We start from the raw sequence: 540,935 nt of genomic DNA, 5'->3' as shown, positions 1-540,935 counted from the left end.
TTTGTCAAAGTTCTGATCAAAGATGTGATCATGTATTCCGTCAAATATATTTGTCAAAGATCTTTGACGTAGCGCTAGAAGGGGTATTACACTGTCATCATATTTTTCGTCAAAGCTCAAGATGGCTGACAACAACAACTTGTTATTATCCGCAGCAGTTGCATTCATGTACCACAATTGCACTGTGTGCACCTGCGGAAGAGAAGCGGGGGGGGGGGGGGGGGGGGAAGGAAACATACCTGGGTGAAGCCGTGGGTTTTACGACGACACGATAAAAGCATTCAACAAAACTTGTTACGTGAGCTTATAGTGGAGGACGTCAAGTCGTACATCAATTACTTAAGAATGGATGAGCATACATTTCTGTATGTGCTCAGTGAAGTGTATCCTCATATCACAAAGCACAATATTCACTTAAGAATTGCTACATCTGCAGAAGACAGGCTCACTGTAACACTCCGATTCCTTGCTACAGGAGAGGGTTAGGTTAGGTCAGGTCAGGTCTCGTCTCCAATCTTCTTATTTTATTTTTGTATTCAGGGTGCCTAACGTTGTAAAGCGCCTCATCAGCTTCATACATTTCTATTAATTTTGTAGTTGTCGGCACATACCAGTTGTATTTACCAGCAATGTTTATAAAAACACTACAGACGACAGAACGCTACAGCGATGCTAGCGCTCCACGTGGTAATATGTCACATTGCAGTGATCAGAAGACAAGCGACTTCTTTGATCAAATCTACAGCGAGGCCCTAGATGTGATCGAATATTAGACGACATTTGACAAGGTTCCCTATTACACCATCAAATATCTTTGACAAAGATATTGGACAAAGATATTTGACAAAGAAATTTGATAGTGTAATACCGGCCTTAGTTCCTTAATCTGCCAGCGGAAAAACGCTCCTATCGGAGCACCAAAAATCCGAATATGTTCCTGTTTGTTTAAAACAGCTGCCTCATTCTACTTTACTCAGCACCTTTACAAATTTTCCTAAAAATTTTGACATGCGAACACATGCGTGCTTTTTTTAAAAAATGCAATTCACCTAAGACACCCACAGGATCTCCTAACTGTAACACTCTCTCACCTTCTAGTCCACTGCTGTAAGTCGCTCATAACCATCCACTCCTAAGTGTCCTTTCTCACTTACTTATTCAGCCCAACTCATTATTTCTTTGCGTCTCTCTGTCATTGTGTCCAGTGTCACAGGCACAGTCCCCCCCCTCCCCCCCCCAATTATGTACTACTACTACTACAGTCTTCTCTCGCTGTCACTGTCGCCCTCTTGCTCTCTCTTACTGCTACTATCTCATTCATTCATTCTTATTGCTCGATTCTCTTCTGACTATCACTATCTCTCTCCCCCTTGTTGTCATTGTCATATACTCTTTCTCTCACAATCACTGACTCTAGCCCTCTTCCACTTCCTCTTTCTCTTTATTCCTCCTCCCTGACACTGTCTCCTTCACGCTTTTCCTAATGCTGTCCACTCACTGTCAACTATATTCTATTGCACCGTGTCGCCCTCTTACTCTCACACTCCCACTGCCTCTTCCACACTTTCTACAACGCAAGTACTATCTTCTAGTATGTATCACTTCTCCGTTTCTTTGCTACTACTACTGTCTTCTTCTCTCTCAGCATAAAAAAAGCGCGAATACGTTCGCATGCCTAAATTTTTAAAAGCGCTGAGGAAAGTAGAATGTAGCAGCCTGTACTCCACTTTTCAGTCACAGTTTTTTTTTAAATAGACAGGAACATATTCGCATTCTTTTGTGGTCTGACAGAGTCATTTTTCCGCTGCTTCGATTCTTTTCCTGGCTGCATGTAACCGCTGTGAAAAGAAATATATTGGTCAGTAAATTTAGGCAGTTTACTTACGTGAAACTGAAATAACACAGAACTAATTTTACACATCAGACAGGATTTTATGTGCAAAAAGATTTTGCATCCGCTTCAGCACTACGACATAGGGTTCTCAGAAGATAACGTAGTTACTTTACACCATATTTGTTCTTGCTTCCTCACTTTATAAACTATGTTTTCGCCTCACATCGGATTTTACATACGTATTTTACGAGTATAAGCAGGATAATTTTTAACCTTTGTATCTCCGAAACGGATAAAGATCAAGAAAATTTTCCAGGTAGTTCGAGATCAGGATCTTAGAAGCATACTGTAAAAATTTGGGACATTTACTGTGCGAAGCCGTCTAGCAATCCTTGAGTGGGTTTTGGTCCGACGGTGACGGCGAAAAGTCAGTAAAAAAAAAAAAAAAAAAAAAAAAAAGCGTTTTTGAAGGTCTTCCGAAGAACCGCTCGTGAACTAGTGGCGCCACCGTGAGTTCCATGAAGCCCTCCGTAGACCACATCAAATGCAAAAGAACCCACCGATTTGCTCGATCTGCCTAACCAGGAAGAAGTGCGTCATAGTCATACTTTGGGCCTGTACTGCTTGGTGTACAAATGGTTCCTGGTCCAAGGGCTAGCCAAAACACTTGACCCCTACCTTTTATCACCAATAGTAGCCGAGGCATGAGCACCGGAAAATCTCGTTTTTATGCATGGCTTTTTGGAACATACTAGGAACATATGCTACCGCATGCATACCAATATTTACATCAAACCATATACTCTGCAAACCGCCGTACGGTGCCTGGCGGAGGGTACGTTGTAGCACTACTAGCCATTTCCTTTCATGTTCCACAGTCAAACACAGCGAGGGAAAATCGATTGTCTAAAACCCTCGTACGAGACCTGATTTCTCGTACCTCTTGTTCACGGTTCTTACACGAAGTGTAGGTTGGCGGCAGTGGAATCGTTCTGCAGTAGGCATCAGATGCCGGTTCTTTAAATTTGCGCAATAGTGCCTTGCGGAAAGAGCATCGTCTTCCATCCAGGGATCCCATCTGAGCTCGCGAAGCATCTCCGTCAATCTCGGTTGCTGATCGAACCTACCAGTAACAAATCTAGCTGACTGCCTCTGATTTGTTTCGATGTGTTCCATTAATCCGACCTGGTGGGAGCCCCAGCACTCGAGCAGTACTCAGGAACGTGAAGTACAACCGTTCTTTATACCGTTCCCTTTGTGAACGAGCTAAACTTTCCCAAATACACCGGTTCCCGTGAGATCACCGAAGTTAAGCGCTGTCGGGTGTGGCCGGCACTTGGATGGGTGAGCATCCAGCCGCCATGCGCTGTTGTCGTTTTTCGGGGTGCACTCAGCCTCGTGATGCCAATTGAAGAGCTACTCGACAGAATAGTAGCGGCTCCGGTCAAAGAAGACCATCATAACGGCCGGGAGAGCGGTGTGCTGACCACACGCCCCTCCTACCAGTATCCTCACCTAAGAATGACACGGCGGTCGGATGGTCTCGATGGGCCACTTGTGGCCTGAAGACGGAATGCTATTTGTTTATAAACTTTCCCAAAATTCTCCCAATAAAACTAAGTGGAGCATTTGCCATCCTTACTACCAATCTGACGTGCTCATTCCATTTCATATCGCTTTGTAACAGTACTTCTAAATATTTAATCGAAGTGGCTGTGTCAAGTTGCAGCCTACTAATATTGTATTCGAACGTTACAGGGCTGTTTTTCCTACACATCCTCATTAACTTACATTCTTCTACATTTAGAACAAGGTGCCATTAATCACGCCAACTAGAAGTTTTGTCTAAATCATCTTGTATGTTCCTACAGTCACTGAACGATGACACTTCCCCGTAAACCACAGAGTCATCAGCAAACAGACGTAAATTGCTGCTCACCCTGTCCGCCAGGTCGTTTACGAATAAAGAGAACAAAAGTTGTCCTCTCACACTTCCCTGGGACACCACTGATGACACTCTTGTCTCTGCCGTAATGATCCCATGCATGGCTAAACAATAACGGACTCACGCAATGCTGTAAGGCTGTAGTCTGTCACTAACCTTATTTAATGTGTATATGAATGATTTGAAGTGAATCCAGGAATACAGATTAATAGAAATAAATATGTCAGTATCCTAACGTTGAAAGGTTTCTTTATTGTTAAGGAGATCTTTACAATTAATCTGAATATGGGCCTCAATACAGCTGTTGCCCAAACGGAAAGCAGTAGGATGTGCCGTACATCAGAGCTGGATGAAGCATAGAGTGGCATTTTAGCAGTGAGAGCGTAAACAAAAATTCTGTCAAAACAACATTTATTAGATCGCTAAATTTTATTACACACATGAACGTATGTAGTGAGTAATATGATGGCTGCTGTTGCCTGCAATCTATTACGTCACATATTAATTAACCCTAGAACTTTACTTCGGAGTCCCCTGCAAGGACTATAATCTATTTAAGAGGAATGATCAAAGGATGGTTTAATCACGAACACTTACATTCACACTCACTTGAGAGACTAACAGAAAGGAAAAGAACTAAAACAGTCATCACACCACACGTGAGTAGCAAGCGGGGCTATTCCCTTGATTTTTAACATCTACATCCATACTCCGCAAGCCACCTGACGGTGTGTGGCGGAGGGTACCTTGAGCACCTCTATCGGTTCTCCGTTCTACTTCAGTCTCGTATTGTTCGTGGAAAGAAGGATTGTCGGTATGCCTCTGTGTGGGCTCTAATCTCTCTGATTTTATCCTCATGGTCTCTTCGCGAGATATACGTAGGAGGCAGGAATATACTGTTAGACTCCTCGGTGAAGGTATGTTCTCGAAACTTCAACAAAAGCCCGTACCAAGCTACGGAGAGAGTCTTCCACTGGAGTTTATCTATCATCTCCGTAACGATTTCGCGATTACTAAATGATCCTGTAACGAAGCGCGCTGCTCTCCGTTGGATCTCTCTATCTCTTCTATCAACCCTATCTGGTACGGATCCCACACTGCTGAGCAGTACTCAAGCAGTGGGCGAACAAGAGTACTGTAACCTATTTAATTTGTTTTCGGATTGCATTTCCTTAGGATTCTTCCAATGAATCTCAGTTTGGCATCTGCTTTACCGACGATCAACTTTATATGATCATTCCATTTTAAATCACTCCTAATGCGTACTCCCAGATAATTTATGGAATTAACTGCTTCCAGTTGCTGACCTGTTATATTGTAGCTAAATGATAAAGGAAATGCGGGGTAAATGAATAAAATTTCTGTTTGAAGTGAACTGCTATAAAAGTCAAGCATAATTAAGAATCACAATTAATTCAGATATTCTACAGCGGAAGATCACTATGGCCTTGGCACTGTAAACTTTCTCATATGGTCACGACCACGAACTCGCAAACAAAAGTGTGCACAAAGAAAGTTAACAAATGAGACGAATTGCACAAAATTCGGTCATAAAATCACGGAAATCATGCGCAATATACATGGGTTCGCGAAAAGGGTACAAAACAAAATGAACTGTATCACAATAAACTCAACACGACTCCGCGTGTTTGATTAACTGTTCACCTGAACAATAGCCTCTTCCCAGTCATGTATCGTGCACCCTCTCGGTGCATCGAGTCTGTTGCAGTGACACACTGTTCTTCAGCGTATTCTGCTCCGTTGATGTCACAGGAGACCTGCTCGTGCAGAAGCACTGCCCGCGACGCCTTTGATAGGTGTCAGGTGCAGGCCGAGTGCACCTAGTGGTGTTGTCGGCGCTTCAGTACGCCATGCTCAGCCGACGTTGGATGTGACGTAATCCGCCGTTTGCAATTATGTCTGGCTCAGGGCAGCCAAAGTGCGTCCAGGTAGTGAGGCCCGCTGTTCTGCCGCAGAGCAAGGGTCGGCCGCTCGCCTCTTTGTTCAGGAGGGCCACTACGCTAATCGGCTCATTACCACTGGCGATGGTCCTATGCTTCTTCGTGGTCATCGAAATGCTCGTAGATTCACGTCAAGATGGTGAATGAACGACAGAAATGTGGCAGCATTCCCTAAAACATTTATTTTAAGAGGAGTAATATCTTGTCATTAAGGACACATATTTTCAGCGTCTCTCTGTGGGTACATAACTTGTGTATTACTTATTACTACACTACGTCACAAGGAATTATACATACATGTTAATTACTGTGTACAAGAATATAAGGATAACAGAATGTAGTGATTAAGTCTATTGTCACCCCAGCCGGCCGGAGTGACCGAGGGGTTCTAGGCGCTTCACTCTGGAACCGCGCGACTGCTACGGTCGCAGGTTCGAATCCTGCCTCGGGCATGGATGTGTGTGATGTCCTTAGGATGGTTAGGTTTAAGGAATTCTAAGTTCTAGGGGACTGATGACCTCAGAAGTTAAGTCTCATAGTGCTCAGAACCATTTTTTATTGTCACCCCAACATCCGGCGATTCCCTCATCTGCAGCTTCCGCTCATTCGAGGGATGGCCTTACATTGGAGATGTGGTGCAGACCTTTCGATCATTTGGATGAAGTGTCTCCAATTCCAGTGCGTCGGGATGTGGAATGCGCCGCACCCGATATGGTCCACTGAAAACACTGAGAAACAGTTTGCAGATGCCAGAACGTTTATATGAAAGCTTGTGGTTTCTGACGAGGACCTTTGTCTAATCCCAAATACAATTGTTCTAACACCTTTCTTATATGCCTTCAACGTACGTAGACGATGTTTCAGTTTCGGAGCAAAGTGAAGATGAGCTACGAAAAGCAGTGTACAAACTACATCAACAAGGGGAGCATAGATATATCCTTCGCATATCATTAAAGAAAAGTAAAATCGTGGCTCTGTGTGGAAAATATCCCTCACGCTCAAAAACAATAATATATAACACTCCACTGGAGCAGGTCTCCAGCTTCAGTCTTTTGGGGTGCTACATAAGCTACGATGTGGCCAAGGATATAGAAAATAAGAACAAATGTCACTCAGTATGTGGTATAATAAGACATTCCAAAACAAATACGGATGAAAACAAAGTTAAAAGGTTATAAAACCAAGGCTAGGCGTGTATTGTTATAGGAAACTGAGTCGTAGATCTCTAAAAAACTTGGTGATAGCAAACTACGATAAGCAGAAATCAGATTTCTCAGACAATTTAGAGGTCTTGACAGGAAAGACAACATAAGAAATGGGAATATTAGGAATCCACTAGATATTAGTAAGATAATGAAGAAGCTTGAAGAAAATAAAACATTATGGAAACATCGCTACAAAGAATGAATGTAGAGAGAATCCCAGTCAGGCTACGCTTTGCAAGCCCAGAGGGGAAGAGGGGATGTAAGAATTTGCAGAACGAGGTGGCTGTGAAATGTGAAGCCGGATCAGGCACGAAGGAATAAACCTTGATGTGGAGAAAATCTCACCAGCGATTTCGTACTCGCTCACTACACCACTAACAAATAAAAGTCCCTTCCACAGTCGGCTGGCTCTCTATTAACCATTGAATTACCTGCGGCCCCCTCGTGTTTAACAGTAGTACCAGACGGTACCTTCCCGAACTGATAACGTAGGAAATCGTTGATAAAAATTACCTTAACTGTATTTCAAAATGGTGAAAATATTGGAAACTTGCTTGAAACGTACAGAAATGTATAATTCTGCACTTCACATAAAAAGAAAATAAGGCTTCCTATGACTGCAACAACAGTGATTCACAGAGTAAGTTAACCCTTGCATATACAAGAGTGTAACAGTTAGTAGGGATGTGAAAAAATCTCGGTATGGTCTGACGTGTCGTTTCCTAGCCGTCCGTGTATTTTAGCACTTTTCGGTATTGTGGTTGCTTGCGCCAGTAACAAGCTGCAGGGGTAAGGGTTGTTTCTTTATTCTGCAGCTCGTGGGCCCTAATCCTACTCGATTGGTTGTGATCGGGGCATACGTAGCGGGGTTACAGGGAGAGTAATTTTGCTACGACACATCGTGTTTACAACATCCGTTGCAGAAAGGGTTCTTAATTTCCTGCCAGGAGGCAGCACCTTACAGACACACTGTAAACAGGAGCAGGAATTGGCCAATGATAATGTCTACATTCTGCTCCCGGTTATGATTAGCTGAAAGCCCTACATGTTAAATAATTTCGTGGAGCAGTTTGAAGCTCGGGAAAACGAGAAGTCAGTTGGCAGCCCTCGTGTGATGTAGAAGCAACACCACCTGTACTACAAGAAGGCGTTGGTAGGGCATATGCCCGCTGGGACGGTGGAAGTAGGGAGCTAGGCCTGTGCGAGTGCTTTTCGTTTGTGCGTGTTGCCTACATCAGGGGCAGGTATGCATTCAGGGCCACACCTATTGTTCTCCTTTGATTGACAGGTACTTAACCTAGTGTTCTGTTAAGTGGTTTTCCATATCATCCCCATTTCATTTTGATTGACAGGCACTTATGCTATTGTCCCCCCTCCCCCTCCCCCGCCCCCTCCCCCTACCCCTTTCATCCTCTCCCACCTGACACCATCCAGTTTTGCACGGTGAGTGTTGCAGATTAGTGAATATGGACTCGTGCAGTAAAAAGATCACCACACAGCAGAGCAAGGAGCCATTACCTAGCTGGAGTTGATTTAGTTAATTACATGTTCCACAGATCATCTGAACGGTTCTTTCATCGAAATAATGTGGAACAAGTCAGTTTACAGGATATCTATACATGTTTCGTGTTAACATGAACTAACGCATTATTTTTTAGGCCACTTGCTCATGTTGAGTAATAAGGGAAGATATGAAAACATCCAACTTGGAGAACGAAAACTTCCCAGTCAAGATCGCATTTGTAAAAGCTTTGTTCACGAAGACCGGTTTATGTAAATCGAGTTACCATCATCTGATCTGCAAATAGTGTACACGAAGGGTAAAACATACCACATTATGAAAACTAGCTTGCATATCATAAATACAGGGTGGTCCTAAACAATTTGTCAAAAATTTTAATGCGGTAGAGGGACCTAAATAAGTACATTTCTTATAGGAATGTGGGTGCGATAAAGACATTAGAGTGCTAGCTTGTACAGCAGTATGAATCACGGGAAACTGAAAAGGCACGTGAAGAGAAATGACATCAGAAATTTATTAATAGTTTACAAGAGGTGCTCGAAAGAGCGGACACCAACAGCGATACGCGATTCAAACCGACGGTACGTGCATCGGCATACATGAGAAAATACGTCAGGCATGTCGATCACATGTCCAGCAACAACAGACACGCGGGCAGCTGGATCTTCTTCAAATGCGACGGAACTCTCGTACACCAGGCTTTGCATATGAGCCCACGAGAAAAAATTCACGCAGGTTACATTGGTAGAACGCGGTGGCCACGGAACTGGACGGCTTCAACCTATCTACTGCTGGCTGTAGACAGCGTCCAGGTGATTCCTGACGTTTCGACTGAAATAAGCTGGTGTTCCATCATCCTGGAATCACATTCGTCTGCGGACGGCTAGAGGAATATCACCCAGAAGTTCAGGTAAAACATCCTGTAGGAAGATGATGTAGTATGTATGGCCAGTTAAACTACAATGTAGAATGTACGGTCCTACTAAGTTATTGTGCACAATACCTGCGCAAACCTTTGTTTGTAGGCGTGTGCTATTCTGCCACGTTGGTTACCATGAGTCCGCAGGTGAGAATTGTGGATGCTAAATATATCCGAACGTGTAAAGATAGCCTCATCAGTAAGTAAAACATTTGTAGGGAAGGTTTCATTTGTTGCAGTCTGCTGTAGGTAGCAATGAGCAAAGTTGAGATGTGCAAGATAATCTTTATGGGTCATTGCTTGCACTCTGTAAATGATATGGATGCATTCAAAACACACTGATGGCTCACATCCAACGCACCTCCTACAACTCTGGAGCTCGTCTAAGGATTATCCTCTACTGCGTTTAGTAATCTTTCTTCCACTGCAGGAGTTCTGCGATATGTTCCAATACCAGTTCCACACCTGTGGAAGCATAAACGATCCGCTCCTGCGTACCTCCCGATGGACACGCTCGAATGTTCGACGATCCGGCCGATTCCTATGCGGGAATCGCTCCCTGTACGTAGTTTGAACAGCCAATCCATTGCATTGTGCAACCCCATACATGAAATCCATGTTGGCCAACTTCGCACTGGTGAAATGATGCGTGCTGCTCGAGATCCGTGCGGGAAACGATGAATCCAGCTTTTATACGCCGCAGTCATCAGCGCTCTGTACCGGCTCAAGCTGGCATTACCGCACGCGCATTCCAATTCATTTGCTTGTTTTGGTCCCCTCTACCAGCCGTTACATTTTTGAACTATTATTTAGGACCACGCTCTATAATACATAGACTCAATTACTATTACGATACCTCAGTAGAGGTTAATACATGTGGCAAACTTGAGCTATAAATGTACTCCAGATCTTAATTAGCTCCAAAGCTGACATAAGGTGCATTGGCATGTTAAAGTTGAAACCGGTATGTACAATACTTTCAAAGTTAAAATCAGTATTTACAGAATATTTCTTCCAGTGCCACCGTCCAATGTTACGTATCGCAGAGTACATCCCTGATGCAAGAGCGCCGCTGAACTGACACCCACACAAAGTTACTGGAGAACATATTGCCATTTACTGCCGTCATAGGTCGATTGTGTTCATGCCATCGTCAACTGCAAATATAAATATGTAATTTTTTTTAAAATATGTAGTAAAAGGTATAAATCATAAAAAATATTTGCAGCACATAGAACCTAAAATGTTTTTTGAAACGTAGCTACAAGTTGAAAAAAATAACATGTCGCTAGGACTACAACCTAAGTCATATTGTTGCTAATTCGTAACTGTGAGAGGCACCCACATGCCTTGCTCATACTGTGGCATCAAGCAGTCAGGCCTGCAAGATGAGTGGTCTGCCAAGCGAGTGGATTCATTCTTATTTATCGAGTAACATGAACTCTAGTACTCACACTTAAGTTACAAGTTATCCTTCTATATGATTAATACGCAACGGAAACATGCATCTGACTATCAGTAATTTACAGAACTCTGACTGTACACTACGCACTGGCAATACCACATTTTCTTTCTTTTTTATTTAATGGCTTTTGTCAACACGTGGCCACCGCACTGAATATGAATGGCGCACACATTATAAATTCGGGACATTATGGCAACATACAATTCGAAGGAAAAGTCCACCAATATTTTTCTTTTCACCATCTTATTTATTCCGATAAATTCTCTAACCTAAACACACAAAATCTATAACCTACAACAATAACACATGAGAAATTCCGCCCAGTGGGCATGGCTTTACATTGGTGAATCTCTATATTATGGTCTCGTAATTATTTAACGCTACAGTGCACTTTCTGGATAGGATGGTGGATCTTTTATTATTTCTCACACTTCGACTCTCACAATCATCATCACGAAACTATCCTCCAGACCGAGCGGTACAGAAGGAACAAGCATAACCCACTAATCTTTTGAAACTACCTTGCTACTCTCCCATGCAAACCACACATACCCAAATTACATGACATACATCACGCTACAACATGGAATACAAAACACTATATAGTCACAACATTATCACTTTCAGCTTTCCCACTTCAATTAGTATTTATCCCAGTTTCACACGACACTGCCCCACTTTGTAATTCTACTTTCCTACTATGAACTCTGGAGATATTTGCACGTCTTCCTGTGCAATGCAAGCCAAGTGGCGTCGCTGGGTAGACGGCCGACTCACCTTGCTTCTCTGTCAGAGTTTGAATCTAGCGTCACACGGAATCATATCACGCAAAGTAATATTAAGAACATATTCATCACACATGCGAGTCCTCAACTGATACCATGGACGAGTACTTCTCTTTATCCTTTGTCTCATACACAGATTGAGACTCACACAGTACTCACCACGTGGATGTACTCGTCTCTAATTTCAAGTCCTGCACACGCCATTTCTTAAATATTTCAACTTATGGTACACACGCTATTTCTTAAATATTTCAACTTATTGTACACACGCTAGTAATTCAGCTTAACTTAAGCACACAGAAGTATTTCAACTTATTGCTACACGTGGTTTCATTGTGACCGTTGGTCACTTCCGAAGATTACTACAATCCCATTAATATTACCTGCCTGACATTTAATTCTTCCCACAAAAGTTCCTGAAATAGAGAGATTATTATTTCAAACTACTCTTACATATTCCACATGCATACCATGTCTCCACTCTTTCGTCATTACGGAGCACAACTAAAACAGGTCTTAACAGCACAAGATCCAGCGGCAGAGTGCTGAAACATGGCCGTTCTCCAGGTCCTCTCACACCTCTGTCGAAGTGGGGGAGCACCTTGCTACCGTATTGGTCAGCCACATTTCAGGCGCTCAAAGCTCAGGTAAATTTCATCTCTTTGGTCCCAAAGGATCGACTCAAAGATGATCATATATTCACATTCACTATCTGCGGTTAGCAGATGACCATACATGCATTCATTTCACAGATCTCACCAAACTGGATGTAGGGATTTACTTTGTGGGAGTGCACATGTGATCAATTAAATAAATAAATTGTCATTCTTTCCCACACTGGTATCCGGCTTCGCTGTATTAATTGAAATTGAGTTATTTTACAAAAAAATATGTGTTGTTCTGACAAAAATAATGAAGTATGTTGTACCTATTTTCAATGTCGGGCGGTACTGTACCCTTTCAACTGAAATCTGAAAGTTTCGTAATCCACTATCAGTACCATGTGCAGATGATGTACTAGAACAGAGCAGTATTAAATCAACAAATTGGCTAAAGAAATGAGTAGCTTTGTAATTATATTACATCCATTAAATTATTTCAGCAACTTTATTTATGTAACAAAGGCCAGACCCAGGTCGCGTATCGAGGAGAATATTTTGCATAGTTACCATGGTAAATTCTGTATCGAGAAATAATGAACATGAAAGTGTAATATATCTGATGATGAGCCATCATTAGGGTGACTTATTCTTAAGTGTCAGTTTTCTACCATCGCTCAAAAAAATTTGTCCCTCGTAATCTGGGCTTTATAAGAAAAAGGAAAGAGGTGTCCATCAAAACTTACGTGCAAATAACAAAAAAAACGCAATAAATCCCATTTTTATATCAAAAATATTGTTTAAAAATAGATAATTAACCAATAACATTATTTCCAACTTAATTATTAATAACGATGCATTACCTTCAATAACACTCTATGAACAACGTTTCTGAGATAAATATGATGAGAAAGTCACATTTTTTTACAATTATGTATATTTTTATGGTGACGGGAATATACAGGGTGATTCAAAAAGAATACCACAACTTTAAAAATGATTATTTAATGAAAGAAACATAAGATAACCTTCTGTTATACATCATTACAAAGAGTATTTAAAAAGGGTTTTTTTCACTCAAAAACAAGTTCAGAGATGTTCAATATGGCCCCCTCCAGACACTCGAGCAATATCAAGCCGATACTCCAACTCGTTCCACACTCTCTGTAGCATATCAGGCGTAACAGTTTGGATAGCTGCTGTTATTTCTCGTTTCAAATCATCAATGGTGGCTGGGAGAGGTGGCCGAAACACCATATCCTTAATATACCCCCATAAGAAAAAATCGCAGGGGGTAAGATCAGGGCTTCTTGGAGGCCAGTGATGAAGTGCTCTGTCACGTGCTGCCTGGCGGCAGCTGCAGACAGTGCTTGAACCAATTTCAGACGATAAGGTTTCATAACTAACCTTTTTCATAGGACTCTCCATACAGTTGATTGTGGAATTTGCAGCTCTCTGCTAGCTCTGCGAGTCGATTTTCCTGGGCTCCGAACAAATGCTTGCTGGATGCGTGCTACATTTTCATCACTCGTTCTCGGCCGTCCAGAACTTTTCCCTTTGCACAAACACCCATTCTCTGTAAACTGTTTATACCAACGTTTAATACACCACCTATCAGGAGGTTTAACACCATACTTCGTTCGAAATGCACGCTGAACAACTGTCGTCGATTCACTTCTGCCGTACTCAATAACACAAAAAGCTTTCTGTTGAGCGGTCGCCATCTTAGCATCAACTGACGCTGACGCCTAGTCAACAGCGCCTCAAGCGAACAAATGTACAACTGAATGAAACTTTATAGCTTCCTTAATTCGCCGACAGATAGTGCTTAGCTCTGCCTTTTGTCGTTGCAGAGTTTTAAATTCCTAAAGTTGTGGTATTCTTTTTGAATCACCCTGTATTCTTTGTAATTCTGAAGATTCAAAATGGCTCTAAGCACTATGGGACTTAAAATCTGAGGTCATCAGTCCCCTAGGCTTAGAACTACTTAAACCTAACTAACCCAAGGACATCACACACATCCATGCCCGAGGCAGGATTCGAACCTGCGACCGTAGCAGTAGCGCGGTCCCGGACTGAAGCGCCTAAAACCGCTCGGTCACAACGGCCGGCTAATTCTGAAGGTAGCAGGGGTAAAAATATATGGAGCGATAGGGTGTAGCCGGCCGAAGTGGCCGTGCGGTTAAAGGCGCTGCAGTCTGGAACCGCAAGACCGCTCCGGTCGCAGGTTCGAATCCTGCCTCGGGCATGGATGTTTGTGCTGTCCTTAGGTTAGTTAGGTTTAACTAGTTCTAAGTTCTAGGGGACTAATGACCTCAGCAGTTGAGTCCCATAGTGCTCAGAGCCATTTGATAGGGTGTATAAGACTTGTACAGAAACCACAAGATAGTTATAGAGAGTCGAATATCATCGAAGGGCACGAAAGCGGAATCAGTGGTTGAGAAAGAGGTGATACAGGGATGTAGTCCATTCGCTATGTTGTTCAATCTGCACACTGACCAAGCAGAAAATAAAAGCAATTCAGGGAGAAGAAATTAAAACTTTGAGGGGTGCCGCTGACATTGTAAAAAGATTAGCTACTTTTCAAGTTATATCCAAGGTGATGGTGTGTTATGGGCCACAGATTTGATGGATACGTGCGAAACATAAGAGGAATTTGAGAAGGCGTTTCTCGCTAAGTATTGGTCCCGTGGCGTGCAAGAACAATTAAGGAAAAAAGTAATTAATCAGGAATCTTTCTGTGCAAAATCTGGAAGTCGACGGCGATACTTTGAGAAATATTTAAACAAAGCAAGATATTGGGATGAGCATAAGGATATTTTGCGAATTTTGAAGGCGAACTTCCGGCTGAGGCACGAAAAAAAATAATGCATGCATCATAGGAGAATTTAGAAGAATTTATGTCAGTCTTGGATTCCACTGACTTGATCCAAGAAGACATTAAGGCAAGAGCAGATATACACAGTCCGTACTCGCAGGCGAATAATGCCTACGGCAGCCGTGCGATCAATCAACTGATTCAAGAAACAAATGCGAGTCGCGCTCCGCGGCATTTTAATAATTAAGACCAACATCGTAACCAGCTTAACGGCAATGGGAATAATTTCTGGTATGGCAGAAACAGACAGAATAGACAAGATAGACGATGCAATTCAGAATATAATGTAAATCCAAATACTACGAACTGCCAAAACAATAAAAGACAGACGCTGTCTTCTGTGCCAATGAATAATGACTGGAGACAACAGACACCAGTTATTACAGAAGTCAGAGAGGGTGCGATTCATGCAAATGAATCGCTATCGGAAAACTAATTCCGACTGAATCGTGCCCGGGAGGACCGATCGAGGAACGGCATAGGAGGCTATTGGCAGAAAGTTCGCATAATGAGATATAACGAGGGAAAGTTTATACGAGAGGATCTTTGTTCTGACACAATCAAATGTTCAGAAGAATACTTATCAGAACCCATATCTGCAATTAAAGCTATAATAGAGGGTACTCCAGTGACAGTAGTTTTCGATACGGACGCATCGGTAAAGCCAGTATCTATGAACCTCGTATTTAATAAGTTAATGAAAAAGACCCAGTTACCGACTTTTCCTGCACAACATTGCAAGATATTAGGAGCGTTTGGCATGCGATCTCAACTCGTGAGGATGTAGACGATGCTAAAATAGAATCTAGGAAATGCAGTGATAACATGTTAGTTCCTAGTAGTTGATAAGTTAATAGTCGACTGTGTTCTTGGATTAGAGACTATTAGGGAGAACGACGCAAAATTAGACTTCTCTACTAGTAAGGTAATTTTTGGATCGACGGAACCCTAGCCCAGGTAGACATGCGAAGGAAAGAGGAAAAACATGGAAGATACTGCCGAGGGGCAAAGTTACAATTAATAGTAAAAGAGGGCCGCCAATGAAAGACAAGTTCAATTAGAGTAATGCAAGTAGAAGTATCCGAGCAGATACAACAGAAGTGAGCCAGTGCGCTTTAAGGAAGAGCAAAGGACACAACTGTATGCAAGTATATGAGAGTATTCTAAGAGCAACCAGGTATCATCAAGGGTTAGACATGTCATGTGAACGTCAAGCCACACAGAACATACTACCATAGTTTCTATCCCGATCCTTGAAAAGCCGGCCGAAGTGGCCGTGCGGTTAAAGGCGCTGCAGTCTGGAACCGCAAGACCGCTACGGTCGCAGGTTCGAATCCTGCCTCGGGCATGGATGTTTGTGATGTCCTTAGGTTAGTTAGGTTTAACTAGTTCTAAGTTCTAGGGGACTAATGACCTCAGCAGTTGAGTCCCATAGTGCTCAGAGCCATTTTTGATCCTTGAAAACAACATAATGCAGTCGACCAAGAAATATAGAGGATGTCAGAATGGAATCTGATTGATCCTTCGAACAGTTTCTACTCCAGTCCGCTTCTTGTTGTGCCAAAAAAGGTGGAAAAGTACGTCGTGTAATTAACACAATGTTGTACCAGTATGTACTAAAATGGCTCTGAGGATTATGGGACTTAACATCGGAGGTCATCAGTCGCCTAGAACTTAGAACTACTTAAACCTAACTAACCTAAGGACATCACACACATCCATGCCCGAGGCAGGATTCGAACCTGCGACCGTAGCAGTTCCGGACTGAAGCGCCTAGAACCGCTCGGCCACCGCAGCTGGCTCAGTATGTACTCACCCAGAAAATATAGATGAGCTGATTCAAAAGATCAGTGGAGTGATGTATTTTACAACAATTGATTTGTATGCTTCATACTGGCAGGTCAGGTTAAATTAAGATTCAAGAAAGTATACTGCATTTGAATACGCAGGTAGGAGTTATCATTTCAAAGATCTTCCATTTAGTTTGAATATCAGTGCAGGAGTATTCGTATCCGCATTGGATGCACCATCAGGACCTGAACTAAGGAGTCAGCTAACATTATTTGTCGATGACATCCTGATAGCTACGGATACCTGGAAGAAGATGTGACTATACTGACACAAGTATCACAGAGATTTTCTAGTGTGGGAATCATAGCGAATCTACGAGTACAAACGTCACATTTCTACCTGGAGAAAACAAAACTCTTAGGACATTGGATAAATTCAAGAGGCATTTTACCCGATGAAAAGAAGATCAGTGCAATAAAAAATTTCCTATTCCGAGAACGAAAAGGCAGTTAAAAGGTTTTCTAGATCTTGCATCGTTTTTTTGTTGATTCATTGAGGATCAGTCGATGAATTCTGAGGCATTATTAAATCTGTTAAGGAAGAATGTGCATTGGCAGTGGACTTATGAATGTCAATGTCTATTCGAAGCAATCAAGCAACCTTTGTTCAATGCGAAGATTCTGTATCATCCTGATATGCCAACTGAATTTGGATTAATGACTGATGCTTCATTTGTTGGTTTGGACGTATGTCTGTTCCAAAGTGGAATAATTAATGGCAAGTCCATCTTTTGCCCAACAGCTCTCGTTAGTAGGACAGTGTCAAGTTGCGAGAGATCTTATACTACAACAGAACAGGAAGCTCTTGCATCCTCCGTCTCTCCCCACACCTGCCCTGCACCTTCCTCCAGACGTCGTGCTGACGTTTCTGCCAAGATAACTTCACATTTGATTATACCTGACTCCACCAATGCAAAAATTTATTATATGAAGACACTTTCAGATCTGTCAGTTAAAACTTTCAATAATTTTGTAAATTTCTGCGTGGAACACGAGGTGAAATTAGCCTTGTTCCAGGTTTTCCATGGTTTCCCTTAGGAACCCTCGCCCGAATGGGAAGGCTGTTCTGATCGGAAGTCCATGGCCACATTAGGCGTTTACAGAGTTTTTATACGGTTAATGTCAAGTCAATTAACCTTACGATCAGTACCGTTTGATTATGAAAGCTACTCCGATTACTTAACTGCCTAAAGTTGTCAACCACCGAAGTACACTCTACTCTGCCTAAAGTTGTCAACCACCGAAGAACCTCTACTCACTAATTCAGTACAGGAAATTAACGACAAGAAAACAGCAACATCGTATACCGAAAAACGAAGAATTTCGTTGTGGCTGCGACGAATTGATATTGTGGTGAACGGCATATACCGACTGCGAGAATCGGACGTTCCGTGCTACGAACGCATATCTGTGTCTTACCGAACCAAAGATTTTGTTTTAACGTGTGAGAGGAGGAAAGAGATTGGATTGTTGTGAGACGCCATTACGGTATAAAGTAAATGTTCAAAAATATTTTTTTGCACAAAATAAAATCCAGTAACTAAGATCAAGTATTCAAGGTGTGTATATCTCCATACCGAGATTAGTTAATTATCACGGTACAGATACTACGAGCGTAGGTCGGTAGGAGATGAAGCTTGGAACGATAGTGCGAACCTGCATTTTCTACGGTCAGAATTCGTCGAGAGATTATGTCTGAATTAATAAACTTTAACTTGCTAAATTGTTGGACCTATCATCCAGACTCATCAAACAACATAGCACACAGTTGTGCCGAACGATCTGCGTAGCGAATAAATGTTTTAGAGATTTCAGGTGGAGCAAATAACGACGAGGAATTTCCGCGAGATCACCGCTGCAGAATTCATCTCTTACTCTCCTGTGGTATTAAAAACGAATTATTTATATTTTCCAGGTTTTCTGGAGAATAAAGATAAAAGAAAATAAGGAACTAAGCTAATCCAAATAAATAAAGAATATTTTTAATTAACCAAACAATAATAATATATTAAAACGGAATGGACAGTGTCTTGGAAGGAGAATGTAAGATGCATATCAACAAAAGCAAAACAAGGATAATGGGACGTAGACCAATTAAACCAGACGGTGCTGAGGGAATTACGTTAGAAAGTGATACACTAAATGTAGTAGATGAATTTTGCTATTTTGGTAGTAAAATAACTGATAATGGACGAAGTGGAGAGAATGCAAAATGTTGACTGGCAATGGGAAGAAAAACTATTCTAAAGAAGAGAAATTTGTTAACATTTAATATAAATTAAGTGTTAGGAAGACTTTTCTGGAGGAATTTGTGTGTACTCTACAGAAATGAAACGTGGACGAAAAGTAGTTCACATTAGAAGAGCATAGAAGCTTTTGAAATATGGTGCTACAGAAGAATACTGAAGATTAGATGGGTAGATCGAGTAATTAATGAGGAAGCACTGAAGAGAATTGGGAGGAAAAGAAATTCGTGCCACAACGTGACTAAAATAAGGGATTGGTTGAGATGACACATACTGAGACATCAAGGAATCACTTATTTAGTACTGGATGGAAAAATGTGCGAGAAAAATTGTAGGGTAAGGGCAAGAGACGAATACAATAAGCAGCTTCAAATGAATCTAGATTGCAGTTGCTATTTGGAGATGAAGAGTCTTGCACAGGATAGAGTAGCGTGGAGAGCTGCATCAAACCAGTCATCAGACTGAAGACCAAAACAACAACATGGTGATACCAACAACTTGAAATTCATACTGGGCTGTTTCTTGTTTACAAAATTGTTAAGGCTTTCGTGGCCACTTGTTGACAAACTGCCTATTGGCTTCTGTCTCGGGTTCTTCATCTAATGATTTTTCTGAAGACCCACTTGCAATGTCGGGAATATACCGTATACCATGCACATGCGGAAAAGTTTATGTCGGAATGACTGGACGATCAATTAACACCATGATCAAAGAGCATAAGCGACATTGCAGGTTGGGGCAGGTGGAGAAATCGGCCGTGGCAGAGCACGCACTGAATGAGACCGACCACGTAATAAAATTCGCCGACACGGGAATTCTGGCTGTAGAGAAGCACTATCACACGCGCTTGTTCAGAGAAGCTGTAGAAATCCAAAAACACGCGAACAGTTTCAACAAGAAAGAGGAAAGCCTTAAGGTAAACGGATCCTGGCTGCCCGTACTGCAGCGAACGACCGTCGCAGGTAGCAAGAGGAGAACCGCACCGGAAATGACCGTGGAGAAGCCCTCGGACGTTGGCGCGCCAGGTACATATAGTCTGCGGCCGCGAGCTCGGCCCCAGTTCACCACCAGCAATGGAGGGTGAAGCTTTGACAATGCCAGCCACTCGTGCTGGCGAAACGTCAGAAAAATCATTAGATGAATGTCGGCCGAAGAACCCGAGACAGAAGCCAATAGGCTGTTTCTTGTTTGTTTGTTTGTTTCTAGTTATTCATTGCAGTCCTTCATTAGCTAGACAAACTTTCATTGTAAGTGTACAGAGTTGGCGAAATCTTCATCTTCATGCCACTGCCACAAGGCAAGTGTCACTAAAATAAATTTGGTATGAATAGCCTCATTTTATTAGAAACGAACTTTTCAGTTATTGACAATTTCTGGCATCTGATCTGTTGTTACCTTAACTCTTTCCACATTTTGTTCCGATTGTTCTGACATAGAATTCAATGATTTGACCATTTTCATTTTTGACTCAAGAGACGAATGAGCATCAGTGGTGACCAAGATGACTGGACGGGAGACAGGAACTGTAAATGATTTTTCAATTTTTGGGAAGTCACAGGAGAGACATCACAATCGATAGCATGATATTACAAGGCATTTAAAGAATACTAAAATCGGGGTAGTGCTCTCGCTTCAGAATGACATAGAAACATGCTTCGATGTAGACAAGTATAAGAAAAGTACAACTCTTACTAACTGTATTTTGTTATTATGATCATAATTCAGAATAATAAAAAAATAAAACATGTACAAGCAATAAATATATTATGCTGTCCACCTTGCATAATGGATAAACATTATAGCACGAAAAAATACTTCCACGAGATGGTGCTTCGACAAGAGAGATGGCACTTAACTCTAAAACTTCAACACAATCCTCTCTAGGCTGTTGTCCTCTTAAAATAGGTTGAAGAAAATGGACAGTTCGAGACATATCATCTTGAGCCGAATTTCTCTCAACATTTCAGTGTTCAGTTCCAGTTTGGAATATTTAACATCAGCTCCAGACCAAGAAGGGGTGGCGACACGCTACACCGCTAACACTGCCAAATCCAGGTTAACAGTCCAATCTCGAGAAGTTATGGGAAAGTGGCCAGGCCAAAGAACAGAAGTATATTTGTTTTAGCTGTAACTTAATTCCAATTGTTTTCGACACCTACTGTTATACAACCTTACCATGGACTGCCTTACATTATTTCACAATATTCAGCATGTTTTAGAATAAAACTTGTTAGAAAGCTTTTTATTCAATAGTAACACTGATCTTATGAACTTAGTATATGAACTCAGTATTCTTTCAAAGGCGGGAATCTCATCTACACGTCATCATCGATTTTGTCCAAATTGAACGTATATGCAGGGCTTGGGCAGAAATGAAAGTGGCAGAAGGGAGAGATCCAGGCAGCCAAGTGCTTAGAGAAAAAAGCGTTATGGTTTGAGTCGGGCGAAACGTTAGACGTTGATGTCAGCGTAGCTTACAAGCAGCGGTTGGCGCAATGGAAGGAATACAGAACGGTGATCCGAGCATCGTAGGATCGAGTACCCATGCAGCAACTTTTTTTTATTTTCTGTTTTTAGGCCACACTGCAAATAATACTAAATGATCCTCAGTACCATTATTATTATTATTATTATTATTATTATTATCGTCGTTAATTCCCCCTGAAGTAGAGCGCTAAAACACAATCAACGTTAATGGAATTTTTTTCTGTCGCTTTCTTTTTTCTTCCCAAAAACCTCTCATATATTCACTACCTCTCTTCTTCCTCTCTTCTGTCCACTTGTTTCCTGTTTTCTTCTATTTGGACGTTTGCTGGGATTTCTGTTTTCATGATCCTCAGTACTATTATTTTTATTATTATTATTATTATTATTATTATTATTATTATTATTATTATCGTCGTTAATTCCCCCTGAAGTAGAGCGCTAAAACACAATCAACGTTAATGGAATTTTTTTCTGTCGCTTTCTTTTTTCTTCCCAAAAACCTCTCATATATTCACTACCTCTCTTCTTCCTCTCTTCTGTCCACTTGTTTCCTGTTTTCTTCTATTTGGACGTTTGCTGGGATTTCTGTTTTCTGATTCTTTCTCTGTATGTTTCCCTGCGTCATGTCATCTGTGGAGATGTTTACTTTCTTGAGGTTTTCCACGATTTCCTTTACCCCGTTGGTTCTCACTGTATTAGTTGTCACTACGTTAAAAATATTCTTGATCAGTATGTTTTCGTTCGTCCTATGTGCGTGTCAGAAAAATTTTGCCTTTCTTTCCCTGAAATTGTGTGTAATCTACGAGGGCAGTTCAATAAGTAATGCAACACATTTTTTCTGAAACAGGGGTTGTTTTATTCAGCATTGAAATACACCAGGTTATTCCCCAATCTTTTAGCTACACAACACTATTTTTCAACGTAATCTCCATTCAATGCTACGGCCTTACGCCACCTTGAAATGAGGGCCTGTACGCCTGCACGGTACCATTCCACTGGTCGATGTCGGAGCCAACGTCGTACTGCATCAATAACTTCTTCATCATCCGCGTAGTGCCTCCCACGCATTGCGTCCATCATTGGGCCAAACATATGGAAATCCGACGGTGCGAGATCGGGGCTGTAGGGTCCATGAGGAAGAACAGTCCACTGAAGTTTTGTGAGCTCCTCTCGGGTGCGAAGACTTGTGTGAGGTCTTGCGTTGTCATGAAGAAGGAGAAGTTCGTTCAGATTTTTGTGCCTACGAACACGCTGAAGTCGTTTCTTCAATTTCTGAAGAGTAGCAGAATACACTTCAGAGTTGATCGTTTGACCATGGGGAAGGACATCGAACAGAATAACCCCTTCAGCGTCCCAGAAGACTGTAACCATGACTTTACCGGCTGAGGGTATGGCTTTAAACTTTTTCTTGGTAGGGGAGTGGGTGTGGCGCCACGCCATTGATTGCCGTTTTGTTTCAGGTTCGAAGTGATGAACCCATGTTTCATCGCCTGTAACAATCTTTGACAAGAAATTGTCACCCTCAGCCACATGACGAGCAAGCAATTCCGCACAGATGGTTCTCCTTTCTTCTTTATGGTGTTCGGTTAGACAACAAGGGACCCAGCGGGAACAAACCTTTGAATATCCCAACTGGTGAACAGTTGTGACAGCACTACCAACAGAGATGTCAAGCTGAGCACTGAGTTGTTTGATGGTGATCCGTCGATCATCTCAAACGAGTGTGTTCGCACGCTCCGCCATTGCAGGAGTCACAGCTGTGCACGGCCGGCCCGCACGCGGGAGATCAGACAGTCTTGCTTGACCTTGGGGCGATGATGACACACGCTTTGCCCAACGACTCACCGTGCTTTTGTCCACTGCCAGATCACCGTAGACATTCTGCAAGCGCCTATGAATATCTGAGATGCCCTGGTTTTCCGCCAAAAGAAACTCGATCACTGCCCGTTGTTTGCAACGCACATCCGTTACAGACGCCATTTTAACAGTTCCGTACAGCGCTGCCACCAGTCGGAAGTCAATGAAACTACACGAGACGAAGCGGGAATGTTTGAAAATATTCCACAAGAAATTTCCGGTTTTTTCAACCAAAATTGGCCGAGAAAAAAAATGTGTTGCATTACTTATTGAACTGCCCTCGTATCTGTTCATACAGTTCTTTTGTCGATCTCTTTATCCAGATCCCCTCTTTGTGAACTGGTCTGTAGAACTTTCTCAATATTATCCTCTCTTGTTTTTCCAACTTATTGATTTTCGTTCTTCCCTTGATTACTGTTCTTTCTGAGGTAAACAAGGTCTCTGATATAACTAATGTTCTATGGTGTCTTAATGTGGCATTGATGGAAATACTTCTTTTTTTGTATGGTTCCATGTAAGTCTATATGCTTTTTGTAGTTTTGTGACCCTTTCTTCATTAGATGTCGAGTTCTTCCTCTTTTCTGTATAATTTCTCCTGAACTCTGACCTTTCAGAGTACGGCTACACCAAAATGAACACTTGAAAGTGGCCGGCCGCGGTGGTCTAGCGGTTCTAGGCGCTCAGTCAGGAACCGCGCGACTGCTACGGTCGCAGGTTCGAATCCTGCCTCGGGCATGGATGTGTGTGATGTCCTTAGGTTAGTTAGGTTTAAGTAGTTCTAAGTTCTAGGGGACTTATGACCACAGATGTTGAGTCCCATAGTGCTCAGAGCCATTTGAACCATTTTTTTGAACACTTGAAAGCACTGGGTCAGAGTTTTAAATACCCATCACTCACCACTTAACAAACTTTATTACCGTTTAAAAAAATCATTATACAGGGTGGAGAAAAATTGTGTCACGGAATTTGAACCCTGGATAGGTGATGTCAGTAGGAACCAAATTTACTAATGTTGTGTAGGTCGACAGCGCACCATTTTTAAACTATGGGAACTTGGCGCCACGCGCTCTGATTGGCCGTGGGATTGCCCTGTTGCCCTTCGTTGGCTGACGGGCAATCCTATGTGTCAGACACTCGCCCCGTAACTGCCCCAACGTGATACGCACACGTATCGAATAGGTCTTGCTGTTTGTCTGCACCTCACATCAGAGGTATTCACACGTAAGCTTCGCTTCGGAGCGCACACACGTCCCAGCACCAGCGATTTAGGTATACAAAAAATTGTTCAAATGGCTCTGAGCATTATGGGACTTAACTTCTGAGGTCATCAGTCCCCTAGAGCTTAGAACTACTTAAACCTAACTAACCTAAGGACATCACACACATCCATGCCCGAGGCAGGGTTCGAACCTGCGACCATAGCGGTCGCGCGGTTCCAGACTGTAGCGCCTAGAACCGCTCGGCCACTCCGGCCGGCTTTAGTTATACAGTAAGCGTGGCGGCACAGTCTTCATTTGAAGAACAACGAGACATCGTTTTCGTTTATAAGCTAGCCGACAATAATGCGCATGAAGCTCGACGGTTGTATGAGGAACGGCGACCCAGCAAGTCGCCACCCATACCCACAAACGTGTACAGCAGTTCACCGGCGACTTGGCGAAACAGACTCGTTAGTGGGATATCATGGTGATGCTGGAAGACCTCGAACACGACGGGATGCTGCATTTGAAGAGACTGTTCTCGAGCGCTTCGAGGAAGCACCTTCGACAAGTACTCGAGCGGTTGGACACAACATGGGGCTCACTCATCGGTTAGTCTTGGAGGTTTTGAGGGATGATGCCCAGTATCCATTTACTGTCCACCCTGTCCAAGACCTAAATCATGTGTCGGACTATGAACACAGGCTAGGGTTTTGTTGGTGGTTTCTGCGCCGTGTTGCACGAGATCCCGACTTCCCCGCCATAGTTTTGTTTACCGAAGATCCGCATCTTTAATGGGGAAGGCCTTTACAACACGTTCATTATGGGGCAAGGAGAAATCCGCACGTCACGTATGTTCACGGCCACCAGGATCTATTTTCGCTCAACATTTGGGCAGCCATTGCAGGTGATCATCTGATTGGGCCGATCTGTCTACTTCCTCAACTTACCGGGGCAAACTAGCTTCACTTTTTGCAAGAAACTCTACCCGGCCTGCTGGATGATATTCCCCTGGACATACAGCTCTGCACGTGGTTGCAGCATGATGGGGCGCCCGCACGTAACAGTGGTCCTGTGCACGGATATTTATGAACTCTTCGACCGCCGGTTAATTGCAGAGGTGCTCGTAGGACATGGCCCCCGCGATCACCAGACCTCATACCACCAGACTTTTTCCTGTGGGGATTCTTGAATGTTCTACTTCACCCATCCGGACACGAACCACCTAGAAACGGAGAGGAATTAATGGATAGCATTCAATATGCCGCCAATCACATCAGGGCAATGCCAGGAATCCTTGAAAGAGTTCTGCAAAACGCCGTTCGACGTTACCAAAATTGTGTCACGTCAGAGGGTCGCCAGTCCGAGCACCTGCTTTAAGTAAACAATGTCCTAGCTAGAGAAAAGGCCCTTTTCAGGGCAATTTGTCCAAGACGTTCTGTACGTGAAATAAAAGCTGTTGACGAGTTTGTTCCCGGTACGTCTTATCATGAAACTACAATGGATATGTCGGGACCCTGGCGGATTCGCCCCCAGAGCGGAGGGCTGGCGCGCTACCACCGAGCGTGCGTGCCGCCTTGCCTCCGACAGGCAGAACACAGTCATGCATTGTCCAGAGCATCCGGAAACAGGGCAATCCCGCGGCCAATCGGAGCGTGTGGCGCCAAGTTTCCGTAGTTTAAAAATTGTGCGTTGTCGAGCTACACGATAGTAATTTTTGTTCCTGCTGGCATCAACTACCCAGGGTTAGATTGTCGTGACACAACTTTTGTCCATCCTGTATATTAAGGGAAATAATTACGGAGACCAGCAACAAATACTTTTAACAGCAAGTAAAAAAAACGAAGGTAACAACACTTTGGATAAAAGTAACATTTATAAAATGAAAAAGGGCTCTTATCAAATTGTAACTTTTTATAGATAATCCCATAAACCTGAAGCTCTGATGTCAAATTACGGCCAAACATTATCATTTAAACTACAGACTGTACACATTTTAACAAAGACCACAGCTTGGGAGAACAGTAACTGGCGAAAATAAGTCAAATACAATTTTCTATAACATTTGAACGTTACAAGCTTGCCCCATTGGGCTGACTCAACAAGGGCCTGAATTTTAGGATTAATATAGTTATGAAACGCGAAAAACAAATTCTGACGCCGTAGCTACCATAGAATTCAATGAGTTGGAACATATTTAAAATTTGGCGCTGTGGTCTCCCCCCCTCCCTTCCCCCCCCCCCCCCCCCCCCCCTCCCCCACCTTTGAAAACTATAGATATTACGCAATTGCATGTTAACGAAAATAAGTAAAAAGACATATAACTCAAAGTAAACAAATAAATAGTCTTGTACAGTACAAAGTATGTTAAATATCTTTCTCTTAGGTATCATCATCATAGCTTTCCTTTTTATTTGCTGTAGAGATGCAGTTACATATTGTTATGTCCTAGCCAGTAATGCCAACCGAGCCCGCTACCAAAAGGTTGGCAGTATCAAAGTCCGGACGCCGTCCGCATAAGCAGCGCCAGCGAGACAACAAATCGCCGCAAGTCTGCGCGCGCCACCCCTGGCTTCTGGCTTCTTAAGCGCTGGAGTCGCGAGCGCTAGGACAGTTCTGTATTCGCCGCTTACTTGTATACTCGCCACCGAATTGTGTACTTGTTAGTCAGTTGTGTGTTCATCGCAGCAGAGTTGTTGTTTGTCGTCAGCCGACGCTGACCTAGTCGCTCCGACTCGAACTAGACAGATTTCTGTAGACACCGAGTTCACTACTGTGTTACTGTATCTTCATCAATAAAAGATAAGTACCGACTTTTATTTAATATGAGTGTTTGGGCTTTCATCTTTCTGTTCACTGTTCCAGCGGACCGGTCGGCCCGCTATTAAAAGTGTGGCGGTGACTTCGTAAGCCATTTCTACAGCCAAGTGTTTGTCGCTACGAACACCGCCACAAAACTGGCGACGAGGACTTCCGAACTCGTGTGCAGGGCTGGTTCAACTTGTTTCTGGTTTTCCTAATTGTAGCGATAGAATTTTGGGGGCCGGTTTAATTTGTGTTCACTATGTCTGCCGAATTACAACAGTTGATCTTGTTACAGAGTCAGCAAATCCAAAGTCTGGTGGAAGCAATCGCCAAACAAGCGGCTAATCCTCCAACACAAAAGGAACAAGCACAGGCAGCACCACAGTTCCGGGCTTTTAATGAATCCAGAGAAGAATGGCGAGAATATTTCGCGCAGTTGCAGGCGCACATGTCAGTCTACAAAATCACAGGTACTGAGCGGCAGCTTTATTTAATTTTCACTGCAGGCATGGAAGTCTATCGACTGCTTTGTAAGTTGTTCCCGGAATCCCAGCCAGAAGCTTTAGACTATGACGTTGTTGTTAACAAGCTTGCTGAGTATTTCGAGTCGCGAGTTCATGTGGCAGCAGCCAGATTCAAGTTCTTCAGATTAAAGAAACTGCCACATCAATCTAATAAACAGTGGTTAACAGATTTACGGGGCCTCACCCGTCAGTGCCGATCTAATTGTGTGTGTGGAGCTTCCTACAGTGATGTCATGTTACGAGACGCTATTACGCAAAACATTGCAGATTCTCGTATTCGTGCTGCTATCTTAAAGTTGCCTGACCCGTCCTTAGAGACTGTGATGAACATCATTGAAGCCCAAGATACTTTTGACTATGCTGAGTGTGAGTTAGATCAGCCATGTATTTCTCAAATTGCCTGTGCTAAGCAAGTTATGTCACGCCCGCGGCCCCACCGGCAGAGTCGGACTGTAAACACTACCCGGCCGCGTCATGTTAAACACATTCGTCAGCCGCGTGTGCAACATGATAAAGTTAAGTCTTGCCCTAAGTGTGTTCTTGCACATCCTCGTGAACGTTGCCCGTTAAGAAACGCGGTTTGTCACTTTTGTCAAAGGAAAGGACACATCCAGACTGTTTGTTTGCGTAAACGCAAGAACAATTCTAGTGCTGCCCAGCCCATGGATATTCATGTTCTTCAAAGCCAGCCCGCCCAGAAGGTCGCGTTTAAAGACTCTTCCACGGTTCGTGTGGGTAATAAACTTGTTCGCAATAAGCCACCCACCCAGCCCTCTGCTCTGCGACCCAAGCGTACTTCAAACGCTGTAAAAAGTAATGTACAGACTGCAAGTGAAGCGGGAGTTGTTGTTCCACCCGCCCAACCCACGAGTTGTCGTAAGCAGCGAACACGCGCTAAACGCGCTGATTTTGTGTCTTCCGCCTCCACTGCACCGATCCAGAGACAGTGTAATAAACTATTTGTGAAGCTACGCATCCAGGATAAGACCTTCAATTTTCAATTAGACACTGGTGCGTCTGTGACTCTCATAAATAGTGCTACGTATGCGGCTATCGGCCGCCCTAAACTTTCAGCGGCAAAACATTCTTTGGCTACTTATAGTGGAGAACAAATTCCTGTGTTAGGTGTATGTAGCGTGCCAGCCACATTCCGTGGCAATACAAAAACAGTTTCATTCACAGTGCTCCGCGCTACAGACAGTGTAAACATTTTCGGATTGGACTGTTTTGACTTGTTTGGCCTGTCTATCCAAGACAATGTGTTGCAAATTAATTCTGTTGTTGTTCCTCAAGACAGCATAACCGATTTGTGTAAACGATACAGTGACATATTTAAAGACGAACTAGGTTGTGCTGCGAACTTTGCCGCTCATATTACGTTAAAAGATAATGCTCAGCCTCGATTTTTTTCGTGCTCGTCCAGTGCCTCACCCCCTCCGGGCACCTGTAGCAGATGAACTTCGTCGTTGGCAAAACAACGGTGTTATTCAACCCGTTTCAGCGAGCCAGTGGGCTTCTCCCTTAGTTATTATAAAGAAACCTTCTGGCAAGTTACGTTTGTGTGCTGATTTTAAGTCGACAGTTACTCCTCAGACTGTCATTCTTTTCCTTTGCCTAGACCGGACGAGCTGATGGATAAGTTAGGGGAAGCTCGTTTCTTTTCCAAAATTGATCTCCGTGAAGCATATTTGCAATTCCCCCTCGACGAGCAATCCCAACAGTATTTTGTCATAAACACGTCGTTGGGGTTGTTCCGTTTTCTGCGTTTGCCTTTTGGTTGTGCGTCCGCTCCAGCTGTTTTTCAGCGTTTTTTGTCTCAACTTCTGGCTAATGTGCCATCGTGTTGCAACTATTTAGACGATATTGTTGTGTCCGGTCGGACGCCTGCTGAACATTTCCGTAATTTGGAGTGTTTGTTTAAAGTGTTGTCTCAGGCAGGCCTACGTTGCAACATCGATAAATGTTCATTTTTCCTTACGGAGCTGGAGTATCTGGGACATGTTATTAATGCTCAAGGCATTCATCCCTCCCAGTCACATTTAGCAGCTATTCGTGATTTGCCCGCTCCTCGCAATCTGAATGAATTGCAAGCAGTTCTTGGCAAATTGACGTATTATATTAGGTTTATACCTAATGCATCACAGATTGCTGCACCGTTGCATCGTCTCCGCCGTAAGAATGTTCCGTTTGTGTGGTCAGCTGATTGCCAATCAGCCTTTCAGCAGCTTAAAGAGGCTTTATTGAATGATCGTTGTCTGGTCCATTACGACCCTAACAAGCCTCTGGTGTTAGCTTGTGATGCCTCTTCTTTCGGCCTCGGTGCTGAGTTGTCTCACCGAGTCGGCAACACCGAACGTCCTATTGCGTTCGCATCTAAATTGCTAAACAAAGCTCAGTGTAATTATAGCCAATTGGACAAGGAAGCGTTGGCTATTGTGTTCGGTGTCACAAAATTCCATCACTACCTCTATGGTAGACCATTCTATTTAGTGACAGATCACAAGCCCCTGACGTCACTGTTTCATCCGTCTAAACCAGTTCCTCAGCGGACAGCTCAGAGACTACAACGTTGGGCTCTTTTGTTATCACAATACCAGTATGAGATACTGTATCGCCCTACAGCTCAGCATGCAAACGCTGACGCGCTTTCTAGATTGCCGATTGCTGCGGATGATGTCTTCGATTCCTCTGAAGACTCTTGCCATCAGATTGACGCCGATGAGCATCAATCCCTCCGGGATTTTCCGATTGATTATCGTCAGGTGGCACGTGAGACAGCTACGGATCCTCATCTGAGTTTATTATTACGTTTTGTTCAACGTGGTTGGCCGTCCAAGGCAAAGGACATATCGGATCCTGTGGTTCGTCGCTATTATCCGCGACGTCATCTGTTTGTTTCGCACGGAGTTTTGCTGTTACGCACCGAGAATGACCAGCTTCGTGTAGTGGTTCCCCAAGTGCTCCAATCCAAGGTCCTCGACTTGTTGCATCAAGGTCATTGGGGAGTGGTCCGCACCAAGCAGCTTGCCCGCCGTCATTGTACATGGATCGGCATTGATAAGCAGATTACGCAGATGTCTACAGATTGTTCGACGTGTGCCGAACACCAAGCTGCTCCGCCTCAACGCTATTTTGAGTGGGCACGCCCTGCCGGTCCCTGGCAGCGAGTACATATTGATTTCGCTGGTCCATATTGGAATTCTCGTTGGCTCATCGTGATAGATGCATTTAGTAATTTTCCGTTTGTTGTGCCCATGCAGTCTACAACGTCTGCACAAACTATACAGGCGTTGACTTCAATTTTTTGTATTGAGGGTCTTCCAGAAGTTTTAGTGTCTGACAATGGTCCACAATTTACCTCTGCTGAATTTGAAAGTTTTTGTTCTGCCAATGGCATTCGCCATGTTCTTACTCCGCCGTTCCACCCTCAATCGAATGGTGCAGCGGAACGTTTTGTACGCACATTCAAGGATCATATGGACCGCCTTCGTGCTACGCACTCTCGTCAGCAGGCCCTCATCACGTTCCTGTCGTCGTACCGGACCACGCCACGCGACGGCCCTTCGCCTGCGGAGCTTCTCCACGGCCGTCGTCATCGCACCCTACTACGGTTGTTGCACCCCCCGGATCGACCCTCCGCTTCTGAGCATCGCACGCGTTTTCAGCGCGACGACGCTGTTTTCTTCAGAGTTTATCACGGTCGCCGTCGTTGGGAACGTGGTACCGTGATAAGTGTCCAGGGTCGCGGTTTTTATACTATTCAAGGTGCTACTGGGGTGCACAGGAGGCATCAGAACCAGTTGCGCCGCGCTGGCCGCCCGGATTCTGCCGCTCGTTCTTTGTCCACAGATTTGGTCCGCGGCGGGTTCCAGCCGCGCCTTCCGACTTCGCTGCCGCCCCCGGGGCAGCAGCAGCAGCAGCCGTCGCCGCTACCACGCCGACAGCCCGTCCCGTTGATGCCTCCCGCGCAGCTTCATTCGGGAGCGCCCCAGGTGGTCGCTCCGGCGCCTGCGGTCCCTCTTCAGTCGCCACCGCCTTCGGAGCTGATGGACGTCGACCCCTCAGCCGGGCCGCCTTCCCAAGCGGTGGCTGTGCAGCCTGTCCTGCAGCCGCTTTCCTTGGGCACCCCCAGGGAGTCTGACACCGCAGCGCCTTGTCCGGCGCCCGCTCAGCAGCCGTCGACGCAGCGTCAGGAGACGCTGCCTCTCTTCGTGGGTCCCGACGCCCCGTCGCGTCCAGTACCAGAAGCTGCGCCCGTGGTCACAGGCGTGCACCCTGACCTCGGTTTTCAGTCGGTGTTTCCCGAGGCCCCTCGCAGCCAATGCTGGGGTGCGGACCGGGGACTGCCACCGACAATAGTCTCCGCCCCGGTCTCTTCTGCTACGCCTGCGGCCAGACCCCTCCCCCGCCGTCGACGCTCGCCACGTCATTATTCAACGACGGTGCGGCGATTTGGGGGGGAGGAGTGTTATGTCCTAGCCAGTAATGCCAACCGAGCCCGCTACCAAAAGGTTGGCAGTATCAAAGTCCGGACGCCGTCCGCATAAGCAGCGCCAGCGAGACAACAAATCGCCGCAAGTCTGCGCGCGCCACCCCTGGCTTCTGGCTTCTTAAGCGCTGGAGTCGCGAGCGCTAGGACAGTTCTGTATTCGCCGCTCAGTTGTATACTCGCCACCGAATTGTGTACTTGTTAGTCAGTTGTGTGTTCATCGCAGCAGAGTTGTTGTTTGTCGTCAGCCGACGCTGACCTAGTCGCTCCGACTCGAACTAGACAGATTTCTGTAGACACCGAGTTCACTACTGTGTTACTGTATCTTCATCAATAAAAGATAAGTACCGACTTTTATTTAATATGAGTGTTTGGGCTTTCATCTTTCTGTTCACTGTTCCAGCGGACCGGTCGGCCCGCTATTAAAAGTGTGGCGGTGACTTCGTAAGCCATTTCTACAGCCAAGTGTTTGTCGCTACGAACACCGCCACAAAACATATGAACCAAATACTTCAACATTAGTTGGAGCAATTTTTGGTTTATTTATGTCGGGCATTATATTGTCAGCTCTTTTCAAAACAGCATTTTCTTCTTCATATTATGCAGTCTTTCTTTTTGTCCATCTCTCTCACGTGGACTGCTGTATGATAATGATGGTGAAGCTGTTTCAAATAGCTGGCCACCTTGTGCGACATCACATTCCTCTAGTATTAAGAAATCCTCACTAACATTAATGGGAGACTCTGTGATCTCACTGACAAGACAGTCATCCTGAAAAAATGATAACATTTGTACATAGCTCGCAGTGTGTGCTTTATACTTTTTGTGATTGGATATTTATGGCCAGTAAGAGACACTACGCAAGATCACGGGGCACGAACTCAGCTTCACAATGTATTTAATTATAAGTTATAAAGGAAAAAAAATATGGACACTAACGGGGTTCAAACTCACAATCTTCGAATTGTAAACTAAACGCATTAGACAACTGAGTTATTCGTATACATTGCATATTTGTTAGTATAATACATCTTGTGAAGTTCACCAACACGAACCAGTTATCAGCTAAGTTTTTTTAACTTACTGTACTAATTACAGAAGAAACTGAATGTTAAAAAACTATTTACTGTGACGTTACTGTTTTTAGTGTAGTCCACGCTTTCTTGAGCGAATTCTACGCTGCAAGTTCCTTTCCTCGCCTAAAGGTGGTCTCACAAAAATACAAGTTTCTTAAAATAGCACACTGTGGGTTCATACACGTCAGCAGATAGCATACCACTCTTTGTCGATTTATTAAGTTCTGACGCAAATGTCGAGCGCAAACTTTTCATCTTCGCTATAATTTCAGCTTGAGACGAAAATCTAACCTCCTTCAATGAATCAGCTATTTTGTGGAGTTAATATTTCCTAGCGTATTTGTTATGGTATTTGGGAGGCTTTGTGTCATAAAGATAAGTGTCATGTCTGTATGCCTTAATAAGAATTTCTATAACTTCTTTATCGTATCAGTCGACTACCGATAGCAAATACAAACATGCGTAAGCACTCAAATGGCAGCCATATGGCGCGGATTATAGCTTCGTTCGGTTGCATGGCATTAATTAGCAATGCGGTGGCACGCCGCCAGATGGTACGCAAGGTAACCGTTCACACAAAGCAATTTACTCGCTACGCCAGTCATGGCGCAAGAATTGTCTCCGTCTGTACAGGGCTAAAGGCGGCACACCACACTGTCTGTGACGCTGGAACAGACTAAAGGCGCATCTATGTCAGGACCGCCACCACTCCACGCCCAACACTGCCGCAGGCACACCGGCCAGCGAGATGGCTAAAGCTGAGTAAACGTTATGGTACACACTCATTTTGTACCACAAAACGATATCGTAAAATAGGAAAATTATTCCAGAAGTACTGCCGAGCATGGACTAAGAAAGTGAATAAGCAGGGACTAAGAAACCCAAACAACCAGACATTTGCAAGTCGACTAGGCTCCTCTCCGATTTACAAAGATACTGGGAACGGGATGGTGAGACTCTGGAACAATCGTTCTCATTTGCATAAGTCCGATCTGCGTTTTCAAACAAGATGTGGACTTCTCGGAGCCAACATTCACTCTAGGTGTATAAGCAACAACAGAGGTCAATTCCTCAGTCACGAATCAGCCACCATGCTCAATTAGATTACCACACGGCAAATTAAACAGTTCAGGAAGATTTGAGTGAGCTCTTCACTAAGAAAGTGCCTGACCCCAGAAAGCCGTTGTACACACACAAACTTTCCAATACTTAGTCGATATGCCTCGCCACAAATTCATACCACGTGACCTCCTTTACACCGAGAGAGGACGACGTCGCCGCCCAGACACCACCGGCCCCAGCACACTAATAATAATAATGTCGTGTGACAAGGGCCTCCCGTCGGGTAGACCGCTCGCCTGGTGCAAGTCTTTCGATTTGACGCCACTTCGGCGACTTGCGCGTCGATGGGGATGAAATAATGATGATTAGGACAACACAACACCCAGTACCTGAGCGGAGAAAATCTCCGACCCAGCATGGAATCGAACCCGGGCCCTTAGGATTGACAGCCCGTCGCGCTGACCACGCAGCTACCGGGGGCGGAGCACACTAATATCTGTGTCAGCGCCTCGCTTCCCCAACCACGACACCGCCACCATGCCCTGTTGATGAACAGCCCACTCTATACCGCGCCCACGAACTCATGCGGACGAGGAGAGCAATTTGTGACCGGAAAGAAAACCGATACGATTAATCTCCCAGGTATTTCATAATTTCTGCTTGTCTTTTCTTTCCATTCTTCTTTACTCGGGAGGTCTGTCTGTGGATTTTGTGTTCACGTACTGCGTTTTTTCGTACGAGGTTTGTAGTTCTATTGCAAACTCCATTCGCTTCTATCCTTGTCGCCTCTTCCCTATCCCATTGACTCCTTTGTCCCCTGTCCTGATTATTACTATGTGATCAGAAGTATCCGGACACCTGGCTTAAAATAACTTACAAGTTCGTGGCGCCCTCCATCGGTAATGCTGGAATTCAGTATGGTCTTGGCCCACCCTTAGTCTTGATGACAGCTTCCACTCTCGCAGGCATACGTTCAGTCAGGTGCTGGAAGGTTTCTTGGGGAATGACAGCCCATTCTTCACGGAGTGCTGCGCTGAGGAGAGGTATCGATCACGGCCAGTGAGGCCTGGCACGAAGTCAGCGTTCCAAAACATCCAAGAGGAGTTCTATAGGATTCAGGTCAGGACTCTGTACAGACCAGTCCATTACAGGGATTTTACTGTCGTGTAACCATTCCGACACAGGCCGTGCATTATGAACACCTGCTCGTTCGTTTTGAAAGATGCAGTCGCCATCCCCGAATTGCTCTCCAACAGTGGGAAGCAAAAAGGTGCTTAAAACATCAGTGTAGGCCTGTGCTGTGATAGTACCACGCAAAACAACAAGGGGTAGAAGCCCCCTTCATGAAAAACACGACCACACCATAATACCACCGCCTACGAATTTTACTGTTGGCAATATACACGCTGGCAGACGGCGTTCACCGGGCATTTACCGGCGTGATGTGCGCCTTATGAGCTGCCGCTCGACCATGAAATCCAAGTTTTCTCACCTCCCGCCTAACTGTCATTGTACTTGCAGTGGATCCTGATGCAGTTTGGAACTCCTGTGTGATGGTCTGGGTAGATGACTGCCTATTATACATTACGACCACTTTCAACTGTCGGCGGTCTCTGTCAGTACGGTTTTGTGCTGTACGTCTCCTTCCATGTTTCCGCTTCAATCACACCGGAAACAGCGGACCTAGGGATATTTAGGAGTGTGGAAATCTCGGGTACCGACGTTTGTCACTAGGGACATCCAATCACCAGATCACGTTCGAAGTCCGAGAGTTCTGCAGAGCGCCCCATACCGCTCTCTCACGATATCTAATGACTACTGAGGTCGCTTATATGTAGTACCTGGCAGTAGGTGGCAGCACAATGCACGTAATATGAAAAACGTATGTTTTGGGGGGTGTCCGGATAATTTTGATCACATAGTGATGTTCTCCAAAACTTTCTTGATTTCGAATGGTTCCGAGATCTCTCCCTTAAACTTCACTTTTCGTATAGAATTTGTTAATATGTCCTGGTTTAGCTTTTCGGTCTTGTTGCCCATCTTAATTTCTTCCAGTGTGTTAAAGAGCTATTTCTCTCTCTATGAAGTCGTGTGTCTTCTTGAAGTCTATGAATGTTATTGCAGTGTTCCCTGACTTTCTTGTGTCAGTATTCCTCTCGGGGACCGAATCTGTTCACTGCATGACCCCTTTATGAAACAAGCTTGGCGTTCTCCTACCTTTGAATTTATCTGATTCTTCAGCCGATTTAACTGGGCTTTGGAGAGTGAACCATTGAGCTATCGATAGCTTGCGCCATGTTCCTTGAACAAAATATCTGGCGTACAGGGGCGTAGAGCGATTGCCGCGTGTGCCGTTGAGACCGTTTTTCGGGGGGAGGCAGCACAGAGAGCACAGTTGCGGGTGGCAATGGGTCGGCTATTTGTCCTTCCTCCCGCGTGACTTCCAAATTGTTCTTGCTCAGCATCTTCTGGACTCGAGGGATCTGCACTGGAAACGGGAGTGGACACGTCATTTCTTTGGCCGACCACGTCTGGAGGCGAGCGGTGGGTAGTCGTCACCCACACATCATCTGGCGGCTCCAAGTTTTCCACCGTTTTTTCATCACACAGAGGCTTTGCATGCTCGGTGAGCTGCTTTTAGTTAGTTGCTTCCGTACGGAGTCCATGTGGCATTCGTAGACTGACCTCGCTCTCCATTGTGACCGAGATAATTGTGACTGGTTCGCTTCGTGCGTGTGTTTGTGCCCTGCTGCTTCTGTATCGTATTCGGTCCAGCCTTCTATTGTTGTTGTTATCTGTTCAGTGTCTGGCCAGGCGGTTTGAGGAGCATGTCGCTCGTATCAAAATATAATAGCTTTCATTTTTTAATTGTCATAGAGTTTTTATTTGATGGTATGTTTCAAATTATTGGAGTTTTGTAAATTGGTTTTAATGCTTAATTCGCCATTCTTTGGGACGTTCAAACTGTTTTTTTTTGTCTGGTACTGTGTGTACTAAGTCGCTAAGTCACTTTAAAGAAGTTATTTGGAGACCGCAAGCTTATGCGCTTTACCAGGGAAAATCTTGTTGCATGTATCTTGATGGGCTAAACTTCCACACCAAGCTTCTGTTTACGTAGTTGAAGTCCATCAGACAGTCTTTCACGCCTTCCTTCCTCCTGTTTTCCATCCTGAGCGACGGTTAAGGCTTTACCGTTTCCTTCTGGTAGCGTAATTTGAAGCTGAATGTCGGCTGGCCGCTGAATTTCTTCACTATCAGATGTAGTCAGATGTAGAGGGGGGGGGGGAGAGATTGTCTTTGTCAGTTACTTCTTTACCTATGGTCTCTTAAACCAAAAAATAGTAAATTAACGACTACTTCTGATGGGGAATTCAATCCAAATCTAGCAACTTTTCACAACTGTTTTGCCTGCAATGTCGACGTGAAATCTGACGTTATGTTTTTACTTGTTTCACTTAATATTTTCTTCTTTGTTCGTCAGGCTATCATTGTATATGTTTGTGCCTTGGGTCGTGTTCTCACTGGTTCCTTACAAAAGGACTGTAGTGTGGAAAGTGTCGGGTCCTAAGTAATTTCGGGTCCGTTCATCCATGTGGTGGTTCCATATCAAGCACTTTTAGTTGTTTTTGTCCCCTTCTACCGAACCCCTTTATAGGTAAACGTCAATTAATTGTTGCACATTAGTCAAACACATTCTAGAAATATGTGTACTACCTATTTGAAGACTGCCTTCTCTGAAGCTTCGAAGATATTATTATGTAACTTTAATTGCTGAAATATTATCTTGCAAATGTTATTAAAATTTGCTGTGAATGTTTCAAGAATAGTAACCAATAGCACACAAGATTTGTAAATTTTTAGAAAGAGAATAATGTTTGTTGTAAATTTAAATTTTTATACTTCATTTTCCCATAAATGACTTTCGGAGAGTTGACTGTAAGTATCTGAATGAACACTATAACGTTTTGTTATTTGATCTACTGAAATATCTGATAAATTGTCGATCGGTTATCAGTAATTGTTTTAAGTAATTTTATTTAAATTAAGTTTTGTCTTAATTTTCAAAGTCCTGTTGGCCTAATTAATAAAATTATTTTGCTGGCAAGTGTAATAAAAATCTTCATACGAGTGATATTCAAGTCATATTTGGCCCGATCCTTCCACTCCCAGGCAGCCTTGCGCCAATAGAGCGTACCAAAGAGAATTTTCTGTGTCACAGGCAGTAGTGAAATCCATCTGTAGTTGTTAGGATCTGTTTTGTCTCCCTTTTTAGGGCTGACTTCCATTCTTCTGGTTATTTTCCTGTTTTCCAGATGTTTTCGATGATTCTGTGTGTTTTGGGTGTAATAGTTTCATGATCTAACTTCCAGATTTCTGTTATCAGTCCAACTTCTCTAGGTGCTCTGTTATTTTGCAATGTTTTTATTATTTTCTCTGTCTCCTTTGTATTGGGGATTTGCAGTCGAGGTTAGATTCTGACATCTAGAACTGCAGACTCTGCATCGTTTTGTCACAGTTTAGTAGTGTGTCGAAGTAGTGCGCAATATTTCACAGTTCTTTTTTGGGTTTGACTCCAGTGTTCGGTCTTGTCTTTTGAAGCCTAAGAATATCCTGTCATATTTTGTCTGAATGTTGTGCAAAATTTCGTGTTGTTTTTGTTGATGTCCTCTTCTATCTCTTTCAGTCTGTTGTTTTCGTAACCTCTTTTTTCTCCACGGATTATTTTGGACGTGATCTTCTGTATCCTAGTGAATTGTTCCCATTTTTCGGAAGTTCTGTGACTGTTAGATTTTTTCCAGGCGTACATTCTGTCTTCTATGGCTCTGTCACATTGTAGGGTAGCAGCCTACTCACGCCATATAGAATTCATATTCTTTCCATTGTGTGCCAGCCTAGTCCACTGTAACTAGCTGTGACGTCACGAATGTTGCGCAATACCTTAAAAGTAAAGCAAATAATCTGAAAAGTTAATAGCTCGTCAGGAATGATGCTAAAATGATAATGTGTCAAGTTTCAGTTTAGTAACTTTAACAGTTTTCGAAATTTGGACATTTTACGTAAAAATCATCGGCGCAACAGGAAGGAGCTAGAAACTTCAAAAATTATATTTAGATTCATTTTTCATTGTAATTTAAAGGAAACAGCACGCCGGTTCTCACAAAGTAATATTTTGGTTGAAATTCATGATTTTCTGTTTTTGTGTACTAAAAGTATGGAAGCAAGCTAGATTAAGTAAGTGATTAAATAATGCTAGAATGTTTAGATTTAGGTAAAATGGAGATACGCTATAATAACAAAGATGTGAGAAGTTTCCAAAAGGTAGCTATAAAACTATAGCTGTAGCGTCTCTCCAAAGGGCAAGTTCAGAGCTCATCTATTGCATGCAGTGCAACTAAAATAATTCTCTCGCCAAAAGTATTTAGCCTAGCCACAACAGAATTTTATTACAAATACTTACCTGTGTGCTGACTGCACAATTAAATTGAGAGCTTCATTGGTCTTCAGCGAATGAAGTAAGTAATTATTTAGTAACTTGAAATGGTGCTTTACTAGCCCGAACTGCTAGTTAGGAAGGCAAATTTTGTCGGCTGCGACTTCGGCGGTCCGCACCGCGGCTATATAAATAAGAGTGCTGCAACTTACAAGGGAACCTCCCCATCGCACCCCCCCTCAGATTTAGTTATAAGTTGTCACAGTGGATAGGCCTTGAAAAACTGAACACAGATCAATTGAGAAAACAGGAAGAAGTTGTGTGGAACTGTGAAAAAATAAGCAAAATATACAACCTGAGTAGTTCATGGGAAGATAGGCAACATCAAGGACACTGAAAACGAAGGAGCGCCGTGGTCTCGTGGTAACGTGAGCAGCTACGGAACAAAAGGTCCTTGGTTCAAATCTTCCATCGATTAAAAAGTTTAAGGTGCGGTCGCAAAACACAGACACTAAACTTATTACAGTGAACAGAGACGTCAATGAACGAATGGACAGATAATAAATATGCAAAAATAAAGAAAGTAAAATTTTCACTCGAGGGAAGACTTGAACCAAGGACCTCTCGTTCTGCAGCTGCTCACGCTATCGCGGAACCACGCCGCCCCTGAGCTCGCATCCTCCATTATGTTGTGTATGTGGCCCATGGACTACCCAGTTTGTATATTTTGCTTATTTTTTCTCAGTTCCACACAACTTCTTCCTGTTTTCTCAATTAATCTGTGTTCAGTTTTTCAAGGCCTATCCACTGTGCCAACTTATAACTAAATCTGAGGGGGGTGCGATGGGGAGGTTCCCTTGTTAGAGTCAGGCCCCAGTTCTCTTCTAGATTCATATCAGCTCGCGCTCCGTGTTGGAAGCCGCGTCGCGTTTGTGCAGTTGCAAGGAACAGTCTTGGATGCCGTATTACGTAACTCGGTATGCACGTAACAATGAGTTCGCATTGGCGTAAAGTGTTAATTATGGAACGAGTCCAGTGATTTATTCTGAGTTTGCTTATGTCGTATTTTCATGTGTCGTCGCAGGACAGACCTTCTATCATTACTAGCGTGGCATTTGATGAGTATTAACATCAAATTTTGGCGAGCAATCACTTTGAACATTGAAATCGATAACGGTTATTGAATAGTTTCATTATCTAGGGATAATAGAATCTGTGCCATAGACTCTGAACAGCTGTGATAGTACAATAGCTGATAGTAGAATTGATAGGGTAAACATGTGTCTGGAACTTTATGCTTTATCGTTTTCAAAATATAGTGAAAATTGTTACAGTAAACTGCATTTGCTATGAATCCCAGACATCATCCTAAATCCTCAGAGTAATGAACTTCAATGATCAATAACTTTATTTCTTCATCAAAGTGGGCACAGTGAACTTTAATTACAGGAATCACGTTTTTACGAATCACTTTCTGGTTGCCAACATTGTGGTTAGAGAGCCTGTGTTGAGAATGGCAACAATACAGAAGAAATTAATTTTTCCACCCGCCACCGCGCAACATGTCGTGTTCCACCATTTGTGTTTCCTTTCTCTCGGTGGTTTCCCCAGTTTTATCCGTTCCTTCATTTTTTCTGACAGTTCTGCCCAGTCGTTACTGTCGATTTTCTTAATATTTCTGTTATTTCTTTGTTGTTTAATTGTAGGTACTCTGGGTCTCTTCTGAAGTTCTGTTTTTCTCTTGATTTGTCTGTTGGGTATAAATTTCGCTTTCATTTGCAGTAAGTGTTGATCGTATTTGATAAATCCTTTCCTTGTTCTTACACTGATCTATCTGAAATTCTCCTAGGGCGTTGTTGGGGGATTTCCAAGTTCATAGTGTCTTGTGTGGTCTCTGGAATTGCGTTGACGTGCTTTCGAGGTTGAAATTTCTGCAGAAATTTATCAAGTTGTCCCATTTTTGTTTGTCCTCTTGTGGACCATGTGCTTTCCTGTCGTGCCTTCGAATTTTCTTTCCCCGCGTAATTGGGCATCAAAATCTCCTAGTAATACTTTCACGTGCTTTGTAAAGGTTTTGTTTGTGATTTCTATCTGCTCTTTACAGTAATCTACTGTCATCTGAGATTTTTCTTGTTGTTGTTTTTGGGGACTTGTGCTTTGATTCGAGCTGCACTCAGCCCTTGTGAGGCGAACTGAGGAGCTACTTGGTATTTTCATAAAAGGCATGAAAAGAAAACGTAGAGGAAAATTTATTTGGAATTGCAAATGATCTTCAAGAAGGAATTGTAAGGCACACACGAGAACTCGGTATATGAATCTAGATATTTTTCTTATTTTTCAGTTGATGCTTTAAATTTTTGGCTTTGATATTCACAGAAGAAAAAAGAGAAATAATAATTATCTCGGCACTCGAAACGTTATAAATACAATTTTACAATTACGTGGTCGTTTTAAAATTCCCATAGAGCAACAGACTTCCTTTACATTCATAAAAGGTTTTCTCTAATCGCACAGTTAGGCAGCAAAGAACGCGTAACGAATATTTCACCAATTATTGGCGAAGACAGCTGGTGATCTAGAACGGAATGTATGTGCATGCAGCCTTCCCGGAATGTGACTTTTTTTCTCTCTCCCTCTCTCTAAGAGAGAAGAGTAGTTTTGAAGCTTATTGGTCAAATTCTTTACTTCTACCTCACACGATTACAACAAACATCGCAGTGTTGCACTAGCACACTTCGTTTGGGGGGGGGGGGGGGGAGATCACTTCAGTACTGTAACATGGCAATCCTTCCACTTCTCGAAAAATCTCTTCGTATGATTGTGGATTTGTTTGTCCTGGCTACGAGTCAGTTAACAGAATAATGTCTCCTCCAGGGTGTGTAGGGCTTCATCACATCGGTTAAAAAGCTTTTGTATCATGCTGTGGTAAGCTTCCCAGATTCTGATGAAGTAATGTTAACATTCCTATATTTTACCACGTTCTCATTCTCCGTTTTTTGCATCCACAACACGAAATTTTTCTTTGCCTTTCCTTTTCACGCCTTACGTCAGACTGTTAGTAATACAATAAAATAAGCATTATTTCGATTTATTTGCAGTCTAAGTAAGGTAAAAATTGAAAATTTTAAAAATCCACGTGGAGACTCGCGGTATTCTTTCCGTTACGCCAACCGCTGCCTGAAAACTACATTATGTGATCAAAAGTATCCGGACACCCCCAAAAAACATACGTTTTTCGTATTAGGTGCGTTGTGCCACCACCTACTGCCAGGTACTCCATATCAGCGACCTGAGCAGTCATTAGATATCGTGAGAGTGCAGAACTGGTCGCTCCGCGGAGCTCACGGACTTCGGACGTGGTCTGGTGATTGGGTGTCCCTTGTGTCATACGTCTATACGCGAGATTCCCACACTCCTAAACATCCCTAGGTCAACTGTTTCCGATGTGATAGTGAAGTGGAAACATGAAGGGACATGTACAGCACAAATACGTACAGGCCGACCTCGTCTATTGATTGACAGAGGCCGCCGATAGTTTAAGATGGCCATAACGTGTAATAGGCAGACATCTCTCCAGACCATCACACAGGAATGCATCAGCATCCACTGCAAGTACTATGATAATTAGGCGGAAGGTGAGAAAACTTGGATTTCATGGTCGAGTGGCTGCTCATAAGCCACACATCACGCCGGTAAACACAAAACGACGCCTCGCCTGGTGTAAGGAGTGTAAACATTGGACGATTTAACAGTGACAAAACGTTGTGTGGAGTGACGAATCGCGGTACACAATGTGGCAATCCGATAGCACGATGTGGGTATGGCGGAAGCCCGGTGAACGTCCATCTGTCAGCGTGTATAGTGCCAACAGTAGAATTCGGAGGCTGGCTGGCTCTGAGCACTATGGGACTTAACATCTGTAGTCATCAGTCCCCTAGAACTTAGAACTACTTAAACCTAACTAACCTAAGGACATCACACACATCCATGCCCGAGGCAGGATTCGAAACTGCGACCGTAGCAGTCGCGCGGTTCCAGACTGAGCGCCTAGAACCGCTAGACGAATTCGGAGGCAGAGGTGCTATGGTGTGGTCGTGTTTCTCATGGAGGGGGCTTGCACCCCTTGTTGTTCTGCGTGGCACTATCACAGCACAGACGTACATTGACGTTTTAAGCACCTTCTTGCTTCCCACTGTTGAAGAGCAATTCGGGGATGGTGACTGCATCTTTCAACACGATCGAGCACCTGTTGATAATGTACGGCCTGTGGCGCAGTGGTAACTCAACAATAACACCCCTGTAATGGACTGGCCTGCACAGAGTCCTGACCTGAATCCTATACAACACTTTTGAGATGTTTTGGAACGCCGATGTCGTACCAGGCCTCATCGACCGACATCGATACCTCTCCTCAGTGCATCACTCTGTGAAGAATGGCCTGCCATTCCTCAAGGAACCTTCCAACACCTGACTGAACGTATTCCTGCGAGAGTGGAAGCTGTCATCAAGGCTAAAGGTGGGCCAACAGTACATTGAATTTCAGCATTACCGATGGAGGGCACCACGAACTTGTAAGTCAATTTCAGCCAGGTGTCCGGCTACTTTTGAATACATAGTGTATGTTAACATTAACGGCTTCTGCCTTGAATGACCTGCGCAAAAAAAAAAAAAACACAAAAAAAACAAAAAAAAAACCTGTTTCCCCTAAACGCTTTTCCGTCTGGAGCTCCCACTTCCGTCACTTTCATTTCTGGTCAAGCCCTGCATACGCCATAAATTTGTAGGAAACCCTTGATGACGAGTAGGCCCGGTACCCTAGTCAAATTGTTAATTATCTTAGTATTACTGCAGAACTCCTTTACCATTTGCCGTCGTTGACTTTCACGTCCACGATTCTCAACGTCCTTAGTCTCTTCCCCTCCAGCGGTTTTAGTGTCCCTATGTCGCACGCTATGCATTCCGCCAATTGCACCATATAGGTTCACATAATTTGCTGATAAGTACAATATTCTTACTCACAATCTCCTTTTCACACCGGTTCTTTTTCTTACCAGATTTCTGTATAAAATGAAACTGAGTTCAGGATGGATTTAAATATTCATTTACCTACACTTATGCTTTAATTATTGATCAAGTAATATGTAAGCTGACATCGAAAGTTTCCGAAGATTGTGTCGCCTTACACCTTGACTACGAAAATGTCATAAACAAACATATGTTGCAAATGAGCCGCTCGGTTTGAGGCGCCATGTCAAGGATTGAAAGCAAATCACAGATACCGCATCATATCTTGAAAGAGAAGAAAGCTTACTTTCCGAATTTTCAAAACCAACAGAGCATTTATAGGAAAGCAAATTGGTTTCTTCTTCTGATACCGTAGCGATCGCAGGTTTTCGCAACTAACAATATCAACAAATTCTTAGTATTTATTATGTCGGAACGCAAGTTTAGGTTTCGTGAAAGCAAGCAACCAGACCATTATCGAAAGATTTTCTTGAAGTAGCTGTCCGTGCACAGTCACAAGAGGGAACTAGACTGTAAGAGGCCGGAAGCGTCCGAGACGGAACTTACGCATCAGCGTGTGCTACAGGAAGGAATTTGGAAGTCTGGGATGACAGAAATAAAAGTTACGTAATGAACGTTGAGATTACTACCATCTTAGCTTGTTTTCCACGAATACGGCGAGCCGAAGATAATTTTTAATGTCACTGTGCTGTGATGAATAGTTCATTTTAAATAAATTGTTCACATTTTTTAGAATCAATAGGTTTAAATGGAATTATTGAAGAATTAATTAAAGATGGAGGATTACCACTACATCTTAAATTGTTACTTTTGTGTAACAAGTGCTAGAAGCAAAAAGGTGTATCACGAAATTGGAAGAAAACAAAAGTTCTGTCGATATCTAAGAAACGAAGAAAAAGCATGTGTGAAAACTAGAGTAAGATAAGATTACTTGACACAGAATATAAACTTGATGCAAAAATTTGAAACACAAAACTGAATACGACAGCTGAGTATTTACTAGTGGAAGAACAGGTCTGATTTAGAAAGGGGCGATAAACGACTGACGCAGTCTTTATTTTGCGACAGCGTACTGAAAAGCAGAAAGATTAATAAACAGACAGATATTAGTTCTATATATTTTGAGAAAACTTCAGATAATATCGTTTGAAAAAAGTTACGAAGAATAATGGAGCACAGGGGTTCCTGTACAGCTTGTATCAGCTATCACTATGTATCGAAAAATCACTAATCTTGGACGTAGAAGGCAAATACACAGATTCTTCCTAGAAGCTTCAACAATTGCAATGGTTTGTCCTATGTATATATCGCGAAACGACCATGAAGATAAAATTAGAGAGATTTGAACCCACACAGAAACTTACCGACAATCGTTCTTCCGCAAACCATTCGCGACTGGAACAAGGAAAGGGTGGCGGGAGGGAGGAGGGGGTGGGGCGGCCCGGGGAATGACATTAATGGTACACAAAACACCCTTCGCCATACACCACAATGTGGCTTGTTGTTGTTGTTGTTGTGGTCTTCAGTCAGAGACTGGTTTGATGCAGCTCTCCGTGCTACTCTATCCTGTGCAAGCTTCTTCATCTCCCAGTACCTACTGCAACCTACATCCTTCTCAATCTGTTTAGTGTATTCATCTCTCGGTCTCCCTCTACGATTTTTACCCTCCACGCTGCCCTCCAATACTAAATTGGTGATCCCTTGATGCCTCAGAACATGTCCTACCAACCGATCCCTTCTTCTAGTCAAGTTGTGCCACAAACTTCTCTTCTCCCCAATCCTATTCAATACCTCCTCATTAGTTACGTGATCTACCCACCTTATCTTCAGCATTCTTCTGTAGCACCACATTTCGAAAGCTTCTATTCTCTTACTATCCAAACTAGTTATCGTCCATGTTTCACTTCCATACATGGCTACACTCCATACAAATACTTTCAGAAACGACTTCCTGACACTTAAATCTATACTCGATGTTAACAAATGTCTCTTCTTCAGAAACGATTTCCTTGCCATTGCCAGTCTACATTCTATATCCTCTCTACTTCGACCATCATCAGTTATTTTACTCCCTAAATAGCAAAACTCCTTTACTACTTTAAGTGTCTCATTTCCTAATCTAATTCCCTCGGCATCACCCGATTTAATTTGACTACATTCCATTATCCTCGTTTTGCTTTTGTTGATGTTCATCTTATATCCTCCTTTCAAGACACTGTCCATTCCGTTCAACTGCTCTTCCAAGTCCTTTGCTGTCTCTGACAGAATTACAATGTCATCGGCGAACCTCAAAGTTTTTACTTCTTCTCCATTAATGTTAATACCTACTCCGAATTTTTCTTTTGTTTCCTTTACTGCTTGCTCAATATACAGATTGAATAACATCGGGGAGAGGCTACAACCCTGTCTCACTCCTTTCCCAACCACTGCTTCCCTTTCATGCCCCTCGACTCTTATAACTGCCATCTGCCAGAATGAGATTTCCACTCTGCAGCGGAGTGTGCGCTGATATGAAACTTCCTGGCAGATTAAAACTGTGTGCCCGACCGAGACTCGAACTCGGGACCTTTGCCTTTCGCGGGCAAGCGCTCTACCATCTGAGCTACCGAAGCACGACTCACGCCCGGTACTCACAGCTTTACTTCTGCCAGTACCTCGTATCCTACCTTCCAAACTTTACAGAAGCTCTCCTGCGAACCAGCAGAACTAGCACTCCTGAAAGAAAGGATATTGCGGAGACATGGCTTAGCCACAGCCTGGGGGATGTTTCCAGAATGAGATTTCCACTCTGCAGCGGAGTGTGCGCTGATATGAAACTTCCTGGCAGATTAAAACTGTGTGCCCGACCGAGACTCGAACTCGGGACCTTTGCCTTTCGCGGGCAAGCGCTCTACCATCTGAGCTACCGAAGCACGACTCACGCCCGGTACTCACAGCTTTACTTCTGCCAGTACCTCGTCTCCTACCTTCCAAACTTTACAGAAGCTCGCAGGAGAGCTTCTGTAAAGTTTGGAAGGTAGGAGACGAGGTACTGGCAGAAGTAAAGCTGTGAGTACCGGGCATGATTCGTGCTTCGGTAGCTCAGATGGTAGAGCGCTTGCCCGCGAAAGGCAAAGGTCCCGAGTTCGAGTCTCGGTCGGGCACACAGTTTTAATCTGCCAGGAAGTTTCATATCAGCGCACACTCCGCTGCAGAGTGGAAATCTCATTCTGGAAACATCCCCCAGGCTGTGGCTAAGCCATGTCTCCGCAATATCCTTTCTTTCAGGAGTGCTAGTTCTGCTAGGTTCGCAGGAGAGCTTCTGTAAAGTTTGGAAGGTAGGAGACGAGGTACTGGCAGAAGTAAAGCTGTGAGTACCGGGCGTGAGTCGTGCTTCGGTAGCTCAGATGGCAGAGCGCTTGCCCGCGAAAGGCAAAGGTCCCGAGTTCGAGTCTCGGTCGGGCACACAGTTTTAATCTGCCAGGAAGTTTCAACTGCCATCTGGTTTCTGTACAAATTGTAAATAGCCTTTCGCTCCCTGTATTTTATACCTGCCACCTTCAGAATTTGAAAGAGAGTATTCCAGTTAACATTGTCAAAAGCTTTCTCTAAGTCTACAAATGCTAGAAACGTAAGTTTGCCTTTTCTTAATCTTTCTTCTAAGATAAGTCGTAAGGTTAGTATTCCCTGACGTGTTCCAACATTTCTACGGAATCCAAACTGATCTTCCCCGAGGTCCGCTTCTACCAGTTTTTCCATTCGTCTGTAAAGAATTCGCGTTAGTATTTTGCAGCTGTGACTTATTAAACTGATAGTTCGGTAATTTTCACATCTGTCAACACCTGCTTTCTTTGGGATTGGAATTATTATATTCTTCTTGAAGTCTGAGGGTATTTCGCCTGTCTCATACATCTTGCTCACCAGATGGTAGAGTTTTGTCAGGACTGGCTCTCCCAAGGCCGTCAGTAGTTCTAATGGAATGTTGTCTACTCCCGGGGCCTTGTTTCGATTCAGGTCTTTCAGTGCTCTGTCAAAATCTTCACGCAGTATCTTATCTCCCATTTCGTCTTCATCTACTTCCTCTTCCATTTCCATAATATTGTCCTCAAGTACATCGCCCTTGTATAAACCCTGTATATACTCCTTCCACCTTTCTGCCTTCCCTTCTTTGCTTAGAACTCGGTTGCCATCTGAGCTCTTGATATTCATACAAGTGGTTCTCTTCTCTCCAAAGGTCTCTTTAATTTTCCTGTAGGCAGTATCTATCTTACCCCTAGTGAGACAAGCCTCTACATCCTTACATTTGTCCTCTAGCCATCCCTGCTTAGCCATTTTGCACTTCCTGTCGATCTCATTTTGGAGACGTTTGTATTCCTTTTTGCCTGCTTCATTTACTGCATTTTTATATTTTCTCCTTTCATCAATTAAATTCAATATTTCTTCTGTTACCCAAGGATTTCTATTAGCCCTCGCCTTTTTACCTACTTGATCGTCTGCTGCCTTCACTACTTCATCTCTCAGAGTTACCCATTCTTCTTCTACTGTATTTCTTTCCCCCATTCCTGTCAATTGTTCCATTATGCTCTCCCTGAAACTCTCTACAACCTCTGGTTCTTTCAGTTTATCCAGGTCCCATCTCCTTAGATTCCCACCTTTTTGCAGTTTCTTCAGTTTCAATCTGCAGTTCATAACCAATAGATTGTGGTCAGAATCCACATCTGCCCCTGGAAATGTCTTACAATTTAAAACCTGGTTCCTAAATCTCTGTCTTACCATTATATAATCTATCTGATACCTTTTAGTATCTCCAGGATTCTTCCAGGTATACAACCTTCTTTTATGATTCTTGAACCAAGTGTTAGCTATGATTAAGTTATGCTCTGTGCAAAATTCTACAAGGCGGCTTCCTCTTTCATTTCTTCCCTCCAACCCATATTCACCTACTATGTTTCCTTCTCTCCCTTTTCCTACTGACGAATTCCAGTCACCCATGACTATTAAATTTTCGTCTCCCTTCACTACCTGAATAATTTCTTTTATCTCGTCATACATTTCATCTATTTCTTCCTTATAGACGTAGATATATACGCTGTTCAATATTTATGTCGACGATGCTTTTCGCACATGGAATTCTAGGAAAAATACAGGTGTAAACTAAATAATTCGGTAGCGTTAAAATAAATTCTATATGCTGATGATTTTACACCGAGATTTTCAAGACAAGGTGATTTACAAAAGGATATTTATGAACTAAATAAAATATGCTCAGAATATAATATGAAAATATCTTCTAGTAAATTTTGTGAAAAATATTAAGTAAGAATTAAGATGGTATTTAACGAAAAAACAAAAGACAGGTGTAATATTTTATCTTTATTGGGTGTAAAATAACGTATGAAAACTAAGAAGACGCGTATATTAAGTAGAATATGTTTGGAAGTATCTGTGGAACAGTTAATGGGACTTAAGAAAAATGACTGAAGTTTTAAAAAACAGTCGCATTTCCAACCGCGTTGTGTGGAAGTGAATCGTGAGTATTCAGTAAAAGACAAGAAATAAATGGAGTAGAAATGAGATTTCTTAGCGCTGTGAATGGATGTAGAATAACAGATAAATTACGAAATGAAGATGTTGGAAAGGAGTTGAATGGGAAGTGTGAAAGGAAAATTGGATGCAAACAGAAAGAAATAGAATGAACATCTACAAAGAATGGATCCAGAGAAACTACCACGTCAGATAACGAATATGAACCAAACGGGAAAAGAGACCAGAACTGACCCAATACGGAAAGTGCAGAAGAAGCAGAAGATATTCACATTTACACGGATGCTGAATTCGCCTTGATTTTTATTCGTATGAAATGTTGTAATCAAGCCGAAACAACATTCACCCTAGAGACCGGGACAGGACACCTACCTGATCCTAGTGTTTTCGAGGGTGACAAGACCCATGGCGAGAATTGGTCAGGCTCTCATGAGAGAGGAAATGGGTATACAAAACAAATCAAAATTAAAAGAAATAAAAGTGAAAAGTAAGTTCAGTCTGGACTTAATGCGCTATGCTATATCCTGATGAGACAGCATGTATTATACTAAACACCAATGAAAAAAAGATGTAGTGTACAACCGCGCGAGTTAGACCTGTGGTAAGGCACTGCGCTCACATTCAAGAGGACTAACATTGAAATCTCCGTCGCTCCATATGTGTTTCATTTTTCAATGGTTTACCATTTCTCTTGAGGCAAATGATGCAACAGTTTATCTACATCTACATATCTACATCTACATGGATACTCTGCAAATCACATTTAAGTGCCTGGCAGAGGGTTCATCGAACCACCTTCACAATTCTCTATTATTCCAATCTCGTATAGCGCGCGGAAAGAACGAACACCTATATCTTTCCGTACGAGCTCTGATTTCCATTATTTTATCGGGTGATCGACTTTCCCTATGTAGGACGGTGTCAACAAAATAATTTCGCATTCAGAGGAGAAAGTTAGTGATCGGAATTTCGTGAGCAGATTCCGTCGCAACGAAAAACGCCTTTCTTTTAATGATCTCCTGCCAAAATCCTGTATCATTTCTGTGACACTCTCTCCCATATTTCGCGATAATACAAAACGTGTTGCCCTTCTTTGAACTTTTTCGATATACTCCGTCAATCCTATTTGGTAAGGATCCCACACCGCGCAGCAGTATTCTAAGAGAGGACGGACAAGCGTAGTGTTTGCAGTCTCCTTAGTAGATCTGTCACATTTTCTAAGTGTCCTGCCAATAAAACGCAGTCTTTGGTTAGCCTTCCCCACAACGTTTTCTATGTGTTCCCTCCATTTTAAGTTGTTCGTAATTGTAATACCTAGGTATTTAGCTGAATTTACGGCTTTTAGGTTAGACTGGTTTATCATGTAACCGAAGTTAAAGAATTCCTTTTAGCACTCGTGTGGATGACCTCACACTTTTCGTTATTTAACGTCAACTGCCAATTTTCGCACCATTCAGATATCTTTTCTAAATCACTTTGCAAATTGTTTTGATTTTCTGATGACTTTATTAGTCGCTAAACAACAGCGTCATCTGGAAATAACTGAAGACGGGTGCTCAGATTGTCTCCCAAATCGTTTACATAGATAAGGAACAGCAAAGGGCCTATAACACTACCTTGGGGAACGCCAGATATCACTTCTGTTTTACTCGATGACTTTCCGTCAGTTGCTACGAACTGTGACCACTCTGACAGGAAATCACGAATCTAGGCACACAGGTCAGACGATATTCCACAAGCACGCAGTTTCACTACAAGCTGCTTGTGTGGTACAGTGTCAAAAGCCTTCCGGAAATCCAGAAATGCGGAATCAATTTGAAATCACTTGTCAATAGCACTCAACACTTCATGCGAGTAAAGAGCTAGTTGTGTTTCACAGGAGATGTTTTCTAAACCCATGTTGACTGTGTGAAAATAGACCGTTTTCTTCGAGGTAATTCATAATGTTTGAACACAATATATGTTCCAAAATCCTGCTGCATATCGACCTTAACGATATGGGTCTGTAATTTAGTGTATTACTCCTATTACCTTTCTTGAATATTGATGTGACCTGTGCGACTTTCCAGTCTTTGGGTACGGATCTTTCGACGAGCGAGCGGTTGTATATGATTGTTAAGTATGGAGCTAATGCGTCAGAATACTCCGAAAGGAACCTAATTGGTATACAGTCTGTACTAGAAGGCTTGCTTTTATTAAGTGATTTAAGTCGCTTCACTACTCTGAGGATATTTACTTCTACGTTACTCATGTTGGCAGCTGTTCTCGATTCGAATTCTGGAATATTTACTTCGTCTTCTTTTGTGAAGGCATTTCGGAAGGCTGTGCTTAGTAACTCTGCTTTGGCAGCACTTTAAAAAAGGTCGCGGTCGATTTCCTTCCCAGTCACTACTGAATCCCAGATTGTGCTCTGATGATCTTGTTGTGAACGGGACATTAAACCCCAAACTTCTTCCTTTCTTCATTTTTACTTCGCGTCCACAGACAAGAGAAAGTTTGTGGATGCACTCCCGATACTGGCAGTGTCCTTAAAACGCAGGAAAATCCCTCGAAACCGTTAGTCACAACCTGGTAGTAAGGTTCTAATTTTATTTTACTGATTGGCAAAATCACTTCATATGAACAGGATTATTTATTCCGATGAACGTTAATTTCCCTACACCCCTAATTTTTATATCTTTTCCTGTTTATGTGGAACCGGTTTCAAGACAATATTCTCCTATATTCGGGTCTTGTCTTGAAATCTACTGTATCTACATGATGTATCCACCGAAATAAAACAAAAAATGGAGCTGACTTTCACTGATCGAAATAAATAACAGCTCTAAGACATATGGATATTCGGCACGAAAAGATCAGAATCAATATCTATATGAAATACAGGGTGTTTCAGAATTTCGTGCAGGTGGAAAACATAACTGTCGGCTCCTCTTCTCCTTTTCCAAAGCGTTCATCGCGCCCAGCTTTTTCAGATTTCGATAAATTTCATTTTACATGAAAGCGTGGTGTCTGTTCTTTCAGACACCACGCTGCGCGTTACACTACACGAGTAGGTGGAAGAGAAAGCAAATTTTTAAAGACTTGAATGTGACATCTAAACGCCTACCGCTGCAATGGATGTAACACGCGAGGAACAATATGCAGCTTTGAAATTCTGCTTTCGTCTCAACAAATCTTCAGCTGTTCTTCCCTACAGCACAGCTCAATGTGGTTTAAAGTGTTTAAAGAAGGGAGACAGTTTCAGAGGAAGGTGGACCCGGTGCTTCAGTTAGTGCTCTCATGGAAGAAAACATCAACACTGCTGCTGTCATTGTGAGAGACTATCAACGAATTACCTTACAATCACTTTCTGAAATACTGAACATTTCATTGGGTGCCACCCACACGTTGGTGGCAGAAAAATTACACATGAAACGTGTTTGTGAGCGATGGGTTTCAAGACTGTCGATTCCCAAACAAAGGACATTCGTGTGCAGGCCTGCATGCAGTTGAAGTTGATGTTAAAGAAAGATCCGGAATTTCTTTCAAATGTAATCACTGCTGATGAAATTTGGCTACATCTGTTTGATCCTGAGAGCAAACAGCAAAGCTCAGTGTGAAAATCTCCATCACAAACCCCCAAAAGAGCAAAAGTGGTTGCTTCTGCTGGGAAAGTTATGGTCATCTCATTCTTTGGTATTCATGGAATGGTTTATCAGCATGTTGTTCCTGCACACCCTTCATTAACTGGATAATACTACATTGCAAGACCACATTTCCGTGAAGCAGGTTGGATGCTTCACCACGATAATGCGCGGCCCCATATTACCAGTGTTGTTGCAGAATATCTCGCAAAAATCAACGTGAAGTGCATCCCTCACCCTTCCTATAGTCCGGGTTTAGCCCCATGTGACTTTTTTCTATCCCCTAACATGAAGGCAAGCCTGCGTGGGAGGCATTATCAATCATCAGAAGCAGTGGCGAAAGCTGCGGAGGCGATTTTGAAGGATCTGTCAAAAAATGGTTTCCAGCCTGTATTTGAAGATTGGCAGCAGCGCTGGGACAAGTGCATCGCATTCACGGGAGACTACTTTGAGAAGGACCATCAAAATTGTGAGGATGGGTAAAGGTATGTTGCCCAAAAAAAGTTATGATCATTCTTTATTGAACAGCCCTCGTATCTTACAGTAAGTGATAGATCGAGTTGAAGGCACAATTCTGGCCATCAGATCACGGACCAGTGGACTTTGTCAAATACAGGGATTGAACGAAAACATGGAAACACCGTGAGAAACGCATGCTTGAATGTAAATGCTGATGCTAGCCTACCTTGCAGGTTGGCTTTGACCACGAATGGCACATGCACAATGCCCTCAATACGTTGCAACTGTCAGTCTTTGTCAGAACAGTTCTGTGTGTAGTTGTGAGTGCATTGCGTATCACTCAAGAGGACTGTGCTGTAAAAGTCGTTGCATAAGTGAATGTCGCACTCGCTGACCCTGTCAGCACCAAAATAACTCGAATGGAGCCCCAGAAGCTGGGAATTGCGGGGCGAGCTTGGTTGCCAGAACCTCTCATCAGTGATGCAAATGTCCGGTGCAGAAGCCATAAAACTGGACTACGGAGCAATCGGAGCAATAGAAGAAACTCATGAGTTCTGTTTCACACTGTTTCCAATTTCTGGCCGAGTTTACACCACAAGTGTGAAACGGGGCGGGAGTTCAGTGAGGATTTAGGTAGCCATATCGTGATATTCCACGTGTCCCATGGTTACTCTACAAGATCGCATTATGCCAAGGATTACCTGACCATTTTGGCTGATCAGTTCCATCCCAGGGTACAACGTTGGTCCCACAGTGGAGTATTAGGGCCCTGTCCATACATGTCGCATGATACAGGACTGGGTTTGTGAACACGAGGATAAACTGTCGCATCTGGCCTGGCCACTACAAGCACCAGATCTCAATATTATTGTGCCTTTGTGGTCTACTTTGGAGAGAAGACATCGTGATCGCTATCCACGTCCGTCATAGTTACCTGAACTTGTCACTGTTTTGCAGGAAAAATGGTATAAGATTGCTTTGAAGACCATATAGGACCTGTATTTGTACATTCCAAATGGACTAGACGCTGTTTTGAATGCCAATGGTTTTCCTACAACGTTTTAGACATGGTAACGTGTCGTGTTTGTGGTGTTTCCATAGCAGTAGTTTAAACTACAACATTTCGCTCAATGTTATTCTGTAGAACATGAGCTGCCATACGCTCCTCAGAGTTCAATAACGAGTAGCGAGAGATCGGATTGTCTCAATGGATCCATTAGAGCCAATTCAACGCCCAGGGTACCCAGCGTTCAAGAACCCTCTTGCTTTGGGTGTGTAATCAAAAGGTGACCCACCATGCTTGAACCAAGTTCGTTTTCTGGTTTGAAGTGACACATCTTCAAGAGGACCTGAACGTATCTGTTGAAGAAATACTCCGCGCGGGATTAGCCGAGCGGTCTAGGGCGCTGCTGTCATAGACTGTGCGGCTGGTCCCAGCGGAGGTTCGAGTCCTCCCTCGGGCATGAGTGTGTGTGTTTGTCCTTAGGATAATTTAGGTTAAGTAGTGTGTAAGCTTAGGGACTGATGACGTTAGTAGTTAAGTCCCATAAGATTTCACACACATTTTTTTGAAGAAATAGGAGGTAAACCTGTACTTCTACACAGCGAGAAACAATGTAGTATCCGAACAGATCGTTGTGAATCATAGCAAACTAAATGAGGGGATGAGATTACAAGTGGCAAAGTTACATTTTGCGAGAAAATTATATGAATGCACACTCGGAAAACCAAAGAGAAGACGCGATTTTCTGCATTGTGCCGCACTCTATGACAATAAAGTTTAAGCTGTAAGCCAATGCCTGGATTGCATTTAGAATACAACTGAGTAAAATGGCGGACGGAAGGAGAATTGCTGTTATCTTTAGTGGATGTAAATATTTTTTTGAATGTACAGCAACAGCCTAACGCTTAGGCTTTTAAGAGTACTTATACTCGTAGTAATATTTAACGCATGTTTATATACGCCTTATTCTGAAATACCGCTTGTTCATCCTGGGGCAAAATCAGCGTATTGACACAATACATCATAAGGTCATCGAACACGGCCACACATATATAAAATGTGATACAGATTTTGGTCTCTCTGAAAAGACAAAGAAACACTTCAAACAGCTACTTGTTTTCCAGACAAGATGGAAGCAATGATGCAGGTCAGCAAAAAGATTCCCACAGTGAGAACGAAAGCCGAAATCTTTCTTTCATCGTGATGACTGGGTGTTGTTTGATGTCTTTAGGTTAGTTAGGCTTAAGTAGTTCTAAGTTATAGGGGACTGATGACCATAGATGTTAAGTCCCATAGTGCTCAGAGCCATTTGAACCATTTTTTTTCTTTCTCTCAATTAAAGTCATGGACGCCATAGCAGAGGATAAAGTTGCTAAGGAAACAGAAGGAAACAACTTACAATGGAGGAATCTGAATCAGCAAAGAAAATCCTGTAACAATGCAGTTCAAGTATTCACAAAACGTGATCGTCTGTATATTGAACCGGATTTGGGGGCCCCCAATATTGATCCCACATCAATACCTCTTCCGCAGTCTTTGGATCAAGATGAGTTTGGAATAAAATTTGAGAAGTTAAAAATTTTCAGGAGATGGAGAACTATATCCCTTTGATTTATGAGTTTCATTATAATATATACCATTCCCAGACAGCACGTACCACGGGTGTAACAAGAGGGAATGGAGAAAGAGGAAGATGTGGTCAAAGAAGGGGACGAGGAAGACTAAAAATACACAACACAATGGTACAGCATCACGAGCGTAGCCCAGATTCTTCAAGAGATGCCACAGGAGGAAATGATTACGATTCTATAGACGCTGACTGTGAGGCGATTATTGAAATTGACTATGAATAATGTCTCTGCGTGTTAGAACCAGACCAGTATATTTTAATTTTAGTATTTTAATTTTATTTGCTCTTTACCTACTGTTTTTCAGCTTTTCATAGTAATTTCTCTTTCATCACTAACAAATCCTTGTTTTGTAATGAACGTATATTGTATTATGCGTATCATGTGTGAGCGTCAAAAAAATCTTCAAAATGCAGCACACTCAATGAAGTGTTGCCAACGGTCTTGCCGCAGTGGTAACACCTGTACCCATCAGATCAACGAAGTTAAGCGCTGTCGGGCTGGGCTGGCACTTGGATGGGTGACCATCCGTTCTGCCGAGCGCTGTTGGCAAGCGGGGTGCATTCAGCCCTTATGAGGCAAATTGAGGAGCTACTTGATTGATAAGTAGCGGCTCCAGTCTCGGAAACTGACATAAGGCCCGGAGAGCGGTGTGCTGACCACATGCCCCTCCATATCCGCATCCAGTGACGTCTGTGGGCTCAGGATGACACGGCGGGCAGTCGGTACCTTTGGGCCTTCATGGCCTGTGCGGGAGGAGTTCAGTTTAGTTTAGTTTTTAAATGAAATGTTTTGCACATGTACCTGTTTTACTTTAATAAGTTGTAAGACACAAGAAGTATACGTATTTTTAGTGTATTGATAAAAATAATGCTGAGACACTACAGTCTCTAATCGTGCCTACCACTATACACAGACTAACTGACCATAAGGTAAAAATATCTGATATTTCAATAGTAACCCACATAACTTATAAATAGCCATTTAACTCTGGCAATCATTTACTCAGTTTGCTTCATCAGGCACTACTACCACTTGCATTCTAAGCCCCTCGAATATTAACCGAAAACCGGTCCTCCAGATCGTGGACAACCATTATTTTCTTGAGTCCATAAATGGGTCTTAAGATTCATTAAGACTGCTTCCTGATTAAATTTTGCTTCGTAAGTTCACACGACAATGTTTGTAAAGGATGGAGTAAACGCTCTTTGCTACGAAAAACTGGAAAGGAAACTCTTTCCGAATGCGGCAATCATTTGTTCCAAAGACCGGCGTTTACCATCATCCACAGTCCTTAAACACTGCTGAAAATAGCATTGAGAGCGTACGCTAGCTAAAGGATTGCTGTTTATTATTTGGAGTATTTATTCGTGTAGACCAAGTGTACGTGCATTGCATCGTCGACGACGAACATGAAAATCTCCCTCTCATATGTCACACTGACGTAAGTCATGACCCGCAGTAGTAAGTGTTCTGTGACTGGAGAGATATTCCTTTGGATAACGCTTGAGTACTGATGCCATGTTCCTACCTTGGTTTCTGCAGCATCAAAAGTCAAGCGCCTGTCTGAAAATTCATTCTCCTTTAAACATCCCGTATGCTATTATCCTGCAGAGGACAGTAAAGTAGCCAATGTCGTTAACGAATGCATTATCCTATGTTCACTTCACTTTCACCTTGTAACGCCGGAAATGCATATCCTCCTATTTCCATCTATTGTACTATACATTTTTTCCTTATTTTGTTACTTGAAGATTTGACATTTCTGTGTCTTTATATATTTTAATTGTTTTACTATTTGTATATATATATATTTATGCATTCATGTCAATGTATAATTGGTTTGTTTTGTAAACACTATTTGTATTTTTACGCTGGGTCTTGCCTAGGGAAAACTATGCTATCGAACGATTACATCGATAGGTCGTGTGGAGAACCAAAGTGTTTAGGATCTTTGGTAGTGTTAACTCTGCCGCATGGAGCGCGGGCAGAGGGAGTCTGGCTGGAGTAGGGCAGTGGAGCAGGTGTGTTTAGTGACGTTGTCGCGTTTCGGGTTTTGGCAACGTGTAATTGCGCTCGACTTGCTACGATAGTTTCTGACACGGTGTCGCGGAAGGGAAGCATTAGCTGGTGCACATCAAGAGGCCGTTTCGCCTGGTGACGGTGTCGAGAAGAAGGCGCGAAAACATCCAGTTTCTGCAACAGCGACGACCGACAATGAGTGACTGACGCCACCTCCTCGACCGACGACTTCAAACCTTCAAGCTGAGGTCTGGCATACAGTTCTGAAACTTTACGTGCTTCCAGCCTTCCTTGTTGGTTGGTTGAAGGTTTGAAGTCGTCGGTCGACCATAGGACTGTAATTTTCCCCAAATCTCAGATATCTAATTAACGCCAGTTAATTGTTAACGTAACGACCGCACATTTACTTTCTTTATTAACTTTACCCCTTTTCAAAATTAGTTTCCACCAATTTCATTTGCATTTTTCCTTTCATTTAGATGTAACCCTTTCCTCCCTCCTTACCAACAGATTAACTTTGGTGACGATTGCTTTTCCCAAATTTCCATTAGGTACACGCGGTTTAATTTTTCGCTGTCCCATTAAGGTCGATAAGTGAGGGGGAGGTTACACGTGGCGACCTGGTGACAGGACAATCTTCGGATATGAGATTGTTCTGGAGACGAATTTTGAATTGTGCAAATCTCGTAACAAAGTACTGGTTACGAGCAAGTCGTTACGTCAGCGAGAATAAGTTGTGGGAGGAATCCTAATTAGATTTGAGATTTGACATTTACATTGAAAATTGGTGAAGTGAGTGAGGGCAACAATTACCAGAATTTGGTAGACTTGGGTACAGAACAATCGGTCGAACAGTGGGAAACGCGCACAGCGGTACCCATCGTTCAGGGGCAGGCGGCTAGCATGAAAGACGCGACAGCCGAAACGCAACAAAGAGCAGAAATGGAATGCCAAGAAGTAAAACCGCTGGTTTCCGGGAATTTAACTGATTTATTGAATGTTTTGATTAACGAAATCAAGGCTCAGTCTAGCAAGATAGAAACTCAATCGGCAGAAATTAAAGCTCAGTCTGCCAAGCAAGAAGCTCGGTCTGAAAAAATTGACAGGAAGCTAGACAATCGGAACAAAGCTATTAATGTCGTTAACAACAATGTTGGAGTTGTTTACACAAAAGTTGATAAAATCAAAGAAGATATTGTTGTAATTAATACCGAAATCGGTAAACTTAAACAGGAAATGATAGGCGTTCAGGCGGAAATTGCGAGCATAAATACTCGTTTTGAGTCCGAAATTAGCAGAATCGAGAAAAGTGTAGGAGAAGCAGTTGCTCCGATGATCGAGAATAAGGTGACGGAACAAATTCAATTAGTGAAAAAAGAGGATCAACAGAAGGTGGAAATTTTTAAGGCTTTAGTATCCGAAGTACATACTAAAGTGAGGAAGCAGGCTAATACCTGCGAAGAGAAAAAGAGGGAAGTGGAAACGCTTGCTACAACCACTTGCCAAATAATTACGAGAGTTTCGAAATTAGAAAAGAAACTTGACGAAAAACAGAGCTATGTGCCAATCTGTGCACATAGTTCGGAATTGTTGACGAAAGAGGAGCGGTTCAATCCCTTGAAAAAAGGCGGTATACACGCGACGGATTTCATTAAAAATTGTGAGAGAGTTTTACCCAGATCATGGACTAATGAGAGAAAAATTAATGCGTTTATTGACGTGTTGGCTGGTGATGCCAAGCGTTGGGGCTTAAACCTCAACATCACGAACCTGACTTTTGACGAGTTTAAAAATTTGTTTCTGGCTGAATTCTGGTCAGAGCAAAAGCAACAAAGTGTCTGGCGCGAATTTGTCGTATCGAGGCCTTTCGATGCGAATTCGCGTGGCTCGATGAAGGAGTTTTGCGAGGGTTGGATCCGCAAGTTGGAATATTTGCGTGATCGCCGCACGGAATCCGAAATAGTTTGGGAACTCTACAAGAAGCTTCCAGATGATACAAAACGCTACGTAGGAAGCAATTACAAGACAATCAATGATTTCCTGGAAAGAGTTGAGGACAAGGACAATTGGCGCAATAATCGCGACAGTGGTAGAGACCGTGGTAACAACAACGGGTACCACAACAACCACAACAACGATAACCTTGGGAATAATGCATACTGCAACCATGACAGCAATAACAATAATGGTTCGGACCGTAATAACAATCGGTACAATGCAAATAATAACAGGAATGACGGAAACCAGTATCATACTAACGTGATACGGGCTTCACAGAATAGTAATAACGCCAGAGGGTGTGTGATAAGCCGCCTCAGCTGCATCTGGGGAGCAGATCTGCTGGGACGAGACAGGGAAACCATTAGCCGCACCGGTGAGGGGCCGACCGGGCGTGGAGAAATTTTGGCGGCCCAATAACAGGAGAAAACCCAGGTGTCGTCGTTATGAAAATTCCGTATGGAATAATCAACGGCGGGAGAGTGTGCCAGTGTTAAGAGAAAGGAGTGCGCCCACAAGTAGTAGATCAGCTGTAGACACGGCAGTAGAAAATACATTCACTGTCAGTGAGAACAATTTAAGTAGTGTTCCGGAAATCGATTATAAAGTGCAGCTGTAACACCCACAGCGGAACTGGAGGTTGAGTTTAAGAATGATTCGCAATTGTTGGGAGATCAGATGTCGGATAACACGTCCGTCATCGAGCGAGGGGATGCAGAGAGGGATGAGGTCTGGTTAAGGCAGTTCGGTCGCTTATACGACAAACTAAGAGATTATAGAGGCCTGTACAGGAGAAGTGTTTATGGGGAGCGCGGGCAGGATTTGCCGCGTCTCGTCCCGCAGGAAGATAGTGTTTGTGAAGTGATAGAAAGTTCTGGCCCTAATCGGCAGACTTTACCAGAAATAGTTCATGTTAACGGGGAGCACGAGCAAGATTGATCGTGTTTCGTCCCGCTGGAGTTGGATGTTGAAGTAGTAACGGAAAGTTCTGGCCCTAACCGGTAGAACTTACCGAAAGTTATAGTGGTAGAAGTAGCCGACTCATCCGACGCAAAGCTCCAGTTTAAACATTGCGAGAGTATTAAGGAGAAAGATTTCGAAAATTTTAGTGATAGCCGGACACTATTGGTAGAAAATCACGTAGATTACAGCGTGTATGAGGTTAGAGCTGACGTTATACGGTCGGACGGTAGCAGTGTGGGTTGCACAGATCCAGAGGAAGTAATTGCAGATACTACTGCGAACATTCCTCCAGATAGATTGACAGATGAGATCAATCTGACCAAAGAGGAATCAACGAAGGTGACAATTAGTGAATTGATAGCAAAGCAACACTCACTAGTTGACGAGTTACAGGAAAAGTTTTCGGTATTGGAGGCGAAGCTACAGACTAAGCCTCAGGACAAACGTGTTGAAATTAAAACTGTATGTGAACAGAGGCTGAAAAAGCCGCCAAATAAGCCGGATTTAGGATCAAAGCCGGATGGTTTTTTCTGGAATGACCTGGATATAGACGAGGATTTATTGTGGGAAAGAAACAGTCGAGGACAAGTGTGGACAGATAGTAGTGTCTGTTAATATGCACGGCCTACAACTAAACGTGTTGATTGACACGGATTCAGAATTGAGTGCTGTATCTGGGAAAATATTTGAGTTACTGGAAGACAGATCTGGTATCGTAGTTATGCCAGTAACAGGAGTGAAAACTGTCGGTGCTACTGGGAAGGCCAGTAAACTGGTCACAAAACAGATTTTTGTCAACTTCGAGATATGTGGGGCACGACTTGAACAAGAGTTTGTCGTCGTGCCAGACTTAACCATGGAAGTAATTATCGGGTTAGATTGGCTATTAAAGTACTGTGCAGTGATTAATTGTGAAAGCAAAACTTTGACAAGTACATCACAAGATAAAACAATAATAGTTAGTTTTGACGAGGCAGGAGATGGTGTGCATAGGCAATAGCAGACTATACACATTGTTAACTGGCCGGATGCCATTGACGTAGGTATGAATTTGAACTACTGTAACGTGAGGAATCTCGGCATTGACAATAGTGTAGAAAGTGAATTGGAAAGTATTGTAGACGGTGTGTCAAACGTACCACACGAACAAAGACGAGGCCTGTATGAAGTAATAATGAGGAATAAAAGTGTGTTTTCAGACAAACCGGGACTTGCGGAAGAGATAATCAAATTCCCTCCACGGATTTACATTACTATTGGTGTGAAAAAAGATCGTTTGCGAGAAATAATGAAGCTAAGAGCTCGCATACGTCGTCATGACGCTAAAGCGCGTTTTGCTAAGTTTGCAATCGGAGTCTTAGTAAAATTAAGTTTGTTTATAATGGACCATATAAATTCATTGGAATACCTTACCGAAATGCTTATTGCTTAGAGTATCCAAGCTCTGGAAAACTATTAGGTATACGGAGCATTGTAGACTTGAAATTGTACCAACCAAGGATGGATTAATGCCACAGAATGTGTAATTTGTACAGTATGTAAATATAGAATGCAAGATTTAAGGATTTGCCATGTTGCCATGCTTTGGCCTGACCAAGAGGTCATTAAAGAAGTTGTCATTAATAAGTAATTAATTTTGATTAAATGATTTAAGAGTAACTGATTATTAATCAATTGAAAAGTCCAAGCTGCTAGCTTAAGTTTTCAGCTGAGTCACAGTAGATTAAGGAATGTAAATATGATTTTGTAACTAGCTGTAAGATTTCATGAATATGTGATTTGCTAGTCATTGCCGATGTACTTAGACGCTGTTTTAAGTTTCAGGCTAGTACATGCGTGTGATGATGGACAGTGTTGATAGTGTTAATGGACTCCTTGAGATTACTCGGGACTTAGTTTTACCGAAAGAATTCGGTGAAACGGACGTTCTGGAAATGCCGTTACACAGGTGAGTGAGATCAAGCGTGACGCACAGGCGGGCGCAACAATACTGGCGAGGCGGAGCCGCTGTCGGCTCTTGTGCCGCTTTCGGCATTCTTTGTACTGGCAGATACGGAAGGCGGAGTTCTTTTTCTTCCCGGACAGCTGATGCGAAAGAATTCTGCTGTCAACATTTATGTTTTTCTATCTGCTGTATATTATTTTCTTGTTTAGCGTTAAGTGGACTCTCATGACGAGAATATTAATTATGAAAAGGTTATATAAAATGTGTATTCTATGTAATTAATTATTAATTTGCGTATTTTGATATACCTGTTTTTTATGACCATGTACTCTGGTTAATTTCGTAAATATATTCCATTTCTTGATACTGTTAGGAATTTTGCTGATTTAGAATAGCTGAACCATTTTCTATGTTTTCTTTGAATTTTAATACGTTGTCAACCCGTTTCCTTTTGTGTAAGATGACAGACTGGAATAAGGTTAGGAGTGTTTCCACTCAATTATTGTGGTCTAAAAATTGGTTTATGGTTAATTAGCCTAATGCTAAATTTTCTTGATGTTTTGAGCATATGCATTTCCGCTGTTTTTTATCCTTTTTGGGACATTTTCTGAGTCCGTTTAGGTTACACGAAAATCCTCAGACAATGTGGGGCACGTGTAACGCCGGAAATGCATATCCTCGTCGGCCGGAGTGACCGAGCGGTTCTAGGCTCTACAGTCTGGAACTGCGCGACCTCTACGGTCGCAGGTTCGAATTCCGCCTCGGGCATGGATGTGTGTGATGTCCTTAGGTTAGTTAGGTTTAAGTAGTTCTAAGTTCAAGGGGATTGATGACCTCAGAAGTTAAGCCCCATAGTGCTCAGAGCCATTTGAACCATTTTTTTTTGCATATCCTACTATTTCCATCTATTGTACTATACATTTTTCCCTTATTTTGTTACTTGAAGATATGACATTTCTGTGTCTTTATATATTTTAATTGTTTTACTATTTGTATATATATATATTTATGCATTTATGTCAATGTATAATTGGTTTGTTTTGTAAATACTATTTGTATTTTTACGCTGGGTCTTGCCTAGGGAAAACTATGCTATCGAACGATTACATCGATAGGTCATGTGGAGAACCAAAGTGTTTAGGATCTTTGGTAGTGTTAACTCTGCCGCATGGAGTGCGGGCAGAGGGAGTCTGGCTGGAGTAGGGCGGTGGAGCAGGTGTGTTGAGTGACGCTCCCACGAGTTGCTGCGCTTTCGGGTTTTGGCAACATGTAATTGCGCTCGACTTGCTACGATAGTTTCTGACACGGTGTCGCGGAAGGGAAGCATTAGCTGGTGCACATCAAGAGCCCGTTTCGCCTGGTGACAGTGTCGAGAAGAAGGTGCGCCAACATCCAGTTTCTGCAACAGCGTTGGCCGACAATGAGTGACTGTCACCACCTCCTCCACCGACGACTTCAAACCTTCAACCAACCAACTAGGAAGACTGGAAGCACGTAAAGTTTCAGAACTGTATGTCAGACCTCAGCTTTTCAGACTATTCCATCACTAAAATACAGCAACTTAGCATGAACCTTTGTTGCTCATTGTCCAAATTGCATTACCAAGCATGGTCCCTTCCTTTTCTGAAATGAACTCGAGTGTCATTGAAATTTAAACGCCAGCATTAAAGTAATATCATTCGATTTCACTGCTTTAATTTCAAAGTTCAGTTAAGGTATACGTAGCTGGCTACAATATTTAGATTACACAAGCACAAATTAAGAGTGTGAGTTTTGCTACCATATTTTAGCTTACCTGTGACTGCAGCTCAGCTTGGTACGTACTAAATTTTACTATTGTTAATTGTTCAGAATCATTTAATTCAAGTTCAAAGTTAAATCTCTTATTCTTAAATAGCGAAGATTCAAGTAGCTTTTGAAATGATTGTTGAGGTAGCCCAAGACTACCCTTATTTTACTGAATTCGTAGTGCTTCAGAAACAAATCACACTATTAATTTCAGTCACTAAATTAACTTTCAATTTTCCGGTTTTATTAATTCTTTTGCTAAATTAAGTCAGAGTGTAGCGAAATTTATTGCTTCTGACAAACATTCAGTTTTCACACAACACATGTCAACCCTTAGTTGCCACGGTTTTAGTGCTAATTGTATGTGCAATAACCTTTCTTTTTCAGTTATTATAGTAGTTGCCCATAGGACTGGCGACCGTAATTTTCTCCAAATCTCAAGTATCTAATTAACGCCAGTTAACTGTTAATGTAACGACTACACATTTACTTTCTTTATTAACTTTACCCCTTTTCAAAATTAATTTCCACCAATTTCATTTGCATTTTTCCTTTCATTTAGATGTAACCCTTTCCTCCCTCTTTATCAACAGATTAACTTCGGTGACGATTGCTTTTCCCAAATTTCCATTAGGTTCACGCGGTTTAGTTTTTACTGTCAAATGGTTCAAATGGCTCTGAGCACTATGGGACTCAACTGCTGTGGTCATCAGTCCCCTAGAACTTAGAACTACTTAAACCTAACTAAACTAAGGACATCACACACACCCATGCCCAAGGCAGGATTCGAACATGCGACCGTAGCAGCAGTGCGGCTCCAGACTGGAGCGCCTAGAACTGCACGGCCACCGAGGCCGGCAATTTTTACTGTCATTAAGGTCGATAAGTGAGGGGGAGGTTACAACCTTACACACAGTCTTACACATTCATATCATGTAAATCTTGGACAGTACTGCACTTGCACTTGATAAGGAATGGCTTTCAAGTGCACTCAGAACCAAAAATATCTGCTACTCTCCAAAAAAAAAAAAAAAAAAAAAAAAAAAAAAAAAAAAAAAAAAAAAAAAAAAAAAAAAAAAGAGAGAGACCAAGGAACACATCTAGGTGCAGGTGAATACAGATGTGGAAATCTACCATACCCAATACGAGGCGAGATAGTGTATGAAGGCAAGGGCACAAACAGGAAACAAAGCTTATATTGGTAACGTACAACAGTATAAGAATTAAATTACTATTATCATGGTGACATATAGACCATCAGTAAGAGAGCTACTCGAGGTCCTGCTGCTAATAAGGTGCTAACACCATTCGTTTGATACATATTTTACGAGCTTCCAACAGGAGCGACTTATATTTTACAGATACCTGTCTAGTTACTAGTTTATTTTTGTAATTTCTTGCGTGTTTGAGTGCTTACTAGGCACAACCTTTTATCTTAATAACAGTGTAGCGTCCAGTACGGCCATTGTTATCGACCCTCATTTCGTACAGGCTTATGTTTGTTTTGGTTAGTGTAGCTCAGTGTCGAACAGACCGTCAGTGAGACAGCACTTCGATTTCCTGCGGCTAATAAGCCGAGTACACTGTTCGTTTATTGTATATTTTTAAGAGCTTCAAACAAGAGCGACTTCAGTAATGGATAGGAACCATGATTGTTGTTCAAATGGTTCAAATGGCTCTGAGCACTATGGGACTCAACTGCTGAGGTCATTAGTCCCCTAGAACTTAGAACTAGTTAAACCTAACTAACCTAAGGACATCACAAACATCCATGCCCGAGGCAGGATTCGAACCTGCGACCGTAGCGGTCCTGCGGTTCTAGACTGTAGCGCCTTTAACTGCACGGCCACTTCGGCCGGCTGTGATTGTTGTGTACAGATGCGATTTGAGTTGGTGATCCTTCGCTCACAGCTCCAGGCTGTGTTGACTTCCGTCACACAGCTTGAGGCTGTTGCCAATGGGCATCACTATGGGGGGTCGGACGTGGGGATGCGAGGAACATCGAGCCCATCCCACATGTCCCCCAATAGGTCCACTGCTGTGGCCATCCCAGGTACTGCCTGCACTGAGGTTGACCTCTGACCCATGGTCGAGTGGGAGATCATTCCAAAGTGTGGCAGGTAGCGAGAAACTTTCCAAGGGGCTGATCATAGGGCCTCCCAGTTCGTTTGACGAACAGATTTCGGGCGTTATCTGTGGCTGATGATGTCTCTGAGCCGGATGCAGTCGTCCACTATGTTCCAGAGGAAGCTTCTCGGCCCGCAAGGTCTGGGGACTCACAGAGTGTGGGTTTGCTGGTAGTTGGGAGCTCCAACATTAGGCGCGTAATGGGGGTCCTTAGGAACATTGCTGCCAAGGAGGGGAAGGAAGCCAGTGTGCACTTCGCGTGCATACCGAGGGGGAGGGGGTGCTTTCAGATGCCAAGAAGAGTACAGGGTGCAACCAACTGCAGGTGGAGGCTCATGTCGGTACCAGTGACTTGTATCGCTCTGGATTGGAGGATATTCTCCCTGGTTTGGAGTGCGACTGTGGTCCTTTGGTGCAGAGTCGAGTGGAGGGTCTGAATCAGAGGCTCAGGCGGTTCTGATTTCTTGACTTGCGCCATTGGGTGGTGGGGTTCCGGGTTCTACTTAATAGGTCAAGAATTCAGTACACAGAGGAAGCGGCTACACGGGTAGCGGCGGCTGTGTGGAAGGGGTTGGGCGGTTTTTTAGGTTAGAGGGCTTCAGGAAACTAAAGCTGGAAATAAGTTCAACCGAATTTTTTTCACACAATCTAACAGTGTTCAGAAAGGATAGATTAAATACGGTTGGTGGTGGAGTATTTATTGTTGTCAGAAGTAGTTAACCTTGTAGTGAAATTGAAGTAGATAGTTCCTGCGAAATAGTATGGGTAGAGGTTATACTTGACAATCGGACTAAACTCTTAATTGGATCGTTTTACCGATCCCCGACTCAGAAGATACAGTTACTGAACACTTCAAAGAAAATGTGAGTCTCATTTGAAATAAATACCCCACTCATACAATTATAATCGGTGGTGAATTCAATCTACCCTCGATATGCTGGAAAAATTATACGTTTAAAGCCGGCGACAGGCATAAAACGTCATCCGAAATTGTATTGAATGCTTTCTCAGAAAGTTATTTTGAACAATTAGTTCATGAGCTCACTCGAAGTGTAAATGGTTGCGAAAACATACTTGACCTCTTAGTAACAAATAGTCCTGGACAAATAGGGACTATCGTGATGAATACAGGGATTAGCGACCACGAGGTAGTTGCTGCTAGGATGAATACCGTAACACCTATAACCATAAAAAAGAAACGCAAAGTATACCTATTTAAAAAAGCTGATTAAAATGCTATTGCGTTTTTAAGAGACAGTCTCCACTCCTTCCAATCTGATCGTGTAAGTGTAGAAAAGATGTAGTCTGATTCAAAGAGATAGTATCGACGGTAGTTGAGAGACATATATCACATAAATTAATAAGTGATGGTACTGATCCCCCATAGTACACACAATGGGTTAGGTCGCTGTTGCAGAAGCAACGAAAAAACATGCCAAATTTAAAAGAACGCAAAATCCCCAAGATTGGCAAAGTTTTACAGAAGTTCGAAATATGGCGCGTACTTCAATACGACATGCTTTTAATAATTTCCACGACGAAACTCTGTCTCGGAATCTGGCAGAAAACCCAAAGAGGTTCTGGTCGTACATAAAGCACACTAGTGGCAAGACGCAATCAATACCTTCACTGCTCGATAACAACGGTGACGTCACTGATGACAGTGACACTAAAGCAGAGTCATTAAACACGGTTTTCCGAAACTCCTTCACCGAAGAAGTCGAAGGAAACATTCCCGAATTCCAATCAAGACAAATGCCAGGATGAGAAACATAGAAGTAGATATCATCGGTATAGCTAAGCGGCTTAAATCACGTAATAAAGGCAAGGCCTCCGGTCCAGATTGTATACCAGTCAGGTTTCTTTCAGAATATGCTGATACAATAGCTCCATATTTACAGGGTGTTTCAAAAATGACCGGTATATTTGAAACGGCAATAAAAACTAAACGAGCAGCGATAGAAATACACCGTTTGTTGCAATATGCTTGGGACAACAGTACATTTTCAGGCAGACAAACTTTCGAAATTACAGTAGTTACAATTTTCAACAACAGATGGCGCTGCGGTCTGGGAAACTCTATAGTACGATATTTTCCACATATCCACCATGCGTAGCAATAATATGGCGTAGTCTCTGAATGAAATTACCCGAAACCTTTGACAAAGTGTCTGGCGGAATGGCTTCACATGCAGATGAGATGTACTGCTTCAGCTGTTCAATTGTTTCTGGATTCTGGCGGTACACCTGGTCTTTCAAGTGTCCCCACAGAAAGAAGTCACAGGGGTTCCTGTCTGGCGAATAGGGAGGCCAATCCACGCCGCCTCCTGTATGTTTCGGATAGCCCAAAGCAATCACACGATCATCGAAATATCCATTCAGGAAATTAAAGACGTCGGCCGTGCGATGTGGCCGGGCACCATCTTGCATAAACCACGAGGTGTTCGCAGTGTCGTCTAAGGCAGTTTGTACCGCCACAAATTCACGAAGAATGTCCAGATAGCATGATGCAGTAATCGTTTCGGATCTGAAAAATGGGCCAATGATTCCTTTGGAAGAAATGGCGGCCCAGACCAGTGCTTTTTGAGGATGCAGGGACGATGGGACTGCAACATGGGGCTTTTCGGTTCCCCATATGCGCCAGTTCTGTTTATTGACGAAGCCGTCCAGGTAAAAATAAGGTTTGTCAGTAAACCAAATGCTGCCCACATGCATATCGCCGTCATCAATCCTGTGCACTATATCGTTAGCGAATGTCTCTCGTGCAGCAATGGTAGCGGCGCTGAGGCGTTGCCGCGTTTGAATTTTGTATGGATAGAGGTGTAAACTCTGGCGCATGAGACGATACGTGGACGTTGGCGTCATTTGGACCGCAGCTGCAACACGGCGAACGGAAACCCGAGGCCACTGTTGGATCACCTGCTGCACTAGCTGCGCGTTGCCCTCTGTTGTTGCCGTACGCGGTCGCCCTACCTTTCCAGCACGTTCATCCATCACGTTGCCAGTCCGTTGAAATTTTTCAAACAGATCCTTTATTGTATCGCTTTTCGATCCTTTGGTTACATTAAACCTCCGTTGAAAACTTCGTCGTGTTGCAACAACACTGTGTTCTAGGCAGTGGAATTCCAACACCAGAAAAATCCTCTGTTCTAAGGAATAAACCATGTTGTCTACAGCACACTTGCACGTTGTGAGCAACACACGCTTACAGCAGAAAGACGACGTACAGAATGGCGCACCCACAGACTGCGTTGTCTTCTATATCGTTCACATCACTTGCAGCGCCGTCTGTTGTTGAAAATTGTAACTACTGTAATTTCGAAAGTTTGTCCGCCTGAAAATGTACTGTTGTCCCAAGCATATTGCAACAAACGGTGTATTTCTATCACTGCTCGTTTAATTTTTATTGCCGTTTCAAATATACCAGTCATTTTTGAAACACACTGTAGCAATTATATACAACCGCTCGCTCACAGAAAGATCCGTACAGAAACATTGGAAAATTGCTCAAGTCACACCAGTACCCAAAAAGTGAAGTAGGAGAAATCCGCTGACTTACAGGCCCATATCACTAACGTCGATTTGCAGTAGGGTTTCGGAACATATATTATGTTCGAACAATATGAAGTACCTCGAAGAATAATATTTGTTACCACATAGTCAGCACGGACTCAGAAAATATCGCTCTTTATACTCATGAAGTAATGAGTGCTATCGACAGGAGATGTCAAATTGATCCCATATTTTTAGATTTCCAGAAAGCTTTCGACACCATTCCTCACAAGTGTCTTCTAACCAAACTGCGTGCCTATGGAATATGGCCTCAGTTGTGCCACTGGACGCGTGATTTCCTGTCAGAAATATCACAGTTCGTAGTAATAGACGGAAAGTCATAGAGTAAAACATTAGTAATATCCGGCGTTCCCCAAGGAAGTATTATAGGCCTTCTATTGTTCCTGATTCATATTAACGACATAGTAGACAATTTGAGTTGCTGTGTTAGATTGTTTGCAGATCATGCTGTGATTTACCGCCTTGTAAAGTCATCAGATTCTAACATTCTGCGTGGTATCTGTTGTTCTATGTTGTGTCTCCCTACCACTTTCGCCCAACGACACTCTGAGCGTGTTTTTTAGGGAATTGGCTAGTTTGAACCTGGGACGTGTTGCTGGTAAGGAGACGCCAGACCACACATGACATGTAGAGTTCAGAAGAGTTCAGTGAGACTAGCGATGATATAACCAAATACTTAATGATTTCTGCATCAGCTCCACTACACTCCCTGTAAAAGAATCTTAATACTAACTAAATTTAGTGGAAGGGGTTTCAGGCTTTCCTATTTTTAGTTAGCTGGTAAAATAACGTCGAAAAAGCAGTTAAGTTTAGCATTGGAAATTTTATTCTACTTACAAAACATTGTTTATAAATTGCCCTATTGATAATAGGAAATGGTTTAACACAGGATGATAAAAACCAACTGCGTTCAACAAAAATGTGAACGAATATTCCCTGAGTGGGTTTCCAAGTTCTACAATGGATCAAAGGATGACCTATGCCATATCACATCTATAATCTAGGTTTAAATTAAGTTTCACAAAAGAGAAAACTATCAAAATGGTCTACAGTGACCCTCAATTATCTTTAATTACTTATCCAACTTGTCGTAAATTACAGTGGCTGATGTGGCTCCTCAATAATTATATAACAGAAAAATCATCGCATTTCAGATTTTAACTTACGTAGCAAATGTGAATACCATGAGCTTCAATTGATGATCGACACTAAAATTACGTAAAAAGGGGATGTAACAGATGAGACTTCTGCACTTCTGAGTGAAGCCTTATGCGCTCAAAAATGCGGCACCGCATCGCGGTGTTCGTCAGGTGGCGGCGGCTGGCGCAACTCCATCCAGCTCGCTGTCTCGGAAGCAACTCTCTTCTAACTTCTCCTTACTACAATTTACCGAAGTTGGTTTAAAAAAAAACTATCTGGCTGTGTTTTCATCTGACCAATCAGTGTCTCATTGTTAACCTTAAGCTCCGCCTACAAAAGTTCTGTCTATCCAATGAGAAACGTTATACTTTTCGTGGTGGGGCAATGTTTTTAAAGTTTCCAACGTAACAGAGACGCGAAAAAGTCTCGCGCTTAAACTTGCAGCTGTTGTGGCCCTTTTAGTGTTATCGTAAGATCTATACTGTTCTTCTGGAGGGCTCTATCTTTTAACATGGGCTGGGGTGTGGTCCTGGTGGTTACTTTTCGTGGTGGGGCAATGTTTTTAACGTTTGCAACGTAACAGAGACGCGAAAAAGTCTCACGCTAAAACTTGCGGCTGGTGTGGCCTTTTTAGTGTTATCGTAAGATCTATACTGTTCTTCTTGAGGACTCTAGCTTTTCACATGGGCTGGGGGGTGGTCCTGGTGGTTAGCTGGCGACGTGGGTGTCCATCCCTTACCGTAGGGCCTTCTAGCTTAACACGGTTCTGCTCTCGGCTTCTGTTCTCGTTTCTCCCCTCAGAACTGCGTCTGTCTCACGGTGGGAAGGTATGACATGCATTTAGGCATTCTTGTGTTAGTCTGTGGTATTCCATTTGCTCACTCGTTACCCGTATTACTTTGGTTAATTTAATGTTACGATTTACTCGGAGGTATGTGACATACTACTGGATTTGCTTATCATGTCAGGGTTTTCATGGAAGGTGTTGGATTTGCCTGACACCTTACAAGATAACCAAAACGAATGCAAAATGATTTAGATAAGATATCTGTATGGTGCGAAAAGTGGAAATTGATCCTGAATTGTGGCCGTGCGGTTCTAAGCGCGTCAGTTTGGAACCGCGTGACCGCTACGGTCGCAGGTTCGAATCCTGCCTCGGGCATGGATGTGTGTGATGTCCTTAGGTTAGTTAGGTTTAAGTAGTTCTAAGTTCTAGGGGACTGATGACCTCAGTAGTTAAGTCCCATAGTGCTCAGAGCCATTTGAACCATTTTTTTTTACCCTGAATAAAGAAAAGTGTGAAGTTATTCACATGAGTACTAAATGAAATCAGCTAAATTTCGATTACGTGATAAGTCACACAAATCTGATGGCTGTAAATTCAACTAAATACTTAGGGATTACAATTACAAATAACCTAACCGGGAACGATCACATAGATAATGTTGTAGGTAGAGCAAACCGAAGACTGCGATTCATTGGCAGAACACTTAGAAGGTGCAACAGGTCAGCTAAAAAAACTGCTTACACCGAGCTTGTCCGCCCTAATCTGGAATATTGCTGTGCAGTGTGGGATGCGCATCAGGTGGGACTGTTGGATGACATCGAAATATTTCAAAGAAGGGCAGCTCTTTTTGTACTTTGGCGAACTAGGGTAGATAGTGCCACAGACATGATACGTGATTGGGAGTGGCAATCATTAAAACAAAGACGTTTTTCGTTTCGACAAGGTCTTCTCATGAGATTTCAATCACCAATTTTCTCCTCCGATTGCGAAAACGTGCTGTTGACATCCACCTACATAGGGAGAAATTATCATCACGATAAAATAAGAGAAATCAGGGCTCGCACAGAAAAATCTAAGAGCTCGTTTTTCCCGCGCGCCTTGCGAGAGTGGAACGGTAGAGAGACAGCTTGAAGGTGGTTCATTGAACCCTCTGCCAGGCACTTTTTTGTAAATAGCGGAGTAATCACGTAGATGTGGATGTAGGTAATCAGTTATACCGTACAACTCACACAACAAAAAGGACGAGTAACGTATATAAATATTTGATATTGAAAAAACACTATTTCAGACAAAAATTTATAAGAAGACAGGAATATATTTTGTTACCGTAACATACAGCTGTATAAGAATTAATTTATTATTCCCATGGTGACCAGTTGTACTGTACAGTGCAGACGACAAAAAAGACGAATAATTTATAAAATTTTAGATTTAAAAAATACAGTTTCAAGTATATATTTATAAAAAGACAGGATATACTTTGTCACAAATAAAATGAAAGGTATAGCTGAAGTCATCATATTATAGGGGAATCTCTATTTGGACAGTCTTGGGAAGATATGATAAGGTAACTAAGAGGATAATGAAGGGAATGAAGTATTCCATTAGATGGAAGGAACATCGAGTGTAGTTAGTGTTCAAATTTTCAAATCTGTGTGAATTCCTAAGGGACCAAACTGCCGAGGTCATCGGTCCCTAGACTTACTCACTACTTATATTAACTTATGCAAAGAACAAGACACACACCCTTGCCCGAGGGAGGACTCAAACCTCCGGCGGGAGGGGCCGCGCAATCCATGACATAGCGCCTAAAACCACGCGGCCACTCCACGCGGCCTTAGTGGGTAATAAGGATAGCAATAAGTATCTGCGATCGAACGACCTGTCTGTCGTAGTGGTAATACAGGGTGGGGCAAATAAAATAAAAGTGGCCTGGACGAGTGGATACGACTGGACTTGAATTTAAGCATATAACCACACCCCTTGTGCCGCACACCACGTGTACGGCCGTCACATGATCCACACCGGTGCAGAGCGTAGTGCGGGCTGTGTCAGCGTGAGTGGAGGAGTGCAAAAGGGGTGATGGTACTGATAGTGGATCAGCGGGTGTTCATTGTGGAAAATTACATTACAATAGAGTTGTGGAAACAGTATGGTCAGTTGTTTGCTCAGAAGTTTAATGGTGTCAAAGTGGCAACAAAGAGTGCCAAGCATTGCTTCGTCCAAAAATGGCATCAGACCGGATCTGTTTTGAACAAGTCAAAAAACATTGGCTACAGGTCATCAGAAAATGCTTCAAAGTCCTTTCAAATCAACCTGACGCCTGTCGCAAGAGACCGGCACATTTCGTCTACCATGCGGACGAATATTCCATCTGGACCTGCACGTGGATCCATACCTAGTGTCTGTTGTTCATATATTAAGACCAGCAGATGCTCCTCAGCGCCTCCAGTCTTGTGAGTGGCTGCTCACTGAGATAACGATGAATAGGTTGGACATGGACCTGTTCTTTATGTCTGATGAAGCCTGGTTTCACCTGAGTGGTTACGTCAGCTCACGGAATCACAGGTTCTGGGCAGCGGAGAATCCGCATAGCTTCCACTAAACACCACTGCATGATCAGAAGGTAAGGGTTTGGTGTGCAATGTCTGCAGGGTGCATTATTGGCCGCGTCTTCTTTCATTAGACGCTGACTTCAGCGCGTTTCGGCAGAATTAACGGAAGAGGAAAAGGCCTACAGTTACTTCCAACAGGATGGAGCAACTGCCCATATAGCTTGCCGGATCTTGGAGCATATTTACACAATCATCATGCCTGACAGAGTTGATAGCAAACGTCAGTTAATCGTAGTCCCAGCTGGCCAACAAGGTCACCTGATCGGTCATTACTTTGTGCGGGAAGCCCTTGAGTCTAAGGTGTATCGCAACAACCCTCACAGTCAGCAGGAGAACATTTCTGTTGAGACTGCAGCAATTCCAGCAATCCAGCTTCGAATCGCCTTCAGTAACTTGCTGACCAGGGCCAAAAAGCGCCAAGAAATAAATAGTGGTAATCCCTGTAGATTATACAGGGTGGTCCATTGATCGTGACCGGAACAAACATCTCACGAAATAAGCGTCAAACGAAAAAACTACAGAGAACAAATCTTGTCTAGCTTGAAGGGGGAAACCAGATGGCGCTATGGTTGGCCCGCTAGATGGCGCTGCCTTAGGTCAAACGAATATCAACTGCCTTTTTTTTAAAGTAAGACCCCCCATTTTTATTACATATTCGTGTACTACGTAAAGAAATATGAATATTTTAGTGAGAGCACTTTTTTCCCTTTGTGACAGATGGCGCTGTAATAGTCACAAACATATGGCTCACAATTTTAGACGAACAGTTGGTAGCAGGTGTGTTCTTTAAATTAAAACACAGAACGTAGGTACGTTTGAACACTTTATTTCGGTTGTTCCAATGTGATACATGTTCCTTTGTGAACTTATCATTTCTGAGAACGCATGCTGTTACAGCGTGATTACCTGTAAATACCACATTAATGCAATAAACGCTCAAAATGATGTCCGTCAACCTCAATGCATTTGGCAATTCGTGTAACGACATTCCTCTTAACAGCGAGTACTTCGCCTTACGTAATGTTCGCACATGCATTGACAATGCGCTGTTGTCAGGCGTTGTCAATGGATCACGATAGCAAATATCCTTCAATTTTCCCCACAGAAAGAAATCAGGGGACGTGAGATCCGGTGAAAGTGCGGGCCATGGTATGGTGCTCCGACGACCAATCCACCTGTCATGAAATACGCTATTCAATACCGCTTCAACTGCACGCGAGCTATGTGCCGGACATCCATCATGTTGGAAGTACATCGCCATTCTGTCATGCAGTGAAACATCTTGTAGTAACATCGGTGGAACATTACGTAGGAAATCCACATACATTGCACCATATAGATTGCCATTGATAAAATGGGGGCCAATTATCCTTCCTCTCATAATTCCGCACCATACATTAACCCGCCAAGGTCGCTGATGTTCCACTTGTCGCAGCCATCGTGGATTTGCCGTTGCCCAATAGTGCATATTATGTCGGTTTAAGTTACCGCTGTTAGTGAATGACGCTTCGTCCCTAAATAGAACGCGTTCAAAAAATCTGTCATCGTCCCGTAATTTCTCTTGTGCCCTGTGGCAGAACTGTATATGACGTTCAAAGTCGTCACCATGCAATTCCTGGTGCATAGAAATATGGTACGGGTGCAATAGAAGTAGATGTAGCATTCTCAACACCGACGTTTTTGAGATTGCCGATTCTCGCGCAATTTGTCTGCTACTGATGTGCGTATTAGCCGCGACAGCAGCTAAAATACCTACTTGGGCATCATCATTTGTTGTAGGTCATGGTTGACGTTGCACATGCGCTGAACACTTACTGTTTCCTTAAATAACGTAACTATCCGGCGAACGGTCCGGACACTTGGATGATGTCGTGCAGGATACCGAGCAGCATACATAGCACACGCCCGTTGGGCATTTTGAACACAATAGCCACACATCAACACGATATCGGCCTTTTCCGCAAATGGTAAACGGTCCATTTTAACACGTGTAATGTATCACGAAGCAAATACCGTCCGCACTGGCGCAGTGTTACGTGATACCACGTACTTATACGTTTGTGACTATTACAGCGCCATCTATCACAAAGCGAAAAAAGTGGTCCGACTAAAACATTCATATTTCTTTACGTACTACACGAACATGTCATAAAAATGGGGATTCCTATTTTTAAAAAAACGCAGTTGATATCCGTTTGACCTATGGCAGCGCCATCTAGCGGGCCAGCCATAGCGCCATCTGGTTTCCCCCTTCAAGCTAGACGAGTTTCGTTCTTTGTAGTTTTTTCGTTTGATGCTTATTTCGTGAGATATTTGGCCCGGTCACTATCAATGGACCACCCTGTATACGCAACCCTTTCTCGTTGGTGCAAACAGATCAGACACCCTACAGCGATTCCAGAACTTGGTCTCCGCTTATAGACAGAAAAACGTGGCCGGAGACTTTAATTAATAACATGTATTGATACAGATAAATATGTCTACGTTCTGGTCAAGCTTCACTGCTCTCTGGAGTTGCAACGGCTGTTTGCTGCTTTGCCCGCCAGAAACCGCCTCAATACCTCACCAATTAGTAGATCCCACCATTGCCACGAGATATCGCTCTAAACGCCAATTAAGTATGGAACAGATAAGAATACATATATTGCACAATCCGCATGACTTATCTGTAATAAACGAAGTGGTTTCTAGGAGCCCTGCATACTCAGATCGCTAGGCAAACAATCAAACCAATCGTATTAATGAGTTTTATTACAATAAGAAATTTACAATACTTAACTTTTGCAGTTACACAATGTGTCGCAATCTAAGGGCAACATACAAAATAATCGATCCTCTTCAGTACAGACAATTCCAAGTCTATGCTACATAGAGAGTACAAGCGAAGTCACTAAAGTTGATGCTGCTATTCAAATCTTAAAGCTTCTATTGAACTGGACGTCACCAGTCGGTCGCGGCGCTTATGTCCTCTTCACATAGGGGCCAGTGCTGTCCCATTGTCGTCCTAGAGACTGGTCAGTCAGCCTGCCATTGGCTGACGTCTTCTCTTCCCAGCTGGGAACGTTGGAGCATTATAGGCAGAGCCCCCCCCCCCCCCCCATCCAGTTTGACAATTGATAAATGGGCAGAATTTGGCATGATATCCCTCAGGAGGACATCGAACAGCTCTATAGATGCCATGCCGAATAACTGCTTGCATGAGAATCAAAGGTGGACCAGCGCATTTTTCACTTGATCAAGGTTACCATTTTCAGATCGTGACAGACATGTTATTGCACATTTCTTAAAATAACAGTAAGAATAGTCTTCTTGGCTCTGAGCACTATGCGACTTAACTTGGAGGTCATCAGTCGCCTAGAACTTAGAACTACTTAAACCTAACTAACCTAAGGACATCACACACATCCATGCCCGAGGTAGGATTCGAACCTGCGACCGTAGCGGTCGCTCGGTTCCAGGCTGTAGCGCCTAGAACCGCTCGGCCACTCCAGCCGGCAATAGTCTTCTTCATGAATTTGCAGGGATATTTAATAAACTAGAAAACTGATACATCGGCACGTCAAAATTAAAACAACTATGTACACAGTGGAAAAGAAAATTGGGGATGTGTAATATGACGATCGGTTTGGCTCTAGGAAAGGTGAAAGCACCAGAGAGGCAGTTCTGACGTTACTGTTGAGAATGGAAGCAAGATTGAAGAAAAGTAAAGACGCGTTCATAGGATTCGTCGACCTAGAAAAAAAGGTCGGCAATGTAAAATGGTGCAAGATGTTCGAAATTCTGAGAAAAACAGGGTTAATATGCAATCAATACAAGAACCAAGACGGAACAATTTCAGTGGAAGTCCAGGGACGAAGCGCTCAGATTAAAAAGGGTGTAAGCTAGGACGCAGTCTTTCGCCCCAACTGTTAAACCTATATATCGAAGAACCAATGACGGAAATAAAAGAAAGTTTCAAGAGTAGAATTAAAATTCAAGGTGTAAGGATATCAATGATAAGATTCGCTGATCACATTGCTATTCTCAGTAGGAGTGAAGAAGAATGAAAGGATCTGCTGAATGAAATTAACAGAATATGGATTGAGAATAAATCGAAGAAAGACAAAAGTAATGAGAAGTAGCAGAAATGAGAACAGCGCAAACGAAACATCAGAAGTTAAGGAATTCTGCTACCTAGGCAGCTAAATAACCTATCATGGACGGAGCAAGATGGATATAGAAAGCAGACTAGCACAGGCAAAAGCGGCATCTCTGGCCAAGAGGAGTCTACTACTATCAAACATATGGCTTAATTTGAGAAGAAATTTCTGAGAATGTACGTTTGGAGCACAGCATTGTATGGTAGTGGAACATGGATTGTGGGAAAACCAGGACTGAAGAGAATCGAAGCATTTAGATTGTGCTGCTATAGAAGTATGTTAAACATACGGCAGAATGATATGGTAAAGAATGTGGAGGTTTTCCGCAGAATGGGCGAGGGAAGGAATATATCGAAAATACTGAAGAGAAGAAGGGGCAGGATGATAGGGCATCTATTAAGATATCAGGGAATAAGTTCCATGGTTCTAGAGGGAGCTGAAAGGGTAAAAACTGTAGAGGAAGACAGAGATTGAAATATATCGGGCAAATAATTCAGGACGTAGGTCGCAAGTGTTACTCTGAGATGTAGAGGTTGGCACAAAAGAGGAATCCACATCAAATCAGCCAGAAGACTGAGGACTCACAAAAAAAAAAAAATCCAAATCCTTCAGGAGGACATCCAACAACTGTATCGATCAATGCCAAGCCGAAAAACTGCTTGCTTAAGACCCAGAGGTGGACAAACACGATACTGAACTGTTTAATTGCTGAAAATCTTTCTCTCGAATACATCTCCCCATCCTGTAATGGAATAAATTTGTTTGTTTGTATATGTACATCATATCCACCAATTTCCGTCGAATTCGGATAATTCTTTCGTGGCACTTTTGTCTTAAAGTGTATTTGTAGCTATTACAAGTGAACTGTAATCTTCTGTAGAGGCCTGTAGTCGTAACAACGAAGTACATTTTACATTTTAATGCAACGCTCCTCACATTTGCCCTAGTAGCGGATGGGATTTTTAGTTATATGACTGCTCTATTAATCGTATTTTTTGCAGCCCTCGTTATGCCGATGGGCTAACAGTAAAACCAGTGTAATCGCGTTCAGGTTACGTAGGGGCAGTACCAAGGGGGGTTTTGTAATGAGCGAAGGAGAGACTTGATATCCGAAAATAGAACAGAACAGATAGCTCTATCACAGCATGTATGAGCTGCATGTTAACCTTGTCAGGAAGGGTAATATCAGAAGAGGAAACTTTAAGAATAAACTTCCTGGATAGATTTCACGAACGCCGGGAGTTCCTTTCATATTACATCTGATCAATCTATTAACATAACAAATTCAGGTAAGAATATAGAAAACATTAGTATTTTAAATTGTGAACAAGGTACTGGAGCACATAAATTGAGTTGCATAAAAAATCTGATCCTGACGTATACTACATGGAAAAATAACACATTTCGTCGAACAAATTGAAATCAGCCTTTCCTACATAGGGCCTATGCTGAATTTATACGCCATTTATACACTTTGTTATGAAACTCGAAACTGAATCACAGAGGAACTGTAGTCAGTCCAACACAGCTGTTATACTGAATAAGTAGTAATATTCACCAATGTCAAACATGAACCCACCGTTCCAAATAAAAATACAGCACAGGAAACAAATTCTGCAGTATTTACCACGAAACTATAAATCTATTAAAGAAGAACAAAAATTTCAATTTACGTGGAGCTTGAAATTCATCTTCAGTTTATTTACTTACGAGCTGGGGTTTCCGGCTTCGCTCAGGGAGTTATTAATCGAATTTTTCCATTCATGCAATAGAATCCCGGTGTTTCTCTACTGAATTTTTTCGCATTGCAAAATTGGCAGACGTTATCCATTTTTCCGATTACGATGTGTTTGTGTTTGTTATATTTTTCCGTCGGGTCGTAGTGGAATGCTTGATTCATTAGGTTGTACTGTTTAGTTGTCGTCTTCTGCACTTCTCGTAGCGTGATATTTTTATGACTGGCTTGAATTCGCAGTCTTTTATAATAAGACTGTGTCGCTGTAGTTGATTCTTCAACCCGTTCATTTCGTTGTTCTTTGGTTTCTCTGCTTCTCGCGGGGCTGATTCTCGTTCGCTGGGACCTTAAACGAGGAAACGTTAGCGACAGCCCCGGACATTTGCACAAGCCCCGCCCATTTACCCCCCTCCACACCTACCCCCCGCCACACCAACCAAGAGCGCATCAATATGATCTTTGGTAGTCCTCGTCGCTGTCGTGTTTTTGTTCGTCGTTTTTTGTTTTACCGCGGTTGTTCATACCAGCAGTGTTGTGCTGTTAGTAATTCTTAGCAGTTTGTGTAACACTGTCAAAATGAAACATGGATATGCACTCTCAATCTAATCTTGACTGTTGTGGCCAACTGCTGTCAAAACTGATATCTAACAGACATTAAAGTACGATAATATGTGTTGGAATGACACTGACGAAATTATGTACATATGTTTAACAATAGGCAGCTCTAAAGCTCTCAAACACTGAAGAAGAACTCAAAGTAATCTTGTGTCTGCTATAAGCAAGCAGTCATAAGAGTTCACAAGTCAAAATTCACCCACTACACACGCAAATATTAATGAAGAATGTCACTGTGTAAATATCTGACTGCTTGCATTACGCATTTCTACATTATCCCACTCTTATATTCTTTAGTCTTAATGAGGTAATCAGAAACAAACCAAGATATCGATTTTGCCTTGTTTATGAACAACAATGACTTTAGACAATCGAGATAATGGACAGCATCCTTGGCGATACTACCAATTAATATTTCCCAACAGAATTTCTTACACTACGCGAGGTGACGGAAATTTGCGCTCATTGCAGTTAACAAATATCAGATTTTTTGATATAGCGCAGATGAAAGCTCATGGAATAAAAAAGACAGTGTGGATACCATTTTTATTTTTCATTCTTACTGATGATTTTTCAACTCGCATATTCAATGAACATCTTTCTAATTCTTTTCGCAATGCTACCGGAAAAATTGTATTTCGTACTAACTACTGATTTTCTCCCTTGTTATGACTGGCATATCTGTGATACGAACAACTTTGATGTTGGAACATGCGGCAGACCATGCGCGGAGCTTAGGATATGGATTGGTGTGGAGGGGGTTGATTGGGTGGGACTTGTGCACCGTCCGGGGCTGTCGCTAACGTTACGTCCTTAAACTTGCTTCACGCTTTTCGTATGTTTCGCTTTTTCGCTGTTCGTTTTGTTTTCGCCATTTTGCTTCAGAACTGGCAAGATCTCCTCCTCTATTACGTTTGGACTTTGTCTAAAACATAAATCAAATCAACTTTTTTCCAACAAATACACTAATTACACTTTACACACATTTCGCTCTATTTTCGATTTACATTCAGACACTGTATCACTTTAACTACTCACACTTCACTGTTTGTTGTTATTCACTCACTGCACTACTTTTTCGGTTCCTCGCTTCATCATGGATAATAAACTGACGTCCGAACCCACGACGGGTCTTGCTTTATATATCCCTATCAATGGGCAGTCCCACCAGTGGCGAATTCTAGACCATATTGTCACGCAGAAGGTGAAATTAGATGAATGACGAACACTAACTTCACTTAACGAAGATTTATTCAGCACTTGCACATACAAGAGCGCGGAGCGAACTGCATCCAGCCAGAACGCATACAGTGTATATACAGCTACAGAACATTCCAGTAGAATGATTCTTGACATTTGTGGATACTTCTAGAATGTACTCGAACCGAATATAGAAATTAAAATTGTACAGTCCTAGTGCGTTTTGAACTCACGAACCTCCATGTAACAGTTTGTTTTTTTTCTTTAATCTCATTTTGTTCGCTTCATCTGCTCGGAGCGGACGTCGTAAGACATCTATTGAACTTCGTTGTCGATCGATTAACTCAGTTTTTTTATTACAGAAGGCACGTAATCCTCTGACCGAACACGCTGAGCTACTGTACCGGCTACAGTTTAGTATCATAACCACTACACCACAGTGCTACTTAGCTTCTTCTGCGACAATATAAAAAAGGCTTAGAATGACCCACAATGTCACAGATCATTCCACAACATTCGAGAGTGTTCTAGAATGTTCCACAACGATCCTGGATGTTCCGGGAAATTCCCGAACATTCTGGAATCTTCCTGAATGTTCCAGACTATTCCCGAACATTCCAAAACATTCCAGATCATTCTGGAATATTCCGGAACATTCTGGAATACTGTGTGCTGCCCTAGAATACTCTCGGATGTTCTGGAATGTTCTAGAAATTTCTAGAGGAACTTCCCAGCCCTTATTTCTTCAAAAGCACACCTTTCAGGTAAAAACGAGAACCTCCTGCATGGATGGAGGATAGACGGCTACAGTAACAATTCCCTTGATCGTACCGGGACTCGTTTCTAAGTTTTAGCGGCACGCACATTGTACGCTTACTATTGATTATCGCTTATGTAAACTGTTGAGTTGAAAACGGTGAGAAAACGTAGGTTTTAAGGAAGAAGGGCGCAGCAACGGTCTAACAACCAGGGGCATGACTGACAACGTGAATCAAACAGTGGCAAGAATGGAGCGGTGTTGCCAACACTATGTACTTGTTTACTAGATTTTTTCTGGATTTATTCCATGATCTTTCGACAAAATATGCCAACAGCGATTTGAATGAACACAAACCATCTCGGCGGAAATAGTGCTGTCTTTCAAACGGAGGCATTCTATGCGAGTGTACGGTTTGGTAGCCTTTGTCCTCAACTAAATCCTTCTGGATATATGTGACCTCGTTGTCAAGTAGTTTATAAAAACATTATTTCGGTCTTTTTTGCAAGTGGCCTTCATCAGTACGATATATGCACTGAATTATTGTTTAGAGAATAATGTACTAAATCTCTATCTGTAACTACAATTCGCAAGTCATCTTATGATCTGTGCCGGAGGGTATTTTGTGAAACACTTTCACTTCCCCTTTTCCAGTAGCGAACGGTGCAAGGGTGGAATAATTGTTGGTGAGAGCTCAAATATCTACAATTTTACCTTCACGGTCTTTTCGCAATATATTGGTTGATATCTACAGGAACGTATGGTAGCCGGCAGCTGTGACAGAGCAGTTCTAGGTGCTTCAGTCCTGAACCGCGCTGCTGCTACGGTCGCAGGTTCGAATCCTGCCTCGGGTATGGATGTGTGTGATGTCCTTTTGAACCATTTTTTTGAACGTATGCTCGTGGAAATTTAACAGTAAATTATACAGTGATTGATGCACAACACCTGCCCCGTAGCGGTTTTTGCTGGAGTTGGCTGAGCAACTCAGTTACGTTTTCGCGCTTACCAAATGAACCTGTGACGAAGCGCGCAGCTGTTTTTTGGGTATTTTCTATTTTCTCTTTCATTCCTTTCTGGTAGAGGTCCCAGATTGACGACCAATATTCAAGTATCGGTGGAACGAGGTTTTGTGAGATAACTGCTTCGTGTGTGGATTACAGTTCCTGAAGACTCTACCAATGAATGTCAGTCTGACATCTGCATTTTTTGCGATTACTTTTATGTGGTCGAAGGACCTGAAATTACTCTGCACGCATACAACTAGATATTTAATGGTGGTGAGTGCTTCCAGTGATGGTTCGTCGCTGATGAAATTATACAATAGGTTACATACACTGAGGTGACATTTCAAGGGGATAGCGATATTCACATACACTGAGGCTACAAAAGTCATGAAAATCGAGTCAGATCTCTTTTTGACCAGCGCAGTGCAGCAACTCGACGTGGTACGATCTCAAGAAGTCGTTGTAAGTCCTCTGCAAAAATATTGAGTTGTACTGCCTCGTCTGGAACCGAGCGACCGCTACGGTCGCAGGTTCGAATCCTGCCTCGGGCATGGATGTGTGTGATGTCCTTAGGTTAGTTAGGTTTAATTAGTTCTAAGTTCTAGACGACTGATGACCTCAGCAGTTGAGTCGCATAGTGCTCAGAGCCATTTGAACCATTTTTTGTACTGCCTCTACAGCCATCCCGTAACTGCGAAAGTGTTGTCGATGCAGGGTTTTGTGAACTGTAGCGATTCTACTGTTAAGTACTACCTAAACCCTCCCAGTTAGTCGAGCGGTCTAACGCACCGCTTCCCGGAGCGGGAAGGAGCGCCTGGTCCCCGGCACGAATTCGCCCGAAGGACTTAAGTCGAGGTCCGGTGAGCCGGCCAGTCTGTGGATGGTTTTTAGGCGGTTTTCCATCTGCTTCGGCGAATGCGGGCTGGTTCCCCTTATTCCGTCTCAGCTACACTATGTCGGCGATTGCTGCGCAAGCAAGTTCTCCACGTACGCGTACACCACCATTACTCTACCAGGCAAACATAGGGGTTACACTCGTCTGGTGTGAGACGTTCCCTGGGGGGACCACCAGGGGCCGAACCGCACAATAACCCTGGGTTCGGTGTGGGGCCGCGGAGGGATGAAGTGGTCTGCGGTAGTCGTCGTGGGGTTGTGGACCAATGCGGCTGCGGCGGGGACGGAGCCTCTCCGTCGTTTCTAGGTCCCCAGTTAACATACAACATACAAGTACTAGCTAATTTGATTGTGCACTACATTCGGTTGTTAAATTTAATACTTTTCAACGGTCTCGTGCTGTTTCTGGTGAAATAACATTTGAATAAACTTTCAGAAACTTTCGCTTACCGTCATTTATAAAGTTGATTGTACGTTGTAGTCATTTAGTACGGTAGTTTTCAGCCGGTGTTTTTTGCTATTTCTGTTGAAATAATTCAGTAAAAACTTTCACGTGCTTAGTTTCGTTGAGTGATCCAGTGGACGCTTGAATTTTTGGTTTTAGACAAGAAACTGTGTGAAGTTTCTGTGATATTGGTATTTGCTGTGGTTTAGCAGTATTAATAGACGTAGTTGCTTTCTTAGTAGAGAACGAAATTCGAGATCAGATCACCGTTGCTAGTTCTGTAAATCGTTCTACTGTAGTAACTGAACTTAGGTAACATAGACGTTTAATTTTCTTAGTAATTATTAAGATTTTAGCTTGAATGAGAAGTGTGGGCTCTGTCGAAGGTTTGTGAGTAGTGGGTTACGTGTAAAATTAGTTCAAAGTATTTTCAGTGGCGGGAATGCAGTGGAGCACCCATTGGCCATTCTACCGAGATCCTCGCCTGGAAATGCAGAATTTGTAGCAGAAATAAGTTAACAGAGGAGCAGTAGCGTACGACCTGTGCCCTTCAGGTGCAGTTACAAAGCGCAAAGGAGGAACTAGATACTATAAAGAGGTTAAAATGTTTCAAATGGCTCTGAGCACTATGGGGCTTAACTTCTGAGGTCATCAGTCCCCTAGAACTTAGAACTACTTAAACCTAACTAACGTAAGGACATCACACACACCCATGCCCGAGGTAGGATTCGAACCAGCGACCGTAGCGGTCGCGCGGTTCCAGACTGTAGCGCCTAGAACCGCTCAGCCACCCTGGCCGGCTATAAGGAGGGAAAAGGGTGCTAGGGAATGGGAACTTGCAGTTGGTAAGGAGGCTGCTAGGAGGAGGCGATAGTCACACAGTTGTAATTTGCGTATCACCAATAGATTTGACCAACTGTCAGAGTTTAGTGGAGAGGAGCCTCTTGTAGCTGTAGGTGCGGGGAACATGCAGCAGACCTCAGTAGTTAAGGAGCCTAAGACAGTTGCAGCTTCAAATTGAAGGAAGTGGGATCTGCTATTAAGCAGCTTACAGCGCAGAGGCGTAGGCCAGTAGTTGCAGTAAGTCTTGGGAAGTCAGTATCCGGTCTCCAGCCTAGTCTGGGTTCGCTCAGGTGACTGTTAACTTGTGGGAGTTATGCAGGAATTTTACAAATGAGGATGAAGTCGTAGTTGACGGTGGAGGTGGGAATAGTCTTCATGGGAGTGGGGTTCATGATGTAGCGGTGACCTGTATAAGCTAGCTACTCAAACAGGTGGCACAAATGTGCGCTTCTTGCAACCGTTTCAGCGTCATGATCGACCTCATCACAATACTGCTGTAAGGCCTATTAACCTGGGGCTTGAGAAGGGACTGATGGTGGAGGGCATGGTTCAAACTGCAGAAGGAATTAGCATATTCCATCAAAATATAAGAGGTATTAGAGATAAAGTCAGTGAACTGCTCATAGATGTTGACTCTGATATTATTGGTATAACAGAGCACCACTTAAATAATGTGACAGTTCAGTGGCTTCTTTTGCCAGAATACAGATTAGCTGCGTGTTTTTCAAGGAGTTCTTTGTGAAGTGGGGGAGTGGCCACTTGAGTAAATAACAGAATTCCATTTGAGTCCGTAGACGTATCAAAGTACTCCGCTGAGCAGGTTCTGAATGTTGTTAGGCGCAGTTGAATTTAGTGAAACTAAACTTCTAAAAATCGTTGTTTATAGGTCCCCGAACTCTGACTTCAGAGCAGTTCTGCCCAAGCTAGAGAGGGTTCGTGGTTCACTTTAGAGGAAGTGCGAAAAGTTACTTGTTTGTGCTGACTTCAATATTAATTTAGTATGTGATTGTACAAGAAAATGGATGCTGGAAGACCTAAATGTGTGTGATCTAATCCAACAGTATTTTTTTTCCAACCAGGGTGCAGCGGAACAGTAGCATAACCGTAAATAATATTTTTATTCATTCTTCATTATTAGATGGGCATTCTATTAGTAAAATGACGAATTGCCTTTCAGATCATGATGCACGAATTTTAACACTAAAAGGTTGAGACTACTCCTAACGGTTAAACTACATTATAAACATATATAATGTGCCTGTAATATATTAAACGATAATTATGGTGAAGAAGTTCCCCACTTCACTCTGAATGAGCATAGAAACTAAAATATGATGAATAACGGGGAGAAAGTCCTTTGTTAAGTTTCTATTCCAATCGTTTTCTCGTAAAAATACGATAGTTCAAAGATTTCTGCCAAAATTACAACAGAATTGTCGGAATTGTTGACCATTTCGTATTTCAAGAGGCATCATCAGTTATGAGCAACGCTACATTTTTGTTGTTGACAGGTTTAATTTAGCTTATTTTGCAAAGACACAGTAGAAATTGCACAAACTCACCTTGCAGTAGCTATTGTAACAGAATCTTGAAACAGAGTGTCTCACTAAACATGCAATGTTCAAATGTGCGTGAAATCATATGGGACTTAACTGTTAAGGTCACCAGTCCCTAAGCTTACACACTACTTAACCTAAAGTATCCTAAGGTCTAACACACACACCCGTGCCCGAGGGAGGACTCGAACCTCCGCCGGGACCAGCCACACAGTGCATGACTGCAGCGCCTAAGACCGCATGGCTAATCCCGGGCGGCAAACATGCAATAGCGTAAGAAATTTCACGTCCATTTTCATAGTATCAAATTCTCTTTTCACTAGCTATCGATCGCTTTTCAAAAATTACAGTAACGTATTAAAAAATTAAATAAAAAGTACAGCTTCAGCTATAACGCAGCTAACTATGTGGCGAAATACTCTCCTCTTTGTGTGATATCACTTGTCAAAGCTCGTGTCGATATCTCGAAAGGTTTAGGAGATATGAGGTATGTTATGAATATTTCATTCTTGTGCGCGGTCAAATGGAAGTGAAAGTGCTATATAAAATACACTTTATCAAGATTGTATACAGGTAGAGACATCCTCCCAAGTCTAAAGAAAAATTGCTTATATTAGCTTCATTTCGTATGCAGCAATATATAGTGTAATATGCACCAGACGCAAAATCATACTGACCCATATCTTTCGTTGCAAACTTTTCAAATTATACGCTGCGTCTTACTTAAATGCGAAATCAAAGTATGACACATGAAACTGTCATGTAAAGCTACACGTAACCTAAAAATCAGTTTATTTTAATTAACAGTTTCTGTAAAAGCGTGTGAGAAAGCTAACGGAGCGCGCGTGACGTGTTATTCACGACGACACAGCTGCACCTTGACTAGCAGACTAACCAGCGTTCTCCGTGTGCCTACGTAAGCGCGTATGACGAGTCAGCATGGAGACTACCGGTTTTCTTTCCGTCCTTACACTTGGACTGACCAGCTGAGCAACTGGAGGAAGTCAGTCAGTGGAGAACTAGCGAGGAAGGAAGAGAGCAGGCAAACAGTTACGGTTGCTGCACAGCTTCGTGGCCAGCCTTGTACGGAGGTCGGGTCCGAGATAAGGGCTAGCGGCAACTTGTTATCAACGCAGCGACATCGTTCCCTGAGCCGAGCTGCCGGACGATGCCTGCTATCGTGGTTCCTGTGAGGACTGGACTGGCTGTACACACGCCCGCATGTGATGTGGGTCCCTGCACGACGGCACACCGAGAGGGGTAGAAAGGCACGTCCCTGTGGTGTTTGGCGTGAACTTCGCTCGTGCACTTGGGCTGTGCCTCACTATAATGATCTACCAGCAAGTGTGTCGTTCAGTGTTGTTCTGAGTACGACTGTCTTAGGGACGTTGCAGCTAAAAATCCAAGTTGGCTGTCCTGAAATACGCCGGCCGGAGTGGCCGAGAGCTTCTAGGCGCTACAGTCTGGAAACGCACGACCGCAGGTTCGAATCCTGTCTCGGGCATGGATGTGTGTGATGTCGTTAGGTTTAAGTAGGTCTAAGTTCTAGGGGACTGATGACCTCAGATGTTAAGTCCCATAGTTTTCAGAGCCATTTGAACTATTTTTAGAAAACTCATTTTCCAGCAACGTGTGCGCGTTGTCTGCACTACTCGAAATTATTATTATTGCTACAGTAAGTTAAATTTTGTTCTGCAGAATTAAGTTAAATTTTTATGGAATTTCGGCGTACTTGCTACTTTAGTTTAGAAATAGTAGCTCTAAGCCTGCTCATCTCCTTTTGTATTGTTCGTCTTTACTGTTGGATATTAATTAGTTATAGGTTTACTGCTTTATTCTGCCTGATTATTTTGTTTCTAGGCAACAAAAAATGGTTCAAATGGCTCTGAGCACTATGGGACTTAACATATGAGGTCATCAGTCCCATAGACTTCGAACTACTCAAACCTAACTAATCTAAGGACATCACACACATCAAAGCCCGAGGCAGGATTCGAAACTGCGACCGTAGTAGCAGCACGGTTCCGGACTGAAGCGCCTACAACGGCTCGGCCACAGCGGCCGGCTTCTAGGCAACATTCATTGAAATTTTTGAAAGCATGTTATAAAAATCAGCGATCTACACCTTATTTTAATGAAAATAATTAGTTATGATCGTAAATGATGTTCTGCAAGGAGCGTTCAGTAAGTGATGCAACACTTTTTTTGTCGGCCAATTTCGGTTGAAAAAATTCATAATTTGTCGCAGGACATCGTGAAATATGCCTCTATAGTTCCGTGAAGTTCCAATACGTGGCGGTGCTCCAAACAGCCTTCAAAATGCGTCTCTAATGAAGGTGCGTTCCGAGCAGAGAGCAGACATTGAGTTTCTTTCGGCGGCAAATCAGAGCATCGCAGATATTCATAGGTGTTTGCAGAATGTCTACGGAGACCTGGCAGTGAACAAAACTACAGTGAACCGTTGGGCGAGGAATCTGTCATCATAGCAACAGGGTCGCGCATACCTGTCCGATCTCCCACGGGCCAGATGGCCGCACACACCTGTGACTCCTGCAGTGTTGGAACGTGTGGACACTCTCATTCGAGGTGATTGATGAATCACAATCAAACTCCTCTCTGCACAACTAGACGTCTCTGCTGGTAATGCTAACACACTCGTCTACCAGCTGGGGTATTTAAGGATGGGTGCCCGCTGGGTGCCTCGCCGCCTAACGTAAGACAATAAAAACAATGACGGACCATCTGTGTGGAATTGCTTACGCGTTCCAAGGCTGATGGTGACAATTTTTTGTCGAATATCGTCACAAACGATGAAACATGGGTTCATCACTTAACACCGAGAACAAAAGAGCAATCCATGGAGTGTCGCAATACCACCTCTCCTCCGAAAAAAAAGCTCAAAGCCACATCCTCTGTCGGTAAAGTCATTGCGACGGTCTTCTGGGAATCTGAAGGGGTTCTGTTTGATGTCGTCCCTCATGGTGCAACGATCAACTCTGAAGTGTACTGTACTACCTCCAGAGTACATCTACATCTACCGAGCGAGGTGGCGCAGTGGTTAGCACACTGGACTCGCATTCGGGAGGACGACGGTTCAATCCCGTCTCCGGCCATCCTGATTTAGGTTTTCCGTGATTTCCCTAAATCGTTTCAGGCAAATGCCGGGATGGTTCCTTTGAAAGGGCACGGCCGATTTCCTTCCCAATCCTTCCCTAACCCGAGCTTGCGCTCCGTCTCTAATGACCTCGCTGTCGACGGGACGTTAAACACTAACGATCACCATCATCATCACATCTACATCTACATACATACTCTGCAATCCACCATATGGTGCGTGGCGGAGGGTACCTCGTATTACAACTAGCATCTTCTCTCCCTGTTCCACTCCCAAACAGAACGAGGGAAAAATGACTGCCTATATGCCTCTGTACGAGCCCTAATCTCTCTTACATTATCTTTGTGGTCTTACCGCGAAATGTAAGTTGGCGGCAGTAAAATAGTACTGCAGTCAGCCTCAAATGCTGGTTCTCTAAATTTCCTCAGTAGCGATTCACGAAAAGAACGCCTCCTTTCCTCTAGAGACACCCACCCGAGTTCCTGAAGCATTTCCGTAACACTCGCGTGATGATCAAACCTACCAGTAACAAATCTAGCAGCCCGTCTCTGAATTGCTTCTATGTTTTCCCTCAATCCGACCTGATAGGGATCCCAAATACTCGAGCAGTACTCAAGAATACGTCGTATTAGAGTTTTATAAGCGGTCTCCTTTACAGATGAACCACATCTTCCCAAAATTCTACCAATGAACCGAAGACGAGTATCCGCCTTCCCCACAACTGCCATTACATGCTTGTCCCACTTCATATCCCTCTGCAATGTTACGCCCAAATATTTAATCGACGTGACTGTGTCAAGCGCTACACTACTAATGGAGTATTCAAACATTACAGGATTCTTTTTCCTATTCATCTGCATTAATTTACAATTATCTATATTTAGAGTTACCTGCCATTCTTTACACCAATCACAAATCCTGTCTTAGTCATCTTGTATCCTCCTACAGTCACTCAACGACGACGCCTTCCCGTACGCCACAGCATCATCAGCAAACAGCCGCACATTGCTATCCATCCTATCCATAAGATCATTTATGTAAATAGAAAACAACAGCGGACCTACCACACTTCCTTGGGGCACTCCAGGTGATACCCTCACCTCCGATGAACACTCACCATCGAGGACGACGTACTGGGTTCTATTGCTTAAGAAGTCTTCGAGCCACTCACATACTTGGGAACCAATCCCATATCCTCTACCTTAGTTAGGATTCTGCAGTGGGGCACCGAGTCAAACACTTTCCGTAAGTCAAGGAATATGGCATCCGTCCGATACCCTTCATCCATGGTTCGCAAGATATCATGTGAAAAAAGGGCGAGTTGCGTTTCGCAGGAGCGATGCTTTCTAAAGCCGTGCTGATGCATGGACAGCAACTTCTCTGTCTCAAGGAAATTCATTATATTCGAACTGAGAATACGTTCGAGAATCCTGCAACAAACCGATGTTAAGGATATTGGTCTGTAAATTTGAGGATCCGTCCTGCTACCCTTCTTATATACAGGCGTCACCTGCGCTTTTTTCCAGTCGCTCGGGACTTTACGTTGAGCAAGAGATTCGCGATACATGCAAGCTACGTAAGGAGCCAATGCGGTAGAGTACTCTCTGGAAAACCGAATTGGAATCCCATCAGGACCTGGCAATTTATTTATTTTCAACCCATTCAGCTGCTTCACAACCCCAGGGATGTCTATCACTATGTCCTCCATACGGGAATCTGTACGAGACTCAAACGGCGGTATGTTTGTACGATCCTCCCGCGTGAAAGATCTCTCAAATGCTAAATTTAAAATTTCAGCTTTCGTTTTGCTGTCTTCCGTTGCCAGACCAGACTGATCAGACGTGTTCGTCGCCACAAAAATGCAAACGAAGTCGGAGCAGGCGAGAGGAGCTCACAAAACTTCATTGGACTGTTCTCCCTCATCCACCCTCCAGTTCGGATCACGCAAATTCCGACTTCCATGTGTTTGGCCCAATGAAGGATGCATTTCACGGGAAGCAGTATGTGGAGTAAGACGTCGGCGCCGACATCGACCAATGGAGTGGTACCATGCGGGCAAACAGGCCCTCCCAGTCAGGTGGCTAAGGCCGTCGCATTGAACGAAGATTATGTCGAAAAATGGGGTTTTGTAGCCAGCAGAGTGGGGGATTCTGAATAAAACCAACCTGCTTTCAGAAAAAAGTGTGTTGCGTTACTTATTGAACGCTCTTCGTATTTCATTACCGATGACCGATACAGACTTAGAAGAACATCTTCAGGTCAGAGGGTGACACGGAAATTTTATAAAAGATCTAAGAGAGGTCCGCAGTTCGTGGTCTTGCGGTAGCGTTCCCGCTTCCCGCGCACGAGGTCCCGAGTTCGATTCCCGGCGGGGTCAGGGATTTTCCCTGCCTCGAGATGACTGGGTGTTGTTGTGTCTTCATCATCATCATTCATTCCCATTACGGTCGGAGGAAGGCAATGGCAGAACACCTCGACTAGGACGTTGCCTAGTACAGCGGTACGGGTCTCCAGCATCGTCCCCTACGCTCCTCGGAGTATGGGACCTCATCATCATCCTCATCATCATCTAAGAGGGAGTTCAGGAACCACGCAGCTGTACGCCTTATACAGGAACCCTTGTACAATAAAATCACAAAAGTAGAAAACAAAATTATTATACGCAGGGCACCGATGGGTATCATAATTTTGTACTTTATTTCGTAACTTTACTGTATGTGGATTACTGTAAAAGGTGGTAGAATTGTAGTTCTTGATCGCCCTCTCAGAAATTTTATAAAATTCCAATGTCACCTTCTCATCTGGAGATGCTCCACTAAGTTTGAAACCGGCCACCAGTAATAAAATAAAACGTCATTTGCTATCTCGACCGATTATTTTCATTAAAATTCATTGTGATTATCAAGTTCTCGCCGACAGGGCATATAGTGTAAGATATCCTATCTCTGTTTCTAAAAACAAAATTTGGGTTGTGACTTTCGAAAAGTCATGGAATCTGAGTGCAAGAATTTTCTGTGTGATTTGTAGAGAGGCGCTCTAATTTAATGGTTGTGTCATGAAAAAAATATTAAATGCTTTATAAGTATTTACGCCCCCATTAGCCCCAGAATGTTACTTCTTCCAGCCCTTCAAATGGCTCAAATGGCTCTGAGCACTATGCGATTTAACTTCTGAGGTCATCAGTCGCCTAGAACTTAAAACTAATTAAACCTAACTAACCTAAGGACATCACACACATCTATGCCCGAGGCAGGATTCGAACCTGCGACCGTAGCGGTCGCTCGGTTCAGGACTGTAGCGCCTAGAACCGCTCGGCCACTACGGACGGCTCTCCCAGCCCTTCCCTGCGCCGTACATACACTCTGTAGAACTGAGCATCAAGACCGCTCTCTTTTCTTCTTTTAACCGATTTTAGATGGTTCTTCTGTCTCACAGCCTCTTATTTTGATATGAGTCATTTTGACATTCTCGCAACGATTGAAACGAAAAACGACTGTACGATCGTCCTCAGTTAACCAACTTCGGAAAAAGAAATTTATTAATTTTCTACCTGGCATCCTCCATTTCGTTGCCGTTATGGCCACTGAGTGTCAGTACCCAAGGCTTTGATCCATCTTCTGATTTAATATAAAAACTTTTTAGGATTTTCTGCCAGATCAGTAGACAACTTTTGAATTCCTTGAACACTGGTACAGTCGGCCTGCGCTTTGCGACTCCACCCATCGCTACTCATTGCAAAGTGGAAGGTGAGTCATTTATCTCGTACAGCACGTCTCATCCATAGCTGCCGGTGGAGAAAATAACGTAGCGCTAGCACCTCTAATGAACTAATTCTTAGAAAACAGGAATAAATTAGTGGTTTACATAAATGTCAGTAAAATCTTGCAGGAACAGCTAATATGTCCATCTAACCAACACTTACTCAAAAAGAAAATAAACTGACACACTTTTCTGTGTAAAAACGTGGTGGAGAAACGTTGGAACGTGCTGAAATCACACAAACGCCCAACGTCAGACAAAAGAAGGAAAAAATTCGTAAATTTCTCGTACGTTCTATGGGACCAAACTGCTTAGGTCATCGGTCCCTAAGCTTACACACTAATTAATCTAAGTTAAACTAACTTACGCTACGGACAAGACACACACTCATACCCAAGGGAGGACTCGAACGTCCGATGGGGGGAGCCGCGCGGACCGTGACAAGACTCCCTAGACCGCATGGTTACCCCGTGCGGATTCAGAAGGAACCTATATAAATTCCAGCAGAATCATACATAAAGCGGAAAGATTGCATTTCATATGGATTGAGAAAGAAAGAAAAATAAACGATGGAACTGTTTCTATTGCGCCTCACGAATGACTATGTGAATCCCTCTTGCCCCTCCCCCCTTCTTGCCTGTGTTAGTTTCATTAACACAGGCCCACAGTATTTCCTGAATCGCCGGCCGTTGTGACCGAGCGGTTCTAGGCGCTTCAGTCCGGAACCGCGCTGTTGCTACTGTCGCAGGTTCGAATCCTGCCTCGGGCATGGATGTGTCTGATGTCCTTAGGTTATTTAGGTTTAAGTAGTTCTAAGTCTAGGGGACTGATGACCTTAGATGTTAAGTCCCATAGTGCTCAGGGCCATTTCTTGGATCGGCCCAACAGGTAAACGAGTCCCGTCGGCTGGCACAAGCACAGCATAATCTGACAGGAAAATGGAAAACCCATGTGTATTAAATATTAACCAGCTCTTTATCCAGTAGGACATCCGCTTCTGGAGTTAGCTGGAGATGTTCCAATACTGAAACCTGGAAAACCTCTGGGCGATCTGTGGTCATAGAAACCTATCGCTCCACAATGATTTGCCCTAAAAGTATTAGAACGAATAATAAAACGTTCCCAATACGAAGCGGAAATAACGAACTAGTAAAATTCGCTTCACATATACAACTATGCCTCAGCAATGGCAACTTCCTAAAAGCAGTGTATACGAACATTCTGAACTGCTATTTATAGCTGACTTCTAGTTTCTAATCTATATGATGAAGACACTTAATATTCCTCTTACTTGTAAAATGCAAAACCTGATAGCCAGGGTAATCTTCGAGCCGACATCAAAGCTACCCTCGCCCCTTTCCCCGGAAGGTGTCCTCTGCAGACTGGGACGAAACGCTGGGTCATCTAACATATCCCAGAAGACTACGACAAAATGGTCGGGGGAATTTTACTACTTCAGCTGATGATTTGCGCAATTTCATTATAAATTACAGTAAAGAAGAAGGATAATGTAAAATGTAAAATTGAAGAAGCGGTAACAGGTGTACGAAAATACTTTGAGAAAAATGGATTAAATGTATCTCGAACAAATCTGCTGTGAACATTTACGTAAGAAATGCGGGAGATCCTCTCCACTGCAGCAGTACGCAGTTTCTTGCGGAGAGGGCAGTTCTGAGGATTGTGATGGACGCACGTATAAATCAAGTAGCAACAAAAGTGAGAAAAATACTAGCATGCAAGCATAACACATCTATGGACTGCAGCATCTCCATTAACGCTTATCATGCATTAGTACGATCGCGCCTTAATAAAACACAGTACAAGGATCTGTTTATTTTAACTCCGTGAAGTAAACGCCAACAAACACACTAAAGAACTCTCTCCATCTACATTTTCAGCGCAAGAAAATGAAGCTTTCGAAGCATGCACTATTATTTAGACTACGAAAAAGGTAATATGTAAATGAGAGCTGGTTTCTCAGGATGGGGCAGGATAAGGTTACAATTGTGGATGGGGCCGTAATCAGGTACTCTCTGTTGCACAGCCGGCCGGGGTGGCCAAGCGGTTGTAGGCGCTAGAGTCTGGAACCGCGCGACAGCTACGGTCGCAGGTTCGAATCCTGCCTCGGGCATGGATGTGTGTGATGTCCTTAGGTTAGTTTTGTTTAAGTAGTTCTAAGTTCTAGGGGACTGATGACCTCAGAAGTTAAGTCCCATAGTGCTCAGAGCCCTTTTCAGCTGCACAACAAATACGTAAACTTTGTTTAAAGAAATTAACATTTTAAAACAATCTCTTAAAAAAACACACACAATTGACTGTATGGTGGCTGAAGGCCATATCACAGAAAAAAAAATCCACAATTTCAGGCCACCAACAATAACCTCACACAACAAACGGCTGAAGGCCTGAATTAGAAGTCAGGAAAACAATTCCAAATAGCACACATCTGAACAAACACCTTGCCTTTAAAACAAGTTTGCTTTAAAAAAACTTATTGTAACACGGCTGGAGGCCTTGTTATGATAGAAGTGAAATTATTGCTCAGCTGAAGGCCACACACAACTTCAAATCACAAACGGCTGAAGACCTGAATTAGAAGTCAGTAAAACAATTCCAAATAGCACTTTTAAAATAAATTCCTTGCTTTTAAAACAAGTTTGCTTAAGAAAACACTTTCTGTAACACGGCTGAAGGCTTTATCAGGAAAGAAGTGAAATTATTGCTCGGCTGAAGGCCACACCAACAATAATTAGAAAATTACGAATATCCTTAAAACAGATATCACAATCTAAGGAATCAGGACAAGCGGTTCTCAGCAGGTGTCCAAGGATCAGCCTGGGAAGATAACTCAAACATAAGGTAAGGTGAGACAGGCAACCAAGAGTTGTACTCACGTAACAGGATGGCAACTGGAGCTAGGGTCAGCTTAAGCGCCGATCGACCGACTAACCAATCCGCCTAACGTCCGATCACAGGCATAACGATGGAATATTTTTAGGCAAGGGCAGAGAGACATACAGCGCTACGTCTTCAGAAAACACCCAAGGCCGAAGGAAACACTAGAACCAAGGTAGACCTCCCAAAAAAATATGTACAGTACAGTACAAGAGGCTGTCGAACTACACGCCGTAGCAGACAGCATCGACACGACGAGGAAAGGTACACTGCCGGAAAAGTACGCTAACCTCCAGGGCAGGTAACTGGAGCGTTAGCGGCCACAAGGCAGAAAGTACCGCTGGTTGCACTTCACTAATAAGAATAATACTAAATTCAATGATGAATAACAAATAGAGAAAGAGGGCTGCAATATTTCACCGCGCCGGCCGGAGTGGCCGTGCGGTTCTAGGCGCTTCAGTCTGGAGCCGCGGGACCGCTACGGTCGCAGGTTCGAATCCTGCCTCGGGCATGGATGTGTGTGATGTCCCTAGGTTAGTTAGGTTTAAGTAGTTCTAAGTTCTAGGGGACTGATGACCTCAGATGTTAAGTCCCATAGTGCTCAGAGCCACGAATTATAAGTCGGCACAAACACAGAGAACCCAGTAGCGGTCGAAAGATCACGTGTACGTCGTCCGCTGCAACGACCGACCGAACGACCAACCAACGGTCGTCCTCACTCAAGTCAGGCACGGGAAAGATCCCAGTATAAATCATCGACTGACAACTTATTGCCATGAGGTCGCTTCGACTGGCGGACACACACACAAAAGTGAAAGTTGCACAACTCGAATATCACGGTCCATTCAACTAAAACTCGCTGAATTCGGTCCTTGACGTGGTAGTGCACTCTCGCGACCACATCCTTCTGTCGAGCAGTACACGTGTGTTGCCAGCGGTCGGGCGAGTACTGGCTGTCCGGCCCAACTCAACTCGCTCGACACACGACGACGACAAGCGCTGCTGCTGCTACTCACGGACAGACAAGGCAAGCAAACGCAGTGGCGCCAGTGAACACACTAAGAAAACGAGACACCTCTATCGCTGTTACAAGATGCCAATCTTTTAACGGCATCAACGGGAGCCGCACACGGCTCAGTAATGTAAGGATACAATGAAATTTAACACCAAATTTTGAGACCTACTGTATACTTTTGTATAGCACTATGGAAAGTGATAAGGTCGGCATAAATCAACACAACAGGCACAATATACAACAGGATGGTGCGTAGTCTGGCCTACGCAGGTGATGTGAATGAACAGATTAGCTGCTAAAGAAATGAATAGGGCACTGGTGGCAGCAGGCATAGAAATGGGAGTGTAAGCAACATAAAAAACTAAATACGTGCGAGCAATACAACCAGAACTAAATAGGATGCTAGAAATTGACCAGGCGTGATCAGAATTTGTCTATCTGGGAACAGTGGTAGCATCACAGAACGATATTAATGCGGAAATAAAGCGATGTATCCTCTTACCTAATAAATGATGTTATGGGCTGGCCATACATCTTAAGTCCAGAAATCAATCCAGGAATACAAAGTGTCAACTGTATAAAACATGCGGCGCAGAAACCTGGGCGTTGCCACAACAGTGTGAAGAGTTAATAGGATGTTTTGAAGTCTCAATGGCGTAGACGATATAAATTTAAACTTCATAAATTACATAAAGATCTCCAAATCATAAAGTTCATTAAAATTAGCCGCCTGAAACTGATCGGCCATGTTTATCATATGGAACGAGAGACCTAATTGAAATAGCTGTGCTGCAAAACTCAGTGATACGAAGGAACAAGGAAAGACCGAAATTTCGATACTGGGATGACGTACAACAAGATTTAACAATTACTGGTGTCAGAGAGAGGAGACGAAAGGCGCTGGAAAGGAACGAATGGAATGATGTCCTAGAGTACGCCAAGGCCCATCAAGAGCAGTAAGGCCAGAAGAAGCACTATTAATTAGCATCCAGCAACTATCTAAGTTGGTTTTACCTATAAATACTGGTTGTGCAAGAATGTGCCTCCACTCACGAGGGAATATACAGGGTCAGAATGAACAGCGAAAACCGACTTATGTGAAAGTACACGGGAACATAAGCAAATCCATTCCAGTAAACATTGGTCCGAAATCGAACCGCTTCCGAGATAATTACGAAAGTGTGGTTACAATCGACCACTACCTTCAGTTTGAAATATTTTCCTAGTTGTTACAAACATATTTAAAACTTAAACTTCTCCATTAAACCCGTTTCTATTAGGGACCGTCAAAAGGTCTCTGTTTGAGGGCGTATATGCAACGTAGCGTGACTCCGATGCGGGAATAGGAGCACTGATATGTAGGCAACGAATTTGGTGGCATTCGTGTCTTTCCGACATGCGTGCGGTAAATGCGGAAACATGAACTATGGCGACGTTATTACCAAAAGCGTCCGAACGGGACCAACGTGGTCATTCTTTTCTTGGCTGCCGAAAGACAAACACCGATAGACATCCATCGGAGTATGAGGAATGTGTATGGACCAGCATATCTGACGAAAACCAACTGTGACAAGGAGTGCTGCTGCGTCATGATAACGCACGTCCCCATGTCGCAAATGTCGTAACGCAGAAGTTACGCCAATCCAAGTGGGAGACACTCGAGTATTCGCCCTACAGTCCTGAACTGATCGCTCCCCATGTGATTATCAAGCCTTCGATCTCTTAAAAGAGGCCTTTAAGGTCGACAATTCCTGTCGGACGAGGATGTACAGCAGGCAGTAACGTACCTCCTCACACACCAGGATTCGGTGTTTTACCAAACAGGTATCTACAACCTCGCGCTTCGGTGGGATAATTGCCTCAATGCTCATAGCGATTTTGCGTCATTGGCATACCGATTCTGGAACAGAATGTGCGGTCTTCGAACGGAAACTTTTTGATCACCCCTTGTGATTTGGCTTACATTTCACCCATGGCTCATGGCTGGGGCATGCGGCACACGTATGATGGCGCACCGGCGGATTTTGCTTCCGCTGTAACAGACCGCTATGGACCAAGACGGACAGGACGAGCAGGGTCTGCATCTTGGCCATGGATATCACCGGACTTCAACCTTCTGGATTTTTCCGTCTGTGGTCATCTCAGTATTGGAGTGTAAATCAACCACGATTGAAGAACTACAGCAGGGAGCTATACCAACTAGTCAAGATTTATAAAACTGACCTGGAAATGTTTGAAAGAATTATTAGTTCACTGCATAAATAATTGCTGTATTCCATTCAAATACATGGAAGACACATAGAACACTTAACAGATACATGTCTACCGTGAACTGTGACGTAGCAATGTGCAACGTGCTAAAATATGTTGTATTTCTTACCGCGCGGGGTAGTCGCGCGTTCTATGGGCGTCTTGTCACGGTCCGTGCGGCTCCCCGCCCCCCTCCCCCCATCAGAGGTGCGAGTCCTCCCTCAAAAAATGGTTCAAATGGCTCTGAGCACTTCTGAGGTCATCAGTCCCCTAGAACTTAGAACTACTTAAACCTAACTAACCTAAGGACATCACACACATCCATGCCCGACGCAGGATCCGAACCTGCGACCGTAGCGGTCGCGCGGTTCCAGACTGTAGCGCCTAGAACCGCTCGGCCGGCGAGTCCTTCCTCGGGCGTGGGTGTGTGTGTGTAGTCCATGGTGTAAGTTAGTTTAAGTTAGATTAAGCTGTGTGTAAACTTAGGGACCGATAACCTAAGCTGTTTGGTCCCTTAAGATCTTACCACAGATTTACATATATGTTGTTATATTTCTTGTGAAGGTAGGTAACGGGTGGAATTTAACCCAGCTATTGTAACTGCCCTGTAAACAAATGACTGTGTATTACTTTGGTAATTTCATTACTGACTTTACTGTATACAGTACCATGCAGCCAGCACCTTATTATGATGGTGGTACTTCTGGTCATAAAAAGAAAATTGCCTAGGACATAAAGAGCAAATAATATCTAGAAACAGGTCTTAATGAGATATTAATGTAACTGGCAGGAAATTTAATTATTTTAGATTACTTGGGGCCAAAAAGTATAGAGTCGTAGAACTGCATTAATTTACTCTCAAATTAAGCTGACCCATAGTCTTCTAGCTACACTGCGGTATCCACAAGGCAAAGACTAAACTGTGTATCAGCTGGCGAGAGATCAGGTGATCTTGCTGGCCCAGGCTGTTATTGTGTACCACGAGGAGCACACTACGTGGCGGTAGCTGTATGTGGACATTCACTGTATCAGAGTTGACAACCTATTGCCACGCATCAGACACTGGTTACTTAATCCTGCAGAAACACGAAATGTGACTGCTAGTTGTGGGCTAAGTGATGGCCCCCTCCAACATTTACACTTACATCTGTATATTTACTCTGCAAACCACTGTGAAGTGCGTGGCGGAAGCATTGGATTGGACGTGTGTGTCGTGGGTGAATGCACTGCGGAACAAGCAGCTCACCAGGTTTACATCATACACTTGTAAGTTTCATCAAGCACATGGTAGACACGAGTCACAGCGTTGAACAACATTTGTTAGTAATACTGTTAAGTCCACAAAACGAAATACTGGTCGCTCTCTTGGTTTCTCTTAGCGCTGTAGACGGTGTACAGCTGATACCAAGCAGTCACGTGAGCCCCAACCACTGTAGTCTAGTAGTAACTGCCAGTGGAATCAGCGCAGTAAAATGGATTGACACCGAGCAGTAACTGAATGATACAAAAGAGTTATCATGTTTGCACATGCTCATGACCACACCGTGAATTAAGTTGCCCGATTTACAAGTCGTACGAACGCGGACTGTCCAACGTATCTAGAAGAATCGGTGCATCGATCGAACAGTGGGTCGTAAGTAATCCTAGCCGAAGTGACCAGAATGTAGTGTCACGCTTTGTCAGTGACAATCAGTTTGAAGCCCCAATAGGCTTACGTTAGTGAATGTAGGTCCGTCTCAGCCATTTTCCGAGAAGTGGCTGGAGGTCCGTAGTATGGTCCGAAGAATCGTGATTTTGCCTCTTCTCAAATGATGTATGTCGTGGAGAATATCGACAGCCCAATGACACTTTTAACCCGCTGTGAGTGGAGGGTGCAGTTCAGGCTGGAGCCGGTGCTGAGATATTTTGGAGGTATTGTTTGTACCACGACTTGGATCCACTAATTCTGTTTACCATGAACATGAACCAGGTATTTTATTTCGATATTCTTGATGACCAGGTATTGCACTTTCTTCTGTATCTGTACGACGGATATTCCACAGACAGTCTCATAATCCAAGATGATAACATTCATTTTTATAGGGCTGCACTAATACTTTCCCAATGCCACCTCAATTGGCCCGATAAAGCACCTGTCCTTAGTCAGATGGGACGATTCTGAAGAGCGATTGAAACATGACAGTCAATATCCCTACAATATTTTATTTATCAGATTAAGACCTTAAGGCCCTCTCTTACGTCTGACCAGGATCAATACATATCACAGATATTACAAAATTTCTTCATTCGTGTGGCCGTGTTGTCCTTAGTTGCTTTATATTTCCTGAAAATATTTTTGTTCCGTCGGTATTACTACAAGAATATGCGTGTTTTCCTCAATAAGTGAGTTTCGCTTTATTGAAGTAAAGCATCATCAATGCCCTTAATTAAAGATATTCACAATTTGTCTTGTTTTCTGTATTCGAAAACATTTCGTTACAAATTGTTCGTTTTTACTTACGGTAATTTCTGCTTGGTTTTTCGCGTACGTCAGAAATGCTGTCTGCAAGCATGTTTTTGGTTCCATCCTTCTTAGGCACTGATAATCGTGGCCTAACTTTACGGTGATTTCATGAACAATGCATTTTTGACGTTTAATATAGCGCAGTTTCGCTTAACACTGTCTACTGCTTATGGGTATACTTCTACATGTTGGCAAAATTTCCACGAGTTTTCCTTTTCTCTATATTGCTTTCTCTCTCTTTGTAGTCCATTATATGTATGTTATCCTATTTAATTATGTTGCTTTGTATTTATATACTGTGTAAGAGAAATGAAGGAATAGTGATGGAGTTTAATTTTTTGTGATGTGGAGTTGGAGGTGGGAGAAGCAAAGATGAGTGGATAGCAAGGGCATAGTAGTGTGATGGAGAGTGAGGCGGAAGAAAAAAATGAGGGGCAAGAAATGAAATGACATTGAGCAAGGGTGAGGGGGTTGAGTGAGAGAGGGTGACGGCTGGAAAAGACACTTTTTATGTTCTTGAGTTATTTTGTATAGTATACGGTTTCCAATATTTATTTTGTCATTGAGCAACTGTTTATTTTATGTTAATACTCTGTGTGCGTGTAGGAAGTTTTCTTGGAAAGGGAGGTGTCTGTCTTCACTGATTCTTATGATGTTCATATCTTTTTCAATAGTGCTTGGTCTGTGGTATTCCTGTTTAGGATAGTCTGCAAATGTTGAACGGTTTGCACCGTATTTCAGTGCTCTGATGTGTTATTTATATTTGTGTCAAATGTCCTGCCAGTCATTCCAGTGTATATTTTTTCACAGTTTCTGCAAATGAGTTGATAGATACCAGACTGTTCTTACCTGTCTGGTTTCAATTCCAGTTTTGGAATGTGTTTCTGTATTGAATTGTTTATTTTGTAAGTAATGTTTGTGCCTTGTTTTTTGAATATGTTACCTATTTTATGTGTGAATTTGTTTTGGTAGGTCACTGTACGTCGTTTTATGTAGCGGTGCAGATTGTGTTTGTTGATGTGTTTTTCTTAGCCTTTTTTATTATTTCTCTCTTTATTTTTCTGTTTAATTTGTCTACCCGGCCATCAAGGAGGGGGAGGAGATGATGCTACTTGGTGTTTACATAGTTTGTGGTAGTTTTTACATAAGATACTGCTTGTAGTAATTTTCATATCAGTCTATCGAGCTATCTAAAGAAATTCCGTAAAGTTTCTTGGGAAATTTTCAATCGTTTCAGTAGTTTTTGTATATACGGGACCTGGGTGCACAAGAGTTCCGTTTGCGAAATTGTCTGCAGATAAACCACTCTTCCCGGAAAGCGCCCACAAGTTGTGGTCTATCCTCTTGACTTCCCAAATGTTATCGTTGGGAGATGAATTTCCCGTTTGGCACTTCGAGAATCCGCTGGTTGCATACAGTTATTGTAAAATACGGCACCACAGTGTTTTTCCTGCAGAGAAAGCATGACGCGTATAAAATTATAGGGTGATAACAGCTGTCTAAGGACAGACACAGGTCTTAAACCAGCAAAGGTTTGAAACGTAGCTCATTGGATATAAATGAGTCTGATTGCCTTGTTTACTTTGTTTTGTTGTGATTATCACATGTGATGTTCTCCACTGCAGACTTTTAACGAAGGTACGATCATACGGAATAGGTTCCCAGATCTGTGAGTGGTCCGAAGACGTTCGAAGTAACAGAACCCAGTGCGTTGTCTTTGACGGCGAGAGTCCATCAGAGACAGTGGTATCGTCGGGAATGCCACAGCGAAGTGTTATAGAACCCTCTTATTCTCCATATAGAGGGCGTGCTTCATATCTACATAGTTGCATCCCTCTACCGCCAGAGGGCTCCGAATTGTAGTGTGTAAAATGGCTGTGTTAATGTAACTATATCGGTGTGTGAGAAACAGCGTGTGGTTACAGAATTTCCAATTCGAAGAGTTCGTCCACACATGGAGCACCCTCTCCTTCAGCCTGGTAATGGCAAACCGCATCCGAGCACTGCGACATCTGCCATCGACCGTCCCCACACAGTCATGACTTGGTCCCATTCGATTTTCTTCTGTCTCCAAAACTCAAAGAACACCTTCGACGACTTCACTTTGATAATGATGAAGAAGTGCACGCAGAGGTGAAATTGTGGCTACGTCAACAAATTCAAAAATTCCACAGTGACGGTATCAACCAACTAGTCTTTCGTTGGGCGAAATGTGTTTGTCGCCAGGTTAACTATGTTGGCAAAAAAATGTGTAAACATGAAGAATGAAGATGTAGAATGTTAATAAGGTTTGTTTTATTTAAAAAGCCTTTAAGATTTTTCACATTAAAAACTCGGAGGTACTACTTTTCAGCACGCCATTGTACATGAATGACCTGATGGATAGGGTGAGCGTCAAACAGCGGCTGTTTGCTGATGACGCTGAGGTGTACGGGAAGGTATCGTCGTTGAGTGACTGTAGGACACAAGATAACTTACTCAAAATTTCTAGTTGGTTTGATGCGCAATAGCTTGCTCCAAATGTAGAAAAATGTAAGATATTGCAGATAAACAGAGAAAACAATTTGTAACGTTTGAATACAGTATTAGTAGTGTGCTGCTTGACACAGCAACATCGATTAATTGTCCAGGCATAACGTTGTGAACAGATATGAAATGGAATGAATACGTAAGGGCCGGCCGAAGTGGCCGTGCGGTTCTAAGCGCTGCAGTTTGGAACCGCGAGACCGCTACGGTCGCAGGTTCGAATCCTGCCTCGGGCATGGATGTGTGTGATGTCCTTAGGTTAGTTAGGTTTAACTAGTTCTAAGTTCTAGGGGACTAATGACCTCAGAAGTTGAGCCCCATGGTGCTCAGTGCCATTTGAACCATTTGAATACGTAAGGACAGTGGAATGGAAGGAAAATGATCGACTTAGGTTTGTTGTTGTTGTTGTTGTTGTGGTCTTCAGTCCTGAGACTGGTTTGATGCAGCTCTCCATGCTACCCTATCCTGTGCAAGCTTCTTCATCTCCCAGTACTTACTGCAACCCACATCCTTCTGAATCTGCTTAGTGTACTCAACTCTTGGTCTCCCTCTACGATTTTTACCCTCCACGCTGCCCTCCAATACTAAATTGGTGATCCCTTGATGCCTCAGAACATGTCCTACTAACCGGTCCCTTCTTTTTGTCAAGTTGTGCCACATACTCCTCTTCTCCCCAATTCTATTCAATACTTCGTCATTAGTTATGTGATCTACCCATCTAATCTTCAGCATTCTTCTGTAGCACCACATTTCGAAAGCTTCTATTCTCTTCTTGTCCAAACTATTTATCGGCCATGTTTCACTTCCAAACATGGCTACACTCCAAACAAATACCTTCAGAAACGACTTCCTGACACTTAAATCTATACTCGATGTTAACAAATTTCTCTTCTTCGGAAACGCTTTCCTTGCCATTGCCAGTCTACATTTTATATCTTCTATACTTCGACAATCATCAGTTATTTTGCTCCCCAAATAGCAAAACTCCTTTACTACTTTAAGTGTCTCATTTCCTAATCTAATTCCTTCAGCATCACCCGACTTAATTCGACCATATTCCATTATCCTCGTTTTGCTTTTGTCGATGTTCATCTTATACCCTCCTTTCAAGACACTGTCCATTCCGTTCAACTGCTCTTCCAAGTCCTTTGCTGAGTCTGACAGAATTACGATGTCATCGGCGAACCTCAAAGTTTTTTTTTTCTTCTTCATGGATTTTAATTAATACCTACTCCGAATTTTTCTTTTGTTTCCTTTACTACTTGCTCAATATACAGATTGAATAACATCGGGGAGAGGCTACAACCCTGTTTCATTCCCTTCCCAACCACTGCCTCCCTTTCATGCCCCTCGACTCTTATAACTGCCACCTGGTTTCTGTACAAATTGTAAATACACTCCTGGAAATTGAAATAAGAACACCGTGAATTCATTGTCCCAGGAAGGGGAAACTTTATTGACACATTCCTGGGGTCAGATACATCACATGATCACACTGACAGAACCACAGGCACATAGACACAGGCAACAGAGCATGCACAATGTCGGCACTAGTACAGTGTATATCCACCTTTCGCAGCAATGCAGGCTGCTATTCTCCAATGGAGACGATCGTAGAGATGCTGGATGTAGTCCTGTGGAACGGCTTGCCATGCCATTTCCACCTGGCGCCTCAGTTGGACCAGCGTTCGTGCTGGACGTGCAGACCGCGTGAGACGACGCTTCATCCAGTCCCAAACATGCTCAATGGGGGACAGATCCGGAGATCTTGCTGGCCAGGGTAGTTGACTTACACCTTCTAGAGCACGTTGGGTGGCACGGGATACATGCGGACGTGCATTGTTCTGTTGGAACAGCAAGTTCCCTTGCCGGTCTAGGAATGGTAGAACGATGGGTTCGATGACGGTTTGGATGTACCGTGCACTATTCAGTGTCCCCTCGACGATCACCAGTGGTGTACGGCCAGTGTAGGAGATCGCTCCCCACACCATGATGCCGGGTGTTGGCCCTGTGTGCCTCGGTCGTATGCAGTCCTGATTGTGGCGCTCACCTGCACGGCACCAAACACGCATACGACCATCATTGGCACCAAGGCAGAAGCGACTCTCATCGCTGAAGACGACACGTCTCCATTCGTCCCTCCATTCACGCCTGTCGCGAAACCACTGGAGGCGGGCTGCACGATGTTGGGGCGTGAGCGGAAGACGGCCTAACGGTGTGCGGGACCGTAGCCCAGCTTCATGGAGACGGTTGCGAATGGTCCTCGCCGATACCCCAGGAGCAATAGTGTCCCTAATTTGCTGGGAAGTGGCGGTGCGCTCCCCTACGGCACTGCGTAGGATCCTACGGTCTTGGCGTGCATCCGTGCGTCGCTGCGGTCCGGTCCCAGGTCGACGGGCACGTGCACCTTCCGCCGACCACTGGCGACAACATCGATGTACTGTGGAGGCCTCACGCCCCACGTGTTGAGCAATTAGGTGGTACGTCCACCCGGCCTCCCGCATGCCCACTATACGCCCTCGCTCAAAGTCCGTCAACTGCACATACGGTTCACGTCCACGCTGTCGCGGCATGCTACCAGTGTTAAAGACTGCGATGGAGCTCCGTATGCCACGGCAAACTGGCTGACACTGACGGCGGCGGTGCACAAATGCTGCGCAGCTAGCGCCATTCGACGGCCAACACCGCGGTTCCTGGTGTGTCCGCTGTGCCGTGCGTGTGATCATTGCTTGTACAGCCCTCTCGCAGTGTCCGGAGCAAGTATGGTGGGTCTGACACACCGGTGTCAATGTGTTCTTTTTTCCATTTCCAGGAGTGTAGCCTTTCGGTCCCTGTATTTGTAAGTAGGCTGTTTATGTTTTCTCTATGTAAGTAGGCTGTTTAGGTTTTTTATTAGTAACGCCACCTCTAGGCTGTGCTGTGGGCAGTCTGTGGCTGCTTTGCATTGTTGTAATACTCGCCATTGTAGTGTTAGGCAGCTGGCTGTGAACAGCGCGTAGCGTTGCGCAGTTGGAGGTGAGCCGCCAGCAGTGGTGGATGTGGGGAAAGAGATGGCGGAACTTTGCAATTTGTCATGAACTGATATATATATTATGACTTGTGATGATATTAAGGTAAATACATTGTTTGTTCTCTATTAATATCTTTCATTTGCTAACTATCCCTATCAGTAGTTAGTGCCTTTAGTAGTTTGAATCTTTTATTTAGCTGGCAGTAGCTTGAGCAGCGAAGATTTTTGTGAGGTAAGTGATTTGTGAAAGGTATAGTTTAGTGTTAGTCAGGGCCATTCTTTTGTAGAGAATTTTGAAAGTCAGATTGCGTTGCGCTAACAAAATATTGTGTGTCAGGTTAAGCACAGTCATGTATAATTGTTCAAAGGGGACGTTTCATATGTCGACCCTTAGCCTAGGATACCTCACTGGAATCTTCTGATTTTTTCTTGTAGTTTGTGTATTTAGTGTAGCTTTTGTTTATTGCTAGCGCGTAATTGTAGAGAGAATTTCCTTTGTAGTTGCAGTCTTTCATTGTTGTATAGTAAAACAGTTGTGGCATGCATGTAGATTTGCACCAAGTATTTCGCAGCTGCGCTTGCAATTAACTAGATATTATTTTCAGTGCTATGTTAATGTGTTCTCTTATTTTTGATCTTCAAATTGTGTTTTTCTGTGTTGTCGTGTGAAATACTGTGACAATAATGGCGTGTGAAAAACGTAACACTAGGCTCCAAACTAAACTGAGAAATAATAGTGATGACGAGCGTAGCTTATCAGCGCCGCCGAGTAATGAATTTACTAATGTTCAAAGTAGTAATTTGGTAACTGTGCACAGGGAAATGGAGCGGGCGTCAAACAATGGCGTGGACAGTGAAACAATTAGTGAAGAGGGAAGCATTATCGATCGACCGGTCGGCAATAGCTCGCCTCAGGAAGCCGAAATGACACGACACGATCTCGCAAATACTGTAGATTCAGGTTTTGGATCCTCACCGTTTTCTCGAATAAGTCAAGACACATTTTCTGCTTGTCAAAATGTGAATGTTTCCGGTGTAAATTCACTGCCGAAAAGCACTGCGGAACATGTTTCAGACACCAATGCATTGTTATTACAATTAATACAACAAATGGGACAGACACAGCAAAAGCTTCAAAAGTTAGACACAATGGAACAACACCAGAGACAAACACAGCAACAGTTAGACACAGTGGAACAAAATCTCAAAAAGTTAGACTCATTGGAACAAACTCTCGAACAAACACGTGAGGATTTAACTGCTGAGTTACATAACATTGAATCGAAATGTCAAAAAGTCTGTAATGACGTAAAAACTCAAATTTGTGAGCATTTTCAACCAATTTTTTCGCGTCATGAAAATGCATTACAGAATCACGAAGCAGCCATAAAAGAACTGCAAACTATTGTTCATGAAAATCACAACACCTTGCAAGCTAAAATTGACGCAGTTGCATCTACCGATTCGGTTACGCAACTTGCAAAAAGTCAAGAAAACTTAAAGGACACAGTAGATTCGATTTCAACACAAATGGACACTCTGAAACTTGGTTCAGAAAAACACACTGAGGAAATGTGTTCATTATCAGAGAAAGTAGTTGAACTTTCGGATCAGCTAAATAATTTATCTACGAAGGTAGATGATAATCTGAATGACGCAAAACCGGTAGTCTTTAATGACACAGAACAGAGCGAACAAATTAGGAAACTGAAACAAAATCTGAATCAAATTGATACGCAACACCAAAGAGAAATCCGGGAAGTACAAGATCAGCTGACACAGTTAATACAAGAATTACGTATTTCAGAGGATACTCGCGCCCCAATACGGGAAGAGGGACTTAGAAATACGGAACAACCACAAAATAATAACACAGGACACTTCGGAAGTTATGAAAGAAATTTGCAAGGTGCACCGAATTTTGAAATGGAACCGCCGAAACGACATAACAATGACCGATATGCGACTCGCCGACATGATGACTTTGACTATAAGCTGTTCATTACTACACGTAAATTCAAAACATTTAAGAATTCTGGCAACGACATTCATCCACAAGCATGGCTCCATCAATTCTCTCATTGTTTTCCTCCCAACTGGTCATTGGAGCACAGATTAGAATTTATGTGTGGCTACTTAGAGAATGAACCAGCTGTAAGAATGCGATCGGTCATTCACGATTGCCACAGTGAAGGAGAATTTTACCATGCCTTCCTCTCAGCATATTGGTCTCAAGCCACACAAGACCGCGTAAAACATGGCATCATAATGATGAAACATTTCGAACAATCTGAATTCTCCAGTCTTGTGAAATATTTTGAAGACATGTTGCACAAGAATCAGTACCTGTCAAACCCATACAGCCCCTCAGAACTCATCCGCATTTGCTTAATCAAATTACCTGAACATTTACGACATATTATTTTGGCAGGACGTTGCAAAGACGACATTGAAGCTTTTCAGGGACTGTTACAAGAACTGGAAAGTGACACTGACAATCGCGGAACACAGGAGCACAACAATTACAGATCACATCAGTCGCAATTCCGCGATGAAAGAAATAATAACTGGACACGACAAGGCTATTCCCACAACACATATCGTGACCAAAACAGACACCACCCGTATGACAACCGTTGGCAGAGTAGTAATAATTACAGGGAAAGATCACCTCTCCGTGGTAATGACTATCACAGAGACAATCAGAGAAACAGACAATATGGGAACCAAAACAATTATTATCAAGGGAGACAGAATAACTTTAGACGCAACGGTCCAGCGCGCAGTTACGATTCAGGGAGAAATTCTCCACCACTTAACCGACAAGAAAGAAACTACAGGAGCTATCGACATGACGACAGACGATGTGATCGTAACGACAGACCTGAATTGCATCAGAACTGGCGGGATTTAAACAGGGCAGGGCCCTCTCGAGGAGGTGAATTTGTAGAAGTTAGGTCTCCAAATCCGAATAACGACGCGCGCCAACAAAGAGACAATAGGCAATGACTCACACCGCTGGCAGCCACAAAACATACTTATGAAACTGACGACGCAGCTGCCGTAGCTAGTAATTACGTAAAAATGGAAGACATTAGGGACATCTTACTCCAGGAACACGACATAAAACATAACAACATTGCATATCCTGTGATTCACATTACTGTAAATGACATAAAATTTACGGCAGTGCTTGACTCTGGCAGTCCCATTTCAGTAATCAGTGAAACAGCCTTTAGCAAATGCAACAAATCGAACGATTGCCCCACACTTCCGTTACGTAAGATTAAATTACAAGGTGCAATCTTTGGAAAAGGTGTAGATGTACGCCAACAAACCAATTTAGAATTCTTTTGTCAAAGCCACAGCTTCTCTATGAACTTTCTCATTGTTCCATTATTGTCGACGGAAATTATACTGGGAGTAGACTTTTTAAATGAATACAAAGCAATCTTAAGCTTTCACGATGCTGAAATAAGTTTAGAAAAAGAAGGTAAGTCAGTAGCTTTGAAATTTGAAGATTGGCTCTCAAACCATGACGAGGAAATTAATCGGCTTTACCTTCTGTTAGACAACAGTTCGGACTTTTCTACGGAACTAAACACTAACAATCACTCTGCAAGTACTGACAGGGATGATATCGACGGCGCATTTGACACTAATAAGTTAATTCAAAATAAAATTCAAACAATTGAGAATTGTAATGACACTGATAGGCAGGACCTTTTTGAGATTTTACAAGAACATTCCACAGTTTTTACTCACAAAACAGGAACAATCAAGGGATTTCAATACCAATTTCGTGTTCGTGAGCATACTAAATTTTGTGTTAGACCATACGTAATTCCGGCGCATTATAGGGACCGTGTTAGAACAGAAATACAATCTATGCTTGACGAGGGCATTATTGAGCCTGCAGTAAGCTCATACAACAATCCGTTACATGTTGTTGGGAAGAAAAATGGATCGATCAGGCTTGTCTTAGATTCGAGACAAATCAATACTATCATTATTCCTGAAACAGACAGGCCGCAGACGATGGAAGAACTTCTTCAAAATTTCAATGGTGTAAAAGTGTTGTCTTCCATTGATCTCAGATCCAGCTTTTATCAGATCGAACTTCATCCAGAATGCAGAAAATACACAGCTTTCCTTTGTTTCGGCGTTTGTTATCAGTTTCGGAAACTTCCCTTTGGTTTGAACATTTCTTCGGCAGCATTCATTCGTGGGTTAAATTCCATATTACCTGAGTTCTTAAAACGTCACATCACCTTATATGTGGACGATATTCTAATAGCAGAAGCTTCATGGGAACTACATAATCGCATCCTCAACAGTTTGTTACGTATTTTTGCAGAATCTGGAATTACAGTTAACTTGGAAAAGTCTGAATTCGGTAGGACAAAGGTGAAGTTTTTGGGACATATTATTTCTTCTGAAGGAATTCAGCCGGATCCTGAAAAGTTAGAAGCAATCAGAGCCATTCCAGTTCCATCCACAAAAAGACAAGTCCGCAGTTTTCTAGGTCTCGTAAATTTTTACCGTCGTTTTCTGAATATGCAAATTCTTGTTACACCAAAACTTTGTTCTCTCACTGGAAAAAATACTATTTGGAACTGGGACGAACAAGCACAGTTGGAATTCAATTCTTTGAAAGAAGCCTTACTTCACGCGCCAATCTTAGCTCATCCAGATCTGTCACAAGATTTCTGCCTTAGCACGGATTCTTCTAAAGTCGGTCTTGGTGCCCATTTATTTCAAGAAGCCACAGAAAATGACACTACTGTTCAGAAAACCATTGCTTTTGCTAGCCGAGTGCTAACAAAATCTGAAAAAAATTATTCCGTTACTGAATTAGAAGCTTTAGCTATCGTTTGGGCATTTAACAAATTCCGTTTCTTTCTTTCTGGTAAGCACGTAAAAGTATACAGTGATCATCGTGCATTACAATTTCTTATGTCTTCAAAATTAAATCATGACAGGTTAAAACGTTGGGCATTGTTTCTGCAAGAATTCCGCTTCACAATAGTCTACATTCCCGGCAAGGAGAACATTGTTGCGGACGCACTGTCACGCGCACCGGCTGGGCTTGAGAAAAGTACCACAGAAGGCAACCTCGAGAAAAATTTCAGTATTCTTTACATTCAGAAAGTCGCCTTGGAAAACTTCATCACCACATCTTTAAAGGACATTGCTCATCAACAAGATAAAGATCCGATTTGGAAAGACATCAAGAGCAAATGGCATGAAAAGACACACACACAGATTCGGCATTATTACCTGGTTAGAAACAACATACTCTTCAAACGCTGCACTGTTGATGACAAGCTATGGGTACTTTGCATTCCAGACGATTTTGTTAATAAGCTCATTTGGTACATTCATTTCAGCTACGCACATTTTGGTCCACGAAAATGTTATCATATTCTTCGAACGACTTGTTATTTTAACAATATGGAAAAAAGAATTCGAAGAGTCTTGTCTATTTGTAAACTTTGTCAAAAGGCGAAACCATCTACTGTCTCACATCGTGCTCCGTTGTTTCCTATTATTCCTTCTAAATTAAAAGAATTTGCTGCTGTTGATCTCTTGGGACCGCTTGTCAGAACATCCAATGGATTTTCGTACGTTCTAGTCGCTGTTGAACTTACTTCAAAATTTGTTTCTTTCACACCGTTACGTAAAGCCACCGGACGGTCTGTATCCAACGCATTTGTTAAAAATTTCTTACGTGAAGTTGGCCACGTTGCTAAAGTCATTTCAGATAACGGACCGCAATTTAGATCTGCTGTTTGGTCACGCATGCTTCGCAACCATAAAATCAAACCTGTTTTTATTTCATTGTACTCACCACATTGTAACCCCTCCGAACGGATTATGAAAGAAATCAATAAGCTTTGCAGGCTTTATTGTCACACAAAGCATCAGCATTGGGACAGATATTTACACTTATTTCAAAACGTGCTGAATGAAATGCCTCATGATTCCACTGCTTTACCACCTACTCTTGTACTGAAGAATGAAGAACCACCGAACAGAATCAGAGAGCTTGTACCTTTCCCGAATACACGTAAACTTCGACACAAAGACATAATTGATTTGGCTCTTAAAAATATAAAATCTGCAGCAGACAAAAGGAGAAAACTACACGGTAAAGCAAATGCAAAGAAATTGTATATTGGTCAGAAAGTTCTCATTAAAGCTCATTCATTGTCACATAAGAAGAAACACTTGAGTCACAAATTCTTTCTAGTTTACAATGGACCTTACAGAATCCGACGTATACCACATGATAATTGCGTTGAAGTTGAAACTCTGCGTACTAGGAAGAGTAAAGGTTTACACCACATTTCACATGTAAAACCGTTTATTGAAAGATAATCTGCTTTTTAACTTAGTCTTTGTCATAAAATTTTTCGCTTCACATTACTAATATGCTTTGTCAGATTTAGAATCTGTTAACATGTAACAATGTTTGAAGTGAAATGTCCAGTCAAGAACCAAGAGAACTTATTTAAACAGAAATGACGAATGCATTGTTATAGTGAACAGACGTCACAGTGTTATTGTGTGTACATTCTTGCTTGTTTGTTGCACGATTATGGAACGACTATAAGGCTTACATACTTAGAACATTTACCAGTACTGCTAATGAGATTTTAATGCAACATTTTGGTTACCTGAAAATACATTCTGTATTTAAAGTGCTTTCTGAGAGATACCAGATGACACAGAGGTTAGTTTATGTGATAGCTACACGATTTTTATCACGACGCTACTAATGAGTGACAATTTACAATGTTGCTTTTGCGGTGTTTCTGTTTTATATCTGCACAGTTTTTCTGTTTTATTCTGGAAAGTAAAACATGTTTTAGTAGTAACTTTTGTGGTATAGCAACAATGAGACAGCTTTTTCGTGGCACAACAATACGTTACTGTACAGTACTTTCTTCATCACGCCAATAAGCATAATAACTATGATATCTATACATAAAGCATTTCACTTTTGTTTATCATGAGGTAAGTACATTGGCTTCTGCAGAACTTAGCTTTCGGAGGAAAATAACTACGACACTTCCACAGAGATTATCTTACAACAAGATGCACATTTAGCGCTACAGGACACGCATTTCAGTGATCAATTTTATACTTAAAACATTTATTTTTAAAGATTTTTGAATTACAAAGAAAGTTTTCCGTGATATATTTCATTTCATTGCTGTAATCTGTAACACCTGAGGGTATAATTACATTAATCCTCAGGGGGGTACACGCTTACTTTGTGTATCATGTGTTTGGCAAGCACAAGGAACCCTAGCTAATATGGTATTTGCTTATACAACTTTACACATCGGTACCATATTTCTCTAACACGCAAATTACACAGCTATCTGATCATTTAATTGAGAGATAAACATTTTTTTTACTACGTCAGTGACAGATGTTTACGTAATCACACAGCTGGATAACTTCACACTTATGAAACTGTATTTTGTCTGTGCATTGTAAACTGTTCATATTTTTTTCGGAACCATTGTGATACTATGAGAGCTTTGAATGATGTATTTGGTAAAGGGATTATGATTTTTAAAGTACGTTTGAGGCAGATGACACTTTTGACATGAGCAGTGAATTTTTTTTAATTATTGGAGGAAGCTACGACGATTTTGAGATTTGACTGAGGTGTTATGATGTTATTTTTACGACGACGATGTGTATTATGCTGCTGCGGTATGTTTACGATTAATAGGCTGAGGCTATATGAGTTATTTGATTATGCTTCATATTTATAATGACGAAATATTGACGAGTGTCGATGGATACGTATATGTGTAATAAGGTAAGGAGTAATGAATAGTGGGTAGGGACTCTTGACTTGTGAAAACGGATGTTGGAAACCAAGAATCGTACTTTAAGAGTCATGTCATGTGTGAATCATGTGTGAATGTATCACAATGCCACTGAAAATTTTTTTTGGACATTTATATTTATAGGATTTTGTTTCTACAGATTTGCAACGCTAATTCTTGACCTGTGAAATATTTTTAAATGAGACTGCAACGGAAGCAGAAACTGCTGTCGTAAATATTTCCGTACGAAAGTTAAGTGACCACCTGCACGTAATGCGTCGCGGGCACCCAGCTGTGTCAGACGCCTGGAGAAAAAGCCATTATTGCGAGCCCTTTTCAGCGGCACAGGTAGAAAAAAAAAAGGGGGACGTGGGACGTGTCAAACACCTGGAGAACAAGCCATTAGGGTGTGCCTTTCATCGCTAATGCGACACCCTCGTTACTTGAAAACATATGATTACTCGCACTTTGTGCTAATTGCTGAAATGCTTATGAATTGATGGGAAATATTCGTACATCTGCACACCTGATTATGACAAGTGTCTTTCTACGAGAGTTGAGAGCTACTAACTTATGAAATGTCACATGACTACTGAATGATATTTTTATGCTTTGCTTTTCATAGTTGCTTATTTCATTTGATACCTGTTTTTCAGCTGTGTTGCAGCATTGCTTTTATAAAATGAAATGCATTTGCTAATGTGAACACTTTCTGTCAACAGATCTATTAAATAATTATTTTATGATCCACATTCTTTAAAAAAGGAGCACTTGGAAAGGAAAGAACAATAAGAAGGAACTAGTAACTGCATTCATAATTTTCTTTTCAAGTAATTGGTAACTTTTGTAGAATAAGTTGTGGTGCACCACTTTAATTACATAGACATTAAGATGTGAATATACATTTCCCTTATCTGCATTGTTGTTTAGTGTAATATTTTTTCTGCTTGCGCTATGTCATGTTTAGGTATAAGTTGCTGCTGTTTGCCAGGCATAGTGTTATTGAATTTGACTTTTGCTCATTTATGCTGCTAGCTTTGCCAATTTGCATTTTTTTGCATTGCTGTTTGTGTTGATTTGTTATGTGATGCTGCATTGCCTCGTCCCTTAGTTTAGCATCTGAGCTCAGTATATTTAAGTTAGCTTAAGAGGGGGTAGCCTCTAAGAGAATGAGTTGCGATGAATTGGAAGAAATGCATTGAGAAAACAGGTTTAGGTAGGATTTTCTTGGAAATAAATGTTGAGGTAAGAAATGTGTGAACATATAAATACAGAAAGCATGCTTAGATAGAATTTTTTGGTGGAAACAAAGGATGAAATAAGAGGAAAGATATATGAAGTTTTGGGTTGGACTGCAGTACCAAATGTTACACTGAAAACGAACCCTGTCCTTTCCTATTGGTGTTATCCCACTATGTGTTTGTGTACCCTTGAGTATTTGTTTTCTTCCTGTCTCTGTGTACTGTTTCATAGAATTTTTTTCTTTTAATATTAAGCTACATTCACTATGAGGAGGAATACTGTTATCCTCAAATATAAGTTGCATTAATAATATGTTATTTTCTTTGTAAAGTTGTTTACAATTCTGTTCTGTTTCAATGTTCATGTGTGAAATTAATGTTTCGAAAACTATTCTCATTATTTTATGTATGTACTTATGTCACTATTTTTGTAACACTGATGTATATGTTTATTTCTATTCTTTTGTAAAGCCTGTACTACAAATGTTATCTGTATTATTATGTTTTTAATGATGTATTTTGTACCTTTGTAATTGTATTCTTATGTTATAAAATTGTAATTGTCACCAGTTCATGACATTATTAACTTGTTAGTTACATTTCACTGCACACGTTTCTGTTGGTCATAGTATGTGGACAATATGTGAGAAGTAGGGACTGTTAGTGTTTGCATGTGTGTTAATAACTCAGCAAGGGACTGGATAACAGCATTGCTGGTTCTAAGGACAATTTCAAAAACTTTGTGAGTGCACAAGTGGTGGTTTATGGACTTGCTATATTATCCGCAAGACTCTTCAATGGTGATTGTGCACCTGCACAGTCACAACAGATGGCTGCTGGCCATCTCTACAAGGACTACAGTGGGTCTGCATCTTTGATGACCCACCAATACCATTATCTCTGCAAGGACTACAGTGGGTCTACATCTTTGATGGCCCACCAATACCATTATTTCTACAAGGACTGCAGTGGGTCTGCACCTCTGGTGGCCCACCAATACCATACTCTCTACCAGGACTACAGTGGGTCTGCTCTGTGACCTACCTACCAATTTTCATCAAAACTTCGACTGACTCTGCAGTGGGTTTGCTCTGTTGTGGCCCATTACCTGTCAGCATGTCGAGAGTCAGCACTGTCTTTCCGTTGGAAGGACAACACTACTTCTTCAAGACTGCATGGAAATCCACTACTTCCGTGTGCATTTTCTTTTACTGCTCAGACTTTGAGAAAAACACTGCTATTCTCCTGTTATGTACGATTAGGACTGTCTTTATGGACTGTGAGACAATTTTAGCTTTTGACCAACATTGTATCAATAAGTGTGTGCATTTTATATCTTTGTTACTGTAATTGTGAAAAAGTTTTGTCAAATCTGTATTGGCCAGTGCCCAACACCATTTGTAAAAATTTTTTGTGGGGAGCATGGGGGCTATGTAAGTAGGCTGTTTATGTTTTCTCTATGTAAGTAGGCTGTTTAGGTTTTTTATTAGTAACGCCACCTCTAGGCTGTGCTGTGGGCAGTCTGTGGCTGCTTTGCATTGTTGTAATACTCGCCATTGTAGTGTTAGGCAGCTGGCTGTGAACAGCGCGTAGCGTTGCGCAGTTGGAGGTGAGCCGCCAGCAGTGGTGGATGTGGGGAAAGAGATGGCGGAACTTTGCAATTTGTCATGAACTGATATATATATTATGACTTGTGATGATATTAAGGTAAATACATTGTTTGTTCTCTATTAATATCTTTCATTTGCTAACTATCCCTATCAGTAGTTAGTGCCTTTAGTAGTTTGAATCTTTTATTTAGCTGGCAGTAGTGGCGCTCGCTGTATTGCAGTAGCTTGAGCAGCGAAGATTTTTGTGAGGTAAGTGATTTGTGAAAGGTATAGTTTAGTGTTAGTCAGGGCCATTCTTTTGTAGAGAATTTTGAAAGTCAGATTGCGTTGCGCTAACAAAATATTGTGTGTCAGGTTAAGCACAGTCATGTATAATTGTTCAAAGGGGACGTTTCATATTTTACCCCTGCCACCTTTAGAATTTTAAAGAGAGTATTCCAGTCAACGACTTAGGTTTATTGGGAAAATTTCGGGAGACCGTGTATAGAAAACTAGTGCGACCCATTCTTGAGTATTAGAAGTCCGTACCATGTCAAATTGAAGGAAGACATCGAAAAGTTCAGAGGCGAACTGATAGATTTGTTGCTGGTAGGTTCGATCAACAAGTGAGTTTTACGGAGATGTTTTGTGAACTCAAATGAACTGCTAACTTCAGAGAGGGAGCAAATCCACTTTCATAAACTTTACAGAAGACACTAAAAATTAGGTTATACAAAAATTCTAAAAATTATTCCGTATTTTTTCTAAAAACATGTAGTTGTACGGTGCTTTAGATTACTATGTAATTTTTATCTAACTCTGTGTTACCAGTAGCTTAACTTTTTTTTTCTCCAACTGGATTGGTTCGTATTTTGAGCATACAAATCTATTATAAATATTTTTCTCAAACTAAAAACATTTTAAACATTTTTATGTCATAAAAAGTTCATGACTTAAACATTGTCTTCAGTTGCATGTCTCTTTGTTGTCGGGTAAGTTAAAATTTATTTTCAAAATTGGATCTTTTCTTCCGGAACTTAAATTAAACTCTCGTATTTAATATCGTCCATTTTTAAGATGTTTATGGGTAGTTTGGATTTGTAGGAAGGTTCCTTGGGAAGTTCTAGATTCACCCAAGTATTCCCTAAATAAAAGCTACCAGTTCCCAGGCCACTGGAGATTATCTTATACTGAAGTACTTTCACTGTGTCTTTGCTCAAAGTAAATTCATGATATTTTAATAGGGCAAAAGAAATCTTTTGCTCCTTTGGAACACCTTCTGCATAATAACCATTACTAAGGCAACATTTTTGTAGAATGTCGAGACAGGAAGTATTGTGCGCTGTAAAGTCTTCCGCTTTCGTGAGAACAACATTAAGTTTGTCTTTTTTCTGCGAAAAATACAATGTGAGATCTATCACATAACTAACAGACTAATATCGTGCCTGATTTCTCAGTTCTCTCCCGATTCTGTTTTCAGAACCATTCAATAATCGGTGTTAAACACCAGCTCTGCCTACAGGAAACACTGTTTACAGCAGAAAGGGAACACGACCAGGGCATATTCTACGAGGTGCATTCAAGTTCTAAGGCCTCCGATTTTTTTTCTAATTAACTACTCACCCGAAATCGGTGAAACTGGGCCCGCAGCTCGTGGTCGTGTGGTAGCGTTCTCGCTTCCCGCGCTCGGGTTCCCGGGTTCGATTCCCGACGGTGTCAGGGATTTTCTCTGCCTCGTGATGGCTGGGTGCTGTGTGATGTCCTTAGGTTAGTTAGGTTTAAGTAGTTCTAAGTTCTAGGGGACTGATGACCATAGATGTTAAGTCCCATAGTGCTCAGAGCCATTTGAACCCGATGAAACTGGCGTTACTTTTCGACGTAATCGCCCTGCAGACGCACACATTTTTCATAACGCTGACGCCAAGATTCCATGGCAGCGGCGAAGGCTTCTTTAGTAGTCTGTTTTGACCACTGGAAAATCGCTGAGGCAATAGGAGCACGGCTGGTGAATGTGCGGCCACGGAGAGTGTATTTCATTGTTGGAAAAAGCCAAAAGTCACTAAGAGCCAGGTCAGGTGAGTAGGGAGCATGAGGAATCACTTCAAAGTTGGTATCACGAAGAAACTATTGCGTAACGTTAGCTCGATGTGCGGATGCGTTGTCTTGGTGAAACAGCACACGCGCAGCCCTTCCCGGACGTTTTTGTTGCAGTACAGGAAGGAATTTGTTCTTCAAAACATTTTCGTAGGATGCACCTGTTACCGTAGTGCCCTTTGGAACGCAATGGGTAAGGATTACGCCCTCGCTGTCCCAGAACATGGACACCATCATTTTTTCAGCACTGGCGGTTACCCGAAATTGTTTTGGTGGCGGTGAATCTGTGTGCTTCCATTGAGCTGACTGGCGCTTTGTTTCTGGATTGAAAAATGGCATCCACGTCTCATCCATTGTCACAACCGATGAAAAGAAAGTCCCATTCATGTTGTCGTTGTGCGTCAACATTGCTTGGCAACATGCCACATGGGCAGCCACGTGGTCGTCCGTCAGCATTCCTGGCACCCACCTGGATGACACTTTTCGCATTTTCAGGTCGTCATGCAGGATTGTGTGCACAGAACCCACAAAAAGGCCAACTCTGGAGGCGATCTGTTCAACAGTCATTCGGTGATCCCCCAAAACAATTCTCTCCACTTTCTCGACCATGTCGTCAGACCGGCTTGTGTGAGCCCAAGGTTGTTTCGGTTTGTTGTCACATGATGTTCTGCCTTCATTAAACTGTCGCACCCACGAACGCACTTTCGACACATCCATAACTCCATCACCACATGTCTCCTTCAACTGTCGATGAATTTCAGTTGGTTTCACACCACGCAAATTCAGAAAACGAATGATTGCACGCTGTTCAAGTAAGGAAGACGTCGCCATTTTAAGTATTTAAAACAGTTCTCATTCTCGCTGCTGGTGGTAAAATTCCATCTTCCGTACGGTGCTGCCATCTCTGGGACGTATTGACAATGAACGCGGCCTCATTTTAAAACAATGCGCATGTTTCTATCTCTTTCCAGTCCGGAGAAAAAAAATCGGAGGCCTTAGAACTTGAATGCACCTCGTAGTAAGCGATCATTACACGTGTCGCATGAGGCGCTTTATTGTCTATGGGCATATTCCGTATCTGCAGTCAACGATGCGCCTCCAATTGGACTTCTTTGACGCAATAAACCGACATTTGAAAATTTTCGACACTTTTCCTTTCATTCTTGATTTGTGTGACCTTTTCCTTTCTGCATTCTGCGTTTCAAGTGGGAATCTCTGCAGGGAAGACGATGTTCTTTTCGCGAAACACCATTGAGAAGATTTAGAGAACTGGCATTTGAAGCCAACTACAGAGCGATTCCACTGCCGCCAACGTACATTTCGCGTAAGGACCACGAAGATAAGAAAATTAGGGCGTTTACAAAGGAACATAGATAATCGTTTTCCCTCGGTCTGTTTGTGAGTGGAACAGGAAAGGAAAAGACCACTCTTGGTGTAAGGTACCCTACGCCATGCACCATACGCTGGCTTGCCGAGTGTGTATGTAGACGGCACATCATTCGTATAAAAATGTGAGTGAAAGCGAAAACAAGTAATACGTTGAAACACAATACTGACAAAGATAATGAGAGAGAATAAAAGGAAAAGGCGGTGAATATCATACACAGCAGAGAGATTTAGGATCTAGCCTAGTGCTTCGATGAACGGTATGATGATCTCAAAAAGTCCACTGTAATCTGGAACAGTGCACAACCGTCTTTCCCGTGCTAACTCACCAGCGAAAGACATCATACAGTAGGCAATGGAAGATATAGAGATAAATTCTCGACGACGACCAGAACGAATATTCAGTGTATCAATCTCGGCCGCATACGAGTTCTAAATGCTGTGTCCAGCAATAGACATAACTACAGACACAAACATTAATCTTGAAAAAACCTATTTAATACTGTGAGCACTTACTTTTCGAGAAAGATTGTCTCAATGCTGCATTAACTACAGGGTTATACCACTGACCTCAGTCTGATGTGTAACTATGGAACAATTTTCTATACAAAAATCAAGACGAGGTCCGCAAAGAGAGATCTTGTGAAAAACAGCTCTTTCTGTTTGTCCATGAAAGTCAGAGTGCCGTGAATATTGATTTTAGAAAGGCTCTGGATATGGTTCCGTACCATCGTTTAGTGCAAAAGATTCAAGCTCCGCCGAGTATTGGACCATATCTGAGAATGGATTCAGGACTTCTTTGCAGAGAGAGCCGGACACGTCGTTCTTAATGGAACGGACCGGGTAAGGTGGTGCAGTGGTTAACATACTAGACTCGCATTCGGAAGGAAGACGGTTCAAACCCGCGTCCAGCCATCCTGGTTCAAATGGTTCAAATGGCTCTAATCACTATGGGACTTAACATCTGACGTCATCAGTACCCTAGACTTCGAACTACTTAAACCTAACAAACCTAAGGACATCACACACATTCATGCCCAAGGCAGGATTCGAACCTGCGACCGTAGCAGTCGCGTGGTTCCAGACCCAGCCATCCTGACTTAGGTTTTCCGTGATTTCCTAAATCGCTTCAGGCAAAAGCCGGGAAAGTTTCTTTGAAAGGACCTGGACGACTTACTTCTCAATCCTTCCATAATTCGATGGGATCGATAACCTCGCTGTTTATTCCCCTACCCCTAATCAACCAACCATCAACTAATGGAACGAAATGTAATTCTGAGGTAGCCAAGGGAGTGTGATTACCTTCACATTTATAGTTTATATTAATGATCTAGGCTGTTCACAGACGATGCTGTTGCCCATATGCAGGCTGCAACGCCAGTTGAAATACAGCAGGAAGATATACAGAGGATCGACATTTGGTGCACAGACTGGCAGCTGGCCCTGAACGTAAATAAATCCACTACTGTACGATTACATCGTTGTTGTTGTAGTCTTCAGTCCAGAGACTGGTTTAGTGCAGCTTTCCATGTTATCCCTCTCCCAACCCACCCGTGCAAGCTTCTTCGTCTCCGAATAATTACTGCAAACTACATCCTTCTGAATCTCCTTACTGTATTCACATCTTAGTCTCCCTATCCGATTTTTACCCCCACACTTCCCTCCACTACTAAATTGGTAATATCTTTATGTCTCAAAATGTGCCCTATCGACCGATCTCCACTTTTAGTCAAGTGGTAACTCAAGTTTCTTGTCTCTCCAGTTCTATTCAGTATCTCTTCATTAGTTACCCAATCTACCTATCTAATCTGTAGCATTTCTCTGTAACACCATATTTCAAAAGCCTCTATTCTCTTCTTGTCTAAACTGTTTATCGTCCACGTTTCACTTCCATACATTTTTAGATTGCAGACAAATAGCTTCAGGCAAGACTTCCTAACACTTAAATCTATATTCGATGTCAACAGATTTCTCTTCTTCAAAAACGCTTTTCTTGCCATTTTATAGCCTCTCTACTTCGGCCATCAACAGTTATTTTGCTGCCCAAATAACAAAACTAATCTACTACTTTTGCTCAGTTGTCTCCTAATCTAATTCCCTTATCATCACCTCATTTTAATTCGACTAAATTCCATTACCCTTGTTTTTCTTTTGTTGATATTCATCTTATGTCCCCCTTTCAAGACGCTATTCATTCTGTTCAACTGCTCATTCCTGCCCTTTGCTGTCTCTGTCAGTACTACAATGTCATCAGCAAAAATCAAAGTTTTTATTTCATCTCCCTGGTCTTTAATTCTTACTCGAAATTTTTCTTTCGTTTCCTTTACTGCTTGCTCAGTGTACAGATTGAATAATTCCTTCTTCCCACATACGTCTCGTAAAATGACTACAACGAGAAAATTCGAGAAATTAGAGCTAATGTAAAGGTTTACCAACAATTATTCTTCCCTTGTGGCCAAGGTCTGGACCGTTACAAGAAGTATGGCCATGGCGACTCTGGCACACTTTGTTTACATTTATGACGTCATGTGTCCTAGGCCATTGACCTAGGGCCTTCATCATCCTTATCAGTAATGTCATGCATGACGTCAATCTAATGACGACTTTGATCGATTTTAGTCTTGAAATGACTTACATATGTCAGCGTGTGATAGACACGTGGTACTGAAGGTCATGGTTCAAATGGCTCTGAGCACTATGGGACTTAACATCTGAGGTCATCAGTCCCATAGAACTTAGAACTACTTAAACCTAACTAACCTAAGAACATCACACACATCCATGCCCGAGGCAGGATTCGAACCTGCGACCGTAGCGGTCTCGCGGTTTCAGACTGTAGCGCCTAGAACCGCTCGGCCACTGAAGGTCATGTATGATGTCATTAATTACCTTGAGCTCATGATGTCATCAATCAATCAATCAGTAATTGGAAACTGAAAACCTTCTCATCACTATATCTCCAGCCAATCATATTACAGCATCAAAAATTTAAAAAAAAAACCATTGCAAAAATTCAAGATGGCGGAAATAGTCTGGCTGTGCTCTTAGGAAATTAAAAATCCCTCCTCCATGTTTGTAACCAATCAAAGTACTGTATCACAAAATCAAGATAACGGAGATACATGATTTGTACCCTTATAAACCCTCTTTTTTCCAGCCAGTCAGAGTGTGGTATTTAAATCATGTGTAGATACGGTGGCAAATATGTAGTAAAAATTACAAAAAACTACACTTGAAAGTCAAAGATATGAATTATTTCATTGAAAGTTAAAGATATTCATTATTTCCGGCGTAAAAATTTTGTCACCTGACATCGTTTACATTCAGATCAATTGTGTATTTTATACCACCTTTCTCTTCTCTATCCAACCAATCTGAAAGTAATAGTAAAATGAAGCTTAAAATGGCATCATGTCCATGATACCTAAATAAAATTCTATGAACACACCAGCTCCCATTTCCTCCAACCATAGCCTAGAATTTTAGTCACAATCAAAATGAAACAACCAAGTACAACGTAGCCCTGTCTGCGCTGTGTTGTCAAAAGTATTCAAATGCTCTAATTTATCTATCAATATGTATGTCACACACCTCTCTCCTCTGTTCCAGTCAGATCCTAGTATTAATATGACAACGAAATGAAATGCCGTGTGGGTAGGGCCTCCCGTCGGGTAGACCGTACACCTGGTGCAAGTCTTTCGAGTTGACGCCACTTCGGCAACTTGCGTGTCGATGAGGATGAGCTGATGATGATTAGGACAACACAACGCCCAGTCCCTAAGCGGAAAAAATTCCCGATCCAGCCTGGAATCGAACCCGGGCCCCTTGGCATGACATTCCGTCGCGCTGACCACTCAGCTACTGGGGAGGACAAGATGACAACGTAGCCTCATCAGCGCTGTCCGCAGAAATATCTAATTTATTTATCAAAAATACGCCAAAGTATCTGAATAGTCTAACATACCAACTAAGCTGTCAACTATGTTTGCACTACTGACTTCCAAAAATCGTTTATGGACTGGGTCAACAATCACCTCGGTAAATTGTACCCAAAGCTACATATCATTCGATGTGGAATATTGGAAATACTATTCCATAAATCTTGAAAACGCAAAATAAAATCAATTCTGATCTTATACCCAAACTGCTTCATTAACCAACAAATAGCTCAAAAACTAAAAGATATTGAATCTCTGTACCATGAGTTGTTCTCACTGTCTCTCCTGGTAAAAACATCCTACGTTCGCACTTTAGACCACATTTGGTTTAAGAAGCTTAAACTAATTTTTTTCCACATCTATGATGTCACAGTGCTCTAAAATGTCTGCAAAATATGTCGGCACCACAATAAGTGTGATGTCCACATCGATTATCACAATGTCATTTTTTCATCAAATTATTTTTCGTGTATAAAACATGATTGTGAACTGTAAATTATATGGCAGGAGAATGAAATTAATGTATCACTAGAAAAACATAATTGATAACAATTAGTGCCAATCAGTGGAAACCTACATCAAGTTAAGTACAAGAAAAACGTAATGCTCAAATTAATCGATTTACCTCAGATACGTCACTTGCCAAAAACGCCACAATATTCTAAAATACATCAGAAAATGTAACATTTACACTGCGACTGTGTCTGAATATGTAATGTCAATTCAATCTGATAATGTATTTACTCTGACAACATAACGTCGTTTCTTACATCACCAGTTTAGGAGAGGAGCACAGATTTTTACCCCCACACTTCCCTCCAACACTAAATTGGTAATATCTTTATGTCTTAGAATGTGCCCTATCAACCTATCTCTGCTTTTAGTCGATTGGTAACACAAATTAATAATGCATTTTATGTGGCAAAACTGTTCATTAACACTGACTTTATTATGACAAACATGATCTTAGTGTGCTCTTAATGTACTCTTACTGACACACAGTACATGTTGAAAGGGAAAACTACAATCAATGACAAGTATTACAAACAAACTGCTGCTACATTAAGAATTATGCCTCGCTAAAAAGCCTGTAATCAACTACACCAGTATCTAATAAGTGTACCACCACAGACACACACAACACGATTTTTTCGGGGAAGGAAGGAATAGGATATTCGATTTGAGGAAGGAATAAGTTGTTTTAATACGAGGTATCGCCTAAACTGTAGGACGACATGGACTGTTTACACTCACTCACTCACGAGAGAGACGACCAAAGATGGTAACAGTGACACCTCCAAAGATAGATTCAACATCTCGAAAATAAGTAAAATTATTTATCATTTACTGTGAGATTCCCCACACTTTTCAAGCACAATGAAGCTTCACCTTAAAAATTTCAGCGAAAATTCAACCAAAAATTTAAGTTTTGCTGTTTATGTAAGATTTCACACGCTTTGGAAGCTTCAAGTCACACCCTAGCTCTAAGTCACACCCAAGCTTACTCAAACTAGCACTCACGACTATGTCGATTGGTCCTTATATAAAACAATGTTAGGTCTTACAAGCGCTATCCTTAACTTAAACCAGTCTTCAATTCAAGATGGAGACCTAACCCCTTTAAAACCAAACAGGCACTAGACACAACCTAAAATCAAACGCACTATAACAGTAAAGTGCGCCTTAGGCTACTCAGGCGCCACAAAGTGAGTATAATTCTTCGTGTGAGTATAATTTTTCACAAAAAAATACAAACAAAATCGTAAGGGCAGCCACAGAGACACGGACGATCACGACAGCAAACACGTCCGTTGTTCCTTTGCACAACACCATGTCACCTAAACAACAGAAGATGCGCATTGTCAAGCATAAAACGTGTTCTTACAACGAGCCACAAAGCCCTCTCATTTTTAAAAGCAGTCAGATTGTACAGCAATTCTGAGACTACACTTCAATCAGAGTTAAGTCATTCCCAATTTAAGACGAGAACACATGAGACCAATACAAGGAGACACGACAGCTACACCCTTAAACACACAGAGGAACTTACAGCCGGCCGGGGTGGCCGAGCGGTTCTAGGCGCTACAGTCTGGAACCGCGCGACCGCTACGGTCGCAGGTTCGAATCCTGCCTCGGGCATGGATGTGTGTGACGTCCTTAGGTTGGTTAGGTTTAAGTAGTTCTAACTTCTAGGGGACTGGTGACCTCAGCAGTTAAGTCTCAAAGTGCTCAGAGCCATTTGAACCATTTGAACTTACAAATAGGAACAACGAGATCTTAGCAAACCAAAATCCAACCAAAGACGTACAATATTGTGTCAGACATAGCTCTCACAAACAGCATGTTCACAGGTCACGTCACTGTGTGAGCGTCTAACAAACAGTGATACCTCCAGTCCCAGACTGGTGGCTAGTTTTGCGCTTAGTAGACACATTCGACACTTTCCGGTCATCTTCTCTGGAACGTGCAAATTATTCCCTTGTCAGTAAACATTATTTGTGTTTCATCACTAAGACACTGAATCAACCACATTTCAGGCAATGGCGAAGCTAAAACAACAGAAAACCAAATTATATGGCGCTATCTTTAACGTGGTTGAACTAGCAAACACATGTGACATGTGCGCCTCCCTACCAGTCACAGTCGAACCACTCCCAGTGGAGCTATAACTGACTCCCGAACATGCGGTCCCGACAAACGAGAATACACAAGCCACAGACAGTAACATCCGACTGTCAACAGCTTGTGCGTGACGACCAGAGGAAGAATTCCAACAGTTTCATTACCTACGCTTACCCGACTTGTGTAACTAATCCCTGTTCGTATGTCACAGTGGAACCTTCTTCCCATAGAGCTCTACTGTATTCTCGAACACACGACAAAATAGACCAGGAACACATAAGCCCTTTATTCTTCCTACAAAAGCCCTCTTACAGTTGCATGTAAATTGCCAGCTACCGGCAACAACTGTAATCTTGTGTTGGTAGAAGGCTACACGGTCTTCCACATTTCAAATATCAGCCAGTAAACAATGTGACAGCAGACAGAACAATTCAGAATCATTTCCACTTTCAGCACAGTACTGTACCGCCAGTCCATAACTTTCGTGGCTAAAAAAACTCTTTGGAGAGCGGGCATAAACAGACAGTGAATGTCCAACCTAACACTTCGATCATCGGAACGTGAGAAGCACGACTGCAGAACTGAAAAACACTTAGCTGACCGTAGCTAGCAAACAGAATACTAAATGGTACCCAGTTTCACAACATTGCTCATAACGTAGTGACAACCTATCTGTCACATAAACACCTAAGTACACCACTGCTGCCTCGGCGAGACAACTAGGAAAACATGATCGCGACCGTATGAAGCGGCCAAAACTATCAGCTAGTTCCGTACTGAAACACGTTCCGTGAGAGAACATGCCGCTGCACGCGTGAGGTTACGCAAACAGCCGCCAGGGAGTGTCAGTCTGAACAGATAGCTCCTCGCATGGGTATGCACGCAAAGTGGGGCCGCATGGCACAGTTCATCTATTTGCACCATCTTGGGTTTGTTATACTGTGCTATGATTGGTTGGAGATATGGGGGAGGAACTTTTAATTTCTTGATTATCACAATTGGACTATTTCCGCCATCTCGGATTTTTCCACTGGTTGTTTCATTTTTAATACTGCGATATGACTGGCCATAGATATGGAGGGGCGACAATTTTTAATTTCCCCTTATTGATTGATTGATTTACTGATGATATCATGAAGTCAACGGCTAAGGTGCAAGCCAACAGGAATATTGCTTGATACTGACTCTGAGCGCTAAACTGGCCCTTCACATTAGTGGCATCATTGCTATAGCTTCGCAGGTGCTTGACGATGGGCGAGAGTGGTGGTTAACCAAGCGCCCCTGTATGTGTCCTAATTCACAACAGTGGTGAAGGACCAAGTACTTATTTGAAAGGTGACGGGAATGGCATTGATGACCACCTCTAGTGCCAATAGTCTATCGGAGATGGGCAGCATGGCCCGTAGATGGACGAATTTGGGCCATTTACATAGTCTCTCTTGTCCAAGTCAGTGTCCAATGTATTCATACGACTGCTATGCACATTCACTTTGAGGGAGGCCTGGCAAACGTCTGCCATTTGTTCATTTTTGCACAGGCTTTGCACTTCACCCAGCGAAAGTAGCACTGCTGGCGCTGATGCTTGATAAAATAATTATTCCGTGTGGGTAACATCTGGCTGCGACAGTTTCCCACGACGTCCCGTCTAGAGAGAGATTTGTCCAGTGGAACGTGCAGGTGTGGAGGATGGAGCCGAGTCTGGACCTTGCGTGTAGGGTGGACAATAAACTCCTGCGAATGGACTTGTAGGGCCATTGAGGACCTGACTAAGAGCTCAAAAGCCTGGATGAGGGGAGGCATGTAGCTAATGGTGGATCATTCAATTCGAACACGTCAGTGCCATCTGGAGAATGTACTAGGAGTATGTTTCTAAACAGCTGACTGCATTTAGTATTGGAACACTAAAAACGGCAAGCTCGGGAACGTCCTTGCAGTTGTGCTATACACTCTCGGCAGAAATGTCCTTTTCACTTACGACAGCCAAAAAATTTGTGCCTGGCGCCTGCCGCATGAACTTGTCAATCAAAATAACGCAAAAACACTTTTTCGAATGTTCATTAGGATTCAACTGCTGCAAATGGGGACAGACGTCAGCACCGACATAGGCAATCAAAAAGCGCGCTGCAGGGTATACCCTGATATTCAATGGGTGACAAAATGCTGTTCTCGGCGTGCGATATAGTTTGCCCATGGTCAATCTTTCCTTCAAATAGTAGCAATAGTGGTGGCCAGGCACAAACGATTTTCACCAAGGAGTCAGTGCGAGGCAATCGGCTGGGGATCTCAGGTGACGTGGTTATGGCTGTCATCTTCTCCAGCATCAGTTCCTGTGCCTGTCGCATGTTTTGCACTAAAATAATATCAGAGTGATCACATCCGTAGTGGCCATGGACATACTGAAATGAAAACCTGACGAAAGTACACCACACACGAAGAAAAAAACACACAAAAGCATTGTCTACTTGGGGGATAGTGCATGAGTTCCCACAAAATTCACAGAAAACCTCGCCGCCAATTGAAATGGCCCACGCCGAGTTCGGTGCGGAAACCCTAACATCCAAGTAGAAAATGAACAGGTTCATTACTAATAACATAATTAACTCTTCTCTGTCTCAGAGCAAAAATTCATAAGAACAAAAATAGTTTATCAACCGAAGCGTCTGTCTTAATAGGCACTTCTGATAGTCTCAAGACAAACTTCAACTGTTCGCCTAAAACGGTTAAGTCACAGATGATATAATGGAGTCGATGGCCTCAGGACCACTCGGTGAGAAGACTGTCTCCAAACACAATAACAGTAACGAGCCGAGGTACTAAAGAACGTGAGGCCTGTGCGTCTAGAGGCCTAGTTTCTGCATAACCAGGGCTAAAAATGCTGGCAGCTCCACGTAGCTCCGAAAGGCGACGATTCTAGGTGGGCCGGCTGGCTTTACTGTATGAAGGCTTCCTGGCGAAACTTTTGCAGCATTCTCGAAACAACTTTGGCAGCATTGCCATAATTTTAGAGCCCTGAAGAAAGACATTCGTGGCTGTCGATTTGCTTAGGACAAAAAGTTGCACCCCTGGGTACAATCATTGATTAGTAAGCGATTGCAAACAATTTTTCATGAAGGCGTTGTCCATCATGTCGCAGAGTGGGTTGAATATATTAACAGTTATGGCGATTACTTTTCAAATGATAAGCAGTTTACTTACCTCTTTTCCATCCGTCTCGTTTTCATTTGACAGCTCCGTATACTGCGTGATTCTTGTTGTTGTCGTTGTTGTTGTTGTGGTCTTTAGTCCAGAGACTGGTTTGACGCAGCCCTCCATGCTACTCTATCCTGTGCAAGTCTACTCGTCTCCGAATAACTATTGCACCCTACATCCTTCTGAATCTGCTTAGTGTATTCATCTCTTGGACTCTCTCATTGATTTTTACCTTCCACGCTTCCCTCCAATACTAAACTGGTGATCCCTTGTTGCCTCAGAACATGTCGTGCCAACCGATCCCTTTTCCTAGTTAAGTTGTGCCACAAATTCCTCTTCTCCTCAATTCTATTCCGTAACTCCTCATTACTTATGTGATCTACCCTTCTAATATTCAGCATTCTTCTGCAGCACCATGTTTCGATAGCTTCTATTCTCTTCTTGTCTAAAGTATTTATCGTCGATGTTTCACATTCATACGTAGCTATACTCCATACAAATACTTTCAGAATGGACTTCTTGACCCTTAAATCTATACCCAATGTTAACGAATTTCTTTTCTTCATAAACGCTTACCTTTGCCATACCCAGTCTACACATTATATCCTCTCTTATTCGACCATCATCAGTTATTTTGCTTCCCAGATAGTAAAACTCACCTACTACTACCAGTTTCTCATTTCATAATGTAATTCCCTCAGCATCACCGGATTTAATTCGACTACATTCCATTATCCTGGTTTGTCTTTTGTTGATGTTCGTCTTATATCCATCCTCCTTTCATGGCGCTGTCCATTCCCTTCAGCTGCTCTTCCAGGTCCTTTGCTGTCTCTGGCCGAACTACATTGTCGAGGGCAACCCTCAAAGTTTTTATTTCTTCTCCATGGGTTTTGTTTCTACTACAAATTTTCCTTTTGTTTCCTTTATTGCTTTCTCAATATACAGATTGAATAACATCGGGGATAGGCTACAACCCCGTCTCACTCCCTTCTGTCACTGCTTCCCTTTCTTGGGCCTCGACTCTTATAACTGCCACTTAGTTTCTGTACAAATTGTATATAGATTTTCGCTCCCTGTATTTTACCCCTGCCACCCTCAGAATTTGAAAGAGAGTGTTCCAATCAACATTGTCAAAAGCTTTCTCTAAGTCTACAAATGCTAGAACCGTAGGTTTGCCTTTCGTTAACTTATCTTCTAAGGTAAGTCGTATGGTCGGTATTGCCTCGCGTCTTCCACCACTCCTACGGAATACAAACTGGTCTTCGCCGAGGTAGGTTTATTTTTCAATTCACCTGTAAAGAATTCGTGTTAGAATTTTGCAACCGTGACTTATTAAACTGATAGTTCGATAATTTTCACAAATCTCAACACCTGCTTTCTTTGTGGCTGGAATTATTATATTCTTCTCGACGTCTCACCAGATGGCTAGCTCACCCAAGGCTATCAGTAGTTCTAATGGAATGTTGTCTACTCGCGGGATGTTGTTTCGACTTAGGTCTTTCAGTGCTCTGTCAAATTCTTCACGCGGTATCATATCTCCCATTTCATCTTCATCTACGTCCTCTTCCACTTCCATAATATTGCCCTAACGTACGTCGCCCTTGTATAGACCATTTGTGTATTCCTTCCACCTTTCTGCTTTCCCTTCTTTGCTTAGGTCTGGTATTCCATCTGAGCTATTGATATTTATACAGGTGGTTCTCTTTTCTCCAAAAGTCTGTTCTATTTTCCTTAAGGTAGTGTCTATCTTGCCCCTAGTGATATATGCTTCTGCATCCTTACATTTGTCCTCTAGCCGTCCCTGCTAAGCCATTTTGCACTTCCTGTCGACCTCAGTTTTGAGACGTTTGTATTCCTTTCTGCCTGCTCCATTTACTGCATTTTTATATTTTCTCCTTTCATCATTTAAGCCGGCCGGTGTGGCCGAGCAGTTCTAGGTGCTTCAGTCTGGAACCGCGCGACTGCTACGGTCGCAGGTTCGAATCCTGCCTCGGGCATGGATGTGTGTGCCGTCCTTAGGTTAGTTAGTTTTAAGTAGTTCTAAGTTCTAGGGGACTGATGACCTCCGATGTTAAGTCCCATAGTGCTCAGAGCCATTTTCATCAATTAAATTTAATACCTCTTCTGTTATCATTCGGGAGGACGACGTTTCAATCCCGAGTCCGGCCATCCTGATTTAGGTTTTCCGTGATTTCCCTAAATCGCTCCAGGCAAATGCCGGGATGGTTCCTTTGAAAGGGCACGGCCGACTTCCTTCCCTAATCCGATGAGACCGATGGCCTCGCAGTGTGGTCTCCTTCCCCAAACAACCCAACCCCTCTTCTGTTATCCAAGGATTTCTGCTAGCCCTCGTCTTTTTACTTACTTGACCCTCTGCTGGTTTCACTATTTCATTCCTCAAAGCAACCCATTCTTCTTCTACTATATTTCTTTTCCCTGGTCTTGACAATTGTTCCCTAACACTCCCTCTGAAACCCTCTACAACCTTTGTTCTTTCAGTTTATCCAGGTCCCATCTTCTTAAATTCCTACCTTTTTGCAGTTTATTCAGTTTTAATCTACAGTTCATAACCAATAAATTGTAGTCAGACTCCACATCTGCCCCTGGAAGTGTCTTAAATTTAAAACTTGGTTCCTAAATCTCTGTCTTACTATTATACAATCTATCTGAAATCTTCCAGTGTCTCCAGGCCTCTCCCACGTATACAGCCTTCTTTCATGATTCTTAAACCAAGTGTTAGCTATGATTAAGTTGTGCTCTGTGCAAAATTCTGCCAGGCGGCTTCCTCTTTCATTCCTTACTCGCAGTCCATATTCACCTACTACTTTTCCTTGTCTTCCTTTTCCTACCATCGAATTCCGGTCCCCCATGACTATTACATTTTCGTCTCCTTTAATTATCTGAGTAACTTCTTTATTGCATCATACGTTTCTTCAGTCTCTTCATCATCTGCGGAACTAGTTGCCTTTAAACTTGTGCTACTATTGTAGGCGTGGGCTTTGTGTCTATCTCGGCTACAACAATGCGTTCACAATGCTTTTCGTAGCAGCTTATCCGCGTTCCTACTTTTTTAATTGATTATTAAACCTACTCCTGCATTACCCATATTTGATTTTGTATTCGCAAACCTCTATTGATCTGACCAGAAGCCTTGTTCCTCCTCCCAATGTACTTCACTAATTCCCACTATATTTAGCTTTAACCTATCAATTTCGATTTTTAAATGCGGAAGCAAGTAATTTAACATAAGACCCACAGGGTAGCAAATGTCGGAAATACTCCAAAAGTGGATGACAAATGTTGACGCCACCAGATGACACACCTCGCAGCACATTCGTATCGATCTATCGCACCTAACCATCCTAATCCAAGACACATTTTCACGTCGGTGTGACTGTGGGCCCATTTGCGCGGCTTTAGCGCGTCGAGATCAGGGTTCGAGCCTTGCGCTTGGCAGGCAGCATTTCTTTCACTGCGTTAGACCATCATGTGTTTACACTGAGGTAAGATCTACGAGTAAAAGGAGGTGCGGAGAACTATGTTGTCAGTAGGGAAACAGCAATAGCAGAAGGGGTCGGACAGGAGAGCTCGCTTACTTCGAACGTGGACTAACCATTACATGTGACCTGAGTAACAAATCCATCAGAGACATTTCAACCATTCTACAGCTACCCAAGTCGACTGTTGCCGATGTGATTGTGAAATGGAAACGGGAAGGAACAATCACAACTAAACCAAGACCGGACAGACCTCATGTATTGACGGACTGGTTCAAATGGGTGCAAATGGCTCTAAGCACTATGGGACTTAACGTCTGAGGTCATCAGTCCCGTAGACTTAGAACTAAGTAAACCTAACTAACCTAACTAACATCACACACATCCATGCCCGAGTCAGGATTCGAACCTGCGACCGTAGCAGCAGCGGCGGTTCCGGACTGAAGCACCTAGAACCGCTCGGTCACAGCGGCTGCGGCTGGGACAGACTGGTATCGTCGAGCATAGCGGATGGTAGTTGTAACAAAATCTCCTGAAATCAATGGGAGGAATCACTCGTGAGACCCAAAGTGCTGCCAGCAGTCCATCTAGCTCAACGACTGTGCGTAGGGAGTTAAAATGAATGGGGTACAACGGTCAATCAGCTCCTCATGAGCAGGATATATCTGTACTCAGAGCTAAGCAACACTTGAGATTGTGTAAAGAGCGACGCCAACGGACAGTAGAAGACTGGAAACGAATGATTTGGAGTAAGAAATCAAGCTAACCCCTAAGGTAATACGATGGAAGGTTTTGGGTGTCGCGGATGCCTGGGGTACATGTTTTTAGTAGTTAGGGCGTGCTCCCCTTACTGAAATTAAGAAATTACAAAAACCTGAAGGATGTGAAGTCGTTTTACAGCATTGTGTACAGCACACAGCAGAGCAGCAGTTCGGAGACGACGATGGTTTGTACCAGCATGATAATGCACCCTGACATAAAGCAGTAACTGTGAGGACAATAACATTCGTCAAATGGTTTGGCCTGCCCAGAATCCCGACATGAAGCCAATGGGTCGCCTCCGGGATGAGTTAGAACGTCGACTTTGCTCCAGACTACTGCGTCCAAGATGAGTAGCTACTCTGGTTTGCGGTATTCAGTAAGAATGGGCTGAGATTCCTCCATAGATATTTAGACGTCTCATTGAAAGTGTTCCCAGCAGAGTTCCAGAAGTAATAATGGCGTAGAGTGGCCCTACCCCGAGCTGAAGACAACAAATGTTATGTCCTGATACCTCTGATTACATAATGTACATACCAAGACCTTATATCGGAGAATTATGCTGTATCAACATAAATTAATATGCTATCCATTGCATGAAGAAATGAAGAACATAAAAACATTAGGGCCGTTTAAGAAAGCGTTCTAACATCTAGCAATAGTTTCTATGGCTTTAAGGAACATATAAATAATTCACATTGACAATATTCTTTACGTAAAAGTTATAATAAATACATCACACATATTCTTGAACAAAGCTTTATACATAAATAGTATGTCTGCTGCTTCCATGTTTAGACTGTTTCAGTACGGCCATATACACAGCAGTCTGTAATCTAAGCCGCTAAATACACTGCACAACACAATTAAAGAAATACCTCTTCGAAACCCCGTGCTTGTCTCCCATTGCAACGTATGTCTGAAATTGGGCTCAGAGGTGTCCACAACCCTCCTCTGCAACACAACATTGCAGTGCTTGTGTTATTCCAAATTGCGATGTAAGGTTCCTTGGGATACGTATGCATGTATTCGCAGCTGCGGATATGTTCTACCATCAGCTGTATAATGGAGCCACATGTAAACACATAGTTGACGACATATGGAAGTTTGGGTAAGACCGTGAGTCGTGCTCGGATAACCAATTGGTAAGACGAACGCTCGCGATAAAGGGGAAATGTAGGTTCGAGTCCCGGTCCCGCACAAATTTTCATCGTCGTCCTTTCATTATACAGCTGATGGTAGTTTATATTCGCAACTGCGAATACATTTAATGTATTTCACGTTAATGGTGTAACGGCGTGACGTTCTGTGACGTCACTATAGGGCTCGTCACTCCAAACAGCAGAGATCATGTGACGTGTAAGGTGGGTCACTGATGTCACATTGGCACCAGGATTCTGCCCAACGCCACCGTGGACTGTAACACAATGGGAAAGTCGTCCCGCCCTCTTTCCCATTTCACCCCGTCTTTCGACGTGTCTGTGATGGAGGCCAAATGGTGACACCCAGAGATGAAAGCACGCGGTTTTCTTATGGGTGGCCAAAGAAAAGATTTCAGACACACTGTCGCTCAGAATCGTCACGGAAAGGCCTCAGGGGATGGCATATATCACGTTAATGGAACCACCCCTTTCCTGACGGCGTTCATTCCCATACATTTCACGGCCGAAAACGATCTTTCTCAGTGTGACGAACAAAAGGACGACATTCTTGACAACCTTTAACGCTACTGACACTCCCGCACGTTTTAAATCCTCTCTAAGAACAGCGTGGGCCTGCGTCCCCACTGAACATGATCACACCCCTTTGGACTGCAACGTGACAACAATTTTTGCTTTCGGTTACAGTTTGGTACCACTAGGAACCACTACGAACAGTTATTCGAGGAAATTTGAACGTGATCCGAAGCAGCAAAGGGTGCTTATGTATTTTCAGCCCCCCTGTAACGCATCTTCCTGTGGCGTGATCACAGAAGGATGCGACATCGACACATGCTGGAGTACAACAGCAAACAGTCCCTCTAAGAGTCCCCCAGTTTGGCAATACCCTCGGTGGCACCTGCTCACATATATTAATTTTAAAAAGCGCCATCACAGAGAAAAAGTGCGAAGCAGCCCTAGGTGTCTACCGCCTGGCAACCATTCGTCACCCATCCGATTCCAGTAGCCGGCCTGCAGGCATTTTGCGCTACTTTGCAGGTTTTCTGTGTATAGACACATTTTTAAAATTCTCAATAATTGTGGACAAGAGTCACCGAGGGTCTTAGAAGGACACTTTGCTATTGAAGTCATGCAAGTGTCAATGTGGCACTCCTCTGTAATCACATCACAGGATGGTGCGAAACAGGAGGGCTGATTAGGCATAGGCACCCATTGTTACTTCGGAGCACCATCAAATATGGTCGAATAATTTTGAATGGTCTGTAGTAATTCTAAACTGTACACGTGGGTAAAAATTGCGGCAGTGTTGCATTCCACAAGGGTGCCATCACGTTCAGGGGGGATGTAGCCCGACAGTTCTCTCAGACAGGGGCTGAAACTTGCGGGATGGAACAGCACTAAAGACGGTCAAGGACGTTGACCTGTTGCTCATTGCATGGAGAACTGTCGATTTCAAACGCGAAATTGCGAGAATGAACGCTGCAAGGAAAGGGGAAGTTTCAGTGATGCCCTGTATGTCATCCCCTGAACCCTTTTAGTGTCTGTTTTGAGCGGTGGTGTGTCTTAAATATTTTTCTCGGCCACCCATATTAAAACAACGTAATTTCAACGCTGCGTGTCACCGTTGTGACCTCCATAGCCGAAGTGTTAAAAGAAGAGGGTGAGCCGGTCGGTGTGGCCGAACGGTTCTAGGCCCTACAGTCTGGACCCGCGTGACCGATACGGTCGCAGGTTCGAATCCTGCCTCTGGCATGGATGTGCGTGATGTTCTTAGGTTAGTTAGGTTTAAGTAGTTCTAAGTTCTAGGGGACTGATGACCTCAGCAGTTATGTCCCATAGTGCTCAGAGCCATTTTTTGAAGAGGGTGAAACGTTGGTAAGGGGCGGTGTGACGATCTTCTCATCGTGTTACACGTCCACGGTGGTGCTAGGGAGCGTTATGGTGAAATACGATGCCAATGTGCGTCATGTGCATCATTAACTCACACGCCACATGACCTTTTGAGCTCTGAGCGTTTTTTTATTGCATGTGTCGATACCATGCTATTTGCAGCGTCGTTAGGCCCTAGGGTGACGTCTCAGGGTGCTAGGCTTTTGCAGCGTTAGGGAGGAAGTCTGCAGGCACCACTGGGAAAATTTTAAACTTGTACGTCACGAAGGGGCTCAATTACGAGGTTTCGAAGAAGTGGTCCTACAATCATGATGTGCAGTGTAGATTACACAAGCCTGCATTTTGAAATATTTTGGCAAATGATTTCTCAGTAATAGGTTGCTGTACAAGCAATATATATTCCGGAAATTACTCTCATTTTGTTCTATCACGTCAGAATTTTTCAGGTTAGGATTTATTTTAAAGATTTAAATAATCGGAACACAAATGTTAAAGTACATACTCCGGAAATTACTTTCATTTTGTTCTATCATGTCAGGAATTTTCACATGATAAGATCATTATTTTAAAGATTTAAATAATCGAAACACATATATCTAAATAAAATTTCAATCTATGTGCTGGAAAAGGAAAATTATTGCCTCTCGTTAATTTAAACTAGGTCTCCTTAACAGAAGCTTCAATTTTTTCTAATACGGAAAAGGAAAATTATTGCCTCTCGTTAATTTAAACTAGGTCTCCTTAACAGAAGCTTCAATTTTTTCTAATACCACTTCGTGAGGGAGTGGGGGGGGGGGGGGGGGGAGGGAATTATACTTTGTTGCCGACGTTCTTCGAACGATGGATCGGAAAGAAACGAAGCGCCTGTGTTAGATAACTCATCTGTGGAGTTAACAGATTTGCGTGCTCTCGAGGGGAGAGCTTTTCATGGGATCTAGTTATTTGGTTACTCTCGGGGTAGATATCATATGACTTAAGCTCTTTTTCATGGGATCTAGTTATTTGGCTACTCTCGGGGTAGATATCTTATGACTTAAGCTCTTATAATTTACAACAGCAGTGTGTTGAGAAAGCAACTTCTGGTCATTTTGAGGGGAATGTTATACTTGAATCTCCCGTGATGAAAGTTGAAACGAAAGCTATGCAGGAGTGTTCTGCACTATATCTGCATAATCGTTATCCTAAGCTGGTGTAGTAGGTGCTACTTGTTATTCCATGAGTCTGATTTACTGTGACATCTCTTTAACGTCTGTTTACGGAACATGGACGTTGTCCCATGGTGAGTAGCCCTCTTAGTGACAGAACATCGACCTTTCATGTCCTCTGATATCGTAGTGCCCCATCAGCCATAACGTGATAACACTGTCGTGCCGATGTAGTTCTGCATTCCGTTCCACGAGCTGGCCACGAGACTGTGTGTCAGCGATCTTTCGCTGCGGTGAAGCAGAACTGTGCATTTCGTCGTGTCAAGTTGGACAATAGATTATATGGTACTGGCGCGTACAGAACTTGAAGGGAAAGGCACAACAGGATCTCTACGTGAGGCAGATACAATCCAAGATCAAATCCAAGATCAAAGATGCTTGTTTGCTTGTTTATAGGAAACATACAAACTCTTTAAGTGAAACTTTAAGGGCAAGGAATTAATATCAAAAAAATTTATCTGTATGGGCTGTAGGCTTTTATGAGTTTGGGGGAATTCTTTCTGCTTCTCTAGTAAAACCTGAGCCTCAAACTGGTGTACTTATACAGGTGCATTTCTGCCGCTATTACAGGTGCAACGAATGCAGAAATGCAGTTTTCATATTTCAACTTAAAATATTTTATTTACGGGATCTACGTACTTATGAGCCTGAGAAGAAATACACTCCTGGAAATTGAAATAAGAACACCGTGAATTCATTGTCCCAGGAAGGGGAAACTTTATTGACACATTCCTGGGATCAGATACATCACATGATCACACTGACAGACCCACAGGCACATAGACACAGGCAACAGAGCATGCACAATGTCGGCACTAGTACAGTGTATATCCACCTTTCGCAGCAATGCAGGCTGCTATTCTCCCATGGAGTCGATCGTAGAGATGCTGGATGTAGTCCTGTGGAATGGCTTGCCATGCCATTTCCACCTGGCGCCTCAGTTGGACCAGCGTTCGTGCTGGACGTGCAGACCGCGTGAGACGACGCTTCATCCAGTCCCAAACATGCTCAATGGGGGACAGATCCGGAGATTTTGCTGGCCAGGGTAGTTGACTTACACCTTCTAGAGCACGTTGGGTGGCACGGGATACATGCGGACGTGCATTGTCCTGTTGGAACAGCAAGTTCCCTTGCCGGTCTAGGAATGGTAGAACGATGGGTTCGATGACGGTTTGGATGTACCGTGCACTATTCAGTGTCCCCTCGACGATCACCAGTGGTGTACGGCCAGTGTAGGAGATCGCTCCCCACACCATGATGCCGGGTGTTGGCCCTGTGTGCCTCGGTCGTATGCAGTCCTGGTTGTGGCGCTCACCTGCACGGCGCCAAACACGCATACGACCATCATTGGCACCAAGGCAGAAGCGACTCTCATCGCTGAAGACGACACGTCTCCATTCGTCCCTCCATTCACGCCTGTCGCGACACCACTGGAGGCGGGCTGCACGATGTTGGGGCGTGAGCGGAAGACGGCCTAACGGTGTGCGGGACCGTAGCCCAGCTTCATGGAGACGGTTGCGAATGGTCCTCGCCGATACCCCAGGAGCAACAGTGTCCCTAATTTGCTGGGAAGTGGCGGTGCGGTCCCCTACGGCACTGCGTAGGATCCTACGGTCTTGGCGTGCATCCGTGCGTCGCTGCGGTCCGGTCCCAGGTCGACGGGCACGTGCACCTTCCGCCGACCACTGGCGACAACATCGATGTACTGTGGAGACCTCACGCCCCACGTGTTGAGCAATTCGGCGGTACGTCCACCCGGCCTCCCGCATGCCCACTATACGCCCTCGCTCAAAGTCCGTCAACTGCACATACGGTTCACGTCCACGCTGTCGCGGCATGCTACCAGTGTTAAAGACTGCGATGGAGCTCCGTATGCCACGGCAAACTGGCTGACACTGACGGCGGCGGTGCACAAATGCTGCGCAGCTAGCGCCATTCGACTGCCAACACCGCGGTTCCTGGTGTGTCCGCTGTGCCGTGCGTGTGATCATTGCTTGTACAGCCCTCTCGCAGTGTCCGGAGCAAGTATGGTGGGTCTGACACACCGGTGTCAATGTGTTCTTTTTTCCATTTCCAGGAGTGTACCTTTGCATCTCTGGTGAAAAATGAGTCTTAAAGCAGTATATCCACCATATGTCAACCACTATAGAAATTAGAATAAAAGCAGTAACTTATTTTAGTTTTACTTTATTTTATTGTGTTTCACTACAAGTGCGTTAATACTGAGTCCAGAAATTCATCAAGCACACGCCATCGTCTACGCTCGTCGGTTACAGCTCCGTTAGACTGGTGCTCCACCGTTCCCACGTGTCGTGACTCATGTAATGGCCGAAGACACCACTGTTTACTTTCGAGCCGTTTGCAAAGAGCTTCGACGCCGCCACCTCAGCTTTTGGCCTTCCAGCGACTTGTACACGGCGGCGGCGTCGTCATTGTACACAAATGAATGCAAAACGCTGAAAGAAAACGACAGTACAAGAGTTTAATGCGAGTTGTGTGAGCTCGTTTGTGCTCAGACACTAGGACATACCTTCGTATATTTCGCAAACAGCTTCGACGCCGCCACTTCCTCAGCTTTTGCGCTTCCAGCAATTTGTACACGACGGCGTGGTCATCATTATACACAAATGGATGCAAGACTCTGAAAGATAACGAGAGTACATGAGCAAAAGTTTGCTGCGATTCGTGGGAGCTCGTTTGTGCTCACACTACGACATACCTTCGTATATTTTGCAAACAGTTTCGACGCCGCCACTTCCTCCCCAGCTTTAGCGCTTCCAGCGACTTGTACACGGCGGCGGTGTCATCCAAACACGTATTGTTCTCCATCATGCTGTCTACTCGTAGCGACTGTGTCTGAAACTCTGTCTAAACTTCCCAGCGTCTTTCCTTATATAGAAGTATGACAATGGAACACGTGGTTTCCGTGGAAATGTGCTCTGACGTCACTTCTTCTCCCATTGTCAACTACAATTCCTTATGCTTGTATCCATACTACACAACAATTCGTGAAAGAAGACGCGAGGAAGTATACAGCGGCGCACCCACTGCTTCTGTGATGGATATCTAGACTGAAAACTTGGCGATTTGAATATCCGTATAGTTACTACCTAACTTGCAGACACTACCATTTACACTCAATTTTTAATCTCCTTATGCCATCTAGAACTGTACAGATGTGTTCCTCTCTTTAACTGCACGGCCCCTCCCACTGGAGGTACGAGTCCTCCCTCGGGCATGTGTGTGTCTGTGTGTGTGTGTGTGTGTGTGTGTGTGTGTGTGTGTGTGTGTGTTGTTCTTAGCATAAGTTAAAGTAGGGTGTAAGTATAGAGAGCGATAAACTCAGCAGTTCGGTCCCTTAGGAATTCACACACATTTCATTTTCTCTTTAACTAAGATTTTTGCATGCGTCATTCACGGTATTATGTACTTTTAATATTAGTGAGAGAGGTGAAACAGTTCTCAAGGCCATAACACTCGGTCAACTCTGCGCATATCATCTGTATGTTCTTATTTCGTGGTTTGTTTTCACAGCTTATCACAACCGGATATCCCTTAACCATTTTATGGCTTAACATTCTCATCTCGTGACTTTGTCGACAAATAGACGTTACATTCTATGCTTCCTGTCTCATAATTTTGACTAAAAGAAAAGCTACACTTCCGGTACAGGACGTCATCATCGTTCTGCCTACAGCCTTGTGTAAGAGAGTGTAGGACGTGAAAGGCTTTCAGGGAACCCTCTTGCCCTTGGCATGGGGAACTGTTCCTATAAGGGAGAATAATTAGCAATAATCATCGATATGATGACCCAGAAGGCAAAGGAGATCGTGGCACTGAAGATGCACAATGTGTATCTACATGAAAACTGCTCTTTTACATGTGCCAATACATAAAACAAGCAGAAAACTAGTGACCCTCCCCCAAAATAAGGTAATTTAGATCATTTACTTAGTAGACACCTTTTGAGTCTCTTAAACGGAGGAATCTGTTGCGATCCTAGTTACCGGGAAACTGTTGACGCAAGTTGGAAGACAGCTGCGGTGCTACATGGCCGCAATGCGGTACTCATATGCTGTGACTGCATAAGCAGAGAATGAGGCTGCAGTCGGTCGCTATACCAGTGTGCTATCGAATGATACAGTTATAGAATCCACTTTATGAGGATGTCAGTTGCTGCTACGGTTTTTGTTCCTATGTCCTTACGCTCGCGTGTCCCTATGAGGGAGGAGAAATAGGTGCATGGTATTCCTAACAACTTTAACCAGAAGCTATACGTAATACACTGCATAAAAAATAAAGCACCTGGAAGACAGGGTCGGATGTCAATACAACTTAGTACGCGTTCATATCTTCGGTGCAATGCAACTGAGTGGAGCTGCAATTCTCTGTGACAAAACAGGCACCAAAGTGCATTAGCATTCTTTGTGTTTAGTGTTTCTACCAGCCCTTGCAGTGTACAGGGTGGTCCATTGAAAGTGACCGACCAAATATCTCACGAAATAAGCATCAAACGAAAAAACTACAAGGAACGAAACTCGTCTAGCTTGAAGGGGGAAACCAGATGGCGCTATGGTTGGCCCGCTAGATGGCGCTGCCATAGGTCAAACGGATATCAGCTGCGTTTTTTTAAATAGGAACCCCCATTTTTATTACATATTCGTGTAGTACGTAAAGAAATACGAATGTTTTAGTTGGACCACTTTTTTCGTTTTGATAGATGGCGCTGTAAAAGTCACAAACGTATAAGTACCTGGTATCACGTAACATTCCGCCAGTGCGGACGGTATTTGCTTCGTCATACATTACCCGTGTTAAAATGGACCGTTTACCATTTGCGGAAAAGGTCGATAAAGTGTTGATGTATCGCTATTGTGATCAAAATGTCCAACGGGCGTGTGCTATGTATCCTGCTCGGTATCCTGGACGACATCATCCAAGTGTCCGGACCGTTTGCCGGATAGTTACGTTATTTAAGGAAACAGGAAGTGCTCAGCCACATGTGAAACGTCAACCACGACCTGCAACAAATGATGATGCCCAAGCAGGTGTTTTAGCTGCTAACCCGCGCACCAGTAGCAGACAAACTGCGCGAGAATCGGGAATTTCAAAAACGTCGGTGTTGAGAATGCTACATCAACATCGATTGAACCCGTACCATGTTTCTATGCACCAGGAATTGAGTGGCGACGACTTTGAACGTCATGTACAGTTCTGCCACCGGGCACAAGAGAAATTACGGGACGATGACAGATTTTTTGCACGCGTTCTGTTTAGCGATGAAGCGTCATTCACCAACAGCGGTAACGTAAACCGGCATAATATGCACTATTGGGCAACGGCAAATCCACGATGGCTGTGACAAGTGGAACATCAGCGACCTTGGCGGGTTAATGTATGGTGCGGCATTAGGAGAGGAAGGATAATTGGCCCCCATTTTATCGATGGCAATCTAAATGGTGCAATGTATGCTGATTTCCTACGTAATGTTCTACCGATGTCACTACAAGATGTTTCACTGCGTGACAGAATGGCGATGTACTTCCAACATGATGGATATCCGGCACATAGCTCGCGTGCGGATGAAGCGGTATTGAGTAGCATATTTCATGACAGGTAGATTGGTTTTCTAAGCACCATACCATGGCCCCCACGTTCACCGGGTCTGACGTCCCCTGATTTCTTTCTGTGGGGAAAGGAAAGTTGAAGGCTCTGAGTACTATGGGACTCAACTTCTGAGGTCATTAGTCCCCTAGAACTTAGAACTAGTTAAACCTAACTAACCTACGAACATCACACACATCCATGCCAAGGCAGGATTCGAACCTGCGACCGTAGCGGTCTTGCGGTTCCAGACTGCAGCGCCTAGAACCGCAGGCCACTTCGGCCTGCGAAAGTAGAAGGATACTTGCTATCGTGATCCACCGACAACGCGGGACATGCGTCAGCGCATTGTCAATGCATGAGCGAACACAACCGAGCGAGGTGGCGTAGTGGTTAGACACTGGACTCGCATTCGGGAGGACGTTGGTTTAATCCCGCGTCCGCCCATCCTGATTTAGGTTTTCCGTGATTTCCCTAAATCGCTCCAGGCAAATGCCGGGATGGTTCCTTTGAAAGGGCACGACCGACTTCCTTCCCCATCCTTTCCTAATCCGATGAGACCGATGACCTCGCTGTCTGGTCTCCTTCCCCAAACAACCAACCAACCATGTGCGAACATTACGTAAGGCGAACTACTCGCTGTTGAGAGGAATGTCGTTACACGTATTGCCAAATGCAAATGCATTGAGGTTGACGGACATCATTTTAAGCATTTATTGCCTTAATGTGGTATTTACAGGTAATCACGCTGTAACAGCATGCGTTCTTAGAAATGATAAGTTCACAAAGGTACATGTATCACATTGAAACAACCGAAATAAAATGTTCAAACGTATCTAAGTGGTCCAACTAAAACATTCATATTTCTTTACGTCCTAGACGAATATGTATCAAAAAATGGGAGTACCTATTTAAAAAAAACGCAGGTGATATCCGTTTGACCTATGGCAGCGCCATCTAGCGGGCGAACCATAGCGCCATCTGGTTTCCCCCTTCAAGCTAGACAAGTTTCGTTCTTTGTAGTTTTTTCGTTTGACGCTTACTTGGTGAGATATTTGGCCGGTCACGATCACTGGACCACCCTGTGTATAAGTGACGTGAACAGCGTCAGATGATGAGTGATAAGTATGAAGGACACGGTGACGCCTTTTACTCGTGTGAAACAGTGTTATTAGCAAGAGTTTGACAGCGGCCTCGTTGTGGGTCTCCGATTGGCTGTCTGGTCGAGTTGTGCAGTATCTTGAGTTGTGAGGCATTCGTATGTGATGATGGCCCGACGCTGGACTGCATGGGAAAGTGAGAGCAGGTATACTTTTTATGGTGTCACCGCCAGACACCACACTTGCTAGGTGGTAGCCTTTAAATCGGCCTTGGTCCATTAGTATACGTCGGACCCGCGTGTCGCCACTGTTAGTGATTGCAGACCGAGCGCCACCACACGGCAGGTCTAGAGAGACTTACTAGCACTCGCCCCAGTTGTACAGCCGAGTTTGCCAGAGATGGATCACTGACAAATACGCTCTCATTTGCCGAGACGATAGTTAGCATAGCCTTCAGCTACGTCATTTACTACGACCTAGCAAGGCGCCATTACCAGTTTATATTGTAATAATGTCTAAATAAGAGCGATGTTCTCCAATTATGGATTAAAGTTAAGTATTACATCAACTACGTACTTTATTTGCTACTATTAATTCCCTTAACTGTTCCAGACCTCACGCCAGTCTGCGTGAGCTAAAAGCGTGCATTTCGGCCTCCTCTAGCAACCCGGTGTTGGCTCTTCTGCCAACACTTCACTTTTCGTCAAGGTTCCGGCAAACATGTATCACCACCACAAGGGAGGATAACCGTATTTTGCACCAACCACATCATAACATCTTCTCATCTGTATCAGCCACCTGAGAACAAGTAATGGGCTCCCAGCAACATTCTGTGTCCTCCCGCACTACTTGCCGTAGTCTAGGCAGCAGCCGTCTCACCAATAGTCTACCGTTAACAGCACAACACAGTCACATGCGTTTGCGGGGATGCTGTGACCGGGAATAATGAACTGCTGATGATTGGCGTTGGGTTGTGTCCCACTATGAATCAAAGTTCGGCACTGCCCCTAATGACGATGGCTGACAAGCACGGGAGCAACCAGGGGAGAGGTCTCATTCTTCCAGGGTTTTGGAGAGCTTTCTCTACATCTACATACATACTCTGCAAGCCACCGTATGCTGCGTGAAGGAGTGTACTTTGTGCCAATACTAGTCATTTAGTTTCCTCTTCTACTCGCCTAAGTGCCTCTATGTCTCCATACGAATCCTAAGTTCTCTCATCTCCTCTTCGCGGTCCTTACGCGAAATGTACGTTGGCGGTAATAGAATCGTATCGTTCCACTGTCAGCTGCAATACCTGTTCTCTAAATTTCTTTCGCGAGAAAAACATTGCCTTCCCTCTAGGGATTCCCATTTCAGTAACGTAGCATCTCCATAACATCTCTCTTGTTGATCGAACCTATGGGTAACAAATCTGACAGCTCGCCTCTGAATTGCTTCGATGTCTTCCTTTAATCTGTCATGTTGGGAAGCCTAAAAACTCGAGCAGTACTCAAGAATTTGTCCCACAAGTAGGCTATAAGCGGTGTCTTTTGTACATGAGCTACACTTTCCTAGAACTCTCCCAGTAAAGCGAAGTCGACCATTCCACTTCCCTGTCACCGTCCTTACTCGCTCGTTCCATTTCATATCGCTCGGCGACGTTACGCCTACATAGCTGATAGATGTGACTGTGTCCAGCTGCACACCACTAACACCAAATTCAAATATTAAAGGGTTATTATTCTTACTGATCAGCTATAATACACATTTTTATACGTTTAGAGGAATCTGCCCCTCATCATACTAGACAGAAATTCTGTCTAAGTTGTCCTGTATCCTTCTGCTGTCACTCAACGACGAGGGTTTCTCGTATAGTATAGTGGTATTGTGTCATCAGCGAACAGTCGTGGACAGCTGCTCACCCTACACGACAGACAGTTTATATATACAAAGAACAAGAGCAGTTCTGTCACGTTTCCATGGGACAGTCCTGGCGACACCCTTGTCTCTGATGAACACTCGCCGTCCAGGACAACGAACTAGTTTCTATTACTTAAGAAGTCTTTCAGCCACTCACATACCTGAGAACCTATTACCCGACACCATGTCAAATGCGTTTCGGAAATGTAGAAATACAAAATTTGCCTATTGTCCATCCATGATTCACAATTCACAGGATATTGTGTGAGAAAGGACACACAATTCACAGGACATTGTGTGAGAAAAGGACAAACTGAGTTTCGCACGAGCGATGCTTTCTAAATCCGCGCCGATTTGTGGACAGAAGCTTTTCTACCTCAAGGAAAATTTTTCCATTCGAAGATAGAATATCTTAAGAATCTGTATTTTTGCGGGTCTCGCACTGGAGAGAGAGAGAGAGAGGGGGGGGGGGGGGGGGATGGGGGGAGCGTGGGAATAGAATCAATGGATCAGCTAACAGGCTGAAGTGGTAGGTGTGATTATACCCATAAGGAAAATGAAATGTAGGAGGAGAGGACATTTAGCCAGACGGAATGGGGTAGATGGCATCAGAAAACACACAGACTCAAGATGGATGCGTACAGAAAATGGTTCGAATGGCTCTGAGCACTATAGGAGGATGCGTACAGTCAAATACCGTAATGCTAGGGAAAGTACAGAGGGAGAGAGGGGCTTTTATCCATCATGATGACTTTGTTATGAAAACTCTATTGAGATCATTCATTTCGAGCAATTTACACACTACCTGACAAAAAAAGAGAGGCACCCAGGAGCGGACGAGGGAATTTCGTATTTTTGGGAGGGTATAGGACTTTTTATCAATGATCACGAAATCGAGTCAAATATGCAAACAACTTGACAGTATGAGCCCATTCATCAGTATGACGTTGCTCCCCTCTGCCCTGAATGCATGCACTGATTCGGTTGGGAAGGCCGTCATAAAGCCGTTGCATCCTCTCTTCAGGCGAAGGCCCACAACTGTTGTATTTATTTACTCGATTCAGAAGCCATACAAAGCTCAGCTCCGCATCACACGAATGTACAACATTGAGGGATACTACTTACACAATAATTTCCATAATCCACAATTTAAGTGGTTAACATATTCAACAAATCGATCTTCGCCAAAACTGAGTAACAGCAACAGCACAGCCTGCAACCTTCATCAGCCCTTCGTCACGGCATGACTCACGGCAGCATGGACAGAGACTTTAAGTCCTACATAGTCACATTGTGTCGGTCTTTCGGAAAGTCCTCATCTGACAAAGTTGTCCCTGGATTTATCAACATCTGGTCTTAGCCTGTTCAATGAACTCCAGGTGGACCAATCAAACAACCTTCATATGGAGGCACTCAGCAGGTTTCACATGCTTGTGATGTTGGTCACATCCAGCTGCCCACAGTGGTTCTCTGGCATCACGTGGAGACATGGTTACTGCTGACGCCGAACTAAGGAAACTATCTCTGGATTTCAATCTGGATCTTGGTGGTTGATGAACATCGAGAGAATGTAAATAATTTAGTTCAATCTTTTTCCTTTCAACGTCTGCAGCTACTTTACGATGCACACGTGCAACACCTGCCAGTCAGTTAATCTTGTCTGTATGTCTCGGTGGTTTATTGCAAAGCGCCGTAAAACAAACATCTACCGTACCATGTCACAAGCAGATGAGTATAAGCTTCCGAATTCCGTCGTTACTAGAAAAATACGTACGTTTTCTTTACTAAATAATTTCTATAAACAAAAGTAGAAGGGACAAAAGGAACGTAACGAAAGCTAAGAACCGCTTTTACTTGGTTAGTCCGGCATTACACTATCAAATTTCTTCGTCAATGATTTGAACAAAGGTGTGCTCAAATGTTCATCAAATATATTTGACAAAGATCTTTGACGTGGCGCTAAGAAGGGGTATTACACCGTCATCATATTTTTTGTCAAAGTTCAAGATGGCTGACAAAAAACAACTTGTTCTTAACCGCAGCCATTGCATGTACCACAATTACACTGTGTGCACATGTGTAAGAGAAGCCCCTGCGGAAGGAAATGCACCTGGGCGAAGCAGTGGGTTTTACGACGACACGATAAGAGCATTCAACGAAACTTGTGCCGGCCGAAGTGGCCGTGCGGTTAAAGGCGCTGCAGTCTGGAACCGCAAGACCGCTACGGTCGCAGGTTCGAATCCTGCCTCGGGCATGGATGTTTGTGATGTCCTTAGGTTAGTTAGGTTTAACTAGTTCTGAGTTCTAGGGGACTAATGACCTCAGCAGTTGAGTCCCATAGTGCTCAGAGCCATTTGAACCATTTTTGAACGAAACTTGTTACGTGAGCTTATAGTGGAGGACGTCAAGTCATACGTCAATTACTTGAGAGTGGAACAGCATACATTTCAGTATGTGCTCAGTGAAGTGTATCCTCATATCACAAAGCACAATACTCACTTAAGAACTGCTATATCTGAAGAGGACAGGCTCACTGTAACACTCCTATTCCTTGCTACAGGGGAGAGTTAGGTTAGGTTAGGATAGGCCTCAAATCTTCTTAATCTACTTTTGTGTTCAGGGTGCCTCACGTTGCAAAGCTCCTCATGAGCTTCATACATCCCTATTAATTTTGTAGTTGTCGGTGCACACCAATTGTATTTACCAGCAATGTTTATAAAAACAGTACAGATGACAGAACGCTGCAGCGATGCTAGTACTCCATGTGGTAAAATGTCACATTGCAGTGGACAGAAGACAAGCAACTTCTTTGATCAAATCTACATCGAGGCCCTAGATATTTGACAAAGAAATTTGATAGTGTAATACCGGCCTTACAGCGAGGACAATAATTTTTTTACTTTTACATTTACAACACATCACATCTACAAAAAGGTGTTCGAAGTTGGCACCGTTTACTCGAATGTATGTACTGCGTCGCTCAATCATCCCTTCACGACCAAGCCTAGCCGCTTTACGTACAGTGAGGTACGTCATCTGCTGACGTCACATGTTCAACATTTCTCATCCATTTTTGAAGAATTTCCTGACATTTACGACCCCATGCGTCTTACATTAAATTACTTGTCTCAGTGTCGCTTTGTGTTTATTTAAACGGTAATAAGAATCAACCTGTATGGTGGATTTTGTTTTTTGTAGTTTGTCATTATTCTGTTGATTTTTTCTCTAATAACGGCACAACAACGACAGGAAACAAGGAGCAGACGACAGGATGTGACAAGATATGAGAGAAATCGTCAGAAGTTGAACGAGTCAGTTCGAAACTGATAACGCCACTGGAATAGTTAACAGGGACACTTTATCCTGTTACATTACGTAAGAAACTACTTGTATTATCACAAAGTCAAGGTTGCAGTATGATCATTTCTTACGTAACTGCATCCTTTTATAGACTTTCATTAATTACAGATTACCATCAGCTTAAAAATCGGTCGTAGTATAATTATGTCTGGGGAAGTAACTGAGAATATTGTGGTTATATCCAGTTAGTTTAACGCAAAAGCAAACAATTGACTCTTAATATAACGAAATAACAAGTTGCGCATTTTACTACAAGTAAAGATGTAGCACACTTCGGTTACAGATTTAATGAGTCACAACTAGAGTCAATCGTGTCTTATAAACAAGTGACCAAAACTGTATATGGAGGTACCAAGTGCAGCGAACATACGGGCACAGTTGTCGAAACGTATATTCGTAGGCTGATCATTTAAAGATGGTTTTTGAAATTTTTGTGAATAGTCTTCCACAGGCCAGTTCGAATTTGCAATTATGGCTCTTCAGCAACTCCGTGACGCTCTTCCGTGGGCCAAACAAATCTCCTATGCATCTCTCGAGTTCGAATACAACTGCAGAGTAGGGTATTTAACTGTTTTCTGGAAATTGTTTTAAATTACTGTGTCATTTTATTCTCCTAACATTCTTACTTTACTCTTGAATTTCAGTATTCTTCTATAAAAATGTGAATGAAATTCAAATAATTTGAAAGCCCATTAAAACGCTCCATTCGAATCACGTGATACCTGTGACGTCACTGGATAGCTCGCTGGTCATACTGTCATAATGCTATTCGCAGTGATGTCTTGTTTCCGAATTTACGTTTCGGAAAATTGGTTTAAAATGGTGTATAGTAACATATCGTACAGATATTTCTATAAAAGCTACTGAAAAGTTGTGTTTGTGCGTTCAGCGAATGAGAAGATGCATAAAATGTGGTTGCATTGTACCGGCAAATTGCCACCACATCGATGCGCAAGTTAATTAACTTCATTAAAAACTTGTCGGGTTGTGAAGTTAACATTAACTTACCTCCGAGATACGCTCTCCCACTGTTACAAAGGACAGCGTCATTTAACGAAATTACTCCTAGTGAAAATTGTCGTTTTACCTAACTGCACGTCAGATGTTCGGTAGCTCATTTGTTAGAGCGGTGGACTGTCCAGTTTTACGAGTTCATGTCCATAGATCGCTGGTTGGAATCTAATCCGAAAGAACATTTTAACTTATTTGTACAACTATTTGACAGTCCTCTCATATGAAAACCAAATCACAGTCACAAACCTTCACCACACTGGTCAGAAACAGAATATTGAGTCTTGCTGTTTACATGCGCTTACATGTGCAATCACTGTTCACACATTTTACGTTCAAAAAGATATTTTCTAGTTAATGTGGTCACACTTTTTACTTGATTAGAAACAATGTTTTTATCTTCGTACTGCCCAGCTAGGAGCCTTATCGTTTAAACTTTTGCAGTTACATCATCTTATATAAAGACGAAGTATGTCTGCTTCAGACGCCAAAGTTAGATTACGCTCATAAACATCACAGCCCTAACGTTTGTGTCACCTGCATGTTGTATACATTTTATATCTCTCCGTATAACCTCATCGTCCTACAGAATGGTTCAAATGGCTCTAAGCACTATGGGACTTAACATCTGAGGTCATCAAGTCCCCTAGACTTAGAACTACTTAAACCTAACTAACCTAAGGAAATCACACACATCCATGCCCGAGGCAGGATTTGAACCTGCGACCGTAGCAGCAGCGCGGTTCCGGACTGAAGCGCCTAGAACCGCTCGGCCACAGAGGCCGACCATCGTCCTACACCTCGTTGTACTGTGGGCGTATGGTGATATCTTCACTATTAGCAATGCTTCCCAAAAAACTGAATTGTTTGTTCGCAAAGTAAATGTGTTTATTCTCCGGTGTCCATTTCTCAGACTAAGACTAATGAGAAGCTGTATGTACAACATCCGACAATTGAAAAAACTGCTACAATCAGTTCTTGTTAATCTATTTTCGTATTTCGTGTAAAATTAAAAATATATGACCCTTCGGGGACTCTGACATGTGACCTCTTCAGCTACACTCGGATGCGTTATCCGTTGCGCCGCCAAACGCCTGCTACAAACAGGTTCTCTAGGGAGTGTCTTCTGCAGACGAAATCTGCACTAAGTTTTGCCAAGAATAATTTTATTGTACTTTGGGTCTTAGCTCATGACTGATAGTCGAGAATCTAGTTATAATATACGGATACATTTGCAAAACTTCTACAATTCCTTAGTTCTCAGCGAGTTTAATGATGTTGCAGGGAGCAGGGAAAAGAATGTCCGTCGTTGCACGTATTGACACACTTACTGGTGAAGCACTAACGCATCAACTTTCCTGAGGCTTCCACTATCAGCCGTCACAAAATTCCTTTCTGTCGTTACCTAAAAGTTGTAATTGTGTTTTCCATCACTAATTAGCTAAACTGTTTGCAGAAAAAATGCTTAAAAACCTCTAACTTCGGCTAATGCTCCTATAACATACGTATAGCTTCGTCTTACTCCTAGCCTGTGGCGTCACCAGAGCATCAGACAATGGCAGAGCGCTTTCGATCACGTGACCAGATCTTGATATTTAATGATTTTTAAGCTTTAATTACATAAAAAACAGATATTTTGTGAGAACATTTACCGTAAATGCTATTTAAATGTTATAATCAATCAGAATACCAACAATCCGACCCATATTTTTAACATAGGAAAAGAGCCTATTAGACTAATAATTCTCCTTACCAAAAAATGGAAACATGCCTGGTGGAATGATGAGTGTGACGAACTAATCCTAACAAGACAACGAGTTTGGAACACATGGAATGCGAATAAAAATGATAAAAATAGGAACTCCCTAAAAGAAGCCCGGAAGCAAGCATCAAAAGGCCTTAAAAAGATCAAAGTACAATACATGAAGACCAACTAGCATCAAGAAACTCCAACTTCAAACAGAACAGTGCTAGGGACTTTTACAAAATTTTCAAAAGTAGTTTAAAGAAATACACTCCACCTACGGACCCAAAAACGCAGAAAACTGAATATAATAGCACAGAGAACGGTAGAATACTTGCCGGATACTTTGAAGATCTACATAACTGTGATCCACCGAAAGAAAAAATTTAATTTCGATATTGTAAACCCAACACCATCGGACTCCAAGCCTCCAACTGCAGAAGAAATAAAAGAAATCATAAAAGACCTTAAAAATTATAAAGCACCTGGAGAGGATAACATAGTTGCGGACCTATGGAAATACTCTAGTGACAACATGATACAATGTCTATCAGAAATACTCAAAGAAATCTGGACAACACACAGCTTACCACCAGAATGAACATCTGCGCTAATACATCCACTACATAAAAAAGGGGAAGAAAGTAAACCCTAGCAATTATAGGAGCATCTCTCTCTTACCACCGACCTATAAGATCTTGTCTAAGGCGCTTTTAAAAAGAGCAGAAGAAATACTTGACAAACAACTAGGAGAGTATCAGGCAGGATTTAGGAAGGGAACGTCATGTGCAGAACAAATATTAAACTTAAAGAACATAATAGAAACGAGAAAAATAAGGAACCTAAAATATGTAATTACTTTTGTGGATTTTACAAAAACCTATGATTCAACTGACAGAAATACACTGCTTGATATCTTAAAAAAACTGGGACTCGATACTAAAACAACTGAAATAATTAAAGCAACTTTGGGCAAATACAAAATCTAAAGTAAAATTTAGGAGAGAGCTCTCAAAATCGCTTGGCATAAAGTCAGGCGTCCTACAGGAAAATGGTTTGTCACCTCTGCTTTTCAGTTGTGTGTTAGGGAAGGTAGTTCGAGAATGGAAAAAGGCCAGCAATACTAAAGGGATTCAACTAGGAAGAAATCCAAACAACATCACTGTCGAATGTTTGGCCTTCGCAGATGACATGGCATTGATTACAGATTCGCTAGATAATGCCAAAGAACAAATAAGAGAACTGCAAAAACAAGCAGCCAAAGTATGACTACAAATATCCTTTGAAAAAACAAAGTTCGTGACAAACATCTGTGATGCTCCTCAAAATGTCGTAGCTGACAACAATACCACACAAAACAGATTCCTTTAAATACCTAGGAGAGTGGATTACATACAACGCAAAAGAAAAGACAACTATAGAAACTAGAGTGCACAAAATGGAAAGAGTGCTTCGTTTACAACAAAAAATCCTTGTCCTGAAACACGATATTAAGACACTACCAACAGTGGCCAGACCAGAAAGCTCTGTATGCAGCAGAAACACTTAAACTAACAAGAAATGGAGATCTTGAGAAACTAGAGAAGGTCGAAAATACTGGGAGCTAAAAGAAACGATAATGCTGAATACAGGTTAAGACCAAACAGAGATCTATACTTGAAAACTGAAAAATTAACTTATGTAATGAGGAAGAGAAGACTACAGGTTTTTGGACATATATTCGGTATGGATAACAACAGACTAACCAATAGCTACAAATCCAAGCCCGCATGGTTCATAGAGACTGGAAAGGACATGGAAAACGCTGGAATTACAATAGACACAATAGAAAACAGAACACATTTCAGAAAGGCAGTTCAAAAGGCAGCATTTCAGGAGAGAAAGAAAACAACTGCACGAAAGTGGACTCAAGAAGAAAGGGAACAACACTCTAAAAGGATGAAGGAAATTTGTAAACTAAGGAAATCTAATACAATGAAGAGCAGCCAAAGTTGATTCATCGTACCCTCCAAATCGGTTATTCGAAAGAAGAAGAAGGAGACTAATAAAATTACAGCGCGCTCGGAGGCCAACTTCTGAATGGCCACCTGTAGTAAAGTTGGTGTAAAGAGCTCTACCTTAGTTGTTGGGGAACGTACCCTTGGCTGTTCGTGAGAGGGTGTGGATACAACATGACGGTGGACCGTCTCACTTCAGTGTGGATGTCCGCAACCATCTCAATGCTGTATTTGTTGGTCGGTGGATTGGGAGGCGAGGTCCTATTCCTATTATTTCCTATGGGAATATGTAAAGTCATTGTGTATGAGACACCAGTCTATGTGGAGACTGTATTAGTGGTCAGAATCGTAGCTGCCTGTGGTGTGATTCGAAACAAACCAGGGATATTTGTCAGGATGCGTCAGAATCTTGTTCCCGATGTCATGCTTGCATTGAAGCTGATGGCCGTCAGTTTCAGCACATTTTGTAAGACACAATACAAACGGTACGTTCATTGGATCAGTCATGGTATTGGCAGTTAATTGCAACTAATTTAAATAAAAAAGTACGCAGTAATGTGATTTTATTCTTATCATCTCCTTAAGCTGGCTTCTCCGACCCTAGGTTCCCTTCCTCAAACTGTTGGAACATCCTCTGCGTCCTGTAAATTTTTGTAGGCTCTTACGGAGACATCCTGTAGCCTTCGGTCACTGTGTGGCCATCTTCAGTGCACTACATGTAAGTTAAAAAAATTTGAAATACACTACTGGCCATTAAAATTGCTACACCACGAAGATGACGTGCTGCAGACGCGAAATTTAACCGACAGCTACAAGATGCTGTGATATGCAAATGATTAACATTTCAGATCATTCACACAACGTTGGCGCCGGTGGCGACACTTACAACGTGCTGACATGACGAAAGTTTCCAACCGATTTCTCATACACAAACAGCAGTTGACCGGCGTTGCCTGGTGAAACGTTGTTGTGATGCCTCGTGTAAGGAGGAGAAATGCGTAACATCGCGTTTCCGACTTTGATAAGGGTCGGATTGTAGCCTATCGCGATTGCGGTTTATCGTGTCGCGGAATTGCTGCTCGCGTTGGTCGAGATCCAATGACTGTTAGCAGAATATGGAATCGGTGGGTTCAGGAAGATAACACGGAACGCCGTGCTGGATCCCAGCGGCCTCGTATCGCTAGCAGTCGAGGTGACAGGAATCTTATCCGCATGGCGGTAACGGATCGTGCAGCCACGTCTCGATCTCTGAGTCAACAGATGGGGACGTTTGCAAGACAACAACCATCTGCACGAACAGTTCGACGACGTTGGCAGCAGCACTGACTATCAGCTCGGAGACCCTGGCTGCGGTTATCCTTGACGCTGCACCACAGACAGGAGCGCCTGCGATGGTGTACTCAACGACGAATCCAGGTTCTGTTTACAGCAACATGATGGTCGCATCCGTGTTTGGCGACATCGCGGTGAACACACAGTGGAAGCGTGTATTCGTCATCCCAACACTGGCGTATCACCCGGCGTGATGGTATGGGGTGCCATTCGTTATACGTCTCGGTCACCTCTTGTTCGCACTGACGTCACTTTGAACAGTGGACGTTACATTTCAGGTGTGTTACGACCCGTGGCTCTACCCTTCATTCGATTCCTGTGAAACCCTACATTTCAGCAGGATAATGCACGACCGCATGTTGCAGGCCCTGTACGGGCCTTTCTGGATACAGAAAATGTTCGACTGCTGCCCTGGCTAGCACATTCTCCAGATCTCTAATCAATCGAAAACGTCTGGTCAATGGTGGACAAGCAAATGGCTCGTCACAATACGCCAGTCACTACTCTTGATGAATTGTGGTATCGTGTTGAAGCTGCATGGGCAGCTGTTTCTGTACACGCTCTGTTTGACTCAATGCCCAGGCGTGTCAAGGCCGTTATTACGGCCAGAGGTGGTTGTTCTGGGTACTGATTTATCAGGATCTATGCACCCAAATTGCGTGAAAATGTAATCACATGTCAGTTCTAGTATAATATATTTGTGCAATGAATACCCGTTTATCATCTGCATTTCTTCTTGGTGTAGCAATTTTAATGGCCAATAGTGTACTTGTATATGCCCGTAGTCCCAATTGGACTGTTCATATCACAAGCTGAATTCAAACTGAGGCCACCGTGTGTTTTTAATGGTCTAACATACATTTACTGCACTGAAGATGGCCACACAGTGACCTAAATCTAGACATGCAATGAACATAATTTGTGACTGATTTACGCTTTACTAATTTAAATGAGTACAGAGCCTGGGCGCAACTGTTTCCCTGTGGAATCAGACCTGATCCTCGAAGATGTTGTAGGCAGGGTGGAGAGGAGGGGGCGTTCGTGTCGACAGCTGAGCTGAGGGTCAGTATTTACGGAGCCGCGGATGCCATTATTGGGCGAGAGGGCGGCGTGTCGTGTGGCGCGCAGGGTGCACGGCGCGCCACGGCAGCGGCCATCGATCGCAGGGGAGGGCGGCAGCGGTGTCGGAGCCAGTGTAGCGTCAGCCAGCGTAGCGTCCGCGTCGCAGGTGCGTGGAGCGCGCGCCAGCCACCGCGCCGCCACTGTGCTCTCTACGGCTGTCGTCGCCCGGGCTGCGCGCAGACCAGCCGCCGGCTGTTTTCGAAACACACCCGTCCGCACTCACAAGGTAACACTGTTTACTGCCTGCCTACAACGCTGCCGCTACTGCTGCTGGTGCTGCTTCCAGCGTCATGATTCCTTTTCTACTCACTGCCTTCCACTGCTTGAAAAGTAACGTCTCTGATGCCTTCAGGTACTCCAAAGTCTTTCAGTTCTAGAGATATTGACACCTTCTGTCAGTAAGACGCTTCATCTTCCTCCTGCCAGATTTCTGTTTCTTTCTTTTTCATTAATATTGTGACAGTTTTGCTGCAACAGGTCACGAATTACTCTCCTGCGCCAACCTCTTGATGACAGACAACCACGCTCTCAGTCGAAGAGTAAAATTGGAAATACTCTAACTGCCAAATCTGCCGTTTATCAGTCATGGACTGTGCGGCTGGTCCGGGCGGAGGTTCGAGTCCTCCCTCGGGCATGGGTGTGTGTGTGTTTGTCCTTAGGATAATTTAGGTTAAGTAGTGTGTAAGCTTAGGGACTGATGACCTTAGCAATCAAGTCCCATAAGATTTCACACACATTTCAACATTTTGACATTTATCAGAACAGTCCCCAGTCTTCTGACTGGTTTGATGCGGCCCTACATGAATTCCTCCACCTGCTCAACATTATTTGTTTGGATGCTGGATGTTTGGCTGTTAAAATTACGAACAACTTCAGTTGGAAAGACCACATAGATAATATTGTGGGGAAGGCGAGCCAAAGGTTGCGTTTCATTGGCAGGACACTTGGAAGATGCAACAAGTCCACTAAAGAGACAGCTTACACTACACTCGTTCGTCCTCTGTTAGAAAATTGCTGCGCAGTGTGGGATCCTTACCAGGTGGGATTGACGGAGGACATCGAAAGGGTGCAAAAAAGGGCAGCTCGTTTTGTATTATCACGTAATAGGGGAGAGAGTGTGGCAGATATGATACGCGAGTTGGGATGGAAGTCATTAAAGCAAAGACGTTTTTCGTCGCGGCGAGATCTACACTCCTGGAAATGGAAAAAAGAACACATTGACACCGGTGTGTCAGACCCACCATACTTGCTCCGGACACTGCGAGAGGGCTGTACAAGCAATGATCACACGCACGGCACAGCGGACACACCAGGAACCGCGGTGTTGGCCGTCGAATGGCGCTAGCTGCGCAGCATTTGTGCACCGCCGCCGTCAGTGTCAGCCAGTTTGCCGTGGCATACGGAGCTCCATCGCAGTCTTTAACACTGGTAGCATGCCGCGACAGCGTGGACGTGAACCGTATGTGCAGCTGACGGACTTTGAGCGAGGGCGTATAGTGGGCATGCGGGAGGCCGGGTGGACGTACCGCCGAATTGCTCAACACGTGGGGCGTGAGGTCTCCACAGTACATCGATGTTGTCGCCAGTGGTCGGTGGAAGGTGCGCGTGCCCGTCGACCTGGGACCAGACCGCAGCGACGCACGGATGCACGCCAAGACCGTAGGATCCTACGCAGTGCCGTAGGGGACCGCACCGCCACTTCCCAGCAAATTAGGGACACTGTTGCTCCTGGGGTATCGGCGAGGACCATTCGCAACCGTCTCCATGAAGCTGGGCTACGGTCCCGCACACCGTTAGGCCGTCTTCCGCTCACGCCCCAACATCGTGCAGCCCGCCTCCAGTGGTGTCGCGACAGGCGTGAATGGAGGGACGAATGGAGACGTGTCGTCTTCAGCGATGAGAGTCGCTTCTGCCTTGGTGCCAATGATGGTCGTATGCGTGTTTGGCGCCGTGCAGGTGAGCGCCACAATCAGGACTGCATACGACCGAGGTACACTGGGCCAACACCCGGCATCATGGTGTGGGGAGCGATCTCCTACACTGGCCGTACACCACTGGTGATCGTCGAGGGGACACTGAATAGTGCACGGTACATCCAAACCGTCATCGAACCCATCGTTCTACCATTCCTAGACCGGCAAGGGAACTTGCTGTTCCAACAGGACAGTGCACGTCCGCATGTATCCCGTGCCACCCAACGTGCTCTAGAAGGTGTAAGTCAACTACCCTGTCCAGCAAGATCTCCGGATCTGTCCCCCATTGAGCATGTTTGGGACTGGATGAAGCGTCGTCTCACGCGGTCTGCACGTCCAGCACAAACGCTGGTCCAACTGAGGCGCCAGGTGGAAATGGCATGGCAAGCCGTTCCACAGGACTACATCCAGCATCTCTACGACCGTCTCCATGGGAGAATAGCAGCCTGCATAGCTGCGAAAGGTGGATATACACTGTACTAGTGCCGACATTGTGCATGCTCTGTTGCCTGTGTCTATGTGCCTGTGGTTCTGTCAGTGTGATCATGTGATGTATCTGACCCCAGGAATGTGTCAATAAAGTTTCCCCTTCCTGGGACAATGAATTCACGGTGTTCTTATTTCAATTTCCAGGAGTGTATTTACGCAATTTCAGTCACCAACTTTCTCTTTCGAATGCGAAAATATTTTGTTGAGCCTAACCTACATAGGTAGGAATGATCATCAAAATAAAATAAGAGAAATCAGAGCTCGAACAGAAAGGTTTAGGTGTTCGTTTTTCCCGCGCGCTGTTCGGGAGTGGAATGGTAGGGAGATAGTATGATTGTGGTTCGATGAACCCTTTGCCAAGCACTTAAATGTGAATTGTAGAGTAATCATGTAGATTTAGATGTAGATGTTACAAGCTGTGACCTCCCGTACGGTTTTTACCCTCTACAGCTTCCTTTAGTACCATGCAGGTTATTCCCCGTTGTCGTACACATCTTCTGTCATCATGTCCCGTCTTTCTGTCAGCGTTTGAATCCTGCCTCGTCCGTGGATGTGTGTGATGTCCTCAGGTTAGTTAGGTTTAAGTAGTTCTAAGTTCTAGGGGACTGATGACCTCAAATGTTAAGTCCCATAGTTCAAATGGTTCAAATGGCTCTGAGCACTATGGGACTCAACTGCTGAGGTCATTAGTCCCCTAGAACTTAGAACTAGTTCAACCTAACTAACCTAAGGACGTCACACACATCCATGCCCGAGGCGGGATTCGAACCTGTGACCGTAGCGGTCACGCGGTTCCAGACTGCAGCGCCTAGAACCGCACGGCCACTTCGGCCGGCTAAGTCCCATAGTGCTCAGAGACATTTTTTGTCAGCGTTTTCCACAGGTTCCTTTCCTCTCCAATTTAGCAGAGAATCTCTGCATTGCTTACCTTATCAGTCCATCAAATTTTCAACATTCTTCTGCAGCACCACACCTCAGACGCTTCTGTTCTCCTCTGTTGCGGCTTTCCTGCTGTCCATGATTCGCTGCTCCAAACGTACATTCTCATAAATTTCTTCTTCAAATTAAGGTCTAACAGAAAAGATTGTAAGAACTACAGAGTTATCTCTTTAATCAGCGTAGTGGGTAAAATCTTCTCAGGTATTGTTGAAAGGAAAGTGCGAGTATTAGTTGAGGACAAATTGGAAGAAAATCAGTGTGGGTTTGGGCCTCTAAGAGGTTGTCAGGACCAGATCTTTAGCTTACGGCAAATAATGGAGAAGTCTTACGAGTGGAACAGGGAATTGTATCTATGCTTTATAGATCTAGAAAAGGCATATGATCTGGTTCCTAAGAGGCAATTATTGTCTGTTCTACGAGATTATGGAATAGGAGGCAAACAATTGCAAGCAATTAAAGGTCTTTACATAGATAGTCAGGCAGCAGTTAGAGTTGACGGTAAATTGAGTTCATGGTTCAGAGTAGTTTCAGGGGTAAGACAAGGCTGCAACCTGTCTCCACTGTTGTTCATATTAATTATGGGTTATATGTTGAAAACAATAGACTGGCTGGGTGAGATTAAGATATGTGAACACAAAATAAGCAGTCTCGCATATGCGGATGACTTAGTGATGGGAGATGGGAGATTCGATTGAAAGTTTGCAAAGTGATATTTCAGAGCTAGATCAGAAATGTAAGGACCATGGTATGAAGATTAGCATCTCCAAAACGAAAGTAGTGTCAGTGCGAAAGAGATATAAACGGATTGAGTGCCAAATAGGAGGAACAAAGTTAGAACAGGTGGACGGTTTCAAGTACTTAGGATATTCTCACAGGATGGCAACATAGTGAAAGAACTGGAAGCGAGATGTAGCAAAGCTAATGCAGTTAGCGCTCAGCTACGATCTATTCTCTTCTGCAAGAAGGAAGTCAGTACCAAGACTAAGTTATCTGCGCACCGTTCAATCTTTCGACCAACTTTGTTGTATGGGAGCGAAAGCTGGGTGGATTTAGGTTACCTTATCAATAAGGTTGAGGTTACAGATATGAAAGTAGCTAGGATGATTGCAGGTACTAGTAGATGGGAACAATGGCAGGAGGGTGTCCACAATGAGGAAATCAAAGAAAAACTGGGAATGAACTCTATAGATGTAGCAGTCAGGGCGAACAGGCTTAGATGGTGGGGTCATGTTACACGCATGGGAGAAGCAAGGTTACCCAAGAGACTCATGGGTTCAGCATTAGAGGGTAGGAGGAGTCAGGGTAGACCAAAGAGAAGGTACGAATGTTTTTGAAGTAATAGGCTTAACATCGGAAGAGGCACCAATGTTAGCACTGAATAGGGGATCATGGAGAAATTTTATAAGGGGGACTATGCTCCAGACTGAACGCTGAAAGGCATAATCAGACTTAAATGATGATGATGATGATGATTAAGGTCTGTGTTTGATACTGCTAAATTTCTCTTGGCCAGGAATGCCCTCTTTGCCTGCGTTAGTCTGATTTTTGCATCCTCCTTGCTTAGTCCGCCATAGGTTACTTTGCTTCCACTGCAGCACGATTCCTTCATTTCGTGATCACCAACTTTGATGTTGAGCTTCGCGCTCCTCTCATGTTCGCTACTTCTCATTACTTGTGTCTTTTTTCCGGTGTATCCTCAGCCATAAAAGGTACTCATCATACAGTTCATGCCATTCAATGAACCTCCACTCATGATAGCAATGTCATCAGTGAATCTTGTCATTCATTTTCTTTCACCCTGGATTTTAATCCCCCTTTTTGAATCTTTCTTTTATTTCCGCCATTTCTTCCTCGATTACAGTCTGGCCGGTAGGGGCGAAAGACTGCATCCTTGTCTTACACCATTATTAATCCAAGCACTTCGTTCTTGGCCTTCCAGCCTTGTTGTTCCCTCTTGGGTCTTGTACATACTGTATATTTCCTCTCTTACTCCAATTTTTCTCAGAATTTCGAACATCTTGCACTATTTTACATTGCCGAACGCTTTCCAAGATGCTACTCGAGACGGTTGTAAAAATAAATGTGCGCAACGGAAAGTAATAAACGCTAAAATGAAGATTTGGCCCCGTCTGACTACCCGCTGAAGCAGATCTTAGGATCTCATAATGGACTTAACATATAAATTACAACCTTAACATAAATGAATGATTAAGGCAACTAATACTACTAAATGATAAGCGTTGCTCCTACTTATATATTTATTGTAGATTAAAAAACCTTTATATTACAAAGTTTACATTTCCTAAGTAGTTTTACTAATCAATTGCCTAACTCTGCCCCTTATTATGACTGCGCAGTCTAATATCAATAAAGCGAAATGACTGACATCATCTACGTACCAAACACTAGAAGACACTACTTTCAAAGATGATCTACGGTAGTGTGGAACCTCAGTGGAAATAAAATGACGTGATCACAGCTGCTTAGCTTTTATAGCCCTAATAAGCCGAAGCAGTTTGCGATATCACCGTATGTACTGCGCCCGGTGCATCGAATGATGGTTCTCGCACCCGTCTGCGACGATGGAAGAACCCCAACCACAAATAAACTCTTTCAAACACTAGGACGGCAGAAGGCGGTCCTCTGACTAATATACTCTAATACTGTCTTCTCCTCTCTGTGTTCTACAGATGAGAAACGCGAACTCCCAGCCACAAGGACGGAGTTCAGATAACGTCTCAACCTAAGTATAGGCAGAGGAAGTGTTCTCAGTTACTGAACGCTGCGTACTGAACGACGACTTCCAACCCGGAGGTGAAGTCCAGAATCGTATAGGTTCTCAACAGTACAGTACCTAACTGTTCTAAATATAAACTATCCTGACAGCAAAGACAGCAAGTCCATCTGTACCAGCAAAGCTGATATCGAGCGACTGTCACACGCAGGCGCTCATAACGGAAGACCTCTCTCTCCACTGCCGGCCTCCCAGCAAGGCTCGGCTCCCCACCATCGTAATTCCGAAAACGAATCATATTCCCGAAACCACGGAATATTCTCCCTCTCTACAGATTCTTCCGAACGCCGAACAATCATATTTTAGTCTTTTGTCGCCCAGCGCGGAAAGTTTGCGAGGAAAAATCTATACTCGTACAATGGTACGCTTCTGAGTAAAAATCCTTGGAAATAACCCAGTCTGCGTGGTTTACGAGGTGCCACTTCTTCGTTCCTCTCGCCTGCGTCCAAAATTTGCAGAGTTCGGAAGTATTATCCGGTTATCCTTCCGGCCCTGCTACAACAGCGGCCTATTGTGCTCCAGAGCTCAGGTGCCACGACGTCCGTCAAGCTGCTTCCTGTGTTTAAGCTGGACCAACACCTGTGCGGGCCTTCCACCCAGAGCTTGAGTTCTGCCTGCAGTTTCATCTCCACTGGCGTTCCAACCTCTACTAATATAGGCAATCATTCATTACGCCGTTTTTATAATAAAGACACTCCGCCACGTTTCATGCAATAAGCGTTAACAATTATTTACAAGGCGTACTTGACAATGTCAGTCTCCTTTAAATATTCATATATACGATGTACAACCTATCAAATGATATCTAATTGTGGTTGTAGTTCACGGCAAAGTATGTGGATGAGTGCTTGTAAGGTGCGAAATTATAGCCACCTTACAACTTTTGCTAGTTCAGCATATCCAACGATCGTGTCTCGCTTTTTCTTCTGTTTGTAGAAAACAGATTTGCATCCAAACAGTTGAGAAGATATTCTTACACCATAGAATTACGCTCCTCACCGCATTACCGCAAAGAATAGTGAGACAAATTAGGAAATGGATACTTTATCAAGAACGTTCTAAGTGCCGCACCAGGAAACTGTCTGGCCCGTTCAAAGAAGAAAACAGCAACCACCCACTGTTAACAATGCTATTTGTTTACACAAATAGCGCCGTCAGTTGTTTCGAACAGACGACGGCTGTTCACATTTATATTACATTAGTCGTCGTTTCCATTGATTGTTGATTCTTTTTTAACAACTAACGAAACAACAACAAATGTAATATGAACTTGTTCAGCCTTCTGAGGGTGAACTTGACGGTTCGAAACCAGTAACGGCGCTATTTTTGTAAATAAGCAGCATTACTAACAGTAGGTGGTTGCTGTTTTCTTCTTAGCAAGAATCAACATGTATTTTGTACACAGCCACGGTCTCCAAAATGTCTGTTTTCGTCAAAGCAGCAGTAGTTTGTTACCTAGTAGAACTGCAGTTAATAAAATCTACTTCTCATATCTCTTACAATTTTGGAGCTCCAGAGGGAAGCACAGCTTAGCACGAAGACCAATCACCATCTGCTAACAGATGTCTGAAACATTCTCTCCATGGTTCGGCATCTGGATCTAGAGCCATGCAACAGAGTACTGAAAACACAACAGTACTGGAGACGTGTTTTGTGAAAAAAATGGCACTTAGAAAGTTTACCATTTCTACCCTTCAATTGCTTCAAAATATATGACCATGCGAACATCTGCAACTGAGGAACGTATTAAGAGAATAAAAAAAATCCACAACAATTGTCAGTGATTCTATTTATTGCCTGACTTGTTTCGAAGCCTAAAGCTTCATCTTCAGGTGCCATCAACTGCGAGGAGGAGTTTCTAGCGTACAAAAACTATTGCGTTGACATGCCAAAAAAAATGTAAAGCCGTAAAAAGTGGTGTACTCACTTCAACTGTTTGTTAAATATATTTCAATCTCTGCCTTCCCCTACAGTTCTTACCTTCTGCAACTCCCTTTAGTCATTCGGAGGTTATTCCGTGACATCTTAACACATACCCTATCATCCTGTCCCTTCTTCTAGTCATTTTTCTCTGCACACTCCTTTCCTAGCCGATTCGGTGCAGAACTCATTTCCTCTCAGTTCGCCTAGTTTTCAACCTCATATCCATGACACCAAATCTCAAACGCTTCGATTCTTTTCTCTCCCGGTTTTCCCACAGTCCATCTTAACTACTGCCGCCTCGCATATTTGGAAGAGCAGAACAAAGATATTGTAGGAGTGAACCTGTGAGATGAAAGTGGCGAGTGTATAAGATGAGGAGCTATGGCCTCGAAAAAAAATTGCTTTGTGCTTCCGCATCGTTCATCATACTTTCACCGCAGATAGTTTCATTACACAATTAAATAAATTAGACCATTTCTACACATATTTAATTCCACCCCGCACGTCTACAATCTGTCTCGACGCACTCTCATAGTCATGCTCCAAAATGAAGGAAATTTATTTCGTTACGCCTTCCACAACTAAGAGAACTGTTTTCAGTCGCATAAAGCGTTAACTGTGCGCTTCACAAAGAGACAATTACACTTTTTACTTCAAAACAATCTCTGCGAAAACAGATCAATGCAGCTTAATGATATAGGAACTAACAGTCCAGTCTGCTGAATCTCTTACTAGCATTTTTACACCTTGCTATGTAGCTTCCGCCGTTATACTAGTATTTTTCTCTTTTCATGCTTTCGCACGACAGTTTCGCACACAAAGTTAATTCTGTCTGCCCAACGTAACCCCAACAGAAAAGATAAAAACCGGAAAGAAAGAAAATATATTCATGCCGCTACAGAGTCCTCAAGGTCCGAGGCAAATTATCTCCTTCTCCTGCGTGAAGCGATTTTTTTTTTTTTTGAACTCCTTTCGAGTCAGAGTTTTTCTTAATGACTTAGGAATTAATAACAAATGAAATTAGTTCCTGGTATGAGACCACGATCATAATATATTTCAGGAATAATACTGCTTACATCGATAAAGTATTTACTCAACTGCATTGTTTATGTAATATGTTTCAGTTCTTGTCGTTCTGAGACCAAAGAATACCAGAATGATTTCGTACGTAACGTCCCGAAGTAGTAATTACCCAATCGCTATCCATTTTCAGGGTCTATTCCGTTTTAACTAAAAAGACGCAAGTACAAGGCGACAGGCAAATGCGCATTTGAATCACGTAGCGTCCACGTGGACGATCGTGGAAAAGACAAAGGATGACTGACAAGAGCGCAGAGGGCAGCCTCCTTGCAGAATTTTGAAAATTTCTAAATGGATCTATCTTACATTTGGTTGCCTCACACCACGACTATACACTTGATTTGTTGCCGCAACATGAAGCTACCTGATTTGCTTCGTTCCTATTCATGTCCGCACGTTTTCGACTTCCGAAAAAAATGAGCAGTGGCAACTGACTATTGTGTAGTTTACCGTAGTTTCAGCGGACACAGTTCCTCGTATATGCTTGTGCCGCTATTACTATTTTTGCCTCTGAAGGAAACAGCTCTTTCTTTACCGGAATTACACTGTTTTTCCTAAATCATCTGACACGAATGTCCAGATTTTACTGTATAATCCTTCTCCGAAACTCGCCTACTGAAAGAGACGCTAAATGATGTCTTCTTGTCTCTATGTACACACAAATATTTAACAAACACATGAGAAAGAGAGAGTCAGAGGCGCAAGCACATTAAACGCGTCCGTTCGCACATAATTCTGCCATCTGAGACAGCTGCAAATTCTGTCACGGATATGCTCAAAACAGTTATGCGGCCCGAAGAGAGACAATGAAATAAAGTTGTAAAAGAGAAGAACAAGAAGTAAGAATCACAGAATATCTGTCTTAGATATGTGTTGATGCTACACGAGCGATGTTTATCATTCTTTCAGCTTACTGCTATATGGCTGTGACGAAGACTAGAATGAAATGCTGAAATAAGTTCAGTCTTTTTTATTTAAAAAAAAACCAGTTCAGTTTGTGGTGAAAACTCTATATATTATTACAGTAGCGCATAATGAAGATTTACAGTACTTGAATCAAATCGACGAGGAATTCTGGGAAACACAAATTAAGCTAGCGATTTTATGGATTATTCTATGATAACTTGCCGATAGATATTTTAGAGAATCTGTCCTTAAGAACACTTTTTTGTACAATTCTTTTCCAGCAGTGTTTCAGCTGTGTCAGTTTTCCATCTCCCACCTGCTTATGTTGAAGCCCGTATATGTTACATCTGTTTCATAATGAATCATTACAATATCATCGTTACAAAAGTCCAGTCTCTTAAGTAGCTTATCCACTCATGCCGCGACAACAAGTTCGGACCCTCCTGTAGCTGATACGAAGTAACTAATGAAAGACAGAAATGTGCTAATTACGATGCGGAAGCTCCTGACTGCGCTGATAGAGCTTCAAGACAGTATCCTGTCAGCTGATGACACCCCGATTCTGTTCGCTGGAACAAGTAAATTTCTACTTTCGATACAGTGCCATTTCTGAAGAAAAAATATACTGTGGCTCTCGCTGGACTCCGACATACTCCATTGCCAGCCAGTGTTTCGTGGGGACCTTTCCAGGCTGTAAAGCGGTTGCTGCGGTGGTTCTGTGTCCGATTGCTCTTCAAATTGTGTTCCCCCTTAATTTTCAGTTCCAACTCTCCAGCACCAGCAAGGCAGCACATAGAAGTAGTTCACGAGTCTATATAGTGCCATTTTGCCCACTTGTGGTATGAATGGTATCCAAATTCTCGACAGACTGGAAAATTGAATCACATATTGCATCTGTATTTCGATGACAAAATACAGATTGCGAGAAGTACATATATGGAAAAATGTCAGCATGAACAAACAAACCTTAAAAGTAACCGTTCATGAGCTAGCAGAACAAGCCAGTTGGCTGGCATGCCACATCGAATTTCTAGATGTAAACACCGACAAATGTTCCTTTTGCGTTAGGAAACGAGAGTTCTTCGATTTATCGATCCTCTGCAGCAGCGTTACACAAATATAAGTTGAGTGTACGAAAGTCCTGTTACAAAGACTGGAATACAATACACTTACTTGTAATTACCGATCCTTTCGCGACAGTTTCGTTGTATTAAAGATTCTCTGAGCACTTCCCGCTTTAATTTCATGCACAATCAACGTGACAGTTGCACCGAGGATATCTAATTCTACAACACACTTGGCTGTTCTGTTAGACGGCATTTCACATTAATACTGCTAACATATTTTCAGCTAATATAATAAACAAAAGTGTTGTATAAGTACTACTTAATGTCAGACATAAAAGTCCTCTACTCAATCCTTTTGTGCTGTCTCACTAAGCCTCTTACCAAGATATAACTGAGCACTGTATTGGGCTCAAAATATGGTTTTTTCACATTTTAGTTGGTTTGTATGGCTGTAACATCTTAAATAAGAGATGGTGCAAGACAATTTGTAAATATTAGCTTTGTTTAATAGTCATCCTTTCGGATAATGAACCCAAAGTGTAGATCTTCAGAATACTTATTGTACGATAATCTCGTAACCATTCATTTATTGTATTTTGAAAACATTTCTCCCCCGTTAAGTATATTGAAAATTTATTGTTAGAAGTTATGTCAGAAAGTTCACTGACACATCTGGTGCTTTTCTACACATCGTACAAAAGAAGAAGAACGTAACGAAATAGAGGCAAAAGAATGAGACAGCCGAATAGTACGAAGTTGACAGGAGAGAGGTGTGGAGAGGGTGACGAGACAGTGCCTTTTGTCCATCGAAACCACGATCCACTCACACTGCTTTCTGTCAAAGCGAAATTGTACCAATAAGGAAGACAATTAAGTTTTCGTGTCTCTGTTTAACTTCTGCTGTTGTTGTTTTGCTGCCTGCATTCGTCAAAATAAGTTACCATTACACGATACAGGTTGAAGGTGAACATCAGAGGCAAAATGGAATACAAAACCGATGTAGAAAATGCGTTTTTATCATCCAGACATGTGACTTATAAAGGAGATATTTGACCCGTATCGAATCTCCAGGATACATTCCTAGTTTTGTGCTAGTGTTAATTTAGCTACGGCTTCTCAACAATGTGTCTTACTGCAATACGTAGTTTGGTGACATACGAGGTGTGACGATAAATTAATGAGACTGATTTTGTTTGCAACATGTGGCAACCCTGCAGTCTTGCATAGGCACAATATCTTTGACCTAGTTCTATAAGCTGCTTCTAGTCCAAGCGGCACATCGATGCAACTGCTCAGTCGTGAGTTGCACTGTAATAAGTTAACACGTGTTTGTCTCTCTCGTAACAGAAATGGAACCGCATAATATTGCGCAACGGTATGCCATTTCTTTTTGTGATAAATTGGGTGAAAACGCGACAACTTACGGTAAGCTTCAGAAGGCTTTTGGAGAGGAGGTTATGTCAAGAGCTCAAGTTTTTCGTTGGCATAAAATGTTTAATGAAGGTAGAACGAATGTTTAAGATGAAGACCCCAGTGGACGACCATCAACCTCACGGACGGATGTCAGCTTGGCCAGGGTGCGTGAACTCGTACGATCTGATCGAAGATTATCCGTGGAAATGATTGCAGAAGAACTGAACATCAATCGAGAAACAGTTCGTCTAATAATAACTGAAGATATTGGTATGAGAAAGATTTGTGCACAAATGTTCTCCAAAAATCTCACACGGCAACAGCGAGAAACATGGAAAAATGTGGTGTAGAGCAAACGGAAATCAATCCAGAATTGTTGAGCCGTGTGATGAAAGTTGGTTTTTTCAGTACGATCCAGAGACAAAACGCCAAATTTCGCAATGGTGCTCAAAGGGATCACCCAGATTAAAAAAAACTCGCATGTCAAAGTCAGAAGTGAAATGCATGCTTGTGTGCTTCTTTGATTCCAAGGGAATCGTTCACAAAGAGTGGGTGCTTTCTGGACAAACAGTTAACCAATATTACTACAGAGAAATTGTAGAAAGACTTCGTAAAAGAGTTCTTCGTGTCCGTGCCAACATTGCTGATAATTGGATTCTGCATCACGATAAATCGCCATCCCATACTGCTCTGTCAGTACAGCAATTTTAAACCTCAAAACAAATTTCAGTACTACCACAGCCACCTTATTCATCACATATCGCTCCGTGCGACTTTTTTCTATTTCCAAGAGTCAAAATGGCAGTCAAGAGACACCATTTTCAAACAAGACAAGATGTCCAAAAAGCTGTGACGAGGGTCTTGGAGGATATTATAAAAGATGAGTTCCAGAAATGTTACCATCAATGGTAGAAGCGCTGGAAAAAGTGTGTGCAGTCAGAAGGGAACTACTTTGAATGAGACAACACTAAACTTGACTAAAACGGTAGGCAACATTTTTTTCACATCAGTCTCATTACTTTATTGTCGCAGTTCGTAAGATATCCATCCACAGAGTGAGATATCACACACACTGGTGTTCAAAACTTAAGGAAGAAGGTAACTATTGCATGATGTGTCACTCACTACCAAGTAACATAGCTCAATAAAACTTGAACCACACCCAGATAGAACTACTACAGTATAGTACAGATGTTAAGCGAAAGAAATACGCAATGAGTCGAACAGAAATGACACTTTTATTCAAAGACAATAATTACACTGAAGTTACCTGGATTTATGGTGGTCCTCTGGACATTACAAAAGGCAGGAGATGGTTCTTCATAGAGTGTGCAATCACCACGGATAGTAATGCACGCATTGCAATGTGCTCCCACGGTGGCCAGAAGATTGGTATGGAGTTCTTGTGGTAGGACATTCCATTCCCTCACCAGAGCGGTTGACTGCTGCTGAGTGGAGGTCAGTAAGCCCATTCAAAATTGTGCCTCCCCACAACATAATATCTGGACCACCAAAACGATCATCTTAGGTAATGTCCCTAGGAGCTTTACGGCTTCCTATCTCTCGCTATACGAGGATACGTCCAGCACTGTCCAATATGATGATTTGGTGGTGCAGGAGTTACGATGTGGGAGGTATAATGCTTCATGGGAGTACTGACTTCTAACTCTTTGAACACGGTACAATTACTCGTCAACGTTTTCTTGACACTATACTCCTTACCAATGTGCGTCTCTTCAGGGGTGCATTCGACCCTGACTTTATTTATATGGATGACAATGTGTGAACACGTCGAACTGCGCAGGGGAAGGAGGTCTTGGAACGAGAGAATATTCTGCGAATGTTCTGCATGCCCGTTCCCCGACTTAAACTCCATCGAGCACTTGTAGGATGCGTCCACATGTACCAAGGAGCATCCAGCCGCTTTCAGCCGCGATCGTAGAAGAATGGTCTCCTTATTACAAGAACTCCTTAGTCCTTATCAATATTGTGCTCAGCATGGGCGAAACGCCCTACAACAAGAACTCCTTACCAGCTTTATAGCCAGTATGTGAGCGCGTTGGAGAGCATGCATTGCTGTCTGGGGTGATCACATGCCATTGAGAACCACGTTCCGTGTTTTGTAATCACTTCAGTTTGATTATCTTTTTTAGTAAAAGTGTCGTTTTTTTCGCCTCATGGGTTGTTTCTTTCAGTTAACATCTGTATTATACTGTAATAGTCCTTTTTACCTATGACCCAAGTTTCATCGAGCTATGTTTCACTATAGAGACACATCATGTGGAAATTACTTTCGTCCTTAAGTTTTGCACACCAGCGTAGCTTTAGAAAGTGTCAAGGGTTATTTGACGACGGTAAGCTCAGCTTCGAACTTGGGAGAATTCGTATTTTATAAGGCCAATGTCGTCCACCTTCAGTTACTGCTAAGAGACAATCGTTAAATATTGCTCACAGCCCAGCTGAATCCAATTGAACAACAGTCAACAGCGACAGAACGAGGAATATGAATAACAAATTTTCGTAGTTATGATTTTGAATGATGTCTCCATGCGAGCGTCTTCCCTATATGTATGCCATTAACAACATGTCACGATTATATTCGATCTCTCTGGACAGATGAACATCATGTGAAAAAATGCACCGATTGGAGTAGTGTTTTTTTCGCTTAGTGTTGAATCTGACAACTGAGGTATTTAGGTTTGGAGATAGCGTGGAACACAAAATACCTCATTTTTTCTGGGCAGAGCACTGGACTGTCATGGTGGTAACGATATCCGTTTGCACAGGAATGAGCAACAGCAGACTTCGTACACAAATTATTCTCTAACAGCTCAATCCTATAAGGACGACGTCCCTCAACTTTTGGCTCCTGCGTGTGCTGGTGCCATTATGACTCTACCTTTCTTTATGAACAACTGTGTTTTCCCTTATTAAGAGCAATTCATGAACGAATTACTACCGTGCTTCTCAGACTTGAATCTTTTGAAAAGCCTGGAATTCGATGGCTGCTCCTTGGGTTAATTGAGCACAGCCATGGCTTTCTCTTTTTGAAGAGTGCTGGAATGTCCTACAAACTCATCAGCAATGCCACTGAACACGCATCAGTCAGATGTGAAGTTATCGATGGTTAGCCACCATACAGGAAGATTGTAATTAAGCTTCCTTCACTCGTCTCAGAACCCTTTTAAAGGTCTAAAACTTTTTCGTCCGCGTGTAGAGGTTCCCAACAATCTTTGAGAGACAATAAGTCACTTCCAGAGGACCAATTTTGGTTAATGATTCTTTTCACTCCGTCGTTCATGAGCTATACCCCTGAGATACGAGTATGCGTGAAGCTCAACAAGGGAAAAACTACTTGCTAGGTTAAACTTAGAATAAGTGTTAATACATTACTTACTGACCTTCATTACATGATTGGTACTTTCTGAGCAATGCCCATCCAGCTACATATCATATGGCAGAATTCTGTTTCATGTCATCAAACACATCACTGATTTGTGCCAGTCCTCTCATTTCTAGCAGCAAAGGGAGTATCGCAGACGACACATCTGACATGCACCCTCATAAAAAAATTCAGACGAGCTCGCTACTCACGCAGTAGTCCTATACATATGGTAAGCTGCTCTCGTGCAGTGTACTAACAGAAATACAGGCGCTTGCCATCCCATCTCAAAACGTTCATAATGTAGGGAAGCAGCCTACTCACGCTGTAGTAAATTCACATCAGTTTCCATTGTGTGCCAGCCAGTCTGCTGTAACTAGCTCTGACGTCATAAATGTTGCGCAATACCTTAAAAATCAAGCAAATGACCTAAAACTTTTCTAGCATGTCAGGAATAATACTAAATTAATGTGTGTTAAATATCAGTTCGATAACTTCAGCCATTTTCGAAATTTGGACGTTTTTCTAAAAAAAATCATTGGCGCAACAGAAAAGAGCTAGAGACTTCAAAATTTATATTTAGATTCATCTTTCATAACGATTTAATAAAAACAGTACTTTGGATTTCATAAATTAAGATTTTAGTGGAAATTCATAATTTTCTGGTTTTCGTCTCAAAACTGAAGGAAGCAAGATAGATTAAGTAAGCTAATAAATAAGGCTAGGATGTTTAGGTTTAAATAGGTTGGAGGTCCGCTATGACTATGAAGATGTGAAAAGTTTCTTTTGAATACCTGTAAAATTACAGCGATAGCGGATCTCAAAAAGGACAGTTCAGAGCTCATCTACTGTGTGCAGGGCAATTAAATTAATTCTCTCGCCCAAAATATTTAACTTAGCCACGTCAAAATTTTATTATCAATACTTACCTGCGTGCTGAATGCACGTTTAAATTAAGAGCTTCATCGGCCATCAGCAAAAGAAGCTATAAATTATTATGTAACTTGAAGTGGTGCGTTACTAGCCCAGCGGCTAGTCGGGAGAGCCGATTTGATCAGGCGTTCCCTTAGCCGTCCGCACCGCGGCTTTATATATAAGAACGCTGCGCGAGGAAGCAAGGCCCCAGTTCTCTCCAGACGCTGAATGACACGCCATCTGTGTCGGGAGTCGCGTCGCATCAGTGTCACTGCTACAAACAGCCTCGGGTGCCGTATTAAGTTACTAGAGATACGCGGAACCATGAAAACATTTCAAGTGAAGTGTTAATTCTGGGATGATTTTCATTATCTAGCTTCAGTTTGCGTATTGTCGTATTTTCACGTGCCGTCGCGGGACAGACATTCTACCAAATATTTAGCGTGGCGTTTGATGAAATACTCTCATCAAATTATGACGAGCATTCTTTTTAACATTTAATTCGGACATTTATAGTTGCATCAGCGCATTAGACTCTGAACTGCTCTGTTAGTTAGGTTGTAGGGATACTTGTGTTTTTTATCAGTGAATTTCAGAATATACTCAACTATTTTGGAAAACCGTTTTTGATTAGAAATCCCGGACAATCTCCTAATTCCTCAGAACTATAAGCTGCAGCTATAATGGTATTCTCAGATGAAGTGGGCACTAGGATCTCTAATTACTGGCTCCACGTTTTGTTATATCACTTTCTGGGTGCTAAAAAGTAAATAGAGAGCCAGTGTTGAGAACGGCGAAAGACAGCATTAACAACATTCTAAAAGCCTGAAACGGATTCAACATTCAAACATTTATACAGCAATTTATAATTTTTATTTTTATAAGTTATTCGCCGCCCCACAATAAGACACCTTTTTTTGTAAGACGTATAATCCGAGTCTACTCATAAGCCTAAATGTGGCTATTCAGACAATTAAAACCATTTGCACAAGTAAAGGAGACATCATCTGTGAATAGCACATATGTGTGGAAGGCAGCATCATCAGTATGTTATGCAGAAACTACTGTATAGATTCATTATGAGGTGTGAAACTGGGTGGTCCTAGTATTGCACATGCTGAAGGTGGAATACATGTAGGTTGCACTCGTGCATCTCCCTGCAAACGGTTACCTACTACAGAACGCGCCCTCGTTGGAAGAGCGCTACTAAAACATTACTGTCAAGTATCCTCCAAACCCGAACGTCCCTTCCATCGTCCTCCGTCTCAATGTAAGTTAGCTCAAATTATTTGTAGTCTATGCCGGATCCAGAATCTTCCACGTAAACAACGACTGATGAGACACATTGAAGGCTTAAAGCAGAACAAAAACCATCTACTAGATGGTTTCAGTAAGCTGTATGATCCACCTGCCGACTGAAGCATGTAACTCATAAAGGATGTTGTGTTCCTTCAAAATAAATAAATGAAGAACTGTCATCAACTTGATCTGGATGCCACAATGCTTTATTAGGCGTAGTTTTATTTTTAGTTTGTATACTCTTGCGCTCCTGAGACCTTTAAACTGACCTGCCCAGTCAGTTATAGTGGGACCTACAGTTTAACGTGGCCATTGAACCACGGCGCGATTTGACAAAATGTAAAATAAAACAGCATCTAAAATATGTTTTTCTCAAATTTTACTGTTTACTGAATTTGTATGTGAAATCAGAATGAATTAGCAGCTTTGTATCACTTACGCTGTTACGTTTGATTCCGACGATATTTTTGTGAGTAAGATACACTCCATCGTGCCAATTGTGGAACTATGATCGAAGGTTGGCATTACGATGTTGTCGGAAAGTCTTTGCCTAGCCAGAGTGTGGATCTCTGCCGGACGGTGTGTGTATGACCATTAGGAACGGCGGTCAGTCGGGGCAGGCACCGGCTGGCGATGGTTGTGGACCGGGACGTTACGTCTGTAACGCGGCCAGTAAAGTGAATAGTTGAACGCTCGCCCAGTGCGGTGTGTGTTTACAACTTGTGAAGGTTGCTGCTAGCCGCTTCAAAGTCTGCGCCGCTCTGTGTGGAATTCTGGGAGGTCGTTACTACAGCTGCCTTCCAGGAATCATCGCAACAGTTCACGGTCCTGTTTGAACGTACGGCTGAGGGAGGGGAGCTGCAGAACTGACATATAAGCAGCAGCTGTGAGGGAGCTGCCCGGCTACCACACAGGGCAACAAAAGAAACAGAGGTTGCAGTGGGCCGTTTAAGTTGCCTAGTTGTTTAATAACTGTCTAGGTTAATGTTATTTGTAATTGTTTAGCTTGAAATAGGTGTTGCGTTACATGTTATCTTAGCTGAGCCAGGAAGCGCTACTTATTGACAGAGGAATAACTGGTTAAACCATCTGCTGCTTCGAGTGTTAAAGTATTTTTCACGTTAAAGAGTGTTTTCAGTTCGTCCATTTTTCTGAGACAGCTAGTGGATGATCTTAGGTAACAAGGTAATTGTAATACTTATTTTTGCCTTTTTTGTAAAAGCTGTTAGGATAATTCCATTTGAGCATTCAGTTTTTAAAAGCGTATGTATTGCCTTATTGTGTGTGTTCTACACCAACATCTACGTCTATACTCCTCTAGCCACCTCACGGTGTGTGGCGGAGGGTACTTGGGGAGTACCAGTGTCACTTCCCTTTTTTCCAGTTCCAGTTGCGTATGGATCGGAGACAGAAAGAGTGCTGGTAAACTTCCGAGTGGCCTCGAATCTCTCTAATTTTATCTTCATGGACTTTTTGTGAGACAAACGTAGCATGAAGCGATATATTGGCTGATTCTTTTAGGCATGTACGCTCTCGGAACTTCATAACAGTAGACCATACCGTGATGCAGAACGCCTCTCTTGCAGCCATTGGAATTGGCTGAACATCATGTGACGCTTTCGCGCTCACTAAATGAGCCTGTAACGAAATGTGCTGCTATTCTTTGGATCTTCTCTATTTCCTCTATCAGTCATGTCTGATATGGATCCCATGCTGATGAGCAACATTCGAGTATTGATCGCGCGAGTGTTTCGTAAGGTACTTTCGTTGTTGATGGACTACATTTCCTGAGGACTCTCCCAGTGATCCGTCTGGCATCTGCCTTGCTCACAATTGTGTGGTCGTTCCACTTCGCTCCCTCCATACGCATAGTCATAGATATTTTATGGAAGTATCTGCTTCAAAATTGTTCCGCTCTGTGTATTCGCAATACGTCACATTTGTTTACGTTGGCTGTCATTTGCCACTCAATGCATGATGTGTCGATCCTGTGCAGGTCTTGCTGCATTTCGTTACAATTTTCTAACATTGCGACTTCTCTCTATACAACAACACCATCCACAAGAAACCTCATGGGACTTCCGACGTTATCTGCTGGGTCATATATATATATATGCGTTCGGCATAGCCTGTATAAGACAGCAAATGTCTGGCGCAGTTATTAGATCGGTTACTGCTGCATTGTAGATTTAAGTGAGTTTGAACGTAGTGTTATAGTCGGCGCACGAGCCATGAGACATAGCATCTCCGAGGTGGCGATGAAGTAGGGATTTTCCCGTACGACCATTTCTCGAGTGTACCGTGAATACCAGGAATCCGGTAGAACATCAAATCTCCGGCATCGCTGCGGCCGGAAAAAGGTCCTGCAAGAACGGGACCAACGACGGTTGAAGAGAATCGTTTGACGTGACAGAAGTGCAGCCCTTCCGTAAATTGCTGCAGATTTCAGTTCTGGGCCGTCAACAAGTGTCAGCTTGCGAACCATACAACGAAACATCATTGATATGGCCTTTGGGAGCCGAAGGCCCATTCGTGTGCCGTAGATGACTGCACGACACAAAGCTTTCAGCCTCGTCTGGGCCCTCAACACCGACACTGGACTGTTGATGACTGGAAACATGTTGCCTGATGGGACGAGTCTCGTTTCAAATTGTTTCGAGCGGATGGACGTGTACGGGTATGGAGACAACCTATGAATCCACGGACCCTGCCTATCAGCAGGGGACTGTTCAATCTTCCGACGGACTTGGGCAATTCCAGCAGGACAATGCAACACCCCAAACGTCCAGAATTGCTACAGAGTGGCTCCAGGAACACTCTTCGGAGTTTAAACACTTCCGCTGGCCACCAGACTCCCCAGACATGAACATTATTGAGCACATCTGGGATGCCTTGCAACGTGCTGTTCAGAAGAGATCTCCACCCCCTCGTACTCTTACGGATTTATGGACAGCTGTGCAAGATTCATGGTGTTAATTCCTTTCAGCACTACTTCAGACATTAGCCGAGTCCATGCTACGTCATGTTGCGGCACCGCTGCGTGCTCGCGGGGGTCCTTCACGGTGTTAGTCCGGTGCACCATTTCCATTGGCTCTTCAATGTATATAGTTCAAAGTAAAGGTCCCATAACAGTTCGCTGGGGCACGTCCAAGGTTACTTTTACAACTAAAGAATTTTCTCCGTTTACAATGACATGCTGCGTTTTAATGTTATTTCCGAACCTATCGGCTTTGTATGAACATACTCTCTCTTCTCGAACATACTCTCTCCTCAGCATACTTCTTATTTAATAGCAAATTCATTGAATAAACAGATGGCGTTGCCGTGGGGGGGGGGGGGGGGGGGGGGCTTTGTTCCCCGTGGTCGCTAATCTTTTTATGGAAGACTTTGAGAAGAAAGCACTTAAGTCTGCTGTTTTTAAAGCCCACGGTTCTCATGCGTTATATGGATGATACTTTTGTTGTATGGCCTCATGGCAGACAAGAACTGGAGAAATTCCTTTGTCACTTAAACTCGTTACATGAGAACATCAAGTTTACGAGGGAGATTGAGAAAGAAGGGACATTACTGTTTCTAGACGTGTTAGAAAACCATGAGAATGATGGATCATTGGACATTCTGTGTACAGAAAATCCACGCACACAGATCTGTATCTCCAGATGTTTAGCTGTCATCACCCCGCACAGACCGCCAGTGCCCTTAGTACAATAATACGCCGAACGCATGTAATATCATACGATGTAAACCTCGCTGCAGAATTAGAACACTTGGAGAAGGCTTTTAACGAGAACGGCCACACATCAGACCAAATAAGGAAGGCGCAAATGACAACAAGAAGCAACGCACTGAGGACACTGTTGACGACTATAAATCAACTGCGTTCCTTCATATGGCAGAACGTATCTTCTAATATAGGCAGATTGCTTAGGGAACAACAAAATCAAGGTTACCTTCCGTCCACCGGTGAAGAGCTTGGTCCTGGTTGGATCCGTTAAAGACTACTTACAACTGAAAAAGGCGGGCATTTACAAAATTTCCTGTGAGCGTCGTGCATGCCAGACGACACGAACAGTCCAGGGGTGCTGTATAGAAAACGAAAGATACACCCGTCTTCGACAAACTTTAAGATCAGCAGCAGCAGAACACTGTACTCCCATGGCACATCCAATGGAATACAATAGAAAAGAAAGTTTATCTCCAGTTTTCAGTTATTGGGATTCAGTAATCAAAGAATCGATGGAAATAACGCCTTGCCGATAATCTTAAATCGTGGCAACGGTTTTCAACTGAATAAAAATTCGAATCTTATAATTAAAATCATTCAGTCACAGCGGAATCGACGGGACCATTCGGCACTCACTGATTAGATCATCTTTCACTTCCACCACCGAGGGCAGCACACACAACTCGGCTGTCGCGCACATATCATCAACTGACACATGCGCCGAAAGACGCCAGCACATTTCGCATGCGCCAGATTCAGCATAAATATCGTGAATGCACCTGGGCTCTTCAGTAGTTATTTACTCACCTGAAGATGGCCGGACGTCTCTGAGCCGAACTATCGTGGCAGAACGTCGACGGGATTCGGCTGCACACCCGAAAATTATTAGAATTAGAAAATTATGTGTTCTGTTGGCTAGAATCTCTTCAATCTAGTCAATTCAGTCACACAGATGGCCTGATATCCTATACGCTCGTATTTTGTTCATTAGGCGACCCGTTGGGACTGTATCGAATGCCTTTCGGAAGTCAAGAAACTCAGTATCTACCTTGACGCGTATATCTATTGCTGTTCCTCATGGACAAACAGAGCGAGCCGGGGTTCAGACGATCTTTTTTTTCGTAATCCGTGTTGGTTCCTGCAGAGGAGATTTTCGGCCTCCACAAATGTCATAACACGCAAGCATAAACATGTTACACCAGTCGGCGAGGGATTATTTTAATTTAATTGTCAAGAAGACTTTTAAGGTTGACTGTTTTGCGTGGTCAGTAAGGGGAAAGCGTTAGTTAACAAACCAGTTGTTAATTTATTGATATTTCTTGAAACGAAAAGATAAATTTCCTTTTGGATTCAGCTTTAAATGTTTTAAAGTTTGTTGTAATTGTATCAGTTTTTATAAATTAATGTTCAGATTAAGTTGGTCAAACTTTGGTTGTAAGTTTTTCACCCCAGTCAACCCGCAACGTAAAAGAGAAGGTCCAGTAGCTCCACACCAACAAAAACTACATAACAGGCACCAGGCGGTGTGTAAGCGGATCATAGGTGTGAACTTCCAGCGAATGGAAATTGTGTTGTTTCCAGGAGCTGCTGTGCAAACTAATGCTGGCACTCTGAGCCCTTAATGCTCTTTAAGCTCGCTGGCATCCAGTGACTCATACTTGGCCAACGCGGTGATGCATGAAAACCGCTGTGAGGATGAACTCATTTCTTAAGTACCTATCGCTTATAGGTTTTATCGATAAGAATTGTAATGATCTATTAACTAACTACTATCAGTCCTTTATAATTACAAAAGTCTCTACAGTGTGGTACAGTTTTCAGACCTAAGCATCTGAGTACGGCCAGAGGTTCTCACGCGATAGATACATATGTTGCAAAAGCAATGACTGAACTTGCATTTGGAAGTCCCTTGATTTAAATCCTGCTTTGTCCCTGGTTTCTAAGTTAGATCTATAGATGGCTATGTCTGCGAGGCTTAAAATTCCTACTCCGAACTTTTCTTTTGTTTCCTTTACTGCTTGTTCAATATACAGACTGAATAGCATCGGGGAGAGGCTACAACCCTGTCTCACTCCCTTCCCAACCACTGCTTTCCTTTCATGTCCCCCGACTCTTATAACTGCCATCTGGTTTCTATACAAATTGTAAATAGCCTTTCGTTCTCTGTATTTTACGTCTGCCACCTTCAGAATTGGAAAGAGAGTATTCCAGTCAACATTGTCAAAAGCTTTCTGTAAGTCTACAAATGCTAGAAACGTAGGTTTGCCTTTCCTTAATCTATTTTCTAAGATAAGTCGTAGGGTCAGTATTGCCTCACGTGTTCCAACATTTGTACGGAATTCAAACTGATCTTCCCCGAGGCCGGCTTCTACCCGTTTTTCCATTCGTCTGTAAAGAATTCGCGTTAGTATTTTGCAGCTGTGACTTATTAAACGAATAGTTCGGTAATTTTCACATGTGTCAACACCTGCTTTCTTTGGGATTGGAATTATTATATTCTTCTTGAAGTCTGAGGGAATTTCGCCTGTCTCATACATCTTGCTCACCAGATGGTAGAGTTTTGTCAGGACTGTCTCTCCCAAGGCTGCCAGTAGTTCTAATGGAATGTTGTCTACTCCCGGGGCCTTGTTTCAACTTAGGTCTTTCAGTGTTCTGTCAAACTCTTCACGCAGTATCATATCTCCCCTTTTATCTTCATCTACATCCTCTTCCGTTTTCATGATATTGTCCTCCAGAACATCGCCCCTGTATAGACCTTCTATATACTCTTTCCACCTTTCTGCTTTCCCTTCTTCGCTTAGAACTGGGTTTCCATCTGAGCTCTTGATGTTCATGCAAGTGGTTCTTTTTTCTCTCCAAAGGTCTCTTTAATTTTCCTGTAGGCAGTATCTATCTTACCCCTCGTGAGATGAGCCTCTACATCCTTACATTTGTCCTCTAGCCATCCCTGCTTAGCCATTTTGCACTTCCTGTCGATCTCATTTTGGAGACGTTTGTACTCCTTTTTGCCTGCTTCACTTATTGCATTTTTGTATTTTCTCCTTTCATCTATTATATTCAGTATCTCTTGTGTTACCCAAGGATTTCTTCTAGCCCTCGTCTTTTTACCTACCTGATCCTCTGCTGTCTTCACTATTTCATTCCTCAAAGCTACCCATTCTTCTTCTACTGTTTCCCCCATTCCTATAAATTGTTCCCTTATGCTCTCCCTGAAACTCTGTACAACCTCTGGTTCTTTCAGATTATCCAGGTCCCATCTCCTTAAATGCCCACCTTTTTGCAGTTTCTTCAGTTTTAATCTACAGTTCATAACCAATAGATTGTGATCAGAGTCCACATCTGCCTCTGGAAATGTCTTACAATTTAAAACTTGGTTCCTAAACCTCTGTCTCACCATTATATAATCTATCTGAAACCTTTTAGTATCTCCAGGGATCTTCCATGTATACAACCATCTTTCATGATTCTTGAACCAAGTGTTAGCTATGATTAAGTTATGCTCTGTGCAAAATTCTACCAGGCGGCTTCCCCTTTCTTTCTTAGCCCCAATCCATATTCACCTACTACGTTTCCTTCTCTTCCTTTTCCTACTGTCGAATTCCAGTCACCAATGACTATTAAATTTTCGTCTCCCTTCACTACCTGAATAATTTATTTTATCTCATCACACATTTCATCAATTTCTATTGTCAGTAAAAATTTAAATTGCTAAGTAAAGACATATCTTTGACAAAAATATGGGTTCCTCACCCGAAATAAAGAAAAACAACATTACAGATCTTACACAAAAGTTTATTGTTTTTCTATTGTTTCTAAGAAATAATTAAAGAAAAAGGAAGTTATGGAAACAGCAATAAATTAAAAACTTAAAGATCCATTCATAGTCTGCAGCAAGATTAAAAAATAGTTGATCTGCTGCCTATGTCTACATAATAGGCCTTGCTTGTAGCCTGGGGAAATAAACATCTGAACACGAAAAATAAAGTTCTCCATTCTCATCGTTTAGCACCGACTATTCTAAATGTCCGAGTAATGGTATGATCCTCAATTAAAAAATGGTTTTTGAGCAGATATTTTAAAAAACTGAATCAGCAGGAGAATAATGATGAATTTTTGAAGTATTCTACCCCTTAGTACTTTTCTTTAACTTACCTATTTTATTTGAGCTTTCGATTCTATATATCTTCAAATGTGTAATGTAAATGTGTGAAGGATTGTTAGAATTTTTCGATCTTTGTTCGGTGTCCACCTTCATTGCTAAAATAACAGCAATAAAAAACCGAAAATCACTTATTGCAGAAACCGGTTATTTGGAGCAGATTTAACTGTCAAGTTAAAGTGGAGACGAAAAAGCCAGTATAACCGAAAACCAGTTGTTTCAGCGCTCACCGCCATCCCTATATTCCTTTTTTGGGGAAGGACAGTCTGTTATCAGAGGTGGGTTATTTACGTACTAGAAATCTCAAAACGAGCCACCTTATCTGAATGTGTATTTGAGGATACCTGTGCACAGACTGTCTCACCTCAATTTGCCGCTGTATACAGGGTGAGTCACTAACTATTGCCACCTAGAATAACTCCGCAAGTATGATAATAGCTGAAAAGTTTGTGGGACAGATTTTGCATAGGACAACAGGGGCCATAATATGACGTTGGTTTTTTGTTGCTAGGTGGGGTCCAGTCAGAGATATGAAGGTCAACTTTGATTTTTTTAATGGAATGCTATAGTTTGGTACCTATTTTCTGATAGCAGCAACTTCCCGTGCAAAGAACAGGGAGCATTCACAAAAATCAATGTCATGCATCTGGCAGAACAGCAATGGTGTGGTGTACTACGAACTGCTTTCTCAAGGTGATGATATTTATTGTCAGCAACTGAGACGTCCTGCAGATGCCAGTCCGAGAAGAACGACCAGGAAGACTGCATGAAGTGATGCTGCTCCAAGATAACAACCGCCCGCATTCTACTGGACTGCCAAAAAAAGGTGCACTGCAGTAGGATTGGGAAGTCATTTCACGCCCATCTTATTCGTCTGATCTTGCGGCCTCAGATTTTCATCTTTTCCGCTCGCTATCGAACAGTCTTCTAGGAACTTCCTTTGCGGATGGAAATGTCTTCGTCCACCTGCAGGGTCCGACCTGTCTACCCACGATTCGAGACACTCCTCGCAATGCTCTTTACAGGCCTTGGCTACCGAGGTGGGTTATATACACACACACACACACAGGGTGGTCCATCTGAAGTTTCGGATGAGATTATCTGGAGAACTATACCTCGGGTAAAAATAGTGTGTAAGACAAGTTCGTAAGCTCAAAGGGGGACATCAAATGACACTACAAGTGAACCCCAGCCCCACCCCCTTGGACTTAAATGGACACCCCCATTTTTTAATTGCAGATTCGGATTCTCCATAAAAAAAGTAGTCAAGTTTTGTCTCAAACATTTTTTAAACCATTGACAGATGGCGCTGAAATCGAGAAAAATTAAAATTGGGGAAGAACTCTGATTTATTTAGAATGATCCGAGAAGGACGCATCAGATCAATACAAAATGTGCACCTATCATTAGGCCAAATTAAGCTATTTTTTTTTTACAAAATGTATCCTACCCGCCACAGTTTTTGATGGAGGGGGTGAAATGGTATTAAAATATCGTAAGGGAACTCTTCACAATTGCATTACTCATCCGACTGTGGCGCTACCGTGGCCAAACTGCGAACTATTGCTCAGTATAAAGGTCGTTGCAATGCGATCAGACGTCACTTCACTTTCAGATTGTGAACCGTTAACATCAACTGACGAAAGTAAATTATTCTTTAGCGAAACATGGCTCTCTATCCTCCTACAGAGATTGTTGATATGATGTTAATTTTAGGTGAATTCCATAACAATTACGCTGCAGCTGAGTAACTGTATGTGGATCGTTTCCCAAACAGACGACATCCAAGCGAAAACATGATTCGAAATTGCACTCAATGAGCTCGAAATGTATACGTGCACCGTCCACCTCGTCATCGTGAATACAATGAAAATGACGCCCGTACCCTTACCATTCCCGCCTGTGTTCAACTGGATCCCGAAATTAGTAGTCGTGCGATTCAGAGACAAACTGGAATACCGAAATCAACTGTTTTGAGGATTTTGAAGTCACATAAATTTCATGCTTATCGTATCACACTGACACAGGCATTAACGCCGAGCCGGCCGAAGTGGCCGCGCGGTTCTGGCGCTGCAGTCTGGAACCGCGAGACCCCTACGGTCGCAGGTTCGAATCCTGCCTCGGGCATGGATGTGTGTGATGTCCTTAGGTTAGTTAGGTTTAACTAGTTCTAAGTTCTAGGGGACTAATGACCTCAGCAGTTGAGTCCCATAGTGCTCAGAGCCATTTGAACCATTAACGCCGAAAGATATGCATTCGTGCATTTCTGCCAATGGGCGTTTGAAATGATAAGAGGTGACAATGATTTTTTTAGATACGTTATGTTCACCGATGAAGCTGTTTCACAGAGGAAGACTGCACTGTAGTTCCTTCTCTAGATTTTCGCACAGATGGCAGAATGGTACATATCGAAATAGATGGCAGAGGGATAGAAAAACAATTAAAATCGCTCAAATGAGGAAAGGCCGCTGTACCTGACGGGATACCAGTTCAATTTTACACAGAGTACGCGAAGGAACTTGCCCCCCTTCTTGCAGCGGTGTACCGTAGGTCTCTAGAAGAGCGTAGCGTTCCAAAAGATTGGAAAAGGGCACAGGTCATCCCCGTTTTCAAGAAGGGACGTCGAACAGATGTGCATAACTATAGACCTATATCTCTAACGTTGATCAGTTGTAGAATTTTGGAACACGTATTATGTTCAAGTATAATGACTTTTCTGGAGACTAGAAATCTACTCTGTAGGAATCAGCATGCGATTCGAAAAAGTCGATCGTGTGAAACATAGCTCGCGCTATACATCCACGAGACTCAGAGGGCCATAGACATAGGTTCCCAGGTAGATGCCGTGTTTCTTGACATCCGCAAGGCGTTTGATACAGTTCCCCACAGTCGTTTAATTAACAAAGTAAGAGCATAAGGACTATCAGACCAATTGTGTGATTGGATTGAAGGGCTCCTAGATAACAGAACGCAGCATGTCATTCTCAATGGAGAGAAGTCTTCCGAAGTAACGGTGATTTCAGGTGTGTCGCAGGGGAGTGTCGTATGACCGTTGCTATTCACAATATATATGAATGACCTTGTAGATAACATCGGAAGTTCACTGAGGCCTTTTGCAGATGATGCTGTAATATATCGATAGGTTGTAACAATGGAAAATTGTGCTGAAATGCAGGAGGATCTGCAACGAATTTGATGCATGATGCAGAGAATGGCAATTGAATCTCAGTGTAGACAAGTGTAATGTGCTGCGAATGCCTAGAAAGAAAGATCCTTTATCATTTAGCTACAGTACAGCAGGTCAGCAACTGCAAGCAGTTAATTCCATAAATTATCTGAGAGTGGGCATTAGGAGTGATTTAAAATGGAATGACCTTACAAAATTAATCGTCGGTAAAGCAGATGCCAGACTGAGATTCATTGCAAGAATCCTATGGAAATGCAGTCTGAAAACAAAGGAAGTAGATTACAGTACACTTGTTCGCCCACTGCTTGAATACTGCTCACCAGTGTGGGATCCGTTGATAGAAGACATAGAGAAGATCGAATAGAGAGCAGCGCGCTTCCTTACAAGATCGTTTAGTAATGGCGAAAGCGTGAAACGTCCCCTTAGAAAAATTATTGAATTACTGTGCTGATAAATCTCTTACATAATTTCATTTTCAAACAGCTGAGCAAAATTAAACGTACTCAGACATTACTCTCCATACTTATTCTGATCAACACTAAACTAACACACAATATTTTTAGCGCAACGCAATCTGACTTTCAAAAATCCCTACAAAAGAATGGCCCTGACTAACATTAACCTATACGTTTTACAAATCACTTACCTCACAAAAATTTTCGTTACTCGAACTACTGCAATACAGTGAGTGCCACTACCGCCAGCTAAATAAAAGATTCAAACTACTGAAGGCACTAACTACTGATAGGCATAGTAAGCAAATGAAAGATTTTGTAAAAGAACAAAGCATGTATTTACCTTAATAGTGTTCACAAGTGATAATATATATATCAGTCCATGATATTCAATCTTACAAATGTACTGTTTCTGATGGACACACGTCCAGATCATCCACTCTCAAAAGTCCGCCATCTCACTTCTCCACATGCACCGCTGCTGGTGGCTCACCTCCAACTGCGCAACGATACGCGCTGTTAACAGCCAACAGCCCAACACTACAATAGCGAATATTACAACAATGCCACCCAGCCACAGACTACACACAGCACAGCCAGTGATTTTCATACAGAGTGCTACGTGGCGTTACCAATATAAAAACCTAAGCAGCATACTTACATAGCCCCCATGCTTCCCACAACAAATTTTACAAATTGTTTTGGGCAGTGACGAATACAGATTTGAAAAAAAAATTTCATAATTACAATAACAAAGAAATCAAATACACTCACTTATTGATACAATGTTGTTCAAAAGTTAAAATTTTCTCACAGTCCATAAAGATCGTTCATCACAGTAAAATAGCAGTGTTTTTCTCAAAGTCTGAGCAGTAAAAGAAAATGCACACGGAAGTAGTGGATTTCCATGCAGTCTTGAAGAAGTAGTGTTGTCCTTCCAACGGAAAGACAGTGCTGACTCTTGACATGCAGACAGGTAATGGGCCACAACAGAGCAAACCCACAGCAGAGTCATTCGAAGTTTTGAAGAATATTGGTAGGTAGGACATCACAGAGCAGACCCACTGTAGTCCTGGTAGAGATTGCGGTACTGAGGGGCCACCAGAGGTGCAGACTGACTGCAGTCCTTGTAGAAATAATGGTATTGGTGAGTCATCAAAGGTGTAGACCCACTTTAGTCCTTGTAGAGACGGCTAGCAGCGATCCGTTGCGACTGTGCAGGTGCACAATCACCATCGAAGAGTCTTCTGGACAATATAGCAAGTCCATGAACCACCACTTGTGCACTCACAAAAAATTTTTTTTTAAATGGCCTTAGAACCAGCAATGCTGTTATCCAGTCCCTTGCTGAATTATTAACACACTTGCAAACACTATCAGCCCCTACATCTCACATGTTGTCCATATACTATGACCAACAGAAACGTGTGGAGTGAAATGTAACTTACAAGTTACTTAATTTGATGAACTGGTGACAATTACAATTTTATAACATAAGGATACAATTACAAAGGTACAAAATACATCATTAAAGAACATAACAATACAGATAACATTTGTAGTAGTACAGGCTTTACAAAAGAATACAAATAAACAGATACATCAGTGTTACAGGAATTATGGCATAAGTAAATATATAAAATAATGAGAATAGTTTACGAAACATTAATTTCACACATGAGCATTAAAACAGAACAGAATAAATAATGTCTAAACATCTTTACAAAGAAAAGAACATAGTATTTGAAAAATTCTACAACATAAATCTTATTAGCTAGACACATAAAGACAGGAAAAAGACAAATACACAAGGGTACATAAACACATAGCGGAATAATACAAAAGGAAAGACAGTGTAACATTTGGTACTGCAGTCCAAGCCAAAACTTCATTCCATAGATCTTTCCTCTTATTTCAACATTTGTTTCCACCAAAAAAATCCTATTCAAGAATGCTTTCTGTATTTATACATTCACATATTTCTTACCTCATTATTTATTTTCCATTATCTTACCTCATCATTTATTTCCAAGAAAATCCTACCTAAACCTGTTGTCCCTAAACCCTACTTTTTTGTTCATATCCTCTTTCAAAATCATTTTTTGGCCAAACCATTTTCTTATAGCTTCTCAATGCATTTCTTCCAATTCATCACAACTCGTTAACTTATATTGCCTACCCCATCTTAAGCTAACTTAAATCTACTGAGCTCAGATGCTAAACTAAGGGATGAGGCAATGCAGCAGCACAATACAATTAACACAAACAGAAATGACAAAAAAATTGAAATTGGCAAAGCAAGCAGCAGTATATCTAAATTAGCAGAGCAAATGCAACATTACAACTAATATGAGCCAATGTGCAGTAACAAGAAAAATAAATCAGTAGTAAAACTGGCTTAACGGAGTAATACAAAGTGAAATTCAGTAGCACTATGCCTGGCAAACAGCAGCAGCAAATGCAATAACTTATACCTAAACATGGCAAACCCACAAGCAGAAAAATAGTGCACTAAAGACAACAATGCAGAAAAGGGAAATGTGTATTCATATCTTAATGTCTATGTAATTAAAGTGGTGCACCGCAAAAACTCATTCTACAAAAAATTACCAAGTACTTGAAAAGAAAATTATATAAGCAGTTACTGTTATTAGTCCCTTCTTGTTGTTCTTTCCTTTCCAAGTGCTCCTTTTTCGAAGAATGTGGATCATAAAATTATTATTTAATAGATCTGTTGACAGAAAGTGTTCACATTAGCAAATGCATTTAATTTTATTTTATATAACCAATGCTGCAACACAGCTGGAAACCAGATATCACATGAAATAAGCAACTATGTACAAAGCAAAGCATAAGAACATCATTCAATAGCCATGTGGCATTTCATAAGTAGTAAAAGAATCTCTCATCTAGAAAGACAGTAGTCATAATCAGGTGTGTAGACATAAACTATTTCTCATCATTTAATTAAGCATTTCAGTAACTATCAGAAAGTACGATATGTTTCCAAGTAATGAGCGTGTCGTACTTGCGATGCTTTCTACAAAGGAATGTCAGTAGAGAGGTTGATGGCCGCTTTTTTCTCCACCTAATGGCTTTTTCCCCAGGCAGGTGGCGCAGCTGTGTGCCCACGACGCATTAAGTGAAGGTCACTTAACTTTCTTACCGAAAAATTTACGACAGCAGTTTGCACTACAGTGACAGTCTCATATAAAAAATTTCACAGATCGAGAATTTGCGTTACAAATGTGTAGAAACAAAATCCTAAAAATATAACAGTGTCCAAAAAAATTTTCGGCGGCATTGTGATACATTCACACATATGCACACATTTCATAACTCTTAAAGTACGATTCTTGGTTTCCAACATCCTTTTTCACAAATCAGAGTCCCTAACCACTACTTATTATTCCTTACCTTATTACACATATACATATTCGTCAACACTTCAATATTTCATATAATAAATACGTAGCATAATCAAATTCCTCATATAGCTTCAGCTTATTGATCATAAACATACCTCAACAGCATAATACACATCGTCGTTGTAATAATAACATCATAACACCTCAGTCAAATCCCAAAATCGTCGAAGCTTTCTGCAATAATGTCAAAACCTAAAAAAAATTCTCTGCTCATTTCAATAGTGTCATCTACCTCAAACGTACTTTAAAAATCATGCTCCCTTACCAAATACGACATTCAAAGCTCTCATAGTATCACAATGGCTCCGAAAAAATATGAACAGTTCACACAGTGCAGACAAAATACAATTTCATAAGTGTGAAATTATCCAACTGTGTAATTGCGTAAACATGTGTCACTGACATAGTAAAAAAAAATTTGTTTCTCTGTTAAATAATCAGATACTATGTAATTCAGTGTTAGAGAAATATGGTACCAATGTGTAAAGTTGTATAAGCAAATACCATATTAGCTAGGGCTCCTTGTGCTTGCCAGACACATAGTACACAATGTAGGCGTGTACCCCCCTGAGGATTAATGTAATTATATCCTCAGGTGTTACAGGTTACACAGCAATGGAATGAAATGTATCATGGAAAACTTTCTTTGTAATTCAAAAATCTTTAAAAATAAATGTTTTAAGTACAAAATTAATCACTCAAATGCTTGTCCTGTAGTGCTAAATGTGCGTCTTGCTGTAAGATAACTCTGTGGAAGTGCCGTAGTTATCGTCCTCTGTAAGCAAAGTTCTGCTGAAGTCAATGTACTCACCTCATCATAAAGAAAAGTGAAATGCTTTGCGTATAGATATCGTAGTTATTATGCTTATTGCCATGATGAAGAAAGTACTGTACTGTAATGTATTGTTGTGCTACGGAAAAGGCTGTCTCATTGTAGCTATACCACAAAAGTTACTACTAAAACATGTTTTACTTTCCAGAATAATACATAAAAACTGTGCAGATATAAAACAGATACTCTGCAAAAGCAACAATGTAAATTGTGTCGCACATTAGTAGCATCGTGATATAATCGTGTAGCTGTCACAGAAACCAAATACTAAGTCATCTTTAATCTCACAGAAAGTACTTCAAATAAAGAATGTCTTTTCAACTAAACCAAAATGTTACATTAAAATCTCATTAGCAGTATATGTTCTAAGTATGTAAGCCTTATAGTCGTTATGTAATCGTGCAATTAACAAGCAAGAATGTACACACACAATAACACCATTTCCTCTGTTCACTATAACAATGCATTAGTAAATACTGTTTAAATGTGTTTCCTAGGTTCTAGACTGGATAGTTAAATTCAAAACATTGTTGCATGTTAACAGTTTCTAAGTGTGACAATGCGTACTAGTAGCATGAAGTGAAAAATTTTATGGCAAAGGCTAAGTTAAAAAGCAGATTATCTTTCAATAAACGGTTTTACATGTGAAATGTGGTGCAATCCTTTACTCTTCCTAGTATGCAGAGCTCCAGCTTCAACGGAATCATCATGTGGTATATGGTACATGGGTAAAGAATGCTCAAATTTTTCTCGAGGTTAGCGTCTATGTTATTTTTCTCTGAGGCAGCCGGCGCAAGTGGCTGCCTGCGGTGCGAGTCACTGTCTGTCTCTTTGTTGGCGCGCGTCGTTATTGGGATTAGGAGACGTAGCTTCTACAAATTCACCTTGTCGAGAGGGCCCTGCCCTGTTTGAATCCCGCCAGTTCTGATGAAATTCAGTTCTGTCGTTACGATTATATCGTCTGTCGTCATGTCGGTAATTTCTGTAATTAATTTCTTGTCGTTCACGTGGTGGAGAACTTCTCCCTGAGTCGTAACTGCGTGGAGGACCGTTGTGTCTGAAATTATTCTGTCTCCCTTGATAATAATTGTTTTGGTTCCCATATTGTCTGTTTCTATGGTTGTTTCTGTCACACTCATTACTACAGAAGTGCGATCTTTCTCTGTAACTATTATTGTGCCAACGGTTGTCACACGGGTGGTGTCTGTTTTGGTCACGATTTATGTTGTGAGAATAGCCTTGTCGTGTCCAGTTATTATTTCTTTCATTGCAGAATTGTGACGGATGTGACCTGTAATTGTTGTGTTTCTGTTTTCGCGTCCCGCGATTGTCAGTGTCAATTTCCAGTTCTTGTAAGAGTCCCTGAAAAGCTTCAATGTCGTCTTTGCAACGTCCTGCCAAAATAATATGCCGTAAATGTTCAGGCAATCTGATTAAGCAAATGCGGATGAGTTCTGAGGGGCTGTAAGGGTTTGACAGGTACTGATTCTTGTGCAACATGTCTTCAAAATATTTCACAAGACCGGAAAATTCAGATTGTTCGAAATGTGCATCATTATGATGCTATGTTTTACTCGGTCTTGTGTGGCTTGAGACCAATATGCTGAGAGGAAGGCATGATAAAATTCTCCTTCACTGTGGCAATCGTGAATGACCGATCGCATTCTTACACTAAGTAGCCACACATAAATTCTAACCTGTGCTCTAATGACCAGTTGGGAGGAAAACAATGAGAGAATTGATGAGGCCACGCTTGTGGATGAATGTCGTTGCCGGAATTCTTAAATGTTTTGAATTTACGTGTAGTAATAAACAGCTTATAGTCAAGATCATCATGTCGGCGAGTCGCATGTTGGTCATTGTTACGTCGTTCCGGCGGTTCCATCTCAAAATTCGGTGTACCTTGCCAATTTCTTTCATAATTTCCGAAGTGCCCTGTGTTATTATTTTGTGGCTGTTCCGTATTTCTATGTCCCTCTTCCCGTATTGGAGCACGAGTGTCCTCTGAAATATGTAATTCTTGTATTACCTGTGTCAACTGATCTTGCACTTCCCGGATTTCTCTTTGGTGTTGCGTATTAATTTGATTTTGATTTTGTTTGAATTTCCTAATTTGTTCGTACTCTTCTGTGTCAGTGAAGGCTACAGGTCTTGTGTCATTCAGATCATCATCCACCTTTTTAGATAAGTTTGTGAACTGATCCGAAAGTTCGGCTACTTTCTCCGATAGTGAACTTATTTCCTCAGTGTGTTTTTCTGAACCAAGTTTCAGAGTGTCCATTTGTGTTGAAATCGTATCTACTGTGTCCTTTACGTTTTCCTGAGTTTTTGCAAGTTGCATAACCGAATCACTAGATGCAACTGAATCAATTTTAGCTTGCAAGGTGTCGTGATTTTCATGAACAATAGTTTGCAGTTCTTTTATGGCTGCTTCGTGATTCTGTAATGCATTTTCATGACGCGAAAAAATAGGTTGGAAATGCTCACAAATTTGTGTTTTTACGTCATTACAGACTTTTTGATATTTCGATTCGATTTTATGTAACTCAGTAGTTAAATCTTCACGTGTTTGTTCAAGCGTGGTGTCTAACGTTTGAAGATTTTGTTCCATTGTGTCTAACTTTCGAAGATTTTGTTCCATTGTGTCTAACTTTTGAAGTTTTTGCTGTGTTTGTCTCATTTGTTGTATTAATTGTAATAACAATTCACTGGTGTCTGAAACATGTTCCTCAGTGCTTTTCGGCAGTAAATTTGCACTGGTAACATTCACATTTTGACAAGCAGAAAATGTGTCTTGACTTATTTGAGAAAACGGTGACGACGCAAAACCTGAATCTACAGTATTTGCGAGATTGTGTCCTGTCATTTCGGATTCCTGAGGCGAGCTGTTGCCGACCGATCGATCGATAATGCTTCCCTGTTCACTAATTGTTTCACTGTATACGCCATTATTTGCCGCCCGCTCCATTTCCCTATGCACAATTACCAAATTACCACTTTGAATGTCTGTTAATTCATTATACAGTGGTGCTGATAAGCTACGCTCGTCGTCACTATTATTTCTCAGTTTGCTTTGGAGCCTAGTGTTACGTTTTTCACACGCCATTATTGTCACAATATTTCACACGATAACACATAAAAGCACAATTTGAAGAGCAAAATAAGAAAACACATTAACATAGCACTGAAAATAATATTTAGTTAATTTCAAGCGCAGCTGCGAAATACTTGGTGCAAATCTACATGCATGCCACCCACAACTGTTTTACTGTAAACAATGAAAAACTACAACTACAAAGGAAGCTCTCTCTATGATTACACGCTAGCAATAAACAATAGCTACACTAATTACACAAACTACAAGAAAAAATCAGAAGATTCCAGTGAGTTATCCTCGGCTAAGGGTCGACATATGAAACGTCCCCTTAGAAAAATTATTGAATTACTGCGCTTATAAATCTCTTACATAATTTCATTTTCAAACAGCTGAGCAAAACTGAACGTACTCAGACATTACTCTCTTTATTTATTCTGATCAACACTAAACTGACACACAATATTTTTAGCGCAACGCAATCTGACTTTCAAAAATCCCTACAAAAGAATGGCCCTGACTAACATTAACCTATACGTTTCACAAATCACTTGCCTCACAAAAATCTTCGTTACTCGAACTACTGCAATACAGCGAGCGCCACTACTGCCAGCTAAATAAAAGATTCAAACTACTGAAGGCACTAACTACTGATAGGCATAGTTAGTTAGCAAATGAAAGATTTTGATAGAGAACAAAGAATGTATTTACCTTAATAGTGTTCACAAGTGATAATATATGTATCAGTCCATGATATCCAATCTTACAAATGTACTGTTTCTGATGGACACACGTCCAGATCATCCGCTCTCAAAAATCCGCCGTCTCACTTCCCCACATCCACCACTGCTGGCGGCTCATCTCCAACTGCGCAACGCTACGCGCTGTTAACAGCCAACAGCTCAACACTACAATAGCGAATATTACAACAATGCCATCCAGCCACAGACTGCACACAGCACTGCCAGTGATTACCATACAAAGCGTTATGTGGCGTTACCAATATAAAAACCTAAACAGCCTACTTACAAGCGTTGCGGAGATGATAGATAAAGCAGTGTATTGCTCACTCCTACGTATATCTCGCGAAGAGACCATGAGGATGAAGAGCGTGTGCAGCCATACCACGGGATGTGTTGCTCAAAACTGTGGACAACTTTCGCATACGATTGAGTTTAGCATTGAAGCAAATGGGGATAATTTTGAACAATTTCTTCGTGGCTAATTCCATTAATTAAGCAACCCAAATTGTGAGAGGCAAGGGGACTCACACTAATGAAGCACCCCTTGGGAACATAATGCTACTACGTCCATGTCATTGTTCCTGGGAAACGCTAAAAGTAGGATACAGTACATTTTGTCCAAAAATAGCTTAATCTGGCGTAACGAAAGAATTGGTGCACATTTTGTATCAATTTGATGCGTCCTTATCGGATGATTTTAAATAAATCATTCTTCCCCAAATTTACTTTTTTCTCGATTTCAGCGCCAGCTGTCAATGGTTTAAAAAAATGTTTTAGACAAAACTTGATTGCTTTTTTATGTAGAATCCGAATCTGCAATAAAAGAATGGGTGCTTCCATTTAAGATTTAAAAGGGGCGGAGGCTGGAGGTCAGTTGATGTCCCCCTTTGAGCTTACGAACTTGTCTTACTCACTATTTTTACCCGTGGTATAGTTTTCTACTCTCATCCGAAACTTCAGATATATGACAAAAGAGGTGAAGCATCCAGAAGGGGAGGAGGAAACGAACTGAAACTTCACGGTTTGAGAGGGTATGTGATGTCATTTCAGTGATTTGAAAATCTAATCAAATTTACAGGGAACTCGGCAGCATACCCCGTTTTTCAGTGTGATATTGCACCCGTTGTGACCTGGATTCGTGCTCTTATTCGGCTGGAAACGGTGTCATAATACAATTTTATCCTCTCCTGAGGCAAGCTGGTAATGCAGAACCACGGTTCATCTCTGAACACAATGAGCACCATTCATCAATAGTGCATGCTTCCTGGTCATGGCACCACTCCAAATACAACCATTAATTGTGTTGTGTTAACAACAGCCTGCATATGGGACCCGTAGTTTTCTAGTTAAGCTGCTGCTGGTCTCCGACTTATCTTGCAAGATTGCACGGAATGTTTCAGGGAGTCCCTTGCTTGTTTTCAGACGGCTGGTGCAGATATGATAGGATTACGACGTGCTTAGTGCACAACACGGAGATCCTTCCTTGTGGTGGTCAGTTGTGGTAGATACGAACCCTGACGACGAGTATGCCTGCTCTCATGTTCCCACGTCCGCCCCGATAGTTGAATGGTCAACTTGACGGACTGCCGTCCTAAGGGGCCCCGGTTCGATTCCCGGCTGGGTCGGGGATTTTCTCCTCTCATGGACTGGGTGTTGTGTTGTCTTTATCATCATTTCATCCCCATCCGGCGCGCAGGTCGCCCAATGTGGCGTCGAATGTAATAAGAGCTACACCAAGGCGGCCGGACCTGCTCCGCAACGTGCCTCCCGGCCAATGACGCCAAACGCTCATTTCCATTTTCATGTTCCCATGCAGTCCTTCCTCGATCCGCTGACACGTCCGAATGCCACACAAATCTGGATGGTCAATGATTCGAAAAGCTGGCCAAATAGAGACCCAGAATGAGGCTCCTTGCAAACTCTGTCAGGTACTGATAACGCTGTCTCACTCGCCTGTGCAGCATTTCCATGTCCTTCGCACTGAAAACTCGACAACTTAAGCTGTCCACACTTCTTATGCAGGGTCACCTTTAATAACACCGACAAACTGATTGAAAATGGAGGAAAACATCCTATGAACAAGAGTTCGGAAATGCATTATTGCCACGGTAGATGGCGGTCACCAATTAAAGTTCCCCTGACCACCTGACGTTTGTTCCATTTGTGTCGCAGACAGTGTGATTGACGCAGCGTACTGTAAGCAACAGGATTGTCTGGTATTGATGTCGGGAACAAGCCGAGATTATGTACGGCCAAGCAGATGGAAACGGTCGAGAGGCAGCACTGCTATACCAAAACAAGTACCCTCACAGACATCGAGCACATCACGCGACATTTCAAGCCCTTTTTGGGCGTTTGTGTGATCATGGGTCCCTCCGGACGGATGAATGTGCAGGGAGGCGGAGCATTGTGCGTACACCTGATTGGAGGACCGGATCTGTGGTCAGAGAAACTTTCATTCGTCGACGCCACTAGCGAGCCAATGATCCATTTCGGGACACATGTTTTTTCCCGCATTTCCAATCAGGAATCCGTCCCTGCTGTTTGTCGTTTTTATTAGTGTTCACCCTGTATACCCTATCAGGCCTGACAATAACAGCAAATATGGCACTAAAGTAATGCACTCTGTTTGTTGTTCTATCTGTTTCAGAGAATTGCAACGTTAATCATTTTCATTCTCATCGATTGTGTGTGATGTTCGGAATTCGAAGTTACATTGACATCCGACCTTGTCTTCTGAGAGCTTCAATTTCTTTTCAGGCAATATATATACACTACTCAAAACAAAGTTGTCACTTTCGCGAAGCCCTGTAATTCTCTCTCATTGATAAACATATGTTTGAAATTTGACTCAAAGGTGCCCAAAACCTTGCTCTGTAATGGTGCAAAAGCGTGGTGCCCTGTGACGTCACCCTTGGGCTGGGCGGCGGTTCAAACAGCAAAGTGTCGAAACGTACGAAAAGCTCAGAAGTTTATGTGACGTTTAATGTGGTTAATATTGTCACATTGGCACCAAATTTCATCAGATTCTACCCAACGCCATCGTGGACGTGCCATACAACTGAATGGCCGTCGCACCTACTCTTACCCACATTTCATCCCTTGTTTTGACGCCTCTGCAATGGAGATCGGTTGCTCTACTGCATGAGGACAGGCAATCACTTCGACATCCCGCGAGGCACCACAAACTGAATGGCTCTCGAAGTCTCTGAGAAGTACATTTTTAACGTGTTCATCAGAGGTGCATAGGTGACACCTAGAATGTTGCAAAAAACTTTAGGGGGGGGAGGGGGGTAGGGGTTCTTAGTGGGACCCTTTGCCGTTTTAATCACGCACATGTCAATGTTGCACCGCTCCAGAATCACACCACTACAGGGCGCGAAACAGGAGGGATGAAAAAGCATAAAGATCCTTTGCTGCTTCAGATCACATCAAATTAGGTCGAATGCTTCTCAGTGGTCTCCAGTGATTCCTACCTGTATACCAGAGCGAAAAACTGAGATCGCACTTCACACCAAATGGATCAGAGCAACATTCAGTGGGGTTGCAGCTCCACGATTTCTTTAGAGTATGATTGAATTGTCCAGGGTTTTTCTGCAGTATCGAACGTTGCCAGGAACATCGTATTGTTGCTCATATCGCACTGCGAAGTGTCGCTTTAGACCGCAAAATGTGTTGGAATCAACGCCCCAAGTGAAGGGGCCGTCTCATTGACGCCCATCATGACACCTCCTAAGGGCGTTTCGTGTCGATTCTGAGCGGGGGTGTTTTTGAAATGTTTTCCCGTGCCACCCTTAATAAAATTGAGTGATTCCAACACTGAGTCTCGCGATTTTAACCTCCATCGTAGAGGCGTCAAAAGAAGGGATGAAATGAAGGTAAGAGAGCCGTGACTACCCTACAGTTGTGTGGCACTTCCACGAAGGCTTTGGGCAGAACTGTGGTGAAATCTGGTGCCAGTGTGACGTCATTAACCCACATCACACGTCACGTGAACTTCTGAGCTGTTGCCCTTTTTTTTCACATGTTTCGACACCTTGCTTGTTCATCCAGAGGGTGACATAGCAGATCGCCACACTTCTGTACCACAGTGAGAGACAGTTACAAGGTTTCGCAAAAGTAACAACTTTTTTTATTTTGAGTAGTTTACATATTAAAAGGCATTGACGTAATTAAGAAAGGCAGGACACCCCTTGAATGAGTCCGTAATCATTGCGGATTTGTCCTGAAATGCTGTCTAGATCTCTCAAAGTGTATTCATTTATTCAGACGTTTCGGCTACTGGCATCATCAGATCAAAGCTTAGAACTTGTAAACCGAGTTTAGTCTCAGTTACGAAAAAACTTCTCAGAAATATCGACATATGTCATAGAAAGAGTGCAGATATGTTTATGGGAACAGCCTTTTTCTTCTTTAGCACTCTGTTTCCTTCTCTATCAGTAACGTATACTGCTAAAGAGACGTTGTCCAAACAGCACGAGAAATAAAAGCAGTGTAGAAGAGTCAAACATGAAGGAACTGGAAGCACTTCAAAAGTCTAGTCACAGATGTCAAAAATTAAACTTAAGAGGTGTTATAGGAACAATAGGCAAGAAAACGTCTATGGTAAATCCTTATTAATAGTAGGGACCAGCAAAGTGACAAATCTCCTAAGGCATCGTTGATAATTAACTGGATACGGAGGTGGAGGGCAAGCATTGTAGGACTCGACAAGGATTCACATTCGTGAAGCCGATACTATGTAGGGTAGAGAAAATAATCAGAGGCAGGAAGTGGGGAGGAAGGCATGGAGACAGCTCAAAGACTTAAACAATGATATCCGACTTTTTGCCTGAAAACCATTTCTGCAACTAGTCCGTCGGGAAAGCCTGAAGCAACACACCACAAACTATGTTACTTCACTGTTGCAACGTGGTTGCAAAAATGGTTCAAATGGCTCTAAGCACTATGGGACTTCTAAGGTCATCAGTCCCCTAGACTTAGAACTAATTAAACCTAACTAACCTAAGGACATCACACACATCCATGCCCGAGGCAGGATTCGAACCTGCGACCGTAGCAGCAGCGCGGTTCCGGACTGAAGCGCCTAGAACCGCTCGGCCACACGGGCCGGCAACGTGGTTGCAGCTTGCAGCGAACGAGTTATCACTGCCGTCGCTACAGAAATATAATATCATACAGAAAGTAGTTTTTTTCATTACTCCGATAATGCTTTTCAGATCTGCGAACTACACTCCTGGAAATTGAAATAAGAACACCGTGAATTCATTGTCCCAGGAAGGGGAAACTTTATTGACACATTCCTGGGGTCAGATACATCACATGATCACACTGACAGAACCACAGGCACATAGACACAGGCAACAGAGCATGCACAATGTCGGCACTAGTACAGTGTATATCCACCTTTCGCAGCAATGCAGGCTGCTATTCTCCCATGGAGACGATCGTAGAGATGCTGGATGTAGTCCTGTGGAACGGCTTGCCATGCCATTTCCACCTGGCGCCTCAGTTGGACCAGCGTTCGTGCTGGACGTGCAGACCACGTGAGACGACGCTTCATCCAGTCCCAAACATTCTCAATGGGGGACAGATCCGGAGATCTTGCTGGCCAGGGTAGTTGACTTACACCTTCTAGAGCGCGTTGGGTGGCACGGGATACATGCGGACGTGCATTGTCCTGTTGGAACAGCAAGTTCCCTTGCCGGTCTAGGAATGGTAGAACGATGGGTTCGATGACGGTTTGGATGTACCGTGCACTATTCAGTGTCCCCTCGACGATCACCAGTGGTGTACGGCCAGTGTAGGAGATCGCTCCCCACACCATGATGCCGGGTGTTGGCCCTGTGTGCCTCGGTCGTATGCAGTCCTGATTGTGGCGCTCACCTGCACGGCGCCAAACACGCATACGACCATCATTGGCACCAAGGCAGAAGCGACTCTCATCGCTGAAGACGACACGTCTCCATTCATCCCTCCATTCATGCCTGTCGCGACACCACTGGAGGCGGGCTGCACGATGTTGGGGCGTGAGCGGAAGACGGCCTAACGGTGTGCGGGACCGTAGCCCAGCTTCATGGAGACGGTTGCGAATGGTCCTCGCCGATACCCCAGGAGCAACAGTGTCCCTAATTTGCTGGGAAGTGGCGGTGCGGTCCCCTATGGCACTGCGTAGGATCCTACGGTCTTGGCGTGCATCCGCGCGTCGCTGCGGTCCGGTCCCAGGTCGACGGGTACGTGCACCTTCCGCCGACCACTGGCGACAACATCGATGTACTGTGGAGACCTCACGCCCCACGTGTTGAGCAATTCGGCGGTACGTCCACCCGGCCTCCCGCATGCCCACTATACGCCCTCCCTCAAAGTCCGTCAACTGCACATACGGTTCACGTCCACGCTGTCGCGGCATGCTACCAGTGTTAGAGACAGCGATGGAGCTCCGTATGCCACGGCAAACTGGCTGACACTGACGGCGGCGTTGCACAAATGTTGCGCAGCTAGCGCCATTCGACGGCCAACACCGCGGTTCCTGGTGTGTCCGCTGTGCCGTGCGTGTGATCGTTGCTTGTACAGCCCTCTCGCAGTGTCCGGAGCAAGTATGGTGGGTCTGACACACCGGTGTCAATGTGTTCTTTTTGCCATTTCCAGGAGTGTATTAGGGCTGTGTAGAGAAAGAGTTACAGCAAAATATATAACAATCGGCGGCTAGATACTGATAAATGGGCTATTTACATTGATACAGAGGTATATACAAAAGAAATAACCTTGGACAGCCCAGTATCTCTCGTTTCTCTATTCACTAAAAGTCAGCTTACCGAAAAATTACGTGCCAGCTTTTTCATCCTTGGAGAGGAAAGCAAAAAAAAAAAGGCACGCACTCCGTATTTTGATTTCTTAGGGAGTTGGAAACGGAAAATTCACTTGTTGTATAGAGTTATCGATATGCATCATGTTAATAACAATTCTGAACGGATGAGGCGTCACTGCGAAACGATGCGCTTTCTTTCTTCTTACTTAATTTCGTGATAGTTGCGACATACCACAATAATTTCTTACTTTTAAATTAAAATGTAGTTGCAGCGCAGGTGTGAAATTCCAGTGCGACTAGTTTTTTCTCAGTGATTAGCTGTGCCGGTTTCTGTTATTGCTGTGACTATATCCTAACAGCTAAATTTTGTTCTGTGACTTTCCAAACACACAATTCGACTGTGCTATCTATTTTTCAAAGGTGTTTACTTGCATGTTATCGTCCTTGTTGACGATAGCCATTTCTTATCTGATGATGGACTGGTAGACCGGAAACCTATTAACAACGAACATAAACACAGTAGATCATTCACAGATTGTGTAATGTGTGTTAAATATGAAACATTAGTTTCTCGTAAACTCCGTTGTAAAACTTGAAAATAAATCAAACTGGTGGCATATGTAACACGTAAGAAACAAAAAATGGTTCCAAAAAAAATGGTTCAAATGGCTCTGAGCACTATGGGACTCAACATCTTAGGTCATAAGTCCCCTAGAACTTAGAACTACTTAAACCTAACTAACCTAAGCACATCACGCACACCCATGCCCGAGGCAGGATTCGAACCTGCGACCGTAGCAGTCCCGCGGTTCCAGACTGCAGCGCCAGAACCGCAAGGCCACCGCGGCCGGCACAAAAAATGACTTTAATTTCAGAAATATATGCTGTTTCAGTTGCTCATTCCAGGAGATCATTGGTAAGTAGTGCTATTCTGTTACTGAATCCGAGGTAGCATCTAGCCTGTGCCGTGTCGCCACAAGCGCAGAGTGCTGAGTACTCAATATGAGAACATCAGCACTTATTAACAAAAGAACGATCAGGGTTATTAAAAAATTTGTAACTGGACTAAAGATTTCTTGGTAGAGAGAACGCAACATGTCATCTCGGATGGAGTGTAGCCTATAGTAAATAGAAATAACTGCAAGTGTGCCCCAGGCGAGGCAGGCAATATTAATAGTTTATTTATTTATTCGTGTCAGAAGCATTTACGATGTATAAAATAATGTACAATATTTACATATCGTGTGTATATATGTTCACAAGACAATTATTTACACTTTTGTCGCCCTGAAGTAAGGGACCTCTATCGCATTTGGCGCTGCATGTAGCAGGTCTTCTGTTGTGCATGTTGCTGGACATTGGGTACACTGGAGCAGGTGGAGGGTCGTCTGCGTTGCTCCACACTCACAGAGTGGCGGCTCCTCTAGGAAACCCCATTTAGTCAAACTGCTCGTACATTTCGTGACACCCGAGCGTAGTCCGTTGAGGGATCTCCATTACTCCAATTCTCTGTGCAGCCGGATGGTAATTTTTCGCTTGGTGTAATCCATCCCACTGTACTGGTAAGCCTTGCACGCCATAGTTCAATTCGGCATTGCTGTGGTGCCCCAACTAGAGCCTCGGTAGATCTGAGGAAGCTCTTTCTGGATTTTAGTCGTGGGTTTGCTGGTTGATTACCATATAGGGGGTGAGCTTCAGAAGTTTCTGATTTTTTTCTTCTCACTTTTTGCTGCTACCTCTCGGCGGATGTCGGGGGGTGCAATTCCCGCGAGGCTGTACACTTTATTCAGAAGAGCAGGCTTCAGGCACCCGGTGATGATACGACAAGTATCACTAAGAGCTACATATACTGTTTTGGCATGGCAAGAATTGAACCACACTGGGCTTGCGTATTCTCCGGCAGAGTAACACAATGCAAGGGAAGAGGTTCTCACAGTGTTGGCGTGTGCTCCCCACGTTGTGCCTGTTAGCTTTCTGATGATGTTGTTCCTGGCTGCCACTTTTTGCTTGGTATTCAGGCAGTGCCTCTTATACTTATGGGTTCAATATTAATAGTAATCTCATATTTTTTGAAAATGATGCAGTTATCTGTAATGAAATACAGTGCAACCAATATAAACCTGAACTCGTAGTTTAATGAGTCATAACATTCGACCAATAATGGGATCATTTACAAAATTGGGAGATGATAACACACAACTGGGCGGTTACATACATACAGAGTCCTCACAGAAAATGTTGGAAGTGCCCTGCACCGGCATCGATGCACAACTGTACCATATTCCGCGACGTTATGTGAAGTGTATCCTCGTCCATGTTGCTTATGTAGTGTTTAATGACCTCATAGAGTTCTGCTGTTGTTCGTGGTCTATTATTGTACACTCGGCTTTTAAGGTACCTCCGAAAGAAAAAATCCTGGGAGGGGGATTGGATCAGGTGATCGGGGTGGCGGGGCTGGGGGAGGGGGGCGGCCACAATTTCTTTGAGTTTATTCGGTCACCTAAGAAACTGGTTCCAAGTTGCACACGGAAGCGTTAGACATCTGACACATTGCTCCATCTTTTTGGAACTGCATTGAAGACGCCCGTATAAACCAGAGTGTCTAGGTCATATCAAAAAAAAGTGGGCCAACCAAAAGTCCTGAAAGCTGACACCGCGCACCACACTGCAACCTTTTCATCATTCAGTGCTGTTTCGTAGATGATAAGGGCGTTTACACCAACCAAAGATCTGAAAAAAATGGTTCAAATGGCTCTGAGCACTATGGGACTCAACTGCTGAGGTCATAAGTCCCCTAGAACTTAGAACTACTTAAACCTAGCTAACCTAAGGACAACACACACATCCATGCCCGAGGCAGGATTCGAACTTGCGACCGTAGCGGTCGTGCGGTTCCAGACTGTAACGCCAGAACCGCTCGGCCACCAGCGGCCGGCCAAAGATCTGATTTTTATGTGCTGATATAACCTGACATATGGAACCATGCCTCATCTGTAAACCAAGTTCTGGAGAGAATGTTTGGGCGTTGAATAAGAGAGACCCCTGAAACCATTCACAGTAACGCGTTCTTTTATCATGACCTGTTCTTGTAATAAGTGCATGACGTGCATTGTGTACTGTCGCAGAAGCCATTTCTTTGCAGATCCCTGACATGTGCCATATGAAATGCCTGCCTCCTGGCTCAACCGACGCCACGATCTTCTTGGAGGGTTCACCAAGCGTCTTCGAACAATATCGATAACCTCTGCATTTAGTGATGGTCTATGTTTACCACTGTCACTGTTTAATATGGAAGCTTTCTTCTGGTGGATAAAATTGTTGCCTTTACTGGAAATGGCGCACATCTAATTCTCTCCGGAAAGGCCGTTGTGTTGTAACCAATGAGTCCTTCCAATATATTTTCACAATAAAAACCCACTCTTGAAGTGCGTACTGCATGTTTCTACCAGCTAAATACTACGAACAAATCACTAATTTGGTCGTTACTGTCTTGCTGCTCAAACTACACACCCACAGACTTCACAAATCGCGATCGACGAGGCTACAAACGAACTACACTCATGCTCATAAATTAAGGATAATGCTGATACATGGTGAAACAACGCTCTGGTGGGCGGTTTGTGGGTTTAAATCACGTCAGGGTATGACCATGCGGTGCATATGACTTGCGGTCGTCGCACTTTGCCGCTGGCAGCAGTCCACATATGCAGAGGTGTGTTGGTGCATGTCAGAGTACGGTGCAGCGAGTAAGTGTGCAGACGTTTTCAGACGTACTAATGGTGACTGTGTGTTGAAAATGGCTCAAAGAACACATATTGATGACGTTATGAGGGGTAGAATACTAGGGCCACTGGAGTCTGGTCAAACACAGCAGGTCGTAGCACGCGCCCTCTGTGTGCCACAAGTGTGATCTCAGATTATGGCAACGATTCCAGCAGACAGGAAACGTGTACAGGCGCTACAGTACGGGACGTTCACAGTGTACAACACCACAAGAAGACCGATATCTCCCCATCAGTGCCCGCAGACGGGCACAGAGAACTGCAGGTAGCCTTGCTTGGGACCTTGCTGCAGCCACTGGAACAGTTGTCTCCTGACACACAGTCTACAGACGACTGAACAGACATGGTTTATTCGCCCGGAGACCTGCAAGGTGCATTCCACTGACCTCTGGTCACAGGAGAGCCCGTAAAGCCTGGTGTCAAGAATGCAGTACATGGTAATTGGAACAGTGGTCCCAGGTTATGTTCATGGACGAGTCCAGGTATAGTCTGAACAATGATTCTCTCCGGTTTTTCATCTGGCGTGAACCAGGAACCAGATACCAACCCCTTAATGTCCTTGAAAGGGACCTGTATGGAGGTTGTGGTTTGATGGTAAGGGGTGGGATTATGATTGGTGCACGTACACCCCTGCATGTCTTTGACAGAGGAACTGTAACAGGTCAGGTGTATCGGGACTTCATTTTGCACCAGTATGGGTCCCAGTGGGTCCCACCTTCCTCCTGATAGATGATAACACACGGCCCCACCGAGGTGCCATCGCGGAGGAGTACCTTGGAACAGAAGATATCAGGCGAATGGAGTGGCCTGCCTGTTCTCCAAACCTAAACCCCATCGAGCACGTCTGGGATGCTATCAGTCGTCGAATCGCTGCACGTCTTCAAACCCCTAGGACACTTCAGGAGCTCCGACAGGCACTGGTGCATGAATGGGAGGCTATACCCCAGCAGCTGCTCGACCACCTGATCCAGAGTATGCCTACCTGTTGTGCGGCCTATGTAAGTGTGGATGGTGATCATATCCCACACTGATGTCGGGGTACATGCGCAGGAAACAGTGACGTTTTGTAGCACATGTGTTTCGGGACGGTTTTCTGAACTTAGTATTTATGGTCTTACAGACCTGTGTCGTGTGTGTTCCCTATGTGCCTATTAGCGGCAGTTTTGTGTAGTGCCACGTTGTGTGGCACCACATTCTGCAATTATCCTTATTTTATGAGCATGAGTGTGATATGAGTATAGCAGGCACAGCATTATACCGTACGTAGGACCTCATACGAGGAAACAACAATCAATTTGCCAACAGCGGGCGGTACTTCTGATTCTCCCCGAACTACTGAGATCATTAAAACAACGTTCCCCTATCTACAAGCTTCCGGAGGGAAATTATGACCAATTGAAGTAGTTCAGTTTTATATGGATTGCCCTGTACTTTGTTAAAAATGCTGCACAAATATGCAGCAAGTGTCGATAAGATTTCAAAGTGGGACAAAGACTGCCAACCAGCTTGTGATATTCAGGAATGTAAAATTCAGCACGTCGCGCAACGAAATACACGCAGTATCCTATGATAACGGTATCAATGAGACACAATTGGAATCAGTAAACTCTTAAAAATATCTAGCTGTAATAATTTATAGGGATGTGACCACAAAGACCCAGTCGTAGGTGAATCAGGTGGTAGATTTCTATTCATTGGTATGATAACGGAGAAATGGAATACCTACAAAGGCGACTGCTTACAAATACCTTGCGTGTCGCGTCTTAGAATATTGCTCAAGTGAGTGCGACCTGTAACAAGTAGGACTAACAGGGGATATGTATTTTATTATTTATCGTATGATGGTACAGAACTTGGATCAAATACATATTTTTAAGAGTATACAGTCTAAGAAATTACAGGCATAATACAGCTACAGAATCAAATGTCCAAAGTATCATACTAAATTATGTCTAAGTCCAATCTGTTGATCCTGTTGAGTCCTTCAGGTGACGCATGGTGGATGTCATTTATTGATCCCCCGAAGGCTCGTTTCGGGCATTCACCAGCAATGTGATTCATTGTTTGCAGGGCAGCTCCACAGTCACAATCTGGAGATGTTGCCCAGCCCCATTTGTGCTTTAGATATACGCAGTTCCATTTTCCTGTTCGGATGCGGTTGACGGTTCTCCACTGGCTTCTGGGGAGTGTGAAACCTGGAACTCGCATGGAAGACTTTTCATCCAGATGACCTTTGAACACGGACGATTCTTCCCACTGACTTCCCACTGACTCCTGCGGATGCAGTGCTCAAACCCTAAGATCAACTGCTTTGGCACTATCATACTCTGTCGTTGAACACTGTTGTCCAACTTGGATGAACAAGTGTTCAATGTAGAAAGATAGATGTGCAACTCAACCAGACAATGCGACTTATCACAGGCTGCATACGTAGCACTCAAACTGCATGGCTACCAGTTTTAAGTAACATCCAACCTCCAGCTCTACGAAGATCAGATGCTCCCCTGAAGATCTAGGAAACATTCGGAGGAACCCCCAACTACCCGTACACAGCGATATATTTTAATAGCGGGACAGGGAATACTGAACGTGTATTAATAAGGACTGCACGATTAGTCACAGTTTTGTCTGTCTCACGCGAGAGTGTCATGGAAATGCTGAGGAACCTTAACTGGCAGACGCCACCTATCCTGCGAAAGCTTTCTCAGAAAGTTTCGGGAACCAGCATTGTGTGGTAATCTAGGAATACATAGGGTTGGGCAAAAATGTGGAGATGCTGCGAGAACTGCTCACTTTTATGTTAGCCAAGCCTGCAGGAGGTGTAAGTAGGCTGTTTAGGTTTTTTTATTGGTAACGCCACCTCTGTATGAAAATCACTGGCTGTGCTGTGTGCAGTCTGTGGCTGCTTTGCATTGTTGTAATACTCGCCATTGTAGTGTTAGGCAGCTGGATGTGAACAGCGCGTAGCGTTGCGCAGTTGGAGGTGAGCCGCCAGCAGTGGTGGATGTGGGGAGAGAGATGGCGGAGTTTTGAAATTTGTCATGAACTGCTGTATTTATATATGATGATATCAAGGTAAATACATTGTTTGTTCTCTATTAATATCTTTCATTTGCTAACTATACCTATCAGTAGTTAGTGCCTTCCATAGTTTGAATCTTTTATTTAGCTGGCAGTAGTGGCGCTGGCTGTATTGCAGTAGCTTGAGCAGCGAAGATTTTTGTGAGGTAAGTGATTTGTGAAAGGTATAGTTTAATGTTAGTCAGGGCCATTCTTTTGTAGGGAATTTTGGAAATGATTAGAAACATTTTACATCTATTGTCTTTGTAGTTAAGAGATTGCTCATTTTGTTTAATATCTGGTTTCCAGCTGTGTTGCAGCATTGGTTTTATAAAATAAACTTAAATGCATCTGCTAATGTGAACACTTTCTGTCAACAGATTTATTAAATAAGTATTTTCTGATCCACATTCTTCGAAAAAGGAGCTCTTGGAATGGAGAGAACAATAAGAAGGGACTAATAACAGTAACTGCATCTATAATTTCCTTTCAAGTACTTGGTAATTTCTTTTGTAGAATAATTTGTGGTGCACCACTTTAATTACATAGACATTAAGATGTGAATATACATTTCCCTTATCTGCATTGTTGTTTTTACTGTAATATTTTTTCTGCTTGAGCTATGTCATGTTTAGGTATACGGGTAAGTTACTGCTGTTTGCCAGGCATAGTGTTACTGAATTTGACTTTGTGTTACTCTGCTAAGCCAGTTTACTACTGATTTATTTTTCTTGTTGCTGCACATTGGCTCATATTAGTTGTAATGTTGCATTGCTTGGTAATTTAGATTTACTGTAGCTTGCTTTGCAATTTTCCATTTTTTTGGTCATTGCTGTTTGTGTTACTTATTTTGTGCTGCTGCATTGCCTCGTCCCTTAGTTTAGCATCTGAGCTCAGTAGATTTAAGTTAGCTTAAGAGGGGGTAGCCTCTAAGAGAATGAGTTGCGATGAATTGGAAGAAATGCATTGAGAAGTTATACGAAAAAAAATACAGAAAACAGGTTTAGGTAGGATTTTCTTGGAAATAAATGTTGAGGTAAGAAATGTGTGAACATATAAATACAGAAAGCATGCTTAGATAGAATTTTTTTGGTGGAAACAAAGGATGAAATAAGAGGAAGGATATATGAAGTTGTGGGTTGGACTGCAGTACCACATGTTACACTGAAAACGAACCCTGTCCTTTCCTATTGGTGTTATCCCACTATGTGTTTGTGTACCCTTGTGTATTTGTGTTCTTCCTGTCTCTGTGTAGATCTCCATGCAAAATACTGCAGTAAAACGAACCCTGTCTTTTCCCTTTTGTGTTATTCCGCTATATGTTTGTGTACCCTTGGGTATTTATGTTTTTCCTGTATTTATATATTTATCTGATAAGACTTTTGTTGTAGAATTTTTCTAATACTAAGCTACATTCACTATGATGAGGAATACTGTTATCCTCAAATATAATTTGCATTAATAATATTTTATTTACCTTGTAAATATGCTTAGACATTATTTATTCTGTTTTGTGTTAATGCTCATGTGTGAAGTTGATGTTTCGAAAGTCATTCTGATCTTTTATGTATGTACTCATGTCATAATTCCTGTAACACTGACGAATATGTCTATTTCGATTCTTTTGTAACGCCTGTTTTACTACAAATGTTATCTGTATTGTTATGTTCTTTAATGATGTATTTTGTACCTATGTAATTGTATTCTCATGTTATAGTTTTGTAATTGACACCAGTTCATCAAATTAAGTAACTTGTAAGTTCCATTTCACTGCACACGTTTCTGTTGGTCATAGTATATGGACAATATGTAAGAGGTTGGGATTGATAGTGTTTGCACGTGTGTTAATAATTCAGCAAGGGACTGGATAACAGCATTGCTGGTTCTAAGGACAATTCCAAAAACTTTGTGAGTGCACAAGTGGTGGTTATGGACTTGCTACATTATCTGCAAGACTCTTCAATGGTGATTGTGCACCTGCACAGTCACAACAGATGGCTGCTGACCATCTCTACAAGGACTGCAGTGGGTCTGCATCTTTGATGACCCACCAATACCATTATTTCTACTAGGACTACAGTGGGTCTACACCTTTGATGGCCCACCAGCACCATTATTTCTACAAGGACTACAGTGGGTCTGCACGTTTGATGGCCCACCAATACCATTATCTCTACAAGGACTATAGAGGGTCTGCATCTTTGCAGGACTACAGTGGGTCTACTCTGTGATGACCTACCTACCAATACTCTTCAAAATTTCGACTGACTCTGCTGTGGGTTTGCTCTGTTGTGGCCCATTACCTGTCTGCATGTCAAGAGTCAGCACTGTCTTTCCGTTGGAAGGACAACACTACTTCTTCAAGACTGCATGGAAATCCACTACTTCTGTGTGCAATTTCTTTTACTAATGAGACTTTGTGAAAAAAAAACTGTAATTACTATTATGATGAATGATCAGGACTGTCTTTATGGACTGTGAGAAAATTTTAGCTTTTGACCAACATTGTATCAATAAGTGTGTGCATTTGATTTCTTTGTTATCGTAATTATGAAAAATTTTTTTCAAATCTGTATTAGCCACTGCCCAATCCAATTTGTAAAATTTTTTGTGGGGAGCATGGGGGCTATGTAAGTAGGCTGTTTAGGTTTTTTTATTGGTAACGCCACCTCTGTATGAAAATCACTGGCTGTGCTGTGTGCAGTCTGTGGCTGCTTTGCATTGTTGTAATACTCGCCATTGTAGTGTTAGGCAGCTGGATGTGAAAAGCGCGTAGCGTTGCGCAGTTGGAGGTGAGCCGCCAGCAGTGGTGGATGTGGGGAGAGAGATGGCGGAGTTTTGAAATTTGTCATGAACTACTATATTTATATATGATGATATCAAGGTAAATACATTGTTTGTTCTCTATTAATATCTTTCATTTGCTAACAATCCCTATCAGTAGTTAGTGCCTTCCATAGTTTGAATCTTTTATTTAGCTGGCAGTAGTGGCGCTGGCTGTATTGCAGTAGCTTGAGCAGCGAAGATTTTTGTGAGGTAAGTGATTTGTGAAAGGTATAGTTTAATGTTAGTCAGGGCCATTCTTTTATAGGGAATTTTGAAAGTCAGATTGCATTGAGCTAACAAAATATTGTGTGTCAGTTTAAGCACAGTCTTGTAGAATTGTTCAAAGGGGACGTTTCAGAGGCACTGTTGAAAGTGGCCACGATCGGCACGTGTGCAATGTCCTCGATATGATACAAATGTCAGTCGTTGTATGAAAAATGTTCTGTGCAGCTGTCAGTGCACGATGTTGGAGCAATGTGAATTTGAGTGCGAGGAAATGGTTGATGCTCATTTGGTGGGTGCTTACGTAACCAAGGTAGCCGAAGTTTTTGGTGTCTCAAGAGGCACCACATCGAAGATTTAAAACGCGTTCAGAAAAAGCGAAAAAACATCGTCCGCTAAGTCACAACGCGGAGGAAAGTGTGTTGAGTGATCATAACGGAGGGTCGCTGTAGAGGATTGTGGCGAAGAATAGAGTACGACAGATGCAAAAGTCACTACAGAACTGAGTGTCGCACTCGCGAACGCTGTCATCACCAAAACAACACGCTAGACGTTCCAGAAGCCGGGGATTGCAGGACAAACTGGAATACAACATGGTCTGAGTAGCAATGGAGGATAGTCTTTTGGTCGGATGAGTCTTGTTACACAATATTACCAGTGTCTGTCCGAGTTTACGTCCCAGTATTGAAACATGGTGGGGGTTCGGTGATGATTTGGGCAGCCATTTCGTGGTATTCCATGAGTCCTAAGGTTAATGTTCAAGTTCTCATTGCTGCCGAGGATTATGTGTCTGTTTTTGCTGAACAAGTCCATTCCACGGTACAATGTTTGCCTCCCAACGACTGTACTGCGTTCCAAGACGACATGACCCTTCTTCACACAGCTCGCACGGTCCAGGACTGGTTTCGTGAGCACGGAGATGAATTGTCGCATCTCCCCTGGTCATAGCAATCACCATATCTCAATATTATTGATCTTTGTAGTCTTCTTGTAAAGAACGGTGCGTGATCGCTATCCAACCTTCATCATCGCTCCCTGAATTTGCTACTATTTTGCAAAAAAGAATGGTATGAGATTCTCTTGAAAACCATAAAGGACCTGCTTTCATCAATTCCGAGACGACTGGAAGCTGTTTTGAATGCTAACGGTTTTCCCACATTGTATTAAGCATGGTAATGTGTTGGGTTTTTGATGTTTCCAAGGTTTTGTCCAACCCCTGTACTTCAGTTCCTTATGTGCAGCTCCTGCAGGGACCCCGAAGACAATATTAGACTACGAGTAGTTACTGCGTGCACCGAGTCATTTAAACGATCGTTCTTACCGTGGTACATACGCTAATGGAACGGAAAGAATCCCTAACATGTAGTACAATGCTATGTACGCTCTGCTATGCACTTCACAGTGGTTTGCAGACTATGTAGGTAACTATAGATCGTAATCAACAGCGAGTCACCTGTACCTTATCACAAGACCATATCTGATGTGGCCTCTGTCCCATTCAAGACTAGCGTTTTGTAAACTCCGGACCGAGCATTAAGGCACAAATTTAGGACACATCCGTCAGAATCGAGATTCAATTTTCCAACCATCCTGACTTAGGTTTGTCACAGCTACTAAAACACCCAGAGGTCATCGCCGGAATGGTTGCTCAAAGAAGGTCACCGCCGAATGTCCAATTTGAAATATCGTGCTCTGTCGCTGATGTCAGAAACTTTTCCCTTCCTCTTTTTTGAACACCTTGCTTAGGCAGTGGTCAACAGCATGCACAAATTTAAAAAAACGCGTAACACTGTGTTGTCTGGAGCAATGTCATTCTATTTTGCTACCGGTTATGGTTCTGAACCATCATCAACGGCAGGAAAATTATCACAATATGACATGTGATACATCTGTGACAATTTTCCTGCCGTTGATGATGTTTCAGAAGCTAAACCGATAGCAAAATAAAATAACATTATTACATACCGAACAGTGTTATGCACTTTTAAAAATTTCTCTCTTTTGCAAGCTTAACAAATGCACCTACATGTCACGAAGTTGGTGCCATCTCATTATGGCGTCGTTCACACCGAATAAGTGCTGAGTGACTTTCAGCTTCCACGCTCAGAGTTCCGCACAGACGGCTGGATGATGCTTCATATTCTGAAAAAAATGATTCAAATGGCTCTGAGCACTATGGGACTAAACATCTGTGGTCATCAGTCCCCTAGAACTTAGAACTAATTAAACCTAACTAACCTAAGGACATCACACACATCCATGCCCGAGGCAGGATTCGAACCTGCAACCGTAGCAGTCGCGCGGTTCTGGACTGAGCGCCTAGAACCGCTAGACCACCGCGGCCGGCTCATATTCTGAGACAAATCAGACAGTGAACATGTAGTTTTATGGCTCGAGATCGTCACGGTTAGAAAGAAACATCACTGGTGTCTGGATATCACGTACTTCTCCCAACACTCCACGTAACTCTAGCACGATAACATTCCAAACGGTGAGAGCCACGGTTGGCTGGTAAGGACAACCTACGCAGCGATTGTGCGGTCAAGATAATGACATGTCCGTACTTGCAACGGAACACCACGACATTCCTTTACTCAGTATTGTCTCCGACTGCGGATTGTGCGTGCCCCCGGCATGGCATTAATTCCGACGGTGTCTGCCTCTGATAGCGCTACGTCGCCGCCAGTTACATTCCACAGTAGCTGTCTCGTAATGTACTTTGCTCTCAGACGTAGGCCAAATTCCAAAAGGTAACACAAAGAAAACTGCGCTGAGTTCATCTAACGAAATTATTATAGTCTCTTGCAACTTATAAATTTTGCAGGATAATGTCATAGCATGGCAACTTAAGATATATCTCTCTGTACACAGACCCAGCGGAACTAAAGCGACATTGACGTTAATACTTAGAAACCTAAATCTGGATTGCCGGACGAGGATTCGAACCGCCGTTCCCCTGATTACGAATCGAGAGCCTTACCACCGCACCATCTCGCTCCGTCTGATGGAAGTGCGTACTGCATCACGTGATCAGTCCTTTTTTTTGGCATCAGTGTTTGCGTTTATCCAGAAAACTACTGTAAACAGCATACGCACCCATATGATTCTTTTTTTATTTTTTATTTTATTTTTTTTTTTTTTTTCATGGGATACGTTTGGTACATTGCCGTTTGCTCCTAAGCGAGACTGCATACAACAATGACCTGTGGACACTCTTCGCTGATCGTAATCAGGTAGTTATGTTAACACCGCATGTGTAGAGCGCTAGTGAAGTAAAAGGCAGAAAGTGTTTGTGCCATGAACTTCGGTTGACAGCGGTTGGAGGACTAACTCTGGCCCTTCTGCAAGCAGTTATTCGGCTTGGCATTGATTGACAGAGCTGTTCAATATCCTCCTCAGGGATATCGTGCCAAATTCGGTGCAACAGATGCGGCTTTCCTCTCCTGTGCCAACCTCAGCGTCTCAGAGTAGCACTTGGAACCTACGTCCTCAATTACTTGCCGGACGTATTCCAATCCCTCTCTTCCCCTACGGTTTTTACCCTCTACGGCTCCGTCTTGTACGATAGAAGTCATTCCCTGATGTCCTAACAGATGTCCTTTCATCCTGTCCCTTTTTCTTGTCAGTGTTTTCCACTTATTCCTTTCCTCTCCGTTTCTGCGCAGAACCTCCTCACTCCGTACTTTACCAGTTCACCTAATTTTCAACATTCGTCTGTAGCACCACGTCTCAAATGCTTCAATTCTTTCTGTTCCGGTTTTCCCACAGTCCATGTTTCACTACCATAGAATGCTATTCCCCAAACCTACACTCTCAGAAATTTCTTTCTCAAATTAAGGCCTTCTCCTGCCCAGAAATGCCATTTAGCGTTAGTCTGCTTTTGATGTCCTTCTTGCACCGTCCGTAATTGGTTACTTTTCTGCCTAGCTAGCACAGTTCCTTAACGTCGTCTACTTCGTGACCATCACTCCTGATGTTAAGTTTCTCGCTGTTCTCATTTCCGCTGCTTCTCATTACTTTCGGGCATGGGTGTGTGTCTCCCCTAGCGTCAGTTAGTTTAAGTTAGATTAAGTAGTGTGTAAGCTTAGGGAACGATGACCTCAGCGGTTTGGTCCCATAAGACCTTACCTCAAATTTCCAATTTTTCTCAGTACTTTTGTCTTTCTTCGATTTACTCTCAGTCCATATTCTGTACTTATTATACTGCTCATTCCATTCAGCAGATCATGTAATTCTTCTTCACTTTCACTCAGGATAGCAATGTCATCAGTGAATCGTATCATTGATATCATGTCCCCTTGAATTTTAATCCCATTCCTGAACCTTTATTTTTTTCCATCATTACTTCTTCGATGTACAGATTGAAGACTACATCCCTGTCTTACATCCTTTTTAAACCGAGCACTTCGTTCCTGGTCGTCCACTCTCATTATCCCTCCTGGCCCTTGTACGTATTGTGTATTACCCGTCTCTCCTTATAACTAACCCCTATTTTTCTCAGAATTTCGAACATCTTGCACCATTTTGGTGCGTTAGATTGTCAAAATCCCGAGATGGTTGGAGGGCCCTGTCCAAAACGCTCCAAACGTTCTATTTGGTGAAAGATCCGGAGACCTTGCTGGCCAAGATAGGGTCTGGCGAGCCCGAAGACAGGCAGTAGAAACTCTCAACGTGCGCAGGCGGGCATTATCTTTCTGAAATGTTAGCCCATGATGGCTTGCCATGAAGGTCAGCAAAACGGGGTGAAGAATATCGTCGAGGTACAGGTGTGCTGTAAAGGTGGCGCGAATGACAGTAAAAGGGGTCATGGTAAGCCATCCTAGGGTCACGTTTCAGCAAAATAATGCCCGCCCGTACATAGCGAGAGTCTTTACTGCCTGTCTTCCTGCTTGCCCAACTCTAATGTAGCCAGCAAGATTGCCGGATCCCTCCATAATTGAGAATGTTTAGAGCATTAGAATAGGGCCCTCCAGCCAACTCGGCATTTTGACGGTGTAACGCGCCAGTTGGACGGAATTTGGCAGATTTCTCTCAAGAGGACATCCAAAAACTCTACCAATCAATGCCAAGCCGAATAACTGCTTGCATAAGGGTCATAGGCGGACCAACGTGTTACTGACGTGCTCAGTTTGTGAAGGTCTTTCTCTTGAATAAATCATCCAGTTTTTCTGAAATTTTAATCAATTAATTGTCTTTGCATGTACATCACATCTTCCGATATCCGTCCCATTCGGAGGACTCCTTCGTGTGGTGCATCAACGTAACAGTAGACAATTAAATGACTGCGTTTGCTGTGAACACAGTGATGCGGTCTCAACCTGTCGGAGTTAGATTTACGTTGCTATTTGAATACGGGCTGTTATTGTTGCAGTCTTCGGTCCGAAGATGGATCTGCTGCAGCTCTCCATAACAGGCTATGCTCTGCATACCCTTCTTTTCTGCACAGCCGCTGCAGCCTACATACTTTGTAACCTGCTTCTTGTAAAGCTTTGGCTCCGTCTATAATTTTTTCCTCGCCCCTTCCGCTCCATAGCTACCTACAGTATCAAACTCATTATTTTTTCATTCCTCAGAATGAGAGTTGAAATAGACACATTCTTTTACTAACATTCTCTGCCATAGGACTCTTTTCTCCCACGTTCTGTTTAGTACCTATTCATTAGTTATTCGACCTACCCATTTACTCTTCAGCATTCTTTCGTTGCACCACATTTAGGCAGACAGTTTTTAAACTTATGTTGTTGTAATATTCCCCGGTTGCATGAGGGTGGCTTTTTTCCCAGTAATGAAAAAGTCCCTTGTTCGAACCCAATCACGGCTTAAATTCTGAATATAAACTATTAGCAATGGCGCCCGAACACTTCCTGCATAAGAAGTCACCATCGTTCTGCCAACGTCTTTTCAAAGAGAGCGGGAAGAGTTACAGGACATCCCCTCCCCCGTGGGATGGTAAACGGCCCTAAACGGAAGAGGAATCAGCAGTGATCAATGGATTTCCGATCGACTGAATGTAAGAAAATACGAACAGCAGTAGAAAATATTATAACGATTGTAGGACTCGTTATGAAAAGGGGGTGGGGCAGAGGCTGAGTTACACTCAACAATTCAGTAATAGTGTTCTTCTCGTCAGAATCTGACAGAAAACTAAAGCCAACAATAGTACTACAGGTATACATGTCGGCGTCACAATCAAAAGTTGTGGTATAGAGAGTATATGAGGGCATTAAACGAGTAATTCTATATGGAAAAGGAGATTATAATCTAACATTCATGGGAAATGGAACGCAGTAGCAGGGGAGGGAATAGAAAAAAGAGTCATGGGACACCATGGGCTTGGTAGCATGAATGAGAGAGAAGAGGGACAAATTGAGTTTTGTAATAATTTTCGGCTATTAATATCAAGTAAATTGTTCAAAAATCACAAGAGGAGAAGGTATACTTGGAAAATGCCCGGGACATAGGAAAATTCCAGCTCGGTTACGGCGTGGTCACGCAGAGATTCCAAAATAAGATATTGGATTATAAGGTGAATCCAAGAGCAGATACAGACTGGAACCACAATTTAGGAATGATGAAGAGTAGGAAAGGTTAAGAGAATCGTCTGGAAAAATGGGATAATGAAGTACTGAAGAATGCTAACACGCATTTGAAATCAGTAGTCGTCTCTAAAAAGGGCATTCACAGAAGCTGGACAGAGAAACATAAATACAAGGATAATTACAGCAAAGAAATCTTGGGTAGCAGAAGACGTACTTCAAATGATCGATGAAAGAAGAATGTACAAAAATTTGTAGGGGAAGGTAGGAGCACAACAGCATAAATCATTTAGAAATGAATTAACTAGGAAGTGCAGGAAATCCAAAGCGAAATGGCTTTAGGAAAAATGTAGAAAAATCTAAATGGTAGTCGGAAGGATTGGTTCTCCATATAGAAAAGTCAAATGGTTCAAATGGCTCTGAGCACTATGGGACTCAACTGCTGAGGTCATTAGTCCCCTAGAACTTAGAACTAGTTAAACCTAACTAACCTAAGGACATCACAAACATCCATGCCCGAGGCAGGATTCGAACCTGCGACCGTAGCGGTCTTGCGGTTCCAGACTGCAGCGCCTTTAACCGCACGCCCAATTCGGCCGGCTAGAAAAGTCAGAACAACCTTCTGTGAAGAGTACTTGACGGCCTCTACGACGGGGAGGGACTGTCAGCGTGATAGATGATGAAGTAGGAGTCGATGTGGTAGACATAGTGGATCCAGGTTGGAGTCTTTAGATTTTTTTTAAACATATGATCCACACAACCCCAAAAATAGTAAAGGCAAATAAGTGCGAGAACTCTCGCACAGTCAGCTTAACAGCTCATACCTGAACATCCAAGTTGTTAGCAAGAATAGTGTACAGCAGAATGAAAAAGAAAATTGAGCATCTGTTACGTGATGTTTGGCTGCCCGAAAGATAAAATGGTTCAAATGGCTCTGAGTACTATGGGACTTAACATCTGAGGTCATCAGTCCCCTAGAACTTAGAACTACTTAAACCTAACTAACCTAAGGACATCACACACATCCATGCCCGAGGAAGGATTGGAACCTGCGACCGTAGCGGTCGCGCGGTTCCAGACTGAAGCGCCTAGGACCGCTCGGCCACAACAGCCGGCCCGAAAGGTAAAGGCAGTTTCAACATTGTGTTTGATAGTGGAAGCAAGGAAAACCAAGGCAACTTCATATGATTTGTCAAGTTAGAAAAAGCGTTCGACTCTGTAAAATGGTGCTAGATGTTGGAAATTCTCAGAAAAGCAGGTGTAAGCTATAGGAAAAGACACAATATGTGCAAGAACCAAGAAATAAAAATAAGAATGGAAGACCAGGAACGAAGTTCTCGGATTAAAAAGGGTGTAGATAGAGATGCAGTCTTTCGCACCTACAGTTCAATCTGTACAACGAATAAGCAATGACGGAAATAAAAGAAAGGTTGATAAGTGGAATAAAATTTCAAGGTGAAAAGATATCAATGGTAAAAATCGCTGATGGCACAGGTATCCTCAGTGAAAGTGGAGAACAGTTACAGGACCTGCTGAATGGAATCAGCAGGCTAATGTGTACAGAATACAGTTTGAGAATGAACCGAGGAAAGAAGAAAGTAATCAGAAGTAACAAAAATAAGATTAGCGATACGTATAACATCAAAATTGGGGACCACGAAGTAGACGACGTGAAGGAATTCTGCTACATTGGAAGAAAAATTGCTCAGACGAAGGAAGGAGGAAATAATAAGTAGACTAGAACAGGCAAAAAGGACAAGCCAAAAGAAGTCTATTAGTATCACAAATAGAAATTGCGGGGGCTATTCGAAATTTAAGGTCCAATTGGTCGAGAAATGGACACAACGGTGAAAATCAAAAATGTTTTATTTGCAACAGTTAGCTACACCTTCAGGAAATTCTCTACATAGTCGTCCCTCCGACTCAAGACATTTGTCGCAGCATTGTACCAACTTTCCAATACCCTCGTCGTAGAAGGCAGCTGCCTATGCTTTCTGCCAATTCTCTACGCTGATCTGCAGCCTCTTGTCTGCGCCAAAATGCTGTCTTCGTAGCCAGCGATTCATGTAAGCAGAGATGAAACTAAGAGGGAGCCAAGACCGGGCTGTATGGCCGGTGACCAAACACTTTCCAACGAAAACGCTGCAAGAGCGTCCTCGTTGCCCTGCAGTGTGCAGCCGAGAATTGCCAGGAAGAAAGAAATGCTCGACAGCCAAGTTGTGTGGGCTGCAGGAAATCAAGCGAAATCTCTCACAAGCACTCATACTTGGCGGGAGAGACTATCTTCTAGGCACCTTTATGTGCTCACTTGGGCTCAGAACTGAAAAGAGCGACGTGACGCGATCGACGGGCGATCTAGAGACACTGTCCAACACATCTATGCAAAGCTTCATCGGATTTTCACTGTGGTTTCAATTTCGCGATCGATCGGACCTTACTTCCAGAAAATCTCTCGTAATTTCAGGACGAAATCTGAGAGTGTATGTTGGAGCCGGAAAAGGAGACGATCGAACCGTTTGAGATATGGTGCAGTAGGACAGCTTGATAGGACATGTGTTGCGACATCTGGAAATAATGATATTCAGACCATTAGCTGCTTACAGGCGTTGATAAATATCAACGGGGGCAGCTGAAAATGTGTGCCCCGACAGGGACTCGAAACCGGGATCTCCTGCTTACATGGCAGACGCTCTATCCGACTGAGCCATCGAGGACGCAAAGGATAGTGCGACTGCAGGGATCTATCTCTGGCACGCTCACCATGAGACCCACACTTCCAGCTTACTGTCCACACACTACATTTGTAGTGCCCCTGCCCACTATACTCATTAGTCGCGGCAGTAAATCTACTGATTCCCGTACGAGGAGCAAAGTGAGTGCATCCGCACTGAAGAAGATCATTGGCTGGTAACCCTTATCTATATGAAGATGGTATTTGTTCTTTCGGAGATAAGGCTTACCGGCCAATGATCTTCTTCACTGCGGATGCACTCACATTGCTCAAACTCGTACTGGAATCGGAAGGCTGACTGCCGCGAGTAATGAGTATAGTGGGCAGGGGCACTATAAATGTAGTGTGTGGACAGCAAGTTGGAAGTGTGGGTCTCACGGGAAGAGTGCCAGAGATAAGTTCCTGCAGTCGCACTATCCTCTGTGTCCTCTATGGGGCGGCTGCTGTAAACGAGCGGTTTTAGGCGCTTCGGTCCGGAACCGGGCGACTGCTGCGGTCGCAGGTTCGAATCCTGCCTCGGGCATGCATGAGTATGATGTCCTTAGGTTAGTTAGCTTTAAGTAGTTGTAAGTCTAGGAGACTGATGACCTCAGATATTAAGTTCCATAGTGCTCAGAGCCACTTGAACCATTTGTCCTCGATGGCTGCACCTGCCATGTAAGCAGGAGATCCCGGGTTCGAGTCCCGGTCGGGCACACATTTTCAACTGTCTCCGTTGATATTTATCAACGCCTGTAAGCAGTTCATGGTCTGGATTTCATTGTAATTTCATTCCTCGAGAGCTGCAAGATCACCAATGGTATCTGTTCTTTCGGATATGTCTTCATCTGGAAATAATTTCCAGAGGGTAAAAACTGTAGCGGAAGATAGAGATTGGATTACATCCTACATATAATTGAGGTCATTGGGCGTAAGTGCTATTCGAAGATGAAGGGGTTTGCACAGGAGAGGAATTTCGGCGGGCTGCAACGAACCAGCCAGATGAACGACGACTCAAAAAAGTGTCATTGCTGTCAGTACATTCCTTTCTCTGAATTGGAATATTTACTTACTCAATGAAGTTTGTGGATGTCTCACCTGTCTCATAGATCTTGCACAGCAGGTGGAATAATTTTCTCGTGATATGTTCTCTGAAGGATTTCAGTAATTCTAAGAGAATGTCTCCTACTGTGGTTGCCTTGTTTGGAGTCTGTCAGCGCTCTGTTGAATTCTTCTCGCAGTATTATATCACCCATCACATCTTCAGCGTCTTCGTTTTCCAGCGATAACGTTCGTGTCGTATTAAATTTTTGCTGTTCTGCGCAAAGCCAAAATTCTTCTTGCGGGAAGGCGGAAATGACCGTCTCTTCTATGCTATGCTATGATCTCACAGGGGAATTTTCCGAGTTCCTGGAACTGCAATAACACTGGTAACTTCCATATCAACATTTCACTAAAATATTCTCACTATAAGGTAATCATTACAAAAGCATAAAAGATCTGTAACGTGTGTTAATCGCTGATGCGAAGGAACTATTAATGCTACACAGAAACAGCAACACAACTGCACTGCTTTATAAAACAAACTGAAACGGGAATAGTATCTTCTTTACTCAAGGCATCAGATTAGAGAGAAACTAATGTATTTCTGAAGTGCCGACTGACATGTTCTTGTTAAGAACACTGCATCTGAATTCAAATCTATACCCTGAGAACACAGTGATGTGCATGCCAGAGGGTGGTTCCCATTTTCCAGTTTTTAGGCCACTTTCCCATTCCACTCGCGTATGGAGTGCTAGAAGATTGATTCCTCATACTTGGCGATTATAAATAATTTGTTCTTGGAGAGTTTCCTCCTCGGGAAAAACACAGTTTTTTATTTTCCGTTTTGTTCCTCAGACATAATCTGTTACCAAAAAGTCATCCGTAAAATAATTGAAAATGGCGTAAGGCCGAAATTGTACAATCGTACAGGAAATACAGAAAATGGCAGCTGAAGGCTTCAAGAAACCATTTAATAAATAAAATATCAAAAATAGCTCTGAGCACTGAGCAGTGTTCAAAACCCTACGGCCTGTTCTTTCAAAAAAATTGTTCAAATGGCTCTGAGCACTATGGGACTCAACTGCTGTGGTCATTAGTCCCCTAGAACTTAGAACTAGTTAAACGTAACTAACCTAAGGACATCACAAACATCCATGCCCGAGGCAGGATTCGAACCTGCGACCGTAGCGGTCTTGCGGTTCCAGACTGCAGCGCCTTTAACCGCACGGCCACTTCGGCCGGCTAAATAAAATATCCTTTGACATGAGGACGGTTATACAATTTCGGGAATTCCATCTTCAGATGCACCTGTGCACATAGCAAAAATTTTCCAAAAATTGTACAACTTCAATGCCTGTACTGTACAACATAACAGCATTTCCCGTGAAGTGTATGTTACAAATAGATTTGTTTTCGGAGTGGCCCCGCCTTGAGAAAGACACAGTTTTTTATTTTTATTCCCCAGACATATTTCGCTGGAGTTTCAGCATCATCAGTGTGTTTTTTCGTATCTTCTATGAAACAGGAAATATGCTTTTTACTATTGTTACACATATAAATTTGAGTTTTTAAAAACGGTATTTACGTATTTTAAAAACAACCAGATTTTTTGTATATACACCTTGCTACCACATTCTGTGGATATCCTGGATCTTATGTAATTTCATGCAGTTTTTTGTTTCATTTTTTATCATCTACGACTATTCAGAATTTAATGTAGAACAGTTATTTATTTCTAAAGTTTACGAATGGGCATGTTATGGTTATGCCTACCAATAACTAATACTATGTGGAAGAGTGTGTGTCTTTGCGTCTTTGCGTGTCTCTCTCTCTCTCTCTCTCTGTGTGTGTGTGTGTGTGTTTGTAATATGTGCCACTTACTTTTGCTCGTTCCCCCATTACCTTCATTGTGAAGGCCTTTACTAAGTAACTTTTCGTGTCACTGTTTAAAGACAACAGAAACAAGATGACGGACAGCTGAACAGTTCAATGCTTTCTTTCTGGTCGGTAGTTTTGAATCTTTGTGGAGTGTATCTGTCATCTGTAATTTTGTGTGTGTGTATGTGTGTGTGTGTATTGGCGGGGGGGGGGGGGGGGTGGCGGAACGATAGGGTGCGAATTTTATTTATTTAAGTATCACTTGTTTTTGTTTTTATTTGATTTTTTATTCATTTATTTTTTATTTGTTGTGTGTGTGTGTGTGTGTGTGTGTGTGTGTGTGTGTGTGTGTGTGTGCGCGCTTGGAAGTGATGTTTGGGATGTTTGTGACTTGGTGTTGTCTGATACCTCTTTGAAGGCAGAGAACGGAGTTCCATTGCAGAGATGTGTATTCTTGGATATAGGTCCCACCTTTTTTCCAAAACACTGTTTTTCTTGTTACCCAAACATGTTTCATCACCATTGTGTCGTCATCAGTGAGTTTTGATTATTGGACAATTTGATTTTACATTATATGGTTTTGCAGGATCATCTGTATGGTGTCCTGCACTGATATCTTATGTTTTGTTGTGAATGATCCTTCTTCTTTCTCGTTCCAAGGGCACTGCACACACGTATTAAATGTATTTTTCATATTTTCGGTTTTGCAGTCGCCTTTTCTCTTCACAAAACACGGTGTACACGATGTTGTGCTTCATGTCCATAAGTGTGCTCAATAAATGTAGAATGACAGTTCTTACTTTTTAATGCTCTTCTGCGTTCTTTGTTCACGGTTTGTCTGCCCTATATAAACGGATTTGCAGTCTTGGCGTGTCAGCTGGGAAATACCAGATTTGTTATGTTTGTCTGAGCTTGTATTGGTTGCTCTTCGTTTTCCCTGTACTTAGTTATCTGTCCTGTAGGCTATATTTCGTCCCTGTTTTTTGAATGTGTTGCCTATACTGTTGGCTGCTTGTTGTTGTTAGTGAGAGTGAACCATTTGCTTGTTGTTGCGGGTGTTTCTTGTCCATGTACCATGTGTGCTTGTGTGTGTTCTGTACGTTTGTGTTATGTGTGTTTATATTCTGTGTCTGTGTTAGTAAGTTGGTGACAGGCTGTGTGTTTTTGTGTGCTGAGTACACCCTTTATTTTTATATTAATTTTGTGATTCAGTTCCTCTATAATGTTTATATCATACCCACTCCCTAAAGCTATTTATTTTATTAGCTGCACTTAATTTTTGTAGCTGTCTTCATTGAGTGGATTTTTGTTCAGTCTACGTAGCGTAGTTTGTGCACAATCGGATGATTAGAATATGCAGGTACGGCTGAACTGGTGGTGGTAACTTCCTAAATATGGGGAACTGTCTCTGTGTATTGTGAGGTCAAGGTTATTTAACATTTTGTCATTTTCTGTTTCTATGGTGAATTTTATTTTGGGGTGAACTGTGTTAACATCATTGTGGAGTTGCTGGATGCGACTGGTTGTTTCATCTAGAAGACATATAATGTCATCGACACAGCGATGTAAGTAACTGATCTACACTAAATTCTGTATGGTTGCAGACGACAAATTGCGAAACAAAACAACTGCATTAAATTATATAAAATCCAGGTAATCCACAGCATGTGGTAACAAGGCAAGTACCAAAAAAATTGTCTATTTTTCAAATATGTAAATACTGTCTTTAAAACTAAAATTTTTGTGTGTACCAGTAGCAAAAAGCAGTTTTCCAGTTTTATAGAAGATAACAAAAAACTACTGATGACGTTGAAACTTCAGCGAAACATGTCTGGGGAACAAAAATAAAAATAAAAAACTGTTTTATCATGGTGGACACTCTCCAAAAACAAATCTGTTTGTAAGCAAATACGGACAGAAGAGCTTCAAACACAAGATTTATGTTACAAGTTGTCAAGCCTACCGGACGGAAGACCAGGTTCATGTTCTTATGCTTCAGGCAGAATATACATGAAATTATAATTATACATAGCCCAGACCAAATAATAAGAGCGTAATATTTTGTTTCTGGAATATTAATGTCATTAAGTATTACCGATAACTAATTACAGCCAGATACAGTGCGAGTGTGCAACCAGTTCCCACAAGCGGCAAACATTTATGGCGTTGACAACTAACCGCTATACTGAATGCGAGTGCATATTAAACCGAAAGGTCACTGAGATATAATGGAAAACTATTTTATTCCCCGCGGGCTAGATAATCTAAGTGTGAAATTAGGGGAAAGTTCACTTGTAAGAACGTCAAGCGATAAAATAGAAGTTGCTACAATCACTAGAATTATCCTATTTGAACTTGATGTAATGATGCATAGTCATAAAAGAAAAATTAGTACGGTAGTAATTTCTACTTTACATACTCAACATCATCACGTAATATTGGTTAACAACTTCTCATTTAAAACTGAAGGACATAATCTCTAAAAACATAAACAATTCATGTAATGGAAAGCTATCGCGATAAATCTCAGTGAATATTTTTCTTGAAGGTCACCGAGACACAATCGATATCACTTATCGGCTAACTAGGTGCAACGCTTCCGATTCCAGTTGCAGGTTGCCTACCTAACGGCTTCCAGCGCCAACAAACATTTAAAATTTTAAAATTCTGTCATAACCTACTCATTAAGAGGTATAATCTTAAGTTAATGGTTTAACACACAACCCCAGTATTACAGTTAGAAGCTGTGTATGCATTTTGAGACAGCGTTAACTCACGACATGCAAATTACGCAGACTATATTCATTTGACAATGAGGCCGCTTGGTGACTTCCAGCAAGCGTTGCACGTTATTTTCCTCGCTGATATCCCTAAGAAATAATGAAAGGTAATAAGCTTATCTTTTACTACATTTTTGCTGTTCATGCAGTGAAACTAAGCAATCAGTTATGTTTTAATTTAGTTCTTTTTTTGCTATTAACTCTGTTCGCAATACATTTTGCACATAGTGTCGACATGTGCTACTGAACTTACCAACAAAATTATATCATTGTACGGCGCATATTCCATGAGATATGACGTCATAAAAATTGAGCTGGACGAAAGATTAGCTTTTGTTTAAAACTGAACATAAATTAGCTATTTTCATCCACTATTTGATAATAATGAGAGCGCTTTGTGATCTCGAACGAACTTTAAGCATTATTTCAAACCTTCTCCAAATTGTTTCTCCCTTACGTGCTTCACGTAAAATATTTAACAAAATGGTTCAAATGGCTCTGAGCACTATGGGACTTAACATCACAGGTCATCAGTCCCCTAGAACTTAGAGGTACTTAAACCTAACTAACCTAAGGACATCACACAGCCATGCCCGAGGCAGGATTCGAACCTGCGACCGTAGTAGTCGCTCGGTTCCGGACTGAAGATCCTAGAACCGCTCGACCACCGCGGCCGGCTAAAATATTTAACACGTTCAATCATTTGTAAAGTAATTAGACATTAGAAGCTCCTTTATACTCGGGACTCCGATGCTTCAAAGAATCTTGGGTGCTGGAGGTTTACTGGTAAAATACTATTCTGCGCTTTTTGGACCGCATAATCACTGGAATGCAATTCCCGAAATCGATTATATAACAAAAATATTATAAGACGTTCCTGCAGCCAGACGCTATTTATTTATAATTGCTAATCATTTACGACTGTGTTCCCGCCATCCAGTACGATCGATAGTCAAGACATTCCTTAAACTCCTCTGTGCCAGCTTTAATTAGCCTAAGTTACATCTACGTGACTACACTGCGGTTCACACTCAAGTATCTGACAAAAGGTTCTTCAAAACACCTTCAGACTATTTCTCTACCTTTCCACTCTCTAACAGTGCATGGGAAAAGTGAACAGTTAAATCTTTCTCTTCGAGCTTTGATTTCTCTTCTTTTATTTTATTCTTATCTTGTCTATGCAGTCCCCGCAGAAACATACTAAGGGGATTGTAGTACATCCCTAGATTCTGCAATTAGATCAAATGAAACTATATGGTTGCAGAGATCTTTTCAAGACTCAAATATCTGTGATGTATATATCCAGAATGTGGGGTGGAGCTTGAATGGGAATTTCGACTGAGGTGGAAGGCAAGCTAGGGCAGTCCGTGCAGTTGTGCAGTCAGTGTGCCAGGGTGGCGTAATGGTTTGCGCATCTGTCTAGTGAGTTGGACAGCCGGGCTCGAATCCCGGCCTTGGTACAATTTTTTCATTCGTGGCTTCAATCTCAATGTATACATCTTCAGTTAAAGCTGGGTCTTAAAACTTTGTATTTAGGCTCTCACAGGTAAGTTGTGCCTCTCTTTAATCGTCTGCCAGTTAAGGCAGCTTAAAAAGGGTAGAAAATCGGATGCACATAATTACCGGCCGATTTCACTGACATCGATTTGTTGCAGAATCACGGAATATATTTTGTGTTCAGACCTAATGACCTTCATAGACTCTGAGAAGCTCATCTGCAGAAACTAGCACGGTTTTAGGAAACAGCGCTCATGTGAGACACAGCTGGCACTCTTTGTGCATGATATACAACAGGCTCTAGATACCGGCCCCCAGGTTGATGACATACACTCCTGGAAATGGAAAAAAAGAACACATTGACACCGGTGTGTCAGACCCACCATACTTGCTCCGGACACTGCGAGAGGGCTGTACAAGCAATGATCACACGCACGGCACAGCGGACACACCAGGAACCGCGGTGTTGGCCGTCGAATGGCGCTAGCTGCGCAGCATTTGTGCACCGCCGCCGTCAGTGTCAGCCAGTTTGCCGTGGCATACGGAGCTCCATCGCAGTCTTTAACACTGGTAGCATGCCGCGACAGCGTGGACGTGAACCGTATGTGCAGTTGACGGACTTTGAGCGAAGGCGTATAGTGGGCATGCGGCAGGCCGGGTGGACGTACCGCCGAATCGCTCAACACGTGGGGCGTGAGGTCTCCACAGTACATCGATGTTGTCGCCAGTGGTCGGCGGAAGGTGCACGTGTCCGTCGACCTGGGACCGGACCGCAGCGACGCACGGATGCACGCCAAGACCGTAGGATCCTACGCAGTGCCGTAGGGGACCGCACCGCCACTTCCCAGCAAATTAGGGACACTGTTGCTCCTGGGGTATCGGCGAGGACCATTCGCAACCGTCTCCATGAAGCTGGGCTACGGTCCCGCACACCGTTAGGCCGTCTTCCGCTCACGCCCCAACATCGTGCAGCCCGCCTCCAGTGGTTTCGCGACAGGCGTGAATGGAGGGACGAATGGAGACGTGTCGTCTTCAGCGATGAGAGTCGCTTCTGCCTTGGTGCCAATGATGGTCGTATGCGTGTTTGGCGCCGTGCAGGTGAGCGCCACAATCAGGACTGCATACGACCGAGGCACACAGGGCCAACACCCGGCATCATGGTGTGGGGAGCGATCTCTTACACTGGCCGTACACCACTGGTGATCGTCGAGGGGACACTGAATAGTGCACGGTACATCCAAACCGTCATCGAACCCATCGTTCTACCATTCCTAGACCGGCAAGGGAACTTGCTGTTCCAACAGGACAATGCACGTCCGCATGTATCCCGTGCCACCCAACGTGCTCTAGAAGGTGTAAGTCAACTACCCTGGCCAGCAAGATCTCCGGATCTGTCCCCCATTGAGCATGTTTGGGACTGGATGAAGCGTCGTCTCACGCGGTCTGCACGTCCAGCACGAACGCTGGTCCAACTGAGGCGCCAGGTGGAAATGGCATGGTAAGCCGTTCCACAGGACTACATCCAGCATCGCTACGATCGTCTCCATGGGAGAATAGCAGCCTGCATTGCTGCGAAAGGTGGATATACACTGTACTAGTGCCGACATTGTGCATGCTCTGTTGCCTGTGTCTATGTGCCTGTGGTTCTGTCAGTGTGATCATGTGATGTATCTGACCCCAGGAATGTGTCAATAAAGTTTCCCCTTCCTGGGACAATGAATTCACGGTGTTCTTATTTCAATTTCCAGGAGTGTATTTCTCGACTTTCAAGAGGCGTTTGACTCAGTTCGCCGGCCGAAGTGGCCGAGCGGTTCTAGGCGCTACAGTTTGGAATCGCGCGACCGCTACGGTCGCAGGTTCGAATCCTGCCTGGGGCATGGGTGTGTGTGATGTCGTTAGGTTAGTTAGGTTTAAGTGGTTCTAAGTTCTAGGGGACTGATGACCTCAGAAGTTAAGTCCCATAGTGCTCAGAGCCATTTGAACCATTTTGACTCAGTTCCGCACTGTTGCTTACTCCAAAAAGTGCGCGCTTACGGTCTATCCGATGACAAATGCGGTTGGATAGAAAGTTTTCTAACAGACAGGGAGCAGTATATCGTCCTGAACGGGGTGACTTCAACAGAAACAAACGTAACTTCAGGTGTGTCCTAGGGCAGCGTAATAGGTCCGCTGCTTTTTACGATTTACATAAACGCTCTGATTGATGGTATTGGTAGCGGCATTAGACTGTTCGTCGATGATGCTCTAGTCTACAGGAAAGTAGTATCACACGGAAGTTGTGAACAAATAATGAGGATTTGCAGAAAATTAACGCGTGGTGTAATGACTGGCATTTATCTGCCAATATTAGTAAGTGTAACCTACTGCGTATAGCAAGGCGAAAATCCCCATTGATATACGAGTACAAAATAAATGCCTAGTCTTTGGAAGCGGTAACATCCGTCAAGCATCCGGGTGTGACTATTCGAAATGATCTCAAATGGAATGATCAAATTACACAAGTAACGGGCAAGGCAAACTCTAGATTGCGGCTTATTGGTAGAATCCTGAAGCGATGGAGTCCTTCAACAAAGTAAATAGCCTACAATAGTTTAGTTCGTCCAGTCGTAGAGTACTGTTCGTCTGTATGGGACCCTTACCAGTTGGGTCTGATTCAAGAGATTGAGAATGTCCAAAGAAGAGCGGCAAGATTCGAAACTGGTACATTCAGCCATCGCGAGAGCGTTACAAATCTCACAGAAAGTTTGTTGTGGGACACACTTATAGACAGACGACGCGCTAAACGGAAGGCGGTGCTCACTAAATTCCGAAATCCGATCTTCACCGAGGATGTAGAGCATATATTATTACCACCAACTTTCAAATCGCGTAATGATCACCATTCAAAGATAGGGAAATTAGAGCTCGTACTGAGGCGTTCAGACAGTCGTTTTTCCCTCGCGCGATCCGCGAGTGGAACAGAGGGAGGGGGGAGGGGGGGGGGGAGGGGGGGGGGAGGGGAATATGACTTTGGCGCGAATTGTGCCCTCCGCCACACACCGCTTGGTGGCTAGTGGAGTATATATGTAAATGTAGATAATAATAATATAATGGCGTGTGACGAGGGCCTCCCGTCGGGTAGACCGCTCGCCTGGTGCAAGTCTTTCGATATGACGCCACTTTGGCGACTTGCGCGTCGATGGGGATGAAATGATGATGATTAGGACAACACAACACTCAGTCCCTGAGCGGAGAAAATCACCGACCCAGCTGGGAATCGAACCCGTGCCCTTAGGATTGACAGTCCGTCGCGCTGACCACTTCTTTTTCTTTTAATCTCATTTTGTTCGCTTTTGTTTGTTGCATCTGCTTGGGGCGGACGTCGTAAGACATCCGTTTAAGTTCGTTGTTGATCGATTAGCTCACTTTTTTTATTACAGAGGGCAGCTAACCCTCTGACCGAACACGCTGAACTACCGTGCCGGCTGCCACTCAGCTATTGGGGGCGGACGTAAATGTAGATGTAGACATGGCATGGGTTAAATAAACTGTGATCATTCGTACTGCCCTTCTTCGTGTAGGTTTTATATCCCCTTTTAGTTATAATGTGCAGTATTCTAGGATGGGTCGAAGGAATAGCTTGTAAACAATCTCCTTCGCAAAGTGGTGGTGGGACTTAACATCTATGGTCATCAGTCCCCTAGAACATAGAACTACTTAAATCTAACTTACCTAAGGACAGCACACAACACCCAATCATCACAAGGCAGACAAAATCCCAGACCCCGCCGGGAATCGAACCCGGGAACCCAGGTGCGGGAAGCGACAACGCTACCGCACGACCACGAGCTCCGGACCTTCGCAAAGTAATCTCACTATCATAGTATCCTACTAAAGAAGCAAAGGTCTTCCACTTGTTTTATCTACGACTGTTCGTTACACATCGATTCTTCCTGATCATGAAGCTTATATTGGTGACATTTATTGAAAGACAGTATGTAAAGACATGCATTCACATTATATCTATAAAGCCAGACTGCAGCAACAGGCGCACTAACAAGGGAACCTCCCCATCGCACCCTCCTCAGATTTAGTTATAAGTTGGCACAGTGGATAGGCCTTGAAAAACTGAACACAGATCAATTGAGAAAACAGGAAGAAGTTGTGTGGAACTGTGAAAAAATAAGCAAAATATACAAACTGAGTAGTTCATGGGAAGATAGGCAACATCAAGGACACTGGAAACGCAGGAACGCCGTGGTCTCGTGGTAACGTGAGCAACTGCGCAACGAAAGGTCTTTGGTTCAAATCTTCCATCGAGTGAAAAGTTTAATTTTTTATTTTCAGTTTATGTGACAAACTCTTATGTTTTCATCACTTTTTTGTACAAGTTAGGTGGGTCGACAACATATTCCTGTCATGTGACGCACATGCCGTCACCAGTGTCGTATAGAATATATCACTGTGGAGGAATCGGTTGACCTATGACCTTGTGATCAAATGTTTTCGGTTCCCATTGGAGAGGCACGTGCTTTCGTCTACTAATCGCACGGTTTTGCGATGCGGTCGAAAAACACAGACACTAAACTTATTACAGTGAACAGAGACGTCAATGAACGAACGGACAGATAATAACTATGCAAAAATAAAGAAAGTAAAATTTTCACTCGAGGGAACATTTGAACCATGGACCTCTCCTTCTGCAGCTGCTCACGCTACCACAGGACCACGGCGGTCGCCAGCTTACGGTCTCCATGATATTGCGTATGTCGCTCATGGACTACTCAGTTTGTATATTTTCCTTATTTTTTCACAGTTAACTTCTTCCTGTTTTCTCAATTGATCTGTGTTCAGTTTATCAAGGCCTATCCACTGTGCCAACTTATAACTAAATCTGAGGGGAGTGCGATGGGGAGGTTCCCTTGCAAGAACGAAACCAGCGGGTTGAGAGGCTACACCGCAGAGTTGTGGATGGCTGCCTGCTCCAGGGCACCAGCCGCAGAGCTTCGCTAGATGACGGCAGCGCTACATAAGGAACCTTCTGTTCTGCCACTCAGAGCAGTGTGTAATCGCGGTGGGGCCTGCGCTTCAAGGAAGTATTGGCTCTGATACGCCGACCCCAATGGGAATCCGCCGTCACTACCGAGAACGCCAAGAAAGAAGCTGCGTATGTGAGCAACGGAACGCGCGGTGTCCCCAGAAGAATCAAATTTCAAAAATTGAAGAAAAACGTTGCTTTACGTACGTGCTCTACCCAATAAGCTAAATGTGTCGTTTTGTAACGTTCACTTATAAAATTTATGAGACAATAGTTTCGGTGTTTACACAGCATTTCGGCTAAGCAGTAAAATCCAACGTCGCAACGTGTTTAGATGAGCAGCTACGAGCAACTGTTATTGAAGGGGGAACAATTACTGAGTCAATAAGAGACTCATAGACATTCTGTGTTTAGAGCTCCGTGGCTCAATCGGTAAAAACGGAACAGTTATAGGATCGCTTTGTTGTCGGCCTGTCTGTCTGCCTGTCTGTCTGTCAGTCTGCTTGTCAGACTGTTAAGAAGCTTTTCTCTCATGACCGGATAGTCGTATCAAGTTGAAATTCTTGTCACATACTGAGGTCTATTGTCCCTTTGCGGTGTAAGATACTTCAGCGTCAAAGTCAATGCAGTCGAAGGATACACTATTGGCCATTAAAACTGCTACACCACGGAGATGACGTGCTACAGACGCGAAATTTAACCGACAGGAAGAAGATGCTGTGATAAGCAAATGATTAGCTTTTCAGAGCATTCACACAAGGCTGGCGCCGGTGGCAACCCCTACAAAGTGTTGACATGAGGAAAGTTTCCAACCGATTTCTCGTACACAAACAGCAGTTGCCGGCGTTGCCTGGTGAAACGTTGTTGTGATGCGTCGTGTAAGGAGGAGAAGTGCGAACCATCGCGTTTCCGACTTTGGTAAAGGTCGGTCTGTAGCCTATCGCCATTGCGGTTTATCGTATCGCGACATTACTGCTCGCGTTGGTCGAGATCCAATGACTGTTAGCAGAATATGGAATCGGTGGGTTCAGGAGGGTAAAACGGAACGCCGTGCTGGATCCCAACGGCCTCGTATCACCAGCAGTCGAAATGACAGGCATCTTATCCGCATGGCTGTAACGGATCGTGCAGCCACGTCTCGATCCCTGAGTCAACAGATGGGGAGGTTTGCAAGACAACAACCATCTGTACGAACAGTTCGACGACGTTTGCAGCAGCATGGACTATCAGCTAGGAAACCATGGCTGCGGTTACCCTTGACGCTGCATCACAGACAGGAGCGCCTGCGATGGTGTACTCAACGACAAAACTGGGTGCACGAATCGCAAAACGTCATTTTTTCGGATGAATCCAGATTCTCTTTACAGCATCATGGTGGTCGCATCCGTGTTTGGCAACATCGCGGTGAACGCACATTGGAAGCGTGTATTCGTTATTGCCATACTGACGTATCACCCGGCGTGATGGTATGGGGTGCCATTGGTTACACGTCTCGGTCACCTCTTGTTCGCATAGACGGCACTTTGAACAGTGGACGTTACATTTCAGATGTGTTACGACCGGTGGCTCTACCCTTCATCCGATCCCTGCAAATCCTACATTTCAGCAGGATAATGCACGACCGTATGTTGCAGGTCCTGTACGGGCCTTTCTGGATACAGAAAATGTTCCACTACTGCCCTGGCTAACACATTCTCCAGATCTCTCACCAATTGGAAACGTCTGGTCAGTGGTGGTTGGTTGGTTGGTTTGTTTGGGGAAGGAGACCAGACAGCGAGGTCATCGGTCTCATCGGATTAGGGAAGGATGGGGAAGGAAGTCGGCCGTGCCCTTTCAAAGGAACCATCCCGGCATTTGCCTGGAGCGATTTAGGGAACTCACGGAAAACCTAAATCAGGATGGCTGGACGTGGGATTGAACCGGTCAATGGTGGCAAAGCAACGGCTCATCACAATACTCCAGTCACTACTCTTGATGAACTGTGGTATCGTGTTGAACCTGCAGGTGATTGTTCACGGTACTGATTTCTCAGGATCTATGCACCCAAAGTGCGTGAAAATGTAATCACATGTCAGTTCTAGTATAATATATTTGTCCAATGAATACCCGTTCATCATGTGCATTTCTTCTTGCTGTAGCAATTTTAATGGCCAGTAGTGTACTATCATTTATGTCACATTTATATCATTCATCAAAGACTGTAGTATACTGCCCGCTGGTATAGAGTCATTAAATTTGGCAAAAAGGAAGGTTTCACAGTAGAGCAAAAGGAAAAAATCCGAAAACTGTAAACTTATAGTTACATCACACTAAAAAAGAACTTTTTTGTCATTTTCTCTCTGACACTCGGTCTGTTCGTCCCTTTTACCTCAGGAACGGGTACACCTGTCAAGTTGAAATTTATGTCACATTGTAAGGTCTATAGGCCCTTGGCGGTGTAATAAATGTAAGCTTCTAAATCAATGCAACCGAAAGCTACGGCCATTAGGGTCTCATACTGTGACACTCGCAAACTCAATCATCAAAACCCTTAGAATACTTCCAGTCAACCTAGAATCGTGAAATTTGCCAAGAAGCAAGGTTTCACAGTATAACTAAGAGAAAAAGTCCGGAAATCCTTAATTTGGAATTATATTACACGAAAAACAAATGTTTGCCATCTGTTATCAGACTCTCTGTCTGTCCGTCCGTCTGTTAAGATCCCTCTTTCTCAGGAATAGGTAGACGTATCAAGTTGAAATAGGCCCCTAGCGGTATAATAAACGTTAGCTTCTAAGTCAATGCAGTCAAAAGGTACGGTGATTTATGTCACGTATCAGCTGCCGAGAATTCTTCCGGGTTGTATGGCCGTGGTCCATGGAACTCTTCTATCCCTGACGTTTGGTCCAAAGCTACGTTGGACATCTTCGGAGGTGCTCCTGGTTGTGGTGAGTCTTGCCGACTGACGAGTCGAACGTCGAATAACGGCCTAAATACCTTGGAAAATGGGCGTGGTTTGGATTTCAGGTGATAGCAGAGATAAACCCTGTCAAGGATAAAATATAACTATCGATCACAGTACGTCAAAGATAAAAACTTCTCATCGATTCTGTAGCGCCACTGCCCATATATCGCTGAGTTTCATGGCTTCTTGTTTTCTGTTAAAATTATCCCCTTGTTTATATATTTTGATGGCTTCTCTATATAGCCGTGGATAATAGTTCAGCATAGTACATAAAACTTTAGTTTCCGAAAATTTCACTACGTGATCACCTGACTGAAGAGCATGTTCTGCCACGGCTGACTTCTCTGTTTTCCCTAGTCGGCAAAGACTTTTATGTTCCTTCAACCGTGTATTCACAGTTCTCTTTGTAGTTCCAATGTAGACCCTACCACATGTACACGGAATCTTGTATACACCACTTGCAAACAGAGGGGGACGTTTATTCTTAACGGAACGAAATGCTTGGCCTATTATCTTAGTTGGTCTTGATACCGGTCGAATGTTATGTTTCCTTAAAATCTTGCCGATTTGATCCGTTACTTTTTTGATGAAGGGTAGAGAAATCGTGTTCTTCCATCGCTGTGTCCTTAAGCCTCCTGTTATTCTGTCGCAAAACTCTATTTATTTCCTTACTAGAGTACCCATTCTTCTCAAAAGACCACGCCCACTTTCCACGGTATTTAGGCCGTTCTTCGACGTCCGACTCGTCAGTCGGCAAGACTCAGCTCAACCAGGAGCACCTCCGAAGTCCAATGCAGCTTTGGACGAAACGTCAGGGATGCAAGAGTTCCATGGACCACGGCCATACAACCCGGAAGAATTCTCGACAGCTGAAACATCCGGCCGTGAAAGCCTTCATTGTATGATATGTCACGTATTTTGATACAAACTCCTCATCGAAACTTTCGGTGATCTACAATGATGAAATCTGGTAAGAAGCAAGGTTCCACAGTACAAGTAAAGAAAAAAATCCGAAAATTGTTAATATGTAACAATAGCACACAAAAAAGTTTATTTTGTCATCTGTTATCCGACGTCAAACTTGAAATTAAGAAAAATCGGTAGTCTGTGAATATTTGTTCCACATACGGCTCGAAACGCCATATTTACGTGCAATAATCGCTCCTAGATCTCTGATAATGGATAAATTCCAAAACGCGTCATACGAGCAATAAAAGCATTCCTTGCCAAATGTTTGACTATTACCAATGTGACCAATCAGCCTGAATGGAGAGCTACAGATTATTATAATAGTGGTTGCCTACCTCATGCATGATTTTATGTCACATTTATGTTATTGAAATTAAAACGTTCTCTAAAATCTTGGAATCCCTAGGATCGATGTCTTGCTAATGTCGATGTCGATAACAGGCAAAAATGATCAAGATTCTCGATTACCGGAGTGGATGAACTGTCTGAATGTGAACTTAAGCTTTTACAGAACCCTCAATGTGCGACTTCTACTCACACCTGGCCAATTTTATACTAATGCTCCAACAATATTTTACGTAGCAGAAATATCTTTATAAAAAGACGCTCTCTTTAAATGTGGATAATTGTAAAATATGAGTAAGAATCCGATGATACACGATTAAACCAATAACAATACACTTCCGGCATACAACATTTCATACCATATAACAACGTACGGTGGGACCATCACGTGGAATCAGTAGTAGGAAAGGTGAAGCTAAGAATACAGATTTGAAGTGTAAAGGCGTCGTTGCTATCACAACACCCTGTAGGATAAATTCAGAGACAGAGGCAGATTCTTCAAACGTATGCCTCCGTCGTTTTGCACAAGAATCCAGTCACTGTGACACCTGCCCACAACGAACAATTAGAAATGTGGTGTTCGGGGAAGTACCCGAAGCCGAACGGAACTGGGCATATACTCGTCGTGTTGTGGCTGATCATGCCCGCCTCCAAGAGTTACAGTGTTATTCCCAAAACATATCCAGCAGCCATTCAGAATATATCGCTCTTGTGAAACACAATTGGTTGTTCACACGAAGTGATGAGTGCTATCGACAGGGGATCTCTAGTTGATTCCTTATTCTTAGATTTCCAGAAGGCTTTTGACACCGTTCCTCACAGGCTTCTTCTAATGAACTTATGTGCATAGGAAGTATCGTCTCCGTTGTGAAACTGGATTGGTGATTTCCTGTCAGAATGGTCACAGCTCGTAGTAACTGGCTGGAAGTCATCTAGTGAAACCCAACTGAATCTGAGATTATCCAAGGAAATCCAGTAGGGCGCTTTCTGTTCTTAATTCTTAACCTGTATAAACGATTTAGGAAATAATGTGAACGGAGCTCTTAAGTTGCTTGCAGATAATGCTGTCGTTTACTGTCTAGTAAAGTCATCAGAAGATCAAATCGAAATACAAAATGATTTTGACATGATATTTTCACGGTCGAAAAGGTGGCAGTTGGTCGTAAACAATAAAAAGTGTGAGGTCATCGGTCTAAGAACTAAACAAAAATTCCGTTAAATTTCGCTTACTCGATAAGTCTTACAAACATAAAGGTTATTGATTCGAATAAATATCTAACAGGAATTACAAGTGCAAACAACTTAAATTGGAATCATCACATAAAAAAGGTTGTGTGGAAAGTGAACCAAAGATTACGTTTTACAGGCAGAACACAGGAGTATTGCTGAACGGTTAGGGGTCATAACCAGATAGGATTCATAAAATATATCGAAACAGTTGAAAGAAGGGTAGTTATTTTTGCATTATCACGATATAGGGGAGAGAGTGTCACGAATACGATGAATCACTTGGGACAGCAATCATTAAAACAAAGGCGTTCGTCGTTGTGGCAATATCTTTACACGAAATTTCAGTCACCAACTTTCTCTTCCGGATGTGAAAATATCTTGTTGGCTTCCACCTACACAGTGAGAAACGACCATGGTGATAAAATAAGAGAAATCAGATATTGCACAGAAAGACTTAGGTATCATTTTTCCCACGTGCTTTTCAAGAGTGAAACGATTGAGAAACAGTCTGAAAGGGATTTTGTTAAATTTCCTCCAAGTAATTAAGTGTGAATTCCATTTAGAGCTAGATGTAGAAGTGCACTTTATACATGGAAGAGCACTTTATACACTTCGAAGTAAGACGAAGAAAACCGAATGTATTAGTCCGAGGTAGGGATTCCTTGCTGGGAAAAGAAGGAATACAAAGTTAGAAGCAAAAATGAGAAAATTTCAGCTTTACATTGGTCTGTTCAATACGATAAAAATCGAAGTAGACACAACTTTTAACAATTTTATTTACACGCAAATCTTGCACACGGATCTTCATCTGTGGAAACTGCTCTCTACAGCTTTTATGCAGATATGACATCTTCGTACAAAGTTATATGTGCTCGAAAAATCCCAATGTCGTTCGCACAACGTTACAGGCAGTAAGAAGTTTTGCAAGGAGAACACCTCAACAGGTATCTCATACACGAGACTTTTGAAATGACCTCACATGAAGAAATCAATTGTGATTCGATCAGATGAACAATCTCGCAACGAAACAGTGCCGCCTTTATCTATCCATCTTTCAGGTAGCCTTTTTAGTAGGTGTTCATTTGTCAGACGTGCAAAGTCATCCGGGGCTCCATCGTGTTGAGCCACATAAGTCCTCTAAGATCAACTGGGATGTCTTCCCACAACATGGAATTTCTTTCATTAACGCAATACGCATTGGTGGAGTCCAATGGGCTGGAAGCAGAGTTCCGCCTAGTTTTATGCGGGCCGCCACAATTTCCTAATTTGTTCCAATTTCTCCATCTCAGGGAGCACCAACATCCAACGTCCTTATTTGTTTGTTGTTTATATTATAATATCTGTGCTTCTGTACAATTTTTACCTTTTACAGCTCTCTCTTGTACCATGGAAGTTATTACCTGATGTCTTATCACAGGCCTTATCAACAATTCTTATAATTAATTTTTTCTATACATTCCTCCCCTAGACGATTCCTCGCCGAACGTCTTCATTTCTCATCAGTCCACACATATCTAACGCTCGGATTATCTTATTTTCCGATATTTCCGCAATTTATGGATCGCATTCAGACGAATAGTCTCATAAATTTCCTTCTAAAGATATTTGTTTGAAATCAGTAGAATCCTTACGATGAGGTATACTCTGCTTATCTGTACTAATCTGCTTCTTGTATCCTCCTTGGTTCGTCCACCATACATATTTGATTTCCAGTGTACCATAATTCCTTCAATTAGACTATTACATGGTCTCCAATTTTGACAAGCTTATTCCTAATCTCTTATATGCTGCTACTTAATACTTTCATCTCGCTTTGGTTTTCTCTCTATCGATGTTCTGTGCTAGGTCTACATCTACATCTCTACTCCACCTATCGACCCCTGTTTCATTTTCCATCACGTCATCAGACAAGGCCCCCTTCATAGATGACTTCAGCATACTCTTTCTCCAATCTGCTCTCTCTTCTGAATTTAACAGTGGAATTCCCATTGCGATCTTAATGTTAGCCCCCTTACTTTTAGTTACACCGAAAGTTGTCTTGACTTTTCTGTATACTGAGTTGTTCTGAGTATTCCTTTTTCGTTTTGTTCCCATTTTTCATGTAGCCATTTCGCCTTAACTTCCCTGCCCTTCTTGTTTATTTCATTCCTAAGTGACTTGTATTTCTGTATTCTTGAATTTCCCCACATGTTTGTTCTTCCTTATTTCGTCCATCAACTGAAGAATTTCTTCTGTTAACCATATGCTTCTTCGCTGTTACCTTCTTTGTTCATGCGTTTTTCTTTCCAACTTCTGTGATTGCCCTTTTTAGAGATGCCTATTCCTCATCAACTGACCTGCTTACTGACCTATTCATTATCGTAAAACCTAAGGCATTAGAGCTCTTCAGGATTTTACGGTGGTCACTGTTTCCAGTGATTTTCAACCACTAGCACAGTCGAATGGCAATAAATCTCTTCGCTTGTTTACGTGCAGTAAGTTACATTTAGTTACGATCAGGATCAACACAAAGTCGCTGCACCAGTCATCGACCCTCCGCAGATTTTACTACACTTCACTGAAGTCTTTTGGTGTGGCCACCTTTCTCTAGATAACAGTATGCTTACGCAGCTGTTGACGTTACCCACTGGACCCTTTGGATATGTTGTAAACAGTAACGGTCCTTCAACACTCCCTTTAGACTTGTCGATTTCATCCCGTTAAGAATACTGTATTCCAGGTGGAGCATGACACAGTTACTTGAGAAGCGAGTTTGATGACTGCGCGCTACGGGATGACCTGATTATGGCACTTGGTCCAGTAGACAAAATAAATGTGTGACTACAGACAGAAGAAAACATTTTTTTCTAACTACATACTCAGTTCTGAATTTTATTTTATTTTTTTTATAGATTTTGTATTGAATTATATCCCGTAGAACGTCCTGAATCCAGTCACAAATCTGGTCCGATACTTAGTAGATTGTTAATTCTACTCAGCTGCCTGTAATGAAGAACATCGTGGATATCTTCGAAAGCTCTAGTGTTACTCAGACATCATGCAGCTTGAATACCAACAGAGCTTTATTCAACAGTGAAGTTACTTCAAAAATAATACGCACAGATACATACACAATGTGTTCATTATCTCGTTAGGTTCATGCAGCCGACTCGAATTGTCTTTTCCGTGATTCTCCTCTATGTCCGAGGACAACATCAAAAATGTAATTTTTTTTTTTTAATTGTAACCATAATAGTCATATAGGAGCAAGTAAACTATCTACAGTTACAATGACGAAACGCCTTTATCGGAGAACATTTGAATGCAGCGCTATTTTTCATTGTAAATATCGTAAAATGTCCACCAATACTTGAACCAAAGGCTCGTCGAAACAACGCGCACTGTCCGGACTCGGCTGCAGTTGTGCGAAGTTTGGCTGATAAAGCTGTCCGCCGGAAGCGACCAACACGCCGCCGATGTGCGTGGGCTTCGCTATCGCATTGTACCGCTGCAGTGGCCCGCATTTGGCGTCCGTAACGCGTCACTTTGACGGTGACAGCGTCAACTGTCGAACAGGACGCGCAGGGGGGCATCAACCGGTTTTATGCTGCGATGCAACAACCATCTATGTTAGTGAACGGCCGGAGGTGTCTAGTTGTAACAGCGTTAAATGAAGTCTAGTTCACAGAAGCCGCTGTATCCAAGTTTTAAATCATTAACAGTCTCCCTCTCGATCAGTCGAGTCATCGAGTTGCATCTTGTAAATATTAACGTGTGATGTTTACACTCAGCCAGAACACTGTCACCACTTAATAGCATTTTGGTCAACCTTTGGAATGCAATGTAGAAGCGATTCTGTGTGACGTGCATTCGAGAAGTCCTTGGTTAAGTTTCTGGAGGCATGGAGCACCAGATGTCTGCACACGGGTGACGCAATTCCCGCCGATGGCTTGTGGGCGCTGGACTTGCGCTCCATAGCGTCCAGATGTGATCCATTGCGTTCACATCCACATCTACATACACACTCCGCAAGCCACGGTGCGTGGCGGAAGGTACGTTGCACACTGCTAGTCTTTCCCTTCCTGCTCCACTCGCAAACAGAGCAAGGGAAAACCGACTGCCTACATACCGCCGTACGAATCTTAATTTCTCTTGCCTTATGTTCGCTGTCCTTAGGCGAAATGTACTTTGGTGACAATAGGATTGTTCTGCAGGCAGCTTCAAACACTGGCTCTCTAAATTTTCCCAGTAGCGTTCCTCGAAAATAACGTCGCCTTCCGACGATGGATTCCCATTTGAGTTATTGAAGCATCTCCAACGTACCGGTAACAACGAATCTGATTTGTTTCAGTGTGTTCCTTTAAACCGAACTGGTGGGGATCCTAAGCCCTTGATCAGTGCTATAGAACTGGTGACACTGGAGTACTATGCGCGGTCCCCTCTACAGATGAACCACACCTTCCTAAAACTCTTCCGATAAATCGAAGTCGACCATTCGGCTTCCCAAGTACCAACCTGCCGCACTCTCACCATTTCATATCGCTTTGCAGCGCTACGCCTATACATTTAATCGACCAGAATGTGTCGATTAACACACTCCTAATGAAGACTGCGAACGTTACGGGGTTTTTTCTCCTACATATCTGCATAAACTTACTTTTTTTTTTACATTTAGAGCTAGTTGCCATTTATTACATCAACTAGAAATTTTGTCTGAACCATCTTGAAATCTTCCCGTACACTAAAACATCATCAGCATACAGCCGCAGTTCGCTGCTGTCCCTGTGCTTCAGATCATACATGTATATACACTGAAGACCCAAATAAACTGGTACACCTGCCTAATTTCGTGTACGGTGTCCTCACTCCCCCCCTCCCTAACACTCAGAAGTGCCGCACCACGACATGCCATGGACTCGACTAATGTCTGAGCTAGTACTGGAGGGAATTGACACCATGAATCCTGTATAGCTGTCCATAAATCCGTAAGAGTACGAGGGGGTGGAAATCTCTTCTGTCCTGCGCGTTTCAAGGCATCCCAGATATGCTCAATAATGTTCCTGTCTGCGGAGTTCAGTAGACAGAGGGAGCGTTTAAACTCAGAAGAGAGTTCCTGGAGCCTCTCTGTAGCAATTCTCGACGTGTGGGGTGCCGCATTGTCCTGCTGGAATTGCCCAAGTCCGTTGGAATGCACAATGGACATGAATGGATGCAGGTGATCAGACACGATGCTTACGTGCGTGTCACCTGTCAGAGTCGTATCTAGACGTATCAGTGGTTCCATATCACTCCAACTGCATACGCCCCACACCATTACAGAGCCTCCGCCAGCTTGAACAGTCTCCTGGTGACATGCAGGGTCCATGGATTCATGAGATTGTCTCCATACGCGTACACGTCCATCCACTCGATACAATTTGAAACGAGAGTCATCCGATCAGTTGACTCCGTAGCAGCTGAGGAGAGCTCCGCATACCATCCTAAGGGAGCCATGGGTCTGATGATGGTTTTGTAAAAAGAACCGAAACCGGTTACCTATGTCATTGAAACATAAATGGTGTGATCAAGACTGAACTTTAGTCAAAATATAATAATATATCGATCACTGTATTCCAAAAATGTTTACCAAAATTGTAACATGTATCCAGACATCTACAGTCCAATGCCGATGTTGACAGGCCCAGACGAGGTGTAAAGCCTTGTGACGTTCACGTGAGTGGGCCTTCGGCTCCGACAGCACATATCGATGTAGTTTCGTTGAATGGTTCGCACACTGACAGTTGTTGATGGTACAGCACTGATATCTGCAGCAATTTGCGGAAGGTTTGCACTTTTGTCATGTTGAATGATTCTCTTCAGCCGTCGTTGGTCCCGTTCTTGCAAGACCTGTATCCGGCCACAGCAATGTCTGAAACTTGATATTTTACCGGATTCATGATATTCACGATACGCTCGTGAAATGGTCGGGCGGGAAAATTCCACTTCATCGCTACCACGGAGATTCTGTGTCCCATTGCCCATACACCGACTATAACACCACGTTCAAACTCACTTAGATATCGATAACCTGCCCATGTAGCAACAGTAATAGATCTAACAACTGCGCCAGACACTTGTCTTATATACGCGTTGCCGACCGCAGCTCCGCATTCTGCCTGTTTACATATCTCTGTATTTGGATACGCGTGACTATACCAGTTTCTTTAGCGCTTCAGTATATGAGGTCAAGTGATCAGCGTGAGTTCACTACTATGTTCCTCAGACCACTGCAAATCGCTTCTGGGATTCTAACACGTACAGTTATCCTGCGCCGGCCGAAGTGGCCGTGCGGTTAAAGGCGCTGCAGTCTGGAACCGCGAGACCGCTACGGTCGCAGGTTCGAATCCTGCCTCGGGCATGGATGTTTGTGATGTCCTTAGGTTAGTTAGGTTTAACTAGTTCTAAGTTCTAGGGGACTAATGACCTCAGCAGTTGAGTCCCATAGTGCTCAGAGCCATTTGAACCATTTGAAGTTATCCTGCTTAGAAGACGCAGTTGCCGCCGGGGAAGACATCACTCGTGAAGGCATGCGGGTGGTCGCCATCGCCGTCGGAGAATAAATCAAGCATGAAGGCATGCAGGTGGTCCGCGATAAAGTACATGTAGTCCACAGCTCCCATACTGTCTTTGAATGCCATCGCAAGTTCTATGTAAGCCGATGCAAATGGTCGCCACACTATATCACTGCTACTGTCAGCCTGGGTCTGTGACGTGGTGATTCTTTCGAGGAGCCGTTCAACTGGATGTTGTATCTGGATTCGGACATCGACCTCGCGTAACAAGAGACGCGATTCATCCGGCTAGGTAACACGTTTCCATTGATCCACGGTACAACCACGATGCTCCCGTGACCACATCAATTGTGACTGACGATGTTGTAGGTTCGACATGGGAACATGTACTGGCCGTCTGCCATGGAGCCACATGTTCTACAGCATGCTCTGAACGGTGTGTTCGAAACTCTTGTGCCTGCGCCAGCATTGTACACTGTTGACAGATATGTCACAAGTCGTCGTCTATCATGCTATACTTCCACGTTCTCTGATAAAGCGCGGAAATTCACACCGTGTCGCCTACTTTTGGTTTCATCGTCCTTCAGCCACTTTCCCTAGAAGCCCTCGACAGTAGGACGCGAATAACCGACCAGCTTCGCCGATTGTGAGATGCTCGTACACAGGTGCCGTACAATAACAATTTTCCCTTTCTCAAAGCCGCCCATGTTGGGGGATTTCAAAAAATGTTCAATGTGGGAGAACTCCTAAGGGACCAACCTGCTGAGGTCATCGGTCCCTAGACTTACACACTACTTAAACCAACTTATGCTAAGAACAACACACGCACCCATGCCCGAGGGAGGACTCGAACCTCCGACGGGAGGGGCCGCGCAATCAGTGACACGGCACCTCTAACCGAGCGGCCACTCCGCGCAGCTGGGGGATTTCCCCATTTGTGGCCCTTGCTATCTCTAGAGTGATTCTCCAGCAACGAATTCATAACTTTGATTACTTAAAGCCAATGATTTTACATCGCCTAGTACGACGTCGAAAATGTTCTATAAAGTTCACTGTGGTCCGTTGATCGAAACCGGCTGCTCAATAAAGAAATTTCAGCAGCAGCTCTTTGTGGTAAATCCTGTCTCTTCCAAATATTTACGAACTTTTTAAAACAGGTTCCCATCTCACCTCTGCTCCGCTTATACACCATCAGGCGGCAGTCAGTACCACTGTAGGCAGTGTTCATAATGTTTTTCTTCAGTGTGTGTGTGTGTGTGTGTGTGTGTGTGTGTGTGTGTGTGTGTGTGCGTGCGTACTCTGCAGGCCACCATACCGTGTCTTTTTTTATTGAGCAATGTGTACCAGAATCATTTTATCCCTTCACTGCCCCGTTCGCATATGGTGGACGGCTAAAGATTGTGGTATTCCCGAATATCTCTAATTTTACGCTAGTGAGCATTAGGCAAGATGTAAATTAGAGGAAGCAGTGTGAATGTTGACTCGTACTGCAACGTACGTTTTAGTGTTTTGAGAATGACGATTTTCGCTGTATACGCCGCCTGAGTTGGAGCGTTTCCCACTTGCGCTTGTCGAGCAGTTCTTTGATGTTTCCGCGCTTATCAATTAAAATCGAGACTGAGCGCATAGCTCCTCCTCAAATCTCGTTCATCTCTTCAGTTTGTCCTATTAGGTAATGATCTGAAATTGGTAAATATTATCCAACAAGTGTTTAGACATAGTTTTGCAAGCGATCTCTTTCATTGGCGAACTGCACTTCCTTAGGGTCAGCCTAGTACCTGGTTTTCCCACGACTGGTAGAGAACAGATGCCCCCGTTTACTATCCAGCTGCGAACAGCTCCACTGACTGCTCTCCAATCAAGCAATATACGATATTGTGTCTGGAAGGAAACACACTAGTCTTGCTCACTAATATAATTATTATTGTAATCTCATCGTTATTCATTTATGAAGGTCCCATAATGAAGAGAATTTAATAAAAATTATATTGGTGACCTACACTAGTGTATTTCGACTCAGTGCTAAAGACAGTAGCAAATCTCCTACAAGACTTCTTGTCAAAAGTTATAAGGTATTGTGCCTTTCGTCTACTTACCGGTACTGTATATAATCTGCTTGAGAATTGGTTGCCAGTTTTTGTACAACTCCCTAATCACTTTGTCTCCTCCTGCACCTCGTAATCATTTTATAACCATGTGACCTCCTTGTACATAAGTGAATATGAAATTTTTTCGCTTGCAGGCACAGATAATTCTGTATACTACATGGCATAAACATAACACAGCAAATCGAAGCATTTTGCGATTCTTTTAGTTTTTACCTCAACTATATGGATATATAGCGTACTAAAATCGAAATTTATAATCAGAAGGTATGTGGTCGTTGTGGCAAACTCGTTAACAGCGTCCCTGCCCCACAGACTGGGAATTGTGGAGTTCCCAATAGCCCTGTGATGTGCAACCAATGTACTGTATTTAGGGATACTCATAGAAGATGTGAAATGTCAATATTTCAATGTACTGTATATGTCAGTGCTCAGAGTATCTTACATCACATAAGTTTATCAGATAGTCTTCCATACTTGGACTATAGGATTGATAGGTGGTATTTTCAAAGGAAAAGTCCTACTGTGAAATTTGATCATATTATGTAGGCTTTCAAGGTTAGTGTTTGCATACTTAGTGATATTAGTTTTATAAGCATGCGCTGGCAAATGCCTTTATAACCAAGATCACAATGAAATTTACCAAGGAGATGAAATAAGTATGGGGAAGCTACAAGAAGCCCTAAGGCAAATGAAAAATGTAAATACTGGAACTATGCATGTCCCTCCTGTGTGCTGACTAGATCTGAAGATTGTCATTTGAGATTATCAAAAATGGTAATCTAAAAACATAATTGCTGTTGTGTCAGAAAATAGAAAACATTCAACTACATTTATTGCACATAGTAAATGCTTGCTGGAAATGAAAGCAATATGACACTCTCATAATACCTGCAAAAACTATTAAAAACTAAGTCTTCTACATAATTGTAACACAATTAATCAAGAATCATCTTAAAAACATAGCTAGTAGGAAATTAGAATGAGTTTAGGGGAACATATTAGTGTACTGATGTATGTAAATCTGTGTGTATGTCCACCATCTCCCTTCAAATAACTGGATTAGTTTCAACCAAATATGGTATGCATACTGTTTGCCCCTCAAGAGTGAGCACTATGAGGGTTAGATCCTCCTGGCTCCTATAGAACATGAGATATAGGGGGAAAAAAAACAGTTTTCCAGCCCCTGTTGTGTAGGTTGCTATGCACAACAGGCATGTTGTGCGAGGATAGTAGGGCCATGTTTTATCGGTCACCAACACTAAGGCATTTACTTGGACTTATTCACGGCTCCATCGTATAAGGTGCTTTGACTCTTGGGCGCCTTGCAGGTATGTTGTGTGTGTGTAGTATCGGCATACCTTACATGGGTTACACTTGCGGATGGACATGGCTAAACTGAATAAGGGGAGGGGTAGAAGATGGTTTGTGGAGGAGAGCAGAGGATGAGATGGAAAAAGATGGGGGGAGGAATGGACAGACAGAGAGGAGGAGGAGGAAGTGATGGACAGAGAGATGGAGAAGGAGACAATGGAATGAGAGATGGGGCAGAGTGAGATGAACAAAGAAAGAGGGGAGGAGGAGATGGGCAGTTAGAAAGGGATGTTGTGTGGTTAGTATCAGCATGCCTTGCGTCGATTACATGTGGCTGAGCAGAGAGATGAGTAGTGAGAGAGGGGAGAGAAACAGATGGACAGAAAAAGAGAAAAGAGGAGAGGGACAGAGAAAGGGGGGAAGAGGTGATGGACAGAGAGAGGGGAAGAAGAGGTTGAACAGAGAGAGGAGGGAGGTTGAGACTGACAGAGATAAGAAGGAAGAACATGGCAGAGAGAGTGTGGAGAAGAAGGAGATGGACGTAGAGAGGGTGCAGAAGAGACAAACGGAGAGAGGGGGGAGGAGGGGGAGATGCGGGAGACAGGTGGAAAGCATAGAGTTGTAGTGGACAATGAAAAATAAGAAAGGGAGGAGAAGATGGGAACAGAGAGAGGGAAGAGAAAATAAACAGAGGGAGAGGGAAGAAGATATGGTTGGAGAGAGGGGGCAGAGGAGATGGACAAAGAATGGGGGAAGGAGGAGATGGAGAGATAGTGAAGATGAGGAGATGAACTCGTAGAGATGGGAGGATGAGATAGACAGAGAGACAGGGTGGAGGGAGAAGGAAGAGATGGATACAGAGAAGAAGACGAATTCATGTGACGAACGCGTGCACGAGTGCAGTCGCTGGGAAAACGCTAGTTACTGTGATAACTGGCAGCGTAGAAGATAGGAGAGTTTTTAATGTATTGATCTTGTAGACAATGGGAAAGCTTTCATAAGGTTCAGTCGACATATTTTGTGGAAAAATAGGAAAGCAACCCAAGAGCTTACTAGAAATCATTAAAAGTCTGCATCACGAAACAAAAATTATAATAAAACTGGGTGCGGGAATACAGGATTTAATTCAGATGTGAGGCAAGGGTGTGACTTAGCGCCCACACTTTTTAATATCGATACTGATGAGATTGTTAGATAATAAGAAACCAAGGCGAACCGAAGCGTTAAATAGAACCGAACTATAGTAAGAGCCTCAAGGAAATGTTGACTGCTACCATGCTTTGAAGCAGAAATCAACCAAGAAATATTTATACGCTAATGGTAATGACTAATCAATCGGAAGCACTACAGCCATCACACGATTTATGTGACCATTAACTGAAACATACTTCACGACTTCATGGTTTAACTAGGTCGTCTTTGGATACGTTGTGTCGGTATGATCTCTATAAACGGAAGTGAGACTCACGCTGGACACTACAGTGTTTCACTCAATGTCTCAGTTAACTCTGGCTCTACTCTACAAGTCTTTGTTGTCTGTGGTATGGTGTCAGCGATAAACGACGCGTCGCAGCTCGATATCTCAAATGGTTCAGATGGCTCTGAGCACTATGAGACTTAACGTCTGAGATCATCATTCCCCTAGAACTTAGAACTACTTAAACCTAACTAACCTAAGGGCATCACACACATCCATGCCCGAGGCAGGATATTCGAACCCGCGACCGTAGCGGTCGCGCGGTTCCAGACTGTAGCCCCTAGAACCACTCGGCCACCAAGTTCGGCTTCGATATCTCAACCAAGCTTGCAGTTATCTCTTACCGGCAGTTGGTGGTGACACTCTACCTGTGCCTTCTGCCCAGATTTACAATTTTGTTACCAGTCTATTTGTCAGAGCCAATCGAGCAATGTTGTGAGCTTCTCGTGTCGCAATCCTTCTGGAAGGACCTGTTCCTAGTCTCTTTGTCACACATTTGGCCTCAGTGCATGTCGTCGCCATTCCTACAGCCAGACGCTGCCGTGACTTGTCTATAGGACATTCCTCTATCCCTCATGTCAATAATTCGACATCATTCACTCACACCATTCTTCTTCTAGATGGATAGCTTTTTACTTCTACTGCAAATAAGTTCATGTAGGAATGAAACTGTACCCAACATTTCTCAGAGGCATGGAAATACTGGAGTTCAGTTTGGCAGCTTTCGGTCAATATGCTTAAGGTATAACAGTGTATTTCATTTTCATGTTCCTTGTTCCTCTAAAAAGCAGCACACAGCGGGAACTACGCAATGTATTCCTGTTTATACGTCTGTCGTTGGCCTTTGTTATAGAAATAGATATGCAGAAATAATTCAGTAGACCTAGTTAAATGTAAAGCTATTGATGTCTTTGACCAAGTATCAGCTGTCGAACCAATTTCTTAATTTAATACTGCCCTGTTTTAGTAAATTATATGCTCATAGTGTTGTTAGTTTGTTGTCTACGAAACAACACCAGAATTTAAGTCACTCCATTGGTGGAGAGGATAACGAGGATAGCGATCCATGGTATGACACATTCCATCAATCTATTGTTTTACTAACTGTGTACCCAGTGTTGCTAGGGTATCTATTTATTCGAATTCTATTAGTCTATCTCCTCCATCCCGCTCTATCTGTCCATCTCCCCTTCTACCTCTCCTTCTTCCCTAAGCTTCTGTCCACTTCCTCCACACCCACTCTCTGTCCATCTCCTCTTGCATTTCTCTGTCTATTTCTTTTTCCCTTTTTCTCTGATCATCTGCTCCTCCTTCCTCTCTCAGGCCATCTCCTCCTCTCCCTCTCTTTATCCATCTCCTTTTGCCTCTCTCCATTCATTTACTCCTCTCTCTCTATTGATCTGCTCCTCCTCCCACTCTCAGTCCATTTCCTCCTCCCTCCCTCTCTTTCTCTCTCTCTTTCTCTCTCTCTCTCTCTCTCTCTCTCTCCCATCTCTCCCTTTTCTTTTCTCTGTCCATTTCCCCCTCCGTCTCCTCTTCCCCCCATACGTCTTCTCATCGCCTCCTTTCCCCTCTCTGTCCAAACCTTCCTCTCCGCTTTTCTGTCCACCCCTCCTCAATATAGCAGTCTGCTGATTGTTACGCCCACAGTATTTCTTTCCAGACAGTAAACAGTATGTGTGCCAAGTTTGGCTGAAATCGATCCAGGGGTTTAGAAGGAGATTTTTGCCCACTGCTTTGCCCACATATGTATGTCATATTTTACGTATATTTTACATATTTCACACATATTTCATCAGTATTTCTAGCAAATTCCGCCGTGCAGTTTCGTTTTGATGCAACTCATTGTTTATGTTTTGTATGTCCATCCTTTTGACTGGAGGTCTTGGTGGCCTGAAGATGGCGCACTGAGGAGCCAAAACTGGTAACTACACAATAAAGACGATCATAAGGACGGGTGTAGACGTTTCATTTTCTTACAATGTTTATGTCATCATATCTCGCGAACTATGTGTCGTCCAGTGACATAATTTTGTAAGTGCATTCAGCGATATATGTATTTGTATACTGTCTGCAAATTCTGTTGCGAATAGAGTTATTAGTAAATAAATACTAAATTACAAGTTCATACTTGACAAGGCAGTTTTACTGAAGGAATAGCGAAAATGTAGTAATTCATACTTTTACGAGATCCCCTCCACTCTCTCCCGCCACCCCCCCCCCCCCACCCCCACTCGACCGAATCCTGTAAGTTTATTTGCGCGTCGTGAGCTACGACCACAGCCCCCACCCTTCGGAGAGGTAGGTATTCTTAGTCTCACAGTGGTTCCTTCCAGACAGTAACTGATTTATGTAAAAAGTTTGGTTGAAATCGATGCAGTGGTTTAGAAGGAGATGGGAAATATACATCCACTTTAAGATATGTATGGATTCCTTCACGAATTCTAGAAATAGTTCGTAATCACGAGGTTCAGTTGCATTATTGTTCCAATCCTTTTATCACGTACCAGTTTTTCAGGACTTCTGAACTTGAACCGTGCTTTGATCCCTAGTGATCAGCATCATGTCCTCAGCTCGCTTTGTACACAAAGCGTAATTTTTAGACAGCAGCATGTCGTCGAACAGGCGGTGAGATAGGGATGGGAAAAACCGACCTGTTAAACAGATACTGGTGTTTTATTTCTGAATAACCGGTATTTTTCGGTATTTGTTTGGTCTCGGTCATAAAGTGTTTATTTTTTACAAATAGCCGATTAAAAAACCGAAATATCAATTAGCCATAGCAGGAAAGCTAAAATTTTTGGTTTTTAAATAAGCTTTTCTTAGGAAATGAGTAAATTTTATTCGTATAATTTCCATTGCTTTGAAAGACTGGTCAGTAAGAAAATGGGAAAAGTGATCAGTGCTATTTTAATAACAATGCCGACCCGAACGAGCAACTAAGACACAAGAATTGGTACAACACTGCTGAGACAATACTGAAACTGTTACCATGTGGCACGGTGTACTGGTTGGTCTCGCGTGTTCATGCAAAGTATGGGACTTGCCCTATCTTGTCTACGTGGTAGTTTCATGCTCTCGCCGTCCGACATTAATTGTATCGCAGAATAGCTCCATGGTCTGGAAATATTGTACGAAGTGCGGTACCAGTGAAATAAAAAGCTCCAATTCCTTTATAAGACTGTGATTGGGAGGAAAGATTACAAACTTGCTTCATCACATAAGGAGAAAACAATTCATTCAAGGCTTAAAATAAAAATTGAAAGTAGTTGATATGTTGCCGGTGACTGCGTAATATGCCTTTATATGCCTGTAGTCCTCGAAAACTGACAAATTAGCACGAAAAATAGAGTTCTTCAACCTCAGTTTTCAACCTTTAGCTTTCACTATTCCTAGTGCCCAAATAGTGGTATGATCTCCGATTACAAGACGGTTTTTGAGCAGAATTTCAAAAATTTAGAATCAATAGGATAATCCTGGTGATTTTTTTATAGAAATCAACCACATTTCACTTTACGAGAAAGGCAGTGAACGGTGGACGAAGTTTTCTTGTATTCACCTATTTAATTTGGTATTTTGATTTTATTTATCTTGGAACTCACGGAATTAATTTTTTTTCAGTCTTCGTTCGATTTTTTTCCGTGTATTACAGGAAATAAAAGGAATAAAAGAAACAGGAAGTCGATTATTTTAGAAATCGAATATTTTAATCGATTTTAATTTTCAGATTAAACTGGCCTTGAAAAAAAAAAGACGAAATTCTTCCAGTCCATATGTGGCATAACAGCAATCCAGTACTTAACAGCATTGGTTAAAGACAGTCTTGGTTGCAATTTTATTTTATTTTTTTTTTTATTTTTCAAGACGCGTTTCGCCTTATTTAGGCATCTTCAGGCTCGCGTTCCAGCTAGAAAAGATAACCTGAAGATGCCTAAATAAGGCGAAACGCGTCGTTGAAAGATAAAAAAACTAAAATTGCAACCAGGACTGTTTTTAACCAATAAAAAAAGACGATATAATCGAAAACCTGCTGTTTTAATGATAACCGCCGTCCCTGCGGTGGGAAGGCAGTAGCGCTGGAAGCGCGCCCCCGGGCACCTGAGTGGCCGCGCGGCGTCTATTTGCGGACCCCTCAGCCGCAGAGAAGCCGCCAGCCGAGTGCCGAGGGCCGCACGTGCGAAGCGGAGACTGTTGCGCGAGCGCACGCCACGGCACGCCACGCCACGCCACGCCGCCCCCGGCGCTCGCCCCGCCTATTGATTGACGTGCCGTACCGCAGCCCACTGCCGGCCACATCGACCTGCCGGCAAAGGACACGTGCTCTCCGCACTTCTCCTCGGCCGCCGCGCGTTCTGGGTCGCTGACCTAAGCCCACTGACACACATTCCGTACTCAAAACTTACGACTCAGCTGTGTGGTACTTACCCTGGTTATTACTATCTTCATGATTCTCCCTAATTTGCCAGAACCGGTGATGGAGGAAGCGAAATTAGAACTTCTAAAAACAAAGATTGGACGAAACCACCTCCTAAGGCACTTTTTTAGGCTGGATTCTACCTACTAATAATGGAACTCAGCTGCAGCACATGATGTAATCATGTTCTCCGATGGGGCATCATACAACTGCAGACACATAGATAATACAACAAAGAAAATATTCATTTTGATTCTGAACTGAAAATGGAAATAAGCGTTTAGCGTCATTGGGCGGGAGGCCCCTTACGGGGCAGGTTCGGCCGCCTTGGTGCAGGTTTATTACATTCGACGCCACATTCGGCGAATGGGCCACATGGGGATGAAAAGATGTTGAAGGCAACACAACACCCAGTCCCTAAGCGGAGAAAATCCCCGACCCAGCCGGGAATCGAACCCGGGGCCCTCAGGACGGAAGTCCGTCACCATTTTTTTCCATTTTTGTTCGGTATAGTTCGTTGCGTTTGGTCTGGGCGGACGACACAAGACATCCGTTCAAGTTGATCGTTGATTCCATTACTCATTTTTTTTTTATTACAGAGGCCGACCAGCCCTCTGACCGAACACGTTGAGCTACCGTGCCGGCGACCATTCAGCTATCGGGGCCGACGATTCTGAACTGTTACCCTTTAAAACAGGAATGGCCAAGACTTTGGCACACAGGCATTGCTTTTGTACGAGTACACGTGCATACTCTCTCAACTAGCTCCACACTTCCCCCACCACCAGGCCACGCTGTCTGGCCATGAGAAGGAGGAAGAGGGGGGGGGGGGGGGGATTCTGAACGCGCCCCATTTACAAAGGGCGTTCAGTAAGTAATGCACAACATTTTTTTTCTCTGAAAGCAGGTAAGTTTTATTCAGGATTCCAATAAACCATATTATTCCCCACTCTTTTGGCTACAAAACCGTATTTTTCAATATAATATCCGTTCAGTGCCTTATGCTTGTGCGACCTTACTGGGACGACCTGTAAGCCGCATAATAACATCCTACTGATCGACATCGGAGCCAGCATTCTGCTGCATCAAAAACCTCCCCATCGTCCACTTACTGCTTCTTGCGGAGTGCATACTTCATAGCGCCAAACAGATGGAAGCCGGAAAGTGCGACATCCACGCTTTAGGGTAAATGAGGAAGAATAGTCTAATGAATTTTTGTTACCTCCTCTCAAGTGCGGAGACCCTGCGTGGGACCTTGCACTGTCATGGAGAAGGAGAAGTTCGTTTGCATTTTTGTGGTTCGTTTGCATTTTTATGGCGACGAACACGCTCAAGTCGTTTCTCCAATTTCCTGAGCGTAGCACAATAAACTTCAGAGTTGATCGTTGCACCTTGAGGGAGGACATAAAACAGAATAACCCCTTCAGAGCACCAGACGACCGTCGCCATGATTTTACCGACTATGGGTGTAGCTTTGAACATTTTGATCGGGGGAGAGGTGGTTTGGGGCCCCTCCATGGATTGCCTTCTTCTTTCCGGTTCGAAGTGATGAACCATGTTTCATTGCTTGTGACGATCTTCGACAAAAAATGTCGCGATTTGCCTCGTAACGCGCAAGCGTTTCCGCACCGTTGGTTCTTCGTTGCTCTATCTGGTCTCCTGTTGGCGGCGATGGACGGCAGCAGGCGCACACCTTTGAGCACCCCAACTAGTGGACGGCTGTGTCAGCACTGCCAACAGAGACGTCCAGTTGAGCAGCGATGTGTATGACCGTAATTTGTCGATCACCTCGAATGAGAGTGTCCGCACGTTACAACGTTTCAGAAATCACAGCTTTGTGCGACTTGCCAGCACGCGAGAGATCGGACAGGTTTACGCGGCCTTGTTGCGATGATGACAGCCTTGCCCAACAAGTACCACTGCTTTTGTTCACTGCAGGTCTCCGCAGACATTTTGCAAGTGCCTAAAAATATTTGCGGTGCTCTGGTTTTCCGTTGAAAGAATCTCGATGAGAGCTCTCTGTTTGGAACGCACCTTCATCACAGATTTATTTATTTATTTTATTTATTTATTGCCAAATTATAGACCTGTTACCTGATGTTTAAAACAGGTCGTACATCTTACAGTTTTCGTTTTTCATCTTTTCACAGTTTTCTTTCCTTTTGTTTTATCTACGACATTTACAAAGAATGGTACTTTTCAAAATAACAATAATTTAATGTTGAAATATAAATAAAATTTTGTTGTTTTTTAAGAAGAATATAAAAAGAAGATAGGAAAGATGAGAGATTTGTTAATACCATCACCGAGTGTGGCTGACGGTGAATACCTCGGAATGGTTTCTTCGAGCCGTTGACCGCCAGTCACACACACACACACACACACACACACACACACAAATGGTTATTAGTAGAGAAATAATGTTGTTTATCCTATTTTTTGCTAATCCTATGTATTAACTACTTTAGGTGCCCATCCATGTACAGCATTTGGTGTTTTCTTGGCTAGATTGCCAGCAATTTGCTTATTTACTGTCACATCTCAGCTTCCTCCTCCTGTTCCTCCTCATTGTCACTATTTTCGTTGTCACTATGGGTATCGCTGTCCATCCTCTGGAGATTTCTGTTACGCTGCACATAGGCATGTCTGTGATGTCGTGTCCGCATATACTCTTCATGTGTTGTTTTTGAAATACTGTTTGTCAGTGCGTTTAATTGTGCCCATTCTTTTTCGTCTCTTATTGCTGTGTATATATCTATGTCTGTATCTGTGTAGCCCGCATCTCGTGGTCGTGCGGTAGCGTTCTCGCTTCCCACGCCCGGGTTCCCGGGTTCGATTCCCGGCGGGGTCGGGGATTTTCTCTGCCTCGTGATGGCTGGGTGTTGTGTGCTGTCCCTAGGTTAGTTAGGTATAAGTAGTTCTAAGTTCTAGGGGACTGATGACCATAGATGTTAAGTCCCTTAGTGCTTAGAGCCATTTTTTTTGTATCTGTGTAATCTAAGTGTAGTGTATGTCTATTGTTCGCGTATTGCCCGCAGAAAAAGACAGTGTGTTCTTGGGAAACTTCTTCCCCGCATGTGCATGTAGGTGTCTGCCTCAGACTCACGCGGTTTAAGTGCGTGGGATAAGGTCCGTGCCCGATTAAGAAATGTACCATACAGCGGCTGGGATCGATATGTCTCATTCTCAACCGCTCCCTTATGTCAGGGAGGAAGTCATGCAGTCTACGTCCCTTATCACTTACATCCCACTCACCTTGCCATGTATCCAAACGCCAACTTTTAAGGTGACGTATCGTCTCTATGGGCACACCACTTATTGTGTATACCTTATCTAGTCTCCCCACCTTTAACCAGTACCTTGCAGCTCTGTATTTGATCGTGATAGCTATGGGGCATATTCCGAGCACCACACATAGTGCATCCGCTGAGGTGGTACTGAAGGCTCCAGATAGCCTAAGTAGGACACTTCTCTGCCCTCGTCTGACGGATGCTTTGTTGGTGACCACTTTCAGTCTATGTGCCCACGTGCTAGCTGCAAAGCTGAGTACTGATTCGGAGAGGTAGTCTGTACTGTTTTGAATTTAGCCTCACCAGTTTGAGGAGTATTTTTTCTGCTTTATCTGTTGTTAGCCTTATGTGTCCGTGGAAATTCAATTTTTCGTCTATGTGTACCCCAAGATAGCGCGTAATGCGTGCTCGTTTGATGTTTGTGTCCCCAGTTTTAACCGAAGGATTCCTTTGGAATGATCCTTTCAGTAAAGTGTATGTTGTTTTGTTTTCGGCTATCCTGAGTTTGTTGTTGTGACACCACTGAGTAATTGTTTGTAGTAATCCACTGGCTTTCTCTTCTAACTGGGCTCTGTTGTTTGCAGTGACTACAACCAATAGGTCATCTGCGTAGGCGACAATTCCGTCTGACCTGTCATCCCCATCCAGAAGCTGTAGGAAGGTTTCAATTGTTATGTCCCAGAAGATGGGGCCGCAGATCGACCCTTGAGGACAGCCTTTGGTAATTCTTTTAATTACTTTCCGGCTGTCCATCTGCCATTCGACTACTCGGTTTTTACAGTAGTCTAGAAAACTGTTGTACAGTGATTGCGGTACCTCCATATGTCTTAGCCTCTGAAACAGTGCGGGCCACCAAAGATTATCAAATGCTCCGGCAATGTCAATCATTATAGCCACGGCGCATTTCTGTTTTGTGGTGTTAACTATGTGCAGGGCCTGGTTGATGGCATCATCTATTGAACTGCCAGTTCTGAAGCCGAATTGGTGTTGGCTCATACCCCTGAGAGCTCTGTGTGTTTGCAGGCGCTTACACAGTAGCTTCTTCTGAATCTTTGCTAGGGTGTTTATTAGGCATATTGGCCTGTAAGTCTTTGGATCTGAAAGATCCCTGTCCGCTGATTTCTTAATAATGACTGCTTTGGAGGTTTTCCATACTGTAGGTACCCTGCCCAACCGTAAGGCATCGTTCAGTAACGTTGTTAGGAACAGGGTGATCTGCGGTGCTAGTTTTTTCAGTGTTTCCGAGTGGGTACCATCTGGTCCAGGTGCTTTTTTGTTTTTGAGCTCTGAGATTGCTAGCGCAACCTCTTCTTGCGCAAAAGGACAGGTGACAGTTGCAGTGTTGTATGGTGTGTGTAGGTTTTCTCTTAGTGTTGCATCATATTATGTGTCTGTATCGATAACGTCGTCAGGGAGCAGTTTATACAGTAGAAAATCCGCTGTATTCCTCCATCCCCTCGTCATCGTGCCGTCATCCTGCCTTAGCGTTCCCATCACAGATGCCGTTTTAAAGGTTACGTATAGCGCCCCCACCTATTCTAACTTCATGGAACTATTGGGGCCGAAGCAAGAATATTCTACGATGTCCCACAACAAATTACGCTTGTTTTCAACAGCAACAGGCTGAGAAAAAAACGTGTTGCATTACTTATAGATGGCAATGAAGTCGCACCGCATAGGACTTGGCTTTTTATTTCATATTTCTCAACAACATAGATCACAAACAAAAGAAATTTTCAGAATCATTTAATTATTTTTTGGCGCACTGAAGATGTGTCATAACGTTACCTGGTACAAACTGTCAGCACCCAGACAGAAGCAGACAATTTCACAGATTTTCGCGCTCGGGTTGCCATATAATCGTGACTTATTTAGATTCTGAAACGTCCCCTTAGAAAAATTAATGTATTACTGTGCTGATAAATCTCTTACATTACTTGATTTTCAAACAGCTGAGCTAAAATGAACGTACCCAGACATTACTCTCTTTACTTATTCTGATCAACACTAAACTGACACACAATATTTTTTAGCGCAACGCAATCTGACTCCCAATAATCCCTACAAGAGAATGGCCCTGACTAACATTAACCTATGCCTTTCACAAATCACTTACCTCACAAAAATCTTCGTTACTCGAACTACTGCAATACAGCGAGCGCCACTACTGCCAGCTAAATAAAAGATTCAAACTACTGAAGGCACTAACTATGATAGGCATAGTTAACAAATGAAAGATTTTGATAGAGAACAAACAATGTATTTACCTTAATAGTGTTCAAAATTCATAATATATATAGCAGTTCATTACATCCATTCTTACAAATGTACTGTTTCTGATGGACACAGTCCAGGTCATCCGCTCTCAAAAATCCGTAATCTCACTTCCCCACATCCACCACTGCTGACGGCTCACCTCCAATTGCGCAACGCTACGCGCTGTTAACAGCCAACAGCCCAACACTACAATGGCAGAAAACAATGCAAACCAGCCACAGACTGCACACAGCACAGCCAGTGATTTTCATACAGAGCGCTACGTGGCGTTACCAATATAAAAACCTAAACAGCCTACTTACAATTCACAATCGAAAAAAACCTTTCACAGAGTTATTTTAGCAGAAATATTTTATCACGTTTGCAACCTCATTATGGAGACGTGAAAACTCTTCCTTATGAAGACAACTTTGATGTTCTGGACCGTTCTAACGTAAGAGAATTTGTCTTCTAAACGGGAATTATGTTGAAGATCAATCAGTTCCAAATGCAAATGCACAGGGACTGGTTTTCAACTGAAACAGTAATCAATCTCGAAAACAGCTCGACAACAGATGTAAGACTGGCAGTGTTCTCAAAACGTTTAGAAAACTATTCTTGTAATTCTTTCGAGGCCACATTGAATGATTCATACTTCGCGTTTTCTTTAACACCAGTGAGCTCGTGGAACTGGACTGTTTTTGTCAGACTTTGTCCCTTCTACAACGCGATTTTCTTTTTAAATGCATCCACATCAAATCAGAAATCAATTATTCTCAACTTATTGTGGGTAGTGTGCAGTCCAGTCCACTTAAAATGTGAGGTCTGCAATCCGTTCCAGCTACTCTAATTTTCGCTCCTGCTCTCCTCTTTCCCTCATAAATTCAACAATAGTGGGTTTTAAATTGACCCATACTCTTCGCTCAGTTCCATAAAAAATTATTGTAATTGACACTGCATAGCGCGTGCAACTTCAGAATATTTACTGTTCGTACCAGAAATTGCACCACGTGCTCCATGCCTGCAAATTTAGCACGAAGTGCTTCTTGATATACAGAATAATGAATCCCGTCTGTCGATGGTAGTAATTTTTCGTCTTTCATCGTCAACTAAACATCTAAATTCTTTCTGCATGGTGTTGTAATGTGATTCCGTAGCAAACTTGCAGTGACTGTCAATTATGCGACTGCATACTAGATAATGAGAATTTCATCCTTCTCTTCTGTCATTCCCATTCATTTTTAAACGCTTGTGAGGATAATCACTAGACTGTATCTTTTTGTGCAAGTAGCCACTGGACCTGTGAATCTCCTTTACACCACGAACAAATGTCAAATGTGTGTGAAATCTTATGGGACTTAACTGCTATGATCATCAGTCCCTACACGAACAAATAGCGAAGGGCAAACAGCGCTGACGCAACAATTCTACCGAACTGAAGAATTTTTTAAATGATGTAATCTTGCTTTAGCTGTTAGTGCTCTATTTTAAGACTGCAATTCTGAGAAAGAGTCATTTTAAGGAATCTACAAAACATTATACGTACAACGTAATGAGAACAATGAAAAGTGGAATTTAACAGTATGTACAACCAATTCTGCGATTTGTTGACATTTATATATTTACAAGATTTTTTGAGATATAGGTTGACGTCAGGCGGAGATAATAACATAATACACACATCAAAGAGAAACTAGTAAGCGAAACTGGTGACTATTTTATTTTATGTGCTGTAATTTTTAGTGAGCTCTGCATATCACGACAGATTGACACATCTAAAAAGCGTGCACTTATAAAAGATAAAAGTCTAAAACAATCGAGAAAGAATTTTTTCCTTAGGTCTGTTCATTCATTGCGTATGTATTTTGGTTGTTCTTTGAAGGCGCTATAAAGTTCAATTTCTTATAGAGCGCCCATTACTCTGCCTTTCTCTACCCTATGTAGTACTTTTAAAGACACCTCGATTCTGCTGGCCCTATAATTATAGTTTCGTAGCTGTGCACTAAATGAAGATTTACAGTTCTCGCTTATGTTAGTGTGCTCTCTGAATCTGGTAGAGAAACGTGTACCCATCTACGCCACATAGAAAGTTTCACATTCACCATATTTGATGTTATAAATCCCTGATTGTGTAAACGGTTTTGTTTACTGGATGGTTGTTGTTCCTGTGGTCTTCAGTCCTGAGACTGGTTTGATGCAGTTCTCCATGCTACTCTATCCTGTGCAAGCTTCTTCATCTCCCAGTACTTACTGCAACCTACATCCTTCTGAATCTGCTTAGTGTATCCATCTCTTGGTCTCCCTCTACGATTTTTACCCTCCACGCTGCCCTCCAATGCTAAATTTGTGATCCCTTGATGCCTCAGAACATTTCCCACCAACCGGTCCCTTCTTCTTGTCAAGTTGTGCCACAAACTCCTCTTCTCTCCAATTTTGTTCAATAACTCCTCATTAGTTATGTGATCAACCCATCTAATCTTCAGCATTCTTCTGTAACACCATATTTCGAAAGCTTCTATTCTCTTCTTGTCCAAACTATTTATCGTCCACGTTTCACTTCCATACATGGCTACACTGCATACAAATACTTTCAGAAACGACTTCCTGACACTTAAATCTATACTCGATGTTAACAAATTTCTCTTCTTCAGAAACGCTTTCCTTGCCATTGCCAGTCTACATTTTATATCCTCTCTACTTCGACCATCATCAGTTATTTTGATCTCCAAATAGCAAAACTCCTTTACTACTTTAAGTGTCTCATTTCCTAATCTAATACCCTCAGCATCACCCAACTTAATTCGACTACATTCCATTATCGTGGTTGGTAAGCCTGACTATTGTCTCTACTTTGTTGTTTGTGCTGAGCCGACTGGAGCATTAGTTTCACAAAAACTATCGGCCATTCTGTCTGATATGGCACCATAATAAGATAAAGAAATGAACTGCTGTTCCTCTTATTAATTTTATTTCTTTACCTATATTATTGCTTTTTTATGTAATTTTCTACCGTGTAAACACTGTCGTCGTTATTTGCTCCTATATGTTTTAGTACAGACAACTCTTAGATAATTTCGTTCTATTCTAATGGGAGGTTAACGATTCTGCTACTCATGGAGTGAAAAAAGGTGCTCTTACATATTTCTGGGTGCCACGAACTGTTGTGGTTTATGCTGTCAGTGCAGAATAGTTTCCGAAATATTTCGAATTTGTGGACGCCATTGCCATTATTTGCGTTCAAATCTAAAAAGTAATGGTTTTTTATGGTCCCATAGTAAAAACAATTTTTGAATGTACACTGCTAAATTGTGAAAGTATATTTTCGATTTAAGCAACTGTGCCACTGAAGAGAACAAGACTATCATCTACATACCTCTTGTAATATAAAATCTAACCAATCGTATCAGTAAACTGTTCGATGAAGTGGTTCTCTCTACGATTTATGAAAATATCTGCCAGCATGCTAGCACACAACTGCCGATTGCAACACCATCTGGTTCTGAATATATCTCATCTTGAAATTTAAAATAAATGAAAAATAAGATCAATTGTAGCAACTCAATAATTTGGTCACTTTCGACTATTCCAATTTTTTATGTTAGAATAGGTTCTTTGTTACAATGTCAATGGTTTTTATTATCGGTAGGTTATTGAATATATTTTCTATATCAAATGAGACACATTTTCCTTTTCTAGGTATGGGTATGTCTTTAATCTGGCGGCTACATCAATGGCAGTTAACGTGCTGGAAGATACCATCGTATCGGAGAAGACATAAGGGGATGCAAGTGGTCTGCAGTAACTTTCATGTTGTACGCAGCTGTCCTGAGGCCTTAGATAATACCACAGATCCCATGGAAGCCCAGGTGAATGCTCCCTCGCATAAAATTGCCCCTACTCGCTTGCGTCCTTGTCCTATTGCAAGGATGGATGTTTTTCGACGTGTCATTCGCCTGGGTGGCGAGGAATCCGGACACTGTTGTAGACTTTATGTAACAAGAAACGTGATTCACCTGATCAGGCAACACGTTTCCATTTATCCATGGTCCAGTGCCCACTGCATCATAATTGACGACGTCATTGAGTCAACATAGAAACACGTAAGGGTCGTTACTGAGGAGTCCCATGTTGAAGAATACCCGCTGAACGGTGTGCTTCTAAACACTTGTGCCTGCAACAGCACTGTACTCTGTTGTCAGATCTGCCACAGGTCGCCGCCTTTCCTGCGTTACAGAGCAGGCAGTCCTCCAACCTCCTCGTTGTGTGACAAGACGAGGACGTCCAGCACCACGCCGCCTGCTCCTGGTTTCACGAGTCTTATAGACGCTCTCGAGAAAAGCACGCGAACAACTGACCAGCTTCACGGTTTCCGAGATGTTCGTTCTCAGACACCGTGCCATAACAATGCGCCCTTTGTCAAACTCGCTTAGGTCAGTGGATTCCCTCACATGTCACCCTTGTCGTTGTTAGAATGATTCCCCACTCCTCTCAGCTGCACCTGTATACTTTCCTCCCCGCGTCATGTACCAGCAATTGCACCTCGCGTATGGAAGTGGTCATAATGATTTTTGGCTCTTAAGTCTAGAAATGAAAAGACACGATTTCAGAGACTTTACTGGTCTCATACCGGTTGACAGATGTGAAAATTACCGAACTATCAGTTTAATAAGTCACAGCTGCAAAATACTAACGCGAATTCTTTACAGACGAATGGAAAAACTGGTAGAAGCCGACAACGGGGAAGATCAGTTTGGATTCCGTAGAAATATTGGAACACGTGAGGCAATACTGACCCTACGACTTATCTTATAAAAAAGATTAAGGAAAGGCAAACCTACGTTTCTAGCATTTGTACACTTAGAGAAAGCTTTTGACAATGTTGACTGGAACACCCTCTTCCAAATTCTAAAGGTGGCAGGGGTAAAATACAGGGAGCGAAAGGCTATTTACAATTTGTACAGAAACCAGATGGCAGTTATAAGAGTCGAGGGGCATGAAAGGGAAGCACTGGTTGGGAAGGGATTGAGACAGGGTTGTAGCCTCTCCCCGATGTTATTCAATCTGTATATTGAGCAAGCAGTAAAGGAACCAAAAGAAAAATTAGGAGTAGGTATTAAAATCCATGGAAAGGAAATAAAAACTTTGAGGTTCGCCGATGACATTGTAATTCTGTCAGAGACAGCAAAGGACTTGGAAGAGCAGTTGAATGGAATGGACAGTGTGTTGAAAGGAGGATATATGAGGAACATCAACAAAAGCAATACGAAGATAATGGAATGTAGTCGCATTAAGTCGGGTGATGCTGAGGGAATTAGATTAGGAAATGAGACACGTAAAGTAGTAAAGGAGTTTTGCTATTTGGGGAGCAAAATAACTGATGATGGTCGAAGTAGAGAAGATATAAAATGTAGACTGGCAATGGCGTTTCTGAAGAAGAGGCATTTGTTAACATCGAGTATAGATTTAAGTGTCAGGAAGTCGTTTCTGAAAGTATTTGTATGGAGTGTAGCCATGTATGGAAGTGAAACATAGACGATAAATAGTTCGGACAGGAGGAGAATAGAAGCTTTCGAAATGTGGTGCTACAGAAGAATGCTGAAGATTAGATGGGTAGATCACATAACTAATGAGGAGGTATTGAATAGAATTGGGGAGAAGCGGAGTTTGTGGCACAACTTGGCAAGAAGAAGGGACCGGTTGGTAGGACATGTTCTGAGGCATCAAGGGATCACAAATTTAGCATTGGAGGGCAGCGTGGAGGGTAAAAATCGTAGAGGGAGATCAAGAGATGAATACACTAAGCAGATTCAGAAGGATGTAGGTTGCAGTAGGTACTGGGAGATGAAGAAACTTGCACAGCATGGAGAGATGCATCAAACCAGTCTCAGGACTGAAGACCACAACAACAACAACAACCTATATGATTTTTTTGTGTGTAGACTGAAGCGGTGAGTGAAAACTTGTACCAAGGCCGGGAATCGAACCCAGATCTCCTGCTTACCATCCACTAAGCCACCTTGACACAGCTGTTCACACAACTGCACGGATTACCCTGGCATGCCCCCCTCCTCCTAAGGAATTCTGTTCATGGGTGGGGACTTTGAAATAGACTGGTGCGGCAGTGAGAATTTGGATAGAGGAGACTGTGCCAAAGTGAATGAGTGGCTAACACACCTGCTTAGTAATCAGGAGACTCGGGTTCGATTCCCAGCCCTGGTACATGTTTTCACTCGCCGATTCAGTCCATATATATATATATATATATATATATATATATATATATATATATATATATATATAGGGGTATATATATCATATCTGTATGAGACCAGTAATGTCTGAAATTTTTTCATTTTATTTGTATAAGTACCTGTACCTGGGTTTCAGGCTGGATCCCCCATTTACGTTCTATGCTGAGGTGCTACTCCAACCTCAACAATTCAGTTCGTGTGTAAGGTAGAATTTAAAGTAGACTGGGGCGGTAGTGAGAATTTGGATCAAGGATGGAGGCATGCCAGGGTAATCTGTGCAGCTGTATGAACAGCTGTGTCAAGGTGGCTTAGTGGCTATCGCATCTGCGTAGAAACAAGAGACCTGGGTTCGATTCCCGGCCTTGGTACAAATTTTCAATCACCGCTTCAGTCTGTAAAGGGTGAAACGAAATTCCCGCACTCGGGCTTCGCAGCGCGACTGCTCGCATGCCAGCGATAAAATCCATTCTCTCACAAAATTTCGTCTGGCGAGTATATCCGGCAGAAAAAGGACGTTAAAGAGTGGCAGTCTGGCAACACTGTAACAACACGTATGGTAAATAACCTTTACAGCACATTTCAATCATGCTGTACAGTTGGCGCAGTGGATGGAGTTTTGGGTTAGCACGCAGGAGGTAGAGGGGTCAACTCTGGGTTGGAGTGATTTTTTTTTTTTTCATTTGCTAATTTCATTCTAACGTTTCATACTGTAATATACACCGTTTCTTATGTCACATGTATCCTTAATTTACAACATTTTGTAGCACTGAACACAGCAAATACGTGGTTAGACAAATAAGAAATAGACAGTTGAAACAATAAATGGGACCAAGGTGATAATACATACAAATAGTAACCGAGTTTGGACATTATTCGCAAAGCACGGGGTTAGGCCCTAACGAAATGTAATGGACCTGAAAGAGGCAAGAATAATAGTTGGTATTAATCTATGTGACAATTAGAGGAGGGTACAAAGAAAACAGTTTTCGCTTCTAGTAAAGGAAGTGGTGCGAATAAATTCGAGCCCACGACGTGGAAAGGGTATCTTTCAAAGCTGACCAATCTTCCATTTCTACGATTGTCGTATGTAAGTACAAATGTTTTCCAGAGGACCCGCTGCAATCGCTGTTGACGATTAAGATGCCAGATACCGTACCACTATGACTACACTCACCAAACAAAAGACATATGCTTGAACCCAGGATCGAATCCTCAACCCCTGCATGCTAACCCAAAACTCTATATACTGCACTAACTGTACAGCACAACTATTACGTGTTGATAGAGATGGTTACGGTACATGTGGTTACAGTGTTGCCGGACTGTCACTCTTTAACGTCCTTCGTCTGCCGGATGTACCTGCCGGACGAAATTTTGTGACAGACATTTTTTTAATTTTTTTTATCGCTGGCTTGTGAGGAGTCACGCTGCGAAGCCCGAGTGCGCGCGAATTTCCCTTCATCCTGTATACATAAAATCTTCAGTGTAGGTTGCATCAGCTTCAATGAATACATGAACCCTCAACATGCTGATTTCAGTGCACCCTGAGCCGGCCAAAGTGATCGAGCGGTTCTAGGCACTGCAGTCTGGAACCGCGAGACCGCTACGGTCGCAGGTTCGAATCCTGCCTTGGGCATGGATGTGTGTGATGTCCTTAGGTTAGTTAGGTTTAACTAGTTCTAAGTTCTAGGGGACTAATGACCTCAGAAGTTGAGTCCCATAGTGCTCAGAGCCATCTGAACCATTTTTTTCAGTGCACCCTAGTCTCATGCTTAATCCAGCTATTGCGGCTGCGCTGCTGAAGCGCTCCCGCTGCTGGAACAGAAGTCATGTATCAGGTACATAGCATTAACAATAACTATAACGTTGCACGGCCAGCTGGCTGGTTTAAGTCTGTCAACTGGACGACATTTCGGCTACTTGCGTGTCCCTAAACCCATAAGTACTAAACGGCCACGACACTGCCTACATTCGGCAAACAGGCGAGAACTGGTGTTTCCAGTGTGGTAGTGCTGTTGTCTACTTAGCAGTGTCATAACTCTTCTCTGCCCCGATGAAGCGCAGCGACTACATGTGCTATAGGCTGAACAAAATTTCAAGCTATTCTCCAGTGCTTTATAAGCTATAGAGAAGGGTCTTTAGTGCAAACATTAGTCCCATAATTCCTAGTCTGTAATGTATGAACTCGTGAATCAGGCAATTCCTTGAATCTCGGCTGCAGAGTGAAAGATTCATTCTGGACTTCTGAGAGTGCTCGTGAAACAAAAAAAGGCAGGCTTTCATACTAGTCACGTCATCCTAACTGTGCAGAAATTCCAGCCGCTGTCCCTTCCTTACCATGAGAAAATACGTCTGGAACATTATACAGAATTTGTCACTTGCAGTACCTTGTCGTCAGCTGGAGCCACATGTTCGCTATTTCTGCATCCAAATGTTAGTTAGAAATAATGGGTCTACGGCCTTTCCAACCAAACCATATGATCCCAGTCCTCTTGGACAAACGAAGGTCTACACAATTCATCTGAAGCTTTTCCTGTTGTGCGAAGGCCTTTACAGAGACACTCTGTTCGGTCTTCTGCTCCTCTACTCTTTGGAATCTAGGAAATAGCCACTGTCTCCCCAAGTACACGTCTCGTAGCTCCTGTAGCATTGGCCTATGTGGCCTGTCGAATGCTTTGCTAGTCACTCACTTGCCATGGTTCAAATCTTCAAATTTGTGTGAACTTGAGTTTGATTTCAAACACGTACCCGACTCATACGATTATAGTTGGTGGTGACTTTAATTTACCCTCGACATGTTGGCGAAAATACATTTTTAATTCCGGAGGTACACATAAAACATCATCCGAAATTGTGCTAAATGTATTCTCTGAAAATTATTTCGAGCAGTTAGTTCATGAGCCCAAGCGAATAGTAAATGGTTGGGAAAACACACTTGATCTCTTAGCAACAAATAATCCTGAGTTAATAACGAGCATCAAAACAGATTCAGGGATTAGTGAACACAGGGTTGTCGTAGCGGGAATGAATATTGTAACCCCCAAATGCTCCAAAAATAGCCGAAAAATATACTATTCAAAAAAGCAGATAAAAATTCAATTGACACCTTCCTGAGAGACAATCTCCACTCCTTCCAAATTAATGATATAAGTGTACACCAGATGTGGCTTGAATTCAGAGAAATAGTATCGGCAGCAATTGAGAGATTTATACCAAATAAATTGACAAATGACGGCGCTGATCCTCCTTGGTACACAAAACGGGTTAGAACACTGTTGCAGAAATAACGAAACAAACATGCCAAATTTAAACAGACGCAAAATCCCCAAGATTGGCGATCTTTTACAGAAGCTCGAAATTTAGTGCGGCCTTCAATGCTATTTGCTTATAACAGTTTCCACAACGAAACTTTGTCTCGAAACCTGGCAGAAAATCCAAAGAGATTCTGGTCGTATGTGAAGTATGCTAGCGGCAAGAAACAATCAATGTCTTCTCTGCGCGATAGCAATGGAGATACTATCGAAGACAGTGCTGCCAAAGCAGAGTTACTAAACACAGTCTTCCGAAATGTCTTCACAAAAGAAGACGAAGTAAATATTCCAGAATTCGAATCAAGAACAGCTGCCAGCATGAGTAACGTAGAAGTAAATATCCTCGGAGTAGTGAAGCAACTTAAACCACTTAATAAAAGCAAGTCTTCCTCTCAGGACTGTATACCAATTAGGTTCCTTTCGGAGTATGCTAATGCATTAGCTCCATACTTGACAATCAGATACAACCGTTCGCTCGACGAAAGATCCGTATCCAAAGACTGGAAAGTTGCCCAAGTCACACCAATATTCAAGAAAGGTGGTAGGAGTAATACACTTAATTACAGGCCCAGATCATGAACGTTGATATGCAACAGGATTCTGGAACATATATTGTGTTCGAACATTATGAATTACCTCGAAGAAAACGGTGTATTGACACACAGTCAACATCGGTTTAGAAAACATCGTTCCTGTGAAACACAACTAGCTCTTTATTCACATGAAGTGTTGAGTGCTATTGACAAGGGATTTCAGGTCGATTCCGTATTTCTGAATTTCCAGACACTGTACCACACAAGCGGCTTAGTGAAACTGCGTGCTTATGGAATATCGTCTCATTTATGTGACTGGATTAGTGACTTCCTGACAGAGAGGTCACAGTTCGTAGTAATTGACGGAATGTCATCGAGTAAAACAGAATTGATTTCTGGCGTTCCCCAAGGTAGTGTTATAGGCCCTTTGCTGTTCCTTATCTATATAAACGATTTGGGAGACAGTCTGAGCAGCCGTCTTAGGTTGTTTGCAGATGACGCCGTCGTTTATCGACTAAGAAAGTCATCAGAAGGTCAAAACAAACTGCAAAACGATTTAGATATCTGAATGGTGCGAAAAGTGGCAGTTGACCCTAAATAACGAAAAGTGTGAGGTCATCCACATGAGTGCTAAAAGTAACTCGTTTAACTTCGGTTACACGATAAATCAGTCTAATCTAAAAGCCGTAAATTCAACTAAATACCTAGGTATTACAATTACGAAAAACATAAATTGGAAGGAACACATAGAAAATGTTGTGGGGAAGGCTAACCAAAGACTGCGTTTTATTGGCTCGACACTTAGAAAATGTAACAGACCTACTAAGGAGACTGCCTACACTACGCTCGCTTGTCCGTCCTCTTTTAGAATACTGCTGCGCGGTGTGGGATCCTTACCAGATAGGACTGACGGAGTACATCGAAAAAGTTCAAAAAAGGGCAGCACTTTTTGTATTATCGCAGGAGAGAGTGTCACAGAAATGATACAGGATTTGGGATTGAAAGGAAGGCGTTTTTCGTTGCGACGGAATCTTTTCACGAAATTCCAATCACCATCTTGCTCCGCCGAATGCGAAAATATTTTGTTGACACCGACCTAAATAGACAGAAAGGATCACCACGATAAAATAAGGGAAATTATAGCTCGTAAGGAAAGATATAGGTGTTCGTACTTTACGCGCGCTATACGGGATTGGAATAATAGAGAATTGTGAAGGTGGTTCGATGAACCCTCTGCCAGGCACTTAAATTTGATTTGCAGAGAATCCATGTAGATGTAGATGTAGATGTAGAATTCCGAATTCACCAGACTGCTGAGGTCATCGGTCCCTAGACTTACACACTACTTACACTAACTTAAACTAACTTATGCTAAAAAAACACACACATCCATGCTCGAGGGAGTACTCGAACCTCCGGCAGGTGGGGCCGCGCAATCCGTGACATGGTGCCTCAAACCACGCGGCCACTGCGCGAGGCTTGTCATGGTCATCTCTCGTCTCCCCACAACTGAATACAGGGCTGACAACTTCGTCGATTGAGAGACGCTACTGTGTATGTCGATAGAAATAGAATATTCCTTCGGCAACCCATTTCATTGTTCTAAATACGGACGTGAATCGCATGCGGGGAAGGAAGCTACTTCCGTGCGTGGCTGGCCAGGGAATTCCCTGCACTATGTGCGCGTGCGCGCCAGCTGAAAGCCATATCAAGAGATGTGATGCAATACTCTTCGCCACACTCAGTGAACCACAACCCATATATATTTTACCGGTGTACAGAGAAATTTTCGATTTTATGCCCTGAAATAGTACTCTAAATTCAAATGTAATGACAGAAAGGAATTAAAGACAATAGTTGTCAGTGGCCATTGGTTTATACCAATGGGACAGTTTGTAAATTTGTGCCAGACTGGGGTTCAAACCCTTGTCTCCTGTTTACAAGGCAGATGCGCTGACCACTACGACATCCAGACACGTCACCACAACCGCAGAGACGCCCTAGCACGCCTTTCGTCATATCCAGAGTCTTAAATTATACACACACAACTGATGCAGTGCCCCTGTTCATTACCCTCGTTATTCGCATCTCGTCGATTCCCGTAAGAGTTCGTCCTGAAGCTACCAGAATGAACTCGACGCTGACAACAAACTGCAGGAATATCAAATGATATGCGGAACAATCAGTGGAACATCGAGAGGTAAAGAGAGAAGAAATATAAAAATCATGTCTTATAAGGTGATGTCCGCCCCCACATTGCTATCCCTAAGTGAAACTTGGACAGCTACTAAAAACCAAAATTGTTGGATGTTAGGTGCGCCAGTTATGCAAAACACAGTTTTCTCCAAGTTCCCAAACATGTTTCAGCACCTCTGCGCCATTATCATGGGTTTCTGTTTTATTTGATCTTTACACCCGGGTTGCATGGTTTGTCAGGACCACTTGTGTATTATTTATTACAGGTAGCTTGTCTCATTTTTGTGTGGCAAGTCCTTTTTATCTCATCATCCCGATGCTGCTACCTGTAATAAATAAACCACAAATGGTCCTCACAAACCATGCACACCGAGTGCAAAGATTAATTAAAACAGAAACCCACTGATGATGGCACAGAGATGCTGAAACATGTTTGGGAACTGGAAAAGAACGGTGTTTTGCACACCTGGCGGACCTACAGCCAACTATTTTAACTGCAAACACGGAAAACACAAGGAGATGCAAACCAAACGACTAAAAACCAAGAAAGTAAAAGCCAAGCGACAGGAATAAAATTTCTGATGCGAGTGAAGGGCTTAGAAGATAAGATAGACTAAGAAATGAAGACATAAGAACAGGGCTTGGAATATGTTGCTATAAATAAGAATACCAAGTCTAATAGAACATCTTCAAAGAATGCCAGATTCGAGACTACCAAACCAAGCCCTAAATTTCGGACCTTTAGGTACAAGATCCGCAGGAAGACCAAGAAAAAGATGGTTGGATACTTAGAAGACTGAACAAGTCCATGGCCTAAACGATGATGAAAGAAGAAGAAGAGGAACCAGAATCTGAGGAGTTTAACAAAATGTTTTATTTGGTTCTAATCCTTGAAACTAAGACAGAAATACAGCATTATAGCAACTTAGTGATGAATTAAATAGACAGTACAGAGAATGCATGGAAGCCAAGGGAAAATGGCTGCAGGAAGAATACGAAAAAGTAGGAAAAGAACTGGTTGTCCTAGGGACTGATGCAGGATACAGAAACGCCAAAACAAACTAGGATCAAATTAAAAGCAAGAGCGTCAACATAAAGAATGCAAGAGGAATTCCACTGACAAAAGCAGGGGAGAGAGCGGATAGATGGAAAGAAACACTGAAGACCTCTACGAAAGACAGGACTTGTCTGATGATGAGACAGAAGAAGAAACAGGACTCGATAAAGAAAGCACAGTGGATCCTGTATTACAATCAGAGTTTAACATTTAGAAAACTTGCGACCAGATAAGGAGGAAAATGTCTGTAACGTATCTGCCGAATTTCTAAAATCATTGGGAAAATTGGCAAACAAACGACTATTTAAGCTGGTTTGTAGAATCTTTGAGGTTGGAGACACAGCATCAGGCTTTCGGAAAAATACCATCCACATAATCCTGAAGATAGCATAAGCAGATCATAGCATGAACTATCGAACAATCAGATTAACAGGTTATGCGTCCAAATTGCTAACAAGAATAATGAACAGAAGAGTGGAAAAGAAAACTGAGGAAATTTTAGATGACGATCAGTTTCGCTTTCGGAAAGGTAAACGCATCAGAGAGGCAGTTCCCGCGTTGCACTTGACAATGGAAGCAAATCAAGACACGTTCATAGGAACTGTTGACCTAGGAAAAGAGTTCGATAATGTAAAATCAAAATGCCTGAGATTTTGAGAGAAGTAGGAATAACATACAGGGAAAGGCGGGTAATATACCCTATGTACAAGAACCAGAGGGGAACAATAATAAGCTAATATGAAGAAAGAAGTGCTCGGACTAAAAAAAGGTGCAAGACAGGGATGCAGGCTTTCGCTCCTACTGTTCAATCTATGAAACGAATAAGCAATGAAGGAGATGAAAAAAAAATCATTCATGGAAAGTAATAAATTTCAGGGTGTGAGCATATCGGTAATAACATTCGCTGATTAGCCTATATTACTATCCTCAGTGAAAGTAAGGAGAGTAAAGAATGATTAGAGAATCTGTGGAAAAGGTTTTATGGAGACTGCTATCGGTTGCATATTTTTGTTGACTTACTTAAATTATCTAATAAAGCAACATGTTTCGATGTATCAACCTCATCTTCAGTCTAGAATGGCAATACAAGAAGCATTTAATCGAAGTAAACATAGATATTAAAATGGTTTTTTACAATCCTGGTATGTGCTATGGCCGTCCGGTGGAGAAAGAAAATGATAACCTAATATGAGGGAATATTTACTTCATGTTGTCTTCTTTGTTTTTCAGCCTTTTTTCCGTAGTTACAGACATACAGAATGTACAGGTTGATCACCATATTTTGCAACTGTAATAAAAGTTTTATTATGACCAGACGCGTTGATCGAAGACCACAATATTACATCAGTCATCTGAGCAATCGCAGGCTCAAAAACAATCTGCTTTCAGATATATGATCTTCAAATTAAAGACTGTACCACTTGACAAATATTACTGTCATAGGGAGCTGGAAATAATTATTCGGATAATGTAGAAATTACGGTATCAAGAATCGCTAGCAACAAAAATGAAGACGAAAATCCAGAAAAACATTAAAATAAGAAACAAAACACCATAAAAATCCAGAGACCCACAACAACCGCTATAAACATACACTGTATGGTCGCCACCTCTACACAGCAAGGGAACAACACAGAAAGTCAACAGAGAAGCTGGTACACACTCACATACGGAAACAAACTCACACACAGAACTGGGACCATCACAAGGAAAATGGAATAAACATAGCAGGAACTTTATACAGAAAAATCTAAAAAAGGAAGCTCATACTCACATGTGTCAAAAATCTGGCATTTACCAACGGTAGTGTAATAGTTGTTTCTGCTCTATACTTAGGACAGATAGGCTGAACTTTTGAAATAAGGTATACGAACACAAATGAGCACGGAAATATGGCGCAAGGCACTCAATATTTGCAAAATATCTCAGGCAATAAAACCACCACCCTACTACAATACAAAAGAACATGAACAACAAACAACATCTCCTAGACCTATAAGAGAACCTCCAAATTCAGGAAGCAACATTAGAGAAGAAACATATAAGAAATGTCCAAACATCAGCAACTAGACATTATTACACCAATAACAATATTTACAGAAAGAACAACTACCCTAGAGACACAAAATAATATCACAAACTATACAATATGTCCACCCTAGATCATCCACCACAGTACCATAGTAAAGCAATAATTTACACACACAGTACACAAGACATGTTAGCCTCCTTCACACACACGTTAGACGGAGAATACAAACACTAACAGAGCTATAGCAGACGCTCCAACCACTTCCAAAACAAACAAAAGACGAACGCATCTCACAATAGCAAAACAAAGCACACGAAATGGCGAGACGACATTAGTTCTTCTCAACACAGAAACGTGAATATTTAGTGCAACGAAAGTGCTTTGTGCTGAGTATCCAAAAAAAATAAATGTGGAAGAACAAGAAGAATGAAGTAAACAACAACAAAAAACGTGGGCAACTATAAGAATTAACGCTGTCTATAGCAGTAAGGGAAGCATGCGAACTGTTCAAGATCATGCCAGACAAAATTGTAAGAGAAAAAAAATACATATTGTTAAATTGACTACTAAAGGTAATTTAGAATAAAGCGAAACGTGTCTGGTCTTAATAAGACTTTCATCACAGATGCAAAACGCGGTAATTAACCTATACAACTTGAAAATTCACTTCGTTCTCCGGTCTGCTGCTCACATAAAAAAGTTAAATAATCACTAACTTTGTTCGTATGAAATTCCTATATTCTTGTAGTTAGTTACATCTGTTGCTACGTTTCCTTAGATCTTGCTGACAGCTCTTGACAGACTTGCAAAAACCACTTAAAACATAATCTCAATCAGAAACAAGGTGGCTGTCAAAACAAAGCTTGTTTCGGTTTAAATATCGATTTATCGATCCTAGTGTAATATGTCACTTGCAGTGTCCTCTGCACACTTTCCTCATCCATTTCTGATGCTGGTAGACGAAATTCACTGAAGAGCCAAAGAAACTGGTACACCTGCCTAACATCCTGTAGGGTATCCGCAAGCACGCACAAGTGCCGCACAATGAAGTGTCATGGACTCGACTAATGTCTGAAGTAGTGCTGGAGGGAACTGACACTGTCAATCCCGCCGTGCTGTCCATAAATCCGTGAGAGTACGAGGAGGGAGAAATCTCTTCTGAACAGCACGTTGCAAGGCATCCCAGATATGCCCAATAATATTCATGCCTAGGGAAATTGGTCGCCAGCGGAGGTGTTTAAACTCAGAAGAGTGTTCCTGGAGCCATTCTGTAGCACTTCTTGACGCGTGGTATGTTGCATTGTCCTGCTGGAATTGCCCAAGTCCGTCGGACTGCACAATGGATATGAATGGATGCAGATGATCAGAAGGATTCTTACGTACGTGTCACCCCTCAGGGTCGTATCTGGACGTATCAGGGGTCCCATATCACTCCAACTGCACGCGCCCCACACCGAAACAGACCCTCCACCAGATTGAACAGTCCCCTGCTGATAGACAGAGTCCATGGATTCATGAGCTTGTCTACATACCCCTACACGTCCATCCGCTCGATACCATTTGAAACGAGACTAGTCCGACCAGGCAAAGTGTTTCCTGGCATGTCATGTCGGCGTTGACGGGTCCGGGCGAGGCGTATAGCTTTGTGTCGTGCAGTGATCAAGAGTACACGAGTGGGCTCTCGGCTCCGAAAGCCCATTTTGATGATGTTTCGTTGAATGGTTCGCACTCTGACACGTATTATAGCCCAGCATTGAAATCGTTCAATGTAACAGAAGTGCAACCCTCCCGCAAAATTGCTCCAATACAAACACTGAAGAGCAATTTGTAGAAGGGATGCACTTCTCTCTCAGCACTCTGAAAGATTCTCTTCAGTCGTCGTTGGTCCCGTTCTTGCAGGGTCTTCTTCCGGCCGCAGCTATCTTGTAAATTTGATGTTTTAACGTATTCCTGAAATTCACGGCATACTCGTGAAATGGTGCTACGGAAAATCGCCACTTCATCGCTACCTCGGAGATGCTATGTCCCATCGCTCCTGCGCCGGCTACAACACCACGTTCGAACTCACTTAAATCTTGATAATCTGCCATTGTAGCAACAGTAACCAACCAAACAACTGCTTCAGACATTTGTTGTCTTATATAGGCGTTGCCGACCGCAGCGTCGTATTCTGCCTGCTTACAAATCTCTGTATTTGAATATGCATACCTATACTAGTATCTTTGATGCTTCAGTGTATATCACGACTGGCCACCCGCCCCAGCTTCGAAAGGGCAGCAGCTCTACGTATCTACGACCGAGCCACTTGTCTGGCGTAGCAGTAATAAATTATGTATACAAATATTCTTTGTGAATCCGTATATCTACTAACGAAAACCATATCAAAATCCTTACAGTAGTCTCCCAATATAGACAGAAAAACGCGGCGGGTACTTCAGTTTACAGTATGTATTGCTACTCTATAAGTTGGACGCTAGTTTGGAGGCTTGTGTGTCCCTAACGCATCCTGGTGATGCATCTGGGGAAAGATAACCTACAGTTTAACATGGAATCCGAATCACGTGTCGTTTCTGGCGAATCCTCACGTCATAGAGAGGTCAATACTTGGTTATAAACGGCAGACTGACAAATTCATGCCGTGACTGGGATTAAATTCTTCTACCTTGCGGTCTCCAAGGACGCACTTCACTACTAGACCACGAGACCCGACCTAGATTCTGGTACGGTACTCTCTGGAGTGGCAGCGGCTGTTTACTGCTTTTCCCTCAAGGCACCGCCTTCGCTGTTGTTAACCAGTTCGCAGCCCCCATCACTGCCGCTAGATGTCACTCCAAACGCCAATTAAATATGGAACTACACACTCATCATTACTTAGCAATAATAAATTACACACATCAAAAGAAGTAATGCATCAGCCCGGTTCCCAGAACTCCTGAAGATAGTCGTTGACTGTGGATATTGTATCACAGACACAGTCCCTTTGACTGTTCAGAGATGTCACTAAACCCGCCCAAAGATGTAAACAACCATGCATGAGCAGTGCCTATTAGACGGAGGGAGTCCGATAGCCGATCAGTTCCAGTCATTCCACCAGGAAGGAGATACATGGTTCGTGTTGTCTGTAGTTCAACCATGTCTAGACGGTCAATAACGCGGTTGGATCGCGTCCGCATTGTTACTTTGTGCCAGGAAGGGCTCTTAACAAGGGAAGTGTCCAGGCATCTCGGAGTGAACCAAAGCGATGTTGTTCGAACATGGAGGATATACAGAGAGAGACAGGAACTGTCGATGACATGCCTCGCTCAGGCTGCCCAAGGGCTACTACTGCAGTGGGTGACCGCTACCTACGGATTATGGTTCGGAGGAACCCTAACAGCAACGCCACCATGTTGAATAACGCTTTTCGTGCAGCCACAGGTCGTCGTGTTACGACTCAAACTGTGCACAATAGGCTGTATGATGCGCAACTTCACTCCCGACGTCCATGGCGAGGTCCACCTTTGCAACCACGACTCCATGCAGCGCGGTACAGATGGGCCCAGCAACATGTCGAATGGACCGCTCAGGATTGGCATCACTTTCTCTTCACCGATGACTGTCGCATATGCCTTCAACCAGACAATCGTCGGAGACTTGTTTGGAGGCAACCCGGTCAGGCTGAACGCCTTAGACACACTGTCCAGCGAGTGCATCAAGGTGGAGGTTCTCTGCGGTTTTCGGGTGGCATTATGTGGGGCCGACGTACGCCGCTGGTGGTCATGGAAGGCGCCGTAACGGCAGCATATTGGCAAGGCATTCGTCTTCATGGACTACAATTCACGCCTCCATCGTGCACATCTTGTGAATGACTTCCTTCAAGATAACGACATCGCTCTACTAGATTGGTCAGCATGTACATGTTGCTGTAATAAACGTTTGGATAGATGCTGAATATATAATTTTTAATATATAGATATATATTCATGTTCAGAAAAAAGCAGAACTTCTTGAACGGCTAGAGACAGGACGTGCATATACACTCCTGGAAACTGAAATAAGAACACCGTGAATTCATTGTCCCAGGAAGGGGAAACTTTATTGACACATTCCTGGGGTCAGATACATCACATGATCACACTGACAGAACTACAGGCACATAGACAAAGGCAACAGAGCATGCACAATGTCGGCACTAGTACAGTGTATATCCACCTTTCGCAGCAATGCAGGCTGCTATTCTCCCATGGAGACGATCGTAGAGATGCTGGATGTAGTCCAGTGGAACGGCTTGCCATGCCATTTCCACCTGGCGCCTCAGTTGGACCAGCGTTCGTGCTGGACGTGCAGACCGCGTGAGACGACGCTTCATCCAGTCCCAAACATGCTCAATGGGGGACAGATCCGGAGATCTTGCTGGCCAGGGTAGTTGACTTACACCTTCTAGAGCACGTTGGGTGGCACGGGATACATGCGGACGTGCATTGTCCTGTTGGAACAGCAAGTTCCCTTGCCGGTCTAGGAATGGTAGAACGATGGGTTCGATGACGGTTTGGATGTACCGTGCACTATTCAGTGTCCCCTCGACGATCACCAGTGGTGTACGGCCAGTGTAGGAGATCGCTCCCCACACCATGATGCCGGGTGTTGGCCCTGTGTGCCTCGGTCGTATGCAGTCCTGATTGTGGCGCTCACCTGCACGGCGCCAAACACGCATACGACCATCATTGGCACCAAGGCAGAAGCGACTCTCATCGCTGAAGACGACACGTCTCCATTCGTCCCTCCATTCACGCCTGTCGCGACACCACTGGAGGCGGGCTGCACGATGTTGGGGCGTGAGCGGAAGACGGCCTAACGCTGTGTGGGACCGTAGCCCAGCTTCATGGAGACGGTTGCGAATGGTCCTCGCCGATACCCCAGGAGCAACAGTGTCCCTAATTTGCTGGGAAGTGGCGGTGCGGTCCCCTACGGCACTGCGTAGGATCCTACGGTCTTGGCGTGCATCCGTGCGTCGCTGCGGTCCGGTCCCAGGTCGACGGGCACGTGCACCTTCCGCCGACCACTGGCGACAACATCGATGTACTGTGGAGACCTCACGCCCCACGTGTTGAGCAATTCGGCGGTACGTCCACCCGGCCTCCCGCATGCCCACTATACGCCCTCGCTCGAAGTCCGTCAACTGCACATAGGGTTCACGTCCACGCTGTCGCGGCATGCTACCAGTGTTAAAGACTGCGATGGAGCTCCGTATGCCACGGCAAATCGGCTGACACTGACGGCGGCGGTGCACAAATGCTGCGCAGCTAGCGCCATTCGACGGCCAACACCGCGGTTCCTGGTGTGTCCGCTGTGCCGTGCGTGTGATCATTGCTTGTACAGCCCTCTCGCAGTGTCCGGAGCAAGTATGGTGGGTCTGACACACCGGTGTCAATGTGTTCTTTTTTCCATTTCCAGGAGTGTACATAGGACATCTACATTAATTTGTTCTGCTGAAATGATTAGCATTTAAGCAATGTCGGCCCTTTGGTTCAAGGCCAACATGACCATCGCGGCGCATTACCTCCTACTGGTAAAATGTGGCTGCTGCCCTCATTGTTGCTATAAACCGAAGGTAGTGGATCAGTATGACTTGAACAGACGTGCAGGATGCCTCGTACATGTATGTGCGAACAGTACCGTCAAATCAGTGAGTTTTGGAAGAGGGCGACTTTTGGCATAAGAGAGTGTGATGAATCCATCAAGGAAACTGCTGTTCGTGTTGGACGAAGTGTTTTGGCAGTGCAACGGACTTGTGTTGAATGGTTCACAGAAGGCCGTAGAACACGATGAGTTCGGTCATGTCGTACCACCCACACCAACACCAGAGAAGATCGACACTTCGTCGCAGTGTCAATGCAGGACAGATGTGCGTCCTCCTCGGCTCTGGCGCAACAATGGACATTGTAACACATCGTACACTATCCTGGGTGACAGTCCGTCGCCAGTTATTACGGCATGAGTTACGTGGGCGTCGTCCACTTCTCCGCCTACCTTTGACAAATGTGCAGAAATACTGTAGACGGTAATGGTCTGTGGAACGACATCACAGGGGACGGGAATGGTACCAGGCAGTGTTTTTGGACGAATCCAGGTTCTGCTTGTTTGAAAATGATGGCTTCATTTTGGTTCGCCGCAGAAAGGGGGGGGGGGGGGGCACACAAGAGATACAGCGTCAACTCAAGGCCTTATAGTAGGGGGTGCTATTGGGTACAATCGCAAATCACAGTTGATGTGTGTCCAGGGCACTGTAACCAGTGTGACCTACGTGAATGACATCTTGCGACCCATAGCCATACCCCACACGCTTTCAGTACAATACCACAGAAGGCATTTTTCGGCAAACCGATGCAAGGACACACATTGCTGCATGAACACATGTCTTCTTGGTATCGCCCGCCAGATCACCAGACTTGTCGCCAACCGAAAATGTGTGGGATAAGGTGAAATGCCACGTGCAGTGCTGTGACCCAATGCCAACCACCACATATGCACTTTGGAACCGTGTAAATGCAGCATGGATGGCTATACCACAGGACGCCAATCAAGCCTTATACGCTTTGATGCCATCACGCATGGAACAAGTTAGCAGTGCCCAAGGAGGACCATGTGCCTACTAGGTAGCTGAAATGCTAATCATTTTTTACAGAGCATAGTAATGTACAAGCCCCTTGAATGTGAATTTTCTATCTCTAGTCGTTCAAGGTATTCTGTTTCTTTCTGAACACAAATGTATGTATATAAAACATACAATAGCGAAACCCTGTTAACAAACAGGTAAGTTGTGTTTATAACTTATTGGTTTAAGATTAGGATACTACTACAAAATCTCAGTTCGTAGTAACAATAAACAAGGCTCGGGTCAGAGAGAGGAGGTTGGAGGGGGGGGGGGGGAACAGAAGGTGGACAGAGGGATGAGATGAAATGGACATAGAAAACGGGAGAGAGGTGATGGAGAGAGAGGGGAGAAGGAGAATATGGACAGAGAAAGGGAGGAGGAGGAGGCGGACTATGGAGATGGAGAGGGAGGGAGAGTTAGGAAAAGATGGACAGTGAGAGAGAGGGGGGACGGAGGTGGTGGACAGGGAGAGAAGGGGGGAACGACGAGGGGGAGATGGAGAGAGACAGCGGAGAGAAGGAGATTAGGACGTATATTTCCCATACATATCAGAAACATGTACTTTCTCTTTCCTTTCTTTGCCATTTAAGCAGACTTAGTCACAGCAAAACGCGGCTAGTTAATAATATTTGTAGATAAATGTGTCAGTGACAATTGGATTTCAATAAGAACAGTATTAAAATTATTGTAAAGAATTATAAATGTACTGCTACTGGAACAGAGATTCAAAAATATTCTTTACCATTACGTATTTTCTATGAAAACGGTATTGACCTGAGTTTGGTGAAGAAATATTAGTTCTTGAAAGTTGTTATTTCGTTTATCATCTAGATTTTCCACTTTTGCTCACGAATGAATATTTCCATTTCCTTCAATGTGTCCATTTCCCAACTCTTCTCTAAAGTGTGCAGTACTTTAAATCTTGCTATAGTCTATGAACAACAGAAATTCAAGCGTTTAACTGTATGTTCACCTTTCGCTTCGCATCCAGAAATCAAACTGCTGCACGTTATTCCCTTTATCAGTGGGCTGCGCCAATTTGTTTTTGTTTCTTTGTCGGAGGGGTGCGTTATAATGGCGCGTGGATATCAGTGTTTACCAGATCTGTAGCTGCAAACATAGAAGAAATTAATTACGTAACTTTATCCTATTGAGATTGTAATTATAAATTTATGACTAACCAGTAATTGGTAACGAAGCACCTGGAACAACTGGTCCCTTACACCAAATTTATCAGAAAGTTTACTATTGCCTCGAGTGCTGAAAGACATGCCTAGCACACGTTATGGAACGTTATAAGAACTACAAGCGTCAGGCTATCATTAATGATACTGACTGCAGTGAACTGAAGGGACCTTACCCGCGCTTGCACCATCCGCCATTGTAATAACTGACATTGCTTGTTAGGTGACATTTTGAACGTTGAGAATGTATTTTCTTGTCCACGATCAAGAGACCAGTGATCTTCTGCCACATCTCCGCCTTTTTCTAATTAAGGTTTTATTTCTATATGAATTATTCTAGAATAGCGGGAATTATAGCCTAGCTGTTTGGTCTATATAAAATTACAAATTCGTTCAGTTGCTACAAAACATCGATTTTCTGTCCCGGATGTTGTGAGCGATAAAGACAAACGCTTCATCGTGACTTTATTGAATAACGGTGCTTCCTGCGGCACACTAGTCGCTGCACATCAACAAGACACTTCGTAACTATGTAACGCGAAAACATTCAAATCCTCACATTGATCGACAGAAACATATTTCACGTAGACCGGCAGAAACATATTTCTTTAGTCCTCTCATTCACCGTTTCTGTCTCCAACTGGATGCATGTGGGTTACTGTCACTTTGCACTCTGTCGGTCAGTATTCTCCACAAGTAAAAGAACTGTGGTAAATATATATACCTCTGGAGACGACCCTCCCCTCCATTAATGCTTAAAACAAATGTTGTAGCTTGAGAAATGTCTTTAATTATTGTTTAAATGAACTGCAGGATTTTAGCCGTGGCAACTGTAGTGTATTGTATCCAAAATGAGAAAGAAAAAAATGGCTCTGAGCACTATGGGACTTAGCAGCTGAGGTCATCAGTCCCCTAGAACTTAGAACTACTTAAACCTAACTAACCTAAGGACATAACACACATCCATGCCCGAGGCAGGATTCGAACCTGCGACCGTAGCGAAATGAGAAAGAAGATCGCACAACAAAAAATTTATTACTCATGTGTTTCTTGTGGCTCCCCAACAAAGACGTGGCTCGCTGAAAGAAAAATTTGTGTTTAGGGTAGTACACTTCAGATTTTGGTTTTCAGATAACAACACCGCGTGGTTGAATGACAGTCATCTGCCTTCATTTCGCATATAGTAGTTTTCATGCGTTCACATTGTCTTTTTCATTGTAGTCAGCCACATAAAAAATTTTACTTTCTCTTAAAAAAAGGTGAACTAAGTAAAACAGTAGATCTATGTGTCATTATAAAAAAATGGTTCAAATGGCTCTGAGCACTATGGGACTTAACAGCTGTGGTCATCAGTCCCCTAGAACTTAGAACTACTTAAACCTAACTAACCTAAGGACATCACACACATCCATGCCCGAGGCAGGATTCGAACCTGCGACCGTAGCAGTCGCGCGGTTCCGGACTGCGCGCCTAGAACCGCGAGATGTGTCATTATACTCGTAATTTTCATCCTACAGAATCTTTTGAATTAACTTCCAAGCGCGACATCATAAAACTGCAACTGTTCGACATGGTAGTATGTGCCAACAACTAATCGAACTTCTATTCCTGCCAACGTACGACTTCCAATTACCAACCAAGAAGCAAAAAGATTAAATATGTATCAAAGAAATCCTTTTACATAACAAATGAGTTACTTATCGATATAATTCTGCTTGAAGTTATTTTAAAAGTTTATAACTAACAACTGTAATGTTGACGACTTCAAATTAAATTTAATAAGCAAATATCGAAATAAATCCTATACATGAAGAAATTATAAAATTTTTAAAAATGTTAATATTCATGTTAAATGCATCTTTTTAATAAATATTTTGCATACAAGTGTACAAGACTGTTTTGTTGTGCCGGCCGGGATGGCCGAGCGGTTCTAGGCGCTACAGTCTGGAACTGCACGACCGCTACGGTCGCACGTTCGAATCCTGCCTCGGGCATGGATGTGTGTGATTCCCTTAGGTTAGTCAGGTTTAAGTAGTTCTAAGTTCTAGAGGACTGATGACCTCAGAAGTTAAGTCCCATAGTGCTCAGAGCCACTTGAATCGTTTTTTTATTGTACAAAACAATATATTTATGTCAATAAAACTATACGAAATGTGAAATTACAATTTTGATCTTATCTGTTTCGCACAGAGAATACATGAAGTGTATCGAGTAGTCCATTTCCTTAACTGTATCGACACGCTCTACACATAGCGAAAGGTTAACTTTTGATCAGTTCTGTTGCCATCCCCATCTACAACTACACGCTAAAAACACGGGAACATACACTGCACACGCTGCTTTACAGTATACCACATTCTTCGTATTCCTTCACGATTGGAGTGCGGGACGAATGACACTGTCTGCGCCTCTCCAGGTAGCTACAATGTTTATTTTCCTCCCTCTTCCTTCCAGAGTGCTATGCAGAAGCAGAATCCATCCCGAATACCGTTTCTCGTAGGGATGCTGGTCAACTCGCCTCAGCTGTGCCCCACTTCATCTTTACCCACAAGTCAAACTCAACTACAGCATTGGCGTTACACTTCTCTGTATGTGCCCGACGAAGCTACAAGTCTGATGTGAAAACAATTATAGACACTCGAACTCTATTCCAGTACAAGTCGTGCTAACAGCAGTTTCCCAGTATGCTAACAATGAAAGCCTGTTTTTTGACAAGGCGTAACCGAACAGATCATTCCATTTCTTGGCTCGAGGTCTGGGATACTTTACCCCAAAGTACAACAAAAGCCACTGCATTAGATTTTTATAATGCACGGGAAGTCTTGTTTATGCTCATTAAAATTTCAAAACGAATTATTTTGGAGTAACGTTCTACAATATCAACCGACTCGTTTGGTTAATGATGCTACAATTTCCTTATTCCTCACTTACAGTTGTTGTTGTTGTAGTCTACAGGGTGGTCCATCGATCGTGACAGGGCCAAATATCTCACGAAATAAGCGTCAAACGAAGAAACTACAAAGAACGAAACTTGTATAGCTTGAAGGAAGAAACCAGATGGCGCTATGGTTGAGCCGGTAGATGGCGCTGTCATACGTCAAATGGATATCAACTGCGTTTTTTTAAAAAATAGGAGCCCCATTTTCATTACATATTCGCGTAGTACGTAAAGAAATATGAATGTTTTAGTTGGACCAAATATCAGACGAAATAAGCATCAAACGAAAAAACTACAAAGAACGAAACTCGTCTAGCTTGAAGGGGGAAACCAGATGGCGCTATGGTTGGTCCGCTAGATGGCGTTCCCATAGGTCAAACTGAGCTGCGTTTTTTTAAATAGGAACCACCATTCTTTATTACATAATTATGTAGTACGTAAGTTCTTGGAAACGTTTTGGAGTTCAAATTTTCTGAATGTCTTATTATTATTATTATTATTATTATTATTATTATTATGTACAATAATGCTTCTGGTGTCTCCAGTCCCTTCCATCATGGCAAACTTCTTTCATCATTCTTGAGTCACGTGTTTGTGTTATTTCTTTACTTACTGATTTCTCCGATAATGTTCTTTGCACACGTTATTCATTTTACTGCTTTTACCTCCGGTGCAAATAATTATTGATACCACTAAAAGGAGATGATTTTTGGACTGCATTTTTGTTTTCATTTGGGAGTGAAACGTTACATTATCGGCGCGCCATTACTATAACAGATGCGTAACACAATGTAGTCACAATAAAGCCCTATGACTTCTCTAATTGCGAGTTTGCGTGCTTGTAAGAAAATTCCGTGTTAATAAATCAGTTGGGAGCTACTTCGACATCGGGGTTAACTGCGCGAAACGTTATTCCTGTCGACACGCAATCGATAGAGCGTGCTCGCTGAGGCCTCAAATAACACGGAAAGTTTGCTAACACCGCTCACGCTTTCCGTAACACTTAGAAACTTTTCACCGAAAATTAAACACTGTCTACAAAAGAACTAGTTAATTTCCATGTTCACCCAAAGCCTTCAAGAAATTTTGTAATTTGTGGATATCAACTCAAACATTCTAGCCATCCGTAAATGCCTAGCGCGAGATTGTTGAAGTATAAGTAACCAGTAAACCCCCGATTCTTCGAAGAATCGAACTTCCACGGATAAAACTGATTTAAACGTCTGACTGCTTTACAAGTGAGTTACTGTGTTAAATATTTGATTTTAACCATGTAAGCGAGGAAAAGTTTAGGAAAAGTTTGAAGTTATGCGTAAAGTTTGTTGGAAGTTGCTAAATGCTCTCATTATGAAACATTGGATGAATATAGTCTGGGTAATTTGCGCTCCATTTTAAGCAAAAGATATTTTTTCACGTGTCTCAATATTTGTGACGTCATATCTCCTTTACTGCAAGTCGTACAGTGATATAATACTGCAACCACATTCCGTGGTATATCTGGATACTGTATGCAAACTGTTATGAATAGACTGAGCAGTAAAGTAGTAATAAATTAGAACGTAACGCCTGATGTTGTAGTTTCACCGTATGAACAATGAAACTGTACTAAGCGATAATTTTTTTTCTTTCATAATTTTGTGGGCGTGTCAGCGAGAAGTAGTTTCGTATAGATAAAACTCAGTTGGTGCTGGCGTGTTTGTTGCCGTTGGAAGTAGTTTATCTTGTAGTGAAATATGTGAAATGTAGTGTCACCGCCAGACACCACACTTGCTAGGTGGTAGCTTAAATCGGCCGCGGTCCATTTAGTACATGTCGGACCCGCGTGTCGCCACTGTGTGATCGCAGACCGAGCGCCACCACAAGGCAGGTCTCGAGATACGGAATAGCACTCGCCCCAGTTGTACGGACGACATTGCTAGCGACTACACGGACGAAGCATCGTTCATTAGCCGAGCAGACAGTTAGAATAGCCTTCAGCTAAGTCCATGGCTACGACCTAGCAAGGCGCCATTTGTAACATTGCATGTACCTCAAGATAGAGTCTCACTTGTATCACCAAGAATGCTGTATACCAAAGGACTATATAAAAAGTTAAGTGTTCTAGTAGCTACATACTGAAAGGTGGCTACACTGTGCCACTGCGCCAGAGAGTGCGCCAAAGAGTACTATTAAGCCGCCTCCACAGTGCGTGTTTAGAGTTCGTGGCAGTGTGTGTTGAGAGTTCATAGCAGTCAGTGCTTGTTAGGAGATCGGAGAGGACAGTGTGTGTTGGGAGTTCGTAGCAGGCACTGCTTGTCGTGAAATCGGAAGGATATGTTGTAGTAAAAAGTGTTGTTCCTTGTTTTATGCAGTTATTTGATGGGAGAGATAGCAGATGTTATTGTAATGAGTGCATTTCGTCAATATATATGAAGGTAAAATTTATAATGTTCCTTTATTAGTTATGTATCTGAAATAATGTGTCTCTACAGGTTCAGTCAACAAAGCATCTGGCTTGTGTTCTTGTATTAGAGTGAATTCTGGTTTTCTTGCGTAATCATAGTGTTTCTAAATTTCTTTGTCACGTCAGTATAATTGGTATCAAAATTCTTGTCTTGATGGAAAAGAACCGTGCCAGATGTGGACGTTGAGTCACACTCCCACATACAGAACAGCTACACTAGTGCTTATTGGTTTTGTAGATTTTTATAGTTGCTGGGGTCTTAATTAATTAACTGTGTTTACGAAAATTTTCTTACATTGTTCTTTGCAGTCAGATAGCGTAATAATACTAGTCAGGGCCAGCCGATTACGAGACTTACCTAAGCGGACAGACAGTTACTAAAAACAAAAAAATATTTTCAATCAATTATTTATTTAAATAAGCCCCCATGCACGTGGCGACCGCTGCTTCGGATCGTCCCTTGGATTCTTCTGATTGTGAAAATTGTAGACTGTAGTATTGTTGTAGTGATTTGTAGTTTTATAATTGTAGTCTATTTTGCATGTGTAGATTTGGTAATTGGCATTCTTCTAATGGTATTTTTCAAAATTTAATTTTTATTGCCTTGTACACGCGTTTGACAAATTAGTGCAATTATTTCAATTGTTCGATTGATCGTGTCTGAGGGAGACATTTCATGTGAATAGTATTGTTGGAGATAAGGAGGCATTGTGTGTAATTTTCGAACAGTGACGAATTTTTTGTGTATTTTGTAAATGATTACGCGATCTATGAAAAAGGCAAAAATGATGAATAGTGAGAATAACGAAATTGTTGACATGGCGAACTCGCCAACAGAGGAAAACAGTATGGTGGATAATGAAGTGGAAAACAATGTAATAAGTCGGGAAAATAGTCCGGAACCATTTCAAAATTTTTCGCAATCAGATAATCCACAGAATCCGAGATTAACGATAGAAGATTCTGGAATAGTATCGAACACAGATAGCTTTACAGCCATGCAGAAGGAAGCTGGTTTTGTGGGAAATGTGAGGGGTGAAAAGAATTTTGAAACAGTTACTATGGAGCAGTTGATGAGTGCTATATTAAATGTGGGATCACAGTTACGATCTGAATTAAAAACAGATATGGAAAAACAAATAGGAACTATTAAAACTGATATGGGAACAAAGTTAGACTCACTGGGATCACAGATGGGAACAATTAAAACAGAGATAGGAACAATGGAAACACGGATGGGAACAATGGAAACTCGGATAGATTCACGAATAGGAACATGTTTCAAAAATATGAAAGATGAATTAAAGAAAGAAATCAGAGAAGAAGTGCAACCGATTTTGAATGCTCACAATAATAGATTAATTGCAGTAGAAATCAGACAAAGGGAACAGGATAGAGAACAGGAAGAAAGAGATCGCGTGATAGTACAAAAATTTTCAGAGTTAAATTTACAATGTACAAACGATAAGGAAGAAATATTTGAAAGAATCGAGGAATCCGTACCAAATGACAGAATAAATAATCTAACACGACAATATGAACAGTTAACTACCAAATGTGTCAATACTGAAACCCGAGTCGCGACACTTACGGAAGACGTAAATAAACAGAAAGAACAATTAGGTGACTTATCGGAAAGAGTTGAGGAAATTTCACATAAACTGACAAATCTTAGTTTACATGGGGACAGAGATTCGGATGATACAGCTCCATTACCATTTGCAGAAACCGAAGAATTCCAGAACATAAATAAGCATGTTGAAAATCAGGGAAGATTTAATGAACGCGTGAAAAAGGAATTTGAGGCATTACGGAAGCAAGTCAAGCAAATCGAAGGCGAAATTGTAGGAAAAGATAGCAGAAGAAATTTAGAATCACAGGTAGCAGAGGGGTATGAAGAAAATAATTTGTTTCATTTACGGGATGCAACAAGAGAGCGCCAGGCGCGCGAACTTTACAATAATCGACATTCGGACTGGGACAGACGCGGTAGGTCTTTGTCGCCGCGAGGCGAAAACTTTGACTATAAACACTTTTTGACTGTCCGGAAATTTAAGATCTTCCGCAATTCTAAGAATGAGATACATCCATGTTCATGGCTAGATCAATTTACGTACGCACTTCCGCCAAATTTGCCACAAAGTCACAAACTTGAAATTATGTGCAGCTATTAAAGTCCTCAGGGGATTCACTACTCTAAGTGAATATGTGCCGTAGCGAGCATAGGGCCCCGAGCTGTAGTGGTGCTATTTCTCTTTTAGTTTTCTGTACCGCTGCCTACTCTTTTACTATTCTTTGCATCTGTCAAAACAACTCTTCGACTATCAATCTATCTAGACAGTAAGTAGACAATAACCGGATATGACTAATTGTACCTAAAGGTGATTTCGTAAATTACCATTTGGACTTACTGTACTTTCAGCAGCATTCATTCGCAGCTTAAACGAAATTTTACCTGTTTATCTTCGTGACAATATTACTTCGTATGTTGACGACATTCTTATTGCTAAAAGTTCTTGGAGTGAGCACAACAAAATTTTGGATTCATTATTATGTATCTTTGTGAGAGTTGGCATTACTGTAAACTTAGAGAAATCTGAATTTGGTCGTTCTCAGGTGAAATTTCTCGGTCACATTATTTCTACAGAAGGTATTCTTCCTGATCCAGAAAAATTAAACGCTGTTCGTAATTATGCTGTTCCTACTACAAAACGTGATGTTCGTAGTTTTCTTGGTCTCTGTAATTTTCTTCGACGCTTTGTTAGATTGGACGATTTGGCCACACCTTGTTTTTGCGATCTATCTGGAAAGTTCTTTTTAAACGAAAATCGGTCGACAGCTTCGTTTGGTTAGTTTGTATTCCTGATGAGTGGGTCAATAAATTGATTTGGTATACGCATTTCAGTTATGCACACTTTGGTCCCCGAAAATGCTTTCACAAATTACGAGAAAATTGTTATTTCAGTAATATGGAAAAACGTATTCGATCTGTTCTGGCCAAATGCAAATTATGTCAAATGGCTAAGCCTCCAACGATTTCTCACAGAGCACCGTTGTTTCCCATCATTCCAGCGAAATTAAAGGAGATGGCTGCAGTCGATTTGTTTGGTCCAGTGGTTCGTTCTTCTAATGGTTTTGCGTACATTTTCGTAGCAGTGGAGTTGACGTCAAAATATGTGTGTTTTACACCTTTACGCAAAGCAACAGCTCGTTCAGTATCTAACGCTTTTATCAAACATTTTCTTAAAGAAGTCGGTCACGTTGATAAGGTTATATCAGATAATGGATCACAGTTTCGTTCTAAAATTTGGCTTCGTACTCTACAGCGTCGTAAAATTAAACCAATTTTCATTTCACTTTTTCACCCTCAATCGAACGCTTCAGAGAGATGGATGAAGGAAATCAATAAATTGTGTCGTCTTTATTGTCATCAGAATCACAGAACTTGGGATCAGTATCTTCATATTTTTCAAAACATTCTGAATGAACTTCCTAATGACTCAACTTCTTTACCGCCTCTATTGATATTAAAAAATAAAGTACCAACAAATCGCATTTCTGAAATCGTTCCTTTTCCGCCTTCACGGAAACTGCGGCATTCTGAAGTTGTCAACCTGGCTCTACGAAATATTGCATCTGCGGCTGCTAGAAGAGAGAAATCAGCCAAACGTCCTGGTCGTTCAAAAATTTGTCAGTTGGTCAGAAGGTATTAATTAAGTCCCACCGTTTGTCTCACAAAGGAAAGGGCTTGTGTCGCAAATTTTTTCTGCTTTATAACGGTCCATATAGGGTTCGCAAAATTATACATGATAACACTGTTGAAGTAGAAACTCTTAAATCTCGACGCTCTAAAGGAATACATCATATATCAAACGTTAAAATTTTTGTGGAATGACATACTTGTGAGAAACCAACAGCTACATGTAAACACGCAGAGAGTACAAGGATACCGCGCTGTGTTTTGGCGGCGGCACATACTCAAAGCAACAGTCAAGTCTGCGCGCCGCACAAGGCAGTCGTTGACCGCGAACAATAGCTTCCTACGTCACGCGCCTACAGCTGATCGAGCGCTCAGTGCGAATGCACTGACAGCCGTAAACAAATACACAGTCTAATTTCTCCGACTAAATTCTGTATAACGCTATAAGGACTTGTTGAATTGTGTTATTAACATTCAGTATTTTGCAGGATACGGTGTATAAAGTATTTAAGACCTTCAGGTAAATTCTGTGCGTGTCCGACGTTAAGACGACTTGCTATCGAGAAATTTTCAGGAAGAACGTAATTTCGAAGAAGAAACTAATAAACTAAAAAAGGGTAACTATTAATTGAGTTCATTTTACAGGTAACCTATTTCCACTTAGGTACGTACTTTAGACGTAATTTGCTGCTCGCGATTACGTGATTCATACTTTGCGCTAATTTCATGTTCTATGGATTTACTTGTGAAGCGACGTGCTTGTATACATTTACTGATTTTGACAATTATTGATTAATGAACTGGGTTGTGACTTGTATATATTATACATCGCTTGGCTACACTGCTTTTTCACTGATGTCATTTTGTTTTTTTTAGTTATGTGCCTGCTGTGCTTATTTATTTGAATTATAATTGTAACCTGATTTATTGTGCTGATGAGTTTAGTTATGTAAGTTATACCTTGTGATTTATCTGCTTGTGCCTTCATGTTTGCTTATTAAGATGACATATGAATATTTATTTGCTTATGCTGATATGATGCTAATGACCTGTTTATTACGTAAGATATATGTTTACTGCTATGCGTATGGATTACATATTTACACATTTCTGTTTTGTTGCCATAACTGCTCTTTAATTTGGTGTATAGAAATGCTGATATACTGTGTATGAACATAGAGTTTAGGTCACATTACTGTATTAATTATAGATTGTTCGCTTGGCAGAGCCTCGTTGTAGGAATTGTGCTGCATCCACTTGTTGACATTCTGTTCTTTACTGGTCTATTTACTCGCTATTGCTTGTTTTGCTTACGCTCAGTGCCTTATATTTTTTAAGATAAGAAAATTCACTGTTATAATTCGACGAACGACATTAGTACAAGAAAGTCATAGAAGTCACATGAGCTGAGGTTTTATGGAAGCTGTATAAATTTATGCTAATAGGAAGGAAGCTAACGACATGACATACCAATACTAGGTTTAGACCATTAACAGTTATTACACTGCATTTTTCGTGAGCAATTGAAATAGGAAGTGACACTTGACACAAGAAATACTCCACATGTTTGCTTCTGTCTGCTATGATTCTTGAAGTGATGTACACACTGTGAAACATTATGATTATTCACACTCCGTTATCGTACTTAATTACTGAGAGTTATTCGAACTAAGTCTGTTAGAGGTCAGGTATGCATTTCTTTTATTTAATGATGGACAAGGAACCAAAATGTATCTTATAATTTATAATGAGTAGAAGATTGGGTCAGATGGATTACACAGAGGTTGTGTGTGGACACTGTGTCTTCGAATTGTATGGGATGCTGAATTGAGGTTTGCATTAGGATTTTATCTGTACTTGTTCGAGGAGACTGACTAGAGGAAAGAGTTGTTATGGAAGTGAAATGATATTGGTGCTGAGGTTTATATTTATCGACGTATTATTATAGGTATTGAGAGTATATGAAGTTGTTTGTGGACAAGAGGTAAGGTAAATGATGTTGATGATAAGAGTTATATGTATCGACGTATTGAAGAAGTATTAGTGACGTATTGAGATTATGTGATGCTGATGATTATCGAAGTTTTGGTGTATAAGAGGTAAAGTAAGTGAGGAGCATATTTTTTTTTGGTTGGTCTTATGGAACAAGGAGGATGAAGAGAGCAGACTAGAACACTAAAATAGAAGGAAGATGGTCTATACACACACTTTGTTAAATAACTAAGCAGTATATACTTTTTTTTGGAGAGAGGAAGTAATTGCATATCTTGGCTCACTGACAGTTGTTCAACAACAGTACATTTTGATCTGGCTTGGCAAACATTGGTCTTGACATGATGACTATGACGTTGACTTAACTATTATTGACTGTTATACATTGCTGCCAGTACTACTTGATACACATGATGAACATCAGATTTAGACAGAATTTCAGTTACACAATTAACACTATTCAATTACACAGTAGTATTTAATGTGGATGAGAGATGCGTGAGTGTGTTTTGTGTGTTTTCCTTTCCTAATCCTACCCACCTATCTCCTAAATATTATTTTGTTTGTAGTGGCTTGCACTGACACCCATGAATATTATAGGTTTACTGGTATTTGTGTATTGTAATAGTTAATAGGATAATTATCTGATATCATTTGTGTGTTTGTTGTGATTTGTATGTTACTGTAAAAGCATCTGTATGTGCATTCAAACTATTGTTCATGCCTGAACTGTCTGATTAGTGAAGATAAATATTCTGAACTGTTACCTGCACTTTTCAACATGATGTGTGACATTTGGTCGTGTTTAATTTCTGCTGATGAACAGAGTGATCAGTGCTAATGAATTTGATGGAACTGCTTCTACTGAAAAGATGTCCCCTGTTGCTGTGTGCACCTGATCAACATTGCTGATGCCACTAATGGACTGTTTTTACTGAAATGGTGTCACTTGTTGGTGTTTGCACCTACTCAACATTGCTGGATGCAACTGATGAACTGTTTTTACTGAAATGAAGTCACTGGTTGCTGTCTGCACCTACTCAACATTGCTGGGTGCCTCTGATGGATTGCTTCTACTGAAATGAAGTCACTTGTTGCTGTGTGTACCTCTTGAACTTTACTGGGTGCCACAGATGGAACTGCTTCTACTGAAATAATGTCGCTTGTTGCTGTCTGCACCTGCTCTCAATATTGCTGGGTGCCACTGATGGACTGCTTCTACTGAATGGTGTCACTTGTTGGTGTCTGCACCTACTCAACATTGCTGGGTGCAACTGATGGACTGCTTCTACTGAAATGATGTCACTTGTTGGTGTCTGCACCTGCTCTCAACATTGCTGGGTGCAACTGGTGAACTGCTTCCACTGAAATGATGTCACTTGTTGGTGTCTGCACCAATTCAACATTGCTGGGTGCTACTGATGGACTGCTTCTACTGAATGGTGTCACTTGTTGGTGTCTGCACCTACTCAACATTGCTGGATGCAACTGATGGACTGCTTCTACTGAAATGATGTCACTTGTTGGTGTCTGCACCTGCTCTCAACATTGCTGGGTGCAACTGGTGAACTGCTTCTACTGAAATGATGTCACTTGTTGGTGTCTGCACCAATTCAACATTGCTGGGTGCCACTGATGAACTGCTTCTACTGAATTAATGTGACTTGTTGCTGGGTGTACCTGCTAAACTTTACTGGGTGCAACTGATGGACTGCTTCTACTGAAAAGATGTCACCTGTTAGTATCTTTTTTTTGTATAAACTAATCATTGAAAGCATTTTATGTGAACATTTGTATGAACTGATTTTTTGTATATTGTATAAACTATTATGTAAGGTCACATGTATGAAAAGAAGTTGTATTGCTTACTGTATTTTATATATTAGGTTAGTAAAAGGTCAGTGCAAAGCCAAAATTTTTAACTAATTATGTGATGTTTAGGTATTAATATTATCTTTTATTTTTGTCTGTATTTTTGTGGACGAATTTGGTGGTATTTTCACCACCAATGCTGGCAAAAACACCATCAAATTCTGGCCTGTGGAGGAGGGGCATATGAAAGGTGGCTACACTGTGCCACTGCGCCAGAGAGTGCGCCAAAGAGTACTATTAAGCCGCCTCCACAGTGCGTGTTTAGAGTTCGTGGCAGTGTGTGTTGAGAGTTCATAGCAGTCAGTGCTTGTTAGGAGATCGGAGAGGACAGTGTGTGTTGGGAGTTCGTAGCAGGCACTGCTTGTCGTGAAATCGGAAGGATATGTTGTAGTAAAAAGTGTTGTTCCTTGTTTTATGCAGTTATTTGATGGGAGAGATAGCAGATGTTATTGTAATGAGTGCATTTCGTCAATATATATGAAGGTAAAATTTATAATGTTCCTTTATTAGTTATGTATCTGAAATAATGTGTCTCTACAGGTTCAGTCAACAAAGCATCTGGCTTGTGTTCTTGTATTAGAGTGAATTCTGGTTTTCTTGCGTAATCATAGTGTTTCTAAATTTCTTTGTCACGTCAGTATAATTGGTATCAAAATTCTTGTCTTGATGGAAAAGAACCGTGCCAGATGTGGACGTTGAGTCACACTCCCACATACAGAACAGCTACACTAGTGCTTATTGGTTTTGTAGATTTTTATAGTTGCTGGGGTCTTAATTAATTAACTGTGTTTACGAAAATTTTCTTACATTGTTCTTTGCAGTCAGATAGCGTAATAATTCTGGTCAGGGCCAACCGTTTACGAGACTTGCGTAATCGGACATACTAAAACAAAAAAAGTATTTTCAATCACATAAATTTAAATAAGCCCCCATGCAATACTTTTCTTTATAACATTAATAAGTATCCTGTTTCAGACCTCTATCTAGACTACTTAAGATTACGCGTGCCTTTCGGCTACCTCAGTGTGGCGTAGCTGTCTTGTTACGCCACAACATGAAATACACTCCTGGAAATGGAAAAAAGAACACATTGACACCGGTGTGTCAGACCCACCATACTTGCTCCGGACACTGCGAGAGGGCTGTACAAGCAATGATCACACGCACGGCACAGCGGACACACCAGGAACCGCGGTGTTGGCCGTCGAATGGCGCTAGCTGCGCAGCATTTGTGCACCGCCGCCGTCAGTGTCAGCCAGTTTGCCGTGGCATACGGAGCTCCATCGCAGTCTTTAACACTGGTAGCATGCCGCGACAGCGTGGACGTGAACCGTATGTGCAGTTGACGGACTTTGAGCGAGGGCGTATAGTGGGCATGCGGGAGGCCGGGTGGACGTACCGCCGAATTGCTCAACACGTGGGGCGTGAGGTCTCCACAGTACATCGATGTTGTCGCCAGTGGTCGGCGGAAGGTGCACGTGCCCGTCGACCTGGGACCGGACCGCAGCGACGCACGGATGCACGCCAAGACCGTAGGATCCTACGCAGTGCCGTAGGGGACCGCACCGCCACTTCCCAGCAAATTAGGGACACTGTTGCTCCTGGGGTATCGGCGAGGACCATTCGCAACCATCTCCATGAAGCTGGGCTACGGTCCCGCACACCGTTAGGCCGTCTTCCGCTCACGCCCCAACATCGTGCAGCCCGCCTCCAGTGGTGTCGCGACAGGCGTGAATGGAGGGAAGAAAGGAGACGTGTCGTCTTCAGCGATGAGAGTCGCTTCTGCCTTGGTGCCAATGATGGTCGTATGCGTGTTTGGCGCCGTGCAGGTGAGCGCCACAATCAGGACTGCATACGACCGAGGCACACAGGGCCAACACCCGGCATCATGGTGTGGGGAGCGATCTCCTACACTGGCCGTACACCACTGGTGATCGTCGAAGGGACACTGAATAGTGCACGGTACATCCAAACCGTAATCGAACCCATCGTTCTACCATTCCTAGACCGGCAAGGGAACTTGCTGTTCCAACAGGACAATGCACGTCCGCATGTATCCCGTGCCACCCAGCGTGCTCTAGAAGGTGTAAGTCAACTACCCTGGCCAGTAAGATCTCCGGATCTGTCCCCCATTGAGCATGTTTGGGACTGGATGAAGCGTCGTCTCACGCGGTCTGCACGTCCAGCACGAACGCTGGTCCAACTGAGGCGCCAGGTGGAAATGGCATGGCAAGCCGTTCCACAGGACTACATCCAGCATCTCTACGATCGTCTCCATGGGAGAATAGCAGCCTGCATTGCTGCGAAAGGTGGATATACACTGTACTAGTGCCGACATTGTGCATGCTCTGTTGCCTGTGTCTATGTGCCTGTGGTTCTGTCAGTGTGATCATGTGATGTATCTGACCCCAGGAATGTGTCAATAAAGTTTCCCCTTCCTGGGACAATGAATTCACGGTGTTCTTATTTCAATTTCCAGGAGTGTATATTATACTCAGCAACCGGAATCAAAAGTTGGTCCCTTTTACCGCCTCCCGACCAGACATATAGTTGCTGAAAGGTACAAGTAAAATTTCAGTCTCGTTTTGAATATGTACTACGACTCATGAATAAAATGTTCTCGGTTTTCAAACCGCGTCAATTCGAATAAAATCCTCGAGCTTTCGATAACCTTCTCCGCCATCGTCGTCAGGAGTCACTGGTTGCCGGGGCTACATACACATACTACGACTCATACAATTATAGTCGGTGAGTAATTGAATCAACCCTCGATATTTACGCTAAAATACGTGCTTAGACCTAATGGTAGGCACAAAACGTGTTGCGAAATTATTCTAAACGTTTTCTCCGAAAACTATCGCGCTGGACATCTCAACAACAAACAATCCTGAACAAATAGAGAGAGTCACGATGGACACAGAAATTAGAGACTTCCAATAAACCCACAGTTCTTGAAAGAATCGAACTCTCATGTATAAAACAGCTTCAGACTTCAGATTATTTGACAAATGATTAGTGTGTACCCAATGATCAGCAGTCATTTTGAGGTACAAGAAGATTACAACACGCCGTTATATTGGTTCAGACCTCTTTATTATAATGTTAAATTTCAAAACATTACACTTTATCGGTATGCAGTTTCCTAAATTAGCATTTTAATTGAAGAATTTGTGAAATCGTGGGGCAATATGGGGAATAATATTTTACACACAAAAATTAATTGTAAATGTCATATCTTCCGCCAATGAATCACGGACCTAGCTGTCGGTGGGGTGGCTTGCGTGTCTGAGCGATGCAGGTAGCCGTACCGCAGGTGCAGCCATAACTGAGGGGTATCCGTTCAGTAGCCAGACAAACGTGTGGTTCCTGAAGAGGGGCAGCCATCTTTTCACTAGTTGCAGGGAAAACAGTCTGGATGATTGACTGATCTGGCCTTGTGTCATCACCCACATGACAATCAAAGGGGTCGTTCTACAAAAAGAAATGGCACCCCAGACCATCACTCTTAGTAAAATGATAATGAAATCAATATCTTAAGCTGTCGACAGGCGTTGATATACGCCAACAGTTGAAAATGTGTGCCCCGACCGGGACTCGAATCCGGGGTCTCGTGCTTGCATGGCAGACGCTCTATCCATCTGAGCCACCGAGGGCACAGAGGATAGTGCGGCTGTAGGGATTTATTCCTTGCACGCTCCCCGTGAGACTCACATTCCCAACTTAATGTCCACGCACTACATTCGTAATGCCCCTGCCTATTAGACTCATTACTCACGGCAGACAAATGGTTCAAATGGCTCTGAGCACTATGGGACTTAACATCTGTGGTCATCAGTCCCCTAGAACTTAGAACTACTTAAACCTAACTAACCTAAGGACATCACACACATCCATGCCCGAGCAGGATTCGAACCTGCGACCGCAGCAGTCGCGCGGTTCGCGGCAGACAATCTTACCGAGTCCCGTAAGAGTTTGGCCAATGCGTGTGCATCCGAACAGAAAAAGGAGGTCAATGGCCGGTTAGTATCTGACCTCCTTCTTCTGTGCGGATGCACACGCATTGCCTAAACTCTTACGGGATTCGGCAAGATTGTCAGCCGCGAGTGATGAGTCTAGTAGGCAGGGGCACTACGAATGTAGTGTGTGGACATTAAGTTGGGAATGTGGGTCTCACGGGGAACGTGCCCTCGGTGGCTCAGATGGATAGAGCCATGTAAGCAGGAGATCCCGGTTTCGAGTCCCGGTCGGGACACACGTTTTCAACTATCCCCGTTGATGTATATCAACGCCTGTGGACAGCTTAAGGTATTGATTTAATTATCATTGCATTCTAGAGAGCTGCATGGTCACCGATGGTATCTGTTCTTTCGCACTATCCTCTGTGCCCTTGGTGGCTCAGATGGACAGAGCGTCTGCCATGTCAGGTCGGTATCCCACCGTCGCCCCTAGGTATCTCCAGACACTTCTCCGCTGGTCATCAAGGTTCAATTCAAAGCTGGACAACCCTACTCCAGTCAATGAGACTTGAGGCCGAAAACCCTTCCAGAGACGCCCCGGACAGTGGTGGGATACGAAGCTGGCTGTTGCCCGTCATAAGACTCGACAACAAGCAGTGATGGTCTGGGATCCCATTTCTTTACGTAGCAGGACCCCTTTGGTTGTCATCCGCGCCACCCTTGCAGCACAGCGGTAAGTCGACGATATTATACCCCCCCCCCCCCGTTTTGTTGCCCTTCATGGAAAGGCATCCTGAGCTTACATTTCTGCAAGATAATGCCCGCCCGCACACGAAGAGAGTTTCCGCTGCTTGTCTTCATGCTGCTGTGGCCAATAAGATCGCCGGATCTCCCGCCAATTTAGAACGTGCAAAGCATTAAGGGTAGGGCCGCGCGGGATTTGCCGAGCGATCTGAGGCGCTGCAGTCATGGACTGTGCGGCTGGTCCCCGCGGAGGTTCGAGTCCTCCCTCGGGCATGGGTGTATGTGTTTGTCCTTAGGATAATTTAGGTAAGTGTGTAAGCTTAGGGACTGATGACCTTAGCAGTTAAGTCCCGTAAGTTTTCACACAAATTTGGAAAAAAAAATTAAGGGTAGGGCACTCCAGCGTCGCGGGATTTTAATCATCTAATGCGCCAGTTGGCACGATATCCCTCAGTAGGACATCCAACAACTCTATCAGTCAATGACAAGCCGAATAACTGCTTGCATAAGGGCCAGAGGTTCACCAGCGTGCCGACCTGGGTGGCCGAGCGGTTCTAGGCGCTACAGTCTGGAACCGCGCGACCGTTACGGTCGCAGGTTCGAATCCTGCCTCGGGGATGGATGTGTGTGATGTCCTTAGGTTAGTTAGGTTTAAGTAGTTCAAAGTTCTAGGGGACTGATGACCTTAGAAGTTAAGTCCCATAGTGCTCAGAGCCATTTGAACCATTTTCACCAGCGTGTTATTTACTTGTGTGGTGTCACCGCCAGACACCACACTTGCTAGGTGTGGCCTTAAATCGGCCGCGGTCCGTTAGTATACGTCGGACCCGCATGTCGCCACTATCAGTGATTGCAGACCGAGCGTCGCCACACGGCAGGTCTAGAGAGACTTCCTAGCACTCGCCCCAGTTGTACAGCCGACTTTGCTAGCGATGGTTCACTGACAAATTACGCTCTCATTTGCCGAGACGATAGTTAGCATAGCCTTCAGCTACGTCATTTGCTACGACCTAGCAAGGCGCCATTATCGTTTGCTATTTATCTTGTGATGCATGTACCGTCAGACCGATGTTCACCGATTATGGATTAAAGTTAAATATTCCCGCAGCTACGTACTTTACTTGCTAGTCTCAATTACTTTACCTGTTCCAGACCTCACGCCAGCCTGCGTGAGCTTAAACGCGTGACTTTCGGCTTCCTCCTAGTGGCTTGGCTGTCTTGCCAAGTCACAACAAAAAATGGTTCAAATGGCTCTGAGCACTATGGGACTTAACATCTATGGTCATCAGTCCCCTAGAACTTATAACTACTTAAACCTAACTAACCTAAGGACATCACACAACACCCAGCCATCACGAGGCAGAGAAAATCCCTGACCCCGCCGGGAATCGAATCCGGGAACCAGGGCGTGGGAAGCGAGAACGCTACCGCACGACCACGAGATGCGGGCAAGTCACAACAACTTGCTCAATTTGCGAAACTCTTTCTCTCGAATAAATCATCCAGTTTTTCTGAAACTGTAACCATTTGCTTATCTGTACACGTATATAATATCTACTATATTGTTATCCCATTTGGATAGTTGATGGCCTAACTTGTTACGGTTACAGAACATACGCGCGTACATCAAACTAGCATACATCAAACTACAGCAGTAAGAAATTAGCAAATTTACTATAAAAATTATGTAGCACCTTTACGTTTCGAAAGAGTATGTATTAACTGTATCTTAATATGAATAACTATGTCAGTACACATGCAGCCAACTGCCACGTATAGAATAGAAAAGGCGGACTCGGCGTAATATTTAGCAGAATATTTTGCCCTAAAAGCAGGACTAGCTGTTTTAAAAAGAAATAGCCAGGTATTTTTATTCGTTTATGAATAATCAGTTACAATCAGGTTTTGCGATGTCGACGTTAAATGTGTTTAAACTAAAAATACAATCAGCAAACAGCCTGATAGTTTGAAAATTACGGTAGTAACTGAGTGTCCCGTTTTCTTAATTACTGTCGTCTTCCTAAGATGCCAAAATAAATTAAAAAAGTTCGTCTTAAACAAAATAAATAATTATCTGTTCTTCTGGGACGGCATACGAAAAGATATTTGTTAACTTTAGGCATTTCAATTAGACTTATCGAAAAATAAGAGTAATCTTTAGTTAAGTATTACTGTTTCTCATCTAAACCCAATTTATCAAGCACGTTATTTATCCTGGAAATAATTTCATGGAACTGCTGACAGTACATTTTTAAATTACATAACAATAACATCATCTTTGTGATCGTGTCGGTTTCCACTTTAAAGGGTTGCTTTGTCCATTGCGCTTTCATGAAAGAGAACATCCGGTCTAAGGCACTGCAGTCATGGACTGTGCGGCTGGTCCCGGCTGTGGTTCGAGTCCTCCCTCGGGCATGGGTGTGTGTGTTTGTCCTTAGGATAATTTAGGTTAAGTAGTGTGTAAGCTTAGGGACTGATGACCTTAGCAGTTAAGTCCCACAAGATTTCACACACATTTGAACTTTTTTTTTTTTTTTTTTTTTTTTTTGTTACATCTCGCTCGCTCTGCGCATAGCGTAGTTTTGAGATTGTGTATTAAGCTCGTTCGTCCTATGAAGAAAAACATTGGACGCAGGCATAAGAATACTATTGGTTATAGTATCACTGTGGTAATATCCTTATCCCTCCTTACAATTACTTCCCGCGATTAAGTCGTTAGCCTGGAACGGGCCTTTGTTGTGCGGCCTCTGTTTCATTGCTAAGGAGCCTAACAACATCCAGACTGGCAGGGCTTTTATATACTCGTAAGTATGTGATCAGACACGACCGTAAAAATCGGAACATTTGGGCTGAAGCCGAACATCTGGCAGCCGACGGACGCACACGCAGCCCTTCACTGTTAAGACTCAAGTCCGCTACGGAGGGTCACGTGACCGCTTGGTAGCAGGTCCACATTACACGCAGCGCTCCAAAACGACCAGTGTGCTCCTTTAAAAGAGTGGCTGATATTTTATCTGGTGAGCTTACGATCATCCTCACATTAGTCCAGTGTCGCACCACAGCTCTGACAGGGTTGTCACGTGTTTTGCAGGTGAACGGAGAGCGGCGATGAGCGTCAACTCGAGCGCGGCGGGCCGGCGCTCCACGAGCGTCAGCGCCAGCGGCAGCGGCAGCGCCAGCGACAAGCGCGCCAGCTTCCAGAGCCACGAGGCGCGAGACAGCTTCAAGAGCCTGCACACCAGCCTCGAGGACGGCTCCAGCTCGGGGCACGGTGAGCCCGCCCAAGACCACCAGCAGATTCCAAAACGTTATAGCTAATCTACTCTTACACATCTATAAAATTTATTGCACGTGTGTACACTATCTAATCAAAAGTATCCGTACTCCCCTATGTAATCCGCGATTGACCACTAGCTGTCGCTACAGGCAGATCCGCCAGTAAAAGAGAAGACGCGTATTACTGCTTTGTCAGTAGAGAAGCAGTAACAGCAGAATGCATCGATCAGGAGAGCTCAGTGACTTCGAATGTGGAAAAGTCACTGGATGTCACCTGAGTAACAAATCCATCTAGGACTTTTCAACCCTTCTAAAGCTGCCCTAGTCGCCTGTTGACGATGTGATTCTGAAGTGAGAATGCGGGGAAACAACCATAGGTCACTCAAGACCAAGCTGACATCACTTACTGACGAATTTGGACCGTCGAACATAATATACGTCGGAAAAGGAATCATTCGTAAGTTCCAAAGCGCTCCAAGCAGTGCAGTTGCAGGAAGCACAATGATTGTGTGTAGAGGGTTAAAAACTATGTTCGAGAAGCTCCTCATAAGCCACACATTCTATAATCGGTGATAAATGAAGCTTGAACTGGAGTAAAGAGCCATGCCGCTGGACAGTGGGTGACTGGAAGGATGGACCACACTTTACAGTGTGGCAACCGCACTGAAGAGTTTTTATTTGGCATATGCCTGGACAACGTTACCTGACTTCATGTGATGGCAATGTCTTCGTTCAGAAGATGTGGTGTTAGCCTGTGGGGGTGTTTTTCGTGGTCAGGTTGTGGTTCCCTTATTGCGCTTAAGAAAACACAAAGTGTGGAAGTTTATGAACGCATTTTCCAGCATTATATACAGCGTATGGTAAAGGATTGTTTGTACCAGCATGACAATGCACCCTGTCATAAATCAGCGTCTACGAGACGATGTCTTGTGGACAATAACTCTCACCAAGCGAGTCGGCATAGTGGTTAGTACACTGGGAGGACGACGGTTCCAAATCCGCGTCCGGCCATCCTGATTTAGGTTTTCCGTGATTTCCCTAAATCACTTCAGGCAAATAAATGTTGGGATGGTTCCTTTGAAAGGAGACGGCCGACTTCCTATATTAATCCTACGGGATCGATGACCTCACTGTGTGGTCCCCTCCCCCAAATCAGCCACGCAACCAACAATAACTTTCCAGAAATGGACTGGTCTGCACAGAGTCCCGACTTGAACCCAATGTAACACTTTTAGGATGAATTATAATGTCGAATTCCCTTGAAACAAAAGCGTCCAACATTATTAACTCCTCTGGTTTCTCCTCTCGAGGAAGAAAGGGCTCCTATTTCTCCACAGATATTCAAACACCTCACTGAACGTGTGCCCACTAGCGTTCAAGCTGTCATAAAGACGTAGGTGGACATACCATATTAATGTCCACTTACAGTTCTCAGGACACTTTTCATCAGATAGTGCATATGTGTTCCACGTCTCCTCCTAAGTCACTGCACCGATTTTAGCCAAACTTGATTCATATATCACTTAAAATTTGGAAAGCAGTTTGGGGTATGAACTACCTACCTTTCATAGAGTTAATGGTGGGGATGAAAAGGTGGTGACATAGAAGCATAGTTCAGGAACCCCAGGAACAATTTCAACCAAATTTTGTTTATAAATGACTCATTATTTGTATTGTTTATAAATGAAAGTACTGTTGGTGCAAGGAGCTGTGTCATATAAAATTATTGGATAACAATAGATACAAGTATCTAATCCTTAATTTTTGGTTCCGCAAGGCTCATTGATGATAATCCAGGTGACGTTTCGCCTCTACCGAAGAGGTGGCGGATTGTGGAGGAGGTAAATGCAGCAACGTATCAGCCTATCTCTCTAGTACCGGAAGTAATGTCTACTAAACTTGACACTCGTATCATTTGCTATTTCGGAATAATTATTGTGACGGTGAAGCACCCCTATAACCTCTATTGCTGAGAGTAGGGATGAAAAGGAGTCAAATGAAAGCAACGTTCCGCCTGGAGCAATACCAAATCTTATTAGTATATAAACACAACTCGTTATTTAACTTTGTTACAACAAATTTCGAATCTTTGCACAATAGTCTAATAACGTTGGGATGGATACAAGGTACCTCTTTTTAATACACAGGGTGTCCCATTTATCTTGACCACCCTAAATATCTGTTTGTCCTGATGCAAACTACAAAATTTTTTCTAGCAGATGTTCTTTATACGTCAGGGGAACATCGATCAACATGATTACCTTCGTTGTAGCTTTGTTTTTTACATAGATATCAACAGAGGTATGACATTTTTAAATGGCACCTTGTATTTTTTATTCTGTAATTCACTTCCTCTCCTGAAGACCTATTCAAAAATGTATCACAGTGTACCATTCACTGAAACACAACGTTATTAATTACATAACACAACACTGACTTTGAGCCCGGGATCACAAACTCGTCCACTTGCTGGAGTTGTCAGAAAACAAATGAAAACCAAATAAAAATATAACACAAAATTGACACTGACTCTCCTGTACCATTGCCCAGGAGTAGAACATTCAAAGGTGCTCAAAGTGGTGACCCTGGACACCGATACACTGGTGCGTTGAATGAAAGAATTATTTACTGCTTCCAGTGTTGCCTGCTGAAGAGAATTACAAGCAAACACGATACGTTGTTGCATGTCCTCCGGAGTTGTTGGAATATCGCGATAGACAACGTCTTTAATGCACCCCCAAAGAAAAAAATCCAGGTGGCTTAAATCAGGAGACCTAGCTGGCCAAGTAACTGTTACTCCTCGACCAATCCATCTGGAAGGATACCTTCAGTTCAGAACACGACGTGCACGCAAGACATTATGTGCTGGATATCCATCGTGTTGATACCACATAGGCATTCTGGTTCTTAGACACTTCATCCAGAGGAAGAGGAAGAACTCGTCTGAGGAATTTGGCATACGCCGTGCCGTTTAGACCACCATTGATGAAATAAGGGCCAATAATTGTAGTGCCAAGCATCCCACACCAGACGTTAACTCTCAACTGACGCCAATGTTCCACCTGTCTAAGCCAACGTGGGTTGTCGCTGGACCAATAAGGTATATTCCTTGTATTTATCTGTCCTTTGTTTGAGAAGGAACATTCATCGGTAAATAGATCATTGGAGAAGAAGTTCGGGTTGGCGGGGATTTGCTGCTGTGCCCATTGACAGAAGTGTATACGATTCGGGAAATCATTCCCATGCAATTCTTAGTGTAGGTGTACATGGTAAGAATGTAACCGGTGATGTGTAAGAATACGATGAACACTGGTTTTGGGAATGTCAGTCTCGTGTTCAAGTTGTCGTGTGCTCACATGTGGATTCATAGCAACGGAAGGGAGAACAGTAACTTCGGCAGCTTCGTCTGTGCGAGTGCTACGAAAATTGCGTTGTACGTGCACTAAACGCTGGGAGCGTCAACGTCAATATTGTGTTATGTAATTAATAACGTTGTGTTTCAGTGAATGGTATACTGTGATGCATTTTTGAATAGGTCTTTAGGAGATGAAATGAATTACCGAATAAAAAATACAGGGTGTCATTTAAAAGAGTCATACCGCTATTCATATCGTTGTAAAGAACAAAGTTACAACGATGGCAATCATGCTGATTGATGTCCCCCTGGCGGCTAAAGAACATTTTCTTGAAACATTTTGTAATTTGCATCTGGACAAACAGTTATTTAGGGTTGTCAAAATATATGGAACACACTATATATAATACTATTTAAGGATGAGTTGTTGTTCAACGTAGTTACCTAAAATCTCGAGTTATACGCAATACTCGTTTCAACTACTATAGCAGGCCATTTAAACCATCAAACAATTTTTTTACAGAATTTCGTTATGCCTTCAGCTGTTAGACTTTTATTTTACTAACAGCTGAAGGCAAAACTAAATCCTTTAAAAAATTTATAGAAGCAGCGGACATATACTGCAAGAAAGTAACTGACATTACACAGACGGTTCCTCTAAAATATATTAGTTTTCTTCATTTATAATTTTAAACAAAAATTGTATACACATCAACATGCTATTTTGTTTTCTCCCTCGTAGTTGGTTTTAACAGAACATAGGAACATAGTTTTTGTGGTTTATGAGCTAATGATTAGGATACTACTATGTGATCCAAATCGTCCGAAACGCTGATTCACACCTATTTGCAGATTAAAACTTTGCGAAATACTGTCGTTGAAGCTACTGTCCTCATAGATAGGTTGAGGTGGAGAACATGAACAAAGAGAGGGACGAAGAGGATGTCGGTCAGAAATCAAATCCACATATATACTTACAAGGGAACCTCCCCATCGCACCCCCCTCAGATTTAGTTATAAGTTGGCACAGTGGATAGGTCTTGAAAAACTGAACACATATCAATTGAGAAAACAGGAAGAAGTTGTGTGGAACTGTGAAAAAAATAAGCAAAATATACAAACTGAGTAGTTCATGGAAGATAGGCAACATTAAGGACACTGGAAGCGCAGGAGCGTCGTGGTCTCGTGGTAACGTGAGTAGCTGCGGAACGAAAGGACCTTGATTCAAATCTTCCATCGATTGAAAAGTTTAATTTTTTATTTTCAGTATATGTGACAAACTCTTATGTTTCCATCACTTTTTTTGGGAGTGATTATCACATTCACAAGAAAACGTAAATCGGGCAAGGTAGAAGAATCTTTTTACCCATTCGCCAAGTGTACAAGTTAGGTTGGTCGACAACATATTCCTGTCATGTAACGCACATGCCGTCACCAGTGTCGTATAGAATATATCAGATGTGTTTTCCTGTGGAGGAATTGGTTGACCTATGGCCTTGCGATCAAATGTTTTCGGTTCCCATTGGAGAGGCACGTCCTTTCGTCTACTAATCGCACGGTTTTGCGATGCAATCGCAAAACACAGACAGTAAACTTATTACAGTGAACAGAGACGTCAATGAACGAACGGACAGATAATAACTATGCAAAAATAAAGAAAGTAAAATTTTCACTCTAGGGAAGCCTTGAATCAAGGACCTCTCCTACTGCAGCTGCTCACGCTACCACGGGACCACGGCGCTCCTGGGCTGCCGGTCTCCATGATGTTGCATATGTGGCCCATGGACTACTCGGTTTGTATATTTTGCTTATTTTTTCACAGTTCCACACAACTTCTTCCTGTTTTATCAATTGATCTGTGTTCAGTTTGTCAAGGCCTATCCACTGTGCCAACTTATAACTAAATCTGAGGGGGGTGCGATGGGGAGGTTCCCTTGTTAGAGACATTTATTTACTTGGCTTACAGTCGGAAGTAAAGCTCTAAAAAAAAATCAAATCGTCAAAATCAGCTACTCTTCCAAGGAATAAACAATGCACTACCCTGGTTGGCCTCTTGTTCCCACACAGCCGCCCCCCTCCCCCTTAACATGCGGAGCACCTGGGATGTAGGGGTACCTGAATTTGACTTTTCGTCCAGCTCTTGTACGGACGACCGGTTGATGTGTCGTTATTTATTTTATTTTATTTACACGTCAGTTTCCGTAGGACCAAATTGAGGAGCAAATCTCCGAGGTCATGGAACATGTCAGTACATGAAATTACAACATAAAAGTAATAACAGATAAAAATAAATGCTTATGAACCGAACACAGGTGTGACTGGTTGTTCTGTAGTTGTTTGGCATCTTGGCGTTGTCGCTTCAGTTCGACTGGCTGTAGGCTCGCCTGACCCTCGATCATCCTGAACTGGAGGAGTGCTTTATGCTTCGGCGATGGGAAGGTCCATGCTGGTTTCACTCTTTCAATGGATGCCCTGACAGTCTTTTCATTTTTCGAGATGTCTATAGCATGGGCATTAAGTCGCAGTATTTAACAGGACCCAGTATAAGGAGGTTGTAGGGTCTGTGTGCAACATGGCGTGTGAGCAATCCTTCAATGTTTTGTGCACGAAGACCGGATGTTAATCATGGCGGGATGCCGGTGGCTCTCTCATCCTTGCCACATGGTCAGTAATGCGCTGTACCAGCAATGGTAGCTCCGTTTGTAGTTGTAGCGGTGCCGTTGTGAGACAATGTGCAGGAATTCTCAACGGTTCCCCATAAACCACCTCCGCCACTGATGCATCTATATCCGCCTTATGCGCAGTCCGTAAACTTAGAAGTACTAGTGGCAGCGCCTCTGTCAACTCTCTCGTTGATACATGAGGGTCGCCTTCAGTGTTTTGTGCCACCTTTCCGCCATCCCGTTGATTGCCAGGTGATAACTGGTTGTGCGGTGACTCTGGAATCCACACAGTCTAGACAGTTCATTGACCCGATTAGATTCGAAATGTCGACACTGACCTCTTGTAATATGTAGGTTTCGTGCACTTTGTAGCACGGGCGCCGAAGCGTCTGTAATTTGTATAAGCTAATGTACGAGGAGGTTATCGTGAAACTTTGTAATTCTTCATATATGCCGAAGACAACAAAAATTGTTGCAGTGTAGTAGGTGGGGTAAATAAAAGTGGCCAGAAGGGCAGGGTTCCAGATACAAAGAAATACAGCAAAGAAAATACAGTACTAACCTGACTATAGCAGATGTTGAAAGTGACCACCATTCAACTCTTGGTACTTTTGGGCCCTGGTCAGCAAGTTGCTGAAGGCAGATCGAAGCTGGACTACTGGAACTGTTGCATTCTCATCCGAAATGTTCTGCTGCAGTTCTTGAAGACTATGACTATCGCCACAACGGCGATACACGTAAGACTTCAGGGCTCTCCGCACAAAGTACACTCCTGGAAATGGAAAAAAGAACACATTGACACCGGTGTGTCAGACCCACCATACTTGCTCCGGACACTGCGAGAGGGCTGTACAAGCAATGATCACAAGCACGGCACAGCGGACACACCAGGAACCGCGGTGTTGGCCGTCGAATGGCGCTAGCTGCGCAGCATTTGTGCACCGCCGCCGTCAGTGTCAGCCAGTTTGCCGTGGCATACGGAGCTCCATCGCAGTCTTTAACACTGGTAGCATGCCGCGACAGCGTGGACGTGAACCGTATGTGCAGTTGACGGACTTTGAGCGAGGGCGTATAGTGGGCATGCGGGAGGCCGGGTGGACGTACCGCCGAATTGCTCAACACGTGGGGCGTGAGGTCTCCACAGTACATCGATGTTGTCGCCAGTGGTCGGCGGAAGGTGCACGTGCCCGTCGACCTGGGACCGGACCGCAGCGACGCACGGATGCACGCCAAGACCGTAGGATCCTACGCAGTGCCGTAGGGGACCGCACCGCCACTTCCCAGCAAATTAGGGACACTGTTGCTCCTGGGGTATCGGCGAGGACCATTCGCAACCGTCTCCATGAAGCTGGGCTACGGTCCCGCACACCGTTAGGCCGTCTTCCGCTCATGCCCCAACATCGTGCAGCCCGCCTCCAGTGGTGTCGCGACAGGCGTGAATGGAGGGACGAATGGAGACGTGTCGTCTTCAGCGATGAGAGTCGCTTCTGCCTTGGTGCCAATGATGGTCGTATGCGTGTTTGGCGCCGTGCAGGTGAGCGCCACAATCAGGACTGCATACGACCGAGGCACACAGGGCCAACACCCGGCATCATGGTGTGGGGAGCGATCTCCTACACTGGCCGTACACCACTGGTGATCGTCGAGGGGACACTGAATAGTGCACGGTACATCCAAACCGTCATCGAACCCATCGTTCTACCATTCCTAGACCGGCAAGGGAACTTGCTGTTCCAACAGGACAATGCACGTCCGCATGTATCCCGTGCCACCCAACGTGCTCTAGAAGGTGTAAGTCAACTACCCTGGCCAGCAAGATCTCCGGATCTGTCCCCCATTGAGCATGTTTGGGACTGGATGAAGCGTCGTCTCACGCGGTCTGCACGTCCAGCACGAACGCTGGTCCAACTGAGGCGCCAGGTGGAAATGGCATGGCAAGCCGTTCCACAGGACTACATCCAGCATCTCTACGATCGTCTCCATGGGAGAATAGCAGCCTGCATTGCTGCGAAAGGTGGATATACACTGTACTAGTGCCGACATTGTGCATGCTCTGTTGCCTGTGTCTATGTGCCTGTGGTTCTGTCAGTGTGATCATGTGATGTATCTGACCCCAGGAATGTGTCAATAAAGTTTCCCCTTCCTGGGACAATGAATTCACGGTGTTCTTATTTCAATTTCCAGGAGTGTATTTGCTCACTGACAGATCAGGTGACGTCGGTGGCCAGCTCGGGCGGCTACCAGACTGAGCTCTTCTAACAACGCTGTCAGGGGTGAAGATAGTGTAAATTTGTTACAAGGTTCGGCCGGCTGTGTAGGCAATTGATCCGTCCTATTGTAGATTCTTTTTCTCCTCTTCCAATCGTATCCACTTGTCCGGGCGAATTTTATTTGCCCCATTCCGTATTTCATCAAACACACTACTGAAGATACGGTAGTAAGCACCAAACTGACAGTAAGTTGGCTGAGGTGCTCTCGAGAAGTTGCGGCATTGCAGCGAAGTATGAACTGGCATATAAACAAAACATGAAACATCTCTACTCCTACAATAAGACAACATAAAAAAAGGTTTCTTAATTGAAATAGGAATTAATTTACACTTCCTATACACAAAATGTAAAATATCGATTATGATTACATACTAAGGCGTCAGTCAGTTGCATCCCTCTTTCTTTCTCCTCCTTTCGACAGCTAACTGTGCCTGTTTTTTAAAAAAAATTCAGTATTTTAGTTGTAAAAATTGAGAAAATATAACTGTGACTCCTCAGTATGTGAACACATTCGATATTTTCCTTTTTGTATACGGAGAGCGAAAGTTCTTGCCCTTTTAAATTCATAACTGTTTTATTGTATAACTACAGTTATTTAGTCTTTTAGCCAGTCCATACTTGAGTTTTATTGTATAACTACAGTTATTTAGTCTTTTAGCCAGTCCATACTTGAGTGCAACGCCGCCTTGAGGCAAGTTCTCGATAGCACCTCCGATAACTGCCTTAGATCTCAGTTTGGTACTTGCTCCCGTTTGTTCGGAATTTTGCACTACGGAAGAAAATTAGTACACCCTTTTAGCGGTTTCCAATTCACTCAAGATTTATTACTGCCTGCTCGACCTGTTCACGTAGTTCTGTAAGAGTTGTTGGTTGACGAATCACACGTGTGACTTATCGTCACATCGTATCCCACACGTGCTCAAATGGTTCAAATGGCTGTAAGCGCTATGGGACTTAACAGCTGAGGTCATCAGTCCCCTAGACATAGAACTACTTAAACCTAACTAAATTAAGGACATCACACACATCCATGCCCGAGGGAGTATTCGAACCTGCGACGTAGCAGCCGTGTGGTTCCGGACTGAAGCACCTAGATCTGCTCCACCACCACACGCGCTCTACTGGAGACAAGTCCGGAGATCGTGCTGGCTAAGTATGTAGAGTTTCACGGGCAGTGTGTGGGTGAGCATTATCCTGTTAGAAAAATACAGCGTCTTCCTGTTGCAAGAACGGCAGAACGACAGGTCTGATAACATTGTGCACGTACCGAGTGCTGGTTAGCGTCCCCTCCAGAAACACCAAAGGTGAACGAGATTTGTAGCTCATCGCAACCCAGACGCCTGGAGTGGGCCAGTGTGTCTTGGGAGAAAGCACTCTGTGAGACAGCTCTCACCAGGTCTACTTCGCACGTGCAAACGACCATCACTTGCGGCACGGTAGAATCTGCTTTCCTCGCTGAAGACTATGGCACGTCATTCCATCTTCCAAGTGATCCTCTGATGGCACCAGTCGAGCTGTGCACGTCGATGCTGTGGCGTGAGTGGAAGACAGGCTACAGGTGTGTGTGTGTGTGTCCGTAGTCCCAGTGCTAATAACCAGTTTGCAACAGTTTGTGTTGACACGTCTGGCTCACAGGCGCTCTTGTCTGTGCTGTGCTAGCTGTACGATCTGCCACTGCTGCCCTTACAATACGACGAACCTAGTGAGCGTTGTGCTGCGTGGACGTCCAGAACCGCGTCTACAGGTGGGAGAATGTTCACGTGACCGCTGATACCAGCACCATTGCACAACTGACGCAGCATGTCGAACTCGTGTGACAGTTCTCCGTATGAACCATCCCGCCACTCGGAGAGCGACAATTTGACCGCTTTCAAACTCGCTCAGTTGGCTGAAGGAAGCAAGATTGCGTCTCCGTGGCTTCGTTGCCTGCCTGCTTCACACATTTGCCCCACATTGAACCTTCTTTTTTTTTCTTTATTGTTGTTTCTTACCTCCACGCCCCATGTAGGCGGGGAGCTGGCAGCGGTAGAAATAGCCTGCTCTTCTGCCAACAGAACTTAACACTAATACAAGGACACACGTGTATTATGAATTAAAATAATTGAAAAGACGACATGAATGGGAGAATTATAAATAATATAATGACATCTTCTAGAATTGCTTAAAAACAATGAAGAAAATGTGCACAGACAGCGCAATTAAAAACACTTGAGAAACGCTTGAACACTATACACTTGAAAAAACACTGGAAAAACGCTGAAAACAAGAGAAGATACACTGACCATTAAAAATGGAGCAGTGTGCACTTTCACTGTAACTGGAAAAAGCACCTGCCGTTGGACAGTGGATTGTAGACGAAAAGAAGGCTGGGTATGGATAGAGATACAGAAGTGGTGTAATGAGGATGGCGAACGGGAAAAGGTGCCGACTAGACAGGTGGCTGTAGGGGACAAGTATAGAGGGGCATCTGGTATTAGGGGCTGTGGATTGGAGAGGAAAAGGGGTTCTGGGGGGGGGGGGGGGGGGAGGGCGCCAGAAAGGAGAAGAAGATGAGGCAAGGGGGGGGGGGGATGGATAGGGTAGTATGGATTTAGAGTTGGTGGGATGGGTATATGTCGGGGCGGAGCTCGTGGTCTGGGAGAGGGAGACAGTTGAAATTTCTTTGGGAGAGGATGTGGAGGGTGTGCAAGTAAACGGTTGGTGGGATGTGCAGACAGTGGTGCGGCAACATGCTAGGACTGGAAAGGAGAGGGAAGACAACAGGATTGTTGGAGTGGAATTTATGGATGGTGTAGGTTATTTGGAAGTGTTCAATGTGAGCGAGGAGAGGTGGAAATATGATGAGTTGTTAAACGATCCCTGTGGGCGATGCCATAAGGGTACTGAAGGAGGTGGGTGGGGGGAAGTGATTTGGGCATATCGGCAATGTATAAGAGGTACAGGAGAGGGGAGAGAACGAAATCCTGGGGCACTCCTGTGGTGGGATGGAAGGTACAGGAATTGGTGTTGTTAACAATGACATAGGATAGGAGACTGGAGAGGATGGGTGGGATAAGGCGGACATAGTTGGTAGGAAGTGGATAGGTCTGGAGTTTGAAAAGGAGACTGGAATGTCATATGTTGTAGTATGCTTTCTCTAGGTCAAGGGAGACAAAGATGGCGGATTTACTGTTGTTGTGCTGTTGGGATAGGGGATGGGTGAGGTTCAGAAGATGATCATCAGCAGAGAAGGAGGGGCAGAAGCCGCACTAGGTGACAGGAAGCAGATGGTGTCGGTGCAGATGGCGGTGGATGTGAAGGGGGAGGATGGATTCAAAGACCTTGCGAAACACTGAGGTGAGACAGATAGGGTGGTACAAGAAGGTATGAAAGGCTGTTTGTTTGGTTATAGGAAAAGTAGGATTTTGGAGATTTTTCCACAGGTCTGAATAGTAGTGGAGAGGATAGCGGTATAAAGAGTTGCAAGGGCATCCTTAGAAGTGGCGATAGGTAATACCGTCGTGACCAGGGTATGTGTTGCGTTTTCTCTGAAGTCCTTTTTTTATGTTCTCTGCTGTGATTGAGCTGCTTAGTTTCTGGTATGTTGCTCAAGCATCAGAAAGTGGGAACCACGAATGGGACTGCATTATCTGTGCGTTCCTGAACAGTAGGGAATTGGGACTAGTCAAAGTGAGGGTCGTTAGGGTTGGAGAAGATGTCGGAGAGCTAGGATGCAAAGTGACTGGCTACGATGGAGCCTTCTGGCTGTGAGCATTCCCTATTAGAGGGTAGACACAGATGACACTCTGGTATCGTCGCCACTATGCTATCTGTTAGCGGACGACGCTGAAACCATTATCATTACTTCTACTATTCCCTAGGTGGCATATGCCGTCACCAGATCAAAATCTACGTCGTCTTTCCAGCCGTACTAATTTTTTTTTTCCGGCAGTGTATTTTAAAAGGTACATACTGTCTGTCTTTCTTTTCCTTGTGTGTATCATGAATTACGAAGTTACCTGAGCACTTACTTGTACATTATCTTATTGAAACTGCCCGTTATTTACTCCTTTTGCTCATAGATCTGTTGGTGGTGTAATGTTGTTGCATTAATTTGTTCTGAAAGCGGTGCTGATATTCAAAATAATAAAAGCGGGTTAAAAGCCGTGAGCTATCTCGGGAAGTTATCCTTGCATTACTGAGCAACTGTTACACCAGGTATCCAGTCTAGCTTACCAAATTGCCAACCAGACTAACATTAATTATAAACTTTTAATAGTCATCTTAAGACAACCGGTGATATATATATATATATATATATATATATATATATATATATATATATATATATATATCTAAAAAGAGAATTTAAATAAAAAGAAATAAATCAGTTTATATTTGGACATTTATTTTAACTTTGATCATTGTTCCGTTAAAATTTCAGCATATTAAACTTGATTCATAACTAAACTGGTGCCTTATTTAGGATTGTGAAAATGTGAGTTGGTGAACTTATGGAACACATCAAATATAGAGCCAAGATTGGGAGACTGCACACAACACTGCATTCATAAAATAACACACGTAGAACGTTGAAACATATGCAAGAGGAAATTAACCAAAACCAACCGATTCAATTTTCACCCAAAGAAGTTACATTCGTAGCGCAATCCTGTCTGTCATGAAATTACCACACACTGGTATGCTAAATTCATACTAACTCTCTGTGAAATCTTCCCGAAAAGAATAGCTGAGGGCTACTTTGGTGATTACACCTCATGCTTCACCTGGTCAACTTGGTTTACACAAAGAGTGTAAATCCACAATAATTTTTATAATTAAAATAAATTACATCGAAAAGCAATTAACAAAAGAAAAACCTCGAACTTGTTACTATCGTCTTACTATTAACGTGATGGGTCAAACAATTGTACAAGCACATGGTACTGGTCTCACAAAGTACACCCCACGTGGGTTGAACATAAAGAAAAGTTGCTATATTGAAAAATATTGTCAAGACGAGACGTTATAATCTCACGCACATTCGCATTTTAGATTGATGATCTTAGTTAGAGTTACGGATCATCCACACGTGGTTCCACTTTACTCACAAAGTAGTGACAAAGCAACTACTGGAAGATATTCTGAACTTCACACTCGAATTACACTGTGTTGCAATTTAAGATAACATTAGATATTTTATATCTAAACCTGAAATAAAGGTGATTAAATTTTCAGTTAGGCTGAACTTAAGAAATCCATTGTCCTATGGACGTAGCAGAGACGTGCTTAGCCGGAGATCTTATCACTTCAGATGCTCGTCGCGGACAGACTGGCCTCAGCCCCTACCGAGGGTGCTTAACAGATACAAATGGAAGTGAAAAAAATGGTTCAAATGGCTCTGAGCACTATGGGACTTAACATCTATGGTCATCAGTCCCCGAGAACTTAGAATTACTTAAACCTAACTAACCTAAGGACATCACACAACACCCAGTCATCACGAGGCAGAAAAAATCCCTGACCCCGCCAGGAATCGAACCCGGGAACCCGGGCGTGGGAAGCGAGAACGCTACCGCACGACCACGAGCTACGGACAACGGAAGTGACCAGAGAGGCAGCTTCCTGTACCAATATGACAAGGGATGGACAGGACCATACTAACAATAGAAACCTCTCTGCTTTTAGAAAGCGTAGCCACCTGTTCCGACGTTGGTCCTACTGTTCTCTAGCAGACAGGCTTGTCTGCTACCGTCAAGCATGCAACTAGAAATACATTTGCTCATTCATCCTCTCACACAGAAGGGAAGGGGGATGACAGTATCTTATCATACACAGTATATAAAAGAAAGTGGATGTAGGTTCCGTATGAGACTGTGTGACATGAATTACACATAAACTGTGTTTTAAAGTGTAGTAGTGTGACAGATCGTTCTTGATTATGTGTAAAAGTAACACGTTCCACTGCTCAGTCTCCTCCCAGATAGTCAGAAACACCACAGTAAATTTAGAAGTGGAATGTATGCCGTAAATGACAACAGTTTTAAAAAATTAACATGAAAGGAATCCAACAGAGACCTTTCAGTGGGTAATGTCAAAATGCGTCATGATCGCTGACCACTTCAAACATGTTTAGTACTATGTAGTGACTCTTTCTGGACGCCACTTAATGACGAGAAAATAACGTACCAAAAACTGTACTTTTTGTGATAAAAATTCTCTCTTTTGAGTATATCCTATGTTCGTTTCGAAAGAAGTGTAATAATAAAGAAAGCCTGTGTGCAACTGTGCCGGCTGGGAGACCCTGAGGAGTGACATCAGAAGTTTCCTTTCTGCGCGATTGTTGGCGGCGTTCTTTCTTGGAACGTAAGTAGTGCTGCTTTAGGGAAACTTTTATAGATGGCTGTGACAAGTAGTCGTGCAGTACCACGTCATGTTTGTGCTGTTGATGATAGACTGAAGAGGAGATGAAACATTGTGCCGGCATAGAGCCTATTTTTCTAGCGTAGCTATAAAAAGCCTGGAGAGATTTTTGTCTTACCTAATTTATGATGATGAAGTTCCATGCTCCTTCATAAAGCGTAGGGGAACGATGCGGGGGACCCGCACCGCCGTACTAGGCAAGGTCCTAATGGAAGTGGTTTGCCATTGCCTTCCTCCGACCGTAATGGGGATGAATGATGATGATCAAGATGACAACAACAACACCCAGTCATCTCGAGGCAGGTGAAAGCCCCTTACCCCGCCGGGAATCGAACCCGGGACCCCGTGCTCGGGAAGCGAGAACTCTACCGCGAGACCACATCATCAATTGACGCACCGTCAACTAAAGTGCAAGCGTCCCTTCTGGCTCGTGCTAGAAAAGCTACGCAGTATCTTTCTCTCCATCTTTTTTCCACCACCTAAAAACTTCCGAAGGCTCCAGGTGATTCAACTCGTGTTCAAACATCCACCGTGACATCTAGTTCACTTGGCTTGTACTACCATATTTGATACTGAAACTTGGTTAATTACGTCACACATGAACAGTTAACACATTACCAGGTAAAATAGTTCTCGCCACAAGTACACCAATTAAAATTAGAAGATTCGCGTATTCCAACAATCCATTTGAAACCCAAACTTATTTAGAGTTTGATTAAGATTATTTGAAGTTAGATTAGGGCGTAATGACATAAACAAGTGGACTTTTTAAATAGAGGCACTGCATGATGATTATATGAGCAAGACACTTCGCGGGTGGCTGTACTTTTAAAGGATTCGCGGTTTGTCGAGAGAAATGGAAGAAAATCAGTGACAATTGAGCTACACTCATTGCAGACATATTCGCTAGTTAAAGTGCAAAAAGAGAAATAAAGTTATTGCGACAGCAGGCAGCATCAAGAATAGTGCCACATTTTTATAAGGGGCGATCAAAAAGTTCCCGTTTGAGAGCGTTACTCGGATGCAGGTATATAAGCAACGACATGTAGGCAACGGGTCAGTGTGGCATTCGTGTCTTTCCGACGTGTGTGCGATAAATATGGAAACGCGAACTATGTGTATCGGGCAGCATGTCTGTCGAAAATCAACGTTGTGTAATGCTGCGCCAAGTTCCGTGCTAGTCGCGTTTCGGCACAAGACGCCAACACATCGCAAATGTCGTAACGTAGAAGTTACACCAACTCAAGTGGGAGACACTCGACCACCCGCCCTATAGTCCTGATCTCATGCCATGCGATTATCACGCCTTAGATCCCTTAAAAAGGTTCTGAAGGGTCGACGATTCCTGTCGAACGAGGATGTGCAGCAAGCAGCTGCGGACTTCTGCACGAAGCAGGACACGGTGTTTCACTAAACGGGTTCTTCAACCTGGTGCCTCAGTGGCATGACTGCCACCATGCTCACGGCGATTGTGCCTGATTGGCATACCGATCTTGGACTGTACGGCCTCCGAACGGAAACTTTTAATCACTCCCTACATTTAATAATGAAAACCATTCATATTGTGGGTGACATTAAAATTGAACAATCTGAACCTTCCAGTATACCCATCTTGCTGGCGTTGTCGAAGAATCCATAATTAGGATACATCACGTGCCTACTCGAACTCATTTTTCATGTTTTCAGATGTTCAGATGTTCTCGGCTTAGCTTCCTGGAACCCTTAGCCTACCTACGGTGTCTATTTGTTTTATTCCGATTGTTCGAAAAAATATTTTCAAAATAAAAGTTTGTCGGCAGTGTGTTTTCGAGTTTCTTGCCGAGTTGTCGATTCTATTTCACAATCAGTATTCCGACGGCTCACGGGGCTGTCTTCTTCAGGTGCCTCGAGCAGTGGTCTTACACGTACTGTTTATCTGGACTCCAACCATATTATTCAAGTTTAATGTCACCCATAATATGAATTATGAAGTGTTTTCATTATTAAATGTAAAGAGTGATTAAAAGTTTCCGTTCGGAGGCCGTACAGTCCAAGATCGATATGCCAATCAGGCACAATCGCCGTGAGCATTGTGGCAGTCAGGCACTGAGGTCGTACGAGGACACGTAAGACCGACCATCTCCTCCCTAAAGTCCCCTTGCCTGGCAGTACGAGAGAACCATGTGCTCGCACGCCACTCTCGACTTCTAATGGCGGCTTTCGTGGCCATATCCCCTATTTCTCGTTTGTACAGCTCTTTAATTGTCGCTAGGAGTCTCCGTCAACTCCTTTAAATTTCTTGTACCAAGAAAAATTCCATGACTGTATTTCAGATCGTAACCTCCCCACAATAATTTAAAATAAATAATATGAGTATGATTCTAATTTAGTGTAACCTCAAAACAAAATTCATTTACATTTAATCTCAGCTCACAAAATTCTTTCTGATTTAATCTAAGCTCAAAATTCATTCACATTTAGCGTAACCTCACAACAGAAAAATTCCTAAACCTCTCAACAGTAAAAATTATAATTATGTCGTTCACATTCAGTGTAACGTCCCAATAAAAAAATAAATTCAGTAACCTGGTTATAAAACAATGTAACTAACCTCTCAATTAAATTGTCGCTCACTTATGACTTTTCAATAATTCACTGTGAATTTAACCTGGTAAATTTTGGACGACAGCAGTGCTGCGTCATGGCCCTGGAAGATCATTCTGAATAAAAAAAAAGGAAAAATTCTTACCTCAATGAAGTCGCCGGATATATCTGCTCTTACAATAAATTTTTCCGGCACAGCTCTGTGCAATGCTGGCCGACCTATCTGTCATTTATGAAAGGAAGCAACTGATTTTTCTATTGCAATAATCGGGATGATCATGGATGGGAGAAATTAGTAAATTCTTTAAAATGAAATGAATGGTTGTTAAAAGTTACTTTTTATGACGAAGATTATTATTACGAGAGTTTTAAAACATTTACATGCGACTTGAGATAACATTACTACATATGCGCGAGGCTGCTTTTTACCTTATACAATAATACTCAGGCTCCGGCATCGCTGCACCGCGACCGGGCCAGCCAACACGATACACCAGACCAGACCAGAGCAGACTCCAGACTAGCAACAACTTACTGCTACAGCTACACAGTTCCTACTGCAGTCAACACTGCTCTCTGGTCAGAGATTCTCTTATACCTTGCCTATTGCAGACAGCGCATGAGCAATACATCGGAATTACATCTGCTCGGACCTCTTACAAGATTCTTTGTCAAGCGGTAAGGTATGCTAATCTCTGAGTCATTAAGACAGACTTAAAATACGGATGTGAAATTAATTTTTCGTCCTTGGAATTACGTTACTACGAACAAAGGAACTAACAGGCCATGTTCCCGATTTAATTCAAAACTTCCCATCATAAGAAGTGAGAAAATGTACAGAAAATGAAAACAATGATGAGTGTACGATCGTGATCTTACAAGATAGCCTGCTAGTACACAATACGTTCCGGTTTTGTTGTACCACTATACACTGAAGTGACAGAAGTCTCTGGATAGCGATATGCACATATATAGATGGCGGTACACAAGGTATAACAGGTCAATACATTGGCGGAGCTGCCGTTTGTACTCAGGCGATTCACGTTAAAAGGTTTCCGACCAGATTATGGCCACACGACGGCAATTAACATGCTTGAACGTTGAATGATAGTTGGAGCTAGATGCATAGGATATCCCATTTCGGAAAACGTTAGGAAATTCAGTATTAGAAGATCCGCAATGCCAATTGTGTGCCAAGAATACGAAACTTCAGGCATTAGCTGTCATCACGGACAACGAGGAGGCCGACGACGTTGACTTGACGAGCGAAAGCAGCGACGTCTGCGTAGAGTTGTCAGTGGTAACACACAAGCAAAGTGCGTGAAATGACCGCAGAAATCAAAGTGGGCCGTACCACGAACGTATCCGTTCGGACAGTGCGGCGAAATCTGGCGTTAATGGGCTATGGCAGCAGACGACCGATGTGCGTGCTGTCGAGCACAACATAGCCTGCAGCGCCTCTCTTGGGATCGTGACCATATTAGTTGGACCCCCAAACGAATGGAAAACCATGGCCTGGTCAGATGAGTCCCGATTTCAGTTGGTTGGGTTCGAGTGTGTCGCAGACCCCACGAAGCCATGGTCTCAAGTTGTAAATAAGGCACTGAACAAGCTGGTGGTGTCTCCTTAATGGTGTGGGCTGTGTTTACATGGAATGGATTGGTTTGTGGTTATGTTCGTCTACTTGGAGACCATTTGCAGCCATTCATGGACGGCATGTTCCCAAACAGAGCTGGAATTTTTAAGGATGACAGTGCGCCATGTCACCAGGCAACAATAGTTTACGATCGGTTTGAAGAACATCCTGGACAATTGGCGCGAATGATTTGTCCATCGCCGGCCGGAGTGGCAGAGCGGTTCTAGGCGCTACAGTCTGGAACCGCGCGACCGCTACAGTCGCAGGTTCGAATCCTGCCTCGGGCATGGGTGTGTGTGATGTCCTTAGGTTAGTTAGGTTTAAGTAGTTCTAAGTTCTAGGGGACTGATGACCTCAGAAGCTAAGTCCCATAGTTCTCAGATCCATTTGATTTGTCCATCCAGATCTCCCAGCGTGAATCCCGTGAAACATTCATGGGACATAGTCAAAAAGTCAGTTAACGCACAAAATCCTGAACTGGCAGCACTTGAGTAATTATGGACGTGTATAGTGGCAGCATGGCTCAATATTTCTTCAGGGGACTTCCAAAAATTTGTTGAGCCCATACAAATGATTATAATTGTAGTACGGTATTATACGTGAATGATTTTGTGAATTTTTTTAAGTACCCTGTATTTTGCGATAAAAGCTTCCAAAGAGAATGGCATGGACTCAAAAAATACCGAAATATGTTCCCAGAGCGAGTTCTCAGCTTCATCATGCTTCATGATGTCTTTGTTGTAGGCACTACCATCAGAGGCTGTTGGTCATTGTCGTAACGTTCTCTCTTTTCAAGACAAACCAGTGACAAAGAGCGTAGATCTCTAGAACTTTTTCTCCCTCCATCATTAATCCGACTCGGCAAGAGTCTCAGGAATACGATACTCATGTCTTTTAATTAGTCTGGCTCATTTGACGCTCACTGGACATGGTCCATTATTATTACTGTGAAAGATATCTCACTTCTTAGAAGTACATAAATCTGTTAACAGAAGGCGGGTAAATACACACTCCACTCCATGGTTCGTTTTTTCGCCGGCAGATGTATGTGTCGGCGACAGTAAGCAACGCCTAAGTTTGAAATGGCAAAATTGGACGTGGCCCACTGTTTTACTCAAATGATACCGGGACGAGTATGCTATTAGATGACGCAAGGCAAGATGCAGGGATGATTCGATCCACCTGGCCAGAGCCAGGTTTTATTAATAAGGTCATTAAGCTCGTAATCGCTCGCAATATCGGCTGCTCGTTACAAAATGAAAAGCTTCAGCGGCACTGATTATGTCAGCAGCTATTGTAAGGTCCTATTCAAGGTTCTTAATGGTTACGAAGATAACAGCATACAGGTCGATCTAATAACGGCACACAAATTTCCAATGTTGAACATGTCTTTTCCTAGAGAAACTATAGAGTCGTTGAGTGCGTCATCTACACCTAACACTGCATTCCTCCCGTAAAAATACCTCATCAAAGCTGTAACTGTCCTATATTCTACACTAGTCAGCACTTTTAATACCTAGGTAGCAGTGTTTTATGAAAATAATTAAGAACCTATTATTTATTACTCAATTTGCCACAAATGTTTCGCGCAACAAAGTCAGTTGCCTATTGGCGTCGTCTCTCTTAAGAGATTTCAGTCATAAAATTGAAACTTTCAACGGTATTACTTGTCGAACAATGCAAAGTAGGGGCGAGATTTGTTCAATTTTTTGTTAGGTTTTACACACAATAAGATAGCATACTATTTCAGTCCTGTGGAAAAACGGCAGTGAATACAGATCCTGTGGCGCTCTAAGGAGCAGCAGATTTCAGTTCCTCAGCATTACAGTTCCAAAGTATTTTTTTTTCCGAAACGGGTTTACAAAGTTCATAACTGATCTTCTTTATACTGGGTGAACACGAACTCCATGGACAAAATTTCATAACTTTTGAGAAAATATAAATGAGTATTTCGGTGCCGTAAACCCTTGGGATCCTTACAGAGTGATAATGTAATTATGATTTATTCATCTTGTTACCTCCAGTTCCATTCGGTCATTTATTTTGTGAAAATATCATCACAACAGTAAAAATCTGCAGTACGCAATCATTAAAGTGAACAACACAAATCACGGAGTAGTGCAACAACATTCAGATGCAAAAATACTGTTATCTGGCTGCCATCACTGCGGGAAGAGTTCAACATTGGGTTATTGTATCGTTCTTCCATTGTATTCAGCGAGTCCTTACACGGCCAACTCTTCACCAATAATTCTATCCAATCACTATGCATCGCTGTTCAGGTACGACTAACTTTGCCGGTAAAACAAACCCAAGACAGTGCGTAACAGTAGTGAAATAAAGCTTGAGGGCTAAAAATAGAGCGGACATTGCCGTTGCCATGAGAAATTATCGAGAGTGAATAGAACAAGTTTGATTGATTGATTGATTGAGAGAGTATGTGACGAAACGGCGAGGTTATCAGTCCCGCGATTCCAAAGTGGGTTACAGAAGAAAGAGGGTCTGCTAGAAGTGGATGGATTCAGTCAGAGAGTCAAATTATAAAAGAATGAACATTAAACACACACAGTAAAAGCATAAAGGCGGAGACCAATGTAAAAACTGGAAAAAAAGGGGGGCGGTCATGGGGTCACAGACCGCGAAGACTGCAAAAGGAGTTCCACCAACAATCAACCCGCCACTGCTCCAAGACTAAAGGAGAACCTTATATCTGGAAATAAAAACCACTTTCACAGAGGAAACCGAAGACCAGGTCAATCATCCGTGGATCGCCTGCTAATATTAATTTAAGGAAGCAGTAGGACTACACTTAGCACGAAGGTTCGAAAGAAGGGGACATGCCCCCAATATGTGGGATATCGTCAGTCTGGCGCCACAACCACATTGTGGGGGTCGTTACGTAGGAGGAAACAATCGGTGAGCAAGGTATGGCCAATGCGTAAGCGGCATAAAACAGTGGACTCCTTCCAAGAGGGGCGGAAAGATGTGCCTCAAACTGCAGTAAACTCCTTGATTGTGCGGAGTTTATTACAAGGAGCAGTAGCGCTCCAAATGGCATTCCACTGTTGGTCAAAGAGAGACTTGACGTAGATCCGCATATCCGCAGCTGGAATCGCGAAAGGAAGGGGGGGGGGGGGGGGGGGATTGCTTCTCTAGCCAAACGGTCAGCCAATTCATTCCCTGGGATTCCCACATGACTTGGGACCCAGAGAAAGACGACTGACAGGCGGCATGCTCAAGGGCAGAGAGAAAATCATGGGTGGCAGAGACCATGGAGTGACGAGAGCAGCATCGATCGATAGCCTGCAAGCTGCTCATAGAGTCAAAACAAATTAAAACACTATGGAGGGAGGCCTGAGAAACAAAAAGGAGGGCCCTGTGAATGGCTAGAAGCTCTGTTGTAAATATATTACATGATCCTGGCAACAAATGGTGCTCAAAGCTGGTAGGAGACATGAAAGCGTATCCCACTTTATCAGAAGTCTTAGAATCATCAGTGTAAAAGATGGTGGCACCCCAGAACTCTGCAAGAATGGCACAACAAGACGCCGGTAAACCATAGGAGCAACAGAGACCTTAGGACCCTGGAAGAGATCGATCCTAATCCGTGGTCAAGGCACCATCCACGAGGGGGGGGGGGGGGGGGGGTAAGGAAGGAAAGATATGGGGTGCAGTCCAGGGTCCAGGGAGTGCAGATAGAGATCCTGGCAGAAGGTAGTGATGCGCATGCCAACCGGTAATCTCCTTCGTGGGCGGGTGTTAGGAGGGAGACATCCCTCATTGGCGAAGAGCACAGGATACACACGATGGTCACGGAATGGCAAATGGCGACTGAATAAGAAACAAGGAGTTGGCTCCATCGGATGTGTAGAAGGGGAATCCCTGCTTCTGTGAGGAGACTATCAACAGGACTAGTACGAAAGGCACCAACAGCCAGACACACCCCACAATGATGGACACAGTCAAGGAGTTTCAAAGTGGAAGGAGCTGCTGAGCCATAAAACTGACTACCATAATCGAGTCTGGACAAGACCAGAGCATGGTAAAGATGGAGATGAGTGGAACAGTCTGCACCCCAAGATGTGTGGGCCAGGAGGCGGAGAGCATTGAGCTTCGACATGCATGTAGTCTTTAGGTGGCGAATGTGGGGCAGCCATGTCAGCTTGTGATCAAAAATAATGCCCAAGAAACGGGACTGACCTACAACATCGAGGAGCTGGTTGCCTCAATAAAGTTCTGCATCAGGGTATACTGTGGGTCGACGACAAAAATGCATAACCCGCGTTTTGAAGGGGGAAAACTGGAAGCCATGGGCGGTGACCCACGCAGAGGCCTGTCGGATAGCGCCATGGAGCCGGCACTCAGCAGACGCCACTGAGTGGGAGCAGCACCGGATGCAAAAATCGTCAACGTGCAACGCCGGGGTGACCAGAGACCCAACAGAGGTCACAAGCCCATTTATGGCAATGACGAAGTGTGTGACACTTAGCACAGAACCCTGTGGGATACCATTCTCCTGAAACAGAGGGGTGCTGAGTGAAGTGCCAACTCGAACCTGGAAGAGCCAGTAAGATAAAAACTCGCGGATAAAAATCGGAAGGGGACCATGGAAGCCCCAGTCATGGAGGGTAACTAAAATGTGATGGCGCCAAGCCATGTCATCGCCTTATGTAGGTCAAAGAAAACAGCGAGAAGGTGTCAGCAGTGATTAAAAGCCTGTTGGATGGTTGATTTCAATCAGAGTAAATGGTCAGTTGGAGATCGCCCTGCCAGGAAGTCACACTGATACGGTGACAAAAGGCCTCAAGATTCGAGTACCCAACATAATCTGAAGTCGACCATCCATTCGAGCAGTTTACAAAGCACGCTCGTAAGGATAATGGGGCGGTAGCTCTCTAGAGACGTTAAGTTTTTCCTGGGCTTAAGGATGGGGATAACTACACTGTCTCGCCACTGTGACGGAAAAGCACCCATGAGCCAGATGTGATTGAAGACCCTGAGGAGCTGTTGCCTCTGGCGAACGTCCAAGTGTTGAATCATCTGATTGTGAATGGAGTCTGGCCCTGTAGCTGTGTCTCGTGAAAAGCTAAGAGCCTGCACCAGTCCCCATTCAGTGAAAGGTACATTATAGGGCTGCAGGATGAAATGGAGGGGGGTCTGTTCAACTCTGTGTTTCTGATGAAGAAAGGTAGGGTGGTAGGAAGCGGACGACGATGCCATCACAAAACGTGTCGGAAGGTGTTCCGCGAGGACCAATGGACCAGTGCACAGAGCTCCATGGAGGTTCAGACCCTGGACAATTGACTGTTGCTGGCGACCCAGAATACTACGGAGCTTTGACTAAACCTGCGATAAAGAGGCATACGTCCCCAGGGAAGAAACATAGCGCTCCAAGCATTCCTTTTTACTCCGCTTAATAAGATAACGAGCCTTAGCATGAAGATGCTTAAAAGTGAGGAGGCTGGTCTGGAAGGGGTGTCACTTAAATCGCTGCAGCGCCCATCAGCTGTCCTGGACAGCGACTGCGACGTCCTTGGTCCACCACAGTACCAGCTGATGATGAGGGGGGCCCTGTGGATAGGGGGACAGCAGTGCCAGCAGGATGAAGAAGAATGGCAGAGATGCCTTGACGACTATATCAATGGAATTCGAGAGGGAGGTGTCAAAGCGGACAGCAGACATGTATAAAGGCCAATTGGCTCTGTGGAATGCCCAACATGGGGGCCTGTCTACCTGGCGGCAGCAGGGGGACGAAAGTGTCACTGGAAAGTGATCACTGTCACAAAGGCCATCATGGGATGTCCAATGTAGGGAAGCCACGAGGGCAGGGTAGGAGGCCATGAGATCGATAGCAGAGAAGGTGCCATGAGCGGCACTGAAGTGGGTAGGGGAACCATCATTGAGGAGACACAAATCGAAGTCCGTGATAAGTTGGTCGATTAGGATACCCCGGCCCATTGAAGTGATTTTCCCCCACAGTGGATGGTGGGCATTGAAATCCCCAAGGAGGAGAAATGAGGGCGGGAGTTGCTGGATTAAAGCAGATAGTGCAACATAAGTAAGTGGCCTGCCTGGAGGGAGGCAGACATTGCAAATGGTGATTGCCAGGTTCGTGCTAACACTTCAAAGGTGGTATGTAGGGGATCCAGTCACTAAGGACATCAGAGCAAACTAAAGTGCAGACCCCACCAGATTTTATCCAAGGGCCAGCACGGTTCTGAAGGAACGCCTGATAACCACGTAAAGTTGGAGAATGGTCATCATGGAAATGCATTTCTCGGAGAACAGGACAGAACGCAGAATAAGAGGAGACAAGATGTTGCATTTCCAGTAGGTGACGATAGTATCCATTGCAGCTCCACTGGGTAATCGTGTGGTGTGAGTCCAAGGTAGGCATGAAGGAGCGGACGAGGATGTCAGGTCACTTTGTCAGTAGTTGTCACCAACAAGGATGGGGTGACTACCATAAATAAGATGTAAGACTCAGGTTGAGAAGGGGTATTTGGCACCTCTGGGGTCACCAGGGGTGCCTTGTCTTGGGATTCATGTTTTTTTCTTCTCTTTCTGAGGTGGAGGAGGGCAGGACATGGGGAGTACAGGAGTCTGCAAGATCGGGAACCGAAAGACAGTGGGCGACCTTGGGGTGCACAGATGGTGCACCTTATGGCCGAGTGGTGGTGAGAGTCTTCTGGCCTGAGAGACGCGGGGGGAGGGTTCCTGAGCACGAGTCCGATCACCGGCAGATGCCGAAGAAGGGGGGGGGGGGCACTTCTTCGGCCAGGGAGGGGGAGCAACTCCCTGATGGGAGGTCGTGGGAGCTGCAGGGGAGGTAGAGAGGAGAGTGGGGTGGGGCTGGGGTAAGGACGAGGGAGAAGGAGGAAAGAAAGTAACACAGGCAAAAGTTGAAGATAGTGACACCGGATGGAGTCTCTCATACTTTTGGCGAGCCTCAGCGTAAGACAGGCGATCCAGAGACTTGCATTCTTGTATCTTCTTTTCTCTCTTGTAAGCCGGGCAATCCGACGAGCGAGGGGAGTGGCGGTCAGCACAACTGACACACACAGGAGGCGGTACATAAGGGCTTCCCTCATGGATGGGGTGGCCACAGTCACCACGCAAAGGGTCCGCCGTACAGAGGGAAGACATATACCCAAAATGCAAGCAACAAAAGCACCGCATAGGTGGAGGGATATACGTCTTCACGTCACATCTGTAGCACATAACCTTGACCTCCTCTGGGAGGGTATCCCCCATGAAAGCCAGAATGAAGGCGCTAGTATCAGTGCAGTTGTCTTTTCGACCCATCAGCACACGCTGAACAAAATGAACGTCACGCCGCTCCAGGTTAGCCCAGAGTTCCTCATCAGTTTGCAGGGTGAGGCCCCTATGAAAAATGACGCCCTGGACCATATTCAGAGATTGGTGAGAAATGACAGACACGGGGACGTTGCCAAGACGGTCACAGACACGAAGAGCTGCAGTTTGGGTGGCAGAAGAAGCTTTCATCAGCAGGGAGCCCGACTGCATCTTACTTACACACTCCACTTCACCAAACGTGTCCTCGATATTTTCCACAAAAAACAATGGCTTTGTGGTGGTGAATGTGTCCCCATCCGTCGTGGTACAGACGAGGTAACGGAGAAAGTGTTTCAGCCCAAGACGGCGAGTCTGGCCCTCCTCCCATCGTGTATACAGGGAAGGGAAGGCTGCCAGGTCATATGAGGCAGCATTTAAGAATGCTTCACCATTCAAAGAGACGGACGTGTAAGAACGGCCAGATATCTGCAGCTTAATATTCTTCATGCGCCAAGCATCCGCCCTGATACCACCCACTCCGACCAGGGGCTCTCCCCATGGGCGCCACCCAGCCACAGCAAAGGCCCTCTGGGAAGGCGGCCGTTGCAGGGAGTGCCGATGCTTTAAGAAGACAAGTAACCACTCCATGGCATACACGGGGAGGGAACAGCTCAGATATCAGTAGCATGACCCCTGTGTTGTCAGGGTGCTCAGCCATATGGGTACATAACGACCCCACCACACGAACTGGCTACATGTGCTGGTGACCTAGCAGGGTGGAAGGGGGCTACAGTGGGAAAGGGAGAGGGGAAGCGAGAGGAATCGACACCGTAGATGCTAGGGAGGGAGTTCTTCCCATACGGCTCACACTAAAAACAGGAAATTTTGAAGTGGAGGTCAAACCTCAAGTGGGGACCGAAACGCCAAAAGGGTGAAAGAACAGGCAAAAGGAACAAAATTGCGACCAGTGCAGGAAACCGGGGGAATAGCCAGTTCGACATAAATCAGAATACAGAGAGAGAGGGAAGGTAATGGCAATGGGGAAGAAACGGGGATAGGGAGAAGAAAATGCAGCTAGGGAAGGAAGAATGAGGTGCAATAGCTCGAGGCCCCGTGTGCACCACGCACGAACTCACGAAAGAACCGTGAGCCCTCTGGTGGGGGGGAGGGGGGGGGGGTAACTGTTTCCAAACCGTACACACTGCGCATACCATGAATATTTACAATGCTGTAGAGGCATTAGCAGTGCAATGGAGACAAAAATGTACACCGTCCAGTCAAATTAATGTGACTACCTGTCAGAAGCATGAATAACCACCTTTTACGTCTCCGACATGCAAGAAGAGGGTCAGTGAGGTTCTGGAGGGAATCGACAGGAGTGCAGAACTATGCCGACTCCAGCGCCGTGGTCAGCAGTGATAGGTCTCTCCTCTGAGGACACATGGCGCGAACAGCCTGATCGAGGTCGTCCCACAGATTCTCGAATAGGTTTAAATCTGGGAGGGTTCGGTGGCCGTGGAAGTACGGTAAACTCATTCTGGTGCTCCTCGAACCCTGTACGTGCACTGCGAGCTGTGTGAGACGTTGCATTGTTCTGATGGTAGACGGCGTCGTGCCGAGGAAACCAAACAACTTGTAGCAAAGGACATGGTTTCCAAAGATAGATGTATACTTGTGTTGATCCATTGTGCCTTCCATAACGACGAGATCACCGAGGGAATTCCACGGAAACATTCGCCTGACTATAATGCTGCCTCCTAAGGCCTCGACTCTTCCGACGATTGTTGCGGGCGATACGAGACAACGGCCATCTGTCTGACAGGGCATAAAACCTTGATTCATCAGAAAAGGCCACCTATAGTAACTTAGAGAACTTCCAGTTGCGGTTTGCTGTGCAAATTCCAGCCTTTGCAACCGATGCTTGGGTGCGTGAACCAGGAGGCTGCTGCGGAGGCCCATATGCAGCGACTTCCGCTGAACAGTCGTTGAAGAGACTCTGTTAGTAGTGACTTGGTTCATCTGGGCGGTCCGTTGCTCAACACTTCCGCGTCTGTTCGCTCTTACACCTCCGCAGCCGTCGTTCACACATGTCATCTGTGGCAGGTGGTGAAGCACAGTTGTCACGGCCCCGACTTTTGAACAGCGTCACTTTGTTAGGCACGGCGTGCTTTAATCACGGCAGCACGCGGAAGGTTTGCGAACTTGGACGTCTCAGAAATTCTTTCACCCTTCGCCTCAAAACCAATGATCATGTCCTTTTCGACGTCAGACAAATCACTCCGTTTCCGCATTATGACAATGACTGCACTGTTTTCTGCGTCCACCCAGCACGCTTTATATACACCCTCCACTACCAGTGCTGTGACCTGCCGTGTGTGAGTGTTTATTGCGCGTTTACATAGAACATAGGCGATGGTCACATTAATGCGACTGGACCGTATAAATGTATCTAATAAATGAGATTCAAGTACTCTTTAACGACCGCCGGAGGCCACAGGTCCCTTATGCCAAAACACTCACAAACTATCCTTGAACAACCTCTGAAATTTTGTCACTGGAGTTCAGTTTCACTGTGTAGGAGCATCAATCCTTCGCCTAACTGGACAGCATACATCATCCTCAAACACCCCACCCACAAAGATCTACATAATTGACGTCATTCCCAACAACTTTCAGTTTCTATTGTGCCCTGCATTGACTGACGGAATGCTCCTAGATGTGCCACGAAATACTATATTTCCTCCTTGTAATAAATGACGCAATGTCCAACATATGCAATTGTCCAGAAACTTCTCTCGTCGTCCTTTATATTCTTCATTTCGTATTTCATATGTCGACGTTGAAATAACGGTCATAGGGACAGATCAAGAGGGTCAGCACACAAGGCTGTGGAGTGGGAGGGTTAGACCAGCAACAGCAACATCATTCGCAGTTTGTACGATGACAATTTATTAGTACAAGTTTAACCAGTGAGTGCAAGGACACATTAAGAAAAATTCTTCCTGTATGAAATACTCGAATGAAAGGCTGATTACACAATAAACAATATGTACCTAAGAAAAATACGTCACAACAGTCAGTAAAGGAGATGGTAGAGCACTTGCCCGTGAAAGGCAAAGTTCCCGAGTTCGAGTCTCGGTCGGGCACACAGTTTTAATCTGCCAGGAAGTTTCAATAAAGGAGATGTTCGTAAGAATTGCAGTAAATTTTAGATTAAAGGAAATGTGCGCCTAGCGCTTACTAAATTATCTGCCAATAACAATTTATCTTTTCAAATCAATTTAAACGAAATTTGCAATTTTAGAAAAATGCGAACATGGCGCTTACTAAATCATCTTTCAATAACAATTTATCCTGTTTAAAAAAAATTGAATAATATTTGCAATTTTAGAAAAATGTCCTCCTGGCGCTTACCAAACTCTGTTAATAACCTTCCAATTAACAACTGTAACTAAGAGACATGCGTCACCGCGCTCACTAAGTCTTTAAATCATAGAAATTCAGGCTACAAGATATTTTAGATCAAAACGCGCGGCAGCTCTCAACAAATATTAATATCAACAGGTCAGAGCGAAGTGAGCTCCGAACTTAAACATTAACAGTAATTAGAATAAAACCAGATGTGTTTAAGAAAGTAAGATACATACAATAAAGTTATTATTGTTTTACCGCCCCGGCCTCAAATCGTCAGCAGACGGGCATGAGATGCCTCGGACTATTCTAACACCGGCACGTCGGTCGGTTGGGCGGAGGATCGGACGCACACTAAGAGAGCGGCGCCAGATCCGGGGCCCACCAGGGCAGCGGAAACCTGTCATAAACTCTCGCCCGTTAACTGGGGAGATGACACAAGTCTACGTATGAACTGAACTACAACAGACTAAAATTGTAAATCAACAAATTTTTAAGCCCAAGGATGAACAACTACAAATGGGGAACAAACCAATTCCACTTAAGGGAAGTGGGCGTGACGTTCCTACATTGGTCCGCACAAACAGTGGCTTCGAATTTAAGCTACAAGAAACTGGGAACTCAATCACTAGTCAGGCAATTAATGTTTTTCCCAGATTAGATTAGATTAGATTAGTACTTGTTCCATAGATCATGAATACGACACTTCGTAATGATGTGGAACGTGTCAGGTTAATAAAAGGTGTCTACATTAGACAAAACATTACATGACACTCAATAACTTTTTTTGTGGAGGTTGGGAAATTACCCACTTACTATATCCAAAAATTCATCTAATGAGTAGAAGGAGTTGCCATTAAGAAATTCTTTTAATTTCCTTTTAAATGCTATATGGCTATCTGTCAGGCTTTTGATGCTATTAAGTAAATGACCAAAGACTTTTGTGGCAGTATAATTTACCCCCTTCTGAGCCAAAGTTAGACTTAACCTTGAGTAGTGAAGATCATCCTTTCTCCTAGTGTTGTAGCCATGTACACTGCTATTACTTTTGAATTCGATAATAACAAATTTCAGAAGTGAATATATATATATTGTGAGGCTACAGTGAAGATCTCTAGCTCTTTAAATAAGTGTCTGCAGGATGGTCTTGGATGAGGTCCAGCAATTATTCTGATTACACGCTTCTGTGCAATGAACACTCTTTTACTCAATGATGAATTACCTCAGAATATGATGCCATACGAAAGCAAAGAATGAAAATAGGGGTGTTAAGCTAATTTACTCAGATGTATATCGACAAAATTTGCAGTGACCCTAATAGCATAAGTAGCTGAACTCAAACGTTTCAGCAGATCCTCAGTGTGTTTTTTCCAGTTCAACCCCTCATCAATGCATACACCTAGAAATTTTGAATGTTCTACCTTAGCTACCGATTTCTGATCGAAGTCTATATTTATGGGGTCATTCCATTTACTGTGTGGAACTGTATGTACTGTGTTTTGTCAAAGTTTAATGAGAGCCCATTTGCAGAGAACGACACAATGATTTTCTGAAAAACATCGTTTACAATTTCACCAGTTAATTCTTGTCTGTCGGGTGTGATAGCTATACTTGTATCATCGGCAAAAAGTACCGGCTTTGCATCTTCGTGAATATAGAATGGCAAGTCATTAATATATATTAAGAACAGAAGAGGATCCAAGACCGAACCTTGCAGCACCCTATTCTTGATTGTTCCCCAGTTTGAGAAATCACCAGTTTTTTGCATATTATGTGAACTATTTATTTCAACTTTCTGCACTCTTCCAGTTAGGTATGATTTAAACCATTTGAGCACTGTCCCATTCACACCACAGTACTTGAGCTTATCTAGAAGTATTCCATGATTTACACAATCAAATACCTTTGATAGATCACAAAAAATCCCAACGGGTGACTTCTGGTTACTCAGAGCATTTAATATTCCATTAGTGACAGTATATATAGCATTTTCCGTTGAAAAACCTTTCTGAAAACCAAATTGACATTTTGTTAAAACTTTATTTTTACAAAGGTGTGAAGCTACTCTACAATACAATACTTTTTCAAGAATTTTGGATAAGGCAGTCAGAAGAGAGATTGGGCGGTAGTTGTTGACATCAGACGTATGCAATGGTATAACAATGGCATACTTCAGTCTATCTGGGAAAATAACCTGCTTCAGAGAGCTATTACATATGTGGCTAATAATCCCACTTATTTCTTGGGAACATGCTTTTATTATCCTGCTGGAAATGCCATCAAACCCATGTGAACTTTTATTCTTGAGAGAGTTTATTATCTTCCTAATTTCAGATGGAGTGGTGGGTGGAATTTCAATTGTATCAAATGGTGTGGGTAAGGCCTCTTCCATTAACTGCCTTGCTTCTTCTGATGGACATTTAGATCCTATTTTCTCTACAACATTTAAAAAATGATTATTCAAAACTTCCGGCTTGTTGTTTATCAAGTTTCCATTCGCTTTGATGGTGATGCCGTCATCGTGTACTCTTGGTTGTTCTGTCTCCCTTGTAATAATATTCCAAATTGTTTTGATTTTGTTATCAGAGGTATTAATCCCACACATGATGCACATCCTTCTGGACTTTTTAATAACCTTTCTTAATGTAGCACAGTAGTTTTTATAATATTTGGCTGTTTCTGGGTCATTACTCTTTCTTGTTGTTAGATACAGTTCCCTTTTGTAGTTACAAGATATTTTTATTCCTTTAGTAAGCCAAGGTTTTTTGCATAGTTTCTTATAATTAGATTTAACTACTTTCTTGGGGAAACAGTTTTCAAATTCTCTTACAAGTGTGTCATGAAATAAGTTATATTTTAAATTAGCATCGGGTTCCCAGTCTAACTGCTGAAGATTTTCTCTGAAATTTCTAATTGTTGTGCCATTAATTGAGGGTAGTTTTCAGTTACTGAATGGAGCTATGTCATATACTGTAACTAGCTGCGCATCATGATCAGAAAGCCCAATCTCAACAGGACAAGAATTTATGTTTTTAAACCTATCTTGGTCTATAAAAGTGATATCTATCAATGTGCTGCTGTCCTTTACTACCCGAGTAGGAAAATTAATGACAGATGTCAAATTGAAAGAACCGAGCAAGACTTCCAGGTCATTCTTCCTATTACACTCTTTCAATGAATCAACATTGAAGTCCCCACAAATAATAATTTGCTTTCCCTTATCTGACAGATAGCACAACAAGACAGCCTAGTTTTCCAGGAATAAATGAAAGTTTCCTGAAGGGGAGCTATATACTGTTACAGTTATAAAAGAGCCCTCCTTCAGTTTAAGTTGACAGGCACATGCTTCTATATGTTGCTCTAGACAGAACTTTTTTGTATCTAAGCTTTCGACACAGTGATAACTTTTGACATATGTGGCAATTCCTCCTCCCATGTTATTCTCTCTACTCATATGTGCAGCTGGTTTATAACCACTGATATTTACCTTTTCCATATCAGACACAATGTGATGCTCAGACAGGCATAGTATATCTATTACATTATTAGATTCAATGTTATCCAAACAAACCAGGAGCTCATCTACTTTATTCTTCAATCCCGGAATATTTTGGTGAAAAATGGTAACATTATTTTTTACTTTACTTTTCTGAGAATCTACTTTTTTCTTTAATAAAAAAAATGGCTCTGAGCACTATGGGACAACTGCTGTGGTCACTAAACTCAAAGTAGAATATTAAGCTTATATGGGCACAGTGAGCCGTCTAACAGTCATCAGTATACAACGTATTATACTGTTTCGGAAAATAGGCTGCCTTAAGTGGTGGCTCATTACGCCTCAACAAATGATAGGGTTCTTGTCCATAAGCTCCACTAGAACTTCAAAGCAGCGCAGGGGTTAGTCCTTGATATGTAAACACGTATGTATCACACTAAATGTCTCACAAGATAACGGAACCTGGAGCTGGCCACATGGGATGTCGAAAACACCCAGATGGAAACCCGCACCTGAAGGTTTTTGCCCCTCCCAGCGGTGATATCGGCGTCCAAACACCACACACGCCAACGCGAAGGCAGCAGCCCCACCGACCAGAGCACGGTCGGCTCCGCACACTCCACTCGCCGCATCCACGCCAGCTTGCTAACTGCCTCCTCTTTTCATAGCGTGGTGCACCCTATGTATCACGCGGCCTCACTCATGCCGACGTACCACTCGCACCCTCTCTCGGACTTTCGTCATACCACCAGCCAGCCAATTCTGCATCCAAGTATCGCACCACGGCTCAGACGTAATTTTTAACATGCTTCTGAACACATCATAAGTGCTCGAGTTTCTACTTCTCTCCTTCATCCGTCATCTATTCTCACTTTCACTTGTGTGCCGTAAACATGAGATTAGTGAAACATGTTAAATTTTATCCCACTGATAGGTGCCACTATGTTTTTTTTTTCGATGAAGATTTTTTTCCGCATGTGCCAACAACTTCATCGAAACCGTTATCTTCTGAGAGTTCCAGTCTTTCCGCTGAAGCCATAGCTACACCTGGGACTTTTCGTTAAACAAAGAACCCCACAGTAAAAATATATAGACTATTCGATTATACACTAATGTGACAAAAGTTGAGAGATAGCGATATGCATATTTACGGACGGCGGTATTTCGCGTACAAAAGGTATAAAACGGCAATGCATTGGGGAATCTGTCATTTGTACTCAGGTGATTCGTGTGAAAAGATTTCGGACGTGATTATCGTCACACGACGGGAACTAACAAATGTTGAACGCTGATTAGTAGTTCGTGCGAGACACATGGGACATTCCATTTCGGAAATCGTTAAGGAATTTAATATTCCAAGATCCACAGTGTCAAGAGTGTGCCTAGAATACCAATTTCCAGGCATTACCTCTTACCACGGACAACACTGTACCAAACGGCCTTCACTCAACGAGCGACTGTAGCGACGATTCAGTACAGTTGTCAGTGGTAACAGACATGCAAACCTGCATGAAATAACCGCAGAAATCTGTGTGGGACGTAGGACGAACGCATCCGTTAGGACAGTGTGGCGAAATTTCGCGTTAACGGGCTATGGCAGCAGCAGAGGACCGACGAGAGCGCCTTTGCTAACAAGACATCGCCTGCAGCGCCTCTCCTGGGCTCGTGACCATATCGGTTCCCTAGACGAATGGAAAAGCGTGCCTGGTCAAATGAGTCCCGATCTCAGTTGGTAAGAGCTGATGGCAGGGTTCGAGTGTGGCGCGCGAAACCATGGACATAGTCTGTGAACAAGGCAGTGTGCAAGTTGATGGTGGCTCCATAATTGTGCGGGCTACGTTTGCGTGGAACTGAATGGGTCCTCTGGTCCAACTGAACCTATCATTGACTGGAAATGGTTATGTTCGGCTACTTGAACACCATTTGCAACCATTCATGGTCTTCATGTTCCCAAACAAAGATGGAATTTTGTGCGCCATGTCAGCGGGCCACAACCGTTCGTGATTGGTTTGAAGGACATTATGGACAATTGCAGCGAATGATTTGTCCACCCAGATCTCCCGACGTGAATCCCGTCCGACACTAATGGAATATAGCTGATAGGCCATTTCATCCACAAAATCCTGCACTGGCAACACTTTTCACAAGCTTGGGCGGCTGTAGAGGCAGCATGGCTAAATATTCCCGCAGGACAGTTCCAACGACATGCTGAGTCCACGCCACGTCGATCAGCTGCAGTACGCTGAGCAAAAGGAGGTCCGACACTACATTAGGAGGTACCCCATGACCTTTTTCACCTCAATGTAATCCTTATTGTAAATGTGATGGAGTATGGGTAAGAGATATAAAACCACATTTCCTTCGCACATAGGCTGTATGCAAACCAGCAAACGGAGCCCTTTGAAAAAGTCATTCGGGTAGCATCAACCATTAGCCAGTAACATAGTAATCTCCTCCAGCAAAATAATACATTAATTATGAATTTTTTTAATAAAATTCCCTATAAAATCCTAGATAATTCCTCTAAACACTGCCGGCCGGAGTGGCCGAGTGGTTGTAGGCGTTTCAGTCCGGAACCGCGGGACTGCTAAGGTCGCAGGTTCGAATCCTGCCTCGGGCATGGATGTGTGTGACGTCCTTAGGTTAGTTAGGTTTAAGTAGTTCTAAGTTCTAGGGGACTGATGACCACAGAAGTTGAGTCCCATAGTGCTCAGAGCCATTTTTTGAACGTCACACACATCCATGCCCGAGGCAGGATTCGAACCTGCGACCGTAGCGGTCGCGCGGTTCCAGACTGAAGTGCCTGGAACTGCTCGGCCACTCCGGCCGGCTAGAAGCCGAAACCTGTAGGAATTCCTCGCCCTTGTTAGTTACTCATAAAGTTCTAAGACTTCCCATGACTGGCAGCCTTTCACCCTGTCACTGCAAAGGACATCGCTATGAAAACGGACAATATGTGACGATGTGTCAGAATCAGAACCACATTCTGTTCTAACATGGTTGCAATGTTTTCTTTTGTGTTATCAGCAAATACGCAGGCATCTGAAAATCCACTGTACATGGCTGTCGAAAACCAAAACAGCAGCAGGGTGCTAGCGAAGGTCTCTTCATCCTTCGACCCAGTGTCTCTGGAGACGATATTGCGCACTCTACATTTTTAGCGCGCGCCGCAGTTAACGTGCCTTCTTAATCCCAACGTACTCGCCGTAGTTGGCTGATAACGGAGAACGTTGCTATTTGCGCATCACAGAACGCAGTGTTCCCGCTTACCAACAGTCGGATGTCATCGGCAGTGCTTAGCACATGAAGCGCTCTAGAAAGCTGTTGTTCGCTGCGCGGAAACAAGTCAAAGGTAATGCAGCTGCACAATGCTTTCTGTCACTAATGCGACATTTAACTCTCATTCGACAGGAGCGAGGCTCAAATTCTAATCCAATCATTCTGATTTAGGTCTTCCACGATGTTCGTAAATTACGTCGCCATACGTATCCCTTTGAGCTGGCTATTTTGCTTTGTGCCCCCATTGTTGCTGTTGTGGTCTTCAGTCCGAACACTGGTTTGATGCAGCTCTCCATGTTACTCTAGGTTGTGCAAGCCTCTTCATCTCCGAGTAACTACTGAATCTTCTCACTGTATTCATCTCTTGGTCTCTCTCTACGATCCCCCCCTACCCCCTTCTTCCTTCCAGTGCTAAATTCGCGATCCCTTGATGTCTCAGAATGTGTCGCATCAATCGATCCCTTCTTTGGTCGAGTTATACCACAAATTTCTTTTCTCCGCAATTCTATTTAGTACCTCCTCATTAGTTACATGATCTACCCAACTAATTTCCACCATTAGTCTGTAGCACCACATTTCAAAATCTTCTATTCACTTCCTGTCTAAACTGTTTATCATCCATGTTTCACTTCCATACATGGCTACTTTCCATACAAATACTTTCAGAAGAGACCTCCTGACACTTAAATCTATACTCGATGTCAACAAATTTCTCTTCTTTAGAAAAGCTTTTCTTGCCATAGTAATGTGTAACTTACCTTTTGGAGTCTCCTCGTAGTTATCTACACGTAGCGGCGAAAATATAAGTGCTAATCTAAGAATGGTTGGGACTGATCTTTTTGACCGAAATATAATTCCTTACTGCTTAACGCACCTAAACTCTGCCTCCTTACTGCTAAATATCATCGTCGTCCTTGGCTGTTAAAATTATTTGTTTATAAAATCCATAATTGCAGTTTCGGTTTGAACCCATTTTCAAATTCGTCTCAGCACAAGTCGAAATTTTGAATGACTACAGATAGGACGTTCATATTGACGGGACATTTACATTAGTATGTTCTGCAGGAATGGATAACATTTGAACCATATCAGCCCGCGTGTTCAAGGTCAACATCGATATCGCGGCGCAACACCACCTACCGGTAAAATGTGCTTGCGGCTCTCATTGTCGCTTTAAACCGGAGGTCGTGGATCGGTGTGATTTGAGCAGACGTGCAAGATGCCTCGCAGACGTATGCGCGAACCGTATCGTCAGATCAGTCAGTTTTATAATGGGCGCATTAGTGGCATGAGAGAAAGTGATGCATTTCATTTATCCGGGAAATTGTTGCTGGTGTGAGACCAAGTGTTGCGCCAGTGCAACGGGCGGGTGCAGAATGGTTCACGGAAGGTCGTAGAACACGACGAGATGGGTCAGGTCCCGCCAGTCAGACCACCCCCCGAGAGGATCAATCCCTCATCCGAATGGCATTGCAGGACAGATATGCGTCTTCCTTGGCTCTGGCGCAATAGTGGAACAACGAACACATCGTACTCTATCAGGGATGACAGTCCGTCGCCGTTTATTACGATACGGTTTACGTGCGCGTCATCCACTTCTCCGCCTACCTTTGACGAATGTGCAGAAACATGCTACGCGGCAATGGTGTATGGAACGACGTCACTGGGGACAGAAATGGCTACAGACAACGTTTTCGGACGAATCCATTTTCTTTTTGTTTGAAAATGATGGCCGCATTTTGGTTCACTACAGTCAGGTGGGAGCGACATGACAGGGACTGCATTCGCACAACACATACAGCGCCAAGCATAGGCCTTCACAACACCCCAGAAGCCATTTTTCAGCAAGATAGTGCACGACCACATGTTGCCGCACGATCATGTGACCTCTTGGACTCACAGGATGTCAGCCTTTTGCCATTGCCCGCCGGATCACCAGACTTGTCACCAATCGAAAATGTGTGGGACGTGGTGAAACGACGGCGCAGCGCTGTGACCCAGTGCCAACCACCACAGATGAAATGGGTTCAAATGGCTCTGAGCACTATGGGACTTAACATCTGTGGTCATCAGTCCCCTAGAACTTAGAACTACTTAAACCTAACTAACCTAAGGATATCACACACATTCATGCCCGAGGCAGGATTCGAACCTGCGACCGTAGCGGTCGCGCGACTCCGGACTGAGCGCCTAGAACCGCTAGACCACCGCGGCCGGCACCACAGATGAACTGTGGGACCAGGTGAATCCACCATGGGTGACTATATCACAGAACGCCATTCGCGCCTTCTACTAGTCGATGCCATCGGGCGTGGAACAAGATATCAGGGTCCATGGCGGACCCCGTGCCTGCTAGGCAACATGGCGCATGCTGAACCGAGGTGGCTGAAATGCTAATCATTTCTGCAGAATATACTAATGTACATGTCCTTTGAATATGAACGCCCTATCTCTAGTCGTTGAAGGTGTTCTCCTTTTTTGTGATCATGAGGTAATTTTATAAGTTAAAAGCAATGTTATGTCTCTTAAGAAGCTTTATATAAGTGTGAACCCCAAACCAAGAAAAATTAATGTTCATTCTGAAATCCATAGAGCCACATAATGTAGCAGGACGTTGTGTTTGTTTCATGGTTTGATAAATTTCGGGTCCTGTGTTCCTTAACAACTAGAACAAAGCTGAATAGCTTGAGTAAGAACCATCACGAAGTAATACTTAGTATTTTTCTTTCATGAGACATGTATTGATTAGCCAGAGCAAAGCTTGATCGGTGGTGTTCTTCTGTAGTAGTAACATTATAATTACTTTCGTGACTGTATTCTACCACATCATAACCATTTTGTGAGTTTATACAAAACTCCGTGGGTTGATCATAAAGTTTCAATTATATTCTCGAAATCAATTAGAGACGATGAAAACTGGTGATGGTTTTAGTCTTTATCTAGATATTCACTTTTCAATGAGAAGCACTTTTCCAACGTTGGATGACTTGGAAGATACCTCAGTTGTGGAAGTGTGCATGTTGGATGCTCAGGGAATGTACCACCTGGAAAATCTCCTCATAGTCATTGTGGAAATGTCTGCTATGTAATGGTTTGTCACCGGAAGGGGGGGAGTGCGGTGACGCAAAATTCAATAGACCAAAGAAACAGCATGAGTCACTATGTCCTGTGGTGAATGAGCTGGGGAGCTGTCGTAGAGTAAAGACATGCTCTTGAACAACTTCACTCGATGCATCGTCTTGACAGCCCGTCAGGAGCTTTTGGTACTCCAGGCGTATGTGAGCTTTTGCTTCTTACGAACGTAATCTGATAGCACCACACAATGGTAGCCCCAGAAACATTCAGTATTCCCATGCTCAATCATAGTTGAGTCCTCGTCTCTTTCGGCGATGGTGATTCCACATGTTTGCAATGCTTGCTTTGTCTCAGGGTCATAGTGGCGCATCCACCAAAATGGCTCTGAGCACTATGGGACTCAACTTCTCAGGTCATTAGTCCCCTAGAACTTAGAACTAGTTAAACCTAACTAACCTAAGGACATCACACACATCCATGCCCGAGGCAGGATTCGAACCTGGGACCGTAGCGGTCTCGCGGTTCCAGACTGCAGCGAATAGAACCGCACGCCCACTTCGGCCGGCGCGCATCCACCACTCGACTATCGTGATATGTATTGGCCCGACGCAGTTGCAGCCTTTCTGCCGCTGCCTTTGTTCTGCGGGCTTTGAATGGGTAAGAGCAGTTGCGGAACCTAGCGGGCTGCCATCTTTGTCATATTCAAAACGCCGTGGAAGACTTTCAAAACTGATCCATGACTGTTTTTCATTTTCTCTACTATCTCCTTGATGATACGCCAGTCTTCGAACTCCCCGCTTTCTTCTTCTTTTGCCATTCCCTGTTTTGCATAGAGAGATGACCTACCAGTACGTTCGTATCACTCAGACTTGTTTGTCCGCACTCAAAGTCTTTACGCCATCTAAGCACTGTGCATTGCAAGAACTCTCGTATGATACTCCATTTTATCAGTCGACTGCGCCATTTAGTTTTCGTTCTTCAAGCGGCGTGTTTAACAGGACTGCAGACATTAGCCTGCAAAGAAACAAAAAATTAAGTACGTAATCTTATTTTTTTAGTTATAATCCAAACTTTATGATTATTCCTCTTACTTCACTGGTTACAGGCTCGCCTTAGCTTTTCGTAGTAGGCCCTAACGTTTCACATTATCATGGAACGAAGGAAACCTACTTCTATACCTTCGTTCCACTTTTCTAGGTTCATTTCCATTTTATAAATGCAAATCTGCCTACAACGGAGACCATTGTTGCCAAAGACTGCAACGTGGCAAATCGTCAGTGGCGATATAATTTTATTCATTGTTGTACACAGTAACTGTTGGTATTTCTCGGCGACATGTAAGGTGTTCCTCCCCCCCCCCCTTTCTACCACACGCGTAAGGCACGATTCTCACTGAGGCAATACAAAATGCGATTCCGCAAATTGCAATAAAGCTCGCACGATGCAACAGTTCTCTGCGCCACACTGTTGCTCCCACAGGAGCGATACGAGAAGCAACTGGAAACAGCAGGTGGCAAAAAGAGCTACGGTTCTTCTTCTAGCGTTAAAAACAATTTCGATATGTTAGTTACATTTGCGACGCAGTACTGTATGACCTAAAATGCACCAAACGTAAACCAGCCAGCGACTACATTTTTTACTGCAAACTTTTCAAGAAATTCGCTGCGTTTTATTTTATTTAGAATCATCTCAATAACTATGGCCAATATTGAAAACAAAACCACTTCATTATCAAGCTGTGATACCAGACTATAAGATGCAAAGAAAAATTATTTACTGAATAGTTTCCCTAAAACCGAACCAGAAAGACTGCATAGTGGAGAACATGCACGAATCCCAAAACAGTTGTTTTCAATTTTTTTGCACAAAATGAAAACATTTTACTGAGAACCTAAATACTTCATCTACATAACACAATTTTTTGAGGTACATCACATGACTGGAAACTTCCTTCTCCGTGTACCATGCAACGCAGTTGTGTGGAGCAAACAGCACTCCGTGTTGCATCGGGTGATGACAACAGAGAATCGTATCGGTGTTGTATGGCTGTGGTTCCAGTGTGCGACAGTTACGCCGCTTCAACTACGTTTCTACACGCTCCAACAATACAGACTGCGTCTGTTTCATACCGCGGGTCGCATCGCATATTGTACTGCATATAGTATAACCTCAGCGAGAACCGCACCTAAGAAGATCCCATCCCCTCTTTGCTTCCATCAAGCGAGGTGGTGCAGTGGTTAGCACACTGGACTCGCATGTGGGAGGACGACGGTTCAAACCTGCGTCCGGCCATCTTGATTCAGGTTTTCTATGATTTCCCTAAATCACATCAGGCAAATGCCGGGATGGTTCCTGTGAAAGGGCACGGCTGACTTCCATCCCCATCCTTCCCTAATCCGATGGGACCGATTATCTTGCTCTCCGCCAAATCGACCAACCATCCTTGCTTCCCCGGTGGTCTCTCTTTCTGCACCAGAGAACTATAGCATCGTAAGAGATAATACGTAAAGCTGGGAGAAATTCGATCATATGGAGTACATGTATCATTACTGAACAAATTGGCATGGAGAGCAGTTGGTGGACTGATTTAGGTAAGAACCAGATCGTTCAACTCAACCTACTAAGGAAACCATCAGTCACGATTTGTACACAAAACCGCTAAGAACCATTAGATCTGATACTGTTAGCATTGGGTGAGCATACAGGGTGTACCTCTCCTGAGAAAATCAACTGGAGCGGCCTCCCCTTGAGTCTTCACTTGCGCTCCCACTCCCAAAAACAACTCCAACATTCTTAGATCAGTTACTTCTCTTTTATCCTCCATAAAATGAAAGTTTACTTCCACCGTTTATTCAGTCAACTGACTGCAGTAACTAGGCATAGTAAATAGAACTTAGAAAACCGAAAAGGTCGTGCCCCTCCTCCCCACCATCGCCATTAAAACAGAGTTTTCTTATGACGGAGGGACTGATGACTTCGTAGTTTAATCCAAATGAACCGAGAACTATCATCATTTAGGTAAAACCCACACAGAGATGACTGGAAGGTTACATGTTTGTGATTGCACTGTTTAAGTAAAATTGCAACAATTAATGACCACAGGTTCGACGTCCCGAAGGTTCATCTGGGACAATTAGTGGCTACACTGTATGCCAACGACCAATCTATGTTACTATGCGGATCATAAAACGAATAAGAAAGCAAACCTAAGACAACTAAAATCTGCACTTAACTAACTTACCCAGACAGTCATAGACAGGACTTACAGTTTAACATGGACTCCAAGCCACGGAGTACTTTATGGGATTTTTCTTGTTAACAAATAATTGTCAGAGATGAAAGAAGCATTGACAGAAAAAAGGAAACGATCGAACCTTTAGAGGTGTAGGCTTACACTTCTTACACTTACCCTTTCAGCCACCAAGACATTTTCTTCATTTATTTATTCTTTTCTTAATGGTCTCCTACCTGACTTTCTAGCCTACTTTGCCCTCGCCATTATTTGCTTCCTTCGGCGTTATCACATGGCTAAAATAACTCTATTTTCTCTACGTTTTTCCTTCTGTTGGCAGGGGTAATGGGATGTTACCTATAATATAGCCCAGTTAAGGCTTACTGAAGAAACGCACAACAATAAAGCCCAAACTAAAGCTCTTCTCCAAAACTAACCACCCTTCTTGAAAATTTAAAGTTTGTTGAAGACTAGGAGTTCTTGAAAATCAGATACATCTTGAAAAAGTGATAAACTAGAAAACTTTTGTCATTAGCATTGTATACAGTAGCTGCTATAAAAGGCTCTATGTGTGCATGACGCTGCCGTATGTACACCATAGATTGAAGGAGAATCATTCCCTTATCTGTGGTTTCCAATTTACCTTGCAAAATAACTGTAGTCATGTTTCGATTAGGTAATAGACTGGTACCCATTATCTTCAATCAAGCTTTAGTATACATCTTTCGATGTGGAAGCGACTGTGTATGGGCTAGTATATCTTTAAATTGGAGTTCAGTTTTCTATATCCTTCCAAGAGTAATGGTGATCGTTTAAGATAGGTTTATTTTTGTGATTTTCATCGATTTCTGGAATGCAGTGATTTCGAGTTAAGTGTCTGTGGCGATCCAAGGACGTGACAGTCCACAGGTAGCTTCCCATTAAGACAGCCAATATGGAGGTGGCAGAGCACTATTATAGGCTGTATGCAGGTGGTAAACCACTCAGACAGCCTGTCTAGAAGTGGTAGGCCACTCACACAGCCTACATGAAGATGGTAGGCCACTCAGACAGCTATGTGTGGAAGTGGTAAACCATTCGTACAGGCTGAATAGAAGTAGTAAACGACTCAGGCAGCCTGTCCAGTGGAGATAGCACATAGCTTGCGTGAAGATGGTAGACCTCTCAGGCAGCCACGTGTGGAGGTGGTAGATCATTCATACAGGCTGTGTGGAAGTGGTGAACCACTCAGAGAGCTTGTCTAGAAGTGGTAGATCTCTCGTGCAGCCTATGTGGTGGACTACTCATACAGCCTATGTGGAGGTGATAGATCACCCAGACAGCCTTTATGGAGGTGGTAGATCACTCAGACAGCCTGTAAGGAGGTGGTAAATCAGAGAGACAACTGTCATAGTGGTAGACCGCTCAACCTGTGTGAATGTGGTAGATCACCTAGGTGGTCACATGTGGAGGTAATAAATAGACCACTCTGACAGCCGTGTTTGGAGGTGGTAGACCACACAGCCTATCTGGAGTTAAAGGATACTCAGGCAGCCTGTGAGGAGGTGATAAATCATTCAGCCATTTTTGGAGGTCATAGACCACTGGACAGTCTATGTGGAGGTGGTGAACTGCTCAGACATGTGTAAAGGTGGTAGGCGACTCAGACAGCTTGTGTGGAGGTGGTAGACCACTCAGACAGCCTGCAAGGAGGTGGTAAATCAATCAGAGAGACAACTGTCATAGTGGTAGACTGCTCAACCTCTGTGAATGTGGTAGAGCATCTAGGTGGTCACATGTGGCGGTAATGGACCACTCTGATAGCCATGTATGGAGGTGATAGACCACACAGCCTATCTGGAGCTAGCGGACACTCAGGCAGCCTGTGTGGAGGTGGTAAATCATTCAGCCATTTGTGGAGGTCATAGACCACTGAGACAGCCTATGTTGAGGTGGTGAACTTCTCAGCCATGTGCAAAGGTGGTAGGCAACTCAGGCAGCCTTTATGGAGGTGGTAGACCACTCAGACAGCCTGCAAGGAGGTGGTAAATCAATCAGAGAGACAACTGTCATAGTGGTAGACCGCTCAACCTGTGTGAATGTGATAGAGCGCCTAGATGGTCACATGTGGCGGTAATAGACCACTCTGACAGCCGTGTATGGAGGTGATAGACCACACAGCCTATATGGAGCTAGCGGACACTCAGGCAGCCTGTGTGGAGGTGGTAAATCATTTAGCCAATTGTGGATGTCATAGACCACTGAGACAGTGGAGTTGGTGAACTGCTCATCCATGTGTATAGGTGGTAGGCGACTCAGAGTGGAGGTGGTAGTCCACTCGGCCTGTGCAGGAGTGGTAGCCATTCAGAGAGCTGGTGTCCCACAGGTGGTGGCGATGGTGGCTGCAGCGAGGGCGAGGGCGGCATGTCGCCGCGCATACCGCGCAAGTTCATCTCCAACTGGCGGCACGCCTGCGACCGCACCAGGGACCGCACCAAGGAGCTGCTGCGCCGCTGGCGGACCATGCCCGACGGGCCGGGCGGTGCGCCGGGACACTGCGAGGACGACGGGTTCGCCGAGGGCGATGTGGATGCCGAGGGCTGCGCGCGCCGCCCCAAGGACCACGGCTGGACCGTGCACGTCTGGGGTGAGCTGAGCGCCACGTCACGCACTCTCCTCACACGTCTCTGCACCCAGTGCACGCCTGCTGAATTGCACTAGTGACGGATAAGTTATAACAGGCAAGGCTTTGGTATTTCTCTGTGCAGGGCATTTCAGGAGGAAACAGTAAGGGGTGAGCTGGGATAGTAAGCACCATTCTAAATCGAGGCATCTAAACACATGTTCCAGTTGAATAAGGGCATCACTGGATCACCGAAAAGTTGTTCTCTAACACGCCACAAAAAGCCAGATTTGATTTTTCTGCAGAGAACATCCTCCAGAGTAGTCTCCGCCTGGGATTAATTTACCAGCGGAATATTTTACCCAAAAGGTAGACCTCAATTTCGTTGGGAAATTGTCCATTGCTGTCAACCGTCTGGAGTACTAGCAAATCAAGCGCTTTTTGACTAATGTTACAAGAGTAGATAATATAATCATCTAGGCTGTTGCCGTTGTAACTACTGATAAGGCAGTTGCCCCTCTTCAGGAAGCATATGTTAGTCTGGCCTCTCAACGTATAACCCTCTTTTCCACATCCGCTTTGGTTGCTCATATGGTGCATCTCTCTGTATCGTCAAGGTAAGCTTCTAGCCACTGGTTAGTAGTGGGTGCAGGTACGGGTTTCAATTCACTCCACCAGCTGACTGGGTGCGTGTGAGATTATTTGCTTTTGTCTCGCCTCGGTGGGGATTCTTGCGTGCCTCAGTGAAGTGAGATAATCGTACAGTAAGCGCAACGATGTCGGAGCGACATCTGTGGAGATGTCATACTAACAAATGCATGGCCAAAGGCCTTTTCAGTAGTTGTAGGGGCAAAAGTATGGATGATTAACTGGTATAGCCTTGTAATATTTAGCAATATTTTCTTGGCTATGTTGGTAATGCGATGGCTGAAATCAAAGGGAAACTACAGCCGTTATATTTCCCAAAGACATATAAAAAAATGGCTCTGAGCACTATGGGGCCTAACTTCTGAGGTCATCAGTCCCCTAGAACTTAGAACTACTTAAACCTAACTAACCTAAGGACATCACACACATCCATGCCCGAGGCAGGATTCGAACTGCGACCGTAGCGGTCGTGCGGTTCCAGACTGTAGCGCCTAGAACCGCTCGGCCACTTCGGCCGGCCAAAGACATACAGCTCGTCTGTTTGGTTTAATGAAGATGGCATCGTCTAGTAGAAAATATTCCAGAGGTAAAGTAGTCCCTCATTCAGATCTCTTGGAGGCGACTATTCAAGAGGATGTAAACGTCAGAAAAACTAATCTGCTATTCTAAAGATTAACACTTGGAATGTTAGATTCATTAACCGTGTGTAAAAATAAATATTGATAGGTTGAAATTTAATATAGTCTTATGATGTATTGCGAGACGAATAACATACTTCCTGCTCAGGTGAATACGAAATTATCAACAGAAAATCAAATTGGGAAGAACACAGAAGTAGGACTAACAATTAATAAGGTAGAAAAGTGGGTAACCTACGATGAACAGCACAATGAACGAATTCTCGAAGCCAAAAAAGATACAGAGTCACGACCCACCACATTTGTAATACCAGCTACATCCTCAAATTATGAAGAGGTTGAAATATGTATGAAGAGACAAAATAAACAATTGAATAAGTGAAGGATGAGGGGGAACTGGAATTCGGTATTGGGAAAAGGAAGACAGAGAAAAACAGGAGAATATGGAATGGCGGTAATAGACTGTATACCAGGAAGAGAATGAAGGCAATGGAAAGTTTCAGGTAGATTGTACACTGAGAGACTAGAAGGTTTGAGAAATACTGGATGTGAGGTCGTCGGCTGCTGAAGCCTGTGGGGTGCACTTATCTTCGTACGGCCCTGGTTAAAAAGGGAAATGGCGCCTGGCACCCCCCTTCCTCCACATTCAAATCGGCAACGATATCGCTCTCACAATAGTGCCCGCAGAGGCAACGTCACGCCCGCTCGTCTAACATTTGCGGTTATCCCATGCCGCGGAAACATTGTCTCTGCGATTTATGTGAGACTTTTTGACCTCCGACCTTCTTGTGTAATATGTGATAAGCTACGGCCCACACGTCTTGTAGCTTTTATCACACTGCCTCACAATCAGAACTTCAATAAACTCGGGACGTGCCACCAGGCTCACAGTACCACAGCATCTGGTCCCAACATTTGCGCGTCATACACGTCACAACTTCAAATGGCCATTCACTTTATTGCGGTAAGACAGAAATTTAGAAACCGTATAAAGCTCTAAACAATTCCACGAACAGATCCGTGTTCCAACCAAATTTTCTTAGTTGCGAAATGCAGGATAAAATCCAAAGAACTGCAGAAATGTAAAGTAGGACGAAGACAGGATCTGGACAATTTGACACAACCAGAAATTGTTGAGAGTTTCAAAGGAAGAATTGGGGAACGACAGTCTATAATCCACACATATTATAAAATGGATATGAGTGTGTGTGTGTGTGTGTGTGTGTGTGTGTGTGTGTGTGTGTGTGTGTGTTCTACAACTCCTCCTCAACCATTTGAGCGATTTCAACCAAATTTGCTACACATACTCTTTATTGTTAGGTAACAATCGCTGTGGGATTAAGAACCATCTACCTAATATATTTCAGGAGATATGACGTTATAAGCAATGAGATGCGCGGAAAAAGTGCCTCATCATACGTGACGTTTAAATGTATTACTTCTGTGCCACTAACTATATTCGCAATAAATTTCGCAGACAATACCCATATACGTCCCTAAACTCACCTACCATTGTATATCATGGTACCACACATAGACCAGGAGATATGGCTTCATAAACACTGAGGCGCGTGAGAAACTGTCGCATTGTGCGTGACGTTAAAATTTATTACTTCCTTTCTATTAAGTCTATTCTCAACTTATTTTGCAGACTGGGTCCACATAAGCCGCTAAATATACCTACATCAATGAATGACGTCATAAACACGGAGAAGCGTGAAAAATTGCTGCATCGTGCTTGGCATTTAAATTCATTACTCTTCTGGTACTTACTGTATTCGCAGCGTACTTTGCTGACAATATCCGTATGTGCTGCTTAATGTACCTAAACAAATACATCATTATACGACACTTAGTTCAAGAGACGTGACATCATAAACACTGAGATGCGTGAAAAATTGCCGTATCATGCTTGAATATTTAATACATTTATTCTCTACTATTAAGACACTCATACACTCGATTCAAATTAAGGTAACCCCTGACACCTGGCGCCGTGAAGGGCAGCCGCTTGTTCTAAAGCGCCTTGTCACGGTTCGCGCAGCTCCCTCCGTCGGAGGTTCGAGTCCTCCCTCGGGCGTGGGCGTGTGTATTGTCGTTAGCGTAAGTTAGTTTAAGTTAGATTAGATAGTGTGAAAGCTTAGAGGCTGATGAGCTCAGCAGTTTGGTCCCATAGGCACTTACCACAAATTTCCAAATTTACCGACACCTGACAGGGCTCTTGACACCTTCAACTGAGAAGTACATAAAGCTGTAGGCGAAAACAGCAGCCGTCTACATAGGTATGAAGAGACGTTGCCATAAAGACGTTTACAAAATCGCGCTGTAGACGCGCGAAGCAGATGCGTCCAGCATACAGAAACTGTCCGGGATGATGTTCCTTAATTTGGGTGCTGTACCTATGCATTCGTACATTATGCATATTTCTTTGCACGACTGTTTCATAATTTGAAAGATATACGCTCTGCTTCAAGACTGCTTGTGCTGCAGTCATATGTTATTCGAAACTTTCTTTGAGTTGACAAGGCTGTACGCCTGGTTGGTTAGGAAGGAGTTGAAGTTTGTGATGTCTGAAGATAGGTGTAATCCCGAAATGCGTAACATGTTCTAATGAACGAGTCAATTGCACATCTCATGACTTTATTGCGATTGTACAGCATTGGCTGCCAATTATTGATAGTTTTTCACAGCATCAACTTAAGGTCACACGCCAGACCAGCTGCGGACGTCTGTTTTCGAGGAAAGCTGTCACAACTTTTCGCTTCCTCCTCCCGCTCCGCACTGTCACCTCCACTTCCTCCTCACTGGTCCACAGGTAAACACTCTTTCTGGCAGCGATCTCGTAAATCGCAGACAGTGGAAGTATTGCCAATTTAGGTGATACGTTAGAAAAGTGCCAACCATGGCACAACGCTAGTCTACCTTGTGCGAGCTTCTTCATCCCCGAATAACTATTTCAAAGGGCACGGGTGATTCCCTTCCCTATTCTTGAAACAATTCGTGCTTGGCTCCTCGATGTCGACTGGACGTTAAAGCCTAATCTTCCTTCCTTTCTTCTTCCTACCGAGTAACTACCATAACCTACATCCACTTTAAGCTGCTTACTGTATTCATCTCTTGGTCTCCCTCTACAAATTTTTACCCCTTACACTTCCCTCCAGTATTAAATTTATAATTCCTTGATGCTTCAGAATCTGCACTATCAACAAATTCCTTCTTTCAGTCACAGACTGTAACTGGACAGAGGAGACCTTTATGGCAGAACCTGCTGTAAGAAGGAACAGGTTGACAAGACACATCCTGACGATTTAAGGAATTATAGGAAAATGTGTGTGTATGTGTTTGTGCATGTGCGTGTGTATCTGTTACGCATAGATGAAGAGACGTGTGCAGGACAGACTAGCGTGTAGAGCTGCTTCAAAACAGTCATCAGAGTGAAGACTACAACAAATAAGAAAATTATCATCAGGTTTAGTTCTTCACTGAAGTACGTCCTGTATTCCACACAGTGATCTTGAGAACTGATACATAAATGGCTGTAGTGTCTTCCTCGATTCTTCACGTAATTCTGATTCTTGAAACTTTGTAAATAAACTTTCGCAGGACAGTTGCGTCGACCAACTCCTACCTTTCTATATATGTAAATACTTTCAATATGCAGTGCTAACACTACCTAGTATGGGACCAACACATTTGAGCAACATTCCAGAACAGGATGGACAAGTGCTTAGCGGACGGTTTCCTTCGTATACTGACTGATGTTCCCCTGTATCTTACTAATGAACGGAAGACATGCCTTGTCTACCACTGAGCCTATGTGATCATTCCATTTCATAACCTCACAAATTGTTCAGATGTTCAAATGTGTGTGAAATTTTACGAGACTTAACTGCGAAGGTCATCAGTCCCTAAGCTTACACACTACTTAACCTAAATTATCTTAAGGACAAACACACACACCCATGCCCGAGGGAGGACTCGAACCTCCGCCGGGACCAGCCGCACAGTCCATGACTGCAGCGCCTAAGACCGCACGGCTAATCCTGCGCGGCCACAAATTGTTACACCTAGGTATTTGTATGAGTTCAACGGTTCCAGTCTCTGACGGAACTCTCGAATTTATTCCTACAGTCAGGCCCATTCAAACTCTTTCCTTTCTTATTCTTATTCTCACAGAAAGCTTGTATATGAAATTAATCCATTGTACCAGTATTTATGCGGGGTGTACCGGAAGTCCTGGCATTTTATAAAAATAGATGTACATATGTATGTATGTATGCATATATAAGTATGGCTTTATGTTCTACATCTCCTTCTAAACCGCTGGATCGATTTCAGACAAACTTGGTACACGTATCTCTTAATGTCTGCAAAGACTCGCTGTGGGGCTAAGAGTGGGCGAGGGTGGGGGTGAACAAGTGGTGTAGCTCACGACGCCCAAATTCGCGTATTTCATTCATTCTTCCAGTATTTGTGGATGACTTGCAACAAACTTTAAACATAATTTTAAATCCTTACGAAACTTTTTCTCGCTGACAACCCCCACAAAATGATGGAAGGAAAAAGAAATTATCGCTTACTACATTTTCGCTGTTCGTGCTTTATAACTGTCGCATCAGGCATGACTTTACTAACTGTATCCACGGCACATTTTGCAGACAGTACTCACATATACCACTGAATGCACCTGCAAAATTATATACTACGCCACATAGTTCAGGAGAAATGACGTCACAAACACTGAGATGCGTGAAAAACTGCCGCATCATGCATGATATTTTAATTTATTACGTCTTTGCTACTAAATCTATTCGCAAAAGAATTCGCAGACAGTATACAAATATACTACTAGATTTAGCCGCAAAATTGTGTTATAGTCCGACACATTCAGGATATATGACATCATAAACAATGAGATGCATGAAAAACGACCGAACCATGTTTGACGTTTAAATTTATTTCTTCTATGTTAATAACTCTATTCGCAACGAATTTCGCAGACAGTACCCACATGTGACGCTGAATGTACAAACAAAATTATATCATTGAACGACACGTAGTTCAAGAAAATGACGTAGTAATGAGATGCGTGAAAAACTGCTGCATCATGCATGGCATTTAAATTTACTACTAAATATATTCATCACACGTTCCGCTGATAGTATCCATATATGCTGCTGAATGTACTTACAAAATTATATCACTTTACGACATAGTTTATGAGTTATGACGTCATCAACATGAGTTGCGTTAAAAAAGCCGCATCACGCGTGACGTTTAACATTGATACGTCTTTACTACTAATTCTATTCGCAACGTAATTCGCAGACAGAACACTAACATACAACTAAATATACATGCAAAACCATATCATTGTACGGCTCTTGTTCAGGAAATATGACGTCATAGAGATTGAGCTGAGTAAAATGAAACTGCAGGGTGAAATTAGCTACATGTACATGTGAAATAAGTGTACAAATATGCGTTCAATATGTGTGAAATATATGTGACATCTGCATATCCTAGCAAAGCCGTGGGTAAAAATCTCTTCCTAAACGCCTGGATCGATTTCGACCAAACTTGGTACACATATTACTCATTATATGGAAAGAAATACTGTGAGCGTACGATCTAGCAACCTCCTATTGGGGCGGGGGTGATAGCGTGGAGAGAGAAGGGGAGAGGAAGAGATGAACAGACAGAGAGGGGGAAGGAAGACATGGGCACATATATGAGGGAGAACGAGCTGGATAGATTAAGGGTGAGAGCGAAATGGGCAGAAAAAGGAAAAGGGGAAGAAGTACAGAGGGAGGAGGTGCAGGATAGAAAGAGGAGGAGATGGAACAGAGAGGCGGAAATGGACTGAGAGAAGTTGAAAGAGAAGATTGATGGACAGATGGGGAGAAGAAAGTACAAAGATATAGGGGAGAGGAACTGGACAAAGAGAGGGAGGGGGGAGGAGAAGCTGGACATAGAGAGGGGGACGAGGAGATGGATAGAGAAAGAGAAGGAGGAGATGGATAGAGAGTGATGAGAGGAGAAAATAAAGAGGGTGTGGAGGAGATAGAGGGGCAGTAAGATATGGACAGAGAGAGACGAGAAGATAATTCGAATGGAGTGATGAGGAGATAGAGGGGCAGGAAGAGACGGACTCAGGGAGTAAGGAAGAGAGAGACAGATGGCGAAAGAGCAGATGGACAGAGGGAGTCGAGCAGATCGACAGAGAGAGGGCAACAGGAGGTGGACAAAGAGGGGGAAGAGAAAATGCACTAATAGAATTGGAATAAATACATACCCAGGCAAAGCCAGGTATTAGTATTTCAGTGCACCATGAGTGTCAAGAAACCTTTGTCCTACATAGTGTGTTCCAGTGATCTCTTGAATTTAAGTCTGGTCAACATGAAGGCAATCCAGTATGTCTTAAGCGACCTGTCAGTTTCTTACAACCAAACCTCCAGATGTCAGACACTCATATGGGTACCAAACGTTGTATGTCGGTAGATCATGAAGCTAAACTCCGATTTAATTCGCGCTTTGTGCTGTCGTCCAACATAACGGACGTAAACGTTAATGAACAGTAACACCAGATTTACGGAGCACATGAAAAGTGTAACTGTGAGGCGGTGCTACACATATCTCACATCGGGAAATTGATAGAGCGCTAGGTTTTTTATTGTATACTGCTTGAATGTGTTCTAAGGGATATGATGTTTATGGCATGTAAAGGGGCTGTTTGGAGTTCACAGGAATGTTCTTTTGGCAGTCTGCTTTCGCTTTGTTTGAAAGAAGAAACCTATTGAGTACTGTTAAATCCAACCTAGTCGTCAAATATGGGCTACCTAGGAAACCTGCTTTCTCAGATGGCTAGACAACATTCAAACAAATCGTATTAACGAGTTTTATTACAAACGTAAAAGATTACAATACTCAACTTTGTTCATTACACAGATGTGACGCAAGCAAAGGGTGACATGCAAGATAAGCAATGCTCTTCAGTATAAGCTATCCTACGTCGCTGCTATAAATGTGCCTCATCTTGAAGCTACTCTTCAACGGGACCAGGCCGCGACCAGTCGCACGCGGCGCTTACGTTCTCTTCACCTAGGGGCCTTGTCCTGGAGAGGGGTCGGTCACCGTACGATTGGCTGACTTGTTCTCACAGCCTTCTCTCTACCGCTTATATGGATACGGTGTCTGTTCTTTCGGACGTGTCCGAAAGAACAGACACCATATCCATATAAGTATATAGTTCTGGCAATACCGGCCATGACCTTCTTCTTCTGTGCGGATGCACATATATTCCCCGAACTCTTACGAGACTTGGTAAGAATTTATTCCATTAGTAATGAGTGTGTTGGGGTGGGACACAACGAATGTAGTGCGTGGACATACAAGGTGAGAATGTGGGTCTCGCGGGAGGTGTGCGCTAGATAGTTCCTGCAGTTGCGCTATCCTCTGTGCCCTCGGTGGCTCAGATGGAGACGGCACGGTAACTCAGCGTGTTCGGTTAGAGGTTTAGCTGCTCTCTGTAATAAGAAAACTGAGTTGATGGATCAACGAAGAACTGAAACGGGTGTCTGGCGACGTCCACCACGAGCACATGCAACGAACAAAATGAGATTCAAAAATAATGAAAAAGAAAAAAAAGAAAGAAAGATGAATAGAGCAGGAGATCCCGGGTTCGAGTCCCGGACAGGGCATACATTTTCACCTGTCCCCGTTGACATATATCTACGCCCGTCAGCAGCTAAAGGTATTAATATAATTCTAATTTCATTTTTTTCTCTCTATCGTTCCCGACCTACCCCCATGAACCATGGACCTTGTCGTTGGTGGGTAGGCTTGCGTGCCTCAGCAACCACAACGGAGGGGTATCTGTTGAGAGGCCAGACAAACGTGTGGTTCCTGAAGAGGGGCAGCAGCCTTTTCAGTAGTTGCAGGGGCAACAGTCTGGATGATTGACTGATCTGGCCTTGCAACACTAACCAAAACGGCCTTGCTGTGCTGGTACTGCGAACGGCTGAAAGCAAGGGGAAACTACAGCCGTAATTTTTCCCGAGGGCATGCAGCTTTACTGTATGGTTAAATGATGATGTGGTCCTCTTGGGTAAAATATTCCGGAGGTAAAATAGTCCCCCATTCGGATCTCCGGGCGAGGACTACTCAGGAGGACGTCGTTATCAGGAGAAAGAAAACTGGCGTTCTACGGATCGGAGTGTGGAATGTCAGATCCCTTAAACGGACAGGTAGGTTAGAAAATTTAAAAAGGGAAATGGATAGGTTGAAGTTAGATATAGTGGGAATTAGTGAAGTTCGGTGGCAGGAGGAACAAGACTTTTGGTCAGGTGACTACAGGCTTATAAACACAAAATCAAATAGGGGTAATGCAGGAGTAGGTTTAATAATGAATAGGAAAATAGGAATGCGGGTAAGCTACTACAAACAGCATAGTGAACGCATTATTGTGGCCAAGATAGACACGAAGCCCAGGCCTACTACAGTAGTACAAGTTTATATGCCAACTAGCTCTGCAGATGATGAAGAAATTGATGAAATGTATGATGAGATAAAAGAAATTATTCAGGTAGTCAAGGGAGACGAAAATTTAATAGTCATGGGTGACTGAAATTCGAGAGTAGGAAAAGGGAGGGAAGGAAACATAGTGGGTAAATATGGATTGGGGGAGAGAAATGAAAGAGGAAGCCGTCTGGTAGAATTTTGCACAGAGCATAACTTAATTATAGCTAACACTTGGTTCAAGAATCATAAAAGAAGGTTGTATACGTGGAAGAATCCTGGAGATACTAGAAGATATCAGATAGATTATATAATGGTAAGACAGAGATTTAGGAACCAGGTTTTAAATTGTAAGACATTTCCAGGAGCAGATGTGGACTCTGGCCACAATCTATTGGTTATGACCTGTAGATTAAAACTGAAGAAACTGCAAAAAGGTGGGAATTTAAGGAGATGGGACCTGGATAAACTGACTAAACCAGAGGTTGTACAGAGTTTCAGGGAGAGCATAAGGGAACAATTGACAGGAATGAGGGAAAGAAATACAGTAGAAGAAGAATGGGTAGCTCTGAGGGATGAAGTAGTGAAGGCAGCAGAGGATCAAGTAGGTAAAAAGACGAGGGCTAGTAGAAATCCTTGGGTAACAGAAGAAATATTGAATTTAATTGATGAAAGGAGAAAATATAAAAACGCAGTAAATGAAGCAGGCAAAAGGGAATACAAACGTCTCAAAATGAGATCGACAGGAAGTGCAAAATGGCTAAACAGGGATGGCTAGAGGACAAATGTAAGGATGTAGAGGCTTATCTCACTAGGGGTAAGATAGATACTGCCTACAGGAAAATTAAAGAGACCTTTGGAGAAAAGAGAGCCACTTGTATGAATATCAAGAGCTCAGATGGAAACCCAGTTCTAAGCAAAGAAGGGAAAGCAGAAAGATGGAAGGAGTATATACAGGGTCTATACAAGGGCGATGTACTTGAGGGCAATATTATGGAAATGGAAGAGGATGTAGAAGAAGATGAAATGGGAGATACGATACTGCGTGAAGAGTTTGACAGAGCACTGAAAGACCTGAGTCGAAACAAGGCCCCGGGAGTAGACAACATGCCATTGGAACTACTGACGGCCTTGGGAGAGCCAGTCCTGACAAAACTCTACCATCTGGTGAGCAAGATGTATGAGACAGGCGAAATACCCTCAGACTTCAACAAGAATATAATAATTCCAATCCCAAAGAAAGCAGGTGTTGACAGATGTGAAAATTACCGAACTATCAGTTTAATAAGTCACAGCTGCAAAATACTAGCGCGTATTCTTTACAGACGAATGGAAAAACTGGTAGAAGCCGACCTCGGCGAAGATCAGTTTGGATTCCGCAGAAATGTTGGAACACGTGAGGCAATACTGACCCTACGACTTATCTTAGAAAATAGATTAAGGAAAGGCAAACCTACATTTCTAGCATTTGTAGACTTAGAGAAAGCTTTTGACAGTGTTGACTGGAAAACTCTCTTTCAAATTCTGAAGGTGGCAGGGGTAAAATACAGGGAGCGAAAGGCTGTTTACAATTTGTACAGAAACCAGATGGCAGTTATAAGAGTCAAGGCGCATGAAAGGGAAGCAGCGGTTGGGAAGGGAATGAGACAGGGTTGTAGCCTGTCCCCGATGTTATTCAATCTGTATATTGAGCAAGCAGTAAAGGAAACAAAAGAAAAATTCGGAGTGGGTATTTAAGTCCATGGAGAAGAAATAAAAACTTTGAGGTTCGCCGATGACATTGTAATTCTGTCAGAGACAGCAAAGGACTTGGAAGAGCAGTTGAACGGAATGGACAGTGTCTTGAAAGGAGGATATAAGATGAACGTCAACAAAAGCAAAACGAGGATAATGGAATGTAGTCTAATTAAGTCGGGTGATGCTGAGGGAATTAGATTAGGAAATGAGACGCTTAAAGTAGTAAAGGAGTTTTGCTATTTGGGAAGCAAAATAACTGATGATGGTCGAAGTAGAGAGGATATAAAATGTAGACTGGCAATGGCAAGGAAAGAGTTTCTGAAGAAGAGAAATTTGTTAACTTCGAGTATAGATTTAAGTGTCAGGAAGTCGTTTCTGAAAGTATTTGTATGGAGTGTAGCCATGTATGGAAGTGAAACATGGGCGATAAATAGTTTGGACAAGAAGAGAATAGATGCTTTTGAAATGTGGTGCTACAGAAGAATGCTGAAGACTAGATGGGTAGATCACATAACTAATGAGGAGGTATTGAATAGAATTGGGGAGAAGAGGAGTTTGTGGCACAACTTGACAAGAAGAAGGGATCGGTTGGTAGGACATGTTCTGAGGCATCAAGGGATCACAAATTTAGCATTGGAGGGCAGCGTGGAGGGTAAAAATCGTAGAGGGAGACCAAGAGATGAATACACTTAGCAGATTCAGAAGGATGTAGGTCGCAGTAAGCACTGGGAGATGAAGAAGCTTGCACAGGATAGGGAAGCATGGAGAGCTGCATCAAACCAATCTCAGGACTGAAGACAACAACAACAACAACATCGTTCCCGACTGGCGTGCCGGCGCTTGACTTTACGCCGTAACACGTACACTTGTAGTTTCATAGAATATACAGTCAGAAAAGAAAAATAAAGAAACAATTGTATCACGCGTGCTGAAGTAATAGTAATAACTAAAATAATAATTATTATTATTAAGAATAAATAAAATAATACGATCAACTAACGAAGCGAAGCTTTCTGTCAAAAGACATTGCTCCAAACTCCGGAAAGTCGTTTTACATGTCGGGAAAATGTCCTCCCGTATAACAGGTTTACTCGCGAACAGTTAAAAAATACTGTCGTCAGTAGGGTTTGAAGGCGTGACTTTTGATACAAGGACCGAAGCTCTGCCATCTCATCAAAGCGAGTTGTACAACTTAATAAGACACAAATATTCTTTCCCTGTGCTCCATGGTTATGGTGTCACTTTTAATTACCGTTTACGCATGTTCTACTGGCCGACAGGACACAGCACGAACTAAATCGGTGTTTTGGTTGATACTCTATCGACCATCAACTTATGGTACCGTTCTGAGTGTCTGACATCTGGAGGTTTGGGTGTTAGAAAAACGGTCGTTCAAGTTCTCCCGGAAAAACGGTCGTTCAAGGTCTTCCGGCTACTCCTTGATAAAAATCATGCATAATTGTAAAAGACTACAGCGTACTGAAATTCTAAGCGCAGGGAGGCATTTTGAATATCTGTAACTATATGAAACTCTACTTAGAGCGGTAGCTCGGACACAGTAAGGAATGGACCTCTGTAGTTTTCATTTCTCTCTCTCTCTCTCTCTCTCTCTCTCTCTCTCTCTCTCTCTCTCTTTTGCGTGCCCCTTCCAGTGATGAACTAGGTGCAAATTATAAATCTCCCCGTTTATTTGACTTAAAACGCATTCTTTTCTTTTCGTATAGATACAAACGTTTACAAAGGGCGGTTTTCATTTTTATAAACATATGCAGATGCCTGATGATGAGTTCCATAATATGGAAAAATGTTCGGAGTGACTTTTTGGTTTTAGTTTAAAAGGTCAAAATAATTTTTAATTTCTTGGGGAATACTGTTTCATTGCCTGTGATAGGCGATGACTGAAGAACGAAAATGACAGACGCCATGTGTCCACTTCCCACGCTAAGAGCGATGCCCTGTCATTATCTGCACGCGCTGCTGAATAAAGCCATTTGTGAGTCCTCGAAGCTAAATACAAACGGCATGACACTAATTAGGTGCTTGTTGGCAGGTAAGAGCAGATATTCTAGCTTTGATCTAGAAAATATACTTAGAACAATGATTGGCATACTGGATTAGGTATTTACCTGCAGTATGGAAGAGCAAAGATTCAGTGACAGTTAAGTTGCATCGAGCATGACGTTTTAGTTTATTACGCTCTTACTACTAACTCCATTCGCAACACAATTCGCAAACAGTACACAAATATACCATTAAACGTACCTTCAGAATTATATCATTGTACCGATCTTTGTTCAGGAGATACGACGTCATAGAGATTGAGCTGCGTGCAGCCATTCAACAGGGTAACAATGCCTGTTGTCCACATGAGTTCTGCGGCTTTCCTGGGAGCCTGGGAGGCTACAGGAAGGTTACGTAGCTAGTTAGCTATCTGAATGTTCCATAGATCTTGCTGATAATCTCATACTATGCTGCATGTCCGTCAACTCGTTTAGATAATATTTTCTCAGTGAATACATGACAAACATGATGACCACTTGCATAACTGTCATTGGTATTTACATTAAATGTTACCTAGAAATTCCTTACTGAAAAAACATTGACGTATGTTAAATATCAAATTCCTCTTTGGACAAACAGGAGTTTTCAAGCAAAAAGATAAGTTCCTTCAACTGTTGGCTGGGCTAAGTATCCGGCATTTTTGTGAGTCTTTTGCGTTCAGCACAGTATTTCTGCATTTTTATCGGGGTAAGTTCCCTTGCGTTTTTTGCGGCACTCTTCTCCGAGTGTTTTTGACTCTATTTCCTTAACGGTATTCGTCTATTCTGTTCCGCGTCTGTGCGATGTTCATTTCTGCCATATCTGTTTTCGCTTCTGATACACAGTTAACTTGGGTCTTTCTACTTTCCAAGTATTCCGGATTATGTTAGCCGATTCTTCTGATTTCATTCTTTTGAAGCACTCATAGAAGCTATTCTCCTCATCTTAAGATAACATACACTACTGGCCATCACAACAACGTTGACCAGGCAACGCCGGTCAACTGCTGTTTGTGTGTGAGAAATCGGTTGGAAACTTTCGTCATGTCAGCACGTTGTAGGTGTTGGCACCGGCGCCAACCTTGTGTGAATGCTCTGAAAAGCTAATCATTTGCATATCAGAGCATCTTCTTCCTGTCGGTTAAATTTCGCGTCTGTAGCACGTGATCTTCGTGGTGTAGCAATTTTAATGGCCGATAGTGTAAAATGATTTTTAAATTTGAATTTTATGCGCCCATTCCACAGAGCTGTCTCAAATTAGGTTATTAGCTGTATCGATATATATTGAGAGGAGCTATAAAACACGAGGAATAACCAGTACTCCAGCAGGGATAGCACTGCCCTCGCCTGCGCTGCTGTGTCGCTACCGGGGTACGGATTATTCTTCGTGTTTACCGCTCCTCTCAATACATATCCATAAAGCTAATAACGCGCTAGACTAATTTAGGACGCTCTCTTGAACGGGTGAGTAAAATTCGATTTTAAATATCGTTCTGTTTGTAATGGGAAACAAACCGACACTTTCCGTCAACGCTGGACGCCCTATGAAAGACGTGATAAACAGTATTTGTTTGGGCTGACTCCAGGTACACGTTGCAAAAACTAAATTGCCAAAATCTACCAGAGACAATGTCCTCAACGTCCCACAGGAGACACACCCAATATATTCTCTCACTCCTGTTATCGAACAGTTGGTGCCCGTATCGGTGTTATTCATTCCCCGTAGGCATTTAAAAATACATCTAAGCACTTTTAATGATTTCTCAAAGAAAAAAATCTGAACTTATATTTAAAACTGTTTTTATTGTTTGTAACTACACTACTGGCCATTAAAATTGCTACACCACGAAGATGACGTGCTAAAGACGCGAAATTTAACCGACAGGAAGAAGATGCTCTGATATGCAAATGATTAGCTTTTCAGAGCATTCACACAAGGTTGATGCCGGTGACGACAGCTACAACGTGCTGACATCAGGGAAGTTTCCAACCGATTTCTCATACACAAACAGCAGTTGACCGGCGTTGCCTGGTCAAACGTTGTTGTGATGCCTCGTGTAAGGAGGAGAAATGCGTGCCATCACGTATCCGACTTTGATAACGGTCGGATTGTAGCCAATCGCGATTGCGGTTTATCGTATCGCGACATTGCTGCTCGCGCTGGTCGAGATCCAATGACTGTTAGCAGAATATGGAATCGGTGGGTTCAGGAGGGTAATACGGAACGCCATGCTGGATCCCAACGGCCTCGTATCACTAGCAGTCGAGATGACAGGCATCTTATCCGCATGGCTGTAACGGATCGTGCAGCCACGTCTCGATCCCTGAGTCAACAGGTGGGGACGTTTCCAAGACAACAACCATCTGCACGAAGAGTTCGATGACGTTTGCAGCAGCATGGACTATCAGTTCGAAGACCGTGGCTGCGGTTACCCTTGACGCTGCATCACAACAGGAGCGCCTGCGATGGTGTACTCAACGACGAACCTGGGTGCACGAATGGCAAAACGTCATTTTTTCGGATGAATCCAGGTACCGTTTACAGCATCATGATGGTCGTTTGGCGACATCGCGGTGAACGCACATTGGTAGCGTGTTTTCGTCATCGCCATACTGGCGTATCACCCGTCGTGATGGTATGGGGTGCCACTGGTTACAAGTCTCGGTCACCTCTTGTTCGCATTGACGGTACTTTGAACAGTGGGCGTTACATTTCAGATGTGTTACGACCCGTGGCTCTACCCTTCATTCGATCCCTGAGAAGCCCTAGATTTCAGCAGGATAACGTACGACCACATGTTGCAGATCATGTACTGGCCTTTCTGGATAGGGAAAATGTTCGACTGCTGCCCTGGCCAGCACATTTCCAGATCTCTCACCAATTGAAAACGTCTGGTCAATGGTGGCCGAGCAACTGGCTTGTCATAATACGCCAGTTACTACTCTTGACGAACTGTGGTATCGTGTTGAAGCTGCAATGGGCAGCTATACCTGTACACGCCATCCAAGCTCTTTTTGACTCAACGCCCAGGCGTATCAAGGCCGTTATTACGGCCAGAGGTGGTTGTTCTGGATACTGATTTCTCAGGATCAATGCACCTAAATTGCGTGAAAATGTAATCACATGTCAGTTTTAGTATAATATATTTGTCCAATGAATACCCGTTTATCATCTGCATTTCTTCTTGGTGTAGCAACTTTAATGGTCAGTAGTGTACCTTTAATACAAATAAAAGAGGCTGAATAAATTTCAGCTACTTATTATATCCTTTTTGTGTAGGTATAATATTGAGTTGTGAATACTGGAAATATTTTTAATTTCTAACGTTGTATAAGTGAATGTTCCTGTTGTTGTCAAATATGGTCAATTGATAACGACGAGCTTCATAAGGGACAGTATTAGAAGCGTTTGTTAGTATGACAAGTTACTTAAAAAGTGTCTAAAAGTGGCTTTAGACATCATACTTGTTATGCCTCTAAGGGTGTTACTGCTCCAAAATATTACTTCGTACGTTTTTAGTGGCTTAGAACATGCAAAAAGAAAAGTAACTACAGTTCAGCATATATGAGCAAAACCTAATATTTCTAACCTGAAGTATTTGATAACACGTGATTTCCAATTTAAGTTTTTATTGATATGCACAACCACATATTCTGATTATGCCAATATATGTATTGCAGATAGCGCTTGCTGCACAATATTACCTACGAAGCCAGCCCTTCCTTTGTACATAGGTGTGTGTACTATCTTTACCAAGTTAAGAAAGTTGTAGTCGAGAGGCAGAAACCAACGAGTAATTCTGGTGAAAACTTACTTATTATTTCTTTTACTTGTGTTGTTCTGCGGAATTTGATAATGACGTTTTCAGCACCAGCTGATGTTTGTGCATCATAGTATGAGGGACTCGTGTATGTCAAACAAGCACTGGAGCGGAACAGTATGACACAGAATCAGCGATAAATCCCCAATCAATAGATGATTCCTTATCCAAATTGCTGAGGCCACCTAACTTAAGTTACTACCAGTTGAATGCAAGGTAAAGAAATCATTCGGCCGGTATTATACTATCAAATTTCTTTGTCAAAGTTGATATATCAAATATTTATGTCAAAGAAGTTTGATGGTGTAGTATTGTGCTTTGTGATCTGAGGATACACTTCATTGAGCACATACTGAAATGTATACTCATCCATTCTTAAGTAATTTATGTACGACTTGATCAAATCTAGGGCCTCGCTGTAGATTTGATTGTAAAAGTCGCTTGTCTTCTGTCCACTTCAATGTGACATGTTACCACGTGGAGCGCTAGACATCGCTTCAGCGTTCTGTCATTTGTAGTGTGTTTATAAACATGACCGGTAAATACAATTGGTGTGTACCGTCAACTACAAAATTAATAAAGATGTATGAAGCTGATGAGGCGCTTTACAACTGAGGCACCCTGAATACAAAAATAGATTAAGAAGATTGGAGAGCTATAAAAATATTGTGGAGGTCATTAGCCGTGCGACACGGTTTTCGGAGACAAAATGTAATTGATTTGTTTATAAAATAAAAATAGTTCTTAATGCACATAAACTGTAACATTTATTTACCTTCAGGCGTTGGTCCTTTAGTGCTTTATAAATTGCTGCACACGTTTCAGGTATTATTTTCGTTAATGTGCACTGTGGTATTCGAGTGCTGTACTGTAAGCTAGAATAACTCTATCCTGTAGCAAGGAATCGGAGTGTTACAGTGAGTCTGTCTGCTTCAGATATAAGCGTTCTTAAGTGAGTATTGTGCTTTGTGATATGAGAATACACTTCACTGAGTACTTACTGAAATGTATGTTCATCCATTCTTAAGTAATTTACGTACGACTTGACGTCCTCCACTACAAGCTCACGTAACAAATTTTGTTGAATGCTTTTATCGTCTCGTCGTGTAACACACGGCTTCATCTAGGTACGTTTCCCTCTTTCCCCCTGCTTCTGTTCCGCATGTGCACACAGTGCAATTGTGGTACATGCAACTGCTGCGGTTAATAACAAGTTGTTGTCAGCCAACTGAACTTTGACGAAAAATATGATGACAGTGTAACAACCCTTTTTAGCGCCACGTCAAAGATCTTCGTCAAATAAATTTAATGAATATTTGATCATATCTTTGATCTAATCTTTGACAAAGAAAATTGATAGTGTAATACCGGCCTTATGTGTACCTTCACAATGTTCCAATTTCTTGAAAACAGTGATCTGATCTGTACAATCAAATGTTTTAGTTGAATTATAGATAATTATGGCAACTGATATTTTTTCTTTTAAATATTTTATTACGTGGAGTATTGAATCAATAAACGGCACTTTCAGTAAAACCCTTTCTGAAATGAAATTATCGTCCACGTACTGCTTCTCGTGCAGTGTATCCTTCATTGAGGCAAAAGATGGATGTCGGAAGATGCGAGACCGGTCTGTAGCTTGGATGAGGAAGGGAAGTCGAATGTAGTTTTGTGAGCTCCTCTCGGGTACATTTCAGAGTAGATCGTTGCACCATGATGGAGGACATCAGACAGAACAACACCTTCAGAGTCCCAGAAGACCGTCGCCATGACGTTACCGGCTGAGACTGTAGCTTTGAACTTTTTCTTCAGAGGAGAGGTGGCGTGGCGCCACTCTTTGGATTGCCGTTTTGTTTTACGACAAAATATTGTCACCTAGAGCTTCGTAACGCGCAAGGAATTCCTCACAGATGGTTTCTTCGCTGCTCTTTGTGGTCTTCTGTTAGGTGGCGAGGAACTCAGCGGGCACACACCCTTGAGTACCGTAACTGGTGAACGAGTGTGTCACCAGCAACAGAGAAGTCCAGTTGTGCAGCGAGGTGTTTCAATGTGATCCGTCGATGACCTCGAATGAGAGTGTACGCGCGTTCAACATCGTAGGTGTCACAACTGTGTCCGGTCGGCCGGTACGCGGGGGATAGGACAGGTTTGTCTTATTGCGATGATGACAGACACCTCGTCCAACGACTCACCGTGCTTTTGCTCACTGCCAGGTCTCCGTAAACATTCTACAAGCGCCTATGAATACCCGCGATGCTCTGGTTTGCCGCGAAAACAAACTCAGTAACACCTCTCTGCTTAGAATGCACTTCCGCCCCAGACGCCATTTTGAGGGCTACGTATAGCACCGTCATCAATCAGAACTTCATGGAACTAAGCGGTATGAAATGGTAATATTCGAAGATACTTCACAACAAATTCCGCATTTTTGCAACCGAAATTGGCCGAGAAAAAAATGTGTTTCATTACTTATTGAACGCCCTCGCTTTATGTGTGACGGCGAGTCGTGACTCGTACTTGGATATCTCCGTCGATAGAGCACATGTCCGCGAATGGCGAAGGTCAAAGGAGCGGAGTCCCGGTCCGACACACAGTTTTAGTCAGCCAGGAAGTTGAAAATCAGCGCGCTCTCTGCTGCAGAGTGAAAATGTATTCTGAAAGTCTAAACGATTTTAGAGGTTGGACGAACTCGGAGCTTTTTCCTTTGACGGTTAGAGTGCAGTGATCTCTACACAACCTGGATGTAGCAGTCTGGTCTCTGACTATAGAACTGCAGCGTGTCTGCAGATTCATATGCTTTGCATCGTCCGCCATGTTGTAGTTTGGCAAACAAATTTCCATCGCCCGGCATGTGACAAAGAATTGCAGACTGATTTCGTGTTTTGAACTTTATGTCGGCATGTGATGTAACAGGCTGATATGTGAGTTCAATCGAAAAGTATTTTCTTTTCGTGTTCTAGTGACATTTCCTAGCAGCCATGTCGTAGTTTGGCAAGAAACGGAATATGAGCATCTGTGGCTGGCATGATCAGACAGCTGAAGTTCTACATCCAGGTTGTACGAGGTGCATTCAAGTTCTAAGGCCTCCGATTTTTTTTGCTAATTAGCTACTCACCCGAAATCGATGAAACTAGCGTTACTTCTCGACGTAATCGCCCTGCAGACGTACACATTTTTCACAACGCTGACGCCATGATTCCATGGCAGCGGCGAAGGCTTCTTTAGGAGTTTGTTTTGACCACTGGAAAATCGCTGAGGCAATAGCAGCACGGCTGGTGAACGTGCGGCCACGGAGAGTGTCTTTCATTGTTGTAAAAAGCCAAAAGTCACTAGGAGCCAGGTCAGGTGAGTAGGGAGCATGAGGAATCACTTCAAAGTTGTTATCACGAAGAAACTGTTGCGTAACGTTAGCTCGATGTGCGGGTGCGTTGTCTTGGTGAAACAGCACACGCGCAGCCCTTCCCGGACGTTTTTGTTGCAGTACAGGAAGGAATTTGTTCTTCGAAACATTTTCGTAGGATGCACCTGTTACCGTAGTGCCCTTTGGAACGCAATGGGTAAGGATTACGCCCTCGCTGTCCCAGAACATGGACACCATCATTTTTTCAGCACTGGCGGTTACCCGAATTTTTTTTGGTGGCGGTGAATCTGTGTGCTTCCATTGAGCTGACTGGCGCTTTGTTTCTGGATTGAAAAATGGCATCCACGTCTCATCCATTGCCACAACTGACGAAAAGAAAGTCCCATTCATGCTGTCGTTGCGCGTCAACATTGCTTGGCAACATGCCACACGGGCAGCCATGTGGTCGTCCGTCAGCATTCGTGGCACCCACCTGGATGACACTTTTCGCATTTCCAGGTCGTCATGCAGGATTGTGTGCACAGAACCCACAGAAATGCCAACTCTGGAGGCGATCTGTTCAACAGTCATTCGGCGATCCCCCAAAACAATTCTCTCCACTTTCTCGATCATGTCGTCAGACAGGCTTGTGCGAGCCCGAGGTTGTTTCGGTTTGTTGTCACACGATGTTCTGCCTTCATTAAACTGTCGCACCCACGAACGCACTTTCGACACATCCATAACTCCATCACCACATGTCTCCTTCAACTGTCGATGAATTTCAGTTGGTTTCACACCATGCAAATTCAGAAAACGAATGATTGCACGCTGTTCAAGTAAGGAGAACGTCGCCATTTTAAGTATTTAAAATAGTTCTCATTCTCGCCACTGGCGGTAAAATTCCATCTGCCATATGGTGCTGCCATCTCTGGGACGTATTGACAACGAACGCCGCCTCATTTTAAAACAATGCGCATGTTTCTATCTCTTTCCAGTCCAGAGAAAAAAAATCGGAGGCCTTAGAACTTGAATGCACCTCGTATAGAGATCACTATTAGAGAGACTCACTTAACTGTCTTGAGTCGTGACCAAAACATGAACATGAACCAGTTAGGTAGATTCCGGCGTCATATTTCCATTCCATTTACTTTTATCTGTGCCGTTTAACGTTAACATATACTTTATTGGTACACGCATTATGACATGTCCCTTACAACACAGTCGTTAATGTGTATGCTTGCAAAACTAATGACTCGCCTTGTATGCTCCCTGCCGCCGTTGGATAAGCAGCTGCCAGCAGCAATTCGTATACTCTTAGCTCACTTATTTGTTACATAGTTTAATTCTTAATTTCTTTGCGTGTTTTTGGGTACTTGCATAGGTTGGTTGGTTGCTTTGAGGATTAAAGGGACCAAACTGCATAGGTCATCGGTCCCTTGTTTCAGAAACACACAGAGCACAGTGAAACCATCCATTAGTCATTCGAAGCACAAGACAAAAATTCCAGGGGAAGAAAATCCCCAAGGTCAATAATAAAGCAACGTGGAAAACGGAGCACAGCAACAAAAACAACATAGAGAAGAAAGGCAGAAAGAACTAAAACTGTACAGCAGAGGATCGTGGCTGGCTGATCACGAAAATAAAAGGATGAGCCAGCCACTCTGCAACACGTTAAAACCTCCAGCCTAAAAGATTAGGGTGGAGTCGAATTACAAGACAAAACTAATTAAAAGATACAGCTCAAAAGAGGGTGATGTAATAAAATTAAATTGACCTATAAAAGCCGCTTGCGTGAATAAAACTTAAAACCCGATCTGCCTAAAAGAGATGATAAATCACCCTGGTGATTAATAGCTCGCCTGAGAGCGGTTAAAAGAGGACATTCCAATAACAGATGGGCCACCGTCATGGCTGCACCACAGCGACAATGAGGGGGGTCCTCTCGACGCAGCAGATGACCCTGTGTCAGCCAAGAGTGAGCAATGCAGAGCCTACAGAGAACAACAGAATCCCTGCGAGAGGCCCGCATGGAGGAACCCCACACGGTCATGGTCTCCTTTACTCGCCGCGGCTTGTTGGGTACAGACAGAGTGCGCCATTCGTCTGCCCACATCCCAAAGACCCGACGGCGCAACACCGATCGGAGATCAGTTGCCGGGAGGCCGATCTCCAACGTCAGTTTGCGGGTAGCTTCTTTAGCTAACTTGTCGGCGAGTTCGTTTCCCGCTATCCCAACGTGTCCTGGTGTCCATATAAACACCACTGAACGTCCACGCTCTTCAAGAGCATGAACGGACTCCTGGATGGCAACAACAATGGGATGGCGTGGGTAGCACTGGTCAAGAGCCTGTAGACTACTGAGAGAGTCACTGCAAATGACAAAAGACTCTCCAGTGCTGGTACGAATACGCTCAAGGGCACGAAAAATGGCTGTTAGCTCTGCGGTGTAAACACTGCAGCCTTCCGGCAAGGAGCAATGGTCTACATAGTCCGCATGAGCATAAGCGTACCCCACACGGCCATCAACTATCGAGCCATCTGTATAGATAGCCTCCGAGTCATGGGATGCGTCGAGGAGAGCAAGAAATTGGCGGCGCAAGACTCCAGGAGGAACTGAATCCTTTTGCCATCGTGAGAGGTCCAGTCGAAGCTGCGGCCGACGAATACACCAAGGTGGTGTATGTGGGTGGATCTGAAAAGCAGATGGAAGAGGTTCAAATGGTTCAAATGGCTCTGAGCACTATGGGACTTAACATCTGTGGTCATCAGTCCCCTAGAACTTAGAACTACTTAAACCTAACCAACCTAAGGACATCACACACATCCATGCCCGAGGCAGGATTCGAACCTGCGACCGTAGCAGCCGCGCGGTTCCGGACAGAGCGCCTAGAACCGCTAGACCACCGCGGCCGGCAGATGGAAGAGGCAAAGACTCGAGTTCACTAAGGAGTGACCAAACACGGATCCCAATGGTATGGCCTGATCGCGGCCGCCGGTGTGGGATATGGACTGCCGCATTAGCGAAAAGGAGACGGTAGTTAGGGTGACGGGGCGAACAACGGACGTGGGCAGCATAGTTGGCTAACAGCCTCAGCAAGTAGGCTATTAACAGGGCTGGTGCGGAATGCTCCAGTCGCTTGTCGAACCTCACAGTGGTGAACGGGGTCCAGCAGTTGCAGCGCTGAGGGCGACGCTGAGCCATATGCCACACTCCCATAATCCAGTCGGGACAGCACAAGGGCTTTGTAGAGCTGCAGCAGCGTATTACGATCTGCACCCCAAGTTGTGTTGCTGAGGCAGCGGAGGGTATTCAGATGCTGCCAGCACTGACGCTTGAGCTGACGAATATGTGGAAGCCAAGTAAGCCGGGCATCGAACAGCGAACAGCAATCCCAGAAAACGGCAAGTGTCAACAACCTTGAGCATGGCATCCTGAAGATAGAGCTCAGGGTGGGGATGGACAGTTCGATGCCGACAAAAGTGCATAACACAAGTCTTCGCAGGAGAAAAGTGAAACCCATGGGCTAGGGCCCACGCCTGCGCCTTGCGTATGGCTCTCTGCAACCTACGTTCTGCAACACTAATGGTGGAGGAGCTGAAAAAGATGCAGAAATCGTCAGCATATAACGTGGGTGAGACAGACGACCCCACTGCTGCTGCAAGGCCATTAATGGCCACAAGGAAAAGTGGCACATTCAATAAAGAGGCCTGTGGAACGCCATTCTCCTGGACATGAAGTGAACTATGGGATGTGCCAAGTAAAACGCGGAATGTCCGAACAGATAAAAAATTCTGAATAAAAATGGGGAGAGGGCCCCGGAGACCCCACCCGTGCAACGTGGTGAGAATATGGTGCCGCCACGTCGTGTCATACGCTGTGGAGAGGTCGAAAAAGACGGAGACGAGGTGTTGGCACCTGGAAAAAGCAGTGCGGATTGCAGACTCAAGGAAGACCAAAGTATCGGCGGTGGAACGGCCCTGACGGAAGCCGCTCTGGCACGGAGCCAGAAGACCCCAAGACTCGAGCAGCCAACACAGCCATCGGCTCACCATACGTTCCAGAGTGTTTGTCAAGCTGATGGGCCAATAGCTATCCACATTAAGCGGGTCCTTGCCAGGCTTCAGCACCGGAATGATGGTTTTTTCTCGCAACTGCGACAGGAAGACACCATCGCCCCATATGCGGTCGAAGATGGCAAGGACACATCGCAGACAGTCTGAGGACAGGTGTTTGAGCATCTGATTGTGGATGCCATCTCGCCCAGAGGCAGTATCGTGGCACTGTTCCAGGGCACTTTGGAGCTCCCACGAACTAAATGGGGCGCTATACGCCTCAGGGTGGCGAGAAGCAAAAGAAAGTCGTTTGCCTTCCTCCCGGCGTTTTTAGCGCACGAAACGCGGGCGGGTAATTCCCCGATGCAGAGGCCTGAACATAGTGCTGAGCAAAATGCTCAGCGATTGCATCGGCATCAGTGCATAGCGCCCCGTTGATGGTAAGCCCTGGGACACCTGTAGAGTGCTGCAATCCAAAGATGCGCCGAATCTTCATCCACACCTGGGAGGGTGAAGTACGGGAACCAATGGTGGAAACGTACCACTCCCAGCACTCCTGTTTCCGCCTTTTGATGAGCCGCCGGACCTGATCACGGAGACGTTTGAATAAAATGAGGTTCTCCATAGACAGGTGCCGCTTATGTCGCTGAAGAGCCCGCCGACGCTCTTTAATGGCTTCACCGACCTCCTGAGACCACCAAGGCACTGACTTTCGCCAGGGGGCATCCCAACGAACGAGGAATGGTACGTTCTGCAGCAGAAACAAGCGCTGCACTCAGTGTCTCAACCGCCACATCGATGGTACCTTGGGGGAGAGATTCAACAGTGGCAGCAGAGGAGAACACTTCCCAATTTGCCTTGCTAATGCCCATCTGGGCAAGCGTTCATGGGAGCGACGCTGTGGTAGTGAAAGGAAGATGGGAAAATGGTCACTAGCACACAAGTCGTCATGGACTCTCCAGTGGACCGATGGCTGCACAACGACAGATCTATGGCCGAGAACGTGCCATGCGCCACACTGAAATGTGTGGCGGTGCCAGTGTTTAAGAGGCAGAGGTCGAGTTGGGAGATGAGATTCTCGATAGCTCTGCCTCAGCTCAGCCAGTAATCTTCGTTCCACCCCACAGGGGATTGTAGGCGTTAAAATCCCCTAGGAGGCCAGGGGGACTGTACCACCTGGAGGGAGATAGACACTGCAGACGGTTATGTCCCGGGTAGTCCTTACTCTGACAGCCACAGCTTCCAATGATGTGTGAAGGGGTATGGGAGCACTATATACAGAGGTAAGAACATACACGCAGGCTCCACCTGACACACTATTGTAAACGCTACAGTTACGGTAATAGCCCCTGTAACCACTAAGGACAGGCATCCGCATTGCCAGGAACCAGGTTTCCTGGAGGGCAATGCAGAAAGCAGGTGTCATGCTTAGAAGCTGTCATAGCTCAGGGAGTTGGCTAAAATAACCGCCACAATTCCACTGGAGGATTGTACAAAGCGTGTCCTGTAGGGGCATGAAGGCACTGAAAAAGCAAATTACTTCACAGAGTCATGTGCTGCCACCGACTGAGTGACTAACGTCGCAACTGCCATCGTTTCTGAGACGGCGAGATCCAGGTCAGCAGGGGACGCAAAGAGCTCGACCTCATCCTCAGAGGCTGAGCTGACAGGAAGCGGTGGTGCGGGAACCACTGGGTCCTTAGTCTTCTTAGAGAGCTTCCTCTTCTCTCTCTTGTATTTGGGAGGAGGGTGTACATGTGGGAGGGCTTTCCTGATACATTGTCAGGAACAGAGGAAGAGCGTGAAGCCCTTCAACCAGCAGCTGGTGGCTTCTTCAGCCACTGGCTAGCGTCCTGCAAGACATTGGTAAAGTCCTTAGAAGGGACTCCCCCAAGGGACCCCTTCCAAACGAGTGAGGCCTGAGGAGGCTGTTGCCTCTCCGGCTGAGCAGCCGTAGGAGGCTGTTGCCTCTCCTGCTGAGGAGCCAAAGGAGGCTGTTGCTTCTCCTGCTGAGGAGCCGGAGGAGGCTGTCACCTCTCCTGCTGAGGAGCCAGAGGAGGCTGTCGCCTCTCCTGCTGAGGAGCCGGAGGAGGCTGTCGTCTCTCCTGCTGAGGAGCCGGAGGAGGCTGTCGCCTCTCCTGCTGAGGAGCTGGAGGAGGCTGTCGCCTCTCCTGCTGAGGAGCCGGAGGAGGCTGTAGCCTCTCCTGCTGAGGAGCCGGAGGAGGCTGTCGCCTCTCCTGCTGAGGAGCCAGAGGAGGCTGTCGCCTCTCCTGCTGAGAGATGGGGATGGATGTCCCCAGTTGTTCGGGGTCCACTGCTCCCAAACTGGGTGTTTTGGGAGCAGTGGAAGAGAGTGTGGCCCCTACCAGCAGTGGGGCAGGCGTAACCTGACTGTTCTGTGGGCCAACTGAGAAGGGAGTCTTTGTAGGAACTGGTGGTGGCAGAGTTGCAGCAGCATAACTCCTCAACATAGATGTGTGGTTGAGCCATTCTAGCTTCTTCCTTGCATCTTGGTAAGTTAAACGGTCCAGGGTCTTAATTTCTTGTATCTTCCGCTCTCTTTGGTAGACTGCACAGTCTGGCGAGCAGGGAGAATGATGCTTCCCACAGTTAATGCAGGTGGGAGGCGGAGCACATGGAGCATTAGGATGTGAAGGTCATCCACAATCATGACACGTGGGGCTGGCAGTGCACCTGGAGGACATATGTCCGAACCCAGCACTGGAAGCATCGCATAGGGGGCGGGAAATAGGGCTTCACATCGCACCGGTAGATCATGACCTTGACCTTCTCGGGCAAGCAGTCACCCTCAAAGGCCAGGATGAAGGCACCGGTAGCGACCCTATTATCCTTGGGCCCCCTAAAGACACGACGGACAAAGTGCACACCTCGTCGTGCAAGGTTCTCCCGGAGCTCGTCATCAGACTGTAGCAGAAGATCTTTATGAGAGATAATCCCCTGGACCAAATTTAAGGACTTATGGGGAGAGATGTTAACGGGGATGTCACCTAGCTTCTCACAGGCGAGTAACGCCCGTGACTGTGCAGATGAAACTACTTGTATCAAAATAACCCCTCTCCTCATTTTGGAAAGAGATGCCACTTCCCCAAACTTATCTTCAAGATAGTGAACAAAGAAGAGAGGCTTAGTCCCCAAAAACGAATCCCCATCGGTTCTGCTGCACACAAGGTATCGCGGCTCCTGTCTGTCCGCAGCCCTACGTTCCTCCCATGGCGTGGCCAGGGAAGGGAACGATTTGGGGTTATATGTCACAGCATTAAAGTCTGTCTTACCGCGCTTAGAGACGTTGGTGGTCGTGCGACCACCGGATTGAGACTTCACCCGCTTCATTGCGGGGCATCCGCCCTGATGCCACCCACTCTGACCAGGGGCTCTCCCCACGGGCGCCACCCAGCCACAGCAAAGGCCACCTGGCAGGATGGCCGTTGCCGGGAGTCCTGATGCCCTAGAAAGACGAGCATCTACTCCTTGGCTTACGTGGGGAGGTGTCTGCTCAGGCATCGGCAGTACGATCCCTGTGTTGTCAGGGGGCTACAACCTAGAGGGTACACGACGACCCCACCACAACGGGCTGGCTACCGTGCTGGATTTTGGGTGCCATGGGAAGTCCAGAGGTATCATGGGCGCAGATGGTGACACACTTATGGTGTAACTTACACAATCCATCAGGTGTGGACGCCCAAAATGACGGATGGAGGGTGCAGTTACGACGCCAAGACGAGAAAGAGTGCCAAGGTCTTATGGCACAGAGGACTGATGGTGCACCACGTAAGGCGTCCTTCCCCAAAAGGCTCGTACTTCTGTTGAATTTGGAAATAGCCGAAACAGTTGAGACTCCTTTTAGTCGTCTCTTATGACAGGCAGGAATGCCACGATTCTTACCCCCGGCCCCGCGGGGGGGGGGGGGGGGTGTACTTGCATAGTTTAATTCACAATTTTCGGGCGTATTATAGTATTTGAGAGTTGTAGCATCGCGTTTCAGTTCCTGAATAGTGTAAAATCGCGTAGTATCCTTCTGCTGCCGAGCAGTGTGTCAGCAGTGCGCAAGTAGCAGCATTACAGCATTTACTAGGCAATCTTGTATTTTAATAACCATTTAAGTTTGTGTCGAATTGTTTGTGCTCTCTGTAGATTAGTTCAGACGTTCTTTGCACAACAGTAATTAGCATGGATAGGGGACTGCGACTGCTGTGTTCGGATGTGGGATGTGTTGGCACCCCTTTGCTCCCACCTTCAGGCAGTGTTGGCTTCAGTCACACAGCTTGAGGCTGTTGCCAATGGGCATCACTGTGGGGGTCCGGACGGGGGTTTGTTGGGGACGGCCAGCTTGTCCCACACATCCCCCAGTCGGACTTCGGCTGTGGCTGCCCGGGATACTGCCCACATTGAGGCTGACCCCTCACCCGTGGTAGAGTGGGAGGTCGTCTCGAGGTGTGGCAGGGGGAGAAAGACATTCCGGAGGGCTCAACGGAAGGCCTCTCCAGTTTGTCTGACGAACTGGTTTCAGGCTCTGTCTCCGGCTGATACTGATCTTCAGCCAGACATGGCTGCTTGTCCTGTTCCAGAGGTTGCCCCTCAGTCTGCAAGATCCGGGTGGTCGCAGAGGGTGGGCTTACTGGTCGTTGGGAGCTCCAGCATCAGGTGCGCAATGGGGCCCCTTAGGGATATGGGTGCAACGGAGGGGAAGAAAACCAATGTGCACTCTGTGTGCATACCGGGGGGAGTTGGTTCAAATGGCTCTGAGCACGATGGGACTTAACATCTGTGGTCATCAGTCCCCTAGAACTTAGAACTACTTAAACCTAACTAACCTAAGGACATCACACACATCCATGCCCAAGGCAGGATTCGAACCTGCGCCCGTAGCAGTCCCGTGGTTCCGGACTGAGCGCCTAGAACCGCTAGACCACCGCGGCCGGCCCGGGGGGAGTCATTCCATTATTCCAGATGTGGTAAGGGTCCTTCTGGATGCCATGAAGGGTACAGGGTGCACCCATCTGCAGGTGGTCGCTCATGTCAGCACCAATGATGTGTGTCGCTATGGATCGGAGGAAATCTTCTCTGGTTACCAGCGGCTATCTGATTTGGTGAAGACTGCCAGTCTCGCTAGCGGGATGAAAGCAGAGCTCACCATCTGCAGCATCATCGACAGGACTGACTGCGGACCTTTGGTACAGAGCCGAGTGGAGGGTCTGAATCAGAGGCTGAGTCGGTTCTGCGACCGTGTGGGCTGCAGATTCCTCGACTTGCGCGATAGGGTGGTGGGGTTTCGTGTTCCGCTGGATAGGTCAGGAGTCCACTACACGCAGCAAGCGGCTACACGGGTAGCAGGGGTTGTGTGGCGTGGGCTGGGCGGTTTTTTAGGTTAGATGGCCTTGGGCAAGTACAGAAAGGGCAACAGCCTCAACGTGTGCAGGGCAAAGTCAGGACATGCGGGGAACAAGCAGCAGTCGGCATTGTAATTGTAAACTGTCGAAGCTGCGTTGGTAAAGTACCAGTACTTCAAGCACTGATAGAAAGCACCGAAATCGTTATAGGTACGGAAAGCTGGCGGAAGCCAGAGATAAATTCTGCCGAAATTTTTACAAAGGCACAGACGGTGTTGAGAAAGGATAGATTGCATGCAACCGGTGGTGGCGTGTTTGTCGCTGTTAGTAGTAGTTTATCCTGTAACGAAATAGAAGTGGATAGTTCCTGTGAATTATTATGGGTGGAGTTCATACTCAACAACCGAGCTAGGTTAATAATTGGCTCCTTTTACCGACCTCCCAACTCAGTAGCATTAGTGGCAGAACAACTGAGAGAAAATCTGGAATACATTTCACATAAATTTCCTCAGCAGGTTATAGTCTTAGGTGGAGATTTCAATTTACCAGATATAGACTGGGACACTCATGTTTAGGACGGGTGGTAGGGACAGAGCATCGAGTGACATTATACTATCCGAAAATTATCTCGAGCAATTAAACAGAGAACTGACTCGTGGAGGTAATATCTTGGACCTACTGATAACAAACAGACCCGAACTTTTCGACTCTGTAAGCGAAGAACAGGGAATCAGTGGTCATAAGGCCGTTGCAGCATCCCTGAATGTGGAAGTAAATAGGAATATAAAAAAAAGGGAGGAAGGTTTATCTGTTTAACAACAGTAATAGGAGGCAGATTTCAGACTACCTAACAGATCACACAAAAATTTCTGTTCCGACACTGACAATGTTGAGTGTTTATGTAATAAGTTCAAGGCAATCGTAAAATGCGTTTTAGACAGGTACAGGGACGGGAGAAACCCACCGTGGTTCAACAACAAAGTTAGGAAACTACTGCGAAAGCAAAGAGAGCTTCATTCCAAGTGTAAACGCAGCCAAAACCTCTCAGACAAACAGAAGCTAAACGATGTCAAAGTTAGCGTAAAGAGGACTATACGTGAAGCGTTCAGTGAATTCGAAAGTAAAATTATATGTACCGACTTGAGACAAAATCCTAGGAAGTTCTGGTCTTACGTTAAATCAGTAAGTCGATCGAAACAGCATATCCAGACACTCTGGGATGATGATGGCATTGAAACAGAGGATGACACGCGTAAAACTGAAATACGAAACACCTTTTTCCAAAGCTGTTTCACAGAGGAAGACCGCACTGCAGTTCCTTCTCTAAGTCACCGCACGAACGAAAAAAAGGCTGACATTGAAATAAGTGTCCAAGGAATAGAAAAACAACTGAAATCACTCAACAGAGGAAAGTCCACTGGACCTGACGGGATACCAATTCGATTCTACACAGAGTACGCGAATGAACTTGTTCCCCTTCTAACAGCCGTGTACCGCAAGTCTCTAGAGGAACGGAAGGTTCCAAATGATTGGAAAAGAGCACAGATAGCTCCAGTTTTCAAGAAGGGTCGTCGAGCAGATGCGCAAAACTATAGGCCTATATCTCTGACATCGATCTGTTGTAGAATTTTAGAACATGTTTTTTGCTCGCTTATCATGTCATTTCTGGAAACCCAGAATCTACTCAGTAGGAATCAACATGGATTCCGGAAACAGAGATCGTGTGAGACCCAACTCGCTTTATTTGTTCATGAGACCCAGAAAATATTAGATACAGGCTCCCAGGTAGATGTCATGTTCGTTGACTTCCGGAATGCGTTCGATACAGTTTCGCACTGTCGCCTGATAAAGTAAGAACCTACGGAATATCAGACCAGCTGTGTGGCTGGATTGAAGAGTTTTTAGCAAACAGAACACAGCACGTTGTTCTCACTGGAGAGACGTCTACAGACGTTAATGTAACCTCTGGCGTGCCACAGGGGAGTGTTATGGGACCATTGCTTTTCACAATATATATAAATGACCTAGTAGATAGTGTCGGAAGTTCCATGCGGCTTTTTGCGGATGATGCTGTAGTATACGGAGAAGCTGCAGCATTAGAAAATTGCAGCGAAATGCAGGAAGATCTGCAGTGAATAGGCACTTGGTGTAGGGAGTGGCAACTGACCCTTAACATAGACAAATATAATGTACTGCGAATACATAGAAAGAAGAATCCTTTTTGTATGATTATATGATAGCAGAACAAACACTGGTAGCAGTTACTTCTGTAAAATATCTGGGAATATGCGTACGGAACGATTTGAAGTGGAGTGATCATATAAAATTAGTTGTTGGTAAGGCGGGTATCAGGTTGAGATTCGTTGGGAGAGTCCTTAGAAAATGTAGTCCATCAACAAAGGAGGTGGCTTACAAAACCTATACTTGAGTATTGCTCATCAGTGTGTGATCCGTACCAGGTCGGGTTGACAGAGGAGGTAGAGAAGATCCAAAGAAGAGCGGCGTGTTTCGTCACAGTGTTATCTGGTAAGCGTGACAGCGTTACGGAGATGTTCAGCAAACTCAAGTGGTAGACTTTGCAAGAGAGGCGCTCTGCATCGCGGCGTAGCTTGCTGTCCAGGTTTCGAGAGGATGCGTTTCTGGTTAAAATGGCTCTGAGCACTATGGGACTTAACTACTGTGGTCATCAGTCCCCTAGAACCTAGAACTACTTAAACCTAACTAATCTAAGGACATCACACACATCCATGCCCGAGGCAGGATTCGAACCTGCGACCGTAGCGGTCACGCGGCTCCAGACTGTAGCGCCTAGAACCGCTCGGCCACTCCGGCCGGCTTGCGTTTCTGGATGAGGTGTCGAATATATTGATTCCTCCTACTTATATCTTCCGAGGAGATCACGAATGTAAAATTAGAGAGATTCGAGCGCGCACGGAGGCTTTCAGACAGTCGTTCTTCCCGCGACCCATACGCGACTGGAACAGGAAAGGGAGGTAATGACAGTGGCACGTAAAGTGCCCTCCGCCACACACCTTTGAGTGGCTTGCGGAGTATAAATGTAGATGTAGATGTATGATTGAGGACACATAGGTATAGCATCGTCTACGCCCTCCCTATTTCATTCGTGAATCGCGTGCGGAAAGTAGGAGTTTCAGCACTTTTCAACATAACCTTAAATTTTCATTGTTACATTATTAAACGCGAGATGTACACTGGTAGAATAATGTTTCTTTACTCAGCTAGAAACAAGCATTTTCTGAATTTCAAGTGACGCACAAAGTCTTTCCTATAGCCTCTCGCGCTGGAGATCGATGAGCAACTTTTTTACGCTCTCACAGTGACGAAACAGACACGTGACAAATAATGTAGCTCTTCTCTGAGTTTACGGTGTCTTTTCTGTCAAACACGGTAAGGGTTCCATATTGGCAACTGACACTCAAGAAGGAAAGCAAAAAATTAGAGAATAAAAGTAACTGGCTTACTAACTAAACCGTACAAATCATTGAGGACAGAAAAGGTACTGAAGATGAAAGGATTGCAGAGAACGCCGCAGTACCGCAAGTTCTCTACGTTAATACATAAAAGTTCCAAAGACACAAGAATACTTACATGATTGAAACATGCGAGGGAACTGAGAAATCCCAGGATCGCAACCAGACCAGATGCATGTGCAATGAAATGAAGACACTAACAAGATCCTTCAAACCAAGAACATGGTTTATAGAAGACTAAAATTGCACACCTCTAGCCAATGTAGACTTATGGTCGAGTGCACTAATCTCGATTAATAGTTAACCGCGGTTAATCAGATATACAATCCTGTTCAACGAAAAATTTTGGTGCACTAACATCGACCTATAAATGTAACTTTATCCATGTCCGATGTGCGGGACTCCGGCTGGTCGATTTCCAATAACGAAATACCAACAGTCGTTAGTTTGATTTTACTTGTTAGGCAACCAGTTTCGGCATGACATTATGCCATCTTCAGGCCTATACAGTAAAGGTTACAAAAGAGCAATAAATACAAAGTAAAAAGCCAGAGAGTATTATCTAAATAAAGCAAGTGTTACATATCAATTTACATAAGTAAAAGAAGTTAGTCTTAATTAAAATCTACATATGTACTATCAGTAATTAACCACTTATTCATGCACAATGAGAAAACATCAGTAACCTAGTGGAAGTAATCATAAAACAGAAGTGTCAAAGAAATGCAACCATCAGTCCCGTAAACCCATTGTCAGCAAATATGTATGGGTATGTGTGACAAACCTCTACCCGTTTTTGTCAAAAAGTAAAAGAAGCGGGCAAAGGGACCGACACACCATATGTGAAGTAAGATAACAGAATTATTAAATCATGTACAGTAAAGGGGTTCACTATAAGTAATGGTAACCTGTATAGTAAGTATACAAGAAGGACGACAAATTAAAAAGAGGCATTACAGCCACTGTAAAACCATAGCTGTACTCAATGGTTATTGGACAATACTCTATAAGGAGTAACCATAGAACACTCTACAAGGATGACTGTAAAATGTAAAAAAATGTGTCCACCCATGTAATAAGACGAAGGAAACCACAAACGAAAAGTGGATATTGCGTACGTTGACTTTTTAAAAACGAACCTTTTACAACAGTGCCAACAAGGTTATTATGTGTCCCATTGTAAAACCACTATTCAGAAGGTGGGAAACCAACATCAGTTATTGAGCAGACCTAACATCAAACCTCTGGGGAGTAGCTATGGAAAGAACATGATTAGCAGTAGTCTCGTTACAGAAAGTTGCGAAAATAATAAATATACTACTTAACTATGGCCGGCCGGAGTGGCCGTGCGGTTCTAGGCGCTTCAGTCTGGAGCCGAGCGACCGCTGCGGTCGCAGGTTCGAATCCTGCCTCGGACATGGATGTGTGTGATGTTCTTAGGTTAGTTAGGTTCAATTAGTTCTAAGTTCTAGGCGACTGATGACCTCAGAAGTTAAGTAGCATAGTGCTCAGAGCCATTTGAACTTAACTATGTCACTATGGATTTTATATACGGAACAGTGCTCAACCAAGCCAGACGTAAACTGTTCCATATAATCACAGGGGAAACGCAAAAATCAAAAAGTAAACTCAAATACATACCAAGAAATGTTAAAGCAAATGAGAGTCCACATTCGGTCCCAAAATTGGCATAGGTAAAGGATGAAGCACATTTCACCATATAACATACGAATATATCACTTCTTAATAACGTAATCGCGGAAAAGTCACTAGAACGTAACCTCAACTCCCCAGACCATCATTACACCACCTAAATGCAGATGAAAATAGCATAGATGTATTAGATTTCGGGCTTGCAGCCGGTCGTCGTAAACTTCATTGCACGATATTTCGGCTGGACAACTGCCAGTCATCTTCAGGTGAGCCGAACGGGGACTGACGAAGACGTTCTTCTCTCCAGCTTATACAGGGTGTTACAAAAAGGTACGGCCAAACTTTCAGGAAACATTCCTCACACAGAAAGAAAGAAAATATGTTATGTGGACATGTGTCCGGAAACGCTTACTTTCCATGTTAGAGCTCATTTTATTACTTCTCTTCAAATCACATTAATCGTGGAATGGAAACACGTAGTAAGCGAACGTACCAGCGGGACTTCAAACACTTTGTTACAGGAAATGTTCAAAATGTCTTCCGTTAACGAGGATACATGCATCCACCCTCTGTCGCATGGAATCCCTGATGCGGTGATGCAGCCCTGGAGAATGGCGTATTGTATCACAGCCGTCCACAATACGAGCACGAAGAGTCTCTACATTTGGTACCGGGGTTGCGTAGACAAGAGCTTTCAAATGCCCCCATAAATCAAAGTCAAGAGGGTTGAGGTCAGGAGAGCGTGGGGGCCATGGAGTTGGTCCGCCTCTACCAATCCATCGGTCACCGAATCTGTTGTTGAGAAGCGTACGAACACTTCGACTGAAATGTGCAGGAGCTCCATCATGCATGAAACACATGTTGTGTCGTACTTGTAAAGGCACATGTTCTAGCAGCACAGGTAGAGTATCCCGTATGAAATCATGATAACGTGCTCCATTAGCGTAGGTGGAAGAACATACTGACGAAACTAAAATGACCTCTAACATGGAAATTAAGCGTTTCCGGACACATGTCCACATAACATCTTTTCTTTATTTGTGTGTGAGGAATGTTACCTGAAAGTTTGGCCGTACCTTTTTGTAACACCCCGTATAGTACGCTGATAGTGCTGCCGCGCATGCGTTGCAATTGCGGAGACAGAAGGGCCACACCGACCAGCGACAGCGCCCTCGCTGGTGGAACTGCAGTACTCAGCTGCCGCCGGTACTATCGCTGGCCGCAGCTATCGAAGTCCTCTGGCGTCTTCGTCGCGAGCAAATTTCGGAGATGACGGGATTCCATGCATTATTCAATTGGTAACCACTGTCACGGTTCATTAGATTTCCCGCAGTGCGTATTAAAACTGATTCTTTGATAATGGAGTCCCAAAAAGTTGTTGCAGTGGCCAAAATCGAAGTTTTGTCGTACCCCATTGAATGTCCGTTAGAAATACAATGTCCCGCAACTGCAGACTTACTGGGTTGGAGTACAGCACTCTTCCACTGTACGCGTTGTCTGTCCTGTATAGGCCATACCACATTGACACGGTATTTTGTAAATTCTCGCCTTCCGCAGTGACAAATCATCCTTCACCGAGGAGTGTGCTCTGTGTTGTATGGTTTTAGTTAACTGGACCGATTTCCTGGTGTTCTCAGTACCTTGGATTGTACCCATATAAGAATTCAGTCTCCTGGAGAACATAATGCGGAACTTTTCCGCAATAGGAAATCATATTTTTCCTTTAACTGTCAAACCATTAGTGATCACAATTTGTAAATAAGAGATATTGTCGCTCGATGGCTGGTTTCCGTGCGCGACAGTATCATATATCTCGACTGAGCTCGCAGAGCTCAATTCGAAAACGGAGAAATATCTCAAGATCACTTATTGGGAGACAGTGGTTACGCATTTAGATTGTACTTGTTAACTCCACTTTTAAATCCGCAAAATTTAGCAGAGCATCGATATAACAGGTCTCATATTAAAACTAGGAACACCGTTGAGAAAAAATATGGCTTGTGGAAGAGAAGATTTCCTGTATTATCTGTAGGAATAAGATGCAATTCACAGAAAACATCGCCAAAATTTGTGAGTACGGCTGTGTTGCATAACATTGTCAGGACTATGAGCAGTGGAGAACCACCAGAAGATACAGAAATTGCTCGACTTCTGAATCAGTAACGTGATGAGAGAGGCCCCAGCATTGAAGAAGATAACGAACGTGTGCTCTCTGAACAGCAGATGTATCGCGATGACACATTACAAGGAAGAACAATTCTCCGTGCTATAATTAATGAACATTTTCAGTAAGGTAACATAAGTTCATAAATTGTTCTGAATAAAAAATTACGATTATAGTTACAGGGATTTCGCCGTATTTAAAATTTTTCTCATTATTTCAGCAAGTAATCTATTTTTTCTGATTTCTAGGGAACATAAAAGTACTCACTGAACTGGGTATATGGTGAGAAATTTGAGGTTGTGGCGTGCCAGGGACACAATTACCTAGCTGCTGCTTTTCTGAGAGACTTTTTTAGTGTGGAACTGTTGATAATTAATTATTAAAGATGTAGTTCTCGTATCACATCGGTAGTGAAAGTAATGCAGTACTCTGTTATTTATACACAGGTTCAGTTTCTGTGTATGTACTTAAATTTGGGAACGAATGACTCTATTACATTTAGAGAGTGTGTGAGTAAGAGCGAGTGGGACAAAATATAATGGTACAGTACTGTAGTATGTTCACTAAAGATCATAAACATCTCTTAAATTTTCTACTGTGACAGCAAAGATGTGAATGTCCAACAGTTTTACAATATTAGAAGAACACATTGTTTATTATAAGAAGCTTTCAAATTTGAGATTATTTTACTGCACTTCTGCTCACTATTAATACAATCTTATTACCTGGATTAGCTTAAAATTGTGAATATGTACTAAACACAAAGGCACAAAATAAATAATCATTTATGTAATAACACAAAATGTCAGTTTGGGATTGTTTATTTGTTAAATTGTTTATGTATTAACCACTACTCTTTGTTTACAATATGATTTGCTTCAAACACAAGCCTGTGTTGCTATAAGGTTGTAGATTTCTAGAAAAATGTTGATGTAGTGACGAACAAACTGTGCAAAGAATTTAACTACATTGTTAATTCTGTCCAGTCATGCCCGTAGCAGCACTTTACACAATATTACGTACAACAGTGCGGCATCAGAAAAATGGATGAAATTGAAGAAAAATTGGTGTTTACAAATTGCCACCAAAAACAAGTTCACATTGCTACAAAATGCAATGGAATTTTATGAGCAATGTCTAATATTTTGGGGATCAGTGCAAGAGCTATAATTAGTTAAAGAGTGTGGTACTTGGGAAGATATGAAAATGGAACTGTAATGCTGTGAGTTGTCTGTAAAAAGTGTCATATTTGAAGTTATTAGTGAGGAAAAATCGCTTCCTCACTCTGTCATTGATACTGATGCAGTTTTTTCACGTATTCAATGCTCACCTTTGCAGAAGGGAATTCCCCAACATAGCATAATGCCACTGAAAATTCCCTCACTACAAATACAGTTGTGATAGAAGTTATGGATTGCCATCATAAACTTAGCACATCTCACTATAGCACAAAACAGTGCCCCATCATAGCAAGATGTTACTGAAAAACATTCAGCTACAAATTCTGTTGTGATAGAAGTTATGGTCTGACATTATAAACATTAACATGTACAGAGTATTTCTAGAAAAGGCACACAATGTCATGCTGATAACTGCAGAAAAGAGTGCCCCATCATAGTAACATGTTACTGAAAATATCTTGCTATAAATTCTGTTGTGATAAAAACTATAGTTTGCCATTACAAAAATTAAAAGGTGCAGAGTATTGCTAAAAAAGCCATACAATGCTATTCTCATTATTGCAGAAAAGAGTGCCCCATCATAGTAATGCATTGCTGAAAATATCTTGCTACAAATTCTATTGTGATAAAAATTGTAGTTTGCCATTATAGAAATTAACAGGTGTAGGGTATTGCTAGAAAAGCCACACAATGCTATTATCACTATCGCAGAAAAGAGTGCCATCATAGCAATGTATTTCTCAAATATGCCTCACTACAATACAGAGCATTGCTATAAAAAGAGGCACACACGAAGTTATGGTTTGGAGCACTTTCCTTCATAAATTATATATTAGGATATTTCCGGTATAAATAATGCACCACTTGATTACATTGGGCCTCATGTAGATAACTGTTACAGCATAAATGTTTCAGTTCAAAGTTAGAGTAACAAGGATGGCTTATTATTATTATTTTGTTTCATTAACAGTTTACCTCATTCTAAAGTCATTTAAGTAGAAATGGGCACCTGGAATTATGGCTAAAAGCCTGCAATTGACATGTAGCTTACAGTTGCTGGCTTATGTAAACAGAAGAGTTGCTAATCTATTAATTATTTATGAGGTCATCCTGATTCTAAGTGGTTGGGTGAAACTTAGTTCAGTGTCAAATAAGCTGTAAGGAGTTATTAGACTGACACAATTAGACTAGCAACAGTCATCACTAATGGGACAAACAGAGAAAAACAATTTGAATTTAAAAATTTACTGACACAGGAAAAAAATCACATGTTATTGGCATTTATTTTAATTTTTCTCTTAGGGCCAAAACCTTTAAATTTTTAAATCTCAGTTCCTTCTTATGTTCTGCCTTCATCATATGTAACTGGGCCTCTCTTCTCGCACACATTTTCAAATACAGTTCCGGAACCTGGTGGCCCTGATTTTGCAGGCATCCTGCGACAATGCGATGTATTATTCGGTGTGCAAATGTTTTCTTTGGGTGGATCAGGAAACTGCCGCTGAGTGACATCCACCAGAACATTCTTTGATGTATCTGTAGTCTGCATTGTGTCGGGTGTGTGCACTCTGCCAATTTGTCAACTGAAACAGGTGGTATGTTCTCCCTGCACTGCACTGCACTCCACGTTAACAACATCCACATCCACAATCATACTAAACTGTGCATCGGAATCATACACATTCGTTAATGGTTTCATTGAAGACCATCAATTTCAAGCAGTTCTGCCCGATCATGAATCTTGTTTATTTTCGATTAGCTTCCCCCCACCTGTCTTATAACCTACAACTTTTTCTTCTGCAACATCTTTTCGAAGCCTTCTTTTCATATTTTCGTAATAGGTTTTCAGCCTGTCACAGAATCTTTTTGTCACACGTGAAATTAAATAAATGTTAAGTCTTATATTATTTTCATTCATAAGTATATTTTGCATTCTGAGGCGCTTAATTTATAACTGCAATAAAAATCTAAGATATATATACGGCTTTTGTTTACATTTCAGTTCATTAAAAAAAGTGGTATAGGCATATATGAAGAATACGGCACAGGGCAAACTGAAAAACCTATGTTCACAATTTTCAACAAGAAAGCTTCCGTTAATCTCATAATATATAGTTAACAGGATAACAGTATTGTATTTTTAATTTAAAGCAAACAAAACCATTCCAACCGTAAATGTACATATCCCTGTCACGTATTTCAGTGGCACGCCAATAACACTTTCAAATTTAAAACTAAAAGCCATTGTGTACCGTATCCTATACTTACGATGAACCCAGAAATGTTATTAATTTATGAGCAATCTTACCAGGAGTAGAATTAAATTGCGCCTCCACATGTGACCACATTGCCTGTTTTTCTTTTAAACTGCAGTCGTCAGTTTTCTTATTTTCAAGAACGGATGCATTTGCTCCCACCAGTTCAAGAAGTACATCTATCTCGTACTTCGAGAAATCAGGCGTACTTTTTTTTATTCTCCATTATTCTCCAAACAAACGAACAGATCAGTAACACGTTGCTAGGTACATATAAACACTTCGGCTTGACGACGGAAAACACGGAAAAGGGAGCATGTGTAGTCACGCATCAGCGATTGTCTGTGCAATTTCATATTTACTAACATCTTTGAACCACCAGGTGACGTTCCATTGCGATGTGTAGAGCTTACAGCGGTCAAATGCACGGTTGGCTGATGACGGTTTGCTAATTTTAAACACGGTTTACTTTTAACCATGATCTCGGGACCTTGGTTATCGTGCTTTTTGACCGGGGTTGGTGCACTCGGCCATTAGCTGCTGATGGTTGAAGAACATACTGCAACAAGTTGTATATGGATAACAATGGAAGACTTGGCCGTGCAAACATTCCAATACATAAGGTACCTGACGTATTAAAAGAAGAAGTCCGGAAAGCTATAGCTAATTAAAAAATAACATAGCACCTGGACCTGACATTATTACTACCGAAATGAACAAAGCGTCTGGATATCTGGGTTTTGAAATCAAACATGAGATATGTAACAGCATGTGGAACAACGGAACATGGAAGAAGACTAGACCACGTCAGTAATGATTATTTTTTATAAGAAAGAAAGTACACAGTAGAGATGAGCAAACTGAAACACGTAATTGTTTCGAAACAAATGAAACAGTACAATGTAATGTTTCGATACGCTGTTTCGAGACAGTGAAACAGTTTGTGTTTTGTAATCTAATAAACACATTTTATCATCTTGAATGTCTGCTGTATAAGTATGTCCATATAAACACAAATGAGGTGCGAGAGCGCTAATCATGTCGCAGAAAGTATGAAACTATCACTTAGGCGTCTTGGCAGTTTCGTATTTCCTGCAGCAAATGCGCTGCTTTCGTGTCGTGTGACTTTCATACTTTTCAATTGGCTGAGGACAGCCATAGCTGAAGATAGAAGAACCACTACGAACGGAACTGGAGGTGGGAGCAAACTGCAGAAACAACGTATATGCTAGTGGGATTCCCACATTCCCTTAGTATGGGTAATATACCCATCCTGCTAATTTCCATGCACACAAAGGGAATCATTGTGGATAATAGGCACAGTGGCTATAGATTCACAAATAACGCCAAATAATTCGAACACATAACAAAATATAACAGCAAAAAATTTTGTCTTTCAAGGTGTTTCGAATCGTTACTATAAATTCACCATGCTTCCCAGCCCTTCCCATTCACTATTACACTATCAGTGATATGTCAAACAGATTGCTTGCAATTATACCTACATCAAATTTATGTGTATGTCTAATAACGGTCACTCTACGCCCTTTTTATTCAAAATTTGTGGGCTTACTTGTGTTTCTAAATATGATTACTGTACATGAACAGAGAAGCGTATGTTATAAAAAAAGTGTAATTTAACTGAATGATTTTCACATATTTATTATTTTGAATGTGAATAGTATGCGTTGTTTTATTGTTTTGTTAGTGTTTATAAAGCAGATGTTACGCCATTTAGGAATAGGACAGTCAGCTAGAAACGAAGCTTTATTTTCGGATATCTTAAGCTTCATGCTATTGTTTGTCAAAAAGATTTCGACACTCTTGAAAGTGTTTCATGGAGTGGTATGTTGTGTTTCAGTACCTGTGCCGAGCCCGAATCTCGTCCGACACAGAGCGGAATGAAACAGCACTGTTTCGATACATTTAGTCCGTTCCAAGCACAGGTGGACTGAAACAGCCTTATTTTGAAACAACGATACAGTTTCTGTGTCTGTCTCGAGACCGAATCTGGTCCGGTTATCCGAGACAGGGGCGGAATGAAACACCACTGTTACGAAACAGTGAACCACAGCCGTTCCGAAACACTGAAACAGTTCCACGTATCGATACACTGTATCGAAACATAGAAACAGTGGCCAAGTCTAGTACACAGCGTTCTGAGAACTACAGAGCCATTTCATTGATTTTTCACATCAGCAAGATTCTTCTAAAAGTCACCCCTAAACCTTAAGAACGCATTTTGATGGAGATATACCACCAGATCAATCTGGGTTTGTTCATTATGAAAGAACATGAAACAAGATTCTCAGATAGTTAAAAAAATGGAGAGATTCCATACAACTTTAGTTCTCTGTTTCTTGGGCTATAGCCATGCTTTTGACAGTGTTCGATGGAGAGATCAGTGGTGTATGAAATGGGCGTTCCTGAGCACCTTATTACTTTTATTAGTATCCTTTACTCTGATAACAAGGCAGTAAACAGACTATATAACACTATTTCAAGACCTTTTGAACCATGTGTAAGATTTAGACAGGGGTCCAGTCTATCACCTACTATTTAACATCTATAGAAAATATGTCATTAGAAAAAAAAATCTTTACAGTTGGATTGGTGGGATTCGAATTGGGGGCCGAAGAATCAATAATTTCAGTTTTGATGATGACACCACGCTGTGTACTGAAACGCAAATGGAACGAATGAACTACTGGATAGGGTCAAGACAGAAAGTGAGAAACTTGCGTTGTTAGAAAAAGACCAAGATCATGATAACTGACAGAGTCGAGTCACTACCGGTTACTGACGTTTTGTTGTCAGAATATGAATAAGTTAATCACGTTGTCTACCTGGACTCAGTAGTTCAGAAAGAGGGTGGTTCTGCACAGAAAATACGGCGCAGAATTGTTCTGGGTCAGAATACTGCATCGAAACTGACAGTGATTCGGAAAGACCAAGCCCTAACCAGATGTAGTAAATCGAAAGTGCCGAATTATCTGGTGTTTGCTGTTTCCTTTACGGGACGGAAGTGCGGACAACAACTGAGGGTATCAGGGATGGATAAAATAACCAACAAATCAATCCTTCAGGAACTCAGGGTGAAGAAGACGTTATCCAATATTTGTTTCCAGCGAATGCTGCAGTTCTTTAGTCACATAGTTCGACGAAAGAGGATAACTTGGAAAAGATGACCATCCAAGGCAAAGGGAAAAGATTTCTTGGAAGACCAGCAAACGATGGATGGACCAGATAAGGGAGAAGAAATACCAAACATGCAGCCAGCTACTCCGAGATGCAAAAGACAGGGAAAAATGGAGACAGGCTGTTAAGAGGATCGTGTGAGGGGTCATTAACGTTCAACAGTGAAAGACGGAGCATTGATGATGATGACCCAAGAATTCAGAGACTACTAGTTGTTGAAAATCCACCCTATTCTCCATCTTTGACGCCCTCTGACCTTCACTTCTAAAGTAATTTGTGACTTGAAAGCGTTTTGAGTCTAATATTTAGAGGTTGAGGCTATTGTATAATATAGTTTTACGGGGTTTCCAGAGCTGCACTGCAGGGATGAAATCTATTCATCGGAGAATCGTTGGACAGCCTGCACTGACCAAAACGGGGATATTTGACCTAGAAACACTGCCTTTCACTGACAGATCGAAAAATTTTCTACCTGCCGTCATAGTGTAGAAGCTTGGTTTTTTTTTTGAAAATGGATACCAGTTTCAAAGCACCAGCCCAATATTTATTAATGTCGGTTGGGTCTTTATGTACATCTTTTCAAATACTTTGTAGATTGCCGTTGAAATGATCTGAATCAGTTCTGCAACACTTGTGAAAAATTTTAATTTTTCCATTCACGTTTCAGCAACGTGGGTTGAAAGGAACACCAGTGAAGATGAAACTACGGAGAACACAGAGGAGCTGAAGAACTGTCTTTCAGATACTCAGAGGGAAAAATTTACTCACTTCTTCACTCACCTTTTGGACACGGACAGAGACAACAAAATATCGGAACAAGACTTCGATCTTCTTAGCGAGGTAAGTTTAGTAGTTAAACATTTCAAATTGAATAAAATTCAACATTTTCTAACAATATTCATCTATTTGCCCTCTTACATACTTAAGCCCGAAGAATAGAGAATTTTAAACAAAATATTATTCGTTATCAGTGATGCACAGTTTCAATGTATTTACAGAACCAAATTCTGCAGTAACATGTATTATTTTCAGCCAGAACGTTCCGGTCAAGCTGCTATCTTCAAGTTACATACAAATTAACGAAAATGTAAAAGAAATAGTACATGCCAACATAATTAAGGTGAACCTTTGCATGCAGCAGATACTCACGCATATCATTACACGAGGTTAAAAACCTTGGAGTCATGTACATAATTTCTATCAGTTGCAGCGCCGTATGAGACTGTGAAAATTCCAGAATACGTAAAAACAATTTAAAAATCATAATATACATATTTACACAGTTTATAGATACACACAAGTCTAACGCGCCTAACTGTCACTTTTATATGTGTCCATTATCTTATATATTTCTGTATCAGTCACTAAGGGCGCAAATTGACAGTTGATTTTGTGACTTGTAGACAAACGTATAACACAACGGCTACTTGAATCTACGGCAGGTACTCATGCATAGTTTTTAATGTATTTTTGCATACTCTAATTTTAACTACTCCATTCAGAAGCTGCAACTGATAACAGGTATGTACTTGATGCCAAAGAACCTTCCTTTGACTTGATGAAATGGTATCCGGGAGTATCTCCTAGATGCAATAGTTTACCTTAACTCTTTTGAATTATACTATTTCTTACAAATCTTTGTTAATACGAGTATTTATGTGACTTGAAGATTGTCGCTTTACTGGCTCTCCGTTTTTAAATGTACATTACTGTAGCTTTTGATGTTTTCATGATGCCATTTTTTAAATTTCAAAAGCAGCCTATATTTAAAAGAAAAATTTTACTGTGAATTGCCGTACTAGGTATAAATCAGAGCGTAAATCCGCAGACAACAAATGTTAATTGAAATGCGCTATTGCTAATAAAAGGACAATGCCTGAAGTCTTCAGTCACTACAGAAACAAAATATCATCTTAGGACATATCCCTGAATCCTAAGAAATGTTGAGGTTACTAGTACCCACAACATTTTTCGGGGCCATAGCTATGCAGTGAACAAAAGCACAGTGAGCCGTTGATCGAGGCGTCTGTCAAAACGCAACATGGTCGCGCAAGCTGTCCGATCTCCGGTGTGCTGGCCTGCCCCACACAGCTGTGACTCCTGCAATTATGGAAGATGCAGACAGTCTCATTCGAGGTGATCGATGGATCACAATCAAATACCTTTCTCCTCAAGTGGACGGCTCTGTCGGTAAAACCGACACACTGGCCTACCATTTGGGGTACTCAAAGGTGTTTGCCCGCTGGCTTCCACGACGCCTAACAGAAGACCATAAAACGACAAAGGGGCATACGTGCGGTATTGCTTGTGCGTTACGAGGCCGATCGTGACCAGTGTTTGTCGAACATCGTCACAGGCGATGAAACACGGGTTCATCACTTCGAACCGGAAAGAAACGGCAATCCATGGAGTGGCGCCACACCACCTCTCCTCCGAAGAAGAAGTTCAAAGCCGCACCCTCAGCCGTAAAGTCATGGCGACCCTCTTCTGGGACTCTGAAGAGCTTATTCTGTTTGATGTCCTCCCACATGGTGCAAAGATCAATTCTGAAGTGTGCTGTACTACCCTCAGGGAATTGAAGAAACTATTTCAGCGTGTTCGTCGTCACAAAAATGCCAACACAAGACCTCATATAAGTCTGTACACCCGAGAGGAACTCACAGAACTTCTTTCTCAATCACCCTACAGCCCGGTTCTCGCACCTTCCGACTTCCATCTTTTACCCCAATGACGGATGCACTCCACGGGTAGCAGTATCTAGATGATGGGAAGGTTATTGATGCAGCAAGAGATTGGCTCCGACTTCTACCAATAGAGTGGTACCATGCGAGCAAACAGGCACTCCCAGTAAGGTGACGTCAGCCCGTAGCACTGGATAGAGGTTACATTGAAAAACAGGGTTTTGTAACCAAAAGCGTGGGGAATAATATGGTGTATTCGATTCCTGAATAAAACCAACCTGCTTTCAGAAAAAAATGTGTTTCTTTGCTTACTTAATGCCCCTCGTATCACAAGCATATTCTGCATTGCCGTTGGTGACGGTCGTTTACGAGGGTGGCGTCGACAAGATATTTGATAACTATGTAGCGTGACTGACAGCGACATACAGCAGCTGTTCTGGGCATCATGGTGTCACGAGCCGTAGTCTTACTGAATAGTGTGGCATACATCCAAAACACCATACAATCTGTTCTGTAGCCATGCCTACAACGTCGGAGAAATACGCTCTTCAGGAAGGACAACACCCATGCCCACAGTCCTTCCGCGTTTTCCTAACAGCACGGTGACCTGGGCAGTCCCTCATTTAGAAGTTGCGTGATATGGGACAATATATCGTATGATCCACACTATCTGCAACATACCTGATCAGCGCAAAATGGTACGCCTAATGCGAGCTTTTCTGTTGCCTCCAGCTACAGGGCTCTCAACGTCCAGTTATCGAAAGAAACTAAACGAACCACATCATGCAGATGTCATTTAATAGTGAAACGCCTAAAATTTAATCGTTGAGACTCCAAACAACAGTGTCAGCAGCTCGTGCGCTTGTAGTTCTTGTTTCTGACTCTCAATCATGGGGGCCTGGGTTTGATTTCCGAACAGGTCGGGTATTTTCTCCGTTTGGGACTGGCTGTATGTGAGGTTCTCATCATTATCATCACCGACGGGCAAGCCGCCGAAGTGTTGTCACATAAAAGAAGACTTGCACCAGGCGGCCAGACATGTCGGAAGGAATCACCTGGCTAAAAAAGCCATATGCACATTTCATGTTTACACTGATCTGTATGAGCCATGCACAAAAAATGAAAAATTAAGAACTGTGGTGTGTGTATGTATGTGTGTGTGTGTGTGTGTGTGTGTGTGTGTGTGTGTGTGTGTGTGTGTGCGTGTGTGTGTGTGTGCGCGCGCGCGCGCGTGGTGCGCACGCGCATGCAAGTTAAAGTTTTGTGGACGAGTACCGTAAACAACAATCATAACTGTATAATACACTGAGGTGAGAAAAGTCATGGAATACCTTCCAATATCATGTAGGTCTTCTTTCTGCCCAGCGTAGCGCAGCACATTGACGTGGCATGGCCTCAACAAGTAGTTGGAAGTCCCCTGCCGAAATATTGAGCCATGCTGTCTCTAAAGCTGTACACAATTGCGGAAGTGTTGCCCTTGCAGCATTTTGTGCACGACCTGACCTTTCGATTATGTCCCATAAATGTTCCGTGGGATTCACGTCGGGCGATCTGGGTGGCCAAATCATTCGCTCGAATTGTGTAGAATGTTCTTCAAAGCAGTCGGAACAGTTGTCGTCCGGTAACCCATCGCATTGTCTTCCATAAAAATTTCATCGTTGTTTGGGAACATGAAGTCCATGAATGGCTACAAGCAGTCTCCAAGCAGCCGAATGATCGGTTCAGTTGCATCAGACGACCCAGTCCATTCCATGTAAACACAGTCCACACCATCATGGTGCCATCACCAGCTTGCACAGTGCCTTGTTGTCAATGTGGATCCATGGCTTCGTAGAGTCTGCGTCACACTCGAACCCTACCATCAGCTCTTCCCAACTAAAATCGGAACTTATCTGACCAGGCTACGATTTTCCAGTCGTCTGTTGTCCAACCCATGCGGTCACGAGCTCAGGAGAGGCGCTGCAGGTGACGTCGTGCTGTTAGCAAAGGCACTCGCATCAGTCGTCTGCTGTCACAGCCCATTAACGCCAAATTTCTCCGCACTGTCCTAACGGATACGTTCGTTGTACGTCCCACATTGATTGCTGCTGTTATTTTACGCAGTGTTGCTTGTCTGTTAGCACAGAAACTCTGTGCAAACCCTGCTGCTCTCGGTCGTTAAGTGAAGGACGTCGGCCACTGCGTCGTCCATGATGAGAGATAATGCTTGAAATCTGGTATTCCCGGCACACTCTTGACACTGTGGATTTCGGAATGTTGAATTCCCTAATGACTTCCGAAATGAAATGTCCCATGCATCTAGCTGCAACTGCGACTCTGTGTTCAAAGTCTGTTAATTCCCCTCGTGCGGCCATAATAGCGTTGGAAACCTTTGCACATAAATCACCTGAGTACAAATGAAATCTCCGCCCATGCACTGCCCTTTTATACTTTGTGTACGCATTACTACCGCCATCTGTATATATGCATATCGCTATCCCATGACTCTTGTCGATTCAGTGCATGTGAGATGGTTGTATTAGTGGTATCAAACAAAAAATGTTAAAACATCTCCTGACCAAATGCTAGAGGGCCTCACGTGAAACATTATCTTCCAAGACAGTATCTGACGCCTCTGATACAACCGGATTATCGAGCAACATTCTTGATTAAATCCTTAATTTATTCAGGTTTGGCATAATGAGAACAGATGGTGACCTGTCCGCCAGATGGGAACGTTAAGCTTCTTAGTTCCGTCGGTGCTTTTCCATTAGATGAGACCGTGTGCCGGCACAGAGTTCCTCATCTCCCTTCTTTCATCCCGTACTCAAGCTTAACAACCCAGAGACAAAAGTACAATACAGCAGGCACGAATCATGGTCATCCAAATGACACTGATGAAGAGGTAACATACAATGTTAAGAAAAGGAAAAGAACTTAAATCTAGCGTTTATATTGAATTCGTGTATTTAGGGAACTGAAAACGACCAACATATGTATATTGAAGCGCCAAAGAAACTGATATGGGCATGCATATTCAAATACCGAGATATGTAACCAGGCAGAATACATCGCTGCGGTCGCCAACACCTATATAAGATAACAAGTACTCTGGAGCAGTTATTAGATCGGCTACTGCTGCTACAGTGGCAGGTATCAAGATTTAAGAGAGCTTGAGCGTGGTGTTGTAGTCGGCGCACGAGCGATGGGACACAGCATCTCCGAGGCAGCGATGAAGTGGGGGTTTTCCCGTACGACCATTTCACGAGTGGACTGCGAATACCAGGAATCCGGTAAAACATCAAATCTCCGACATCTCTGCAGCCGGAAAAAAATCCTGCAAGAACGGGACCAACGACGACTAAAGAGAATCGTTCGACGTGGCAGAAGTGCAACCCTTCCGCGAATTGCTGCAGATTCCAATGCTGGGCCATCAACAAGTGTCACCGTGAGAACCATTCAACGAAATATCATCGATATGGGCTTTCGGAGCCGAAGGCCCACTCGTGTATCCTTGATGACTGCATGACACAAAGCTTTATGCCTGAGCCTGTCAACATCGACACTGCACTGTTGATGACTGGAAACATGTTGCTGAGTTGGACGAGTCTCATTTCAAATTGTATCGAGCAGATGGACGTGTACGGATATGGAGACAACCTCATGAATCCATGGACCGTGCATATGACCAGGGATCTGTTCAAGCTGGTAGAGGTTCTGTAATGGTGTGGGGAGTGTGCAGTTGGAGTGATATGGAACCTCTGATACCTCTAGATATGACTCTGACAGGTGACACGTACGTAACCATCCTGTCTTATCATCTGCATCCATTCATGTCCATTGTCCGATTGACTTGGGCAATTCCAGCAGGACAATGCGAGATCCCACACGTTTATAATTTCTACAGAGTGGCTCCAGGAACACTGTAATGAGTTTAAACACTTCCACTGGCCACCAAACTTCCCAGACATGAACATTATTGAGCATATCTGGGATGCCTTGCAACCTGCTGTTCAGAAGAGATCTCCATCCCCTCGCACTCTTGTGGATTTATGGACAGCCCTGCAGGATTCATGGTGTCAATTCCCTCCAGCACTACTTCAGACATTAGTCGAATCCATGCCACGTCGTGTTGCGGCACTTCTGCGTGCTCGCAGGGAGCAACACGGTATTAGGCAGGTGTACCAGTTTGTTTGGCTTCTCGGTGCATATCTATGTATACACAATAATGTGTCTTTCTACCTATTTATGCGTAATATGTTACATTTATTTATGCTGACGGTCAGTTGCCAATCCCTGCACCAAGCATCGGTCGTCTGCAGGTCTTCCTGCATTTCGCGACAATTGTTTAGCGTTGGTAATTCTCTGTGTATTGGGTTGTTGCATACGTTCGTAGGGTTTTTCCACATGTTTTACAAACCCGACAGATACACGTAAGACAGCCTTCAGTAATCAATAATACCTTCTCCTTCACAATTTACAATAGTCCGCCAACGCTGGAGTAATTTTTCGATTCTACGACTGTAGAAATCACGTGGTTTTGAGGCGAAGAACTCGTCGAACCATGTTCTGGGCGCAATTTGATTCGGAAAGGAAGGTTATCCGAGAACGGAAAAGGTGGAAATCTGAGTGCGCAAGATCAGGTGAATAAGATGAGTGCGGAATGATTTCTCAACTCAACTCCTATATAGAGTTTTTTATCAATCTAGCAGAATAAGGACTGGCATTATAGTGGGAGTAGCAACAGTTCACGTAGTTTTCTTGGTCGTTGTTCTTGGGCTGCGTCTGCAAGATGTCACAGTTGTTGACAACAAATGTTAGCAATGATGGTTACACATCGGCGAAGCAACTCGTAGCACACCATTCCGTCGCTGTTTCTCCAGATGCATAACGTTATCTGTTATGGATACACGTAGGTCTTCGCACGGGGACTTGTTGCTTTGTTTGGGCCAGGCATTTCTTTATTTTCCTTATGTTAGCATAAAGACGCCATTTCTCATCACTAGCAACTACACAGGATGGGAATGGTCGGTGTTTCTCACGAACCAATTGCTAACGAGCAACATAGATGCACATATCGCTACCTGCAGATTTTTGTGATTTTGGCTTAGAGCACGCAGTATCCATACATCCGATTTTTTAACCTTCCCCACTGCATTCAAATGTTGCACGACGGTGGAGTGACACAGTTCATCACATCTGTCGGTTCTCGAGTACAATGACGTGGATCATTGTGCAAAAAAATGCATTTAAACGATCTTCATCAAATCCCAAAGTTCTTCCTGAACATGGAGATTCACTAATGTCAAAACGATCCTCATTCAGACGAAAAAAACATTTCCTTGTCGTGTTCTGCCCCATGGCATTATCCCCATACATGACGCAAATGTTTATATCTGCCTTTGCTTCTATTACCCCTCTACTGAAGCCCAACAGAAGAATAAGTCGGAAATGCTCCGATTTCTCCACTTGGCACTGCGTTTTGTAGATTCCATAGTTCCACTTACTTTCACCAAACGACAGTTTTTAAACTCGGATAGCAACGGTGAACTACAAATTAAAAAATGACAACCGATAAGTAAACCCATAGCAACCGCAATACATGCAAAAAAAAAAAAAAAAAAAAAAAAACCATACGAACTGAGGCAGCAACCTAATATAACAGCATCATCCTCATAGAACTTCAAATGTTAACCACAAGCTCGTTTATCGTTTAGTGACAAGTAATGGTCCACTAACACTACTGGGAGTGCCCCCGAAGTTACTTTTACGTATGAAGATTTCTTTCCTTTGAGTATGACATATTTGCCAGAAACTCTTCAGTCCAGTCACGCAGCTGGTCAGACATACCGTGCGTTCGCATTTTGTTCATTAGGGGGCGGTGTGAATCCCTATCGAACGCCTTCCAAAATTCAACGAACACGACATCTACCTGGGCACCGGTATCTACCGCTTTCTGGGTCTCGTGGACAAGTACTAATATGCAACCTGCAGTAATAAATCATGCATCTTAATTTCGCAAAGCATACAAAACTGACAGGCGCGGGAAGGATAAGGAAAAGGAACGTAATGCAAATAAGGAAAACTATCATGCAAGTGTACAACTTAATGATATACAGAGAACAACAGAATAAGAATGCTTACACACTTTCTGCCATCACCGTAGCTCCAATTGAAATTGATTCGAAAAGATGGGTACTTATGTTGCAAATCATCATGACACTGCACATTGTGGCTGAATAGGCCCATGGTTCGATAGCAGCGGTACCCCATTATAAGATGAAGTTTTTCCAACATTCATCAGTTAGGGATCGTTTCACGTTGGTGGGGGAAGCTTTGATAACTGAGATCAATATTTCCTAAACTGTATGATATCTTATACCAGACATTAAACTACTAGTCACGGTCGTTTTTATTTTCATTTTAGTTAGATTATCCGTTACATTTACAATTGAATTTTCGGACGACAGCAGCCTTCAAAAAACCACATCAATCAGTTTCCTTTCACTTTAAATGTAGCAATGATAACGGACGCGGTTTTATCCGACTTTTTTAAACCTGTGAATCTAAGAGTTTGCGTTTCACAGCCAGTTGTCGCAAATAATACGACGTGTAGTGGCACGGTATGTTACTTACAAGGGGTAGCTCGACCCGAAACATAAATAACCAATAGCATTTCATGACAGCGAGAGCCAATAGGATTGCTTCCCTTCGGATGAGCCTATGTGCAGTCTGACGGAGACATTTTTATCATCAGGAGGCAATAAACAACTTTACGCTATCGGTAAAGAACTTATGGTGTTGGCTTCATGGAAATGGCTGATGATGACTTCGAAGAAATCTTCAATGGCCATATTGACTAGAAAGGATTACGCATCAAGAAATGGTTTAATACATGTGGACGATAAAATAACACACGTGAAGGCACTCGGTTCTCAGGAATAACAATGTATAGCAAGCTTACTTGGGCGGCACGTATTAATACCTTAACTGAAACTAATGAGCAAACGCTTAATATTATTCAGTCACTTACTACACTTACTATAAGATGGGGGGGGGGGGGGGGGGAGGAGCGCATCCTTCAGTGTTGCTGCTCCTATACCGCTCCCTCATTTGATCCAGACTGGATTATGTAAACACTACATTTACACGATTTGCAAACTCTTGGAGAAGCTGGACAGATTTGAGGACCACTGTAAACGCATCTGCTTAGGAGTGGCGAGGTCCACAACAACAAATGCAATATAGTGAAAGTACAAAAGATGTACCTTCATATAAGGAGGAAGATATTCATCGAACGATGCATAACGGAGAAAATATTATGCTCACATCATCCAGTACTTCAGATTCTACAGTTGTTCCGTCGCCACTCACGAAATTGAGACAAAAAGCCTTTTGATTTAATTTCGGCATGTTATGATTTGGCAGATGAGTGCAAAGATATTGCCACAAGTATTCAGTAGTCTGTCTACCAATAAGACTAACTCATAATAATGGATCACATCTCATTCCAAACGAAAGAGGGAAAGTCTAGTTTCTTGGGGACCATTACAGCACGGCAAAGACAAATGGAGGAAGTAAGACACACACACACAGCCGGATCAAAGAAAAGAGCAGAGCCAACATAGGATGTGCTATATTCAGTCCACAACAGCAGATAACCCAAAAATATAAATTACCAGCAACTACCTCCGTATGTCTGGCGGAAACAATCGCAGTACTAAAGGCGGTACAATGTTATATGATCCAGAAGTACACATTCTATGCAGTAGTATGAGACTCAAAAAGTGTACTTCAAGCAATATCAAGTATAAAACTCTCAAACCACGAGTGAATGTCTACTCTAAGTTTGCTGTCGGTACTATGAGTGCCTCAGAAGCAGGAAAAAAATGCGTTTATGTGGATGAAAGCCCATTGTGGAATCCCAGGTACTGAAAGAGCAGATCAACTGGCAAAGCTGGCTGCTAACAACAGGACACCATTAGACGTTAAGCTTTCCTATACGTAACTGGACAATTTATTCGGAAAAGGGCATTCGAATCCTGGCAGGAAGAATGGAGGCACAGCTCACGACACAAAGGATGCGACCATCTTAAATACAACCACGAATTCGGGAACGACCTCGGTTTGAGACCGTTGATGTATCTGAAAAGCGACGTCCACATTAAGCAGATCAACATTAATGCCGACTGCATATAAACCAAACACTTGCCTGTAATTGAGATGATAAAATCAGGGAGATACGGATCACATATTATTTCAATGCAGAAAATATTGTGAGGCGAGGAACACTTTTCTAGCATTTGTCATCAAGAATAAAATCCCACAACCAATGTCAGTGAGGTCCTTGTTACATGAACCCAACGTCAAAACGTACAAACAGGTAATCGAATTTATACCAGGGTTGGAACTTAAACAGTGGCAACTATTTATTCACAACCGATACAAAAGTGTTACATGTTTGCACCTGTTACTGTCCTTCAGAGTAGTCACCAGCGTTGGGTAGAACCCGCTGCCAGCGATGTGGACAGTATTACTGTTTGTCTTTGGAGCATCGACTGCACACAGCTTTGCGAAAGAAGCGGCGACACTTTCTGCGCAACTCACCTATCATTTTGCACGACAGTGCGCGGGCGCATACAGCGCAAGCAGTGGCTGCTCTGATCGGTCGATGGGACTGGGAAGTACTGTACCATCCACCATACTCCCCGGACTCAAGTCTTTGTGACTTTGGTTTGATTCTGAAGATGAAGGAACCACTTCGTGGCATTTGCTTCAGAACTGTTTCAGAGATTCGACAGGTAGCAGACCGCTCCATTCGCACCATCAACAGAACAGGCTCTGCTAACGGTATACTACGTCTTCCACATCGCTCGCAGCGGGTTCTACACAACGCTAGTGACTCCTTTGAAGGACAGTAACAGGTGCAAATATGTAACTCTTTTGTATCGGTTGTGAATAAATAGTTGCCACTAGAGTTCCAACCCTCATATATAATGGACAGATACAAATATAAAGCTTGATAGCAAACTGTAAGGGTCAGAAAAGCGAAGCACGGCAAAATAAGTGGATATTGAGTGAACAGAGTCATTATTATTACGCAGCAATGACTAAATGATGTCTAACCGAAGTAATTTTTTTTGTTTTCTATTGCCTGTGAGTGAAACATTGTGGGAACAATTTGTCAGCAAAGGATTCGTGGAATAGTGTATTTTGCCAGTTCGTCACTGCAGCTATTTTTGTGAAAACGGGGAGGGAAGTAAAACTTGGACCATATTTTCAATAAGCGAGTGCTCCTATTGCTGGCTTCTGCTTCTGGGAACATTCACGTATTGTAAAGATTCATCGAAAACTATTCTGTAACTTTTAACAGTCAAAGTATTGTATAGCTGTCTTGGCGAATAGTGTTAGTTGCTACGATTAAGTGTATATTTCGTTTTTAAATGATCATTTATCAAGCCTGAAGTTTGGAATTTATCGTAAAAATCACAGTCGTACAACATAACATCAATGTCTATTCTCTATTTTGCGGAAGTTCCGCCATTTTAACCTTGACTCCCGAATTTTCGGAAGTGTTGTGCTATTCGGTCGCAGCTAAATATTTGCGACAACAAAACACCCCCGGAAATCTGGATATATTCGGGATAAACAGCGAAGTATTTCTGACAAAGAAGACTAGAAATATGATTGTTGCTTGTTTCACTCCATCAGTTAAAGCTGTCCTGTTACATTTATGCCTATCGACACCGTCGAAAATTGTGACGTATTCGGAATACACAGCAACTTATTCGTAACAAGCTAGAAACAAATATCACTGCTGGTTGTTTCACATACAGGTGGTTTATCTTTCGTTTTTTAATCAGACTGAAGTCACAAAACCGAAGAAATTTGTTCCCATTATGTGAATAGCACTGAATACTTTTATTACATGAATAAGAAGTAACCAGAATCTATTAGAAACGCGAAAATGAAATACTTATATGCAATAGCAGGACGCGAACCTGCTTCCCTCGACAACATAATCACATGTTTCAAACGACAAGACCACATCGTTTATATACAAATTTGGCCTTAATATCTCACGATCTCCAAAAGGCTTTTTACCTTTGATGCGGCCATAATTGACATTTAATTGTAACAAAGTGCACAAGAGTGACGTTTGTCATAAATCTTCAGTGCGCCATCACCTTGAAACGTCATTCTGTCATCAAGGGCGCGCTCCTTCGATAGTTTTTAGGGGCGGGAGGAAGGGGGAGGCAAACTGGGGGATATGAAGTATTGTTATTATTTTGGAAGACGAATAGCGAGTTGAAAGTGGCCATTAAAAAGTTCCGTTAAAAACATGCGTAATATCGACTTTTAGATAATTTTCTTGAAAGAAGAACACCTTTCCCTGAGAGCCAGGGTGCCCCCCCCCCCCCCCCCCCCCCCGCGCACTCCCTTGCTCTAGGGTCAGAGCGCCCTTGGCTGTCAAAACACGGAAGTTATAATACAGCAACAACTGAATACGATGACCCGACCGGACCGGAATGCCGTGAAATCCTATTTCACTGGTTACTCGTGTTTCGACCGAGCTGTCCCTAACGATAAGTCGGTAAGTTGGAAGCACTGTCATACGAGATTGTAACGCAGCAATAGATAGTTTCATTCACCACTGTAAACTCAACACATTCTGCTTCCTGATCAAGGGCTACGTGCAACAATATTCAGCCAAGTAAAGCTGTGAAAATCTCTGCATGCCTCACATGTGAAACAGCTAAAAGTCTGAAAGTTCATTTTACTGTTCGAGGTTCTGTTTCCTACTGTTTGCAATAAATGTTTTAAAGGATAAATGACATATAATTTCAGACTAGCCAAATAACAAAAATGTATCCGTGTCGGTACACTAAGAACAACTATATGGAGACTCAACAAATAGCTAAAAGTTCTCTGGTGCTACGTTCAAGAATTTCTATTTAAGGATCATCCGTAATTTCACATGCAACATTCACACAAACAGTCAATAGCTAACACCGAACTTACGAAATCCTGCCACTATTTCCTGACACAGTCAGTCCATAAACAATCTTCATTTCATTAGATGTTCAGTTGGCAGCTGCGTTCGCCGAAAATAACCACACAGTCCGTCACACAGCCACTTCTGCATAATGTGGCAAGCGAAGCTACGACACGCAGTAAGGAAGGCCGGTTTCACTTCTTCAAAATAGCTTACCCGAACTGTCATTAAAGTCAGATATCTTAAACAGCTCAATTTTTAATGGGCCGCTATCTCTTGGTTCTCATCAAAACACATTTTAGCAACATTTTAACAAAATCATCAGAGCCTACATATACACAGCAATATGCACTGGTGGTTCAGTTGTAAGTGGGCTACTGTAGCCGTCGCAAAACAACTTTTTGCTTCAGGCGGCGGGAGCGCGGGCTTCTCTGATTGGCTGGTTGTAGTAACTGCCAGTGACGGATGCACTTGTTCTCGCATAACTAAGAAATTCCCCTTAACTCATCAGCCACGCCTTCTAATGGAATTTGTGTTAAATGCTAAACTAATATTCCAAAATTCGAATCTTTATCTGCAGGACTGGCATAAAAATATTGCTTCTCCAATATAATTATCACCTTTTTACACATTTTTACAGTTACTCAGTGTACATGACTCACTACACTATCGCACAATGTTATTTCACAAGCTCAGATACTCTTGATTGCTCAAAAATTCAAGAATCGTTCTTCACACGCAGTTACCATTAACTCCACACACATTTTAATAATATGCAAAACTGTACGTTTTAACTACTAAAATTTTTGTATTTCAAGGAAATTTCTACGTTTCTAAGCTTATGAAAGATATTGTCTTGAAATTTATATTGCTGTCATGTAATTGCATAGTCAAAGTTTCATTAATATCGGACTATGGAAACGAATAAAACTGTAATCACAGTCTGGTGTATGATTTTGTTTCTCCTTACATGCATGAACGCTGCAGCATGTCAGAGGACGCAGTGCAAAGCGCCATCTGGGCCCTTCTCCATACATCGTCTACAAAGGCCTGAAACTGACTTTTAAGACTGAACTATACGTGGTCTGTCTAAAAAGTATCCGACCTTTGGCCAGAAAAAATATTTCGAATACCTGACGGGGTTGGGACCCTAATCCCCTTCAAATGCTTGCACACACTTAGCCCACCGATCCTTCCACTGCTGGAAGTCTTCTTTTGGAATGGTGTTCAGCTCCATCGTCGTGTTCCGCACTATCTCTTCTCTACTCTCGAAACAGGATTCTTTTAGTGGGGTCTTCAATTTTGGAAACAATCAGAAGTCGCAAGGAACCATGTCTGGAGAGTAGAGAGTTTGGCGAACGCCTGTAATTCCAAGTTTGGCCAAGAAATTTTGAATCAAGTGGGATGAATGAGCGGGGGCGTTGTCGTGATGCAGTTATCAGTTTTTCGCCGTCCACATGTCTGGTCTTTTGCGCCGAACTGAGTCACGGAGTCGCCGGAGAACATCTTGATTGTACTCTTTTGTCACTGTTTGTCCTTCTGGTGCGTATTCGTGATGCACAATTCCACAGACATCAAAGAAGACGGTCAGCATCACCTTGATTTCGCTTTGCACCTGCCGCACTTTCTTCGGCCTTGGAGAATCGGCATGCTTCCGTTGTGAGGACTGTCTTTTTGTTTCTGGGTCGTACCCGTACACCCATGTTTCATCTCCAGTTATCACGGTGTTCAAAAACCCAGAATCGGTGTTGTTAGTGTTCAGAAGGTCCTGTGCAACGTCAAAACGGAGGTCTTTTTGTTTCGGCGACAACAACTTGGGCACGAATTTCGTAGCCACTCGGTGCATGTTTAAATAATCATGCAAAATTGCATGTGCAGAATCTTTACTCACTCCAACATCTTGTGAAATCTCCTCCACGGTCAAACGACGATCTACAATCACCAAATTTTGCACTCTCTCAACAACAGCTGCACTCCGAGTAGTTTGGGGCCTGCCAGAACGCTGGTTACTCTCCGCTGGTGTGTGACCATTTTTGAATCGGTTGAACCACTCCTTAATTTGTGTTACACCCATCGTATCTTCTCCAAACGCCTGCTGAATCTTACGATTTGTTTCGCTTTGAGAATCACCAAGCTTTTGACAAAATTTGATGCAGTATCTTTGCCTGACACGTTCAGTCATCTTGAGAGAATCGGTAATCCGACGAACACGTCGTGCAGCACCTCACTCAGCGAGGACAGTAGCGACTGACGCACTGGAAGGCGGGGATAAAATTCACGCATGCGCATTAAGGATCTCTTCCTTTACTGTGTACAGTGGCACCGCGCCATCGTCTCTGTTTTGCTCGGGAAAATTAAAGATCGGATACTTTTTATACGGACCTCGTACATTCCTACTCCACAGGCGGTAATTTTAAATAAATCGTCATTAATGAAGTACAGGTTGCAAATAACTGTACGACAGAAGATGGGCTGTTAACAGAACCAAATGTTCGTAGATGGCACCAGACGAAGAATGTATTAAAAATGACTCTTCAACAAACAAAACTTTGAGGGAACCTAAGCAGGAACGGTTTCCTGAATTGTCGTAAAGTTTGCGCGAGAGAAACATATGAAGGGCTCTTGAAATATGGACGAATTTTCCTACAGCAGGTGGCACGGAATTTAAAGCGAGTACGACGGGCTGGTGCGTGAAGACGAAGACAAGACTTCCTTTACGGCGAAGAACAACACTATGTCAGCGATTTCCGGTGGCATTTGTTTTATTTTAGGGAATACAACACGACCTACGAGTTAGACAGTGTGTGCAACGCCAATCAGATGCCTATTTTGATATAATTCCAAATGTTACAGACTACCTGAAGGACGTTAAAAGGTCCTCGCCAGAACATCAGTCAGCAATAAGTCTACAATAACAGCCATTCAGCGTACTCTGACAAATGGTAGGAAGTTGTTCGCAAACGATTCTTCACAGAGAAACCATCCTGAAACTGCCTGTACTTCACATCTTTAGAGGCCAAGAAAGTGGCGAATAACTAAATCATGATTCAGTACCTCTATTAGTTAAAAATAAGAAAATTATCAAAAATTGAGGGGAGGTCTTATATTCAACTCAGCACAACACAATAAGCATGTAATCTATGGCATAGTGGACATCTACTAATTGTGGGGATACGGGTACGAAACGGAAATCCCGTTAATATTCGAGACGGAAGTCTACACTCCATCACTTCCACACTAATTAGATTTCTATGATTCTGTGCTGAAACCACATTTAATGACCCAATGGAAGTAGTGTTTTGCCCCACATGAGCTGCGATCTCATCATATAAACAAAAGTGCCGGCCGAAGTGGCCGTGCGGTTAAAGGCGCTGCAGTCTGGAACCGCAAGACCGCTACGGTCGCAGGTTCGAATCCTGCCTCGGGCATGGATGTTTGTGATGTCCTTAGGTTAGTTAGGTTTAACTAGTTCTAAGTTCTAGGGGACTAATGACCTCAGCAGTTGAGTCCCATAGTGCTCAGAGCCATTTGAACCATAAACAAAAGTCACGAAGACGTTGCCCTTGAATTTCGGTACCCTGGCTGGTAATGTATCTGTTGGCGTCATCTAGTTCCAGCTCCCATTAAAAATACACCTAAGTCCTGTCTTTCAGGACGAGCTGCTCGACCAGTGCTAGCGCCGTCGTTTTGTAATTCGACTGATTAGCTAGTGACATTCTGCTTTGTATTTCATGTAGTTTTCATAACATTTACATGCCTGCTTCATGACCTTGTAGTTTTTGCTAGCGTCAGGTGAAGCACGAACGTATGGCATACAAGAGAAGGTAATTGGTTCCCAAGAGAGCAACGATCAGCTTCTACTATTCGTCCATTCCTAGAAGATTTTCGGAGGGGTGGATGTCGGGGGGGTGGGGAGAGGGGGGGTATGAGGGGGGAGGGGGTAAATGACTGCTTTCCCTCGTTGCCTGTCTTCGTTAGGCAGACAGCACTGAAGTTAGCATGCCGTATGTATTTGTACACGAACGCAGACGTAACACACGCAGACGTTAACCACACGCGAAACAAAAATCACGACGAGAACACGCAAGTGCCATAATCTGATTTCCCAGAAACTTAGTGCAGTAGAAGAGGAGTCAAAATAAGCGAACACGTGTGGTCAGTGGTCATAATGTTTTGGATTGTCAGTGTATTTATTATATGCTATATGTGTACGGTATTTTCAGGGGTTACGATATTTTTCTATTCTCATATTTTTGTATCTAATTCTTATATCAATTTATATATTAATTCTTATATTTTACTCTTGTGTTTATTCTTCAAGAACATTTCGTGTATTCCCTCGGATGATACCGATCGTAGAGACATTTGAATCATAAATCCCGAACACCACGAGCATTGAGCGAAGACAGGTTTGCCGCAGTGACGTTTCTTCGTATGACTCTCACTCGAAAAAGAAACATCTTTAACAATGCTGCAGATTTCACGCGTTGGCGATAATTTCGTGGCGAACCACATACATCCGGATCACGTTACCGAAAACTAGCGCCTTCAGTTGATTATGAATCAAGATACACTACAGGAATTTCACCGAAAACAGTTGCAAATAATTTTCTCATTCATTTATTGCTTTTTTTCAATTCTTTCACCAAGCATACAGTTTGTAGACGACAACGTTATTCAATATGCGTTGGAAAACATTCGTGTAGTAATCATCTACGTACATGGGCAGATAAATGAAAAACAAAAATACGTGCAATAATCGGGTTTGGTACTCGGGGCGCAAAATTGAGAAGTCTCTGCGCCACCACTTCAGCTAAACGATTTATCCGCTAAACTTTGACCGTCCTTTTCTCAGAAACGTTCGAGTATCTACGTATAAGCCGAGACAAGTGCTCGCTTATTTTGACTCCTCTTCCACTGAGTGAAGTTTCTGAGAGATCTTGTTATGGTATTTGCCTTGTTCTCCTCGTCAGTACAGCGAAGACACAGAACGGCAAGAACAATGCCAGTGAACACTGGATTGTATGCTGGTCTAAAGTTTGGCAAAAGCCCGAATATTGGTCCAAAGTTGTACAGCAAAGAGATGTGCAATGCTTATATATGTGGTTGTTGTTCGCCGTCTTGCAACTTGTTACAATTCTGCTGCTCCCGTCAGCCAGCAGGCCAAGTGTGGTCTGCGAGTGCGCGATTGGTACAAATCACGGGACGAAGGCTGTCAGCCGCGATGACCTCAACCAACTCGTGACATCCGCTGCCGCAAGAAGCGCGCCGACCGCAGGGCCTATTGCAACAGCTGAGCGTCACTTTCTTTTTTTTCTTTGTCCGTAAATACGATGCAGCTGGACGACAAAAATAAATGAAACAACTGAAATCAGTTGTTGTGATCTTCAGTCGGAAACCGGCCTTGTGCAGTTCTCCATGCTAATCTTTCCTGCGCGAGCATCTTCATTTCTGCGTAGTCACTGCAGCCTACGCCCATTTGTGCCTGCTTACTTGGTGTTCCTCTAAAATCCTCCCCCACCCCTCCACGCTTCGTTAATTACCAAACTGACAATACCTTGCTGCCTCACAACATGTCCTGGCAATCTATACATAATTTTAGTCAAGTTGTGCAACGGCGCCCGTACGAGGGGGCAACGAGAAATATAGTGTACTCAGGTGTTTTTCTTACCAGAAAAGATTTAAAAGTCAGTATAACTGGATTTTTAACAGCTTCAGAAGTGGAGCTTGTTGTCGCTGATTACAAGTGTTATTCGTCTTCCACAAGATAAAAAATATTCCATTCTCATTTGTTATTCGAAGCACCCTACAGATCTTCCGCATTCTTCCATAGCACCACATTTCAAAAGCTTATATTCTCTTCATGTCTGAACCGACTGTCGTCCTCGTTTCACCTTCCATACAAGGCTACACTTCAGAAAAGAGTTCCTAACGTTCAGATTTACGAGGGCACTTCAATAAGTAATGCAACACATTTTTTTTATGAAACAGGGGTTGTTTTATTCAGCATTGAAATACACCAGGTTATTCCCCAATCTTTTAGCTACACAACACTATTTTTCAACGTAATCTCCATTCAATGCTACGGCCTTACGCCACCTTGAAATGAGGGCCTGTATGCCTGCACGGTACCATTCCACTGGTCGATGTTGGAACCAACGTCGTACTGCATCAATAACTTCTTCATCATCCGCGTAGTGCCTCCCACGGATTGCGTCCTTCCTTGGGCCAAACATATGGAAATCCGACGGTGCGAGATCGGGGCTGTAGGGTGCATGAGGAAGAACAGTCCACTGAAGTTTTGTGAGCTCCTCCCTGGTGCGAAGACTTGTGTGAGGTCTTGCGTTGTCATGAAGAAGGAGAAGTTCGTTCAGATTTTTGTGCCTACGAACACGCTGAAGTCGTTTCTTCAATTTCTGAAGAGTAGCACAATACACTTCAGAGTTGATCGTTTGACCATGGGGAAGGGCATCGAACAGAATAACCCCTTCAGCGTCCCAGAAGACTGTAACCATGACTTTACCGGCTGAGGGTATGGCTTTAAACTTTTTCTTGGTAGGGGAGTGGGTGTGGCGCCACTCCATTGATTGCCGTTTTGTTTCAGGTTCGAAGTGATGAACCCATGTTTCATCGCCTGTAACAATCTTTGACAAGAAATTGTCACCCTCAGCCACATGACAAGCAAGCAATTCCACACAGATGGTTCTCCTTTGGTCTTTATGGTGTTCGGTTAGACAACGAGGGACCCAGCGGGAACAAACCTTTGAATATCCCAACTGGTGAACAATTGTGACACCACTACCAACAGAGATGTCAAGTTGAGCACTGAGTTGTTTGATGGTGATCTGTCGATCATCTCGAACGAGTGTGTTCGCACGCTCCGCCATTGCAGGAGTCACAGCTGTGCACGGGCGGCCCGCACGCGGGAGATCAGACAGTCTTGCTTGACCTTGCGGCGATGATGACACACGCTTTGCCCAACGACTCACCGTGCTTTTGTCCAGTGCCAGATCACCGTAGACATTCTGCAAGCGCCTGTGAATATCTGAGATGCCCTGGTTTTCCGCCAAAAGAAACTGGATCACTGCCCATTGTTTGCAACGCACATCCGTTACAGACGCCATTTTAACAGCTCCATACAGCGCTGCCACCTGTCGGAAGTCAATGAAACTATACGAGACGAAGCGGGAATGTTTGAAAATATTCCACAAGAAATTTCCGGTTTTTTCAACCAAAATTGGCCGAGAAAAAAAATGTGTTGCATTACTTATTGAACTGCCCTCATATATTAGATGTTAACAAATACCTCATTTTCAAAAATTATTTTTCTTCTTATTGCCAGTCTGTACCTTATATCTTCCCTGCTTCACTCATCATCAGTTATTTTCCTGCTCAAATAGTAAAACTCATCAACTACTTTTAGTGTCTCATTTCCTGATCTAATTCCCTTGGCATAGCATTTGACTATACGCCATTGCCCTTGTTTTACTTGTCGTGATGTTCACCTTATAATCTCGTTTCAAGGCACTGTCCATTCCGTTCAGCTGCTTTTCCAAGTCCTTAGCCGTCTCTTGAGATAATTACAAAGTCATCGGCAAACTTAAAAGTTTTTACTTCTTCTCTGTGAACTTTAAGTCATCCAACTTTTCCTTAGTTTCATTTACTGCCTGCACAATGTACGGTACAGATTGAATAATATCAGGGATAGGCCACAACCTTGTCTCACTCCCTTCACAACCAGTGCTTCCTTTTCATGCTCTTCAACTCTTGTAACTGCTGTCTGGTTACTGGATTCTCTACAGGCTGTAAATAACATTTTCTTTCTGTATATTATCCATGTTACCTTCAGAATGTCAAGGAGTGTAATCCTGTCAACATTGTCCAAAGCTGTCCCTAAATCTACAAGTTTCCCTTTCTTTTGTCTGTATTCTAAGTTAAGTTTCAGGGTCAGCATTACTTTGCTTATCGCTATATTTCTCAAGAACCTCTAACTCATCCTCCCCATGGTCAACTGTTGTTGTTGTTGCTGTTGTTGTTGCAGCTTCGTCACAGTCATCAGTGCCCATATATTGATTGTAGGATAGGAATTGGGCTAGAACATACAACATGAGGGTATGCTAAAATGCAACAGAAGGTAACATATTATTCTCCTTGTATTCTTTCTCAAATGTTCCGCTAAACAGTGTAACGGAGCAAAGCAATTCAAGGTGGACAATTAAAATATTTATATCAGACATGAAGAGCTATGAAGAAAAAAGTGCAAGAACGACAACTGGCTAATGGTGAAGATAAAAACTGGATGAGTCAATCGACCTCTAACATACTAAGATCTTTGCCCTAATAGCCTAGGTAGAAAGGGAGACAAAACACAAAATCGTAAAATACGAGCCACATTAATCTCACTATCACCTAAAATGAAGGGGAGCTCTGCCAGTAAACCATCTTGTATCCCTCGGCGTTCCATAAACTACAGTCATTTACAATATGGCGAACTGGAAACAGTACACCATATGCATCACAGATGGGCAGTTCTTCACATCTGAGAAGGAAGCCATGGGTCAGAGCGCTGTGTCCTACTCGAAGTCGTGTTAAATAGATTTCATCACTTCTAACTGATTGGAATGAGGTGCACCACAGCCTCACAGTCCCTTTTATTGATCGCAACTTATTATCCATTATGCCCAGCCTCTCTTCCTCCCAAAGACGCATGACAGACCTTGACAGCAATCTGTGGTCAGCTTCTCAGTCACGGGAACTGACAATGGGTGGGAGAGCAGTGTGCTGACCACATTGCCCTGCATATCCACATCCAGTGATCCCTAAGGTCTGTGGATGACACGGCGGCAGCTCTGTACCATTGAGCCTTCAAGACCTGTTCGTACAATGTTTGGTTTATTTGTGGCCAGCTTCTACCAGGTTTTGCATTCTTTTATAAATAATTTAAGTCACTGTTTTGCAACTTTAACTTACTACACCGATGGTTCAGCAATGTTCACATCTGTCAGCACCTGCCCTGTTTGGAACAGGAATTATTACTTTCTTCTTGTAGTCTGAGGGTATTTCACCTGTCTGCTAGTGAAAAATCCTTGAATCTCTCGTAGTGTTAGAATATATTATTCAAAATAAATAGAGAAAACTAGCTGCAGTGGAAGTTTTCCAGTAGAGTAGACCACTTACTCTTACACACGCTGCCATTGGATGCTATTTAGTCACGCAGATGGAAGAAAATATAAAATATGCATAACTGTTTCAATTAGCGGTCCTCAAAACTGATAAGGAGGTTATGCAGGAAAGGATTTACAGAGCTGTCAGAAGAACCTCACAGTGGTAGGTCTGCTGGCAGAGCTTCCATTCTCGGGTAGATGGCAGTTGTGGTAGGCTCCACTGCATCCCATGCTTGTGTCGCATCATTGCCAGGAGAGCTTCTGCGGTATCCCAGTGTGAAAGGGCCCTGAAGCATGCATAATCCAGATGGGCAGATACTTAGGGCACTGAGGGGAAAGGTGGCAATGAGATACCACAATTTGGAAATGCACATAGAAAAGAAAACAAATGTATTGGTTTTTCATTACGTTGGGAAGGTACTACTAACAAAGAAGAGAAACTAGTTCCACTGAAGCTTTTGCTGTTTCTGGAAGAAAAGAACTATAGTCTGATTAAAACTGCTTGATAGTTGACACTTCACATGTTGGAGGTGTCTTCCTCCAATCAGAGTGCTCAGTGTCATCCCAAACTGTTTACTCTTGTCAAACTGCCACAACAAATGGTTAGTTCACTTCCAATTCCTTGTCTGGATATTTTTTGTTCTTGTGTTTGGATCCTGAATCCTGGGTCTGGCCCTTTTATTTTACATTTCATCACACATGATAAACATATCTAAAGCAACACTCCCAGAATGATGGCAACAAAATAACGCACTTCGTACATAGCACTAGCCAAATGCTACCAGATTCTTTTGCACAAGATGCAGTTCAGCTTCACATATTCAGTTGTTATCATCACAGAGATCAGCTCACAGCAGGTAAGCTTCATATGACACGGCGTGAAACTGAACCTTTTAAAGGCAGCAGATGATCATTGCAACTGGTTGTAGAGATAAACAAATATAACAACATAATCGAAACATTTTCCGTAGTGCAGTGGTGTAGCTAGATTAGATTAGACTAGATTAGTTTTTCGTTCCATAGATCCATGCTGAGGAGATCCTTGTGGATGTGGAACATGTCAATTCCTTTTTTTTTTTTTTCTTTTAAGCTGAAATAACAATGCTAATAGTATGAATATATACAATACATCATTTGTTTCTATTAAAAAATTCTTCAATGGAGTAGAAGGAGTTGCCCATTAGTAAGTCTTTCAGGCTCCTTTTAAACTGATCTTTATTTGTAACTAAATTTTTTATGTTTGCTGGCAAATTATTGAAGATGAGTGTTCCTGAATAGTGGACCCCTTTTTGAACTAAAGTAAGTGCTTTTAAGTCCTTGTGTAGATCATTTTTGTTCCTGGTATTGTATGTATGAACTGAGCTGTTTGTTGGAAAAAGAGATATATTATTTAGGACAAATTTCATTAAGGAGTATATATACTGAGAGGCAGTAGTTAGTATACCCAGTTCTTTGAAGAGGTTTCTACAGAACGTCCGTAAATTTACTCCACAAATAATACGTATTACACACTTTTGGACTCTGAAAACCTTTTGTTTGACTTGAAGATTTACCCCAAAACATTATACCATATGACATTATGGAATGAAAGTATGCAAGCTTTTTCATTTTTATGTTGCCTATGTCTGCTAACACTCGAATTGCAAACAGATCTGTTAAGGCGTTTCTGCAGTTCTGGGATGTGCTCCTCCCAACTGAATTTATTATCAAGTTGTAATCCCAGGACATTTAAGACTGTCAACCTCATATGTATGGTTTCCATTTTTTCCCCCCACTTCTTTTCCGCATGTGCACACAATGCAATTGGGGTACGTACAACTGCTGCGGTTAATAACAAGTTGTTGTCAGCCATCTTGAACTTTGATAAAAACTTTGATGACAGTGTAATACCCCTTCTAGCGCTATGTCAAAGATCTTTGTCAAATATATTTGACGGAATATTTGATCACATCTTTGATCAAATCTTTGACAAAGAAATTTGATAGTGTAATACCGGCCTTAGCAAAAGAAGGTGTTATAGTTTACTTGTAGCACAGAAACTGAAGTTTTTTCTTTCTTGAGTTTGCTCGTACAGGACAGCTTTAATCACCATGAGCAAAGTGAGTGTGATTAAAAGTTCTGCTGCAGCTTGCTCACTACCATTTCCTTGGATACATTGCACATCAAGGGGTTGTATTTAGGTTAGGACACGAGTGTACATTCAGGGCCACAAAATGTGTTGTCTGTTGCAGTTCAGTTACTGATCATTTAAAATCAGCTGTGGACAGAGCATCTTGCATTCCTGCCATACCTGATGGCACCAGCTTCCAACATCACTCCGCATTACATGAACAGCATTTCAGAACTTGTAAAGTGATCTGCCATGTTTGCATGTCACCTTTAACTGAACAGTAGCCAATGTGGCATCACTGCAGCACCAATTCACAGATGTTAACTATGATGTAATTTTAAACGGACTATAGACTAATTATATCCAAACATTGCACTTCGAAGGTACGTACCAACGGTGGTATCTATTTTTTCAGACGAAAGGTTGTTTTCTCTTTCAAAAATAATTAAAAATTCTCACTGGACTACTACTTTGAAAGGAATAACGGTACTTGTGCCTTATCTGGAATGCAAATTGAAAGTAAAATTGTAGACAGGATTAGTTCTAATGATATTAATTGATGACTCTGCTGAAAAGAAGTAAAGGTATACTGCTACCTTGCTAGTTACATTTATTTTCATGATTTCACAATGAAATACATTTGGTTCTTTTCTTTTTGGACTAGATAGGTTGAAGGGGATACAAGGTGTGGGAACTGGGTGTAGGTAATTAGTAGTGGCTGAAAGTGCAACAACTCTTTAGCTCCTTCAACTACATTTGGGTTTCCAGTACCTAAAAAGTTTGTCATCTGAAATAGGAAGAGTAGAGCCTCATCCAGTGGTATGTCACACTAGAGTCCAGCACACTCCTAAAAAAGTAGATTGTTAACAAAAGTGATTAAAAGAAAAGGCTCTTGTTGTTAGGTAGTAGCCATGGCAGGGCTGTGGGCCAGATGGTACAAAACAAATTAGGAATAGGGTAATTACGAGGCCCAAGTATTGAGAAGCCAATTGCTAGTCTTATCCAGGTGACAAAGGATGTAGGCAAGTTGTGCAAGGGTTTTATCAAAGAGGGTCATGTGATCATAGGAGATGGAGCAGTGAACAGGCTGACTAAAGACAGCAATTACAGCGTAAGGGGTGACCTGGATGGAATACAAGTAGCAACTTCACACAGATGTACAAGTTTCATGGAAGTCCTGCAGCACCATGACTGCCCTGTGTCAACATTCCTGTGAGCTGTGAGAACATGGAGTTGAGGAAGCTACTGCTCATGTAAATGAAAACTCATATGAGTGCAGCACCCTTTGCTACAATTATACTGTCAAACAAAGCAAGATCTCTGTGCTGATGTCAGAGGAGTACCTTCTTCAGCTTAGAGCCAAGATATGGCCAGCCTTTTGTGAAAGAAGTCGCAATAGCAGAAGAGCCTCACAAAATGTTTCAGAATGCACAAAAAGTATTGTTAACTTACCACAAAATTAAAGGATAAAGTAGAAGGGCTTCTTGCCTGTTTGGAAAAATTAGAGAGCCCTGAAAAAAAAGTAGACAACCTGTGTCTACCTGAACACCTCGTAAACTACAGGGTTAGAGAAGTTAAATGTAAAATATCATACTCTAAAATCTTGTTCATGTGGAACTAATATGGAAAAAGGGGAGGTGGGGGTCGGGGCTGTTACATACAGGGTGATTCAGCTGCCCCACCTATGGGTTTAATGCAACTCATAATGCCTTCAAACAACATGCGTGACGTATTCATATTCTCTAACCCGCTGCACACAAACTGTTAGTCCTACAGAAAAAATGGACAGCACCTTTTCGTAGAAAATTTAATGTAGTTAGATTTTGTACTGGAATATGTTTTTTGCTGGTGGCCATAGTTTTCAAGTTATTCAAGAAAAACATACTTGAAGGTCACATTTGTATGTTTCCCTTGAATAAATAAAAAACCACGCCTGCCAGCAAAAATGTATCCCAGTACAAAACTTAATTACATTAAATTTCCTACAAAAATGTCCTGTTCATTTTTTCTGTGGGGCTATCAGTTTGCACGTAGTGAGTAGGAGAATATGAAAATCTCGTGCATTGTTTTTGAAGGTGTTGCAGGTTGCATAAAACCCATAGGTAGGGGCAGCTGAATCACCTTGTGCATAAAGACAGAAAACAAGTTTAAAAACATTGAGACTAGTATATTTTGTAGTTATCAGCGCATAGAAGTGTGCACTTGTGAATTAATACTGAAATGCAGATCACTTTCAGTTGTAACTGTGCATAGATCCCCACTGGGAAATTTTGAACTTTTTGTGGGGTGTATGGATTCCTTACCATGCAGTTAATAGGCTGTGATGATTTCAATGTAGCTTTCCCAGAGAACTTGGACAGTAAAATTACCTGAAAACCTTATTTGGATCCTACAATTTGAGTTCAGTAATTACATTTCCAACACAGATATAAAGACAGCAGGACGCTAATTGATAATGTTTTTATTGACGAAGCTCAAAGCAAGAAAATAACTATATGCTCTGCAGCAAATGTTCTCTCTGATTACAATGTACAGTTAGTTAAGATAAATAAGACAGTGCCTTACAGTATAGATTCCCCTCTCTGGAAATAAGTTAGAATAATTAATTATGCCAGGACAAATATTTTTAAGAAAAGTTTACACAAGGTGATGTGGGATGAAATTTATAGTGATTCAAACACTGACACAAAATTTGATCTATTCTGTTATAAATTCACATCATTATTTGAAAATGTCTTTTCTCGTAAACCAATTAGAAAGGACATTAAACAGCCATGAAAAAATCATGGATCACTAGAGGGATTAAAGTATCTCGAGAACAGTATCTGTTGGCAAGAACAAAAACTACTAAGAACAGTTCTTCACAACACAGACCGAAGTCTGTATGAAATTAGTGTAACATGAGACATGATAAAAGGTTTTAAACGAAAGGGCTGTAAATGATTTGTAAAGTAGCAGGTGTGTTTAATAACCATAGTTGAAAATATAGGTACAAGCAGTTCAAGAGAAAAATCAAGTAATATATTGAAAAAGCTACTCATATAAAAAATCAATCATACAGATGTCTCACCCATTTCCCCTTCTAAAATTAAGAAAATTTTATAGTCTCTCATCTAGATCAGATGGTGTTTCCATCACAGTGCTAAGGACTCATTCTAATAAGTGCTTATAATGCGTCACTATACCTCAAAGTAAAAGAATTTTGTGACTGATACAGTGTAGTAGTAGAGAGCAGTGGTGCCAACATGCAACCAGCCATGCTTGACAAGGTTCTGCATGCACCTACAAAACCGGCAACACAGCAAACATATAGTACTCAAAGAGAACTATGATTGGCTGGCGGCTAGCCCCTCACTCATTGAAACATCAGCCACAAAGTTATTTTCATCAATTTATAACTCAAGGTAATTACCCAGAGAGATTGAAATATGCCAAGAAGTCAGAAACTACCAATCCAGAATGATATCCTACTTGATTAATAATAATATCCTTTATAAATTACTGTTCAGATTTCAGAAGAGATGATCAACTGAGAATGCCATTTACATGTTCACTCAGCAAATTTTACGCGTAAAAAGCATAAATGCTGTGACCGATCAATAGTATTTGACCCTATGTATCACAATATCCTGCTAGATAAACTGAGGTTTTATTGAATTGATGGCGCAGCCACCACTTTAACAAAATGAATGCAGAAAGTTGTACTTAATAATTCAACTAATGTAAGCAGGGGAGAGTCTTCTGACAGGGAGAAATCATTTGAGAGAATCCACAAGGCTCAATATTTGACCAACTACGGTTTGTTGTACGTATAAACAACCTTCCATCTAATAAACAGCAAGCACAATTAGTTCTATTTGCACATGACAAAAATACAAACATCGTCAAAAGAAATGGGAATAATGTTCTTAAAAGTTTTGTTGAATAATTTCCTGCAAATTGTCTCACTCTCAATTTCAAAAAGACACAACATTTTCAGTTCTGCATGTCTGGAGGTACTACATCAACAGCAAACATAGTGAATGGCAAGGAAATAGTAAGTAGTGCAGAAACTTCAGAAATTTTAGGTGTCTGTATTGATGATAATTTAAACTGAAAAAAAAAGAAAAGAAAAAAAAACTTCTAAAGCAACTCAGTTCAGCCACATTTGCACTTCGAATCACTGCAGATCTTGGGAATAGATAAACACTTCAGTGAATATATGCTGTATATTTTCATTCAATAGTATCTTGTGGAAAAATGTTCTGGAGTAACACATCTCTAAGAAAGAAAATTTTGGTTTCTCAAAACTGTGCTTTAAGAACATGTGGTGCTCACCCAGAAACATCTTGTAGATATCTGTTTCAGGAGTTAGGCATTTTGACTACTGTTTCCCAGCGTATTTATTTCCCCATGAAGTTCATTGTAAATAACACACTACAATTCAAAAGGAACAATGATGTAAATTACTACAATACCAAAAGAAAAAATGACATTTATTTTCCACAATTATGTTGTCTTTAGCACAAAAAGGTGTGCATATTGGTGACACCAAAATTTTTGGTCATTTACTTTCTGTCAGACAGCAAACTTCAATTTGAAAACAAACTGAAAATGTTTCTCCTTGACATCTCCCTCCCTTCTGTACAAGAATTTCTGTTTATGAATATGTTGAAGGTGATGGGTAGAATTTGCTAATTTATATCTATATGTTTTCGGAAAAAGTCAGAAATTAGCCATACTTACAGGAATGTGCAATACGAACATAAAATGACTCTTTGCACACCGTTACGGGGAAAGGGGGTGGGGAGGGGCTGTGACAGGGAGTGACATACTGTGATCCCCCCCATAACCAAACCCCAGATCCGCACCTGCTGTGATAACTATGCAACCATCATCATCAGTAATGTTATTTTCCTTAAAAATAAAACAGAAAAGTTGAACAATATAATTACTTTTTATTTGTCAGTAGTAACAAATTTAATTAACAAAGTAGTTATCAGAAAAGTATTTGTCACATTGCTATAATATATATTTTAGTGAAGATAATTTTTCTTCTTTTCTAGCGATTGCGTCACTTTGCTGACTGGTCAACAAATTCTCCAGAGTTTCACATTCTCCATGAAGTGCAAAATGGCTTTGTAGATACATTTATTAAATCCAATCTGTGCAATAAGCGTTTTCTGGACACTACATCAGATGACAGTGAGACAGTGAGTCTTGATCACTGGCTCATACAATGGAGTAAATTAGTGAAAGCTGCCCAGAACTTGTATGACTTTCCTCTCTGGCTGCAATACTTTGCAAAAATTATTTTCCTTGTAATGAACAGAAGTGGTAAGTTTGAATAAACAGTTAAGTTTTGAGAGATAATGTATGAAAATGAAATATTTCACATACTTGTAGGCATTTTCAATATAAATTCTTCCTTGTAGGGTCCGGGATCATCTCAAAGGATGAGCTCAGAATATTCTATTCATCTTTTCTTGGGTTTGAAAAAAAGGCTATAGATGAATTCATTGACTTGGCATACGACAATCTGACCTCGGTAAGTTACTATTGGACATATTATTGCAAGAATTAATTGAAAGATAGGTAATAAAAGAATGAGAAGAAAGCTTGTGATAAGGAACATTGCAGAAGCAAATGAATAACATTACTCTAAAATAAGGAAAAACAAGGAAATTGAAAATGTCTCTGAATCTTTAAAATATACAAAATGTTACAGTTCTTAAAGTGTTTATTAAAATGTAGAAATTTCTGCCATTTATTGGATCTGTTTTGGACTACAGTATAACACATTAGCAATTAGTGGTTTATTCCCTACAACTTACCATGACATCCAGACTGCAACAGACATGATAGCTACCCCCTGAACCATACTAGTACAATTGCTGTATAATGGTGGAGACAAAAGGATAATTTCCAGTGATGGTCCAATTTCTCTACCTCACATATTTTGAAAACATTTCTTTTCTGCCTGTATGGTCTGTGAGCATTTCGCCTAGAACAGCCTAATGCATGCTCACAATGTGGCTTGCAAAAAGACTTTCATCAGATGAAGGTTTATTTGAACTCCATGATTTGTGTACTTAGGAGGTTTGTCCATAAAATAAGGTTCCCAGTTATCTTTGACAATGATAAACATGTTTATTGACATTTAACAGTATATAGTGGAAGCTTAGACTTTTGGCATAGTTGCTATTGAGATCAATGCATTTTTGCATGCAGTGTACCATCTTCTGTATGCCTGCATCGTAGAACTCTCACACCAGCTCCTCTCCGGTTGTGGAATGTGTCCCACCCAAGTGTTTCTTCAGTTCAGAGAAGAGACAGAAGTCACTTGGGGCTATGCCAGACTGTAGGGGGTGTGTGTGTGTGACAGTATCCCATCCAAATTTTTTGATAAGACTAGTTGTGACATGGATGATGTGCAGACAAGTGTTGCAATGATGGAAATGCACTCCCTTTGTGAACATGCATCTCCTCTTGTTTTGGATCATACGGCAAAGTTTCTTCAACTTTTCACAGTAGTGGTCTGCGTTGATATTTGTACTGGAAGGCAGGAATTCACACAACAAAAACCCCTTTCTATCTGAAAACAAGCTGGCAGACAGTGTTCATTTAAACTTTCGTGGCTTCAGTGACGCTGAATGTTTCCACTGTTGAGATTGTTGCTTCATTTCCAGTGTTGTGTAATGAACCCAGGTCACATCCTCAGTGACAATAGAGTCAAAGAATTCCTTGCCATCAGTTGCATAGGCCTGAAAAAATTTGCGGGCTGCTTCCACACATTTCTGTTTTTGGTCTTCCATAAGCATTCTCGAGACCTACCTTGCACAAATTGTGGCATATCCTAAATGATCTGTCAAAATTTTGTCAATTGTGGTCTTGCTAACATCAAGGATCATCTTGCAGAGCTCTTGAACCATCCCACTTCAATCTTTTAGCATTGCTTCACAATCATTTCGTCCAAAACAGATGGCTGTCCAGAATGCTGTTCATCATGGACATCTGTATGTCTGTCTTTGAATTCTCTGCACCATTTGCACACGTTGTATGCTCAAGCATGTTTCTCTGTAGACTTCACACAGTTGGGAATGAATGTCCACTGGCAAAGTCTTTTTTGCACACAAAAAATGAATTACAGAGCATAATTCACACCTGGCCTTAGATGCAAATGAGTGCTCCAGCTGCCAAGCCAAGACTGAGCATTGCACACAACTCGCCGATGTGGGAAATGGGAAACGGAGAACCAAGCTATGCCAACATTATCGGATCACGTGTAACAGCATTCTTCACATCTGGAGGTACTTGGGAACATTATTTTAAGGACAACCCTCATATTTTTATTCATCAAAATTCATTAACCCTTGTCAGCTTAGTCATTGTCCTTTCATCTTTCTTTCCCTGCCACTTCTCTCTTCCATGTCCTTCCCGCTTGCTCCACCTAAGGTAACCACAGCTATAGCAATGAGAAAATCATCAACTTCTTTGTGTGTCTATCTGTTGACCAATAGGCTTCTGTATGGTGAATGGTTGTCTGTACTTAAGGCAACTCAGTTTCAGGTATTCATTACAGCTTGTCTTCTGAATTAAACTGAGGTCTCTCTTTTCAATAGAAAATACTGTAATAGCTCATTAAAACAAATAATGTTTATAATTATTGTGTTGTCAACACAACAGATGTTAACCCGTATTTTCCATGCTTTCTTCCTTGCAGTTTCTGGGTATCAAAAATTGGCAATAAAAAAGTAAAGAGGGGTTTAACGAAATAAATGGGTAGAATATGTACCAGAGAGACAATGGAAGGTTCTGGATAAGAGGCAAAAGCAACCCATAATAAAAGTAGATTTCTATCATATAGTCTTAATACAAACATAAGCTTTCAGGTGTGTGTGTGTGTGTGTGTGTGTGTGTGTGTGTGTGTGTGTGTGTGTGTGTGTGTAAATTTCATAGAATTAATTGGTTTCTTTGTTTGATTTTTCAGAATGGTGACTACAAACTCCGCTACTCAATTTATCGTTTGTGTTTCTCGAATTTCCTGTTAGGCCGTTTTCCTCATGGTCCTGGCCAGTTCTTATTTGGAACATACGAAGGAGAAACTAAATACTCAGCAATGTTCCCAATTGACTATAGTGCAATGAACAGCCCACCTGAAGCACTTGAACAATATAGTCCACACAAGAAGAGCAATAGGCACTCAGTTATTGTGTAAAGCACAATATTAACATAAACAAGGTTTGAATATGAAATGTATAAGCATAAACATAATGAGCTTTATGTTTTTTTGTGAAACTGATAAATGTTTTACAGATTTCCTAAAAAATTGCCTAAGCGATAGACAAGACAATCTCTGTAAAAGACTGTTGTTGTGTGAGCATTGAGGTGATGAACTATTGTTACCAAACTGAATAATCACTTGTTGAAGTGTTTGGTGCAAACTGGTTTCTCATTCTGGAAGCTAACAGAATAAAACAAACACTGACTTCTGTAACCTCAAACTACATTCAGTATTATGAAAATGATATTTTAGTGCACAAATAATTTTGTAGGTTATTTCTTTTATTAATGAATGTACATTCCACAGATGATATGCAAAAGTCTTATGAAATATGTGTCACGCAAGGCACATATCTTGCTTTTACCTCAGTTGTCAATGTAAATACACATTTCTTGTGGCACTTAATAAGTATAGTGTATGACACAGATCACAAACGCCATCTCTTTATGATATGTAAGATTACAAGATATTCTGCCTGTTGTGTTTATAGCTTTCTGCATTGTTACTTATTGTCACAGAATTCACTCACATAAAAATGTTATGAGCTTGTACTCACTGACAGCATATGGATTTCGAAAATGACAAGTTTTATTGTAGTGATGAGGTTTATGCTCATGTTTTCCATAACCGTATGTTAGTCTTGTCACCAAACTGTTTCCACCAATTAAAATGTAATATTACACAGTTGTTAAAAGTCACTATTAAAATACTGTTATTTTCTTACTGTTTGTTTTGATGGCAGAGTCATCTCACTGCTCCCTGGATACATTACATGAAACTTTTTGCACAACTTACTCATTTACTCTTTTGCAGTTATAACCTATTCTACTGGTAAGCAGAAACCAATCATATACCTTATTTTAATACGTTTGAGTATAATGATACCTACCACCTGCATCACATTGCTATTACAAAGCACCACATTCCTATTAATCCAAAACTATAACTTAACAATTAACCCTTCCATGAGTGATTTTTTTAGTGACTCCATGAAGTTAATTTTTCTTCAATTAGAACTGTGATCAGTTGACTATATTTCTTTTTTGCCAATTTTATTTTTGTTATTTAGGAGTGAACAAAACCTGTGGCGGCCTTTTTCTGAACTGTTATTTTGGTGGGAAGTGTATTTTCCAATGCAGAAGCAACGTTGATCTCACAACAAACAGAAACTCATGTTGTGGCAGTTTTTCATACACATGGTACAGTGTACTACCACAAGATATTATGCATAAATACAGACGGTAAGGTGTATTGAAGAAAGCTTTGTAAAACCACTAAGTTGATAGTAAGTATGCTTCCCAAGCGGACATATTAATTTTGTGGTGTGCATACTTCCCAGGGACCTTTAAACAGTGTTATTTTGTGGGACATATTCTTCCCACAGCCCTGAAAGTTATATTTCACAGCAGACATTACAATTGGTGCAGTGGACTGCCACTTAATGCCAGGATGATACAGAAGTGGTATTCCCTTAAATGAAGAAAAAGAAACACACTTATTGGTAAGTATGTCCCCCACAGCCCATGAAATGCTTAATCGACTACCCACCTACAACAACTTTCTATTCACTACAACAATTACCATCACTGCTATCATTATCAACACTTTCCATCTGCTAGCTCATTTATCAAGGTTACCATTCTTAGTAGTATACATTCATTCATTTCCTGAAACTTCCATTGAACTCCACAGTGCTACATGTCACACACATTTTCGTTACTGTAATCAATACTATGATTCGTAACACAGGCACCGAACCACATTTTTCAACTGTCAGCTACGTGGAGATTCTTGTAGATAATTTCTTTACCGATTGCTGACCTTAATTGCCTTCTGTCCATCTGCATTAGTAGGAAGTGTACCATTATTTCGTGTAGGTGAACCTCTTGTGAGGGTCTTAAAATGGAATTAATGCAGTAGTCACTAGTTCAGTAGCACAGTGTCGTGTTACATGAATTCAATAAATGGAATAAGATTTATTTTCTTTCTGTTCTTTTTCCTAAATTGAGAAAGTCAGTGACAGAGTTTCACAAGTTTTGATGAGATATTCACTAGTGTTCTTCATGCAAGTAAATATAGCAAACAGAACCACTAAAAGCAGAATAACAGCCAGTACCAAAACCAAAAAAAGGATACAACTATAAATGAAATAGGGCATGTTGCTTTCAGAATAATAATTGATGTTCTGTAAAAGTGAAGTATGACATCAAAATTTAAGAAGTAGAGTATAACATAAATTCATTCACTATGTTTTTTATATACCATCAATAAGAATGTTTGAGGCTGTGGAACAAGTCAAGGTAATACATTAATCTGTTTAACTTAAATTCATTTGCTAATGTCTTATGTAATAATGCTATGGTGCAACTCATCTTTTAAAAATCAAGTTTTCATTATACAGACATACACTAAAATATTAATATTTAGGTCATTTATTCAGGATTCTGGAACTGTATGTTACTGCCCATTCTTTTGGCTACAAAACACTATTTTTCAATCTAATCTCCATTCAATGTGATGGTCTTACAGCACCTTACTGGGAGGGCTTCTATGCACACATGGTACCACTCTACTGGTCGACGTTGGAGCCACCTCACCGTCATCCACGTACTATTTGTTGTAGAGTGGCAAACAGATAGAAATCAGAAGGTGCAAGATCCAAGCTGTAGGGTAGAGAGTCTAGTTGTACAGCGGGGTGTTTGGCTGTGATCCATTGACTACCTGAAATGAGAATGTCCACAAGCCCCTACACTGCAGAAGTCACAGCTGTGTGCGGCCATCTGGGACGTGAAGATCATACTAGTTTGCGTTACCTTGTTGCGGTGGTGACAGATGCTTCATGCAATGACTCACTGTGCTTTTGTTCTCTGTAGACAACCTGCAAGCACCTATGAATATTTGCAATGCTTTGGTTTTTCAGCATATACTCTATAACACCTCTCTGCTAAGAATTCATCTCCATTACAGACGTCATTATAAAGGCTATGTATAGTGCTATCACCCATCAGAAGTTCATGGAACTATAGGGACGGAAGCAGGAATATTGCACAACGCCCCCCAATAAACACTATTTTTTTCAACCAAAATCCACTGAGGAAAAAAAAGTATTGCATTACTTCAATCTTTGGCAACTGAGGACACACAGCTTTACTGATATCTATGTGCCTTGCATGAATGAAGCTGTGATGTAACTATTGGCCATAATCCTTACTGATGTAATGAAGATTTTAGCACTAACATGCTCAATGACAATGTTATAAGCAGTGACATGAAGAAAATTTATTTTACTGGAAGTTTATCAGGTACAATTGATTGTATAGTCTTCATTTGGTAAGTATAGTAACGGCGCACACACACACACACACACACACACACACACACACACACACACACACATGTATGGCTACACAGTGTCAATTGAATACACAGTGTGGGTGACAGGGGTTGTTTCAGATGAAGTGACTGAGGAGAGCAATATGGGAAGTGGGAGGAGTGTTGGCGGAGGGTGGCTGATGGCTGTGGCAGCTGGAAGGGAGGCAGCAGGTGAACAGGATAGGAATATGACAGGGGCAGTTAGCAGGTGTAGGGGATAAGAATGCCACATGGCACCAGTGAGTTCATACACCACTACAACAACAACAACAACGAAATATGAGGATTTGAAGGAGTGGATTTTGAGGGGGGACAGAACACAGGGAAGAGAGAGTGTAGGGAAGAGAGTGTGGTTTCAAAATGAATGAAGTTAAGTGTCCTGTGGTGCAGTGGAGCTGGATGTGGAGCAGACGGCCAGCAGAGATTGAGGCCATGAGGATTACAAGAATGAAGTATGCGCTGCATGGATAACTCCCATCTATAGAGTTCAGAAAAGTTGATGCTGGGGTACGGATTCAGACAGTGCAGGTTGTGGAGCAGTCTTTGAAATTTGGCATGTGTTCAGCAGCATAGTCTATCACTAGGTGGTTAGCAGCATACTGGCCTTAGTTTGGCACTGACCATTCATTCAGGTTGGTTAGTGGTCATACCCACATAAAACGCTGTGCAGAAACTGCAGTTGATGGGATACAAGTTCTGCTGCAATTTTTGCACATTATTTTATGTGGTCATGACCACCAGTAAATGTCCACCTGTGGCCAAATACCAAACTCACCAACCAGTGGCACACCACGCTGCTGAGCACAATATGCTCAATTTCACTGACTGCTTCACAACCTGTAGCACCTAGATCCTTCCCCCAAACACCAGCTTCTCTGATAGATAGACAGATACATAGATAGATAGATAGAGTTGTCCTTGCAACACATCCTTTGCTCCTGTAATCCTCCTGGCCTCAATCTCTGCTAGCCACCTGACCCACATCCACCCCACCCTTCCCCAAGACCCTAGCTTCACTCAACTGGTACAGCTTCATTTATTTGTTTACAAGATGTTTTATTAGGACTATAACCAAATGTGCTGACAGATTTTTCTTGCTGCAAAGTATAATGTCAACTGTAACCTGAATTATCTTTTACTGGAGAAAAGCCAGATACACTTGTATTTAAACAGAATGGTTGTCTGAACAGCACATAAAAAGGTGGATAAATACTTCCATATTCATATCCAGCTGAACATATTTCCCTTACCACAGTTTGGGCATGCTATCACCTGAAAGAGCACACTGGATTGCAGACAAAAGACATCACTTGAAGGGGATGAACACAGCCTGCGTGTGTTTATGTCAGAGAGCTAAAGATCAACATAAATGTGGCAGTTTTCTGTAGTTCACCACTGACTTCTTCCGTTTTCTTTTTTCGTATAGATCTTCTCCACTGCTTTCCATCCCCATCCTATAAACCTATATTCATAAAGATTCTGCATAAGAGAACTTCTGCACTAAGACTAAGGGCATTGTGTGATTTCCTTTGGACTGGAAAATCACTAAGAATTTTTGGAGAAATAGTTGTATCAGCTAAAAATTATATCTTTTCTTGACCATTCAACATATTTCACAGTGCGTTATTTATTGTGCACATTCAAGTACATCCTCCTCACTTTTCATTTTGAAGTAGATATTCTCAAAAATACTCAGACTTGTAGCAGCTTGAAATTACCTCCCATCTCTGGTTTGTGATCAGCTCTCTGAATCTCCCTTTTGGAGGTGATATTATTGCTTTTTTTCTATTGGTGATGCCTACATTTAAAGAATTAAGAATCTTTTTTGAGATAATTAACCTGCAAACATAGCATTTTAGAGAAATTTTTGAATAAAAAGCCTGTAACACAGAAATTAAAATTATTATTTAAGTATAACTTTTTAAGGATTTGATGAGATCAAAAGTGGAAATAACTGAGATCACTGGGATAACTGAAACGATTTATTGCAATTGCTGTGAACAACTCTCTTAAAAGAAGTAAATCTGAAACTCATGTCCAAACAAAATGAGTATTTCAACTTTAAAAACAAAATTTGTAAGGCAAATATAAAATAGCACAATGTAACAACAAGCAAATTTTACTTCCAATACTTTCCCAAACAATCAGCCTTAAAGTGAAAGTCTGATACACTCTTACTGGCTGACTGGTATGGGCCTACACTTCATATGAATGACGTTACTTCCAATCCGTGCAACAGGTACAGCCATCAAAATACTGTAACAGGGATGTTGATAAATTTTGGGATTGTTCACATTTTAAAAATGCATTAGTTTATTTCGCTGATAAACATTCGGGGTGGTAGTCATGTGACCTTATTTTCTTGTCACACGTCAGTAAGCCACCTGCTGAATGCTGTGGATCTCAAGACAGCTTGCAATGACTTGTAATGGTGTCGAGGAGGATGGAGTGTAAGTGGTTCTCTATTGGCTGCTGACAGATACGTACACAACAAAGGCAGCCAAATGTTGTCAAAGTTCTTTATTGTTAACCAGAAATAGACATTGCAGCATTTCACGTAAGTCTGCAGGCTTTTGTTGCTGTTGTCACTGAAGTTAAAATCTCCCCACCATCAACGAAGAGAATATGCAGCCGCGGTGTGGAAGCAATACAAACAATGCCCTGGAAGCCAGCTCTGAAGACAATAATATTTTGGATACACGTTCCCCCTCTCATGCTCTGCCCATTTCACTTTTAGACAATGCCATGGGTGCAACAATAGCAACAGGTGGAATATTAACCAATTAACTCTTCTCCAGCATAAGTGAGGGAAAAATCCCTTTCTAACCAATGACGTTAGCCCACCAATGGTAGCCGCTGGAGTTTTAGCCAATAACCCCTTCTTCGGCATTAGTGTGGGAAACTACTCTTACTATCTAATGACATGGGCCACCATGGTAGCCCAAGATTTTTACCCAAGCATGTCCCAACTCCCCTTAATAAGAGAGGATGACACTGGTCTCTGACAGCACTCAACCTAAGTGGACACCACAAGATCCTGAAGAAGATCCAGCAGAGGGATCGAAATGTTGATTCATTGAAGAAATCCAGAAGAATTTAACTCGATAATGCAGTGCACCTGCAATAAGCAGACAACATGCAAGGGACACTGAAGCCTGGATCCAGGTGCACTGGTGTGGACACATCACTGAAAGTGCTTCTCGAAGAGGTGCCCAGTAGTGATTGACTTTGGCTGCCAGCAGCTTTGGCTACCACCAGCTAGCTGTTGAGTAGTCAAGATGATGTGACAGTCTCTCAGATCGGTTGACCAGAGCAAGGAAAAACAAAATAAGGCAGTGAGTACAGGTGGCAAGTCCTGGACCTCTGGCTGTGGCACTGGGTCTATCGGCCTCAGATGCCAGTGGTGCAGAGCAGGGAGGAACTCAGTTCATTCTTCAGAAAATGTGGTGGCTACAGGATCCCCAGCAGACAATCTTGTGGGGACGGCAGCAGAGTGAAGGCACTTTCCTAAGCCATCAGGCAGCAGTTGTTGGTTTTGCAGCCCAGCTGTGATGACAGCAGCTGCATCATCTGAATGATAAGTAACATCACGGAAGAGACAGACACACACAGTAGGCACCGAGCGAGGTGGCGCAGTGGTTAGCACACTGGACTCGCATTCGGGAGGACGACGGTTCAATCCCGTCTCCGGCCATCCTGATTTAGGTTTTCCGTGATTTCCCTAAATCGTTTCAGGCAAATGCCGGGATGGTTCCTTTGAAAGGGCACGGCCGATTTCCTTCCCAATCCTTCCCTAACCCGAGCTTGCACTCCGTCTCTAATGACCTCGTTGTCGACGGGACGTTAAACACTAACCACCACCACCACCACCACCACCACCACCACCACCACAGTGGGCATCTATGCAAAGCCCACCCATTCTGATGTCTTGTTTGTCTGGCCTGGAAATATATAAAAAGCCAAAGGGGACTTGTTAATGAGGAAGACAAGTACTACTGCAAAAATCAATGCAGTCGAAACTTCCTGAATCCTAGTCATTGGTCAGTGAAGTAGGTTGCCACTGAGGAAACTACGGTGGATAGCTGTGTCTCACACCCTGAATATGACACCTGGCTCCTGTCTGGGTCTGTGCTGTTACAGTGTCATTAACTAATAAAGTTATCTGAAAATGGTTTTCCCCAGGTTCAAAAGTTCACATCTAGCAAGAGGTCTTGATGAAATTGAGCTGTGGAAGAAATCTGACATAATAGGTGCTACCCAAAAGTTCCCGGAATCATGTGTAGCTGGTGAAGTCTAGCTAGTATGACGAAATGTCACCATCCTCTGAGAATTAGTGGATCCAGTGGTTTCATGATATGTGATCACATTTAGTTTTCATGAGCATTTCCCCCTTCTTGTGTGTTGAGTATCTTGTGAAATTGACAGTGGTAGGTGTCTGGGAACAACAAGTGTGCATAAACTTTTGTTTCAGACTTGGAAAACTGCTATGTAAACATGCTGAAGCAAGCATTTGGGAAATACACTTTAGAACAAAGTCAAACTTATCACTGTTTTAAAAGTTTTCAAGATGGTAGAACATCGTTCGATGATAGTTCCCAATCAGGATGGCCATCAGCCAGTGTTAGTCCTGAAAATGTTGCTGCTGTTCAGAATGCAGTGGTGAAAGATCATAGGCAGACTGTTCATGATGTATGGAGTTGTTGTGGGGCTGTCTTTCGAGACATGTCAGAGAATTTTGTCTGTTGGAAGTGGCACACAGGTGATTGGTTCCTTTATCATGACAATGTGAGGACACACACAGTGTTGATCACCACAAGTTTCTGGTGAAAAACAAAATGATTGTTATTCCCCATCCACAATATCCAACCAACCTGGCACCAAATAACTCTTTTTTTATCCCCTAGGATGAAATCCAAGTCAAAAAGCTGAATATTTCTCATAGTTGAGGAGATTCAAACAGGACTGAAAGTGGTACTACATAGGCTCACAAAAAATGCATTCCAAGGTACTTTCAGTTCACAGAAAAAACACTGGGAACAGTGTATTCATCCCCCAGGGGACTACTTTGAAGGTGGTAAATAACATCCAGGTAAAGTGTTATTTTATTTATTGATGTATCCTAGGAACTTTTTGCTAGCACCTTGTACTTCAAATTGCCAAAGAACTACCAGTGGTTTTGCCAACTGAAATGCCATATGTTTGACCGGACACCCTTACGGATTTATACCTGGGGCTGAGAAGATCAGTGCCAAATCAATTTATATGAGCTGACCACTGAAAACCCAGCCAAATAAGCCTATACAAAGTAATTATGTCTACACCTTTTATGAAAATAATAGGGCCTGTACCACTGTATTAAAACAAAGACTTTTTGTCAAGTTCCTGTAGTGCAGGTCCTAGGCTACACCCTACACAAACTGGACATAAATGAAGCCCTACCAAATGGTTATATTACACTCACCTCACCAGAAATCCACAATGTTCCACTCGTGGTTGTTGATGAAACATAGTATCTACAATAACTGATGGTGTCAATCAGCCCCCACCTTCACCATCTCAGGTCCTTGCAGTTTAACCTGAAAGGTGAGGTCAAGTGTAGCTTTCACAACACTGCTGCAAGTTCTAGCACAAGTTCAGGAAGGAGCTGGAAAGGGGATACTTTATGCTTCCAGAGTACTCTGCTATACCAAGACGATCTACTCTATTTGTTTGGACCATCAACAAGTTCTGGTTATATTTATTTGACAAACCATTCTCTATGCTGCCTGACTAGCCTAAAGGATCCATCTAGTCTACTGGCGAGATGGGTACCGAGACTTCAGGAGTATGACGTCACCATGGTACACAACAGCAGACACAAACACAAGGATGCCAACTGCTTTTCAAGGAATCCTTTGGCAAAACACAGCAGCACGGATAAAAATCTCAGTCATCAGTGTATTTAATGACATTGTTGCTGAACACATACGATCCAGCACTGCTTAAAACCATACAAGCCTTGAATAAAAGAGAATGCCAATTAAAAAACAGAGCTTTGTGTAAGAGGAACTATAATAAGGGTGCTCATCATCCCACCTTATCTATGGACAGATATCCTGAAGTATTTTCACAACGTTCCAACACTGGTCGTCTGAGATTAGTGAAGACCGTAAACAGAATCAGACGCAGGTGTCACTGGCCAGACTCTTACCAATCCATTAGACATGAGCCACTGTAAGAAATGTCAATGATGGAAAAACATGCCACAATTACAACCAAGGAATCCAGTACCAATCATGCCTGATCAGAACCATGCCACATAATTGTAATCCCAAAGTTGACAAATATGAATTGATGTATAATAATCTGCACTGATTAACCCATCAGTCATGCCATCACCAGAGTAGTGCCAATGGCCGATGCTCTGGAAATTTCAAGTTCCCTTGTAGAAGACATAATTTTGAAACATGGAGCACCACATCTGATAATCTCTGATCATGTAACAGTTTTAAAGTTGAGACTAGTATCAGAGGTAATTTCACATTGCAAAATCACTCCCAAGCTGAAAATTACCTACCATCCACAGACGAATTGCCAAATAAAAGGCTTTAATAAGATGACAGATATGCTCTTGGTGTATGTTTATGTCAAACAGAGAGACAGGGATTCAATATTGCTCATCATGACATTCACATACTAAAAGCAAGCAGGAAACTGCACACTTCACCAACAGCTCTTCCTGCAGCATAGTTGACAGGCTAAAATGAGAATAGACATACTGTTCCTGTTTCAACCAACAATAATCTGGGTGACTACATAAAACACTTCATCACCAGGACTAATGGAGCAAAGCAGCTGGCTTGACATGGAGACTGGAGACTCAGGAGAAAGACCAACAGCACTATAACGCCACGCACTAGCCTGTTAAGAAACAGCTTGGGAGACTTACTATGGTGGTGGTGGTGGTGGTGGTGGTGGTGGTGGTGGTGGTTAGTGTTTAACGTCCCGTCGACAAGGTCATTAGAGACGGAGCGCAAGCTCGGGTGAGGGAAGGATTGGGAAAGAAATCGGCCGTGCCCTTTCAAAGGAACCATCCCGGCATTTGCCTGAAACGATTTAGGGAAATCACGGAAAACCTAAATCAGGATGGCTGGAGACGGGATTGAACCGTCGTCCTCCCGAATGCGAGTCCAGTGTGCTAACCACTGCGCCACCTCGCTCGGTTCTTACTATGGACTTTTACACCTGTGGCGCAGAAAGTGAGGCTGTAGGAAAGTCACTAAAGCACTACTTTGGATCATATCATATCCTTCGTTGTTTGTCGGGCATCACACATGAAGTTGCGGCTTATAACTTTTCACCAAGAGGAAAAAACTGCAGATACCTCATCCATGACCTCCATGTGATGCCCTATACTGCCCAGAGGCACAGGCTGATGATGGGAGGTTCAAGGAAAATGATCACAAGGTTCAATGGGAGGGGCTATCTTTGATGCTCTGTATAGTCAATGGGATGTAACAACACATCCAGAATGTAGGAATCTGCCAGTGCAACCACACAGAAGGCTGTCGACACTATCTAGATCCAGGGTGTTTCGGTCAGTTCCAATGAGAACTTCTGAAACAGCGGGACACTATACTTGCATGACAGTAAGCAATGCCGTGAACTGTTGCGCATAGTGTGGCATAGTATTTATCATCGCTGGTTGGCGTGCTGCAGGCAACCAGTTCAAAACTGACCACCAGCAATTATTTATTACTCAGTACTTATCATTTCTGGAAGATTCTTGAAATATCTATATTTTGAATACTCTGGAACAGTCAGTGTTTGGATAAATACCAGCATTCTGGAAACTTCAATGTTTGGATAAACAGCTGTTCTCACCATCCATGAGTTTAGTTCCATTTTGACTGTAGGTTGGTGTCCATAATAAATATGCTTTCAGTTCTAATTATTGTACTCCAATGATGACCCCATTCTCAGATTTGGACTTGAGTGTGGTTATATGACAACACAGCAAGCATTCTTCTTGTCCTTCTTCCTCCTTCTTCTTCCTCCTCCTCCTCTTTATTACCAGTTTACAGCTGCCTGGATCAGTTGTGAATCAAGCACCACCATCACTGTCTGTCTCTTCACCACTATTCTCCCTTAAGTATGTCTTCTGGTGTTCCTCCCCTCTTTTCTATGGACAAACTCCTTTTCACTGTATCTTGTGGTCTCTTTCCACTTAACCTTTCAGAAAATTCTCTCTCTCTCTCTCTCTCTCTCTCTCTCTCTCTCTCTCTCTCCCCCTTTTTTTCACATTATTCTCCTTCTTCTCCTCATATGTCCATATCACTTCAGCTTTGTAGTTTCTGCCTTGTGCTAAAGTTTCAATATTCCAGTCCCTTCTCCAATCTCTTCAATTCTGATTCTATCCTTTCTTGTCTTATGTCCGATGCATCTCAAAAATTTCATCTCTGGTCCCTACAATCTGCTCTCTTCTCCCCCCCCCCCCCCCCCCCATTTTTTTGTCCCAGTATAATCTAAAAATACATGTATCAACTGCTTCACAAGAAATGTGTAAAATTCTTCATTTTAGAATCTATGAAAATATTTACTGTGCACATCAAGTTTGCAATTGAAAAAAAAGACAACTGGGGACACACATTTTTAATGTTTATTTACAACAGAGAAAGAACATCAGCTTTATTTAAAAATTTATTTTATTTGTATAAATACAAGAATCGTTGTATAGAAATAAACATAACTTCCAACAAGGCACATAGTCTTCAACAATCTGAACATGGTAACACTAACCTTATATAAATTTATCCATCCCTCTGTAGTAAAACATTCCAAATACTTTAACAGGATAAAACTATGTTATATCTTAGTTTTTGGAACTCAACTTCAGTCACACATTCAAAGAAGACTTAATAAACATTTTTTATCACAAAAGTGCAGGTACTTCCACAGGAAAATGACTGGAAGAATTCAGTACATTTATTTAATGTATGTTTATAACAGGAACTATCATCTTTTCTCTAGTGTATTAAAAGTGAGCTTGCTAAAATCAGAAGTTAATAACTTGTCCAAAGGATCTACATTACTTTTCTCAGTCACTGACAAGTTTTCTTCTGGAAGTGGTAAATGAAAAATAGATGCAGCTGATGATGCTTCACTGCTCTGTATACTGCAACTATCCTGTTCCTGGATTGTTAATGACTCAGCTTTAGCTTTGTTCTCAGCTGGGTTTAATCTACCCTCTTTGGTCCACACAACTTTTGGGCTCATATTTGGAGACAATTGCCTGAAACATTACAGGTTATGTCAGTACATGCTAGAAAGGAACACACAGTGAGAGACTCTTACAGTACATAAAACTATCCAGAAGATACTGATCTACCAGCACAATACAATATTTAACTGAAATTTATATGGACTTTCAAGGTACATTATCTGACAGCAAAAGTAACATGAATGGTACTGGAGATACCACTGGCAGACTGTAATAATGCTGGCACCCAAAATATATTACTTGTGATAAAAACAACTCTACCGCATTTTAAAACTCAACATTCAATCCTTGTGTGCAGAGTCATCATCATAACACCACAAAATCTGCAGCTCAATGGCATTGAAGAACATGCATTTAAATAAGCACACAACAAAATATCTGAATTTTAGAGACTACTATCTAAATGTACGAGTTTTGTGATTCTATGATACTGCTTCAAAGAACTTCAGTGAATTGATATGGCAGAGTAACAACAATTGGTATAACTATAAATGCGGGACTGCACAACAGGAAAAATGTGGAAAAGGATAAGTAAGACCATGACATTATGAGAGATATTTAATTATTATTTACTCTGTTTTATAATTTTTCACTTTATCTAGGGACATGATGGTGTGGCAATGTAAACACTGAGCCTATGAGACAAATAAAACACAAATTCATAAAATTAGATCAATTTTCTTAAACAAATAAAATAATGTGGTTAGGTGCAATAGAAAGACTGTCACAAATATATATGTGTGTGTGTGTGTGTGTGTGTGTGTGTGTGTGTGTGTGTGCCGTCTATCTTTAACAAAGGTCTTGTTGGCCAAAAGCTTATTTGGGACAGTCTTTTTGTTGTGCATATCTGCAACCCAGCTTCTCTGCTATATGGTGATTAACAACTTCCTTTTTTATAATATGTTTACATTCTATGCTGGATTTTCCTTTGTTTAAAAGAATGTAGTGTAGTAGAACTAATCAAATAAGTTCATTCTTTTAAACACAACCTGCTTCATTTTAGTCACTAGTTACACATGGAGACTGGTCATCTCCTTATAGTCTATAAAGTGTCAATCAGACAACCTGAACTCTGCCACTCACCTCGTAATATTCCACAGCTTGAAATCCTCAGAACACCATGAACCAGCTAGCGATCCTTTCTCAGAACTGATCACACTAGTGCATGGGCTGCTCTTTGCTGGTAATGGCATTTCAGTTAATTGTTGGAAGACTTGTACAGCCTGTGGTGGACGGTATGGCTCTTCACCAGATTCCAAACTTTTGCATACCATTTCATCCAAAAATGACAATGTAAAGTCCAACTGGTCATACTTATCCTGTTCCTTTACAGTGTGTCCATGTATTGCTGTTACAAAAGGTAAACTACACTTCAGCTCAAAACAAATGTCACGTAAGTAAGAATCTCGTCTAGAAGTTGATAATAGTTCTTGTAGAAAACCATCTATTCCGGATGCATGTTCCTTTTTATGAACAGAAACGTATTGCAGTGACTGAACTATTGAAATAAGGAGATCTCTAACACCTTGAGGAAATGGGTCTCTCTTCTTCTCATTTCTGATAATTTTATGTCCTAGTTCAATTATTTCTTTGATAGTGTCTGCAGGTTTGTTAACTCCCCCTTCAACTGCTGGAAGCCCAAAGCGGCTTATTACCCAAACATACAATTGCAGAATTGCTGTTACAGCTATCTTTGACTTTGAATATTTGTGAAGTATTTTAATCACTTTCTGCCTGGTATCTCCAATGTTTTTCTGCTGATCTTCACCTGTAAAACACAGATAAAAGTGTTATTCAAATAGTATGCCATGTGCAACATTCATACAATACATGAAAGCAAAGGATATTCATGGAGTACAATTTCAGGTTTCAAGGAAACCTGTTGACCAGCGCACAAAAGTAGAATGTCAGCTCAGCTAGAAACCTGAAAACATATTTATCTCAGTAACATGCTATTATTTAATTACAATGGTAAATAAAGAAGAGGTCTGCTCTACCTCTTCTACATGCAGAACATATTGTGGTGGCACAGGAGCTTAGTTTTCTTCTGAGTAACATCAGGTAACTAATTAATGACTTGGATGCGTGGCTTACATATGAGCAGGGCTGGTATATAATCGAGACTTTCATAACCTCCGAAACAATGCAAGTTAGTACATTGTATATAAAATCAAAACCATATTACTTTTTAAAGAATCTCATGACATGGAGTCATGGAAAAATGACACAGCCAATCTCAGGATAACTCCCTATAAATGAAGTGAAACTAACACCATTATGGATTAGTGTTGCAAGAAACTGTGCATTTTCACCTGGTTTACATCCAGCCCAGAATAAATGCTCAACAGTTATTTCACGAGCTGTCAAATGAAGCAATTATGTGGATAATTCTACTAATAACTCACGAATGTATGAATATATGGATCTGGAGAATAAAGGAGAGGAGGAGTCAGAGATAAGGAATACATGGAAGATAACACGTGATGGTTAGATGTGATTGGGGAAGAATCATGGGCACAGCTATAAAATCAGCAAGGCCACATTAAAAGCTGTCTTTACACTGATTCTCTTCTGTTGAGTAGATGGCTAACAAAGTTCTCACTGCACAGACTAAGTAAAAGAAAGCACACCTTTAAAAGGTTCAGCAAGAATGAATTCAGACATAAGACTATAACTGAAACCTTTAGAGAGAACTGTAATCTCAGAAAGACTTAAGATTTTCTAGAGCACAGGTTGAAGAATGTTACACGACTACCTAAGTTCAGCTTTCGGTAGGTCTTGGGACGTATGGAAGGTCAGCAAGGCGGTTTTTGGCAGATGTGAGAGATTGCAGCGAAGATTTTTAGAGACTGTTGTAGTCATAGTAGGCCCATGAATGGAATACAGATTGAAGATCCGGGTGCAAGACCCATGCTCGAACCAAATGCATCCATTCTGTCACATACCCCATTGCGCTGGGTCAACTGCGAAAACAGACACATCATACTACATGACCACAACTGACGACATTGATGATGACCACTGCCAAATTGTACATTGATGATGACCACTGCCAAATTGTATCAAAAGTTAATGCTGACCAATCCGTGGAAGACTACACGCACCACTGAACAGAATGCGCTGAACTACTATGGCCATTCCACAACCTTGTGCAATGTGGATTTTTACTGATGTGGTCCACAACATCTATATTAACAAATCCATCTGGTAGTTGTGATCGGGACATTTTTGACAGGATACATTAAAATCATACATAGTATATGATATATGAGCAATCACTGTGAATGTAACACTTCTCCTTACAATTTGGAATAAATACCTGCTTTACATATATAAGCTAAGATCTGAAGTAATTTTAAATTGTTTTGACAATAGCCGTAAAAGTATGTGTTCTTGCCACCACTTATATTTTTCCATAACCACATTTGGCACAATGGCAATATTCGCTCAGAAATATTTTCAAAATGAACCTATTCACTGTTTTTATGCTTGTTTGGGTTTATCTAGTGATCTGTCTTCAGACTGAAAACTATTACTTGAAGTTTCGGCCTAGAGATAAACATCAAAAACATGCTGATGGTAATTAATTGCCACAGTTTAGATCAAATTCAACTTTCAGGATGCTTAAAGGATCTTGTGGCAGTGAATGATTGTGTATATCTAGGATCTCTGATCAGTGGCACAGGAAAATGTGAAAGGAAATAAAATGAAGAATCGTCCTTGGCCAAGCCAAATGGTTAAGTTCACTAAGATTTGGCAGAACCATGCAATATCCAAAACAATGAAGATGCACTAGGTGGATTCATTGGTGTTTCCTGTATTCTTATATGGCTGCGAAACTTGGACCATGAAAGCTAGTGACAAGAGCCAAGGTGTGTTGTTGGCTGAAGATGTTACGTGTACCACAAATAGAAAGAACAAAAGCTTCCATAATAGAAGGACTTAGCATCACAAGAAGTTTATCTTCCCGTGTCAGTCAAAGGTACTTCCAGTTCCTTGGGCACACTTTGAGAAGCGGAGGGCCTAATTTAGAAAAGACCATCTTACAAGGCAATATCAAAGGCAGAAGACCATGAAGAAGAACAGCAAATAGATGGTTGGATCACATGAAGAAGATTACCAGCCTACCTCTTCACATTAAGAACTGAAGATCACTATGGATGGAGACATCTACTCAAAAGTTTCAATTAATTAAGAAATGAGGTCACGACACTCAGCAATGAGTTAACCAACTAGTGATGATCTAGTAATGGATAACAGGCAGACTTTATGACAAGTACTAGTGGAGGTCACAAAGCAGACGCTCGGAGATTCACATGCCTCAGACGATATACTCTACTTTTCCTACTACAATTACTGCATACACGAAGCTGTGGCATTAATTTAACAAAAGAAAGTGCGTTTGAAAGTAAGTGTCTGAAGACAATTTTGTAGCCAATATAGCACCATGTACAGCCACAGCTAGGAAAATAATTTTTTTAAACACAGGTATTCACTAGGGGCGAACAAACTGTCACATTTCTCGGTCATGTTATAAAAACAATATAGGACCAAATTACAACAGTGGTTAGCAGAAAATGTAAAAGCATTAATTATTCAAACTGTAACTGTACTTTGCTGATGGGAATTACTTCAAAGAGGTTTGCTTACCTATTCAGATAACTCTATACAGGGTGTTCAAAAAAAGTGGTGGATACTTTGAGAGGTGGTAGTACCCATCGAAACAAGAAAAATAAGTCCACTAACATGGGTCCTGGAAAGCATACTTTCTGCAATAAACATATGTTTTCAAGTGTTCAGTGTAGTATCCATACATGACAATGGATGCCTCTGCCCTTCGGTTAGGAATGACACACCCTTTGAAGTGTACCTGGTCGTTGTTGTACCTGCTGGCACACATTGAAGAAGAGACCATGTAGTGCCCGCACATTGTTGATTGGTGTGACGTAGACCAGCCGACCGGAGTGGCCGTGCGGTTCTAGGCGCTACAGCCTGAAACTGAGCGACCACTATGGCCACAGGTTCGAATCCTGCCTGGGGCATGGATGTGTGTGATGTCCTTAGGTCAGTTAGGTTTAATTAGTTCTAAGTTCTAGGCGACTGATGACCTCAGAAGTTAAGTCGCATAGTACTCAGAGCCATTTGAGCCATTTTTGACGTAGACCAGTTCCTTCAAATATCCTCATAACCAAAAGTTAGAAGATTTAGGTCTGGGGAATGAACAGGCCAAGCGCCAAGGTGAGACCCCCCCCACTAATACAGTGGTCCTGAAATCCTGATTCAGATGTACATGCACTCTGGGACGAAAGTGTGCTGGTGCGCCACCATGCATGAATCACATTTGTATTCGTTGCTGCCATGGCAAAGTATCCAGTAAGGTAGGCAATACATTTATGAGAAAGCCCACATAATGTGCCCCAGTTAATCTTTGTGATACCATGTATGGTCCTATTAATCTATTATCAAGTATGCCTGCCCGTACATTGATTGAGAATTGATGTTGACGGCCTCTTTCCTCAACTGCTTGGGGATTTACATTTGCCCATACACGCTGGTTGTGAAAATTCACACCACCATCTCTTCTGAACCCTCCATCTCTTTGGTAAATAAAATCTTGAATGTGAACAGTGGATCAGTGGCACACTTCTGCAACAGCCATTGACAGAACCGCCATCTGCCATGACGATCCTGTGGCCTTATGACTGAACAAACAGTAGATAATATGGATACAGCAACTGTTCATGAAGAATCCCCCATATAAGAGAGCGAGACATGCTTTCTGCTGCTGCTAATCATAGCACACTGGTCCCAGGGGTTTCTTCCACCAAATATAGCACATGCTCCTCCATGTAAAGCATGTGGCCTGTGCGGGGCCTTCCACTGTCAATCTTTTGAGTTGCAAGAGTACCTGCATCCCTCAGCTGCTGGAAAAGTCTGCCGAACAGCTTATCAGAGGGCACTCTGTAATATAGATATTTTTCAGTTTAGAGGGCATGGGCACGCAGGCTACATCTATTTACTAAACATAGCAATATATCACATCTGCCACCTCACTTGTCAATTAATAGGCTTCCATTGCTAACAAGTGGTGGAAGACAGAAAATGTAAATGTACTACACCATTTGTACATACAAATGGCACAATAACAGTAAGCACCATGCTATGTCCCCAAGGTTGACAGCACTGTACAATAAGACACACAAACACAATTAAAATTAATGTAGCCTACAACACAGCTCAAACCACACAACTGACTGCAGACCACATAATGGCAGGTAGAGTACTGTGAGTAAGACATCATATTACCTTGCTGACACATTTGATGGAGCACCAATGTGTTCTAACATCTACAACCCAGCATTGCGCAGCCCTTCCTATAAACATGTTTTTACCTCACAAAGGATGCGTTTCCGGACCCATGTTTACTGACTTACTTTTCCTGTTTTGATGAGTACTACTACTTCACAAAGTATTCAACACTTTTTTGAACACCCTGGATATTAGTATATAATACTAAGACTGCTCACATGACTAATGACTCATGAGCAATTAGTCTCCATAGACGCAATACAAGGAGCCAATACAGCAGGGCATGCTATTAATCTCTGAACGTAAGATAACGCACATTGTTATCATACAGGGAAATGTTTGTAAGATACAATTCCCATCAACTTCAATAAACTCTGTCTCTCTTTCTACCACCACCCAAACAGTGATAGCAAAATCTTCTCTGTAACCTGTATTTGAACAGGAAAGTTTTACATCAAAAACTGCTGCGTGACAGCAAAAGCTAACTGTATCGTACAATAATGGAAGGTGGGAATAAACTGCTGCTAGAATCAACTATGTCCTTGTCGAAAGCCTAATAAAATGATGTCAAAATACTATCATTATACAAAAATCAAAAGATCAGTTTTGCAAAACAAAGTTCTAGTAATCAAACTTTATTTTGTCTTGTTCATAAACGCATAATATATGCATGGTTATGTTTTCCACTTCCAGGGGAATGTGTGACACTGTGGAGGAAGCAAGTTTCACACTATACATTAAGCTGCATGGAACAGGAAGCGTGATCTCACCCTCCCACATATAGTCCTGTTAGTACAGAGGGCTGATATTGTTATCAGTGGAGACATTAAATACACACATTGACACATACAATACTTATGAGCTATTTCAATTTTTTAGTGGAAAATACGCATTTCTCTCTTGTCATTTTTAAAATTCATATGAACATTCAACAGCATGACTATTAAATACCAATGTCTAAAAGAAAGTGACTTGTACTTCATACCTGAAAGTAAATTCTTAATTGATCCATGGATGGTTTTAACCTGACTGTCACTAGCAAGAGGCAATAACCGAAGAAGCATTGCAACATGCCATGAATCAGTGTCCCGTGGATATTTTTGTGTAAGAAGGATGATGCGTCTTACTAGATCGTGACGCAAATGAATATTGTTGGAGCAATAGGTCTGTGCATAATCAGCAATTTGTGTACATATTTGTTCTGCATTTGAAGCATTTGCTGCTACACATAGCAAAGCTAATGTTTTTCTTTTTACTGCATGATCAGGATGTTGCAAGCTTGACATGATGATTTCTTGTTGCTCTGGTGTAAGTGACAAGGGACAGTGTTGCAGAATAACTTCAAGCAGATCAAGGCCAGCATACCTACAAAATAAATATTTTTGTTATAAAACATACAAAAAACAAATGAAGGAAACAGATAACATTATTAGTGTGTGTCACATTACCTCAAATTGTTGCTCTTCCTCGACATCAAATCTGTAACATGTGATATAGCTGTTGGCAGTATATCGTCATTGGGTTTGTACTTCATCAGAATTGCTATACATGCACAAATAATGGCAACCCCAATAGCTTCTTGTGAACCAGACTTTGCCAAAATTAAAGTCTTATGAATTACAGCTCTAATGTCGGCTGTCGGTTCATCCATCAGCTGAAGTAACCTACAAATATCAGAAGTACTAAATAAGCCTGGTGAGGAAATACATATGAACTTATAGATCTTATAATTAATTTTCCCTGAGGCATTTAAGTCTCATCTTTATCTATGATAACAATGGAAGCTGAAGAAATGAATTAAAATTTGTGCACGGACGAGACTCAAACCCTGGTCTCATTGCTTGTTATTTTTTTATTCTAAGCCACATCAAAATATGTAAATTTTCAGCACTAAATGACAGGCAAATAATTAGCTCTGTACCATTTCTCATCAAAGGTGGAAAAGAGAGAATATCATTCGACAAACAGGGAACAATGTGTGGAAGAACAGCAGCCATAACATGAGACATTATTTTAAATTGTTTAACAACTGTGAGTTACAGAATATGCAAGTTGTTCTTGATGAGATACCAAGCATCAAGCATTTCTGCACAGACCACGTCATACATCTTACAGTTGTTGTGTGACAAATACTTCCACTGAAATATGTAGTTCACATTAAAACAAGCATAGATTGCACTGTGAAACAAGGTACGAAAATTTCTCTCTTTTTAACTGCTGGTCTCTAAGATGGAAAATGCAGGCCCAAATTACACTGAGAAGCGATCAAAGATAGCTCCTCATCACACTATGCACTGACACAAACGTAGGTTTTCACCAACGGAACATCAGTAGAATCAATTCAAACATATCAAAAAGTTGGAAAAAATCTCAGTTCTTTTCTCTGGAGTTATGCAAGAAAATGCAAAGAAGACCTAAGTACAAGAGTTACAACAAATAATAAAGAGGTGTGAAGACTCATAATAAGACATTACAAGAAAACTGACAATTGATATATAGATTGTATCATAAAATAACTCTGTTATTTGACTAGCTATTAATAGAGCAGGGAGGGGGGAGGGGACAGATACAGCAACTAATACACTGAAACATACCAGAGAATGAAGAAATATATAATGCTGCAGAGTATGTTGTGAAATGTCACTCACAGGATTTCCATAATCTGGAAACGTGAAGTGGCTCTCCACTAAATATTTCAAAGACACCGTACGCCAGATCATAGTTTATTACACTTCTTTCTCCTCTCCTCTGCTTCGCCATTCTCTTTTACAGTCTTTTTAGTCCTCTCTCACTTTCTGATATCGCATTTTACTATTAAATACTAGATCTCATAATCTCCATCCTTCCTCCATTTTTCATTTTTTCTCTGAGTCTTTTTTTTCCAATTTGCAACCACTGATTTCTTATAAGGTCAACTCAGCGTAGCACTCTTGATTAGTGGCAGCTCATCTGTCTTTCACCGGTACCTTGAATTTTTCTGGATTCAAATACTTGATCCACCATCTGTACATCATATCCTGTCTTTTCTCTCTCACACACACCCATTTCCTTTTTCCTTGGTTAACAACTTTTTTGAACTGTGAAGTCAGAGATTTATGCATATGCCATCCTGTTCCTATTTCAGCAACTATTTTGTGCTTATCATTCAGAAACTGTTAATATTAATTTTCTTTCATTTTCATTCTGAATTAGGAAAATAAATTCCAGGGCAACTGTCCAAGTGTAAAACTTAAAACGATAAATCTTCTGTGTACCACGATTTAAAGAACAAAGTTATGAGTGAAATACCAAATGCAATTTCAGGAAACATATCTTTTAGCGAAGTACCTTCAAATAATGGAACTAATCACAAGTTATGGACTTGGTTTGTAATTATTGTGCTGCAGGTTGCCAACTTTAAGACCAATGTTTCAATTATAAATACTACAAGCAGAAGTACACATGATGCAAACTTTTAAATCTGCAACGAGTTAAAGCTGTGTCCTGCACCAAGATTAGCACCCATACATCAACTTCTCATGAGCACAGCCTACTGACGGCCTCATTCGAAGTCTACTTGTCGCTGGTCCCTCTCTAGTCCTTGTCCTCTTTACACATATTTTCCGCATTGCTACAGGACTAGCAACTCCGTAAGTCTATCTGAAAGACACTTATAGGAAGATGTGTATGTTCAAAAAACAGTAACATTCAAACAAATAAAAACAATGTTCCTTTCATAATTTAAAGTATCTATGAAACAGCTTTAAATTTGTGCTTTTATCCAAATATCATTTAATAGCATGTGTTGAAAGAAATCACAATAAATTACAATAATTGTTGGAAGTTTTGAAAGGCAAAAAAAGTGCTGGAGAAAAAATAAAACAAAAAATACTCTCTGTTCTCTAGTAAGTTGTTTCCGACATAATGCAAAAGAAAAGAGAGAAACAAAAACGATAGAGCTCTCTGGACTTGCGGGGAAAATGAGTGATACAACATATGTGAAGCCAGCTTTTTCTAGGTAAGTACCATTTTCTTACAAATTGTAAACTTGTTCACATGATGTAACATGAAAATAAACTTTACCACAAGCAACAAATTGCAGTATAAAAGAACTAACAACTTAAGTAACCAGAATGAGATTTTCACTTTGCAGCGGAGTGTGCGCTGATATGAAACTTCCTGGCAGATTAAAACTGTGTGCCGGACCAAGACTCGAACTCGGGACCTTTGCCTTTCGTGGGCAAGCGCTCTATCAACTGAGCTACCCAAGCACAACTCACGCCCCATCCTCACAGCTTTACTTCTGCCAGTACCTCGTCTTCTACCTTCCAAACTTTACAGAAGCTCTCCTGTGAACCTTGCAGAACTAGCACTCCTGAAAGAAAGGATATTGCAGAGACATGGCTTACCCACAGCCTGGGGGATGTTTCCAGAATGAGATTTTCACTCTGCAGTGGAGTGGGCGCTGTGAGGACGGGGCGTGAGTCGTGCTTGGGTAGCTCAGTTGGTAGAGCATTTGCCCGCAAAAGGCAAAGGTCCCGAGTTCGAGTCTCAGTTCGGCACACAGTTTTAATCTGCCAGGAAGTTTCAAATTAAGTAACAATTGAGGCAAAAACCTTAAATTCAAGGTCATATAAAATTAAATCTGACACTGGGAGAAATTTTTATGTTAGACAGGTCAAACACATTAATTGTTACACAAACAACCTTCTTACAAAATTAGTCGTAGCAACATTTTTGAGCCTTTGCATGACACAAAGGGCTTTGTGGCAAATGTGAGAAAAACAATAGGTAGTTAACTTAATTTTGGTCTTTTGTATGGCTATTAATCCGGTTATGGACTTTCAACATTCTTTCTGTGTTTACAGCGTAAAGTGCATTAAGTTCGACAAATCTGACTAAAATGAATAAGCAGAGCAGAGGTATAGAGTAAAACAAAGGCTAGAGATGTATGTACAAATTGTAATCTATCAAGAAATATGCAACTGTGACAGTTATGTTCATGAAGCCACACAATGAGCAGGTATTGTGTGCTATACCACATCGAAGCCAGTTTGCACTGTGGTGGTGAGAACAGTTAGTTGGGAATAGTTTGTCTTGTCCTTTCTATTTGGACTTGACACACTACACCCGGTTTCAAAATTATCAGTATAGTGTGAATACTCTGTCACAACAGGACAAACAACAGGACTGTAGTACCGATTGTTGTGGGCCCACACTTCACCGCATGACATTAGCTAACACGAAAGGCTGGGAGTAATTTCTGCCAGCACTTGCCTTTCTCCATATGATTAGCACACCATACACAATTTTTATGTATGTTAACACAACTTCCACAAAAAAAATCCTGTGTAATTAAATTCCTCTTAATGCAATAAGACCTACATTACACCCCCAACAAGATGACACATATTTCTCCTGATGATCGGGCACTAGAAAAGAAAAAACAGAGAAAGGGACAATATCATTATTTTTGCAATATAATTTTTTTGCACCTCAGAACTCAGTAATTATCTGCACAGTGAAGCAATTTCATCAACATCTCAAGATGGAGAACTTAAAGTAATTCTCACATAACTCTCAACAAAATAATGTAGAACGCTATTGATATATACATTACGGACAGCAATCTCCTGCAGGATATAGTTACAAAGGAAAGAAAAACAAGGAAATATGTTCTGAAACAACAAAGTATGAAAACTGAGCATGAATGGAAGCCATTGCGTAACACAGGTCAACAACATAAAACAAAGGGGCAATTGGAAGGGTACACCAATAGCTGAATTCAAAAATAAATCTATGTCTACATCACTACTTGGCAGATAACAACAAAGTGCTTGACAAAGGGTTCAGAGAAACACTTTCAGGCTATTTCTCAACTTTTCCATTCTCAAATACCACACAGAAAAAATGAACTCTTAAATCTTTCCATGCAAGCTCTTCTTTCTCTTGTTTTATTATGGTGGCCATTTCCCCTATGCAGATAGGAGATGTCAAAATATTTTCACATACAGAGGAGAAAGCTGGTGATTGACATTTTATGAAAAGATCTCACTCCAACAAAAAACACCTATGTTTCAATGATTGTACCCCAGCTTCCATACCAAATCCATGACACCCTCTCTTCTGTTCCGCAATAATACAAAATAAGCTGCCCTTATTCGAAATTTTTCAATGTCCTCCATCCATACTATTTGGTAAGGATTCTGTATTGCACAGCTATACGCATAGTGTGGATAGTCTGTTCAGTACCTTTGTTGCACCTTCTAAGTGTTCTGCCAATAAAACACTGTCTTGGTTCACCTTCCCACAACATTTTCTACGTCATGTTTCCAATTGAAATTGTTCATAGTTGTAATCCCTATGTATTTAGTTCAACTGACAACATTTAAATCCGTATTATTTATCTTGTAAACAAAATTTTATGGATTCTTTTTAGTACTCACGTGTAGGATCTCACACTTATCATCATTTAGGTCAACTGTCACTTTTTGTACCATACCAATATCTTGCCTAAATCATTGTATAACTTGTATTGATCTTCCCATGACTATACAAGAGGGTAAATGACAGCATCGGTGCAAGTACTCAGAGAGATCTGTTCGTACTGTCTCACAAATCAGTTATATAGGTTAGAAGCAGCAGAGGATCTACAAAATTTCCTTTGGGAACCCCAGATATCACTTCTGTTTCACTCAATGACTACCTGTCAGTTACTGCAAACTGTGTCCTTTCTTACAGGAAATAATGAATCCAGTCACACAACCGACACCATACTCCACAGGCATGCAATTTGATTAGAAGCCACTTGTGAGGAAGTATGTCAAAAACCTTCTGGAAATCTAGAAATATGAAATCAACTTGTGATCCCTACTGGCAGAACTCATTTCCTGTGAATAGGGGGCAAGTTGCGTTTCATAAGAACAATACTTTCTGAATCCATGCTATGTGTCAAGACATTATTTTCTTTGAGGCTACTTCATAATTTTCAAACAGAGCATATGTTTCAAAATCTTGCTGCAAACTGATGTCAGTGATATGGGTATATAATTCAGCAGATTACTTTTATTTTCTTTCTTGTGTTTTGGTGTGACCCATATGAAACTACAGTCCTTAAGCAAAGGTCTTTCAATGAGTGAGTGGTTTTATATCAATGTTATATATGGAGCTATTTGATCAACATATGCCGAGAGGAACCTAACTCGTGTACAATATGGACCAGATGGCTTGTCTTTATCTAGAGAACAGCAGACTAGACACCCTGCCCCCTCTCCAAGTCTACATAAGGGTTGCAGTACTAATTCCTCCTTTGGCATGGACATGTCCCAAATGGATGCTCATACGAGGAGATGCATACAGGCCACAAATTAAATCCAATCTAGAGAATCTGGCCCACAGCTAGTTCTGAAAGTCAGGTTTTCACACCGACCTACCCCCAGCAGCTGTGGAACAGAATGTACGCAGATTTCAAGGGACCCTTCCTGGGAGCCTGTGTTCTTGTATTTTTGCCAAACCTTTCAAGTCTAAATGTACAGGGCACCACCGACACCTAACTCCAGCAGCTATTGCTAGCTCCTCCAGCAACATCTCTTGTGGAAATTCTGAGATAAGAAAGCCATCATCACCTAGACACATCATTTCTGTTTACCATGACTGCTACTAATAGTCTAGTGTACCAAGTGCATTGGCCTCTGCTTATCAGATCTCAGTTTACTGTTTGAATTTCTCTGTGGACTGGTTACGATACTTTGTTGTTTGATTTGTGGCTACGGACACGGACCTTGACACAATCTGTGTTACACATTATGTCCTCTGGAGCTTGTACCTAACCACTGTAATAAAGTAGAGTTTGTGTGAAGCAACAAATTGGTAACAATGACTACTACGTATAGATGGTGACAAGTGTTTTGTTTACAGACAAATCAAACAGAAATTTCTAAAATTATGCCAGCAAAGGTATTGCAATGGCAAACACAGTTACAGAAATCCTGTTGGCTACAACAACTACTCACAGCACTGCAGCAGCAACAGCAACAGCAGCATGCAATGCACCAAACACCAACACTGGCACAATTTTCACTATTTGATTCTGTAACAGACAACTGGGCGCTTGTGTCAGTATCTATTAAATCTGTATTTTTAGGGAAGTCACATCTCAAATTCTGAGCTCAAGCGTGCTTATTTGTTGTCTTCTAACCCATAAATCTGTCAGACACAACCCAGTGCAGGTATGGTTGGATCAACAGGCTGAGGATGCCTCTTTGGTGCTGCACATATTTCATTCAATTTGCCAGTGCTCCAGTATGCTACAAGGCATCCTGCTGCCCACAGCGTCATCAGAACAAAGAGTTGTAATTCTGAAAGCATCTCATCCACCGAGCCTCAAATTGCTACATCCAAAACATTGGGGCACAGTACATACAAAAAATTTAACTTGATGACTTGTTTATTGGCCCAGCATCGATGTGGACATATAGAAAGCCACCTGACATGCACAGCCTACTCAAAATAACAGTCACCATTATCCCAATGGTTATTGCCTACACTGCACCAGCCACAGGAAAGCCCACACAGTTTTTGCGCAGCTTTTTCTACACTCTATATGGCTTCTAGCAATAGACACCTCCTCAGTCTTCCCCTATGTGACTAGAACAATGTCCACAACAACAGCAGTTCCCATCTAGCACATGCCACTATTTTCACAACACAGGGGACTTCAGGAACAATTGCTTCCAACAGTCCTTCCACTGAATTCAAATCACTCTGTCACAGGAATGGCATTAGACACCTCACCACCACTCTTTTTCATCTTCCTTCAAATGCCGAGGCAGAGAGGTTGGTGAATACTTTCAAGACAGATTCAAAAGGTACTTTACACATCATGGGACAGTGACCTAACAAGTTTCCTGGCCATATGCAGATAAATAGACAGAGCCCTGATGGGATCCAAGATTGCCAATATCACAATTCTCTTGCTGGAATTCCTGTATCCGCCGCCTACAGCAACATTACCAAGGCACTATTTGTATTATGCCGTATCTGTAGTGTGCGCCCTGCACATATGGGCGTACATCTGTAGTGTGCGCCCTGCACATATGGACGTACACCCAGTTCAATGCCGGACACATTTATATATCATCTAGGGTGGCAGATATTGGCTGTTGTGGCCCAAGGTACACACCTGGCATGCCACAGGAACCAGTTGGAGCCACAATATCCAGTAGACTTCTCAACATTGCCCCTGTCGCCACAGAAAGGCTACATGTGGTCCAGCCCCAGTCCTCCTCCATCTCCTCCTTCTCCACCACCACCATCACAACAGAAAATACAACCTCTACCCAACAGTCACTGCACCACAACCACAGCACACTTCACTGTCTCTACCCAAGGAGAAGGATTAAGGTACACAGGTCTTGGCATCAGTGGAAGCCAAACAGATCCCTCAGAGCCAGCCTCTACACACATCTAGTTTCAGTGGGCAACAGCACAACCTGGAGCTATTGCCATCTACATGTGTGCTACAAAATCTCATGACCACTACATCAGCTGCTTCTACCTCTCACAGCCACACCTAGATGCATGACTGATACTTGTCACTGCTACAGGCTGGTTAAGAGGCAAAGAGATGTTAATTCCTTGTTGGACAATGATGAGGGGATGGTACAAAGTGACTCAATACTGAAACTCAACATATGGCATAACCAGCATATAACTCCAGCAGCTGCCTTCCACTCTGTCAGCAACGGGTACAGTACACGACCCATATGGCAGAAGTTTCAAGATAAGAAAGCCAGCACCACCTAGCCACATCAGTGCTCCAATCCGCTGCAGCAGTCCAGCTGACATACTACATGGATCGTAGCACTGGGCATTGTCTGACCTCAACCCACAATAGTGAACCAGTATCACAAGAAAATTCCTGCACCAATGTGGGTTTGCACTTATGAATGATCACCAGTGCAGAATAGAGCACTGTCACAGGACATTAATGCCAGAAACCACTTCTCACTGAGGTCATGGGTGGTCATATCATATACACCATCAGAAATTAATGTGAGCACAGCAGTCCAACAAACCCACACTGTGAAGCAAGGGGTTTGCTCCTGGGTGTCATCAGCATCACTCACAACCCTTGAAATACTATCCAAACCTTCAATCTCTGTCAACTGCTACAGCAGAAACACTACACTTAGAGAAGTCACAAGGCAAAAGATAGGGACCTTCAAAGGCAGAACCATTGCACCCACCCCAACACAGACACATAGCATCTACATCACCATTACCCCAGCCTGCACATCAAGAAATGTGTTCCCAGTCATGACACAGCTACTGGTAGAAAAAGTAGTTGTAACTCTCTCTTACCTCACCAGCCACATCATACAATCAGCTGCCCCTCTCCCCCCCCCCCCCCCTCCAACCCACCCATGAAACTTTTTGGCAGATTAAAACTGTCTGCTGGACTGAGACTTAAACTAAAAACTGTTTCTTCCATGGGCAATGCTCTTACCACCCGAGTTTTCCAGGCACAACTCACAACCCACAGCATCACTTCTGGCAGTTCCTCTCTCCTACTTTCCAATTTTGACAGACACCTTTGCGTACATTACTTCTCCAGCACTCCTAGAGAAAGAACACTGTGATGAAATAATTTAGGCACATCCTAATGTTTCCAGAACTGGTCTTTCCCTCTGCAACAGAGATCGTGCTGCCTTGAAACTTCCTTGGAGATAAAAAAGATGTGCCAGATCAGGACTTGAACTTGAAAACTCGCTATGATTCATGACCTGGTCAGGACATGAAAACAGTACAACGAGTTAAAAATTATTTTATGCACCAGATAATACAAATATTTAAAATGTTAATCAAAGAAATAGGAAAGCCAGGCTCATTTAAAGAACAAGACTGAGAAGAAAGCAGAAAGTAATTCTCAAAAATAAAATACAAGTCTTCAGTCTTGCTGATGGATAGTTGTAAAAAGACAATATTCCTCCTTCACGCGTATTTCCTAAAATCAATACTGTCAAACTTCTATTCATGATATTACTTTTAAGGTTTCATGTTTTGTGAAGTTGTTACTCCTAACAGTCTTCTCTCAAGTGAAAGAAAGCAAACGCTACACTTTCCCCTTTCTATGTTATTTTAATGTGCTACAAGTACATCATTGCACTGACACCACAACAGCATGTCAAAAATAAATAAATTTGAGACAACTAGCAATTACTTTTTAGGTGTAACCTTACCTAAGAACAGAAATTTGCATCCAGGGAGCATTCATCTTTCGGTATGTATAGTCAGGAGGTAACTTTCCATCTAAAATCTGATGCTGTATTTGAACCAGAAGTGGGACTAGTTCACTTACCAAAGATGGAGTTTCCTAGAAAAATGCAGAAATTATTACAGTATAATAATATGTCAATACAGTAAATTACAGTACAGTCTCAGGACTGAAGACCACAACGACAACAACAACAGTAAATTAATATCCAAAATGACCAACTGATGTTGAATGGAATTTGTATTTATGTATTTCTGATTTTCAAAATCATGGAGGCCTCCAGGCTGAGGTGTCTTGGTCACTGTGTGAATAATTTCTTAATGGTTATTTATCAGCTTATTTGTGGAGGTTGGTAGTTCCCCAGCAGATTACTATAATAAGGTATACACTTTTAAAAATATGTCATTTAATATTTAAAAAAATCTCCAACAGAGTCTATGAACGCTTCAGTCTCCAATAAATTACACTCTTCTTGCCATCTTTGTAATCATTTCATTCCTTCTCAACACATTCTGAACATTTTATTACTGTCAACACTATTTGCTTCCATTATTCATACAACTTGCTGGGTTGAATGAAATTTATATGGGTAATACCACACTCCTGTGAGAATAAAAAGTCACATAATGTCCCCACAATAAAAGACATTAACCTTGAACTATACTAAACAAAGAATCAAATATTACAGTTATGCCGATAACTTTGTTTTACACTGAATAAAAAAGAGAATAAAAACGTAATTCTCTCAAATTTATCGCTGCTCCAATCTTTAACTGTCCACATGTTTCCAACATAATTTTGCCCAACCCACAAGTGTTCCATCTCTCAAGAAAGTGGTGCAATTTCCATCAGATTCACCCACTAGAGATAATTACAATGTTTGCTGCAAGCTCGATCAATTTCAAAGGTTCTCCTAATAAAACAAGCATGACATCTCCTAGATTCCTTTAATTACCTAAAAAAATGATGATATTTCTGTGATCCTTTCAACATTTAAAAAAACAGCAAGGTTTTTGCAGTGACAAGTGCGTGCACTTTCAGAAGGCCATGCGTGTGGCAATGCTATGTCATACGCAGATTGGACCTCAAACTAGTGTGTGTGTGTGTGTGTGTGTGTGTGTGTGTGTGTGTGAGAGAGAGAGAGAGAGAGAGAGAGAGAGAGAGAGAGAGAGAGAGAGATATCACCATCATAGCCCGTAACGGGCCCCAGTCTATTTAAAGCTAGCCAAGCTACGCTCGGCCTCATTTCTCTGATTGTATTGCTGCAGCTCACTGTGTACATAACTGGTTCCTACGGAATGTTACTCAAGTACTGTGTTCAAGTTGATAATGCTTCCATGGAATAAAGTTGTGTTCAGTCTACTGGTCATATTGTATTTACACACAATTACAACACAATTAGTGTTGAATGTGGCCCTGTTCTCCGCACAAGTTTCTACTCTGGTTGGTACTCCATTTATTCTCATGATGGCTGATGGTGCCAAAGAGGACATTATACGTTGGTCAGTCGAACAGCAAGAATCATTCACCATGGAGTTGCACCACCAATGACAGGTGCTGGACAATGAAACTCACGTACTTCAATTATTGGCTTCTGTTTTGTCCAATCAGCATGTTTCTCAGTCTGTGTCACTGCTGTTTTGCCCTCTGCGGCTCACATAGTTTGTCCACCTCCCTTTTCTGTGTACAAGGAGTCCATTGCGGAATGGGAAGCATACGAGAAATGTCTGCAACAAAACTTTCCAGCTCCTGGTGTTCCTGTTGCTATTTTACATTGTACCTTGTTCCTTTCTTGGATATTGCCAAGAATGTAACAAGTCCTGTGCCAACTCGCCCCTTTGCAGGATTTATCTTCTTTCATGTTTGACCAAATATGTGAACTTCTTTCAAAATACTACTGTAAGTGCACCCATGTTATTGTACCTTGGGTTGAGTTTTACTGCTGTAGGAATCAACCTGTATCCCGGGTTGAGTTTTACTGCTGTAGGAATCAACCAAATAAATCCTACCAAACATGGGCGGTTCAACTCCAAGTTGTTGTCGTCATTTTTTGTCCGGTGTGCATAAAGAGCCATATGCTGATCAGCTGTTGAAAGATGCTACCAACTGTTTTGTTCAGGATTGTGAGGTGCAAGTGTGTGCCCTCCAGTGGGAAAATCAATCCCTCTCTGAGATTTTAGCCATTTCACAGCCATTCGAGGTGTCATAAGCTATGCATAACCAAATTCAGTCATGGTGTGAGGTATCAGCAATCTAAACCTCTCCTCCACACCAAGCTTCACACGGTTTGCAGGGGGAAGACACTGTTGCAGCGGTCCGCACACTATCAGTGTTAAGGTGGCCAGCCTTGCTCTCAGCAGCAGCTGCATTAACAAAGTAAACATGCCAGTAAACAGCGAAACACACGTTCCACACTCCCATCCTGCCCACACTGGTTGATAAACCACGAATGCCCAGACTACCCAAAACGCTGGGCTACTTGCCATAATTGCAACAGAAAAGGTCACACTGCTTCTGTTTGTAATGGGAAAATTCAGCACAATGATTCTGATGTGGTTACAGATGTAAACATTTTGTTAGCTGCGATTCTTGAGTTTCTCCCGGCGTATTTGATAATCAAAATATCCACGGGTATGCTGCCGGTCTATAGTGTCCAACGGGCACAATATTTCGGCGATCAAACATGTCGCCATCATCAGGTGAACTGACGGTCTATAGTGTCCAACGGGCACAATATTTCGGCGATCAAACATGTCGCCATCATCAGGTGAACTGACGGACTGAGCTCCTGTGAACGTGCCGGCACGGAGATCCGTACGCTATGGCTGCTCAGAGGGAACTGGGTTCGGTTGCGGCGGCGGCCGATTTAAATACCCTCCGCCCGCGGCGCGCTCCCTCCGCCGTCCGCGCCCAGCGCCACGGTCGCGCGGTGGAACAGATTGCGACGGCGTCTGAGATGACGTCGGTGTGATGGCTCTGTCCGCCGTGGTCGTCACAACTGTACGTCTGCTCGATTTACTCTTGATTAACCCGATCGCTGGTTCCCAAGCCTTGCTAAGATTATAGCCACAGTCACGGTTTATGAGGTCGTCATTGGTGCGAATTTCGATGGCCTCTCTAACAACGCTGTCCCAGTATCTTGACATCTGTACCAGAATCCTCGTGCGGTCATACTCCATGGCGTGATTTTCCGACAAACAATGTTCAGCGACCGCCGACTTGCTCGGATACATCAGTCGAGTGTGCCTCTGGTGTTCACGGCATCGATCCTCGACGGTACGCATCGTCTGACCAATATACGACTTGCCACATTGACACGGAATCTGGTACACGCCGGCCTTCCTCAAACCGAGGTCATCTTTGGCGCTCCCCACCAGTGCACGAGTTTTATTTGGAGGACAAAACACAGTTCCGACCCGGTGTTTCTTCAGAATGCGGGCGATTTTTCCCGAGAGTGCGCCTGTGTATGGAATAAATGCAGTGCCTACCTCCTCCCTCGTGACTTCATCCATCTCAACAGGTTGTGCTGCAGTGGTTGGGTGGAGAGCACGTTGAATCTGCCACTCTGAGTACCCATTTTTTCGAAATACAGCTCTCAGATGTTCCAATTCCTGGGGTAGACTCTCTGCGTCAGAGATAGTGCGCGCCCTATGTACTAGAGTTTTAGTACCCCATTCCTCTGTGAAGGGTGGTGGCAGCTGTCTGCATGCAAATACAGATCAGTGTGCGTAGCCTTCTGATACACCCCATGACCTAGGGTGCCATCAGCCCTTCTCTTGACCAAGACGTCAAGGAAAGGTAATTCACCCTCCGTTTCAGTCTCCATAGTGAATTTGATGTTGGGGTGTATGGAGTTTAGATGTGTAAGGAAGTCAAGGAGTTTATCCATACCATGTGGCCAGATGACGAACGTGTCGTCAACGTAACGGAAAAAGCAAGTAGGTTTCCATACGGATGACGACAGGGCTTCCTCCTCGAAGTTCTCCATGTACAAATTCGCTACCACCGGTGAGAGTGGGCTACCCATGGCGACTCCCTCCGTTTGTTCGTAGTATTCTCCATTAAAAAGAAAATACGTGGAAGTCAAGACATGCCTAAAAAGTTCAGTGGTCTTCTCGTCAAACTTCTGACTAATCAATTCTAGTGACTCTCGCAGGGGTACCCTCGTAAACAAGGAAACGACGTCAAAACTCACCATGATATCTGACTCATCCAACCTGAAGCTATCAAGGCGTTTAACAAAATCCACGGAATTACGGATGTGATGAGGGCATTTACCCACATAAGGACTTAATATTCCCGTCAGGTATTTGGCCAACAAATATGTAGGTGCCCTGATGTTGCTGACAATGGGGCGTAATGGTACCCCCTCTTTGTGAACCTTCGGGAGTCCATATAGTCTAGGCGGTACCGGACCTTGGGGTAACAATTTCTTAGCGTCATCCTCCGGTAAATCTGCGTCCTTGAGAAGCGCCCTCGTCTTGTTCTCCACCTTCTTTGTAGGGTCAACGCTGATCTTCCAGTAGGAATCGTCATTTAGCAGGCTCTGCATCTTATCAGTGTAGTCCTTATGGGAGACAACAACTGTAGCATTGCCTTTGTCAGCCGGTAAGACAACAATTTCAGAGCGCTCCCTCAGATCACGAATGGCCGCCCTCTCTTTACTGCTGATATTTGACTTCATCGGCTTGGATTTCGTCAACGCACGACAAGTTTCACGACGTATTTCCTCGGCTGATTCTGGCGGAAGTCGAGCTGCAACCTGTTCAACAGCACTAACAATTTCTGCGACCGGAGTGAACTTGGGGGTGGGAGCGAAGTTGAGACCTTTCTGCAAAACCGAGACCGCATCATCACTCAACACCATGCCACTCAAATTGATGACAGTCTTGCACGGAACCTGCAGGGATGGTTTGTCAAGGAGACGTGAGAACTTAGCTGTTTGACGTCCCGTAGCCTTCTTATGGGCGGAATCAGCTGACACCCAGGTGACACCATCAATCCAATCCCAGGAACAAGAAGTGAACTTACTAGCCAGTTGCAAATGTAGTTTGAGTAATTCCTGTGAGATAAACTCAAGGCTCCGGCGGGTGAATTGCACTCTCTCACGTACCAATGCAAGGCTGGCTCGTTTCTTGATTCTCTTAGCTGCTGCAGAATCGATGTGATGCATAACCTTAGCAAAATTTGGAACAACATTCTCGGAACGACATCTCTTTAGAAAGGCAAGAGTACTTAGCAAACGACATCTACGGTGGCGCAACTTTTCAAATTTCTTCATGCTGCGATACATCTCCTCCCCGTAAAGGTGTATGATGTGATTCTTGAGTTTCTCCCGGCGTATTTGATAATCAAAATATCCACTGGTATGCTGCCGGTCTATAGTGTCCAACGGGCACAATATTTCGGCGATCAAACATGTCGCCATCATCAGGTGAACTGACGGTCTATAGTGTCCAACGGGCACAATATTTCGGCGATCAAACATGTCGCCATCATCAGGTGAACTGACGGACTGAGCTCCTGTGAACGTGCCGGCACGGAGATCCGTACGCTATGGCTGCTCAGAGGGAACTGGGTTCGGTTGCGGCGGCGGCCGATTTAAATACCCTCCGCCCGCGGCGCGCTCCCTCCGCCGTCCGCGCCCAGCGCCAAGATCGCGCGGTGGAACAGATTGCGACGGCGTCTGAGATGACGTCGGTGTGATGGCTCTGTCCGCCGTGGTCGTCACAACTGTACGTCTGCTCGATTTACTCTTGATTAACCCGATCGCTGGTTCCCAAGCCTTGCTAAGATTATAGCCACAGTCATGGTTTGGTCAGACGATGCGTACCGTCGAGGATCGATGTTGTGAACACCAGAGGCACACTCGACTGATGTATCCGAGCAAGTCGGCGGTCGCTGAACATTGTTTGTCTGAAAATCACGCCATGGAGTATGACCGCACGAGGATTCTGGTACAGACGTCAAGATACTGGGACAGCGTTGTTAGAGAGGCCATCGAAATTCGCACCAATGACGACCTCATAAACCGTGACTGTGGCTATAATCTTAGCAAGGCTTGGGAACCAGCGATCGGGTTAATCAAGAGTAAATCGAGCAGACGTACAGTTGTGACGACCACGGCGGACAGAGCCATCACACCGACGTCATCTCAGACGCCGTCGCAATCTGTTCCACCGCGCGACCGTGGCGCTGGGCGCGGACGGCGGAGGGAGCGCGCCGCGGGCGGAGGGTATTTAAATCGGCCGCCGCCGCAACCGAACCCAGTTCCCTCTGAGCAGCCATAGCGTACGGATCTCCGTGCCGGCACGTTCACAGGAGCTCAGTCTGTCAGTTCACCTGATGATGGCGACATGTTTGATCGCCGAAATATTGTGCCCGTTGGACACTATAGACCGGCAGCATACCCGTGGATATTTTGATTTTGTTAGCTATTTCTGTAGAGACAAACAAGCTTTTCATTTATATTACTGTTTTGCATAAGGTTCTGCATGAGCACGTGGATCAGTAGCTGCAACAACCTTGTTGAACTCACAAACGTATATGGACTTGGGTTCCTCTCCGCCTCTCAGAACGTCATGAAAATTAGTAAGTTACAATAATCAGAGTATTCCTATTCTCAGCCAATTCCCTGTCCCTGCCACCTACAAGTCAGCTGCCTGGTCACTTACATTTCTTGTTGTAGATAACACACGTACAGAGAATGTTTTTGGATTAGATGCTTTTAACTTGTTTGGTTTTACCATTTCAGGTGAAGTGAATTTACCGTCTGAACAAGTGCCGTATACACAGTTAGATGCATTATGTTCTGAGTTTTCCTCTTCCTTCTCTCCCGATCGGGACATGCCAACAATTTTTGAGCATGCATTACCATGAACCCTTCTGCTAGGCCTCATTTTTTTGCAGCTCCATCTGGTCCCAGTGGCACTCAGGGACAAAGTCAAAGATGAATTAGGTCGCCTCATGGAATCCGGCGTTATTTGGTCTATTGCATCAAGTTAATGGTACATCAACCCTAGTTCTAGTAAAGAGACTGTTGGGCTGGTTACACCTCTGCGGCAATTTTAAAGTTTCCGTGAACGCACAATCTATAGTGAATACATACCCAGTACCGCACGCAGACAAACTCTTTGCAAAGTTATCAGGTGGCCAATATTTCTCAAAAATTGACTTGTCGCATGCCTATTTACAACTCCCTTTCGATACAGAGTCACAATGTATGTTAGCTGTCAATACCCCTTTTGGACTGTACCAATACTTGCAGTAGTCTTCTGGAGTCACCAGTGCTCCTGCTATTTTTCAAAATTTTTGGAACAACTTACAGCATCTGTGCCGGGTTGTGCAAACTAGTTAGATGATACTGTAGTTTCTGGTGCCTCCACTGAGGAACGCTTAATCCATATTCTTTTTTCTGTCCTCCAAGCTGCCGAGCTGAAGTGTAATTTAGAAAAATCTTGGGTTTGAAGTTTCTTGCAAGGGTCTCAAACCTCTGCATCAACATGTTTCTGCTATTTTGTCACTTCCACATCTTACAGCAGTCAAAGGACTTCAGGTTTTTCTAGTCAAAGTTGCTTACTACTATAAATTTTTGCATGGGGCAGCAACAATCGTGCATTCATTACATGTGTTGCTGTGCAAAATGCCTCAGTTTTACTGGTCGCTGGCTTGTGAAACCACATGTTCCACCATTAAGATCATGTTGTAGCTGCGCCCAGCTTAGTGAGATACCAACCAGGCCTCTACTTGGTCCTTGCAATGGACACTTCACAGTATGGGTTGGGGGCAGTACTGGCTCATACATATCCTGATAGCTCCGAGAGGCCTGTTGCTTATGCCTCAAAAACACTGACTCCTGCTCAAACTAGGTACTCTCAGACAGAAAAGAAAGCTTCGACCATTGTATATGCCACACAGAAATTTCATGTTTTCACTATGGTACCAAATTCCTAGTGTTCACCGATCACAAATCATTGGTTTCCTTACTCAGTCCTTCTTTGCCATTATCACATAAAGCAGCACATTGCATTCAACGATGCACTCTTTTTCCTTACACGTTACAACTACACGATTCACTCTGCCCTACAAATCAACATGCAAATGACGATACTTTGTCCTCTCTACCACCCAGGATTTGATCAGGAGGAACTGCTTTGTTTCCACATTAATATTGCTGTGCAGCAGACAGCTGATGGTTTTTCTGTAACTAGCACATGGATCGCAAAGGCTGTAGCTTCGGATCCCGTTTTGCAGAAGGTCATAACATTTGTACAACATGGTTGGCTGTATCCACCAACTTCTGGTGTGTCTGACCCCTCTGTAATTATTACATCTTTTGAAATTAATTCTCTGTTGGGGATGGTGTTCTGCTTTTAGACAGGGATCACACATCCCCTCACGTAGTGATCTCCTCAGTGCACCATTTGTAAGTTCTCCATTTATTACATGTAGATCATTTGGGTTTATCACACACAAAAGCATTGGCCCATCAACATGTATTTTGGCCTGGCTTGGACAATAACATTCGTATAATGTGGATTTGTCTGACCCCTTCTCAACGCTCATTTCCTGTTAGTCGTTGACACGTATTCTCATTATCTGTATGTCATTCGTTGTGTTTCCACACCCACAAGTGCCACCATCACAGCTTTGTCCAATTTTTTTTTTCACTCAATGGCTTTCCCACAACGTTTTTTTCTGATAGTGGTCCCCAATTTTCATCGCAAGAGTTTTCAGCATTTTGCAATTCTCATTGCATCCGCTGCATACTCGCTCTGCTATTCCATCTACATCTAACAGTCAGGCAGAATGCATAGTGGGAACATTTAAAATTCAGATTAAAAAGCGTGTTGTCAGCTCTTCATCTTACGTTGCCTTAAATCAGTTTCTCTTCTTGTACCATTTCTTGCATTTCGGCAGAAGAGCCTAGCAGAGCTACTCCACGAGCACCAGCTGAGGACACTGCTACACCTCCTGCACCCTCCACCTAGACATCAATTCGTGCAGCCGCCACGCCTCTTCTGGCCGGCTGTGGTTGTCGAGGTGTGCAGTTTTGGATGTTGCCCTAAATGGATTCCAACTGTCATCGTCAGATGCCAGGGGGCAGCATCTCTGAGACATTCGCATTGAGAACGGCATCTGCTCAAGGCACCACGATAAGCTTAGTCTTCACGTGGTTGGCCAGGTGCCCCCTGATGTCACACCATCGCCTCTCTGCGTCACATCGGGCTTCACATCACCTGCTGCTACTGGTTCTCCACTCCCAAGCAGGTGAGGGCATCCATCCTCAGTGGCCGAAACAGCAGTTCCTCTGTTACTTCAGACACCAGTCAGGGGTCCATCATCCATTCCTCAGCAGCCACTGATACCAGTATCATCAGCACTGAGAGCGGCATCCCCAGAACCGATGCCTGAGATCGATATGGAAGTAGCCCCGGCATCACTGGTGTTGTCGTATTCTTTGACGCAGAAGGTGGGCACAGATGTGTCTGCTCCCGAAGTATCTCAGACTGTATCCTCTCAATGCAGCAGGCCACCTTAGCCAGAGTCCAGCAGATGAGAAGGACAAAATGGTTGTCTCAAGAATCTGTGATCTCCGTAAGAGAGGAGGAATGAATGTACTTTCAGAAGGCCCCACATGCGGCAGAGCTATGTCGTCTACAGAGGGCGGCTCAGACTTTTGCGCGCGCGTGTGTGCGTGTGTGTGTGTGAGAGAGAGAGAGAGAGAGAGAGATATCACCCTCAGAACCTGCCATGGGCCCCATGTCTATTATTTAAGGCTAGGAGAGCTCCACTCGGCCTCAGTTCTCTGTGTGTATTCCTACAGCTCATTGTGTATGTAATTGATCAAATTGGAATGTTACTCAAATACTGTTATTTCAAGTCTTTGATGCTTCTGTGGAATAAAGCTGTGTTCAGTCTACTGGTCATGTTGTACTTATGCCTAACTACAACAGTTTTTTGATTGACGAATTTGTTAACTTTTGCAATCCCAAAAGTTGATAGTAGCAAATCCTGTTGTACATGCATTTACGAAACTAATGTCATCTACCAAACAATTTCTGACTTAAAATTTTATATACTAGTTATTAGCTTTACATCACCAAGTACCTTTGCTACATCCAACAAAATTTGCATTGCCAAAGCCACTACACCTGGATCCTTATCTCCAAGCAATTCCTGTACTTGTTCAATGTACTTGGTACACTGTTCAGGACTTGTACGAAAAAAGTGGTGCAACGCTATTACTGCTTTCCCACGAACAAATTCCTGAAGCACAGAGACAATGTTAATTAACTTTAAACATTACACAATACGTAATCATGTGTGACATTATTCCAAAACACGTGATCCGACACTTACATTTGAGTGTTTTAGTTTTTCTACTGCTAAAGGAAGAAATACAGAGGCTTGGTCTGTTGGAATTAGAGAGCATGCAGCAGTCAAGGCCATAGAAATACACAGCACATTTTTGCTACTGATATCACGTAGTATTGTATTGACTAGTAATACTGTAAGTGGATCTGATCTTTTCAAAAGACATACACACGCCAGATACCCTGTAAAAAGAAAATGAACATTAACTATAATTCTACAATAAATCATAGAAAAGACCCTGTCAATTTCATACCTACATCACATTTGAGTTCAACAGTATAAAACAAGTTTGTATGCTAACATCATGCTTCCTTTAGATGCAAACAAACGCTTATAAGAAACATTTAAAATGTTAAGTCTATGCTACGGAAGAACTGCCTTTAATCTTATAACAAATTCAGAAATAAAAGGGGCAAGCAGGGTGTGCCCCACCCCCCAATTTAATCTGCATGAACAGTCATTTATTGGTTAGTTCTAAATGCTAGCTTTACCTTAAGTGAAATGCACAAATGGATAGTCTGCTCCCCCACAGATAAAGTCGGCAAAATTGCCAGCACAAGCAATGAATATTTTGGGGTTCTCTACCAAAGTTAATCTAACATTATGAGGAGAAAGGACTGGAGGACTGGTGTGGTGGTGAGGGAGGGGGGGGGGGGGGGGGGGGGGGAGAGAGAGAGAGAGAGAGAGAGAGAGAGAGAGAGAGAGAGAGAGAGAGAGAAAACTGGATGTAAAGAACTGGTCATCATATTTGCAAATTCGGTATCAAAACCACCATTTGACGGAATAAGAATGCTGCCACTGAAAATCTCTCTCATGTCTTCCTTCTGAAAGTCATTCATCATTTTCATATAATAATGTCTGCCACCTTGTGATGAATGGGTTGTCAGAATAGCGGAATCCCAAAACAGAATAACAGGTCTCATATTGGAAATCACCAAAATCAGTGACAGTTCTTACTCCACCAATTTTTTTTACATTTTTTCACTGTCTGAAGTAAAACACAACATGTCCCTGCTGTTTCAATCTGCAGTCCCAACAGGATTTCATCTCCCCTGGAATTCTCTCTGTCACAAAGAAATTTGTATAACTTATGTGTGACTAGACTTATTTGACCATATGGGCTTTGGACAGAGCCATATTTGCTCAACAACAGTAAAATTGGCCGCAACAGAGCAGAAAAGTCATTTAGATGGGAGCTCTGTCAGTCAAACTTAAATGTTGGCATGTAATCCATGTCAGCGATACATGTCTGGTAGTCGCCATTCCCTTAAGATACTACTTGGACAGCAGTTGCAGTAGAAATGGCACTACAACACTGTGACAACAGCATGCCTTTACAGGTGTGGGATGTGATAATGACTTTTCATTGACACTAACCAAAAAAGAGAGCATGAGGCATAGCAAAACTGACATTCCTCTTCAGGCAGCCACTTTTGCTGTTCTGACACAAGAATCATTGGGTAAGTCTACATCACTTGATAAGGCAACACTAAAACAAGGAACCCTTGTTCTTTGTTGGCAACAACACTTCACAAAGTTGCATATGATGCTTCAGAGTGCAAAGAAATCATAAAGACGACATAAAAGTTTTCAGGGTATGGCACCGCATCATAATGTATAAAACCACTGCTGCTGGAGAAAAACCAACGTTTCGGCCACGGTTGCAGTGCCCTTCCTCTGGGTCTAATGGTGCCTTCTAGCTATGCAGTGTCCTTTATATTTTGTTGTTACTGTTCACTGTGCATGCTATTATGTCATAGTTCTAAAAAGGTAGGTAGTTTCATTGGTCACTTAAGGAAGAAGGAGAGGGAACTTTATTTTAACAGGTTATTGCAGTGGAGGGAGAACGTAACCTCTGTTGTGTATTGGCTCTTGTGTTATGTGCCATGATTGGTGGTCACTGTCGAATGAGAAGTTGGCTGCTGTTTGGCAACTGCTGGATGTCAGCCACGCGGCAGCAGTTACTCGCCAGTAGTGCTCGTGCCGACAGTGCAATCTGTTGGGCTCTGATTGCTCGCAGCCAAGTGACTAATAAAACTAACTATCTTTTTACAATTATGACGTAATGGCATGCGCAGTGAACAGCAACAACAAAATATGAAGGACACTGCACAGCTAGAACGCACCATTAGACCCAGAAGAAGGCCGCCGCAACCATGGCCGAAACGTTGGTTTTTCTCCAGCAGCAGTAGTTTTATACATTATGATGCAGTACCATACCCAGAAAACTTTTATGTCGACTGACTCTGGCCATGGAAGCCTACGCAATTATATAAATTGTAAAGAATTTCAAAGTGGCACATTTCAATACATGAACATTATACTTGGTGAAAAAAAACCTATATTTTGTACAAGATGAATCAAGTTGTAAACTCTCTAAAGGTAATGATGAAAGTTTTTTTTTTATTTTTTATTTTTATTAATATAAGGTGAGCCTTATGTTTGTTATTTCACTATCAAAAACTACTATTGTGAAACAGAATGCAAAATACGATTTCCTAACTGCAGTTTACCCCCTCTCTTCCTTCCTCTTTTTGATAATAAGTTGTCTCTATTGTTTTCTTTTCACCATGCAAATGTCAATTTTTCATAGTGTGCTGGACTCCTCTCTGACAATAACTTACATAATCATGCTGCACACTCACAGAGACAAAAAGTGACAAAATTGACTCAAATTCAGTTTTGATGGGAACTGAGGACTCGTTGATCGGTAGCACAATAGTATGGAAGATCAGGATTCCACGATCATAAAAAGGTCTATACTGAGGGCTTTAATAATGCTTCTATCCATATGGACTACAGAAATGATTGCTAAATATGTTTCAATGCTAGATATGTTTCAGAAGCAATTTTTTGTTGTGGAAAAGCTATCTGATGGTATAATTTTGCAAAAGGCAATAGCAAAGAAAGTGAGAATTCCAGAACTCTTTTTAACAATTCAAAAAGCAAACGATAATAGTGTAAGTGCTACATTAGATATTCACTAAGAGCAGATTAACAGAGAAGATACAATTGGTAACAAGGCTCAATGTAGTACCTTATCTTTTTAAAGCATTCACTTATCAAATTAAAATATATGAGAGATCTGAACTTCTGTAACACACATTTGCTTTCCAAATGTAACACGGCACAACACAGGCTTCTCATAGCTCTGCCTGGTGTCTATATTACATTTTCTGTCACATGCCTTTAATTTCATTTACTTAGCCCTTTAGTTCTTTGATTGCCTCATACTGGCTTTTCCATCTCATTAATAATCTCATCCCCTTTTCCATTTATTTTCACAACTATTACTTGTTTCAAAAGTTCTGTTTCATTTTCTGCCACTTTATCATGTCAAACCCCTATTCTTCATATTTTATTATTTCACCAGTTCCACGATCAAACCTTGCTCCTTCTACCTCTGCGAATTTAGTAAACTCGTGTTCACTCTAACAAAAATCTAGTCTCATTCCCTTCCTGAAACCATTCCTGACCCAACAAATTGTCACATCCAACTGGCACTCAGTACATCCTACTTAACCCTCAGTATCATCATCATCCCTAGTACCCACCATTAACATTCAGACCCTCACCTCCCCAGTTCAATGTCTTGAAACTCTCAAACTCTGTCTTGTCGAGCTGCACATTCTACATCCAAAGAGGCTTCCTACATATCCCCAAAATAACCTCTCTGTCTTTAAAACACCATCATCAAAACATTCTCACAAAATACTGATCCCTGGAAAAGTAATCTCAACATCACAGTTATGATAACAACAGTGGTCTAATAATTGTCTGTTACACCATCATGATCATGAACCAAAGTGACTACGAAATGGAGAGCCTATACCAGTTTACTGACACATTTTACAATCCTTATCGCTATGTTTCCATTCTAGAAGTCCAGCATAATCTACATCATCATCTCAAAACATTACATCCATACTATAACCTGTCATCTTAACTCAAGTGTCTTGCACCTGTCATAAAAGCAACATGTGACTTTCTTCCAAATCTCCACAAATCCTCCACTGTTGTTCCCTCCTGACCATATGATTGTGGCTGGTTACAAAGTTCTCGCTGAAAGATTTTTCAGTCTTACTTCACCAGCACATCCCACAAATCTGAGTTTTCTTCCTTCTTAGTTTTAAGATAGTTAATTCCTCCACTGCCTTTACACCCCCCCCCCCCCCCCCCCACACACCCACACACTTCCTCCCCATTTCCACTTACATGCCATGGATTATCATCTTTGACAGCAGCCTCCTGGCTTCAAACTCTTTCAACTAATTACATATCTGCTTTACCAGCTATGGTCCAAGTCATAATTAGGTCTTGCACGAAGGCTCGTTCAACAAAGAAAAGTGAAAAGCTGCTGTAGGTACATGCCACCCATGGCATGCCAACCTGTATACATGTCGCCTCCTTCCTATTCTCCCAATGCCTTAAACCACAATTCTATTTCAGGTTGATTAGTATCTTCAATCTACAGCAAGAGAACCTATGTACTTTACTCAAGAGCCTCAACACCTTACCCGGACTCTTTTCTATAACAGTGATTTATGTTTCATTGACAGTTCCATAAAAACTGTCTATATGAAACAACTAATCACCAACAGTACTTCTAATTTGACAAGAGTTTCCCATTTAAAATCAGAAAATCCCCCCCCCCCTTTCACAAGCTTAACAACAGTGAATGCCCCATCAGCAGTAGCTAGCAGGAATTATTTGTCCCAGCTATATGTATCTCTTTTTATGCCTTAAGATGAGGGATATCTTTTGCAAAATCTTTCCCCAACCTCCGAGATGGTAATCCATCACTCACTCAATCTCCATATCATCATACGCATATCCTGCTCTTAAACCCAATAGATATAACATTCATTAAATTCAGCCCCCTAAAATCACAACTCCTCAAACTGTAGAACTGGAAACTGTCTCACCATCATCAATATCTGGCAAAAGTTCTGTTATTTCTAACTCTCCACCATCTTGTTCTCTGTCCATTGTCCTCATCTTCCAAATTGTTTAGTTATTTTCCACCTCTGACTTCAGTCCCATTTCTTCCTAACATTTTCACTCTCCCACATTTTCTCAAATACAGCTCATTCAGTTTTCTGATTGTTACAACTACTAATATTCAATTTTACATCTGCTCTGCTTACCACTTCTGTCTGCCAATACAGTCATAACCCCCAACACATTTTTTCTGTCATACCCTTATGTCTCGAATGCCCTTGCTGTCACCCACAATTCATTTGTACATTAGTGCTTGCCTGTCCTTATCCTTTGTATGTTATTTGCATCCTGGAATTTAAATTTTCTTAATATAATTATACTGACCATAGCTACAATAAGAAACACAATTTTTTTTAAATGTACTGCGGCATACATACTTGCAAAAAATTAAGACAAAGTATGCCAAACTCTGATAATCTGAATTGTTACAGGAAATTGGAATGTTGGTTATTGAGGATAAATGAAGGAGAACAAATATCTGAAATGCAAACAATAAAATAGCTTGCTCATCATGTCAACTGCACGGTAGACAAATTGTCTTGAAATATCAGCAAGACACGTGACAGATGTACAGGACAAGCAAAATAAACCTGGATCAGGAAATATCTCATGCACCTTGAGATGGACAGCCCAACTTACGGCATCTCAATGGGTGTCCAGCCCATTTGTTTCCCACATATGAGCAGGCTGGGAAAGCTATTTAATTCTTATTTTGTGCTATAATTGTAAGATTATTTAATTCTGGTTGTGCAACATCAATTTCTCTCTTACATTTGACTCAATGGCTCACTTTAAAATATTGTGATTCTAGTATACAAAATATTCTATTGTGTTTATGTTATGAAACCATACCAACAGCTACATAAATAAACATAGTATGTGGGTCAAGAAAGGAAAATACTAGTGGGAAAATTGTGAACTGGAATGTGATTAATACACAAACTTGGTTCTCAAAAAACTACAAGTTCATTGTCAATGGAAAACCATAAACAAAGTCAGTTGTCACAAAAATGACTCCAGAAGACTTCTGAGTCTCCCAGAGGAAGTAGTATTACACTGCAACAAACATACTGATGAATTGTTTCGACAATATACATGGATTTCTGATAAATGAGCTGCAATTGATCAATACCATTCCCTTATGGGAATAAGGACTTGCAATGCAATTTTCTTAAGATGTGAGAAGGATATGACTGAAAGCCAAAATACGGAAATGACAGACGCAACTGACAATGAAAATTATAAGGAGGTGACATGAATCCTAATGAGAGGTAACAAACATTTCAGAGATATTTTTAGAAACATCTATCTGGAACACCAAAAAAGCAGTACTACCACTAAACATCCTCTCCCAACAGCCTCAGTTATAAAAAATGATGAATGAATGAATACATTTACGGCTGGATGTTGGGGACAGGACTCAGAATGTTGAAATGAGAGTCTTCCATTCCCTTCAGCTGGTAGGTTTCGGCAGCAATAGGGATGGTGACACTTAAAGTGGAGGAAATTCAACAATCAAATTGGTGAAGATAAACTCCACTGGCATACCGACACCACTGCAACAAGTGCGGGTGGGAAGTACACCTTTAATACACAAACTGTCTTCATCAAGTTCTCGATCTGTGGTATGCTGCTTTAATTTCTGAGACTTAAATATGTTGTTTATTTATTTTGGGGGTTGGTTGGACTTGTATATTTCAGTACCAAGCAGCATCCAAGTCCATAAATTTTTATGGTGGTGATATCGGACATTAATCTATCTTCTTTGTTTTCCTTGTTTCTCTCTTTTCTGTTGGTGTTACCAGTAATTCCCTATAAAAGGCAAATAATGTTGAAATAAAAAATCAGATTAGCTAAAAAATCAGATTAGCTGATGTGTGTTCCACATTTTGTACAGTGGGTATTACTGACCTGCTTTAGCTACCCAGAGCACACACCTACGTCAATAACAATGAAAAATGTAGTATACTACAGAGGCAGGATCTTTTCTGAAATATGTGAGTCAATTGACACAGTTCCTTTTGAATTTGTACAGATGCTGCAATAACTGGACACCAGTGTGTAAGATGTGAAAGAAGCCAACACTCACCTCAAAAAGTGGATTATATGGGTGTGGATGACTCACAGAGTAGAAGGCAGACATAACTCACCTTAGAAAAGCCTTGATATACAACACACAGTCCATAACATTTCCGATGTCATTCTGTCTTCTGCCTGTGTGGATCAGTCACACTATTTAACTATCCATTCTTTAAGGCTCTGGCTTCTTTCCCTATCCAACACACTGTGAATTTCAGATATTATGTTGCCATTCCTTGTGCAGAATATTTGTCGCCTGGAAAACAGAGAAGTATGCTGGTGACTAACACAAGACAAAAAGTAAATTCACATGTTTTCCTGAATGGCTCTAACAATTTCTATACAAAGAAGCCATCTATCTAATGCCAAGGAATGCCACTTTTCACAACTGTGGGAAAATTCACTACATCTGATAAAGGATTAATAATCATGATATGAGTGGACAACAATAACATAATTCCACAGGAAAGTGATGTGATAGGTAACTGTAAACAGCAGTCAGTAGGAAAATGACAGTAAATACTTATATGATAGTAGAGAGGCGAAGAAAATTAAATTTCTTACATACTAGCAGTAGGTGGTAACATCATGAAAAGTTAATACTGTGTGCTTGGATGGGTGAGATGGTGACATGTTCAACATCTGACATAGTTCACAAAGTCATTTCAGGTAGCTTCATTGGAAGAGTGCTGCTTACAAAAGGGAGAGTTTCAGGACTGAACTTCAAATTCAGTACACAGTTTCAGCCTAACACATATATTGTGAGATGAAATCTGTTATAACTGTAAGATATGCAGAAGTGAGGAGGAAAAATGCAGGAGATGAAAGCAAACAATGAAGGCTGCCTCCTGCACCAAACATAGTCCCTATACTGCTACTACTTGCACAAAAAAAAATGAGGATGCCATGAAAATTTTGTGTTTTTTGAAAGTACACAAGAATCATTTGTTCAGCATTACTGTCTTATTGCAGCTGTTATGGGATTAAAACTGTTTTGTGGGCATGTAAACCTATGAGCAATTTACCGATTTAACTACTGATTTAACACCTTGTCAAAAATGACACTTCTTATCTAATGATTACACTCTTCAAAAAACTTTTTTTTCCAGGCATTTCACACCCTTTCTTCCTCAAGTTACTCTTCTGAGGTCCTTTGGCAGCCTTGCCTACTCTTTATTCCATCAGGTTGAGAATATGTCTACTGACAGGAGCTGCTGCTGGTGGTGGTCATGTGCACATGAGAAATGCTTACTTGTGTGAATGTGGGTGTGTTTTCTTTGCTGAGGAAGGTTTTGGCCAAAAGCTATAATGTGTAAAAATCTTTCTGTTATGCTTCCCTGCAACTCAGTCATCTTTATGGTGAGTAGCAATCTATCCTTTTCCTGATGTGGTTGGTATTCCAGCCTGGAGTTTCCATTGTATGATTCAGCAAAGAAATTGCTTGCTAAAAAGTAGTCTTCCGATTTTATGAAAACATCTCATCTCAGCATTATCACAACACTTGAGAACAATTTCAACTTTCTGTATCATACAGGCAGCATCTTTGTTTATTATTAATAGTTTCTGGTCCCATAATTCAGAGAAGTTACTTTTTTAAACGTTCTTGGAGATTGCAAAGCTGGGAAAGTACTCAGACAACAGGTTGATCAGTCATCCTTTGGTGAAAATGCAAATCACAGAATGTGCATGTTACTTGTGAGCACTGAATTTCTGCTGCTGAAGACAACAGATTCACTTTCACAGTTCAAATTTTCATTTTTATTTTCTCCTGGTGCTAACTTACTCCTCCTAATGCTCTGTTTTCTCATTTTGTCCTAATCTGTCTTGATGTCACTTTTTCTTCCATCTTTAACTATGAGCCTACTCCATTCATAGCCCATTTCATTTAAAATCACCCAAAATAAAGAAATCTCGTTGCCATCATGTCACAGATATTTGTAAAAATTTGGTGTAAGAAAGTACATAAACAGAAAGTGATAAAATATTTTTTTTCAGATTTTTTAGATCGAAACTGTAGTCAGGGAGCTATTTTGAAATGTCTAGCATTTTCTCCATCTGGAGTCAGTACGAAAGGAAGGTTGAAAGTTTTTAACTACTATAATCCCTTTATTTATAAATCAATTTTATTCAATTTGGTGTCATTAGAAAGATAAAAGGACCAACTATATCACTAAACTATGCTGCAACTGCGCATATAAATATGAGCAAATCTGTAATTAATGTCATTCTTCAAAATTTTTTTTTAGATCTTCATGAATTTTTTTTATCAAAATCACAAGTTTCACCATTTCAAATTTTGTCTCAAAGAATTCCTGTCATACATTTCAACATAAAAAAATCAGAAGGGTGTTGTTCTGTTTAATCATTTAAAACAGAAAGAACATAAATAATATACATGTCTCATTTTGTGACTTATCTAATGGTCACAAATGATGATCAGTTCTCAGAAAACACATTCATAAAATTCTAAAAAGCATTGTTTCCGTCAAACAAGTTTTCGATGGATCCAGAATGAGATTTTCACTCTGCAGCGGAGTGTGCGCTGATATGAAACTTCCTGGCAGATTAAAACTGTGTACCGGACCGAGACTCGAACTCGGGACCTTTACCTTTCGCGGGCAAGTGCTCTACCACGATTTACTCTACTTGATTTATCTGTTTGTATATCTCCGTTATCAGAGAATATTTTTAGAGTTATAATTCTCAAGATTTATAATTATAAAATATTTCAGGTCAAGGTGCAGCTTATAGTTAAAGAGGAGGTGGGTTACAATAGATTTTTGTTTATAACGGATTTGATGGTGAAATACTGTTGATGAAGGTGGATTTGATAGTAATTTGATTTATTTAATTTAACTGATATTGGCTCTGAGGTGTGTACAGATCGCCCGTCGCTCTCATTATGGATTATTCTATTTTGATTATTTTAAAGTAGCTTCAATTTAGATAAGTCGTAACATAGTAGATGTACTGGAAAGTGTATCTAGGAAGAGGTTCAAGACATAACTTATTAGTAAAGTGTTTCCCTTACATTGAAAACTTTTCTGTGCAAATCAGGAAGTCTTGATTATTTATTTTATTATATTGATTTTTTGTTTATTTAATTACATAATATAAATAATTTTGTTGGTTTTTGTCTTAGCATATTTTATAGAATTGATTTTTAGAATTATAGTGTATTGGTAATGTAAATGTTTTATGAAATATTATTTTAAATTTTTTAAAGTAGATTTTATTTATTGTATCTTTTGTATCAAGGTTTATCAAAATTTTAGTATTTATTTTCCTTGTCTCGATTTGGGTCGATTTATAAATAATTTATAGTTAATGTATCATAATTATTATTTATAGAAATGAGATGTTATTCGTTTCCTAAGATATCTAGTTTCTTAAGAAAAAATTTAATTTTTTAAAGTTAGTTGTTTTTATTTAATTTTTTTAGTATAAATATTAACTTATTTATTCTTTACGGGATAAGTTTTGAAGTTATTAACCTATAATTTGTTTTTTAAAATATAATAGTAAGCTTTAAACCAGCTATCTTTGAGATTACGTTTTAGTTCATTATTTTATATTTTGATTTTATAACTATTTTAGGTTTTTATTAAGATTATTGATTTAATTTTTAAATCTTTGTAATAATGACAGAATTAGTATATTTATTTGTATAAAATTTTTACCTTGTAAATTTATTATAAGGAACTAGGCAAAATTGATTTCCGCCTGTTTATCAAAAACATGTCCTCTTGAAAATATTTTGAGGTCTGGCCTGCTCACTGAGCAGATTTTTAAAGAGCCGCGGTATTTGGCTGGAATGAATGGCTTGACGAGAAATCAACTGTCTCTAAATAAATTTTTTAATTTAACTTTTGAGTCAAACCTGATAGGGCACTTGCCCGCGAAAGGCAAAGGTCCCGAGTTCGAGTCTCGGTCCGGCACACAGTTTTAATCTGCAAGGAAGTTTCAAGTATTCAATGGGCAATATTATATCTGGTTCAAAAGCATATAAACAACCAGTACTTGTGCTTGCACTAGGAGCATGCGAAGTCATTAAAATGTTTTCATAAGGTATCCAGCAAACATCAGTGTGAAGTGGCCATGAATAACTTGAGGAAGGGCCACTTGGACTCGTGAACTTGACTCTTGCATCTCTGTGTTCTTCACTTATCTCTAGAATTTTTCCAAGCCATCACTGGTTATCGCAGAGAGCTGCGACAAATGTTTCTTCTTTAATTGTGTTAGAGGCAGTGTTTCGAATTCCATGAGAAACTTGAATGAATTTAGTAGATGATGAAACATGCTTTATCAGCAACTTGTTTTCATTGAGTGGTTTGAAAAAATTATTTACTCTTGTCCCAGGAATGGTAGACGCAGTCTCATATCGTTTTTGTAACATGTTTGTGAACATTGTTATCTACTCTGTTGTAACATAAAAGGTTTCTATCCCTGGAACATGAGTTTTGGCAAATGTAAACAGATCTTTTGGGCTTAAAATGTGACTGTCACATGGACGCTGTAAACTTGCTCTTGTTGCTAAACGTTTAATAGTACCACCAACTCCACCACAGGCATTTTTGGGATGATTAGTGGTAAAAGAATTCCATTCTGCAGTTACTCCATGATCTCGATTGTGATGGCACAAATTAAAAAAGTTCTTAAGTTTTTATATTGTGCAGAACTGCCATCACTGAAGTACATAACACGTTGGATGTGTAGTAATTGTTCCAAGTGAGAGCAGTTTTCTGGAAAACATGGAATGTGTTTGTATCATGCTGCAAACAGTCACTTATACAACACAATGACATTGACTCAATGCAGTCATCTGTTTTAAAGTACACCACAAAAGGATGAAGGGTGACTTGAATGGTCTGCCAGTGAAATCCTTGTGCAGCATCCTGAAGCAAACAGGTATAGTTCTCTGCGAAATCCACTATGATGATGCATGTAGCATCAGAGAGGGTTTCTTTGCTTGATTTGAAGTAGTGACTCTGAGATTTTGAAATATAATGATGTTGTGTTAAGTTTTGAAGTTTTTGCATGAGATACTCAACAATATCATCAGTCGTGTTCATTAACGTCTCCAGTGTAGGTTGATCAGTTTGCATCCATTGTTTGAGTACAACATTTTCACAATCTTATAAGGATTCCAGCTCCATTAAAAAATTTTGCAGCTCATATACGTCAGGACACCGAGAACAGCGATGCAGCATGGCCTCCTCATTTTCCAGATTGCAAACAAGTTTCTGTAGAAATTCAGTGTACTGTTCTTTCATATGTGCAGCATGCTTTAACAGTATTACATTTTGGTGATACATGCATACACATACATTATGCATTCCATAACTGTTTACAGCAACACATTCTTTTGGCCTAAGTTCACAAAATTGAGTAAAACCAATTTTATCTTCAGGGTATTTTTCTCTGAAAGCTAAGTATACATCTTTCAGATTATGTAAAATTAGTCTTTTTGTCTAATACACTCTTTTGCAATTTTCTGAAGGGACAGTCTTTTTTATTAGCAGAAATGCGACATATATCATATTCACAGTAGAAATTCTGGACACGTTTTTCTACGTCCTTACCTATACTGTTTCCCACTTTATAACTCCCTTTTGACAAAATACCATCTTATTTTAGCAATACCCTCGATTTCTTTACCATGTATTTGGAACTGTTAAAAAACATTTGGATTTTTTCTTTACTCCATGAAGCTGGTGCTAAGGTAAGTATTTGTAGTTTTTCTTTAACAGAACTTCTGCTGAATTTCTCTAAGTTTTTGCAATAAAATATTTCAGTCTGTACATTCAGCACTGCCAATTTCTTCAAACACATTTTTTACTGGAACATGTAGCACTTCTGATGCTGTTTGCTGAAATTTTAAAGCTAAGCAACGTGACGGATCGATTGTATTCTGGACGCCTGCCTTGTGCTCTCTTGGTAACCTTAAATGGTGAAATGTCAAGCAGTTCACAACTTTCATTAAGTTTTTGAAGAGCTGTAGATGGATCTGGTGTATATTCTTGATCATCAACTTCATATTCATCCATCCCTGGAAGGTTATCCCCCATAGGAGATAAAATGTCCTTATGGCATGTTATGCACAGCTTGGTACCTGAGATAAGTTTTATGTTTCCTTGCCATGGTTAAAGAAATAGGTTTCAAATATTTCTTAGCAGTCTTTTTACCATGCTTCTTAAAAGGGTCACAGCAAATTCTTTGTCTGTCTTCAAATGTTCCCAAATAGAGCCTTTTGTGAGAAGAACAAACACACTCAATGTTTTCACAGGTGCTTCTTAGCTTCAATAATTCAATATCAGCTTGATTCAGGCTTGACATATCTATTAAATCAAGCTCTTCACTGCTACTACTTTTCTTCTGACACACAACTGCTGACACAAAACCTAAAGAACATTTGTTTCCCATTGTGATTTTTAATCAACTGTGTATGTTGCAGAAAAGAACTGGATGGTTTGAAACTTTTTCTTATTCTCTAATTACCAGACAGAATGGCTGCTTATGTAGGAAGAACAAAATCAAGACAAAAAAGTCCTTCAGATATATAAAGTGCCTAGACACACAAAAACCTAACACACAGTGCTTGTGTTGCATGTGAGTATGGCTGCTGGACTAAATTTTTCATTGTTGTTTCATGTATTGTTGATTAGCTCTTTGAAGCAATTAATTATTACAGCATTATTGAAAAAGTATATGATCTAACAATACAGGACAAATACCCTTCTGATTTATTTTGTGTTGAAAAGTATGGCAGTAGGAATTATTTGAAACAAAAATTCAGATGGTGAAACTTGTGATTCTGCTGGGAAAAAAAAACCTGAAATTTGCAAAAAAAGAAAAAAAAGTGAGAAATTACATTAATTACAAATTTTCAAACACTTGTTGGTGAGACACAGCACTTTAATATTTTTTTTTATTATAGCTCTATTCTTTTCCTTTCCAATGACACCAAATTGAATAAAATTGATTCACAAATAAAAAAGTTATAGTGGTTACAAATTTACAAGGCACTTCGTTTCTCAATGCCAGTTGTTAGAAGGAGCCCACATTTCAAAATGGTCTCCTAATTACAATTTTGGTCAAAAAATTCCAGAAAAAATATTGTAACCCTAACCCATTATGTACATTCTTACACCAAATTTTCAGAAAACTCTGTGACATAAGGGCAACGGCCAATGGGTGATTTCACATGAAATTACCCTCATCTGAAAAAATTGACATTTGTAATTTCCAAATTGAGCTCAACATATTTTTTGTACTTTTGCTTACCACTTCTACAGCAGCAGTTACAGAAATTTACATCTCATTTTGTACTGCTTAATTTGCATTCAGATTATGGACATCTGTAACTTGTATATCCTTCCTTGTCTAAAGATTTAAGAAACTTCATATTACCTCCAGTAAAGATGTATACTTACGGTTTGTGCTAGATCTTTCAAGCATCTCCACACATTACTAAAATATTTGGATTGAATCACTATAATTGCAGTATAGCCTGTCAGTGGATTCATTTGCAAGAAAGAATGTTCTGCAGAAGTTTCCATTAAGGTCAGATTACAAGGCAAGCAATGATACCTCTTCAGCCAGTGGGTATGACTTTGGCATTACATTTTAGGCCACAGAGCAGACACTAGTTTATCAGACATCCTGAGATCTTTCCCACAATGAATGAGTAATTTATATACTGCACTAAGAGCTAAAATTTAAAAAATGGGCCAATGATGGCTACAGTGCTTTTATTCTTCCACGCAAAACACAGTTTGAGAGAGCCACGGAGAGTACAGAATTGAGTAACCAATGTGAGGTAAGAAAACATGCAGGAGTTTGAGCAGCACAGTCTAAAACTTTCCAAACTTTTTTTTAGTTTGCTTCCTGCTCACACCCGGTTGTTTGATATATACTTCAACCCAAGGCTGTGGGTACACTGGGACACAACAGTTTAGTTTAAACTGTGGTGATTACATTTTACACTTCTGCAGTATCAGCCACAGATTGTTGACCAGCTTTCTGGAATACACACCATATCCTAAGAACTGTTGTTAGAATGATACGTGAGAGGTTAGCTCAAACAGAGAGATCAGATACATTTCAGCAGTAAAATTGATTAGAATCACTGGTATGCAACATGTCATCTTCCTAACATTCTCTCACTGGTAATTTACAGCCTGCTATTGACCAACACCTAACACTCCCATCACACCTCCCTGTGAGCACTGTCAACAATGCTAAGAAAAATATTTTTTAAGTGATAGTGCAGGCATGAACCTTAAATTTCACCATAGTGGTTAGATGGGAAGTGTGGGTCTTTCCAGGTATGAGGACACTGATAGAACTGTATTCTCAATTGTACCTTTTGCACAAAATGTTGGATCCTGGTGAGAATAATATGTAAACTCAGTAAAATATACTACCACTGTACATGGAATGTTTTATTTATCAAGACATTCCATTTTTCACAACAGCTGTTACAGGAACCTCCTACCTCTCCCCAAGTTCTGATGACTTCTCATACTATGACAAGTTTTGTGTAACACCTGCAAAATTTGATCACATCTACATTAACAATCACAGCTGAAAAATGTGACACAATAAGAGTTGTTCTGCTTAGCACTCGTTCCTTCCCAAACATCACACATGTTAACATTTTGCAGATACTCTGATCAGGAACAAAGAATGTTTTCAGTCCTGCTTGCCATCACAGAACACAGAAACCATCTATCTGTAGGCAGCATGTCACTATCTATTGTCTAGAAAATTGTGTCTTACCCTGCAGCACACACATCCACAACAACTAGGGATAGTCAGCACCACAACATACATTTTCCAATCTAAGTTGACTACTTTTTCCTGCTGTAAAATCAAAGGTAAATTTAAAACGAATGGAGTTGATGATAATTTTTTTTATGATGATAGCTGCAATTTTGGGGTTTATATTATTTTCCCCCTAAATCTTTTTTTGCAGATGTTGGGATGGGTCTTTTCACTCATAATTATTAGCACATTCAAATTATTTCTTTATGTAGTCATACTCTTATTACTTTTATTTTTCTTATTCTTGTCTATCATATTGCATTATTTACTTCTTATATATTTCATTTAGTAACATGTGATAGCTGTTTACAATAACTTCAGCATCCTTCAGCCAGCTGAGTATGCACAATGTTCATTTAACTAACTTGTTCAAACAGATACTAAAGCTGAGGTAGTTGTAGCAGATTATGCATTACCATTACTACGTGCTTCACAATTTTCATATTGTAATTTTTTCCCTTTTTCCCCTTTTACGAATATCATCAGGTCCTGCTTCACTACAAATGTCTTCCTGTACAATTGAATCAGACTACCGATAACCAGTAATTTTTATCAATTTATTTTTATTTGACATGTCTACCTCCTTTATGCCAAACTGAGGAGCAAATCTCCATGGTCAATGAACTAGTCAGTACAGGAAAGTAACATCAAAACAGTTAACAATAAACCAAATAAAATTTGCACAACTCCTATGGACACAACGAGCTGCTGAGTATATATTTGCATAATCAACAATGTAACAAAGGAATTTGCTTAAACTTTTCCCAGGAATAGCTCAAAAGAGTGAGCCACGAGGAATTTTTCAGATTGGACTTGAAAGAGTAAGAATTACTGCCATGATTTTTTTTAAAAATCCTTTGGGTAGCTTATTGAAAATTGATGCAACAGAATACTGTACAGCTTGCTGCAAAAGAGTCAAGGAACTGCAATCCATATGCTTATTGGATTTCTGCCTAGTAATAACCAAGTAAAAGCTGCTAATTCTTGGGAGTAAGCTCATATGGTTAACAACAAATGACATCAAAGAAAATATTTTTTGAGAGGCCAGTGTCAGAATTCCCACACTCCTAAACAGGGGTCGACAAGAGGTTAGCGAACTTACACCATATATTGTGAGAAATGCCCGTTTCTGAGCCAAAAATATCCTTTGTGAATGGCATGAGTTTTCCCAGAATATGCCATACTTTGTATGCACACTAGACTAGTTATCATGTTGTATTATCACTTATGGCAGATACTGTTCTAACAGTAAATATAGCAGTGTTCAGTGTTTGAACAAGATCCTGAACATAGTCTTTACATGACAGCTTACCATCTATCCGAACTCCTAGGAATTTTAATTGTCCAGAATTATTAATATACCTATTCTGTGTAACCAAAATCTCCAGTTTTACTCGAACTGTGTCATTGATGTAGTTAAAACTGAGCCTTAGTGTGATTTGGCATCAATTTATTTTCTATGTATCATGAAATTTTCTTGAACTGCACTCTCTGATACACTGCCTACACTGCAACCAACATCCTTCACTACCAAATTCATCATCAGTAGGATCCGAAGTTTTTATAAAATGGATTTTGGCCCTTCATTTCCTTGAAACAACCCTTTTTAGGTTAAAATAAACTATTTTAGCCTTTTTATAACACTTAAATCAAGACAGAAAATTTTACTATAATTTTGATATTATTATTCTAGTTCTTCATGCAAAATAAACAACTAACTATTCCTTTTTTCAGCACTATAAACAATTCATATATTTACCCACACTAAAATAATATTTTCATTAAAAGCATTTTACCAAAAATTCTTTTCACGTCACTCACATAGAAACCCATACCTGAGATGTGTACCTATGTATGACCACAATCTGTGGCCTAAAGTTACTACTAACACAAAACTTTATATTATGTTTTGGTATTTCAGTACACAATCAATCACGTTTCTAAGGTCTGTAAAGTTCAACTTTTTCTATTGGACCTCAGTACATTTTTGTAGGCTGAGGAAGATCTTTCTATAGTACAAAAGAGCCCCCAATGCAATCCACCTTTGAACTTCTCCCTCTGAACAATTCAGGACTCTTATCTTCATATCCGGGGGCCTCGGATGAATGTTCCTTAGTAAATATGACACATGCACTACCCACTGAACCAGGTATGTCCTCCATATACATCTGCATCTCAGTATCATGTCTACATTGCCTTTCAAAGGTAGAGATGCCAACTCTTTGTGTTGAATCACAACAGGTAGATGTTGGAAGTGAGCTCTTAAAAATGCCAAAAATGCAACATTCTTGTTACTCTAAAGGGTCATCATGGATTTTTCAATAAAAGCTGATTAGCTAGAGTTAAATTTATCTACTATCCTTTGGTAGTGTTGGGCATAACATATAGCCGCCAAGAGCCAGGTGCGACAAAGTTTAAGTATGGGTTCAGGTGGTAGGAGAATATTTGGAGCTATTTACTTAAAGAACTAAAAGTGGGTAGAGGCTTTGAAAACAGATTTTTCAACGGGTGGTGTGGTACTGTTAAGTTCAGCAAAATTATTTCTGCCTTCCTCTGTTAGGTGTTGCAAGCTATTGGTAAAGCTACTACAATTTATCATACTAGGATAGAATTATTTCAGTGTTGCTCCCACTTTTAACACATAGCCAGCGCAATCCATCACCAACAGCAAAAATTTCTTATCCCTGTGATTCATCTTTTCCATTTTTTTTTTCTTCACAGGAGTAGGTGGAGTTTTTCTGGCACTGTGGAATCGAATTTCCCCACCACAACATTAGCTATCAATCAGCCATAACAGTCAGTGGTCTCGTCAGCTGAAAGCCAAATACTGTGGTCACCAATGTCCATTTTAATATCAGCAATAGCCTTTTTATACACTTGTTTCTAATAATTTTTACGCAATGTCGACTACTGTGTGGCCACTGATACTCTCCAGGAAACCATTAAAAGTAGTGTTCTTTAACATATACCAGGGCACATCAGCCAACACTAAAGCCTCACACTAGCCTAAATTAAAGCTCTTCACTGTACTTTAAACATAGCTGCGCTACAGCAACGGTTCCACGTAAATCAGACTAAGAACAGCCGACCAGTTGCAACTAGTCGGCTGTTCTTAGTCTGATTTCTGCTCTTCACTGTGCTACTTGTCACAGAGAAAATTAATTGTTAAATCTGTTGTTTGTTTTTCTCCATGATGATGGTGATAACATGAGCTGTGGAACGTTTGCGTTGAAGGAAATGTGACTATTTATCATATCTTACCTACATTTACCATGTGTTACGGACACGAAGAAGACAGCAGTGAATAAAAAACAAGAATGTGATCACATAAAATGTCAGCTTCAACTGAATCACATTTGTCTGTCAGTAAACTAATTTTAAATGTCAGTTTGAAAATATGAGGGAAAAAGACTAAGCACAAAAAGTGGCACATAAAATGAATGACAAAATAACCTTATAGTTCACTTGTTTCTGACAGGCTTGGCAAAAAGTTTATCAACCATCAGTTGCGAAAGTGCAGTCCTCTCCAATCCAATTATGAAAAAGACCAATGTTTGGAGATTTCTGTTTAGGCGTGCCAAGATTACACTTAAAGTGCACTATTAAAGGTGAGGCAACACACCACACGACTTCACTTTGCACTAAAAAAAATAAATAGTCCTAAGAGTCACTGATATGCTCCTTTAATATACCTGTCCTGACTTTGCCCCACTGCATAGACATGTGGGCTTATCCTCAAAATGACACTGTGGCAACAATGTGTCATACACAGTGTTGATTTCCAATGCAAGCTATATTTCTTATACCCTTCGAACTACAAAAATAATTAGACACCAGTGTCACCAATGCAGCTGTGTGCTGACACATTACCAAGTTATAAAGATATGTGATATTGTGCCATACACATTCTCAATCTCAGTGCTGTGCATAAACTTATTTATTATGTCTTTTCTTAAAATATCCGACTCACATTATTGACTTTCATTGATATTAATTTAGAAAATCTATTTAAAAAATGTATTTTTTTTCCAAACAAGTTCTCTTTAGCCCCTACTTTTTTTGTGAACATTCTATTTAGTCCCTTTTAGATCTTTAAGCACGATTTAACCCATTTTTGCCACTGCCATTGATAAAATACCTTAGCGAATCAAAGAAAACAAATTATGTTCACAACTTCTTGTTTAATTTGTCCAGTGCCTCGCTGAAAAACAGAGAATACAGCATTTTAAGTCGTTAAACCACTTCTAAAACTGAAATGCATGAATAGACATGATCAATTACCCTTCTGTACACAGTATTTTCAACAGCTTTTGTAAATACTGACGGCATACACATAGGTGTCAAACTATGTTATCTGTTTTCCTTTTTAAGAGGTGGATTCTCTACTGAGAACTTTAATTATTTGAGAATCTGGGCATTCTTAAAATCAAAATTACTAATGTGTACAAGTGTTAGATACCACATCATATCTATGACAGTCCTTCATCTTCAGTAATTGAATCTCCATTGTCAGCATCAAAGAGTTTCAGGCAGCAGTCCTGGAAAGCCATTTTCTAAGAGAGTTATATGATTCCCCGTAGGAACTAAGTTTTTATTTAATGCAACTGCTGTGTTCACAATGTGGTTGTTAAATCTGTACATGTACCTGACTTATCAGAAACAAAAACATTTTTATCATGTGCTGACTTTATATCCTCAACTTTGTGCACTTGTCCAGACGCTTTCTTCACAACTGACATATTGCTTTAATTCTATCCTGGGAATTAGCTACTTTATTTGCATAACATACACTTTTGCCTTCTGAATGACATTTTTCAGCATCTTCCAGTACCATCTGTAATAAGCTACTGCAGCTCAACATTTTGATAAAATTTCCACTTTGTTCTACATGATATTTTATGCCATTTCAGCCACCCAGTTTGCCTATTAGTGTTCGCACCCAGTTTTAAATATTCTAATGGAAATCAGCTTTCAAACAGAATGAGAAATATGTCGAAGAAAGCATTGTATTCATTATCTATGTTATCATCACTATAAAAAAAATAATGTAACTCTTGTTCTTTAAGGAAGTATTTATGTCACTAGACTAGCATTTACAAATATTCTGTAGTTATATTTAACATGTGTGTGTTGGAGTGGGCAGGGGAGGGGGAGGGGGGGTGCACAGAATTCCTTTTAGTATTACAATTCATGCATCATGGTCTCAAGGTCCATTTATCTTTCACTAATGGAATGTCCCTCTAGTAATGAAGAATGTGCAAACATGTTGTAGGCCTACACAGTTGTGCTACTGTTATGCTACACTTTGGCTTGAAAGAATGTAGTTTACATTAGATGATATGAATTTAAGAAATTTCAACTTTTTTCCCTTGTACCATAACATAAAATTATTACTGAAGTCGCCACATACAACTAATTTTTAGTACGTTCTACAAAGCAAATGGCAAACTATCTGTAGCTCAACCAGTAATGTCTTGAAATCTGAGTTAGGGGGCCTACAAATAACTACACTTTCATTAAATTCAACTGCTCCTGCACAACATTCAATGACCTGTTCAGTCAGTGATTTGATATGCCAATAGCTTCCAATGGAATAAAGTCTTTTGCATGATACATCTTATTCGAGTGGCCGGCATTTTAAATGTCCACAAGGTAAATAACATACATCTGGCCTTTTAAACATATCCAATTTAGGCTACCAAGCTGCATTTTCACAATGAATGAATATACAGTTTAGATATATGTTTACATAACAACTGAGTTAAAGGTCTTCTGCAGGGTAACTCTGGAAATTAAAACAATAATAGAGTCCAGCATTCCATTGATAAAGTTGTCAGAGATGGTGTAAAAGCATAGATGGGGCAAGGACAGTGCAGGAAATTAGCCATGTCCTACTCAAAGGAACCATCTCAGCATTTAGCTTGATTAAATTGGAAAATTGCGAAAAAAGTAACTCATCATGGACCGGCGGAATCTAGTACCCACTTCTCCCAGTTGTAATTTCCAGCCTGCTAACCAACCGCAATCTTTGATTAATTAAGAAAAAATTATGTTTTCGATAATGAATGTTTCACCGAAGCATACAATGGCACCCAATAGAATTACTGTTGTAGCAGTGCTTATAAACCTCAACATGAATATCCCAAGTTCAAATAATTTGAAATTAGGCAGAGATTGCTCGACTCACTAAGTCACAAGCCAACTTGCACCACAGTCTACAGTATATATAGGTTGCATGAGGTGTGCATTGGGGAGTGTATACTTCCTTTGTATAAAGATTACCATTTACACTGAAAATCGGGAATATTCACAATAGGCATCTGTGAACAAATATTTGCACATTAAGTGCTAGTAGTGTTTACGGAATTATGGACTGTATCTAGTTTGAAGGACTTACTTTAAGAGTACACTTTTTAAGTAAGGTGGAAGAACTACACCAAACTTCATGTGGGCATTACTAAAATGCCTGCTTAATTTCACAGTAGACATAATATTGGCATTGGACGGGTCGACAGAAGCGTCCGATCCCAAGTGTCGGCTTTGACCCGTGACGTAAGGGTGTTGTCATGTGTGACGTCATGACGGCGCGGTTTGTGAGTGTGGTGTGTTTGTAGATGTCGTCGTGTTGTGGTTTGTTGTGCTCTCTGGTGGTATGTTCAGGGTTTTCGTTTGTGTGGTGTAATGGGTTCAGTTTGCTTTTGCCCATTATCAAGAATTTCGGCTGTGTTTGTAGTGGAATTCGCTTCAGTGAGTTAACGATTTTGTGTGAAGGTTAATTTAGTGTTGTTCGCTGTACGTCATGCGGTAATTTTAGTAAAATTAATCGGCTGTTGTTTCTGTTCAGGAATGGATATGACGGATAAAATTAACACTGCGCAGGTCAAGGGAAGTGTTCAATCCCAATGTGTGGCTGTGTATGTTGGTATTGGTATCGGGAGGTGTTTTTGAGCTATATAAGCCAAGGGAAGTGTTTGATTCTAATTTATGGGATCGGAAGCTGCTGTTGAGCTATATAGATCAAGGGAAGTGTCCAATTCCAGATGATATTGTGTTTAGTGCTATTTGGGGAGTTTTGTGATGTCGGTGTTTTTCGTCATTTTGCTTGGTTTTGTGTGTGGGAGGGTGTCTAAATTTGTTTATATTTAGTTTGCCCCCACCCAAAAACACCCCATTTCCCGCGTTTGTCCCGTTAGTGTCATTAGGCTTTTTGTGGAAAGTGTGTATGTTTGTTTTTCGATGTATTTTCGTCCTCATAATGTGTACGTACCGACTTTATATGCGCCATATTGGAATTGTGGTTTATGGTCGTTTCCCACATACTTGTGACGTCATGGGTCAAAGTAGACTGGCTGGATCGGACGCTTCCGTATTTCCCTTGGACTACAAAATGTTCTTTGTTGGTCCTAAAATTTCTGGTGATTAAATTGTGGACACCTTCACAATTGGTTGTGCAAGTTCTCAGACTGGAGGAAGGTAAGGACATATCACACCAATTTGAAAGATGCCTACTAAAGCACCATGTTGTTTAAAATAACCTCCAGTTATTAAATGGCTATATTTTCATCTGGCGACTCATCTCTTGGACTTCTCCTCTTAAACAAAAAACCATTCTTGATCAGACCACAAGATCATTAAGCATATGATTCAGACATGTGCTCCTCTCATGTATACTGATCCACATTTCTTATATCTTACGGTTAATTTTTTTTTCTAAATGCTATTAAAAAGTGTGTCAGTATTACATTTGCATTTTCAAGTCATATGCCCAGTAATGATTTCTTAACATGATTTGTCTGTGTAATAGGAAAAAATAAAAGCAGCCTTTCAACCCAGGTATAATCTCCACAACTCATGCGCTGTATATGTTTCAAAATGGAAAGTATAGTTTCTACACATCCATTCTCCTCACTCTCCTTCCTATTGCTCACCTTGAGGTTGAATGGTCACTATAATGCCACAAATGCTGAAGCATATACACAGTTTGCAGGACCACAGAAATGGCCATATGGATCGATCCTAAGCTCTGGAATTCAGATTTAACAAATTCATACTGAGATCTCTTTTTAGCTGAGCCAACTGGTGTGTTTAAATATTCATTTAGGCTTTGGCAAGCATTACCAGCAAGAAGACTGAAATATGACATTTTACTCTTTCACAGAATCCTACTGTATCCTCCAAGGTTTATTTTTCAGTCATTACACATTTTCTAAATGATCAACTTGGTAGTGAAAAGACGTGCGCATATATATGTGTGTTTGTGTATGAGAGAGAGAGAGAGAGAGAGAGAGAGAGAGAGTGGTGGGGGGGGGGGGGGGTTAACGGGATGGATTAGTGTTACCATGGCTGGGATTTGATATAATATTAAATTGCGTATTAACCTTAACTTTCAGAATAATGGATGAGATTTGCACACTACATGTTTGCTGCTTTTTTTGTGCATTTACTGTACAGTCTTTGTATCCTATTTCCTTACACGTCATATTCTGAAAATTTGATAAATCTCTTTACAGGTGGGAGATAAAACATTGAAATAGTGTTTAATAATAGTTTTATTTAAATTTTACCCACCCAGATCAAACTTTTTCCAAACCATTCAACATATGTATCTAGTTACGTTTTCCAGTAGAACTACAGTTTAGTTACTCCTCTACATTACTGAATAACTGCTGCCACATGACTGATCTCTAAACAGCTTAAAACATAATTACTAATTGCAACTTGTGACAAATATTTAATTAAATATGAAAAATTCCATCTATCTTATCTAAAAGACCTTGTACCAATAGATGTCACGAGCTAAAACACAGGAAACTATGAGCAAATCAGTTACACCTTAAATCAATGTGGACTGTAAAAAAGAACTCTATCCTTAAGTTTATAATGAGACGTAAGAATTGTGAAGGTGAAAGCTATAAACATTGCTTTAATCTGTCATTCCGGGTCTAATACTAACACAAAAGCATTGCAATAAAAAACAGGCGCAATGTCACACAATTCCAATTGCTTCTATTTATCCAGCTAAGCTTGAACCTTAATTTCTTTATGTTGTTTTAACCTACCTATTTTCTTTTCTATCAGCGATCCATTCTGTGCGAGTTTAACAGCATGTATATATGCGAATTCGGCCTGGTAGCCAAGTGTTTCTGCAAAGACCACAAAAACCAAACATTTTGCAATGGTCGAGGAACTAATATTTGGCTCTGATAATTTTTCCCTTACTAATCGCAAACACTGCTTAATAGTCCATTCTTCTTCCTGTAAGGAATCGTGATAGGAAGCTTTGATAAACGATGTACTTTAGACTGTAAACGGAAACCATATATGAAAAACACTACTTACTACTCGGGTTCGAGCATTAATGCATTTTTCGAACAGGCCTTTCAGACTGGCATTTGTTTCCAGGGGTGAAAATAGTGACCCAATTGAGGCTATTGTTTTTTCTAAGATACCTGTCATTTTGATTGTTTTGAGGTTACTTGTTTAGCGACAACTTAACAAAACAAATAGTGACCATGTCGGTCTTAAACCCGAATACTTATTTAGCATTGCTTTTCATTATAAGTCCACGCACATCGTTACTAATTTTACCCCCAACGCTACACCTAAATAAAACGCACGACACCCACACAACCACACGCTCACTCATTACGGCTAACACTATCGCCAACGTTACAACTCAACCCACATCTGATGAAATTCATTTTCGATATAGATTTTTCAATGCATTTTTCAAAATTTACGCAACACACTATCAATTGTATGCATACCGACAAAATAAAAAAACCTATTTAACACAAATATTAGAGTTAAGCGGAATTTACATCCGTCAGTTCAAATATTCTCATAAATTGTTGGAGAGCCTGACATGCAACTACCAGCTCCGCGAAGCCGATCTCCCACGGAAACAACCGATGTTTCGCTAGGTAACAGAAAATACGCGTACGTGATGTACAGCAATCAGTTCAGTTGATAACTTGATAGCTGCTTGGCGTCTGGCAGTATGTGTGATACCTTGAGAAGCAGTCGAGTGTGTAGCTTTCGTAGCCGTCATGTGACTTTTTTAGGTGTGGTGAAAGTGTGAAGATTTTCTCGTTTTTGAACTAGGGCAGTACCATCAGAAATATGATGAATGAAGATAAAAAAATATACGTGTCCCGAGTGCAGGAGAAGTTATGATTATAAAGGCGCGTTTACCCTGGGTTCAAAACGTGTTCTGCGACATTGCCCCAACATTGTTCACTGCTAGTATTGGCATACCGATGTTTGCAAAATGATGGCGACACAAAGCCAATGTTCGCGATCTGTCGGCACAGATCAAAGGAACATTGTACCTGCTGCAACTAAATGCCGCTACACAGCACTCAGAATAAATTATAGTCATAAAAATGTGCAGTCCGTTAAAAGTACACAAGCCTATTATTTCTTTGGTACTGCAAAGAAACTACAGCAAAATCTTCCTAAAACAAATGTAGCACCCACGATGATCCAGGGCATATGTTTCTCACAACAGAGTTTGAAATTAGCAAAACAGTGCAACGATTAAAGAAATAAGAAGTCAAAAGGCATAGCAGAGGTCCCTGTCTCTGTTTTGGAGGCGTGTGGACAGCGTACAAGCCTCATTAACAAACATAATAAATGAATCATTTAGTACAGGTGTTTTCCTGGAGTATATAAAGAATGCACGAGTGGCGCATAGTAAGAAAGGTAATGCAGAAAGCATTGAAAACTACAGGTTAGTTTCACTGTTATCTTCATTCTCAAAAATAATTTAAGCAAACTGTGAAAGAGAGACTGGTAAGTTACATGAGTAAATACTACCTCTTTAATGAAGCATAGTTTGTTTCAGAAGTGGAAGAAGTATATTGCAGAGTTCACAGCAATGTTACTTGAAACTTTTGATAGGGATGTTTTGTTCACACATCTGCTGAGGATAAATTTTTAATAAAACTATTATCAGTTAAAACATATATAAATACCTCAGGGTTGTGTATTTGGTCCATGTCTATTCTTAATACACAGATATATTAATGACTTTCAGACAGCATAAGACATGCAGACAAAGTTCTCTTCTCCAATAACAGCAACTCCATAGTCACCAATGGAACATCATAGCTCCTATTAGAGAAAGCAAATGAAAACCTCACGGTTGATACAGCTGTGCAGTAGGTAAATAATTAATGCTGAACATATAGAAAATGAACAGTCCGCACTTCAGCATAAAAAGAGGAAGCAACTTTGTCATCTTAAGTATATATGATAAATCTGTAGACTGTGTGGCAAACACTGAGCAAAGATGATAAATCTATAGATTCTGTGGCAAAAACAATGTTTTTAAGGACAAACATTATCAGCATGCTATTCTCTTAGGGTGTTACCATCAGTTTGCCACAGCCAATATCATGTGGTGATACAGTATGTCTACATACACTCAGTTCTTAGCTAGAGGATCTTTTCTGGGGATCAATGGCACAAAACGTGGATATGGTTTTAAAAACTGCAGAACAGGGCCATAAGAGTGAGGTGGATGTTTGGGTCAGTTACACCAAACAACACCTTTTTAACAGTAGTTCATTTATTCACCTCTTTACACAAGCGAGGCTTACAAAGAACTGTCTATGGCAGAAGAGAGCAAAGATAATCTTAGCTTAGCGTCCAAAGATGATGCTCAGAGTCTAGAGACAAATGTATATCGATGCTGGTGTCGTGGTGTCGACCTCATCGGCGCCACATAGTCACCTTCCCCCCCCCCCCTTGCAGTACAGAGTACTCTTGAGAGGTGTGGGGGGGGGGGTGATCAAGGCGTCGGCAGGGGTGGTCCGCGGGAGCCTGACCACGGTCAGCTTGACAGCGTCATCGGGGAGCTGTGTGGGTAGATGACATGAAGAAAGGCTCAGCCACTGAACCTGGAAGCCATACTGGGTATTCCGGTTGTGTGGCGACAGGTAGGCCGGCGGTTTGCGAGTGGAACGGAGCGACGACAACGATGTCTCCGGTGGGCATGGCGAACACACGAAGCATGTCCAGGTCAATGTCGGGCGAGAGGAGAACGCATTTCGCCCGGTGGCAGGGAATGGCGGAGGTTGTGTCATGAGCACTGGATGAAGGGAAACACATGTTGAACAGTGTATCATCGCGTAGTATTATAGAGATGTCGTAGATTATGTCCAGAGGGAACAGGCACAAACACCTCAAGCGAGGGCATGTTCAAGGTGGGGGGGGGGGGGGGGGGCGTGGGAAACCTTGACAGGGCGAGGCAGGCGATGGAGGAGAGGTTGAAGGGACCAGTGAAGGGCCCAGCGGCGAGGGCATGATCGTAGGTAAGCTCGACGTGGGGAGCATGGGGTCACTCGACGGAGTGTGTGAGACCGGAGTAGGGTGTGAGGTCAGAGGAGAGCTCAATGATTGGAGCTGGAAGTCACTTGATTGAGTGTGTAAGTCTGATTTGGAGGGAGTGGTCAGAGCATTGTGAGCCACGACAGTGAGTGGCGTGGTCGTGGCCTGAAGGAGGGTAGAAGAGAGCTCGACATGAGCAGGTTTAAGTCTGTTGATAGAGACTGTGATGGCTGAATCTTTCATCTGGATGTCATAGGTGTTGGCTGATTGCCGGAGAACTCGGTACCGGTAACGTTCGATTACAGCAGTAGTAGGGTGCAACTTAACACAGTAACTTGGATTAAATATTTAAGCTAAACCTTTCAAAGCGATATGAAATGGGATGAGAATGTCAGATTGGTAGTAAGGAAGACGAATTTCGTTTTATTGGGAGAATTTTGGGAAAGTGTACCTCATCTATGAACGGAACAGCGGTATAGAACGCTAGGGTGACCCATTCTTGGGTGCTGTTCGAGAGTTTCGGATCCCCACAGGTCCCATTACAGGAAGACGTCAAAGCAATGCTGGGGCTTGCTGCTAGACTTGTCACCGGTGAGTTCGATCAGCACGTAAGTATTAGAATATGTTTCGTGAATTGCAATGCGAGATCCCTGGAGGAATTTGAGGCCGCCTGCACAATAATTCTTCGGCCGCCAACATACAGTTCGCGTTAGGGGCCATGAAGATAAGATGCGAGAAATTAGGGCTCGTGCGGAGATTTTTAGACGGTTGTTTCTGCCGCGTTCGATTTGTGAGTGGAACAGAAAAGGAAACAGTAGTGGTACAAAGTACGCTCTGCCATGCACCGTACGCTGGTTTACGAAGTATGTATGTAGATGCAGACATGTTTCTCAGTAACAAAGTTTGTATGTTTTTTAGAATCCCCTTATGATTTACAAACCTGTCCTTCAGCTAGTTGATGAAATAGTCTATGAAAGGAAGAAAAACTGAAAGCCTGAAATACTATTCAGGTCTCTGTGTCCCGAAGTTGGGGCGCTGTGTTTGTTTCCCCGTGATTCTTGAAATTTGTAGCGTAATTCCAATAAGTTCTGCCACACTTTCTACCTCCTTATCACTCGATGGAAACGTGATCGAAAAATCTTCAATTTCCTTTTCTAGATTCTCACATCAACACATATGCACACTGACGCAAAAAAGGCCCAGGATAAAGGAACTACAGAAATTGGTAGATGTGATTTACATGTACAGACAAACAAATCATTACAGTTTCAGAAAAACTGATTGGTTTATTCAAGAGAAAGAGCTTCACAAATTGAATAAGTCAATAACGCATTGGTCCATCTCTGGCTCTTACACAAGCAGTTAATCAGCTTGGCATTCATTGGTACAGTTGTTATATGTCCTCTGCAGGGATATCACACCAAATCCTATCCAACTGGGGCATGGATCGCCAAAACCCCAAGATGGTTGGAGGGCCCTGCCCATAACGTTCTCAATAGGAGAGATCCAGCGACCTAGCTGGAGTAGAAACTCTCGCCGTGGTTGGTATCCTACTCCAGTCCAGGGCGTCTCCAGACACATTTTCTGTCTGGAATCTCACTGACTGGGGTAGAATTCTCTTCAGTGGTGGGTCCCGCTTCGAATTAAGTGCCAATGACCAGCGAATAAGTGTCTAGAGACGCCCCAGACAACTGTTGGACACCAACCTAACTGTCGCCCGCAATACAGCCTGCCAACCAGGAGTGATAGTCTGGTGTGCCATTTCCTTTCATAGCAGGATGCCTTTGGTTGTCATCCGCAGCACCCTTACAGCACAGCGGTACGTCGACATTTTCGACGGCCCATTTTGTTGCGCTTCACGGTAAGCCATCCTCAGCTTACATTTCAGCAGGATAATGCCCACCCACACACGGCTAGAGTTTCTGCTACTTGTCATCGTGCTTCCCAAACCCTACCTAGCCCAGCAAGGTCGCCATATCTCTCCCCAACTGAGAACGTTTGGAGCACTATAGGCACGGCCCTCCAATTAGCTCGGTGTTACGAAGTTCTAACGCTTCAGTTGGACAGAATTAGGCACGATCTCCCTCGCGAGAACACTAACAACTCTATCAATCAACGCCAAGCCGAATATCTGCTTGCATTTTCACCTATTGATAGTTGTCAATAATCCCTGTGTCCTCTCAATGGTAATCCCTCTCGTCCGCAAAACAAAGCAATATTAACAATACGGAACATCTATGCTCTGCTTTCACTTGTCACTGTGTTCAGTTGACTGTTAATGTTCCATGATCTCGTCCGCAATTGGTCAATTTGTGAAACTCTTTCTCTTGAATAAATCATCCATTTTTTTCTGAAACTGTAATCATTTTTTTTTCTCCTTGGAGTGTATTAATGTCTGTCTATTTTGACTGTAGTGAACTGGCAAACGTGAACAGCTACAACCATTAACACCAAGAATGTCGGTTCCTGCATTGCTGCCTAAAATGAAAATGCCTGGCTTGAAGTTTGTATATCTGGGAATTCTTGTATTTCGGACAAAGACTCAGTGACAAAGGGAAAAATTTCAACAAACATGGAAATTGTATCCAGCCTTTCTACCCACTGAGTCTCGCAGAATTTCATAAGCCTTGTTCTTGCTTTCGGTATGAACCTGTAATACGTCAGTATTTTCCCCTCTTAAGGGACGATCTGAATAACGCGATGATTTTGTTTATGCCACCTAAAGACTTCTCGACTGCAGAAACGGTACATGCGTGGCTAAGAGCTAAACGTAATGAATGGTTAGCACAGTGAACGTAAATTGCTTTTGGACAGGAGTCTTGGAATTTTTTCAGTACGTTCATTGAAAACACCGCTGATATTTTCTTGTTTTCTTTTAAAGCATCAGCCAGAGCCAGTCACGAAGATCATAAACAAGAACAAATCTGACGAAATCTTCAAGAATTATGAAAGCATTTTTGTCTTTATCATCATATCGAGCACGAAGCGCAAACTGTTCTGTCCCACAAATACAGCAATTCCATCTGTCACCACACTGAAAAAATTACATTTGATAATTTTCTCAACATGTTGTTTACACAGCAAATCATCGGCAGTGCCAACAATTTCGTTCCGAATGCCTTTGCTCAGATAATGTCGCATTAGCACCAGCACTGTCGAGATGGCTTTTTAGAGTTTCATCCCCTGCCTCAATTAGGAATCTTAACAGGACTTAAATTTATCATCATTTCCACTTCCATCTTCACCTCTTGACAGCTGTCCATAATCCCTATGCCCATCGGTGGCAATCTCTCTCATCCGCAAAACAAAACAATATTAACAACAGGGAATAGCTTTGCTCTATTTCCACTTTTCACTGTGTTCAGTTGAATGATGATGATGATGGACGAAGTAGAGAGGATATAAAATGTAGACTGGCAATGGCAAGGAAAGCGTTTCTGAAGAAGAGAAATTTGTTAACATCGAGTATAGATTTAAGTGTCAGGAAGTTATTTCTGAAAGTATTTGTGTGGAGTGTAGCCATGTATGGAAGTGAAACATGGACGGTAAATAGTTTGGACAAGAAGAGAATAGAAGCTTTTGAAATGTGGTGCTACAGAAGAATGCTGAAGATTAGATGGGTAGATCACATAACTAATGAGGAAGTATTGAATAGGATTGGGGAGAAGAGAAGTTTGTGGCACAACTTGACCAGAAGAAGGGATCGATTGGTAGGACATGTTCTGAGGCATCAAGGGATCACCAATTTAGTATTGGAGGGCAGCGTGGAGGGTAAAAATCATAGGGGGAGACCAAGAGTAGAATACACTAAGCAGATTCAGAAGGATGTAGGTTGCAGTAGGTACTGGGAGATGAAGAAGCTTGCACAGGATAGGGTAGCATGGAGAGCTGCATCAAACCAGTCTCAGGACTGAAGACCACAACAACAACAACAACAACAACAGTTGAATTTTAACACATTGGAGCCTAACGGGTCGGAAATCCAGTTAATACCTGGATTCTCAGGAAATTTGCTACAATTTACATTTTTTTAATAAATTTACTAATACACTTCCATCCTTCCTCTTTATCAACAGGTATGCGTTTAGCACAAATAAATTATGCAGGAATTTGTAGATAATAGTCTAAATATACTGTTTTTCAGCATTTTTATTTTTTCCCGAAGTGGACAAAATTTTCATAAGTTGTAGGGAACGGTAGACTATTGATTTAAAATCACTTGTCAGCAGGAAATATTAAATGCTTTATTTATAGGTAAAGTATTTTATCATCAAAGATAAAATGTTTTACTGTGAAATGTTTTTATCCCCTTTTTACAAATTAGAGAGCTTCACTAGGGTATGAAATCTTTCAAAACACTTGGGAACACAAAGGCCTGTGTTACATGGCCTACAATAGTATCTGGTCTCTTTCCTCGATACCTTTCCTGCAGCTTTCCCTTGTTCCCAACAAACCATGCATCTTCTAGCTGGGTTTGTTTTCCTTTCTGTTGGTGGCAGTTTCTCAGGAAAATTATGTGCTATGAGTCTGTTTGCACTTGCAACTCCAGATGCTGAATGTGTGTCTTTATTTAGTTCCGCTCCTCCTTTCTGAAACAATTGCTTTGCTAATTTACAGATAAAATCTGCTAATGCGTGATATTGTGAATAACGCTGGCATTCACAACTGCCCTCGTAAAAATACGGAAGAAAATCTTTTTCCACTATTTTACGGTCTTCCGCTGGAAGGGATACTAACTCATCATCTGCTCCCCTCTGTCAACACCTGTTTTAGACAAGTTGTAGTCCAGTTAAACGTCTGGCTTTACTATCTCAACATATCCATTCCTGGATTTTACACTGACATGCGAAGCAGTCATCTTATGCTGTGTTGACAACATGCGTAAATCACGTCTGTCTTTCCATTTCAAGCAGAAATGGTGTCCTTTGCGACGAAATGTCATTTCTCCTTTCTTTAGTTTTTTGATTTATTAGGTCTCTAGGCAAACCTATCCTGTTCTTCATCACAGTTCCAGCTCCCAATGTATTTCTTTCCCCATAGTTCTTCAAGGACTGCAGGATTTGTATAAAATCTGTCCATATATACCACATGTCCTTTTTCCCAAGTAAGAGGAACTTAGCCTCACCAGCAGGGATTTGACAAATTGTCAACAGTTCCTTTTCCTCCAGTATAAACTTCAGCATTGCACATGTAATCTGTTTGAGCATCACTTACAACAAACAGTTTTATCCCATATTCTCCTTGTTTGTCTTTCATACAAACACAGACTCCAATTCTTCCTCGAAAAGGACATATTGCTTCATCCACAGTCAGGTTTCGCGATGGATGAAAGACTTTTCTGCATCTTTCTGTAAAAATCTCCCAAACAGGTCTTATTTTATGCAGAGGGTCATGGCCTAGCTCTTGTTGAGGTATCCATAGTGCATTATTGTTCACGTGCAGCATCCTGAATATGGCAAAAAATCTGTCTCATGACATTAGGTGAGAAGCAAATCATGAAGCAAGCACACAGTCTTCAGACCAATAATCCCTAGTTTCAGGTTTCTTTACAAAACACATATGCAAAACGATTGTAAAAAATTGATGTACTTCATGTATCCTCACAGCTCTTCATTTCTTCTATAAATATTGTGGTTTGATTCTGTTCTGACGGCGAAGTTCAGAAATAGTATCAGTAACATACATATTTGTCTGTGATTTTACTTTTAGAAACATGCTGTGATCAAAAAATTGCAACAAACAGTCTAGTTATGTCGATAATGTATCAACGGAACCTGAATTCCACTCGTTTCTTCAAACAGAGGTAATTCAGGGAGTTCATCAAAATGACACCATTCATGATGAAGGGCAAGCTGCTGAACTGAATGACAGACCGCGATGTCTGTTAGCCATATTCACTATTTATATGTTTTTACGCACGGAAAGGATGCACACAACACGGCAGCCGACACAGAACAAAACAACCCTCAACAATATTCCGAGCGCGCGCGCACTTCACACAATTGGGGGTGTGTGGCACTGATACGATACGCGAGTTGGGGTGGCAGTCACTGAAACAAAGGCGGTTTTCTTTGCGGTGAGATCTATTTACGAAATTTCAATCACCAACTTTCTCTTCCGAATGCGAAAATATTTTGTTGACACCCACCTACATAGGGAGAAATGATCATAATAAAATAAGAGAAATCAGAGCTCGAACGGAAAGATTTAGGTGTTCCTTTTTCCCACGCGCCATTCGAGAGTGTAATGGTAGAGAAATGGTTCAATGAACCGTCTGCCAGGCACTTACGTGTGAATTGCAGAGTAACCATGTAGATGTAGATGAACACTGGTACCATTCAGGAGAGATGCGCGCGCTAGCAATAAACAATGCACTTACGACAAGCCAAATAATGAGTTTCGCCACTTACAAACGTAAAACACGCGTTTTAATCACAACTAAATCAGTCGGAAGTGAAGAACGTATGACACGTCCGTCGGATTTTATGGTTAAAACATAGTGAACGTATCTAGTACATTCATCGGCTCCAATGTGTTAATGTTATCTGTCTTCTTTTCAAACGCTAATATATAATTCTGACATGAAATGTAGGCTTTCGCGTGATGTCCTCTCTTCCCATGATATCTGAATTCTTGTTTTAGATTTTTCCATTTTGTAGATTTTTTTTTCACTAACCAACTGAACTGAAGATGTGCACCTTTCCCCGGATGGAATTCAGCTGGAAAAATAACACAGAACTTACAGACAGCGAACACATTTGCTTCTGAATAAGCTTATGACTGGAACTCTGACAACTATTGATGCTGAAATTTCAAATTCCTTTTGCCACAAGGACATCTGTAGTTTATAGGGGAACCCAAGTTTTCGCAACATAGTTATATATTTCCTGATACTGGCGTCGGCAGTTCTGTGTAAAAAAGGTACCAACGTAGTACTGGTTTTATGTTTTGATTATGGTTTGCGTTTGAATATTAGATGTGCCTAGTTGCGGTTCAGTTGCGTTGTTCCTGAATGCTGCGGGATGTCTTCGTCGGGTTCTGAAATAATGTTCGCACACTTGTAATTTCTGCTGGGTTTAAACACTTTCTTTTATACGCAGGCGCAAAAACGGTGAACAAATGTGCTTGTCTTTTCTTCTCTATTGTTGAACAACTAACAATGTAACTACATTACTGTACGTTTACACTGCCTGTGATGGGATGCGACGCGACGCGAGGCATAATGGCCAAAGCGATGCAATGCGATGGAGCGTTCACATTGCATACGATACAGCGGGCGCGCGCGCGTGCGATCTGGCCAGCAATTGAGCAGTCTCGGCACGATATCGTTTTTCCTCGACCCAGTAAATTCTTTCTTATTAGAAAACAGTGCTCTGAGAATTCAACGCAGTCGTGAATGGGTGCATGAAATCAACAAGGAGAGGAGTGCTTTAGGAGATTTTCATCATTTGTACAGTGACTTGAGAAAAGATGAGGATAAATTTTGGAATTATTTCAGAATGAGTACAGAGACATTTGATTACATAGTGTCGTCTGTTTCAAATAGATTACAGAAACAAAACACAAATTTCTGAATGGCTATTACCCCTGAAGAGAAAGTTATGGTCACCATCAGGTAAGTACACGATATTATGTTTACAGCAATCATTTTATTATGAAAAATTTACAAATTGTGATAGATTCAAACTTTCTTTTAATAAATTTTGACGTAGTTGACAATGAGAAGTAAAATACATCACAGTTCACTCACTTAAGTATCAAAGTTTTCAGAATCTTGGTGGCTTGAAATACCAACGTCATCAGGTTGAATTTCAGAAATGACTATTTCATTTTGCGGATTTTCAGTAATTACGATTTGAACTGGATTTTCAGGTGCTTAGGGTGACATCAACGAATGTGCAGTGAAAGTGGTTGACTGTTCCAATTCTTCCAAAATAGCCTGCTGAATTTTTATCCTGGCTCTCAACTGAGCTGCTGGTAATAGTTTTCGCATTGCTGGCAGCAAACTCACTACAAAATGATAGCTGTCATCTTGCGTTTCTAATTTTGACATTTGCTGCTCAATTAGCTTCAACTTTAGCTTCTCTATATTTAGCAACTCAGAGTTTGTCGATTTCTTGGATCTCTTGTTTTGGTTTGTGTGTAGGGTGGGTGAGGGAGGAGGCATCGAAACGCTACACTCTCAACTTACAGACACTCTTGAAGAGCTGGCTTGGTTGGTTTCATCAGGTGAAACACTCTCTCTGTAAGAGCTGGTGAAAATGGAACGTCGTCATGTGCGTCGTCGTGTTGCGATGCTGTTCTTTTACTGTGATGAACATTAGTCTTCGTCTTCCGTGGCGTCATTATGTCAGTCAGGAAGGTCATTAGCTTGTACCACGGTCAACTGAATTGGAAAGGCGGCATGCCACCTTCGTCTCCTGAACGTTCAGCACGATTTTTTTTTAGTTCAGAGCGGAAAGTGTCAAGTAGGTTCTTCCATTTATTCGTCAGTACCTCGCCTGAAAATATAGACGTGAAACCATGCGTAAATAATTAAGTACACTGTATACTTAATACATTTTTTGTCCTTAGCGCATTAACTGCAAATCCTACGGAGATCCTACACATCCTTCAATTACGCTCATTTCATTCTTTTTCAGATATTTGTCGGTTGGGATGTCTTTCCATGCACTGTCACAGTCGTTTCGGATGGGTCTAACTACAGTTGCACAATATGTGCATGAAATGTGCGCCACAATATGTGAAATTCTGAGCCCTGTACACCTGCCTTCTCTTACTATACCACTGCTTCAAACCGCTGCAAAACACATGTATGCCAAATGGAATTTTCCGAATTGTGTGGGGGCCATTGATGGTAAGCATGTTCCGGTTAAATGTCCCCCTCATTCTGGGACAATGTATTACAATTACAAAAAAAATATTTTTCGCTTGATTTACTAGCTGTAGCCGATGCTAACTGCAGATTAATAGCAGTTGACATTGGAGGCTATGGCAAGCAATCAGATGGTGGAACATTTAGAGCAAGTAACTTGTACAATAATATTTTGAACGAAACTGAAAACTGGCCTCCACCGAAAAAACTACCATGTACTACTACCATGTACTTCAGTAAAAGCCCCATTAGTGTTGGTTGGAGATGAAGCCTTTCCACAACTGGAAAACTTAATGCGCCCTTTCCCTGGACTCTCACTGACTGAGGAAGAGATGTTATTTAACAGGAGGCTATCGAGGGCTAGAACGGTGGTGGAACGCACTTTCGGAATTAGCGCCAGCAAGTGGCGTCTTCTCCGAAAGGAAATTGAAACTTCTGTAGAACATGCAGACATTATTATTCAGTGCATCTGCGTCTTGCACAATATAATAATCAATAAATATGGGCCTGACATTTCCCTTCAATTGTCTATTGACCAGGACATAACAGAACACAGTGCTTTAGCAGCATGCTTCCAAAATGACAGAGCAAACAGTAGTGCTTCAAGAAGAGCGAGGAGTGTCAAGAGGCCTTCAAAAACTATGTCAACAGTCATTAATGGAAATATATTTCATGTCGAAATTATCAAATACCGTAACTATTGTGAACGTCATTTCATTATCAAAATACTGTAATAGTATCTATACACAATTAAAATTAGAAAATAAACGAAGTTGTTTGTGTTACTTATTTCTTGGAGTCTTGTAGCTAGTTATTTTACTTTTTTGTACTTACTGTCTGTTCCACAATCTTCAGCTATTTCATTCCATGCTTGACGAACAAAATCCCTATTGTAGTAATATTTATTTTTCTGGTCCCACAACACGGGGACATTGTTAATTAGTCGTTCGACGTCCATCGCAAGCAAGCAATTACTCCAGACGCAAGGGCAAACAAGCAATCGCTCCAAACACGCGCGCGAAACGCAAACTCGGTTGCGACTACAGCGGAGTCATCGCATCGCACCGCATCACATCGCTCGGCCCAGCCTGCAGTCTGAAGGTACTATTTCGTTGCAACTGCCGGCCGTAGCGGCCGGCAGTGGCTGCGGGCAGTTGACCACTGCTCTTAGGCAAAGCAACGGAACATATGTCGTTAGGTTCGTATGAGCAGTTGCCAGCGGGCTCGTGCGCATGCGCAGAGCTGAATTCGTGTATGAGCAGTGCCTTCCTCCCGCTTCTGGCTACTTGGAGCGTGGCTGTTTGGTGTACGAGCAGTAGCAGCAAGTAGCCAGAAGCTACCCGGAAAAATTTTCCTGGCGCGCCCAAGCTGCCAGATTCGCGCATGCGCAGAGCAAGCTGAGTTATAGTGGGGGGTCCTTCCTCACGTGACCCGTGGCCGTGTCTTCGTTTACAGCTCCCACGTCAAATGAAAACATAACAGATTTCTGTGGCCGGGAGCCATCAAGTGAATTAATATACATTCTCATAACCATGAAAGACCAAAATAAGTTAGTAGTTTCAATTTTCTGATTTTATATTATTTCCAGGCTATTAGCAATCAACCATTAATGTCTTAATGAAGCTATTTCTGGCTGTTTTATAGAGAAATTTGCTTCAGTTAATTTTTTTTTCCGCTGAGGCAGTTAGTTTATTTGAAACGAAGTGTTTCATTCCGCGTTATTGGCTACTTTCAACCTCGTTCAATTTAAAGTGCAAATTTTCATTTTCTGGGACGAATGACGTTATACCATAATAAAGAACCAAACATGAGAATACAGTACTGGACCTCCAAGAAAACTGGTATCACGAGAACCACATGAAAAGCTGAATATCAGATACTTCAGAGTCCATCTGGACATACAAATGTGCAAATAGAGCGGAATGAAGCATTTTAGTATGGTTTATGAAATTCCGATTCTGCTGGAGTAGTCTCTGATGTCCTGTTCCTTGTATGACACTGTAAGATCTCTTAATGCTATATACGTACGAACATACGTAAACATAGACTTGAAGCAAAGTAGGCAAATTTGGTCAGTAGTCTTGAACTAAATATTTTGTTTCAAATATAATGACAGCTGTAGCAGAATTTTATAGATCTGCCTGCTGTGAAAGTGTTTTTCGATCACAAGGCACTTGTCTAGTACTTCCTCTGGGCCTGAAGTTATTTCTTAATTTGTGTTTACGTCTTAAATTTATAGAATGCCATTCTATGCTAAATTTTAGACTGGCAGCATACCATGTTTTATCGTTTTAACTCCCCACACGGCTTCATATTTATTCCTAGAGTAGAATATAAACTGTCAGTTGTACAGTTTCTTTGCCTCACGGACAACCATGTTAATTTTTTCATATTTTGAAATAGTCATGAAATTTATTGTCCTTTATTCCGGTGTAAGCTACACAAGAAACTGTCCCTTTTTTGTTGCAAGTAATTTGTATTCCGTCCTAGTAGCTTTTTGCAGTGCTGTGTAGATGTAAACGTGTTGGAAATGCTACATAACAATATTGCAGAGTAAGAATTAAAAAAGAAGAAAAATCTGTCAACGTCACCCCTTAGCAAAATTTTATGGTACTTCGTGACGTCATCCCGACTGCCGAGTCTCGGCCGCTGCAGAAGCAGTCAAGCAGTTGGGCCGCGACTGCCAGGTGTGTGACGACTGCAGAAATCAACGACGCGCTATGTCGAAGAAAGTTTTTCACGATGACGACGACGAACAATTAGTGGAGTATGTGAGCAGATACTCTATACTGTATGATAATACACATACAGATTTCAGAAATGTGATGGCAAAGGATAAGTTGTGGACGAAGATAGGAGAAGCAATGAAAAAAGATGGTAAGTGTTTTGCATATACACATTCATTTATTTATGTTTTTTCCTACTGTGACAAATTGTACAATATGAAGGCTACAACAATGCTTCAATTCTTTCTGTCACCAAACGATTACAATAGTCGTTACGAGTTAGTAACAATAATTTATTTCCTTTATTTGAGCCTCAGTTCTTATCCAGGTTGTAATCATTGATTTGTAGGTTCACAGAAGTAATTTTTAAATGTATATCGTACCTGAAACCCTTCAGCTTGGTAGAATCCCCCTGTTCGGGGCAGGGGAATAATGTTCTGTGGTAAACTCACGTCATGGTCAAGTTCATAAAAAGGTCATCCTCCTTTTTCTAAATAGGCGTCACTGATGAGATTGTGTAGACAGCAACAAGCTGCAACGAGTTTATCACATGCGTTAGGTTGCAGATTCAGATTTGTGTAGAACGCTCGAAATACCTGACACAAAAGTCCAAAAGCGTTTTCAGAAACTCGGCGCGCTCGTGTGAATTTATAGTTGAAGGTCGCTTTTGATTTATCTTGCTGGACAGACGAGCGAGTGTAAGGCTTGAGAATATGCTTTCGCAAGCGGAATGCCTCGTCGCCTACTATAACAAATGGCATCTTGATGTCAGTTAATGGAAGCTCTTCATCTGCTGGAAGCACGTCTCCTTTCATGATCATTTTCCCCATTGCCGACTTATTAAATATGCTACTGTCTCCATCCTTCCCATATGAACCTAGGTCTATCGCAACGAATTTACAGTTCGCATCAACCAATGCCAAAAGTACTATGGAGAAGTACCCTTTGTAATTCCAGAAAAGGGAACCACTTTTTCCAGGACACCGTATCCTTATGTTTCCCATCAATCGCAGCACAGCAGTTAGGGAAATCCCAAAGAGTGTAGAGTTCTTTCGCATCTTTCCTGAAAGATTCTCGAGATGGAGGAGGCAGGAAGATAGGTGCCAAGTGTTGGCACATAGCTTCTACTGTTTCACGAATTATGATGCTCACGTAGCTTGGTAATATCCGGAAACCATATCCAAGGGACACAAAACTCTCCCCTGTAGCTAGAAACTTATAACACAAACCATAATTATTATTAATACATGAAACATAAATGTCTTGTCCTAATTACACAGCCGGGCGAAGTGGCCGTGCGGTTAAAGGCGCTGCAGTCTGGAACCGCAGGACCGCTACGGTCGCAGGTTCGAATCCTGCCTCGGGCATGGATGTTTGTGATGTCCTTAGGTTAGTTAGGTTTAACTAGTTCTAAGTTCTAGGGGACTAATGACCTCAGCAGTTGAGTCCCATAGTGCTCAGAGCCATTTGAACCATCTAATTACACAGCTAAACAAATATCCTTCCGTTTTAGGTAACCAGTGTAAGACGAGATGGAAAGACATCAGAGATAACTCCTGGGAAACACTTCGAAAGGAACAACTGCAAACAGGTTCTGCAGCACCAAGTTCAACAACAAAATGGGCGTTGTTCAACAGACTAGGCTTTTTGAGAGATGTAGAAAGGGAGCGGTCGTCTTTTTGCAGTGTTCCGCTAAAGGAGCCAACAAGTGTTGAAGGACTGCTATCTGATGAAGACGCACAAAATGCCAATGAAACAGGGCCTGACACTCCACAAGCCATTGCTTCCTTGTCGTGTGGTGACGCACTTGCTGCCAACTCTTCCATCTCAGCTCGCAGATCGAGGAAAACACACTGGGATTCAATCAACCAAAGGGGCCAACAACGATTGGAATTGCTGCAGCGCTTGGCTAATAATCGAGATCCGGAAGATGATGTGGGGCTGTTCATGAGAAGCATCGCAGCGTCCATTAGGAAACTACCACGTCACCTCATTAATAAAGCGAAAATTGACATTTTAAGCTATGTTACGGGACTTGACAGTTCTTCAGAATCGTCTCTTGTGCCACTACCTGTCAGCATCAGTCCTTCCGGCTCGTCTTCCCTTTCATCCCCATTCGAACGAACTTCATCGGTTGGAGACGATACGTACACTTTCACCCCATTAATAACCGTCGATCCACAAGCAGGTGATACTACATTTGAAAATAATTACTAATCATAATGTAAACACAGTGTAAAGATAATGTAAACATAAACAACAAACTGTACAGGCCCTGAGTCGTTTCGAAATAAACTTATTATTCTAATAGAAATTTATGTTATTTCGTAGAGATATAAAATTATCCGTTTTAAACCATTGTTGATGAATACGTATGCTTTTATGCAGCTACCTACCGTAAAGTCACTGCCATTTTTTCGTCGGCTTCTATTGGAGTTTGCACTGCACTGGTAGCTGTTCCTGCTATATCTTCCCTCACCAGACTTAAAACAAAATCGAACTGAGATGGGTTAAGTCTAAAGAAATTTCTGAACCTCTCTCCATCGTTTTGCAAGTGACCGGTTACTAGGCCGGCCGCGGTGGTCTAGCGGTTCTAGGCGCTCAGTCCGGAACTGTGCGACAGCTACGGTCGCAGGTTCGAATCCTGCCTCGGGCATGGATGTGTGTGATGTCCTTAGGTTAGTTAGGTTTAAGTAGTTCTAAGTTCTAGGGGACTGATGACCACAGATGTTAAGTCCCATGGTGCTCAGAGCCATTTGAACCATTTTTTGACCGGTTACTAAGTTAGCATAAATTCCTTCACTTTTCCGTGTTTGGAAAATGCTGTGGGGACAAGATCTTGCAAGCATTGCAATAATTTCCTCTTCTTCTTCCTCGTCCACCAAAAAACCTAGAATGGTATTAGCATCCATGTTGCGAACTCGCGTGCGTGTTCCTTTCACAGAGGTAACTCACTGAGTGGCGTGGCCGCTGCGGTCAGCAGTCTCAACGAAATACACAGGCAGTGACAGTCGGCAGTTACGGCTGGCAGTTACTGCCCGCCGCTACGGCGGACAGTCGCAGCGAAATAGTACCTTAGCGGGCACCGCTCTGTTGTCACTGTTAAACCAAGCCTGCCCATTGTCACGCGATTTCAGCGCGTCATCGCTCCGCTCCGCTCGGCATCGCGTCGCAGGCAGTGTAAATTTAGCCTTAAACGCAACACACTAATCAACAATATACTTGTAGCACGTTGTTTGACTCATTCAAAACGGCCATGCTGCTACGACGGTTTGTTAATAGGTACCAGCACAGAAGAGTCTACCAAACAAGCAGAGGTAGCAGATTCCAGCAAATTCCGCAAATTCATAGCGAGAATGTTGACTCACACTGTGTCACTGTCATCCTGCTCATTGTTACCAGAAAGTACCAGGTAACAACTAAACATTCACAATATGAAACGAAGGTGGGCGAACCTGTAATAAATAGATAGGTTTGGTATTAGCGGTCAAGGCCTCGAGGGTGCTGAATTCGCATCTCTTCACCACAAAATATTCGCCAAACTGTCTACTTCACGGAAGTAGTAAATAGATTAAAAATCCAAAGCTTCCTTCATAGGACAATCGTTAGTAAAAGTGGCGTTGAAGAGCATACATGGAACAGATGGTAGTTGCATCAAACTCGTTTGACCAAATGTGCACTCATTACCTTTTGAAATTACGTTCCTTAATTATTGAAACTCAGATTATCCTTTAACTGAAAATATTTTCTAAGGGCAGTTTACGCGGTCTGAGCACAAAACAGTTTGGATCATCATTGCTTTTAAAATGTAACGTGTAAAATGGCATCTGTTATTCTCAAAGCATTGTGTTAAATGTTTGTTCCTGCTGCTGTTACAAATTTCTTTAAAAGGAGAGGTTTTTAGTTCGGCTATTTTAGGAACAGCAGCTTCTGTAAATCCATAAAATGCTTACGTTTTCGTACACTTTCCGCATAAGAGGGGAGACGGATACATTCCCCCTCATCCCCTACCCCTTGCCACCGCCACTGCAGTACTGAATAACGTGCAAAAGGTGAATTTCATGACGCTCCTTTGCAAATGGACTGTAAGTTGCATGAATATGCAAATTAACTAATTCTCATTTTCTTTTCATAAGCCATAATTCAATTTTAACATACAGACCGTCCTTTTCCTATCTCCTCATATATTCATCTAATATATTCACAGGATACATCGGTCGTGCTTGCGTTTTTTGGAAGTTGTTAACCTGTGAGCGATCGCGCTTGAGACAAAAATCTAAGATTAATAATTTAACCGAAATATTTCAATATATTTTGAAGGTATTGAATTGGTGATCTAGCAATGCTTTCTTTGATGTCTCTACCTACAGTTCAGGTGTCTTTCTTCGGTCAAAAAAATAAATAAATAAATGATCGTATGGCATTTATTGTCAGGGATATTCCCTTCGGGGTTCGGCCGCAAATTACAGTTAAAGCCTGCTGGTAGCGGCTTCGTTTGAAGCAGTGCGCATTGTTAGATTTTTTTCTCACACGGGAGTTGTTACGTAACAAAGTCTTCCTTATTCCTGAAACTCCGCCTTGCCTCTCTTTTGTAGCCCCAATTTCTGGAAATCGTGATATGTATGATGGCAGGGATGCAAAAATTAAATGGATCAAACATAAAGTCTCCTCTAGCAAAAATAGCTGGTCAGAATATTGTGGCACAGCTTCCATGTGTCAAGGAGGAAGCAAAAAATTCGAAAATGGTTCTGGGATACTAGAAACTGTTGTTTCCAGAAAGTTTAACTGGCCACATTGTAAGATACACAAATTAAGAGCTAGACAGAATGGCAACCATTTATTCACGGAGTGCTCGACACTGCGGCTGCCTGGTTATCGAGTATTCTGTCATTACATGAGCACCGTAAAAGGACAGACCACGGACGATAGATTTTTATTTTAAAAATAAGTAAATCAACGATTAATTGTGAGAAGCAGAAGAAAATTTCTGTCTTGTACAAACCAGGTGATTTCAATGAAATTTTATTTTTGCTATCATGATGGTCGAAGTAGAGAGGATATAAAATGTAGACTGGCAATGGCAAGGAAAGCGTTTCTGAAGAAGAGAAATTTGTTAATATCGAGTATTGATTTAAGTGTTAGGAAGTCGTTTCTGAAAGTATTTGTATGGAGTGTAGCCATGTATGGAAGTGAAACGTGGACGATAAATAGTTTAGACAAGAAGAGAATAGAAGCTTTCGAAATGTGGTGCTACAGAAGAACGCTGAAGATTAGATGGGTAGATCACATAACTAATGAGGAGGTATTGAATAGAATTGGGGAGAAGAGGAGTTTGTGGCACAACTTGACTAGAAGAAGGGATCGGTTGGTAGGACATGTTCTGAGGCATCAAGGGATCACCAATTTAATACTGGAGGGCAGCGTGGAGGGTAAAAATCGTAGAGGGAGACCAAGAGATGAGTACACTAAGCAGATTCAGAAGGATGTAGGCTACAGTAGGTACTGGGAGATGAAGAAGCTTGCACAGGATAGAGTAGGATGGAGAGCTGCATCAAACCAGTCTCAGGACTGAAGACCACAACAACAACAACATGTTTGTTCTTGTTGCGCAGTAATGTAAGTGAAGTGTCAGCTCGAACTGCGGAACGGTGGCCGCTGTGGCCGAGCGGTTCTGGGCGCTTCAGTTCGGAACCGCGGTGCTGCTACAGTCGCAGGTTTGAATCCTGCCTCGGGCATGGATGTGTGTGATGTCTTTAGGTTAGTTAGGTATAAGTAGTTCTAAGGGGACTGATGACCTCAGATGTTTAAGTCCCATAGTGCTTAGATAAATTTGAACCATTTTGAACTGCAGAACAGTTTTTTAGGTGAATGTTAAAGTAGTGTTTATTTTGTCGGTAATGGATAAACTAAAATATCGTGCCGTAATTATATTCCTAATTTTTTTATTACCAATGGAAAATCACACAAAGTTAATGAAGATTTATATTAATTCAGCTCCTTCACTAGAAGACTTAATGACGTGCAGCTGAATTCAACAAGGTCAAACTTCTTTGAAGATGATGCTAGAAAAGAATGACCGAAAACTGCAATAACTTGCAAAATGTCGAGAAAGCGCAGAATATAACACCGAATGGACGACGATTACAGGTGTATGAAGCGAAGGACTCTATAGGCGTGTCAGAAGAGGGAGTGTGGTACATTTCATATGAAGAATTGATTGTGATAAAGTTTTATTCAGTATGAGATCTGCATTTGGTGATTTCAGACGAATAGCAAATACAACAAGAAATTTCATAGTCTTGTCTGGACAATATTAAAAAAGACCCCAACAGATTGTTATAACCCAACACTCCTACAGTAACGGTGTCCCAGGCTCTGGCCGTGGCTGCAATATCCTAGTTATGCCACTGGTTGCTGCACACACACAAAAAAAGAGTACCATCTCCGGAAAGCTTAGACTTGCGTTCTGTGGGTTAAGAAATTAATTCTTCTTATTCTTTTCTCTTGCAGGAAGAACGGCACGAAGATGTGTGGACTGCACACGAAACGTCATCATTTAGAATATTGCACGCGTCCACAAACATCCTATAGCAATGGAAAAAAACCTGATAAATTTGAAGTACAGTGTTGGAAGATCCGCCTTAGCCGTCAAAACTGACGCCCTCTAAATCCCACCTATTTCCACATCTTGTGATAGCAAGCCGAAGTCCAACGGAGATTCAGTAGCAGCATTGGTGAAAGCTTAGGGTCGTGTTCTGTGGGTTAAGAAATTAATCATTCTTATTTTTTTCTCTTGCAAGATAAACGGCACGAAGAGGTGTGGACTGCACACTCGTGTGGTGTGCATTGATGACTGTTTTAGACACGTCTCAAAATGCCACTTCAAAAGTGGAATCTACTCGGGGAGTACACTTGGACAAATTGCGTGGACCAATAAGGTAACTAAGTCGAAAAAATAAAGTGTATTTTTGGCTGTATGACCAATCGGTTGCGTTAATCGCTCAGAACTTCTTTGTGATAAGAGATGTCGAGAGAGAGGCGTTAGCAGATAGGATTGGTTGGGTCACATAGCGACAGCTGGCCAAGCAATGAGCCGTTTGCAACTTATTTTTCAATTGGCGGTCGCCTCCGTGGCGCAGTGGTAGCGGTACCACCTACCACGGGTTCGATTCCCGGCAGAGGACTGGGTGTTGTGTATCCTTCATCATCACTGACCCGCAAGTCGCCGCAGTGGCGTCAAGTAATAACACTTTTCAATTCGGCGGCCAAACCCCAAAAGGGGATATCCCGGCCAATAAATGCCATACAATCATTTCAGTTGGTTGTAAGCTCGGTAACACAATGTCGCCCACTTCAATTCCTCTGTGATTTTTATACCATTTTTCCTCAGGATGTGGCATAAGGGTACTGTTTCCACCTGAAAAATATAGTTTTTGGCCTACTAAAAGAAGGGCTTTTGTTGTCAAGTTGAGAAATTATTACCGTGTCCGAGTACATTCAGAGTACTTGAATGCCATATGTACTTCCTAACTCACGCGAGTAATGCAAGAAACCTTAGGCAACACACACTTGCGTCAATGTACGTAAATGTTTCTTTGTAGGTTTCCACAGCTGTATACCACCCTGATTACAAGACGTTTTTCAGCGAATCATGGGGGACTACAACACACACTACCAGGAAATTAGGTATCGTAAAGTGGTCTCGGAAGAAGCCCACTGACGTCATATCTGGGAAATGAACTGTAAACGGAACAGGACCATCACAACCATTCATCCGTTGCCCCAAGATGATGATGGTCTTTAATATCATGTGCAAAGTTTGCCGCCATTCCATTATATTGAATCAAAATAGGTCTATGAATTATCAGCGTCTCATCTTGCAGAAACGTGGGAGACGTTGTTCAAAGAATGTTTTGTGCACTTTCCTTTTCAGTATCTCTGGAAAAAAGCAATTACTCGATAACGGGCCACGGCAGAGCAAGGGTTCCTTATCAAAGCACTCAAGATACATCAATAAACATACAGCCTTATCGGTATGTTGTAGGCCTTCTTGTATCCTTCCAAAACATCGAGCAGCGATAAGGGAAACTTGTATCACAAGAAGAACCCCACGTCCACCTAAAAAATTTCGGAGATTCCTGCAGAATGTTTTTTGAGTATCTTAATGTAAGGGTCTCCGATGGCTCCTTACAGAGTAATAATGTATGAGGTAGTATCCAAAAGTTCCCGAAATTTGAATTTCGAGCGCAAATGGTTACCAGAACAATTAGAGAGTGTTAGACTGTTAGGTAACTTCTCAAACATCCCTCTTGAGTGATTGTGACGAGTGGCTGACCTGAGAGGGCAGTGCGGAGTGCTTATTTGCCCCCCCCCCCCTCCCCGCCCCCTCCCCCCCCATTTGGGTACACTGCTGCAGAAACATATCAAATGTTGAAGCAAACTTTAGGAGACACCTTTGGTCAGGCACATGCTTAGACTGGTATAATCGTTTCAGAAATCGATGAACGTGGACAGATGATGACGAACATCCTGGTCGACCGTTAGCTGGTTTCACGCCAGAAAATGTTCAAAAAGTGAAGGATCAACTTCTCCAAGCTCATAGAGAGATCATCCTATCTCTCTGCAAAGCATTGGAAATGAATTATGGTACACGTCAAAGTATTCTGTAAGAAGAACTGAACATAAGAGCACAGTGGTGAAGTCTGTTCCACGACTGTTTCAAGGTGACCAGAAGCAGGCAGGGAATTAAACCACTACATCATCTAAACTTTCTTTAAAACGTTGTCACAGGTGATGAAAGCTGGGTTTATGGCTATTCCTCTGCAACTAAGCAGCAATCACCGAAATGGAAGAGTCCTTCTTCAACTCAACCAAAAATATCGACAAGTCAGTGTACCATTAAGTCCATGTCAATCTGTTTTATTGATACTGACAGGCTTGTTTGCTGAATCTTCCACCACAAAAGACACTACAATGGTGCACCTTAAATTCAGCAGAGAATGAAATGCTACGGTCTGACATTTGCATGAAACATAATTGTGATATACGACTGGTTCAAGAAACTGACAGAGGACTAGACGAGCATTGACCGAAGGTGAATGGAATAAAACTTATCCTAGAGAGACCTAATGAGGAATGTGTGAATACAGTTTTCACAAAACCGGACACTAGCATACTGTCTACAGATATCAACTGTGTAGATGACATCTAAATCCTGACAGCTAAAATTCAATTTTGCTCTATTACACCTGTCCACAATTTACAACACAAGGAATACAGATTTACAGAAATTTGAAGTTTTGATTCTCAGCCAACAAAGGTAGTCACAGGTGACTTTACCACAGTACTTCTTGGGGATATAAGGAGTCAGACACAAATGGTAAAAACCTCGAAGACTGGGTTGAATGCATGCGTTTAAAACTAATGCATGGCCCAAAGTTGCCCTATTCCTTTAACAGTGAGCAATGGAGGAGGATAATATTTTTCCTAGTGAATATATTGCTCACCAAACCAAGAAGCATACTGCAGAACCATTCCCAAGAACATAACATTGAGCTCTTATATGTACTGTAGAAGCAGTTGTTAAACCAGAAAAAACTGTATTCAGAAGAACTTCAAAAAAGCTCGGTGGGGTTATTTCTCTCAGAACATGGCTGAAGAAGTCATAAAAATCAGGCCTCATCCAGAAAAATATGGAGATTTAATGGAGGTAGTAAAGAGTATTTAAATACATCCGAAGAGGTTGTAGAGCTGTATACTTACATGGACTTTGTAAAGACTCAACAGTGCTCCTTAAGAGGTATGAACAGCTCTTCGAAAATGACCCATTCTCAGAAGAGACAATACAGACAGTAGAACAATTTATACAAGCCATACCAATACCACAAACAGGAAACGACGTAATCTCTTGGTAAGTTTGGGCACAGAACGCGATACTCTACAATACTGGAAATTGTTAAGAAACCTTAATTGTGATCCTACAGATAACCTTCAGGGGTGATCAATGTCACCCCTGACCAAATGGCACACCAACTGTTGTTGAAAGGAAAAACCACAGTAAGATCAAAACTAATGAAACTAGAATGTTGTGATGATCATCTTGGCATTCCAATCACAGGCAAGGAACTGAGAACTGCTATTAATCGGTTGAAAACTAAAAAAGCTGCAGGCTAGGATAGCAAGAGATCGGAGCAAATTAAGAACTTTGGCCATGTAACTATAAACTATACTCTGAAAATGATGAACACTTCTGTTGCTAGAATGATAATCCCAAAGATCTGGCACCACGCAAAGGCATGGCATATTTTAAACTATGCAAAGAACCAGATAACCCCAAGAGCTTCAGACTTGTATCACTTCCATGCCATCTGCTTAAAATTCTGGACACAAGGACTTTTAATCAAAATTTTGAGTCTGTTGACAGGAAGACCAGTGAAGAATAGTCAGATTTCAGACCAGGAAAGTCATGTAGTAGCTAGATACTTAATTTAACCCAGAACATTGATGATAGGTATGAAAGAAGGAAATACAGGAGTTGCCTTTACTAATCTCACAGCTGCTTATGGTACTGTGAACCATAAGACACTAATAAGAAGCTGTACACAACAACTAAGGACTGTAAACTGGCCCAGTGTATTCAAAATGTCTGCTGCAAAACCGACGAGTGTTTGTCACTCTAAATGACAAATAGAACCATGAAGACTGCACAAGAACGGCCTTCCCCTTGAAATGTACTGGCACTTGGCATTTGAAAAAGTAGAATCCAAGCTAACATCTGCTCTGGAAGAACTTGCTATCTCCTACGGCGACAACCATTTGAAACCCAATTCAGATGAAACTCAAGTGCGATCGTTCCATCTACACATTAACGAGTCAACAAGAAAGCTGAACATCACTCGGAAAGGGTACAATTTAAATCACTGTGCACACCCCCAATACCTAGGATTAACATGGATCATGCCTTAGTTTACAAACAGTAGTGCATAGACACCAGACAAGAGATATGCACCACGAATAATCCCATCGGCAAACGGAGAAACACCACATGGGGAGAGCAGCCCGGTGACCACTGCACATCGTTCTAGCTGTGTGTTTCTCTGCTGCTTGGTGCACCGGACCAGTCTGAAGGATCTGTGTCCATCCTAATCAAGTTGATTTGGCTCTTCTTGAGACAGGGTACATAGTCTCAGGGTGCCTAAGATCAATTCCAGTCATTGCGATCTTTCCACTCATGGGATATGCACCTCCAGGTGGTTAGTTACTTAGTGTCAAGAAGGTGTAAGAAGACAAGTAGCAGCAGTGACTGTAAAGGAAAAGCAAGAATCAGATCCAAGGCATGCACTGTTTGGAACTCAACTCCTCCATCATGACTGAATTACACAGAAACCTTCCTCCTTGCAAAAACACCAATTCCAACTTTGGCAGAAGCCTGCCAAACTGAGCAGCTGAGAACTAAGTCTCTCTGAAGATAATAGAAAGTAAATGAGATGCTACAATTTAATACAGGACCTAGAGATGCTCAATAATGAGAACAAGGTTGATTAGTGTAGAGGAGTCACTGCTGGTATAGGACAGGAATTCACTGACATCAGCATCAATACTTTCTTACTATTGCATTCCAGGAAACCTGACATCACTGTGTCACTGCCCTGTGAAGGCCATCTCCAGCCTGCCTGCACTGCCCCCCCCCTCCCCCCTCCACTTGCCCAAGCACTCAAACCCCTACCCTCTCGTCACACCCCCACATCACGAGAATAACTTAATATACAGGGTGATTCAAAAAGAATACCACAACTTTAAAAATGTGTATTTAATGAAAGAAACATAATATAACCTTCTGTTATGCATCATTACAAAGAGTATTTAAAAAGGTTTTTTTTCACTCAAAAACAAGTTCAGAGATGTTCAATATGGCCCCCTCCAGACACATGAGCAATATCAACCCGATACTCCAACTCGTTCCACACTCTCTGTACTATATCAGGCGTAACAGTTTGGATAGCTGCTGTTATTTCTCGTTTCAAATCATCAATGGTGGCTGGGAGAGGTGGCCGAAACACCATATCCTTAACATACCCCCATAAGAAAAAATCGCAGGGGGTAAGATCAGGGCTTCTTGGAGGCCAGTGATGAAGTGCTCTCTCACGGGCTGCCTGGCGGCCGATCCATCGCCTCGGGTATTTGACGTTCAGGTAGTTACGGACAGATAAGTGCCAATGTGGTGGCGCTCCATTCTGCTGAAATATGAATTGTTGTGCTTCTTGTTCGAGCTGAGGGAACAGCCCATTCTCTAACATCTCCAGACACTGTAGTCCAGTTACAGTAGCACCTTCGAAGAAAAAGGGACCAAAAACTTTATTGGCTGAAATGGCGAACAAACGTACAACTAAATGAAACTTTATAGCCCCCTTAATTCACCGACAGATAGTGCTTAGCTCTGCCTTTTGTCGTTGCAGAGTTTTAAATTCCTAAAGTTGTGGTATTCTTTTTGAATCACCCTGTACATGGTATTTGCAAAACACATAACGCTGGCATAAGCATTGTCATTTCTTCACTGCCTTTACATATGTCTAGGTCTCATGTGTTCAATTGATGAAATGCTTGCATTGAGCAAAGAAGAATTTACAAAGCCTATTTGTTGTAAATAGCTATCATAGAAATGTACTCACAGCTTTCTGCAACAAGAATGGAAAGACATGATAACAAAGGACTGTATGACGGTAGACAGGAGGAATATTGTTCAACAAGTTACGGCACTGCAAATGAAGGATAGAATGTGAATCTAGAATGTAGAATGACTGACACAATGTTCTGCATACGTTGGAATTATATACCATTTTTAAAACTTCTATCCAGCTTCTCTCCATGCAAGATGCGTCAGGGACAAAATAACAGCAATTGCAGTAATTATTCATCCATCTATAATAATAATTCATATTATGTTTGTATGACATCAGATTTTTTATTTTTGTTATTATTAGAGTGCTAGCAGAGCTATAACTGGACCAGGAAATGGAGGTGTTGACAACAGAAACAATAGTCTGAAAGTATGTAGTGCAACCAGAAGGGATACTGTAGAATTGTTGCTATGTAAATAAATACATCCCACAAAAAATTCAGCCTTATTTATCAACAACAAAACACACACTTGCAGTTTATAAGGCATGTTGCTGATGAACACGTTAACATAAAGTGTGTTTAGTGATGGATATGAATAATGTTAGATGCACAGCACCATGCTTGTGATTACGTAATAATAATAATACTGTTAAATATGTGGCACCAAACAGATGGCATGCTGTGTGAATGCATTGCCTGTGAGGTGCTTATCAGCCACATAGTGTGATATTCAGTACTCAGCGCACATTGCTTCACAGCATATACACACTGCCTAGAATATTTTCCTGTCTTAGAAAATGTTTTAACCACTTGTACAGAAACATGGGAAATTAGCTCCAGCTGTATTCAATGATTTATAAGTTGACATCAAGCACCAGCATTCTGTATTTATAATCAAAGATAATAATCACCTTATTCCTTTTTATGGTGCTCAGGAACTGGCAATAGAGATCAGTGTTGGAACACAGGCAGCCACTTGGTTGACTTGGAGATGTAAGGGCTGGACAAACAGTGATTGAATACCATTTGTGCTACAAAATAATTTTAAATACAATTTATTGTAACCACAGAGTTCCTTCACAAAATACAAGACCGAAAGTGAAAAATGAGTAATATCAGCTCAAATCCAAGGCCATCAGTTAATCAGAATGTTTCACAAGCCATGCTAGTCTAGGAACTCTCGTTCTAAGACATACATATAAAATAACTTCGAATACATACAATAAAAATATCTCCATGGTAAGCTCATAATAATTTTCCCAATAAACTATTTAACAATAGATCCAAGTCAGTATGCTACACACTATGAATTAATTATTCACAATAGTTTTTCTTTCAAAGGACAAGTTAATTTTACCTTTGAATATAATAAGTAACAAAGAATTTTAATGAATCCATATGCATCCAAACGACATTCAGAATATAAATGTTAAGCTAATTAACAGCCAGGTTTAGAAGGCAAATTGGATATACGCTGGAAATTAATGGCAAAAGTCTTAAAGAATTTAGCAAATATGCTTGTGCTCAAACAGGGAATAGAATGTGTGCTTCAATTGAATCAAAAAATTTATAAAGGTAAATTGAGTGTGTACTTGAAATTAATTGACCCACAGAATCTTTAATAAGCACATGTGTGCCCCCACAGGAAATAGGGTGCATATTATGAGTTAATTTAAAACAAGGTTGTAAGAGAGTGTGGCAACTGTCGACCAAGTCACATGTAACATGTTTGTTTGGCAAGCTCTTTGTGAGCAGTTGGTGGTCATGCGTGAAACAATGAACACATGTACTGAGAATCAAGAGATGTGTATATCTGTATCTGTGTACTTCAGACCAATAAAATAGTGCTTATTACATGAGGTACAGCGTACATCATTGGATCCGGCAATCCTACAACACAAAACCCACACTCGTGACCCTGACGTGATTCATGTGTGCTACAACTAACTCTCGTTCCGTCGAGCAGTACACAGTGGATCGCTTGCCGCCCGCTAGACCGCACATGTGCCAACTAGGTTTTCCAACGGACACTTCGGTATCATTTTCCAATTTTCCACCATGTTTTTGCAATAGTTCAACGCAGTTTCTAAACACACTGGATAGCTGTACTCAACAGGACAGTGCTTCTACATTCCCACAGCCATGTGTGCTGGCATCAGGTATGAACAATAAATTTTCATTATCATACTTGAATCAGCAGTCATGTGGCAATGTTCCATAACAACAGAACATTTTTCGTGCACAAAATTGCATGTGAAAATTTTACGTTGAATGTGAACTTTCCACGTGTTCCGAGTGCTCAACAACAGCTGACACAATGTGACTATATTTACAAGTTTCCCAAGTGACAGTGTGAATTTTTCACCCAAGTCAGTGGCAGTACAAAGTGAGCCGGATGCTCAAGACAGGAAATTTCATGTTTATCTAGGAACTCTGGATTTTGATTTTGCACCAGCCTCCACTAACCCCCCCTCCCACTATCAGCGTCTGCTTTATGAGTGTTTCCAACAGCACACGCTGTTCATGCCACGTCTGCCATGTGTGTTCCACAAATGTTAGATATTTTAACAATTTTAATGCACCTGTAGGGGAGGGGCCCGGAAATTGTACTCTGTCGTTTTCTGCACATCGGTCGACTATGGTCGAATCTCCTGTGCCGGTCCATTCTGCACCTGTTGGCGTTACTCCATCGAACGCCCGACTCATTGATTTCTCCACCACGATTGAGCCAGCCGGGCCTACCATGACATGTGCCACTGGCAGTGTCATGAACTGGTACACTGCTACTGCACCCGAGCCTGTTACGCTGTAGAGCTATGGACAGGGAGTGACAGTTTCCAACAAATAGTTACCTCAAGCTCACCCATCCACTGGCCTAAGCTACCACCCCCTTTCAAGGACCACCCACGCACATGGTTTGCCATGGTCCACTATGTCCTGCAGCTACACAGCATCGCTGATGATGACTCGAAATTCCTTTGTTTACTATGTCACCTCCATGATGAACCAAACTTGATCTGCGATATTGTGGCTTCACCTCCTGCTACGCACAAATATGCGTTTGCCTGATGCACCATCCTCGATCACCTACCCGTATCTACAGAGGAAGCTATCTGCCTCATCATCGGTCACAAGTTGCTGGGTTCCAGATTACCATTGTAGCTCTGGCATCATCTTCGTGCTGTGACTGACACACATCAAATGCCGGGCACTACACTTTGGACCATCTGGTTGCTCAAACTTCCTCTGGAAGTTTAAATTCACCTTCTCCATTTAACTTTGGCCCCACTGGACACTAAACTGAAGATCGCAGACCAGGTTTACAACAGTCTGCCACCCCCGCATAACACCCCAGTGGGCCCTCTGGCCTCAGGGGTTGGCACACCTGCGCAGCAGTTTCCATCATTCGGTACAGAGTGTGCATGGCAGCCACCGCCGTAACTCCTCTCCTACCAGCTCTACTGCGGTGCCGCCTTCAGAGGAATCTACAAACATGACCCCCTCAACTGCCACTTCGGCTTCAGCCAGCTCAACGGGTGAAGCTACGCACCGTTCTGCTTCATGTTATTTCCATTCCCACTTTGGCGACGTGGCTAAGAAATGTTGGTCCCCATGTGCGTTCCTGAACTAATAGCACAACCCAACTCAGGCGCTATGGGCTGCATTACATCACACAGATGCCTGTCCCTTAATACTTCTTCACCTCACACTCCAGGACACTTGTATGTGAAAGACACAGTGTCTTGTGTTTCATTTGTAGTCGATACGGGGGCTGAGGTCAGTGTCATACCTTTGTCTGCAGGTATTAAATTTGAGCATCAACCTTGCCCTCCAATCTCATGGCATAACTAGTTTAAACATTAAACTGCAGAACATTAACACCCCCTTAGAGTGGACTTTCTTTATCGCTGATGTGTATGAACCTGTACTCCGGGTAGATTTTCTCTTAGGCCATGCTCTTTCACCTAACCTACAATGAGGTAAACTAATCTTTATGTCAGTAGACCGTACCACCAGTTGCAATATTTCTTCCCTCTCATCTGAGAGCACCAGCTAGCAAGCTAACTGAAGCCACCGTTGCAGGGCTCTCTCTTAAATCACACAACGACGAGCTTTGGGACAACAACAATGCCCTCCACTTACAATTGCCACTGTACAAGCCAAGCTCACAGACACTCATAAACAGGTCACCCAGTTGTCACAAGCGGCCATGCCCTCAGCCCATGCCCCAACTCATTGCACCCGCCGCCTACGCCGAGAGACTTTTCCACTGCCAGACAGAAGCTGTGTTCGTGATACTGCCAAGTACCCCACTGAGCTCCACAACAAGGACTATCAGTGGATGACCACCACTGCTGCTGATCTGCTGGCTGGGGACACACAAGTGTGTGCGTTACAGGTCAGTCATACTTCATCGAAAGTGGGTCCATCATCCCCATTGGTGTGTGCGATCAACAACAGTACTGTCCTCAGAATCAGTACCATGGAAGGTCCATCGGTATGCGCACCAGATTATTTAGGAACTTTTAGACAGTAAGACTATTCACCCTTCTTCTTGTAGTTGGTCTCACCCATTCATTTGGTGCCTAAGAAAGATGACACTTTGCGCCTCTGTGGTGACTACTGGGCGCTTACCACCAGAATAATTTTACGGCACAAATTTTCAGTGTGACTGACTGTCACAAGGCGCACCACCAACTGCCAACAGCACCAGAGAACGTTGAAAAAACTGCCATCATCACTCTGTTTAGATTGTTCGAACTTGAAATTTGCGTTTGCATGCCTGGACGATCTGTTAATTTTTTCTTCCTCACTTGAGGAACATGATCTCCACTTAAATATGGTGTTATAACTATTACATGCAAACTGTGTCACAGTGAACAATGCTAAGTCATAACTCTGCCACACTAGTGTCACTTTTCTGGGCCATGCAGTTTCTGCAGATGACATCCGCCCCCTACCCAAACGGGTCGAGGCTATTAGTATGGTGCCTTTGCCCATAGACTTTCACAGGGCCTCTGCTGCTTCCTAGGAATGGAAAATTACTACCGCAAACACATTCCCAATGCCGCTGACATAGAAGCCCCAATGACAGATGCTCTCGCAGGAAAAAACACTTCACGGTCTCAGGCAGTCACGTGGACTCCAGAAATGCGAAATGCATTTGATAACCTCAAGTCAGCCTTACAGACAGCTGTTACGCTTGCTCATCCCATCCCTGATGCTCTCATCTTGCTTACTACAGGTGTGAGTGATACAGCTGTGGGGGCAGTACTTCAGCAAACTGTGGCTTCTGTTGTACAGCTGCTAAGATTTTTCTCCCACAAACTGTCCACTTCCCAATGTAAATGGTTGACATTCTAGTGGGAACTATTTGCTATTTACACCGCCATCAAATATTTTCAAGACGATATCGAAGGTCGCCACCTTGTGGTATTTACTGACCACGAACCACTGGTATACGCTTTCCGCAACCCAAGCAAGGACTCATCCATGAGACGGTTTCGTCATATGGACCTCATATGTCAGTTTACAAATGACATACAATATGTCAGAGGGGCAGACAATGTCGTCACCGATTTTTTATCTCATGTGTCAGTATTATCTTCGCAACTGGACCTCAGTGAACTCCCTAAATTGCAAACAGATGATACTGAACTTGCTGCATTGCACTCAAATGCTAAAACAGGACTCAAACTAGAGTTATGGGCACTTCCTGGTTTCTTGTCACCCATCTGGTGCAACCTTTCATCAGGACTTATATGTCCAGTGTTTCCTGCACCTCTCCGCTGGGCCATTTTTAATAGTATTTACGATTTGGCACACCCTGGCATACGTGCCACCACACGTATGGTATCTGAACATTTTGTTTGGGCTGGGGTGATATAACAATGTCGCAGCTCAGCACGAGTGTGTGTGGCTTGCCAGTGTGCAAAAGTAGGATGTCATTCACAGCCCCCCATGGGTACGTTTGATGTGGCAAAATGAAGATTTCAGCACATACACATCGATATCGTTGGGCCTTTACCCCGCTCAGGCCCTTTCCGTTACATACTGTCCGCCATTTACAGGTTTACCCGCTGGGTAGAGGTAATTTCCCTCACTACTATCACAGCTGATGCGGTGGCCTGAGCCCTTTTATTAATGTGGATCTCACGCTTCGGCTGCCCAGCTTCTATCACCACTGACCAGGGCCACAAGTTTGAGTCCACCCTCTTCATGCATCTTTGTGAACTGTGTGGGGTGAAACGGTTTAGGACAACAGCATACCACCCCCAGAGCAATGGGCTTGTCAAATGCTGGCACCGAACACTTAAAGCTTCACTGCTGTGCCACGGAGGTCAGTAGGCCGACGCATTACCAAGGGTAATGTTAGGCATCCAGGCCGTGTAGAAACAGGATCTTGACATGTCTGCGGCAGAAGTATTATACGGAAAACCCTACCAGCAGAGCTGGTCAAGCCTTCACTCCCTCTGGATCAAATCTGCAACCCAACATTCGTTGGGCATGTTAAGGAGCTAACCACTAACATTTGCATGCCTTCCTCCCCAGCTGCACTCACTTCCTCCCATATTCCTGCATAAGGACTTGGTGTCGTGCACTCACGTCATGGTGCCTGATGACACCATCTGACCTGCACTCAGCCCTCCATACTAGGGCCCGCACAGAGTCATATCATGGTGTAACAACACGTTCAAAGTGCTCATTAACAGTACACCTCAAACAGTAACTGTCTGCTGCCTCAAACCGGTGTGGTCTCTGGGAGAACTGCCTGATAACCCACCCAGTCGGTTCCCAACCCCTGCTACACCAGCCTCGCAAGAGGCATCTACTGACGGTCTGCAGGTGAGTGACGACCATTCCCGCACGTGTGATGTTACCTACTCCCAGTTGTGTGACAGTGCTACAGGTACATGTGACATCCCCCTACAGGGTGACACATGTGATGACTTCCCCTCCTACAGGCAGCCTCCGCCTCTCCCCTCTTAGAATTTAGTGATGTATCAGGGGCCAGCCTCAGAACGTGTGATTTCGCCAACAATGACTCGTGTTGAGATTCTGTCAATCTCTATACGGAAGTGGTAGTCAATGTCAACAATGATTTAATTTGCAGTTCTAAAGTGTTTTTTGTTGTGTATCTGGATGATGTGTTTGTATTCTACGAACGAGCCAGCTTCCCCAATGACAACTTGACCGACATTCATCTTCTCCAGTCTGTCCCCTTACCTGTTGGTACTGACCCATCAATGGTAAAAGTCCTTCATACCATAACAAGCATTCAGGTTCACTACCCCAGCTCCTCACAATCCACCGTCCCCTAACCGGATCCCTCCACTGCTGTACAAGGATTCACCTGGTCAGGCAGAACCATCCGCCCCCCCTCGCTGGCTCGATGACTTCATTTACTAATGTAATGTATTGTTTCTGTTTAAACACTCTCTAGCTCCCCCCTGGGTGCTTCCTTTACATATATGCCCTCATATTTGTGTTTGTGCTACACATTCTAGGGGGTGGTAAACACTCTAGAGGGGGCTGGCTAATGTGCTGACTATCAACCAAGTCACATGTAACATCTTTGTTTGGCAAGCTCTTTGTGAGCAGTCGGTGGTTACGCGCGAAATGATAAACACATGCACTGAGAATCAAGAGATGTGTACATCTGTTAATGTGTGCTTCGGACCAAAAAAACAGTGCTTATTACATGTGGCATAGTGTACATCATTGGATCCGGCAATCCTACAGCATGAAACCCATAAGAGCAATTAAATAATGAATGCACAAGTGCTCAAACCGCAAAGGAAATACACACTTTGAATTTAATAAAAGACAAGTTCAACAAATGAACTAAAGTATAACACTGTGCATGGCGAGTCAGTACACAAGAAATTGGATATACACAATTTCTACAAAATTGGATATACACAATTTCTACACAGTATTAAGAATGCTTGAGTCCCACAGTACTGGGAGTTGCAACATGAGTAAGGGTGATATCTCTCACCAAGACACAAGGATAGGGAGCAGAATATGTTTGCTCAATTTTACAGGTTACGAGATTAAATACTCAATCCAGACTTTGCTATGAAGCACAAGTAAGGAGTGCATTACAGAATTCTTTTATAAACCACAAGATTTAAAGGAGAACAATTCTTGAAAGCCTAACTTTAACAGAGACTGAGCTGCCCCATGTACAAGCACGACAATTCGATGTATTTATCTGAGTGTTGTCTGTTCTGTCAGACATGTCCAACATAACAGACACCACTCAGTTATACACATTTCTGTAAGAGCCCAATGGCTCCTTGACCTTTGTTTCAGTGTAGATGCTTTAATATTGTCCAAACTTCTGTGGGAATTGGTAATTTGTGAGTATGGAGTTAATGGACAAAGGACACTGCATTGAAGGGTGTGATAATTTGGAATTTGAGTTGGTCAGGGACTGTTTCTGGATGGTTGAAGTGGTAAAGTAACTGCTCATGAGAAGCAGTAAATCTGGATTCGATTTCCGGTCCAGCACAAATTGTCAGTTTTCGCCACTACATTATCACAAAGCCCAATGCACCTTGAGGTCACGAATTCCCACACACCCCTTCTTTTTCTTTTGCCATTGTCTATTCCATATAAATGACAATTTTAAACCCCACTTGTCTGACTCTGGGAAGCAGAATTTATGATGGGCAATAAGATGAGGAGCAGAATGCATAGCACAGTCATTAATGCCCCTGAACAGAATGGAGGAACTGATCACACACAAAATGTTCTAGCACCAAGGCTGCAATGTGCGACTTAATGAAGTTAATACCAGTGAAAATACCAAAACGTGCTCTCCTGAACAAGTGTCCAACAAGCAGCTATAGAAAGAGTTGACATTGGTGCAATGGCTAATTTCCCTCAGTGGTAGCAACCCCAACCTGCTGTCCACTGTCCACAGGAACACTACCACAGCGATAAACATCAGGCAGCTTACTCCATCCCACCAACCCTGCTCTGATCTGTCAAAGTTGTCAGGTACTAATCTCCACAGTAAGCATGCCCCATGTGCACCAGAAAAGCCTCTGGCGATGAACCCTGGACCATGAACACAAGGCCACACCAGCTAAAACTGAGTAGAATTGTAATCCATTTCTGGCTCCGCTACTCAGCTACGACCTCCTTGTCTGACCACCAAACTCTCACTGAGAGACCTTACTGATACAGCACATCAGGCCACAGACCACACCCTCTCACCAAAGATGAGTACACTTGAGAACATGAGGTGACCTATCGATTTGTGGCACCACTTTGCCTCCCTCCCTCCCCCCTCCCCTCCCACCCCCCACCCTCCCATTAATCCAAACCCCTTGGATAGGGTTTACAACACACTAGATATTTATTTAACTAGGACTGCCAGCCTTAATCTGGCTCAAGTGCCCTCAATGGTCTCATCCCATTGATTCATTTCTGACCCAGAGTGGGACGAGGTGCCGGCACATTCAGGATCCAACAGTATCACACAAAACGTGGTGCCAACTTGCCTGACACCTTATTAGAACAATCTCAGGCCCCAAAATCTTTGATAAAGACCAGGTCCCTCACCCTGAAATTCCCCAGGCACCAGCTACAGCTGTATTGTGCTGCTTCTCTCTGGTGAGCCTTCCCACTATTTAATTTGGCAACAAATCCTTGAGGGACCAAATTTAAAGAACAGGAAATCATTAAGAGACTGCAGTAGCCTTAGGTGCCTTATGGTTCATGGTGTTGCAGGCTAAATTGAGCCAGGCAATTAATGGTCCCACTTGGGTTGGTCATCAGCATGAAATACAATCAACAAAGCTTTTAGATCCAGCTGACCCTCTCAGTGAAGGAAGGCTGTAAGGAAAAAATTCTGGTAAGATGTCAGGTGCTGGTTTCTCTCATCAACCTTCCACTGGTCATTAACCTGGTAAATTGGAAAAAGCCATCCACAGCTACAAAGATGTACTTGTGCCCTTCCCGAGTGCAAGGTGAAGGATCCACATAATCTGTAAACAGTTGATCCATTGGGTGCCCAGCATGTGTGGATTGGAGGGGTATTTTACATCTGTCTAAATTAGGCTTGGCCCCATTACAAGCCAGGCATTTGCTCACTGACCTGCTAATATCCCCATATACGGATGGCCAAGTCAAGGTATCTTTGATCTTATGGGTCATCTTATAATTCCTTAAATAGTCTCCCACTATGGAATCACAATAATACTTAAACACAGCTGGCACGAACTTATGGGGGAGTCAAATCTTTACTCCCCTGTCCCACTGTGTGTGATAGCAAAGTATCCCTCACTGTAGCTCACATCCTGCTATTCCTCTCCCAATCTCAACCTTCTCCTGACCGGTCGTAGGTTCGCATCTCGCTCTTGATGTTCCCCCAGATCACTAAACAAGGCGGGCACTGACTGCAATGAGCACAGCACAGAGCCCCCTTCTCCCCCTTAGAACCTTTGGAGTAAAGATGCCCCCATCTTCCTCCTCAAACATCTGGCTGTGGGTATCAACCATCATGCTTTCTGGCCCTCTTACATGTTTGACATAAAAACAGAATGCAGAGATGTGTACTGCCCAGTGCACATTTCAACTGGTCCTGTTGGTACACTGGTTACATATCTCAATCAAGAATTCTCCATGTTCTGGGTAGAATTTAAATTTCTCAGGATCAAAAAGTACCATGAGGGCCTCCAATTCATAGATTGAATAATGTCTCTTCATAGGGAATAAAGACTTGTAATGCATATGCTACTGACTCACAGTCGCTGTCCTCCTGCTGTAGTACAGCTGTGAACTCAACATTGAACACCTGTCTGCATGGTGAATGGCCATTTGAAGTCTGGCACCACCAACAGGCGAATGTTACTCAAGGCAGTTTTTAACCCCTCGAGTGCCACCTGTTGGCTGTCAGTCCAACACTGCCTGTTAGCTGTCAGTCGATCTGAACGGTTTGCCCTTCAACCACAATTTATACGAGGTGCTGCTAATTCAACAAATTTGGGGAGGAACTTTCTAAAAAATTTTGCAATCCAAACAAACTGTTTGTCTGAGACAAGGTCTTTTCAGGAAGCAGGAAATCTTGAAGCAAGTACCCAAAATGTTCGGACACCAGACTTGGAGGAAAATGTGATTAACACGGTGGAAGGCGAATACCATGTTAGTGCAGGTAGTTGGCCCGCCAATACAGGATAATCCAGACAACTGTGTGGAACATTCTCCATGACAATTGTTACTACCTTATCACTTACAACATGTGCAGCACTTACTACCGACAGACTTTCCACATCAGGAGCAGTTTTGTCACTGGTTTCTTCACCCGGCAACCATGATTCCAGGATTTCTGTCACCCAACCTATTCACAGATGAGGCCACCTTTATGCAGAGTGTTTATTTCAACTTTTATAACAGTCATCTGTGGGATAGTATGCAGAACCCCTATGGTATGGTGACAGAGAATCATCAGCATCGGTGCAGCCAGAATTGGTGGGCCGAGATAATTGGTGACTGTATTTTGGGACCAGTCTTCCTTCCACATTGCCTAATAGGCTATAATTATTAACATTTCTTGCCAGTGACTTTGTCTCCCCTGATGTAAGAACTGCTATCAATGATTCGAAGGATTATGTGCTTGCTACATGATGGTGTTCCAGCCCATTTCACCGTTAACGTCTGGATGCATCTCAATCATGTCTTCCCTGGTCAGTGGATTGGACAAGGGGGGTCCAGTTGCATGGCCTGCTCATTCATTGGATCTCAACCTGTGTGATTTCTGTTTATGAAGCCATCTCAAAAGCATAGTGTTTGCAGAGTCCATTCCAGATGTGGAAACACTGGAGCAGTGTATTCACACTGACTTTGACACTGTTCGGATACGGCCTGGCCAATGTGAACATGAGAGACAGAACACGCTATGGCACATATAAGCATCTGTTGAGGTACAGGGAAACCATTTTCAATACATACTGTAATTGGAGCTGCATGGTACTGCTGTTAATAGACTGCAGTCTCTGTAACAATGTACAATTGAATAAATAGTCTCTAGCACGAAAACCATGCATTTCTAGACATAAGTTCATTAGACCTTTATTTGTTCTGTATCCTCTCATCGATCAATCCCTAGAATCTGTACATGATGGAAAAAAATCACCCTGTAGATGGTCCGAGTGCACAAATGATCTATCCTGATACCCACAGCTGAAAGCAGACAGCCCAGAAAAGAGATCTCTCGGTGGGTCAAACTGTTGTTAAAGGGCTTGATTATATGCTCTGCCTCTCTCAGCCTCACCAGGTGTTTGAGCAGTTCAGAAAATGACTTGCTATAAAGCAGCACCTCATAAGGTAAATTATACACAAACTTGAACTTAATATCCACAAGAAACAAGTCAAAAAGTCTGGACAACACCACAGTGCCAGTAGATAATTAATTCACAGAGATCCCAGGCAGTGTAAAAAGCTGTGACTGTCTTGGACTCCTCCATTAGCAGTATTTGACAACAGGCCTGATTGAGGTTAACCATAATGAAATACTGCACCATGGCAAACCAAGCAAAACAATGTGTAAATCAGGGAGAGGAATGGACTCCAAAATAACTTTTCATTTTAGGGCACGGAAATCAACCACCAGCTTATAGCTTCCACCATTACCCTTGGCTACAAGAAAAATGGGAGAAGAATAAGGTGAAGCAGAAAGCCTAATATCTCTGTCACAAAACTTTCATTTTTGGAGGGGACAACCTGTAGGGTGACTGGCAGACTGGATCCTGATCCAAAAGCAAAATGCCGTGTTCTGTCTTACTAATCACACCCAAATTATTGGTTAGCACCTCAGGAAATTCCCGCAGTACCCCAACTAGTTCTTGTGTTTTGCTAGCTGATAAGTGTTCCACATCAAAGCCCTCAGATTCAGTCGCAATCATAAAAATGCCCAGTGACTCGCAATGCTGGAATAATCTGAACTTTTGCAATGGATGGAAACCAAAACAGACTTCTCACCTGAGTAGTCCAAGATTAAAGCAATATTCTTAAAAAAAAACTTATCCCAACAACAGGTTAATATTCAAATCCTTTGCCACAAATAAACCCAAAGGCCAGGAAAAATCTCGAATTCTTTTGTTAACACCCAAGATCGAACCAAAGTGGGCAGTTGACCATGAATGATACCAAAGTCCAAGTAACAGGACAGAAGCCAGAAAATTTGTGAATGTTAATACTGGCAAAAATGAAGGGTAGCAGGCTGTCAGCTAGCGACCTTACCTTGTTACAAGCAGTCAGTAAGGCATAAGTTGGAAGGCGACCATGACCATTCTGTCAAGCTTTTGGAGTGGTGCTGGTGAGGAGAGTGTTTGAACCTGCCATAAAGATAGCAGCTACCTCTGATCTTGTTATTGGATCCTGGTAAATTACCTTCATGGATGACACTACCACTCAACTGAACGGGTACCACCATATACTCTTGCTTAAGATTGGCCAGTTTAATTACCTCAATACTGGCGATTAGATGGTCTAGGTCACTGTACATAACCAGTTTCAAAGTGAACAAAACTCATGAGCAGTCTTCTGGTTTCATTTCCCGTAAGACTGTAACTACAAGCTCAGATTCTGGAAGCTGCATGCCAAGAACGAGCGGCACCGTCCTTATGTTGCCTTTATACTCGACCAAGGACTCGCCTATCTGTTGAAACCAATGGAAATACTCATTAATTAAATCACTTTTAATTCTGGCTGACAACCTCTCTCTCAGAACTGTTTCATATGATTCCCGCAGAGAACCTTGCTGTGTGAAGACAACACTCACCATCTCAGCTAATGAGCCCCAACACAAAAGGTTTAAAAGCTGGTAGATCACCTCCCATGGGACATTAAAAACATTCATCTGTCTCTTAAGGGTTATGGAAAACCACATAAAATTTATTAACTGTTGCTCCTTTTCAGTTGCTATACATTCCATGCCACACAGGATACTTAAAAGATGGTTTGGAAATTTAGCAAAATGGCACATCACACCACCCACATTCTATCTTCCTGGACTAGGAGAGCCATGGTAGTCTCCAATGACAAAGTACGTTCTTACTCATCCCCTCATCCTCCCCTGGGTTTTTGTACCATTCTAATGCACTCAGTCTCATTTGTAGTTCTATTAATTTGGCCTGTAATTCTGTTGCAGATCCATAATTATAAGACTCAAATCCCCAACCTGATGGAACCAGTGCATGATCAGCACCTGTATCCTCTACACTGGCATGGGAGTACACAATATACTCATACTTTCTACATCTGACTGACAAGAGGAGCAGTGCTCAACTGAGACACTTACTCGGCCTATCTAGACCGCAGTTGCTTTCACCAGATATGCCGCTACACTGCACAGCCGTGAGTACAGCTCCATCATGTCTCCCTCTTCCTGCTGGCTGCATGTACAGTGCTCATATCTCAGCTGGTCCTTCTTCAAGCAGCCACCCCCCCCCCCCCCAAAACCACTGAGTGCACCTGCAAGGACACCATACAAGTAGACTCTGGCAAGACAAGATATTTTGAGCCCAACAATGAAAGGCTCCAAATAAGTTTGCTTATGCTGAATAATGTTCAATAAAGATCATTTAATTAGCCTGACTACCAAAGGCATTTGTGCTCTGCCTACCATTTGATGTTGGACCGGCCATTGGTTGCACTGGGGATGGAACGACTAGGCAAATGGATTGAACAGCATCTGTGCTACAAAATAATTTTGCAACCTCAGAGTTCCTTGATAAAATACAAGATTAACAGTGAAAAACGAATAATGCCATCTCAAACCCAAGGCAATAAATTCAAGCTCTGACACCACTAGCAAATTGGGACACTTCACAAGCCATGCTGATTAAGGAACTTAGACACCATCTCACTCTAAAACATACATATAAAGCAACCTTGAAATACATGCTATAGAAATATCTCAAACAGTAAGCTCACAACAATTTTCCCCATAAACTCTTTAATCACAGATCCAAGTCAATACGCTACACATTTTGAATTAATTAGTCACATGAGTTTTACTTTTAAAAGACAAACTGAATTTACACTTGAATTTAGTCTATGCTAAAGGATTTTAATGAATGTGCATACATCCAAATGGAAAGCAGGATATACACTTTTAACAACCAGGTTTAGAAGGCTGATTGGGTAAACACTGGAAATTAATGGCAAAAGTCTCAAACAATTTAGCAGATGTGCATGCATTCAGACAAGAAATAGGATGCCTACTTCAAATTAATTGAAAGTTTAAAAAGGTAAATTTATGATACATTTGATGTTAATTAAAAACACAAAGAATTGTAAAGAAGAAAGGGAGGAAAGAAGATTGGGTTTAATGTCCCATCACCATCAACATCTTTAGAGATGGAGCACAAGCTTGGATTGGATCAAGAATGGGGAAGGAAATCAGCCAGACCCTTTCAATGCATTTGCCTGGAGCAATTCAGGGAAGTCATGGAAAACCATAATCTTGATGGCTGGAAGTGGGTATGAACTGTCATCCTCCCAAATGTAAGTCCAGTGTGCTAACCACTGCAGCACCTCGCTCAGTGCAAAGAATTTTAAAAAGTGCACACAGGAAATAGGATGCATATTATGAGTTAACTGAAAACAAGGTTTTATAGAGAGCAATTAAATAATGAATGGACGTATGATCAAACAACAAATACACACTTTGAATTAAATAAAACCAATGACATTAACAAGTAGACTGAATCAGAACACAATCATGCATACCAAACCAGTAAACAAGAAACTGGATATTCACACTGCTTTGTAGTATTAAGAACACTTGAGACCCTGAGTGCTGGGAGTTACTGCACCAAGTAATGGTGACAGCTCCTGCCAAGACACAAGGAACAGGAGCTTAATATGTATTTTATCCATAATGGATGCAGCTGAACTCCATGTCTGTTCCTTTAAAGGCTGTAGAATAATAACAGCAGTCAGTCACAACAGTAGTTGATTTTTTTTTTAACACCTGACTGCTTTCGGGCTTGTGCCCATCTTCATTTGGTGTACATTCAGGTACATATTTTCATATTCAGAGCTGGAGATCACTTTTTAAATCAAAAGCAATTAATTTGATGATAAACAAATTGACATAAAAGAAATACCTGGAAGTGGATAAGTGACATCTGTTGCAAAAGTACT

At 42.5% G+C, this 540,935-nt stretch overlaps 2 protein-coding genes across 3 annotated transcripts; one reads left to right on the top strand and one right to left on the bottom strand.

The window, feature by feature from the left end:
- The first annotated feature begins 162,330 nt into the window (after positions 1–162,330).
- Positions 162,331–432,417, top strand: LOC124548825. Its single transcript, XM_047125197.1, has 7 exons — positions 162,331–162,437; positions 308,982–309,161; positions 354,230–354,490; positions 399,217–399,389; positions 428,525–428,795; positions 428,894–429,006; positions 431,449–432,417. Exons 2-7 carry the CDS (start codon positions 308,999–309,001, stop codon positions 431,674–431,676), a joined length of 1,209 nt encoding a protein of 402 aa, XP_046981153.1. The 5' UTR covers positions 162,331–162,437; positions 308,982–308,998; the 3' UTR covers positions 431,677–432,417.
- An 11,363-nt stretch (positions 432,418–443,780) lies between these two features.
- On the bottom strand, positions 443,781–497,865 carry LOC124616228 (AP-4 complex subunit epsilon-1-like). 2 transcript variants are annotated; one of them, XM_047144534.1, is made up of 9 exons: positions 497,559–497,865; positions 497,279–497,474; positions 472,299–472,495; positions 472,047–472,205; positions 461,902–462,035; positions 452,131–452,346; positions 451,668–452,047; positions 445,457–446,141; positions 443,781–444,385 (listed from the first exon to the last, which is right to left on the bottom strand). In XM_047144534.1, the coding sequence occupies exons 1-9, from the start codon at positions 497,673–497,675 to the stop codon at positions 444,109–444,111; spliced, it is 2,361 nt and encodes a 786-aa protein (XP_047000490.1). In that variant the 5' UTR covers positions 497,676–497,865; the 3' UTR covers positions 443,781–444,108. The 2 variants fall into 2 exon arrangements, with proteins under 2 accessions (XP_047000490.1, XP_047000497.1); XM_047144541.1 differs by lacking the exon at positions 497,559–497,865 and adding an exon at positions 479,465–479,649 and having other exon boundaries at positions 497,279–497,415.
- Between the last annotated feature and the right edge of the window lie 43,070 nt (positions 497,866–540,935).

Source organism: Schistocerca americana, chromosome 1 (assembly GCF_021461395.2).
Source record: "Schistocerca americana isolate TAMUIC-IGC-003095 chromosome 1, iqSchAmer2.1, whole genome shotgun sequence".
NCBI classification, from domain to species: Eukaryota; Metazoa; Arthropoda; class Insecta; order Orthoptera; family Acrididae; genus Schistocerca; species Schistocerca americana.
Note: the sequence above shows the minus strand (reverse complement) of the source record. Positions and strands in the feature narration are given on the sequence as shown.

Excerpts from the sequence above, each read along its gene's own strand:
- LOC124616228 (XM_047144534.1), bottom strand. The coding sequence starts at position 497,675 with ATGACAGGTATCTTAGAAAAAACAATAGCCTCAATTGGGTCACTATTT. Across the intron at positions 497,475-497,558 it reads TTAATGCTCGAACCCGAGTA|GAAGAAGAATGGACTATTAA; the intron begins GTAAGTAGTGTT and ends GATTCCTTACAG. Across the intron at positions 462,036-472,046 it reads TTTTGTTGGATGTAGCAAAG|GAAACTCCATCTTTGGTAAG; the intron begins GTACTTGGTGAT and ends GCATTTTTCTAG.
- LOC124548825 (XM_047125197.1), top strand. The coding sequence starts at position 308,999 with ATGAGCGTCAACTCGAGCGCGGCGGGCCGGCGCTCCACGAGCGTCAGC. Across the intron at positions 309,162-354,229 it reads CGGCTCCAGCTCGGGGCACG|GTGGTGGCGATGGTGGCTGC; the intron begins GTGAGCCCGCCC and ends GGTGTCCCACAG. Across the intron at positions 429,007-431,448 it reads CATACGACAATCTGACCTCG|AATGGTGACTACAAACTCCG; the intron begins GTAAGTTACTAT and ends TTGATTTTTCAG.